The 576,716-nt window shown below is 40.7% G+C and overlaps 2 protein-coding genes across 6 annotated transcripts; both read right to left on the bottom strand.

The window, feature by feature from the left end:
* Positions 1 to 62,694: 62,694 nt before the first annotated feature.
* On the bottom strand, positions 62,695 to 142,774 carry LOC118225061 (parapinopsin-like). The gene is made up of 4 exons (XM_035413076.1): positions 142,405 to 142,774; positions 116,308 to 116,636; positions 85,477 to 85,710; positions 62,695 to 63,334 (listed from the first exon to the last, which is right to left on the bottom strand). The coding sequence occupies exons 1-4, from the start codon at positions 142,772 to 142,774 to the stop codon at positions 63,059 to 63,061; spliced, it is 1,209 nt and encodes a 402-aa protein (XP_035268967.1). The 3' UTR covers positions 62,695 to 63,058.
* Positions 142,775 to 278,818: 136,044 nt separating this feature from the next.
* Positions 278,819 to 548,806, bottom strand: dpp6a (dipeptidyl-peptidase 6a). 5 transcript variants are annotated; one of them, XM_035415608.1, is made up of 27 exons: positions 548,314 to 548,806; positions 548,135 to 548,193; positions 369,779 to 369,893; positions 349,538 to 349,633; positions 337,284 to 337,378; positions 336,182 to 336,256; positions 334,446 to 334,498; positions 332,869 to 332,950; positions 321,432 to 321,552; positions 311,731 to 311,885; positions 310,820 to 310,917; positions 310,188 to 310,311; positions 309,747 to 309,785; positions 308,673 to 308,780; positions 307,697 to 307,788; positions 305,539 to 305,586; positions 305,202 to 305,320; positions 303,830 to 303,877; positions 294,681 to 294,779; positions 294,278 to 294,347; positions 290,139 to 290,333; positions 288,794 to 288,848; positions 283,366 to 283,465; positions 281,894 to 281,952; positions 281,550 to 281,622; positions 281,301 to 281,374; positions 278,819 to 279,432 (listed from the first exon to the last, which is right to left on the bottom strand). In XM_035415608.1, exons 2-27 carry the CDS (start codon positions 548,189 to 548,191, stop codon positions 279,283 to 279,285), a joined length of 2,400 nt encoding a protein of 799 aa, XP_035271499.1. In that variant the 5' UTR covers positions 548,192 to 548,193; positions 548,314 to 548,806; the 3' UTR covers positions 278,819 to 279,282. The 5 variants fall into 5 exon arrangements, with proteins under 5 accessions (XP_035271499.1, XP_035271500.1, XP_035271495.1 ...); XM_035415609.1 differs by lacking the exons at positions 548,135 to 548,193; positions 548,314 to 548,806 and adding an exon at positions 516,790 to 517,225; XM_035415604.1 differs by lacking the exons at positions 548,135 to 548,193; positions 548,314 to 548,806 and adding an exon at positions 465,227 to 466,067.
* Positions 548,807 to 576,716: the final 27,910 nt, after the last annotated feature.

Genomic DNA, 576,716 nt, shown 5'->3' with positions numbered 1-576,716 from the left:
TCCTAATGGCCGTAGACACAACAGCAATCTATCTAACTGTGAAGCATTACTGCGAATATCAGTGTGAACATAACATATGCTTAGCCTCATCAACAACTTTGAATGTTATTGAATGAACTCATATCTACTCATACTGTAATTGGCTGAAAAATGCTCTCTCCCTTGCCACCTTAGCTAATGTGTGGTGAGCGTTCAGGCACAAAAGGGCTGCCGTGCATCGCCCAGGTGAGTGCTACACATTGGTGGTGGGTGAGGTGAGTTCCCACTCATCACTGTAAAGCACTTTGAGCATCTGGAAAGTGCAATATAAATGTAATGATTCATTCACTCATTCATACTCTTTTAAAAAATATAAAAAATAAAGTTGAAAAATACAATATGCAACTCATATGCAATAAAGATGTTTAACACTGAAAGTTTCAAGAACCAGGAAGTGTGGTAGAGTTTCATGAATTTAGCAAAATCAAATATTGATCAAACATTTACATGTCTGAAATATTTATTAAATGTTTCAAATATTTATTTAAATGTTTGAAACGTTTAAGAGAAACAATTAATAAAACATTTATCTTAAAGGATATACATATTTTTTACTTGGACCTATTTTTCAAAACTGCTTCCACCAAGCAGATTGGTAAAGAAGATCATTATCTTAGATCTTTCTTTGTCAAGCTTTGGTCAACCCGAGAACCTGCTTTAGAATGCTCTTGCAATGCAAACTTGACATGAAATGCCTTCTAAATGTTGTTTTCCATCTTGATTGGCATACACAAGTGTATTAAGCCCATGGGCAACTGAAGTCTCTACCACACTTTTTCCATCTGTGAATATTTTTGGATGACTATAGATGCTTTAAAAAGACATCTCTCTGAAAAATCTGGGCATCAATGGGTTAAATATATTACTGAGAGTAGTTGTTGCTCAAACCTTTAATAATGTTTATTTTCAATACTTTTTTGCACTGTAGAACCACTTCCTTATTTACATGGCAGCAGGCTGTATTCATGTGCACAAGGGGTGTGTTGGTAGAGTTGTTCACTACAATAACTTCCTTGGCCTGCAATAGATTGGCAACCTGTCCAGGGTGTATTCCTGCCTCTCTCCCAGTGCACACTGGGATAGGATCCAGCACTCTCCGTGACCCTGCCCAGGATAAGCGGGTATGTATAATGGGTGGAAGTATGGAACTTCCTTGGCAGTGTGTTGCATGCTTCTCTGCTTGCCATAGTTTGACAAAGTATGGTTCCACTAAAAAAGTAGCCAGTCAACTGAAGTTAGCCTGAAGGAAAACTGCATAAATGAATGTCCCCTTCAGGCTATACAGTCACTATTTTGATGGAGGTTATATTTTATGTGAATTAGGCTAGTTTGCATGACTTCATTAGACCGTGTTGTAAAGCAGAGTGGAGTGGTTCTTGGAGTGTTCAAAACTTGACAAAGAAAGATATGACAAAACTATTATCATTACCAGTCACTGTGGTGGAAGTAGTTCAAAATAATAGGTTCAAATGGAAAAAACAAAGCTGTAAACAAACTGAATTCAGTTTTCCAACATTTGTGTTGTTTGAAATCAGGTATAGCTATTGAATATGCTGTCCCAAAATGATATATCCAGCTCCATCCCTATGTCTTAAGAATTTGCATTGCTGCTGGATCTGTTCTGTGTGTACCCCTCTAGGGGGGTTTGGCCGCTGGCCTCCCGGCCTTATCCACGCTGGCTGCGCGGTTGGCGGGAGAGCTTCCAGAACAGAGCCATACTGCCAAACATAACTATTTCCTTTATTGTCAATAAAGATCTTACTTTGATGACAGTGGAACCTGACTAAACTAAATGAAACCATTAGAAGCTTCATTATCTTTCAGAAGACACTAAGCAAACAAAGGCTACAGAACAGGAGACTGTGGTGAAACCTATAAAGACTCTTTGTGGAAGAATCTGAGACTTTCACAGCAGAAGTACATTTGCTTATTCAACAAACGCAGGTAGCAATATGCTGGCTAAGTCATTCAAGCCCACTAGTGAACATATCAGTCAAAGTACAAATCCCTAGAACTGGAGCTAGTCTGGGACACAGATAGACACGTGGGTAGGAATCACAGGAGACTCATACCACTCAAAGATACATTTCTGAAGGAGGCTAGGAGTCATACAAATAATTACTTATCTTATTTCCAGATGAAAAGCCTCAATGACAAAGATGAAATCAATACCTGCAAACCATACACCAGTTGACTCATTCCCACGAGTCAGTGTTTGGTAATGGAACAATCTTCAGTCCAGAGCTGCATACAACTGTTATGATAATCTGACTCCTAAATGGAAAGACACAAACCGTGTGATAACTCAACGGGACCTGTTAATTATTGGAGGACACAGGGGAGGATGTTTTGACTGCATATCAGAAATTTCAAACCCTGCTATCCCACAGATGATGATCTAGATTAACACGATCACCAGTAAAATCATCAGTAAAAAATCTTAATGAGGATACTACTCATATACATCACATACTGCTCACTGATGTCAGAGTAAACACTGTCAATGGGAAACCTGAGCTTTTGATGACAAGCTTAGTACACGTATCCTGATGAAAGACAGACAGCTTCTGTTCCACTGCTCACATACATTCTCTATATTTGTTCTTTTGTCAGGCTTGAGAAGCTGTGCTCACATGAACAGTTTGTACCATAAGGTTTGTACTGTAACAAGCAAAAAAATTATTTGGATAGGAACTCCCCTTTCCTTTAAAAAAAAAAAACTTGCACCTCCAGTGTGGACACCACAAATTTCAAGCAGACCTCAGGAAAAATTTGCCTAATGTGGGCCCTTTTGAGAATAATGTTTATTTTTAATTAATTCAAAACACTTCAGTCATGTCTTCTTAAAGGTAATTATATTTGCCTTGAAGTGGCAGTGTGCAATGATTAAATCTAAGGGTTCTTTTCCCCAAGCAGTTAGGTACAGTCCCAGTTGTCACAGGCTGCAGCCCAATGTGCCAGTGTGCTACCAGATGCCTCATCAGGACTGAAGAACCTTTAATAATTATCCAGAGAGCAGTTCATCAGACATCACTTCAACAGTTCCTCTGGTGTCTGAAGGTCAGCGGATAAGAAGAGGGAATGCAATTACGGTAATATCCCCCTCTTTTATGTTGTCAATTTGCTATAAACACTGCGGTTGAGGAAGGGCCCAGTGGTTATCATAGATTGAACACATATAAACAGCCTTCAATGACAATTCAGCAAAAAACAAGCTGGAGGGCCGATAAAAAGTATCAATTCCCAAATGGTGTCTACCCTGACAACACAGGCAGATTTTGGGGTGTTACATTTCGGAGACGGGGTAACATTATTACCTTTGGGCCGCTTTCACAGCAAGCTGACTGAACTCACTAAACCAGAGTGAAGATCACAGTAGATCTTCCCTGGCTCCTGAGTCCTGTAACCAGGAGGAATATTTTCTGTATGACCTCTACTGACAGTCTGTTGTTAATATATAGATGAGGCAGGGGAACTGAAACATCCTCATCATTAATAACTGGTACTTGATAAGATATTCGCACATCAATTGTTTGAAATGCATGTTTACTGGTAAACAAAAACAGGGTTTATTCTAAAGAAAACTCATAAAGATTCAACAATACTTTTTAATTAGCAAGAGAGCACAGCTCTGCGAGTAGAAACTGTCATCAAATTAAATATGGATGTGCACAGGTGAATATTAAAATGCAGCTTGTATGTACTGTTTCACTTATTTTAAAGGAATCTGTAATAGTAAGTTTAAAAGGTTCCCTGCTGAATCTTATATCCATATGGCCTTGATGGTATTTGTTCTTGCAGAAAAGGGGAGCCACGTAACAGTAAAATGTGGAGAAAAAAAACCAAATAACTTATTTCTTGGAAAAATTATGACAATACACTGAATAAATGACCAATTATTTTTGGAATATGTATATGAGGTAGAACACTAGGACCTGGCAGATCACCGATAGCTTCCTCTTGCACTCTTGCGTCAGGTTACAAAGTTACAAAATTCTGTTTGCTTCATTCATTCTTGCCCCTTTGTCTCTCCTCCATTATTTGGTCACTGGAAAAACAGAAGTACGTTATGCTGAAGCTAAAACTAATTGTACGCTGTGATACTGAGTGAAGCCTACATTAATGTTTTAATCCTTTGCTGACACTCGCATACATTGGCAAAACGTAGATATCATGCAATCTGTTATTTTAGATTCACCCTTGCACCAGAAGTAACTAACCCAACTTTACTGTCTGAAAATAAAGAAGAACAAGCTATTTAATCTACTGCGGTGGTGGGGTGTTTTTTTATCGTATGCTTGTGTTCCAAAGAAACCAAATACAATTACTTTTACTCACAGCATTGCCGGCCCTTGAAGCACCCGGTTTGTGTGTGGACTGTGGCAGCCCTGCATGTAAAGGTTGCTTCGAAGGGAAGGACAGCGTTTGGCCACTGTTTTTCTCCACTAGAATACAAGAATATATTTGTGGTTAATCAATGATTGAATAACATGATTTTATTGCTCTAGTAGCAAGGGTTAATGTGACTGACGATTGAATCACGTGACATTTATTTGGATCCCTTCCATACAGTTCTATTATGTGAAGTTTTTGTAATTAATGACAGAATGATGGGACACTTAAGTGGGTTCATTTTATATGGTTCTATTAATTGTAGTTATTGTCAATAATGGAAAAATAACATGAAATATATCTGGATTCATTTTATATGGCTCTAGCAACGATAGTAAATTGCTGAATGAATAACAAAGTTTATTGATTAAGTGGATTTACTCCGGGTAGTACAATCAAAAACTTAATATCAGACTTTATGAGTGTTTTGTTAGTGCTGTACTGGTATTGTTAACAGGTTGGAGTGAAATTAGATGGATGTGCATTTTCTTTGTTTTGTTTAGTTTTTCTTTTGTTTGAATTATTTGGTTTGATTTGGATTTGGTTTGTTTCTTTCAGGTTCATCTTCATATTAATTTAATTATTATTTTGGTTTATTTCTATTTTGCAAGAGTGGATCTCTCCTACCCAGTCCTTGCCCCCCCCTTCTTTCTTTCCATCGGTCTTTGGAGTAAGACAGCCATTACTCTATGTCCATAGGTCCGCTCACCCCCCTCTCTTTCCGCTATCCCACTCTGAAATGCAGTAGCTCCTTTGATATAGCGACATCGATGTCACCCTAGTGATTGGTATGCCGGGCATGTTAACTTGTGCTTCTTTTTTTGGGTAGTAAGAGTGTCGCCCCTCCCTATAGTCTTGTGTGCTGAGTTTCTCTCTCTCCTCAGTGTCTACACCCTCTCCCATTTTTTTGTTGGTATTGGTCCTTACATCACCCACTTAAAAGTCCATAAGTATATGGTTACAGGCTCTCTCCTATGTCTGGCCTTGCACTTCCTCCTGCATTTTGCTCCTTCCTCCTCCCCCTTTTTTGTGTTTGGTATGTCTATTTTGATTTGTGGTTGTTGGTTTGCTGTTTTTGTGTGTTATTGGTACCATTTATTGTGTTTTATTTATTTATACTGACCAGCCTATTCTGAGTTTGTTTTGTCAAGCTTACATGTGCTCGGCAGTCTAATGTACTGTAACGACCGGAATCCTGAGAAATACTTTCATATTTGCAGTCTAGAGCTGCCAAGGAACTCTGCAGTGTATAAAATTTGCATATTTCCACAACAGTCTAGAATTTGTCTGAGAGCCCTGAAGTGGTGACACCTTCCCTCACCGTGTTGTCCTAGCTATTGCTTACTCGTTTAATATTCATATGTCTTGTCCTATACTCTTGTTATTTGTAAAATAAAAATCATTGTATTATTTCACTATCCCAGCCTGTGTCTTGGTCCATTTAACCCGTTTGCAGGCACAACCAGCTTTGATTTTTGAGAGGGCCTCCCACCCTAATTGGGAGTGGCATAGTCTAAATTAAATTAGCCTAGCAGCACTTACGCCTCCTTCGTGTTACATATCGAAAAACTATCAAAAACAGCCTAAAGAACAAACAAACAAGAAAAAAATAAATGCGTTTTTATTAAATACTGGTTTATGAGAAGAAGCCAGTTTACTCAGAAATGTTACAATTCCTTGCAAAATCCTCTGAAATCAATGCAAGGGGAAATATTGTGGTCTAACACCCTATTTATACACAATATGTTTCACCTGAGGAGGCCCTGTAATGTAATTTTTGCTTGTTATTTAGGTAATTGCTGCAGACTATTCATACGGGATAAAAAATCCCAGTTTTTTCACCCCAGTCACTGTAAATGTAAATGGGATATACAATCATGTTCAGTGCCCTCCAAAAATATATTAATGGTAGAGTGAAATTTTTTATTTTTGCTATGCACTGAAGACATCTGGATCTGGGATCAAAGGATGAATATGAGACAAAGGTACAGACAATCTGCTTTTATTTCATGGTATTTACATGCATATATGTTTTACCATTTTATCTTCTTAGGAAATGGCTTTCAAGGCATTCAGTGCATTTGGTTTCAGTTGATCCTTGTTTAGGGTGGTTTCTGTCTTCAGTCTCCTCTTCAGCAAGTGAAATGCATGCACAATTGGACTTGAATCAGGTGACTGACTGGCCAGTCCAAACCTTTCTACATTTTCCAATTTAGGAATACTTTGGTTGCATAGGCAATGTGTTTGGGGTCAGTTTCTTGCTGCAGGATGAAGAAATGGCCAATGAAGTTGGAGGCATTTCTTTGTACATAGCCAGACAAAATGGTGTTTTTTGAATTTTTTGAAATGTATGTGTTTTTTTAAATCCAGAATTTGTTTCTAAATACTGTAAGTATCCATTATCCTATGCTCACGATACAGTAGGCCTTCACTATTCCCAACACAAGCACACAGACACCTGCACATCCAACTGTTCTCATACAACATTCTTCACCATAAATGCTTATTTTAATTACGTTATCGTTTCCTAGCCTAGAAAATGGAGGACCCTTGTATTATTATTATTTAATTTTTTTGTGAACAATTTTACATTTTATTTTATATATTCATCCCCCATTCCTGGCCCAGGATCTTTAGAATAGTTTTCTTGGTGGCAGGTAGTACTGCTAAAAGAACCTTAATTGAAAACTGCTTCAGATTCAACCGAAGAGTCATCCATCAGCAGTAAAACCTCAGGAGAGAGGTGGGCTGTAATCTTAAAAATATTATTGAGTATATGGGCAACATAATACATTTAAATAAATTCCCAGCACACCAGGGCACACCTGACAAAAGGCTTCATGGCTAGCTTAATCTGGAATCGCCTAAAAGGGGTCTCATAACTCCTGTCAGCCAATTTGAAATTAATAAACTGGTGTGCCATGTTTGTTAAGTAAAACTATGTTCTCATAGTGTCCCAATCTGAAAGGCAAATTTCCATAGATCTTTGTACCCATTTTATTGTGGACAACTTTTCAAGTTGTAAACTGACATTTCGTTGTACACATATGATACTGTACAAGTCCAATATTGAATGGTTGATGGTGTAAGGGTGACAAAAACTAGCAGTCTGCAGACATATGACACAAGCCCAAATGACTGACCGAAGCCTGAGGTACGAAAATAAAGTGGGTTTATCCACTGAATACTCCTCTCGTAGTTCCCTAAAAGAAAGCAAAAATATTTCCTGCCGTGTGAATATTGCAATCCACCCAGGAAGGCTAAAGAAAGAGGTGTGAACCCATTAACTACAGGTTGTTCCACCAGATGTGGGAATGTGAATGCAATGCTGAAGACCACAGACAAAACTTGCTGACGATAGCCTATATCTATAATGTGCTGGAATAATAATACCCAGACATATTCCGCTCTGCGGCAGCAGGGCGCCTTGTAACCCCTCCCACCCGCCCAAAGGGATCAAAGAGCTTCTCCACCCTAGCTCCCCAGTGGTGGAACGAACTCCCCGTCCCTCTCCGAACCTCCCCCTCACTACCCATCTTCCGCCGTGGCCTGAAGACTCATCTCTTCAGACTATACCTAGACTAACCACCACCACGCTGTATATTTCACTCTTTTATATAAAAAAAAGAACCCTTCCTGTCACTTGTTACATGTTGCCCCATCCCAGCACTTCTTGGTAATTTGTATTTGTCCTAATACTGTAGCTTATTCTTCTGCCTAGTTGGCTTTGCAGATGTTAGGTCAGAATAGTGTTCACTGTTCTCGGCTAGAAATAGCTGTACAAAATAAGTATTGTACCTTACTGAACCCGTGTTTAGCAGTTGTCTACGACCATGAAATGCACTTTTTTGTACATCGCTTTGGATAAAAGCGTCTGCCAAATGAATGTAATGTAATGCATATAGAACAAAACTTAAGATTTGCAAATGGAAGGTCCTGTATATGATATGGTTGTACTAATTCTTCTTCCATTGGGCACCATAAAACCATGGTGGCTGGTTGAAGCCACCCTGATCTGAAAGGCTCAAAAGTAATATTATAAATTTGGATATGTGAGACCTCCCACTGTCAGGATTCTGCCTTTGTTTCTGTCTTTCCTTTTTTGGGCTGCCAGATAGCGGCACTTCAGTTTTGTATTTCAGTTTGTTTTCCCTCATTGGTTTTACTTGTATTATTGTTTTCAATTATTCAATCATTGTTTTGTTCGCTTCTCGTTATCCCTTCCCTCTTTGGTGTGATCATGTCTTGAGTTCACCTGTGTCTGATTATTTGCCCTGTCTATTTAAGTTCTCTGTTTCCCTGACTCAGGTGCTGGTTCTTTTTGTATCTACCTGCGTTTCTGCCTGTGTATCTGCCCGTGTGTTACGCCAGATTTCTGTCCTGTCTGTTTTTCGCCTGCCTGTTTCCTGCCTGCCTGTGTTCTGCCCTGCCCGAGTTCTGTTCTGCGTGTTTTTGGATTTTTGTAAGATCTGCTGTTTTGTTTTCTGAAGGAATTTTTGTGTTTTTGAAAATTGCCCTGCGTGGCCTCGTTTTTTGGTTTCCTGTTCTTCATGACCTGTTTTGTAAGTAAAGCCTTGTTTAAATTTACCTATTGCAGTTCTGAGTTTTTTCCACTCTGCATCTGGGTCCTAAAACCCCGTTGCCTGACACCTACAGATTTGGGACATCACAGTAGATTACCTGATTCTGCGCTGCTTACCAGCCCAAACGAATCAAGAGCATAATGAGCTCACCTGATCAACATATTTAATATGCTAATCTGAAAAAAAATATAAAAATCTTCAGCCAATCTCACCATAATAAACCACCCTCTGTACTAAAATTCATGATTCAATGGACAGATAGCTAGTTAGCGAGCTCAGTTTTGGTTTCTGTGTTTCTTCCCAGCAGTGGAGCACTTCAAGCCATAGCTGACAAGGTCTTTTGGAAACGATGATTGAAGAAGGAATAAGCCTCCTCCGGAGTCTTGAAAATGAGCTCTGTTGTTGACTTTCACCAATGCATTGAAAAATTGTCCACCCCCATTGCCCAAAGCTTCTTCCTTTCTTTTAGCGGCAGTGGCAGCAGTGTAATCCATGTAAAAAAACAATCTGCGACCTTGGAAAGATACAGGATCCTGTTGGAGAAAGGCCTGATAGTCATTGAACTGTTAATTAAATTTGACATCATGGTTATTTTTCTGTTGGCAGAGTTCAGTTTTGTACTTGTTGTGGTTGTTGGTTAGCTTACCCACTGTGGAAACAATTACTGCTATTTCCAATTTAAGTGGGCTAAGCAAACTTGCTGTTTCTGTGACAGATTTGATAACAGGCCTCAGTGCCTTGTCAATTGGTAACGGGAGTGTGCCTTGGAAGGTACTGACTAATTGGGATAAGTGTGCTTCCCATTCATCTTCTTCATCATCCTCCTGGTACTTTTTCCTTGGCTTAACATCAGGAGTTTTTGTAAGAAGAGATGGCAGCACCTGTGGCATGGATGGTCGATATGCTTATCATAATAAAGCTACATCAGATTAGGTGCCTAAATCACACTGGTTGTTCAAGAAATTAATAAAATACTGTGGTAGGAGTGGGAGCTTGACTAGCAGGCAACCATCTTCTAGAAGCATTATTATTATTATTATTACTGCTAGTACTACTGCTGCTGTCATTGAGATTTCCACAGAATTAAATAATTTAATTCTCTCTAAATCTGGTCATTGACGCAGTTCCTGTTGACCTATGCCAGCAGAAAGATACCAAGAACCAGCTCATCACCCTAGTGAGTCAGTCCCTTTCCAAATCAACTGAATCCTTTCCGAAACCTATGGAGCGATCCCAAGAAGTAAACCACAGTGCTTACATGCTTGTTGAGGAACCACAAAATGCCAAGTGTCCAAATGAGCATAGAGAGGGGTGGGGGCGGGAGGGAAATAGTTTATTTCAATAACACTTTGCCATTTGTTTCAAGGAAATTGAATTGAAATTAAATTTATTTAACCACTTCATGCCCCCTAGTAGCCAGCATGCTGGTGTGCTGAGATTGCTAAACTCAAACATTCAGTGGAAACAACAAACTCTGTGTTCTAGCTTTATAAGTAGATGATACACAACAACTATGCCAAATGCTGAGTTTCTAAGTGCCACCATTGTCTCATAGGTCGTCCATTTAACAAGCACCCCTTCGCTGCAGTCTCATCTGCATCTACACCCCTCAAGCATGACACACTGGACAATAGCACCTATCTGGAAGTTCATAAAACTATTCTTTCACCACCAACAATTTGAATTCCATCATTTGAATTTCATTAAGCCAACAATAGCTTGAAGGTATGCTAATACAGTGGTGAAAAATGCTGCTCACTTAATAGTGAAATATAGAAGATGTATTCTTGTGTAACTATGCCACTTTACTGTACTATCAATATCTGCAACTAAATATGGAATAAATATACAATCTTACCATTGTTTTTGCACATAACGATGTCCCTTTCAAGATTCAATGGTTATTGTCTTAAAAGGAACATCTGTACTGTCTTGAACAATCCATTTGATAAATAAACAAACAAAGAAAGCGAGGGTAGGCATTTGCATATAACTCTGAAGTTATAAAGTCTTAAATAGAACACTGCCTATATGGCCGAAGATTGGCCAGATTTGGCATCTGTGCAAAGGGATTATTTGCATGTGTCACACGCCAAGCATGACACCCCTGAGAGGAGAGATGCGACAGTACCGGAGAAACACCGTTTCTGTCACATGGAGAGAGCACACACCCACAAACACGAAATAAAATAACTGGACCACTTCTCCCTTCCCCCTCATGGGTTCCGAGCAAAAACAATAAATTAAAACAACAAGCTAAAATAACAAAGACAAAAGAAAATAAACAGAGCAGCAACTTTTCATTTCACCTGCTCTGTAGCTGACCCACCTTCCCGGCCAGGTCCAGCTCCTCCAGCATCCCAGCTGAGGATTACTTTTCTTTTTCTTTAGTGCTCAAACAAAAACAAAACGAAACTCATAACTGCGCTCTCGGTTTTAGCTCCCGGTTTCGGCCCCGAACTGTGGAGAGCAGCACATCTTTAAGCACCTGGGCTGATTAGCCAATGCAGCCCAGGTGCATGTGCTCTCTCCACCAGCCGGCGCAGCCAAGACCAATCCGCCTCTCAGGCAGACCGAATGCCACAGCATGATTACACACAAACCGTACATCATTATGGAACCACCAGAACCTTTTACTGTTTAAGCACAGTTTTGTTTTAATTTTTCATTCATTACTTGTATACTGTGTAATTATTTAAATATAAATGTTTTCAAGAAGCAAAGAGTGTCTGTCCTCCCACTTTTCCCTGATTTTACTGGACATAACAGGAAGCATTAGTGTAGATGTTCACCAACGACTGGCCTTAGAGGTACAAACTGTTAACTCATGGAGTGTGAAGCATTTTCACCTGGCAAAGGGTTACAAGCTTACCTCCCATCTCATCCTCATGGGTGCAGGAAAAATAAAATGGCAATTAAAAATCAGGACCATGATGAAGCTTTCAGACATTGTGGTTTGTGTGAAAGAGAGGAATCAAAGACCTCTTGCAAAATATAAAACCACTGGGAATAAAATCAGCATGCCCAATCACCAGACCTCAAACATCTTTAAAATGAATGTAAAAGATGCTAAGTCTGAGAGACACCCTGACTTTGAGGGGAGAAGTAGAAAATAAGCAGTGCTTTTTATGTCTAGATGCCTTGAAAATTTTCCACAGTAGATGAAAAATTGCTGCTGATTCTCCAATCCTCTGGACATTTTCCCCCTCATTAGGAGTTGAATGGGATGGGTAGCATCCTTGTTTAGCCTTTGTCAGTGAAGCGGATTCCAATGCAGAAGTCCCTTAAAATGAAGAAGTAAATCAATAGTCTGAATTCTAAGCTTTGTCTGGTCAGTGAGGGGTTTTTGTCCTATGGAACCAGAGTGATACATTATTCAAGTGTCACTAATAACAGGTGCAGGTGATTTTTTATTTTTATTTTATTTTATTTATTGATTTATTTATTTATTTTATTTATTTATTTGTGTGATCAATAAATATGACTGGTCAAACTGCAAGCAAATGTAGATTAGCTCATTTTCATTATGAAGGCATCACAAGAATGAATGTGCAGTTTCAGGCATAAGTCTTCCCATGGCAAGCTGCACCTTGTTCTGATTACAAACCTTTCCAATACGAACTCATCCTAAATACAGTATCTTCTTAATTTAGGAGTCTTCCAGGCATTTTTTACAATGTGTCTGAAGAGATAAATACTGGACATCACCGAGATTCCTGCTCTCCTGCTCATTACCTTTCCTGCACCACCATAAATCACATGCTAAAAAAAGAACTGCACACTGGCTATGTCGGTGGCTTGCTTTGTTATATGTCTCAACCCCTGAAGTGAAGGCTTGTCATGTCAGAATTTAATGGTGTAGAACACTACACCATGTTTATCAATGAAAATCTATATAAAAATTAATAATGCTTTTCTGTGAACACACTGGGCTCCAGTTTTCAGATAGTGTTATCACTGACTGGCTTTCACTTCATTACTAAAGAACATTTCATGAGGTATTTTAAAGGAGCAAATCATGCTGTGATTTTATTTTATGCTCCCAGAATGAGAGTGTTAAATCGGTTATAAATGCGGAAAATGAGAATTAATTAGATAACTGGCTGTTGTTCAGGTGGTTTTCATGTAATACTGTTTTACTTCACATGTAAAACATAAAAAATATAAGTAAAACTATAAAATATAGAGCTGCCAATAGGTTATATGATGTTTAGTAAAAATACCCAACACACTAAGCCTCTGCATGTCCTCAGCTATTAGGACTAATTTATTTAATTTATTCAAGTGCCACAAACATCTATCTATCTATCTATCTATCTATCTATCTATCTGTTGGCTAGGCTAATAAAAAAACCTGGCAAATAGGGAAAATGTTATATATCTTTATGTAGTATATTTAAAAAATATTTTAACTTCAGGATGGACTGTAACTGTTTTTTATTTTATTTTATTTTATTTTTTTTAACTTTCTCCACAAACAAATTTAGCAAATTGTGCCATCTTTGGACTTACAATGTGTCAGAAATAATTTCTGGTATATTTTGCGTCATGACCCACATACAGATATAATCTCCATCAGACTGATATTCTCCACACTAGTTTGAGAGAAGACGTCTACCAAAGCATCCTCTGGGCCAATTTAAAATGAGTGACAGGAGGGATTGATTTATGAGGACTACAGTGCAAGGCTGGTAATCTGATGTTTTATTGGGCTTGTGCATGTGATGGCTGCAGAGTTTAGGTTCACTCTTTCTTCCTTTGATAACCTACTTGTGTGCTGGCTGTGTGATTTGTCTATGTGGGTAGATATACGTGTACATTTGTGTGTGTGTGTGTTTGAGAGAGAGAGCGAGAGAATGAGAGTGAGCAATCTTTCTTTACTGTATGTTTCTCTGTTGAATATTACTGCAATAAACAGTTTTTCCTTTGCTTCTATGTTGGTAACAGTTTTATCCGGTGTGGCATTAGAGAAAATAATTAGAAAAAAAATAGCTGCAAGCTACAATTAAGGGGGTCAAGTACCCATAGCCACAAATACACAACTGTGATTGCCATTATGATTAAGTCCTTCATTTATTGTATTGATTTTAGTCAACTTTCTGCATCCTTCAGTATTTGGGTGAATATATTGTTATATCGCAATATAACAAAATGTATACACTACTTTGAAGTGAGCTCTGACACAAACACATTTTTAGTCAATGTTTTATCATTTATGTTAAATTTCAGTAAAGATAATAGTACAAGACAGTAGTGTCAAAAACAACTTGTATTTAATCTAAAAAAATCTCATGGTTGAAATAGGTTTTAAGGCATCAATCATAAAAATGTGGACAAATCACAACATAATTGCCTATTGATAATACTGAAGTTTGCATATAACATTACTCTTACGGTTGTCAAGAATAAGCAAAAGTACTATTTTAATAAATAGGCTTTAGTTGTCTCTGCATTTTGTTATTGGTCACATGGAACTCATGTCATGTGCATTGTGATTTCTTGATCATATCTTTTACTTGTACCAAAGGTCAGACAGTGATCATCTGGGAGGGGCCAAATTTGGTTGTGTAACATCATTCTATTTTTTAAGTAGTTGCAATTAGTCAGCTATTTAACAAACCATTTGCACCTACATGTAATTATTTGTTGAAGAAGAATGGGAATTTATCAAGAGTGAAAAGTCATTGATTGTTATATAGTTTTGATCCAGACATTTTAAGTGTAACATTATACTTTTTTGTTAGAAAAGTATGGGGACAGCAATGTCAGTAATTTTCTAAGTGAATAACAAGATAAGGAGGAGCATGTTTATGAAGTGCTTAACGATTAAACTTTCAATAGAATGCTTAATTTTACCCAAAATTGTAGTAAAAATTCATTTAATAAAGTACCATCGCAAGGTTGAAGTCCAAGGCCAAAAATGAACTAGATACAGTACCTGGTCTATGTTTGCACCATTGCAAACAAATGGTGTTACTTCTAAAGTTCTCCGGACTGATTTCCTCTGCAAATCCTTAAACAGACTGCACATATCTGTGATCTTGACCAGTGGGATAATTCAAATCGCATTAGAGATGTAATGAGGCGTGCTTGTACTTGAAGAGCAAGAGTGAGGGAGACAGCCAGGAAGGTCTTATTTAAAGTGTGTCAGGGAAATAGTAGCTATAAATTCTCAGTGAATAGTTGAGCCGGACAGGGCAGGTCTGTCTGTCTGTCTTGTTCTGTCATTCTCTCTGTCAGACTTAACCATGAAAAAATCATAAACAAATAAAATACATAACAACAAGAACAACGATAAAAACCAAAATAATAATCACCAGCATTTTCATCATCTTCATTGTTATACAATATTTTATGAGTTCTAACACAAGAAACAGTCAATTCTGGAAGATTTCACAATTCAGTCACACTTAAACTGCAGTCGAGACTTTAATGCCCAAAAATATTCTTACTCCGGCAGCTGAGGTGCAAGGACATTTCAGAAAACAATGAATATTCTACAAATCCCTCGTGCGAATGGTAAAACTGACATGCTGGGAAATATCTAGAGAACATTAAGATGATGTTTAGTTGAGCACTTCAAACTTTGAAGTTTCTCTGGCCTCTGGAGTTTACTCTGAATGGCCATTCTGGAATCACAGTTCCCACTTCTGACCACCAGAGGCCACTAGTTCCCCATTCCTAGTGTTCCCCATTTTTGCATGTTTTGTATTCATCAATGATTTGAAATCATTTGCATTATTATTAGATTTTTGGGTTGGTCATCGTTTGCACCTGGTTTTCATTTAGTTCATTCCTATCCGCTGCGTAACTGTGTATTTAGGTTCTTGGTTTCCTGTGTATCCTTGCTTGGTCTTGAAGTTTTGTTTGCATTTGTACCTGTAACCTGTTTCTCGCCTTTGTAACCTGTTTCTTACCTTTCAAAGTTTCTCAGTGCTTTCTTGTGTTTGTCCTGTTTGTTGTTTGCTCATCACATTCCCTAGTAAAGACTTCATTATTTCACTTCCTGTGCCTCTGGGGCTCATCTAGGCACCTGTATCCGTATACTGATCTCTCACAGTAAGACAAAGCCAGCAAGATGGTCCAGCAGAGATGAGCCAGATTCATAGTGCCTTATCCAGTCATGATGTAACCATCAGCCATCATAAATGTCTGCGTCAGTCACTGTTGGACAGCCTCCAGTCGCTTGTCACATCGGTACAGTGCACGCCAGGTCCAGCTGTCAGCAACCAATACTCGTTCTTTCTTCGAGGCTCACCTGACACATCCAGAACACTACAATGGACACCTGTCAGCCCTGTATAGGTTCCCCACAGACCACTCTAAGGCGGCTTTCATTATTTCACTGTTCTCACTTGGGCTATGGCAGCGTCGGAGCAATAGACCCAGTCTGCTCAAACATTCAGACTTTGCAGGTGACATGAGCAAGGTTTTTATCAGCTCAGAAGTAGAACAGAGGCTTTGAGAAAACATGTCGCTCTCCAGTAAGGCTTGCGAAGCGTTGCAGACTTTTCCTTTAAGTTCCACACACTTACAGGCTGGATGTAACAAGGTGGTCTTAGTTGCTACCTTTCATCAAGGACCATTGGAACAATGAACCCTTAGAGGCATAAGCTGAGATTGACGTTTTTCACTATCCTCCGTTGTTTTTTTTTTCAGTTTGTTTTTTTTACAGATTAAACAGGTTAACATAATAAATAACCCCAAATGGAACCCCTCATTTTGTCTTGTCCCTATCATGAAATGTCAAGCTTAGGCTGGGGTATGATATGGATTAGTTGGCAGGAACCATTATATGAGAAACATGATCCTAAGAAATTCTGGAAAGTAACCATTCATTTGGGAATGTAACCACAAATGAGTTGCCAGCCTGCATTGTAAAAGACTCATGCACTCTAACTGATAAATCAGCCATTCTTAACTACTTTAATGAACATTTTGTTTCTTCAGGTTTTTTATTTGAGTCTTTACATCCAGATCCAAAACAGCCTAATGAGCGCAGGGTTCACGCTTCACCACCCCCAATTAATTATATGGTTCAACCATTCAATTTTACTCGTCTTGATGTGATAGAGGTCCACAGAGCCTTAAAGCAACTGGATCCTAACAAATCCGCAGGTCCTGACAAGCTTGATCCTTACTTTCTCAGGTAAGCTCTAGACTTTATAGCATATTTTTAATTTTACCCTTTTCAACAATGAGACTCCAAACATATGGAAATCTGCCTATGTTCTCCCTTTGCTGAAAGGAGTGGATCCCTCAGTTGTTAATAACTACAGGCCGATCTCTAAATTATGTGTTTTAGCTAAAGTCCTTGAAAAGTTTGTTAGTGAACAACTTAAAATTTTTTTAAACACAAATGGTGTTCTATCACAACATCAGTCAGGCTTTAGAAAACAACACAGCACAAGAACCGCTGCTATTAAAGTGGTGAATGACATTATTGAGGCACTGGACTGCAAAAAATATTGTGCATATATTTTTATTAATTTGTCCAAGGCTTTTGACACAGTTGATCATGTCACCTTGGTGGCTACACTATTGGCCTATCTGGGCGTGATGTGTGTTGGTTTTCAAATTACTTATCAGCTAGAACACAATGCCACAGGGCTCCATACTAGGACCACTGCTGTTCTTTATATATGTAAATAATCTTTGTGATAATTTATCAAATGCTGCATTCCATGTTTATGCAAATGATACAGTTATCTATTGCTCATCCCCTTCAGTAGTACATACCATTGCATTCCTGCAGTCTGCCTTTGATGTTGTTCAGTCCCATTTAACTCAACTTAAGTTGGTGTTAAATGCAGACAAATCCAAATTCATGCTATTTTCAAATGACAAAGAGTTAACATCTAATGTCCCTAAGATCTCAACTGCTCAAGCGGTTGAAATTGAAATGGTCACAACATGTAAGTATTTAGGTATTATTATTGATCAGAACTTGTCATTCAAGTCACACATTGAAAACCTTGTTTCCAAGTTTCTTCTTTAGGAATAAATCCTGTTTCTCCCTCCAGGCAAGGAAACACTTGATTTCAGCAACTTTTTTACCTTTATTGGATTACGGCGATCTGCTCTTTATGAATGCACCTGACCAGTGCCTAAAGAACTTGGATAGTGTATACCACTGTGCTTTGCGTTTTATTACTGGCTGTGGCAATCTTGTACACCACTGTACTCTGTATTCTGTTGCTAAGTGGCCATCTCTGTATGTCTGCAGACTTTCGCATTGGTTGGCTTTTATATATAAATCTCTCCTTGGGCTGATTCCTCCTTATCTGGGTACATACATGTGTAAAAACCAAAATCAATATGGCCTGCGCTCTCACGATATTCTACAGATGTTGGTCCCCAGAGACAGAACAGAATTAGGCAAAAAAAAAGCTTCTAAATAAGCTGTCCCATCTTCCTGGAATAAGGTACAGAAGGACCTGAAATTGTCAGAACTGATTACTATGGGGGAATTTAAGTAAATTTTAAAGGATCTTGAAAATAGTACTCTTGGTCAATGTGATTGCTCCTAAATTTTCACTGAAATTGTTTTAGAAAAGTGTGCCTGTTTATGCATCATAACTGGATTTTTGTCCTTGACCTTGTATTGCATTTTAACTGGATATTGTGTTCACTCATTTGAAGTGTGTGACAGTTGTATTTGTCTGTTTGTATTGTTTGTGTTTACTGTTGTATCAATGTCTGCTTTCTTGGCCAGGTCACTCTTGAAACAGAGATTTATATATATATATATATAATAATAATAATATATATATATTTTTTTTTTTTTTTTGATTATTAAAAAATGTGTTCACTTGAGTACATCTCCAAAATCAAGTGTCAGCTCAGGTATTATTTTACAAGAATACGTTGTATGGAGTAACCACATTGTACAGCAATGGGACATACCATTGCTTTACAATGTATAAAAATATCAGCAGCATACAACAGAATACCTGGTGGAAATATACTCTGGGAACTGAAATGGTCAAAAAACTGTTTTCCTTTCTTTTAGTGACACTGCATCCAATTAAACAAACAAAAAACTATGCACAATAATAAATTATAACATAGAAATAAATGAACATTATGCATAACTATATGATAAAAACAAAAATACATTCTTCATAAATGCCTATTACTATAATAACTACTAATTATTACTTTTTGCCATGATTTGAATGATGACCGATGAAAGGAGACAAACAACCTACAAAAGTGACATGACTCGCAATGTAACGCAGTCTGAGAATAACTGCAGGTTCTGTATTGCCTGTAAAACAATGGTTATATTCCAACAGTTACAATAATAAATACAGTAGTACTGTATACATATAGTGTATGTAGTACAGTACATGTATTGTAATATTTGTATTTTATTACATGGTAACAATATGTAACCTAAGAATATAGGTATTTACGTCAGTTTCACCGTTTCAAGTGGGTCTATTGCAAGGAAATAAACACCCGCATTCCTAGAAAGGTCTTAAGGCTAAAGGTATTACAGGCTATCAATTCTTATTGTACAATATTGCAAACAAATGCAAACAAACAAATGAATAAGAAGAGGTAAAATATTTTTAACTGATAAATACTGAGGTGAATCAATAGACTTCTAACTGGTGAAATTGTGGACACCTGGCCAGTAAAACTAATCATCTGGAAGATAATGAAGAATTCAAAGGCAAAGCAAATAATAACGAGCCAAATCTACGTTGTGTTAATTATTAAAGAAATGAAATGCATGTTTGACAATCTAAATAGGAGATTGATTAACCTCCGTCTTTCATTTCATCAGTTACCTCTTTTTATGTAATAGTTTGCAATATAGCACAACAAGCACAATACAACATGGGAATTATGTCCTTCATGGCATGCAAAGCTATTTCCAGCATATGTGTAAATATTTCAAAGTACATAATCCTTCTATACATGAAAAGCACCTAATTTAGAAAAATTAGCGGCTTGTTAAAATTCTGGGATTGCAATTGTGATGAAAACCAGTTTGGACAGGGGGCCCACTGATCTAAATTATATTATTATTTATTCCAGTTCCCTGCCTGAGCATATTCAGCACATTCACCAGGTCTTACAGCAACTACTGGAGCACCAGCTGTACCGCATATGAAAGGCAGCTAAAGGTGAGTACCATGCTCACGAGGTGTCGCTGCTGGGTTTCACTGTATCTCGGGGAAATTTACAAATGGGCCCTCAAAAGGTGTGAGCTGTTCTAAACTGGTCTCAGCCCACTTAGGTCAAAGAGGTACAAATGGTTATTTGATTTTTCCAACTTCAATCACTGCTTTGTTAGAAAATTAAGCTTCCTGTTTGCACCATTAACCTTCACCAGAAGCTCCAAGTCCCAATTCTCCTGATCCCCCAGAGGCAGCTTTCACGGAATGCAAGTAGTGATTCTTCACAGTTCTCATGCTAATCCACCCTGACTTGTCCCTGCTTTTCTTGGTTGAAGTAGATGCCTCCAACATTGGGATAGGAGCTAGCCTCTCGTAATGATCCTCCAAGGACCAGAGACTGCACCTGTGTGCCTTCTTCTCATGTGATATGAGCCCCGCCATGCTGTTTTTTAACCGTTTTAATTGTACTCACTCTTTTCGCCCAAGGTCTAACAACACCAAACCAGACATGCTCTCCTGCAATGTACCCTGGACTTTTTGAGAAGACGTTTTTGGTGACCTACCATTCATCTCAACTTGGCATACTTCTGCCCAAAGCAAAGTCCCAAGGCATCCCCTTGCCCATTCCCTCCCATTCCTGGTCCCAGATATCTATGGATTTTATTACAGGCCTACCTCATTCTGAGGGTTTCACCACCATTACGGTGCTGGTAGACAGATTAAATGAGGCTGCCCACATTTTTCCACTGCCAAAACTTCCATCCACCTAAGAGATGTTTTGCCTACATAGCTTGCACCAAGATATTTTGTCTGAACATGGCCCTCCGTCTGCCTTTTGGTTCCAGAGTACTCTGCTCTCTGTACTTCTGGCTTTCACCCCCTTCTGTCTAATGGCCAGACAGAGTAAATCAGCCAGGACCTGGAGACCATCCTGAGATTATACCCATCAGACAACCCCTCAAGCTGGAGTCAGTTCCTTCCCTGGGCAGAGTTTGCGCACATAACTCTGCAGGTCTTCAACTGGTCTGTCTGTCTTCCTGTTAGTTCAGGTTCCAGCTTCCCCTGTTCCCTGAGCTAGAGATTGAGGTGGCCATGGCTTCTGCCTGGCTGTTCATCTGTCGCTGCCATCAGACCTGGAAAAGGGTTAGAGCAGCGCTTCTCTGGCCATCATCCAGACATCAGCAGCAGGGTAGTCCTCACAGTCACCTCCTTCTTCTATTCCAGCCTCCACTCTCACTCTCCAGGTGGAGTCTTAGAAGTTGGTCCCTCCCTTCATCTGCACAATCAAAATCACACAGCAAGTCAATCCCATGTTCTACTGGCTCCAGTTGCCTCAGTCCATGCCGGTCCACCCGACCTTCAACATGTCTCTGCGAGATGGTGAGGCTGGCCTGCAGCAGGGCAGGTGCTGCAGGTGTAGCTGTAGCTTGGACAACAACTGATGTAACTGATTTCATCAAAACATGATGTAATGGGTAATCTCTCTCCAGCTAAATCCAGTTAATGTGCTAAAAATATCTACATAAAAAATAAAGCACAGGCAGAAATTTCTGGGTTACTTACAGAAAACCACACTTATCTGCTACTTTGTTGCTCCCTTATTTTTAATCACACTATGTTGTGTCAATATGGAATTGTACGGGGACCGTACATAGATTTAGACCAGCTCCTCAAATCGGAGTATAACCTTTGATCTGGAGAGTCAATACACCACTTACTCCTGAATCCTGAATGCCAGCAAAGCCATGGTACATGGCCTTTTATTTGTATCTCTTATGCTCTTATGTGTTTCTTATGTATCCTTATGTGTTTATTTTATACTTTGTGTATTGTTGTGTACTATGTCATGCCATGTGAGCCAAAGGCAATTTTCCTCTCCGTGTGGACAAATAAAGTTGTATTGTATTGTATTGTAAAACAGCAGCTATGCTGTGGTAAGAGGGAGAGATCCTGGACATTCCAAAGATGGCTAACTTATCTAGCCATCACTCTTGTAATCTCTGGAGACATTCGATTGAACTCTGAGCCTCATTATCATCTGTAACTGTCAAAAAAGTCGCATGAGCCCTGCATCAGACAAGGTAACCTCTCGCAGCAATAAACTCTATGTGTGCGTAGAGCAACATCCATCCACTTCTGAAGCATGTGTAACAGCAAGCACACCTCAAATCCCTTTTGCTGTCTCATGCTGTTTAAATCCCATAAACCGGCTGCGCAGAAAGTGTGACTTCGTTTTTTTTTTTTTTTTTTTTTTTTCTCCAAACTGTATGTCATGCAAAAATTCTTTGGGTTTTGCAAAGCAAACACTAAGGGTTACTGGGCGGTCACTTGAACATCAGACGCAGTGCTTCAAAAACAGAAGAAACTGAAAAACTATTGAAAAACTCTTGGACTTTTTCTGTTATCCGAACTTGGTTGAGGTATTTGTTGCCTAAAGCAATATGATAACAGGATATAATGTTTTTAGAGGAGACCGAAAAAATGACTGCAAAGGTAGTGGATTGCTCATGTATGTTGAAGATTGTTTTAGGAGCAAACAAATTAATCTTCCTGCTCAAAACAAATGTAAATGCATTATAGTTAGCATTCATTTATCTTCACAATCTTATCTTCTGTTGTTTACAGTCATGGGAATATATAGGCCACCCACTGCAAGTAATACATTTTAGGATAATCTGATAAGCGCATTGAAAGCAATTGATATAAATAAAGAAGTCATCATAATGGGTGATTTTAACATAAAGTGGGAGGATAAATCTAAAAGAAACAAACTTAAATAAATCGATTTGGTTTATCGCAATTAATGGACCGACCAGACTGACAAATTTGTCCAATCCTCAGATTAATTTATTATTTAGTAATAAGTCAGAAAGAATAAGAAAATCATTACATTTTCTTAATGGACTTTTTGATCATAATACTATTCTAATTTCAAAGTAAACCTCCAAAAAACAGCCAAAATGGCTTTAATATAATACCGATGAAAGATTAGGTCAAGTTCAAGTTTGAAGAAAAACTGAAACAATTGTAATGGAATGAGCTTTTATCAACTGAAGACCCTGAGATAGCATTTGAGCGCTTTATGAGCTCAGTTAATACAGTGAAGGTTGTGCTTAGTAAGAAAATTGGGCATACACATAAAACATATCATTTGCTGTGGTTTTACATGGAACTGTTAAATCTGATGAAAGAAGATAATGTGCTGACCGCGTTTAAGCAACGATTGGAGAATATTTAAAAATGTACAAAAAGTGGTAAATACACTACGAAGAGCAAAAACTTTTTTCATTAATGTCATAAGTGTAGCTAAAGGAAAATCAGAGACTTACGTCTGGAGCTATAAATCCTTAAATAGAACACCCCTATTCAGATTGTGAATATCCCACTATTCATTCCGCTTTTGTTACAAGCGTCGTAATAAAAGTACAAATAATATGCATTTATTGTGTTATTATTGTGAGTTGGAATATTATCGTAAAAATGCTGTTACTCAGAAAGTAAATGAATTAGTGTAAAATGCAGATTGTGAAATGTTCTGCGTTCCAAAGACGCAGCATTCCATAGGCTAGCACTGGTGTCATGGTTTGGGGGCTATTCATCCTGTATTGCCCCCTGTAGCTTTTGAGATTTTGAGGGAAGCAAAAGTTTCGAAGAGGTAACAATGGATTTTATTGTAAGATAATTTTTAGCTAGCAGAATGGTTAAATGTTATGCAGGTTATGGCTGTAGCAATAATAGCAGGTAAACTCTTAGCCCAGTGATACATTGGAAAATCTGTAAATTAATAACATATGCATTGTAGGCCTATACATAGGCTAGCCTACAATGCGAGCCACTGTGCCTCGTTTTTGTGTTTTGTTTTTTTGTCTGATGTGCTGTGTTGTGTTGTGTAGGCCTAAGCAAGCTATAGGCCTAACTAGTTGCAATGTTGTTTTTGGTGTCTGTTAACATTTCCACCAGCCTACAGCCAAGTACTGTCTAGGCTGAGCCCTGTTCATGGTTCTGAAGTCCACCTTGACCAACTCTCCCAACAGCCTAACTCCTACAACCCAACATAGTGTCTACTGTAAATTATCTAGGCCTAATGGTGCAGCGTGTATGGTGCATGGTGCAGAAAGTCTTTTTGTCTTCCTGTCATAACTAGTTCCACCACTTGTGAAGCAATACCCTGAATGTATTGGATAAACAGCCAATAAATGATCACCAATGCAATATAATACAAAAATATAATTTGCTGACCTTTGGCAACCTTGTGTTTTATGCAAATGATTGCTAGTATTTTTTAAGTTATAAAAGTGCTTGTCCTGACACAATTACAGTATTTTGTGTTTTGTGGTAAAGCAAACAAAAAAAGGTCTGCATCAAGAGGTTACTTTTCAGCATTTAACCTTTTTCAGAGTTTAAATCAACCACTTTTGGCCAATCAGCCTTTCCAGTCAAAGCAACAAAAATGCGGATCTCAATTCCCGGCAGCATTAGAGAGTGCACTAGTTTCAGTTGTTTTTATGCGCGACTGAAAAAAATGACTCAAGGCAAATCAGACATGCAACCATTAGTATTTTATCTGCCTGCTTACAGTAATCTTATAAAATGGATTGTTATTATTATTATTATTATTATTATTATTCAAGTACTCAAGTACTCAAGCCTGTGATCACCAGTCCCGTAGTCCCAGCCTCCAGAAATTCCATCTGGTAATTGGTGAAATGAGAGTCCCAAGGAACAGACCTGAGTCCCGTCCTGCCACGGTTTCTGCATTTGACCACCAGAGGCCGCCAGTTTCCCCATACCTAGTGTTTCCAATTTTTGCATTGGTCTTTGTTCCTTCTGATTTGTGTCATTGTTTGATTACTGGGTTGGTCATTGCTTGCACCTGGTTCTTGTTTACTTCATTCCGTCTCCTGTGTATCTGTGTATTTAGGTTCCTGGTTTCCTATTTATCCTTGCTTGGTTTTAATGTTTTGTTTGCACTTGTACCTGTTGCCCTTTTTCTCACCTTTCTCAAGTTTCTGAGTACTTTGCTGTGTTTGCCCTGTTTTTGTTCCGTTGACTCAGTCACATTCCCTAGTGAAGTCTTTTTGTTACTTAACCTCCCTCCGACTTCGCATCTTGTCTCTGTGCCAGGATCCATACACTGAGCCCTGACATCTGGTGCTGCTACCAGGGAAAGGCTACAGTTGTTGGGAGGAGTCATGCCGAAAAGAACCTCTTAATGAATTCAGTCAAAATCTGTTCTTCATAAATAAATGTTTTTCTTTTATTTCATTTTAACCTGCTAAACTGTTTTTTTAATGTTAATTTAATCCTTGTCAATTTTTATAGCCTGTTTGACAACTGTAGTTTACTTCAAGACCAAACGTGACAGTGTTTAAAAAAAAAAAACCTGGACCACCGTATTGACTTCCTCAGCAATATTTGACAGTTAATTTTTAACCGTTTATTATGTCTAATGGATCATTGTTATCTGAATGTCTGATATAAAGTATATATCTTGTCAGAAGGTCAGGTTTCAAGAGAAAATATCCCTCGTTCCAATTTGACACGCAAGCTTCATTTTGAGTGACATTATAAACTACAACAGTATAACTCATCACTTCCTGATGTAATGATGGTGCATTACATTAGATTGAGGTACAGTACATGCATTTGAATAATATTGTTAGGTAGGTATACTGGCCTGGGGCCTGGTTGGAGACTTGTGGGGTCACAGGGCAAGCGGAACTACTAGGGAGCTCAGGTGGACCACAAGTGGACAATAACACTGGAGGAGTAATCCAAGGCCGACGTCCTATTGCGTTGTTCATGTCCTGAAAGAATTGCCATGTGGAAGCCACATTCTTTCCCTCACCAGTGCCAGAGCCAGTCAGAAGGGTTTTCAAGCCCTAAACACGTAGTGTGTGGGATATTAAGAGCTTTTATCCACAAGTCAAGATAAATACAGTAGCTGGCAGAACACTTGCATGCTGCTCAATAGTATATAACTAATATGTCCATAATAAAAATTTTCAGTGTCTTACATTTTCTTTTTAAGTTCTCCCATTTTTTGCCAGGTCAGGTCCTCCATACCCATCTCCTTGGTTAATATCCTAAATACAGTATACCGTGAAAATACCACAAACAGCATATTCATGTATACAAGCTTTTAATATTGCTACATCATCATCATCATGATCGTCACTCTGTAGTCACTGCCAGCCATGCTGGGCAGAATTACGCTTTTTGGTAAAAAGCTCCTCATTCTCTGTCCTTACTTTTATGAGCTTCTTTCTTAGCTCTGTTGTCACTGCAGACAGGTAACTGAAGACAACGAATAAACCATTTAAATAGTGTGCTGTTACACATTGTAATTCCAACAGCTACTGGTGTAATGAATGATATAGACTACAATAAATTGCTATTGCGATAATACTCTGGTAATGTAATTTGTATCAGAGCACCTCAGTGATTTCATGTACAATTCAGAATGGAGTGTGTATTACTGCTGTCCTCTGTAATTTAAGATTTTTTTTTTTTTTTAATGCAGGAGGCATTCCTTGTCAGCTTCCATTTGCAAAGTGAATTATATCACCACACACAGAATATTATGGTTTTACGTCATATAATATTGATTAAAGCAAGTATTGATGGGTTTGATGGCATAACAACTGGTTACTGATGTTACATAGAAGCAAAATGTTTTCTCCCACATCTCATGAATGTTGCTTTCTTATCTCAGTATTATATTTGCTTGCTTATCTTAGAGTTATCTGAATAGTCAATGCATCCTACGCATCATTGATATGAAATTAAAGGTAAGACATTGTAATTTTGGGTTGATTAATGTTGAAAAAGTCTCTCTGCTTTTAAAAACATATCCAGAGATGTAAACAGTAAGATCTCTGTGGTTTGTTCTAAACTCAGAGATGTCGAATCACACTAGAGTATTATTACCAGGCAACAACTGAGTGCTAATATTGGGGGAGGAGGTATTATCCGTGATCATCGCCATATTTAGCAACTCTGTGACCTTTTCAGTTTTTTGTAGTTTCTACAATTTCCTCCGCGTTTAGTGCTTTGCTTGACTTTTCGGCATTTTTGGATGGGAACTGTCAACCTTAATGTAGCCTACAGCATGATTTGTAGCCTGTAGGCTAGGATTATAGCATTTTCACCATATTTCCAAATGTGTTATTCTCACATTCTCTTTTCAGATGGAGTTTAACACACATGAGCATGTGTCACAACAGAATCATGTTTCAGGCACTCTGACAGTGAGGCAAATGACTCCACTCTTTCCCCACTCAGATACATTACTCCAGTGTGCAAGGTGACTTGCTGGTTCCCCCAAAACAGTGGGTGTCTTTCACTTCCTTGCTGCACTTGGAGCTGTAGTTTTGCCTGTCATCGATATGAACAATGACATCTCTGTCAGTCAGGCTCTGTCCCAGCTTCAGGCTGTATACCGATGTTTCATATTATACACATGTATGGAAAACTTATGCATGTGCTACTGTGCAAGGTCGACCAGTTTTTTGTTGGAAATTTTTTATTTTTTCAAGAAAGATCTTCTCCATGGAACCATCTTTTTCTCTTTTTTTGTAATTGGAAAGGTCCCGCTGACCTATTTATTCCATTGAATGATGCCGCTATTTGTGTCTTTGTGTAGGGATCCATGGCTGTAGGAAACTGTCTATTCTTGCACTCACTGCACCATCCATACATGCATGGCATGTGCCAAGACCTGGCTCAAGAATTATTTAAATGTGAAAAATAAGAATCACTATATTTTTTCCAAAATGATTGTATGCTACTTCACTCACTGCATCACTGCACTCACTTATCTTCAATGAAGTGGCAAGATATAGTCACGTACAGTACGACTCAGTATAATTAGTGGTGTCCACACATAGATGGTTATCACAACACTGTCGGGCTTGGAATGGTACTGAGAGAGGCGGCTGATTCACTACATTCATGTTGAGCTGTGATGGTTTTTCCTACAACAACACATCGCAGAGGAGTATATTTTGGCTTTTAGGCCCCGAAACCCTTCACCATTTACCATGCTTATGAGGAGCTTGTCTTTCATACCATTTTAGCAATTAAATCTGTTGTGGTTTCAGCTTGACAGCTGTTTCAATGACGAGGCCTAACTATTTACTAGTGTGCTTGTTTGCTGTGATCCCTTGGCCTCTGATATTTGGTTCATAGGTGGGTTACCATCAAAGATGTGGACATGAGGTATGCAAATTTGGCAACACATATTTTGCACTAAACAATATTTTCACTGAGCTTTTCAAAGTCATTCCACACAGCACTCTTTTGCAAGCTGGCCATCTTTTCAACTGACGTTAAGTTACATTAAAGTAAATGAAATCAAGCCCAGTCTGCCCCCTCTGTTACCCATTTAGAGCAGTAGCTTAGATAACATTGGTGACCTTTTATTTTGAATGGTTCGAGAATTTAAAAAATATTTTAAAATATTGAATGCTTGTGAAAAGGTGGGGTGATTAGGGGTTGATTTGGGACTGCAGGCATGAATGTTTGGAGAGCAACTGTTTACCAATTTGTCATGAGCTGACATACACCTGGGCTTGGAAAAAATATTCCTACTCCTCTGAGGCAATTAGCTTCTTGATGCACTCTCAGTACTCATTTCCGTTTTTACCCTTGCATTTCACTCATGAATCCATTTGTGTATTTAAATTCTTCAAATTGTTCTGCATGTAAAATGTGTAAATTAATTGTGGGGATTACCACCCAAGGAAAATAGGTCAGGCTGTACAAAGAAACAGGGAATTTGTGGCTAATTTTGTTTATGGAAATGATGTCTCAGGATTTGAAGAATTGTACAGTTTAAGATTATTTCAATTTTTCAAGTGTTACAAAGTTACATCAGTGCAGTTGCAGTTCATAACATTGGAGTTCATAATGTTTTAAGCTCATCATTACCTTCATCTTCATCACAATTCACAACAATAATCATCCCTAGTGTAGTAAAAATATAGTGTTATCGGTAAGGTACTTCTGTAATGGCTAAAGCTGGAAACAAATTCCTCCATGGTTTAGTTGCTATTTTTGCACAATGATCTCTGGGAAATGTTGACTGCACACATCAATGCATACTTCAAATTCTGGGTCATGTCAAGTATGCAAGTGTACAAGGATTATAGTGTGCACTTTACATTGGTATACTTGCAGTTTGGAACAGATTTATGAAAGACAATTTGGTGACCGTATTTGCTTTGCGTCCTAACTAGAACACAAGTATGTAAAATGAAACACAGCCCCTTTTATAGTCTAAAGGGGTTTAGGATTGTCCACAAAGGGTTCTGTCTGGAACCTTCTAAACCTTTAGATCATTTTTTAAGCTGTACATATGTTTTGTAAATGTGAAGACCAAAAGAATTGTCATGCACAGAAACATGCAGCATCTTGTGTATGACAATTATTTTAGTCTTCCATCGTCATGAAAATCCATGTTATAATTAATTATGTAGTTGAAATCACAGTCTTATTGAGAAAAAAACAACTTTATGTAGAAGTCAGGAAGCATAAGGTGACTAAGGTTTAAAGGCTGTCAAAAAACTTTGAAAAGAAAAGGTTTATAATGATGAAAAAGTGATGACACCATTGGTGCCACCACCAGGTAGGGATGTGCCAATGGATAGTGTGGTCGATGGTGGAAGAAACGGCAGCATGCCAGCAATCCGGCGCAACCACACAGATTAATAAATGCAACAACAAGAAAAATACCAACAAAATGAAAAGAAACACTAACCAAACCACCAGCCTCACAGCAGGCTGCCTTCAATTTGAAGAAATCTGAAAATTGAAACCACTGCACGTAAGTTAGTAGGATTTAACTGAAAGGAAATAGTATTGGAAACGATAAAGGTACAACGTAGAAACATAAAATAATGGGTACCACAAGGTGTTAGAAATGCAGTATGTATCAGTACCATCAGTACTGATGGGGATGTGTGAAATGAAACAAAACAAAAAATAAACAAAATCAAACGATGGCTGCACATCAGCCCTCACACAGCTTGGCTTGTGCAAACTTGATGAGTGAAAAAGTCGATTCACTCTTTTACACAAAGGCTCAGTGCTTTTCCTTCTATGTGGAATCTTTTCACCCACCAACAATTTCTTGAAGAAATCTTTCTTCCAAAAAGGGTACTTCAAACGAATTGGGTTCTTGACAGAAACTTTTATTTTTCATCTGAAGAAACATTTTCTTTAAAAAATTTTATCCAGATGAAAATGTTTCAAGGCAGAACCTTACTTGCTTCACCTCCAAATCTGCATAACAACAGATTTTTTAATTGTATGACTTGTTAAGGGCTTCTCAACAGTCAAACAGTGTCGGCAATTACATATCTTTGAAGTGTTAGTGAGTGAAATTCCATCATTCCTATTCTGAGAACTACTTATTGTACGCTGTAAACCCTAAAGGTTCAGTTTACTCGGGGAAACATATCACCTTGAATCATTTCAGTTGGGCAACTTAATCTGTTCATTGTTCTTTCATTTTTAAGTTAAACCTTTTGAGCTATAATGCCTTATACCATTAACTACTCAGTTCAGTTAGTAAGACTGGAATTTATGTCTTACTTTAAACAGCAGTTTGGACTGTAAGCCAAAATTCCCCTGTATGAAACGCAGCCCAGCTCCTCATATTAAACTGTACCACAAGCACCCTCTACACAGTGAATGAGAGTGAGAGAAAAAAGAGCACAGCATTTACCATATATAAATTTTGAAGGAGATCAGTCCCTAAAAACCTGGGTGGCATCTCAGTTTGTGTGTAACAGCTTTTGAGGGACATTCAATCAAATCCCAGATCAGGGAGTGCAAACTTTATGGTGGCACACATATTATGTTTAGAAAATATTATTTACACACCTCCCCTTCTCAAACCACCCTGACCTTTGTACCAACCAAATAATTACCTCCCACCCAATGCCCACTGCATCCATTCTTTACACCACACCCTGTGAGTGTGCATATGTGTGGCCAGGCAGTGTGTGGTGTGTGACAGGTGACAGAATGAAACGCTGTTAATCACTCAGACAGGGTTGTATTTCAACCCTGGACTCTCTTCCTTCCTTGTGTTGACCTTGACAGGGTGCCATTGACGAGGCCCATCACACACACACACACACACACACACACGCATACATATTGGGGATGGTGCCAAATACAAGTACCATATTTGGCAACACTTGAATAATGCTTTATCTCTGAATGTTTTCTCCCCCCAAATTTGGCCAATGTTATTCGGATTCGGATTTTTTCTCCCAACCTCTTTGATGTAATTTGCTCAGAAGTCAGCACCAAGTTTCTCATTTGGAAACACACACACCCACAATTTTCCCTTAACACTAGATAGGCCAGAGCGACGCCATGGGGCTTTGGGGACTTTACAATTAAAATTACTCCAACATTGTACAGTTGAGGCCAAAAGTTTACATACACCTAGGCTAAAGACACTCAAACTCAATTTTTCACAACTCCACACATTTCATGTTACCATACTTTTCCTGTGTTATCTACTATATTTCCATAAGAGGTCAATTCTAAATAATAGCTAAGAGACACATGTCTTTCAGCTTTATTTTCTTCTTAAACCCCACTTACGCAGTTTTCACGAAGATTCTGACATTCACCAATGTTTTCTTATTTGGGATTTGTTCTTAGGTAAGAACAGAATCTACGCACACTGAAGAGCACACTTACACACATTTGAGTGCTGTAAGTTTGTGCAAAATAATTGGTTATTGCGTTTTCTTAAATTCTACAGTTGTATAATATTATAGGATTAAAATTACAATAATATTTTAATAATTGATAATATTTTTTAAATATTATTTTCATTATTTTACAAAGCATTAAGGTGCCAGGTTCCGCCTCAGAGGGTGGTTGCCTCAGTGGGAGATCATCTGTAAATAAATGATAAAAATCAAACCATTGTAGTGACCTTTTATTTTGGGGGGTTTCAATTATGCAATATTTGGTCTATACTGCAAAAGCAAATGTTCAAATTTTGAATACAAACTAAGCACTTCACACTAAAGTACAGCTTCACAGCTCTAAAGATTTGAAGCAGCACAGGCCACTCCTCAGAATCACGGCCAAGACAGCCCTTGGAAAGCCTGGTCTTTAGCCTAAGCCAAGATGCCCATCTGGTGTTTCAAAGCAACAGACTCAAGGGTAAGATGTGCCATGAGTTCATTTGTCATATGAAGAAAGCAAAAAACTGAGGGTGTGGGATATACCCAAGTGGTAGTGTGAAAGGTCATGCCGAGAAAGTTCCAATAATCCAGTCAGGGTTTCCTTGTCCTTTCCCTTGTTCATTTGTCCTCCAATCAAAGAATCTGCTGCTGCACTGCCTATAGAAGTGTTTGGCACAACGTGTAGTGGATACCCTTTTTATACATGATTCATGGTATCATATTGTTTTATTGAAAACAAAAGATATACAATTTCAGAAATAGCAACACTACCACCACGACTGGAAACTGGAGTATCCCCCCTGTCCCCCACAGTGACACAGGCTTTCACTGAGTGTACTGGTGTTCATACATGGCCTGTTTTTTCTCAGGATGAATAACTGGACACATTTCATATCAGATTGTCTTGGTGTTAAAAAGATTAAGGCATGCATGTTCTTTCTCTCTCTCTCAAATGAAACACTGGAAAAATGAAGAGAGAGAGAGAGAGAGAAGGAGAGAGGTCATCGAGTTAAAATACCTGGCCGGGTGAGAGAGCAGTCTGAGCTATCATTAGCTGTTTGGAGGGTACACCTTCATATCACGTCTGCCTTTCTCATTGGGGGGTGGGTTTCAATAACTTTTGTAAAATATTTATCCAAATTTCATCTAGATGGATAATTATTTAGCAGTGCAAGAAAGGTGGATATACTTTGTCTCATGACCTTTGCCGTGAGTATTAAAAGATACCATACCAAACATGTAATCTCTGCCCATGGGTTGTCCTATCATTGTTATGCCGATGACACCCAAATCTTTCTCTCCTTCCCCCCCTCTGACACACAGGTCTCCGCTCGCATCTCTGCTTGCCTGAGGGACATCCAGAGCTGGATGGATAACCACCATCTTAAGCTGAACCCAGGTAAGACAGAGATGATCTTCATCCCTGCTCCATCCTCTAACCTTCTTGACTTTTCCATTTCCCTAGGGGACACCGTGGTGTCATCATCACCCACCGCAAAAAACCTTGGAGTGGTGATGGACAACAGACTGTCCCTCTCCCAGAACATCACGGCGGTGAGTCGAACGTGCAGGTTCTTCCTGTACAACATCCGGAGAATCCGCCCCTTCCTCACCACCTACGCAACCCAGCTCCTGGTTCAAGCGATGGTCCTGTCCCGCCTGGACTACTGCAACTCACTGCTGGCTGGTCTGCCAGCATCCGCCATCAGACCCCTGCAGCTCATCCAGAATGCTGCAGCGCGTCTGGTCTACAACCTCCCCAGACATGTCACCCCCCTGCTCACTGACCTCCACTGGCTGCCTGTTATGGCTCGCATCAAATTTAAGACCTTGGTGCTTGCATACGAGGCAGCTAAGGGGTCAGCACCAGGTTACATCCAGAGGATCATCAGACCCTACACACCAGCCAGATCTCTCCGTTCTGCCACCTCTGGACGCTTGGCACCTCCCCCTCTTCGCGTCTGTACTTCCAGCTCCCATCTGCTGTCTGTCCTGGCCCCTCGCTGGTGGAATGACCTCCCCGTGGCGGTCAGAACAGCAGAGAATATGACTACCTTCAAACGCAGACTAAAGACTCATCTCTTCAGGCTGCACCTCTCCCCACCCCTCCCTAGCCTATAGTTAGCTCAATGTACCTAGTTAGGCTAATACGATTACGTTAGTTTTTATTTGGCAGGATTGCTTTTGTCTGATTAGGCAAATGTGATTCCAGTGCTAGTTTGTACTTGGTAGATTTGTTGTTTGCTGAACAAGTTACTCTACAGGGTTGGAGTCCTGATCTATGTGGTCACTTCTGGCACTACGATCTTTACTTCACTCTAGTGTGTTTCTTTTGTACCTCTGCACCTTGAACTAATGCACTTGTTGTACATCGCTCTGGATAAGAGCGTCTGCTAAATGCCTGTAATGTAATGTAATGTAACATGATTACTTTTCAGTTCAGGGTTTGGGAAGATAAAGAATTATTTCCTAGTTGTACAGGCTAGGGAACTCAGAAACTTGATACTGTAAGATTCTAATTGCCTGCCAGTTGGGTATTGAAATGGTATTGGCTAATTATGCTTAATATGATTTGACTTTTTTCCATTCGTTGGCATGAATGGAATGGCCATGAAATACTGATGGTGCCCGTTAGTCGTCGGTGGTGCTCTATAGGAATATGGAAGCGCAGAGCTGGTGCAATCCGAAATTATCACACTGCGGGAGGTTCACACCTTGCACATGGTTAACAATGAATGAAAATGTGTTACTATGCCTCCACTACATGCAAGGAGGTTGTTAAATCCGCCCAGTGTCATATATAGCTTTGATATTAGAATTATGGGTATCTGGCATGAGGGGTCTGGCGATCTCGAAGAGAAGTGGAAGATAGTGTTGGAAAGTTGAAAGTAACAGACACAGGCTCATTTGGAGCTTTTGCAGAAATAAAGCATGTTGTGCCTGCAGAGAGAGGGCTGAGAGAGGAGAAACAACTTATAACTGCCCTAGGGAAGAAGTGAAGGGAGCATTTTAATTTGAATTGGAAGGCAGCCTGAGTATGCGTTCACAGTAGCTTGTACTAAGTAGGTATGAAAGGTAGCCTGCACTGAGTATGTACAAAAGAATGACAAAAATATTTAGGGAGACATTAGGCTGCTAACCCAAAGAGTAATTTTTGTCCCCCCCCTCAAGAACACACAAATACTCTCAGCACTGGAGGAGGTCCTACAGTGAAGATCAGCCCGCGACAGCTCTCATTGGCTGGCTCATTCCTGCATCACTCAATGGTGAGACCTGTGGGACTTTTTAAAGAGCCCTCACCTATCTCAAATCCATTTCCTTCAGGAAAGGTTATCTCTGACTTGTACCAAAGGTGTAAAAAGGGGGTAATCATTAACCCTCAGACCTGAAGGATTGACACACATTCATTTATTGACCTATTTACTTATTCACAACAATGCAGTTTCAATTTGGTCTTGATCCACAGAACACACTCTAATCAGCATTTGCACATCAGAGCTGAGCCAGCAAATATGTCACTCCGCACTGGGGTCGATGCCAAGGGTGTTGTTTTCTTCCAGCAGAGGAAAAGGCTGGCAGGGGTAGGGGAAGGGGGTGGGGGTGTTGCAGATTCGATCAATGTGATATGACTTCTCTGTCCCATGTCAAGAGCACAACTCTCGCCACACCAGTGTCACTCCAATGCAGTGAAGCAGTCCTCTGCCACTTTCTGTAGCCTAAAGCCTGATTTATACTTTGTCGCACACTCTTGCGACAAGTGTTGCATGACAAAAATGACATATTTGCAATGGAAAAAAGTGTCGCACAACACTTTATTTCAGTGTTGCGCACCTTTAGAATTTTGTTAATGTCACAGAACTTTATACATTGTCACGCAGTGCTGATTGGACAGCCAGTGGGAATGCTGAAATTTTTTGTCAGGGATACGTTATTTCACCAAGTGCTGTTATATTTTCCGAAATACGATGTTAAACTATCAAAAAAACAGTCAGGAGTTCGGCATATTGTTACCATAGAAACAATAGAACTCCTCAGAGACCTTTGCAGAAGTTTAAATGCAAAACGTCATGTGACACTTTCATTTTAGTCGCACAACGCTTGTCGCAAGAGTGTGCGACAAAGTACAAATAAAACTTAAGGATTTGAGTTGTGTTGCAATGACAGGACACCAATGGTAACTTAAATACGGAAGGTTTAGATTACAACTGCCCTTTCATTCACATGGGTCAAAACAGTGTCATCACCAGACATACTGTGCAGTCCCAAAATATTTGGACAGTATTTGGTTCTGTACTTCAGAATATTGGATTTGAAACAATGAATTTGAGGATAAAGTGCAGAATGTCAGCTTTAATTAGATAGCATTTACATCCATATCCAGTGATCCATGTAGAATTAATTACAGCCCTTTCAAATATAGACCCCATTTCGGTTTATAATTCCACTCTATCAGACATGATATCAGATACATGACAGAGGGCATGGTTTTTCACAGTCAGAATATATTTCTACTTCACTGAACATCACACTCCTGTCTGCTGCTCTATCTTGCTGTACCATGTCAACCAAAACCCCCAATGCGCACACACACACACACACACACACACACACACACACACACACCTACACATACACACACACACAGTGCTGCCAGGTTGTTTTAAACTTGTCCCCATTACAAACTGATCTCGAGCATGGTATGTTGCCATTGATTTATGGATGTGACATTGTGCTGTCGAAACAAATACATGAAATGCCTCCGAACCAACAAACACATACAGTGCGGCCTTTTCTTCATCACACATTGGATCCTAATTTTGCAGTCTTGCAGGTGCAATTGGAAAGCTCCAGAGGTATCTTGTAGTGGTGGTGAATTGACTTAAGGCATGTTCAGCTTAATTTGCCACTTATTTCGGGACTAGAGACTGTACCATACCAGTGGCAGAGTTGTAAAAGAGGTAGGTTTAAGGGGAATAAGTGACTTGTGGGGATTAGGTTTCATTGTAGCCTAGAACAAGGAGGAGAAAGATCTGGCATGTGTTAGTTATTTTGTTTGTGAATGACAATGTGTATTTCCATTGTGGCTGGACATTTATTATTATTTTTCTTTTTGTTATAATTTGTCATACTAAAACCTGTTCATAGACTGTATTACCTTTAGAGATTAATCATTACAAAAAGATTACAAAATGACAAAAATAACCATTGTCATGATTTAATAAAATTGGATTGATTGGATTGCCAAATATTTTGGATGACATCAGTAAGATACTGTTATTGATGTGAAGTGTCAAATGCTACTGAGACCTTTACAGTTTGACTACAGGTTACAAATACTTTTTTATTCTTTGAACATAAATGCTCAGGTAGGGGACTGACAAGTCAGTGTTTATGCTTGAGAGTTAATGTTTACTATAACAGTATAGCTACATTCAAATCTACCTGAGGTGTCCTAGTCACCAAATAAGACAATAAGAGAACGAGACATCAAGAAATTCTACAATAGATTCAACCTGGCTCCTCCCATGCAAATGAATGTATCGGTGGTAATATCATAGTTGTTCTGCTACATACTCTTGTCTGCCTCATATGATTAATATTCATATTTGTGCATTGGTAAAGATACCAATACAGCACAGACACACACATTTGAGTTCTTGGTAGGTTAAAATAGATAAACGACCAAGATGGCGGCACGTGCACAACGCGAGGCTCAGCGTCTCTCCAGTTTTCGCAAATTAGCGGTTATCTACTTAGTCGTTTTAAGTCTGTTCACTCAGAACAGTTTTGCATACGTATCGTGCACCCGACAAGAACTTTTGGATATAGGATTATTCAACTCGGACAACTTTATCAGCGATCTCCGGCTCTACACTGAGACCGTCAGGACACCGGAGGCTACCAACCCGGCTCCGCCAGCCGGAAGTACTCGCAGGCGGCGTCGAGACCGCAAACAAAAGCGGGGGACAAGAGGAGGGCTAAGAGCCAAGCTAAGGCTATCTCCTCATCGACTATCTCTACCCAGCATTTTCCTCGCCAATGTACGGTCCCTGGCGAACAAGATGGATGAACTGCGACTGCGGATCACCACTCATAAAAGAATTATGGACATGATTTTTACGGAAACTTGGCTTAACAGCGGCGTTCCCGATAGCGCCATTGAGCTACCTGGGCACTACATCCTCAGGGCGGACAGAACAGCTGATGACTCCGGTAAAACCAGAGGTGGGGGATTGTGCATTTATGTCAACAAAGCTTGGTGCACAGACAATGCCATTATCGAGAGTCACTGCTCTGCTAACCTAGAACATCTCATGGTTAAGTGCAGACCCTTTTATCTGCCCAGAGAGTTTACATCTGCTGTTGTGACTGCAGCATACATACCCCCGGACACTAATGCTAAGCTTGCTATGAAAGAACTGCAGGCCGCCATTAGCAAACAACAGACTACACACCCGGAGGCAGCCTTTATCATTGCGGGAGATTTCAACCACTCCAACCTAAAGACTGTACTCCCCAAATTCCATCAGCATGTCTCCTGCCCTACAAGAGGGGACAAGACCTTAGACCATGTTTACACTAACATGGCTGAGGCATACAAAGCTATTCCCCTCCCCCACCTGGGACAGTCTGATCACCTCTCATTGTTCCTACTCCCTAAGTACACACCACTCATCAAACGTGTGAAACCGTAAGTTAGAACAGTTAAAGTATGGCCAGAGGGAGCAGACTCTGTCCTACAGCACCGGTTTCAACACACAGACTGGAGTATGTTTGCCACTCAGGCCACCCTGGATTCCCACACAGACATTGATGCCTATGCCTCCTCTGTTTTGGACTAGATCAACGCTATCATCAACAGTGTTACCACCCACAAACAGATTACAACATTCCCCAATCAGAAGCCGTGGATGAACAGAGAGGTCCGCCTACTGCTGAAGGCACGTGACGCTGCTTTCAGATCAGGTGACGCGCAGGCCTACAGTTCAGCCAGGGCTAACCTGAAAAGGGGCATCAAGAGGGCCAAGCACAGCCACAAGCTAAGGATTGAGGAGCACTTCACCTACAACTCCGACCCCCGACGCATGTGGCAGGGCATCAAGGCCATCACGGTCTACAAACCCAGCTACACCTCCCCCCCAACCAGCGACACCTCCCTCCCTGACGAGCTTAATAACTTCTACGTTCGCTTCGACAGGGACAACCAGGAAGCGGCCATCAAGGCTGTACTCCCTGCAGACCACCAGCCCCTTACACTCGCCCCCACCGACGTGTGTGCAGCACTGAGCAGGATCAATGCACGCAAGGCTGCTGGCCCTGATGGCATCCCCGGACGCGTGCTCAGGGCCTGCGCTGGGCAGCTGACTGAGGTCCTGACTGACATCTTCAACCTGTCACTGGCCCAAGCAGCTGTCCCCACGTGCTTCAAATCCACCTCCATCGTGCCGGTGCCGAAAAACTCCTCTGCAGCGAGCCTAAATGACTTCCGCCCTGTTGCACTCACCTCCACCATCATGAAGTGCTTCGAGAGGCTGGTCCTGGCTCATCTCAAATCCTGCTTTCCACCCACACTGGACCCCTTCCAATTCGCCTACTGTCAAAATAGGAATACGGAGGATGCCATCTCCACAGCGTTACACTCCGCCCTCTCCCACTTGGACAACAACAACACCTATGTAAGAATGCTGTTCATTGACTTTAGTTCAGCATTCAACACCATCATCCCCTCCAAACTGATCACCAAACTTGGTATCAACCCCTCCCTCTGCAACTGGATACTAGACTTCCTAACCAACAGACCTCAGTATGTTAGGTTAGACAACCTCACCTCCTCAACCCTCATCCTGAGCACCGGCGTCCCACAAGGCTGTGTTCTGAGTCCTCTCCTATACTCCCTCTTCACCCATGACTGCACTCCTGTACATGGCTCCAATACCATTATCAAGTTTGCAGACGACACAACGGTGGTTGGTCTCATAAATAACAACGATGAGACAGCCTACAGGGAGGAGGTCCAGCACCTGGCGGCATGGTGCGCCGACAACAACCTGGCCCTCAACACCAAGAAGACTAAGGAGCTCATTGTGGACTTCAGAAAGACCAAAGGAGGCACGCACACCCCTATCTGCATCGACGGGACGGAGGTTGAGCGTGTCACCAGCTTCAAGTTCCTGGGCGTCCACATCTCCGAGGACCTCTCCTGGGCCATCAACACTTCGACCCTGGTCAAGAAGGCTCAGCAGCGACTCTTCTTCCTGAGGAGACTGAGGAAAGCCCATCTGTCTCTTCAGATTCTGATGAACTTCTACCGCTGCACAATTGAAAGCATCCTCACCAACTGCATCACAGTTTGGTACGGCAGCTGTTCTGCCTCGGACCGGAAAGCACTTCAGAGGGTGGTGAAAACTGCCCAACGCATCACCAGCACTGCACTCCCAGCAATTCAGACTGTCCAGCACAAGCGGTGTCTGCGGAAGGCACGCAGCATCGCCAGGGACACCTCTCACCCCAGCCACAGACTGTTTACCCTCCTTCCCTCTGGGAGGCGCTACAGGAGCCTCCGTTCTAGGACCAGCAGGTTCAGGAACAGCTTTTTCCCCTCAGCTGTCACCTTGCTGAACTCTGCACCACGGTGACAGCCCCCCCCCCACCCCGGATACCCCCACCTGGACCCCCCCCAGCCCCCCCCCCCCCCCCACTCAACTTACTCCAATGAATGAACCTTGCACTGCCGCACCTTGCTAATAATATATTTATCATATTTATACCGATCCACTGTCTATATTGTTTATAACGGTCTATACTGTTTATATCACATTGTATTGTATTCATATTTATCAATATTGTATTCATATTTATTCACTTATGTACATATACCTTACTGCACTTTACTGCTTCTTTTGCACTTCTGGTTAGATGCTAACTGCATTTCGTTGTCTCAGTACGTGTACTCTGTGCAATGACAATAAAGTTGAATCTAATCTGATCTAATCTAAAATACAAACAAGTAGGGCAGCTGGATGACTCAGTTGGTTAAGGCACCACATGTCACCACACCATGAATAGATGACCTTCACCGTCTTTGATTGATTCTGGAACATTCAAATGCCAACTGTGGCCAGTAGCGCCATAGGTTGATGCCCAACTGGTGATTGTGTTCCCCAGGGAATGGGAGGGTTCAGTCGTAAAGGGTTCCATGTTCATCGCTATCTAGCGACTCCTGCTGGCCAATCTGGCAACTGTAGATTGCAGTCAATGCTGGACATGAAAGGTCTTCATCCAACTTCACTTTATATGAGCTTAGCTGTAGTCTATGGAAGCACCTGGTGACACCATATGGTTCTGAGGAGAACTGTAGGTGTTTACACACTCCTAAATTGGTGTGTCAAATGATTGCAATTGATTGGACATTCAAAATTTGGCTGGGAATTGGATATACTAGATACAAAAAAAATAAAAAAAATAAAAATTTGGCACCAAATTTACACAGCACAGGATGTTGTTTTGGTGACACACCCCCTATAGGCCACCTATGGGTGAAAACCCATTTATTGCATGAAAATTGCATTGAATTAAACCATGAATATTTCATTGAAAATTGAACCATGCAATTACCAAAGCAGGATGTGGTAAAATATACTATCTGCTAAAGAACAAAATGAGCAATTACACTAATGCTCAGATGTGTTTGTGCTATCAGTGTCAGGCCCCTTGCCACATGTATTATATTTATATTTAGGTGCTTAGCAGACTATATGCCTGTTCAGTGTTGTCATTCTTTTTAACCTCAGTGCCATCTTTCTGCAGATTTGGGTGTATTTTTTGACATATATATTATTTACTTGTAAGTCTTACACATTATCACAGTGTTATGTACTGAAATTAACTGCAGACAGTGTGTAAGAACTGAGAAAGGGTATCAGTACCATACGTTCCTTTCTTATGGTACTGATACCTGATACTGAACATGAATGCTAAATTGGCTCCATGATGGAATTAAATGAGACAAAATTGCCCCACAAAGTATCACACTGCTTGGATTTCAAGCAGGGTTCAATTAGCCTCATAATAATTCTAAAAATTATTTAGAAGTTCGACAATTTTGGTCACCCTAGGTAGCCTTGTAAGTCCCTGTGTGGTCAATGCTTCTTGGTGAAGTGTTAATGAATAGCAGTGAGATAGCTAAGTGGACTGCTGTAGCTATGTTCTGCTGGCTGAGAGCAATTAACCTTACTCTGAGTGTACACAATTAGTATTTGTATGCCGAAATAACACTTCAATAGATTTTTGCAGACCATTCTTTTTTATACATGTGTCAACATTGCCATAAAGAGAGAGGGGAAAATGGCACTTAATGCAAATAGATACTCTCCATCACATGAAACTTTTTAAAGCTAGCAGGGAAATCATCTGTGCAATGAGTTCTGCAAAATAAATCTGCCTGTCCAGGCATTAGCTTCAACAACACAATTGTCTGTCCAAAGTACGGAGGAGTGACGAAGTGTAGCACAGTGGGTAAGGAACTAGACTTGTAACCGAAAGGTCGCAGGTTCGATTCCCGAGTAGGACACTGCCGTTGTACCCTTGAGCAAGGTACTTAACGGAAATTGCTTCAGTATATATCCAGCTGTATAAATGGATACAATGTAAAATGCTATGTAAAAAAAAAAAAAAAAGTTGTGTAAGTCGCTCTGGATAAGAGCATCTGCTAAATGCCTGTAATGTAAGTACTCTTCTGATATGTTCATTTCAGTTTTTTTGTTTATTTTTTTGTATGATTTCTTCTGTAACATTAAATTATCTTACATGCAAATCACTGCACATAACAGCATGAAATAAATCATTGGTTTCTTCAAAATCAGTCACAGGGTAAAAATTTTCTTTTTTAATTTAACAGGTTGACTGAATGAAAAAAAAATATTTAATTGTATGAACTTAAACATTCATTAACATTCATTCATTTTAAAAATACAGGTATAACAAATTTGAGAAAAACTTAGGCTTATGAAATTAAGCATTTTTTTCAGTGCAGTGCTAACCAATTTCTCATTTCAAGAGCCCTGGCTCAACAGCACTGGGAAAATTCTTTTTCAGTCAGGTGGCAAGTTTTTAACATTGCACATGCTATAAAAAATGCACACAGGACCCTAAGACAGCTAATCTTTTTTTACACTTGTTGCTTGGAACGGTCTTGTACTTATCTCTCAGATCTGTCATGGATCCATATAGATTAATACTTGTGGTGCATTTTAATCTTGGTCAGGTAGACACGTAATTGCCTCCCTTTGATTCATTATGAGCACAGTAACACATTTTAGTACATCAATAATCCACTAAGGATGTGTTATAATTAGGGACAGTAGTTTATCTAGGGCATTTTTTTAAACCTGCAATTTGGCTTTCCTTAGAAAAGAGCCTTCTTCTTTTTCTCGGTCATTATCACATTGCCCCTTCCCAGTAATCTTCATCAATTGGTAGTAATTAAGTACAGATAATGATTCGACACACTGTCACCATCTGCTTTTAGTGCATTGAACCACAGATATACACCAGATATTTTTATACTGCAGTGTTGAGCAGTGATGTTTTTTTTCCAAGTAATGTGAGGTAGGCATAAAAAGTGCAGTTGCAGTATATTGCCTAAACTATTCATTGACTAACCATAGCAGTTAAATAGTTTGCAGTGGCGTAGGCCTAAAATTGAAAGGCTAATACCAAAGAACTCACATGAAAAAAGTCACACAAAAATGTGTTATTAAATTTGAACATGGTTAGTTGTTTAACAGTCTTCTCTGTCATTATTTCTGCAGTATCTTCCTGGATCCTTGGTTGGAACAGACGTGTATTGTTATGCTTTCTGTGCAATATTGGGAGTTATTCTTTTGTGCAGGATTCCTGCAGTGGCTAGTTCATATACCAATAATTTTATTGAAAGAACCATGGATTATTTCGAGTGAATGTTGACAGTTTCAATGGCTATTTATTTATTTGACTGCACTGTGTGCTTGTTGAGTCAGTGTTTGGTATACATTGTTCAGTTGTTCAACCTTTTTGTATGTTTAATGTATTCTGATAGCATCTCTACTCTCAAACCATTATTTTAACCTGACCTTTGACATGTTCTGCAAACAACTTGAGCTGGCTCATGCCCCTAAACCCCATAACAACTCTGACAGCTGTGACACAACACAACAATATTTGATGAGATGTCCATTTCCAGGCAGAACAAATAAAATGTACAAAATATGATTTTCTGTGCTGTCTGTTGAGTTGTCTGTGATCACAGGACATGCTGACCTGACCTGCTCCATCAATTGGAATTGGAATGTTGAAAATTATTATAATAATCAGAATGAAATTAGAATGAAAGGAATGTTTGCATGAAATTCATTTTTTCAGCATGAAAACTCACCATAAATCTGTGTGGATTCTTAACGAGCACCTCATCTTCACTGGCAATATATGCATTATTAATCCAGTCTTATTCGGAAAACACAAGTATCCTAGTTGCAATACAGCCCATCCTAAGACTTCATTCCGAAAAGCAAAACCCAGATAAGCCCTTTATTTAAATATGCAAAATCAGTAGATAGATTACATATGCCTCTAATAATCCACAAATGAAAAGTATGTAAACCATATTCAATTTACAATTCTTGTATTCACAAGGTGTATTGGGGAAGTAAGCCACTTAGTTTACTATAATATGCAAGACGGAAACCCTCACTTCTGCACCATTGAGGTGGCAGAAGTCTAAATTTTCTGTGTGAAAGGAACTGAACATTGCCCAATACATGGATGACAGAAAACACAAAAATAGTGATATGTTTAAGGCTGTAACAGACATGAGACATTTTCTTCACAATTTTAGTCACTGTCAGTTTGCACTGTTGTTTCTATATTGTTATTTAAAAGATATGGAGACAAGGTTTATGGATGAGGTCATTCAGTTAACCCCTTAGCGTAAATGCCGTGCTGTTTGATCTTGTCGATCGGGGGTGGCATTTATAGACAGAGCATTTTTCTACAGATTATGTTTAATAGCCAAAGAACCAAACACTTTCTTTCCCCATTTTTCATAAAATGTTTTCGCTTCAATTTTATTCTACACAATTTAGTTTGTAATTTGAGTGTGTTTTATGTGGCCATTTCATTTCACTACATTTCCCAAAATGGGTTGTTTTAGCCCTACATGCTCATTTCTGTACCGTGACTTGCTCTGATGGCTGCTTGAAATAGAAAGTGCTGATATATGTTGGCTAAGTAGATCACATTTTCTCATAAAATGTAGTCAATAAAATAGTAGCCTTGGCTAGCCTACTTTGAGACATGTTAAAAAAGTCTTGTTATTTCATTGAAAATAAACAGCACACTTGACAGTGATGTTCGATAATTATCCATTTATTATCCATAATTCCATACTGAACCCACTCTCCTCCACAGAGACTCCTCGCTCCTTGCATTCGCTACAGCAAGAGGAACGAACTAGTGTTGTGTCATTCACGAACGATTCGGGCAAGTGTACTGTTGTGTCATTCGCGAACGATTTGGGCAAGGGTACTGTTGTGTCGTTCGCGAACGATTTGGGCAAGTGTACTGTTGTGTCGTTCGCGAATGATTCTGGCTAGTGTTCTGTCGTTCGCTAACGATTTGGGCGTAGTACGTTCAATGAACGAATCACTGAACTGATTCGGTCACTGAGTCTGCGAACGATAGTCAGTCAGTGAATGACCAGTTCATGTTTGCGAATGAATCGTTTCACGAAGTGATTCAGTACAGTTTGTTCACCCAAAAGATTTGTTCTTTTGAACGAGTCGTTCGCGAATGACACAACACTAGTGTGTGTCACAGAAGCCTCAGTAAAGCCTGGTTCTATTGCAGCTTGTGTCTCGGTTCGTCATTATAAATACAGTCTCTACTGGCGTAGATTGGATTATATACATAATTTTGGAACAAATAAAGTGCCACAAATTTAATTGTTTAGGCAAAAAATAAAAATGAATTTGCTCTTTTTTAGTTAGCAATGAAATATTTAGAGATTTCATATATACAGCAGGTTAAACTATACGTGTCCTGGATAAAAAAAAACTTCTTGACCACAAGTTCAAGGGTGGATGTGTAGAACTACCATAGATCTATGAAGTAAAAACTAAGCCGCGTACCCAGTATCTCCAAATCTATCCAAAATTTATGCATTGCTGTAAATCATAACATATTCACATATTTCACTACAAATCAACTGTTTTGACTCAAGAAACTCACTGTTGCATCATTTCAAGTGGGCTTTACAAGCTTTCCATCAGTACAGTAGTCTAAAATATCTTGGGGTCCAGAAACATCCAAAATCTCTCCAAAAATGAATAAAATGTTTTTTGTCCATTATAAAGCATATAAATAAGCCCCTTATGAAGATTTAAGATGAAACATTGATATCAGATTAAGGAATAATGCAAAAATATTGTCACACAATGCGGTACAGTACCTAAATGTGTAATAATTAACTTTTGTATGTATTTCTATACTCTGTACCCTCGTATGTTTTCTTGTATGGGGATGGGACAACATAAAAAATCTATTTTCAACCATCCACCACGTTTTGGAAATGTTCCAACTCTCACATCATCACGGTTGCATGCATCACAAAAACTATTAAAGTACCAACAAACGCTTACATTACAGTGTGAAATATCCTCATTATAAAATACCACCATCCTATTTAAAGACACTCAATTTCAAAAATAACGTATATAACCGAAATATTTTGAGCAGTAATATTTACATAGTAATGATGAAATCGTATCTGTGTTCATTAGACAGAGACAGTAAATTAATGATACAGTTCTATCCGTTTCTGTTTTACTCCAGAAAAGCTAGGCGTGCGTGCGTGCGTGCGTGCGTGCGTGAACCCCTAAGCACTGGTGACTTCCCCCCTTTAGACAGGTGAGTGGGGTCTCCCCTCCCGGAGCGAGATTGAGCACAGGGGAGCCAGAGTGGGAATCACTATATGGTGTGCTGAATGTGAGCATGTGTGTTGGGTAACCTGAAGTGGCTTACGAGTGTGTGCTGTGTTGAGGGGTGTGTGCTCTTACCTGTGCTGGGGCTCTGTAGGAGGGAAGGGGGGGCCATAGGCGAGTAGCGGTGTGTGGTAGAAGTAGGGAGGAAGTAGAAAGGGCTGGGGTTAGTGTAAGGTTGTGTGGCGTACTCTATTTTATGAACTGTGTAAAACCTGCAAAATAAAGAAATTTACCTTTTACTTACCGTCCTGGTCTCCTTGTGGTGGGTGGGTTGCTGTTAAAAAGGGAAAAAGAAAAACCTGGTTACTGTTGGGTGGCAGGAGGTAGCGTCTGCGACTCCTGACTATTTTTTCATGCCCATTGAACAACAGATAATTTTGCATAGAACAAATATCTATATATTCAATAAAGTCATACCTCAGCAGCAGCAAAGGGAAAGGAGTTTTTCAACTGTGTGGTCACAATCATGTTTGTTGAAGTATTTAGGTTGTATATTTTTTATCATGTGCGTTACTATCAGTTTTTAGATACTTATTTAACTGCTTATTTAACTGAATGTAAGTATTCTATGGTTTGTTTTGCATACTGCATACTAAATCCATTTAGAAACTAAATTAAGACAGACCTGAAGGTCACTCACTTAAAATTAAATATAGGAAAACAGAGCCTGAGGTTATTAGAGCACCAGTTGAAAGTAAAGCACGTGACACATGTATTTCTTCACTGTTAATGCCAAAGCATATGCTTTTTGTGATTTTATCTGCAGGAAATAAAGGGGAAAAACAGATTCTGCTGGGGGAGGGAGAGGATCATGGTGATGCGGAGGTGTCAAAGTGATTTTGCAGTGCTTTCCTTCAGAGGCCTGCTGTCTGTATGATCTAGAATGTAGTCAATGGAATGATCAAAGGTATGAAATGTGACTAATTCTGTCACATTGTGAAACTAAATGTTTAGGATTTGAACACATGCTTAAACATTTGTCTGTAACACCTTATAAACCTTATTGCTGAATTCACACACTTTTTTTTTGCTTTTTTTTTACTGCCAGGAGAGATATCTACGGAAAATGGAGAGTGCGGAGTGCAGGAAATGCACGTTTTTAAAGTCGTACTTACAGGATTAATGTCATATTTCTAATATTTCTGATCTATTGTATAATTTTGTAATTGATTCCGAATGGAACAAAGGCATACATTTAACAATATTGAATATGTGAAGTTGTGAGCCTGTAGGCGACTTTAAAAGGGAAAAGGTAAATGTGAGATTTCAAGCTGCGTCCGAATGGTCTTTTTTGCTTCGGAAGGTTCCTAACTGAGTGAAATGACCCGGACGTTTCTAAGTGGCAGCCATGATAAGAGCTGGTCGAATTTTCTATTTTTTATTTTCTCAATTTTCCGTAGATATCTCTACAAAACACTGGACCATCCTTTATGAAAGGAAAGGAGACGATGCCGTCCCGCAATTCCTTGTGGCAGCAACATTTAAAGCGACGCACCATTCGGCCGTTCACGAAAACAAACGATCAACATGACAGACAAGGGATGTAGATCATCATGTATGGTACCGTTGCTTATTAAGCATTTGAACTTTCAACAATATGTTAAACTCAAAGGCGAACTATGAACGTTACGCTATTGTTGTAAAATGATCAAAGTGAAGTTAACGTTCTAGCGTAACCTATGCTCAGTTTGCATTAGTTATTTATTCATTTTGAGCATTGTTGTATTGCCAGCCTTTAGGAATATCATTAATTTATTTTACTTCAGTCACAGATGCTGAAACCCTTGCAAGGGTTAAACTGGATCATCTCTTCAGTGCGAAGAGAAATGCAGCCAAATCAGGCTGGGAGTAAGTATATTTGTGGATTAAAATGTTATTATAAATGGGTATGGCGAATTAAGCTAATTCGGACATACAAGCAGGTGGTGAAGAAAATGGGGCTTGAGGTGCAGGTGAGTGCCACACAGGCCTCCAAAAAGTGGGACCACTTAAAAACCAAATACAAGGTAAAGCAAATCATATGTCTGGGCACTGTGGTGGGCTAGTGTTTGTGGATATTATGTTGTACAATTAAAACAGGCTTACATTGGCTACCCCAGCCTTCTATATGGAAATGCAATGTGCCTATTAATTAGTTATCTACACATTTGATTAACTTTTCAACATTTGAGGCAAAAGTAATTGTGAGTAGCCACAGAGTTGAATGGCTAGTAACAGTTCCATTCCATTCCATTATTGGTCACTGTGCATTCTGCCCCAACTGCCCTTTCAGTAACATTCTGTTATCCATGGTGTTAATAGGAGTTGAAGAATCCCCCCACCAGCAAAGGCACAGACAGTGGTGAAGCAACAGCAGCTACTTGGCCGTGGTTTGATGCCATGCATGAGGCACTTGGGGAAAGGCCGTCCGTTCAGCCTCCCACCCTCATTGCCTCATGCTCGGTGCCAAACCATGGCCAGACTGCTGCTGAAGCCTCATCCTCTGGATTCACAAATGTCCCTCCTGTCTGGCACAGATAGTGAGGAGTCCATGCCTTCCACCTGCTCCGAGCCACCCACTAAAAGGCCAAAGAGGGGTGGGGGCATGTTGCCCTTCCTCAAAAAGCAGGCTAAAAAAGGATGAAGCAACCAAAATGAATGATTCCTTGCCCTTTTTGGTTAAAATAAAAAAAAAACTTATATGGAGTCCTGTTGTGTTAATTGAAAGAAGTCAAATGCAAAGCTCTTCAGTTGCTGAATGAATGGGATAGTATTGAGCAAGACATTGCTTCAATCCACAAACAAAAACCTAGCCCATCTGTCAGAGCTGTCCCCGACCACTGCTCTTATTACTGCCTAACTCACTGTACTGCGAAAGCCCCTTCCTCCCACCTCTTACAAGAATACCAATAGCAATAGATGTCAGGAGCCCCTTTTTCAGAACTGTCACCTCAAACACATGAGATTTCTGCTGAACATGCAACATAATGTATGTTCTTTAATGTGATGTGAATTGAAATTCTCAACACCAGGGCGTACCTGGTGAGCAAAGGTAGAAGTACCCGAATGCAAAGTGACTGACCTACTCCTGTGAAATATACAAGCTAAATATAATGACCACACAGGAGTCCAGCAATAATGGAACACACGTAGGCTACAAATGCAGGACATAGTCACCATGTTGTCCTATTTACTAAATACTTCCATTTACATTCAGACACTCTACATTATTTAGAATAGTTTGACCAGTTGGAAGCCCCTTTACCACTGGTTTTACAGACAGTTAATGATTTTAGTGTTTCTTAGGCAGCCCATGGTCTTTGCATCTCTCACAGAAAGATCCACTGTAATAAATGATAAACACTGTGTGAAAGAAAAGGCAAGTTCTTGATTTATTAATGTGCAAACAAATGTAGAAGAACAGTTCTTGAATTATTGACTGAAACCAAAAAGTAACAAAGCCATTCATTCACTGTACAAAATGAAATAGTCATGATCTTGCAGAGGTGAGGGGACACTGGTTGGTGCTGCCAGTGTGTCTTTGTAATGCTGACCTCTATATTCATCCACTTGTACAGGCGGTTGTGGTAGCTCTGGATCCTCTTCCTCAGCCGGCTCCAGGATGTCCCCAGCAGCGATGCAGATGTTATGGAGCACTGCACACACCGCGACATTAGGAGCAAAGGTGTGATCCACTTCCAGGGCTTTGAAGAAGATCCCTCGCCACCGTGCCTTCATCATGCCAAAGGCCCTCTCTATAATGGATCGGGCTCCGGCATGGTGAGTGTTGAAGCGTGCCTCCACTCTTCCCGGTATGGGGTAATGAGGTTCACTGGTGCAGTAAGACATGGGTATCCTCTAGGGCTGTCAAAAAACATTCGAAGTTCGAAAACTATTCAAAAAATCTTTCTTTTTTTAAAGTTTGAACCTAAATTTGAGCATTCGAATATTAGTTTTGGATCCCGCGTATTGTAATTAACATGCAGGCTTTAATTTCATGCAGCGAATCATGTTCATGCATGCATTTCCTGTGCTAACGTTACTTCCTCTGTCAACAAAAAATGTTCTGCCCTGGACCCAGGGCAAGTGGATCGTCTGGTTTTCCTTGCCAATAACCTGCGGTGATACTTTCAGCTCTATTGACACCTAACGTTACTGGTCAGCTAGCCTCGCGAGCCAGTCTCTTTTTTCACTTCGTTCAACAGATCTGGTCAGCTAACAATTTAGGCTAAATAATGTTCCCGTGGCAGGCTAAGTTTCCTTTCTTTTCTGAAGATTTTGATAAAATTGGATGATGAAAGAAGTTAAACAAACTAAACAGAGTAAGTAATTAATGTTGTTTTAGGCTACAGGTAATTAGCTGTTTGAATAGTTTTTGTGTTAATAAATAAACTGGGATTTCCTATAAACAATAATTTCCCGATGATTAATAAATGCCAATGTGTGGCAAATTACATCCACGTGAAAGTGCTTATTCATTTGCGCATTAGGCTATAAAAACTGCAGGGGGCTCATTTATAAAATGAACTTGCGTGCATATGTCAAGTGAAGACCTGACGTAGAGCGACGACCGTTTCCACGGTCAAATCGAGTCATGTTGAAATTTTTGAAATCACTACTTTGACTTGATTTTCTACGCACGCACCACACAGTTGATCTGAAATACGTTTTGTAAATGAGGCCCCAGATGTAGTAACCTAGTATTAAAGTTCACCAATGTCCTCTATTCTACTGCACGCTCGTGGAGAATAACGCGTAGGCCAGTTTAGAGGGAGCGTCACGTGCATATTGCGCCCGACAATAAGCGGCTTATTTTTGTGAATTATAGGCAAATGATATTCGAATATATTCAAACTCTAATTACAAAAGCTAATATTCGAACTCAATTTCATGGCACTTTTGACAGCCTTAGTATCCTCCATCCCCCACAATGAAGTAACCAGCTGGTAGGTAGCAGCCCCTACTATTTCTTAGCACCCTGGTGTTGGTGGACTGAACCAGGGTAACCAACACATATGTCCAGAAATGTGCCAGTGCGGTCCCCAGATTGCCTGAAGCTGGACAGAGTGGAAGAGTTTCCTGTTCAGGTAATCTTGTGCATGTGGACCATGGGGAGCCTTGATGCGGATGTGGCATCCATCAATGGCTCCCACACAGTGACTGAAGGCTGGGCTGTTGGCAAGCTGTTGGAAGCCATGGCCAACTTCAGCACACTGTGCCAGTGTGGGGAAGTGGACCACTTTGTCCAGGAGAGATAGGATTGCGTCACATATCCAATGTACAATGTCAAACACTGTCGTCTTTGGCACATTGAAGACCCGGGAGACAACGGTGTAAGACAATCCATGTGCCAGCCAGTAGACCACAAGGAGGACCTCCATATATTGAACCCAGCCATGGGTCTTCTGCTTCCTGACGAAGGTCAGAGCCTCAATAGATGGCCTAGACAGGTGGTAGTCAATGTGCATGTCTTTCAATAGATCTGTACAAGAGGGACATGGGTGTGGCATATATTTTGCTCCTCTCCTGTCAAAGACAATAAAGTGTAAATAGAATAAAGTGTAAATACATAACTAGTATGCTATTTTTTCCTGTCTAATTTTCATTTTTAAACCTAATGATGCATTATCCTTGTGTAAGGCAAAACATAACAGCTTTCTACATGGGAACACATTAGATATGCAGGAACAATTTAAGTCATGCTTTGGTGGTATGTTCAATTCAAGCATGCTCTGTGATCTATGTTCAAAACCCATATCGGCATCCTCTTACCATTTGTGTACACAATGCCATGAACCTCCGCAGTCGTGCCCTCCTCCTGTGAATGTCTCTTCGGTTTCGCTGTAAGGTGAGCCACACAGCAGCAGCAAGCTCCATATCCCCCATTTTGCTCTATAACTGTGATACTCCCCAGCTGCCCTTTTATAGGCCACTAATTGAAAATAGGCTCATTAGGATATATACTACTCAGCTGGGTAGATGGGTTATTGGCCATTCATCGAGTGCAGTATTGTTGGGCCCTTAATTCAACATGTTTGAAACTTGATGATGTACAGTAGTAGATTTGTAGGCCTAGCATGTTATGCCTATCTTGCATAAATTTAACAATCATACTAATTGGCATCCATGTCGATAAATACAGTATAAGTGGACAAAAGAGTGAGCGTGAGCAACCATTCTCAATGTGACAACCATTTCATTTAACTTTTGTGACTGGTAGCCTATATTCCTTTTTTTATTTCAATTCCAACCTTGGTAATGAAGTAATATTTTTCACCAGGTTGTCCACGTTTACATAGCCTGCATGAAACAACACGGTAAGAAGGCACAGGGCAAAGTATCTAAGATGCACTTTTAGTAGTCCATCTTCGGAACATTGTAGTTTCACCACGGCAGACCCACGTCAATAACATCCGCCGTCGCATAATTTCGTAGCCTAGTGTAAGTGCAGTCGGATTCTCTTAGCACCACGGTTGTCTATTCCCAAGTTTTTTGAAGTCTCCTTCACATCTTTCTTTGACCGCTTGACATTTTCCATCGAGGTCAAGGAAAAGTGGTTAGGAAAAGATATAGGACGTTATTTTTTTGACTATTTGGACGCAGCCTCAGTCTGCTGGAGAAGTAGATTGGTCTCGGCAACGCCGGCTGGTGCAGAGAGCAAACGCACCTGGGTTGTGTTAATTAATCAACCCATAATTAAGAGAGACTGTTTCTTTATTTTGGAGTCTTTGAGTTTTGTTTGCACAAGACAGAAAAAACAGCCGCTGAAAAGCATAAAGGTTTTACTTTATATTGCCTTTATTATTTTAGTTTGTTGCTTTAGTTTATTGTTTTCACACACAACCCATGAGGGGGAAGGGTGAAGTTGTTTATTTAATTGCATGTTGTGCGTGCACTCTCTCTCTCTCCATGCAGCAACCAACAGTGCACACCTGGAACTGGCGCATCTCCCTCCCAGGGGTGTCACACTAGCGTGTGACAGGGAAGTAAAGTGAATCAAACGCTACATTTTAAACTATGAAGTATTAAATCGGCTGATTAGCAAAACCTAGCGGGGCTAGGGTAGGGAGGTCAAACCTGTTTTGACAGTTTATTCTTCATGCATAATGCCATAAATGCTACAGTATAATCAAATAACATAAATCGCTAACTTGCCAGAAAATAACGGTTGTTTGCTATAATACGATTTTAATAATCATTACCTGTGCAACATTTAGGGTGGGATTATCTCAGAATCAGAATCGAGTTTATTGGCCAAACATGCTTTTTACACATGTAAGGAATTGTGTGGACTCCGGTTCACAGTAACTAACACTGTACTTACATTCAGCAATGTCAACAACAACAATGACAAACAACAACAAGAGTAGGTTTTTCCTACAGTAAACAGTAGTGCTATCATGCACAGCAGTAAAGTATGTTGTGCATATGCATTGAATAAATATGAGTGTATGAATAAATTATTGCACAACGAACATTGCTGTGGGTGTGTACGACTTTTTGATTGGCAGGCATTGTACTGAGGACATGCAGTGGCAGGTCACATGGCTGGGTTAATTGTTCATGAGAGTGATGGCGTGTGGGAAGAAGCTGTTCCTTTGTCTGGTGGTTCTTGTGTGCAGTGCCCTGAAGTGCCTTCCGGAGGGGAGGAGTTCAAAGATGTGGTGGCCAGGATGCGAGGGGTCAGCAATGATCTTCCCCAACCGCTTCCTGGATCTGGTGGTATAGAGATCTTGGAGTGAGGGCAGGTTTAGTCCAACAATCCTTTCTGCAGATCTGATGGTGCGCTGCAGCCGGTGTGTGTCCTGTTTTGTGGCAGTGCCAAACGACACTGAGTCTGTCCTCTCCACTGCCATAACAATCACAGCTGAGTAAAACTGCACCAACAGTTCCTGAGGCAGGTTAAACTTCCTCAGCTGGTGTAGGAAGTACATCCTCTGCTGGGCCTTTTTTGTGGAGACAATGTGTCGGCTTTCAGGTGGGCCAACACTAGCCTCTGAAAGGACTTCATGACTACAGAGGTTAATGCAACAGGCCTGTAGTCATTTAGTCCTGTGATGCTGTGCTTTTTGGGGACTGGAACTATTGTGGACTGCTTGAAGCAGGAGGGAACTTCATGTAGCTCCAGTGACTTATTGAAAATCCTGGTGAAGACAGGTACTAGTGGTTCAGTACAGGCCTTCAAGCAGGTGGGTGAGACTCTGTCCGGCCCTGCTGCCTTATTGGTTTTTTGTCTCTGGAAGAGTCTGCAGACGTCCTCTTCACAGATCTTCAGTGCAGGCAGGGTGGCAGGGGGGTGCCACCCTGCCTGCACTGTATGCCTCCTCCTTGGACCGGCGAAGCAGTCTGAGTTTGGTGGTGAACCAGGGTTTGTCATTTGTCGTTGTATCTGGTATGAGTCTTTGTGGGAATGCCCATGTCCTCACAGAAACTGACATAGAATGTTACAGTGTCAGCCAGCTCATCCAGATCAATGGTTGCCTATTCAAATACACTACAGTCAGTGCAATCAAAGCAGGCTTGTGGTGTGTCCTTGGCCTCACTGGTCCATCTCTTCACTGTATTTACTACAGGCTTGACAGATTTTAGTTTCTGTCTGTAGGTGGGGATGAGATGGACCAAACAGTGATCAGAGAGACCCAGGGCTGCTTTCCTTCAACAACATGAACCAATAATTTGTGGTATTTGTACAGTAAAATGAATATACTGTAAGCATTTGCTGGTATGTATTGTTATGGGATACAACATTTAATGAAAGGTGTACTCTAAAAATGCAATACGTGCCAAAATGTCTGAGTTTCAAACATAACTGCCCTGTGGCTTCAAAATTCCATTGCAGTTGGGGACTGGATTCGAGCAGCGCATGTCCCCCTTTTCACCCTAATAAAGAAAACACCCATTTGTAAAACAAAAATCATTTATACCATACTGTAGACACATGATTATGTAAAAATCTTGTTGTTCAAACAAGTTTTCCCGGTGACTTAGCCACCAGAAAACATGTACACTGGCAGCAGGTCATAGCTACAGTAGCTGTGGCTATTTGAGCTACTGGGATTTGGATCCCAGAATGTCTCCTTTTAACCACAGTTACAAAACACCCATTCGTAAAACTAAAATCCTTTATACAACACTGTAGATAAGATCTTGGTGAAGAAATGTATGTAAGGATCTTGTTATTCAAAGAAGTTTTCTGGCAAATTAGCCACCGGAAAACATGTACACTGGCTATACCAGCTCCAGGGGATTCAGATTCCACAAGCTGGCACGTCTCCTTTTTACCATAATTACAAAAGACACCCATTCATAAACATATCATGCTTTATACCACACTATAGATAAGACCGTGGCAAATATATTCATATTTAAAAAATTGTTGTTCAATCAAGGTTTTGCTTTTAGAAAACATCTAACATATAACTAAGATGAATTGGAATTGAACAATCAAGATGATATCAAGACAGGGATTGTCTACAATTTGCTCTATGACTACAGGCTTCTGCCACCCTGTCTCCAGACTATAACTGATTATAAGCCTGAGCATAGAGGTGCGTTTTTAATCTAAATTTAAATATTAAGACTTTTGGAACAGTGTTCCACAGTAATGGGGCTCTGTAGATGAAAGCTCTACCACCTTTTAGGTTTTTAGAAATTTTTGGGACTACCAAGTAGCCTGCATCTTCAGAACAGAGTGGCCTTGTGGGCTTATAAGGTAGGAGCAGGTTGGTTATGTACACTGGTGCACGTCCATGAAGAGCTTTAAAGTTCAGGAGCAAAACCTTGAAATCTATCCTATGCTTAATGGGTAGCCAGTGAAGGGACACTAGCACTGGAGTAAGGCTGCATTCACACCAAATCAGGCAATGCGGCCGCAGGGTTGTGCACAAAAACTTTGCATAAACAGTCAAGTTTGCATAATAATTTCTGACTTCTACAGTAAAAAAGTAACATTACTGAACTGTCAGTGGACTTTTGAAATGATTTAATAGCTCTATCTACTCCGATTGTGTATATATCTTTGTTAAATGACAGGTTAAAGTGAGCCCAAATGGCAATTTTGTTTTATGTTTGTATGAGGAAGTCCCATTGTAATTACATTGCAGACATAACATTCGGCCTCTCTACTATAGGGCTGCATAGGACTAAATATGTGTTTGTCTGTCGTCATTACTGTATCATTGTTGTTATCATTATTTCTTCCTGTGCCATGCTAGCCTGTGTATTTTAGTTGCCCCAGTTCCCCTGTTTGTTGCTCAGTGTTGGAGTCGCATGCCCTGTATTTGCTTTCTGTGTATTTGTGTCTCTTGTGCATTGCAGCCTGCACCTATTGCTCACACCGGTGTCTACTGTGTGTGGAAAATGAGTTGTATAGTTGAATTACTAAAGGAGAAAATGTGGAGTTGGACTTTGAATGAAGGGAAATGTAATTAAAATCCATGAAGTTGGACCCAAGAAACATAAATGCAGGACCTTTATTGGCAATTCAGACAATGTGGAAGTGTTGAATGACATCGCTACCGCATACAATTCCATCAGCACACATTAGAGAAACTATTTTTATTTTGATTCAGGGAATTTATAACTGGTATAACTGTACTTTATTTTACCCCAGGAAAAATAGTATGTATGTAATTAAAAGAAACCTCGCACTATTTAAATGGAAAAGAAAAACACAAGCATCGCTGACAGCAACTCCACTTTTGCTGTTTCAGAAGCTTTTGGCTTCACAGAAAGGTTTAAACATACTTCACTTTCCATCCACTAATCGCAGACCTGCTTACTCCTGGTCAGGGCTGTAAGTGGGGCACTGTGGTCTATCCCAGCATGCATTGGGTGAGAGACAGGAATATATCATGGACAGGTCACAATCCTTTGCAGGGCATACACACCATTCACTCATTCATACCTATGAGTGATTCAGATTCTCCAATTAGCCTTATCTGCATGTGTTTGGAGCTGGAAGGAAACAGGAGTACCAAGAGGAAATCCACATGGACACGAGGAGAACATGAGAACCCTCACAAACGTACTAAAGTGCTATCCACTGCACCACCATGATGTCCTATTGTCCCTTGTGTTCTAAATTCAGAATTATTGTTTAGTTCTTCCAGTGCATGCTTTGTGGGTGGAATCTCTACTGCAAGCAAAATAACTTGATACTGTATATTGTACATTGTAGCTATATTGAAACCCAGTGCTAGATGACCCAGTGCTATGCATTATACAAAGTATGCAAATGCAGATGCTTTGGATGCTTAAAATGTTCTCTTTTAAGCTTTGTCACACGCCAGTGTGACACCCCTGGGAGGGAGATGCGGCAGTGCCGGGGAACACCGTTGTCTGTTGCATGGAGAGAGAGAGCGCACGCACACAAACACAAAATAAAATGAACTCAATCTTTACCCTTCTCCCTTACAGATTCCAGGCAAAAACAATGAACAAAACTAACAAACTAAAATTACGACAAAAGAAAGCAAAACAGAGTGGCAACTTTTCAGTTCCCCGCTCGTAGTTGGCCAGATTTTCACCTGACCAGCTTCTCCCACTTCCCACTCCCACAATCTTTTTAAAAGAAACACAACTAAAATTAAACTCAACTCAAATAAAGAAAACTTGGTGTTAGCTCCCAGTCTTGGCCTCAAACTGTGGAGAGCAGCACATCTTTAAGCACCTGGGCTGATTAGTTAATATATCCCAGGTGTGCATGCTCTCTCCACCAGCTGGCGCAGCCGAGACCAATCTGCTTTCCAGCAGACTGAATGCCACAAGCTTGTGTGCTAAAAAAATGTTCACAGGGTAGTTTTATTTATTGTTTCAAATTCCAATCTCATTTCATTGGTACATTTTTATAGTATTTTGAATTCATCTCCATCCTGAGAAGTGATGGTACACATACCACGTTTTTGACATTCCACAAAAGACCAAAGAATTGATTTTGCAAATGTAAACACTTAAAGCACAAAATCACTTTAATAATGCATTGAAAAAGGGCCACGTTGCAAGCACTCAACTCAGGGCCGGCCCGTGGCACAAACCCTCGAACGCAGCCCACAGATTTGTTTAGGGCCACCAAAATCCTAGGACCGGCCCTGACTGAACTTCTCTTCATTCAAAGTGTTCCTTTTGCATCAGAGAGCACAGTTGCACTCTTTCATCTTTGTACCAGGTACACTGGACCAAATAAAATTACATCTGTAGGCCATTTTGTATTTTTAAAAATCCATCCCTGCTATGGTCTATATACAGTATATACACACACACACAAAACACACACATATATATATACCCTTTCTTTTATTTACTTTCAGGCGAAAACAGCCATTACGAGCAAGTTATTTGTTGTTCAGCATAAGACATTCATGCAGAACACTTCTAACGCAAAAACCTCCACCACTATGTACAATATCATATTTCAGTATTCAGTTTATCCACCCTTTGCCTTTATTACAGCTTCCATTCTGTTCAAGAGACTTGCCATGGGGTTTTCAGAAGAAAACTTGCAGGGATGTTTTTTCATGCTTCTTGTAAACACTTCCAAAGTTCAGCCTTTGAAATTGGTTGCATTTTCTGCATCTCTTGTCCAAGTAATTCCATAAACATTCAGTCGATTTTTCTAAGAACACCAGCAGCTTTATTTTCTAGTAGTATGTTTGGGGTCATTATCTTACTGTAGAATTAATTTGCTCCCAAACAAACGTTGTCCAGAGGGTACTGCATGATACATTAATATTTGTTTGTATTTATCAGCATTCATGATAACTTCATTTAAAACCAAATCACCAACTCTTGATATAGTTAAACAATGCCAAACTTGCACAGATCCTCCACCATGCTCAACTGATGGCTGTTGACATTGTTCCAAGTCTTTCATTGCTTCGGAGGTATACATGCTGCCTCCTCTTACTTCTGAAAACCTCAACTTTAAACTCACCAGTACATAAAACCTTACTTCACATCTCAGATGTCCAGTTTCAGTGGACATCTGAGATGTGTAAATTTTCTACTCTTATGTTTATTTCTCAGTACTGGCTCTTTGACAGCAACACATCCTTTCAGGCATATGGCATTGAGTTGTCTTCTCACAGTGGAAAGATTGACAGTAACATTTATGCATTTCCTCAGATACGAAGCGAGAGTGGAGCTTGATTTTTTCATATCTCTCAAAGATAAAATATTTAAGTACAGTCTTTGCGATGGTGATAGTGATTGTTTGAATGATAAAGTCATTTTAGAAGGTAAAGGGCTGTAACATCATTGACACTTTTGATAATAATTTTGGTTTGGAGGACGCAGCTGTAACTTTGTTTGTTGATTAGAAGGATGTGAGATTTAGTCCTTAAAATGGAAGTTGGGTGCACAAAAGAACAAATATTGCCAAATTTTATATTATTTGTAGTGGTTGATACGTTTCTGTAATTTTCAGTTAAATATGTTTCCTGAATTATTATCTGACACTAAAAAATAATTTGCACTGAATAGTTGATCTAGACCTTTTTACAGAAGTCTGCAGGCTCTTTTAGGTACTTCGAGGCAAAATGTAAACTGGCCACCCTGTTTTTGTGGCTAACTAGTGGTCTGCATCTTGCAGTGTACCCTCTGTAGTTCTGTTCATAAAGTCTTCTGTGGACAGTAGTCACCGACTCAACCATGTTGGTCCTTTATGATTACTGACCTCACCAGTGCTATCTTTCTTCTTAATGATGTTCCAAACAATTGATTTTGGAAAGCCAAGGCCAATGTCTCTGACTGTTTTCTTTCATAATGGCTATCTTGACTTGACAACTGTGGTCCTCATGTTGACAAATGCCACTACCAGACGGTAGGCTTGTCATAAGCGCAGAATCAAGACTAAACTGAAAGCTCTGTAAGCACTACGGAAGCAAACTGAACACACCTGTCAAATCAGAAATACCTATGAAGCCATTTGTCCCAAACATTATGATATACAAGTCTCTGGAACTCTACTGGAGGGATGGAACACCATTCTTCAAAAAAGATATTCCCTCATTTGGTGTTTTGATGATGGTGGTGGAGAGTGCTGTCTAGCACAGTGTTTCTCAACCCTGGTCCTGGGGACCCACTGCCCTGTATGTTTTAGATGTCTCCCTGCTCCAACACACCTGATTCAAATGAATGGGTCATTTTCTGCAAAGCTTGATGATGACCCATTCATTTGAATCAGGTGTGTTGGAGCAGGGAAACATCTAAAACATGCAGGGCAGTGGGTCCCCAGGACCAGGGTTGAGAAACACTGGTCTAGCATGTCGGTCAAAAATCTCCCATAGGTGTACAATTGGGTTGAGATCTGGTGACTGCAAAGACCACAGTATATGATTCACATCAACCATTCATGCTCTGTGGATGGGGGCACTGTCATCCTGGAAGAGACTTACTCCCATCGGGATAGAAATGTTTAATCATGAGATAAAGGTTGTCACTCATAATAACTTTATACTGATTTGCAGTGACCCTTCCCTCAAAGGGGACAAGTGGACCCAAAGCATACCAGGAAAATGCCCCCAACAACATAACAGAGCCACCAGACCCCCTTACTGTACCGTTCTCTTGGTGTACGCCACACATGCACTCGCCTACTTGTCAAGAATATGGTGAAGGATGACTCATCTGTCCATCTCACTTTTTTTTACACATCTCTGTAGACCAGTGCCTATGGTTTTTGCACCACTGAAGTCTCAAATGTGCATTTGTCTTTAAAATGAGGGGTATACACTGCAACCCTACTATAATATCCCTCTGTATGTAGTTGTTGACAGACTATTCTTACTGACAGTCTGATCACGTGCTGCATTGACATTATCTGTCATCTGAGGAGGAGTCGCTCTTATATTTTTCCTTACACATCACACTAATGCACAAGCATTACAGATGTCATTCCCATAGATCTAAATACAGACGTCAATTTAGTCAGTTCCTATTGAAACACTACCCAGTTGAGCAGCCAGTTGTGACTCCTGCCATCTGTGCCCCAATAATGAACCGTCTTTCAAAGTCACTTACTGTTGATCTTTTTCTTTTGCCATTTTGCTCTAAAATTGAGGTCACCTGGCCCTGCACAGCATTTTCATAGATGCCACAGAGCATGATAGGATGTTAATTGCTTAATTGTACCATGCAGTACACCTGTATGGAAGCACCTGCACTTGTTATTTTTCTCCACTTATTTATTCAGGTTTTTCCTTTAATTTGTCACCCCACCCATCTATATATATATATATATATATATATATATATCAAAATTTATAAGCACATAAAAAGTGTTCAAAAGTTTCTCGGCAAGCAGATGATATCTGAGTAGAATCAGAAGTGGGACACACGCTATGTACAGGTAAGCCCTACGACCCAACGTTTTCCTCGGCTGCTGTGCATGCTTACAGCTGAAAGGCCATTTGACTCGTCGCAAACGAGATGAAGCCAGCTTATTTTATCAATTCCGCAAAGAAGTCAATATCACATCCTGTCTAAATCAATAAAAGAGATTTAGACCCAACTATAAAGGCAATGAACATTAAGTACTCACCGTCCACCAATAAATCACCACAGTATGTGATTCAGGTCAATGATTATTCACCGAATGAGGTGATGAGACAGCTCTGGTGATGAGACAACAGTGCACTCTGCAGAAGCCTGATTTTACTTATGCTTACACATCAGCTACCTTCAGCTTTAGATGGCTTTCATGTTACTTCTTTGACATCATCATGTCAACCAAAGTTTGATTGCATTTTCAAATATGAATTTCAAATACATTCATATTCTTTTAATGTTACAAAAAACACAAAACATATTTATAGTTATACATTCTCTTTCAGCTGAACTTTCCACAAGACTTGTCCATCCTGAAGTGGTTTAACAGCATTGCAAATGAGTGAATGAATATCACTGCAATCAGATAATTAAGGAATATATATTTAAGAAGGAAACATTCTTGGCTAATTCTGCTTCCTTTCCCTCTATAATTCACATCAGCTGAAGGTCTGTCTATATGCAAATAGATCCTGTCACAACCCTCAGCATTCTGCTCAGCTTGTGGTGTCAAATGTCTCCCACTGGCTCTAAACACACCTTCCTTCCTCTTCTGCAAATGTTACAAGTCCCATCTTCACTGACTCCACAGATATTTTTTCTTCTGCCGATCTTTTCCAAAAGTTTCTATGACACTCCTCGTCCTCTCCACCCATCTCTCAGCCATTGTAATGGGCCACAAGTGAGACCACAGGCCTGCTTGCTACTGGTAGTGAGTTCCCAGCAGTACCGGCGCCCAAAGAGACTCCATAACGAGGGCCGCTTTCATGCACAAAGGTAGTGCCTTGGCCAACGGACGCCACGGCGATGGTTATGTTGTGGCCATTGGCTCTGCGTACTGTTCGGAGAGACTTTATGACCTTGGATGAGGTCTTGATGCTGGAACCCCTCTCTGGCATCTTGCACTTCAGCAGGGCACAGAAACACCTGTAGAACTGACGCACAGACATGCAAAGAATACAGAGGTAGAGTTGCCTTAGTACAACACTTAAAGGCATAAAGTCAGGGAAGATTTTTCTCACTGCTTTCACACATCACCCCCCTTTGTGAACACTAAATGGTTGCTGTGTTGTGCTCATGCCTAAGCACCATTCCTGCTACAGCTATTACAAACCACTTTAAGTGCAAACAAACCTTGTCCAGAAAACAGAGCAGTGTGTTTTGGGAAAAAAATAGCTCCACTTCTCCAGCTCTTTCACGCTTTTGTGCAAACATTGCTCATTCTAGCCCATCCTTGATTCATCTAATCATCACTTTAAAAAATAAATAGTTTTCATATTTTTACAATGCTTTAAATGATATTTTAATGTTTTATAGTTGTTTCTTTAGGTAAATCACAAGGAATTGTACAGTGATAAACTGTAAATATATATGTGTACATGTAAAATAATGTAAAAAGTCATAAACACCACATCATCATTTCAAAAATTTGTTTAATTTTAAAGACTTTGAAACCAAACGAGGTTAATAACATTGCCTTTTAAGGCCCCCTTTCATTGCATCATGTTAATGACCATACCAGTGATTATTTCTTAAATGTGTTTTTGTACATTTAAAAATATTAAAATTCCATCCCAGTGGACTTGAAATGGTAGTGTAATATTGTGGAAAACTATTTCTAGTTCACAAAGAAAGAGATTACATTTGCCATGAAACTATTTACTGTGACATACAACTTTAATTTCAGGCAAGTATGACTGTGCCTTTGTGAATGCTTTACAAAACCATGTATTACAGCTATGTCAAAGAACCTAAATTTACATATTTATCTCTACATCATAAAAACATTGAATATTAAAGGGATATTTCACTTTGTTATAAATAATTTTGTGGAGCTTACCCCATTGTATTTTTGTAGTGTGAATGCTAGAAACATCAAATCCCGAAACAGAAAATAGAGACATCAGATGTTGTTAGTATTCACACTACGTAAATACAATGGGATACGCTCCACAAAATTATTTGTGTTGTAACAAAGTCAAATATACCTTAAAGAGAGATTACCAAGATCCTTCATAGATCCTTAGGATTGCACTTGAGCCGGGTTAAAAAAATCAAGAACATGAGTTGACTAGTAGGGACAGGTATGTTGTTATAATACTTTTATAATGCTTTTGCCTTTAACAGTACATTGTTAGAAACACAGAATGCACAAATTGCATCACTAAAATAATAAAAATCAGGGTCATCATGTGCATCATATTTGCAACCTCCTAGCAATACTTGGCAACACCCAAGGCAGCCATCCAGCAATAGCCTATAGCAACCATCCAACAACACCATTACAACTACCCAGCAACACCTCAGCAACCATTTACAAACTACTGAGCAGCGCATTAGCAATACCCAAGCAGCCACATAGAAACCCCAGTATGGGCTGTCTGAAGCTTCCTTGGTGATGCTGCTTCCAACTATGAGCAGTTTTACAAATAGCACTAAAAAAGTGCCCTTGGGGCATATTTACGCACCAGAAAAGTAATCTGAGAACAAATACATCCAAATGTGCTGTGAGGCTTGATAGAGATAGTGATTGTTATGTGATTGGTTGTTTTAAAAGCCACCATCTAACCACATTCTATACCTCCTCACCCACCATCCATTTAAAAATAACATGGCTGAACAAAAATATATTTTGTATTACAGTGTAGAATAGCAAAGACAATAAGAAGCTTAATGGTGTGTGGAGTAATATAAGTTGTGAGAAATCAATTTTGAATGGCTAGATTTAACATCAGAACATATGTCCTACCCCACCTGATAGTACTACTGGTATTACAGCTGGATGCACACTGTGTATACAAGCTAGAAAAAACAGACTGAGCTGAGAAAACCCCAAAAGTTTATAATGGGCACCACCCCATCACCATATGTTCCAAAGTAGTTTCACAGCAAATTAGCAGAACGCATTTATCATTAAACACGAAACTAACAAGCATGTTGATGAGTAAAATTATGTAGATGGTTTTCAACATTATCTGTTGTCCCTAAATCTCCAAATCTGAAGCCCTATCCATGACCTCCCTGGGTACCACTCTCTTTCAATGGCACCCTATAATCATAACAGCAAAAAAGCATGTTTGTTATAACAATTCAGAGGAGGCATCACTGTAACATCTGTTAAATTTGCACATATGGGGACGTCATGTTTTTTTTTTTTTTTTTTTTTGGTCACCAAGCATCCATCCAGTTATGGGTAACAACAATAGCCTATCCCTATACACAGCCTGTCATAATGTGTTTTCCTTTCGTGTTAAAATAAGAGTAGCAGTCATTTGACTGCTAGCCACTATTCTAGGTTCGCGAATCCCACGGTGTTAACAGCCAGCCATGGATTTTAGTGCTCACATATGTGAACAATAAGTAGTTCCTGTAGAAAAAAAAAATGCAAATTAGCCTCTGCCAGGAAAATCTCTAGCGAAGGCAGTGCCAAATGAAACTCTAAACCAATATATATATATGGAAATGCATTCAATGTCAACATGATGAAAGGATAAACTTACCAGATAGCTATCTAGCCAACTCATAACACTGACGTTAATATTAATGACTTTATACTTGACAAATTACACATCATGTTTCTGAAACTGATATGCTGCAAGTAGCAGGTGGTACCCCAAATGCAGTCAGGGTAAGCAACGAAGGCTGCCTTCACTATGTCACCTTTACATTACATTACATTACATTACAGGCATTTGGCAGACGCTCTTATCCAGAGTGACAAAAAGTGTATAACCATAACCAAGAACAAGTGTGTCGAAAACCCTAGAGAGAAGTTCAAGCACCAACCCCTGGAAACTGAAATGGTTGAGTCATAACACAAATCTTGGATGAGGGCAACTCAGTCACATGCAACCCAGTCTTTGCAGTTGAAGAACAGCAGTGACTGCTCAATGGACAGAAATAAATGAGGAAATACATTAATATTTTAGCTGAAAAAAAGCGAGACAAAAATATTGGAAATTTTAGCATATGGGAGTGTATTTACAAAAAAAAAGAAACTGAAGAAAGAACACTTTTTCAGAAAAACACTGAATTGTAAGCTAGAGAGTGACTTATTTACTCTCAACCTACTGGCTGTGTGTTCCGTTACATTTGCAGGCTCCTGCAGACTGGAAAAATGTTAATTTTCACCAATTGTGAACATGAAATACCCCTAGAATTGACCCCCTTCATGATTTCCTCCATTATTGCATATTTGTCACACTAAATGGTTTCAGATCTTTTGACAAAATGTAATATTAGACAAAGGGAACCTGAGTAAACAAAAAACACATTTAATAAAATCATTTCAATTATTTAATAAGAAAAATATCACCCATGCGAAAAAGTAATTAAACTTAAATAACTAGTTGCACCAACTTTAGCAGCAATAACTGCAACCAAACAATTCCTATAATTTAATATCAGTCTTTCACTATTTTCACTCTTGTCTTTGCAGAACTGCTTTCATTCACACAAATTGGTAGGCTTTTGAGCATTATCTGCTTGTTTCAGGTCCTGCCATTGCATCTCTATTGGGTTTACTTCAGGACTTTGACTAGGCCACTCCAAAACTTTGATTTCTTTTCAGCCTTTCAAATGTGGACTTGCTTTTGTGTTTTGGATCATTGTCCTGCTGCATAACACTATTACACTTCAACTTCAGCTTCTTGGACATGAGCGGACATTTTCATTAAGAATTTTCTGGAAAAGAGGAGAATTCATGGTCCCTTCAATAATGGAAAGGTAGCAAAGCATCCCCTCACCAGCACACTACCCCCACCATTACTCATCTGTCCACAGAACAGGTTTAGATTCAACAGGGCTGGCAACAATCAAGCCTGGCAGTGTTCAATCAGCTGAATCTAATCATCAATTACATTTTGTTAATTGGCTGATTGACTAACTAAGGGAGCAATTACTTTTTAACATATGGGCGGGGGCATATGCCACGCTCTGCAGTGGCCTTGTTTTTCATTACATAATAATTTTTAAAAATGTGTCTTGTGTTTACTCAATTTCCCTTTCATATTACATTCAGTCTAATGATCTGAAACCATTCAGTGTTTAAGATACGCAATAATACAGGAAAAACAGCAGTTAGTTCTGGTATTTTCTCACATGAGAAACTTGCTCAGCTTTATACTACATGGTATTCATTGTACTGTAGTGAATATTATTTATGATGTGGGCAGGACCTAGGGCCCTTGAAAATGACCCGGCCCTGATTGAGGGTACCACTGAGGCAGCCCATCTCACACACACTTTCATGTACACACATGGACTTTGCAGGGAATGTACATCACCTAATTATAAAATGGCGATAGATGATTAAATGATAGATCAAACGTTATTTATATAGCACATTTCGTACAAGGTTTTGCAATGCAATGTGCTTCACAAAGAAAAAATAAAAATAGAATAAAATAAAACGTGTCCATTTTAACAATCCTCACATGGGCACTAATTATTTAGGTGCAGAAATAATTGCAGTAAGTTATCAGTCGCATAAAATTATCTAAAATATCTGACCATAAATTTGGAATTTCAATTAATAATGAAAATTTCCAATATTAATCATCAAACATAATTAAATCAAAGATTTAATTAAGAGTTCTTCGAAAGAGTGATTAGACTCAAACTTAAGATCAAAACAGACACAGGTTTAACAAAATTATTAATTAAACAAACATACAAAAATACAGAACAAACATGAACTCATCTAACCGGGAAAGCTAAGTAGATGAATGGAAGGTGAGTTTGTATCAGTGTGTGTTCGCATGTGCGTGCACATGTGTTCTTTGTCTGAACAAAGGAGAAGGCATTTGTGTAGTCTGTATAGGGAACTCAAGTGTTGTTGAATACTTCGCTTAGCTCCAAAGGGGTATCTATCCCGGTAGTGCCGAGGGGGGAAGCGGAGCTTCCACTCATAAGCGATATATGCAACTAAGCTGGTTATACGCCCACGTTAGTTTGTTAGATGGAGTTGTAGTTGGAAAGTTAGCTGGAAGAAAAGAGACCACGTGTGTGGTTGCACTATGCAGCTATAGGAAGCAAACCAATCTACATAATTACCCAGCTAACAGAACTCATTCAAATGATCTGTTAAAAGAACAAATGGAAACACACAGAACCACATTAAACTCAGCTGAGACTAAGCTAAATTGCCTGGGATGTCAGTCAGTCTTATGCTGTGTTCTCACCGAATCCAACAAAGAACCCCTGGTTACGCACCGGACCCCCAGCCCCTCCATTTAATGGGTGGCAATATGCAAATTGTGTAAGCAGGTTCAGTCAGACAGATGCCTCTACAGGATCAATATGAACAAGTGATGTAACGTACTACAGAACACTTCCAGCACCTAATTGGATAGACGCTGGGCAGTCCTTGGTTTTGGCTTGGACCAAGTTTGATCCAAGTTTCTTGAACCAGAGTCAGATATGTTGGACCAAAGCACTTGTCAGACACCGCAAAAGACTGATTGCATCATGCACCATGCAACCTGTCCATAGAAAATGAATAGGACACGCCAAGTGCCGGATCCATCCATGTGGGTAGTGGCCTCCAGTCACTGGTCACTGTTGGGTCCACGAGAGAGATTTCAGGGGAAATCAGTCTAAGCTGGAGTCCTTTACTGTGTGTGGGGAAATGTTACATCTGGTCATCTGATGAAGTACCTTTTGTTAGTTGTAAAAGGTTGATTGGTCCTTGGAATAGTTAATTTTGCAGGAGTTTCTTGTGGATAGCCAATGTAGCACTGGCTGTACACAAGATTCCATGTGAGTTAACGTCCTTAGGCACTGTAAGTGAGCGAAACAGGCAGCGCCTAATTACTCTAAACAGCAACGTTATGTGTTTGTTCAAATACATCACAATAGTGATAGTAACATTCTGTGACCCTTGGAATTAAAGAGTTCAACAGAAATGTGAGAACTCTGGAGCTAGACCAGATGTGTGACAATGTCCATGCCTGTTCTAAGAGAGCAGGAAGATCAAGTCACAAGAAGGAAAAAGGCCAAGGAAGCAAAAAGAAGATAATTATACAGTTTTATTACCGTGGTTTTCAGTTTTATGGCCTGTTATGTGGGTCACATGATTGTTTCACTGTAACCAGATGTCACACTGGGGGCAATGCTGTTAAAGTCACTTACGTTTCCTGTGGAATGTATGGAACTGTAGTTCCATTGTCGCAACAGCATGCACACACAGCTACATAATGGACAAACACACACAACTAAGCACACACGTACACACACAGCTACTCAGCAGGCTGATCCAAGCTGGATAACCAGAATGCTTGACTGATCTGTAACAAGTGGCAGTGTATCCTTCAACACTCTTGAGCAAAGAACTGGCAGAAAAAATGAGAGACTGTTTTATTTAGTTATCTTGATAAAAATGTCATCCTGTAGCTAACAGTGCAGAGTATGAGGAAGGGGAGCAGACCTATGATTCCATAGCTATTTTCCTCTTTATTGCACATGGACAGAAACTGTTCATAAAAAATCTCCAGAGACAGAGAGGGACAAAGGGAGAGAACAGAGAGCTAGGCAGAAAACAAGCAAATACATAAACACATTCAAATCCTAAATTTCCTATATCACCATTTGCAAAATATAATGCATATGCATTCTACTAAAGATACCCCACTTAGCCAAGCCATTGCTTTTCCAAGATTATAAATTATACTTTCTATTCAGCTACCCATCATTGTAAGGAGGTAATAATTATGATATGAACTGAAAGACTGTTCTGATGAATGGCTTAGTAACAGTTATTATTCTGATTTTTATTGAATCATGATGATAATGAAATTGACCTTACTACTTTAACAATGACATCATTTAGCAATATGTACAGGGATGGCAGTTTATGCCAATAATATGATTAGAAAAGACAGAAAGGACAGAGTCAAAGAGACAGTGAGAAACAAGGAAAGGCAGAGTAAGAGAAGAGAGAGGCTAGTGGGACAGAGGGTCACCATTAATACAGAAGTTGAATAGATCCCAGGACACCAGTGTGTAAATGGCTGTTGAGTGCACATTTTCAGGAATGTGAGGCAGTGGAGCATTTTGAAATTGTTCACATTTCCTTCCCCACTTTTAATCTGATTGACTAACAAGCCAAGTGTTAATCTCTGCTGCTTCTCAACTGTACATCAATTCACAGGTCAAATTGGGGCTGGGCCAGTGATTTTCCAGTAAAACTAACAAGCGTTTCCTTTTCATATGGATATTAATATTTTTAGAGATTTTGTCATATTATTCAGAAAGGAAATATTCTCTGCTTTTAAATCACAAACATTTTTTTTACCTTTCTTTAAACAGGTAGGTCAACTGGGAAGTCAATTTTCTGTGGCAGAATCAGTGTGGGGAGGGAATACGAGGGATTGTGTAGCCCAGCGGCTTCCATCCTTAGTCCTGGGGACCCCCTGTGTATGCTAGTTCTCGCTGCAACCATAGTTGCAATCCCAGAATTAAAACAAAAAAAAAAACCTGTTAATTTTTCTTAATTAGGTGTTTCTCATGTCTAGAATGATTGTTTACCCTCTTAATTTGCATTGTCAGAAATAGCTACCCATGCCATGAAGAATAAAATTACCATGGTCACATTGTGTTTATTGGGCTACAGTGCTGTGAAAAAGTATTTGCCCTCTTCCTGATTTCCTCTATTACTGCATATTTGTCACACTGAATGGTTTCAGAACATGAATAAACACAAAACACATTTTTAAAATAATGAAGTTATCAAACACCCATATCACCTGGTTGAACCACCTTAAGCAGAAATAACTACAGTACAACTAAACGCTTCCTATAATTTGACATCAGTCTTTCACATTGCTGAGGAGGAATTTTAGGTTTTTGAGCATGAACTGCTCCTTTCGGGTCCTGGCACAGCACTTGTATTGAGCTTAATTCAGGAGTTTGACATGGTCACTCCAAAACTTTAATTTTGTTTCTTTTCAGCCATTCAGATGTGGGCATGCGTTTGTGATTTTGGTCATTGTCTTGTTGCATAACCCAGTTAAACTTCAGCTTCAGTTCATGGACAGATGACCGGACATTTCCTTAAGAGTTTTCTGGTACAGCACAGAATTCATGGTTCCTCCGATAATGGCAAGTTGTACAGGTCCTGAAGCAGCAAAACATGATAACACTACCACCACCATGTTTGAATGTTCCACTTTTGACTCATCTGTTCATGGAATATTATCCCAAAAGGTTTGGGGATCATCCAGGTGTCTTTTAGCAAATGTGAGATGAGCATTGATGTTTCTCTTGGTTAGCAATGGTTTCTGCCTTGAATCCCATTTTAGGCTAGTCTCTTACTTACTGTTAAGTGATGAACTCTAACCTTAGCTGAGGCTAGAGAAACCTGCAGTTCTTTGGATGCTCTTGTGGGATCTTTTGTGACTTCCTGGATGAGATGTCGCTGCACCTTTGGAGAAATTTGGCAGCGTGGTCACTCCTGAGAAGATTAACCACTGTTCCAAGTGTTCTCTACTGTGGTTCAGTGGAGTCCATGCCCTTGTAACCCTTTCCAAACTGATATACAGTATTTCAACAACTTTTTAAACTTCTGGAATTTACTTTGATTGTTGCATAAAGTGCTTATAGATTCAACAGGGCTGGCTACAATCAAGCTTCGCTGAATCAATCAGCTGAATCTAATTAACTTGGGTTAAATGGTTTATTGAGTATATTTGAGTAACTAAGGGCGCAATTGATTTTTCACATGGGTGATATGGGTGTTCGATAACTTTTTTCATGAAATAAATAAATTAATCATTTTAATTTTCTCTTCGTCTAATATTACACTTTGTCTAAAGATTCAGTGTGACAAATATGAAATAATAGAAGAAAACAGGAAGGGGGCAAATACTTTTACACAAATTGTATGTTGCAATAAAATGTGGTAACAAAATGTTTTTAATTATCAAATTAAAAAGTGTGGACGCATAGCCACTAAAACTAACCATTTGGTAGATAATGAAGAATTAAAAGACAAAACAAATGATAATGAGCCAAACATTTAACAAATAAGTTTAATGGAAATACATTATGGAAGAACTTAAACACGTGTTCAACAACCTGATTAGGAGCTTATTGATTTGCCTCGATCTCTATTTATTGTTACCTCTTTTTTGTAATTGTTTGTAATATAGCACATTAAGCACAATGAAAATAGTATTTTTTTTATTTTTTATGGCATATTTCTGGCCTAATGTGGCTCAGGAGTGTAAAAAATCATTCTGAACACAAAAAGGCCCTGTTTAAGAATGGCAAAATTTGAGGCCATTTTCTTGGTTTTAGCATGATTTATGTATTTATATTAGCTATCTAATGAAACTTTTAAGATGTAACAACTAGCTAACTTGCAACATGCTAGCCACTTCGTAGCAAAACACACCTGTAGAGAGACAGCGAGTGAGAGTTTCCCTTAACGTTAGTTAGGCCAGAAACTCTCACTCGCTGTGTGATCATATGTGTGTAAGTAAGTTTCGATAGCACTTGATTGGGAAACTCGTATCAAGCGCTGATCATTCAGTTGCTGAAGGGTGTGCTGGAGTAGACAGCGACATGTTCACACCTAAGTAAAAGCACATGTGTGTTGTCAGGGGAGTTGTGAATTGGCTTAAACTGGCTGTATTTCTTGACTAAGTCGATTTTTTCAAATTTTAAAAACATGGTCAGTTTAAGCCCAAATATTTAGGAAAGTCGTGGAACGAGGAGGATATAGCATTTACAATGTTGGAGTAGTTTTACTTATAAAGTCCCCAAAGTGTGGTAAAAGTGTCTGAGGCTCAGTAACCATAAGTCCTAGAGCAACCAAATTTGGCAGGTGGGTTCCTATGGCCCCCCACTACTCAGGCACTAAAAATCACCTATGTTGGACTTCTTTATTAGTTGGGGTGCGGAAAAGCTGGAGCTCCAAATCTAAGTGTTACGACATCTAGTAAACGTCTTTACGGCAAGCGACATCCATGGCGACGCAAGTAATCCGACACCGTAGGGTCTAGTTTTTATCAGTGAGGGGAGGGTCTGAACGTCGGGGAAGCAATGGAAGACAGTGCCAGCCAGAGTGCATGCTAGGCTATTAAAGGTTTGTTAGTAAAAGCTTTTTGAGAGGATGAATACTTTTCTTTGGCATGGATCCATTTGAAGACAGTATCGGGTGAGTTTGTTTAGTCTTTAAATCTGTCATTATGCTGAGAAATAGCTAAACCATTTTATTGGTAGGTTTTCAGTTTCTGTGCACATGCGCGAAAACACGCAGGTATAATAAAACAATGATGGGAATACATGTATAGTCCGCTTCGTTCCGTTGCTACCATAACATAACAAACTATTTTGTGTCTACAGCTGCAGTTTCTTGCTGCAATTTCTAATATTGAATATAAACAAAAGACGCAATTTATGCTGTAGTCTGCCAATGTTTAAATAAATAATACATTAGAAGACAATATCGGGTGAGTTCGTTTAGTCTTTAAATCCGTCATTATGCTGAGAGAAATCGTATTCTCAATTTAATCTGTAAATTGACTGTAAGCTTAGGGTTGTAACTAGGTAGTTGTTTCGTAGGTGACTTAGTCTTAACTCGTCTTAACCATTGCTTGTATTTTTGCATCGACTGCGTTGTTGCTGTTCTTGTTTGTGTTAGTGTTAATCAGTTTAACCTACAGGGTCCAAGTTGAACTATGCGGTTGTTCTTTGCACTTTGAATGGTACTTCTCTCTAGGGTTTTCGACACACATGTTCCTGATTATGATTATACACTTTGTTGCACATCGCTCTGGATAAGAGCGTCTGCCAAATGCCTGTAATGTAACGTTATGTAATATTTCGTAGCAACAAGATAAACCCGACATTAGCCCTAAAATATGCCAATACAGCAATGACAACGCTGCTCACTGAATAACGAAATAAAAGAGACAATTTTTTTTTTAATTATACCATGTCATTCTACAGTCAATATCTGGGACTAAACATTGAATAAATATACAATCTTACCATTGGTTTTACGCGTAGAGATGTCCCTTTTGCGAATGAGTGGTCATATATTGTCTTGGACAATCCGTTTGTGAAATATACGTGCATCTGTGACGCCTGGGTCGACTATCTTCAATAATAGCTGTGCGTAATACCACACCTGTTGCTTACGGCGTTGTCGCCCTTTTTAGTGCAATTTGGCATGATTGACATTTCATTTATTCCGTAGGTGAGAGTATAAGCTTTCTAACGATGTATAACATATCTGATTTTGCTTTTGGAATAGCATTTTATAGGTCAGCGTAACCGAAAATTTTCTCATCTGCCAATGTCTAAATAAATAAAACAGTAGGCTGCTCTGCGCGTAGGTCGCGACTTGATATCTCGTCTTTCGTTTCGTTTTTTCTCAATGTTGTATTTATTATTTGAAATGTGTATTTATGTGTTATTATTCTATCTGTCTCTGAGGCGCTCTGAAATGTGCATTCTCTGCTAAGCTGAGCAATGGATTGGAATATGTGTCTGACGTACTGTTGCATGGTATACCGAAACTTCAGCACATTTTGGGTACTTAAAAAAAATAAATAAATAAATAAACGGTTCGCTATTAGAATTTTCCGACGTTTGGTAGTTTAGTGTCAAATGTAAAAGCCAGGGAACTGTGTCTCCCGCATTACTGATTGAGAGGATGAAAAGTGTAATTTGTCAGAATCTTCACTAGATGGCAGTAGCAACTAAGGTTGGCAAGTGAGGTGACCTGTGCTTGTGCACTCAGCTCCTTGATACAGCGCAAGCTTTGACTCAGTTCACTTCAGTAGCAACAGCTGTTCTAATTTGTAAATATTTTATTATAGGAAGATGCTGTATTGTTATTGAAATATGCTCTTTTTAGATCTATTTTAAAGTGAAATACCTGTTTAAAGGTAATTTACTTTACAATTGTTAAATTTTTAAAATATATTTCATATTGTTTTCTATGGTTTAGTGTTGTAACACTACAGTCCTATGCTTATTGATATGTTGAACAGGCTTCAACTTAAAGGTTGTTAATAAACCATGTTTTTAATAAACCGTGAATTCGAAAATGAGGTCACCCCTTGTGGACATTACGTTTCTGATCTATTAAGGGAATTTCAGTATCGTTAGGTACAGAGTATTGAATCAGTATCGTTTCAGTATCAATTATCGTGTTACTAAACCTGGTATTGGTATCAAAGTCAAAATTTTGGTATCGTGACAACACTAGTTTGACACCTTTTTTAGTTGCGGCGCAGAAACACTGCAGCTGTGCATACACGCCGGGCCATCTAAGTGTTACGACATGCCATCTAAGTGTTACGACATAGTAAAGGCCTTTACGGGAAGCGGCCAGGACACATCCATGGCGACGCAACTAAGTCATCCGACAGCGTCTCTCAGCACATAATTGGCCATAAGTCATCAATATTGTATACGATCATCATGATATTCAGTAGATATGTTGGGTGAAGGCATATGATCATGAGGACAAAGCCATTTTAAAATCGCTCCATAGGGGGCGCGATGGTGCCAATGCTTGTACCCCTCCCAACGCCGCTTGCGGCTTTAATTTCCATTGAGTTCAACAGGAAAATTAAACAGGAGAAACAGTGCTTGTAGTACCTACTGCATACCTGGCAGCAGCACGGTGGTTTGAGGCTCATTTGATACCTTGGACCCTTGATGACTTAAAGCCATTTAGCCAACAAATGTGTTCCATACTGTATCAACATCATTTACAGCTGAATCTAGTCCCACCCCCCAGTTCCCATAGAGACCCATTCAAATGCAAAGAGTTTTTGTATCGCTTGTACGACAACCTGAAAATAAGATATCCAGACTCTGATGATGTTGATAGGTCACAGACATCAGGAAGTCATGGTATGCAAATGATATGCAACCAAATACAAAACATGGCTCTTTTATTTGACATTATGTTAATTTGTCTACTGTATAAGTGAATTTCCCTGTTTCTAACTTTTCCCCAAACAGTTCACTGCAGCAAAAGTAAATGAGCAAATGGTGGCACAGGAGGTCTCAGGAGTGCATTTGTTTAACAACTTTTCTGACCAATGATTTGTTGTAAAGACCATTAAAAGCTTAATATTTTGCAGTTTTTGGCTTGGCCCATATTTTTTTTGCCCAGGAGTGTATGTCATGAAAATTACATTTTCAACGTAGAAGAATGCCAAGTAAGTCAAGAAATACAGCCAAGTAACTCACACACGAGGTAGCTTTCGTTACACATGCTGAAAATGCTGAAAATGCTGAAAGCTCAACTGTCCCAGAAAGATTTTACAGATGCAAAAGCAATAGTTTAAACGTTGTATTTTTAGTTAGCCAGCAAGCCAGTGTACTGAGTTAGAGATTTGCTGCAGTCGGAGGGGGGATTGAACCCAAATCAGTCCTATAAACAGGTCCAACCAAAAGGCAGAGGCACTACCCACTAGACAATGAGGGAAGTAGACATCTGAGCTGCAAAGTTGTACTGTTTTAAATGTGCGTGCCTGTATATATGTTCATTTTGTGTTTGCATCCAATGTTTTTATTGGTTGATCTACATAAAATGACCAATGGGGAGACATATTCTTTGTGGGCTAGGAGCATTTGTGGCAGGATAAACAAGAAGAAAAAGAAAACGCGAAATCCCCTTAGTTTGGGGCTTCATTGTGTGGATGTGTGAAGTTGTTTATGAATTCTGTCTGTTGAAATGGGGTCAGAATGTACATAAATTAATGTTTTTAAGGGCTGAGAGTCTGTGGCTGATGTGGTTATTTATGTGGGGAACCCTGAAAAGTGCCAAACTGTCAGTGCTGTACAGGTATGGGGCATGCCCCACCAGGCATAACTTGGCTGGATGGCATACCTGCCATCCCAAATTAAAATAAATACTGATAGTAATATAGATACCGTAGATAGACATAGAGAAAGTCAGAATACTTCTTTATCCCCATGGGGAAATTTTTTATACTATCAGACATTTATACCAAGAAACACACAATCATTTACATTAGAAAAAAAAAGGGGGGGGGTGAATAAATAAATACAGATAAAAATGACAAGTATTAAATAAATGTTTAATTTTACAAATCCAGATATACACTATATGGCCAAAAGTGTGTGGACACCCCTTCTAATTTGTGGGTTTGGCTACTTCAGCCACACTCATTGCTAACAGGTGTATACAGTCAAGCATACAGCCATGCAATCTCTATAGACAAACGTTGGCATTATCATCTATCCTTGGTTGCAACACTCACTACCAAATTCCAGAATGTCTCTGGAAGCAACTTCAGCACAAGAACTGTTGATCAGGAGCTTCATAAAATGGGTTTCCATTGCCAAGCAACTGCTCACAAGCCTAAGAACTCCATGCACAGTGTCAGGCATCAGCTGGAGTAGTGTAAAGCACACTGAAATTTGAGCAATAGAAACATGTTCTCTGGATGATGATCACACTCCACTATCTGGCAGGCTGATGGACTAATCTGGGTTTGGTGATTGCCCGAAGAACACTACCTGTCCAAAAGTATAGTGACAACTGTAAGGTTTGGAGGGGGAGGAATAATTATCTGCGACTGTTTACATGCTTATGCTAGGCCCCTAAGTTGCAGGGAATGAAAATCTTAATGCTACAGCATACAATGACATTCTAGAGAATTGTGTGTTTCCAACTTTGTAGGCAACAGTTTGGGAAGCCCCTTTCCTGTTTCAGCATGCCAATGCTGCCATGCACAAAGGGAGGTCCATAAAGAAAAGTTTTATGAGTTTGGTGTGGGAGAACTTGACTGGCCTGCACAGAGACCTGACCTCAACCCCACTGACCACCTTTGGGATGAATTGGGACCCCGACTGCGAGCCAGGCCTTATCACGCATCATCAGTGCCCATCCTCACTAAAGCTCTAGTGGATGTGTGAATGGAAGTGAATCCCCACGGCCATGTTCCTAAATCTAGTATAAAGCCTTCCCAGAAGAGTGGAGACTGTTATAGCAGCAAAGGGGGGACTAATGTCCATGGTTTTGGAATGAGATGTTCAACAATCACATATGGGTGTGATGTTCGGGTATCCACATACTCTTTGTCATGTATTGTATGTTTTGCCCCATTAATGTGTAAGGACTGGGCTTCATTTTGGATCAACAGGTCAGACAATCACATCATGGCTGATCACATAGTGACTGGGTGCAGTACGTCACTTCCTGTCCCATAAATGTGCATTCCCTTCTCTGTTCCTCCCTCTTTGCTGCTCTCATCTTTGCGGATGGCTACTTAACCTAAAGGATGTGCACCAAGGCAGGCCCTCTAAAAGTACAAGTAAGCGAGCTAGACGCACAGATAGATAGACAGATAGACGCACAGTCTCTCAGATTAGCCAATGCCAGCAGTTTATAACTCCAAGTAAACATGTTTTCCTGCAAGTTAGCTAAAGAAACTGCACCCACATGGCATCAGTTTATTTACTAATTTTACACATTGCTATCGTGCTGCAACAATGCAACAAGTAAACGCACATAGCCTACGTACCTTCCTGCGACAACACAGCTTCCTGCTCCAGTAGCAATTTTCCGACAGAATAGAAGAATCAGCAAGGAAAACTACAACAGAGATCCACAGACGCCTGTTCAAGCCAGAGATTTTTTTGGAGCAACAACCTACAGAACAGGACACACAGAACCATCTGCGCTCCAGAGGTAAGTGAAAAACATCCAGGCATTAGCTCAGGAAATGTATGATTGACGTTATGGCTTCATGGGGTGGCATGCCCAATACCTATACAGCACCGAGAGTTTTGAACTTTTCAGGGTTCCCTACAGAAATAACCACAATGATCACAGACTCTTAGCCCTTAAAAGCATTAATTTCTTATCTTCTGACCCCATCTCAACAGACGGAATTCACAAACAGCTTCACACGTCCACAAAATAAAGCCCCAAACTTTTGGGGGGATTTTGCAGTTTTTCCTCCTTCTTCTTTTTCCTGCCTCAAATGCTCCAAGCCCAAAAAGAATATGTCTCCCCATTGGCCATTTTTGGGATATGGAAAACATCAGATACAGACACAAAATGAACATATACATATACAGTATATGTTTAAATGAGTAAAACTTTACTGTGCTGACGTCTACTTCCCTTGGAGCTTACTGTGTAGCGCCTTTGCCGTTGGAACTTTTTGCACGACTGAGAGACCCCAGTTCAAATCCCCCCTCTGACTGCAGCAAATCTCTAACTCATCATACTGGCTTGCTGGCTAACTCAAAATAATAACATTTAAACTATAGCATCTATAAAATCTTTGTGGGAAACTCATTCATATTCCTGAACTCAAAATAAAAATACACCCACACTATACAGTTCCGCTTTCTGTATTTTTTTTTTTTACAGAATTTAACATTAGCTACCTTGCTAACGAGACGACAGACCGACAGTATACCATTAGTACAAATACAGGCACTTCCAAAATTGATCTCTAACATCTGTGTTGTGATTTGCTCCAGCAAGTAACGGTACCGGTTGTATAGGCACTGCTGCAAGATAATGACTTCACGCCAGGTATGTCAAGTCTCTTTAACTCAAAAATGGTTCACATTCACCGCTGCCCTTGTACAATTTAGGAAACATTGGGTAGCATTGCTTTGGAATGTAGCTTGTCTAATTTGTGTAAGGTAAGATAGCCAATATTGTTTCTAGTAGAGTAACTTTGCATCATTTTTATATCAATACTTTTAATGGCAGGCCTAGATTTTGGAAGTTTGAATGAATGACTTAGTGCTTTGTATGTGTGAGTAACTTGGCATTTTTGTACATTGAAAATGTGTTTTTCATAAGATGTTATTTATTGTATTTAATGTTGTGTTTAGAGCAAATCACATTGCCAAAAGGCACAATCTAGCCTCACATAGCTAATGTATATACTCTCGTAATAACATTAGCTAGCAATCCACCTTTCTTTTAACCAGGTACATACATTTTTAGAGAGAACTGCTGGTTAACTAATTCTGAACACTGGCATTTATGGTCTAAAGAAGATATAAGGTTTAAAGAAGGTATGTTAGGTCTATTTATGGTATAAAGAAAACAAAAACACGAATCAGAAACAATGATAAGTATTTGACGTGTACCCACATATTCATTCAAGCCAGATTTTGAATAAGTTTAAATTTTAAATAATGTCACACTCACATTTCCTTGAACATGCTACTGATGGTTAATGATAAATTTAAATTCAAAACCTGACCATTAATTTGCAGTTGCAAAATTAATTAATATAGAATAGATCAAAGCATATAGCTTTGATCTATTCTATATGCACTGAACTTTCATCTTTCAAAATCAGTTATTCATTATGAATGTCTAACATTGAACACACAGCAATACATTGTAACAACAAAAGCAAAAATCTGTCCAATGAACTATATTCACTCCACTGTGCAGTGCATTTTCCCCCTGTAAGTTACAGTAATCATCCCCTGAGAATCAGTTCTGACAGTTAAACTCTATGGCTTTATTCAATTCGATAGTCTCTGAAATGCTACAAATTTCAGACCCTCCAAAATCATGTCAGAATTAATGAGCTGTAAAATCTGGCAGGAAGGCAATTACCTAGCAGAATGTTAGAGCTGAAAAAAGTAAATTAACTCCACAAAAGGTCTCTTGGATTTTCAGACCAATTATAAACAAGGGTGGGGGTGGGGGGATATGGTTTGGATGTCCCGTTCTGCCTGAAAGACCAATGCAATCTCTCAACACCAATTCCTGACACAGGCAGAATTCAGGCACACCTTTTTATATTTTTCACACTCAGGTTTCGGGACATGCGCAACATGCTTACAATGTTGCAAAACTTCTGCGTTGCAATAGTTTTGCATTCAGACCCTGCTCCTTTATCACACTTGTAAGGGTTGTACTGTATGTCTGGTTTAAGCCTGACAAACAAATGTTTTCCAACAGCAGTTGGGAGATGTCTTACAAGAGAGAATCTGCGGCTGTTAGTTAAGGATCAGAAACACCTGGCCGTGATCTCATTTTTGTTGGGGTGGAGTCTGTTGAGACTACATTATGTGTTGTAATATTCTGGGCTCGTTGCTGTAATATTTCTGATACTGTAGCTACGTTAAGCATGGACATCTGGTAGTTGCTGGACAATTTCAAGCTAACTCCAGACTCTCAACATGCTCTCTCTCTCTCTCTCTGAACTTTAAGTATGCATGGAAATGAACAAATGAATCATTAAATGAATAATGTGAATAGTGAAATATAAATTGGGTTATATTTATTAAATAATGCTGCTGAAACTATGGTGATGATAATGAGCCTCCTTATTATCTTAGTGTCTCCTTCTACATGAGACTCATAACTAATCTCTGAAGCCTGAGGCATGATGTAGAAGACCCAAATCGTCTAATCCCATGGGGGTTTGGAATCATGAAGTTTAACATCAGAGCAGCCTGACAGTTCAGAGCACAGGAGAACCAAGAAAAATCCCATTTACTCACCTTCCACTGGGAGGTGGTCTTTTTCATTTGTGCTGTGTCGTCTTCTGTGGTCAGCCTAACACCCCTCCCTGCCCAACCTGTCCTGGCTGACTGACTGACAGCGGTACTTGTATCTGTACAGCATTTTAAGTCTTCAACTCGCCTCAACTCACAGTTTCCATAGTTACGGGCTGGGAGGAATTGAAGACTGAAAATGACATACAGGAAATTACATACTGTCTTCTTTGATGGCCAGATTAAACTGTTCCAAGAAGTCTTCATTTCTCCATCTTCTTTATGCGTAGAATTAAGTAGTTTTAGAACCGCGTGAAATGTAATGAGTGGACTGCTTTTGTCGTGGTTATTTTAAAAAATTGCATATAGAACATCCCAAAATACGACATATTTGTGACAAACACAGTGCCACTGCCTGGAATGAAATGTAAGAAAACTTGTTCACTTATCATAAGAACTAAACAAAAATTTGTTGACTTAACAGGCTTTCACAAAATTAACCGCTCTAATTGAAAAGTATGACTGACATAGACAAATGAAATAGGATGATATATGCACTTTTTTTGAGATTGCAGTACACATACATTACAAATACAGTAGGAGGCAGAGTGTATGTTAATGCTCATCATGGCCACGGATATATATATGCTGTATGGTAGAGTGAAATTTGTTATGTTTGCTATATATGGTTAATAAATAAATAATATATAGCAAACATAACACATTTCACTCTACCATTAGCATACTTTTTGAGGGCACAATTGTAGTACTGTCTTTTTGGCATGTGTGTTTGGTTGTTTTTTAACTCCCCTATCCTCCTTTCAAATGCTATATATTAAAACTAAGGTTTTTTAGAAAAGAACATATGGTCTAAACTAGTGATAGGAAATTTTATTTTGTATATTAATATGTTATGAGGATTACACACTCCTTAACAGGTTCGTATAAGACCATGCTATTTTTTTCTATACATGCTAACTACTACTAGGGCTGGGTGGATTACTTTGAAAAATTAATCAATTAATGGATATATTACAAAACATGAAAGCTATGTGATCCTTTGGATTGCTCCAAAAGAGTTATTAAGTTTTGAACTAGTATATAATAAATTGTCTATTGAGTTTTAAAATGTTTTTCTCATTTTCAGTTTTATCAAAATATGTGTCTAAATGTCTAAGACACTGAACTCACATTTAGAAAACAAGTATTTATTCATTAAAATTTATTCTGATTAGCTCAACTAGACTAAAATAACATCAAACACCCATTTGCTGATTATCCTAATAATAACGATAGCCTTAAGCACAAACTATATTCTGCACCCTGGCACTAACACCAACAATGATTCAATAGAACCTCATGATATTATGAAATTATTGTTACATGGATACTGGTCACAATTCAGTAATGCTATGCAGTCCTTCACAGTGTCTTAAGTCCTTTATATATGCTGAAAAAGTCCTTCATAGATGCACAGTGAGTTTGGAGAGCACCCTCCCACAGTTTGGAGAATACCCCTCTTGAGCAGTGATGGTGCACTGAGACCACAGTTTTGCCTTAGTGCTCTATGCTCATCTCACGAGAGATCTATCGGGCGATTCTCCAGGTTCAAATGCGATGCACCCATTTATCAGTGCCCGTTCAATCGACATGGCCTGTCAGGAGCTTACCAGATAGATGACAGAAGTCAGGCTGGTTGGGGAGGGGGGTGGATCTGGGCATGTGTGAGGCTTGAAGGGCTCGACCGAATCGGCTTGCAGGTATTCATCCTGCCTCTGTGTCCACAGTTAGGGAGATTTACACTGGCTTGCCTTGTTGATGTTTTCTGATGGAATCTCTGATAGCTGGGAGCGGCAGTGTAGTATAATGGGAAAGGAACTGGGCTTGTAACCTAAAGGTCATCGATTCGATTTATGGGTTGGACACTGCCCTTGCACAAGGTACTTAACTATATAAAAAACTGTGTAAATCGCTCTGGATTAGAGCGTCCGCTAAGTGCCTGTAGTATGCAATGTAACAATGATAGCTCTCACTGTTCTTATGCTCAGGAAAATGGGAAAAGCAAGGTGTTTGTACCAGTGCTAGCGTCTGATCCCTACATCTGGGGGTAAAAAGAGATTAGAAAATGTGAAGAAAAGAGATTTTTGTAAAAATGTGTTTGTCTTTTCATGCCAATTATGATTTACGAAGAATCCGAATCTGCCTGAAGTGAAATAAAGAAATGCATCTACATTGCTTGACGTGTTTTGTTTTTTTTTTGGCAGGTTGCAGTGAGTGAATTTTTGCTTTGCTTTATGTTATTTTTTAGATTATTTAAAGTATTCCATGGTCCTGAATTTCACATTTCAAATACCCTTTTTATGACCGGCAGATAATTTCCTTCACTGAGAAAATGGGAAAATTCGTTCACCATTTAACTTGAGCAAGCTTTGAGATTTGAGTTTTAGATGAAGTCTTTCTTGAAGCATGGAAAAGCAGCATTTCAGCAGCATTGCATGAATGAATTCTGCATCAAGCATCATTGCCTCCGAGCATCAGGGCGGAGAAGGATGTGTGTCTCAGCCTGTTCAGATTTAGTAGGACTACCTGATGAACCACAAGAAGGCACAGACACATCCACGCACACACAGAAATCAGGTTTGGGCACACATACTGTACATTCACCGGCACGCAAATGCAGTACACATGGACACTTGCACACACAAACACACACACATACATATGCACGCACGCACACGCACACACACACACACACAAACAAGATTATTTATGAAAATGTGGTGCAGTTGATCTACCTGCAGGCCCAGAGTGCAAAAGAAAGAGGAACTGCTTTATGCTCGTTTGAGATTAGCATTACTCTTTAAAGAACTATCTATAATAAGTTGAATGTTATCATGGAAATCTCAGTGAAGCAAGCAACCTAGCTAGCGGGCTGGTTCACCTTTCATTCATAAATGTAATAAACACACCTACTGTATGAAATGAAACAATCATGGAGTAGGTTCCTACACTGGAGAGGTTTTAATAGTGTCTGGCTTATTGTCTCACAGTGCCCCTTACCGTTTCACCTATGCAAAACATTACAAAGTGACATGTAGAAACTGTGTCATACGTACACATATAAGTTTATACTTTTGGTCTTTGGTATTTATTTTTCTCTTGAGTGTGACATACTGGAGAAGGCAGAGAGATCTTAAGCAAACAAGGACATTTCAAATTTTACATACATTTAAAAAATATCTTATTTATATCATCCTACTCAAAGCATTGAATAATGCAGCATGCAAAGACATGTCATGAAACAGAAGAGACACATAAAAGTGAAAAGTAAAACCAAAAGAACAATAATATACTAACCAAAGGACACAACAAAGCCCTAAAATGACCTAAAGAAAAGGATAAAGATGTCTAGATGTTAAATGTAAATTTAAAAAATGTGTCTTTTAATAATGTCTAAGTGATGCTTTGTGGCGAGAACTAGAGATTTGTGGAATATAGCTGCATGTATTAAAGACATACACTGTTGAGAACTCCTATGAGGAAAGTGGCTAAGAGCGGTACAATCTGAAATAAGCACCTCTGTGGTCCGGGCTCTCACCTGCTTGTTCATGAAGATGTAAATGATGGGGTTGATGGCAGTGCTGGACTTGGCCAGTATAGAGGGGATGATGCTGGCTTCAGGGGTGACCAGGCCCGGCTGGCCGAAAGTGGCCAGGAGTGCCATGATGCCATAGGGCAGCCAGCACAGCAGGAAACAGGTCACCATGGTGATCACCATGACGAGCACGCGCTGCTCCCTCTTGCGGCTGACGGTGGTGTTGATCCTGCTCACCTTGAGGACAGTGAATGGGGTAAGGTTGGGGTAATAAAGTGGTGGAGAAGGGTAATAAGCGGGCAAGAGGGTAGTGGTGGTGTGGAGAGGAGCAAGAGAAAGGTAGGTGAGGGGGTAATTGGTTCCGAGGAAAAAAGGGGGGACAAAAGGTGTGGCATGAGTGAGAATCTCCTTTACTCCCCACAAACTCAAGATTACTTACATGGTCATTTAACACATATGCACTCAGTTATCAGTTATATTTAGAATTTTGTGATGTTTTGTTTTTGAGAACATATGAGAGCCAAAACCTGAACAACCATACATTTGCGTCTTATTCACAGTCAATTTCATGTGAGCATATCCACACTTGATCCATTTTTTATATTAGCTCATTCAGAAGCACAAAATCAATGTGTCACCAGAAATGTCAGCATTCAGTGTCCAGCACATTCATCACGTGTGTATCTAGTGAGAAATAAACCTCTCAAATACTGATTTGTGGTTGTCAAAGAATTTCTGAATGTCTGATTGAATGATTCCGATTTTCTCTAGTTCAATTACTTGCCAGCAGCGAATACATTTTAAATCTTATAGATGCTACGACTTGTGGCTCAAACACAAATACAGAGCAAATTTTATGGCTTCTCAGCACGGTTTTTGATAGGTATGGATCCATGTGTACAATCTGTTTACATAATGTTTTCAATTGTTAAAAAAAAGTACACATTGGGAATTGAAGCTGTTGGGAACTACAAACTGAAATTACTGCTGCCTTGTATTTTAAATAACTTGTTTCATAGCAATAAAACATGCAAATTAACAATTCATCAAACCAGCAGTATTGGGATCTCATTAGAACATTCATTATTGTTCCTTGTGTCAGCTGCCAGAATGATGTATTCTTTTTATGTAACCCACAATGTTGGCTGCTTTGCTCTTGATACTATTCTGTTGGAGTCATTTTCAAATATTATCAGTATAAACAATTAATTCCTTTATACATAAACAAATTTTTATCAGAAATCATGATTCTGCTTGAATTTTGTTCTGTCACCAAGGTATATACTTTAGACATCCTTTCTATTTACATTTACAATGAATTACTTTTACCCAAGTAAACAAAGGAAAATGTTACTCCTTTTATTCTACATCTTTCAGTTTTGCTCTATTACGTCTCTCTCTAGTCCAGCCAAAACCACAATAAGACACATACCAGAAATACAATATAAATGAACACACTTTACTCAGATCTGGCTGTACAAGATGTAATCCCTGCTAGAAAAACCACACACTTTTATATAAAAATATATAATTTAAACCGATCACTTGGGGCTTTTTTGCAGTCCAAGTTGGGACTGTGCATTAAATATGAACTGTGTAAGTTTGACAAAAGTGTAAGTTTTGACTTTTAATGCTTTTTTTCCCCCCACTAAGCCAGCTTAGGCACCCTATGCCCTGGTTAACTGACTGCAGATAAAGCCAAAATACAATCGGCGGAAAGAAAATGGAGGAACTGTCCATCTTCCACTCTCTCGTATCTTCCTTCTCAGCAATGCTTGCCTTTGCCATGTATCTTTCTTTCTGTCTAGAATCCAGTCTGCTACTTATAACCTGTGCAAACTGCTCTCCACATTCTGCTCACTCGCTCCACACTCTGCCCCCCCCCCCCCAGAAGATTGTTAAAGCTTCTTTTTTAAAAGATTAACCCCTTCTCCTCACCTCCTCCCTGTTTCCCTGATTGCTTACCCCCCCACAACCCCCACCCTCACACACATCCTCCTTCTCACCCATCTCTAACGCTGAAATCTTTTGACTCCTAACATCCCACTGCCATACTACTACACTACTCAATGTGAAGAGCAAAAGCTTGTGCTTTGTTTACCACAATGAATCTAACTCTAATTAGGTCATTGTGGATATTGTCACTACTTTGCTATCGTAATTATGTAATTATCTATAGATGACTAATACTAGAACATCTGAAGCACTTATGCCCCACCAAAGTTTGGGGAGGGATGGGAAAACAATATTTCACCACTGTATGTTTTATATAATAAGTTACTATAATAAGTTACTTCCTATCTCTATGAGCTAGCGACAAAGTGCTTGTTTTAATGGATGGAGTTTGTTTTAATAGTCATGCTATCTTGAGAAGTTAACGACAAGCTGGATAGCTAGCTAACTCACTAGACATCTGTTGAATCAATCAGTCAGATTGTTATTTGGTTAGGCTGGCTGAAAAAACTTCACTATAAAAGGTATGGAAAAATACTTGAAAATAAAGAGTCTCTAGGACACCAGAAGTAGTCAGCAATATGCTCAAAATGTATCCCAGGCATGTCGTGCTGACCATTAGCAGCTACTGTGGATGTAGATTATATTTAGAAGTGGAACTCAGTATGCAAGCTAGTTACTTCGCTAGGCAACCTACAGTGGTATTCACAGATGTTATAGCCATTTGTCCTGTCAGGCATTTTAAATCTGTACATTTCAATAGTCTACGCCAAACAGTGATTATTATAGTCATTGTAACATTAAGTTTCACAGCCTCACTAGAAGGCCCTAAAGTCCCCCCATCACTAAAACCAGCCATCTCTCGTTCTCCCTCCATTGGATGCCAGTCATCAAGGGGCAGGGCTAATTATTATATCTTTCAATAGATTTACATGAAAGATTTAGATTTAGCTAAATCTTTAGTTTGCAAACTGAGATTTAAGATATAAAATCAAAATTTAATTTGGAACTTAAGATTTAAGATATAAATAAACATGTATTGTTGGCTAAATATTTACATTTGTAATGAAGGCTAGTAATAAAACAAATGTATACATTTAATCTTAAATTTTGGTTATGGAAAAGATATAAGTTTTTATAAAAACTATTTTGTTTTACAAAATATTTGCTTCTGAAACAGAGGTATAAGACATAGTTAAATATTTATTTAATCACATATTTAATAAATGTTAATAAATAAGACAACATTTAAATTATATATTTGGGGCCATATTTACTAAGCATTACTGTCAGGGCCACACAAATACGCATCGTTGACTTTTCAGTTTAGCGGGAAATTTACTAGTAATGTAAATAAACGCAGCAAGCAATTTAAATGCACCACTGGTATTTAACGTGCCTTACCCATGGCAGGAAAGCAACATTGTTGTATGACTCCATCTCTGGTGAAGTCAGGTTTTGGACAGGTCCCAGGATCCACGGATGCAATGAATAGACACTGTCACCAGTGCCACCTCACCTGTCTCATTAGTAAAAGCTACAGAACACAGTTTTAATTTCAGATTGTTTAATTCTGTACCAAATAGCCAACCAATTCCAGAGTAACCATCTCTTGACTTATCTAACAGGCAGCAGTTCCTAAAGATGGAGTAAAGTGTTTTTAAAAGATTTCCACCGTTTGCAAATGTAGGGGAGAGTCACCATAAATGTAACGCTTGATAAATGTAACATGGTCAATAACTTAATGTACAATGTGGCTACTGTAGCCATTTCAGGTTTGTATATGTGCAATTCAGTCCTCTACCATTTCCCAAAAGAACCGAGCAATGTGATAACCTTTGCGGGAGATATTTCAATTTCAATTAACTCCATACAGGTGCAATGCCTAAATAGCCAACATTGGACTGCATAACTGAACACAGCCTGAATATCCAATAGTTAGATGGAAATAAAATATTTATTGTATCTGCGTTATGTGTTCATGCATTCATATGAGTGGCACATTCATAATGCCACCAAAATAGCATAGCAGCAATAGCATAACAGCAATAGCACAATGGGGCAGCATTTGCAAAGAAACCTGGTCTAGGTTGGTTTAAAAATCAAATGCAATATTGACCACCAAGCTTGAACATCATGGAATGTTTCTATTTTCATGCCCCCTTTTGCAGCACCAAACCCATGTTGACACAATTTGGTTTACTACAGACCTTGAAACCAAACTTGGTGCAGACGACAAATATAAACGACAAATATAAAATTTGCAGGTAACAGAAATATCAATTTCACTTATGCCCAGGTGCGCTTGAGCTTAGGTTTTCAGGAAAATTGGGCCCTGAGCGATGTGACATACACAGACTTACACCACAAATTCTGCTCAAAGAGTTTGTCTTTTCCATTGCATCAGTGTGACCATTCCCTAGCTAGGTAACTAATTCCATTTCACCTTGGTCTACTAGGACAGGTGAAAATTCCAAATTTCATCCATTGGCTGTTTGACTTTTTGAATGACTAAACTAATTTCTGTGGACAAAATCATGCGTCCCCTTTGGGGAATGTTAACAATACATACATGATGTGGCCTTGATAAATAAAATTAAAAATTAAGTTTTCGCACAACATTTGCCATTTATACTTCGGTGAAAGCCTGTGGGGAGGGTTCTGTTGGCTCTATGGTAACAAGATGCCAAACTATTGACCATTTGTTTACATTTGTGTCATTAAATTACTGGGATTATAAAGGAGGAGGAGCTGAATATGCAGGGACTGCAGTTCAGGTTTGAAACAAACAGAGAATTAACATGAAAGTGGTCTATACGTTGCCAAACGCAAACACTGGCTGTTTGCCCATAACATGGGTGAGGATTTCCGGTAATTATGCTAATGCAGTGGATGCACCGAGACTGTCACCAAAGCTCTCCCCTCCTCGTTCGTGCCCAGGTGTCGTGGGATTCACGGCCAGCTGCTCGTTTGGCGGCTTTTCGAACTGCCTGAGTGGCTGAGAGCAGCACCTGGTTTTCTTTTCCTGCTAAGACTGATTAAACATTATAAATATGCATCTCCACCCACCTTAAGTGAAAAAGCCACATTTCACGCCCGACCCTGTAATCTTTAGAGGTGTAAACAATTTTGGGGATGTACTGCCCTGCAAACCCGTCATCCAAGACTACAAACACAAGCCAGTGTGGTTCTTTTCTTTTGGGGGGGCGGGGGGGGGGGGGGGGGGGGGGGGGGGGGGGGGGGGGGGGGGGAGTTGGTTTGGCTCATTAATGATATATCCTCAGTTATCAGGCCTATAAATCACTCCCTCCAAGGGGCCTGGAGGGTGGTGGTGGTTGTTGGGGGCAGGAGGGGAGGATGGTGTATGTCATACTTTTGACTGGTGGTCAGATTTGAACATGACTGTCACTCAGTGGGAATGCGAGCTAGCCAGGCTTTGAGATTAGGGGTGTGGAACGTTGGTTCCATTACTCTGCCTGCGGGGGAATATGGAAGCAGTGGAACAGGCCTTGTTGGCAAACACAGTCACCTGGTGCCAGTAACACAGCTGCAGATACATTATAAATTAGAATCGGGGGTGTTCATTAGTGGGTGGTAAAGGCTGGGAGAGGATTCAGGGGCAAAAGGCCAACAGGTCCAATGTAATAATGTTAGAGAAATGGTATTAAGCCCATCCAAACTCACCATTCTGTCGTCCAGCAGCACTGTGTCAACACTGGTCTTGAAAAACCCAGTCTTATTCAACTCATTCATATTTTATAATGGTAGTCCATGAACAGATATTAAATACTGAATTGTATCAGTGGCATATCCACCTTTAACCAATTTTTACTGAAAGTACACCCTCTTGTTCTACTTCTGGAAGTCAGTTATAATAAGCTATGTCATATTTGAGTTTTTCATTATAATAATGAGCTCATAGCATCAGTAAAAGGTGTTATTGTCCTTGGTTTTACTTTATGGAGTCCATATTCTTTGTGATCGTGCCCCCCCTTTAAATAACTATAGATAATGAGTTGCTCAAAATAAATTTTTGCCACAGCATGATATATAACGTTTATGCAACCTTTTTGACAGAGAGCTTGGGTCAAACACTAACAAGAGCACAACCCTACCAGTGCTCCCTTACAAAAATAATTAGCACATAAAAGAATATTGTTTAAAGCATAGTTCTGTAATGTAAAATTTTGACTGCTCTACCAAAATAATTAATAATAATTTAATAATTTTATTGTCTGCACTCCAGTGAAGTCATAAAGATCAGAAGGCTGTAAACACAGCTGGTAAAACAAAACTGCCACTGTCTTGCAACCTTTTTATCCCACCAACACTCTTGGCCTGCAGGAACGAGGATAAACCGATGAACGGAACATGGTCTGTTTTCATGTAAAAAGCTCCCACAGGCATCACTTGGACCTGGGCTGACCAATGCCTACATTATGGACTGAAAGAAAGCATTATATGCATGTGCACGTAAATAACTGGGAATTATATTATTAATATGGTCGACTGTGAATAATACCAACTGAAACGCAGGAAATACTGTATGTTATACACAGACAGGCACACTGAGCTGTTATGAGAGGTCATAGGTTTATCCCAGGTATGTATGGAGGGGAAAGTAAATACACACTGTATATATAGATAGATATGTATTGCCCGAATAAGTGTTTGGATTATAGGTTGACCACCACCTTGGACCTCCACAGAAAAGCATTTAAGAAAATGACAGATGAAAGCATAAGATCACATCCAGTGTACAAAGTATCTTATTACTGACACCAGATTTTAATGGTTCTCCTGTGTCTACAGGGGAGGGGAAGTATACTTCCTGGAGGAGAGTGGATTTCTTGGTGGTGGGGGCAGGATGTTGCAGACCTGTTCCTGTCCAGCCACCACACCTCGCTCAGAGCTAGGTACAAGTTTCATAAGAGACCTCTGAGTTTTAACACTAGACTCAAAGTCAAATACCTCTGAATACTGAGTTAGGTAACAAGTTTAAGGACCTCTGAGATTTCTATTAGCATATTCTAAATCACAAGACCTCTGTGTTTCTGGCAATAGATTCTAGGTCCTAAGACCCCAGAGTACCAACCAGATAACAAATCTGAAGACCTCTGAGTTTCTAGCAGAATTCAAGTCATTCTCAGGCCTATGCCATCTGTACCTGTAACAGGTTTTAGAAACCAGAGTTCATCATAAGTTAAGAACAAGTTCCCCAACCTCTGAGACTAAGCCAGTGGGGCTGCTGGTGGCAAAAATGGACTCTGAGATGCAGGTATGCTGCCTAGCACCAAAGCATACACACCAGGTAATTTCTGGGTATATCATGTTTCTATAGCACCTTTCCCCACTCTTACTAACAAAATGTCCTAAACATTCCAGTTACAGGATTTGAAAATAAATATCAGATACATGTGTGTTTTCCTTTCCTGCGACAAAGTCTTGATCCTTAAAAGTTTGGTGACCCTGACCTGACACTCCTTACACTTCAGTACATCAAATTTATTTTAAAGTATATTTTAAGTATATTTTGAAGTACTTTACAGACTACATTGGCCTATTTTAATTTATGTACAGCATTTATGAAATACTTTGTACAAATTTGTATTCTAAAGTGATATGGTTTTAGTATTTTAAAACCGTGGTCTAAGTTTACTTATGGAAAACGAACTGAAAGTGCACTTTAAGTACACTATGGTATGCTCTTATAAACATATTTGTAAGGGTTGACAGCTGTGCACAGAATACTGATTTTGTTCAGTTTCCGAGGCCCCGACACAGGCGTTGAGTGAAGTGTTTATACACTGCGTGGTCTCCCAAAGGTTCCTGGGGCAATTGAGGGGTCAAAAAATACCCTCAGGGCACCAATCGTTTTTGTTTTTTTGTAGACAAGGGTACCACTTGATTACCATAGACGTTATATGTGATGCCAGTAACAAGACAATAACAGTTACAATAGTTACAATAACAAGTATTAGATGCTGTGCTGTACTCGAGGAGCACACACAGCTACATTTGGAGCAACAGCCCACGGAACATTCTTGTGGGGAAAACTCAATGAAATGAGTGAAAAACTGGTTACATTTGGTTGAAAAATTGAAGTTTAGGAGCCAACTAGGATGTAGCCAGGCTATATAAGGATAAAAACCTGGGGTTAACCTATTCTGTTTGTCAAAACATCATTAATCTAGATTTCCCCTCTAGACCTCTAGATTCTGGCTTTTGCTCACTGGGGGTGACATTACTGATAGATGGCTTCTAGACGACAGTGCGTAGATTTCATCTGAATATTACAAATAGCAAAATGCCTAATGTTACTATGAAGTGTAGGCTATAAGCTATATTACGTCTACTGGGGAGAATTAACAGTTCAAATAAAATAAATATTTCAAGTGGCATTTTTATATTACCACATGTAATTCATTTAATAAGATTTAATCTGACCACAAGAATAATTTTTTCACCACCCAATTATACTGTGTAGAGCCGACATAGAACAGAGGAGCGCTATAATGCTGTGCACAAAAACAAACATTTGACACAAAACCAAAACGAGGCTGGGGGATGAGAAGCTGATTTACTGATTGCCTGCATTAGAAGAGCAGGTGAAATCCATCAACTTGCAGGTTGCAACCTCCAGGAAATGAGCCCATGCATTGAGAGTTCTAGTAATGTTATGTTGGAAATCCATTGTTCTCCATGTCTAAGAACGGTTAGCTGAGCAAAGCCTTTAAAATGTTGTATATTATATGGGAGAAACCTTAGGAGAAAAATATTTTGTTCATTTCAAACATGGTGGCAGTCTACTGCCTGTGACCCTACTAAAATGGAATCAGAATCAGCCTGCGAAGTCTGTTTAGAGGAATGACAATATCTGAGATACTCCATCTTGTGAAATTATCCACTGTGGGACTCTATATTTGACAAGCACCATTGTGCCGACAGGGAAAATGACATTTCATCCACTGACCTGAGCTGGTTCAATAAAATGGCTATCAGAATCTGACTCAAAAGTCTTGTAACAAGTCTACAATTCAAGGCAAAGGCATAGTTACACATCTGATTATATCTAATGATTCATTGGGAGAATGTACAGTAAATATCAGGTCTGAGCAGGTCCTATGAAATGATTGGATGGAATCAATGTCAAATGTTGAATTCAGAAGTGCTCCCTCATTACAAAGGCAACTTGTTCAATAGGAATCCAGTGTGTCTTTTAATAAGACAAAAAAGAATGGCCATCAGGTCCAAACCCAATTATCTCTCTTTTATCTCTGTGAGTTTTAACATTAAATGCATAAAAAGGAGAAACTTTTTAGTTAACCTTGGGATGAGACACGCATGAGTGAGCATGGCCAGTTTTTAATTTACTCAACATGTATATAGTTTATTGATGTGTAGTTCTATTATGCAGGAAAACATGCACTCCCTGGCATCTTGGGTTTATGGTTCTCCCTCATCCCAACCACGGAGCTTCTCCACCCCCAGTGGTGGAACGAACTCTCCACTCCACTACAAACCACTCAGTCATTGCCCATCTTCTGCCATGGTCTGAAGACGCATCTCTACAGACTGTACCTGGACTAACTATCACTACTGTGCAGGGTACTCCCAATCTGGGATCGCTCTTATCACTTCAATACTTCTCATTTGTTCCTGTAGCACTTTCATGTTACACTTGTATCTCCATCCAGCACTTAAATTGCACTTGTACCATTATATTTATGTTGTAGTCATCATGCCTCCTAGTTTGACTTACCATAACTTTCTAACCTAGCCTACACTTACTGTGTGAACTGGAGTCACTGTGTTCATAGCTATGGATAACTGTTACATAATGTATTGTAGTATTGTAAGTATTGTACCTTATTGCACCTTTGTTTTTTAGTTGATTCTCTGACCTTTGATATGCACTTATTGTACGTCACTTCAGTTAAGAGTCTGGCAAATCAATGTAATGGAATAAATCAGTGAATGGCTTCAGATTACATTGCATGGGGTTATTATGGTATGTATTAAGCATTAGAATTTACCCTGTGTATGTGCTTTCCCTGAATGCACAAACATAGAGGATGAGGTCAAGGGTAATGTTATGGTTTCCCACGAATTATGCAATTCAGAAGAAATGGGTTAGCATTAGTGTTGCTCAGACAGACTTATTCAATTCAGTTTTATGTAATTGCTAATAATAGTGTTTTTTTTTTTTTAAATACACCTTTAAAAATAAGTGGTCTGTTAATGTAGTTCATGATAAATGATATGTCAGTGTTGAATCACTGTGAAAATAATTTAACAACTATTGCAATGCAAATGTGCATTCTCACACTTACACAACTTCTGGTCAAAGCCACACTCACTTTCAATATTCTAACTGAATACACAAACAGACACAGATAATTCTGTTGGTTGAAAAGGAACTGATGCAGATAGTGTCACCTGTGCATATTCGTACACTATCATAGTCTTGAAGACATAGTTATTAAAGCATAATGAGCTATTGGAAATTGTAAACACACGCATACGTTTGCACTCACTCTTTTGCTCTATTCATACACAGTATGACTCCCAGAATTTTCTGTATGGTTTCACTGATGGAGTTTCACCTCACCGTCATCTCAGTGAGTATGTCTTCATATCACATCTCTCACCAAGTTTTAATTATATTCAGCCACCATCACTACTATTCATGTGCCCAGTGTGAATTTCATCGGGCTGCATAAAAAAAAGGCACAACGGCATATTGATTAGGGATGCAAAATAACGAATGAGTCCTCAGTTGCATCCAATTCGGGAACATGATTGTGGAGCGACAGCTCACACTTTTCATTTTACCACGGTTGACTAAACACAGGCATGCACGCACGCACACCCACCCACACACATACACATACATACACACATTTGTTTGAATGGGTCAGAGTGCTGCAGACTCCCTATGAGAATATAGCCTTTTGTTGTAAGCAATATCCTCCAATTAGCAGTCTGCCCAGCCTTACAGAGGGCAAGCAGCCAATAACTAGCATAGACCAACTGAACACTTGGATGTGCGTGTGTGTGCGTGTGCACAAACTGCCAGTTCAGCACCCAGTATCCCACAACGCCCAACCTCCCGCCATGTTGTTATAGAAACAGCACAACATCGCTCTCCGTGTCTTGTTAAGTGACTACATAGCTGGCAAATGCAGTATGAGTTCTGTGCTTGACTGTTGAAGGCTACGGCAAATTTGTGTACTCTCGCACCCCAGTGGCCCCTTGTCTGCATTAATTTGTCTTTTGTTCTTATGTTGCCCTTTTCAAGGTGTCACAGTTCAATATCCACAATCCATTACAATACATGAAATATAAAGTCTTATCCCTGAACATGGGAGAGCACATGGTTTTCCCCAGAATGATCAGGGAGCACAAAAGGGAACATTGTTTTCTGGCAATTAAACCCCCATGTAAGGCAGTTTAAGCCGATAAGTGCTAACAAGTTTACCACTGTGCGCATAATCCTGGCAAGAATCGAGACACCACAGAGGTTATTAGGGAGAAAGAAAAACCAATGAAAAGGTGCTGTCTTCACCATTCTGTAAACGGTGTAAATTCCTTGTGCAGCATGAGTATGTTCAATGTGATAAAATGTACTTTGGTTGGTGTTAACTGGGTAAGTTGCCTTTCAGTTTTACAATCCTTCATTCCAATTTCAATTTACACCCCATTATTAGGTGATCTTCACCAATCTCTCTACTGGAAAGTGAATGTGATTGTGACCTTGTGTGGGTGTGGTTGCTGAAATGACTGCATAATGAAGTTCACCTGAGCTATTTCAGACTTTAAGTGCAAGTACGTGACTAAAAAGCAGGTGATCCACTGTCCTAAAGTCTACCCGTGGTGTGTAGTAGTCCAGAAGGTCTAAATGATTAGTTTCATTTAATTAATCATTGTGTCTGTGTATGTCTTGTGGACATGTGGGGTTTCACCGAGGTGGGGTAAGCTTCGGAACCTGTCACAAAAAGTGTTATTTGACGCACCATTTATGGTGTGTAATATTAGTACGGGGAAGCTTACACAGAGTGAATTCAATGAATACTAATGGAGTGAGCATTTGCTGATCTGAAGTGAAAGCAATATTTATGTCACTAGAACAGTGAGTGAGTAAGATATGAACACAAGTGCTGTGAACGCAAATTTGAATTACAAAAGCAGGCTGCATAGTTGCCATTAAAGGGGAATTACACCGCAAAACAACATTCAGTTAATTTAACAAATAAAAAAGCAACTGATTAATTTTCTCTGTGTGGCTGGCCAAAACTAATCTCTGCACAGAGATATCGGCAGCAAAAGGTAGAAATTTGGTGCAAAGGTGCAAATTCCTCATTTTTGAAGAACTACAATGGGTGGGTAATTTAAATTTGGAGATTCCTCTGACTTAGGTGAAAGGGGCGTTGACCAAACTCATGCCAAAGAGAGATTCAGGGTAGCTATGGTTCCAACTGTAAACACTATTAGCTTGCAAGATAGCAAGCATAGTGGACTTACTTGCTCTTCTGTGCTCTCTGTGACCCTTTTTTGATGAGGATCCACTGTGCTTGGATGAGGTGGGGAACACAGATGGTGTTCATAGTACAGATACAGGAGCACATTAGCAGACTAGACCACAGACTGCAGTGCAATCACCGATCACCAAAAATGTCAGCCAAACCGTAGACACATTAATGCTACAAAAAATGAAATTTGTACTATTGTTAATTATATTAGCTAGCTAGCAAGCTTCACTATGTTTGATTCCACATTAAATAATAAAACAGGCTCAAGTTGGCTAACGGTAGTTTATTGCAAGTTGTGTTTTCCCACTGCTGCTATATGCCATGCTAGGTAACAGCAACATATGACAATATAGCATGCCATTGCTACAGTATGTTTCATTTAGATTTCACTCCACTATTAATTATTAAATTATAACGCAAAATCGTACATGACTGATTGTATGTTACATGCATTTGCATTACGCTAATGTACAGTGCTAATTTCTTTAAGAACATCGTCATTTAAGAACCTGAAACAATTATGAAATTCCCCATAATTCAATTTATCATTGCTCAACAGCTTTTATTCTTTAGTTTGTTTATTGACAAACAATGATTTGCATGTTTCAGATTGCAAATCAATCCCCTAATCACCATGTCATTATTGCACAACCGGTGCTGGGTCCAAATGGTATTAACCGAGTACCTGTTGTACACTGAAAACTGAATAATTATATTCAGTAAAAAGTCACCAAAATTAACTACAGCAGTTAATTCATGGATGGAGGTATCTTTTGACAAATTTATCAAATGAACTGTTTCATATGCTATTCTAATGCCAATAGACAGGCAAATAAATTTGGTAATCACAACATTTACATTAGTTATTGAGTTAGGACGTTATGAATACTGCATTGCAATAACTACAATCACAGAGGTTTCAGAAATAAAATAAATTAAAGCCGCAAGCGGCGTTGGAAGGGGTCCAAGCAGTGGCAGCATCGCGCCCCCTATGGAGCGATTTTAAAAAGGCTCTGTCCTCATGATCATATGCCTTCACCCAACATATCTACTGAATATCATGATGATCGTATGATATATTGATGAGTTATGGCCAATTTTGAGCTAAGAGACGCTGTCGGATGACTTAGTTACGTCGCCATGGATGTGTCCTGGCCGCTTCCCGTCAAGGCCTTGACTATGTCGTAACATTTAGATGGCATGTCGTAACACTTAGATGGCCGAGCGTGTATGTACAGCTGCAGCGCTTCCCTGCCGCAACTAAAAAAAGCGCCACACTAGTGTTGTCACGATACCAAAATTTTGACTTTGATACCGATACCAGGTTTAGTATCACGATACTCGATACTGATAAAATACTCGGTACCTAACGATACTGAAATTACCTTAATAGATCAGGAACGTAATGTCCACAAGGGCTGACCTCATTTTCAAATTCATGGTTTATGAACAACCTGGTTCATTAACAACCTTTAAGTTGAAGCCTCTGCAACATATGAATATGCATAGGCCTATAGTGTTACAACACTGAACAATGGTGAAATATGTTAAATATATTTCTGAAATTTAACAGTTGTAAACTAAATAATCTTTAAAACAGGTCTTTCACCTTTAAATAGATTTAAAAACAGCATATTGTAATAACAATACAGCATCTATCTATAATAAAATATTTCCAAATTGGAACACCTATTGCTACTGAAGTGAACTGAGTCAAAGCTTGCGCTGTATCAGGGAAGAGAATGCACAAGCGCAGGTCACCTCACTTGGCAACCTTAGTTGCTACTGCCATCTAGCGAAGATTCTGACAAACTACACTTTTCATCCTCTGAATCAGTAATGAGGGAGACACATTTCCCTGGCTTTTACATTTGACGCAGAACTACAGAACGTCGGAAAATTCAAATACGAAACCGTTTTTTTTTGTTTTTTTTTTTAAGTACCGAGAAAGTGCTGAAGTTTTGGTATACCGTGCAACACTACCTCAGACACATATTCCAATCCATTGCTCAGCTTAGCAGAGAATGCACATTTCACAGCGCCACAGAGACATAGAATAATAACACATGAATGCACATTTCAAATAATAAATACGACATAAAAAAAAACGGAAGAAAGACTGAACATCAACTCGCGAATTGCGTGCTGCTCGCAAAGAAGCCTACCGTTTAATTTATTTATTTAGACATTGGCAGATGAGATGAGTTTTAGTAACGCTGACCTATAAAACGCTATTCCAAAAGAAAAATCAGACATGTTATACATCGTTAGAAAGCTTATAATCTCACCTACTGAATAAATGAACTGTCAATCAAGCCAAATTGGACTAAGAAGAACGACAACGCCGTACGCAACAGGTGTGGTATTACGCACAGCTATTTTAGAAAAAATCCGACATTTCACAAACGGATTATCCAAGACAATATATGGCCACTCATTCACAAAAGGGACATCTCTACGCGTAAAACCAATGGTAAGATTGTATATTTATTCAATGTGTAGTCCCAGATATTGACTGTAGAATGACATGGTAATTTTTTTTAAAAAGTTAGTCTCGCTTATTTCGTCATTCAGTTAGCAGCGTTTTCACTGCTGTATTGGCATATTTTAGAGATAATGTCGGGTTCATCTTGTTGCTACGGAATATTGCATTACATTACAGGCATTTGGCAGACGCTCTTATCCAGAGCGACGTACAACAAAATGTATAACCATAACCAGGAATTAGTGTGCCGAAAACCCTAGAGAGAAATACCGTTCCAAGTGCAGGAAACATCCGCATAGTTCAACTTGGACCCAGTTGGTTAAACTGATTAACGCTAACACAAACAAGAACAGCAACAACGCAGTCTATGAGAACATTCAAGCAATAGTTAAGACGAGTTAAGACTAAGTCACCTACGGAACAACTACCTAGTTACAACCCTAAGCTTACAGTCAATTTAGAAATTAAATTGAGAATAAAATTTCTCAGCACAATGACGGATTTAAAGACTAAACGAACTCAACCGATGTTGTCTTCAAATGGACCGTATTATTTTAGACATTGGCAGACTACAGCGTAAAATGCGTCTTTTGTTTATATTCAATATTAGTAATTGCAGCGAGAAACTGCAGCTGTAGGTCGTTATGTTATGGTAGCAACGGAACGAAGCGGACCATATATGTATTAGGCTACCGTCATTGTTTCATTATACCAGCGTGTTTTCGCGCGTTTGCACAGAAACTCGGAACCTATCAATGAAATGGTTTAGCTATTTCTCAGCATAATGACAGATTTAAAGACTTAACGAACTCACCCGATACTGTCCTCAAATGGATCCATGCCAAAGAAAAGTAATTATTCATCCTCTCAAAGCTTTACCGGGGCGTATTATTTATTTAGACATTGGCAAAGTACAGCATAAATTGCGTCTTTTGTGAATATTCAATGTTTGAAATTGCAGCGAGAAACTGCAGCTGTAGACACAAGATAGTCTGTTATGTTATGGTAGCAACGGAACGAAGCGGACTATATATGTATTAGGCTACCGTCATTGTTTCATTATACCAGCGTGTTTTCGCGCGTGTGCACAGAAACTCAGAACCTATCAATACAATGGTTTAGCTATTTCTCACCATAATGACAGATTTAAAGACTGAACGAACTCATCCGATATTGTCTTCAAATGGATCCATGCCAAAGAAAAGTAATGATTCATCCTCTCAAAGCTTTACTGTAGCGTATTATTTATTTAAACATTGGCAAAGTACAGCATAAATTGCGTCTTTTGTGAATATTCAATGTTTGAAATTGCAGCGAGAACTGCAGCTGTAGACATAAGATAGTCTGTTATGTTATGGTAGCAACGGAACGAAGCGGACTATATATGTATTACCGTCATTGTTTTATTATACCAGCGTGTTTTCGCGCGTGTGCACAGAAACTCAGAACCTATCAATAAAATGGTTTAACTATTTCTCAGCATAATGACAGATTCAAAGACTAAACGAACTCACCCGATACTGTCTTCAAATGGATCCATGCCAAAGAAAAGTAATTATTCATCCTCTCAGAAAGCTTTTACTGAAAAACTTTTGGTCGCCTATCCTAGCATGCACGCTAGGTGGCAGTGTCAGACCGTGCTTTCACTGATTAAAACTAGCGTCGCCATGGTTGTCGCTTGCCGTAAAGAAGTTTACTCGATGTCGTAATCGTTTGGATTTGGAGCTCCAGCTTTTCCGCACCCCACCTAATGAAAAAGTCCAAATGGTGTGCAAACCATATGGCGGACATAGGTGGTCCCAAAAGCAAAGTTGTAGAGCACATTCAGATGCATCGGTCGATGAAGTTTTGTGTTGATCGCACTTACGGTGTGGCAGTTATGGCCTTTAAAAGTATGACCCTTTGTTATAGCGCCACCATCTGGCCGACACAGGTGATTTTTCGTGCTTGAGTAGTGGGGGGCCATAGGAACCCACCTGCCAAATTTGGTTGCTCTAGGACTTATGGTTGCTGAGCCTCAGACATTTTAGTGGAGAAAGCTGCCACGCCCCAACGATAAAGTTAAAATGGCGGGAAAACAATATGGCGGACACAGGTGGTCCCAATGGCAAAAGTATAGAGCACGTTAAGAGGCATAGATCTATGAATTTTTGTGTTGATCTAACTTATGGTGTGGGAGTTATGGCCTTTTACGCAAAACCCTTTGTTATAGCGCCACCATCTGGCTGACGTACGTGGTTTTTAGTGCCTGAGTAGTGGGGGCCCATAGGAACCCACCTGTCAAATTTGGTCGCTCCAGGACTTATGGTCACTGAGCCTCAGACACTTTTACCGGAGAAAAATAATAATAATAATAATAATAATAATAAGAATAATCCTAACAGATACAATAGGGTTCCACCAGCTTCGCTGCTTGGACCCCTAATTATCCAAATATGCTGATCGCATTTCAGGTTTGATGGAGTATGGTTTCAGCTCCATGCCCAGGCTACTGAGTGTAACTAAATAAGAGAACCTTCTCCCCTTCGCCCTTCTTCTCCTGCCTTAAATATAAATATGCACAGCCCACCTCACTTCTGTCTTTTTCCACTTTACAAATAAAGTCAACCACCCTACATGAGGAGTCCCCTGCTCCCCCTACACACCTAAAATATTTTAAAAGAGACATTTTAAAACCGAAATTTGAGAGCTAGAGGATCACAGGATGACCTGATGTGTGAGGTTCAAAAGGATTTTTTTCTTTTGCTTGGTCCACCAGAGAGAGTTTTGATGAAATAGGTCAGTGCACCAGGGGTACCAACACTAAATTGATGAAACAGAATCAGATGAGCACATCTAGCCCTGTAGAGCCACATTTGAAAAAAAAACTCCCGTTTACAACATAAATTATGCTGGTTTTAGAGACCAGAAAATGCAGTAGGGCATCCCGCCCTTTCTCTCCTGCCCCCTAGTGGTAATGGCGGTGGCCCCCACAGAATGGGGATAAAGCCAAAATCCACAATTTGTTAATAATGGGCCCCATACATGCAGCAAATTCAAAAATAAGTGCTTGCAGCAGACTTGTTTCCCCCGAACAATGCCACCGTTCCTTATCTCAAGTTCTCTTATCTGCACTCAGGACAATAAAGGACAGTTAAACAAAAGGAGCCTCCAGTTTCCCCGATTGCTTATTGATATCCCTCATCATACAACTTATTTTTTAAATATTTTCTACAGTTAGTTGGTATTGTTTATTTTTTACAATAAAAATGTATACTCTACATGCTTTCAGTACAGCACCTCACCAAATATAATTCAGAAAAAGTTTTAAATGTCCATGTGAGGGGCGGGGCGGTTGTGATGCCGGCTGCAGGCGGAGAGATGGGGGAGTGGTTTAGTCGGCCAACAGTCGCAGCTGTGGGCAGTTACGTGATTAGTTCTAACCTTTATATGTGCTGCCTGCAGTGAGACTGGGGAGTTTTTCAGGACAGATGCACATGGTGACAAACAGCAACAGCATCAGCTACAACAACATTATCTACAGCAGTATCTACTGTGCCAGTGTTCTGTTGCGAACAAATAAACCATGTGCATCTTACAGCTCCGTGACTGTGTGGTTCTGTGGGACATATTACAGTCCATTTGTAATTTACTTACATTGCATTCATTTTCGGTATATCCAATACTTGAGTCCTTTTGGTTATTTTGTCCATGTAAATGCTTTTGTAATCCAAAATGCCTCCACTCAGCATTGGAATGTCTAAATTTTGTGTCTGAAATTTTATTTACGTGCATAAAAATGCTTGTTTTCTAGTGCTCATGAAAAATCTTTCAGCTCAATGGTAATAATGCATAATAAAATAACGGCTTTTTCTAGCCGATGTACAAAGAGTAGATTGATTGCTTATAGCTCAGAGGGGGATTTTGGCTATGTCAACACCATCACTGTAATGTTAGCAGTTGTTTGACTAGTTGCAGTCAGTTATTGGATTATAAAATACCATAATCGTCAACCTGAGGTGTCAATTTCACTCCTCCTTTGGGGAAGGGGACTGCCTTGTTACTGTATTTCTTTTGTTATCTCTAGCGGTTTTACTAATTGAGACGGGGTTTTCTGCATCCAAGTGCAAAAAGTCTAAGGTTTAAAATTGTATAGCACTACATCTTGAATCAATGACCAATAAAATTTTATACAATGCTATTTTTAGACACTGGCATCTTATTTTATGGACCTTGGGCTATAAGGGATTAAATATGAATATGCATAAATTGAGCAAAATATATTTGACAAACTTAATCTTTAAATCCAGCCTCTATTCTTATTTCGAAATTTAATAATTGTTGAGGGACCCATGTAGACCATGCATATCAAATGTTGTGCCACTACCACCCTAGGCACTACAGCACCACCTCAAAATGTACATTTTCAAATTATCAGAGATGTACCCTTACATTCAATACACACCAAAGTTCATATGGACAATATTTGAATTAGGTCTGCAAACCATGACAAAGTTCCCCCTAATCGACTACCCTTGGTGCATGACCCCTTACATCGATGCTTGGAGGTATATTTAAAAACTGTTCCTACTTCACACAACGGTGAGTGTATGTGTGTATTTCTATCTATATATTTGTGATATTGAAAGACTGTGAACATGGATATACAGTGGGCTCCAAAATTATTGGCACCCTTGATAAAAATGAAAAAAAAAAAGTCTGCATTGAGTAAACAACACAGATAATAATCTATATGTTATGTTCAAACATATGGCAAAACTGTATACTTTTATTTCAATACATTTACTTCCATTTTTCAATCTTTTATATTAAGCAACCTATTTTTTTTCTGAAAAACATAGGTGCCCTAATCATTGGCACCCCTAACAATTATTGTAAATAAAATCAAACAATTTGAAATTGACAATACAATTTGACTTAATTTAGTTAATCTCAGTCTAAAAGAACTATATTGTGTCATTCCATCACTTCCAATTTCACTAGAAAGTAAAAAAAAATGAGGTAACAAGCATGCAAAATCCCTTTGTCAGTCATCAGCATGGGAAAAGCCGAATAACTGTCTATTCAGAAGAGACCGACGGTAATTTACCATCACGATTCTGGTAATGGGAACAAAAAAATACATAAACGGTTAAACATACCATTTAGCACTGTAAGGGCAATAAATAAAAAGGTATAAAACATATGGAATGGTTGCAAATTTGCCAGGAAGAGGACGCAAGTGCATGTTGTCCCCATGGACGGCGAGGAAGATGGTGAGGGGGGCCATACATAACCCAAGGATCACAGTTTTGCAGAATTGCAGAGATTGGTTGCGTCTTGAGGTCAGTCTAAAAAAGAACCATAAAATGGCACCTCCATTCCAACAAACTCTTTGGAAGGGTAGCACAAAGACAGCCCTTACTGAGCACAATAAACAAAATCAAGAATCTGGAGTTTGCCAAACCTCATTGGAATTATGACTGGAAGAGAGTGTTATTGTCAGATGAGACCAAAATTGATTGTTTGGCCATACACACCATCAACATGTTTGGCGACAAAAGTGGAATGCATACAAGTAGAAGCACCTCATACCTACTGTTAAGTATGGTGGTGGGTCATTGATGTTTTGGAGATGTTTTGCTGTCAGTGGTCCAGGGGCACTATTTAAGATCAATGGTGAAATTAATTCAACAATCTGGTTGTCTCTGCTAGGATGCTGAGACTTGGTTGTAGGCAGATTGTCCCGCAGGACAATGGGCCTCATTCACTAAATATGTGCGTAGAAATGTTCTTACTTTGTGCGCAGAAAACGTTTGCAGCAAAATTACCGCTGGATTCAAGACACTTTTGTTCTTACCCACGTGCTTATGTTGGTGAATCTGGATCATTCCTAATTGATAGGCGTGTGCCCGCAATTTTCTATTTCTCCATATAAGGATGGTCCTGTTAGAGGCTCAGAGCATGACTGAGAGATAGAGAAGTGAAGAGAAAAGGTGAACCATGGCCCCTAATGGTAAAAAAAATAAATTATTTTTTTATTAATGTAGAGATAGAAGTGATTGATTCAAAAGTTGAAGCCAGAAAAGGCATTATTTTTCGTAGCGTTTCCACTGGAGTGACTGGTGCGAGGAAAAATGAGGCTTGGGCTGCAATACCTGAGGCAGTGAATGCCGTGTGCTGAGGGATGCAGTAAAAAACAAATCAGCTCATCTTGAATGTTTTTTCCAGAATATTCAAAACAGCATATGCACACTTTACCGACCATACAAACAAATTACAACTGTGGTAAATGCTGATTCTTACTTCAGAAGAATACAGGTATCCGTGAATAAATAGCCTAAACACAAATGGTTCGGGTAATTCCTCTGTAAATGCCAAATGAAATCTCAGCTGAGTAGAACAGATTTCGGAGTTACTTCAGCGGTTCTTCGTGTTATCATTCAGCCCACTAAGATTTTGGAAGACTCGCCTCTACTTTAGACAGTCAAGAATAATTTCCATTTTTCCGGAATCCTTCACTCGGTTGCGGAAGAGGGGCACTGCTGCATTTTCCACGTATTCTACAGTGTCCCCCACGATGTATCACCCCTTATCAGGCGAGCCGTTTGTATTGCTTGGGGAAAGTCCCACGTCTGATTTGCAGTGGTGTAGGGTATGTCTGTGCAGGGTCCAGAAATCGATGAAGAGCGTGCGGCAAGAGTTCCCAGTCCCATGCGTTCTCTCATTACACTCACGTCTGAATGCAGTGACAGGGGAAATCTCGGCTAGGGTGCTATTCTTTAGCACCAGGAAGGAAAGTGCAGTAATTCAATGGAGTGCAATTTTGGGAATACTTGCATTGTACAATGCTCAATACTGGAATGCCGGTGTAAAGCTAGAGAGTGCTAATCCTTTCTTTTTTTTGGGGGGGGGGGGGGGGGGGGGGGAGATATAAGGAGTACTCTATTGTTGGCTATGAGTGGGAGCAAGACAAATTTTTACTATTAAACATGATGTAATTATTATTATTCTTATACAGTTAATTATTATTATTACAAGCAATACTTATGATAAGATTATTAATTAATTTTCTTATTAAGTACATTATTAGGTATTATTAGTAAATATTATAAATATTGAATATTTACCCATTTCTACTATTTGTCTAAGATGAATTTACAACTTTTAAATAATTTTTGATGACTTGGGGCCTTCATGATTTTTGCTTACGCGTGGTCTGAGGCAGCTCTAAATTTGTTCGCACAATAAGAACAAAATCAAGTAAGAACATAGTGATGAATCACACAATTGTGCCTAAAATGTGCGTACGCAGGGTTTAAGCACAGATTTGTGCATACGCAATGTTAGTGAATGAGGCTCAATGACTCCAAACATACATCAAAATCCAAACAGAAATGGTTAAGTGAAATCAACATCTATGTTCTGCAATGGCCATCTCAGTCTCCAGACTTAAATCCCATCAAAAACCATAAGCACAAACCCAAGGATATCAATGATTCTGAAAAGTTCTGCATGGAGGAATGGTCAAAAATCCCTCCAAATGTCTCTAACCATACCACAAATTATAAGAAAATACTTATGGCTGTCATTTTTGCCAGTGGTGTTTGCACGACGTGTTAAACCAGGGGTGCCAATAACTGTGGAATGTTTTTTTGGGAAAATACATTTTTTATTTTAAAAAATGTAAGACTTTGGTTGATTCCAATGAATCATTAATAAAGCACACTACTTAACATGTGTTGGAAAATAAAGCGTATGTCAATAACTGTATTATATTTTAGTTTACAGAATTTTTTGTGCATATTTATCAAGGGTGCCAATAATTCTGGAGCCCACTGTATATAAATCTCTGTGGTACTGCACATATGTGTGCCTGTGTTGGCATTATGCATCAGTCATCACTCTATCTTACAATGCAGTAATAATATTGGTCCAGTTATGATTGCCTCCTCATAGATAATAACCCCTTATTTTAACAAATGGTGCGGTGCAGAGTTTGGTAATAATATAAGTAGAGGGTGTGGGTATTCATTACTGAGGTGCATTTTCCCCACACGTAAGAAATAATGCTTACGTAACCCCAACTAGAGCTATTTATGCAGTACACCATCTGTATGAATGGCAGAGACCATTGTGTCAACCTGACTGGGCTTTGCCTTGGAGTAAAACCAATATTCAAAGTCACCTTTTGGCTTTATTAAATGACTCCCCCTATGTACTGCAAACAGTGATAAATTCTCATTTATTATCCTTCCAAAATCTATTATTTGCTAAAGTAATTTTTAAGAGCAAACCAATGACAGGAACAGAATCCTCAATTAAAACAATATTCAATGGTACAGTCCAAAGCTATCTTAAAAAGTAACTGATAACTGTTAATTAAATCTCATAAAACAGAAAACTGTCTTTAAAAATGTAAAACAAACAGACCATTCTGAGCGGCTTCTGAGTGGTTCAGTCCTTAACGCTAGATGACAGCAGGCTGGATTCTGTTGCTGTTATGGTTTCAGCCATGACTATGACTGGGAGCCACCAACAAAAGGGCCACAGCTAACTGGGCGGATTAAAGTTGGCCGGGTCTCCATACTGCTACATTATTTTATCTGTCCTTCCTGTCATACGGTATGGATGCAAGGTGGTGACAGTAGTGTCAAGAGTGTTTTAGAGTGTTTTCTTTATTTTGTATTTTTTTCCTGATTTTAATGCACCTGTGAATATCTTAATAAGCCTTTACTAATTTTTCAGCTGCAGTTTTTAGTTCCTAACTATTGAAAGTGACAGTAAAAACTCAAAGCTTAATTTAGAACAAGATATTGCATATAATATCATGAAGTGTTTCATAATTCACTCACACACTCATACCTATGGACAATTTAGTTTCTAATTAGATTACCTTCATGTCTTTGGACTGTGGGAGGAAACCGGAGTACCCGGAGGAAACTCATGCCGACACGAGGAGAACATGCAAATCCAGAAACGCCTAGGCCGGATTCAAACCCAGGACCTTCTTGCTGTGACAGTGCTACCCACTGCACCATCGTGCTGCCCTATTTCATAACAAAACATCATATTGTCAACAACAATGGGAGAAAATGCTGACACTGTGCAAATTGTGCTACAAAATATAATGTCAATAATGAAGAACTTTTCAAAGCAGAAGACCTGTGACCTCACCATTGATCACTCCAATGTCAAACAAATAACACTTCAATTCGGGTTGAATAGTGAATTACATTTAGGTATTGAACAGTTACTCTTATCAAGAGCAATTCACATAATGGTATAATGATCATTTGTCTTTCCTGCACCCTATTTCCATCAGTCCTTAACTTTTAGCACAGGATTCAGTCAGATGAACAAAGGGTTACTGGATTGTATTAAATAAACATTTGACCTCTAATTTCACTTGCTATACATGCAGTTGTTCCTTTTTTCCCCACACAGTTTAGCAAATTAATCTTAAATACTGGATAAGTACTTGCATTTAGGGTCAAAGTTACAGTAAGGAGATATGGTGATTGAATCCAGCAAATGTGTGGATATACTGACACTGCAGATGACAGAACCCTGCACACACAAACAATCAGATCAGATCTACTTCAGATCTACTTCCACAGTCAGGGCATTCAGATAGGGGTGCTCCACATGGATTAAACTGAGACACCCATGAAAAGAGATCCACAAACACAAGCAACACAAGGTGAGAGTTTTTAACGCTGAGCTCTGCAGCTCGCAATATTAACAATTACATTTTTCACCTTCTTAATTGAGTGGCTACAGGGTGACCCCTTTTTCTGAGAGCTTTATAAATTTACATGTACCATGCTGCATCCTAATTATTTCCAAAGATAGATGAATATTATCGAATTTGCATTCCGCTGTTATTGCAATCTAGCACAAGAAAACATTACATTCATTCAGCAAGCAATCATAATTATATTCTGTAAGAATGATTTGTAACGGGTTACTGCTATGCAAGCAAAGCTAATTTCTTCGATAATTTTTTCAGAAGAATCAAATGGAACAAGCGGAGATATGGATGGGGAGAGGAGGTGGGGAGAGGGGGATTCAATGGCATCTTTGATTAAATTTAATGACTACAAATTTTATTTTACACTAATAGAAATCTTTCCTCCTCATCCAATTTCTGCAATAGGTTTCATGGAGGCTGGTAATTTGAAAAAAATAAATTAAAAATTAAGCATTACCAAATGAAAACTGTCATTGCATTGCGGTGATCACACAAAGGGGACCAGCTTAGTTCTCTCAAAAGTGGCATTTGCACACACTGTATCATGGAGACCACACATCACTCATCTCACAACTGTGGCATGGTTTGTTAAGATTTAGGACATATCTTGGAAGCATTGCCCTTAGACTAGTAACTTCCTTGCAAAAAGCCAGTCATAGAATACCTTGTATTGTCTGAAATAATGAAACTTCAAGCACAGCTAAGAATCACAATTGTGTCTCTCTGTGTGTCTGTAACTGTCGCGCTTTATAAGATAAGATATACTTTATTGAACCCCGTGGGGTAATTTGTCCTCTGCATTTTGACCCATTCTAGTTACTTAGGAGCAGTGGGCAGCCACAGTGCAGCGCCCAAGGACCAACTCCAGTTCTGAGGCCAGTGCCTTGATCAAGGAGGAGTGCACCTAACATGCATTGAGTGTAGAGGCGAGTCTTCAAAATCTTAGCGGGCTGAATGATAACACGAAGAACCGCTGAAGTAACTCCGAAATCTGTTCTAATCAGCTGAGATTTAATTTGGCATTTACAGAGGAATTACCCGAAGCATTTGTGTTTAGGCTATTTATTCAAGGAAATCTGTATTCATCTGAAGTAAGAAGCAGCATTTACCACAGTTGTAATTTGTTTGTATGGTCGGTAAAGTAGTGGATATGCTGTTGAAGTGTGCATATGCTCCCTTGAGCAAGGTACTTAACCTCAATTTGTTCAGTGTATGTTCTGCTCTGTATATGTGTCTATATTTGAAAAAAAAAAAACACATAAACACATAAGCTGTCTGAATATGTAGAGTCTGCTAAATGTTGTAAGGTAAATACAATCAGTTTTGGAGAAACTACTCTGAAAATGTAGTTGTACAAACTACCAAATACTTCATACTTTTAAGTTACCCTAAAGAGAAATATAGCTTGCAACACTATCATTACTCAAAAAATGTAGTCCAAACTACTTTCAAAAAAAATATTTTAAAAATGACCATTATGTTTCCCAGACATTACATGCGTGTGAGCAATGCCTCCTTTTTGCACATGGAGAGAACTACTATACAGCTCAGTGGGGAGAAGCAGCAATGTGTGGCACTTGGCAGTTGACCGTTGGAAGATAATAGTAGAGCAGAGTGCTTCTCATCAACCAAGATTAGATGGAAAGAGAAAGAGAGAGAGGACGTGATATTTTGTCAAAGGGGTTTCTGGATAAAAAATATTTTAGGGCCAAAAGTAATTTGTAGTTCCTGTACTTAACTGCACCTCAAAATGAAAAGAAATGATTAACTACTACAATGACCACAAATTTGAATGCAATTGAAAAATCTCATTAAATGGCTAGTTTAACAACATGAACTTAAACTACTTCCCAAAACTGAATATAATAATGTGGGAGAACTGAGACACAAACAGTTTATACAAAAAATGTAGTCTCAGTTCACAGACAGGACACGTGTGATGAGAGAGAGAGCTGTATGAAACCAGGCCTTCAGATATTTATAATAATAAACTTTATTTATGAAGCACTTTCCAAATACAATAACAAAACAACAACCAAAAAGGGATATTATAAACAATAAAACAGACATATAAAAATATAACAGGGTAGTTCAAATCTTAAAATAAGACAGTGATCATACACTGTTACCATGCCTTGCTATTCAGATGAACATGCGTGAGTGGAGGCACTTCTGTTTCTCTTAATTGAAAACGATTTCCACTCTCCGGCATTAATTTCACCTTTCAGGCTAATGTCAATTCTCCCTTTGTCTCTCCCATTGACTCCTGAACCAAGGTTATCTGGATTTACCCCCATCTCAATATATGTTGCCTGTCGGGTTCCTGACACCTTCCAGAATTTTGTTACTATCCACAATTCCTCCCAGGAGGCCAGGACATTTACCACCCATGGCCATGACTGACATTGGGGTCAGTTCATCTTCTTAAGGGTATGTGTAACTGTTTCTATATGCATCAAAGTCTGACATGGAATCCAGGTTTGACCAATGGAATGACCATGTCTGCAACTTCATGCATTCCTAGTGCAGGCAGACTGCCAGTCTTGAATGGTGAATGTAACCCTTCCACTCGAGTGATAAATTCTGCCATGAACGATGAACCACTCTAAATCTCCCTTCATGACTCTTAGTCACAGACAGTACTGGCATGATAAAGGTATGAGGCCTTGAGGCTTTGGGGAGACATGGACACTGAGTTACAAACTGCTCATAGGCTCATCCAGTAGAAATTTTCCCCCAATTCCATCCAAACAACATCAATACTCCATCTTCAAACAGTGGCCATCATGCAGTCTAACCTGGGCAATTGTATTGTATCTTTCTCCTGAAAGCAAAGCAAGAATGGTTGCTCTTTGAGCCATTTGGTGGGCGTTGTGGTAGGGGAAATTTTAACAAACAGAAGCATGTCGTGGTTTGAACACAAGACAATGTTTTGCGCATGCGACTTCAAAGTAAAGAAACTATGTTTCTTCCCATTAACTAGCAATTGCTTGTGCGCAAAGTAACACCTTAATCCTATATATCCGTTTTTGCGTCAGTAGAGAGACCCTGTATATATGAGTAATGTTGTCTGAAAAAAAAACCCAACAGGGATGTGCTGTAATCTTAATTTTCTTGCGCTGTTTCTCTCCCCCAACTACTTATTTTCCATAGATAATGCAGAGAGCCTGCGGCTTGTCACACGCACCTGGGCTGCATTGGCTAATCAGCCCAGGTCTCCAGAGTTCGGGGCCGAGACCAGGAGCTAACACCGAGAGCGTGATTATGATTTTCGTTTCGTTTTATTTTAAGCACGAAAGACAAGAAGAAAGTAATCCTCAGCAGGGATGCTGGAGGAGCTGGACCTGGCCGGGAAGGCGGGGCAGCTACGGGAGGTGCACGGGAAAGTGATCGCACCGTTTTACTTTCTTTTGCCTTCGTTATTTTAGCTTGTTATTTTAGCTAATTGTTTTTTCAATTTTTTTTGAGGGGGAAGCGTGAAGTGGTCCGTTTATTTGATTTTGTGTTTGTGTGTGTGCGCTCTCTCTCTCCATGCGACAGAAATGGTGTTCCCTGGTACTGTCGCATCTCCTTGCCCAGTGTGTGACAGTTGGTGCCGAAACCGGAGGGAGCGGTCTTGGTGTAAGCCGAATTAGCCTTCGGCTGCATTCTCGCGTGGAAGGTGTGTGGCAGTTCGGTCCGCTGGAGAGGTGGATTGGACTCGGCTGTGCTGGCTGGTGGAGAGAGCACACACACCTGGGTTGCGTTAGCTAATCAGCCCAGGTGCTTAAAGGTGTGCTGCTCTCCACAGTTCGAGCCCGAGACCGGAAGCTAACACCGAGAGAGCAATTATGATTTTCGTTTCGTTTTATTTTAAGCACGAAAATCATAATTGCACTCTCGGTGTTAACTCCCGGTCTTGGCCCCGAACTGTAGAGAGCAGCACACCTTTAAGCACCTGGGCTGATTAGCCAATGCAGCCCAGGTGCGTGTGCTCTCTCCACCAGCCGGCACAACTGAAACCAATCCGCCTCTCAGGTGGACTGACTGCCACAGGGAGATACATTGATCTTCTTTCTTCTGCTTAGATTCAGAATGAACAGTAAACATTTTGTCAACTCAGAAAATGTGATGCCAGCTGTCAGTGGCTCTATCTAATTATTTAGGTTCATCCAGCCTGGGGGATAACATTAGGAGCAATATTTGTCTAGGGAGCTAAAGCAGTGTATTCCCTTATGTGAAGGGAGTAGGGGGTAATCCCTAATACAGGAACCCACAAAATCCATCAATAATTTTGTTGTTTTGGCATAGGTCTGACAGCAGTGTCACTGGAATCTCTTATTCGTAGCTATTCCACTAATAATTATGAGACCAAAGTCACAACCGGAGTCCCAGCAATTTGTAAGTACCGACTAAAATGAGTGTCTCCCAAAGGAACAACAGCAATAATAATAATAATAATAATAATAATAATAATAATAATAATAAATATAGCTGCAAGCCGCGTTAGACCGAGTCCAAGCATATACGGCCAATTATATGCCACTTAAGTTGCCAGTCAGTGCTAAAATCACGCAGTGGCCAATGGGAGGTACCTGATACTACTGCACCAAGTTTCAAAGATATAGGTTTCCGATGAAGAAGTTGATCAATGCTGCAAATGTTTCATCTCTAAAAGACAACATTGATTTTTTATGAATTTATTATTTTTTTAAATAGTGTGCTCGAAGGGTGAGCCACAGAGCACTGAGTAAAATTTAACAGGTGGGATATCTTCCAGAAAAAGATTTTTTTTTTCCATTCAGTTTTTCTTTTGGTAGTAAGGGTAAATCTGTAATAACTATTTGCAATTCTGAAGTGGTGCTGTAGTGGTAGCGGCATGAAATTTGATGCACATGACCTACATGGGTCCCTCTTTAATTCGTAAATTCAAAAATTTTTAATTGAAGCTTGATTTAAAAGGTGGTGTGGTTAAACATCTTTTCCACAATGTATGGATATTCATATTTAATTTTCTGTACAAATCTTTGACTGAAGGGGGCATGCAGTAGCGAAGCTGTCTAAGAGATCCATTCAAAATTTAATCCCCAGAAGTATTACAATCAACCTAAATTTGGGGCCATACACATAATTTGGCAGTGGTCAGCCATTTTTGGTTAAATTTAAGTTGTTGTCCTGTGACATCTTTGGACATATAAAGATTTCCTTCACAATTTAACACAGGGGCAAGCTGTTGATCATGCATGCCAAAACTGGTGAGAAAACATTTTTAGGAGAATGTTACGACTCGGTTTAGCTAGGGTCAGACCGTAACGGTGGAAATAGAAACCGAGCAAGATGATAATTGGCTTGTTGCCATTTATTTAGTCCTAGAACTAAAAATAACATTTGACAGTATCTCACTTCCTCATTCTATCACATCACAAAACATGATGTAGGTGATCATTCTGGATGGTGAGGAGGTCAGCAGGGAGGTAGGACAAAAAGAGTAAGCGCTTTGATCTGCTAGGCCTTATGTCATTACAGGCATTTGGCAGACGCTCTTATCCAGAGCGACGTACAACAAAGTGTATAACCATAACCATAATAAGGCAATGTCTTGCCTTAATTTCAATAAAATTATATTTTTGTACCACTGTGAATCATAAAATCGAATAAATAAATACACCATCATAAAATAAATACACTCATTTTTCATAATACCTGGCACTTACCCTTTAAGGCAGTCAGTCTATTTGAACTGTTTTACCAGAAAAATCATTGTTGTTCAGCCAAAATTTCAGGTAGCAACCTATATCTGGGATGTAAGAGTACCCTTAGTGCTTGGCTCCTAGTAATAATTGGACCCCTATTATTGCAAAAACAATAGGGGTCCTTGGTCCCCTGAAATATAGAGCTTATTATGCTAGAAATGAAACACAAGCTTACTCATACTCAATTGCTGAGTGTGAGTGAGTGTTGAAAAACTCCGTTAAACAGTACACCATTTAATAATGCCTTCTGCTTTCCTTTTTTGTGAAATTTTAAATACATTTTTTCCTGCAAGCCTAGATGTTAGGAGTAATGGAACTGTTACCTCTGAGATATCATACTTTCCAAAAAAATTGAAAACACTATAGAATGCATTAATTATGTCACAGGTTCAAGCTTACCTGTTTGATGCCATGCAGAAGCTTTCCATAGCTTAAGATGATGACCAAGAAGGGGAGGATGAGACAGAAGGTGAAGAGGCACAGTATGTAAGAGATGTTGCTGGAAGTTTTGGAGGCCCAGTCCACAGAGCAGGTTGTCCCAGGACCCTCGGGGCCATACCTGCTCCAACCGAAAAGCGGGGGTACCGTCCAGGCTATGGAGTAGCCCCAAGAGAGTGCGATCCCTATGCCCACATTTCTGTAGTTGGTGGCATCTGCCTGGGCAGGGCTAGTCATGGTGCAGTAGCGCTCGTATGACAGTACAGCCAGGGAGATGAGAGACACGATGCCTGTACGGAAAAAATGATGATAGTTAACCACAGGCCTCTTTTGGACGTACCTCACAATTGCTGTCTCTCAAACTTTTCACCTCAAAGCCCCTTAAAGTGACCACCATCAGGCTTAGGACCCCCATACATTCAATTACATTAATTTAGCAATTACATAAACTTATCAGGAACGATTTACAATGTAGGAGAAAGTTCACCTGTTTAATATGAACATTAGTGCCAGACCTGCAAACCAGCAAGGAAATAGGAAACATCAATAAACCAAAATAGGGCCCTATATGACAAATCCACAAGGCATTTTATTTGTTTTTATTACAGATTTTTAGAGTTTTTAATTGGGCCCAGCAATTTAATCAATTGTGCAACTTGGGCAGGTAACCTATCCATCGGCATTCACTCACACACTCATATTTACAAGCAATCTGAAGTCTCTGATTGGCCTGGCCTGCATGTCTTTGGGCTGAGGGGGGGTGGGATGGTGGTGTTTGGCTTCTCCATGGGGGGGGGGGGGGGGGGGGGGGGGGCTGGCCAGGGTTCAAGCCGGGGCCTTCTTACTTAAGATGATGATAATGGTAACCACTGCACCACCATGCTGCCCCCCAGCCACATACTTTGTTTGGTATTTACTTTCTCACAGAACCACTGCGGGTGCCTTAGGTTAAAAAACAAACAATACTAGCAGCTGACAAATATCTTCCATAGCTCAAACAGACTTTGTACACTTGGCCTTAATTACATCCTTAATTATATCTGTGTGTGTTTAAAGATTATTAGGCTAAAGACACAAGCAGTAACTAAATTCATTGCCTGATCCTCCAAATATTTTTCTCAGTACATATATAATTGAGGCCTCACCTCAGTGCTCACATTTCAACAGCCAGTACAGAACGCTTATTTTGGCAGCGTAAGCTTAGCACACAAAAAGTCTGACAAGCTATTTCACAGACTCAAGCTAAAGGTAATTTAGAGAGGGTGGGCAAATACCACAGCTGTGAGAGCCAGCTCCTCACACATCCAGGTATCCTCAGTTATGAACTACACACCTCATGTTTTGAAAGCAGGGAATTCTGTGGATATTAAATTCAGTTCTGGCTGTCCCAGTTGCGGCTTGCTGCAGTCAAGAGTTTGATGGAGACGTGATGAAACAGCCCACTGAGGTTTTTGTTTTGGAAGGGAGAAATTTCACATCTCCTTACAGCACACCAGCATTTCCAGTTTGAACATACATGTTCTTTTTTTTGACTGTCCAAGTCCAAATCTCATGATACATTTTGGATTTGGAATGAGGTTGGAATAACAGCAATGGCACATTGAGAACAAATATATCTCTGTATGTATCATACTGTAACAGCATTTTTCTAAAAGTAACACCAATATTCTCGAGACTGCAAAGTGATTGCAATGTAATGCAAAAAAATAGAACAGAAACCATGAGCCCTCTGCGATCCCACAATGGGAAATTTCAAGCTCCTGAGTGCTGTACTCAGATGAGGATTTGTTGATCAAATTCCTAGTTGCATTTTAGATCAGTGGATCTCAAACTTGGCTTTGGGTGTGTGTATGTGTATGCTGGTTTTTATTCAAACATCACTTGCAATCCCAGAATTTTAACAAGCTTTTTCTTAATTCTCTTAATGTTTTTTTTTTATGTTTTGAGGGATTATTTAGCCTCTTAAGCCACGTTATGTCAGAAATACAGTTGCTATGCAAACCACAAAGTACTACAAAAGTCCCATTTTAAAATATAGTTTGAAATGTTTGTGTTTATTGTGCTAAATTTTAAACCATTACACAGAAAGTGGTAAAAACTAAAAAATAAAAACTTTAAAATTGATCAAGTAAATGGTAAAAAAGTGTGGCCACCTGCTATTTTGTAGATTAAAAATTCAAAGACAAATCAAACGATAATGAATCAAAGCTGCATTGTGTTAATAAGAGTAAGAAAAAAAGTATAAAAGAGCTTCAACACATTAAACAACCTTAATAGAGTAAGAGATTGGCTATATAAAAACCAGCATACACTGTGGGCCCCAGGGCCAAGTTTGAAAACCAATGTTCTAGATGAACAAAAAGTAAAGATGTTTTTTTTCATATCATCAGTGTTTATGAAGCTCAGCCAAAGAAGCATGCACATAACAAGATAATTCAGTGAAATTATCAATTTTTTGATGAAAGCCTGCATGAATGTAGAACGTCAAAATGTTGATTTCTTTTTCCAGTTTCAGAACAGTACTTTGGGGAAACATGGGGGCTTTAATCGTGCACATACTTGATCTTGTGAGCTACAGAATATTCAAAAATCAAATAACAGAAATGTATAGTAATCCAGATTTGATTGACACTTTCAATCTTGCCAAAAACATTAATATATTAATACTTTTCAAAAACATTCCTTAATGTGTTAAAAACAGGCAATCAATAGTTTCATGTCTGTAAAATATTCATCATGTTTATTATTAATAATTTCTCACATGGTACAGATCAATATTTGTTTTTCATTAGCAACTAACTCATAAGGATTAGAGATATCCCAGGGGACAGTTGGACAGAGTCGAGGGTGGGGAGGTGGTTGGCACTTACACCATGGCAGCCCACCACACCTCAATGCTCAATGGCACCAAACCCCTCTGCTGGCCACAAGGTCAATGATCAGTGAATCTCATCAATGGTAGTGATGAGGCTTCAGGAATCAACATTTGGTTAGATTGAGATCAATGCTTTGTGAAACATACACCACTTCACTTCTCCCCCTTCTCCATGGCCTGTTCTTTGAACTGTTTGATCTAGCCAGACTCGATTCAGTAACACAAGGGCAGGGATGTGGCAGACACAACAGCTAAGAGGTATCTCCCTCTGTCTGAATGGCTCCACTGCACATGCTGTCTCTATTATCACATCACTTTTTAAAATAAATTAATAAATGAAGGCATGACTGAAAGCATGTCAACACATGAAATATTTAAAACTTCTTGGGAAAATAACTACCCAAAAGCCTCCTCAGATAGATACATGATTCCTATACCCTTCATAAGAAAAAGGAAACCCAAGAGAGAAGCCTGAATCTGCTGTGAGAATAAGTTATTCTGTCTTCATGAGAAAGATAATTTTGCGTGTCCTGTGTTTTATAGCAGGACTGCTATTTTATTTGCTTCAAATGCCCATATGGAAATCTGAAAGAAGAAAGGTGTAAATGATCGTGCAGACCGGGAACCAATTGCCCCAGACTAAAATAAAGGGAAGCCTACACCAGCATAACCTCAGAGGGTTGATCGCAAGATGCGAATCACTGGTAAGCTTCAAGAACAGAATGGCCAGGCTCGCGTTTGCATTAAATAACTGTAAAGTTCACAAAAAAAATCTTATGGACAGATGAGATGAGTATTAGCCTTTACCAAAGTGGTGGAAAGAAAAATGTGGGGAAAGAAAGTAACTGCTCATGATCCAAAGCACCCCCTCATCTTTGAAAAATGGTGGAGATAGTTTCATGGCTCGGGCATGTACAGTATGGCTGCCACTGAAATTGGTTCACTTGTATCTATTGACTGCTGATGACAAGAGCAGGATGAATTCTGAAGTGCACAGAAACATCTCATCTGCTCAGATCAAACCAAATGCCTTGAAACTCACTGGACAGCAGTTCACCTTGCAGCAGGACACACTGAACCCCAAACACACTGCTAAAGCAAATAAATAATTCTTCAGGGCCAATGTTCTTGGCAGGCTAAAACAATCACCCAATCTGAATCCAACTGAACATGCGTTTCACTTGCTGAAGATGGCTGCAGTACAGACCTGGCAGAGCATCGCCAGGGAAGACACCCAGCATCCAGTGAAATATGAGTTTTCAGGCAGTCATCAAATGCAAAAGATTGTTAACTTGTCCAATTACTTTGGTCCCCTAAAACTATATATAAAAAGCTTCTACACAGATTACCTTGTGGATGTCAATACCCTTATATTAAAGCTCACAGTCAGCACTGCTAGAATACAAGCCAAAAGAACAAAGATTGTGTCACTACCCAAATACGTATGAACTCCTCTGTCTGTTGTTTACAAGTCATTCATGAATTTGTGTTTTATTATAAAGCATACCATGTCATTTTTAATGTAATAAGGTTTGTTCTACATTTTTTCTGTTACAAAGTTTTTGACCTTACAATCATCAGTGCTACTGGCTAATAAAAAAAGTTAATTTACAGCCCTGGTGCAAGGGCACAGCCGTGATAGATTTCACAAGCAGCTGTCATCCCCTGTTGCCGTTTATGACCCTGTGACATTAACATTGACATTAATCAGCGTTTGAGAACTGGATAGATCAGGAAGTGGTATCTGGTTTCTTGTGAATACAATACATTCTGGAATACATGCCATATTCCAAAACACACAGGGTGCTATTTTCTGGAATCAATATTGCACGGTGCAAGGGCGCAGTCAATGGCACGGAGCATGGGTGCACTGAGCGTGGCTAGTGAATGTTTGTATTTTTATGACCAGAGACAAGGAGCATACAGCTGAAATCATGGGGTGTACCTGGAAAATGGGCTGGATTATACCAAATATATATCAGTGGGTGTGGTGTCACTGGATTTAATTAACAGCCAATCTAATGACCTCTTTTGATTCCCTTTAAGAGCCAAGCACATTGCGCAGGGTGTACTGCCAATTTCCATAGTCTACGACTGCAATAGAAAACAAGGATAAGGACACACTAATCAGACATTTATCTTCTTTTGTGGGGGAGTTGGGCTGTCATGTTTTTCAAAAATTGAGTTTTGAAGGAATCCCAAAAATTAGAGAAATTTGTTTGAATTTGTTCAAATTTTCTTCTGTCAGATTTAATAAAACATTAAGAAAACATTGCCTTAACATTTATTATGGGCCAGTTTTAATTTCCCATTAAACCTGTAACTAAATTGATATGCTATAACTAATAAATAATGACAGAAGATTTATTAAACAAAAAGAAACCAGGAAGGACCATACAATTAAAGTGATTCACAGAAGTAAAATGACTCGGTGTTGCTCAAATGAAAGAAAGAAAAATTTCTTTGATTGGATGAGTTGTGGTTTCGTCATGTGTTAAATACACTTATTTCAGTCATTTGTCTCCAGGATCCAAATCAGCATAGTTTTGACATGACTACATAGACAAAATATGTGTATTTAAAACATTATGAAACCACAACACATCCAATCCTGCGTACGTTTTTGGCAACAACAAAAAAACATGACCGGCCTAATTGGATGCTGGTTTAAACATCCATGCACTGTATGCTCTTTTGATTGCTCATTTACATTGTACACAAACTGTTTGTAATCACCTCAAACTTAGTCTGACCTATTGCAGCAATTTCACAGCTTTTGATTGCATTTGTAAAAAATGAAAATTGTTACAATTCTGCCGCTTCTTCCCTATTCAAAATATTTTCTTGACAACAAGTGGTAATGACATTCTGTGGCCCATCCTTAATCTGAAATGAAGTGTACAAGCCAAACTTTCTCTTGCTCAAAACTTTTTCAAGCTGATTATAAAATTTCCACCAGTTAGATACATTAAACTGCTCAGTTATGTTGGCATGAACAAATATATATAGGAATTTGTAATGATTATTACTTCCATAACACAAATGTTAATTATTTCTATATTTTCATTTTATGTTGATATTACATTTATTATATGCTACATTTATTACACCAAAAAGAAAGAATGTTGCAAAATATTGCATTAATCATCAAACTGTTTATAAATGCAGTCTATCCATAATCCATAATTTGTGCCAGTACTGTAGCTATTACTTTAACTACACCCAATTAAAACAAAAAGATTGTTTAAATTGTGTTTATTGTTACTAATTTCATTACAAATGGGTATACGAAAAAGAACAAAATATTATACATCAGGACAACAATGCAGTATAAAAACAGCCATTAAAAATAGAAACAAGTACAGAAATTAAAATGATAAAAATGAAAAAAGACAATGAACAATAAATGTAAAGTATGTATTTCTCCTGCTTTTGGGATTTATATCAAAGTCAAATTATACAGCATATAATCCATGAAAGCTGGCAGGTGGCCAGAGTTAAAATTACACCAGATTGACCAGAAAATTGCAATGAGTTGCACAAAAATTGTAGTCTGCTTCTCGATATTGAATGACACATCCCAGCAGTGACTCTCCTCTCACTTCGGCACACAGTGATTCAAGGAAATTACCAAATGGATCAGGCTTTTCAAAATCCATGATGAAAAAAAGATTTAACCAGTGCGACAGCTCGCAAGATGCAATGTGGCAGCTAGAATATACTAGAACCTATAAGGTTACGTAATGTTTTCTGCAGTTATGAAGGGTCATGACAGCATGCTGCAAGCTAAAGTGATAATGAAACTAAGTTTGCGTTCAGGTGAATATGGTCCTATTACTGGTATTTTGTGTATTGACATGTTCAGCTAAAACTGAATCCTAATCCTACCAGTGCTGAAGCCTGATGCTTTGCAGAGCCAAACAAGAACAAATTATGAGCTAAGGTGCTCCTATATTTGCAGTTCTACTTCACACAAGGTATTATGTGCTGAGGGATGAAGCTCTAGTCTGTTGTTACTCAAATTCAGTTGTTTCCTTCATGGTTTTCTAAACAAGTTTAATCTGGTGGAACAAGCAAAAAAATGTTTTAGTGCATCAGCAGTCTCGTGGACCAGTATTAGAACTTATGATGCTTATGAAATGTTTTCCAGGTAGCCTGATATCCTGTGATGGGTACTGCAAAAGTGGTATCAAAGTAGGGATATCGGTGCATCAGCAATAACGTGGCTTCCTTACCCATGAAGTGGGTTCCATACTGACACCTCACAATGTTGAAGCAACTGTGAAGTACACATGAAGTAGACGGCATACTATATTACTAATTTAAACCAGCCATCAGAGCAGCAGCAGAAATGTAAGCCAGACAATTTCTGCAGGACACTGATAACACTTCAGCTACCAAAGACCAGTTTCCTTGTCTAAAATGTTTGTAATGGCATGAGAGAGGTGGTGTTTTAGAACCATAGCACATATGTCACATAAAGTGATGATTTTTTTCTTTAAGCCTTCGTGTGATAGTAAATTAGGAAAAAAAGGTTTTCTTGTTTAATTCAAGACATAAACCAGGAAGCATCACTGTGATCAATATACAGTATTAATATGCAGTAATATACTGTATTGGTTGGATTTATGAAAATGCCTTCTTTTAAACAAATTTTGTAATAAATCAAGTTTACAACATTCTCTTAGTGCCAGTTTGGTTTCAAATAAGGAGCACTAAAACTGGAAGCACATTTTCTTAAATTATTTAGAGCAACTAGCCTAATTTACAAATGACTACCAATTATTTCTAGCAGAACCATTTGGCCAAACTGCGTATCTTGAAAAAAAAGAAGTAGAAAACCACTGTATTATTTACCATTGTATTATGGGGATAAAGTGTTTGTACTGGCAAAATAGCCCTTAGTGTTTTGCTCTCTGGACATGTATTGGTTCATATCAGGAGACTGACAGTACATAGTAGTTGCCACCACAATGCAGATGTATCACACTGTCAGAAACACATTTAAGAAATTGCTACCCACTGCCACTGCCTGGCTAATCTTTAGAGGTATAACAAGGGAAAATTGGTGGTTAGACTAAGGCATACTTCCAGATGTATACACAAATAAAAAATCAACAATTGTCAGTAGAATTCTGAAGTTAACACCGAAAGAAAAAAAATTTCACCTTGTTCTGTCCAAGCCAAGATTCTACAAATTTAAAACTTTTCATCAAATTGATGCTGAGATCCTGCTGAAAACAGATAATTTTGCAGATGAAAGCAGTAACCTGCACATTGGTTCCCATTCCTACCAATTTTTAATGACGTTCTTTTTTTAGCACCTTTTCAGGTGATGTACTCCAAACTGTAATCAGTTTACTCTCCACAGGGAGCCCTAAAACTCTCCTGCCAGCCTTAAAACAGAAATTGTCAAACCTTTACTGAAAATATAACCGAGCTTAACTTTTTAAGTACTTTTTGGCTGGACCGCAACAGCGGGGCCAGCCCTATAAACGCGAATGTCTGTGACTGAGTCACTGAGTGATGCAGTTACACCATTGGTCGGCCGAGTTATGGCGTTACACCAATACACGGTCCGGCCATATACTAGGTTTTGACCTGGTCTTTTTGATCAATTTCTAACCCCCACTGTCACGATAGCATAATTGAAAAGGTGGTCTTTCTTCAACTCAGTCAATATCTGTCAGCCAACAACCTCCTTGAAAAGTTTCAGTCAGGACTTCAGTCCCATCATAGTTGTGACACTGCCTTGGTTAATGTGGTAAATGATATTCAGCTAAGATCATTTTCGATACAGTGGATCACACAACATTACTATTGCTTAAAAACAGAATAGGAATAGGAGAAAGTCTAAATATCCTTCAATCCTACCTTACAAAAACAAAAATGTTTGCTATTCTTTTGTTACGTTCCATGTAACAAAAAGCAAGTATTACAGTGGACTGCCACTTAGCACAACTCTTGGTCCCTTATTGTTTTCAGAGTATGAGGCTCCCTCTGGGTGATGATTTTGTGTCTCCATGGCTATATGATATTCTGAGTAACTGCTAAGTCATGGGATAGCTAGTTCAACCAATATATATATATATATATATATATATATATATATATATATATATATATATATAAAGCTGGATGACACTAAATTTTACATGGATCCAATCTACAATATAACCTGCTGAACATGTCTGAGGTTAAAACTCTAGAGATAGCTAATCTCAGCCTCAGTATATATAGTTTCACATATTAAAACATCACTAGTTTATTTTTATCAACTCAGAAATATAGCAAAAGTAAGGTCATTCATATTCATGTCTGATGTTGGGACAATTACCCAAGCTTTATACCATCTAGACTATGCTACTGCAATACTTTGTTCTGTCCTCCAAAATTATGGAATTATGGAAAATGCAGCTAAATTGACAATGAGGGAATACATTATTCCAATACTTGTATGGTAGCTTTGATGGTGATGTTTAAATGTAAAAACAGGATGCACCTAAGTATATAACAGACAGTCTTGTACAACCCAGAAATAATACTGGTCAGCTATGCCTGCACTCCTATGCGCCCCTTGTTTTAAAATCAGAGTTCACTTTTGGGAACTTCTGACATTATGTTAGATTTACTGCATGTTTTTGTTAGACCCAGACTGTTTTTGTGTGCAATTAAATATATGTAGATACCAAAAGAAGTTTCTCATGACCTACCAGCTACACATGGTATAGGGACATCAGTGATTGTGGTTTACATAAAGAAAATACACTTCAGGTAACTCCAAAATAGCATACGGTGAAACCTATAAATTGATGACAACATCAGGTATCTCAGGTAAATTAGCTGAAATGAGTAAAGGAGTAAGAGCTCTAGTAAGAGTATTATAGAAATCTAAAGATGAAATATACCAGTATGAGTAATATGAGTAGTTATTCACCTTTTAAAGGGCCATTCCCTCCAGGACAGATAATGATAACAAAATGTAATCATTTTAATTAATCTTAATGGCAGTGTTTATACTACAGAAATAATTATAAAATTGAATGTCCACATCAAATGTTATTACCATAACGTTTTATGTTTCGCCAACAAAAATATATTAATTCATCAAAAGGCCATATCAAAATCAGGGTCCAACAGTTATTTCATACTTGCCCAGTCAGGTAAGTTAGAAAGAAATTGACTTGCCCAAACTAAATACTATACTATACTTGCCAAGGTATGGCGAAATTTACCTGTGACAAGAATCCGCATTAAAACCACAAAGTCTAGTTATTTATCAGGTATCATCAGGCATTGAAACAACAATGTTACAAATCAAAATAACCATTAGATGATCATTCATCTTATATGAAGCATTAGATTTTAGGATATAATCTCCTACAAGCAATGATAAACCTTTTTAGGTAACAGATAGTGACAGATAGCTAGCTAATTGGGCTTATGTGCAGCAATCTCAATGACCTAGACAGAGTGTTCATATGACTTCACTGTCACTACATTCATCTCATAACCTTTATTCCTTCTTAATTGCACCACAACGACAATCACTTCTGTGCTAGCTTACTAATGCCAAATGGACTGCCGGGGATAGGAATATCCCATGTCACATGACTGGAGTACCCAGACAACTGTTTATGAAATTTATGATTCTGTCAGCTTCCTTCACACATTAGTTATCAGTGTACAGGCTTCATTACTAGCTGTAAGTCTCCCCCACTGGCCTAGCTTGGTGCATGTGTGAGTCCTTCAAGAAGATCAAGATGAAGGCCCCATCCTTTCCTCCTGTTTAAGCTGTATACATTGTCCCTGAACAAGTGTTTACGTTACTGAGCCGTATGTCTCCCCTACCTATCTTGTTCAATGTGTGTTGTGTGTTGGGCAGCTCTGGGAGGATTATATAGACATTGACGCACCAGACTTACTGGCTGTTTGCACAGACTCATCCCTGCACCACTCCATGATGCTTTTGGAATCGTCCATTAATAACCGATGTACAACACTCATGCCCATGCATCAGAACCTTATCTGCTGTAATAACTGAATTTTCTACCCTGCACCTTTCAAAATTGTGCATTTAGAAAAACTAAGAAATAAGGAATAACACTGTGCACTGTGGCTTTGCTTAGGTGGCTTTTCCACTCATTATAGTAAGCTTGATACAGCACGTGTGACTGGCCATGAAGAATTTTGTTATACGAGCAATGTAAGAGGTTCTATCTGCATTACCTTTGAAATATTGTGAACTGCATTTATGCACATGCTGTCAAACAAAGCAGCCTCCAGTGTATAAACACCTTCTTTTCATGTCTTGTCTTGGACCCCAAAATGCAAGGATTACATTTACATCTTTGCATATGTGACGGCCCCGGCCGTCTGTTCTTCCTAGGCTGTTTGTCTCTGTTTTCTGTTGTAGGTGCTGGGCCCGCCAATTTGCTTGCCTGGCTTCCTGTTTGCTGTGGAGCTCCGCTTGCCCTTGATTAGTGACCGCCTGCACCTGTGAGGAAGAGCATAAAAGCCAGGCTTCCTCAGTGAGCTGGCTCTCTCTCTCCCTGGACAGACGGACCCCTGGCACCCTCTGGCTTGTTTGTTTTGTTTTTCCTTTGTTCTTGCACCATTCTTATCATTTACTGAATTAAAATGTTGATTTAACTAAGGTTTACCGTGTGGACCTCCCTTAATTGTTGTGGCCTGAATGAGCTTGTTATGAAATAGGGGCTTGTCCAATTTAGCATCCGGGTTTCTGAAATTAAAGCAATTTGTTTGTGGTGAGAAACCCTAGATGTTGGTAGTGTAGATGGTATGTTTGTTGGTGAAAAAAAGAAAAAAGGTTTGGGAGGCCTATGGTAGCTGATTGTAGTTGATTGTTTTGTTTTGGGTTGATGCTGGTTTTCTTTGTTTCCTACAGGTTAAGGAGTGGAGCATGTAGACCTTGGGTTTCTTTGTGCGCCATCAAAGTTCTGTTTCCTGAGGTGAACTGTATGCAATTGCAGGACGGTGGTATGTGTTCATACAGCGTGTGGCTGTGGGAGAGAGTTGTGACTGGATAGTCCTCATTGTGGCTGGAGCATTCATTTGTTATCCCAGTTTAGGCTGTATCAGCAATTCCTCATCAGGAGGGATTGTTGAGGCTGCTTTATTATTACTGTATGTTGTCCACGTGGTTAGCAGCAGTTGTCTCGGGGGCACCATCCGTAGCATTGGCTGGGGCAGTTAGCCTTCCCCAATGCAAGCGGGTTCTAGGTGCGCAAGTATCCACCACCAGTACGCATACGAAGACTAGGGTTGAGCTAGTTAAATTTGGGCTAGGCAGTTTAGGGGGGAGGCTCCTTTCTTAATCAATCCTCTTTATGGTTGTGCACTGAGTTGCATTGTTTTGGTCTCAAGTTGCGCTCTGTTTGGAGTGTGGGCGTGTGGGTGTCAGGCTACTTTTGTTACTGTGAAAAACCTGCTATGTTGCTCTCCTTGTGCTTGCAAACTTTGAGATGCCCTTTAAAATTCAGGTGGATGACAGTGGAGTTGGTGCCAGAGCTGTACTGGTGCAAGAAAGGGAAGGGGGTATTGATCACCCGGTCTGTTTCTTCTCGTGGAAAAGTTGTGGAAGTTTTAAAAAAAGAGGCACTGGCATTGATCTGGTCCTTACAGTTCTTTGAGGGATATGTGGGTTCAGGGTCAACACCAGTCACAATGTTCACTGACCATAACCCCCTGACTTTCCTATCCAGCATGCAGAACAGCAACCAACGACTGATGCACTGGTTATTGTTCCTGCAATCGTACACACTGAACATTTATCATATCAGAGGTCGGGAGAATGTAATGGCAGATGCTTTGTTTCGGGCCTTAGTTTGATGCTTACGAAGACCCTAGTGGGTCTCCGTTTTATGGGGGGCGGGGGGGGGGGGGGGGGGGCGGTGTGACGGCCCTGGCCGTCTGTTCTTCCCAGGCTGTTTGTCTCTGTTTTCTGTTGTAGGTGCTGGGCCCGCCAATTTGCTTGCCTGGCTTCCTGTTTGCTGTGGAGCTCCGCTTGCCCTTGATTAGTGACCGCCTGCACCTGTGAGGAAGAGCATAAAAGCCAGGCTTCCTCAGTGAGCTGGCTCTCTCTCTCCCTGGACAGACGGACCCCTGGCACCCTCTGGCTTGTTTGTTTTGTTTTTCCTTTGTTCTTGCACCATTCTTATCATTTACTGAATTAAAATGTTGATTTAACTAAGGTTTACCGTGTGGACCTCCCTTAATTGTTGTGGCCTGAATGAGCTGGTCATAACACATTTCAGCTGATACTTCTGCCAACTTCCAACAGCCTTCACCGGAGAAACGTTTTAAGCGCACTTCTTATCCCTGTCAGCCGATTCAATCTCAGGCAGCCTCCGACCTTCAGGGACAGCCTTTGCTTCTGGTCAATGAGATCAATGACCCACGCTTCAGGAAATGTGGGTGGTATCCGTGAAGCTCCGCTCCATAAGAATTGTAGGAAGGAACGTTTCAGACTTATCTGCACAGGGGACAGGCATGTCTGCCACATTCAGCTCCGATAAGCTCTCAGAGCAGGTATCTGACATGTTCCCTGTCACTGAGCCTTCTCAGGCCCTTCCCAGTGTCAGAGGATGCTATGTATTTAAGACCATACAATGAACTTTAGTCTTATAACTACTAGTACTACTACGGCAACTACTACTACTGCTCAAGTATTTTTAAATTAGATGACATACTGCCCACTCCGAGGCACACAAACAGAGCTGGACTTACATGAATTGAGTACTGGCCCAGGCCCTGAATCCATCATGAGTAAAGTACCGCTCCCCGGAGAAGCCCTTTTTCTTACTGTTATGGCCCTTAGCAGCATGCCTGCTTCTCCTGCAAACAGCCATTGCCTCACATGCATTTTCCTAAGCGAAGCTGCCCTGTCCACCAGCAAGGAGTCACCCCCCGCCCACCCCAGGGACCTCCTACCTCTGCCTCTCCACTCCATCTGGCAAGGCACCTCCAATCAACGGCACATACTCTCTCATTCTCCCTGGGTGATGTGCAAACAACCATACACTATACTGCCGTGCAAAGGCAAAAGGCCTAATGTTCCAAAACTGTCATTTTTGGAACATTAAAGATCTGCTTTATCGTGTGGACAAATATCTTGAGTCAATTTTGTTGTTTTTTGGAGAAAATAGTGGGTTGTCTTTGCCGTAACTTCCAAAGCCCAAGAGAAGCCAAGGCAGAATCCCGTAACATCAGTTACGGTTCTTTGTCTTTGTTTCGCTGCACTCAGGAACGCTCAAATTGAGTTAAGCCTTAACTTAAGGTACTCTGCCTTTGTCTTGCTGCGCATCAAAGTGGAGTTACGCCTATGTGTCAACGAAGCAGTTCTGAGACACACACAGTAGCTTGAATAAAGTGTAAAGCAAATATAGTGTTGCAGTGGTTGTTTTTACTAACGTTACATCTAGCTTTTAAGAATGGCCCATTGCTCTCGAGGGAAAATGTTGCTAGAGATGGCTTTGAAACGCACCCACCAAAATCAAGGTAAGAAAGATTAGGCTGATAGATAGATAGATAGATAGATAGATAGATAGTCTACTCAAATTACTTGTTAGCTAGCTAGCGCGAGGTAGTGTTAGCTAGCTTAGGCTAACTACTTCACAAACAAAACCAAACTTCTCCCATATGCGATCAGAATGCAAAGAAAGCATTGGAAACAAACAATAACTAGATGGCTTGCCAGCTATAAGTAATCGTAAATCATACGCAATTAATTCTTTTTTCGTGTCATGCAGGCTGGTCAGTGCCAGCCTGTGACAGCCCGACACTGACAGCCAGGGAAACAGCGCGAGTGGTTTAGGGCTCGCATAGACACACGACACACCTCCTAAATAGCTTAATCACACACACACAAGCTCAGCAGTAACAATTTACAAGTTGATAGCCTACCTTTTTTTGTAACCTGATACAAATCCATTGCAAACAACGTCCTTTGAGAAGTTAAATCCACAACATGAGTTTTGAGCATTACTCGCTGGCGTTCAACACGTTAAATCCATAACATGAGTCGTCCTTGAGTATCCTACTCTGGCATTCATCCAATTAAATCCAAAACACGAGTCTTGTATCCTTTACTATTTGTTGCGTTAATAAACACGAATAAACACAAAACGTTATCCTTCCACATGCAAAACTATTTTGTTTGATCGATGTCATCTGTGTCTACATTTGTCATGTCAGAAAAGCAATGAATCTAATCTAAGCCTAATTGTGCCATGATCACTAGATTTTATGTAGATGTTATCATTATTATCATATACTGATTTTATATCAGCTCAACCCGGGAAAGACGGAGCTAATCTTTATTCTTGCTCTATCCTCTCCCCTCCTCGACTTTTCCATTTCCCTAGGGGACACCTTAGTGACATCATCACCCTGTGCCAAGAATCTCGGAGTGGTGATGGACAACAGGCTGTCCCTCTCCAAGAACATCGCAGCAGTAAGCCGGGCATGCAGATTTTTCCTGTATAACATCTGCAGAATCCACCCTTTTCTCACCACCTACTCAACCCAGCTCCTGGTCCAAGCAATGGTTCTATCCCGCCTGGACTACTGCAACTCTCTTCTGGCTGGACTACTGGCATCTGCCACCAGACCCCTGCAACTCATTCAGAATGCTGCGGCTCGTTTGGTCTTCAACCTCCCCAGACACTCCCACGTCACTCCCCTGCTCACTACCCTCCACTGGCTGCCTGTTATAGCTCGCATCAAATTTAAAACATTGGTCCTAGCATACCAGGCAGTCAAGGGATCAGCCCCAGCATACCTCCACCAGATATTCAAACCCTACATGCCAGCCAGATCCCTCCGTTCTGCTACCTCAGGACGCCTAGCACCTCCCCCTCTTCGCACCTGCACTTCCAGAACACGTCTCCTGTCTGTTCTGGCCCCACGATGGTGGAATGACCTCCCTGTGGAGGTCAGAACGGCTGAGACAATGACCCATTTCAAACGACGACTGAAGACTCACCTCTTCAGGCTGCACCTCTCCCCATCCCTCCCTACCCCCCTGTAAATGACTGTAAGCTTAGGGTTGTAACTAGGCAGCTGTTTCGTAGGTGACTTAGGTGCATAAACTGCGCTGTTGCCGTTCTCGTTGTTAGTGTTAATCAGTTTAACCTTCAAGTTGAACTATGCGGTTGTTCCCTGCACTTGGACCGGTACTTCTCTCTAGGGGTTTCGTCATACTTGTTCCTGGTTATGGTTATACACTTTGTTGTACGTCGCTCTGGATAAGAGCGTCTGCCAAATGCCTGTAATTTAATGTAATGTAATATAGTGATCAGCAACCAAATGAGTGATCAAATGGAAGTTAATGCCTTTTGCCTTGGCATGACCCCTTATTATTTTGCAGACAATGCAAAGGCAGAGTACATTAACTTCCAAATAAGGGTCAAAGGTCAAGTTTGAGCTCAAGATTTTTATGTAGATAAATAACTTCAATAAAAAACAAAGAATTGCCACATTTCCAATATTCTTCCCACAGTTCATTTGGCTGGACAACAAAACAAGTTTAAAGTCATTTTTCTCAGTTCTACACTCTGGCGAGTTAAGGTCTTTTGCCTTTTTAGGGCAGTATAGATGTGCCCTTCAGCATCACAAAACTCCATATGTGATCTGACCACCTCTGAGACATAGTCTTGGAAGTATGAGTTATGTAGGTGAAAGGCACCATCCACACTGTAGGACCCACAAACTAACAGATGTTTTTACTCATGGTGCTTCCTCATGCCAAAATAGGATTGATGACTGGCATCCCCTTATGGATTTACAGTATCCATAAGGGGAGGTGCTTGTTGAGTACATGAGCTCAACAAGCACCTCAGAGTGGCTAATGGTAAATGGACTGCATTTATATAGCGCTTTTACAATTGATACTGCTCATTCACCCATTCACACACACACACCAAAGGTGAAAGGCTGCCATGCAAGGTACCAGTCAACTCATTGGGAGCAATTAGGGGTTAGGTGTCTTGCTCAGGGACACTTCGACAAGCCCAGGGCAGGGGATCGAATCGGCAACCCTTCGACTGCCAGACAACCACTCTTACCTCCTGAACTATGTCGCTCACTTCAAAACACCAAGGCATATAAAGATTCTACAGTGTGGCCACTGGCTGACGTGGCTCTATTGGTTGCGCTTCCTTAATTATCTTGATGGCTGGCTCCTGCTAGCGGGAACTTGGGAGTTAACTTTGTGCCACACAAACCACTTGGACTGACAAAGTCATGGGATAATTTTGAATAGAAAAGTTGTAATAACTGTTGCTGGACATGCATGTAATTGAATGAGATGATAAGAAAATCTCCGGATTACGCTGACCTATAAAACGCTATTCCAAAAGCAGAATTAGACGTGTTATACATTGTTAGAAAGCTTATACGCTCACTTACTAAATAAATGAATTGTCAATCAAGCCAGACTGTACTAAAAAGGGCGACAACGCCGTAAACAACACGTGTGGTATTAGGCACAGCTATTTTGGAAGATACCCAGGCATCACAAATGCGTGTATATTTCACAAAGGGATTGTCCAAGACAATGTATGACCACTCAGTCTCAAAAGGGACATCTCTACATGTAAAACCAATGTTAAGGTTGTATATTTATTCAATATTTAGTCCCAGATATTGACTGTAGAATGACATGGTATAATTTTTAAAAACTTTTTCTCATTTATTTCGTTATTCAGTGAGCAGCGTTTTCACTGCTGTATTGGCATATCTTAGGGCTATTGTTGGGTTTATCTTGTTGCTATGACGGAACACGATTTTTTAGTGGTGAAAGAATATTTTTATGAATGCCAAGATAGACAATATTGTCCATTATGTCATGGGTGGGGGGTTTAGTTGTAGATGAGACTGCAGGGAGGGAGGCGTGTTAAATGACCAGAGCGACAATGGTGGCGCTGAAAAACTCCGTATTCGGCATAGTTGTAGTGTATTGTCTACTTATGAAACTAAAACAACGCGTTTCTGTTTTTAACTCGTACTTTGGTTGCAGTAGCACTGAATGTCTGAGTTCAGTAATCTGGGCATGCCAGCGTGCCGACCACTAGGGGCTTTGCGCTAAGAGGTTAACTATACAGTACATGCTGTCACCATAACATATAGCCTACATGTTAGATAGCTACACGAAAGTTTCTAAAGTTCCCATAGATGAACCTTGCACAGACAGCTCCCTCCTGTTCCTTCAGACTTCACAATGTAAAAAACATCCTATTGATCTTAGTGAACAGACATACAACCGCATACAGTACATACAGTATGCAAAAACATGCAAATATACAATGGTAAATAACATGTTCAAAGAGTTTCAAAACTTTAGGTTAATGTCGTAACCCTGGTTCTCTGAAACATTGAGTGGAGAGATCCACCTATGGGGAATGACATCCAGTCATGACTCCTCAAAAGCATCCAATTGCACCAAGTCTGGCCCTGACAGACAGTACCGCATCCAATGCTACAGGAGGCACCGCCCTCCTGTAAGAGCATATAGGATGCGACAGTGCTACTACTCCTCAGTGAACATATTTGCTTCTCATGCACGGCAAGCAGGGCAGTCTTGGTGGACCTCTCCACTCAATGTTTCAGAAAACTGGGGTACAGTAACCTAAAGTTCTCTTTCATCATCTTGTGTTCGAGATCCACCTATGGGGAGATATAGACAACTCCCAGATTGCCCTATGCCCACTGCTGAGACACTGTCAGGCCAGCAAGGGCAGCCTGCCCCCTTGAGGGGAGGGGGTGTCTGGCACATCCCATGTAAGGAAGTACTAAATACATAGCACGTTGGGGAGATGCGTGAGCTTCACACAGAACTCACCTCCAGAACTGCGATGGGCTACCGGAGTCCTGGTAACATCCAGGTGGTAGAACCTAGCAAAGGTATGTGGAGAAGCCCAGCCTGCGGCTGAACAAATGTCCTGCAAGGAGACCCCACTGAATAGGGCCCATGATGCAGCCATGCCCCTTGCAGAATGAGCCCTCAGGCCCGAGGGGGGTGTTATCCCCTTTGAATCATATACCATAGCAATAGCTTCCACAAGCTAATCTGACAGCTGCTTCTTAGAGATGGCTTTTCCTTTGCAGGTCAAGCCCCAGGCGACAAAGAGCTGGTCACTCTTTCTGAAAGCCTTAGTCCTTGTCATATATGTGTGGATAACATGCACAGTACATAGCATATGTAGCCTTTGATCCTCTTGAGAGGAGAAAAGTGGTGGGTGAAAAGCAGCAAGCTCCAACACCTCACATGTGAAAGCCGGGAAGCTTTTAGGCATACAGGCTGAATTGGGCTAAAGAAAAACCCTATCCATATCAGGAGCACAAGGAGCACTGAGAGCGCAGGAAGGTCACTGATTCGCTTAGCTGAAGCTAGAGCAAGCCGCAATGCTGTGTTGAGAAACAGCTATTTTAACTCTATCTCATTTATATGCTCAAATGGCCATAGAGACAGAGCCTCCAACACCAGTGATAAATCCCAAGAAGGAATGTGCTTTTTGGCAACAGACAGAGAACAGCCAGCCCCCTTCATAAACCTGCAAATGAGGGAGTGTTGCCCCACTGCATAGTCTTTGAAACCAACATGACAAGCAGTGATAGCTGTCAGGTAGACTTTAATGGTTTAAAAGGATTTCCCTTTATCCATAAGGTTCTGTAAAAAGCACAGTACATCAATAACAGAGCACTGGTAAGGCACTGAATGACGAGAAGTACATCATCCTTCAAATACCTGCCACTTATTTTCATAAAGTCACCTGGTAGAGGGCACTCTTGCACATTGGATGGTAGCAACCACATGAGAGAGGAGCCCTAATACATTAAGGTTATGCCTCTCACGGGCCAAGCCGAAAGAGCTATGTTGATATATTTCCCCGTTCGCCTGAGCCAGGAAGTCTGTGCATAATGGGAGTGCGCATGGTTGTGTATAAAGGAGATGGATAATCTCTGCCATCTATGCCGATTTTGGCCACCTGGGTGCTATTAGGATCAGTGTCAAACTCTGTTCTCTCACTCTGGCTAGAGTGGGAGAGATGAGAGCGAGGGGGGGAATGCATACAGGAGCACATTGGGCCATGGGTGGGCCAGTGCATCCACGCTGAGGTGCATTCTCGTCCCGTAGCGAGAAAAACACAGGACAGTGGGCGTTTCTGTGCAAGGCAAAGAGATCTACGGCCGCCCAACTAAATCTCTGCCTCTGCAGTGTCTGTCGTCACAACTTTCTTCATGAGAACGAACCCAAGAGGGGTTCGCTGAGTGTAAAAGTCTCTGCTTTCCCAGTGACGCAGAGTTTCGTAGCACTCACATGTCACCAAGAGGTGGTGATGGAGATTGCCCACGGGGCTGAGGTTGAGGGATGAAATCTACCTCATAATGCCCCTCATTCATAACAGCCCCAGTGGTAGAACCTGAGAGGCTGATGCTATCAGCCCTTGCAGCCTAAGGCATGTGCGATACTGTACTCTCGAGCCCGGTTTGAACTGAGAGAGACAGACTCTGAGCGATTAGATGCGATCTGCTGATATCCGAGCTCATATTGAAACAGTTTAGTCCATTCCCAAGAACGTTAAATTCTGGGATGGAGAGAGATTGCTCTTGGGGAGGTTTACTCTGAAACCAAGAGACGACAGATGTGTCAGAACCAGCTGAGTGTCCTGCACAACTCTGACTTCAATCCAATCATCTATATAAGTCATAATTCTGACTCGTGTTAGTCTCAATGGAGCCAGACCTGCCTCTGCACAGACAGAACATCTGTGGGCTTAGGGAAAGGCCGAAGGGTAGAACTGTGTATTTGTAGCAAACACCGCAATGGGCAAAGCAGAGAAATTTTGTGTGAGGGGGGGTTGATGCCTACATGGAAAAAGGTATCTTTCAGGTCGATTGATGGAAACCAATTGTTCTGACATATTGAATGTAAAAGAGTGCTGTATGTTAACATTTTGAAGTTGTATTGCCTCAAATGTTTGTTCAGCACCCTGAGATCCAAGATCAGACGTAGGGAGCCGTCTTTTTGGAACAAGGAAGTAACGAGAATAAAAGCTGTGTTAGGCTTGATCTCTTGGAACTACACGGATTGCCCCTTTTGTGTAAGAGGGAAGAGATTTCCTCCTCTAAAACATGGCCGTACTCTCTTTGGTTTGAGAGTAAATGACTCTGTTGAAACGAGGTGGTTTCACTCTGAACTGGAGTCTGTAGCCTTTGGCTATTGTGCTCAGGACCCATTCTGGGGCTGACACAGCCTGTAAGGCTACGATGTGGCTCCTGAGTGCCCCTGCCGGTGTGGAGGACTGTGGGAAAATTTGGCCAGGTGAGGCTAAATGGAATAGTGGGGCTAGTGGCGAAACCAGGGGAGGCCTTGTGTGTTGTGAAGAGAATCTTTTCACACAGTTTTTTTTTATTTTCTAGCCTTTCAGGGTAGAAGCCTTTATTAGATATAGCCTCGAGTTGTTCTGCACTCTGAATGTGGGTAACACTACCTGTATAGTTAGAACAGTGTCTCCCTCTCTGGGCGTTGAGAGGGGGGGACTGAGGCTGGCGGACATGGGAACTGGTGCCCTGACCACAGCGAACATGGGGGGGGGGGGATCCCTGGGGGAGAGGGGCCATCCCCCTGAACTTGAAGTCTCCTCTTCTTGGTGAGGGGAGATGAACATGTGTCCACGGGGCTGGCCGCCCCAGAGCATGGACTGTCAGGCAGACCACTTCCGTTGGGGTCAACGGGGGTGAGTGATGGTTTCTTCGCTGCAGCCGCTTGAAAGCCTCATCCTCTTTCTTTTTATCATCGCACCGCTGCTGCATGAGAGTCAGCGCAGGGCTGAAAAGAGGCTGGCCTGGCTCAACTGGGGTGCCTGCAACGTGCCTCTTCTCACTGTCAGGCAGACCAGAGAAATTAAGCCACAGGGCCCGCTCACCAGCTACAACCAGGGCTATGGAGCAACCACAGGCCTCGAATTGCGCAGGACCAGATCATTAACAGTGACAATCTCCAGCCACAATATAGGGGAAGGGCTCCTCTTCTCGAGCTGTGTCCTCATCTCCTCAACCCTCTCTGCTTGGGGTTCAGGTGTTGAGCTATGGAGGGTTCGACAGCTGGGGGTTCCCCCATGGCGTGGGCGGCCATGTCTTTGACTTTGAGGCCAGAAAAGCCGTGCTTGCGAGGGTCCTTCCAATGGTGTTTCATGTGCTTAGCACAAGCAGGAAGGACTGGGAAAAGCTGTTTCCGAGGGCTTATGGGAGGGCCTAGGAATTTCCCATCATAAACATCCCACTCCTTATGGGCGGGGTTCTGAAGAGCTGGCCATTTGATGTGGAGACGGGTGGCGGCCCGCTCGCACACCCCCAGAAGCACAGTGTGGGGTTGGGCGCTAGCCGTCCCCTTAACAAGTGCTACCTGTGTGGAAGGAATAGCGTCTTTCTCACCAGAGTCATTACACACAACGGGCTTGTCGTCATGCTCCGACTAGGTGCCTCTTCCTCCAGTATAGGGGTACCGGAGAGGGAGAGGGTAAGGCTCAATAAGTCTGGGTCGGACTGGTCAGCCCAGCTAAGCTCAGGGTAGAAGGACCTTGCGGGGGCCGAGGGAGCGTAGTGCTGTCATCCTCTTTATCCGAGTCCTCCTGACTGAGGTTGTTGCCATGGGTAGCAGCGACTCTCATTCTCCGCTGCCACAGCTTCCTGGGCAGCACCAGGCAGTGGCTGCAACTCTCTGGCATGTCGTCAGCCTCCTGGGCATGTTGAAAACCCAAGAACATAACACAGAGTGGGTGAGTGTCTTTGGTGGCCATGAGAGCACTGCACGCGGCCAGGCAGGCTCGCGAGCATAGCTCTTCAGACAATTTGAGGTAGACAGGCTTAGAAAGAGCCATGTAGCAGGGAGCTAGCAGGCTTGCTAAACAAATAGTTGGCTAGCCATCTTGTTTCACGTTAGCGTGAGCAGGGGGGTGTATCGAATGCAAAGGCGGCCCAATACTGTAAGGAAGTTATCGAGTGGGGGTGGAAAGCTAGCGAGCTTATCAGCACTGACTGAACTCTCAAACCTTTCACGTCTGGCGGAGGCCAATCCGAGGATATGTACTCCTGCGGACCATTAAGTTGACAAGGTTCTGTATTTGAGATGCAAGGTCGAGGTTGAGACCTGAGTTTTGGATGTCGTACTGTATTCGTATGTATGTACTGTATTGCAACGTATCTGTGTGTTTGTAGGAATATCCAGCAATATGCGCGTTTGTAAATTCCCACACTACAAACGATTCGAACTATTGCATCTCAAAATTATAGGCTAGGCTCTCTGCGTCTGGTTGTGTTAGAAGTCAGGTAGACTGTATGTTTTTCGATCATATTGGTAATAAATAGCCCGTGGCGTGGCTAGGATTCTAAAACTGATGTCCTCGCACAATCGATTTTAGCATACTGTAAGTAAATTCGGGAAATAGCAATATAATAACCACTTAGCTAAACAGCCTACTTCAGATTGAGGCATTGTTATTGATGAGTTGCGTGTAGTTGAGCTGGAATATCAATGTTTATTTAGTTTAGCTAATGTTGTTTCGTTGATAGCTTGCATTATTTGTAAATGTGTGCTGTATTACATTCTCTGTGTGTTTGTAGGAATATTCACTAATATGCGCGCTTGTAAATTCCCACACTACGAACGATTCTAACCATTGCTTCTCAAAATTATAGGCTACCTCTCTGCACCTGGTTGTGTTTGTTTGGTTCTTTTGTTTGTATATGATGTAACCATGTCACATTTCCTAAGTTTTGTTTTCATTAGGTAGTGGTTTGCCCCTTTTTTGTAAAGCACGTTTAATTTTCACCTGTTGAAGGAAATGTGCTACAAAAATAAAGTTTGATTTGATGTCACATTTCCTAACAATTTTGTTTTTATCATATTTACAGAGATGCTGATCACGAAACATGGCCTAGTTCACCACTAGCTCATTTTACCTTTAGACCCCAGAGGGTTAATCACTCACACACCTACGCTGTCAAATTAACTTCCTTGAAGCCGTTGAAAGTGAAAGCAGTATTGACAGTTCTGTAGACGACGCAGAAATACGACCATCCATAGGCTTTATTACACCACCTGGGTTACTTAATTTCTATGTTACAAGCAAGTTACAAGCACAAGAGCCAGACAGCAGACATTACTATGAAAATGTTATGAGACGTTGCGTTAATCACTCAATCATACAGCTATATATGCTGCTGGAGTTCGTGTGATAACACAGATGACGTAGGAGCAAAGGTTATTTTTCCGAAATTCACTGCCAGATGGCTTGTCTCTTCATTTTTTCCCTTTAGACGTGTTTAAGATGGCTAGCTAGCTGTCTAACAGGCTGACCGTTTTCGCTGCCCCCATTTCGTATTTTCAAAGATATACAGTAACGCAATTGGTAACTTTCAATGTGTTACATTTCATGATTGGACAAAATTGACCTTGAGTTCACAGCACACGCTAGCCCACATCACTAAACTAGGCTGCTATGTCGGCGCTCATGTGCCGCCCCTCGCCACCTGCCGCCCTGGGTGGTCGCCCAGAGTTGCCCAATGGACAATGGCCCTGCCTATAGGTGATCTCGAACACGAGATGATGAAAAAGAACACCTTAGCAGTTCAGTGAAATTTTTCAGCTGAGCTTTGAAACACCAACTGAGTAGTAGTCACAGTAGTTGACTGGCATCAAAGTTTACTGTACTTCTTCATAACAAATGCACATTGTTTTCCTATTGCTTCACAGAGCAATACATCAGTATCTTAGCCAGCCTGACGTTATTTAAAAACACAGATGAAATGCTTTTTATTCTTCCAGTTATAGCGTACTATATCGGAACACTTCACTTATCTGAATATTGCCACCTAAGGATATATGCAGACACATCAAATATATGAATTTGTATGAATATACATACTGTCATAAGCAGTATAATCATTACTTCTTCATTGATATTTCGATATGATCTTCAGTAGTGATAGACAATTTGCAAATTAAAGCCACACAAATACTTGGATGGAATATGCAGATCCAGCTTAATTACAAATGAACCGAGCTTAAAAGTACAATTACACTTCAAGACTTAATTTTACCTAGCAGAATAGCACGCGTGTATAAAAAAATAAATAAACAAGTATTGCATGTCATAACCATATTTTAGAGCCATGTGAGTGTTTACTGCCAGCCACGACGCTCATTCAGCACTAGAGTTCAAAAATGGTTTTTTGAAACAAAATTTCTGAGACACTGTGTAGTACTACTTTAAACCCCATGTGGTGTTTCAAACGATTATGGAGTCACAGAAATTGTTTCACCTCTCGCGCACTCGGATTTGTAGAAAACTACTGAAAATGTATCGTGGACAAAATAAAAAACGTCCACCGATCATCAGATTAAGTAGATTAATGGTATTATACTTTTTATAGAGCAACTGACAAACTTTAAAACACCAATCATTTCGTAGCCTCCAACATGCTGGTCGAAACTGTTAATCAGAGCTGCCTGGAAATGCTATCCTAATGCAGCTTGGTTCTAAATATTTTAACAATTCGTTTTTATCTGATATGGCTAAATACAATAGAACAGAACAATACCTCAGAATATAATCCAATTCAGTTGTTTAGCGAACAAACGCAAACAACCCAATTTTGCGTAATTATCGTCCCCAAAAAGAAGTTTGAGTCCTTCTCTTTAAATGGGAGCCGGTCCTGTGCGTACACTATTATACCAACAGCAAAAATTACAATCGGGAACAGGTCATTTAATTTTATGAACAATACACAATGTTAAGCCAACATCATACAGTACTGCTATAGACAGTGTCAACATGAAAAGACATGCATGTGAATGCATGTAGCTTGTATAACAACACAGACGCATATAAAATGTTTCCGGTTAGTATTAAACATTTCAATCAATGCGTTTAGTGTCAAAACGATTCCTCAATGAGCGCAGCCAATAAATCACAATTTATGAACCAGGGAGGAGTAAAACCTGATTGTAGGGTTTTCACTTCACAATAGGTATCCGGGTTCTGCGGGGGGCGCAAGTACTCATAAAACTACAGTATACAGGAAACAGCAGCTCTTGTTAGAGTTAAAGGTATGTATTAACTGAGGTACAGCACTTGCCTTTACGAACACTAACTCACCTAAGCAAGCGTTGACAAAACCGTACCACACGCATCCTGCCGGTCCGATGAGCCATCGTCTCTGTGTGCTGGCCGCGAAGCTGAACGGAGTTCCCAGCACGCATACCAGCAGATCACTCACTGAAATGCTCACTAGCAGGCAGTTTATAGGGGAGCGCAGCATCTTGTAGCGACAGAAAAGTATCAGCACTATCAGGTTACTGAAAAAACCAAAAGTACCGATGAAACCCAGACACACAGCGACGACCAGGTGTCCGGTCGGGGTCAGTGTCCTGTCTGAAGTAGTCCCTTCCAAATTACTGATGCTGTCACTCGAGCACCACGGGCTGTTGGCACTTCCACAGCTGATGCTCACGTTGGACACAATCATTGCAGTCCGTTTTAGGCTCTGAGAAAATACGCTACTTTTACCGAGCTAGGGTGCATGGTGTTCGTGTTTTTCTAAAGATGGTATAAACACTACTTCGCTATGGAATTTCTAAGATGCTGCTGCATTCCATCGAGACTGGTGTCATTTACTAACGTGTCACTTTTGGAACTCTCAGAGAAAGTGGCAGACGCAGCAGCAACTGCAGCAAACTAGTTGGGAGTTGTGGTTCTCAGTTTAAGCCGCGGAATTCGAAATAAAGTCCCCCCCCCCCACCCTCCGAGGTTTAAGATACCAGGTGGTTCCTCAGTTTGAGAAATTAATTCATTTGACTGTGCTCCACCGTGTGGCAGTCCGCATCTCCGCAACCGACCCTGAACCCTGTCTCATAGTTTATATTACCTTGCGCTGCAGCTGACGTCTTCGGGCGGAATCTCAGCTAACAACTTCATTGGGGCAAATTAATGGCGTGGAAGTGGTTTGCGGGATAAGAGGATAAGATTGAATCGGTCACATGACGCTGATTTATTCCATACTATTCTTATCATTGCCTGCGTACGGCCACATATGCTAATTTGTAATGTCGTACTATGTGCTAAAATGATGTAAAGATTGCTATATTAATTATGCTCAAAAGAACTGAAGACGAAATTAAAAGTTATCAAGGGTCCTATTATACTAATGCTCTCTCTGGTTACCAATCAGTTATGCCGCCAAGAGTGCAAGTAGGTTACCCACGGACGCAAGAGGCGACTATGTACAAACAAAAATGTAAGCTACGCCTTCTGCGGTCTATAGTGGAATAGTGGTGGTGGAAAGAGAAGTGGAAAGAGATTATGGGTGGCTGAAAATAAATCTGTGCTGCTTTAAGATGTTGTCTGGGTGAAGTAGCCTAGATGTATTTATTTATTAAAAGTTTCTGAATGGACGCTACATGTGTTCACCTTGGAAGAAGCTATTTTTCTCGTTTACAGCACTGAGATGGCTTTAATAAACTTGTACTGGTAAATATGTTTGTTGAGTTAAAGTTCACACCTTACATTAAGGCGTTTCGATTCATGTCCATTGCGTTCATTTAACCTATAATGTACTTAATGTACTTTCCTTTAATTCCAGTTCCACCAATTGCGAGATTTATGTGTTGTCAATGTTCTCTGTAGCGCTTAAAAAGATGCACTTCGAGGTGACTTTCTACTGTCCAGAAATGTAATATATGAGCACTAAAAATGTTTATAATATGAATTTATGAGAGATTTTATGGACAATGTTTTTGTTAATATTGTCTTTTTTGAGTCAATCTTCTCGTGTATACACAGCAAAGCTCTTTAACTGCTATGTATGGGCAGGGAATAGAATATGGGAAATTTTTTTTTAAAGAAGGCCTTATTTACCTAACTATGTTCCTTGACTATACCCATGGGGAAAGGGCCTCACGTTCAAGAAAATCTCTGAAGTAGCATGCCATCCTTTTCTGTTTCAGCACAATAAACCATGTTCAACTAGTGTTAATAGGCAGATAATGCTAGAAGTATAACCATTTTTGATAAGCTTGCATTTAGAAGCAATGAATATATGTGACCTGACACAGCAAAGCTTGTTTGACTAGCTTCAACAGGCAGAGAATGAAATGAACTGCTCATGATCCAAAGTATACCAACTCTGTGAAACATGGTGGAGAAAGTGTTATGGCTTGGGCATGTATGGCTGGCACTAGAACTGGCTCACTTGTCTTGATTGATTGTAACCGCTGGTAGCTGCAGGATGAAATACGAAATGTACAGAAACATTTGCTCAGATCTAACCAAATATCTCCAACCTAAATTGATGGCGCTTTGCCTTACTGCAGGACAATCACCCAAAACATCCTGCTAAAGCAATCAAGGGTTTTTCAGGGTCAAAAAGTGGAATGTTCTTGACTGGCCAAATCAAACACTTAAGATAAATCAAACACCCAAGCTGAATCCAACTGAACATGCGTTTCACTTGCTGAAGACAAGAGACAACATGAATTGAAGATAGCTGCAGTGCACGCTGGCAGAGCATCACTAGGCAAGGCACCCAATGTCCCAAACGTTATGCTGCTTTGATAAGAGGAGCTATGTATTAAAATTTATTTTTTATGTGGTGAAACTAGCTAAATTACACAAAATATATAAAAAATACAATTTAATAAAAGCTAAGAATCTGCAATTTAACCACATATGACTATTTGATTATAAATCTAGAATATACATGTGACAAATTAAAGGAAAAACCTAAATAAATGAGTGGCAAAACATAAGGAATGCAGATGCTTCCATACAGGTGTACTGCATGATAGAATGAAGCAATTAACATCCTATCATGCTCTGAGGCATGTATAAAAATGCTGAGCAGGGCCAGTTGACCTCGATTTGGATCAAGATGGCAAGAGGAAAATATCAAAGTGACTTTGAAAGAGGGTTCATTATTGGGGTGCGGATGGCAGGAGCTTCAGTCACAAAGACTGGTCAACTGGCTAGTGTATCAATTTATCATTTAGATCTATGGGGAAGACATCAGTAAATAGGGTTGGAAAATTTGGTCGAAAGCACACGTTCGATGACCATGATGCTTGAGCATTAGTGCGTTATCTAAGAAAAAACAGAAGAGCAACTCTTCCTCAGGTGACTGAAAATGTCAATGCAGGACGTGATCAGACTGTGTCAGCAAGAACAGTCCTTTGAAAACTACATTGAGAGGGATAGGGTTGCAGTGCATAAACCCCTCATTACAATGACTAAAGCATATTTGAGAGTTCAGTGATGCAAAAGCATAGGCACGGGTCTACAGTGACTTGGAAAATGATGAAACATTTCTATCCTGATGGGAGTGGTCTATTCCAGGATGACAATGCCCACATCCACAGGGAACAATGGGTCACTGAATGGTTGATGAGTATGAAAATGATTTGAATCATATGCTGGCTCTCCGTCACGACTATCAAAACACCAAACAAGGGAATATTTGGAATAATGGTGTTCCATCCCTCCAGTAGAGTTCCAGAGACTTGTAGAATCGATGCCAAGGTGCATTGAAGCTGTTCTGGTGGCTCGTGGTGGCCTAACACCTTACTAAGACACTTTATGTTGGTTTTTCCTTTAATTTGTCACCTGTCTATTTGTATATGTATGTATATTAGGGCTGTCAAAAAATATTTGAAGTTCGAAAACTATTAGAAAATCTTTCATTTTTTGAAGTTCGAACCTAAATTTGAGCATTTGAATATTAGTTTTGGATCCCGCGTATTGTAATTAACATGCAGGCTTTAATTTCATGCGGCGAATCACGTTCATGCACACAAAGTTAATTTCCTGTGCTAACGTTACTTCCTCTGTCAACAAAAAACGTTCTGCCCTGGACCCAGGGCCAAGTTGGTCGTCTGGTTTTCCCTGCCAATAACCTTCGGTGATACTTTCAGCTCTATTGACACCTAACGTTACTGGTCAGCTAGCCTCGCGAGCCAGTCTCTTTTTTCTCTTCGTTCAACAGATCTGGTCAGCTAACAATTTAGGCTAAATAATGTTCCCATGGCAGGCTATATTTCCTGACGTAGAGCGACAACCGTTTCCACGGTCAAATCACGAGTCATGTTGAAATTTTTAAAATCACTACTATGACGTGATTTTCTACGCACGCGCCACACAGTTGATCTAAAATACGTTTTGTAAATTAGGCCCCAGATGTAGTAACCTAGTATTAAAGTTCACCGATGTATTCTACTGCCCGCTCGTGGAAAATAACGCGTAGGCCAGTTTAGAGGGAGCGTCACGTGCATATTGCGCCCGACAATAAGTGGCATATTTTTGTGAATTATAGGCGAATGATATTAGAATATATTCGAACTCTAACTAATTACAAAAGCTAATATTCAAACTTAATTTCATGGCACTTTTGACAGCCTTAATGTATATACACATATATATATATATATATATATACAGTACCAGTCAAAAGTTTGGACACACCTGCTTAAACCAGTTTTTTCATGATTAAAAATTATTTAAACTGTATTATACACTTGTCTATAAATATTTCATATTGAATTATATGATATATGTACTTATATAAGCAGATAATCTTAAGTGGATTGCATTCAAAAGTTTGATTTTTAAATGAAAATGGAAATCTTGTAAGCTCATTGGGAGGGGGGGGGGTGCATTGTTTTGTTCTTAAAATATCTTGGTACATATTGGTGTTCATGATCACATCTATCTTAACAGGTGCTCCAGGACCTGTAGAATGTTTCATATTTAAAAAAATAAAGACCACCCGCCATATTTCAAAATGCATGGGGTATATTCCTACATCATTTTCACCACATGCAGTATCATATATTTCTAATGGAGGCTAGAAGGGTGAAACTGATGTAGGAGATTTCCATTTTCATTTTAAAATTAAACTTTTGAATGCAATTCACTTATGATTATCTGCTTATACAAGTATAGGTATCATATAATGATTAAGTCATTAAGTGTTAACTATTACTAACTATTAAGTGTTTATAGACAAGTTTATACAGTTCATAGCACTTTTAATCATGAAAAACCTGGTTTAAGCAGGTGTGTCCAAACTTTTGACTGGTACTGTATATTAGTCTCTTCTTAAGCTAGTGTAATACGTGCTTGATTGCATTTAAATCAGGTGACTGACTTAACAATTTCTCCCATTTTTGAATTGTTTGGTTTTGTAGGCAGTGTGTTTGGCGTCATTGTCTTTCTGCAGGATGAAGCACCAGTTGATGAGGTTAGAGGGATTTCTTTGTACATAGGCAGATAAAATCTGTCGGCGCACCAAAATCACTGGGTTCGTTATTGAAAATCTTCCCACACTCAGTGGGTTTACATGTAGTTTGAAAAAGTCGATTTATTGTTTTAGTCTGGCTAAAACTGGACTTTTAAAAATCATGTAAACATTATAGTCTGACTGAAATCGTACAAAGTAGATTTTTTCAGAATCAGACTAACATACCTAGATAATGTGGTTGGGGTTCGATTTACTACGGCATGTGTACGCTTCAATGGGCCAAAAATTGACGTAGGCGTTGTGTGCATGTTCCGTAATTTACATAGCAACTACACGCTCACGGTGGCCAAGTGGAATCAATAATGTTTCAGAAAATATATAACTTTAAAAGGTTTAATTAAATCTTCTACTGGGACGTTTACCGTTTATTGAGGGTGTGACAGAAAATTTCGGTGCCGCTGACTATAATTGAATGTTTTTCACATTTACCGTTCGATTGAGCAAGTACTATTCAAAGTACATTTTTATGGGTTAGTGCTGTCCGATTGTGTTAGCTACTTCACATTAACCTTGTACGGCTTTCAATACAGGCTAACGGCACAGTACCACTTAAGCTCTTGGCGCAAAGCCCCTACTGAACTCAAACATTCAGTGCTACTGCAACCAAAGTATGAGTTAAAAACAAAAACGCTTTGTTTTAGTTTTATTAGTAGGCGACACATGACAACTATGCTGAATACGGAGTTTCGCAGCGCCACCATTGTTGCTCTGTTCAACACGCACCCCCTCCCTGCAGTCTCATCTGCAACTACACCCCCCACCCATGACATAATGGACAATATTGTCTATCTGGGCATTCATAAAAATATTCTTTCACCACTCAAAAATTGTATTCCATCATAGCAACAAGATAAACCCGACAATTGCCCTAAGATATACCAATACAGCAGTGAAAACGCTGCTCACTGAATAACGAAATAAACGAGACAAAGTTTTAAAAAATGATACAATGTCATTCTACAGTCAATATCTGGGACTAAATATTGAATAAATACACAACCTTACCGTTGGTTTTACGCGTAGGGATGTCCCTTTTGAGACTGAGTTGCCATATATTGTCTTGGACAATCCGTTTGTGAAATATATGCGTATTTGTGATGCCTGGGTACCTTACAAAATAGCTGTGGATAATACCACACGTGTCGTTTATGGCGTTGATTGACAATTCATTTATTCAGTAGGTGAGAGTATAAGCTTCCTAACGACGTATAACATGTCTAATTTTGTTTTTGGAATAGCGTTTTTTAGAGGTCAGCATAACCAAAAATGTTCTTATCATCGCATTCACTTACGCATTCACTCTGTGGTAGCAGTAAAAGACGCTGCACCTAACGAAACGTTGTCACCGATTTTTCATAATTTCTTGGAAAATACTATTATTATTAAGGACTTCTGGGCATAGCTATGCCATATGTTTGCTGATAGACCTATCTGACATCGTTTACTGGAGCAAAACAGAAGCGGATTGAACTGTATCGTTGATGCACTGTTTCTGTCTCCATCTACTGAGCACAAATAAAATTTCATCATTGCTATGTAAGTATTACTGCTCAAAATATTTCGGTTTTTGAAACTGAGTGTCTTTAAATAGGTTATTGTGTCTTTAAATGTGGATATTTTGAACTATAATGTAAGCCATAGTTAGGAGTGAAATAGTTTTTGTGATGCATGCAACAGTGATGATGTGAGAGTTGGAACATTGCCAAAAGGTGGTGGACGGTTGAAAATTGTTTTCATATCGTCCCATCCCAATACAAGAAAACATACGAGAGTATAGAAATGCATACAGTAGTTAATTATCACACATTTACTAACCAGTTATCTTTACAATGTCTGCAGGATTCTGCTGATGCACCTGTCAGTGTACAAGAGCGGTTGGCAGAGAAAGTGTTGAACATTTACCTGCTGCAGAACCAAGATAGGTCAGTCGATGAACCTACTGATGTAGGGATTGTGATTGAGGGCATGACTGTCCTCAGCAGTCTTGGGGATCTTATTAGAGCCTGCTGCTATCTGTTGGGACTAACCTATGCCTTGGATCTGAGATACCACAAGAATCTCAAATATAGTTTTGAGGTATTCCAAAAAGTACTGCTGGAGCTGGATCCTGGAAACCTTTCAAACAAGGTTCAGAGACTGAAAAATTACCTGCGTACGTAGTTGCCGACTACTGTTCAGCAAGATGCAAATTGATTGAAGGGCCCATTGTTCTTGGTGCATTTCACTCATGTTTGAGAGACCGCGCTTACTAATATGCAGAGTTCAATTCAGCTCACTGTTTTTATACATGGACATTGTTACATATGTCATTTGAAAAGATTAATTAAAATGCTAATGTGTGTACAATTGCTTTATGTTTATCATTTGGTTTCATTAGATATATTGACCTCAAGTGAAGTACTCCTGGAGTAAAGGGTAAATACAGCTTTAAAAAATTAAATAAATGTAACATATTTATTTTAATAATTGATAGCCCAATATGAATTAAATTCAGTTAAAAACATTTAGTAAATGTAGCACATTTGTTTTGTTAAATAATAGTCTCGTTTTCAGTTTCATCTACCTAGCATTTCATTTATATCTACTGATTTTTTTTAGTGGTTTTGACTTAGGGTTACTATTGCATTGACATATAATATTGAGTAGATATAATTTAAATTGTCATGGTACTAAATGTAGTTATTCAGATCTACTTCAATTTATAAAAGGTATATTTAAATGATTTCACAGCTTTAAAATGTACTCAATATTTGTCAGTGTAAAAATGTTTCACCAAAATAATTGAGTTTTTACAGTGTATCACCACTGTAATGAACTAAAAAAGGCGACAAAGACCTTTTCTGTGAGAAATGCATTGTCAAGCTCACACGCATACACTGCTGGTGACATTCTAAAGCTCCGTTTTTCCCTCCCTAGTATCATGGCGAAAAAAAACACATTTCTGGACGGACGAGGAGACCAACTTCATGCTATCGCAACTAAAGGAGTTAAATATCCTAAAATACATGGATGGGAGAAAAACGGAATGCGGAATGGCGGAACTGGCGAGCTATTCAAAAAAGTTGCGTCAAAATTGGAGAAAGCAGGATTTATAAGAAGTCTTCGTCAGACTTTGGTCAATAAATCAATTCTTTCCGAGTCATGTATATTGGGACAATGACAATAATCCAATTAAATCTCATCTTTGGCCAAATCGAGCTATTAATATAGATAGATTTCAACTGTGCATGTATACGCACTGACTGAAGGCATTATTGCACATTTTATTACAAGAAAAACTCACAGTGAAATGTTTTAGATGTTAATTGGTTATTATTTATTCATACGTTCTTATATTTAGGTGTCCTAAAAACGTCACAGCTGCCAACATCCTGAGGGACTTAGAATTCTACTGCCATTTCAGAAGCGAAATTGTACCAATTTGAATAAGATAGTGCTCGCTATATTATTCAAAATAACCCAGGAAGGGATTTTGTATTGCTGAAATGAAATGTTACTTAAATTGATGATTGTCTCGACATCATCCTAATTGTTCAATTCTGATTTCTCAAAGTTATGCTGGGAAAGAGGCCCTATAAAATGTGTTCTGATATGGCTGGACCACTAAACCTCGAGTGAACAACAATATTTTTATACATGTATATTTATGGCAACGTCTTGTCTACAGAGTGGTATAATTATGTAAAGCATTTTAGTTTTACGAATGGGTGTTTTTTGTAATTATGGTGAAAAGGAGACTTGCGCCACTTTCTAGATTCCAAATCCCCAGCAGCTAGAATAGCATGCCACAGCCAGCTAACCTGCTACTAATGTGCATGTTTTCTGGTGGCAAAGTCACCAGGAAAACTAGATTGAACAACAACATTTTTACATGCATCTCTTTGCCAAGATCTCACCTAAAAAGATGTATGAAGCACTTTAGATTTACAAATGGGTGATTTTTGTAATTACAATGAAAAAGAGATGTGTGCCGCCTTCTGGATTGAGAATCCCCAGCAGCTTGAATAGTATTCTACAGCCATCTAACCTGCTGCTATTATACATGTTTTCTGGTGGGTAAGTCACCAGGAAAACTTGATTGAACAACAATCTTTTTACATGAGCGATTAGAGTCCCCAACTGAAATGGAATTTGGAAGTCACAGGGCCGCTAGGCACGTATAGCGTACTGAGAGTACATATTTTATTAAATGTTGCATCCCATAACAATATACCCAAATAAATGTGTACACTACATTAGCGTACTATACAAATACCACTAAATATTGGTTAATGCTCTTGAAGACAACGAGATTACCCCACCCTAAAAGTCGCACAGGCGATGATGTGCTTCCCTCCAACAATAGTGATTACATGTCGAGGAAAGTGATATTAAAGCAAACAACTGTTATATTCTGGCAAGTTAGCTATTTTTGGCTGGACCGCAACAGCGGGGCCAGCCTTACAAACACGAATGTCTGTGATTGAGTCACTGAGTGATGAAGTTACACCATTGGTTGGCTGAGTGATGAAGTTACACCACTGGTCAGCCGGATGAAGTGTGTTAGGTCCAGCCATGTACTAGGCTTTGACCTAGTCTTGTTTTGCTGTTATTTGGTAATACTGTAGCATGTATGATATTATGCATGTAAAATAAACTGTCAAAATAAAAAAAATAAAAAAGTTTTTTAAGTGCTTGTGGATAGTTGAGTATTTTTCACACACTATTATAGGTTGGAACTTATATTGTTTATTTTATACAGTATTTTTGTTCATCTTCATCCAGGGTGTGAATAATTTTGGAGAGCACTATATTCCTACATTGCGTTTTAAAATGGGAGCTTTCTGCTATTTGTGTTCTATTTGTTACATGAGTCGATCTCAGTCCTGAACACACTAGGGCACTCAATAGGAAAGCTATGAGCCACTGTATAGTATTGGGTCCATAAATTTATAGAATGTGCTTACGGACAGGTGACAGATATGATATCAATTGTTTTAAATAAACAAAGAACTGTACTCTGTGGAATATTAAGCCTTAAAACCCACCTCTTTTCCCTAGCCTTCCCTTGATGTCTGTCTTCCCCCTCTGTCCATCACACCCCCTCCTACAGCCACTGCACCACTGGTCCCACTGCATTTTCTGTATTGTATTAAAAAAAAAATTTTTTATTGTACCTTTGTTTGTTTATTGATAATTATGCTTGTACCCTGGTTTCTTTTGTTGATTGTTTCCTTGATTTACCTGTGTTGTAAAGTGTCTTTGAGACTGTGAAAAGCGCTATATAAAATGAATTTATTATTATTATTATTATTATTATTATTATTATTATTATTTCTTTTATTTTAAATTTCCTGCCTGGATCAATTACATTTTGACTGGGTGGGTCAAAGAAGAAATGATTCTGATACATACTGGAAGTTCAAAAAATGTATTCTCTTTCAAATATACCCCTTCAATCCATTGTAAATGGCTACCTGGTATTTATGAAAAAAATTATATATATATATATATATATATATATATATATATTTATATAAAGAAGGAATTTGTAATGAAAGTTCTGCATTTCTACCTCTTGTACTCTGGAAGGTCATGGGTGGGGTCTTGTAGCACATGTTCTTCCAAGGTAACATGAATTTGGGGGATCATCTCAGGAAATAACCACCAGGATGGCAAAACAATCAGCTTGTGGTACAGGTGAACCAGTGAATGAGATGGACTGTTATCAGAGGCTCATCTGACTGTGATCAGAGGCATTTGGTTCTTGTAATCAGAATCTTTTTGTCTGTCAGAGGTTACACTGGTCCTCATTAGGGCAACTACGAATAGTTGTGTGGGTATGCCACATATCATGTTTCACTCTTATTTAGCCACATCTGTGTCTAATATTCTAGACAGCATACATGCCATTGGAAGTCTTCCCCCTAAATTCAAATTCACTGCATTACAGAACCTCTCAATGAATCTATTGAAGTAGCAAGAAAGTATTTATGGTGGAGAATGTACAAGAACATTGAACATAGTTGTGTAATGAGTGAGAAACGGGGCAATGTACCTCTCAATAGGCTGTGTTTTAAGTGTACCACAAGAGGAGTGGTGCAGCTGCTGACTACATTTGGTCTCTCCCGGCACGGTGGCTGAGTGGAAGGTGTGTCGGAGGTGTGTCTGCTCCCACGAAGGTGATTGGCAGTAAGCCACCAATCAGCATGTGAGTCGTGGCAGCGGCACTTTAAAGATGGCAGAAACGCCAGATGAAGGAGTTTTTGTTTTGTTTGTAAAAAAGGTGTGAGTAGTTGGAGGAGGATGCCATTCTACAGATCTGTGTGGTGTTGTACTTGGTGATCAAAGACAAAATTTTAACATTAGGCATCAAAGCACCATACTCCTCCTTTATCTCCTGCCATAAACTGTCCGTCAACAGTGGCAATTTGTTGGGTAAAGGGCTTTAAGATGTGGCAGTGCAAGGCATACTCTGTCCCTCACCTCTGTGGCCAGGTGGTCGATGAATGGCAAGAAAATGTTTCTTTTCCAGTACTCTTGTGGGTTTGCAGCAGGTGTGTTAGACCTTTGGGTTTGTGTTTTGGTGATGTGATGCAATGCTGGAGTGACTTCAACACTTGCTTTCTCTCACATTTCACTGTATGTAGAATTATCTCGTTTGCTCTCAAGCACTGTCACGAGATCCCTAGCCATCTGAGCGGCTATCGGTAATTCACAGTTTGGGTTCTGTAAGCCATTGCTCAGTGGCGTTAGATGGTGAAGCAGCTCCTGAGTAATAGTTAAACAGACGATGAGTTCAAATGACTCCATAGCTCAAGCGAGCGAGACTGCTGTGGATCATGGACATGTAACTGGCTGCTAGCTTCTGTCGTAATGTTAATGCTAGCAGCACTAACGTTAGCAGACTCAATGCTCGCGCTGCTCTCGGCAGAATCTTCACTGCTTAGGAGAGTTCGCTTTCTATTTTCAAAAGCCAATTGTTTTCATTTGCTCATTTCTAGGCTACTTATTTGCTTGCTAACACACGAGATACCAGTAAGCTAAATCCAACATTGCCAACATCACGATCAAGCGTCAGAAATGTTGATCATGCAATGACCTATAGCCAGCCAGTGACGTTAACACCAACCATCGGCCTTCAAATGTATTTGCGTCAAATGGCTTGAGTGTGTTCTTTGGCTTAGGGAAACGTTGGTGAGTGGACGCAGCCAAAAATGTATCTCAAGTACATTATTCAATAAAAAAGAATCCAAAGACAGGATCTGCTGTTGTCACAATTTTATTTTCAAGATAGAATGTTAAAAAAAACAAACAAAATCATTTAAAAAAATGTACGCACGGTGCGTACAGGATTACGGCTGCCGGCGCCACTGACATGTGTAGCCATTTACTAATACGATTTTCCTATAGGGTACATAAAACTTAAACTGGGGGGGGGGGGGAGGAGGAACAACTGAGGGGGAAAAGCCCCCTCTTGCCCCCTCGTGGTGCCGGGTTCGGTTTGTAGTAATCGCTGTTTTGAATACAATTCAATAGTTAGCTAGCTAGCTAGCCGGGATAACAAGCATGCTGTGAGACCATTCTGACCTAAAACCCTGACCTGGCCTAATATTGAATTTTAATATTGGCTAGGTGACAAGTGACAATCATAAAGCTAACTGGCATTCAAACGGTAAAATAATATGCCCAAACGGCCACGGAAGAATATTTCACTTTCAGCTGATAAGTCAATAAAAATCAATAAATATAAGAGTAACCATATATAGTCATTGTTGGTAACCCATTGTATAAGTGGAATAAACCCCTCCGGGCTCGGCTTCGCCTCGGCCGCATCACCACCCCCGTCATACATTATTTTCCAATAACGGGACAGCCCGTTCTGGTTTATTCCTTACATATAATGATATTTACATACCGACTATGGTATGGTTTCACAGTGGTAACAAGTGTTCACGTATTGGCGGGGCTCGCGGGGATAAAAGCAGACCGACCTGGGTCATGCAGCTAAGTTAGCTAGCTGCATGATCCAGACCTTGACCATGGCCAAGACCCACCTGCTCTCTAAAACTACACAAGCATGCCAAAAATATAGAACATGTCTTGTATCCCAAACACAAAATACAATCATGCTCAATATGAAAATACTACAAAATATAGGTACGGGTGAAAAGAAATGTCCTCCTACCTCTTCCAACTCAGAAAACGAAGACCAACAGCAACTTCTCCACCAAAATTAACTCAGGGAAGATTTGGAGGGAAACTAGAAGCAGTCAAGTGTCATTGCGCATGTGCGGTCTGAACCATCTTAATCTTCTTCTTTGAGGTTTTACGGCAGCTGGCATTGCATTACTGCTACCTTTTGGATGTAAGAAGTATCTCAATCCTAATTCACTTAATTTAAATGTTTTGTGATTAAACAACACATTAATATTTTGTACAGATAACGAGAGACACAATTACATGGACTTTATTAGAAAAAAAAATTAAAACTTAACACAGACATATATTTAAACTGAAAATAAAAAATGAAGTGCACAACCCACCTCATTCACTTTTTTTGAGTGTAGGGAGCTTCAAAGCATATGGCCAGCATAGCCTGGAGATAAGACAGAGCAGGAACTGGGGGGGTGGCCATTGGAGGTGTGAATGTGTGTGTCTGTGAGTGTGGGTTTGTGCAGGTGTGTAAGTGTGTGTGTGCGTGTGTGTGTGTGTGTGTGTCAGAGGAGGTGTCCCAGTGTGTGTCCAGATAAAATATGCAGCTTCCTTTTAGGCAGTCAGTTTTGGGCAATCTAATAAGTTTATAACAGTTAGTTGGAAGTGGGCATCTGAGTCCTGCGTCTAGGTGTGGCACTATAAATTTCTTCTTTTTTTTGTGAATATTCTGTTGTATTTTTGTTTTTGCATTTTGGATTAATTTGGGATTTGACAAATAAGCTATGGTTTGGTATCTTCTTTAATTAATTTCTTGTGTGACTGCCCATGTCTGTAACCTTTATAAAAAAGTTTTAAGGTAGTTGAACCTCGTCTTGGATGTGAATATTTGTTGTAACTTAATACATTTCTTAATTTTCATCTGGTTGGGAATGGTACATTTTTGATAAAGGTTAATCCAAAAGTTTGCTCTGCCTATCTGATAATAATTACCAAAGTAAAGCAAATAAAAATATTTTACATGTTAGATAAGTGAGGTGTTTTAACTGTTGACGCACTTGTGTTCGGAGTGCTGGGCGTCAAATGAGGGTGTTAATGGTTAAAAACTGCTGGGTTTGGAAAATTAAACATATGAATGAATCCTCACCTTGCTAACAGTCCATTCCTTTGCCTAAACCAATACTATTAAAATGCTAAAAAAAGGTGCCTTGCATTACTAAATAACATTGCAGCCGACTATGTTCATCCTACAGATGCACTAAAAGGACGATGGCAGGTTTAGCTTAGGTAGTGCAGACATTATTTCATCTAAGAACCAGAGATTTCTGAATCGGGCGGAAAGCACTCTCTGAGTACACTGATTTTACCCGACCTCACTTTCAGGCCAAGTGACCAAAGAGCACAGACAATGTTTCATATTGCCACTCATGACAGTTCTGTGGACTTGTCAGCGCAAGCATACAGTGCTCCTGCTGTGGGAGGGGTGAGGCCGCTGTGGGCTGTAAAAACTTCAGTCAGTCTGTTTAAGTATTCTTCAACAGATTCATGCGGGCCCTGTGTTACACTGCGGACCTTAGCCCAGTCATGTAACGTGCTTTCAGCCAGCCGTAGAGGCTGTCCATTTCTCTGGAAAACTCAGTGTCATTTCCAGGTTCTCAGTCGATTCCCAGACTGGCCCCCGAATCCATTCTTAACACTTGCCCATTTAAATTTTAAATGTCTTTGTAATATGGTAGCTTTGTAGTTCATCAGTGTGGGGGTGGCATGTACTCACCATGGACCGAATGGCGTCACAGTACCTGTCTCCTCACACCGTTTCGGGATTTGGCAGGTCGTCAATCAGGGCTTTCATCTCTGACACTTTAAAAGGACGGTGGACGTAAACGATTGAATCCTGCCCTTCCACACCCGCCTGTGGGTTTGGACACTGGATCAGGGGGTAAGTGTCGAGGAGGACTTGTCCTTCGGGCTCTTTCTCCTCTTCTGACTCTTCCCGTTCCCCTTCGGTCGCCACCGTCACTCCGGTGTCCGCCTGGGTTACTGGTTTGAAAATCCTCTTTTCTTCTTTCTTTTTGACACTCTTCTTCTTTCCCGGTTGGTCAGCGTGGCACTGGCAAGTGGACCGGGGCTCGGTTCCCCCAGAGGCTTCGGCTGGTGGCTCTGTGGGCTGGACGGCACCTGGGGCAGCTTCTGCCCCGGCATTAGGTCCATTTCTCTTCGAAAGTATTTAGCAAAACTCGTCAGTTACCTAAAACCTTAAAGCTTAGGGGACTCCAACTCCTATCTTTGGGGGGCGACATAGCTCAGGAGGTAAGAGCGATTGTCTGGCAGTCGGAGGGTTACTGGTTCAAACCCCGCCCTGGGCGTGTCGAAGTGTCCTTGAGCAAGACACCTAACCCCTAACTGCTCTGGCGAATGAGAGGCATCAATTGCAAAGCGCTTTGGATAAAAGCGATATATAAATGCAGTCCATTTACCATTTAGGTCCGCAACCTAAAATTTAGGGGACTCCAACCCCCTAAGGTCCGCAACCTAAGTTTAGGGGACTTCAACCCCAAGGTCTGCAACCTAAGAACGAATATTATGACCTCACCTTTTTCTTTTGTTCGGATCACGTATTGATCACCTCCACCAGACAGCCCTTAGCCTCGAGTGTTCATTTCTGCTCCAGTCCTTTTACTTACAGGCTGCGGAGAGTCGAACTTCCAAGATTTCCAAAATCCCGGCTGTGCACAGCTTCCCTGTTCCAAGCGTCTGAAACAGGAAGGGTCCTGGCAGGGGTGGGCGCAAGGAATTGCGTGTTATGCATTCAAACGACAAAGCGCTTTTCGTCACATTAATACCACTAATTAAATCAACCGGCAGTAAACTGCATTGGACAAATTAGCTGTTTGTACTCGTCGTTACACAAAACACTGCTCAAAAAATGAATTGCCCGTCATTTCAGTGTCACCCTCCTCTGATGGTGTCACCCGGTGCGGTCAACACCCCCCGCACCCCTCTAGTGACGCCTGCATAGCGGGAGAGCCATTGATCAGTGGTGGAGAACCTGAGTCATTCATTTTGCAAGGGCTTTCTTCTTGATCTACTCACACATCTATTCATCATTATCCCCTCCCCAGTCCTGCAGACTTTAGATTCTACAGGACATGTCTTGGCTTGAAGAAAAATAATATTAGAAATCATTTGTGTTAAATCAACTAAAAATAAACCTTTTCCAAAAGCATGTGCTGCAGGGCAATGGAATTTCAAGGGCACTTTGCACTCAGAAAATAAACAGTCAATCAAATCCCATTTATATACTATATTTATTTATTTACAATTCCGGAATGCCCAATACAATTTGCAGGCTTATATCGTCTCTGCATCATCATCCATAAAGTGCAGAAAATCACACATTCTCCTTCAACTGACCAGAGGAGTAGCACTTGCCCGATGAATTGGGGACGACCCTGTGAACTCAACGCTTCCCTGGAATTACATACAATACTGTGGCATGCGATTACAGGTATGTGTGTGTGTGTGTGTGTGTGTGTGTGTGTGCGTGCGCGCATGATTCTGGTATTGTTTCTGGTGGAAATGTAACCCATACTTGTCTCCTAAAGTATATAGATTGAGTATTTAAGTAAAAATATTGAGACTGAAATGCCAGCTTTACATTCAGACAGTAAGACTAAACCTGGACATTATGCCTGTGACTTTGAGTCTGTTTACCTTACCAAACTCTATACTGCCAATTCAATGGATAATCTGGGCAGAGTTCTATTTCAGCCTGTTATCACTACCTCACATTCTCCAGTGATTACCGATTCCTCATTATTTGGTTGATCAACTCTCAAACAAACAGACATTCACCTGTGATCAATATATTCAGAAAGCTTAATTGCATTTAAGATCCTTTGGAAAGATTTCATTTTAAAATGAACCTATTTGTTTGCCTGTATACTATATCAGCTGGTATAAAAAAATGTTGTGGTCACTGATCCACATCCATGATATACTGTAAGAATTTAGAGCTTATTAATGATTGCCAAGTAAAACACTCATTTTATGGAAAGAAGAGATGCCCTGTTCATCAGTTTGAATCTACTAAAGTAATCCAAGAAGATTTAAACAGAATCCAGAAGTGGGCAGAAACCTGGCAAATTAAATTCAATATAACTAAATGTAAAGTTCTACATGTGGGGAATAAAAACATAGGGGAGGATTACTTTATGGGTGGTACAGAATTAGATTGTGCACATGTAGAAAAATACTTGGGAGTAATAGTTGATCAGAGCCTATCAGGGTCTGGTTAATGTGCTGTAGCAGTAAAAAACAAAAAAAAAAACAAAAAAAAAAAAGCCAACAGGATGCTGGAATACATAGCCAGGAGTATTGAGCATAAATCTAAGGAGATCATACTCACCCTATACAATACCCTTAGAGTATTGTGTGCAGTTCTGGGGACCATACCACAAGAAAGATATAGAGGTGCTGGAAAAGGTCCAAAGACGGGCAACCAGATTGATTCCAGGTATAAAAGATAAGTGTTATGAAGAAAGACTTGAGGTGCTTGGACTTTTCAAGCCTAGGAAAAGGAGACTTAGGGAAGATTTCATCGGGGCTTTTAAATTTATTAAAGGGATTAACAAAGTGAACTACAGGAAATTATTCAAGTTGAGTTCGGTTAGCAGAACGAGAGGGCATAAATGGAAACTGGTAAAGGGTAAATTTCACAGACATTAGGAAATATGTTTTCACACAGAGAGTGGTCAATGTGTGGAATAGTTTGCCTGGACATGTGGTGGAAGCAGAAACACTGGGGGTATTCAAGGCCCGGCTTGATACAGTGTTAGATACTATCTAGCTTTTAGGTAAACTAAGCATTTAGTGGTAGGAATAGACGAGCATTGTTGGGCTGAATGGCATGTTCTCGTCTTATGTTATGTTATGTTATGATGCATCAATTAGTTATCATTTCCATGCAGGACGGAGTGTGGCACAGTGGGTAAGGAACTGCGCTCGTAACCGAAAGGTCGTAGGTTCGAATCCCGGGTAAGGACACTGCCGTTGTACCCTTGAGCAAGGTACTTAACCTGCGTTGCTTCAGTATATATCCAGCTGTATAAATGGATACAATGTAAAGTGCTATGTAAAAAGTTGTGTAAGTCGCTCTGGATAAGAGCGTCTGCTAAATGCCTATAATGTAATGTAATGTAATGTATGCACTTTCATACAATATGGCAAAGCAACATACAAGCTTTATATAGAAAAGTGAATTCTTCTCTCCCTCAGAGTGAATACAAGAGAATTGGTTGCCAGAATCTATAGCTTAGTGAGTTGTCATGTCATGTGGTTGCTGGAGCCATTGGGTTATTATTATTGGGTTATTCAATAATTAGTATTGAATCCCAAAACTGGACTGTACAGAAACAAGGCCATGAAGACTTTTAAAGTTATTTTAAAACAGTTAAAGACAATCTGCGGATAGACGTGCTTATCATGTGGAGTGACATTGTGATATTAAGGTAAAACATCTTCTCTATCTTAGCAATTTCATAAAAGCCAGATTTGCCAAGCTTTTGTATATGAGCAATTACTCAAGCTGTTAATAACATCGTTTTGAAACGTAATGGTTCGCTGATCTATATTTTATAAGCATTTAGACTTGCCTTGCACATGTGCTTATCTTTGATATTGACAGGTGATTTGTTGCATGTCAATAAAGCTTCCGAAGTGTAAATGAGTCTGTGTTTAGGATTTTTTAAATAGGACCATTTAAAACACTTCCTGTATTAAACAAGAAGTAGCCACTCGCTCCATTAAAATACATTATGTTTTGATTTACAACCCCTATTTCGTTTCATTCTTCTGTCTCTTCCTGTAACAGGCTTGTGTGATGGAATGAGAAGCACATTCATAATTTAGATAATAAAGCTCCAAGACACCTCAGAACAGCTTTATACTCAATTCATATTTCACATTTTCAAAGCACAAATGTCCCACAAATGACAAATTACAGTTCATCTTTAATTATGCAAGGTTCAGTGTTTTTACTGTTTCTGTAATAAAATGCAAATTTTACTTTTTACTTTATATTGTACTATGAGACTATATTTACTATTGTAACTACGGAATATAACCATTGTTTTATGGCCAATACAGAAGCTAGTTATTCTCACACTGTGTTTGTTACATTGGGGTTCATGCCATATTTATAGGCCACTTCAATAGTTACAGTAACTCAGTTAATTGAACAATAATAATGCAAATTAACAGTTATTATATTAGTTATTATTAATAAAGTTTTTTTTTTTTTTTTGGTTTTTATCATTTTTATAAACCTATGGGGCTATGGGGCGACATAGCTCAGGAGGTAAGACCGATTGTCTGGCAGTCGGAGGGTTGCCGGTTCAAACCCCGCCCTGGGCGTGTCGAAGTGTCCTTGACCAAGACACCTAACCCCTAACTGCTCTGGCGAATGAGAGGCATCAATTGTAGAGCGCTATATAGATGCAGTCCATATAAATGCAGTCCATTTACCTCAGACCCCAGGGGAGGGTCTCGCCAGCCCTTTTTAACCCTTATTTCATGTTCATTGTTTGTGTATTCTTTGTATCCCCTTCCTACCCTTATCTTTTACATTTATAGTTAGGTTTTCATATTAGGGGAGAAATCTGGGAGGGTTAGTGTCAGGAGACATACAGGCCCAAGTGTGGGGTTTCATTTCACTGCCCCCTTTTGAAAGTGTGTAATATGGGTGCCTAGTGTAGCCCCCTAGTGGTTCCGGGGCTTGCTGTATTGAGTGCCGTGTTTAATCTTATTCTCGAGTGCTGTGCTGTTTTATCACCTGATTTGAAGTGGTTCACATAACGGCAGTTTCTAGCGATTCTGTACTGGGTTGTGTATTGGCACTCTGACTTACCCCTAAATCTCCCCTACCTATTATGAATTTGTTGCATATTTAATAAAGAAGCATTTATTTTTTTCTACTCTTGACTGGTGCGTGTCGTGTGTTCAGCCCCCGAAAGAGCCCTTTCCGGGCTGGTTTGTTACAATAATCTATTTTATGTTTTTGAACTTCTGCATAATTTGGTTCATGCAGGCTAAATAAAATTTCCATTTCCTTTGCATCTACAGTATACCTTTACTGCACCTCTTTTTTCACTTTCTGCATAATATGACATATTGTTTAAGTGGTAAAACATATACTCACATTGTTTTTTCTTGGCTTTTAAAAGTAATCTTGATTCTATAGTAGTATACAGTAATTCATTTAGTTTGGGAAGTGGGCAGTGGCAATGATTGGGAGCTTGGGGTGGATGGGTAGGAGGAGGTTCTACTGAAAAAGAATAGAATGGAATTAAAAAAACGTAAGAATGTGAATGTGTTCATTTTTTGGGACTGTGAACATAGTTCAAAATTCATAATTGTGAACTATGAATGTGAACTAGTTCATTTTAATCTGTGTGAACTGTACTTTGAGCTTGCTCTTGTGAAGTGTGAACCTGTTAGTAGTCTCCATATGAAGTATGAAGTGACAAAATAGCCATATTTCTCAGCTGGTAGAATAAACTGTTTAAGCATGTCTGCCATTACTGGTTGAATAAGATATGGCTTATAACAAAAACAATACAAAATATATGATAACTGCATATTTTTCAATCATATCATGTTAAAACTAAATAATAAATAAAAAAGTGGCAATGCATACTGTACGTTTTGCAGGGGGAAAGACACAATAGGCTTTTCATGCAACTTGTGGTTCTTGCTGCAGTCCATGTAACTTTGCAGTTCTTTTGAACGTACTGGAGCTACCACATTTTTCATTTCTTTTAAGAGCTACTTGGCAGATCTGCCTCATTGATTTGATGCCTTTTAAAGGCAACAGCTTTCCACAGCACAGACTGAATCTATGCCTTGGGACATGCTATCTGCTGTGATATTCCTTTGGATATCTTCCATTTGAATGCCCCTCCTCACTGTGACCATTTCAACTACAGTCTTAACTTTTTTTCTTTTTGTGCCAAACGGTTTGGGCCAAGACTGGTTTCCTTCCTCAGTTCTCATAACTACAGTATAATGATGCATAATAATGGCCTTGATAGTTAAGGCAATTGTGCTAGAGGGTGTATGAAAATGTCTATGTCCAATCCTTGTTCAATACCTCCAATATGTTACAAGTGATCCTATTGGCGATCAGATTAGCCAGGGGTAAAAGATGGAGAAGATGGAGGCTCAAAATTTGGTAGGCAAAATAAAATGTGACAGCTCCAGTGTGGCAAGATGTTGACTTTATACCAAATTATAAAGGAAAGCTCAAAGATTTAAATGAGATCATTTGCTTCTTCATCACCATGGTGATGGCAAAGGAAGGTAGCTCTTCAGATCATCATGTGTACTTGTGAGTTTATCATCATGTTCATTCTGTGCAGCAGCAAAATAAATGTTTTAAATCATGTTTTCGAGTTCTGTAATATTCCATTGTTACCTATGGGGTACTAGATGCCCCACATTGTGAAGGACAGTCCTTCATCATTACCTTTTGCCCTGCATCCCTCAAAAATCCACAGTCTACCACATTTTTAATAAAGCTAAAACATGACGCATTTAAAAAATATGGAATTGTATTTTTACATACAGCAATCATTAATATCCATTTTAATCCACTGGCACTCTCCCTCTTGTCATGATAGAGGGAGTTTCTATGGAAACTATGCTACGCTGCAGGTGCAATATGCAATTTGTAACAGTTGAGCAGTCAATATCCAACAGTATAAATGCAATGTAAAAAGTTGTGTAAGTCGCTCTGGATAAAAATATCTGCTAAATGCCAGTAATGTCAATATAGTAATAGTATAGTTGTTGGCTGAATAGCTGACAACAGAAATGACCGAGCCAGCAACAATGTAGGCTTCATGCTGAAGGGGGTATCCCAGAGTTCTTTGTACAATCTTTGTGAGTGGCCCTTGATGTGAGCTGATGTCAGCGAGCTACAATGCTGAGGGCACTCCAGGGGAACTACTATGGACTAGGGGTTGAATTTGGATTATGGGCAAGGGTAGCCTACGTAGGCAATTTTCAACAGCCCATGCATTGCCTCTAACAGACAGTAGCCTAAGTGCCCCAACATGTTTTTGCAAGGGGATGACGGCAAACTAAGAATTCTTGATAAGCTATTTGCCAGTTTACTTGTGCCAATGCAATCTTTTTAAAGTTAGTGGGCTTTTGCTGTATTTTCTCTTTTTTTCTGGTGTCAGAGCATGTGACAGCCATATGTACAATTCCATATTTTACATTTTGTAAGGTTAGACACTGATAAAAAAGAATTCATTCATTCATTTATATTCATAACCAATTAACAATGGAAATTGGTACAATTGGACTGGGGCCGTCAACAGTCATCTGATGCGTTCTCTTCAAAATACTATCCTCTAATTTGACAAAATACTCAACTTTCAGAGCTGGTAGGTTCTTACATATCCAGTGATTTACTTTCAATAGTGTGGTGCAGTTGTGCATGTTGCACCACTGGCCTTATGTTGAGGAAGTATTTTCAAATGATTCCATTAAATCAAACACTTTGTATTTGAAAATTCAGTATTTTTTATTTTTTTAAAATATATTTTTATGGGCTTTTCAGCTTTATTGGACAGGATAGTGTAGAGAGACAGAAAGAATGGGGAAAGAGTGAGGGAGAGATGTGCGACAAAGGTCGTGCAGTCGGACTTGAACCGCCGACGTCGGGGCTCGTAATGAGCATGTGGACAGTGCTCCACAGGCTGCGCCACCCACAAGACAACCCCAAAAATTCAGTATTTTAAATGTTTTTAAAGACATATTTAAAAGTAATTGCAAATACATGCAGATGCTCCTTAAATGTATTTTCAATACATTTTGTAATTTAAATACTCATTATTTGTAAATACTGTATTTAAAATAATGTCTAAAAAAGTATTTTAAAGTAATTAAAATACTTTAAATATGTATTTGACCCAGGCCTGCTATATAGATATACTTTAGTTAGGGAAATTGATGGCGATAAAAGAAACAAACTTGTAGGTACAGTATACAGTGCCTTCGGGAAGTATTCAGACTCCTTCACTTTTTCCACATTTTGTTATGTCACAACCTTATTATAAAATGAATTAAATTCATTTTTATTCTCATCAATCTACACATAATACCCCATAATGACAAAGCAAAAACAGGTTCATAATTTTAGAATACCCCCTACATTATGGGGTATTGAATGTAGTTTGATGAGAATACAAATGAATTGAATCAATTTTAGAATAAGGCTGTAAAGTAACTAAATGTGGAAAAAGTGAAGTGTACTGAATACTTTCTGAAGGCACTGTATAATTTGCAATAAAATAACATACACCATAATGAAGACTGACAGGCAATGTGAAGAGAGCCAGTTACACGTCTCAGTTTGCCATGGGGGGCTGCAGTGAGACCCTCTATTATAAAACTGTAACTGAGAAAAAAAAGAAAAAAAAACATTAATATCCACTTTTGTCTACAAGCCATTACACACCTTCCTTTGAAAGATTTTAGGAAACAGATTATGTAAATGCAGTTAATTATGAACAGTTACACTACAAACATGTTCATATGGCATCAGAAGTCAAACCGGTTTTGCCGATCTTTCAGAAAACATATTTTGACAGTTTATTCTTCATGCATAATGTCATAAATGCTACAGTATAGTCAAATAACTACAGTTATACTAATTTGCCAGAATATAACTGTTGTTTCCTATAATATGATTTTGAAAATAAGCCACTTCACTCCCCATGTAATCACTATCGTTGGAGGGAAAAGCATCATCACCTGTGCGACTTTAAGGGTGGAGTTTTCTGTTTTCCTTTAACAACATGAACTAATATTTTGTGGTATTCGAACAGTAAAACGAATATATTGTACACATTTACTGGTATGTATTGTTATGGGATGTGTCATTTAATGAAAAGTGTACTCTCAAAACGCAATGCCTGCCAAAATGTCTCAGTTTCAAACGGCGGCCCCGTGGCTTCAAAATTCCATTGCAGTTGGGGACTGGGATCGACCAGGCTCATGTCCCCATTTTCACCCTAATAAGCAAAAACACCCATTCGTGAAACTAAAATCCTTCATACCATACTGTAGACACGGTCTTGGAGAAAAAATATATATAAAAATATTGTTGTTCAAACAAGTTTTCATGGGTAACATAGCCACCAGAAAACATGTACACTGGCAACAAAATACTATTCGAGCTGCTTGGGATTCGGATTCCTGAGGGTTGTGCATGTCTCCTTATCACCGTAAATACAAATAAAACACCTATAAAACTCAAATGCTTTATACCATACTGACACAGTCTTGGAGAAAAAATATATGTAAACATATTGTTGTTCAAACGATTTTCCCGGTGACTTAGCCATCAGAATGAATACACTAGCAGCAGGCTAAGCTGGCTATGGAATACTTTTTTATCTGCTGGGGACTCGGAATCCAGAGACGGTGCATATCTCCCTTTTCATCGTAATTACAGAAAACACCCATTTGTAAAACTCAAACGCTTTATACCACAATGTAGACAAGACGTTCACGAAGACGTACATGTAAGGATCATATTGTTCAAATGAGTTTTCCTGGCGACTTAGCCACCAGAAAACATGTACACTGGCAACAAGTCATAGCTAACTGTGGCTATTCGAACTGTTGGGGATTCGGAATCCATAGACGGCGCATGTCTCCTTTTCACCATAATTACAAAAAACACCCATTCGTAAACCTCAAATACTTTATACCACAATGTACACCCCTGGGCCAAAAAAAGGGGCCAAGCCCAAAATGGCAAAATATTAAGCTTTCAATGGTCTTAACAACAAGTCATTGGTCAGAAAATCAGCAAGAATTAAACAAATGCACTCCTGAGACCTCCTGTGCCACCATTTGCTCATTTAATTTTGTTGCAGTGAACTGTTTGGGGAAAAGCTAGAAACAGGGAAATTCACTTATACAGTAGACAAATTAACATAATGTCAAATAAAAGAGTCATGTTTTGTATTTGGTTGCATATCATTTGTATGCCATGACTTCCTGATGTTTGTGACCTATCAATATCATCAGAGTCTGGATATCTTATTTTCAGGTTGTCCTACAAGCGATACAAAACTCTTTGCATTTGAATGGATCTCTATGGGAACTGGGGGGTGGGACTAGATTCAGCTGTAAATTATGCTGATACAATATGGAACACATTTGTTGGCTAAATGGCTTTAAGTCATCAAGGGTCCAAGGTATCAAATAAGCCTCAAACCACCATGCTGCTGCCAGATATGCAGTAGATACTACAAGCATCGTTTCTCCTGAATATTTTTTCCATTGAGTTCAACAGGAAAATTAATCAGGAGAAACAATGCATGTACCAGGAGTGAAATTTTTTGTCTTGTAGTGCATCGAGTAAAATGAAGACTTTAAAACCGCCGGGAGGATTGGCACTCACGGGGAATGTCAACTGCAACTGGAGGACATTCAAACAACAGTTCCTGTTGTTTATGGCGGCTATCGGGTTGGACTCGAAACCAGGACGCGAGGAAGATAGTGTTGCTGCTAACGGTAACAGGCCTGCAAGCTATTGAAGTTTTCAATACTTTTGAGTTTGAAGAGAGGGACGACAGAGACTAATTTGACAAGGTACAGGAGAAATTTTATGCACACTGCTCACCTCAGAACAAATACTACATATGAATGGTATATGTTCCGGTCACCTATGCAACAGCAAAACAAGACCTTTGATAGTTTTGTGACGGATTTGAAACTGAAAGCACAGACATGCGATTTTGCTGATCTGAAAGATTCTATGGTTCGTGACCAAATAGTGTTTGGAATCTACGACAAAAAGGTCAGGGAAAGACTCATAAGGGATCCAAATGGCAGACAGTACATGGCGCCTTGGATTTATTTTCCTCCCCCTTTTTTATTTGACAACATAGCACAGCATAGCTGACACCACAGAGGACTTGGTCCCTAAAAAAAAAATGACTTCTGTGACATGGAACTGGTTTGGGTTTTCCAAGACCGACAAGGCGCAAAACACCATTATTTGCAAAGTTTGCAAAGAAAATGTTTGCACAGCGGATGGCAACAAAGAGCATGCGGAAAGCCAAATAATCAGAGGATCTCATGTGAGTGCCTCAGACACAGCCACGCAGCTGGATGCTAGCGGTAGCGGTACAAACTTAATACTTTGCAGAATTGCACTTTATTGAAATCTGGTACTTTGGCCCAAATGGTCTCTGTTATTCTTTTTCTTTTAGGTTTTGTTTCCTTGAAGGGCAATATTTTCTTAAATAGGGATTTAGTTAATTAATTTAATTAGTTTGATTGCACTGTTCATTAACTTGCAAAATAGTCTTAAAAACCAACATGAAAAAGAATCGCGATCATATCGTGGATCGTGATCATGCCTGAAAAAAATGATGTTTTTGCCATATCGCCCACCCCTACTGCTATATATATGGACTTCCCACCTTCATTGCCGAGACAGACCTTCGCCCATTCATATCCATCGTCAAGAAAAGTTTGAATGAGATGTCGCCAAGAATTCAACGCCTCATAATGAAACTGCAAAGGCATGACTTTCACCTCATATATACTCCAGGCAAACACATAGTGTTAGCAGATGCTCTTTCACGGGCACCAATAGTGAGTTCAGTGCTCATGTCAACATGGTCACTGCTACCTTGCCGGTGTCAGACACAGAGTCAAAGCAAATAGCTGGAGAGACAGCTAAAGATGAAGAGCTGCAGGCAGTGATACAGAACATGCGTCATGGCTGGTCTAAAGGCTCATGTCCAAAGTATTAACACATCAGGTCGGAGCTGAGTGTCGCCAATGGCATGCTGCTCAGACAGCGTAGAATCATCGTTCCACACAGTCTTCGTCAAGATATACTCAAGAGGATACACGAGGGTCACCTTGTAATAGAAAAGTGCAAGAGACGAGCAAGAGAGACTGTCTACTGGCCTGGGATAAATCAAGACATCGAGAGACTGATAAGCATATGTGAGACATGTCAAAAGTACCAAAGCAGGCAAGCAAAGGAGCCTATGCTGATAGCTGACCTTCCCACAGCACCATGGCAAAAGGTAGGAACAGATTTGTTTCACTTGAATGGAAAGGACTACATGATAGTAATAGATTACTACTCCAACTATCTAGAGATGGCACTACTCTCAAGTTTATCAGCAACCAACGTCATAACTCATGTGAAATCCATTTTTGCAAGACATGGAATACCGAAGATTGTTGTGAGTGACAATGGCCCTTGCTTCAACTGCAAGGAATAGCAACAGTTTGCAGCACATTATGACTTTAAACATGTCACCTCCAGTCGCCTGTATCCACAGGTGAATGGCAAAGCTGAGAAAGGGGTTCACATTCTTAAACAACTCCTGACAAAAGCTACAGACAGCAAGTCTGACCCTTACCTAGCTCTGCTGAGCTACAGAGCTTCCCCCTTGGACTGTGGTCTATCACCTCCTGAGCTATTAATGAGTTGCAAACTACGTACAATGCTACCCTCATGCTCACAAGGAAAACAGAGGGAAAGAGAGACAAGAGTTGAACAACAAACTCAGGTTCCTGAAACAGAAGTTCCACTTTGACAAATCATCAAAACCTCTCAAACCACTGTCACAGGATGATATTGTGAGGATTGAGGACCAAGATGCATGGAACAGGAAGGCCACTGTTCTTCAGGAAATCGGACCAAGGTCTTACACTGTCAGGACTGAGGAAGGACAAATCCTCAGAAGGAATTGCCGTAACCTTCTGAAAACACCAGAGACCTTTCAGGAGCCAGTGAATGAGGATGTGACAGCTGAAGCTTCACATCCACCACCAGAAGGTTCTCACATAAGCTCACATACTGACTCACAGTCTGAAAGTCCAAAGTCACCTGTGTTGAAAAGATCCACTCGGGAGATTAGAAAACCAGAAAGACAGAATCTGTGAGCTACTCAGTGACAGTATATCCCTAATCAGATATTACAGACTAAAAAATAATAATTTTGTTCTGTTAAAAACTTACTTAATGTTAAAATACAAAAGAGAATTTGTTTAGCAGATTGGACTGCTCTTTCGCCTGCCCCATTTGCCTGGGGATAGTGGGGACTGGGGGTCGTGTGAGCAAACCCATACTCCTTACTGAAGCCACTGAACTCAGCTGATGCAAACTGCATGGCGTTGTCGCTGACGAGCTCCAGTGGTATTCCCCATCCGGCGAATATTCTTTTGAGCCGGTTGATGCCCTGATAGCTTGACATGGTGGGTACGAGAGCCATCTCGATGTAACGGGAATAGTAGTCAACTACTATCAGATAACTCTTTCCTTCCAGCTCGCACAGGTCTGCTGCAATTCTCTGCCAGGGTCCTTCTGGCAGGGGAGTGGTGGTGAGGGGTTCCCGTCTCTGTTTTAGTTTGTGCTCAATGCAGAATTTATGTCTCATCACAGTCTTTTTTATTTTGCTGCTGATGTCTGGCCACCAGACAGACATCTTGGCTCTTTCGCGGCACTTGGGCAACCCCTGGTGGCCATCGTAGATTTGTTTCAGGACATTGACTCTCAGCGGTGCAGGGATGACTATTCGGTCCTTGGTACAGAACAAGTCCCTCTGACTCAGAAAGGTGATTTCTGGCAGCGTAGAATGCATATGAGGATGGAAACCCAGCCATCTTACGCGGCCAGCTATTTCAGATGCAGGTGATGACCATCTGGAGGTCGGAGTCATTCCACGTAGCTTCTCTTATATTGTTGAGCTTGTCTGGTGAAATTGGTTTGTTTCTCATCACTGCTTCGATGTACACCTTGACATCTTGATCTGTGTCTGACTCTGCTTCCTGGCTCAAGGGATTACTGGATAGAGTGTCAGCCACGATTAGCTGTTTCTCCGGAACGTGCACGGCTGTCACATTGAATCTCATGAGGTGCATTAACAGTCTCTGGCACCACATCGGTGCTTTGTCCAGATCATACGCATTGATCAGCGGAACTAACGGTTTGTGATCTGTTTGGAGGCAGAGACTGTTCATTCCTTGTGCGTAGTGTGCAAACTGTTCACAGGACCACGCTGCTGCTAAGCACTCCTTCTCTATCTCGGAGTATCATTTCTCTGTCTCAGTTAGAGTGCGTGAGCAGAAAGCGACTGGTCTCAACTCATCATCGTGTTCTTGCAGCAGTGTGGCTCCCAAGCCGTAGCTGCTTGCATCTGCGCTGACAACAGTTCGGCAGTTGGAGTCATAGTAGGCAAGTGCTGGTGCTGATGAGAGCATAGCTTTGGCTTTTTGCAGTGCTTGTTCTTGGAGTTCGCCCCATGACCACTCACTCTCCTTTTTGAGCAGTTCCGTGACTGGGTGTAGTGTGGTTGAGAGACCTGGTAGGAACTTACCCAGGTAGTTGATGAGCCCAAGTGTTTGGCACAGCTCCGCGACATTAGTCGGACTTGGCATCTCCGTGATGGCCCTCACTTTGCTTGTATCAGGTTTTATGCCCATTGCACTGATTATGTGTCCTAAGTAGCGTATCTCAGACTTGCCGAAGTGACACTTTGTTTTGTTAAGTTTCAACCCAGACTGCTTGATAGTCCTCAACCGCCGGTTGTGTTCCTCCTCGCTCGACCCGAAAACCAGGATGTCGTCCATCACGACAACGACTCCATCATGATCTTTGAGCAGGTTGGTCATCAGTCTCTGGAAAATTTCCGGAGCTGAGGAGATTCCAAATGGCAGGCGTCAGAAGCAAAACCTGCCCATCGGTGTGATGAATGTGGTCAGCTTCCGGCTACTGGGGTCAAGAGGAATCTGCCAGAACCCGCTTGACGCGTCCAATGTGGAGAATACTTTGGCACCGGTTAGCTTTGAACTTATGTCCTCCAGCGTAGGCAGCATGTATCTCTCACGCTTAACCGCTTTATTCAGGCATTTGAGGTCAGCACACACTCTGACTTCGTCCTTATTCTTTTTCTCTGCTGGCACCATAGGCACACACCAGTCAGTGGGTTCCGTTACATTCTCTATAATGCCCAAAGCAACATGCGTTTTAGCTCAGCTTCGACCTTAGGGAGGAGGGGAAATGGCACCTGGCGGGGAGTTGCCGCAACATAGGGCTCAGAATCTGGCTTTAGCTCAATCTTGACTGGGCTGCGGTTCAATAGCCCTATATTCCTGAATGTGTCGCTGAACACCTCTGTGTTGACTGAATCAACTCTCATCACGAGGCCCATTCTCTTGGCGACATATCTCCCTAGTAGGTTCTGTGTAAATGGCTCAGTGATAACTATCACCCGGAATGCATTTTTTTGTCTTTTATACTGGCTAGAGGCAAGGAATTTCCCTAAACATTTTACCTCACCACCTGGTGGCACTGTGTCTGGTTCTGATCAGCCGGGGGCTTTCTTGCAGTCTACTGTATGTACACTGAGACATTATGGTGATGTCGGCCCCAGTATCTATCTTGAACTCGACTGGACTGCCACTCTTCATCTGAATCAGGTTGCTCTATAACAGTAGTTTCTGGCTCTATCACAGCTCCCAGGAAAAACGTGTCATCGTTGTCTGTGTCTCCCGGTGCCACTGTCATTACTTCTTTCAACATTTTGGTTTTGCACACAGCCTCAAATGCCCCATTTTACTGCACTTCCTGCATCTTTAGTTGCGTGCTGGGCAGAGTTCCCATTTTCCATGCATTCTGTTGCACCGTGAGCACGTGTTCTGTTTCAACTCGCCATGTTTTTGTTTGCTGAACCCACTTGTGGAAGCATGCACGGTCATGAATTATGTTACGTTTAGGCACAAAGTGTTCGTCACTTTGTCTTAGTCTTTTCTATGACGGCTGGTAGTCGAACTCAAGATTATCTCCATCTCCGTCATACACAAAAGACTCATAAATTGGCTCTGCTTCTCTCCCCATCGCGTAGAGAAGGGAATTTACTTGTACCTCTCCGCTCTCTTTGTCGAGTTTCGAAGCCACTCGAAACCGGCCGAATCGGCGCCTCCACACTGGCCACTCCGCTGGCTGTGAAAAGTCAAACTGCTCCAGTGGTCCAAACTTGGCCATCTTCGTTCAGCGTTCAGTCCGTCAGTTCTGACACCATGATGTTAATCACCACACAGTCGTACTTAGTATTAACACAGTCTATTTCAGTTAACTTTCACTAGCCTTCGCCCTTGTACTGTCACGCATCTGTCTCTCTGTTACATTCCTCCCATTCCCCTGTTGTCTCTTCCTAGTGACATCATCTCCAACTACTGTAGCCTGTTGCATACAAGTACGTACCACTACAGTTACTTTAATTAGGGGTCCAAGCAGTGAAGCTGGTGGAACCCTATTGTATCTGTTAGGATTATTATTAGGGGTCCAAGCAGCGCAGCTGGTGGAACCCTATTGTATCTGTTAGGATTATTATTAGGGGTCCAAGCAGCGAAGCTGGTGGAACCCTATTGTATCTGTTAGGATTATTATTATTATTATTATTATTATTCTTATTTTTCTCCGCTAAAAGTGTCTGAGGCTCAGCAACCATAAGTCCTAGAGCAACCAAATTTGGTAGGTGGGTTCCTATGGCCCCCCACTACTCAGGCACTACAAATCACCTATGTCAGCCAGATGGTAGCGCTATAACAAAGGGTCAAGCGTAAAAGGCCATAGCCCCCACACCATAAGTCAGATCAGCACAAAACTCCATCGACCAATGCATCTGAATGTGCTCTACAACTTTGCTATTGGGACCATCCATGGCGACACAACTAAGTAATCTGACACCATCGGGTCTAGTTTTTTTATCAGTGAGGGGAGGGTCTGAACTTCATAATGGACAATATTATCTAGCTGGGCATTCAGAAAAATATTCTTTCACCACTCAAAAATCGTATTCCATCATAGCAACAAGATAAACCCGACAATAGCCAAAGATATGCCAATACGGCAGTGAAAACGCTGTTCACTGAGTAACGAAATAAACGAGACAACGTTGATACCATGTCATTCTACAGTCAATATCTGGGACTAAATATTGATAAATATATAACTGAGTGTTCATATATTGTCTTGGACAGTCCGTTTGTGAAATATACGCGCATCTGTGCTGCCTGGGTACCTTCCAAAATAGCTGTGCGTAATACCACACAAGTTGTTTACGGCATTGTCGCGCTTTTTAGTACAGCCTGGCTTGATTGACAATTCATTTATTCAGTAGGTGAGAGTATAAGCTTTCTAACGATGTATAACATGTCTAATTTTGCTTTTGGAATAGTGTTTTATAGGTCAGCGTAACTGAAAATGTTCTTATTGTTATCATTACTCTAGTTATTGTTATTATTTTTTTAATGAGTTGACGGTGTGAAGACAGTAGTAGACAGAGCACGCCAGGTTACAGTTGGCAAACCACAATGTACTGTGTCTTGTGATTTCCGGTGAGCGACAACGTCTAAATGTGCACAAAAGTGATATTGCATTAGTACAGTGGATGTATAAGAATGCTACAATGTCAATGATGTTAGTAGAGTGTGTGTATGAGATTGCTAAATGTTAGGAAATACAAGTACATGCTTATATCATGTAGTCGCTAGCTAACTGGCTAGTTGGCCCCACTGTAGCAGCTAGTTAACTGGCTAGTTAGGCCGACTGTAGCAAGCTAGAAGCTAGAAAAGTCCATTTGTAATCAGTAGTATGTGCTTACGTGTGAATGTCCAGTAAATGTGTGTTTAGCTATGGTGAGAATAATGTATTGAGCCTAAGCTGAGAATTGCAAACTTTGTTTTATTGAGAATATGTGACAATAGATAATAAATCCCTGTGAACAGAATGGCTGTGATGATGGCAAGATTGTGTTGTGTTGTGTGGCGCAGCAGCAGTGAACTTTGTGTAGAGGCTCTGTGTAGAGGAAGAGCTGTGTGTGTGGCTGGCCTATTACGGAACGATGTGGACACTGGACACAGCTACCCAATGAGGATTTTCCTTCATCACGAGTACGGATATTGATGGTACTCATACTCATAAAAAGTACATTATCCATACCGGATACTCGTTTCATCCGAGTATTCGGCTCAACCCTGATAAGTCATCAATATTTTGTAAAATCATCATGATATTCAGTAGATATGTTGGGTGAAGGTATATGATCAAAACCATTTTAAAATCGCTCCATTGGGGGCGCAATAGTACCAATGCTTGTACCCCTCCCAACGCCACTGGCGGCTTTAATATTTATTGATTTTTATCGACTAAATCAGCTGAAAGTTAAATATTCTTCCGCGGCCGTTTGGGCATATTATTTTTGTCAAGCAAAACTCTGGTTGGTAGTTCTATTTGGACCGTTGTTATTCAAAAACTCTGGTTGATAGTTCTATTTGGACCGTTGTTATTCAAAAACTCTGGTTGGTAGTTCTATTTGCACCATTGTTAAGCAAAAACCTCTGGTCATTAATTCTATGAAAACAACGATTCCATTAAGAAAAAATAGTTCCTTTTCGTTTTATACTATACAATTAGCACCAATTTTCATAATTTTTTCATTATTTAAAAAAACTGCATGGAACCATAACTGAATCAAATTAATCTCCCTAGCTCTGTCTTGCTTTTTAAAATGTTTCGGTCACGCAGTGACAAAAACCCTCTGTTTTTCCAAGACCCTCTAAAAACATGTTTCGGGTCTCACGGCATTATCCCGGCTAGCTAGCTAGTTAACTAATGAATTATATCCAAAACAGCGGTTACTATAAACGCAATTGTTAACAAAGATACAGAAGAAAATGCGTCCCATAGCCATGAGTTAAACACGGAATGCCTATTCTACTGTCCAAATAAGGGACAATTCATATTTTGCGGGATGGTTGGGAAAACTAAATGAAGCCAGTAACTGATTCAACGTTGCCGTCAATTGCGAAATTGGACATTGAAAAGGGGAAGGGACGTAACAACAATTAAAAATCGAAATAATAATGTTGCTGTTGTAACTGCTTTAGGATACTGGATTTTGTAGCGCATTCATTTTAGAACTGTTAAAAAGCCGAGGTACTGAGAATTAATGCACACCCTTGGACCAATCAGAATCGAGTATTCAGCGAAACCATTGTATAAAATTTGAATAACATTTCATTTCAGCAAGACAAAATCCCTTCTGGGGTTATTTTGAATAAGACAGCATGTGACATTTTTTTTTTTTTGGTGCCACATCGCTTCTGAAATGGCTGTAGAATTCTAAGTCCCTCAGGATGCTGGCAGCTTTAACGTTTTTAGGACATCTAAATATATGAACCTATCAATAACTAATAACCAATTAACATTTTAAACATTTCACAGTGAGTTTTTCTTGTGGTGAAATGAGTAACTAATAATGCCTTCAATGTGATTAGATTTTTTATAATGACCCCATTCATTTTGGTGAAGCATTAAGTGCAGGCACAAATACTCATAAACAGTCAATTTTGCATAAAAATTCCTGATTTCTAAAGTAAAAAAGTAACATTGCTGAACTATCAGTGCACTTTTGAAACAATTTAATTGCTCTATCTACTCCGATTTTGTATATTGCCTTGTTAAATGACCTGTTAAAGTGAGCCCGATGCCAATTTTGTTTTATGTTTCTGCGTGGAACTCCCATTGTGATTATATTGCAGGCAGAACATTCAACCTCCCTATTCATGTATGTTTGTGTGCATGCTGTGTATTGCATTTTTGATTATGTGTTTGTGTAAATCAGGTGCTTGTGTGCTGGTACATCAAAAATGCGTAAGACAGCTCACCTCTCCAGATGAGGAATTAGCCTATGTGTTATTCACTGTTTTGGGAGGGAATTTAATATGTCACCATGTTCATTCCAAAGGTAAACTACCTCCAGGAAGTGAACGTTTCATCCACATTGTTCCATGCTGTAGCACTGACCAGGAGAACAGCCCCAATCCATAACAGTACATGGACCTATGTGGGTATCTTTTAAAGTTAAAATGAGAATTGTAGAAACAGATGTCTCATTATTGATTTGCAGGATTGAAAATATTTTACATAAGAGCCAAGAGACATGGATGTGCTCACACAAGATTTTTCACGCAGTGCTCCAAACATCTTTAGGTTTTAAAACAATGGAAAGAGGCCTCTCTTGACTGTGTCCAGACTGACAGTCAATACTGTTTAGCTCCTCTGTCTGTTCATTCCCACATTACAGCAGAAATACCAGTGTGTGCAATTAAAAAATATGTGTGCAATATCTCACAATGCATTTGTTTTGCATTCCAGTCCAGAAGGTAACAGGGGCTAGTGGTATTGTGTGCAAGCACACATGTACTATAGTTGCATGCAAACACATATACAAATACATAAAACAAGTACACACTATAATTATCCATATAAATACAGTATACTTCTGTATTTGTTGGGACCCATCATTTTGAGTGTGCATACTTATACTTTGTTCCCAGAGATTATTGCACTAAACATAGCAGCCATTATTTACCTTAGTAACCACCAGTGGAAGCATGGAGGAATTTGTTCACAGATGTAAACATGATGAATTTAACTTGTTAGTATGCATATTATGCTCTTTCCCCCAGTGTGGAATGCCCACTTATATACAGCTTTCCTCATGCAGATACAGGCGCACAATTGATCGACGGGTGAGAATAATGAGACATGCTTCCTGGCCTTCTGGCACTTCCTTATGCCTAGCTTGTGCTCCTGCCAATTATGCATCAGCCTGTGTGTGCATGTGGTCAACCAGCCATGGATCAACTGGCACAGTTGGGATTCAATCCCAGTCATTCATTAGAACAGTGCCTGAGCAGGAAAATTAGTAATTGTGTTATTTGTTTCATGATATATTTCCGATATACGGTATGTCACAGTAAATATTCAATTGTACATCAGGTGACAGTGGCAATAACTGCGAAAAATAGCCACACACTAGCTATTCCTGTCAAGAAATCATAGCTAGCTAATGTTAGCTGACAATATTGGTGTCAGGACAAATTCATCAGCGGTAATTAGATCCATTTAACAAGTATGTATTGTCAGACATGTAATTCACCATTTGTGTGTGTGTGTGTGTATCAGAAGGGGTGTCCATGCTCTTTTTCACCAGTTAAAGACCCTGTGCAGCCTCCCTTTTCTTACATTTAAATTGTTCCTTTAGTTACTAAATTACAATATATATGTATTTTTCTACTTATTAGACTTTGAAAAGATAAAAATCTGCTTTGATGTAAAACTTGAATTTCTTAATATAGCAGACTCAAGACTAGCTGGACGTGTCAGTTCTGTCCTAATGATTTATGTATTCATTTTTGATTGACAGCCCGGGCTGCTCACTCCCACTGACCTGGATCAGCGCTCACTCCACGTAACGTCAGTTGTTGGCTAACGTTAGCTAGTTATCATATGACCGTAATAATCTGATAATGAGTACAGCAATAACAGCATTAGAAATATTGAGCCGTATATGTATGAGCCCATCGCTTACAGCCTACAATATAGGACCCTAATGTTATAGGATAATCTACGTTAGCACATAATATTATTGATTGGTTTTTTGCGGCAGTAACATTATAACAGTCTGGAGAATAAAGTAACGTTACACTCTCCTGCTAACGTTGGCTATATTTACACAAGTTAAGTACAGCTGATTGCTACATTAGCAAAATTATCAATAGCCAGACAGCAAGGAAATTGGGGAGATGAGATTAACGGTAACGTTATAGTTTGTAGGCTTGATTCAATGAATAGCAGAACGTCATCTAGCCCGAATGGATGCTTACCGGAACCGGTCCGTTCAACCGGTAACCGTCCGTTTTGGCTAAACATTATTGACAGCTAAGTAAAGTGAGGTTAGGATGGCTAACATTATGGTTTATAATTGACAGTTGGACATTTTGATAATGGTTGATCCAAACAGTTTGCTCCGCCTATCACCGAATTTGACAATTTGATTGATAATTCATATCTTTGATAATAATTGCCAAATTAAATCAAATAAATATATTTTACATGTTGGGTAAGTGAGGTGTTTTAACTGTTGATACACTAGTGTTTGGTATTCAGAGTGCCAGACATCAAACAAGGGTGTTGAAACTGCTGGGTTCAAAAAATTTAAAATATTTCAATTAATCCTCACCCACACTAGTGATGATGTCATCAAGTGTGTTTCAGATGAATGAAAATGAAGTGTATTTGTGCTCTCTCATACTCTTACATAGTAAAATGTTCAGTGTTACAGTTAATTTTACAAGACATTTTGCTGTGTAGGTATGTTCTGGCTAGTCCACTTGAATGTACTTTTGAGTATGGAAGTACATGGAACACACATAGTAATAAAGGCACACAGCCAGTCTGTCCCATCCTGTATAACTTATTTGAAAATTACAACTTTTTGAGTGGCTCCTCAACTGGTTCCTGTTTTCATCACAAACTTCATAAGGAGTCAGTCCTGATTTTTGCTTTTCTGGTATTCTGATGTGGTCTTTGACATTAGCATTGGATAGGAGGTACACTTCAGGATGAGCGGCAGATAGGATGATGATTCACAATGACACCTGCAGCTCACACAAAAGCGGCTGTTGGGGAAAGAGCCGGAGCCGGTGCTGAGGCGGCGTGGCTCGTCAGCAATGGTCTGTTCGAGATGGTTGCAAGCTTGTTCGGAGCATTTACTTGAACGTCAGACCACTCAAGGTTACCCCATACCTGGCCATGAGCAGTGCAGTGTGTATGTTTTCCATGTACAGTAGATGAAAGGGTGCGTTCAAGCAACATGTACTTCATTACATTTTTCATTAACTTTTACATGTAATCCAATTTGCATATGAAAGGAATAAATTCTTTATATAGCAAACAGCTCTTCCTAGTGCAATGGAGCATCCCACAGGCCTAAATTCATCCTGGATATGCCAATGCTGGCTGAGATTGAGGGTTTCGGTCACTAGCAATTCCCTCATGTCATCATAAAGCTGTGCAGGTTTGGACAAATACACAGACACTCACAGATACACTTCACACGCATGCACACACAAACAAAAATACATGTATGCTACATGTACGCATAAACTGTGTGCATACACATATACATGCAAACCCACATGTATGCATGAACACACACATATACACAAACAAATCCATGCTCATACACACATTAACTATATGTGTATACACATGCATGCGCACACACACAAACCCAAGCATGCACATACATGTACAAACACAAATGTATGCATGCACATGAACACATATTCACACAAACCTATACATGCACATGCACACATAAACTATACACATACAAATGCACAAACACACATACCGAGCAGAGAGCCCCAGTGCAATAGCAATAATGCATCACCACCACAGGCAGAGAAACAGAGGCACAGTATGCTGATGAGGTGTGTCACATCCATGGTGTTCCTCAGTCACAGGAAGTGCTTAGTATGCAGGCATCATTATGTAGGAAAGCTACACTAGGTCAGGACCGCACATTGATTTACAAGCTTAACAGACAGGTGCATCTCCTCCAGGCACCACTTCAACCAAGCGCTGGCGCACGCCACCATTTCATTGGCTGATACAGATGGCGATGCTCTTAAAGTCATTTTGCTGAGATTCTTCATGTTATAAAATGCAGTCCTGCTTGGAAATGTAAGGAAGGCCTACATCTATGAATAGACAGAGACCCAAAAGCATGGTTAGAAGAATAAACAATCAGTTTATAAGCTTAAAAAATTCCCTGTGTTATAACGTGGGGTTGCCAAACTGTAGTACCTTAAGGCCCTCAGCAGAAATGGAAAAGTAAATTTAAAAATGTATTATTTATGTTTCTGTATTTCATAAATCACATATTTATGACAAGACATAACATCAACTAAACCTTGTCTTGTTTACACACCTTTTGACTTTGTGATCATTGTATATAATTATTATAAATATCTGTATTGTCCTAAATAGCTAGAAGGTTTCAATAGATACATACACTTTAATGATATCATGATTTAGACACTCATCAACATAACTGTGTGTAAAATTGCGCTGTATACCTATAATGGGTTTTGGATAATTGTATTTTTCATTATTTTTTATTTATTTATTCACACAAAGTAAGTGATACTTACTTTTTAAAGTATTTAAAAACAAACATAGCAGGGATTGTACAGGAGAGGTAAGAAACCCCAAAGGGCTTATAGTAAAAACCTCCCCTCTAGGATTTACAATTTATCCTAATACTATGGATTTTTTTTTCTTAACATAATGAGATTAAAAAAGAAAGAGAAAGAAACAAATGAATAGTAATAATAATAATAATAATAAATGAAACAAATGTAAAAGCACACACACATAACACACAAACACACATACTGAGCACATTAACTATGGCACAGGTATTTTTTCATATTAGGCTTAAATACTGACAGTGATGGACAGGTTTTGATAGAGAGGGGACTGGTATTCCAAAGTGATGGTATTTTATGGCATATTGTCGAAGAGTTGTGTGATAATATGGAAGATAATATGGAAGATGGAACAAAAGGCTGAAGTTGGCAAGGATCCAGATCTCCTTCACTCCCGACCTGGTGGGGCACTAAATTAATCTAATGTATAGGTTGTAAATAAATAATTCACTTTTTGCACCGTGACCTCTGCCTGGTTTTCGTTTTTGTTCGGCCTGCCCGACCCAGGCCGTAACAGGTCTTTCCAAGACAGTTTTTCATCTACTAATACACGTACAAATTTTGCAGAAGTGACTCGGTTGATTTCAATATTATTAACAAACAATTTAGCATCTTCCTTTACGTAACTTTTATTTTTACTTCTGAAAATGATCAAATTTGATTTTTTGACATTTAGGGAAAATTTGTTCATACGGAACCACTTTGCAGTACATGATAGAATATCATTGGCTTCACTGAACAAGGAACCAAAGTTTGCTTGTGATATGACAATATTGGTATCATCAGCAAACAGAATGGGCAATGCAGAATCAGACATCCAAGCAAAGTCATTTATATAGATGAGAAATAGAAGTGGCCCAAGAATAGATCCTTGAGACACTCCACAATATAGTTTGATTCTGTTAGAAATACAATCGTTTATAGATACATGTTGATCTTGATTATTAAGGTAACACTAAGCCAATTGATAACAACATCCTGAAAGCCATAACGGTGAAGTTTGGAAATGAGAATTTTATGATCTACTGTATCAAAAACCTTTGATAAATCCAAGAATATGCCAATTGCGAACATATTGTTGTCCAAAGCTGTGGAAATTTTGTCTATAAATTGTAAAAGAGCCATGTATGTTGAGTGATTTTTTCTAGTGATTTCTTCTTTAGAGAAGCAAGGTAAAATGGAAATTGGCCGGTAATCAGTGAAAAGGCTAGGATCCCCTTCCTTAAAAATGCAACTTTCAGGTCTTTTGGGACAACCCCAGTTTTTATTGAAACTGAGAGGACATGAGTTAGTGGCTCACTAATTGAAGATGCCACTTCTTTTAAAAGCTTGGCCTTGATTTCATCATGACCTGCTGCAGAGTTATTGAGGTTGACAATGATGTCAAGCACTTCTCTGGATGTAGGGGGTTCAAATCTACACAAGGCGGGAAAATAACCAGTAATTTTATTTATTGGACATTCATCTGTATGAGCAATTTTTTTGCAAGAGTGCTACCCACATTGGCAAAGAAGTCATTGAATCCATTTGCTATATCAGAAGGGTTAGTAAATTAAATGTCACCATCAGAAAATTGAGATGGAATTTTCACAGGAGCCTTTTTCTTATTAAGTAATTGATTGATGATGTTCCACGTGGATTTTATGTTACTAGCAGACTCTTTAAACTTGTCTGAATAGTATTTCTTTTTTGCTATACACAGTAGATGTCAAAATTTGTTTTTGTATTTTTGTATGTATCAGAATTGTGGGGAGTTGGACTTCGCAGAAATCTTTTATATACTTTATTTATCTTTATAGAGGATTTCAATAATCCCGAAGAGAACCACGGTTTACTAGCAACTTGGCCTGACTTAATCTTATACTTAACTAAAGGAAAGCATTTATTAAATGTAGAGTTGAATATTTGTGAAAATGATTGGTATGCCCATTCAGCATCCTGATGAATATAGATATTATCCCATGGAACATCCTCAATCATGGATTTGAAACGTTCTATATTCCCTTCACTAAACTTACGATAACTTGCTTCATTTTTAGACATTCTTTGTATACCACCAGTTTCTGAAGTCAATTGAAATACAGGGAAGTGGTCTGAAATGTCTGTATACAGTATCCCTGACTTGGATACATAATCAAAAGAATTTGTTAAAATATTATCAATTAGGGTGGCAGTTTTATTTGTTACTCTAGTTGGTTTGTAAATATATCAGAAGCTAATCCTTTTATTGCTATGGGGTCCTTAGCCAAAGTGGGGTTATTGTTTTTTTGTTTTTTTTTTGGGAACCCCTGTGTTAAAACACAAAAGGCTTAATTTTGTATTTGTATATTGCATTTGTACATATTATGTACAGAAGAAAAGCCATTTACACATTTCAGGATTCATCCATTTCTTCTTAAGTAGAATTTGTTATTTGATGCAAAGGATTTCATGACTAGTCCAGAGCAATCATACACAAATTGTAAAGAGGTCTTGGTCATATCATGCTTACGCAAGCAAACTTTTACCTGTAAATAATTTATCCATTAACAAAATACGTTTGTTGTGAAATCTGTAGGTCAGTAAAGCAAATTCTTTAAATTCCATAATAAACCATATAAGTTTATTTTGGAATGGAATCTGTAGGCCAGTAAAGCAAATTTCTTAGATCTATTTTAGATCTATTCATCAGAAATGGTAAATTTGGCATTTTTGGAGAATATGGTGAATGGCACCATGAGCAGAGAAGGCATCTTTACAGATCATGCAGACCTCTTTGCTGGCTGACAAGCTGTTTCATTACCAAGAATGACCCTTATGAAACTGTCTGTGTGGCCTTTTTGGCAGCTGAAAATTTCCAGAATATTGCAGCTGTCAATCGACCTCACATTTCTGGTTGTTGCATGGCGTCATTTAGCTGATGCCCAAGTGCATTTAATTCCCATACAGTGTAGCACAACAAACCAGGGTAAAAAATAGGCTTTCACAATATAGCTTTACTGTCAAATACTGTAAGAGCATTACATTCTACTCATATACACATTAGACACCATCTCAGAAAGATAGAAGGAATAGAAGGAATTACCACAGCGTGCAGCTCTTCTGTGATGTCCAGTATAATCTTTTGAATAGAATTGTCCTTTCTGCACATTCACTCTAGTAATGTTCTTACTCACATGCTATTGTTTGGGCAGTTGTGTTAATTGGACATCACATGCCTGCTGGCAGAAAACGTTTGGAATTCATCAACAATTGTAAGAACAAAAATAAGCTTGCAAGTCATGAATCCAGAGTAATTCTTTAACAAGAGCCTTTTTTCTCCAGAACAAAATATGCTAGTTTCTACAAACATTTTGAATTTTCACTTGTTAAGTTCTGAGGCCCCTTTTTACAAGTTTTCAAGGACTTTTTCTTGTTTTAAGGGAATGAGAAAACAGAGTGAAAGGAGGTCTTCAGCGGTGTTTTCAGCTGTTAGGGATTGGTTCAGGAGATGGTCCAGCGGCTGCCTCAGATACTCTCTGTTCTCAGATACTCATGGACATCTTTCAGCTAATAGGAGGCGTCGGCTTTCTAATATGAGTGATAGGACGAACCCCACTTACAACTATGTTTGAACCTCAGAGGGCAAATCAGGAGAAGTCTGTCAAGGTTCCACAGTCAATGATATCTTCGTCAATGCTTATATATATATATATATATATATATATATATATATTATTCTGGTTTTATTTTTAGAAATATTGTTGCTGTTAAGGAGAACTCTCAATACAGACATTGACATTATTACTAAGGTATCGGCTTTGTTCTCCTTGATTCTACAGCAGTCTACTGGCTCTTACAGGTAGAAAAAGTTTGCAGAGCAATACAGGAAATGCAATTTCACCATATGCTGCAGGAGATTACATGAGCTATTCAGGTGTAGCTTGGCTGGAGACTTCTGAATAAACAACACAGCTGACCTTTTGTTTACCATGATACAAGGTGGTTTATTTGACCTTATAAATAAATGAAAAACTCATTCATCACAGAGCTGATCAATCATGAGACACTTCCTTTGTGTCTCAGAAAGCACTCACTCACACACAAACACAGACATTTACACTCAGATTCACAAACAAACAAATATACTGACAGCCAGAAGATGGCACTAAGTAGAGTACATACATCCACCTACCGTATGCAGTTAAATACACCAGTTACACAAGTTGGATATTAACCAAAACTGTACATCAGTAACTGCAGAGATTTTTACATCTGTACCTCAAATCGGGCATAAGATCCCTGTTTAAATTCTAGCCACTCTTAAAGGTATACTATGCCGCATTCTTATTCTTGAAAATGTTATAATATAACCATGCACAGTCATATGTATGATATACTTATGTATGTTTGTCTTTGGGTACATTTGCCAAATCTGTGTTCCTCTGCCTGTAATTATTCTTTTAATATGTGTTTGGGTCATTTCTGGGTGTGACACTCTTTTCTGTGTGGGGAGGGGTGGGTCTGTGCTGTGGAAGCTTATATATTTCCATGGGTGTAATCAGGTTTCAGTGGAGCAGTTGGATGGCAATGGTGGAGTTAAGTTGCAAAAGTACAGCAAAGTCAAATGACAAGCCGACAGGCCTCTTTCAAAAACCAGACTCAACCTTGGAATTGATTTTCCAGCAGAAATTCACCATAAGGATGATAAGCAACACAGAGTTGGCATGTTTTCTGTTGGACCTCTAAGTAACATTACATCTTGCTATCTAGCTAGCTGCACTCAAGGGTGTTTCTCAAGTCAAGTCAAAGTTTATTTGTATAGCACATTTACAACAACTACAGTTGACCAAGTTTCTTGCCCTCAACAGAGATGTGGGCAAGGTTGAGAATGGAGGAAGAGACTTCTTTGATTGTAAACACAGGACCAGAATAAGTCAGCAGACCTAGAGTGCCACCATGTGACTGGGCCAAAACCATAACCCCCATCAGCTCTGTTGGTGGCGGTAATAACACACACAAACAATCACAGACAAACACAGACACATATGTGCTGATGCGTAATGAAAGCCTTGTCTAAATATTGAACTGCATTGGTGAATAAAATCAAGGCACAGTGACTTAGTCAACTTTAGTTTCATTCAGCGGTGTGAATGAGTGGAAGAAACAGGCAGTTATTAATGCACTGTCCCCTGGTCCTCCCTCCCCATCTGTTCCTCATGTAGCCTCCTCCTGGCTCCCTTCCACTTCATCCTGGGAATAGAGTGTGGGGGCTATTGATTCATTCCAGGGCTTTCATTTGCTGCGTAGCAAAAAGCTTTTATACAAACCCTCCTGGATTCTCAGCTCGAGAGATCAATTTCACAGGTCCGCTGAACTGTGATCGACCTCCAATCGAGAGGAAAAAATAAAACAAAGCTATATAAAACAGGATAAACACATTATTGGCACTGTTAGAAGAAACATGCAGTTTAATAACAACAACAACAACAATAATAATTATACTTATAATAATAAGGTTAGGATTATTGCAAGTGTTTGTGTTTTAATTGGTTTAAATAATTAAGTGTTTTTGTTAATTATCCACTCAAGCAGGGTGGTAATTATGTCAGAGCCAGTGGGAGCTCTGCTCCCCTGAATGAGATGTAAGCTCCCCCAAAAGAACAAAATATGAAAATTTGGGGGGGGGGGGGGGGGCATTTCCAATGTCATTTTCTTCCATGAACTGTCCATAGTGGTGTAGCACAAAACCGCAGTCAGGGTTTTTCTTTAAACAGGGAAGAAGCTGTAATATTATCCTTTGATTGTGTCCAGAGGCAAAGCGCAACAGCAAAACCACAAATCATAACTTAACCTGACAGTTTTGCATTAAAGTGCTATGTAATGTACGTATGCTATGTAAAAGTTGTGTAAGTCGCTCTGGATAACAGCGTGACCTGTTAAATGTCTGTAATGTAATGTAATGTAATGTAAAGTCGTCAGAATTAGCACAATGATTGATTGAACATGGGTAAGATCATTTCAGGGGACCTGACTGAAGGGACAGGTTTTAGGGCAGTCTCTCTCTGCATTATTTCCTTTTAACTATTTGTACTTATTCATGTTTTATTCAGAATTGTATATATGTTAATGCATTTTTACTGTATCTTCTGGGCTAAATCTTCAAGTTCTGTGTTCCGAATGTACAGACTTGCATACAGACTAACAAAATCATGTAGTGATTAAATGGTTACTTTAAACTTGGCTTTTTGTATCAGCTATCTCTTGAACAACAATTTGCACATTTATTTATTTATGCTTGATGTGTTCATGGGCTCTACGTGCATTTTTCTTTTGTAATTTTTTGGTTCAGTGGATATGTGGCCTATAGTTTTACCTTATATGTATTAGTATTTCCCATTATTTAAAATGTTTTAACCTCCTGTAACACTGGTCCTCTCAGCTTGAATTAACACATTTAGCTTGGCCATATTTGCTCAAAACACATTGACTAAAATAGTGAATGACTAACACTTCCAGCGCCAAAAAAAAAACAATTCATCCCGCAGATTTCTATAGATTTCCCTATAGACCCCCTCTCACATCTTAGTTACTCTTAAAGGGTGCTCTATGTAGGCAAGAAGACGCATCATGCATAGGCAGATAGGCACGGTGAACAGAAACAAATAGATTTTCATGTGCCCCCCGCAGTGAGCTCAAGGGGTCCAGCCAGGTGAGGTACCTGTGATCCAGTGAGAGCCTGCTCAGCACTAATAGGCACAGCAGTGGGAGGGGAAGTAGATGTGTGGAAAGGGAGCGTCTTCCTCCGCAGGATGGCCGTAGTGCGGACGCTGATGCGAAATGCAAATCGCAGTCTCTACCGCCTCCCTCCAACCCCTTCATCATGAACCTCTCTCAACACATTATAAAATAAAATAGAACAAACAGGTTGTGAAAGGAATACACTGTAGAAAAAAAAAAACTAGTTTAAAGCATGCAAAATTTGGCATGTATATTATTGTCAGCTTTGTTTTTACACAACCTGTGTTTTTATTTTCATTTTTATTTGACATTTTTGATGGAAAAATTATTGATCACATGATTTTAAAGAACTGAAATACAATGTGGGGAAATCGGAAAGCTAGCAAAGAATCAAAGCTTGTCTACCGACTGCAGTAGTCTCTGCCCTTTACTTTTTCACATGGTTACTATGGGTATTTGATAACTTTTTCATTAAATAAAGGGAATAATTAAAAAAATGCGTTTTATGTTTACTCAGTTTCGCATTGTCTAGCATTACATTTTGTCTAAAGATCTGCAACTATTCAGTGTGAAAAATATGTACAGTAGTAATAGAAGAAATCAGGAGGGTGGCAAATGCTTTTTTACGACACAACAGAACTGAAAACTTGACTATTTCTCATTTCTTATTCTCATTTCCTGCCATCTTCACTTCGCAATGATTTTTCCTTGCAATGGAAACTTTTCTGAATTATAATAATTTGTAATGTCACATTGCTGTGACCAATGCAATACTCCTTGCAGGTTTGAAAGGTGTAAAATATGAACTCTTAGCACTTTCAAAGCCGAGAATGAGCTGTGGGACTCAGGCTCTCCTGGGACGCAGACCTATGATGCAGCTAGCTGTCCCTTCAAAAAGAACAGTGACAGTCTGTCTGTGTGCATCATGAGAGATTGCCAGCGGAACAGCAAATCTATTTATCAAAATTCCTCTCTAGTATGTAAATTCACAGAAATATGTGGACCTGACCGATGTCCTCTCATTGAAGAACTTGAAATACCCAATCACTTTGCAGCACAGAACTGTAACAGGCATCAAACTGTCCCGTGAAAATTTATTGAATGATCCCCTCTGCCGGTGGTGCTTTTGAACTTGGTGGTTTTGAAGTGGGGGTCTTATGTGGTTTGGCTGTGGTTCCCTCAGTGCCTAAATTCAGCCAAAGAGTGGTGAGATGCTACATAGGCGGTACGAAGCATAACAAGCACTTAAAGGGAATTTCACTTTATAACACTTCTGGGGTCATTTTCACATCTACCCGGGTTTTTGTGTGCACCCCACTCCACGTTAGACTCATTGTAAACACACGTACCTGCTTCTCATGACTGATATTGTCCTTCTAATGAATGTGTTGCCCTTCATTTGTCGATTAGTTATTTCATTTTAAATGTCTAACGTTAGAAACAAAGACCTATTTTTTTAGCGCAAGTCCACATAGTACAGTTTCCGGTATTTTCTTCTTCTTCGATATCGTTTCGCTGCAAAATCGAGAAGAAGCGAAGCAAAACATTCCGTTAACTTAGCGTTGAAATCGAACAAACTAACATCTGCTATCTTTTGTTTGATGCGATCTCGGTGTAATAATGAGGTGCATTGTACCCGGTTTTTATAATGCCCCCGTTAAACTTGCCTTGAAAGAACATTTTCATAGTTTTCCATGCAATGCAACTTTGTGCCAGACATGGCTGGATGTAATCAGACACCCCAACATAACAGCTGAAGAAGTTCGCAAATGAAAACTAAGGGTATGCAAAGACCACTTTGATGCCACCAACTACCAAGGCGACCGTCTGAAGCCTAGAGCTGTACCCACCATTTTCCCATCGTTGGTCGAACCGCACGAGGTAGGTACTAAGCGGGTTAACGCTATTGCATCTGTCTGTGATACATAGGATGTCTACGGTAACAGTTAGACAGCTTGCTGGCTGTTGTTATCGGGTTGCCACCATCCATTTATTTCGTCCTCAGACATTTTCGGTTTCGCTAGTAGTAGTAATACAACCCTATTTCTACGACCAACCTAATGTTATTGTCTGTAGGTATGCCCACATCGGAAGTTGCGCAATGATATGCATCCTTGAGTTCGACACTAAACTGCCTGGGTCTACTTCCTGCATTTATAAAGGAAAGCAACAAAACAGCGTAAAATATTAACATAATGAAATAACTAATTGAAAAATGAAGGGCGACACATTCATTAGAAGGACAATATCAGTATTACATTCCAGCCTGTGGCTGTTGTGTTTTGTCTCTTGTTTATCTTTTTCTCTTACTATTCTGACCAAGGTTCCTGTGACTCATTGATCCACCAATCAGAAGACGACCAGTGTAAATCAGTAATCAAACACTTCACCAGTTGGCCAATCAGAAGCCCTCCTGCCTTTTATAACCGTGTGGCACTTCCTGCTCCACCTCTTTCTGCTTCGCTGTTTGCCTGCTGTAACTTTGTTGTGTACATTGTTATCAGTCAGTCTGTCAACTTTGTACTTATGTGCTTTGGGAATTGGAGCAGGTAAGAGGCCCTATACATTTTGCAACACATATTAAATAGTAAATATCTTGTCTAGACACACTAGGTTAGGAGTGATGCCACCCCTTGCATGTTTTACTTTAGATAGTTAGAGTAGGTAGTCAGGTTTTTATTTGACCTTTGCTTTCTTGCATAGTTAGATAGTCTATTCCCTTCTGAGTTAGTTTTGTTTTGCTCTTACTCAGTTCATTCCTTTGGCATCACTCAAGCCCCCCCCCCCCCCGGTCATGTGTCTCTAGTATCCATCATTACATTGGTCACCTGTCCTGGTAAATAGTAGAAGTGACTTTGGCTTCGTGTTCTTGTATATGTACTGTAAATACTAGTTGCACAATATAATCTCACTTTATTCCACTTCACAGTTGTCTGGTATTGGTTTATTCTCCCATTGGTTCATTTATCCCAGGTTACAACACAATCATCTTTTATGTTAGTTACCCATTCCCCTAGACTTACTGGGGTCATAACAATTAGTCATGAGAAGCAGGGACATGTGTTTACAATGAGTTTATCGTGGAGTTTGATGTTGAATGGGCTTCTATTGGATGGGGGCAGGGGGTTCGCTTACACGGGTATATCTAAATCTTGAAGCAAGCAACCTAAAAACTGTCTGGGGTGCACACAAAAGCCCGGATAGGTATGAAAATTACCGCAGAAGTGTTATAAAGTGAAATTCCCCTTTAATAAAACCAGTGCTCATTTTCTGCTTTTACATAAACAAGGGAATACAACAGAAACAAATTGTGGGAGGAGAGTATTGCCCAGTGTTAAAGCATTTACACCAGCATGCAGCTGGTTGATTGTAGAGAGAAAAGTAGCTGCATCGAGCCGTGTTTCCGAGAACATGCTATTATGTGCACCCTTCTGCTGTCTTCAATGACTACCTTGGGGCACAGTCCATGGTAGGTATGTGTCCTACCTTGATAGTCAGTCCTTACAGGTTGTATGGGAAGGAGGGGACAGTTTCAAAACCTATTCTCTCTATGCCATCTTTTGTTTCGGTCATCTCTTCCTATAACTGACATGCTGAGGACACACAACTCTTTTTAACCCCGACAATGCCCCTGCCTCACCCCAAGCTGGATTTCAAACTATGACCTAAAGCTCACCGTGCTAAAACTATAATAATGTTATTCCCAGAATTAGTTCTCTTCTAAAAAAAACTCATCTGTTAGTGTTCCTGTCTCTGCCATCAGACTTGCAGAATGCTGCTTCTCCTTGTTCTCCTCTACAACAAGCCCTGTCTTAGCCATGTCACTTCCCTCCTCACCCTCCTCCACACTATGTATATGGGCTTGCATTAAACTCAAAACCTTGGTACGTGGTTCTCAGCAGTTAAAGAGACCACTCGGGTATATATTCCAAAGATCAGAAAACATCAGAAAAACCACCTCTTCAGACTGCACCATGGCTTCCTTGGCTCTCTTTAGCTATTCTCTTTCTTTTTAAATTTCCTTAGGGAGTCATGTTATCAGTTTAGCCATGTAAAGACATGTTAGCTCTATAGTGGTATTTTCCTTTACAATGCTGTTTGTTGGTATATTTGGATGACTTTGCATTGACCATAACAGGGCCTTCTTTGCCTTCTTGGTGATACTGTAGTTTTGCATGCTGAGGCCAACACTACTGCTCTCCATGTCTGCAAGTTGCCCTGGATACGAATGACTGCTACCTGGTTGTAGTGTAATGCTATACAATAGCCTATATTGTAACTATCCATGTTTCAGTCAGGACAACTCAGGTATTAAAACATTTACATGAATATGTAAATACATTTTTGGTTTGGCACTAAGTGGATCTGCTTCAGGTATTAGTGCACTACCCTATCTAACAAGGAGTACTATACCCCTATTGAATAGGAGGAATACCAGAGAACCCTTTGTCACACATGGCAACACTCCCCTTTTCTATACAGAATAGATGGACACAAGGAGATACGAGAATCTGGGAATATTCCAGTCTTTATTAAGCAATTGAGAGAGAGAGAGAGAGAGAGAGAATCCACTACAAAACAAACAAAACAGCTTCGCCCTTCACCCTCATGGGATCCAGGTAAAAATAATAAAGCAATACAACACACTAAAATAACAAAGACAAAATACAAAACACTTCCCAGGCTTCTTCGTGCTGGTATGTTCCTCTCTCTCTTTTTGTGCCTTCCTCAATCACAGACCCCTACTGGGAGGAAAGCACACTTTTAATACCTGGATTAATTATTGATGCACACCGGGTGCGTTTGTCTACTTAACCAGTAGGTGTGGTCCTCAGACTGCCTTGAACCTCTCCCACAAACCAAGCCCTGCACACCCTTCAAATAGCAGATCATCCAAAAACTATGTGTGCAGCAGAGCACCTGGCTTTTCCTGAATGATCAGGATGACCATGCCAATATCTCTTCAGCACAGAGACTGAACACAAACTGTGGTCCCGAATCAGACACCGGCCACGCTAACATTGTGTGATAGTAAACTGTGCTGTTTCCCGAACAATCATGAAGACCATACCGATATCCCATTTACTAATACATAGCACCTAATGATACTGGGATCATAAAACGACACTACTTTTCAAGAGTCAGTGCCCAACAACCACCTGAATTTTATTTATTTATTTCAATGCAAGTAATAAATGTTAATGGAACACATGCAAATTAACTGCCTATTTGAGCGTGGATGATGTCCTTAGCATTGAGCTTGATATAGCGTTAAAAAAGACAAATGACTAGCGGGCTATGGCCTACAGTGTGGCTGTTGAAACCTTATGAGCTGCTGAGGTAGCAGCACAAATCCTGACGAAGAGGGGAGGAGATAGCCTACAGCTTGGCAAAGAAGACACGGTTTAACATTGAACCAGGAGCTGGTCATGGCATAGGTCATGAACAGAGGCACACACAGATACAGGTTGGCAGCAAATAGCCAAAGTTAGCAGCACATGCAAGCATATTTATATATGCATGTTTTCAGCTTGATTGAAGGTGAAAACATGGTTGGTATTGCACCTTGTCTAGCGTTCAAAAGTAGGAGATGACTACCGTCATGATTTTTGAATGTGACCATGGGAACTTTAGGAGTTGCCAGGGCAACTGCACCAATCCATAGACAATTGTAGCGGCTATAAGGCAGCCCACCACCTTTGCGGAGTTCAGCCAGGACAGCCAGGGCTGGACAGATGTAACATAAGGCAATTTAGGTGTAAAATCTAATGCAGAGCCTTGTTACCACTAATAGCGTGCATTATAAATTATAGGCTATTAGCCACATCAAAATTGTCAAATTCAGCCCAGCAGGTAATACAGGTTTTTGTATTATCACAGATTACTGCTCTGTTTTTCGTACACTGTTTTTTGTGCAGCAACAAGCAAGATTAATAAAGCACTAAATAAAGCTGCAGGATTTGTACTCCATTGATCTAGGACAAATATAGCCACAAATAATGGGTAATAGCTTGAATTGGCTGTTAAAGAACAACTCCGGAACAGCATGTCCATAAATACTCCAAAAAAATATTGTCCTTCAGCTCAGACACAAAATTATCAGGCATTTGTCGAAATAGTTTATTTCCTTCAAACCAAATGCAGCACCATTTCAATGCAGGGAACGCTAATGGTTTTGAGCAATGGCAAGCTGGAACACATTACCAACTTCCAGAAAAGAAAACTCATGTAACATTGGGTTTGTCTCTAAAATGAATTGGATTATTAATGGAATAGCCACTTCAGGCAAAATGTGATGAGATTAGGCTATATACAGCAGTACTGTACCAAATCTCACGCAAAGATACAAATTAATAGCAATAATGTTGCCTACAAAATGGGCTATAAAATATGCAAATTCAACCAGTATCACATTAGTGTACATATGCAGTGCAAGAGTAAAACAATAACTTGTGAGAGATGTAGACAATTGGGATAGCAAGTATGCCTTCAATGCATATGTTTATCAAAAGTCAATCATGGCCAGCCATATACATGTCATGATGGTAAATGTATTGATTTTCTTAAGAAGTTACACCAGCTGACCACTGTGGCATTTCTACTAACTATATTTCTCCACTTGGCTACTGTAGAAAACGTTCTTATCAGCAAACGCCATGTTTCTACATTCATGTTACCTTGCCCTGTTCTCTTATCTACCCACATACAATTACTACATATGAACTGTCTGTAACACACCATTAAAACATTATATTTAAAAACATGTCTCATTCATAATTATAACTACTAGTACTGAATGTGAGAAAAGTACATGTATACAACAGTTTCCCTGCACAATTTCATGCACTGCTCCAACAACTAATTAAACTGGTAACTAATAAGACCGTCTGTTTTATATACCGTTCAATAAGGAAACTAATCTCGCTCAGGGTCACTTTATTTTCTTTGCACTTTTGTCTGTGATCATGTCAGATTTCACCTACATGCCCATTTTGCTAAAACACATTGTTCAAACTACTCAATTTAATAATTTGTCTCATACTACTGTTATGCAAAGATTACTGGGACATATGCGTATGCTGCTATTCTCCAATGTCAAGTGTTCCTTTCTGTTCTACTACTTCCAATTCTCATGTAAGGTCAGTGATCCAGCTAAGCAAATAGCAAAGAGGAGTCCTACCTACAGCTAAGCGTATAAAAATGCCTTATAAACCTTAGAAACACTGGAAGTGCATCTTGACAAAATAACAGAAAACAGAGCAGGACAGAAGGGTACACAAGTTGCGACCTAGGGAGCTCAAATTCTACGAGCTTGCTGATAATTTTGTCAATGAAGGCTTGTTGGATGGCCATCAAATCAGTGAGTACGTACACTGGGGACATTTCTGTTGATTTTCTGATGGTGCAAGCCTCTTTTATACTTATGCCACTTTGTGAAATTCACACAGGGATAGCCATAATCCACAACCGTTTCTTAAAGGGTTACTTCACGTTTTTACACCCAGATCTACTCCGCTGTTCATCACGAATCGTATTCTCAACTTGGCCCCCTTGAAAAAATTTAGAAAACATTGGGTAGCATTGCTTTGGAATACAACTTCTTTTATTTGGGTTAGGCAAGACAGCCTATATTGTTTGTAGTACAGTAAATTGTCGTCATTTTGATATCAATACTTTTAATGGCAGGCCTAGATTTTGCCAGTTTGAATGAATTATTCGTAGACCATGCTTTGTATGTGTGAGTAACTTGGCATTTTTGTACATTTTATGAGATGCAAATATGTAGTGCAAAAACATGAGAGACAAGGCATTAAAATCTGTGATGCCTAGGTATCGGAATGCGGCTATGGCAACTCCCCTGTTCCCTGGATTGGGAAAGGAGGGTGAGATTGAAGCTCAGGCTATAGATGGGTGGTGGATAGGGCTTAAATATGGGAAGGAAAAAGAGAAATATGCTGTAATATGTGTATTGTGCTGAGCTATGAGGCTGCAATACAGCAGGTCGTGCAGTGTCAGGAGGAGACAGCAGTGCTGACTTTTTTTGGTTTTGGATGTGTCCAATGGTTTTTTTCTGTTTGGGTGCACCCGGACAGCCAGTTGTGGTTTGCTCTCACTATAGGTGAAAAGCAATACACTTTTACAAGACTAAGGCAAGGGTTCCATAACTCACCCACTTTGTTTCATCGAGCACTGGCTGATGTGTTGGCTCGATGACCAGGGCTAGAATCTGAGGTGATTCAATATGTTGATGATTTGCTTATCTCATCTCCTGACAAGGAGATTCACATGCAGGACCTTGGGACAGTCCTGCAGAATTTGGCTGGCAGCGGGGTAAGTGTAATTCAAACAAAGCACAAATTGCACATGAGGAAGTTGCATATTTGGGATATGTGATTCCAGACCTGGGTCAAATACGTATTTGTTTTGGATTCACAAACTTTTTTGTGCTCTGTTGATCTTACCTGGTGTAATTGAGCCTGCCAATATGTTTGCACTTTCTGAGAGTATTTCATTGGTGCCAATTCTGTGATGTAATTGAGTGGATGTCGGACGGTGAGCTGGCATTCACCACTTTGGCAAAAACTGTGTGTGGTCCCAGGACTAAGAGCGCCAAACGCTATGCTCCGGTTCACTTTGTTTACTCATGTTTTGGGGGGGGGGGGCATATGTCTGCAGCGCTCACACAGAAGCATGGCAGCAGCTGGTTGCCTATTTTTACTCCAGACTGGATGCAGTAGCTCAAGCTATGCCATAGTGCTTACAAGCAGTAGACCGGGCTACAAATGCTCTAAGGCAAGTGCTGCCACTGATAGGAACACAAGATGTGGAAATTGTTGTTCCTCATGCTGTCCTTGCTATTTTGTCTGGAAAAAAAATCTTCTGTAGTCCACATGGTTCTGTGGACCCGATGGGGAAACAAGCTTGCTTATGCCATTCGTTCATCTGAAACACGCCATCTCTTTGAATTCAGCCACACTGATGCCAACACCAGATGAGGGTGAGCCTCATCATTGCTTTGTTGAAAGAGACCCAGGTAACATTTCTAAGGTAATGGAAACACAGATAGCAGAGGCATTTGATCTGTACATGCACGGATCTTCTTTTTAAGTTGACGAGAAACAACACATGGGGTGGGCAGTGTGCACACAGGACGGGGCATTGATAAGATATGGGCAGCTAACAGGACAGTCTGCACAAGTGGCAGAGTTTCATTTACAGTGATGAAGGTAACCATTTCACAGGGAAAGTAATGCTGTATCACCCACAGAGCAGCGGAATGTTCAAAAGGGCCAACCGAACACAGAAGATTAAAGTAACCAAGCAATTGTTTTCTACTGCAGGGAAAGATTGAGTGGCACAGCTACCAGCTGTTAAAGGGGTAGTTCTAGTTCCTGTGGGACAAATGCCTGTCCTCAGTGCACAGCGGGTACATCCTCTTCCCTACCCATGCCACAGTCATAGCTGCAGAATCCACAATGTTTAATATGTCATCAGTGACAGCCCTAAACCGGTTGCTATCTCCCAGGAGCAGTGTTCCACAGTAGGGGGACGGGTGCTTTGCACCACTCCCAGAGAATCAGGACAAGCCCTGTCATCATCACTGGGACCTAATGTAAAAGTTGAAGTATTATTAAAATTGAATGGAGCCATAGCAATAGCAGTGTGGGCAAATTTCACAGCTTTACATGCATTTTTGTGCATGTAAACATGTAGACTTTGCATGATGCCTAAAACATCTTACTACATTAACTCTTCTGGAACTTCTGTTTCTATAGGATCTATCTCAGTTGCTCCTGAAGTAACAACCAACACCACCATGCCCAGCCATATCCATTGGGAAATAGATCCTGACAATTCTTTTTATGAAGCTCTCTGTAATAGAGGCTAAAATAATAATTTAAAAAATGATAGAGGAATCTGGGGCGAAAATAGAACATGCTTTCGTAGCAAATAGAAAAGCAGTCAAGGCCACTCTAAGGGCCGATGAAGAGTATGATGACGCTACCGGAAAAGTGATTGCTGTGACCCGACGGCTATGGGGCTCTGTACTATCTGGTAGTGGAATCCCGTGGGGGTATGTGTGGGTAATATTGTGGGGTTTGAATATACTCATTTTTGTCATGCTTATTGTAGTGTATCGAACCCTCCAGAGGGTAATTAGAGAGATTAACTGTTGTTAACCAAATTAGGTAAAGCTTTTAGGACTAGATAGAGACTGCCCTCTGCCTTTTTTGTGTGGGTGGGTGAGGGAAAGAATTTTTCATCACAAATTCAAAATAGGGGACTGAGTTTTCTCCTCTGGAAGTAGTGACACCATATGGTATCAGGCAACACTAAGGGCATAGGTTGTTTATGTACAGAACAGATGTCATTAAGGAAGAAAGAGAAGGGCACTCGCAGATAGGATGAACATGCATACCGAGTCATGGTTCCTGAAGGTATTTAACCCTCTGGGGTCTAAGGGTAAAATGAGGCACACTGGTGATTGTGCGATGCTCTGAAATTTGTGTAAATTTCATCAAATTTCCAAAGTGTTTCATATTTTTGTTTTCAGCACAGACTCAGCTACAATAATATGGCAGCAGTAAGTAGGTCATAATTATGTGTGGATTGTAAACTGCTCTAAAAACACACAAACTGTAAACAGTAGTTTTGAATATGCACAGGAATGTTGTAATAAAGCACACTGAACAATTGTGACTAAGACTTTTGGTCACTGAAATGTGTTCATCAAGGTCTTGGGTATCAAAAGATGACAAAATATTTTAGCAAATCCAATGAGAAATATAAAATACATTGCTAAAAGTTAGTGTTGTGACTACTATTTTTCAACACCAGGTGAGAATGGGAGGGCAAATGGCCTTTATGTAATGAATATGCATTGGGTAGGACGACCTGCCAGCTAAGTAGGCTATTCACACCTGGCCGCATGCCTCCCCACCACTAAGACAAAGACTCAGTGAGCCATTTAGAAGACAGAAACAAAGACATCTTTTGATTTTCAGAACATTTATTGAAGCAAACTATACGCATGGAAGATGAGATGAGACTGGTGCAACGCTTGCATGGCCTCTTAGCTAGTGGTGAACTAGGCCGTGTTTCCTGATCAGCATCTCTGTAAATATGATAAAAACAAAATTGTTAGGAAATGTGACATCAAATCAAACTTTATTTATATAGCACATTACCTTCAACAGGTGAAAATTAAATGTGCTTTACAAAAAAGGGGCAAACCACTAACTAATGAAAACAAAACTTAGGAAATGTGACATGGTTACATCATATACAAACAAAGAACCAAACAAACACAACCAGACGCAGAGAGGTAGCCTATAATTTTGAGAAGCAATGGTTAGAATCGTTCGTAGTGTGGGAATTTACAAGCGTGCATATTAGTGAATATTGCTACAAACACACAGAGAATGCAATATAGCACACATTTACAAATAATGCAAGCTATCAACGAAACAACATTAGCTAATAAATAAACATTGCTATTCCAGCTCAACTACACGCAACTCATCAATAACAATGCCTCAATCTTAAGTAGGCTAGGTCTGTTTAGCTAAGTGGTTATTATATTGCTATTTCCCGAATTTACTTACAGTATGCTAATATCGATTGTGCGTGGACATCAGTTTTAGAATCTTAGCCACGCCACGGGCTATTTATTACCAATATGATCGAAAAACATACAGTCTACCTGATACTTCTAACACAACCAGACGCAGAGAGCCTAGCCTATAATTTTGAGATGCAATAGTTTGAATCGTTCGTAGTGTGGGAATTTACAAACGCGCATATTGCTGGATATTCCTACAAACACACAGATACGTTGCAATACAGTACACATATTTACCAATACGATCCTAAGAAATATACTTACGCATGAAGTTGATCCTCAGCTGGATCAGTTCCCTGTTCAAAATGACACCGCTCTTCAACAGTGTCGGCTTCCGGACAAACCATTTTCCAAAATTAAACGAAATGTTCACCTCAAAAGAAGTGAATTAGGCAACACTTTGACATTCTATCCCGCTTTCGCAGACTTGGCATTTCTCACATGGATCTCGCATCGCCCCTCCTTTAGTCTCCTTCTATGGAGAGTAATTATAATGTTGTTAACATGTGAATGCGATTTGGGCGGACTTCCTGCTGAGCGAAATTCACATAGTAATGAGTAAAGTTTAACGAAGCATACATGATTAATCAAATTTAGAACATTTAAAACAATTCATATTATTTGCCAATGGGCGCATTGGAAAGTCGCGATTCTAAGGTTTCTGTCAATGTTTTTGTTGCTTCTGTATGATAACAGCACGTGAAGTTAATCAGCCAAATAGAAACAAAAGTTAATTTCATCTTGTCGAGCTCCGCCGGTGGAGCGCTTGACCCCAGAGGGTTAAACCAGGCTAGACAAGTGCAGTGTGGGTTGCTGTACAGCAAACTTGTGTTGTGCTTCCGTGACCTTCCCGCTGGCCAGTGTGATTACAATAAACTTTTACTTTCTTCAGTAAAGTGTTTGTTTTCTTGGTGCGTTCCTGCATTGTCCTGACTTTGACTGCACAGAAAGAAGCTGGGTCCTAACACGAGTTAAAAGTTTAGCAAAAATGTTCTGTTGCCGAACAAATGTTCTGTTGCCAAACAAATGTTCTGTTCCCCAACAAATGTTCTGTTGCCGAACAAATGTTAGCATCATCAAACGCCACAAAGCGTGCAGGGAACTAACCAGCAAGTAGCCTGTAGCCTATAGCCTATACCCATTTGAGGAGCGATTGTTAGAGCAATAATTCTTTAAGCAGCAATTGTCAGAGCAATAATTCTTTGAGCAGTGATTTTTTGTGCGATAATTCTTTGAGCAGCGATTGTTAGAGCAATAATCCTTTGATGAGCGCAATTCTTAGCAGTAGCAGTGAAACATGCAAAAGAAGTGCAGGCAAGCAGCAGCGCGAAGAGGTCTGATTGTTGGTTAAAAAAGGCGCTCCATTGGTGATGTGTGCCTGTAAGTGCATGAGAAAGAGAAAAGTGTTGCGTGTATGCAATTGGTTGATTATGGAGATGCGTGAGTATGTGGTGTGGTACCGTACTGGGCGTGACGGTGCAGGCGGGGCGGCACAGAAATACACAGACCGGAGGTTTGGGGAAAAATAGCCCAACAGGGCCTTTTATTTAACCAAAATGACATACACAAACAAAACCGAACTCAACAACTAAAGTCTGAATTAAAACCGAACTCAACAACTAAAGTCTGAATTAAATTAAAGTAAAGTAACCAAAATTAGGGGTAGTGATGACCGGGAGACAGCTGAGGGATCCCTCTTTAAAGCAGGAAGAGGGATGAGATCCTGCGTCTCCACCGGCCTCTGAAAGACAAGGAAAAAGTTTCAAACATGTATTAACAGTCCTTCTGCAGCCCAAAAACCCTCCCCTCAAGGAAGACAAAGGCCTCCTTTTAAGCTCCCAGCCCATTTCCCTGGAGTGGCGGCAGCTGTGTTGCCTCATTGATTGCAGGTGCGTTGAGTGCACAGGAGGGAGTTGGGGAATTTCCAGGTTGCCGCTCTCCAGGGTCCTGTGGCTGGGCTTCATAGCGTGGCGCTGTCCCGGGTCCTGAACAGCTGGCCTGGTGGCGGGTTTGAGCTGATGCCTATAAGGCTGGGAGGGGCACTGCGGGGGCATGCCCCGATCCACGCCACAGTGGTTACTGGGGCCAACCAATTGGTCGGCTGTAGTTAATTAGTTTCCTGACAGAACTTGCTTTACGTATTCCATGTGCCACTAATTTCTGATCCAAGGATCCTGAAATTGATATTGCAGACACAGATCTTTCTGTGAATGTATAGACCTTGTTAGTTCTGTATTTCTGCAGAGGGCTTTAAAAGTACATCTGTCTTGCTCTGCATTGTTCTTTATCTAATCTTCTGAGATTATATTACCTGGACAGGTAAGCCTTTTCTCTCTCTCAGACTTATAGTATACTTACAGATTTACAGCAAAGTGCTTGTACTTTTGGTTATTGCCTGTGATTTGGCATATTTTATCATACCTTGTTTGTGACTTGTTGAATCAAAATCCAGTTTGAATTGGAATCAGTTTGTATTTTCCATTGTATCCCATGATGACTGCACTAGTAAAAGTCAAGGGAATTTCATTAGTGACTATCAAATTCCCCCTTTGCCATCCTTTTTTCTTTCATGTTGCATTTTTTATTAATCCTGTAAATCACCAGGATGAAAAAGTATCCTTGACGGATCCCGGTTTGCACATTGAGTGAATCTAACAGCTAGCCACTGACTTTACTTCATGGAGGCTTCATGGAGTTTCTAAATGATCTTGATTAGCTCTGTTGGGAGAGGGGGAGGGGGTGGAATTAAATATCTGAAAGCTGAGAATTTCTCACTTCTATTTAAGTTTGGTTACGGTCTGGAGTTCTGGCTCTTTGCTATTTTCAGGTTTGTTCAAACATTTGTCTGATGCTCATCAATGTATTTGTGCCATTTAGTGTTTTTGATGAGTAGAGAACATGGAGCATAACAGAGATAGCTTCTCCAGTACCTGTGTAGCAGAAGTGTAGATGGCGTGTAGCCTCGTTAGAAAGAAGTACCCCCCCACCCACCCACCCACCCACCGACATCCTTCTGTCTGCCAGTATGGCTCTACAGTTTTCTGGCTGCAATTTGCTGGCCTAATATCTATTTTGCATTAAAGCACACAAAAACAAATTCAATTACCTTGGTCTGAACATTTCTTCCGCCATGGGTCCCCTCGGCATATTTCCAATGCTTTTTTCCCATAAGGATTTCGTTTTCTACAGAAAATAATATCTGTGGTCAACATAAGCCAAAGAGAGTTTCACATTTTGTTCTACACCCATTAATATTGCAACTGTTCATTTCTGAACTTTTGAAAAGTTGCTAACTAGTTGCTATTTAAAATGTATTAGACTGAGTTTCATGTGCATTAAAAGGGTACCACTCTTTTTAAAATGATTTTTCTGTAATCATTTCAAAGTCACTCAAATAATTCGCTGTCTGGGTAGTGTAGAGGTATAAGCACTCGCCTACCACCGCACCGCACCCGGGTTCAATTCCCGGCAGCGGTACTTCCGGCTTGGTCAGACGTTCCTACGAACACAATTGGCAGTGTTCGCGGGTGGGAGGCCGGTGAGGGTGTGAGTCCTGAGCGTTCCTACTGGTTGGTCGGGTCGCCTGTTCAGCAGGGAGGGGATCTGGAGGAGATAGCGTGAACCTCCTTGCTGTCAGGTGAAACTCCTCGCTGTCAGGTGAAAAGAAGCGGCTGGCGACTCCACATGTATCGGAGGTGGCATGTGGTAGTCTACACCCTCCCCAGACCGACAGAGGATTGCACATCGACCTGTGATACACACGGGGCATTGGTATAACGACTAAATTGGGGTGAAAATTTGAGAAAATGGCAAAAAAAAAAAAAGTATTCTTGAAGTTGATAGCTAACTCTAGATGGCACTACGTACCAACAGTGATAAGAAAACCATGCTTCTGGTGTGGGTCCAAAAAAAAGCTAATTTAATTAAAGAAAGCACCTGGTGGCTGCTTAGTAAAAACAGGCTTTAAATCAGAAATAACTGTTTAGTCTTTAATCTATCTGTTGCAGTCCTAGGCAGCATGTTGTCATAGCCGGTTCCTCCTTATCAGGGTGGCAGAGGGAGAATGAGGAGAAAGGCCAAGCCTCCCTGTCCAGGATGGCAGGGGGAGAATAAGGAGGCCAACCTCTTTGGACTTATAGAAATGCACGAGACAGAGAGAAAGGAAACACACACACACACATGCAAAGACACACTTGGAGGCTGTATTACATGTCAGTCGGCATTGGTTTCCACATACTCCCACATTCCAAAGATATGCAAGCAAAGCTAATTGGATAGACTAAAATGCCTGAGGGTGTGAGTGTGCAAGTGGATGGTATGGGTGCCCTGCAATGGATTGGCGACCTGTCCTGGGTGAACTCCTGCCTTTTGTCCAATGCATGCAGGGATAGGCCCCACTACCCCCAATTAATCCCACCACCCACCCCCATCACCCAGACCAGGAGTAAGCAGATTATTTAATGGATGTAATCTCTTTCTACCATTACTTTCTTCATCCCCCTTTCATTTTCTCAGACTGCAATGCGTGGGATTTGGAGTTTTACAGGCAGGAGAGAAAGAAATGCATTGTCAGAGGTTGTAGTTTCAGTAGGCTGAACAGGAGGTTGGAATAAATGCTAAAATAGTGGAATATTAATGTATAAAGACAATGAGAAATAACAAATAGATATATAAATAATTTAAGATAAAACACTTTAAAATACCATAACGTGATTAAATCTACAGCATATGAAAACTACAATTACAATTAGCTTTGACTCTTGTGGGAACATTGGGCTGCACCAGCTTCTTGCCATCTTTTCGAGATGTGGGTGATCATCACCATTGGACCAGGGTACAGGGACACCTGTGATACCATCAAACTCTCGGCCCTGAAGTCTGGAATACTGTGTCATGGTACTATGTTAAAGGATCTGTTAAGCCAGGCCAGTCACAGAGAAGAAAGCAATCAACACTCATGTCTTAAAAGATCAACTGAAAAGATTTGAGCTGTAGAGCACTACATTTGTATGTAAAGGAAAGATTTGTGACTCTGAAAGCCTGCAGAAGGTTACAATTAGATTGGCTGAAGGAGAAGAGAGAAGAAAGCCATACTCCATGTCATCATAATCTAGAAGCTGCATGCTCAGTGTGAACAGTCAAATACTTTGCTCCTTCCAAACTGACAAGGATTTGAATAATGCATTGCAAAGGAATTTCATTGACACCACTCCTTTGTCCATTCTTTTCCTTCAGATGGAATTCAGGAGGAGATGTAAAGCACTCTTATAACATAGAACAACCCAGGAAAGTTCAGAATATAAATTACTGAAAGGTCTTCTGATCTTGGCTGCAAATGAGATTTATGGACCTTCTTCCCTGCAGTAACATACATGAAGCTCTATCAATTACACATTTGTTTACTCATTCTACAAGCAACACACAATGCACCCTGATGGATTCAAACAGTCAAGCTACTGCAACATTGGAGAGGTTCTAACCATAAGTTCACCACACTGGCCTTTGCATGACACATCTATCCCATTATATGCATCATCTTAACCCTTTTCGAATGGGACTCATATATTTCATGTTTTTCATTTTTCTTTTAAATAAAATCGACTGTCATAAAAACTCTGTTCTGTAATGTAATTGGCCATGACTGGGGAATCCTTTATACTGATGTACAGTGAGTCTTCCCACACTCAAGTTGTTCTATACAATACCATTTCCCACAATCTCACATATGAAGTTAATATGAAAGGTTCCTCTGTGTCACAACCCCTTGATAAAGATTTTATAATGTATGGTCATGGACTGCTTCAGCCCTGTTCCTCCCCGACTCATGCCTTGACGTAGCCTGGAGCTACAGATCCATCACCCAACTCCTCTAAACTGCACTATTCTGAACTATACCATTTGGTCTTCTATCATTCCTGTTAGCTTTCACCTCAGCTGTAACCTGCTTAACCCATATTATTTGCTGTGATTCCATTCTACTGCTTACACCAGTCTGGCCAGTGGAGGATGGGGTCCCCCTTTATAGCTGTGTTCCTCTTGAGATTTCTTCCCACTGGGCAGTTTTTTCTCACCACAGTTTGAGGGTTTTCTCCCCACTGGGAGTTTTTTTTTTGTTTTTATTTTTATTTTTTACCTTATGTACTTGCTATTTGGGGGTTTCAGCCTGGTGTTTGCTCTGTTTGATCTGTTTCTTGCCTTGCAACTTTCTAAAGTGTCTTTGTGACAGTTCTCTGTAAAAAGCACTGTACAAATAAAATTGAATTGAACTGAATAAAAAGTGAATGAAAGCTTCAACCAGTTCATCGTAAAAGGAATAATTTATCCAATTGGGAGCATAATGCTTGCCTTGTGGCGGGTGGTGGGTGTTAATTTTACACTCTGTCTGTTACTATCAAACGAACGTTCGCTAGGTTTTTTATCTTGAACCTTTAATGATTTAATTTAATTCCTTACCTTAATGTGACGCCTACTATTTACATGGCAAAGATATCAAAAGAGCAGTCAGGCATATGTTAGACATTTCAGTATGCTAGCAGTCAGTAGGATGTGTGACATAATTAACATGAACCTCAAGGCGATGTGGCTCCTCACAGTTCCTCAAGCATCTATAGCACTGTTCCCTCACTACCACCTTCCCTGCGATAAGTTTGGAGACTACACAAATGTGCACACAAACACACACCTTTACACAGGAGGTGATTTGATTTGACTAGGAATAAAATCTTTATTGAAACAAATATAGCACAAACATGTCGCAAAATAGAAAATGTTAGCTGGAACAAAACAGAGTTTAAAGTCTGAATACTAGCAGCACAAGCTTGCTATCCCTGCTAACCATTACCAGAACAACATTGCCATTATCCCATTGTCATGATTCCCAATTCACTCCCATTCATTTTTGGAACCTCACAGAAATTACAAACAGGAGGAAATGTAATGCTATGTATGATCAGCAGGGACAGTAGTTGCTGCTAGTATTCACCCCATGAAAATACACAAAAATATGTGTTATACCAAAGTGAAACATCCCTTTAATTGGCTAACTATATGTGGATAGGAAGCTAGGTAGTTTTCATTTTAGCGAGCCCTAACTATAGCTCTTTACCTTCATAACCGAAAAAGAAACTGCTCAAAAAATAATTTATAGCCCTTGTCTAATTTTGGCCTCTTAACGTCCTTTTGACAGGATTCCACTAGGCGGATAACATCCAACATAGTAAACTTAGGCAGAGAAAAAAGGGACTGTGAAAACAAACGTAGCTGTTCAGGCTCCATGACTTCACTGTGAGACAACCTACGTGCATCAGTAGCAGCGGTAGTTAACATGAAGTAAAGTATGCCTACATCTGGTTTTAGTCACCATCTTGTGAAATAGGCCTATGGAGCTTGTCAGACCAGCATCACTTTTGAATCTTTAAAACATCAAGCATAATGATTTCCTCACTGAAATAGCTAAGAACATCATTGATTTTTTTTAAATTTTAGAACAACACAAGTAAAATACTGTGCATGGCAAAGCATCACACTGTTCCATGAACCATGTGATATATGCATGCTCAAAAACAACTTAGGCTGTCATGAAGTCCACGTCTTCATGAATGTTCCATAAATAATTTTGTTTTGGACTCACCAGTACACACATTTATTGAGAACTGTATCTGATAATCAGTAGAATCTTTCACTAAGTGATTTGATTTGCCTAGTCTCCCACTTTTTTCATTTATGGTTCAATTCTGACTTGAGAAAATTGGGACTTACAGTATGTGCATCTGAGATATGCACTTCCACACTTGACATACATTGACATATGCATTTACTTAACTCTAAAATGAAATGTATGCTGTATGCTAAATTGCACAGAAAATATACTGAACAAAAATATAAAAATATACAACACTTATGAATTTTGAAGATTTTATTGAGGTCAAAGGTAATAAACGTAAATCAGTCAACTGAAATAGATTAATTAACCTCTAAGCGCAAAGTCCCTAGTGGTCGGCACGCCGGCGTGCCAAGATTGCTGAACTCAGACATTCAGTGCTACTGCAACCAAAGTATAAGTTAAAAACAGAAACGCTTTGTTTTCGTTTCATTAGAAGACGATACATGACACTATGCCGAATACAGAGTTTCGCAGCGCCACCATTGTCGCTCTGGTCGTTCATTTAACAAGCACCCCCTCCCTGCAGTCTCATCTGCAACTACACCCCCCACCCATGACTTAATGGACAATATTGTTTATCTGGGCATTCATAAAAATATTCTTTCACCACTCAAAAATTGTATACCAATAGAGGAATGTTTGGCCAGATGTGTTTGAGAGGGCATCACAAGTATTGGTAGGAGAGAAATCTGTGAAGAGTGTTGCAAAAGCCTATGGCATAAACCACTGCACCCTGTTTAGGTTTTTCAGACGAAAAAAAGACACCTAAAATGCCAGGCTGCCAGGATATAGGGCACGTAACAGAGTGATCACGGACGAGCAGGAGTGTAGTCTCCGTCAGTACCTACTCAGAGCTTCTGACATATATTATGTATTCATTACTAAATGGGTAGGCATTGTACCCAGTTAGCAATAACCAATGAGTTATTGATCTCACAATTAAGAAGTAATTAATGGCAGTTTATTCAAATAAGCAATACATAGGTAAAATACATATAGCCTACATTAGAATAAATATATACACTATAAATATATAAATAGGCCTATAAATCAACAAATACAATAAATAGATTAAAAGTGTTTAAGAACTATTCATGAACTACACATAAAGCTCATTAGATAATAATTCATATAAAAAGTTAATTAGATAATTCATAATGTACACATAAATAACAATTAAAAATAATTATAAATAGTGTATATATTAGGAAAAACTCTTTACCTCATCCATCCTTAAGGACTGACTCTGGATCAGCACTAAGCCAGAGCTGCATTGTTACGGCAGCTCCATGGTGCTGATCCAGAGTCGGTCCTTAACCCTCCTGTTATCTTCAAATTTACTAACATCTTTTATCCTTGGGGCCAATTTGACCCCAGCAATTTAAACCTCCAGAAAATGATTGTAATTAAAATTGTTACCACGAGTTTGTGTCAGGTACTTTATGTTTCTTTGTTGACTACCTAAATAGCCCCTTAAATAAAAAATAACCACCCCCCCCCCCCCCCACATACATCCAGAATGCCTATCACGCGACTATGAAAAAATATGAAAATCACCATAAAATCTCACTAATTGACCTAAAATTGGAAAGAAAGATCTTTTTGGTGCTTTAATGTTTTTTCTCACTGTCCCCAACATGGTAACCTTCCTTTTCAGCAGTTCCTCACCCAGGGTGTACAATGTGAAAAAATTATCACATGTAATGTTATGACCATTCAGTCCTTCAGCCATGTCTAGTACCACCCTCATGCCCTGATTTTTTTCAGGTGCTTCCCCAGGGGATTTACCAGTGTACACCTGCATATTCCAGGCATAGCTGGACTGTGCATCACATGCTGCCCATATTTTGATACCGTATTTGGCCGGTTTGCTTGGTATATATTGTCTGAAGGGACAGCGCCCACGAAACGCAACCAGACATTCATCCACAGTCACGTGGGGGCCTGGATTGTAAAGAAAGGGTAATTGCTGAACCCACTTGTCCCATACATCCCGTATTGCTGCAAGTTTGTCACGCTCTCGTCGGCCCTGCCTTGTTTCTCTGTCATCAAAGCGTATGACATTCCAAAACATGGAATGTCTTTAGAGACATGGTGGCTGGAAATATTGCCCTTCCAGTGTCAGCATTCTAAAGGCTTGCTGTTGCTTCGCCTTTTGACTTGTAGACTCCTGCCAAAATGAGCAACCCAATGTAGGCTTGCAAGTGAGTCACATCCAAGTCTTTCCAACTGTCCCCATACACGCGCCTCCCCTCTAAGTTTGTCATCTGAAGTATATCCTTTTTGATTGATGATGTCATGAAGAGCTCAAATGCTGATTTTATGTCTTGGACATGGCTGACAGCATATCTGGTGGGGCCTGGAACCATTTTGATGACATTAGCAGCACTAAAGTCCTATTCGCACGGGACTAGTATTACCTGGGGACCTCATGTGATTTAGAAATTACCCCCCCACGTCTGTGTTTCGTGCGGCGCATTTGCATGGGATAAGCAAAGTCTGTATTTTACTCAAATTTACTCATAGACGCCGCATTGACTGCTTCGGCCCGTTGCTGTGATCAGGGTTCATACACTTTTTCACCAATGATTTTCAATGACTTTTCCATGACTTCTCCACAACCTTTAACTGAATTTCCATGACAAAACAAATGACTTTATCTCAGCAGGACGATTTAAAATTATTTATTGTAACACTAAGTAAAATTAGGTCTGCATCTGAAACATATGGTGCCTCTCTAAAACAAATAAACACCAGACAGACACACTTAGATACATTCTTTCATATTTTAATTCGAATAGTTTAACATTTTTGTCAATGTCTCAAACAGGGCTCGAAATTGCGACCATTTTGGTCGCATATGCTCCCGAAATTTAATCTGTGCGACCTCGAAATATAATTGGGAGCATTCGTGCGAGTGCAAATAATTGTTCTGGTGCGACCTTTTTTTTTCTTTTTTTTTTTTTTCCAGTCGAACGTCTCTTTCTCTGTACATTCGCTAGTTAGTACACTCAGTATGTGCCTTGTGAGCTGACGGTGACCCTTCTAACCAATCGTGAGCTTGACATTCTTACCTTTAATGCTGATTTTAAATAGGTTAATATTAGCCTTCAGTCACTCCCTTTTGCAGCACTCCACTGTCACGCGACACAGAGAGCTAATGCGTTTACTTATGTTACCTGAAGACAAAAGTTTATGTTCAATTTATTAGCGTTATCGAAAGCTGAAAAGTTGAAGCGAACGATTACGGCATTTTTTTTGAAACATTAACGTACTGTTTTGTGTAGCGACCCGGTTGAAGCTAATTTCTCCGATGCAGTTTACTGGCGGTTGATTTAATTAGCGGTGTTAATGTGACGAGAAGCGCTTTGTCGTTTGAATGCATAACACGCAATTCCTTGAAGAGTCGACACATTTTAGGCGTGACAGTTTAACTGTTACTTGTAAACCGTACTGTTATATTGTCGTTTTTTATCAATAAAAAATCTATTGCATATATTGTTGGTGCTCCTTACATTTTGGTGGGTGCTCCTAACTTTTTGAAATTGGGAGCACCAGTGCTACCAAGTAAAAAAGTTAATTTCGAGCCCTGATATATTATTGAAGCTGCACTTCCCTGGCATATTGTTGGCACAGTAGGGCCTATGTTTACTAACTGCTACATTAGCAGAAGCGTGCCTGTTGGGCGTGCCTGTAAACAGACTGAGCCAGACCAAATTAACTTCTCACACCACCACAATTTACGTTTTATTACTATACATACTATTTTTATGATTGGATTAATTAGCAATTGCATTTGATTCAACTTTAGCTATATTTCCATTACTTTTCCAAAACTTTTCAAAAAATATTATTTTCGATAACTTTTCCAGGGCCTGGAAATTGCATTTTAAATATCAATGACTTTTCCAGGTTTTTCATGACCGTACGAACCCTGTGTGATACGTCAACGTCGCCGTCATATTGGACCAGGCAAATTATGGACATGGCAGATTCGCACTCAAACCCTACATGCCAGCCAGATCACTCCGTTCTGCTACCTCAGGACGCCTGGCACCTCTCCATCTTCGCACCTGCACTTGGCCCCACGATGGTGGAATGACCTCCCTGTGGAGGTCAGAACAGCTGAGACACTGACCCATTTCAAACGACGACTGAAGACTCACCTCTTCAGGCTGCACCTCTCCCCATCCCTCCCTACCCCCCTGTAAATAACTATAAGCTTAGGGTTGTAACTAGGCAGCTGTTTCGTAGGTGACTTAGGTGCATTAACTGTCTTAACTACTGCTTGTATTTTTTTCCATAGACTGCGTTGTTGCCGTTCTCGTTGTGCTAGTGTTAATCAGTTTAACCTTCAGGCTCCAAGTTGAACTATGCGGTTGTTCCCTGCACTTGGACCGGTACTTCTCTCTAGGGTTTTTGTCATACTTGTTCCTGTTTATGGTTATACACTTTGTTGTACGTCGCTCTGGATAAGAGTGTCTGCCAAATGCCTGTAATGTAATGTAATGTAATGCACGGGATTAAGACCGCAGATGACCTCCGCAATTATTACAAATTACTAGAGGTCCCCAGGTAATACTAATCCCGTGCGAATAGGGCATAAGTCTACCCTGTCGTTCAAGTGGGGAGAGGGACCATAATAACTTTCCATTTTTGGAAGGTAACGTGTCTGCTGGTGGTTGAGAGACAACAGGAGGGTGAACACTAAGGGTTTCATTCTCATCAGAGGAGGATGCCTCATAATCAGGGTCCTCCTCAACATTATCCTCTGTCTCAGACACATTCTCCTCGATGTCACTTTCACTGTCAAAGAGCTGTGACAAAACCTCATTGGCAGAAAACTTTTGCTTAGAGGTCATTATTATTATTATTATGATTATTATTATTATTCTTAGTATTATTATACTATTATTATTATTATTAACCTTTATTTAACTGGGTAAAAAAAATCTCTTTTTCAAGAGTGACCTGGTCAAAATAGGCAGCGGTAAACACAGGAGTTACTAACAATACAACATAAAATAAAAGTACCTGATAAAAAGGAGCAATCAAACCCATAAGATCAATAAAAATAAACAAAACAATCGGGGAGTCAGAGTAAATAAAATCATACAGAAATTTTCAATTGAGAGAGAGCATGAAGAGAGCACACAGAGCACCAAGAGAAATGGTTTATAAGGCTGCTGTGCGAGCTTTTATATGTTTGCTCCTCCCCTATGTTGTGTGAACTATCAATGTCCTTGCGGGAACCATATTTCCCCTCCCCCACGGCGCGGGAAAGTGAACTATCAGTGGTTCTCGCACAACTATAGGTATGGTTATGTTAGGTTAGGGTCCTAAAGCAGAGGGAAGTTTTTTTAAGATTATGAAATTGCATGTTATAGTGACCTCAATATCATCCAAAACAACCAAAACAAATGTGTATAAAATGTTGATATTTCTTATATGTTTTATACAGCTAAACAGCCTGGGGCAAATTGACCCCAAAGAACACTGATGCGTACAAAATGTGTACAGGACATTGAAAACATATCATCATGTTAATTTTATGTTTACCCAGTTGTCCCCATTAAATTAGGAAAAATCATTAAATATGAAGCAAAAAAAAAAAGATGTCAATCATTTATTTAGAGACGTTAAACATTAAATGGGATCAAACTGACCCCAAAGATAATAGGAGGGTTAAAGCTAGGTGAGGAAAAGTGTGCTCCTGTAAATAAAGAATCATTGATAGATTAAAAAGTCATTTAAAAAGTTCATATTTGTTTCATATTTTCTAGGTGTGTCGTTGTGCATACCAGCTGGCCCAGCAATACCACTGCGCACACCCAGAAGCATGGCAAACTTCAAGCAGGCTGTCATGTGTCATGTGCCTTTTACTAAGGAATGTCTTCCGTCTGGCCACTGTACCGTAAAGGCCTGATTGGTGGAGTGTTGTAGACATGGTTGTGCTTCAAGGAAGGTTCTCCCATCTCCATAGAGAAACTCCGGAGCTCTGTCGAAGTGGCCATCGGGTTCTTGGTCACCTCCCTGACTAAGGCCCTTCTCCCCTGATTGCTCACTTTGGCCGGGTGGCCAGCTCTGGGAAGAGTCCTGGTGGTTCCAATCATTTTCCATTTAAGAATCAATTTTAGAATAAGGCTGTATAATGTAACAAAATGCAGAAAAAGTGAAGGGGTCTGAATACTTTCCGAAGGCCCTGTATACATTTTACTGATATCATGCATAGCTCAGCTTTGAAAATATATCTGGACAACACTGTAAAAAGCATTCCATTAATTGGATGTGGTTTTGTGAGGTCTTTGATTTTTTAAATTATGCCTACCCTACTTTGCAAAGCAATTTATCAGAAATGTCACATGTATTAGGAAAAGGGAAGACAAATATAAAAATATGCCAAAAGATGCTCTAAGAGAGAACAAAGCTAAACGGTTCAGTGGCTTAAGTTTATCTTCTATGAATTGATTTAAATCAGATACCCTTTACAAAGATCATGACCAATTATTTTTGCTCAGAAATGCTTTGAATCATTCAGGCTGTGATGATGAGTCTTCCTGATGGACCTAGTCATCCATTTGGCCTTGTGGATGAAACAAGTCTATATCAGTGATGTGGTGGATTGTTGTGCTTGTTTGTGTATGTGCAGTATATGTATTAGCTTACTTGTGTATGTTGTGTACATGTTGCCTGTATGTGTCAAGCAATTTCTCAACAAGTAATTTATGATCAACTGCCATTTTAATTGAAACTCAGTCTCGAATAAAGATCAACAAAAAAGTATTGAATTACATCTATCAGACTTCCACGAGCAGTACCAGCACTAAAATAAGGAGGAGGATGAGGATAACACTGATTAACACTGATTGTCTGGCATGTATGCACCATAGGCAAGTCAGGATTTAGAATAATTATTATTACAATAGAAGGCATACAGCAATGAACATCCAATTTGCAATTGTGTCATTTTTGTATGATTTGTTTCTGTGGTAACTTCATCTGTATCTGTACTGTATAATGATAATGTTACTTGTGGGGAAAAATAGAATAAAAATGCTGCTAGGATTCCATGAAGTGACTCAGTACAGAAGACTCTAAAAATGGTCAATTCTTCAAATCAAGAATGAAACCAGGCCCCTTTATTTAGAAAGATATTAATTAAATGCCTTATTAAAATTAATATAGCAGCATGTCCAAAGTAGAGGTTAAGGCATGCAGGCTACCTATGTGTTTCATCTTAGTCTACTAAGTCTTTTAATTACATTAGAGTTGCCGGCAGGACAAGATAAATAATTAATTTCACTCATTAATCATCACAGGTGACCTCTGGCCAGTCTGTAATTATGTCTGCAAACAACGTATAGGAAATTAAATTTGATTAATACACTTTTTATTTTTTTATTTCTGCCTTATTTTCACCTGCAGTATAACACCGGTTTCAGAAATGCCACAAGCATATTCCCGATGATATCGCTTTGGAAAGTAACCTGACAGGATCCAACAGTGTCGTAGAGTCACAAAATGGGAAGCAGTTATCTTGCAGAGTAAGTGTTCACCTTTGGGCCCTGCCTATTCCTATGCTTTTTGGATGATAATTAGTGAGGAGTTCCTCAATCTTATTGACAATTGAAAAAATATTACTGAAAATAGGCTGATAACTTTGTTAGTTATCAGCCTAAATACATTATATATATATATATATATATATATATATAGTCGTGTGATCACTTCTGATAACAGTTTCCACTTATTTGGGGACATGGACCAAACTATCTCCAGCCATGGAGTCTCTTTTTTGTTTAGGTCCCTGTATAAATTATGCGTCATATTTCATGTATTAGCCTCTCTTTGTTGTTGTCCATATCACTTGAGCATGAATGAAATATGGAATTTCAAATGTCGATCCACCAATAGCGGCAAAAGAACAATCCAGGCAAAAGAACAAACAAAAAAATCTAATTCCATTATAATTTCCAACAAATTGTTTCAAAATTAAATAATAACAGATAGGCTTTATTAAAAAGGAGAAGAGATAAACTAAGCTGTGTTTCCTTACAAGCTAAGTTTATCTATTTAGCTTTGATACAATTTGTTGGAAATTATACTGTATTTTTTTGTTTGTTCTTTTGCTTGGATTGTTTTGATTTAACAACAAGATGGTGCTATAATGTGTAAAGCAAACACAGGTAACACTACAGGTGACACAGATGATGGCCTGATGACTGAATGATGTCATTATTCTATAGGATGCCTTGTGATGTTTGAAAATGTATAAACAGTGGTTTTCAACCCAGTATTCCTGTTTGGCCCCTGATGAAGGCATAAGCTGAAACATTGGCTTTGATTCAGCACCATGCTGTTTAAATAAAGAAGTTGATGAAACAAGCAAGTCTGTGTGCTGTTCTCCTCCTTCAAGCAGTTAAGACTTCCAATGCCACCAGGACCAACATAAATTGGGGGTTGAGGTGCTTCTTCATTTTATAAATTAAATTATGAAAAGTGTAAAGAAACAATTGTAACATAAACCAAACAAACCTTAACTCCAAACAAAGTATGTACTATAAAGTAATGTTATGTAAACTTTTAAACTCATGAACAATACAGAATAATAAAGTATGTACTATAAAGTAATATGTTATGTAAACTTGTAAACTCTCATGAACAATAGAAGATAATAAAGTATGTACTATAAAGTAATATGTTATGTAAACTTTTAAACTCTCATGAACAATAGAGGATTATAATAAGATTAATCGAGTACAATAGAGGCAGCTCTTGCTTTCATCTTACACTATTTAATTCTCCTGATACAAACTGCTTTCACATAGACCATAATACAAGACAACTTCTGCATTCATCCATCTTAAATCAGATTAATTCTATTGTTTTGGTGATGGCATGCAAAAAGTTTGATAAACTTGTCCATGTCAAGTGACTTAGCTCTTCTAGCCTGAATGCTGAGGACACCCAGGTTGCTCAGTCTGCTGTCTGTCATAGTTGTGCGCAAATGGGTCTTAACAAGTTTAAGAGCTGAGAAGCTGCACTCACATGCTGCACTGCTTACTGGCAGGGTTATGGCTATCCTACACAGACTGAAAAGCTGGTGAAAAACATCCTTATGAGGATCAAGGAATACTAAGTTCAATAATACTTGACAACTTCTGCATTCCACTTGTGTGTTTCCTTTGCAAAAGCCTCTTTGTTTGGTGAAGTTCATGACTGAGATCTTCAGAATCACATTCATAAATTTCTCAAAGCAAAAGACTGCTCCCTCTTGAAGGAAAGTTGTGCTTTTTTGGTCCAGAGCTTGTATTCCTCTCATTATTTCACAGTTGTCTTTGGAGAAACACCTATCTAACTCTCCAACTATGGTATCCACAATGGGGTAGAAGACTGTCCTCCTAAAGGTATCCTTGTCACCATCATTACATTTGTGCTGACCTATTGACATACCCACCAAGTCTGGAGCTGACTTTTTGAGACCTCTTTTTCTCTGCATTTTCAGTAGCTATACTGCACTGTGTGGCAGTGTCTACAATATCTTTCCACAGATCATCAACAAATGATTGACTTCTGTACTCTTTAAATGAATCTTTAAGTGCATTAACTAAATCCACTGCCAGAGCTAGGTCAAGTTAAGGAGATTGGAGGGTGTCAGATAGCAGTTTTGCATCCCCAAGGAGCCTTCGGAAAGTTGCAAGAAGATTAACAAAGCATAGGTCTAACTGACTTATTAAACCTTGAGCGTCTACAGATCTTTCTCTACTATTTTCGGTATCACTGTCATGCAGAACACGAAGTACAGTGGGTAATCTGTCCATTAGATTCCTGCAGGCTAAGTATCTACATGCCCATCTCGTATCACTGAGCTTCTGCAACTCCCCTGGCTTTTGGTACGTTTCCTTTTGCACATCCAGCCACTTCTGGTGAACATAGGACCCAGACATATACACGTAAAGCTTCTGCAGTAGCGAAAAGAAGCAATCAGCCTCCGGGACTGCCTTCACAGTATCAACAAGTACTAAGTTAAGGCAATGTGCATTACAGGGTACGTAAACAGCATGTTTTGCCTCAGTCTTTATTCTGGCTGCCACTCCGGAGTGTTTCCCACTCATTACAGATGCTCCATCGTAACCTTGTCCTACACAATTGGATTTGTTCTCAAGTCCATACCTTTCCAAACAGTGGATGATTTTGTCTTTAAGTCCTTCTGCATCTAATCGTGTAGCTTGTTTAAAGTCAAGAAAGCTTTTGTGCAATGCCCCATTATAGTAGGACCTAAGTACCAGTGATAGCTGCTCCTTCTTTTTCAGGTATTTGGTTTCATCTGCAATGACAGAGAACACTTCACTTTCCTTCACTTCCTCAATTATATCATCACAGACCATATTTGCCAAGCATTCTAGGATTTCATTCTGTATTGTACAGCTTGTGTACTTGGCATTTTGCCTTCCCTTCATTTTTTTCTGTACCACTGGGTCATGCTTTGCAATCATTTCCAAAATTGCAAAAAAGTTTCCTTAGTTATCTGCCTCTTCTGTCTCACGGTGACCTCTTTGTGCAATGTTCTGTGTTGCCGACAAAAGAAGTACTTGAGCCACTGTTTTAATGTATTTTCGATTCTCTTGGACTTTCTTGTTGTACGCCTCATTTATGGCATCAAGTATGGAAGCATCTGTAAGTACTGCCTTCTTGTGCTCACCCCATGCAAACATGGCATTGACATGACCCTCTGCCTTTCCAGGTACTTTAAACCCACCATCTTTGTACATTGCTTTTTTCCAATGAGAGAATCCCAATTGTGATGTGAATGTAGATCCTGGGGTATTTGGCAGAGAGAAGTGTAGACATGCAAAACAGTAGGCAGAGTCTTGGCTTTGGGAGTACTCAAGCCATGGATGCTGTTTATACCACTTGCTGTTGAATGACCTCTTCCTGTTGCCTTGCATAGTTCTTGGAAATATCTTTAGATGAGGCTGTGCAGGACTTGCTGCTCTGGACTGTGCAACATCTGAAAATTCTAAATAATCAAGATCAGTCCTTATTTCAGCACGAGACTAACCGTTATTATGTATCAATATATGGCATGTCACATGAGCAAGAAAGTAATGTTCAAGTCTCATTCAAAAGGATTAGTTACACAGTTAATTAGTAGTCAGTATTACAACTTGTTCCATGTAAATACTAGGCCCTCATAATGCTGTGTAAGACTGAAAGATAAAATGTCACAACATATCGTGAGGTCCAGGTGGGGCAGCATGTGCATGTGCAGCACGTGAAGGAAGAGCCTCTCTGTCATCGCTGTCACTGTCGCCATCACCTATTGACATGCCCTGACATGGAGACCCTGTATCCTCCTCTGAATGTGTTTGGTCACTAGGTAAAGTACCTGAAGTCATAAAAAAATAACCATCACATCCATAGGTTGGACATGGACACATTGGTGTCACATATTTTCATTTGTCTTTTTATAATGTTTTGTATTGAAATCTAAAGAATAGATTGTGTATGCCTAAGTGTGGGGTTTGCTCTGTAGTAGCAAATGAATATCATACACTTTGAGCAAAAGTGGACCATCCTTTTTAAATTAAATCAAATATGAGAGTATATGGCAACTTCAGGTAACTGTTCATGGAAGACACATCTGGAAGCAACAGAACTTGACATGCCACGATGAGCAGGTAGAGCTGCAGACACTGCTGGATCACACTTAACTCCACTAACCTCCTCTTCTGGGTGTGGCTGGTCAGGTGTAGGTGAAGTATATGAATACACAAATAAAATCTGTTACCGAGACATCAGTAGGCTGAACTCTTTGCTCTGGTATCCTTTGCTTTGTTGTGTTTTTAATAGGTGAAAACAGGATGGTGATCTATCTCTGCTTAGTAACATTAAATGTGAGAGTACATGGCAAATTCAAGTATGTTCATCGAGGACACACATGGAACTACCAGAATTTAACCTACCATGCTGTGCAGGTGGAGCTGATTGCTCTTCATCACTACTGCAGTGCCTAGGCTGCTGACTTGACTGGGCTTTTTCACTGCTGGTAGCAGCCGTGCCTGGCTCTGACTCTTTTTTTTCTTTCTTTTTTTTTGAAGAAGGTTTGAATATCTCTTCTTTTCATTATGGCTATTCTCTTAATATCCCTGGGGGAAATGTAATGCAATTAATTGATTCAATCAATCAATCAATCAATCAATTCACTATGAAGCAGTAGCTATAGCTAGATAGCTAAAATGTCAAGCAGGATCATTGTCAAATTGGGTTAGAATCAGTATGCAAAATACAAGGGGTCTCAGGGGTCTGGGACCCCTTAATTGACAGCTTGGACCCCCTTAAATATAAAAAAAAAACTTGCTCTGCATATTTAAATGTCCAATAAAAATTGTGAAATCTGAACATGAGCTAATTCATACAATATACAAAATAAAAGTCCTTTATTTATCTCCAAGAAAACAATTTAAAAGTATTTAAACAGTCCTTATATGACAGAACAAACAAATAAATAGACCAATAAAAAAATGCAACCGCACTTGTTCTTGTGTAGCTACTTGGATGGTGGCTGAAGTATGACTCTGTTTTGGAGGTACCACTCCTGGCACCGGGACCCCCCGATTGACACACATGGCATTTCACACATTGGTTAGAATCGCTAACTGTATAGCTCTATTGAACACACACATCTGCAAAAAGCTTTTAGACACCCTCAGTCTTCAATTCAGAAAACACAGCGTTTCATATTTCATGGCAGTATCCAGATAACGATAGCAAAACAAAATGTTAACTGCTGGTTAGTTTGCAGTCAGGCTAGCAAGCTAGTACTGTGTAGTTCGCCTACATTAAGCTGCTGCTAAGTGCTAGATAAAGTTTTCATACATTCAGAGGGAAAGTCTACATAACTAGACATTAAATGACCATACCTCTCAATCAATATATGTCAGCTTTTGTCAATTTGTTGTCACTGTGACCGGAGTCCTGAGTCTGACGCCCAGCACGTGGATGCAGCCAGTGGCGTGCTCAAGTATTTCCGATTTCGAGACCTGTTTTTTTCTGACTCATGGTCAAAAGTCCACTGACCAGAGATCAGCTCTCATGGCCTCAGTCCTACCATTACTGTAGTAGTTGGAAATGACAAACTGGCCCTATATCAGTGGATCAGCTGTCATCATTGATTGACCAGAGTTTGTCCCGCCTTATTGTGTTGATGAACTTGACCAACTACCTATCAGATCTGGGGTGGCCACAGGGGTGGCCAATGAGATTTCATGGGTGGCCTGAAATCGCCATTGGTTGGTAGTTCTCTGAGTTATTTTTTCATATAATGTTTGAAGGCAGCCACCTGTTTTCTGAAGTGATGGCCTAATAAGTATGGGGCAAGGGCTATTTACCCCTTCTGCATCGGCCTCTTTTTTAACACAAGCCTGAAAATGGTTAGAATTCTTGAACTCTTTTGAGAGTCCTGGTCTCTTCTGGAAGGTAACCACTTGGGGGTTTGTTTTCCAAGAGTCAAAATTACTGCAAATATTACTATAAAGTAACAGAATCTCAAACACAGTGGAAGTTATTTCTCACCTATTGTTTATACCGGAGAAACAATGCATGTCCTTTTATGCAAGCCTAACAACTAATGTACAGTTAGAAATGCATTAGCATTATCTGAAATGCTCATGTGTGACTACAATAGTTAGCCACGGACTGGCAGTACACTGGGCAGAAGTTATACTCTCTATGCTGAGTCATCATGGGTCCCATTGGATATATTGAGGGACTGTTTGGCCAGTACTGGTCAAAGAAGCTTATACCTGGGCTTGTTTTGTTCCAGGGAATCTACACAAACCGTAGAAAACAACGTAATTTTGTACACAAAACTTTCGGTGTGTATGCAACAGTGAAACGGACAACAATGGTAATTACTCCAGAGAATTTCTTAGTAAACAATGGACATTCTATAAAGGTTTCTGTAAGTTAGCACCTTTTTGGGACTAAATTTTTAGATTTTTGACATTACAAGAATACTGACTTCATTGTGATTCCTGTTGTCCATGGAGTTCCAAAATGTTCTGCCACCCCACATGTTACAAAATAAGGAACCATTGATGCTAAAACATTGATATGGTAAAATAGTTTATAGAGATAAAACCGTGAGTTTTAACACTTTAAAATGGTATATCTTGTACCCAGGTTGATTGAAAATTTCACCCTCAAAAAAAGTTAATGAATGCCGATAAACCCACTCTGGCCCAAATACGGGAGGTAACACAATAATACACTAGAGAAACACTTGCAAGACATGAAGGGGCTAATCATTCTCAAAGAATATGGGGGAAAACATAGGCCTACCTGGACAAACTACCACCATTCATAATTCAATGTGACAAAATGCCATGGGAGAATTTATGCTAGGAGGAGGAACATTCCTTGAACCATTTGATAAGGACTTAAAATACTTCCTTTTTGTATGCAATTCTGTAATAAAATACAACTATAGTAAGCAATATCAATAACGGATTTGCTATGTATTACAGAATTATTCACAGAAATGATGTCTGGCTGAGGACTGAAGCAAGCAAGGTCCAACGGTAGAAGAAATGTAGCCTACTTGAAAAGCCCAGAACAGAAATGCAAGGGACAAATGTAACCAGTGCAGACCACAACAACATTCTGTCCTGCTTCTATGTGCTGAAGCCACTACATAGTGCAGTGTAGATCATGCTCAAATGTATGCAACAGAACAAAGAACGAATCAGCCAGACCAATGGCCACCACGTCTTTAGAGCATGCTACTGGCAAGGAATCTTGATGCTGCTCTATGTGTCTGTTCGTGCATGTGTGTGTGTGTGTGTGTTTGTGTGTGTACAGTGCTGTGAAAAGTACTTGCCCCCTTCCTGATTTCCTCTATTATTGTGTATTTGTCACACTGAATGGTTTCAGATCTGTAGACAAAATTAAATATTAGACAGAAGGAACCTGAGTAAAGAGAAAACACATTAAAAAAATGATTTCATTTATTTTATGAAAAAAGAAATCTTATATTATATTACTTGTTCACATGGGTGACATTGGTGTTTGATTAAAAAACTCCTTTCATTAAAAAGGTTTTGTGTTTACTCGGGTTCCCTTCGTCTAATATTAGTTTTTGTTTTAAAATGGATCTAATGCGATTCCAATTACTTGGGGTGATTATTGGTTAATTTAAACTACAAAATGTTTATACAAAATCGGAGCAATGGTAAAAATAGGGTAATGGTAATACAAAAAAAAAAAATTCTCATTAAACGATTGGATTCTTTAAACTCCCATGACTGAAAGTGGAAGCAGAACTCTTTATTTAATTCCCTGCTTTCATATATCATACAGGGTCAACTGTACGTACATATATTTAATGAACACATAGAGTCAAGACAGCAGCACAATGCATCAGCATTTGAGTTAGAAGATGCTGTGGTTTGGTTAAAACACAAACCCATTATTAGACACCAAAGTTGTACAGTGCCCTATGTTTTCATTGACACACTACCCAACCCATATAAATTAAAACAGGTTTATTGCACACTCCCTTAAAAAAAAAAAAAACCTTAATACTTGTACGTGAAACTGAATACTTGTACTTAAAACTGAAACATACTGTATATCAATTAAATATTTATCTTTCTTTAATCACTAAATTCAAACTACAGTTTCAGCCATTGTGTGAGGATCACTCATGATCTTTACTATATATTATCTGACATTATCACAAGGTGACATGTAGCCAAACGTCAGTGCCACGTCACGAATCCTCAGTGACACCCATCTTAGAGGGCTTATCTTGTGCCTCAGCAGTTTGACATCAATGTCATCCTCTTTCTCTCACACTAATGCCACTTGCAGCATTCAGAGTATCTTGTGCCAACTAATCCCAGTCATTCTGAACACCAGAACTACATCGCCCTCTGATTTGAAAGAGCGTGGGCAAACAAAGCATGTATGCATCTTCTGTCTTTCAGCCAGTGGCCTTTTTGCTCAGTCTGAGCTGTGCAGTCATTTCCCCCAAGCTGTATTCTTTTTGCACAGGTGGCACAAGCGGAATGCTGGCTCATGATTGGCTTGGAGGAGTTACTTCTGTGCTGTGAGATGGAGACAGCCGGGCCTACCTGGACCATGCCACAGGCGGTTGCAGCCCACTCCACGGGACTCTGCCTGATAATAAAGTTGCATAAACGTAAGTGAATGGTTACACTGTATACAGCATGGGTAAAAATTGCAATATTGCCAGGTGCGATTTGAAGGGTGTTCTCAGACAGGCGTCCAAGGCACGTTTCCCTACAAACAGCAGTTAATATCACATGAAAGCGACACCCAAAATGAGCCAGAACGCAGTGAACCTATCTACTGTACTTTGTATTTGTTTGAACTGTTGATTTATTTCATGACATTCCCCTGGGAAAGCTGACTTTGATGGTGGCTTCACATCTTTAAGATACCCATCTTGGTTTTTAGGTACATCAGGCGGCCGATGAAGGTTAGGCGGAGTGTTCTGTGACCCCTTGTATCACACGCCATTTCAAATGCAAGCGAATGCTTTTTGCTCCCTGGCTTTGAACTCAGGAACCAGCCCTCCCTGTGCTCAGCTCCTTCAGGACGATGCTGATAGTGCTGCCACCTTGATGCCGTAAACGGCTGATGGAACAAATGAAAGGGCTGTTATTTGAGCTGGTGGAAAATGTCACAGAACCCCCATCGACAGAAGCGGCGGTGTCTTTAGAGCCACAACCTGTCTTTAGAGCCTGCTGCTGGAAAGGAATCCTGATGCTGCTACATATGTCCATTTGCATGTGTGTGTGTGTTTGTGTGTGTGCACATGTGCATTACATGTGGGTAAGTGTGCACAGTGTGCATGCGTATGGCTAGCCGTTTTGGAGTGTAATTTGTTTTTCGTCGCTAGATGCCAAAATTTCATAACTAGCTGCCCATTTTCCTACTTAGCTGACCATATGACTTAGCTAGCTACCACTTTTCCCTTGCTAGCTGGCCATAAGACCTAGCTAACTGCTCCAAAAAGCCAGCTAGGTGGGCAGCTAGGTGCCACAAAAACACATCTAGTTGAACTAGCAAGTGATGCTCTTTAAGTGATGCTAGTTTAACTAACTACATTTTATTTTTCTCACTTAGTTAAGAAGCAGCTAGCTGGCTTTTTAGCAGGTAGCTAGGCCTTATGGCCAGCTAGTTGGCACTAACAGCACATAAGTCAGCTAGCTAGGAAAATGGGCAGCTAGTTAGGATTATTTTTTGGCTAGCTACAAAAAAGGATTAAATGCCAAGATGGCTTGCCATACGTGTGTGTGTGCATACAGTACGTATTTGTGTTAATACGTGTGTATACATACAGTATATGTGTGTGTGTACAGTATGTGTGTGCATCTGCGTAAATGGGTATTTATTTGTGTGGGTATGCACCTGTTTTTGTGTGTCTAATTTGGTACCTCACTGACTGTGTGTGTCTGTATGAGTGTACATGAGTGTGTGTGCAAATAAAAGTGTCTGAGAATCTGTGTGATTCAGTCATAAACCCATACCATTTCCTAACTCAAAGTGATATCATGTCCATATATCTCAGTATTCAAGCAAATACAGCACACGGCACCATAGGTGATTGTTGGTAGGCATGATTAGAAAACAGACAGTATGCTGAGTTTGTAGTGTGTGATACCCATCTTGTGTAGAACCCAGTCTGTAGTGGACACTGGTGTACAACCTGTAGCATTCTAGGCACTAGTTTAGATTTCATGTGCCAAGTTACGGGTAACCAAAACACCCCACAAATAATATGTTTGGTGTCATGCCTTGAGTGCGCCCCTCCCCTCTTGTTTTCACCTGTCTGTGTATTTGCCCTTGTTGGCCAGGGTGCTGATTGCTGTCAGGAGTGGCAGTCCTGATTGCACGCAGCTGTTTGCAGTCCTTAAGAGGGCAAGGATGATGGGTGTTCACTCTCTCTCTCTACACCAGCTGGAAGCCTGACTGCCACAGAAGCTGCTGCACTTTTTCCCGTACACATTTTTATGCTTTAGTTAGCACACCCAACACTTCGCGCACCCAACACCTCCATGCACACTGACTGCTGACACTGACATAGTTAGTTTGGTTTTGGTTTGGTTTTGTTCTTTTTCTCAATAAATACTTATTTCCTTCAACCAAAGTCTGGTGTCCATTTCATGTGTCGGTCCTTGAGCAAAGGTCGTCACAGCAAAGCACTGTAATATCATGTTATAAAATGAATACTATCTTCCCATTACAATTCAAATTGGTTACTCAGGCTTCTTTCAGAGGGCACGATGACATACAATTTATGGAACTGAGGAACATAGATAAGAGGAGGTTTCTTCTGTGATAACAATAGTATAGTGCCTTCCAATCCAAGGAGAGCTTTAAAAATAAATAAATAAATTCAGGTATATTTATTACAGTCAAAAAATTTGACTGTGCTGTTGCTTGGAGATATCCACCCTGATTTCAGGAGGAACAGACCAAAGCCAATGTTCTTTTTATTCTCAGAAAACAATGTAGCAAAATCCAGGGCAGTAGTACTCAAATCTGGTCCAGTCTATAGGTGTTGTGGGAACCGCTAATGAATCAGCTTCTTGAGGGTTTAATCCAGAGAAAAAAAATTATCATCCACTTCTTTTATTGAAGTATTGGTCTTATGTATATTCTTATAACATGTTTTTCTAAATTTATAAGTGTGGTATCATGCAGAAGAATGCCATCTTCATTCTTAATTCATTAGAGCTAATCCTTCATTATGTCTAATTTTGCTAGCAAGTAGAAAACTTCCCATCAAGGAAATTTGATTGTCTGAAATCAATGTATTTAGTTCTACCTTAATCTTAATCAAATGTTTTTCTCTCTCTAGTATAAAATCATTCTGCTGTTTCCTGGGTAGATCTGACAGAATGCATTCAAAATCAGAAATTTCTTTATGATTCTCCTCCCAAAATTTGCCAATATTATTTGGAATCAGTTCTTCAGAGGCAATTCGCGATTTTCTCAGAAGTCGGGACCAAGCTTCTCAATTACAACACACACACACACACACACACCTGCAGAGAGACAGCGAGTGAGAGGTTTCCTTAGATAGATAGGCCAGAGTGACGCCATCGAGCTTCGGGGTCTCTAAAATTAAAATTACTCCTACGCTGTAAATACTACAATCTACTCCTTCTATGACTTTCCTAAATATTAAAATATTTTTTATATTTTTAAATACTAAAGGCTTAAAATAACTGCGTTTTAAAAATAAAATAAAAATGACTCAGTAAAGAAATACAGGCAGTTTGTGCCATTTTGTTTGCAAACCCCCCACACCGACCTGACAATAGACAGGTGCTTTTACCCAGGGGGCGAATATATCGCTCTCTGCTCTGGCATGCTATTCAGCAACTTAATGACTGGAGCTTATCGTTATAGAAATGATAGGCTTAGAACTTCGCTGAGATAATGCTACCAACATATTTTCAGGTTTTCACTGAAACTGAGACTTTTAATAAACTGAATGGACAGCTACAAGACAACTGCGTGTAGCCTATCACATTTCTTTGCATGCAGTCCCAGTATACCACCAAAGCTGTGCATTGTCTATGGAACTGATGAGAGGAGAGTGATACTGCATAGGCTATGCAAAAGCGCACCCCAAGGAGAAAGGAGGGAGAAATATTCTTCAGTTATGGCTGAAGAAATTACTTTTTAAAAAATATTGCACTTTGCATTTGTTTAACTACTTTTTCCATTTTGTTTTGTCATTTCTCATTGTTCCTGTAATATATGGAGGACTAAATGTGGCAAAATTAAATAAATAATTAATTAAATACTTAATTTTATTTCAAAATAATTAAATAATTAAATAGCCATGAGGTGGAAATTATCTTATGTTGTATTTCTGAATGGCTTTTTTCATTTCATGACAATTTTCCAAATGGCGTTTTTATTTCTGAACTCCCTTTTTCATTTTATCATGACACTTTTCAAAAATGGTAAGCCCTCCTATCAATCAACATGAGCAGGGCTGGACCTGCCAAATGATTGGGTAATCTTTTGCAATAGATTACTTGGTATTGTTCTGAGTAGCGCTGGTGGAACGGGTGGAATACATAGCGGTTCCTATGTAGGCTCTATGGTGGAATCTATGGGCTGGTAGTTAGTTTGCTAACAATGGTCGTTTCAATGCTATAACGCAATATTCTGATAGGAGGAGCAAGGTAATGCATCTACTGATGATAAGATGCAGATGTTTTCTGTACATGACAAAATCATTTTCTGTGTTTTTTTGGGCAGCAGGATATTCAGTGTTGCACTGCATGCGTGGAAACACCAAAAAAGTAAATAAAAAGTTGAGCAAAGGTTTGTGTGCTGGACCAAAATAACCACGCTTTCAATTCTAGTCGCTAGGTAAAAGTACCTTTCCAGTTTTGTCAGTATGCCAATAGATAGTCATGAAGATCAAGTGCTTACCAGAAACTGTGAGTGGGGTGTGGCTAGCAGCATTAGCTCCACTAACTTGGTAGCAAGCGATGGGTTCTCAATCGGAGGAGTTCTTTACCCGCTAGCGTAAGCTGAATAATGAATAAAAAGTTGAGGAAATGTTTGAGTACTGGATCAAAACAGCAGCACTGTCATGTGCTAAGAAGCTAGTTGAGACTAGCTTTTTAGCTTCGGTTAGTGCAGAGATAGTCCCACTGGCAGGACCTGCGAGTGGGGTGGCTACAGTGGCATTTGCTCTGCTGGCTTGCTAGTTAGGTAGTAAGCAATTAGAGACGCATCAGAGTCGTTCTTAACCCTCTATGCTATGCATGCCAGTTGGTAAAAACAATGTTTGTAATTTTTTTTGTCATAAAATAGACCAAGTAAACATAATTTAAAGAAATTTGCAAGAAATAATTTTTTTGGGGGTACACTTTAGGTTGCGTTGCCTTAAAGCAATACAGTAGGGGAGACCGGGGCATGTTGTCACACATTTAATTTTTTCTGACCTTTCCCAATATCACTACACAATGTACTGTTATTGAAGGATCATTTCCATATCATAAGAAACAGGAGGGTTTTATGCACAATTTGATATGCTTTGTATATTCACATCTAACTTCCTAATGATTTCATTAAGCATTAATTGCACATTAGACATTTGTGACAACGTGCCCCATAATGGGGCATGTTGTCACTTGTGTGGGGCAAGTTGTCACAATATAATTAATTGACACATTATAGGTAACACAAAGTGAAATTTCAAATCCAACAGTTTATTTATTACCAAAACACTGTTAAACTTATTTAAAAATATATACTATATACAGATAAATCTTGTAAATGTCGATAACGAAAAGCAACACTTGAACCTTAATTAAAATAGTAATTCATATGTACTGTATGAATACAGATAATAGTACTAAATATGGCAATAACACATTGGAAAGAATCAACATATTCCATTTCATATCCTAAATATTAAAATTTAAAACAGTAGTATATATTAAATATTAATATATATATTAATATTAAAACAAAGTATAAATTGTAATGAACACTCTGGGGTCTAAGGGTAAAATGAGGCACACTGGTGATTGTGCGATGCTCTGACATTTGTGTAAATTTCATCAACTTTATATACAGTGATTCCAAAGTGTTTCATATCTTTGTTTTCAGCACAAACTCAGCTACAACAATATGGCAGCAGTAAGTAGGTCCTAATGTGTGGATTGTAAACTGCTCTAAAAACACACAAACTGTAAACAGTAGTTTTGAACATGCACAGGAATGTTGTAATAAAACACACTAAACAATTGTGAATAAGACTTTTGGTCACTGAAATGTGTTCTTCAAGGGGTATCAAAAGATGACAAAATATTTTAGCAAATCCAATGAGAAATATAAAATAAATTGCTAAAAGTTAGTGTTGTGACTACTATTCACCAGGTGAGAATGGGAGGGCAAATGGCCTTTCTGTAATGAATATGCATTGGGTAGGAATACCTGCCAGCTAAGTAGGCTATTCACACCTGGCCGCATGCCTCCCCACCACTAAGACAAAGACTCAGTGAGCCATTTAGAAGACAGAAACAAAGACAACTTTTGATTTTAGAACATTTATTGAAGTAAACTGCATGGAAGATGAGATGAGACTGGTGTACTCTTGCAATGTCTGCCTGGCCTCTTAGCTAGTGGTGAACTAGGCCGTGTTTCCTGATCAACATCTCTGCAAATATAATAAAAACAAAATTGTTAGGAAATGTGACATCAACTTTATTTATATAGCACATTTCCTTCAACAGGTGAAAATTAAATGTGCTTTACAAAAAAGGGACAAACCACTAACTAATGAAAACAAAATTTATGAAATGTGACATCATATACAAACAAAGAACCAAACAAACACAACCAGACGCAGAGAGGTAGCCTATAATTTTGAGAAGCAATGGTTAGAATCATTCGTAGTGTGGGAATTTACAGGCGCGCATATTAGTGAATATTCCTACAAACACACAGAGAATGTAATACAGCACACATTTACAAATAATGCAAGCTATCAACGAAAAAACATTAGCTTAACTAAATAAACACTGATATTCCAACTAAACTACACGCAACTCATCAATAACAATGCCTCAATCTGAACTAGGCTAGGTCTGTTTAGCTAAGTGGTTATTTTATTGCTATTTCCCGAACTTACTTCGGTATGCTAATATCGATTGTGCAATGACATCAGTTTTAGAATCCTAGCCACGCCACTACATGCCAGGCATGAGCTATTTATTACGAATATGATCGAAAAACATACAGTCTACCTGATACTTCTAACACAACCAGACGCAGAGAGCCTAGCCTATAATTTTGAGATGCAATAGTTCGAATCGTTCGTAGTGTGGGAATTTACAAACGCGCACATTGCTGGATATTCCTACAAACACACAGATACGTTGCAATACAGTACACATATTTACCAATTTGATCATAAGAAATATACTTACGCATGAAGTTGATCCTCGGCTGGATCAGTTCACTGTTCGAAATGACACCGCTCTTCATCAGTGTCGGCTTCCGGACGGACCGTTTTCCAAAATTAAACGAAATGTTCACCTCAAAAGAAGTGAATTAGGCGACACTCTGACATTCTATCCTGCTTTCGCAGGCATTTCTCACATGGATCTCGCATCGCCCCTCCTTTAGTCTCCTTCTATGGAGAGTAATTATAATGTTGTTAACATGTGAATGCGATTTGGGCGGACTTCCTGCTGAGCGAAATTCACATAGTAATGAGTAAAGTTTAGCGAAGCATACATGATCTAATTAATCAAATTTGGAACATTTAAAACAATTTATATTATTTGCCAATGGGCGCATTGGAAAGTCGCGATTCTAAGGTTTCTGTCAATGTTTTTGTTGCGTCTGTATGATAACAGCACGTTAATCATCCAAATAGAAACGAAAGTTAATTTCATCTTGTCGAGCTCCGCCGGCGGAGCTCTCGACCCCAGAGGGTTAATAGAGATGCTCTAAATGTACCTCAACTGAATGCTCAAACCTTCATTAAAATTGTAATTCATTACATTAGGCATTTGGCAGACGCTCTTATCCAGAGCGACGTACAACAAAGTGTATAACCAGAACCAGGAACAAGTGTGTCGAAAACCCTAGAGAGAAGTTCCAAGTGCAGGGAACAACTGCATAATTTAACTTGGACCCTGTAGGTTAAACTGATTAACATTAGCACAAACAAGAACAGCAACAATGCAGTCTATGCAAAAATACAAGCAGTAATTAAGACACGAGTGCATTAACTAAGTCAACTACGAAACAGCTACCTAGTTACAACCCTAAGCTTACAGTCAATTTAGAGACTACAGGGAGGTAGGGAGGGATGGGGAGAGGTGCAGCCTGAAGAGGTGAGTCTTCAGTTGTCGCTTGAATTGGGTCAGGGTCTCAGCTGTTCTGTTCCAGAGGGAGGTCATTCCACCATCGTGGGGCCAGAACAGACAGGATTGGGAAGCGCAAGTGCTAAGAGGGGGAGGTGCCAGGTGTCCTGAAGTAGCGGAACGGAGGGGTCTGGCTGGCATGTAGGGTTTGAAGATCTTGTGTAGGTATGCTGGGGCTGATCCCTTGACTGCCTGGTATGCTAGGACTAATGTTTTAAATTTGATGCGAGCCATAACAGGCAACCAGTGGAGGGTAGTGAGCAGGGGAGTGATGTGGGAGTGTCTGGGGAGGTTGAAGACCAGACGAGCTGCAGCATTCTGAATGAGTTGCAGGGGTCTGATGGCAGATGCAGGTAGTCCAGCCAGAAGAGTGTTGCAGTAGTTCAGACGGGATAGTACCATTGCTTGGACCAGGAGCTGGGTTGAGTAGGTGGTGAGAAAGGGGCGGATTCTCCGGATGTTGTACAGGAAAAATCTGCACGCCCGGCTTATCACTGCAATGTTCTTGGAGAGGGACATCCTGTTGTCCATCACCACTCCGAGATTCTTGGCACGGGGTGATGATGTCACTAAGGTGTCCCCTAGGGAAATGGAAAAATCAAGGAGGGGAGAGGTTAGAGCAGGAATGAAGATTAGCTCCGTCTTTCCGGGGTTGAGCTTCAGGTGGTGATTGTCCATCCAGGTCTGGATGTCCCTCAGGCAAGCGGAGATGCGGGCAGGAACCTGTGTGTCCGATGGAGAGAAAGAGAGAAAGAGTTGCGTGTCGTTGGCATAACAGTGATAGGATAAGCTGTGGGCAGGGCCAAGGGATCTGGTGTATAAGGAGAAGAGAAGGGGACCGAGGACTGAGCCCTGGGGAACTCCCGTGGCAAGGGGATGGGGTGGCGATACTTTACCAGCCCAGGGAACCTGGAAGGAACGATCGGAGCGGTAGGACTCAATCCAGTCAAAGACTGTGCCGCAGATCCCTGTTGCTGCCAGGGAGGACAGGAGGATGGAGTGCTCCACAGTGTCGAAAGCAGCAGAGAGGTCTAGCAGAATCAGGACAGAGGAGAGGGAGGCTGCTCGTCCGGCATGAAGTGACTCACTGACCGAGAGGAGTGCAGTCTCTGTCAGGTGGCCAGGCCTGAAGCCGGACTGATGGGGGTCAAGCAGGTTATTCGGAGAGAAGAAAGCAGAGAGAGGGTTAGATGCAGCTCGTTCAAGCGTTTTGGATAGAAGTCGAGAGCGCAGGTGGTAGGGCGGTGGGAGAGCAGGAGCTGGGAAACTTCAGAGTCTGTGAGGAGAGAAAATGTGGAGAAACCGGGGGCGGAGGGCACAGAGAATAATACTGCATACAGAGAATAATACTAAATATGGCAATAACTAAATAATTATAATACTAAATAATACTAAATATGGCAATAACTCATTGGAAAGAATCAACATATATTCCATTTCCTATCCTGAATATAAAAATTAAAACATTGCAAAGTAGAAATTGTAATTAATTAGCTGAGGAGAGAGGCACACTGTGGTTGGAGCTAGGGCCAGCTGAGGAGAGAGGCACACTGTAGTTGGAGCTAGGGCCAGCTGAGGAGAGAGGCACACTGTGGTTGGAGCTAGGGCCAGCTGAGGAGAGAGTCAAAGCATCCATGAGCCTGTCAGTCGCATATGATGGTGCGAAGTCGCTGTCCTGGAATATAGCCCTATTAAAGGGGTGGATTCCTGCAACTCTGAATCCAGCCTGGATATTAGTGGGTGTTGCTGTTGCAGGATATGATGGAGCTACTACTCCAGGCAAGTCGTAAATTAAGTTTCTCCTGGATTATTGTTCATCCAGGTGGTGCACGAGTCGTTTACAAACCATTTCGGTGGACCATATACACTCCGACCCAAGGGCTGCAGTTTGTGTGAGCAATGTGGAGGAAAAGACAGCATTATTATGCCATTGGCCTTGGCATAATTAAGGCCTTCGATGCTCAGATGTGATTGTTCAGAAGCAGCAAGCAGCCTCTCTCCTTTGAACAATTTGTGTTCTCCACAAAGTGCTTCAGGAAGTTCACAACATGCTCCCTGGTGGGGCCCTGGCTAGGGAGTGTTTCCTGAAGTTTACTTGTGGGAACACAAAATATGGTGGAATCCTGTGTCCAGCAGCTGAAACAGCACAGGCTAAGGTGACAAGGGTACCCCTCTCTGCAGAAGTTAAAGACTCAATCTGCTTAAATCCTCTCCTGGCAACCACTCTGTCAGGCCTATGCATTGTTGTCACACCAGTCTCATCCATGTTCCAAATCTGCTCAGGCTGAAAGTTGTGCCTCTGTATGACTTCAGTCAGGTTGTCGAAGAACATACCTACATTGGTTGAATTAAAACTAGTGGCTCTAGACAGGCTTGTTGCCTCAGGTTTTCGCAACCCAAGGGATGGGTTCCTCTTGAGAAAGGCACCAAACTAATCCACGCTGGCTTTCTCATTTTTTACCCATGCTGCTGGCATTTTTAGGTTGTGGCTAGCTGGAAACTAAGCTTCCGCACCTCACGTGGAGTCAAGCCGATATATATGTTGGATGACTTTTTAATGTAATCCACGAGCTGCTTTTCCATGTCGGATGTAAAAACAAGCCTTGGCTTAGCATATCCCACAGGCACTTTAGGGACTGTACTTTCACCCTTGATCTCTTCTGCACTCATTTTAAGGCAGTATCTGCTGAATGTGCAGTAATTCAAATTACAATCTGCTGCTGTTGCACAAATACATTTTTTCTCCATCTTCACCTGTCTTACTGCCTGCAGTATGACATCTGGAGCTGCATTTCCCCTGTCTGACTTCCTCTTGTAGCTGCACACCATCTCTGCCTACAACAACATAAAAAAATTCACCTCCATGTACAGTATGTCTATGACAAAATATATATATATATATTAGGGCTGTCAAATTTTTTTTAGCACCAGTAATTTTTTAAACGCACGTTAACGCACGTTCTGTTATTATGAACGTTTGCTCGACCCTTATGCTGCGTTCAAGACAACTCGGAACTAGTAAAAAACAAGGTCCGACTTGTGAAAAAAGCAACTGAACGGTCATAGAACTCGGAATTATAGGTCGGTAATTCGAGCATCATTTCTGAGCTCCGACTTTTCTGACTTCCGGATTGGTGACGTCACATTAAGATAAATGGCGGCATTTGTAGTTCGTGGTAAGAAAGAAAAATGGTGTATTTAGGCTTTTCATGCATTTTCATTTGGATATGTGATTATGTGATATGCGTTAGTATCGTTTATGTTTCCCATTCATTATAGCAATATGTGAAATGTAAAAGTTACGATATCCATCAGCAACTTTTTTCACTAGCCAACTTAGCTAGAAAATGTTATTTTCCCCAGAAATAAATGTTGCAAATGATAATGAAATACCTGACAGTGATACCATATTTACATTTCAGTACTACTGCAGCCTAACTAGTTTTGCGGTTTCACTCTATTTACTCATTTAATATACTCCTTAACAATAACATAAAGCAGCGTTTTCTGTGGGAATCCATGTTTTCCCGAGTAAACAGCGCGAACACAGTTTTTCATTGTCTGGACATATTGTTCAGAAGAAGGGAGCTGCCCTGTCGTCCGACAGTGTAAATAGGCTGATGAGATGATGAGAAAACTTTCTGTTGACCTATAAAACGATATTCCAAAACCAAAATTAGACGTGTTATACATGGTTAGAAAGCTTATACTCGCGCCTACTGAATAAATTAATTCTCAATCAAGCCAGACTGTACTAAAAAGGGCAACAACGCCATCAACAATACGCATGCAGCAGCTTCTGATCCGGCCTTACTCCAGAAAACGATGTCAGCTTGTAACACCACACATGTTGCTTTCGGTGTTGTCATCCTTTATAGTACAATCTGGCCTGATCTGCACTTCATAGATCCAATAGGTGACAGAATAAGCTTTTAAACTATGTATAATATGTCAAATTTTACTGTTGTAATACCGTTTTATATCCCAGTGTATTCCAAAGTTTGGTCTCATTATTGCTGCATTATGCATTCAGTCTGTGGTAGAAGTGAAAGCACGCTTTCTCACCCCAACTCGTAGGTAAAAGACACTGCACCATGGCTGAGGCATATGTTTGCTGATAGACCGAGCTGATATACTGTTTTCTGGGCTAAGTTACTTAGAACTGGGGAGCAACAGCATTCAGTCTGTCTCTGTCTGTATACTGAACACAGATAAGATTTCATCGTCCAAAAGTGTTACTGCTCAAAATATTTCGGTTATATACGTTATTTTTTAAATTGAATGTCTTTAATTAAGTCGACTTTACATTGGCGGCAACCACACTTCACAATTTCTTCAGGAATTGTCTAGTTTACTATTTCTCCAGCTTTTGGGCCATTCCTTGTAAAATTTGGTGCTCCTACTTGAAATGTCCTAATACCAAGAAAATAAGGACCCCTTAATGAAGTCCAAATTATTGCCTCATTCAAATTTTAATTATTTAAATTTTTTGTTTGATTATCTTTGATTGTACTGTAAAATTTTACTGATGCTAATGTTAAACTTGTTTTGCTCACTCAGTAGCCTATGAAGAAAAAAAAATGAAATTATTAAAAAAACGACTGTCTTGTGATATGCCTGAGTATAAACTGAGTCACATCTATATATTCAGGAATTATATTTATATATTCAGAATTACATTTATATATTCGGGAATTGAATTTATATATTCAGAGTTACATCTATATATTCAGGAATTGTATTTATATATTCAGAATTATATTTATATATTCAGGAATTGTATTTATATATTCAGTTATATTTATATATTTGGGATTGTATTTATATATTCAGAGTTATATTAATATATGCAGACTTACATTTATATATTCGGGCTTATATTTATATATTCAGGAATTATATTTATATATTCAGACTTACATTTATATATTCAGCTCATTGACAACTAACCCCATTATCCTGTGACAACTTGCCCCAATCACACTCTGATGCTAACTTCAGCTATCTCGCTAGTATCACTTAGCATGGGTTTAAGGATTATTTATGCATTAAGAGTGGACATACTCCTCTATCTAAAATATAAACCAGTTTTACAATTCCTAAAATCAGTATTTTTTTTACAACATAACAATGGTCAAAATGACAAAATATGCAGTTACCTCAGTATGCTGTGTGTCTGTCAAAAAATTACCAGTGGATGATGGTACACAAAGAGGGGCATACTTTGTTGTATCAGTATTTTTGATCAGTGACCCCTAGTGGTAAATTTAATTGCTGCGAGACAACTTGCCCCTGTGACTTTAAGCCCTGGTCTCCCATACCATAATGGTAAGGAATGAAAAAAGAAAGTTACTGTTTAAAATTGGAATAAAATTTATTACAATACTCATGGAAAATATTAAATCGCCTCACCAGTTTAAAATTCATGTCATTTGAAATGACCATGTCATGACCTCACCTTTGTTCTGTAAAGAGCAATCAGCGAGTCTAGAAGATCCACTCCTCCCATACTTTTATTGTAGATCTGAACAATATTTGGGCATGTAACCTCCACTGCTTCCTTCCTTCTTATCCCACCTTTGCGCAGAAACCACTGGGTTGGCTGAGGCAAAGATTGAGAGGAGTGTGACTGCACAATTGTCATGCCATTTAACTGCCCTGAGCTGGACTCCATCATGCCTGGTTTCTTTATATTCAAAGGCTCCCCTGCCTTTCTTCTTCATTGCTGCATCCTGAGAGAAGCTGCACTCTGCCAGGCGATTCTGCCGCACTGTTCCAACACAGTGGATCTTTCTCTTCTGGAGTGGTTTGGAGATCTACACTGCAGAACCAGTTGTCAAAGAACAGCGTGTGGGAGAGGTTGCCTGGGATTATGCTTGCAAGTCGTAAAATGATGTTGCCACTTGCTCCAATATCTGGCATTCCATCCATTGGAGAGATTGACCCAGTGTATACTTCAAAGTTGTAGGTGATCCCATTGCTGTCTGTCAAGACAAATATTTTGTAACCCCAGCGCTTTGGTTTGTTTGGGTTGTACTGCTTTATGCCACTTTCCCCTTGAATGGCACAACTTGCTCATCAACACAGAGCCTCTCATCCTTTGGGATTGCCTGAAAGCGTTGCAGGAGTGATGTCAGTAGAGGACGCACTTTGTAAACTTTTCATGGCCAGGCTGTCCTGGAGGAATTTGCTGAATGTTGTCTGCGAAATGGAAGTTGCGTTTGATAGCCTCCCAACGATGCATCGCCATAGTATTCGCTACACAGTCAACCCTTGTGGTTGAGTTCCAATACATGCGGGATCCTGGCAGCCCATAAATGGACATATAGAAGCTAATGCCAATAAACTGCTCTATTTCATCACAGGTGACATTTAGTGGGTTTTCTGAATTACATTGGACAGCGTAGAGGTTTGATTGCTCCACCATGTTCTCAATGTAGGTGTTACTTAACAGGCCCCTGATGTATTCAATCGGAGGCTTCACTTCTGTGGCTTGTGGGAGACTGCCTTTCCATTGTGGGACAGGAAGAATGGTCCTGCAGTTTTTCCACTCCAATCCCTTGGCCTTTTTGGTATTTCTTGAAAAGGAACTAAAAAACAAACAAATATCCTAAGCATGCTATGAAAATAAGAATAAAATGCAATACATTAAGCATAGGTGAAAAACGGTTATCAATGCATTTTACACCCTATCTTATACTGGTAATACCTGTCGCTGCACTTTCACCCTCACTGTCCTCATCCTCGTTCTCAGGCTCATTCTCACCCTCACTCTCACTTTCTCCTTGCAGGTTTGCTAGCAGCTTGTTGTCTTCCTCACTACTAAATTGTAATTCATCCTTACTAACATGAACTGGGAGTGCTAATTCTACCTTCTTCTTCTTTGAAGAGCCATAGAATAATGTTGTTTTCATTCTCTAAATGGAAGAAAAATGTGTGTAAAATATAAGCATATGCGCTGCAGAGAGGACTCACAAAGTGCACTGTTATAGTAGACTATACAGTGTAATAGCCTGAACCTTATTACAACTAACATTATCAAATGTATCTAGGTTAATTTGTAGAGATAAAAAGAAAATTATGATGACCGTTATGCTTTTGAACAGTATATAAACCTAAATACACAATACCAAAAATGCCATGGTGGGAATTCATAACGGTATGATGTTACTTAAAGGCAACATTTACATTTTAACAATTTTCCATTACTTAATTATAAAAGAAAAAAAAAAGAAAAAGACGTTTTCAGACTAATTTTGTGGAGAGAGATGATGGAGCTGAACCATGTGATGAAGGCCGCAAAAAAGGGATTCAACATGGCCTCCAGAGAGTCATGTGACAAATTAAAACACTGCTATTGGATTCCTTAGGGCCCTGCCTCTTTTATAAAGTATTGCATCATAATTGGTGATGTATTGTTTGAGTGTAACAGGCCAAAAATGGGTATGCTACCTAGAGGCAACATTGTACCATAGAGGGTTAACTGTCTAATGCCAGCTGAATAATAAATAAAAAGTAGTTAAGTAAACGATGGATCAAAATAACAGCACGCCACTGACATGTGCTAAGTAGCTAGTTAAAACTATCTTTCTAGCTTCTGTCAGCATTCGAAGAGACGGTAATAAAGGAGACAGCCTTTCTGGCTGGGAACTGTGATTGGGGTGGCTAGTGGCAGTAGGTTCTTAATCTAGTTAACATGCTAATGATAATAGTTATGAAAAAACAATTGAGCACACCTTTGAGTGTTTTATCTAAATAAAGGAACTTTCATTTGCTAGTCACTAGTTAAAACTAGCTTCTGTTTGTATTCTGGGAGACAGCCATGAAGACACTTCACATATTAACATATTCTTATGGCGTGTTTTCTATTACACATTAATGTTTTTAGCCTATGGTTTTATGCGGGTTTCAGGAAAAGTTATTAATGTGCGTTTTTTTTAATGAATTGGGCGGGTTTTAACCGGGATTGTGCGGAAAACTGTCAATATAATCTGGCAACACTGATGATTGCATGCCGTAGCTTAGCTCACCTCATATGAACACCAACAGCCTCCTTGCTTGTTTTGCGGCCTGTGAAGGCAGCATGGAGGGAGGTGACTGTGACATACAGGACAATGGTAGCTTGAGTGAAAACGGAAGGAGAAGGTTTATTGGGATACTTTATTGGCCAGTACAGATACCTCACCTCACAAACTCTGATCTGCTCACCTGCAGGGAAGATAAACCATGCTGAAAAGAATCCTTGTCTTGACAGACGTCCTTCCCTTCTAAGCAGGGGGGGCCTAGTTATGACAGTGAAAATGTATTATTACATACACATACTCTTACTTTTTAAAATTTATTTCATAGATGGCCTACCTTAGAAAATGGAGGAGGCAAAATGCTAAGTTGCATGCCATGGTGTCGTCGAGCAGTGACTCAGAGAAGGATCAGCCCTCTTTTACTGCTGGGGCAGACCTGGGTGCAACCAGCAACAGCATTCCGAGAGAAGATTTGGATGATGTAGGGGGTACTACAGACATTGAGAATGACGATGTTGCGTGTGACCAGGATTGCCAGCAGTATGACAGCTGCAGTGTAAGTGATGGTACAGAAACAGGCACCTCCTCAGATGAATCAAGTGATTTAAGGAGCGATTTGGCTAAATGGGCTGTTCAGAATAAAGCAACAACATCTGTTGACGAGCTCCTCTCTGTGTTGAGAAAACATGGACATCAGCTACCTAAAGATGCAAGAACACTGTTAGGAACTCCTCGCCAAGTAGAAGCACAGTAATTATGTGGTGGTCAATATCTGTATGTTGGTCTTGTGTGTGGAATGTTGAAAATATGTTCACAGTATCCATGAGTTCTCCAGAGAAAATGATGTAGTCCTAAATTTCAACATAGATGGTTTGCCATTGTTCAAGTCATCAAATGTCCAGATTTGGCCAATTCTTTGCAGTGTGAAAAGGTTTCAGCCATTTATTTTATCCATATTTTGTGGCAGTGCAAAATCCAATTCTGTGAGTGATTTCATGTCAGACTTTCTTGAAGAGCGTAATAGGCTCCAACAAGATGGAATTGCATTCCAAGATGAAACCTTAAATGTGAAAGTCGGTGCTTTCATTTGTGATACATAAAGGGACACAATGAGTACTATAGTTGCGAGCGATACATATGACAAAAACCTACCTGAATTTAGAAGTATGGATCCATAGCAGACACATGTAGAAGCATACACCTAAGATACATCTAAGTATAGATTTGTTGGCAACTTCATAAGAAAGTGTCTGACTATAGAGCAGTGAATAGCCAAAGCTAAGCCATTAATTCAATTAACTGTTTTAACAACATTTGTCTCCCAAATGTTCTGGATATCAAGTTTCTGTTTTGCAAGTTCTCTAACAGTAGCTTTTAACCAGCTACAAAAGCTTTGTAACTCCTGTCAGCTATACTTTTGCAGACAGTGTCGGAGCCACATGTCGGAGGAAGTAGTGCCTAGCAACCTAAGCAGGGATTTGGTGGACTTCAGTAACAATCATACATTTTCTAAAGGTCAATTGATGATGTAATACTGGATATGTCTGACGCTGCTGGACATAAGCGTGTTGGTAGTAAAAAACCTTTCTAGAGTAGAGTTAAAACATTACTGGTATAGGTTGTTGGCTAATGATGCACTCAGCACTGGCTCATGTGGCTCTAAAATACCTGACCTGCCCCCAACGAGTATAATAGGGGATGTTGTCTCCCCATCACTCTATACTGCTCCCAGGTCATGTGAAGGAGCTTGTCTTCACCAAATACAACTTTGGGAAGTTTGACTAAGTGTCATGGTCCTGTTTTCCTGTCTGTGTTTCCCTTGTTGGGCCGCCAGATGGCGGCACTTCTGTTTTGTGTCCTGCTCCCCCCCTGTTAATTGTATGATTGTTTCATTGTCTCGTTATCCCATCATTGTTCCCACCTGTGTCTTATCCCCTCCTTTTGGTTTGATTGCTTTTTGAGTTCACCTGTGTCTTGTTACCCCTGTCTATTTAAGTTCTCTGTTCCCTTGACTCGGGTGCTGGTTCCTTTTGTTTGTTGCCGGTGAATGTTCAGACCATTTATACCTGCCTGCGTTTTTTTTTACCTGTTTGTGTTTGTTCCCGAGTTGTGTTTGTTCCCTGACTTCCATGTACCTGCCTGCTTGTGTTTGTTCCCTGACTTCCATGTACCTGCCTGCTTGTGTTTGTTCCCTGACTTCCATGTACCTGCCTGCTTGTGTTTGTTCCCTGACTTCCATGTACCTGCCTGCTTGAGTTTTGTTCCTGACTAGTTTTGTTCCTGACTTGTTTTGTTCCTGACTTGTTTTGTTCCTGACTTGTTTAGTTCCTGACTTGTTGATTTGCCCTTGTGTTCTACCTGCCTGCGTTCTGCCCTGACCGTGTTCTGCCCTGCCCGTGTTTGAGTTCCTCTTGTTTTCTGTTTTATTTAGAGATTTTTTGAGTTTGTGTTTTTTCCCTTTGTGGTCTTGTCTGTTCCCTGCTTGTTTGCCTGTCTATAGTAAAGTCTTTGTTCCCCTCCCATTTTGGATTGGTGTTTTCTTTTCCCTCTGCGTTTGGGTCCCCCCCTACCCGCGCCGTGACAAAAGGAACCAGCCAGTGCGGGACCCAGCAGAGGTTTTTTTTTTTTTTTTTATCATGCCACCGGGGTGGTGGAGTGACCCGGAGGACTCGCCACCCAGCGACTGGGAGTCCCTCGCCCTTGAGCTTCCCATCGCCCGGGGCGGGCGGTCACGGAGGCGCCGTGGTCGGGCTGCCTCCCGGTCGGCCAGACCTCCAGCTGCCCAGCCAGCGGTTCCCGGCCCTGCGTCATTTGAAGGGTCTTGACTGGTGATCTTTCCAGGGTCCGGCCCGCGGGGGTCCCGCCGGTCCCGTCCGGCTGCCCAGCCGGGTTCCCTACAGCTGTGGTCTGTGTTCCTGTCCCCTGCCCAGCCCAGACGGCAGGGCCCTCGGCCTGCTCCACCCCAAGTCCAGGAAGGGCCTTCACAGCCTGCTCTGCCCCAAGTCCCGGAGGGGCCTTCACGGCCTGCTCTGCCCCGAGTCCCGGAGGGGCCTTCACGGCCTGCTCTGTCCCGAGTCCCGGAGGGGCCTTCACGGCCTGCTCTGTCCCGAGTCCCAGAGGGGCCTTCACGGCCTGCTCTGTCCCGAGTCCCGGAGGGGCCTTCACGGCCTGCTCTGTCCCGAGTCCCGGAGGGGCCTTCACGGCCTGCTCTGTCCCGAGTCCCGGAGGGGCCTTCACGGCCTGCTCTGTCCCGAGTCCCGGAGCGGCCTTCACGGCCTGCTCTGCCCCGAGTCCCGGAGCGGCCTTCACGGCCTGCCCTGCCTCAAGTCCCAGAGCGGCCTTCATGGCCTGCTCTGCCTCAAGTCCCGGAGCGGCCTTCACGGCCTGCTCTGCCTCAAGTCCCGGAGCGGCCTTCACGGCCTGCTCTGCCTCAAGTCCCGGAGCGGCCTTCACGGCCTGCTCTGCCTCAAGTCCCGGAGGGGCCTTCACGGCCTGCTCTGCCCCAAGTCCCGGAGGGGCCCCCAGAGCCGCCTCGAGCCCCGGAGGGGCCCCCAGAGCCGCCTCGAGCCCCGGAGAGGCCCCCAGATCCGCCTTGAGCCCCGGAGAGGCTCCCAGATCCGCCTCGAGCCCCGGAGAGGCCCCCAGAGCAGTCCTGTGTGTCTACCTTGCCCCAGTCTAGTCCCTGTCCTGTTCCTCTCCAGCCCCGAGTTCCACTCCAGCCCCGAGTTCCTCTCCAGCCCCGAGTTCCTCTCCAGCCCCGAGTTCCTGTCCTGTCCACTCCAGCCCCGAGTTCCTGTCCTGTCCACTCCAGCCCCGAGTTCCTGTCCTGCCCAGTCCAGCCCCGAGTCTTGTTCTTGTCTTGTCCTGTCCAGTCCAGTCCTGTTCCTGCCCCAGTTCTGTGTCCAGTCCCTGTTCCTGTCTGAGTCCTGTCTCTAGCCCCCACCCTCTGTTGACTCCCTCCCCGGGTCGGCCTCCTGGGACGTCAGGAGCCGTCCCTTGGGGGGGGGGGTACTGTCATGGTCCTGTTTTCCTGTCTGTGTTTCCCTTGTTGGGCCGCCAGATGGCGGCACTTCTGTTTTGTGTCCTGCTCCCCCCCTGTTAATTGTATGATTGTTTCATTGTCTCGTTATCCCATCATTGTTCCCACCTGTGTCTTATCCCCTCCTTTTGGTTTGATTGCTTTTTGAGTTCACCTGTGTCTTGTTACCCCTGTCTATTTAAGTTCTCTGTTCCCTTGACTCGGGTGCTGGTTCCTTTTGTTTGTTGCCGATGAATGTTCAGACCATTTATACCTGCCTGCGTTTTTTTTACCTGTTTGTGTTTGTTCCCGAGTTGTGTTTGTTCCCTGACTTCCATGTACCTGCCTGCTTGTGTTTGTTCCCTGACTTCCATGTACCTGCCTGCTTGAGTTTTGTTCCTGACTAGTTTTGTTCCTGACTAGTTTTGTTCCTGACTAGTTTTGTTCCTGACTTGTTTAGTTCCTGACTTGTTTAGTTCCTGACTTGTTGATTTGCCCTTGTGTTCTGCCTGCCTGCGTTCTGCCCTGACCGTGTTCTGCCCTGCCCGTGTTTGAGTTCCTCTTGTTTTCTGTTTTATTTAGAGATTTTTTGAGTTCGTGTTTTTTCCCTTTGTGGCCTTGTCTGTTCCCTGCTTGTTTGCCTGTCTATAGTAAAGTCTTTGTTCCCCTCCCATTTTGGATTGGTGTTTTCTTTTCCCTCTGCGTTTGGGTCCCCCCCTACCCGCGCCGTGGGTAGGGGGGGATTCTTTAGTTTTTTTTATAGCATATGGTAGTACATAATGAAGACGAGGAACTTTTTAAAATTTTATAATTAAAGCATTTTTTTTAGTTTATATTTGACTTCGGAAAGTATTCAGACCCTTTCAATTTGTCCACACTTCACGTTTTTTTTTTACGTTACAGCCTTATTCTAAAAATTGATTACATTCATTTTTATTCTCATCAGTCTACACACAGTACCCCATGATGACAAAGCGAATAGAGGTTTTTAGAAATTTTTGCAAACTTATAAAAAATAAAAAACTGAAATATCACATTTACATAAGTATTCAGACCAGTTGCTATGACATTCAAAATTGAGCTCAGGTGCATCCTGTTTCCATTGATCATATTTGAAATGTTTCTACAGCTTGATTGGAGTCCACCTGTGGTAAATTCAATTGATTGGACATGATTTGAAAAGGCACACACCTGTATATATAAGGTCCCACAGTTGACAGTGCATGTCAGAGCAAAAACCAACCCATGAAGTCGACCGAATCATCACCTGGCCAATACCATCTTTACAGTGAAACATGGTGGTGGCAGCAGCATCATTCTTTATGGATGTTTTTCAGCAGCCGGAACTGCGAGACTAGTCAATATTGAGTGAAAGATGAATGGAGCAAAGTACAGAGAGGTCCTTGATGAAAACCTGCGCCAGAACACGCAGGACCTCAGACTGGGGCGAAGATTCACCTTCCAACAGGACGACCCTAAGCACACAGCCAAGACAACGCAGGAATGGTATAGTCTAGTCAATGAATGTCCTTGAATGGCCCTGCCAGAGCCCGGACTTGAACCCAATCAAACATCTCTGGAGAGACCTGAAAATAGCTGTACAGCAACGTTCCCCACCCAACCTGACAGAGCTTGAGAGGATCAGCAGAGAAGAATGGGAGAAATACCCCAAATACAGGTGTGCCAAAGGTGCCTCAACAAAGTGTCATGGTTTCTCTGATAATGTTTCCGTGCCTGCATCGGCTCGGTTGTTAGGATTCAGATTAGCCACTCGGCTAATTATTATTTTTGGTGTTTGGGGAAGATTAGTTTCTAGCCTGCAGATTAGCCACTCGGTTAATCGTTATTTTTGGTTCCTGTGGGACGATTATTCTAGCCCTAACTTTCCTTGCATTCCTGCAGGATTACCACGGTGATCTGTTTCACCTGTTGGTTGCTCACGTCTTCCGCTGATTACCAGCCACACCTGTGGCTGGGTATTTAAAGAGTTGGTAGGCAGCGGAACGGTGCTTGAGTGTAACGTGTTTTGCTCTAGCCAGTTCCCTGTCTCTTATCGGAGCAAGGTATAGGAAGGAAGTATTTTAGGAACCAACGAATTATAAAGAATTCAGACTTTAGTTTTTTGGGGAAAAAAGGTACTAGGACAATATTTGTCCAGATTCTGGGTTTGGCGGTTTTTAGGTGTTATTGTGTTACCTTCTGGGCACAATCATTCCTAGTTTTAGTTGGCCTCAGAACATCTTCTGTTCGGTTGTGAAAGATATTTTCTTTTTCCCAGCTTCGGTTCAAAGTCGGTTATTGTTCTTTATTTCTTGTTTCCCTGTTCCTTTATTTTTTATACTCTTTCTTCCTCAGTTACCCATTTGGGGGTTTATTATTCATTATTTGGGATATGTCCCTTAGGAGTATAGCACCCTATTTCGTCTCTCACGAGACTTAGTGGTTACCGAAGTGCCCTTCGGTAACTTGTAGATCCCGTTTGGTCGCGTCTGGTCTTCGCACTTCCCCTCCCTCACACAAAGTACTGAGTAAAGGGTCTGAATACTTGTGATATTTCAGTTTTTTATATTTTTAACAAATTTGCAAAAATGTATTCACTTTGTCATTATGGGGTATTGTGTATATATTGAGAATAAAAATGAATTTAATACATTTTGTTATAAGGCTGTAACATAACAAAATGTGGAAAAAGTGAAGGGGTCTGAATACATTTCGAAGGCAGTGTAAGTGTCCCTTGTGGTAGAAATTCTCTAGGTCTCCAAGTTTGGCGAGAAGAGTCAAATAGACTTTCATACAATATTCAGTTCAAACGTTTATTTGGCCAAATAGGACAGTTCACACAGAGGAGAAAAAAAAAAAAGTTTCTACATGAAGGCTCTCTGAAAACTAGAAAACCTTCTCTTTTATAAGCTTCTAAGACTTCATAGGCGTGTCTCGCATCGTTCCCTTCTCCCCCTCCCTTACATCCTTCTGTTCAGCACAACGCATCTTTAAGGGAGGGGTGAGAGGTACATTTGTAATTTTCCGTTTGCTGTTTCTTATTGCTGTGGCTAAACATAATTTTTCTATCACACCCTCCAGTAGGGGTTGTGGTGGGGTTCATGCAGTTCGTACTATGTAGTTCAGAGTAAGGATGAGTAACCACGTTTTGATTTTTTTAAACATTTTGCCTATGTTTGAAACTTTATTTGACAGTGTGTTTACCTCAGTGTTATAAACGCCTTGTATGGCTATATAACATATAGGTCATTGTTTGTTAAATACAGCTTTAAAAAGCAAATTACCTGTTGTCAAACTGGATTATTATTGGTGTCATTTTAAAACCATGACTAATACTGAACATCTGAACAATAGCTGTGCCAGTGATTATAATGGTAAAAATCAGGGATTTTAGGCTTCTGAGTTAAACTCCACACACTTCCGTTTTACACCATGTCCACTTCTGTTTTTGTATCCAAATACAAATACTTTGGTTGGTTGAACAAATACAGATGCAAATTCATCTAGTAGCATCTCCCTCCATCCCTAGCATATCCCATACCAGATTCCTTTCCATCACAAGGTCATTACCCACAATCCATTTGGAGGATGCTGAATGGTAGATAGGGAGACAGTGGACCCTTTAAAGGGGTTTGCTATTCCAAGGCTCCTGGGTCAACAGAGGAATGCAAGACTACACAAGCTGATTTATCAGCGCTGGAAATGATAATCCGATGGGTTTCATTTGTCTCACCTCCAACGTCAAACGTTAATGGAGCTCATTGCTCATGAGCTGTGACTGCGTATGACTTCAGTCCACAGAATTTTGTAGGTCAAATGGCTTTTTTTCTTATTAATAAAGATGAGCTATTTCCCTGACCAACCCATCCTCCTGGATGCCAGTCCCCCATATTTTTCCCAAGTATTCAGATTTCCAACCTGATTTTGATCTTTTAAATTTTCTTCAGGCTCAAGGAAAAGTCAAAACACCTTTTATGCTTCACTGAAAAATTCCTGTGAGGGTGTATCCTGGAGATGGCCATTACAACATCGGTTAATGCAAACAGATTTTCTTTGTTCAGAAAATTTTACACAGCTGTGCTTACCGTGCATATATTTATGAGAATACGGAGTGCACAGCCTGACCCAAAAAATGCTGATAAGACGTGTCCTTTAGTTCTGCTTCTCGGGTAACCTATTTTTTTATGCTCTGCTTCTAGTCTCTCAAGACTGGGGGAAGGGAGATTACATATGTGTGTATGTGTTTGTGTGTACTGTATGTACGTGCATCTGTTGGTGTGTGTGGTGACTGTATGACTGTGAAGGTGCATGTGTGCCTGAGTGTGTGTCTGTGTATGTATGTGCATGGGGTATGTGTTTATTGTACATGGGTATATGCATACATAGGATATGTGATCTGTGGGAGTGTGTTATCAGAGACACTAATTGATTTAATAAAGCTTTGGTGCCCAAACGGGAATAAAAATATTCTTTATTTTAGATTTTGACATTATCTTCTATCATACAGTAAAGCACAGGTCAAATCAGCCTATTTATTTGTTCTTCAGAAATTGAACTCATATGGTGGATTCATTTAGTACATCCTTGAAGGACCAAAGGGAAAAAAATGCAGCACAAGCAAATATGGAGTCAGGCAGCAAAACCTTAAAGTTTCTGCGACCTGATAGAAAATAAACAATGTCACATTTCTTGAAAATATTTATAAATTATTGGTAGCGGCAGATCATATCTTTAAAGTGAGCTTGGAAATGGAATAGAAGTGTGGTTTGTGTGAATATCGGTCTGGGATAGCAAGAGCATCCCTAGCCCCTTGTTCCTCCCACCCCTTCCTGTCAGGCAGATGAAACACTCTCTGAAATTGGCCTGGGATTGAAGGCAGGCAGGTTCATTAAGATCCATCCAATGCTGATAACGGTTTGGGAATGGTCGCATCCATTGGGCATCATATGGATCTAGTGTAGTACTGATGCAGACAGACTTCAGAGAAGACGGTAAATGTTGAGCATGGACTCTTTTTCTCCCTCTCTCTGTTACTTTTTAGTATCAGTTTGCTTTATTGGCAAGGCGGACATACACTCTGACATGGCAAACAACATTCATTTTTATGCAAATTCATACACTGCATATTTTATCTCTCTATCTAATTTATGTTGCGTTGTGGCTGGAAATACATATGTAGATGTTGTCAAAGCCAACAGAAATGCATTTAAATATTAATACAGATGAATAATGGCTCTCAGTTTGTAGCAGGCTGAGATGTATTGTGCTGCAACTGGATCTTCTAATAGGATGACTAGTTTTCAGCCTGTGATTGGCAATTTAATTGTTTTGTAATTCGGTGTAATTCAATTTTTAAAATTTATTTAAAAAAAAAAATATATATATATATATATATGTCTCTTTTTAGGGTCAGTGATAGCAGATTAATCAACTTTAATTTTATCCATTTTATCCCTTTAATCCCTATTTTCCAAATAAATATTTTTTTGTTTGTTGCATAATTTACGTAATGCTGATTTGTGGCTGTTTAGCAGTATTGATCTGATTATGCTGTGGGTTAATTTGGGTATAGAATTAGTAAACTTCAGCACCAGCTGGCTGAGGGGACCTCTTCGGCATTCAGTTCTTGGGATTATGGCACTGTAGCATATCTTTGGTTTTTTATTCAAAAGGCATCCAGAATTTTAGTTCAAAATGGGTATAATTCTGTCCAACATTCTCTTTGCCTCTGTCTCTCACACAGCATGAATTATATCCAATTGCTCCAGACAAATGGAGCTTTAAATCTTTTTTTTCCATTTTGTTTGCATAAGCACTAAAAGCATACAATATACTCAGCTGAAAAAAATTCCTACCACTGTAGGAATCAGCAAGCAGACCACTGAACAATAGGATAACATATTGATTTTCTTACTTGAATACAAAGGGCTTTAGAAAGATGAAACCGAGCAGTCTCGGGATAAAGAGGCAAACACTGTTGTTTTGAATCACTGTTTGAATCACCCTTATTATTTCTCACAGGAGAAAAATTGGTAGCTTTGAGTACCCAGGGGCTCATTTTGCTCATGGCCTTTTCTGTCTCTTTATTGTATTTTCAATCTTTCAGTCTGACCTGTGACCATTCAGCAAGTCTGAACCTTCATGTTGTGGAAGGTAAAGTCTGTCCAAAGAGGAGATTAACAATGTCCCACACATTACATCCAGGGGAAGTGGAAAATCAGGGCCTGAGCCATTAGACATGGTCTGCTGTCAAAAAGCTTTACATAAATGTAAATATAATACCCTCCCATGCTTTCAGTTCATACTAGTCTAACGTCTGTTTAAGTACAGTATATCTGTTGCCCATGCCATTTTACATGGGATCATAGTCTATCAAACAGGCCTCTACCTCTACATTGATTTTTTCAGACAGTTTTGAATCGCATTTTTTTTTCTTTTTGCTGTAGTTATGATAGGGAGCCCTTAGCAACTGCTAGCAAGAGCCGACACGACACAGTCGATACCAAACAGGAAACTGCCCGTTTGCTGGGCTTAATGCTACTATTAAGCCCTGATGGGTCTGGGTCTTGCTGTCTGACATTAATGGGAAATGAAGCAAGCAACGGCCATCAAATCTATCAGATGCCAAACAGCAGTAGCCACTACCATGACACAGAATACAAACAGATATTAAAGTATCATTGATCAGCTACCTTCATTCATCAAGGAATCACGCAATTGGATATTCCAGAACATTACTCTGCCTATTGGTGTCACAGTGACAGCAGTTGTGCCTTACGTGTGGCTCATCTTTTCTTGAAGGGAAAATGACAAATGGACTTGCAGATGCACCATCTCAATGGACAGGTGAAGGAAAATAACCTGCATTTTGTGACTTTGTAACAATTTCAACCTGGGTTGGCTAATTTACTTAACTGCTAAGGTTGGGAACTTTTTCCACAGCAAACATATTGTGGAAATGACCCTTTCCATATAAAGGTATCAAATAACAATTTGATACCGTGTATGGAAAAAGAATAGTAAATAGTAAATAGTAAAAAAGCAGATATACCCTATTTGATGTGTTTCTAGAGGACCCCATGGAACATTGTATCATCATATTTATAATCAAGACTCATAGGCCAAGTGGCACTCGAGGCCCAGATGCTTCTCTTCCAATCTCCTACTGATTGGCCTGTCAGAGACAAAGCCTGATGAGCCTGTCACACTTCCTCACATGCCTGCTCAGGTTCTCTCACATGTGCCATGTGGGTACTATCTGACACAAGCCTTCAACACCAGAGAAATGAGTAAATGGAAATGGTTACTTGAACTGAGATACTGTCGTCGTGGTGTATAGTATAGTGATATAGGTGAACACTTGCTGATATGGGGTTGCATGCTCTCTGATCTGAGCTGCCTTTGACTCATTATACAGGTCATAGGTAATTTCACCCCTGTGCCACACACACACACACACAATAGAAATTACACCACTGGTAGATCAATCAGAATTATATCCATTAAATATGTAAGAAAAAAGTCATTAAAAAATATAAAAACACTATTTTCACAATGATAATGGTAATTCACAATGATTTAAGAGAAAATGACATTTAATCACAGGCAGTCAACTTTCAGAGTGTTCAGTAATAAATCTGAACAGCAGGACATGTGGAGCTACATGTCCCCTTCCATGACATTTGTGTTAACCTGATTTGAAATTAATTTAATGCCAGGGCTGCCTATGTTGAAGTCGACGTCTCTGGCACTAAATCCTGTAGACATGGAAGAAGAGGGAGTGAGCATGAGAGTAAGAAAGTGTGAGATGTAGTTGTGATACACATTAGTTTGTCGGGGACACTGACTGATCATGTTGTTGTCGTTGATTGTTTGTCTGCTTCTGTTGGGATGATGCTGTATCCTTTGGAAGTATTTACAAGTGTATTTTGTACCAGAAAATAATTTAGATTTTGAATTTGAACTGAGATACAAGATTACAGAATTGAACGACCACCCTGAAACAAGGGCATGATAGCAGCACATCCAAACAGTGCATGAGCCAGGAAAACGTCCTATGACCCTGCTTCTAAATGTGGGAACTGCAGCCAAGCAGTAATGAGCACCGTCCTTACCTTGGCTTAGTGGCATTACTTCACTATGCCAACGTTGCAATGCCAGAGAGCGTGTGGCCACCAGCGAGGTCCTTGTGGTATGCAAGAACTAATGATGTCTGAAAAATGGTATGCACAGTGAGACCTGGGGGCATAGAGGCAAACCCATGTCAGGTGTTAGGAACCCCTATCGGAAAAATAACAACCCATTTTATGCCTGGAATTAGCCCAAGAAGAATGAAGGAGGGAGAGGCAGAGCGTGAGAGTGAGAGAGAGTTAAAGAGAGCGAGAGAGAGCACGGTGGGGTCAGGAAGCCAGAGTGGCAATGCAGCGAGGGAGGAGTCCTTTTAAAAAGATTGCAGTCACTGTTAATGACCGTCAAAATGTACTACTGGGTGACAGAACGGAACACAACTCAACACATACAATATCAAAAACTCCCCACTTTGTATCTCACTCTAGCATTAGCGATAGACACACATCAACCGGTTAACAGTTACGTTTATTATTTTCTCGTCTCCTCAGGTGGCCCACCTGTTGCTAGGCAGAATTTGTTGGGGCAGAAACATTTCTGCCCCTCCGCCCAACGTAATTTGCGGGAGGTTTTCCCTGCTTACGCAGATCACGCCCACGTTGTTCTCTTAGCAACGATGGGGCAGAGTGCTCTGCTGCCCCACAGTAGAGAGATAGGACATGGAGCGCAGTCTGCAGCCCCAGCACACACACAAAGGAAATTACTCCAAAACAGCACTATAAGGATTGTGAGTCATGTGTTATATTTATACACACCAATTTCACCACTGAATCACTATTTTGTAGAAGTAGAAAATACATTATGCCACAACCTTCAGATGTTACAATAATCTTGCACCACAGCGCCACCTTTGGTGGCTGCCTCAAATTATTTTAGATAGTGGATTACGCCACTCCCAGGAAGGTGAGAGACCCTTAAATTTGGGAAGTACTTCAGTGACCAGGGTACATACAGGACATGAACACAGAGATAGGCAGTAACAATCTTTATTGTACCATGAATTGGAAACAGCAAACGGGAGGGGGGGGAGCAACCCGGGCTGTCCCGTGATGCCTGCCACTAGCACGGCCCAGCACACCAGAAGAGTTAGGGGGAACGCAGACTATAGCTGGGTTTCCACCGCAGGAACTTTACCCCGGAACTAGGAACCTTTTGAGGAACTAGGGTCTAAATTAAGTTCCGGGGACTTCATTTTACCCCCCAAAAAGTCCCTGCTCGGGGGGTAGTACTTTCCAAAAGTACCGGAACTTTTGGGGTGGGGTGCAAGCGCTGAAAATTTCTGATTGGTCGACTACTCGCAGTGTTTTATTTCAACCGCTATTTTAAAAAATCTGCAGCCGTAAACCGATTTATTTTCATAATAACTTGAAATCAAATTTGTATGTTATGCGGCGCAGTAGCCTACTTTTGGTTATAGCCTGCCAACGTGCTCTTCTGATCTTTTCTTGCTTTAGTATTCATTTTATAAAATGTTAAGCATTCGTGCTGGGACAGCATATTACGTACCAAAACATTCAAGCGGTTTAATTTGTTTGCTGAATATTTTCTTCCGTATTTTCTTTGTTAGCCCGTTGACTCAAAACGTTTGATAGTTATGTGAGGTAGGCTATGCGGTAGTTCTGCGTAATTTACATTGGTGATACAGTAAAAGAAAACTGGAAATCACCTTCCGCACTTTTTGTCAGGGTAAAATAACAGGTTAATTCTAGTAATCCTCCCTTTTGCTTTTTCAGACTGCCATAATTTTACTCTGCCAAAAGACCAGGAAGACTATGGACTAATTTATGGGGCATGGTTCGCATCTGGAGGGCACACTTCGCTGCTCGGCTAGCAGTAACTTTGAAGGAAAGCAAACGATGGCTGTACCACTGCTAATTTCAATTTTTATGCAAGTCCGAGTTTTCGTTCTGTTCTTGTCATTTTGCGATTAGCCTATATGGAATTGACGATGAGAAAGTAATCAATTCAACAGCAAATTGTTTACGACGTGTGCATGTTTTCTGCTGTTGTTGCCAGTTATTTGTGGAATGTGAATGCATTCTGTCGCCTCGGATGTCAAGACATGAAAGTGAATGTTCGCATAAAAACATAATGAATGTGTTTGAGAGGATATATAAAACAGTTACAATGTGACTATTAGCCTGTTATATCCTATTAGTTGCATAACAACGGTCCAAGTCCAACTTGAACTGATGCACGTGTTGTACGTCGCTCTGGATAAGAGTGTCTGCTAAATGCCTGTAATGTAATGTAATGTAACTACCAACGACAGTTTTGCTTGACAACGGTAAAATATGCCCAAACGGCCGCAGAAGAATATTTCAATTTCAGGTGATTAAATCGATAAAAATCAATAAATACAAAAGTAACCATATATAGTCATTGTTGGTAACCCGTTGTATATAAGTGGAATAAACCCATCCCGAGCTGTCCCGGTTATTAGAAATTAATGTAGGCTACTTCGGTGGTAGTATGGGGTTACAGAAGAAATCATAGGACAGATGGACCGACGACAACGTCGCTTTTTCATACGTCAGTGGGCTAATTTGCCTAATCTTCACGGGACTTTAGACCGCGGTGGAAACGCAGACAACAATGGGCTACTTGAAAAGTAGTTCCTGGGACTAAAAGTTCCAGGTACTTTTGGTGGAAACGCGGTGTATGATTCCACACAGCAGCACAGAAGAGTTAGGTAAATGCACACTAATTCCCACACACTAAATAGCTTTAAGCCCCACACAGCAGTCAGAAGAGCTTGGGCAAATACACGCAATAAACCCCGCACCCCTACAGGACACTTTAACCTGCTACCAGTGATTATTTTATATGGACACAGCCTAGCCCTCCCCCAATGGAACGAAAATACTAAAAGTACATCATTACTGTTCCAAGGCAGGGTATTACAAGGATACAAACCACAGTAAAATAATTTTGTTACAATATAAAACCAACGATATCAATTAAAACATGAACAGGTGCACCGTATCTGCACAGGGCGGCCAGGACTGGGAAATGCAATAACATACACGACCAAGGTGGCTAACTGCGAGGCGAACTACTGCAATAATTAATGTTATACATGCCAGATCGCATCATACTTTAAAATTATAGTCAGGCTTTACGTACGGCCAAACAGTCAAACCAGTTTCCCGCAATATACGATACCAAACAAACAGTCTTTTGCCGTTCCCAGCTTGATCACCCTAGAGAGATCCCTCTCGCATGACTGCAAAACTTCCTTCTAAAAGGACACCAAGACGGCTCTCCACTGCCCTTGTAATTGGCCTGATGGATAGCGGCTGGGTATCGGACCCACCCCTCGTCCGGGATATGAAACAGAAGACGATCAATTCATTAATCAAGGGAAAACATCAATCCATCAATCAATCAATCAATGCGGGGGGAAGCAGCCAGCATACAGCCTGGCATGTTAAAGTAACATCATCACCAGCTCCCGATAAGCATGTCTGCCGTATACGTAGCTTGCAGAGTCACTATGACCACACTAAACTATTTATATTTACACAGTCAAACCAGTCCAACACATCCCCGTTACATATGTTGTTGGTGAAATCAGATTTGTAAGCAGTTGTGAAGCTTCTTTAAGAAGACAAGTTAGGTTTACTTAGCTAGGGGGAGCAAGCTTACTGTCTTGCTATCGATCTATCTGTCTATCTAGCTAACTTGCTAGCTAGTTATCTCATGATTATCTGTCTAGCTATCTAGGGTTCTGCTATCTATCTGTCTATATAACTAGCTAGCTAGTAAGCTAGCTAGCTAGCTAGTGACCCATTTTATCTATTTTTTATATGTAAATATCTTAACACTAAACGTATCTTGCACAATTAACTTTTTTGAAATGTTATGACAGTACGGTTCTGGGTCAATCCTGTTAACCGGTGCCTTTTAATGTCCCCAAAAAATCCTACTTCATATTGATGTAGAATGTTTAAAATGTTTATTCTAAAAGGCTTCAATTATAGGTTTAGGTCTTCCTTATCATATAAATAACAAAAAAGGGTCTTAAAGATATTATTTTGTATTTTAACCACTCGGTATTTTGTACACATGTCCCCAGCACAAATGAGCAACTTTTACAAAAAAAATATTAGTCATTAAATAATAAAATACTCAAATTATTTGCTCATTATTGTATAGACCAAGTTCAAATCTTTCTAATCATACATATTTTTCATGGAAAATAAAAAAATAAAATAATCATTTTTGTTATTTACTGTGTGTCCCCGAAATAATTTTCCACCCTGTTAGTTTATAGTTTTGGGCCGTGAACCATCATGTCGTCCAAATACAGATGGCAAAGCATGCAGGACAATGAGGGAAAACTCATCCACTGTTAGAACCTGTTAACATTGGTGTCCCACCCTGTTATACAAGTCATTTTTAAATAATAATTTGACAGCAACATTAAATGTTTGGCATATTTTTGTGTTATTTTGGGAGGTGAGGAGCATTAACAGCATATATATGTTTTTGGTATTATTTACCATTCTGTCGGCAAAAATGGGTCCAAAAAAGTACTGGTTCTTAATAATCAAGACATTCTATTCATCAATAATTGTTTTGTTATTGTTTCAAGAATAAAAAATACTATGATGGCATAAGGGACATAATACTATCCAAGAAAAGCTCATTATTGTTTAACATTTACATTATTAACGTTTTGTGATAACTATGTATATGTCCCTAACAGGGTGGAATACCTTCATGGCCAGTGTATGAACAATCTACCCATAATTATTTTTTGAGTACCTGAGCTCAACCGATATGTATTCCTAATAGTTAAACATGTCACTATTCTGATAGAATGCTAAAAACATTTTTAAAAAAACATGTAATTTTTTTTCTAAAAATTATGAAGCCAAAATGTTACCGGATAACAGGAATGACTCTTCTGTGGTTGCAAGGCCACACTTGTTGTCCAGACGTGGGCTTGTCTAATTACCATGTAAAGTAGTCGGCGGGGATTTTCCTGTAGTTGTGGACTCCACTCTTTCGCTCCACTGCGCTTGCGTTGGTTGCAACGGGCAATGGCTGTGCCCTAGTTTGTGCTTCATGCGCCAGTGAGCACTAACCATAGCAAATCAGTGGGTGACATTATGTTACACAGTAATGTTAGACAGGTCGATCTACGCTATTCTTGCTAATTATGCTAGATAGCAGTGTTGATAACAGATTGTCCAAAGGAGCCGTCTGCCAACAAAGATATTGTTTCATCAGAGAACAAATTTATTCACAAAATGGATCACCATTCAACGTTAATAACGCAGCGATCTTAGAGAAAGCGGGGATGAACCGCCGACAGTAACTGGCAAACCCAAGGAATGACCTCACTTGCTGCACCGTCTTGGGGGCCGGCCAGTCCCGGATCGCAGCAGTTTTGTCCGGGTCCGTAGCCACCCCCCTCGAGCTCACCACATGCCCCAGGTACCGCACCTCCCTCCGAAAGAAGCGACACTTCAAAGTCTGGGGAAAAGACCACAATATCATCCAGATATATTAAAAGGGAATCATGTACCAGGTCCCCCAGACACCTTTGCATCAACCTCTGGAATGTGGCAGGAGCATTGCACAGGCCGAATAGCATCCACTCAAACTGGAAGAGTGGGCGTGGCAAAGGCGGTTTTCTCGCGGTCCCGCGGGTCCACCGCCACCTGCCAATACCCGCTCGTCCGATTCCTCGATCCTGGGGAGCGGGTAGGCATCCTTATGGGTGGTCGCATTCAGGCGACGGTAGTCCATGCAGAACCGCCAGGCACCGTCCTTCTTCCGGACCAGGACCACCGGCGCGGCCCAGGGACTTGAACTCTCCGTGATCACCCCGCTCTCCAGCATCCCCTGCACGGCAGCTCTGGGTACAGACCTCGGGGAAGAAGGCGATACTGCTTCCAACAAGGGGGAGCATTCCCGGTAGGTATCTAGTGGTACACCACCTCGGTCCGGCCAAAGTCCTCCTCATGTGCCGTGAACACCCCCGCTCACCGTTCCAACAGGCCCCAAGCCCGATGTTGCTGCTCTGGGGTGAAGCCCTCCAACTCTGGAGAAGGCAGAGGGCTCACTACCCCTAGGGGCGCATGCGCGGTCCGCACATCCACCTCCACCTCCACTTCCCCAGGTCGGGGGGTCCGCAGCACCAGGTCACGCTCACCCTGCATCTGCGAGGGGGCAATGCGGGACACTGTGGCCAGGGGGCGCCGCCTGGGTAGGGAGAGAGGGTAGGGGTGTACGTTAATACGCGGAGGGGGATCTCCCCCCCCCCACACACAGACCACAGCCCGGCCCACTTGCCACTCACCTCCATCCACCACCCCCTCCAGTAAACAAATCTCCCCATCCACCTTTTTCCCACAGGGTGACCTGCGAGTCCGTATCCAGGGTGCACGGCACTTTCACCCCCCCCCCGCTTCCACCACCACCTCAGGGCAAACCCCCAGCATTGCCGCAAACGGTGGGCAATTACCATCTCCCTGCTGTTGCACCCTGCCCGCATGCCCTACTGCGGATTGGGTCGGGAGTTTAACAGCGCCCGCTGGGGGTGGTCACGCTGCATGTGGCCGGCCCGCCCACACTCCACGCAGACCGGAAGACCCGCAGCGTCCCATTGAAAGCCTGGCCCCCACAGGACCCCGCCCCTGCTGCGCCGCCTCGCCCACCGTCTGGGGGAATGGGGCCCGCGACAGCTGCTGCTGGATCTCTGAAAGGAGAGTCTTCCCCAGGGTCGCACCTCCTCCTTCCACCGCTCCACGTCCACTACCGGCGCTGGAACCTCCGGTGCCCTAGATGGATGAGAGCGAGAAACAAAACACACTGCCCCCTCGTCCCCCCGCTGCTCCAGCTCCAGTTCCCGGGCCTCCCGGCTCACCTCAGAAAAGGTGGAAGCCGGGCGGCGCCACACCTGTCGCTGGAGCTCCTGTTGCATGGGGCCCCTCTGTAGGCCCAGGAGGAACTGATCTCGGATGATGACATCCTCCACCCCCTCATCCCCAGGCTTCCAGGCCCGCCACCTCGCATGAACCTCCTGCAGCCGCAGGAGGTACACCTCCAGGGACTCCTCCGAGCCCTGGTGGCACTGGAAAAAGCGGGAGCGGGCCATGGCCAGGGGGACAGGGCGACCAAAGATCTCCTCCAACAGGGCCCACACCAGGGCCGCCGTGTTCTGCCGCTCAGCCGGCACCAGCAGCACCTCCCTCTGGGCTCGCCCATCCAGAGCCCCCACAATGAAATCAGCCTGTTGGATTTCCGTGAGGCCCTGTGCCCGGAGCATAGCTTGTACCTGAGCCTGCCACTCCCCATACTTGGCTGTGCCTTCATCGCCGGAGAACCTGGGGACCCATGGGGCACACACAAACCAGGGCATAGCGACCCCACCGTAGCCGCCCAGCGGGGGCACAGCAGCAGCTGCCTCCTGTGCGTCCATAGCCGTGTGGTATACCTGGGTGGGTCCTGCCGACTACGCCAAATTTGTCGGGGGTCAGGAGCAGCCCGTGCTGCCTCCCGCCACCTAACAATGTTTTTTTTTCCCTGTACAGGAACCCACCCACCACCAGGTGATCAAGACAAGGCAGGTAAAAAGGAAACTTTTATTTAATTGTTAATTCATAAAAACAGAGCACGCCACAATCTCGCACCAACCCCGCCCTTCCTTCTTCCCCCCGGCTTCCTTTAGCACTCTCCCACTCTGGCCCTCCCCTTCCCTTCCACGGAGCCCCGACGCAGGTAAGAGCGGCACCCCTCACACGCCACACACTTTTAAGCCACTGGGGTTCCCCTCACACCTGCCCACACTCAGCAGAAAAACAGTGTACCCACTCTGGCCCCCCTGCGCCTCAGCCGGAGGGGGGAGACCTCACCCTGCCGTCTCACAGGGGGAGTCACTAACACAGGCTGGGTCTCACGCACACTCACACCTCGCACTCCCACACACACACCACAGACAACATAATAATCAAAATCAAAGATAGGATGTAGTTGGCCCACGCCTCGATGCTGGGCCACTCTACATCCACAAAAAAAAGAAAAAGAAAAAAAACTCAAACCCCAAAGGTCCACTGTCTCCCATTGTCCATGTCATTCTCTGGGCTGCTGGGCGGCGCCCTGGACCACTCTGCTGTCCGCTGCACGTTATTGCCGTCCCACTGTTTGCCACGCAGAGTCCCTGCTGCGCCCTGCAGCTGGAGAGCGAGTCGGCGCCGGATCCGGCCCTGGTCTGCGCTTTTCAGTCTCACAGATTGGGAGACTCGCTGTTCCTCCGCCCTCGTCAGGGCTTGTCTAGAGTCTCCCCTCGCGGCGTTGGTCCTTGCCGGAGTAGCACAGTGTCCTTGCCACAGGACCAGTCCGGCTCTGCACAGCGCCGCTCCTCTCAGATCCCACCACGTTTCCAACTCGGTCCGGGCACAGCTCACTCCTTGTGGCTCCAGTGCAGCATCCGGGACCGCCAGCCAGCCACCGCCAGGACGGGAGACAGCTCAAACAAAAAAGGAAACAGAAATGACAATAACAAAAGAAAAGAAAACCCAACCTCAACAAAAACTAAACTAACTTAAAGCTAAAAAAGAAAAAATCCTCATCTGAGGAACCCAACATTCACCCCCAGCGTCTCTCGCATTCTCCCTCTCACCTGCCTTCTTAACCCTGCAAGCTCGTTAGGGCAAACACGAAACAGCTGCGCCACGCCCCCAACTCCCGCGACCGGCGAATCGGCTTATGCCCCGAACTGCATGTGCACCCAGACTCCAATAATCAATCCCCCAGTGAATCCGGCACAGCTGTCAGGCTACCTCCTGACATAACGTGTATAACACATCAGCTATAAATCCTATAAATTCCTAATTGTAATCACATCGTAATTAGCCTCAGATGACAGTGCCGAGGCACGCACAAACTGCTTGTGGGAACCCTCTCAATCGGACTGGAGCTTTCTGGCCTTCTACATTACATTACATTACAGGCATTTGGCAGACGCTCTTATCCAGAGCGACGTACAACAAAGTGTATAACCATAACCAGGAACAAGTATGACGAAACCCCTAGAGAGAAGTACCGGTCCAAGTACAGGGAACAACCGCATAGTTCAACTTGGACCCTGATGGTTAAACTGATTAACACTAACAACGAGAACGGCAACAATGCAATCTATGGAAAAATAAATAAAAATACAAGTAGTCGTTAAGACAGTTGATGCGCCTAAGTCACCTATGAAACAGCTGCCTAGTTACAACCCTAAGTTTAGTCATTTACAGGGGGGAAGGGAGGGATGGGGAGAGGTGCAGCCTGAAGAGGTGGGTCTTCAGTCGTCGTTTGAAATGGGTCACAGTCTCAGCTGTTCTGACCTCCACAGGGAGGTCATTCCACCATCGTGGGGCCAGAACAGACAGGAGACGTGTTCTGGAAGTGCAGGTGCGAAGAGGGGGAGGTGCTAGGCGTCCTGAGGTAGCAGAACGGAGGGATCTGGCTGGCATGTAGGGTTTGAATATCTTGTGAAGGTATGCTGGGGCTGATCCCTTGACTGCCTGGTATGCTAGGACCAATGTTTTGAATTTGATGCGAGCTATAACAGGCAGCCAGTTGAGGGTAGTGAGCAGGGGAGTTACGTGGGAGTGTCTGGGGAGGTTGAAGACCAGACGAGCCGCAGCATTCTGGATGAGCTGCAGGGGTCTGGTGGCAGATGCCGGTAGTCCAGCCAGAAGAGAGTTGCAGTAGTCCAGGCGGGATAGAACCATTGCTTGGACCAGGAGCTGGGTTGAGTAGGTGGTGAGAAAGGGGCGGATTCTGCGGATGTTGTATAGGAAAAATCTGCATGCCCGGGTTACTGCTGCAATGTTGTTGGAGAGGGACAGCCTGTTGTCCATCATCACTCCGAGATTCTTGGCGCAGGGTGATGATGTCACTACGGTGTCCCCTAAGGAAATGGAAAAGTCGAGGAGGGGAGAGGATAGAGCAGGAATAAAGATTAGCTCCGTCTTTCCCGGGTTGAGCTTCAGGTGGTGATTGTCCATCCAGCTCTGTATGTCCCTCAGGCAAGCGGAGATGCGGGCAGGGACCTGTGTGTCCGATGGGGAGAAGGAGAGAAAGAGTTGCGTGTCGTCGGCATAGGAATGATAGGACAAGCCGTGGGTAGATATTACAGGGCCAAGGGATCTGGTGTACATGGAGAAGAGAAGGGGACCAAGGACTGAGCCCTGGGGAACTCCGGTGGTGAGGGGACGGGGTGGTGATACCTTACCCGCCCAGGCAACCTGGAAGGAGCGGTCAGAGAGGTAGGACTCAATCCAGTCAAGGACTGTGCCGCGGATCCCTGTTGCTGCCAGGGAGGACAGGAGGGTAGAGTGGTCCACAGTGTCAAATGCAGCGGAGAGGTCTAGAAGAATCAGGACAGAGGAGAGGGAGGCTGCTCGTGCTGCATGGAGTGACTCACTGACCGAGAGGAGTGCAGTCTCAGTCGAGACTCAATCTCCAGCTGAGGTTGGAATATTTAATGTATACATCCGTGATATGTATAGCCTATGTATATATTAACCGTAAAACTGTAGTTGCACTGAAAGTTTTGTGCTTTCCCCCACCCCTCCCCTCTCTCACTCTTTAATGGCTGCTTATTTACATTCGGTAATGCTTATATATATATATATATATATATATATATATATAGCTTATATCGTAATTCTTTACATTTAGGTGAAGAAAAAATGGTCAGATCTCAAACTCGCCACCAAAAAGTGTGTTGCAGCCCGTAGGCGCAGCACTCAGCTGACTGGAGGAGGCCAGCTGGATTCCAGCCTTGCATTGACGCAGACTGAGGAGTCCATGCTTATTGAATCTGCTTCCATTTCGGGCAGAACAGGTGGCGAAGGAGACACAGACTGTGTCCGAGCCGGATAATGGTAAAAATGTAATAGCCTGGCTACTAGTATTTAAATAATTACACGGTAGCAGGGTTAATTTATTTCTTCATTTTAATGATGTTTTGATGATGTTATAAACATTCTTTCGTTTCATTCGTTTCATTTTCGTCTTACGGGCGTGTAGCGGTCTTCTAACAGAGCCATTGCCGAGATTTGATGACTGTCAAATAGGTGTAAATAGGTGACTGAATAAGCATCTAACCTAATTGCTTGTAATTATGTCACCAGTAGCGTAGTGTAGCCTAACAAGTAGACTATCTCAAAATGAAAGAGAAATTAATCTCATAGCCTACACCAAAAAACTGTTAACCCCGTTAATTGCAAACAATTTGAAAATACCCATTTATGTTAGGGATATGACACAGTCGATGTAGGCCTTTACAAAATAGAATATTTTGCCATAGGCTACATATTTTTAAATGATGAATATGTGGCTGCATATGCTTAGATGCCAGTCAGAATATATGGTCTAATAACAATTCTCCAACTCAGCCAGATTTACTATGCTGCACCGCAAATCCACGCTGACATGAAAACTTGCGTACACGAGTTGAGACTTGACCTTGACTTGAGTTTCGATCATAGCCTCCGCTCACATCAAATTGATAAACGCTGAGCTTTGCGTGGAAATGGCTGTACGCCCAGTTTTCTGTCGTACGTTCGTTTCGTAAATGAGGTCCAATATGTGTATTTTATTTGTCTTATGACTGTCCATTGGTCGATTTCATGATTTATTGTGTTATTTGGGCACTGTTATAATATTTGTTGTGGACCAATGAGGTACAGTTTGCGTCACTTCCTGATTACTGCAGAGGACTAAGCTACAGTAGGGGCTACAGTCTATGGTCACTGGGGTGGGAGGTGGTGCCTCTTGGCCTAGACATTGCGGCTTCGACTCATCGTCCACGGTCCACCTGTGCGAAGTCAGAAACTGCAGGCACCCCAATTCGTAGTGATTTCATTATGGCGTGTGCTATTTGGGGGCGACATAGCTCAGGAGGTAAGACCGATTGTCTGGCAGTCGGAGGGTTGCCGGTTCAAACCCCGCCCTGGGCGTGTCGAAGTGTCCTTGAGCAAGACACCTAACCCCTAACCCCTAGCTGCTCTGGTGAATGAGAGGCATCAATTGTAAAGCGCTTTGGATGAAAGAGCTATGTAAATGCAGTCCATTTACCATTTATTTACAGCTGCACTAGATGACCATAAAATAATCCCCCTCTGAAGTTTTTTCAGTAGCTAAGTCATTTTTACTATTTCCTTTAGCCTACTCAATCAAATAATTAGTTGGCAGAAAGCGTAATCAGCTAACGCTTATTTGCTATATTTGGTAGTCCAGTAGCCTGTGCTAAAACAGTTTGCAACTTCAGCTACCAAGCCATTTGACTAGCTAGCTAACCCTAACCGGCAAATATTCAATCTGTCAAACGTGTTTGACGGCTTGTCAGTCGTGTACATTTCGTAAATGTCTACCTGGGCCATGCTTCACGGATGTGACAACTATAATCCCGATTTTTGGAGTCTTAAGGTTTAGGCTATTTGCTGGATAACATACAACACACGATGAAATCACACACACAGAATTTAACGAAATTAACCATCATTGTAAGGCATTTAGAAAGGAACATGTTTTTAGCATTTAAGAGACCGGCAAGGGCATTTAAGCCAGCTGGTTCTCAGAATCGGTTCTGGGGGCTCCTTGCGTATATTGGCTTTTCTCCATTGGTTTTGATGATCTACAAGAAAATAATAATAATAATAATTAGAAATTCAATGTACATTATTTTTGTCTTCATGCACCAGGTGGAAAACTTGCTCTACAAAGTGCGTTGTCATATTTACACGCCTGCAGATCGGTTATTAAAATACTTGGTAGATTTGTTAATCACCGCTGACAGTGTTAATTTTTATTTGTTTAAAAGTGACTTGCGAACGATCGGTCAGCTAGCGTCACCCAGCAAGTAACTGTTACTGGCTCATTAACTGACTGTGGCGAAAATCTACGGTGATAACTTGCTCGGTTAACAGCAGGTCTACCAGATAGTTATATGAAAATTTGCCTGGTCAAAAATCACCAGTACACATCTCTGATTGATTGACCATCAGTGTAGTCGATGTTCTTCCCCTGTGGTTCATATTGCTAATGCGTGAGCTAACCACGGATAGCCTACCTAGCTCACTGGCAAGCTATGTTAGCTAAGCATATTCGTTTTGCTGAGAAACATAAATTGAAGATAACTGAACATTCTGTCAGGACCACTGTCATCAAAGTAGAACTTTATTGACAATAAAGGCAATACAGTTATGTTTGGCAGTATGGCTCTGTTGTGGAGCTCTCCCGCCAACCACGCAGCCCGCGTGGATAAGGCCGGGAGGCCAGCAGCCAAACCCCCCTAGAGGGGTACACACAGAACAGATCCAGCATCAAAGCAAGTTCTTAACACATAGGGATGGAGCAATACAAATTCTTAACACATAGGAATGGAGAAATGCAAATTCTTGACGCATGGGGATGGAGCTGGGGTGGTGGAAGGGATTTACGAAGCAACGTGCAGCGCTTGCATGCAGGAGGAGCAGCCGAATGAGAAGAGGGAGGCTGTTTAAGTAGACCGCCCTGTTAGTGAATGTACTGTGATAGGCGAACATCACTCAGCTGAGCCATCAGCTGATTCAGCCGGAGCGCTTGACTCTCGTGGCCTGCCAGAACTACGCGATGCTCCATTTATTTTATTATTAATGTCATACATATAATGTGATTACATGACACAGTACAGTCACGGATTGAAATTAAACTCCGTAAACATTTGATAATGTATTTTAAAACATAACGGCAGACAGTCAGCTAGCCTTGAGTTCGTTCTGCAATTGTTAGTTCAGGTTGATGGGCTTTTCCGCACCGGACTGTCAATCACATTGTAAAAATCACAGAACTACTTAACTCTTTTGGCTCCAAAATGACAACATGGTCGCGCCCGCCATTGAGCTTCAAAACTTGTTTTAGAGACCCACGGAGAGTCAATGGGTCACAGTAGCTTTGTCCATGTTTTTTTACAGTCTCTGGTGTGGGCTCAGTTGGTGGAATGCAGAGTGAACAATGGCTTGACTTTTTTTGACATTTTATTCAGAGGAAAGTGTGTGCTTGTCAGAGGAATGAGCACAAACGCATATATAGGCCTTCCAAATTTTGAGAAGTTTGTGGTAAAATAGTTTTCAAAATTCGGGAGGCGCAGCCTCAATCATTTAATATACTTCAAGGGTACAGTAGACACCTCAACCAGGCACAGAAATGCTTGAGGGTATATCTTTACAGAACACTGTAAATCGGCTCACAAGAACAATACACTCACTATGTTCGCTTGTCCACAAAACCCTGCAGCTATGGAAAGCAACCCCTCTTGAGCAAATACCAATGGATTCACTCTTCAGTTTCCCAATAGGTTTACTATACAGTCACTTAAACAAGTGCCTGTGACACAATTCATGCACATGCTTAAAAGTAATTCAAGATTGAAGAGTTCTGCAAACATCAATGGCCACTCCTCTTATGCAACAGCGGTTTCACCCTCCTGCTCCATGATGCTACCACCAACTGTAACGAAACTCGCATTTGCCAGCTGTTTAAAGAAAAATCTATGTCTTTTCTTTGCAAGACATATAACAGCCCCTATTGGGGGAACATTGGATTTATAATCAGCTCAGCCTGGCAGTAGAGTCTTGTTTTTCATATGGGTGTTCAGCCAGAAATCTAATTGCATTTTGCATTCAAATCCAACAACAGTCATTGATTACTGACAGAGGCAAGCCTTCAGGGTCATGTGTTGTTTTGATTCATATTGCTTTGTTCTTTTTATTTGTTACTTTCATGAAACATATCCTTTGAATGTTTGAGGAGAATAATGGAGGTTGTAACCTCTGGTCATGTGTACGGTTTTGCAGCTTTAAAATAATGAGACGGTTTGGGACTAAGCTGTGGCATGAGAAAGTCATACTTGTTTGTACAGACAATCAGTTTACATTGATCACAAATAGCTATAATGACATCTGCTGGCCTAAGTTTGTAACATCAAGTGAATGCTTTTCCCCTTACATGTGTCATATCAGCATCTATGGTAAATTGGTCAAAATTCTTCAGGGGGAAAATTCAATTAAAACCTGGTTATTTTACATGTTATGTGCAGTCCAATGAGTTGTTCTGACATGTATATCATTTTTGATGCAAATTTGGGGATGTGCTTCCAAGTGTCTGTCCACTTGTCATGAGAAATGGACACCACTGGCCTTGCTTCATGCTTGCAGGCATTGTCTGACACATACAACTGAAATGAGCCAGACTCTAACTTCACAATAGGCTGGCATCCTGCCTGACATGTGGTGTGTGTGATAAACAAAACTGAAGAATTGCTACAAGTGATTTTAGTAGGTATGAAATCTGGGTTTGGGAGTTAAGCCAGTTGACTGTTCTGCCTGTTTGTTTGGACTTTTCAGAGCTTCTGTGAGCCTTCCTTAGGTTTTGCACTTCTTAAACAACCAGTAACTGTTCATTTCTAACTGCTCAGTTTCCTCTTAGTTGTCAGTGCCACGGGTCCTAAATGCCACACCCTGCACCACCCACCAACCCCTCATCCCCAAATGCTTTACTATAATAGTTCCATTCTCTGATAGTGTGGCAGAGAACATTACATGTCTTTTAAAACGAGTCTGTAGAAGACAGAATCTGGAAAGTATGTCATTTTCAGCTATTGTGAAACAGGGTTAGCGTGGAAAAAACAGATATTTTTCTGGCTGTCAAAAGCATGTACAACGCAATTTTTGCTGACTTGATGGTGTGAAAACAAGTAGCAGGACAATGATGGGGGAAATCAGCTGACAGGCGCAAGACAGGCTGACATGTCAAATGCACTCTTTTTTACCTGGGGAAAATGCCACCTTGCAGAACTGACAGATATTTCCTACAAACCATCTGTCAGAAGAGTAACAGCATTCGTGTTTATCCCAAAGTCAACTGATTTACGCTTCCAAAGACTGAAGCATTTAAAACTCATTAAGAATGTCTATGTGTGAAATGGCTCATAGTGGCAGTGAGGTACGCAACAATCTGTTGCCTTTACTGCAGCCAAATTCATGCAATTCATACTTTAAATAGCATTAAAGAAACATTAGAATCATGAAATGTTTACTTGAAATTATATGCACAGGTTGTACTTTCCTGCTCTGTCTTAGTCAGATTATAAAATTCAGTTCACTGAGAAATGCAATCATGATAGTAATGATATAAATACTCATAAAATAAGACAACAAAATTAAATTATAGTTTAAAAAGAGTGGTTTTGAAAATGACTGGTTTGTAACACAAGATGGGCCAAACAGTGGAACTACACAGGACAGGTTACAATATAGCCAGACTTAGGAAGCACTTTCACCACATTACATTGAATGAATGACCACAAGTTCTGCACAAAATGCACATCCAAGAAGACAGACAGCAGAAAACTGTTAAAGCAAAACATTGATGCTTCAGTGTAAAAATGCAACTGATGTGGCAGTAGCCAAGTTGCTGTAGATACTGAGGTACTTTGACACCCATTTGGTATGTTGACATTGTCTTTATAGCCATTTGTATGAAATGGCCTAAAGCCAGCACTGTATCATTGTAATTGAAAGACGTTCTAAGGAAGCTTATCACTACTGACTGGACTAAGTTTCCACAGAGTCCTACACAGTAAGATCGCCAGTGTTAATTCAACTCTTAACAGAGAACATATCAGTCCAATACTGACCACAATGTATTCTGTTGATTAAACTAAAATATGTAACTCTAAATTTTACTGTGTATATTCTCTGCCTACCTTTGATAAGGAAGTCTGAAAACACGTTAAAGTATCTGTAACCTGATGTAACTGAAAACTAACAGCACAGAACTGTTTTCCATCACTGCTGTATTGCTTAGTCAAGGAAACAGCCACTTTCCACTTCAGCAATGTACTGTCACCCAATGGTTTGCACTGGTACTACATTTTCACGAACACCTCCAATCGAAACTTCAACATGTAGTAGTACAGCATTAGAACTTCATTTGATACTGGGTTTGTGGTCATATGAGGCCAAAATGTTCTTTTCTGGCCAAGCACAACAGTAATGGGTTTGTCATTAGGCAAAGGACACTCATGTTGAATTTCATAACTATGATGTATTGGGATGGCAGGCATGCCATCCCGCCAACTTACACCCTGGCGAGGTGGCACGCCCCATACCTATACAGCATTGAGAGACTGACACTTTACACGGTTCCCTACAGAAATAACTGCAATGACCACAGACTCTCAGCCCATAAATACATTAATTTCTGTACCTTCTGACCCAATTTCAATAGGCATAATTCACAAACAGCTTCACACGTTCACACAATAAAGTCCCAAACTTTGGGGATTTTACATTTTTCCCTTCTTTTTCCTGCCTGATTACATCATCACAAATGCTCCAAGCCCAAATATAATGTCTCCCTACTGAACATTTAAGGTATATCAGCCAATAAAAACACTGGATGCGCACAAAATGACATATATAGAAGTGCACTCGTTTAAAAGACAAAACTTTGCTATTCTTACGTCGTCGTCACTAGTAGCTCACCAGGTAACGCATCTGCCTGCAACACTTTTGGATGAGTGACAAGCTAGGTTTGAATCCCCCTTTGGACTCATTAGAACCTTTTACTCATTACACTGCTGTGTTGTAGTCTGTATTGGTATCTGTTTGCTGTTAGTGTTTGTTTTGTGTTTCTGTGGGTTTATTGTTTTTCACATCCTCCATCCCAGTGTTTTCATTCTCCCGGTCACTTGTCTCCCCAGTGCCGTCTCTGTGTCTGTGTTCCCTGAGCTGCTTCACTCCCCTGTATTTGCGTGATTTCACTATTCGGGTGGTTCCGGGTTTTTGTGTTTTCCCTCCTTCTTTCCAGTCTCGTTTTACTTACTTCCTGCTTATATCTAGTTTTACTAATTTCTACTAATCCTTACTAACTTATAGATTGTAAAGTACTAACCTCATTAATATACTAACATGTGAATATTACTAATGGACTAACAAACACTAGTTTTGGGTTTTTGATAGTTTAGATCACTATACTAATACATTAGCCATTCTCCCCTTTTCCATGCTGCGCTGTAGCTCCGCCCCTTTTCTTTCTAGTCTGCCCTAACGTTGAGTTCTGCAATTGCCTGCACCTGTCTCTTGCTCTAACTGCACCTCTCTCTCTCTGCACGTGTTTTACCTGCTAAACCCAGGCCGTCTGTTATCATTGTTGTCTATGTGATTCCAGTCCGCGTTTTGTCGGTCCCCTGTCACTTAATTAGTTATCCTAATGTTCTTCACCTGGATGTTGTTTGTTACTCCGCCCTCACTCACTTAACCCCTCCTTGATTGTTACCTTCCCCAGTTTATAAATGTCAGTCTTTTCCACCAGCTCCCTGTCAGAACGTTCATCATATTCACTGTGCCGATGATTTGTAAGCCTTTGTTTATTGAGATTCCTGAGATGCCCTTTCCATTCGACTTCGAGTTTGCCTGCCCCTTTTGTTTGATTGCTTTCTGGTTTGACCTTCGCTCTGTTTTGACTTCTCTTTTGCCTGTTCCTTTGTACCTTCGCCTATCTGATCTCCTGGTTTTTGATTTTTTGCCTGTTTACCACTATTCTTTTGGAAACTCGATTTTGTACCGCCCTCTCTCTGATTACCTGGCTTTGAATTTGGACTGAATAAAGACAACGTTTTTTGGATTTCCCTGGTCTGCGTTTGGGTCCTTACACAGAACATAACACCGCTGTGCTGGATAATTAAAAATGAAAAATTTGAACTATTGCTTTGCACTTCGCTCAGGTTGGTAAGATTACTGGTCGTATAGAAACCACAATATAATGACTTCTCATTTTCTTAAAAATGACAATGTCAAATGGACCACTTTGCCGTTTCTACTATTCAATACTTTTTAACTAGGCTACTCTCGATACCCTTCAATGCCACATTTCTGAATTAATGTTAGATAGCCCTATATATCCTCTACTGACATGCAGACAATTAGTAGGTGTGTCATGTATAATAGCCCTTTAAAAATGCTTACATTTAAAAAATCTTCATTATCCCCATATTTCCCTAGCAGCATGTAACATTCACATACTTGTGTAAATGTGATATATCAGTTTTTTTATTTTTAATAAATTTGCAAAAAAAAAAAGGCTGTAACGTAACAAAATGTGGAAAAAGTGAAGGAGTCTGAATACTTTCCGAAGGCACTGTATTGTGCAGGATTGAACAACAGGTGATTGTAGCCAGCACAAATGCATGGTTCACCTCCAGGGCCTCGAAGAAAAGACTGCTATGATGAAATGGGTCTTTGAGTGTTTCCAGTTGTAGCGTTCATGGATCTTAGTGGATCCACCTAGTGGATGCAATATCTTCACATACACAGGGCTGTTCTGCAATACTTGTACATTGTGTACAGACCCTGGGTAGCCAACAACGGTGTCCAAGAAACCTGTGCTATCACAGGTTGCCTGAAGTTGGATGGAGCAAAACAGCTTTTGATCTGTGAACAACGGCCTGCAGATATGCACACACATACATACATACATACACACATGCATGCATACATACATATATACAGACACACAGATACATACAGTACATACACACATACATGCATACACAGATTTATAAGTGCACATAGTTTTGTTATTCTTATATTCTTATATATGTTTCTTTTTTATTCAGGGCTGATTCTGAACCAGCACTATGGGGCTTTTGTGGTTTTCTTACACTTGTCATTGAGTATACCAGTATTATAACAAAAATAATCAGCCAGTCACATGCTTCTTTTCGAATAAACAACGATTCGAACAATGTGTTTGATTGGCGCTTTATTTATGTATGGTATTTATATCCTTCATTGACCACATTTGGTGTAAAGTAGCATCAGTGTAGAAAGTTACTTTTGCCGTGTAGAACTGGTATCTTAAGTTGCGACATTTTTCAGGAGGCTTGTCCAACACCGGTGGCGTTATGTTTTGGGCATGTATGCCTACTACTGGAACTGACTGACTGCTGACAGCAGCAGCAGGATGAACTTTGAAGTGTGCATAAATATCTGCTCAAGGCTTCCCCTTGCAGACGGACAATGAGCCCAAACACACTTCAACCAAGGAATTTATTAGGGTCAAAAAGTGGAATGTTTTTGACTGGTTAAGACATTTGTCCAACCAGAATCAAACTGAACATGCGTTTCATGTGCTGAAGACGAGACTGAAGGCAACAATCCCCCACAAAAACAGGACTGAACACAGGGAAGATACCCAGCATCTGGGGGTGTCTATGGGTTGCAGAATTCAGGCAGCCACCACATGCAAAGGATTTGCAACCAAGTACTAAAGATGACAACTTTATTTAAGATTATGTTAATTTGTCAAATTACTTATGGTCCCCTAACTTGGAGGAGGGGGCTAAATATAAAAAAGGCTTTAATTCCTAAACGGACTATCCAAATTAAAGTTGGATTTTAATATCATATTCTTTGTTTCATTTCAAATCCACTGTGCTGGAGTACAGAGCCAAAGCAGCAAAACTTGTGTCACTCTCAAAATATGGGCCACATTGTACACATAGCTACATGTATTTAAAATGGTAAATGGACTGCATTTATATAGCGCTTTTATCCAAAGCGCTTTACAATTGATGCCTCTCATTCACCAGAGCAGTTAGAGGTTAGGGGTTAGGTGTCTTGCTCAAGGACACTTCGACATGCCCAGGGCGGGGTTTGAACCGGCAACCCTCCGACTGCCAGACAATCGGTCTTACCTCCTGAGCTATATCGCCCCATTGAAGATAGCATATCTTAGATAAATATTTCTATACACGGAGGGTAGAGTTTTTGTGACTGACATTCTGTCCATGTCATATTTCTTCCTCAATAAGTGTAGCCTGTGTTATGTCAAATAAATTGCTTTTATAAGGGTCACAATTGATCTATAATTGTGCAATTAGTCTGGTGATTTCAACAATCCAGTGCCTACAGTGACCCCTTGGGGATTTAGATGTAATATTGTAATAATTTTGGGTTGTAAACACCTCACAGCTAGACCAATGAGGGTTTGTAGCTGGAGGGGAAGGTATCGCGTGTTCTCCCTTGGCTGGTGTGATTCAAAACCGGAGATGTTAGTTATTTTTCCTCTGTTCGTAAGAACAGGGCACAATTATAATTAAGAATGCACTGGTTCCGTTGCCACGGGTTAGATATGAAGGCGCTGCTTCATATCCCGCTTAAAACTGGCCCGAAACGGATCAGTAGCATTCAGGTTACTCTCCGTTCGCAAACGGGGCTATGCTGTCATCAGAGATAGGCTATATCCGATCTGTCGCCGGACTGTCAATATCCCAATGGGAGCATCAGAATATTCACAAATGCGCGGAACAACACATCAAATATATCCATGACCACAGCAAGAAAGCGTAACAGTTAATAGGTTTTACCCTCGTGATAATCTGACTCCATATTAATTAATAAGTTATGTTCCAAATTAGAATTTAGGCTTGATTTAGAAAGGAACTCAGTTCGTCTGAAGTTCTACACCGAGGGTCAACGCAGTTTCACCCGGTACGCACCGCGGATGCGCCCGTAACGACAATTTAACTAGCTGTTTGCAGACGACACAGCGGTTGTGAGATTTCCCTCATGGGGAGTATAACCTAATTAGGGTTCAGGGACTCCGAAAGGGCCAATATTGGTCATCCCAGGATCAACTTGGTTCTGCTGACGGTCCCGCCTTAACTGAAAACTTGGTGATCAAACAAGTCCAACGGGCAGTTCCCTAGTCATAATTGGGGGAAACCGACTTAGAGGGCTGTTACAAGAACGAAACATTGACCAAGACCACACAAATCAAGTCATTAACAGTTTTAATGTCAGGTAGGTTATACACTTAAAATAGTCAATTTGTAGTTACAGAATTTAGAAAATAGTCTAACAATCAAAGATAAAGATGAGCATACCTGACAGCAGTCTACACACAGAAAGAGTCTTGTGTGGGAAGTCTGATTGCAGACTCCCCTGACAGCAGTCTACACACAGAAAGAGTCTTGTGTGGGAAGTCTGATTGCAGACTCCCCTGACAGCAGTCTACACACAGAAAGAGTCTTGTGTGGGAAGTCTGATTGCAGACTCCCCTGACAGCAGTCTACACACAGAAAGAGTCTTGTGTGGGAAGTCTGATTGCAGACTCCCAGAGGGCCCTGTTCCTCTCCTATAAGAACCCAGCGGAAGGCAGGTGGATGTCGCCACAAAAGGCTCATAAAACCATAAATTTACTTGGAGGGGGGAAGATTGGAATTTGGTTCAGACAGGATCAGACAGATGGATTTACCAGGAGGAGCGTCCAAAAAATACAGTTGACTTCCAAATTTATTAAAATAGATTTTCTCTAGGTTTGCTGGTTTTAAAACCTAAACCAGAGCATCACTCGCACAGAGACCATAAAAACCATACCAAATATGAATATTTGTTCTCGTGATTGTCATGAAAACTCTGAAAAACATGAAATAACTGTACAATCTTTTACATGAACCAACTGTCAACTCTCAATGTCTTTCCACAGTGTATCAAGATTGCATAGTGTAGTGTATCAATGTATTCGACCCAAATCGGGATTTATTTCCTAACAAAAAGTGTGCGTGAGTAAATTTCTCTCCTTATGAAGGTTGGGAGACAAGTTACCCAGTGACACCAGGTGAGGGCACTGTGACTGTCCCTCAACTGTCCTGAGCAATTTGCCCCATTTCCATCATGTGATTTTATTACTTGCCATCTGAAACCTCCAGGACGTTGGGATAATTTTAGAATTGCTTTCCCATAGAAAAGAGGTGTCACCTGTTAACTGTCGCAAAACCAGATGCCAAGGTCTTACGGGTCGCTCTGTCCCGACAATATCAGACTCTGCACCTGGCGAATTGCTTTACGACAGTCAGAGAGGAAATTCCACTCTATGTCTGTTCCCGTGGGCCTTACAGGGTCATGTGCCCAAGGTAAACTGGTGCCCCTTTACCTGTTATTTATAGCCATTTATAGTGTTTCCAGTGAGCATAAATAAACATAATTCTGTGTTAAGAAGCAGAAAAGAGCACTTTGTTCCCCCCACGCTCACACACACAAACAAAGTGCATATGTTTTTTAATTTAATTTACCCCCCGCTGAGCCTTGAGTTATCTAATTAAGATTTTCTCGAATTGCCTAATTAGAGGGGAAAACAACAACAACAACAATTTATCAAAGTAGAACTAACAAATAAGCAGCCATTCCTATTTTCAACAGCAGGGGGCACTGCATAATAAGAAATGTACTTTTATGTGGCATAAATTGTTTCAGGACATTTGGAATGTAGAGTGTTGTAGCACTGTATGGGTTATTTTTAAAATCCTCAAACTATTTTTGAAAAATTATTATAGCTGAGGATTGACCAGAGGAATTAGGCCTGAATTACCTTTATCCTCATAATTAGGGGCACCAGTTTACCTTGGGCACTTGTCCCAAAATTATTCCAACACTTATTATCATCTAAATACCCTAGGGGTCACAGCAGGCACTAGATTGTTGCTGTCACCAGACTAATTGCTCAATTAGGGATCAATTGTGACCCTTATGAAAACAATTTATTTGACATAATAGGCTACACTTGGTGTGGAAGGAATATAACATGGACAGAATGTCAGTCACAAAAAGCCTACCCTCCTGGTACACAGCACAGTGATGGAATCAATGTGCTCCGGTTTCCTCAAACAGTCCAAAGACATGCAGGTTAGGTTAACTGGAAAGCCTAAACTGGATAGATTGAATTCACAGACACAATATATCAACTGTGGTCTGAAATAGACAATGAGAATAAATCATACCGACCCTAGGTATGAGTATGTGAGTGAATTATGTGTGTGCCGTGTGATGGACTGGTGGTCTGTCCTACCTGCCGCCCAATGTGTACGATGAGCTCCAGTGGTGTCAACTGCTACAACTGGTGTTGTTATTCATAATATGTATTAGAGATTTCACATTGCTTGTTATATCATAAAAAGTGCACTGTTCTAGAACTGTTTCTGATAGCTGAAAAGTGGTGATTCACCCACTGAAACAGAGAGAAATTGTGTGTTAAACCAAATAAATCATGGTTCTCTTATCATTAAAATGATTTAATGTAAGCCATTCTCCTTTTTATGGTCAAAGATAGAACATTGTACATAGTTGAAAGTTCTCACTCCTAAGCTCAACAGAAGCGCCCTTCTGATAATAGTTAGCTACCGCTGACTTTTCTGTGAGGGTTCAAAATTCCAGCACTCTGTGATCTACACCTCTTTGAAATGCTTCAGAGCTCCAGCACTCTATAATCTACACCTCTTCCTGGCAAAGATTCAGAGCTCCTGCACTCTGTGGTCTACACTTCTTCCCTGAGAAGGTTCAGAATTCCAGCTCTCTGTGATCTACAGAAGATGCTTCAGCGCTCCAGCACTCTATAATCTACACCACGTCCTTACAAGCATTCAGAGCTTCTGCACTCTGTGATCTACACTTCTTCCCTGAGAGGTTTCAGAGCTCCAGCACTTTATAATCTACACCTATTCCCGGCAAAGATTCAGAGCTCCTGCACTCTGTGATCTATACTTCTTCCCTGAGAAAGTTCAGAGTTCCAGCTCTCTGTAATCTAGATCTCCCACCATCTCCAACTCATGGTGCTGAACGTTCTGGTACTAAATAGTTGCATCACCTAGGCAGATGTTATTATTTGGTGGTGGTTGAGGTGAGTTTCCCCCTTCACATGAATGTGCAGTGCAATGATTGTGAAACTCTCAGTATAGAAATACAGCCTCTTATCAATTTATGAACTTCTGCACTTCTGTAGATTCTCCATGCACAGGATTTGAGCCCTGGAGTTTGATTATTTTGAAGGCCATAAATCTAGATGGAGAAGTGTGAATACCAGATAAACTCCTAGTTAGTCTCCATACTCCTATGGCATACTTAATATTTGCCCCATATTAGTAGCTCTCTCTCTCTCTCTCTCTCTCTCTCTCTCACACACACACACACACACACACACAAAGCAGAGATTTTAATCTTAAATGGTGGTGATGCATTTCATGCTGTAGTGTCGGTATGGTCAGTAAGGAGATCAAGAAGTGCCTGGAGTAGGTATCTCAGTCATTTTCCACAACTCTACTGACAGTTTCTACCACCAACAAGATTATAACTGACCATGCCCTGTTTCGCTGACTGGTTATTTTTATCCAAATGACCACAAGGCTCATGATGATAAAATAACTTTTATTCTCACGACATTTACCTTCATGCCACATCCTTTTTCTTTTTTTTTTAATCTTCCACACATTTGGTACACAAAGCAGGTGTCACCAATCCCAAGGTCTCCCTGTACGTTGTTGCCATGGCTACCTGCCACCTTACCGTCAGGGACAAAGGATCATCACGCTGTTTAATCACTAATACTGAAATGTGTGACACCCCCTGGCATTTTTAGTGTACACTAGCATACTTTTCACAAAGAACAAAACAAGAAAACAAAAATTGTTATAATAATAAAAAACAAATCATAATTCAATGGTACCTTTCAAAATTCTTTATGTACAAGTAACATTAAAATAGTAAGAGACCAAAATGATACTGTATAACATTGAACCAACAAGCTGACGAGACAGGGATTCCACTCACAATATACTAAATGAAATGCAGTTCAGCAAGGAAACATTCAAGCGGTCAAGAAATGATACGCTTCAACTCAACTACTTAAAAAACAGCTTTAAGTAGCAAATGGTAGCTGACATGCACTTGAAATGCAACAAGAGTACACATTAAAAAAAAATAATAATAATTTAAAAAACAGGACTTGTGCCCCAAGCACTCTCAAATTGCAAAAGTCACAACAGTAAAACCATTTCAACTTGAATTATTAGTCTCTAATAGTAAAGATCTCAACCTATTCTTGGTATTGATTTACAGCTTTCTAATATGCAAATCTTATTATATATGTGGAAAAAATGATAACTACAATTCTACAAAGTGGCCATGTATTTGTGTGAAACTGAGGTAAGATTGGGAAAAAGTCAAGCAAAAGAAAGAATTTCTCTGGTGGCCAATTGAAAAGTAAAGAATATGAGCCACATTTACTTTTTCTTTCAAGGAGAATTCCAAACAGTTTGCTCCAAAAATAAGGCACAGTGACTTAAAGTAGTTATATGCTTTGATTTCATTAGCACTGCAAGAACATTGTACTGTAAGAGAACAAGACAAAAAAACAAATCAGACATGACTGTCATGTTTGTGGTACATCACTTAAGACCAAATAAAAGTTTTTACTTTAGCCCCGTACTTTGCAGCATACAAGCCTTTGGGGGTGAGTAGAACCATTTTTCAACTCAAATCTTATTCACTATAATACACAACTTGAGGCTGCAAGGGATCCAAGAGCAGGACAAACCTGAACACTGAAAAACAGGAACGGGACACCCCTGGGAGTCTTGGACACGGGGTCAACAGACACAAGCGAGAGTCGGTAGTGGAAAAGTCTTTTGGAGGTTTAAAAAAAATCAAACCTGCCAGGATAATAAGAATATTTCCTTTATAATTAGCTTAGAGACTCTGCACAGAGCCCCTGACATTCAACCCCAGTGTTTGTGCTATAAAACCTTCTTTCATTCAGTGGACTCTCTGAAGCCAATGCATTTGTAGGGAGAGGATGCACTGTCTAAAGCAAGGGTGCTTGCGTGTGTGTGTGTGTGTGTGTGCGTGTGTGCCTGTTTTTGTGTTAGTGAGTGCATGTATATCCATGTGTGTGCATGAGTACTTGTGACTCTCTCTCTGTTTGTCTGCACCTGCATGCATGTGTGAATGTGTGTCTCTCTTTCTATTGCGTGTGAGCATGCATATGTATGTGTCTATGTGTGTGTGCATCTGCACATGTGATTGTGTTTACGTCAGTATGTGTGTGTGTGTGCGTGTATAAATGTAATCTGAGTATGTCTTCCCACTGACAGGACCAACAGCTTGGACTGAGGGGAAGACTGCCTTCTCCTGACAGTTAGCCAAATAAACCAGGCGATGCCAGCACAATGTCAGCGATGCTGTCTCAACTAAAGCCAACGGCGTGATGGAGGTGCTCCGGATGTTCGCCCTGCAGCCAATCAGAGCTGAGGAGGGTATGTACGATGAAGAGGGAGGCTGCAGGACCACAGTCGTGGGTACATGCTCAGAGAAAGTGATGTGGTCGAAGGGATGATGGTGGCGGCCAGGGGAAGCTGGCGTGTGCTGGGCGTGGCAGCGGTGATGGCAGGGGGCGTGGCTTATCCCTCCTCTTCCATCTCCTCCTCCACCTTCTCCTCAAACACTTGGTCAGGTAATCTGAAGCACTCCTCAAAAAAGTTCACCAGCGACTGGCTCAGGTGCTGCCGTGTCCCCTCACTGTGAATAAAGTGGCCCTCATCCGGGTAGATCTGACAACAGAACAAACCATTTGTTATTAAGCGTACTGTGGTGGTCATTATACGGTATATTCACATGTCCATCTCTCTCTCTTACTCTGTATGGATACACACACATCAATGCACACACATTTGCACACATGCAGACATTCACATTAATAATACCCTACACACACAAAACTGTTCAAATATCCATAAAGAATAAAGCTTCCTATAAGCAAATTGGTTAAGCAGTAAACAACCCCAGAATGTGAATGTATGCATCCTTCATTGGATAATCAGGCAGCATTGGGGGAGTAGTGAAGTGGAATTCAAGATCAGAAAATGGTGAATCCATATAATAATAATAATAATAATAATAATAATAATAATATTATTATTATCTTTATTTATCAAACATCTTTCATACATGAACATGCAGCTCAAAGTGCTGTACTACATGGTGCTAAAGAAAACATTAACAAAATGCAATGTTAAAAATATATACAATAGAAAAACAAATATAAATAGTAATAAAAATAATAATATATTAAAAATAGAATAAATAAAGCAATAAATAAAATACATAAAATGCAACAAAACTGAACAGGAATATAAAATTGTAAGGACAGGACATCATATAGAAATTTTGATTAAAAGCCAAAGTGAACAGGTATGTTTTAAGCTGCTTTTTAAAATGACCAACTGAGCCAATATTGCAAATGGCAGGGGAAATGAAGATGAATGTGAATATGGCAGTAGAGCTCAGCAGTGGGGATGGAGTCTTGTGATAACAGCTGCTAAAGGGAGCAATGTGATGCTGTGACTAAGGAGCTAAGAGAAAGCATGCATAACCTGAATCACTGTTGTAGCCTTGTGCTAGGGTACATGACACAGACTACAAAAAACAGCTGTACAAATGGATGATACTGATACTGTATGCATCATGTACTCCAAGTGGTGAAGGAATATGGTCTCATGATATACAAATATACAGTATAAATAATGTGGACAAATAAACAATTTTTCATCATTACTCTTGCCCCACCCATCACTGATTTTCCATTGGTCCACTCTCCCTTTACCCCACTGATGCAATACCCTCTGTCCATTCAGGATTGAGGTTATTGACATGTCCTTCTTTACCACTCTATGAGACATAGAAAGTGCAAGCACATCGAAAAACTAGACAGGTGCCGAACAGGAAAAATGGACTGCGTCAAAAGGACTGAGTAAAGAGAATGTCTGACGAAGAGCCATTAGGCTCAAAAAGATTATTTCTGGTGTTTATTTCAAATTACCCAGGAGCATAGCGTGTGGACTCTTCCTTTTTACTTTTCAGCTCTACAACATATCCTGCTACACCAGTAGACTTCACAATGTGATTACATGTGCCTGACCTTTGAACCAAAAACTGAATCCATCCCCTTGACAACAACAATGAATTAGGGCTCCCTAGTGGTACATCTGGATACTGCACTCACAAGCCTTATATTGAAGCCACACTATGCCAATGGTTACCCATGGAGGAGGGGGGGGAGCACAGACAGACAAGTGACCCACACGACTGTTCATTTTCTAATGAAGATTACATCGTAATTAAAGAAAAAGATCTATGTAATTAGGACATCTATCTGGCTATGAACACTGAATTGCAACAACATCCATTTTTAAAAGAAGCTACTCTGCTAATGTGCATTACATCATGGTGAAATAATCACCGTAGATAACATTGGGCTTTGCGCACAGAATAATCCTTTGTGAACTGCAACTGGTACTCTTCGATCAAAGCATGTGAATTTTCTATCCCATTTTTGACCCATTGTTGACATAATACAATCAATTAATGGAACCGATGCAATAAAATGTAATGACAGGTCCGTACATACAGTCCAGCTTACCTGTAGAGTGTAATTTGCCTTTTCATTGATTAGTTGGGTGATGAACTTTGCAGTGTGTTGGAAATGGACCTTCTCTGTTTGGGGAGAGGTTGTTGAGGGAAAGAAAAAATATACGTTGTCACTATGGTCTTGCAGAAAACCATTAAATGATAAGGCAGTGATGAGGTTTTAATCTGTGGCAGTTTAATTACAGACTGAGAGGAAGTGATAAGTTCATTTCTTGAGGCAGGGAAATCTGGAGAGACGTACCATCGGCTGTTGGATGAATGATCAGATATTTTTTATCATTGAAACGTGATGCTCGATTCGTTAAGTTTGCCATCTGTGGGGAGCAAAAAGCAAAGAGGAATCAGCTCACCGATCAGCCAGTCTATCAATCGACCTGCTGATCAGTCAATAAAGCTAACAACCAATTGAATATGATTCACAGAGAAATTTGACTTGGATTGTCATTTTAATGCAACACTTTTTTTTTAATGAAGAGCTTTCACTGATGCTTCAATATGTCAAACCTAAATAAACAGAATTAAGAAATAGACATGATTTTAAATATTACATTAAATAATTGCTGCATAAATGCTTGATTTTCTTACCGCATAAACCCTTGCATCAGGCTTGGGTAATCCCAAATATCTCTCTGAAAATGCAGATGCTGACAGAAATAGAAACAGTAAGTTTGATTAACAAGTTCAGGTGTATCAGGAGGAAATGCAAACAAAAGCAGCACATGCATGTCAGAATTTGGTCAGAATCCGGATATATGATTTGCACATTTTGAAAACCTGATTCTGCTACAATTGTAATATCTACTGCAAGTCACTCATAGAAATGAACAGGCCCAACACAAGTAGGTTAGGTGATACTTTCAAGTAATGAAGAAATAAAACAAAGTTTTACTTGAAACAAACTGAAAGCACGGAATAATGATGGCCAAATGGTAGAGAAAATAAATTGTCTGTCATCTGACTCACTGCTTCGCTGTGAAATATCAGGAATAAAGGCTTGCACATTAGGTTTTCTTTAACTGCACAGTGGGACAGCTGAGAGTCTTCTTTAATATCGCATGATGACTTGCAAACCAACTGTTGACATCACGTAGATACCAAATTTGTCAACTACACATAGGCCCTTTTTTCTTCTTTTTTAATGGCGACTTTTTCCAGGCGCTTAATGTGGATTGTGGCACAGAGGATGCCTCTAACAAGGTTTTGACTGCTGAAAAAACACAGGGCTATATTTTAACAATCTAAGCACACGGTCTAAAGCGCATGGCGCAAGTGCATTTAGGGCATGTCCAAATCCCTAATCTGAGCGCAAAGTAAGTAAGGCGCATGGTTCAAAGGGGTTGTACTTAGTCTCTTAATTAATCATAGGTGTGTTTTGGGCGTAACATGAAATAAACCAATCAGTGTCATCTCCCATTCCCTTTAAAAGCCAGGTGTGCTTGCACCTTGTCGGATTGCTATTATAATGGCGGATTTGCCATGTAGTAGGAAAGAACGCTTCTCTGCAGAGGAAACGGATGTATTTTTCAAAAATACCACACGTTGTGCACCCGCCTATGTAGGCGCATATTTCTATCTTAATAATGTGCCCTTAAAATAACAGTAAAATACTGGGGCATTGACTTAAGACCAGGTTTTTGGTGGTCAATTGCGCAATCACTTTCCGCTGCCTTAAGATAGCAATGCGCCTGACCACACTCATTTTAAGACCAACACGCCCATGGGCGCTCAGATGGGCGCAAGTACATTTGCTATTTAAACTATTTTGCTATTGCTATTTAAACAACGTGGGCGCTGGATGGGAAAATGACAACTGCGTCGGTCTGAAACTAGCAAAGACACTTGCGTTGCGCTTGGTGCCACTTTGCGCCGGGTGTAAGATAGAGCTCACACTGTTACTGTCATAAGAGTTGGAGCTTCAAAAAACTAACAGTACCACTGCACTGCAGCATCTCCTTTATACACGCACACACACACACAGACAGACACAGAGTTACCCAACATCACCATTGTATTCAGAGACTCCTTCTCCTCAAATAAGATGGCATCACACTTCTTACCATATAATTTAAAATCTGTGATGGGAGAAAGGACCGCCCCACACTTCAGTAAGGAATCTTCAGAACTGAGGAGGAGGCTTGTTACATATCCTCCATACACCTACAAATGCACAGGGAAAGACATAAGAATGTTAAATCAAGCTACAGGAGAAGAGGCATGATTTATACTGACTACACTATAAACACAGCATTTGAAATCTAGCTAATAATAGCACTGCATTATAAGGACTGTTGAACTATAGTTGACCATTAAATAGTATTAATTCTAAAGTTTTCAAGTTTTCATTCTAAATGGTTTGTTTATAGAAGATCTGTGGCCCTGTGACAAATCAATTCAAGTTAGACTATCCTTCTCAAATTCATCACTTTACAAGATTTATTATTTTTGAATTTGAATTTGAAAGATTTACGTCAGTAAACACTGTAATATAAGGAAACTGGGTCACAGAAGCATCGACATTTGCCCTTGAATGACCAATTTCCCCCATTAATGTGGTCACAGAAAACAATGAGTGATCCCTTGAAGGACAATTAAATTAAAGCAAATATAGCAAGCAGGTGGGAATTCAATTTATTAATGACAACCAGCTGCCCCCACCCCCAATGTTGCAAAGGTGGTCGTTAATTCAAAGAAGAAATATTTTTTACACTATATTTCAGAAAATATGTGCTTCCCATGAAGCAACAGGGAAGTGGAATCTGCCTGTTTTGTTCAGCCAAATGGAACATATTTTTGCATCACTGTGGACAACATGGGTCCTTAATTTGTGAGTGGGGCCACTGTTAGATTCAGCAGTCCGACCTTCAGAGCTCCTAGCCTTATTATGGAAATCATTTCACCATGACTACAAATTGTAGCCTGGCTTCAGAGCATCTTTCATAGCTCTCATAGTGTGAGCTCAGTTTGCAACCTCCTGCCCTGTGTTATTACAAAGAGACTGCAGAAGAGTATGGGGGGAACAGCGCAGGGGGGTCTTCCAACAATTCAGCTTAGGTACTGCAATTTGTGGGATAAAAGTGATGAAATTACAAACATAATAATGGCTATGATAATGACTCTATGTAAGAGCTGCATGTGAAAAAGCATCTATGTTGGCCTCTAGGGCTACATCTTCCAGTCATAGCCTAAATCAGCTGAACCACTAAGGGAAAATAAGAGAAGAGTAAAAGAGGAGCCAGCAAAATATGTAATCCGCAAGGCAATGGCTGTGGGTGAATAAAGGATAGTAGTAATATCCTTTTTCAGATGAAGTAATGACCATTGTGGCTCACTTTCGAGATGTATAATTTTTCATTTTTTTAAGAAATTTATTTTCTAGCTTTGACCAGAGAAAACATCCTTAGGGGACCGTAGCATCCAAGTCGTACCCCTCTGTAACTCACTAATTTTCTCACTCGCTCATTCCCACACACAATCCTTTACCCATTCCCACATACAAAAACACATTCACTCACAGACTCATTCGCATGAAAACAGTCATTCAGCCTCAACAGTATTGTGTTACTGCTAAACATGACAGCTATTGCATGGGGTCTTGTAGATTTTTATTATTTTTTTAGGCCAGTGTCTCTGACATCTCAAGGAGAGTAGGCTCATTTAGCCCTGTGTTCTGATTTATCTGTGTATTTGAACTCCTAATAAGGTATTTCAAGCTTCTTATATGGTATTTTAGGGACATCAATGTATGCCAATCACAAATTCAGTGAGCGTGCTTTTCATTTACAATGGATTGGTATTTATCAACATATACATACAACGAGTTCCATAAATTCGGCACAATTTTTTTGTTAATTTATGATTATGCATAAATTTCTACATGGTTTTATGAAAATATTGATAAATGAGGCCCAATGTATACTTACAGTAGGGTGCAAAAATTTGGGCACCCCTGGTCAAAAAGGTATTAATTGTAAAAATGGCAAAGTGGAGAGAAGCTAACCTGATCTCTAAATGGTACAAAGCCAAATGTGACACATTTCCCCTTTCTTTTAAAGCAAGATTACTTTTTATTTGTTACAGTTACAAAATAACAAAAAAAGGAAAAAGGCCCTGTGCAAAAGTTTGGGAACCCTGTTAGTTAGTACTTTCTAACTCTTCCTCAGACAACTATAACAGCTTGCAAACGCTTCCTGTAGCCAGCTAAGAGTCCTTCGATTCTTGCTTTTGGAATTTTTCTCCATTCCTCCTGGCAGAACACTTCTAGCTCAGAAATATTCTTCGGCCTCCTTGCATGCATGGCATGTTTAAGATCTCTCCACAGATTTTCAATAATATTTTAAGTCTGGGGACTGTGGTGGCCATTCCAAAACCTTCATCCATTTTTCCTGGAGGTACTGCATTGTTGATTTTGAGGTATGCTTTGGATCATTGTCTTGCTGGAATACCCAACCTCTCTTCAACTTCAATGTCTGGACTGACTTTTGAACATTAGCCTCTAGAATGTTTTGATATTTGTTAGAATCGATTCTTCCTTCCACCCGCACAATATTTCCTGTGCCCACAGCTGCCACACAACCCCAAAGCATAATGGATCCACCTCCATGCTTAACAGTTGGCAAAGTATTCTTCTCTACAAATGCTTAACTCTTTTTTCTCCAAACATACCTTCTTTGGTTGTGGCCAAAAAGTTCCATTTTAGTTTTTTCAGTCCAAAGAACATTGGGCCTCATTCACCAATATCTTCCTAAGTTTTTTCTTAAATTTGTTCTTGAGAAAGGTCCTAAGAAAAGTCTACTTCAGATTCATGACGTGTTCTTAAACCGCAGAATTGTTCGCAACCGCATTCTTATAATGATGAATCCGATTGTCCTCCTAAACTGAAAGCGCATGCCAGTTGTTCCTAATTAGCATAGGTAAACGCCCCGCCAATCCCCATAAAAGGGCATGAGACTGCAGGGCACGCACAGAAATTGAAAAGAAAAGTTGAGAGAGAAGTCAAGAATGCCCAAACGAAAATCTAAAGATGGTGGAGCACTGGACTCCAAACATAAAAAAAACTTCAATAGTTCTGAAGTCGAGGTACTGCTGCAGGAAGTGAACAGAAAACAATATTTAGTAGCGTCAATAGTGGATATAAAATAACACACAAAAAAAAAAAGATGCATGGGATGCTATTACTCGTTCAGTGAACGCTGTATCCGGAGAAGGGCGCACAACTGATTAAGCAAAAAAAAAAATGGTTAGATGTAAAATCTGAGGCAAAAAAAAAAAAAAAAAAAACGCTGGAGTGGGCGCAAGGAATTGCGTGTTATGCATTCAAACGGCAAAGCGCTTCTCGTCACATTAATACTGCTAATTAAATCAACCGGCTGTAAACTGCATCGGAGAAATTAGCTGTTTCAACCCGTCGCTACACAAAACACTGCACAAAAAATGTATTGCCAGTCATTTCGGTGTCACCCCCCTCTTACGGTGTAACCCGGTGCGGTCCGCACCCCCCTAGTGACGCCTCTGAATGAGTGTTCTCTTCTTCAACGTGTCCATGTGTTTAAAAAGTGTTACCTAAGTGCTTAGTTTGTATTCAAAATTTAAACATTGGCTTTTGCAGTATAGACCAAACGTTGCATAATTGAAACCCCCAAAAATAAAAGATCACTACAATGGTTTGATTTTTATCATTTATAGTACTGCGCAAAAGTCTAAGGCACCTGTGAAAAAAATGCTGTACAGCTGCATTTTGAAGATGCTTTCAAAAATAATGAAATGAAAGGTTATAAATATCGAAAAAATAATACAAAGAGTAGTAAATAGTTAAAAACTAAATAAAATCAATGTTTGGTGTGACCACTCTTCGCCTTTAAAACTACATCAATTTTCTTAGGTACACTGTCCGGCAGTTTTATAAGAAAATTGGCTGGTAGGTTGTTCCAAGCATTTTGGAGAACTTGCCACAGTTCCTCTGCAGATTTTGGCTGTTTCACTTGCTTCTGGCTCTCCAGGTGATCCCAGAGACCCTTGATCAAGTTTTTTTTTAAATCTGAAAAGTAGTCTATTACTTAAAATATTACTTTATTTAACAAAATACAAAAATGTATCTGTAAAATTTAATTTTTTGGAAAATACATGTTTGGAAATCTCAAATTTTCTCTTTTCTACTGACACACTAATGCAGAAAACAAAAAATAAACATCTAAGACCAAATATATACTATATATTATATTTAAAAATCTAGGGTGCCTAAGACTTACACAGTACTGTATATACAGATGAACTCCCGCTGAGGACACCACCCTCTGAGGCGGAACCTGGCACCTTAATGCTAATGCACCTTAAAATAATGAAAATAATTATTTAAAAATATTATAAATGATAAAAATATTATTGTAATTTAAATCCTATCATATTATACAACTGTAAAATTGAAGAAAATGCAATTGGCAATTATTTTGCACAAACATGTCAGCACTCAAATGTGCGTAAGTGTGCTCTTGAGTGTGCGTAGATTCTGTTCTTACCTAAGAACAAATCCCAAATAAGAAAACATTGGTGTTTTAAGAAGAAAATTCTTCTTAAGAATGGTTGGTGAATGAGGCCCATTCTTCCAAAAGGCTTCAGGCTTCTCAAGGTTTTCTTTTGAATACCTCAGACGCTTAATTTTGTGTTGAGGTCATAGGAAAGGCTTCTTTCTGGCAACTCTGCCGTGTAGGTCTTTGTTGTTTAAAATACGTTGTATTGTTGTCCAGTGAACAACTAGTCCTGTGTGTGCTACTTCTGTTTGCAGCTCTTTTGCGGTGATGTGGGAGTTACGCTGAGCATTTCTCACCAGGTTTCCATTCCACTCTATTGGAAATTCTTGGTCTTAGTCTTCCAGACCCTGCCTTGACTTCAACTGTTCCATTTATCTCGCATTTTCTGATAATGTTTCTAACAGTAGAAATAGATAGTTTGAAACGTTGAGAGTTTTGTATAGTCTTCTCCTTGTTGGTGGAAGTGAACTATGTTGATTCTGACATTCTTGAACAACTGTTTAGAGTAACCCATGATTGTTAACACAGAACAGCCACCACAGTCAGGTACTTTAGAAGGCATGGAGTTACTTCAGAATAAATAGTTCAGCCCTGGAATTATATTCACCTGACTCATTGAAGCCCTAACGAGTAAATCACCTGGGTCTACGCCTTAATAATTATCTTTTTAAAAAGAAACAAAGAACAATCCAAAAGGTTTCCCAGACTCCCAGACTTTTGCACAGGGTCCTTTTCCTTTTTTATCATTTAAAAACTGTAAAAAATGAACATAAAAATCAATCTTGCTTTAAAATTTGCATGTTTAATGTACCATTTAGAGTTCAGGTTTGCTTTTGATCACATAGAGTTTAATTGTAACAGACATTTAAACCAGGGCTGCCCAAATTTTTGCACCCCCCCACAGATGAAAGTGAAAAGACCTTACATAGAGACATGATGAAGCACCATAAATAGGTGTTACCTTTCCGAAGGCTCCCATACGTGTTTTGTCAATGTAAGGTTCTTTTGCTATGATGCTGGAACACATTAAAACACAGCAGAATATATACAGATTAGAACTACCATATTTGATTAGCCTTCTCTCTCTCCCTCTCCCTCCCTTTTCCTCTCTCTGTCTCTTTCTCTCCCCCTCCCCCCCCCCTCTGAGTGGTCACTTTACAGCATGGATTCAACAAGGTGCTGGAAACATTATTTTGGGTATTTGGTCCATGCTGACTGGATAGCATGACACAGTTCCTGAAGGTTTTTTGGCCACACATTCATGCTGCGAACCTCCCATTCTAACTCATCCCAAAGGTGCTCTATTGATCTGAGACCATTGGAGTAAACTGAAGTCACTGTTGGGTTCATGGAACCAGCTGGAGTTTATTTTTTGTGAAATGGAGCATTATCCTGCCTGAAGTATCCATTTGAAGAAGGGTAGACTGTGGCTAAAAATGAATGCATGCACAGGGCCAGCAACAATGCGTAGATATGCTGTGGCATTCACATTATACTCAGCTGTTATGGAGTGCTACAGTTTGTAGTCCTAAAACCCAGAAGCGCATGCAAATGCATTTTTCCCATAGGGATTTCGTTTTTTGCATACACGGTGTTGACCACCAAAAATAAATTTTCAACCCGTGGGAAACACGACATTCTCTGTAAACTCTAGAGACTGCATTGTGTGAAAATCCCAGGGTAACTGTCTGAGATGCTGGAACCACTAGATCTGGTACCAACAATCATACCATGGTCAAAGTCACTTTTGTCATTTGCTTAGATCACCCATTCTAATGTCTGGTTGAACAACAACTAAGCCTCATCACCATGCCTGCATGATTTATATATTGAGCTGCAGCCACATGATTCACTGTTTGGAGGAGCAGGCTATTTGCATTAACAAGGACCTTATAAAGCGGCCACAGAGTGTTAACACTGATATAATATTGTTTACATATACAATTAAAAAAAAAAATTTGCTCATTTTTTGCTGACATCTGCAATTTATTTTATGTTTTCTATCACATTAAATTTGTGCATACATGATGGTAGCCACCTGGCTAACTAGAGGAGTCTTTTACAAGATAATACAGAGACAACCCAGTTTAAAAACCCAGATCCCCAAAATGCCTCCCTCCTGGGGTAAAGCTGTAAGAAATTATGCACTGCCATGCTGGGATGCCAATATATTCATCTTTATTAAGCTACGAAAGCTTGCTTATCATTTGCAGTGATGATTAATGGCTAATTAAGGGGACTTTAAGTGCCATGCAAATCATTTTTTGGGATTTTTGCACCATTGCATTGTTTGCTTCATGCTGTACCTCAGTGCCTCCAGCTGGTCCTTCTCCTCAAACACACCCAGCTTGCGCTGCACCTTGTGAAGCAGGTTGGTGCCCTGGAACCCACTACCCCTCCCGTCAACGCGGATGATGATGACCCCGAAACTGCTGACCAGAACTGTGGACCAGTCCACCTGGAACCGCTCTGAGACCATCTGTCCCCCTGGAGTCCCGTCCCTAAAATCCCCCAAACCAAAAAAAGGAAAAATAAAACACTTCATCAGTTGCTCATGTAAACTAAGTTTGACCTGGTCTGATCATGGCTTCGTCTTGCCACTTTATAGTTTCACTGAAAGGTTCTGCAGCATGGGTGAAAACCTCCTCCTATAAAGGAATATCAAAGTAACAGCAAAACATTAGCAAAACAGCTAAATTAAATTTTCCACTTATTAAAATCAAATATTATATTCAATCATATTAAATATATTTTGCAACCACTGTTAATGCTATCCACTCCATATTAACAAATGATTCACTAAAGCATTGATACAAATCAAGTGCTCACACAACCATACCCAAGTAGTTGGCAAATGCAGTTAGTGATGGTACAAGAACACAACACAATTGAGCAGAGACTCAATGATAATTTAATGCACTGTATGATCTGGAACAAAATGCCCAACAAAGTATCCAATCACAGCAAGTCATTTGAGTGTGTGGTATTTACACTGCTGAATCACCCACTGAAGGTCAGCTAACTTACAGAATTGATGGGTGTATTTCACTCAGCCTTTTCCAAATAACCTAATTTACAATGTCATTAAACTGCAGTACAAATCTGATTCAGCACCTTGAAGAATTTCACAGACACTGGCTTTCAGGCAGGGTTTAGGGCATCTGTCCAATGTTCTGAATATGACCGTATTACATTTTACTTGAAAAACATGATGTTTCGATCATCAGATCAGCCATCATAAGATATTTTTTGAGCAATACTCTCACCAAGTTCAATCTCCTCTGCTGTGTTAGTTCTATTTGCTTGAGCACAAGTATTTTTAACTAACACATTTTAATTTGGTTCACAAATAATGGTGCATGAATACCAGCCCTTGTGGTACAGTATGTAGCTAGCTACAGTACATTATCTTTTTTTCTTAATTTTACCTCCATTGTAAGTAGAGTTATTATCTCAGTATTTAAGTGAACACACTGATAGGTTAACACTAGGGCTGTCAATCGATTAAAATATTTAATTGCGATGAATCGCATGATTGTTCATAGTTAATCGTGATTAATCGCAAATTAATCACACATTTTTTATCTGTTAAAAATGTACCTTTAAGGGATATTTTTCAAGTGTTTAATACTCTTATCAACATGGGAGTGGACAAATATGCTTGCTTTATTCAAATGTATGTTTATTTATTATTGGAAATCAATTAACAACCCAAAACAATGACAAATATTGTCCAGAAACCCTCCAAGGTACTGCATTTAGCATAACAAAATATGCTCAAATCATAACATGGCAAATTCAACCCCAACAGGCAACAAAAGATGGGCATATTGACCTGCTAAATTTAACATTACTTAGTAATATGAGTACTCACACAATGTAGTGTGTCCAACTTCACGCGTATAAAGGTTCACTAAAACATCCTGTTTTTTTTAAGCATTAACACAGAACGATGGACCTCAATGCATTGCAACAACAGACGCATTGTACAACATTGGTCAGCTAAATTTTCCATTACTCAAAGGTCATTCCCTGGATCCGTCGCACTTCTAAAGCAAATCACACAACGTAATTGTGTCCAACCTCACATGGGGAAAATAAAGGCTCACAAAAACATCCCCTTCTACTATGTGGGATCAAAACAGGTCGATACAAAATAAAACAAACAATAAATAAAGTGAGCAGGAAACAGTGGAAAGGGAGTATAATACAGAACTAGGACTCGAACTAGGATATTGCAGTTAGGCTATACCTCCATTTCTTTGGATACAACAGTTAGGCTATACTTCCATTTCTTTGCACCGATCCAGTGGCTTAAACAGACAAGCCTGTTTTCATTGTCGGACGACAGGGCAGCTCCCTTCTTCTGAACAATATGCCCAGACAATGAAAAACTGCGTTCACGCGATTTTACTCGGGAAAACATGGATTCCCACAGAAAACGCTCCTTTGTTTTATTGTTAAGGAGTATATTAAATTAATAAACAGAGTGAAACCGCAAAACTAGTTAGGCTGCAGTAGTACTGAAATGTAAATATGGTATCACTGTCAGGTGTTTCATTTGCAACATTTATTTCTGAGCAAAATAACGTTTTCTAGCTAAGCTGGGTAGCGAAAAAAGTTGCTGATGGATATCGTAACTTTTAAATTTCACGTATTGCTATAATGAATGGGAAACATAAACGATAGTAACGCATATCACATAATCACACACCCAAATGAAAATGCATGAAAAGCCTAAATACACCATTTTTCTTTCTTACCGACATAGCTCAGGAGGTAAGAGCGGTTGACTAGCAGTCGGAGGGTTGCCAGTTTGATCCCCCGCCCTGGGCATGTCGAAGTGTCCCTGAGCAAGACACCTAACCCCTAATTGCTCTGGTGAATGCGAGGCATCAATTGTAAAGCGCTTTGGATAAAAGTGCTATATAAATGCAGTCCATTTACCATTTGCCGCCATTTATCTTAATGTGACGTCATCAATCCGGAAGTCGGCAAAGTCGGAGCTCAGAAATGATGCTCGAATTTCCGTCCTATAATTCCGAGTTCTACGACCATTCAGTTGCTTTTTTCACAAATCGGACCTTGTTTTTCACTAGTTCCGAGTTGTCTTGAACGCAGCATAAGGGTCGGGCAAACGTTCATAATAACAGAACGTGGGTTAATGTGCGTTAAAATATTAGTGGCGTTAAAACGAATTTGCGTTAACGCCTTATTATCGTGTTAATTTTGACAGCCCTAGTTAACACATAACTAAAGAGCAAGGCCTCTAACTTCAGTGATGGCCCTTGGGTGTACAGTGATGTGCACTGCAATAGGTAAAAGGAAACAAAAAACAAATCTAGAATGTGGTAGGGTTAGCAAACAAATTGGTTTGGTTTGGTCTTTTAAGTGACAAAAATATAATTTATCATTGGTGTAATATGACATTAGCTTGCTATCTCCAGTTGATATTACACATTCTGTTTAACTAAGACAGCTGAATACAGTCGGAAATTCAATTATAACAACAATATTATAGCAGAGCTTCAGTAGTCAGAACATCATTACCGAAGCTCACTGAGCTAATGTTAAAAGCCAGAAAGCTGTCTTTGGCTGTAGAATTACACGTGAGGCTATTGGGGATGGAATAATTTAAATATCTAACTTAATGCAGATAGATGCCTCACAAATATAGCTAGATGGCTACCGTAGAGTTATTTACAAATGTCATCATATTAGTGCTGCATGGAACTGACTACTTCAAATTACAGTTTCAAGGCTCTTAGTCCATCCAGCTTGCTAGCAGTGGTGAAATGGCAGATAAAAACCAGGCTACAGTGTTTCATAAACACTGTCAAAAATCTGCTCACCAGCTGTGAGGGGAAAATGACTACAAGGTTAATTACGAGGGCTGAATTGTTTCCATTGTCTGAAGTGGCTGTTTGGTGCAGTGGGAACAATGTGGCAGTGTTGGTCTGATAAATAAATGTATTAAGCGCCATGAGGCATGTCTGTGATTGTTGCACTTTATGAGGTAAAGCGTGTCCTCGAGGTGAATAGGAGAAAATCTCTCCAGTCAATCTGGTTTGAGGGTCACCACCACTGAGGAATACCACCAACAGCAGATCATAGAAATGACCAACATGCACACTGGGGACCAATAATAAATGTTGCACCTGATAAACTGAGGATTAATTCATATAAATAAATCATTATTATTATCTGTACAGCTCAATTAAAAAAATATTCTTTCAGAGGGAGATAGCAATAGTTTCTGTAGTTCATCCACTTAAAATAAGCACATTGTGCTTGTGTGGGGCTTTCTGGAACATATTGTTATCTGGCCGTGTGAGTACACATTATTACACAATGATGGGGTCAGTTTGTGTGTGAGCATCTAATAAGTATGAGCCTTTGTGTGCGTGTGTGTGTGTGCTCATGCGTGTGATGGCTGTATACTCACACCAGCAGTAGCACCGGGTAAAGGGCTGTGTCCTGGAAGCCAGCAGGCTTGAGGATCTGCATGGTCAGAGCTACAACAACAATCAAGATAATCAGCAGCCCAATCTCAATAAACATTCATTCATTTGATTCACATTGTATTGATATTTGAATTGTGTACAGTGTAAAAACTGTTTTTTTTTTCTCTCTCAGGAAAAGTATAACATTTGGATTATAAGTGTAGATCAAGGTTAAAGGTCAAATGACCTGAAGTCAAGCCAGCATCTTCAGGGCTTGCATTGAGCTTCATGCTCCTAAATTTCAGTGACATTAACAGCACATTTATAGGGGAGTAGAGGACTTTCATTCCGTGGTAAATCAGGAATTCTATCATTTTTGCAGTACAGCTAATCATTGCTACATACTGTAATCTTCTATATTTATGTCCTTGTACTCCACTTTGGGCATCTGCATGGAGTTTATGGTCTTCCTCAGATTCGCATTCATCTCCAGTTCCAGAACCCCTGCAATGAAAGGAAGCAGTGTAAATGGTGTGTTACAGTATGTGGCATGCACCTTGAAATGATTCAGAGCACTCACACAGTACGCAGAGCACAATTCGATACAGCTGAATCAGTTTTCTGTTGATATAAAACTTTACATTAAAAAAATCATAAAACGTTACATAACACTTTTTTATTGTCCTGAAATCACCAACATTGGCTGTCTTAGTACCAGGTCTGGATCTAAAAAGAGGAGATTTCAAAATGAAATCTTAGTGTTTACAATCAAATAAGGGGTTTGAAGAGGGTTAAGACAAGAAAAAGAGTAAAGAAAGAAGAAAAATGCATAAATGCATTGCACTGCATTCAGGGTTTTAGGCAGCTCACTTACATGGGAATATTTCACCAATATTATATCCATAAATAGTGGATTGCATTTATAGTGCTTATCATGATCTCAAAGTTATTAGTAGTGAAGGAGGAGATGCATCCACCTGGATGATGCACGGCAGCCATATTGAGCCAGAGCGCTCACCACACATTAGCTTTGGCGAAGAGGGAAGAAATAATTGAGCCAGTGGAACAATTCGGTTGAAAAAGCCAGTTTGGAAATTTAATTAATCTAGGCCTGGATTCCATCTAAATTTGTCCTTAATGCACACCTGAATGCGATTTGTTCACATTTAATCTTCTCTTACTGCTTTACATTTATAGATTTCTCTAGATACAAGTAACACCTTCATTTGTTTGTACAGGCCATGATAAGGATGAATGCTGATTGAATCCAGGTCTAAGCCATCTCAAACAGAAGTGAGCATGGTTTTCTTTATGAAGAAGCCTGATTGTTTCCTTTGCTGATTGTCATAGTGAGCAAGGGCAGCGAAGAGGGGTATCCCTGGGAGATGCGTTTTTGAACACAGACAATTCTTCCCAATCAGATGAGAGCTGCAGCTCTATAGGAGTGTGTTTTATGATAGCTGTGGTCTAATTCTATTCAGACCAATTTCACATTGGACAGTGGTTGCGCTAGCCCATGGAATGCTGTGTATTTGGAACACAGGACATAGGCATTTTAAACTAATTGACTTGTGTTCTGATAAAAATAAAAAAAACTTTTTGCTACAAATATGCCAACTCGCAATAATAACACAATAAGTGTATTTAGTTTGTAATTTTATCATGACACTTGTAAAACAATAAATATTTTACTGGGTGTGTAAATGCCAAAAAAGTAAAAAAATGAAGGCTCTGCACACCAAAATTACCTCATACAAGCTTGAAGCGTTAAGTTTTAATTGAAGACAAACATTTCAGCGGTAGCTTTCTTCAGCATAAATCACAAACGACACGATATACAAATCATCTGTATTAAGTTGAAGACAATTGATTTAATTGCTTTTAAAGGGGCAGTTTAATCATTTCAGTCCATTGAAGGGGGGGGGGGGGTGTTAAACAAATACACAATATAAGTAGTATATTGTTCAGTAGTGAAACATTTACACTGAAGAGAGCTAATGCTGAAATGTTTGTCTTTGTCTTCTATTAAAACTTTTTCCTTTTTTTCTCCTTTGATTATGACACTTGTAACAGAAGCGGGATAAAACAGCAGGATTGGCTTGATGAAATCAGAGACAAATAATGTTTTGGAATTCTAATCAAAACTACTGTAATTTTTGCCACACAGGCTAATAATACAACAGAAAACCGTAGGAGTGATTTATGTTTTAATTTACTCATGTTGAGAAACCTTGGGAGAGCGTGACATCTTGTTTTCCACTTGTCATTCAAATTAAGCGCTTTTCTTTGAATGTTGCAATGCTACCAATGGCTGCAAATACCATGATCAATAAACAACACAAATGTCAGACACCGAAGGACAATTGGCTCAAAAAGACAGGCATAATTATTTTGTTGTGGTTCAAGTCCGGGTCATCATCCTCTCGTAGTTATGAAAAAGACCTCTGAATATCTGCGTTTATATGATGCAGTGTATTCATTTCCTGTATTCTGGCTGTTTTTTTCTTCTTAAAAAATGCAGAATCCTGCATGACCATGACCACTGATGGATCTTGCAGGTAAACAAATTACATAAATGTTTAAAATGGAAAAGTTTAATTGAGGAGAAAAGATCTCCAACTGTGTGAGAGAATAGGAAATCTAAACAAAGATGCAGTGAAGTATCTTGGATTTTATGAATGTTTTGCTTTTTGTGTCCTAACCTTTCCTACCACAGTAGTGACAGCGCAATGGCACACAATATTTTTTTTTGTTTTACCTTTATTTAACCAGGGTAGTCACATTTAGATTGACTGATTAATTCTAAGTGGATCTCTTCAGAGGGAACCTCTCATGTGACCCTTCTGAACACTCTCCCTGAGTGCTCTCAGAACAACTGAGTGGAACATTAGACCAGATGGCCCCCCTTTTCACCCAAAGCAGACTGAAGATCTTGAACCCTGACTTAAGGCAGGGTTTCTAAACCCTGGTCCTGGAGGGCTCTGGAGTCATCTAGTTTTCCTTGTTAATCAACAGTTAATTTATAAATTAAAGCAGTTTATTATAGTTAAGTCACCTCACTTGGTTTATTGGTATTTAATTAATTGCTGATTTTAAGACGAAAAGAAAAAAAAAACCTTGGTTTAAAGAACTGAGTTTGAAAGAGGGATCTTCCACCGAGTACATACATGACAGCCCAACAAAGTCACTGCATTCATCAAATACAAGTGAATCAGAATGAAAACAGACTCAAGGCATATGGCAAATGTCAAACCCTCTGCGTGCTTGCATGTGGCTGTCAAGCAGCTCCCTATGGATTCCATAATTTATAATCATAACAATTTCATCAGGCTAGCATGCTCACACAGTATGAGCCATGGGAATCTCAACATGCCACCACAGGCATCAGGAGGAGAACTTTCTGCTTGCTTTCAGAGATTTTATTCCAGCGAGCACATGTTCACAGTCACAATGCACAGCACAAGGTAAAATGTGTGTCACATGCACAGTAAATACTGATCCTGCAAATGCAACGGCCACGGCAGCCACAGGCTTTTCTCGGAAACCTGGGTGAAAAGGTTTCTCCTGTAGGGCCAGTGCATAGTCTATGGGTAAGGAACTGGGCTTGTATCCTAGAGGTTGCAGGTTCAATTCCCATGTAGGACCCTGTTGTTGTACGCTTGAGCAAGATACTTAACCTGAACTACTTCAGTAAATATCCAGCTGTATAAATGAATGCTGTGTAAAAATGCAAGAAGGTTTGTGTGTAAGTTTCTCTGGATAAGTGAACAAAATGATTTATAAATGCAATGATTCATCCTGTGAGCTTTGAGTGAGAATATTAAAGAACCTTTATTTTTTCAGTTTTTCATCTGTGATGGTGAAGTTTATGATGACCGTTAAGAGTTGACATGACATCATATTAGTGTGTATTTCTAGTACTGGATAAGGATAATGTACCACAGTGATTCTAGCAGTGCTATAAGCTCTCTTTATCCAGACTGGAAGACCCCATAGTACACTGTGATTTCCAGAAACTATAGACACTAAATTATACATACGCAATGGGACGAATTTGGGACAGGAAATCAGAAGACTGGATATGGACCTTAAGGACCAGTATCAGCCTGAATTATATGATGTTTGGGAAAATCTCCCCTGTCTTTCAATGGATTTTCACATTTCAGCCTCATTTCAGGTAATGTTAGGAGTTTTCCCATCAATGACAGGAATGTGTGAATGTGTAAAAGCCTGGACTTTCATCAAGAGGTCTGTTGATGTCTGGACGTCCTTGAAGACTAGATATGCAATGAATGAATATAGAATGAATATATGATTTGGCAAAAATTAGAATTGAAAAAAATATGAAACCTTTTTTTACATATGACCATTTTGAGCTTATAATGGGGTCTCCTGGATGCCACTGAGCCTGAGTGGAGGTCCCTGGATCAGAAAAGGTAGAAAACCCCCTGTGTGAAAGGCAAATCAACACATCAACACACAATAACAACAACAAAAAAAAAAACGTGAAATCTTCCCACAAATCGAGAAAGGGTGGTCATAGCAGTAGATAGGCCAGAACTAAGCTACTCTAACCTAGAAACATAGTGCACTATCTCTCTCAACGAAGACAAAGGAAAAAAGAGTGAGCCTTCCGACAAACAACTCTCCTACTCTGACCGAAATCCAGAGGTTTGCGGCGGTGGTTTCAACAGTTTCCAATGAAATGGGCCTCAACAAGGGGCCCTAAACGTCCATGAGAGTTCATGAAAAAGGTTAATAAAAATATTTACATTTTTAAAGTTGTCCAAAAGACAGCCATATACTTCCCATTTGTGGCTAAACTGCAGCACATCCAGGTATTTTCCTGAACTCTAACCTTTCCATGACAACTTCCTTGATAACCGTAGGTACCGGTTTCAAACTTTCAGTTGTCTTCTGTTTACATCCTTCAGTAAAGAAAACATTTCAACATTGCAATATTGTGATGTACTACTATAGATGGGCACTCCAATGTTTGGCTAGTCTCTGATACAAACATAGCACTGACAGGCCTCTGAAAACTCTGTGTAACTTGGGAGTGCTGTGGGATTACATAGAATCAAAGAAATTCTCCTTGGGGTTTGATGTCTGTGATCTGGGTAATTAGTGGCCTAGCTTGTGATCTTTCCTAGCTCTCTGAGAATGGGGATTGCTCCCAGAATTGTATAAAAACTACCAAGTGAACAAGGTAAAAGTTACAGTGAGCCATGCAGCCTAATGTTAACTAACTAACTAAATATCTAAATAGCTTTTCCTGCTTTTATTCATCTGGGGCCACATGTATGAAGGGCACTTATGCATAAAAAGGGCAATGTTCTTTGCAGTCGACATACACAGAATTTCAGAGAGACTGAGCAGATGTTTTAGCCTATTTGATGAGTGGTACTGGTGGTACTGATGAAAAATCAGGCATAAGAGAAAAGAACTAGAAATATGATTATTTTGCCGTTCTTACTCTGTGTAACGGCCTAATGTTTGACTCCAATAAAGTACAGTGAAATTACTGTATCTATTTTAATTGTCCACATTTAACACTCACTGCATGATGCCATTATGAAATTACTACAGATCAGCTTCTCCACAATATAGACAGATAATTATGCCAGCTTCCCTGATTACTTTCAGGTGTGATCAAATATTAAAACTTTGGAAACTCTATATATGTGTAATGTCCATGCCAAACTGGGGGCTATTTTTTTCTTGTAATGTGCACACCTCTGAACTGACAGTATTTACTGACACAGTGACTTTCTCCACATATTTTTGTTTGTGTGAATAAGGTCCAGTGTTTACTTCTTAAGCTTTTGGTGGTGTTGAAATTCTACCGTTCTGTAGGCCAATATGGGCAAATGGCTGGTGGGAAAGCAGTGAAAGGAGAAGAGAGGGCCTCATGATAGAATTTTGAAATGGGAACCCATGGGCCACATTTAAAGAGGTGTTCAAACAAAAGAAACTCCCTTTCCACCTGCAACCGATAACACAAAACAAACTGCTAACATGAAACTGAAACCACAGAGAAACATGCTGCAGGACATAGCAGCTGTGAAATATACTGTAGCTTTATATGAATGCTAAGCCCGCAAGGAAGCCAAAAGGAGCAAAGAGTCTTCAGGCTTTTATTCATTTGGGCCATCAGGCAGACACAGGTGTGCATCATTGACAACCACATCAATCAGCTTCACCTGCAGAATCCACACAAAGGCATGCACACAGACTCCACACAACAATGGAATGTAACAGTAGCCTGTTCCTTTTCCAGTGAAGCTAGTTTAACGAGCCACCACTACAAGACATTCCATTCTTTTTCATTATTTCTCTGCATACTTCACCAGCTCATCAATCTTGATAATATTGCCTGCGTTGTAATAAATTAGGCATAAAAAACCTTAGGCACAAAATAATCCAAATTATAAGAACAGCAAAGTTAACATAGTCTTTCACGGCTGTAAAAACTTGGAAGCCAAATAGGCCTATTACCATATTAAAATTTACAACAAAAATGCATTTACTGTAAATTTCACATGCCATCATATTTTGACCAGAATGCTTTTCAGATCTACAGCTACATACTGTATACAGGTTCTACAGTAAGGATTTGTTCGTCATACAATTATATTGGTGCGAAAACTATAGAAATTATTTTCAGTGTAACTAAATAAATAAGCATATAAATGACCTACTGTTGTCAGTATGGTCTTCAGAAAGGGCTTTCATAAAGCTGTTCTTCAGAGCAATGGCACACAGTGCAGCTTTGAATAATGCATGCCAGTCTCTGTATTCCAAACTGGTTCTGCTCACACCTGCTTTTCGCACAATTCCCAGTGGAAAAGCTGCTAGCTACAGCTACAGACAACCTCTGCCCTGACTGGGGATTAAGGTCACAAGATAATCACACAATACCAGCTTACTTATACAGTATTACCCTGAAATACAGGCACTCACACAATGTTGAAGTTGTCGATGGGGGCTGGAAGGTGGGGCAGGGGGGTTGAGGTTGGCTCACCATTCCCATAAAGCTAACTGTAGCCTGCTGGAAAAATCCTTCTAGAGAAGTATGACTGTTTTACTTGGTGTGTAAGCTGCCTTTAGACTGCTGGAGTGTGGCACTCCAACACTGCTGCATTGTATCAGGTCACCTCATGCTTTCACTTACTGCCCTATTGTGAGCACAACAGATAATTGCACCTTGAGCCGCTATGATATAAATCAATCTATGAAAGTGATAAGAAAGAAGCAGGCTAAATATATATATATATATATATATATATATATATATTATAGAAATGAATAATATCAACTAATGTATTTCTTTAATTCAACACTTTAAACAAAAGTTGTGAAAAAACAATTATTTATAACTTTTTAATAGTTAAATCGACATGATTTCCTTCTGCGGGAAATTTTGTCTATGCTGCATTTTGTCTGAGCTGGTTAAACATAACTATTTAGGCTACTGTTTAAAGGGTAACTTTAAATATCCACCTCTCTGTCTTAAAGGGGATATGTTTTCTTTGTATAATGTAATAAGCTAATACACAGATTAAATCTAGGGTTGAAACCACAATACAGATACCATCACAAAACACTTTGTCATGAGAATAGGCTCTTCTCAGAGAAGAGGCTATGCATTTTTTAATTTACGTTAATAGAGAAGAGGCAGTTTTTAACCTTGTGTAAAAATAACTTCCATTTCAGTAATGCAGGAAATAATCCCAACATAAAGTTTAAAATATGCTATTCAATTGAAATTATTGCACGGGCAATCATCAGAACAGTTTGGCAATTTCACAGGCGGGTGTCTAAACTAAAGTGTGATTCCACAAACTTCAGGTGTTAGAATCCTTTGTTAAGAGACAAAATATTCCAGTGACAGCAGCACAGTAGATGTTGGCATTGACAGAAAAAGTGTGAATTAAATTTAGATCTGACACTCTCTTACTTTCTCTGTTCTCCAACATCCTCAGCCATGGGTTCATTTTTCAGATAAGATCCCATGTCTGTGAGTGAGGCTGTACTCACTTGCATTTTTCTGTCCTATAATCTATCAATGAGTTGATGGAAACACTGTATATATTACAGGAAAAACAACATTATCAAAAGGATGCAACCACAAGTAAACGGCTCAGAGAAGAGATGAATCCCAGACAAGGACTCACGCTGAGATGTTAAATGGCAGCTCCCATGAGAGCAAGATGCCCCTAGAACATCACCATAACTACTGATACACATAACTTTAATTAACTTTTCATATGTCAAGCTCATGATATTGCAATCCATATAAAGCTGTACGTGAGACTAGGCTCAGGCAAAGACTGGTCAGGAACTAACATTAGCCGCAATTCTTGCAGAAATTAATGGTTGTAACAATGAGCAAATTTTTCATTCATTGTGAATTGGTGCACGATGGATTATGGATAATTTTGCTACAAAGAAGTGCTCAGCCTGTTCCGGACCAAAGTCAATATGAAACGTCATTAAGGGTTCTACTTAAACCCTGATGACAACAATTATAACTCTTTTATTCACTTTTTTTCTTTATGCATGAAAAACACCTGTCTGCCTTAATTTTTGGTGAATCATGTGACAAATAATATTTATATTTTACAATAGAAGACAACACATGGTATCTCATTTTATCTGAGTTAGCACCTGAGCCGCAGATGTCGTAAAATGCTAAACTAGTGCTACTGAACCAGTGAGCCATTATACACCATATGACAAAAAGTATCTGGACACCCCTGGGGCTGATTTCCATGGTTTGCGCTAGGCCCCTTAGTTCCATTGAAGGCAAATCTTAATGTAATGACATTCAAGACCATTCTGTGCTTCAAACTTTAACACTTTGGAGAAGACAAGTCCCTGTTTCAGCATGACAATACCCCTCACCCCACTGTGAGTTCCACATAAAATTGACTGGCCTGCACAGAGCCCTACCTCAACTCCATCCAACACCTTTGGAATCAAATGGAAATCCAACTGCAAGCCAGGCCTAATCGCCCAATCAATACCAAACCTCACTAATGGTCTTTTGCCTGAATGTAATCAAACCCCTGCAGCAATGCACCAACATCTAGTATAAAACCTTCCTAGAAGAATGGAGGTTGTTATAGCATGATGAGATGGATATCAGGGGTCCACATACTTTTGGCCATGTAATGTATCTGCTCCTGTTGACATATCTCTTATCAAAGTATCTCTGGCTCAGGCAAACCTCGCATTCTGGCAACAAGTTTGGAGGACTCTCTCTCAAAACTGTATGTTCAGTGTAGTCTGATAACAAGTTGAATGCAGGAAATATGCTTACAGTAACAACTGAAATGTCACCTAATTATTATGGCAAAACAATATTATTATTCTCAACTGCCTTCATTAAAAATGATTAGTATAAGAAAATAACTACATAACCATAAACCATTAAAAAGTATATTGTATACTGTAACAGCAAGTCATATTTGCATAATTATACAGTGCATCCATAATAATGTATTTTTTATTCACAAGCCATTGGTTTAATTATGAAACACAATACTCACTCTCTTTCTGCTGGGTGTCGTATACAACCACAAAAGGAACACCAGGGCCTTGGGAGAGGAAAAGAGGGTCAAAATTCTGGAGTCCAAAAGTCTGGAGTCCATCAAAACAAAGAAACTCTGCTAACCTAATCCAGCTAAAATGCCACAATGACATAATGTTCAGTTTCTAGAACACAGGCATATTCTACAGTATACACAATAACCTAGCATTTTCAACAAATATAAGTGAGCAAGTGTGTAAATGAATGAAAGAATTAATGAATGAATAACCAAGTGAATAAATGAGTAGAAGGTTTATATTCAAAATTCAAATGCAATATATGGAGTAAGCACAAATATTATACACTCTTGTGTAGTGTCTTTAGAAAATAAACTCAATTATATGGCAATCATTTCTGGGCACTGCGCAACAAGCAAGACCGATGCAAGCAAGGTTATGCTGCTATTGTCAGTGGACTATTCCTGGTTGATCCAATTAATAAAAACTAAATGGCTTCCTTGCTTTCTGGAAAAGGGCATTTAAACAAATAAGCTGCCATAGTAACTGAAGATCTTTGGGGCTGGCAACAGTCTTGGCCATGCATCACAAGGACAGATAATGCAATTATCGATGCACTTAGTGGAATGGGAACATAGCAACAAAATATGTTGCCTCTGCAAGTAGGCCAAGGCAGTCTCCTGGTCCTTCATAATATCACATTCATGTCAAATAAAATTTCCCCAAGCAGAAGCGTCTAATTAAATACACATGAGCTACATGGCTTAGAACTTGGTGCTCACGATTAGGTTACTACTAGTCCATTTGTAAGAGAGTTCACAGAAGGGTTCAGTGAAGTTGCAGCATACACACAGTTAAAAGGTACCAACGTTCTATTCAGAAATAACTGATTTGTTCAATACAATAAACATCAATAAGACTTAGCTGAACCTTCTTCAGTAAGAAAGCCTACTAAGCAAATGCCAAGATTTTACTGAATGTCTTAGGCAACAACATTCAGAAAGTATCTGCATGAAAGACTTTTCAGTAAAGATGAGGCTAAAACTTAAAAAAAGGTCCAAAGTCTGAAATAAGAGAACAATCCATTTCTATTTTAAATGTATGCCACTTCTTGAATTGGTGGCCCTGAATGAATCATTGCTTAAATAGCCTACCTGAAAATAGTCTTGACCATCAGTTCCTCTCCATTGTTTTTTGATTAAAAAGCAGAACCTTTGGAACACGTGGATAGAGATATTTTGTGGAAGAATAAAGTGGGACACTTTGCCTCCTACAGAGTGGGTCAGTACCTGAGAAAAGCCAGATGTGGGTGCTGTTTTTTTTTTGTTTTGTTTTGTTTTTTTTTGCAAGTGTTTTCCCAGGGGCCATACCCACCTTCACAGATGAGGAGGAAGTACTCCATGTTCTCACTGAAGGAGCCGCCTACATATCCGCATCGATCCGCAAATTCACACGAGAGGCACCGGCGGTTGAAGTGGCCCGCGGTGTCAGCGCTACAACATGCAATGTCGAAAAACATCCCAGACAATTCCATCATCCAACTCATTTCAACCATACAGTATATATATACCTTTAGAAATTCTATTAGGAAATGGTATCTCCGTTATGAAAATAAATGCCACGTCATTACCTTAATAAAAAAACCAAGTTCATTAATGCAAGTTAATGTTACTGCTGAGTGTCTTTTCACATGCAAAACTCTATACCGTACCTGTAAAGTTGTCTTCTTTTGGGATCGTCTTCTGTACTAAGAAAGTAGCTGTAAAATAAAAATGCATTATGTATCACGTATCAATCTATTATGCCTGTTATCCTGCAGTGATCGTGCAGAGATGCCAGTTTACAAGTGTAGTGAATCGACCATGATTGCATAATGCCTATTTGATCATACAACAGGTAGTTCCAGTCAAGTAATTTGATTGGACAAAAGGCTCTCCCTGACTGCTGATACACGGTGCAACAGCACTGGAACTTTTTAACATATGTAACATATCACTCTACTTTGTCTACATTTTACTAGATACATTGTTGTAAAAAACTGTTATTGTGGATATAGGTTGGCTCAACTAATTAAGACAATTAGAGTGGATTTCTACTCAAACAATTATAAGTTTTTCCTTTTCACTAAACAGATTAGCTTGTTACCAAAAAATATTATTTACAGAACATAAACAAAATGTACTTTTTTATTTTGTTGTCAGTCCTCTGTGTTGGAAAAATCAGCTCTCATGCATGATGCGCAAATGCGTAGCAATGTAGACCAGTGATTCCCAACCTTGTTCCGGGAGACCTACCATTCTGGTTTTCATTTCAACCTTAATTTGTCACACATGATTCTACTAATTAAAAGCTCAACATGATCTCTAGCTGTTGAATGAGGTGTGCTTGGTTAGGATTGGAGTGAAAACCTACAGGAAGTTAAAGCTCTAGGAACAGGATTGAGAACCACTGATGTAGGCGCTGCCTTCACATTCTGGTCCATTTGCAAAAGATTCCTTTGATGCTGTCTCAGAAGGTAACTGCCAACATAGGCAACAAGGCAGAGGGCCTTTGAAATGGAAGCCATTTTGTGTACTGAGGAAGTTTGCTGTTGCGTGTTAGAGAATTCACAGTGCTGCAAATTCAGTTTTAGGGGATTGTTCAATTACATTTCAGATAGGCAAACAATGTCTTTAATGACAACATCAACATCAAATTAAGGTTAAGACAAAGCAAGAGGCTACAATAATTAGAATAAAAATGGAATCTGCCTTCCGTAGTTGATGCTTATACTTTGTGTCCCCTTGCATAAAAGACTCATAGTTACTGTTGACTGCCACTTTGTGACTAATGTTCATTCGCAACAAACCCACCAATCATGTGTCTAATTACATTTTTTAGAGCTTTTTGTTAGCTTTTCTTTGAACTTGTTGCCTGTAGCCTACTGATTGATATGAATGATATGTCACAGCACTGATGATGTTGAACATTTTTACTGGCTTTTTCCAGGATGAAATCCAACTGCTAGTCAATGTAGTCATGACACTACGTGTGGTAAACATTCAGAAATTGCTAGCTGTCATTTCAATTCTTTTGCATTTTAGGTATATTGACTGTAGATAGAGTCAATAGTTTTATTTTACACTCTGAAACAAATGTTTATTATGATGACAGGCAAACCGTTGTGGTAAGCCATAGTGTTAACACATCATTTTTGTCAACACTTCACTGTAGTTTTCATTGAAAACATCAAGTCATATTTTTAATCTTTATTTCATGGTATGCTCAGTGCACGTGGGTGTATGGCTGGAAGCACCAGCACAAGAAACCATGTAATAAACACAGCTAACAGAAACTCTTTCATGCAAATATCCCCAATGAAAATACAGCCTGCAAACATGAATCACATAATTTTCTAACAAATTCAAAAGCAAACATTTTTTCAAAAGGCTTCTGATATTATTGCATGCACGCTGACATTTGTAATCCACTCGAGTAAGCTGTACTACAGTATGTGGGAAGACTGCAACTAATTGCACCCAGTGTGTTCACATGCTTCTCTGACACAGCCGCAGGGAAATTACACATTTTTTTAGACCCATTGTGTTTTTACCTACAGGCTGCATGAATGAAACATGACAACAGAGGTTTTCTCATCTTTTCGTAAGTTCCTATGTTTTACAGCTGATGTACTGTAGGCCTTTAGAAGAACCCAAGCCTATTCATGGAATATATATACAGTGAGCTCCATAATGTTTATATTTGCATCACTGGGGTAAAAGGGCAGTGGACCAATGGGGAATGAGCAGGTAGTCATGGGCAGAACAAGAGTAATGATGCAGAATAAATGTGTCCACATTATTTACAGTATGTATTGCTCAGATACTCACATCAGATGATTCTCTTCATTGTAGGCCAATACCTTTGTCACATCCCAGTCTCCTGATGTGATGGACTGGAGACTGTCTGTGCTGGAGTTGGGCTTGAGGAAGACAAACAAAATGAAAATACCATTGTGTCTTTCTGTGTTTACCACAAGCCTCAAGCTCATACTCTATCCCAGCGCAACTGAACTCTAGATCTTGCGAGCCACAGTGTCTGCAGGTATTTGCTCCAACCTTGAACTACACCACCTGGTATCACTAATGAGCTTACTTCCTGGACCAAGGAGATAAAACAATTAGTGAAAGGTGGTTTAGTGCATGGTTGGAGAAACTACTTACAGACCCTGTGGCCTGCAACAGTTGGAGGAGTTTAGCGCTGCTCTAGTCTCATAATTTATGGCTTATATAATAAAAAACACTTTGCTCAAAATTGTTAATCTAGTTAAATGTAAAGTGTGACTAAATTGATTAAATTCAGGCCAAAGAATGTTCTATAGAAGACTTATATTCACTGAACCCCATGCATGTTCCTTATGTACACATCATCATCTGCCAGTGCACGTACTGGGGCCTTCAAGACATGCAGTGTAATATACCACATCTATTAGGCCCCAGGGCCTGAGAGGAAGAATATGGGAAAAGGCCACAAATGTGTCTCTCATCCTTTCAGGCAAGTCAAAATAGAAACTGGGAATAGGGAACAGAAGGTGGGAGAGATTTCTGGATTAACACTCCTGGCACATTTCAGTGGACCTTGCCAAGTCCCCTGACAACAATGTATTAATACATTGGAGGAATCTCAGGAATGCACATACCACCTTTGGAGTGACTAAGAAGTCAGCAGACACCATGAAGCACGAGTTGCCGGTGAGTCACTCATCGACTGGGGTATAGAACAGATACCCATCTGGGGTGTGAAAAACTGAAGGATGAGAAAGAGAGAGAACGAGGGGGGGGGGGGGGGGTGGTGGGTAAAACTCACCTGTGAGGAGGACATGGAGATGTGGTAGAACTTTCCTCTACCGCCCTGTGGGATGGCCCGGGTGAAGAACAGCTTGTGTCCGTCTCTGGAGAACAGCGGAGCTTTGTTCTGTGTGAAGGCACGCAGATCTCAGTGCCCTGCTTCTGCCAGCCACAGCCCCCTTCTGCCCCCACAGCCTCCAGAGCTCTGCCTTAGCCTTCATAGCACTGTATAGCCAGTTAGCAAAGCTGGATCGCTGAAAATGGCTAACAATGGCAAAGATTTTCACACTTAACCTTATCGGATTTTAAACTAATTCCTTAAAATTATAATCAAGGAAAACCATCACTGTGGTTTGATAACTGTTGCAGACATATTCATGTGTTTCTATTGTCAACACTGCTATGAAAGTGCAGAGGCTTTCAAGGCATGGTGAATTGCCTTTAACGTCTGAAGGCAGAGGAGGAGGCTTTAGCATAGCCAGGGGCGTACAGTAGTTATTTATCAGAAACTCAGAAACCATGCCACTCCAGAACTATGAAAAGGCTGCAAAGCACTGGGCTAGAACTATGGCTGCAAACCATGGCTGCAAAGCACTGGGCTCAGCTGGGCACTGGAGTGTCACCAGTCCAAACGCAGACTGTCCAGCCTCCAGCCAGCTCTCCTGCTCGAGTCCACCCTACCTCTTCAGCTAGTAAACTTACCGCATACTTCTACTGAGACTGCTGGCCCATCTTTCCAGTTCTGCCTGAACCAGTGCTGGTCTTACAAACCCAGTCTGAGAAGCTCAGATTATAATGCAAACGCAGTATTCACTATCTATCTCGAGATATGGCCTGTTTTGGCCGAATAATATTCTACCATATCCCTGTGGCCATGTTTTATAGTGTAACATATGTATGTATTATATGTCTGTAGAAGTGTTGTGATTTTTAATGTTAATTTATGTTACTTTATATGGAGGCCCAGATGAGGTGGTACCTATCTCAGCCAGTGCCCCCGCCCCCCCCCCCCCTTCCCCCCCCAACGCCACCCCCCATGGAAAGGACAACTCCATCCCGCAACTCCAAAAAAGCTGCAGTTCCTGAGGCTCACCTGTCTGTGCAGCCAGCCCTCACTTTCATCTTCGTGTTTCTGAAAAAAAGAGATATCATTCTGCCTATCAGTTAAAATGGATGCTGAGGAACTTAGAAAAGGGTAAATGTGTCTGTTTGTTACAAGGTCCAGCACACACATTGAGCATTTGTGGAAGCCTTGCTGTGTTATGAATGGGTGAAAACCTTTATGGACAATGTAGCTTATGTAAGAGTGAAAACCATTCATTCTTATTTGTGTTCATAGCAACTTCTTGTGCTGTGGCAATGAAAGGGTCATAATGACATGCTTCTGCTTATAAAATAGTTAACATCACATTACACGGTGCTTTTGAAAATATGTGCACAACAATGTAGATTGCACTACAAAGTGCTTAGGAAAGGCTACATTGTGCTTATAAAAGGGTTTTGCTTGTAACAAGGAGACTGTTTGGTGACTCACCTTAGTGCAGACCCCAGTGGTGGCTTCACACAGTGTCAGAATGGAGATATTTTGTGGTCTGTTCAGCCAGTTCACAGCCAGCTTGGTGCTTGTTGCCCATTTCACCATGGTTATGTAGTATTCCCTGTTGAAAACAATGTATTGTGTCATTGCAGTGCCACTGCCTTGGCTTCTAACCTCACAATAACTCCTGCTTCTCCTATTATTACTATCCTCTTACTCTTTCTAAAGAGCTGTGCTTATACCTCACTGTCTAAGACCACTACAGCTCTACCACTAGTACGACGGCTACTACCAGTGTAACTGCAGATGATCTGCCACTACTACAACTACCAAGCATTTTTCCACAACTGCTACCACCACTATGACTGTCCCTTACTTTAATGATGAACTAACCAATCAGCATCAGTGCTGATGACAATGGAGATGACTGTAATGTTGAGCAGATCACATGACAGATGTGATTAAACAGTACTACAGCCCAGGGATATGTTCCACACTGGAAGCAGATGAAACCTGAAATGGCTTAAGGAAAAGGAGAGATTCACATGCTCAACTTTCCCCAGGGACCCAGTGCAGCTGTCAGGGAGGATGATGTGCGTGACGCGAAGGTGGGACTGTGAGATACTCACCCTATCCTCTGGTCTTCTGGGCGTTTCATGTCTATAGTGTGCAGGGGCCCGTTCAGGTTCACCACGTACAGGTAGATCATTGGGTTTTCCTCTCCTGCCTGAAAGTGAAGGGGGGAGTAGTTACACAAGTGAGTTAGTTATATGCCTGAATCATACATGTGAGTTACATACCTGAATCTCATACTTGAGTCTCAGGCCTGAATCACATGTCTGAGTAAAATAGTTATTGCCTCTGGTATATTATAAGCCTGCTAGAGAAACTAAAGACACTCTCACATTTAACAGCAATATGTCCTAAGTCATAGGTTTTCAGTCTTAGAGGTGCACACATTTTAAGATTATGCAAAGACTGGGAATCATGCAACTTCACACAAAAGACTCCAACAGGGTTCTTTTGGAGATTTTTTGTCATAGCCCTCCTCTTTCTGCCAGAAACTCACACCCTGGTGCGCTAATGTCAGACAAAGACAGCGCACCTATTGGCAGTTGGCAGTGTAGGATTATAAATTACGTCGTTGACCATCACAAACCTTTTGAGCCAAGACTAAAGACTTATGATAATATTAAACATGTTCGGTTTTGTCATAACGGTCAAGATGAGAAAAAATGTCACAAACTCAGTCTGAGCCATCTTAATACAATCACACTGATCGTGAGTCGTAATGGGGGTATATACTGACTGACGTAAAACTGGCAATAGTTTACAACAACTTCTAAGGCTGCAAAATTGCTATTATTAAAATTGCTGATATTAAAATATCATCTATTGTAGTTACATCATTGAGTAATACAATATGTTTCATATCTGAGTTACACGCCTACATCTCTAACCTGAGGCATACGACTGAATCCCACATCTGAGTTAAATATCACACACCTGATCTGTATGGTTACGTCCATCAGTTACTCACCTTTGGGTAATGGTACTCTCTTCCTGTTGGGTAAATGGAGCCCGTGAACATGGGTATCTCCATTTTGGGGACCAAGGTGTCGTCTATGGTGGCATATGCCAACCTGGCGCCATCTGGAGACCACCAGTGAGCAATGTGTGTCTGAAAGATCTCCTCTGCAAAAACAAGAGGAGTGTCATTTTTCACAAGATTATGACTTTTAATATTGCACATCTGACCGACTGTACAAACATATATCTAGACTGCATAGGACAGAAGTTATTACACTAATGAAACAAATTTAGTAATGGCATTAAGGAACTACCTTATTGGATTTTGTTTTTTAAAGAAAATGAAGATTTGGGAGAAAAATTTTCAGACAGCCCTTCAGACCATTACCTTAAGCCTGCTAAACTGTTTTTTCGCCCACGGGTATAATCAGGCAATCCCTCCACCTCCCCATCTCCACCTCCATTTCTTGTTTTATTCTGTATTTTAAAAGTGGTCTCCCCTGCCCTGATGCTAATGTTCAGGGGGGTCATCTACCTCCTAGCCCAAGATTAAAGACCTTAAATACTTCCAAGACATGTCCAGAACACCTCAATAAAACTCATTTTGTAGCATATTCATTGTGTGAAAATTTTTATTCCACTGAAATAGAATTGTTACCATCATAAAAGTAATTACTCTGGGATTGTTACAGCATGCTGTATAGTTTTATATGGACGTTAGCTGCATTATTCTAAGACTTGTATTATAGTTATAGATTGGCTAAAGTGAACTTACATTTAATACTTTAATGCTTTTGCACATAAAGTTTCTGGACTGTAAATGTTGCTCACTCAGGTGGATGAGCTCATGCTCTTTTACATTGTAAGTAGTTCTGGAGAAATTAATGCAGTGTTATGTCATGTAATCTTTGCAGCTCACAGCAAATGTAACATGAGCGAGGTCAACAGCAGTTGGAAATCATAAGCCTAATAATCACATTTTTATGAGTATCATATCCAGCACAAGCCATTACTGTATATGGGTATCATATGTATCCACCACAGGCCTTTCAGGGCAAAGTGGACTAAGATCAACGGGAGTAATCCAGACAGTGGCCAGGCATCAAGGCCAGGCTCTCGGTCAGCTCAAGCGCGGTGCTGCAGTGAGCTGACCCCAGCCGCAGCAGTGCGGCGCTCAGCGTGACAGAGCTGTTTCTGAGTGTGAGGACGGTGCCAGTGCCATCGTCTGCAGTGCCAGAGGCGGGCCGGAACAGGCCGGATCGGAATAGTATCAGCGCGTATTCCACCATCCCGCTACTTCTTTCCAGCTCTACGTATGCTCTCCTCCCCGGGCTGACAAATACAGTCCCCCTCCAGTCTGATCTCAGTCTCCCCCTGTCCACAATTTCTATATATGTGGACTGGGGGGACACTGCGAACACACACATACACACACATACACACTCTACCTGCTGAGATTCAGCCTGGCTATAAATCACTTTCATCCCAAGGGACCAGGCTGTAGCCTGGATAACAGCTCCAGGGTTTGGAGCTGCCATAATTTATCAGAAATAGCAACCCTGATACTTTCCCAGAGAAAGTCCGAGTGGATATTCACAGAATAAGAATGGTGCATGGCTATATTTGGTATTTAGTGTGTGTGTAGCAGAATTCAAACTGAATTTCACGGAGCCCGGGTTCCTCACATGTAACAAACACATGCTCATTTACACAAATATTGGGGGTGTGTGTGTGCATTTGTGTGTGTACACACGTTTAAATACACACAAATGTGTATAGATATATGCAAACAGATGTAGGTCTAACAGGGAAAAATAATCCTGCTGAAATGAAATCCACTATTGCACTTGTAGCATTGGCTATTATTTTACTTAACAATTGTTTTACAGTTTTTTATTAAGCAATACCATTGTTTATGATACCTAAATATGGGGACTTGTGACTTGCCTGGCCCTGAGCACTATTGACTTGAGACTTATTTGACACTTGCCTATTTTTATTTGGGACCTGAGTTGAACTTTAAGTTAACATTTGAGACTTATTGGTAACTTGGTCACATCTCTGCTGTGAGGTGAACATTGAACAACCACAGAACCAAAGAGTATACGTTTGTGCGTGTATGCATCTAGATATGCATGTGAGTGTTTGTGTGAGTGTGAGCGTGTGCTTGTGTGTGTGTGTGTGTGCGCGTGTGTGGGTGTGTGTGTGTGTGTGTGAGAGAGAGAGAGAGAGAGAGAGAGAGAGAGAGAAAAGAGCACTTGAGTGTGTGTAAACATATGGTATGTGTGTATACGTGTCATAGTGACCATGCATTTTGGATCCAAGTATAAGAGCTTGGGTAGAGCTAATTATACCTATGCATAATTGAAGCAGAGAAAAGTTCATTAGGAGCAGTGTGACTCTCACTTGACCCGCATGACCGAACATGGTGCACATGGAAAAAAGAGCCACTTTCTGCGCCAAGTCGCTCATAATTACAGCCAAAGTACTCAGCGCTCGGGTGCTGTGCATTCACACACTGCAATGAGTGTGGCTCTTCATTTACACTGCTGTTATGGCTCTGAGTGCACGGACAAAAAGGTAAAAAGGCTCCGTAATAACACGATGAGAAACGGGCTGCTGTGATGTGAGATGAAATGGTCACTGTGCTTAGTCAACTCTGCCGCTCTCACATTAAAGCAGTCTTGATGAAAAGATTCACAGCAAAGCACTCTAGGGTCTCCTCAGCACACTGCTTACTGGTGGCAAAATGGCCCGCTATAATACCTAAACATATGCATGGCTGGGTTAAATGACCATACAATACATATCAGTGTGAGTAGGAATCAAGTTATGAGAGCCAATTAGCCCTGCAAAACCAATTCCAGCTATAGCTATTTTAGCACATTGCGTTAGCTAGCTTTTCTGGTCACACAGGCTCACAATTCCTGTATGAATTTATAACAAATAGCATTTGTAACTGCATATCCTGCATGTCAGTCTCCCTGAAATCACTTTTGTTAAGGTGGGATATATATCTGGATATCACCCAAAGCACACACACGAACGTACCTGAGGAGGATATTTAACATTGGTTAAATCAATGCTAAACAATGTTAAACAATGCAAATCTGAACTATGCTCTGACACAAGGGTGAATGATTTAGCATACCAAACACAAAAGATTCAGTCTCTCTTGTATTAAACGTACGTGCAACTGTCCGCTGCCTTAAATAGAGCTTGTTAATAACCACCCTTGAGATCTGCAACAGGAGCTCAAAGACACATGACATTCTGATAACAGCTTGGCATGAAAATGCAGGGGACCAGTGTTGAGTCAGTCTTATCGTCCTTTCGTATATCAGGGACAGACAACAAGATATATAAACAAGATAATTAAAAGCAAGACTGCAAAAACTTCCTCAACTACCGTTTAAATGAAATTGTTTTTCCACTTTGATTAGGCACTTTCAAGATTTCCTTAGGGGATTTTCAATTTTCAGCATCTTAACATCAACATCAATGTTAATTAGGATGACTATTTAAGCCATTTAGAGTTCATTCAATATGCACAGACTGGATTTTCAGATTCTTCCTTTTCAACTCCTGTCATTAACATTAGGAGAATATCGGGAAAGGAGGTTAGTGATCATGACTGCACTTGCTGAGCTGTTTGTGATTTGCAGTCTGTATATGTCACAAGCCATGGAACCAATTGCACCAAAACACAGCTGTATAAAAGACAATTATTTGTGGCTTTCTTTGGATCAGTGGACTTATTCATTGTTTTAATGTACTGTAGTCTGAAACTGTTGTATAGACTCTTTCAATTAAAATTATTTTCCATGTTCAATCCCAACATGAAGATAAGTACACCAGGAATGCTTAAGGCAAACGTATAGCAATGTTAGGTTGTGGCTGGGTCTATTAGCTTACAATCCAAAAGGCTGCAGGTTCAAAAAAGAAGGGAAAAGGCCCTGCTCAAATGTCTGCCTGTAAAAATTGCAAAATGTGAAATATGTAATTTTATGAATAATATTTGCGCAGTATGAGTTCACTGCAGAATATCTCTAGAATAGACTCATGAGCCCTCATTTACCAACATTTACAGAAGGTTTCAGCTGCAGGGCCAGCAGTAATCTCCCTTTCCTCTCTCCCCTCTCCCTCCTCCGGCTACATCCGTAATGAAAGGTCTAAATCTCCCGAATCACAGGCATGCTCGGATCCTGCCGCCCCGGCTAATCGACTCTGGATATTAATTTCATTTTCCTGAGACAAAGTGATGCCTTTCATAATTACGCCTTCAGGCCACCGGCAGCGTGGCTAACCAACCTGTCCCAAAGTCCAGCAGCCTGGCCCGACCCCTGCCAGCCGTGTGTCACTGATTATGAGTTCACAGGGGCCGGAGAGCTTAAAAGAGTCAGAGCAAGGCTTTGCTGTTTTGAGGATTCATGTTTTATCATTCCTGTGTATGGTTTTTTGTCCCTTTCCTTGTTATTTTTCACTTGTTCTCTCACTTTGCCTCTCTTTCTCTCTCAAACTTTTTCAGACTAAAAATTCTTCATTGGCAGAAAATGCATTTGTAAATATGGCCAAAGCAGAAACTCAAACATGAATACTAATTATTCCAAATCATAAGTAAATACCTCTCTCTCTCTCTCTCTCTCTCCCTCCCTCTCCCCCTCTCTCTTTTTCTCTCTGATTTTAATTACTCCGGATGTTTGTCAGAAAGAAGCCCCCATTTCCCTCCAGCGTCTGTCATCACTGCAGATGAATAATGCAAAGCCTCTGAGACATTTCTCAGTTATAAGACTAAATAATGCTGAGGCAGGTGAGTAATGCACACCATTGAGTGTGAGCGAGCAAACAGCCCCCCCTCCCCCCCCATCTACTAAAGATGGGAGCTAAGAACGCACTCAAGAAATGCACACTTGCACAAACGTCTGTGAGCTTCACAATAAAGAACAGAATTACAGTATTTTATTTGTGATTATGTAGCTGGAGAGGCTGACGCAGTCTTTTAAGAAAGACCGGCAGGTAGAAAACTCATCAAGTTGCGCTCTCTGAGCTTCCAGCAGGGGGCAGCAGAGTTCCTCGGTAATGTGGTCGGTCGCTGTTTGTGCATCAGCTGTGCTGCGCTGTGGGTGAACGTCCCCCCCTCATATTTCCTGGCATATAGCTAGAAGTGACTCATATCAATAGTGGCAGATGCCCAGGCTCAGAGGGCAGTGGCCACAAATGCGGGCATGTGGGCACCCACTGCTCACTTCTTCAGGTCAGTCACATCCACACCAAGAAACCCTCCTTTTAACACCTTGACAGACATTGGTTTTTACACAATGTTATCAGGATTAACTTTTCATTCCCTGCAACTCGCAGTTTCCCATACCGCATCCCTCACTCAGTTACTTGTTGAGTGGTTACTGCAGTGACGGTGTTTAAACAGTAGATGATGCACTGGAGATGAAAATGACAAGATGAGTTTCAACAGGAAATAGTGACTTCCTTGTGTCTGTGTCATGGTAATATTCCTGTACCTCGGAAGGATTGTTGTATGTTGCTCTGGATATGAGAGTCTGCCAAATGCCTGTAATGTAATGTAATGAGCCCATATGAATAATCATTCACCTGTCTCTGATACACAGCCCTGTCCCTGAAACACAGTCCTGTCTCTGATACACAGTCTTGTCTCTGATAATCAGTTCTGTCTCTGATACACAGTCCCATCCTGATACACAGTCATGTCTCTGATACACAGTCTTGTCTCTGATACACAGTTCTGTCTCTGATACACAGTCCTGTCTCTGAAACACAGTCCTGTCTGTGAAACACTGTCCTGTCTCTGATACATAGTTCTGTCCCTGATACACAGTCCTGTCTCTGATACTCAGTCCTGTCTGTGAAACACAGTCCTGTCTCTGATACATAGTTCTGTCCCTGATACACTGTCATGTCTCTGATACACAGTCCTGTCTGTGAAACACAGTCCTGTCTCTGATACATAGTTCTGTCTCTGATACACAGTCCTGTCTCTAAAATACAGTTCTGTCTCTGATACACAGTCTTGTCTCTAAAACACAGTCCTGTCTCTGATACACAGTCTTGTCTCTGATACACAGTCCTGTCTCTGAAATACAGTTTTGCCTCTGATACACAGTCCTTTGCATGGATATTATTCATTTTAAGTAACAAAATACTGAACAAAGGAATACATGTTCAAGCTGCTTACAAAATTTCCAACAGTAAAATACATTAGAATGCTCAATTATGTAAGTATGAACTAATACATATAGGAGGGTGTCATGTTATTACTTGTTTAACACAATTGTTAGTTATTATTATGTGATAATTATTATAAATTTTTTTTTTTTTTTTTTATGTTGAAATTACATGCATTACACATTACATTCGTTATGCCAAAAAGAGAAATTGTTTATGATTAATGCAAAATGTAGTATTTACAAATGCAGTGTCATAGAATACAGCTGGGGATGATTCCAGCCTTATTTCCCACAAGGGATACTCATTGTTTGTGTAATGATAGACATGTTCAGGAGTATTTGCAAATTTCAGGTACTTGCAAATTAATATTTCAGTATTGTAAATTAATATTTGCCACATAATATTATGACATATTTATCCTGAGCTGCAATCAGCAACCACAGTTTGTACAATTTATTGTGCTGCACACTTTACAACAAAAAAGGTTGTAAAAAGAATGTGTTAAGTACAAGGGCAGCAACGCTGCTACTAGTCACAAAGCTGCTAGCTGAACTACATTTCCCAGTTGTACAGTGGTGGCATTGCTATAACTGAAATCAAATAGCTTTTAACAAATACATACATTATAAAGCATAAGGGTTAGACAAATTACTTCCCCAGCTTCTGTTTTCTAAAAAAGAAGTTTAGTGAACAATTTACTGCCTACTGCGTACAGGCTATCTACTGCTCTGACTGCATTGTGTAACATTTTGCACGAAGCAGCTTCAACGTTGTAAGTAACTTTTGCGTATACAAGCATTAGCTCCTCAACTGCATCAAATAAATAAATAAATGCAAGTAGGCAGCATCATAACACTGGTAATAGCGTGCTCCACTCGGCTGCACTCAGCTGGAGTAATTTAGATGCAGCAACAATTTTCCTGACTGCCGTTGTGGAATAATTTAGCATAAAAATACACATGTTTTTTATGTTTTCTGTGAGGACGGTTAATATGGAGTACACGTGCTGGCCTGCACCTCTCTGTGGAAGCAGGACTGCGGCACTACCCAGTTTTTCAACCAAAAGAGTGGCCGAGAACAGTGACAGGCATCTGCAGCAGCCAATGCAGGACCCCTTTCACCTGCTCAGCTGAGAAGTGACAGTGGGAAATGTAGGCAGGATTTTCTTGAATAAAAGGGGGAGACTCGCATTGACATGGAGAGATTAGCTGCTACCCACTGCGAGGATTCACAACCTGAACGGAGGCAGGCTCAGCATAAACACTTCCTCTCCACATTTCATTGCTTTCAATAAATCATAAAGCATGTGGACTGCAAAAACTTCTCTGCCTCGTAAGGAGGTGTCATGAAGGTGAAGTTGAGCAATATCTGCTGGGATTAAAGTTTAAACATAACAGATTAATATTGCTCTTGGTCACTGACCTAATCCTTTCACCTCCCCTTAAGCGATAGTGCATGCAATGAGAACAGAGACAACACAGTTCACATATACACACGCACGCACACACACACACACACACACACACACAAACAAACAAATACACACATACTCACAGGTCTGTACACAAACATACGCACACACACACATGCATACACATGCATAGACACACACCGACATGTATATACACACACACACACACAAATAAATATACACACACTCACAGGTTTGTACACAAACATACACACACATACATACCGCACATGCATGCACTGCATGTATATGAGCACCCGGCTGTGTGGCCTGCAGAAACACCACTGCTTATTATACTTCACTTCTTGTAATTAAGCTGATTACAGCTTGGGAGACACTATTATAAAGGCTCCATTCTCATGGCACACACACACACATGGATACACACACATAAACGCACACCCACACCCACACACACATACACGCACACACACACACCCACACACACGAATACACACGCACACATGCACACCCACACACAGATGCACGCACACACATACATGCACACGCACACCCACACACACGGACACACACACACACACGCGCACGCATGCATACCCACACCCACACACACACGCACACACACATGGATACACATACGTACACGCACACCCACACACACGGACACATGCACACACGCACGCACACACACACACACGGCTACACACACTCAGAGAAGGGAGTAAGACAGACCCAAGGCTAAGTGATTTTTTGAGCACTGTTAATAAGAGGACTCACAAATATGAGATCCTGGCTGGCTAAAGAGATGCCATCTACACGAATTAATTTCATCTGCACATCCTGTGGGAGTGTATATGCAGTCACAAATGGCAATTATGCAGCACACTATTGGGAAATTATGAGGCATTCCAACCTTAATGGAATTCTTAGAATAAACAAGATTCCATCTGAAGGCCAGGCAAGGGTGACCAAAACTTGCAAGAGGGGCTATGTGCTGTCCATACAAAAGTCCATGCTACCTGTCGGTTAACAAACATGAAATGAAATGTCATTGACTGTCAAGAGAGGACTGTGCCTCTTACAGTAGCACAGGATTTTATTGGGATAAAGTGAGCATCTGCACATTGTTATGGATGTCAGGCATTTTTATGGCAAACACACTTTCTGTGCACAGAGTGTGGGTTGTCTTGTATTATGTCCCAGGAGTTGCTGATTCCTCACTCTGCTGAACAATGTTAATCTCTCTTTTCAGCACCAGCATGATCGTCATGCACTAGTTTCCCCACAGCAGTTACTGATCTGTCTCGCTTAGCAATTGTGTGCTAAAACATTCACCGTAAGAGATGCAGAGTGTGTGTGCTTGCGTGTGTGTGCATGTTTGTGCATGTTTGTGCATGCATACATGTGTGTGTGTTCCTATATGTGTGGTATGTACCATTCAGACGTTCGGTGAAAACTCAGCTATTTGGTTGAAAAGTGAAAGTTTTCTAGTGGACTAGGTCATAGCCAGGCTATATCCACGTAAGACCTGAGCTATATTGGAGCTAACCTGAGCTTATTTCAAAACGTCTCTCAACGTAGAATTTCACCCATCTAGATGTGTAGATTTGAGCTTGCGCTCACTGGGATGCTTCTGTGTGAGTATGTGTGTGTGTGTGTGTGTGTGTGTGTGTGGGAACCTCTTGTATGTGTATGCCTTAGACAGCAGGTTCAAGAGCAGAAGCTCACAACCAGGGAAAATCAATACACCATTAAACTGAAATGACAAAATCACGATAATCAAAACACATTATTTCTATACCCAGCAACAACTCCTCTCCTGGTGAAGTGGGGACCATTCCTCCTTCAACCTGATGATTCAGGCACTAGGTGCTGGTGGCCTGGGGAGTGGGTGGGGTGTAAGTGTCACAGCAGTGGAACTAAGTACACTGAATTGTGGAAGAACGCTTTCCCTGCCACGTTCCCGTACAGAGGACAGAAGGAACAGGAAGAGATCAGCTCAGCTTTCTTGGGTCCGGGCCCGATACGACAGGAGTACGTGTGGGGGCGGGGCTGGCAGGACGAGCGTCGGGTCTCACCTTCATACAGCCAGTCGCTGAGCCCATTGAATACCACGTCCTCCTTTCCTGAAGAAACCAGGCGTATGGAACGGCTCTCCACGGTGGCCCGGTAGTAGATGTTGTTCTCGAATATGAAGATCTGTGGGGAGACCAGGAAGTGATTGAGAATAACTGTGGTGATAAGGTCAAACCACGTGAGGAGGAAATAGGGCTCTAGAAGCATACTGTGTATGTGTTACATGCTAGCATGTCGGCCAGTGTGGAAAGGCTCAGGTAAAGAACTTTGTTAATCAATGTAACTGTTCTGGAAGAAAATAGCAGAAACAGCGACAGGATAGAAGAAGCTGACAGTTGTGTTTGAGTCAGCAGCATTGCTATGCTGGCTGACTCAATGGCTATATCTGAGAGCATATTAGAGGAAGTTACAGCATCATCACACAAAGCACAGCTGGGAGAGTGAGGCCTCATGAACCCCAAAATGGACGGAGTAATCATGTGCCTCCATTAGCATTATTTGGGCCTTTGGTTCATACAAAACAATGATTGATGCGCCGGTGCACACTAGCTCCACTCATCATGGAGTCTAAGGAGCATCACAGAGTGTCTGATCTAATAAGCTGAGGTACAGGATGAGAAGTTTCTAGAGGCAAAACAGAGGCGGGGTCTTAAAAGCTCAGTTTGTGAGCCATGCTGATGGCAAGAGAAGGGATTAGGAAACAAAAACATTTTATAACCCTTATCGCACAGCCACGCTTTCCCCTTTCCTCAAAAGCCAGTTTCCACCCCCACACATGGAGCTCCACACTTTCCTGCATACTTAAATTATACAAATAAAAAGAGCCTTATTTCCAGTTGTCTAGAGTTAGACGAGGGAAACGTAATCCATTTTAAATCCTCACCAAAGCGAAAGGACCGATTACTGAAACTACTACTGCAAAAAAAAAAAAAAAATGGCAAGTGCACAAGAATATTAGCAAAAGAGGCCAAAAAAGCAGTATGAATTTTTTCTACTTGTCTGCGTCAGTGCTGTAGAACAATAAGTAAAAAACACTACTTCCATTTCTGCATTTTCTTCTGGCCCCAGGACATAATGAACTGAGAACGACTTTTCCAAATACATTTTTTAACTCGGCACAGATTGCATGGAAGTGTTTTAAAAATAAAAAAGTTTCAATGATTATATATCACATAATCATGATTGTGCACTGCTCAAGGAGACATCCTGTCTGTGATTAAGCTCCCTTCACTCTAAATTCTCTGAAAGGCTCAATGATTGGATTGTAAACGCTCTGTAAAAGCCCTATGATTGGTTCACATATGCTCTGTTAAGGTTATTGCTTTGTAAAAGGCTTGATGCTTGCTTTGTAAAGACTTTATAATGGCTGTATGACTGGTGTATAAATGCTCTATACATGTTGTATGTATGTCTGGTTTGTAAACCCTTTGTAAAGGCTCCATGATGAGTTCATAACGGCTCTATGAAGTTTTATAGAAGGGGTTCTCAACTAAGGTGTGAGAATGTGAGAATCTTTATTGTTCAATCATTGATTTTGAATTTAGTTCCAACTTAAGATGACATGAAAGGCATTAAAAGCATGTTTGAATGCTTGGGGAGTACTGATACACAGTAAATCTGATCACTGACCTTTAGTCCTCACCACACAATCAAACCTGGACTCACACAGTATGGCGCTAACAGTCTGCTTTACCAACACACCTAAACATTTAGAAAGGTTACAGAAGTACATTTAAACCCAAAATATGACATGCTGTAGGTTTTTAAATATTTCCTTCCAGGGGAATAATCTGGCATGACAGTGATCAGTACTTCATATTCAGAATCCATCACTGGTGCTGAGCCGTGCTGAGCCAGTCTGTCAGAGCCATGATAATTCCGTGCACGACCAATGAGCCTTCGGCATTCGGAAGAGACGAAAGGCGACATGCAGCACAAATGGTGTCGATGTGACACGCACCGTGACATCACCGTTTCAGAGCACGTGTCTGCGTGGGCGAGGTCCTGAGTGTGTACATGAGCGCACGCGAGCGCGTTGCTCGGCGATGACAGATGACAGCGGCCCCGGTGTCCCGGTCTCGCTGCCAAAGCGTGTCTCCCACCCGCCTCCCCGTTTCTGATGGAGGTGACCTTGGCTGGACTCGCAGGAGCGGAAGCATAGGTCCTCACGTGATGCACATTTGCCATTTGTGTGCTGGTGCGTGGGCTTGCATCTATGTGTGTGTATCTGCAAGTGAGTTCTATGTCTGTGAGTGTATGTAAGTGTGTGCCGGTACGGACATGTGTGTGTTTGTGTGCATGTGTGAGTGTGTGTGTGTGTGTGTGTGCATGTATGTGTATTCATGGACATGTGTTAATAATAATAATAATAATAATAATAATTATTATTATTATTATTTTATTTTTAGGGTACCCAAATTTATGTGCGTGTGTGTGTGTGTTCATGTGGGTCTTTTGTCAGTATGTACATGCGTGAAGGCACTGTATGTCTGCATTACACACAATTATTTCAGCATTACCAGATGCAGGAAGCAATACTGAGCACCATTATTATGTGTGTTTGGAATATTTGATCAAAATTTTCACACTGATCACTAAAAATGACCACAGTGTCTGCAGGATTTTAGCTAGTGTCATCACTTAAGGTCTTAACCCCCCAAGCTACTGACTGTGTGTCATTCACCAACATAACTCCAACATAGAACTTATTAAAAATAAATTCAATCCAGATTTACAATGAATAGCAAATATCTTTTTACAAATATCTTTATTTTCTTGGGAAATGAATGAATTGAACCATCTGAACATATATGTAGGGACAAAGACTTGATTTGGTTCTGTACTTGACAATTTTATATGTATAAGCAAACAGTTCACATGTTGTTAAAGTTTAAAGTACAAATTCTCACCTTTTATTTTAGAGTATTTTATACACTTTGGTTTCACCCTGTGGAAATTGCAGAACTTTGTATACCCAGCAGCCCCCCCCCCCCCCCCCCCCCTCCTCATTTCAGGGGACTATAGCGTTTGGAACATATTAATGTTATGTAAATGAAAGTCATGTACTGTGTTGCATATTCTTTGCAGGCAATGACTGCTTGAAGTCTGTGACCCATAGAAATCACCAGATGTCAAGTACCTTCTCTGGTGATGCTCTGCCAGGCCTGTACTGCAGCCATCTTCAGCTCCTGCTTGTTTCAGGGGCTGAAGTTATGTCTTCAGCATACGAAACACATTTTCAATTGGATTCAGATCCGGTGAATGACTTAGCCAGTCAAGAATTTTCCTAAAATCTGCATTATGGGTGATTTTTGAAACAGTTCAATGAAGTTCACATAGTATGCTGTAAATATCAGACAGCAGAATCCCTATGCATTCTACAGACAGGTAAAGTACACCATTTCAACCGTGCCATGATCCGGCCATTCCAGCGCTTGAAACCTTCCTGTCTGTATAGCAGCCTTTTACATTTAGTGGGATTTGCAGTAGGCCGTGCCATTTCCACAGTGCGAGGGCCTGACCGTACACCCACGCGCAGCATTGCGGCTCTGATTGAGGATTAGAGTGTTGGCCTTTGAGCTCTTCCCTGTATGTCTGGCATGGCCAGGGCATACTCAAGCTCTCTCCTGGGGAAAATGCTCCATCAACGGCTGTCTGCGGAAGACTTCCAGTCGGGGAAATATGCCATCCAGATGACGAAGGCTGCAAAACCTTCTGTGTCCATCATATTGAAGAATGGTGCAATTTGCCCTTGGTTGCTCTTTGGTACATTGTCACAATGCAACGTCCATGCCTCTCCAGCACTTGCTGAAATAGAATCTCTGGGTTCTGTTGATGTCCCTCAATCTTAATGTCATAGTGTTCTTTGCTTTGCCTTTTGCCAGTAGGCGACAGATGGTACCAAGGTAAGCAGCCCACAGATATTGGGAGCTGCAGGCTGTCTGCTAAAATATGTAATACAGGTCTCTTGCCACCATCTGAGGGTAGGTATCACCTGATAATATGTACCCATAGACACCTGAAAACTTTCTGAGGTGCCATTTAACAAAACTACATAAGAACAAAAAATTGTGCCTTTGACTAGGGTTATATATGATTCCAAAAATAAATGTAATTACCTGAACCACACATTTTGAAATCTGAAATTTGAAAAATTACATGAATCTATTTGGAACATAAGATAAATAAACTGTAAGAAATGTATTTTGTGCCTGGGACCACAAATGACCCAATTCAGGCACATTAATATTTATTTAGTCATTGATTGGGTAAAGGGACTCTGACACACACTGTTTACATGGTCTAAACTGGCTGCTGATTGAAAGGAAAACACAAACCCGTAGTCTCTCAGGCTGCTGGTTTAGAGTATCCAGTACTGTGTCAGGCCTGGTCTTAAACACCCCACGAGTTAAATGTCTGATGAAAGTTATGTTTTACAGTCTCTGATGCTTTTATGTCAAATAGTCCCTTGATCTTATTATGATTACAATGGTTCATTAATTAATCATTAATTAAAAGTCATTAATAATTAATAGAATGGCAGTCGGGAGTGAAAGATCAAGAACTACTCAATTCAACAGATTTGCTAATTCAATTGCAGTGGGATGTTCAATACACTACAGTCTAATGATTCACTACATTCAGTTTATTTGTATAGTGTATCAGACTTGATCAATGCTTGAAAATGAGTCCATAGAAGGGTTCTGGGTTCAGAATAACTCCAGATGAATATACAGTTTGCCATGAATCATTAATAGCCTACGGCCAGTGACACCGCTCTTATTTTAATAGTACTTTTCTTGAAGTACAGGAGTCAACTTCATTTTCTGCAAGTTTAAGCCGCTTCTTTCTTACACTCATTAATTGGCTGCCTAGCTACTGCTGCTCACACCCTGAAGAACATGTAAACTGCAACGCACAGGAAGTTTTAAAAGCATTAATCTGCTTATCTAAATAAAGGTTTTTTATTTGTAGAATGTGTCATTTTTTGTTTACTACGATTACCTTAATGTAATTATATTTGACTACCAGAAGCATTTCCAAGCATATTTTCAGTATATCCCTGTTTCCACAAGGAATGACAAGCACTACAAGCCACTGGATAAGTCCTGCAATTGTAGGAATCTACCTGGAAATTTAGCTCAATGTAAACTCAGAGTCTGTTACTTTGGGACAATTGTTACTGTTTTATTATTAAAGCAAAAACCAAAATAATAAAATAACAAATAGAAAGAATAAAATGCATCACCCTGCATATCTGACATTTGCATTTACAGCACTTTCCTTTCTTTGAGCTCTTAATCTCAGCTGTGACTCATGCAAACCATAAAGACTATCATTACTCCTTTGATGAAAACAACAAGTATTTTACTGTGTAAAAAAGACAATATTCTGAATCAGGACCATCTGCATTCATGCTAACACTAACATCAGGCAATTAATCCAGTAGTTCTATTACAGGTAATACAGTGAATGGGAATGCTCGTTAATGTGGTGGACAACAAGAAGAAGAATACTTTCTTCCCTCTCTAACAAAGTCCACCCACAAAAAGAATAAAGCCAATCCAAATGGTGGACAAAGACACTGTGTGTTTCCTTTCTTTTAATTATAACTTCACTACAGATTGTGGAAGATCATTGAGGAAACAGAGACAGAGACAAAGGACCCTATTTCGGAGATACTGGTAGCGAAACTTCCTGAACTTGAGTAAAATTTGGTTACTAATTTGGCCCTGTACAAATTGAATATTTTTCACTTCCACCCAGTTTTGTAGCCTTGCGGCCTGCAATAAATCTATTTACATCAACATGGAGTGGGCAGCGCAATGAGGGAGTCAATAGAAACATTTGCTGCCGTGCATGCTTGGTGTCTAACTATGTGTTTGTGGTTTTAACCAATACAGGCCCCCTTTCAACTGTACTGCTGGCTTATTGTGCTGTTTTGGTGAGTTTAACAAATTATATATTTTTGTTAGATAAATACAGTGGGCTCCAGAATTATTGGCGCCCTTGATAAATATGCACAAAAAATGCTAAAAAAAAATGCTAAACTAAAAAATAATACAGTTATTGACATAAGCTTTATTTTCCAACATGCGTAAACTAGTGTGCTTGATTAATGATTCATTGGAATCAACCAAAGTCTCACATTTTTTAAATAAAAAAAAATATTTCCCCAAAAAACAAGTTCCACAATTATTGGCACCCCTGGTTTAATACTTTATGAAAACACCCCGGGCAAAGATGACAGCCATAAGTCTTTTCCTATAATTTGTGAAAAGGTTAGAGAACACATTTGGAGGGATTTTTGACCATTGTCCCATGTAGAACTTTTCAGAATCATTGATATCTTTGGGTTTGCGCTTATGAACCCTCTCCCCTCTTCAGTTCAGACCACAGGTTTTTGATGGAATTTCAGTCTGGAGACTGAGATGGCCATTGGAAAACATGGATGTTGATTTCACTTAAGCATTTCTGTTTAGATTTTGATGTATGCTTGATGTCATTGTCCTGCTGGACAATCTAACTATGACTAAGTCTTAGCTTCTTAGCAGAGACAACCAAATTTTCTGCCAGAATTTCCTGGTACTTTGTTGATTTCATTGTGCCATTGATCTAAAATAGTGCCCCAGGACCACTGCCAGAAAAACATCTCCAAAATATCAATGACCCACCTCCATATTTGACCGTAGGTATGAGGTGCTTCTCCTGTATGCATTCCTCTTTTGCCGCCAAACATGTCGATGGTGTGTATGGCCAACACTTTCAATTTTGGTCTCATCTGACAATAGCACTCTCTTCCAGTCATAATTCCAATGAGGGTTAGCAAGCTCCAGATTCTTGGTTTTGTTTATTGTGCTCAGTAAGGGCTGTCTTCGTGCCACCCTTCCAAAGAGTTTGTTGGTATGGAGATGCCATTTTATGTTTTTTTTAGACTTGTTGACCGCAAGAAACGAACCAATCTCTGCAATTCTTAAACAGTGATCCTTGGGTTATTAATGGCCTCCCTCACCACCTTCCTCACCGTCTGTGGGGACCCCATGCACTTGCTTCCTCTTCCTGGCAAATTTGCAACCATTCCACATGTTTTACACCTTTTAAGTGGTATATTTAACCGTTTATGTCTTTTTATGTACCCATTACCAAACTTGTGACGGTAAATTACTATCGGTCTCTTCTGAATTGACAGTTATTTGGCTTTTCCCATGCTGATGGATGACAAAGGGATTTTTTATGCTTGTTACCTCATTTTTATTCTCTAGTGAAAGTGGAAGTGATGGAATGATGCAATATAGTTCCTTTAGACTGAGATGAACTAAATTAAGTAAAATTGTATCGCTAATTTCATTTTGTTTGATTTTACTTACAACAATTGTTAGGGGTGCCAATAATTATGGCACCTATGGTTTTTAGAAAAAAATAGATTACTTAATAAAAAAAACATTGAAGCATGAGAGTAAATGTATTGAAATAAAAGTATATAGTTTTCCAATATGTTTGAACATAACATATAGATTATTATCTGTGTCATTTATTATATGCAGCCTTTTTTCTTTATTTTTATTAAGAGTGCCAATAATTCTGGAGCCCACTGTATATATGTGTACAGTAGAACATTTTAGATATAAAATCAGAGAATAAATGTTTAAATTATTTTAAATGCAATTGAAGATTTTGAGCCTACTTTAAAGAATGCCTATTTAAGAATATGAACCATATCTTTGAAATTGTTACTCTCATTACTGCTACCCAATTTGTAAGCTACTCTCATTTTGTAGCCATAGTCTGTAGTGTAAATGAACCAATAATCAAACAAGCTACTGTACAATCGTGATCTCATTTGATCCGCTCATTATTGTGGAGTTGAACAGAATTATACAGTGACATGGAGAAGTGTGCAACATAAAAAATACAAATAAATAGATGCATATAAACATATAAGACAGAATAGAGGCAAAATGTTTCAGAATGAAAAAACCTTAATTCCCAAGAGGACCAACTGTACATAACTACATTTATTCAACAAACATATCTTGACAATCTGACATGTTGTAGAAATGGTATAATATCCAAAAAACTGTCTTGTGTGATAGCTTGTCTGTGCATATGTTTAATGCTATAGCAAAAAATATAGCACATTGCACCTGCGTTGGGGCCTTATTTTATCAGGATAAAAACCCAGTCACATTATGAAACACAGAATTTGCACAGCGCCAGATGTTTGCATTGACACATCCCTACTTAGCTAACCAACTCATGTTGACACAAACAGATTTATTGCAAACCACAAAACTACCAAACTGGGTAGAGTAGGGATATTATATTTTGCATGTGACCAAATGAGCAATTATACTCATACCCAGGTGTGTGTGCCATCCTTGCCACCGAAATACAGCCCAGTGTGCATGTGCACACGTCTGCATAATGTATATGCTTACATGTGTGCATGTCAGGTATAAACGTGTGTGAGTATGGCTGAAAAAAGAACCTTGCGAGCATTTCTTTCCTTGACATGTTTGCCTTTAGTAATCTCTGGAGGGTTTCTGCCAAAATAAGCCGGCTACACAGCTAGACTGACTTGGCTCAGTCCTGCGAACAGCAAGCAGTGGCCGCAAGGTGGGTTACTTCATGACTAATGGAAAGAAATTGTGTCTGGTATCAATTCAGTCAGAAGTCTAATTAATCCAGCAGTTAGATTACCCACAATTAATTACTTCAGCCACTCTGGTGTGATTACTTACAGTCTGTCTTATGTGGCATATCAGCACACCACTGCTGTGATTGTGCTATGCTGTGGAGCTGAGTGCTGGCCTATGCTGCTAACTGTGCTATGCTGTGCTGGAGCTGAGTGCTGGCTTATGCTGCTAACTGTGCTATGCTGTGCTGGAGCTGAGTGCTGGCTTATGCTGCTAACTGTGCTATGCTGTGCTGGAGCTGAGTGCTGGCTTATGCTGCTAACTGTGCTATGCTGTGCTGGAGCTGAGTGCTGGCTTATGCTGCTAACTGTGCTATGCTGTGCTGGAGCTGAGTGCTGGCCTATGCTGCTAACTGTGCTATGCTGTGCTGGAGCTGAGTGCTGGCTTATGCTGCTAACTGTGCTATGCTGTGCTGGAGCTGAGTGCTGGCTTATGCTGCTAACTGTGCAATTCTGTGCTGCAGCTGAGTGCTGGCCTATGCTGCTAACTGTGCTATGCTGTGCTGGAGCTGAGTGCTGGCTTATGCTGCTAACTGTGCTATGCTGTGCTGGAGCTGTGTGCTGGCTTATGCTGCTAACTGTGCTATGCTGCGTTGGAGCTGAGTGCTGGCCTATGTTGCTAACTGTGCAATTCGGTGCTGGAGCTGAGTGCTGGCTTATGCTGCTAACTGTGCTATGCTGCGTTGGAGCTGAGTGCTGGCCTATGTTGCTAACTGTGCTATGCTGTGCTGGAGCTGAGTGCTGGCTTATGCTGCTAACTGTGCTATGCTGTGCTGGAGCTGAGTGCTGGCTTATGCTGCTAACTGTGCTATGCTGTGCTGGAGCTGAGTGCTGGCTTTGCTGCTAACTGTGCAATTCTGTGCTGCAGCTGAGTGCTGACCTATGCTGCTAACTGTGCTATGCTGTGCTGGAGCTGAGTGCTGGCTTATGCTGCTAACTGTGCTATGCTGTGCTGGAGCTGAGTGCTGGCTTATGCTGCTAACTGTGCTATGCTGCGTTGGAGCTGAGTGCTGGCTTATGTTGCTAACTGTGCAATTCGGTGCTGGAGCTGAGTGCTGGCTTATGCTGCTAACTGTGCTATGCTGTGCTGGAGCTGAGTGCTGGCTTATGCTGCTAACTGTGCAATTCGATGCTGGAGCTGAGTGCTGGCCTATGTTGCTAACTGTGCTATGCTGTGCTGGGACTGAGTGCTGGCTTATCCTACATAATTTGATAAAAACTGATAAACTGCTAAACAAAAATGTCCTGCTATGACTGACAACTGAAGACACCCTTAATTATTATTATTTGGGCCAGGGGACATGATGAAGTGTATCACGACAAATTCTTTGTAAAAGTGTCATATACCATTTGATTGTATAAAAATTGCCCCATGCTTTGATGATGCAGTATTGTCAAAGCATCGTTTAAATCCAGTTTAGCTCAGTTACAAGATAACAGAATTTGCTCATCTGAGAAGTAAAAAAACTGTCAGAGACATAGGCCAAACCTTAGGCTTACCAAAATCAGCTATTTGGAAGATCATTAAGAAGAAAGAGATCACTGGCATGGTCAGTAATCTTAAAGGGCCTGGTAAGCCAAGGAAGACATCTACAGTTGATGACCAAAAAAATGTCACCATAAAGAAGAAATAACCCCAAACACCTGTCCATCAGATCAGAGGCATCTTCAGGAGGCAGGTGTGGATGCGTCGGTTACTACTGTCCACAGGAGACTTTAGGAACAGAAACAGGATGGCTAGGATACAGTTTGCTAAAAAGTACCTAACGGAGCCTGCAAGGTTATGAACAAAAGTCTTGTGGACAGATTTGTGGACAAGACTTGTATCAGAGTGATAGCAAGAGCAAAATGTGGAGGCCAAAAGGAATTGCCTGAGATCTGAAGCACCTCCCTAATCAATGAAACATGATGGCCGGGGTGCTATGGTTTGGGCATGTATGGCTGCCACAGATACTGGTTCACTTGTCTTCATTGATCAAGTTCAAGCATACTTCCAATCTCATTCATCCTACAGCAAGACAAAGTGCTGTAATTTCTACAGGGTGAAACCAACGTATATATTGTAGAAATACTATTATACAAAATCTGATAATCTGAACTATAACCACTTGTGAATTGTTTGATTACAGAACCACAATAAGAAAAAAACTCTTTGTCCCAAACATGTAACTCACCGTAGATGGGCATTTTTGTGAGAATGGCAGGGAGATTAGTGCCTGGTTATTAGTAAGTGTCTCAGTAATAGTCTTTATGGTGCAGAATAATGGTATAGTGGGACATGCAGTGTGTCTTAATTTCCAACAAGCATTTCAGTTCAAAAACAGAATTATAACTGATTATGAGAACAGGCCATTCTGCCCATCTGGGCTCATGATTTTGCCAAAGGTCTAGACTGGGGATATCAGTTCTTTAGCCTTTTTCAGTGTTTCAGTACGTAAATAATTCATTGAAATTGCTGATTAGCTAAAGAGTCCCCAGACCTTGTTTCAAAGACCTAAGCTGGCAACTTATTGAAAAGAAACCAGAAAAACCTGAGGTTGAGGCCCTCCAGGAGATTGACACCCCTGGTCTAAAGAGTAACTATCGATGTCACAAGCCTGGTCTTGAGCACTGCAAGGTTCTTAAAAGAGCCATAGGGTCTCTAGTTAGCATACAGCAGTGGTGATACAGAACAAGAGTGATCACGCTTTAGGAGTCTAAAGTGAGACTTGTTTAGGACAGAAATGAGAAATGTTGGCCCTTACCAGCTGCTGGCCCTTTGGTCCCCACCCAGCGTACTGCAGCTGAACGTTCCGCACTTCTGGTGGATTCAGATTCCAGGTCTCCCTACAGACAGCAGTGTGCACACAAGGCCATCTTACACACAGGAGACTTTTTTACACACATAAAGCTGAGCTGAACACAAGGCCATCTTACATACAGGAGACTTTTTTACACACACAAAGCTGAGCTGAACACAAGGCCATCTTACACACAGGATACTTTTTTACACACATAAAGCTGAGCTGAACACAAGGCCATGTTGCACACAGGAGACTTTTTTACACACATAAAGCTGAGCTGAACACAAGGCCATGTTGCACACAGGAGACTTTTTTACACACATAAAGCTGAGCTGAACACAAGGCCATGTTACACACTGGAGACTTTTTTTACACACACAAAGCTGAGCTGAACACAAGGCCATCTTACACACAGGATACATTTTTACATACATAAAGCTGAGCTGAACACAAGGCCATGTTACACACAGGAGACTTTTTTACATACATAAAGCTGAGCTGAACACAAGGCCATCTTACACACAGGAGACTTTTTTACACACATAAAGCTGAGCTGAACACAAGGCCATGTTACACACAGGAGACTTTTTTACACACATAAACCTGAGCTGAACACAAGGCCATGTTACACACAGGAGACTTTTTTTGCACACATAAAGCTGAGCTGAACACAAGGCCATCTTACACACAGGATACTTTTTTACACACATAAAGCTGAGCTGAACACAAGGCCATCTTACATACAGGAGACTTTTTTACACACATAAAGCTGAGCTGAACACAAGGCCATCTTATACAAAGGGATTTTTTACTCTCCCTCCACTGGCACCGTATCCCATCACATCATGGATTTACACTTCAGAGAAGTGATGATGACCGAACATGGAATGATCGTGATTTATTCAGCGATGTTCAGTCTTTTTTACTACACAAGTAGCCTATGATCCATAAGTGAATCCATTTATTCAAATACACACTACAAAAATGTGGCTGTCAGTTGAAATAGATCCAGGAGAGACAAAGGGTATTTGCTTTCAAGTTTGTCACATGAATACTTTGCTGTGCATTCTGCTGAAGGGTAAACCAGAAGTTCCCCACCTGTAATGTTAACCTGCAGTCCTCTGTTCATTGTTCAAATTTAAGTGACCACACAGAACAGGATGAGAGATACCCCACAAAGTGGGGGAAATGTGCTTTCTTCGTGTGGATAAAGTAACGTCATAACCATGTGCTTCCAACCATAATGCTAAACAAATCCACTAGATGGCAGCAGAGCAAGACAGCCCTGGCAGTGCAAAAGCTTGGCTTCATTCATCCACACATAAATCAATAAGCACTTCGCAGGTTTTTACGATAACAACATAATGAGCTGAAATAGTGAGTGAAAGAAATGTAACGATAAAGTCATAAACTGTAAAAACACAAATACTAAAATGTGCCGCTGCGGCTCAGTTTTACTCGTTTAATCGAAGCATAATTTACAAATACCTAGAAACACACAAAAAAAATACAGTCTTCTCAAAATGACAACTACTTACGGAGTCTCCAGGCTACAGATGATGTAAGACGCCGTGAAAGAGTGCTGATAGACCTGTAAGCAGAAGAAACGTGTTCACGTTAATAACTGCCATACAATGAAAACCACCGGGTATATTTACCGCTGGCCTCCCAAATGGACATGAATGAGCAGCTCTTCTGTTTACGGTGATTCAACAAATGACCATTTTGCAGCACTAAGCTAAACTTCTATCATGTCACAATTTCATAAAATAAAAACATTCATTTCTTACTGGACATCTTTTAAATGAGAACAGCAGGGATGTCAGCATAGCTCTGTGCCATTTTAATGTAAAATGTTCCATAACATTTCATAATGTGAGAGCTATATGAAGGGTATATTTTAGTCAAGCTGGCATGATTAGAGTTTGTTTTTCAGTGACAGAAATATTATACTGCTGTCATTCATATGCCTACTCAGGTTACACAATAGACAGAAAGAGGAGGCAGGTTTAAACCGGCATATTTGCAGTCCTGTGGTTGTACCCTCTGCCTCCTTCATCGCCCACACCCACCCCACAGATGACAACAGCTGGTAGGAGTGATATCATCAATCATGGCTGAGCAGCACTTCCAATGCTTTAACACACCTCCACGCCCCAAAGCCATTTTTTTGAACGCTGTTTTACCATTTTATTTATTCAAATGTCAGCTGTGACCAGGATCCTCCTGTCTGCTGTGGGGATTATCCGTGCCAGTCACGGTCCCGTTTAGGGGCTTATCCAGCGACGCATGGGACAAACAGACGGGCGGAGTTGTCGCCCCCCTCCCCCCACCCCCCACCCGTACCCCTCCAGCTATGGCCTTTTCAGAGTCAGAACCTTCCCGGGCATCGCAGCGTCTCAGCGGACACCGGACTCGCTGGCGTACATTTTATTTTTTAACACGCTGCAGAATAACTTGGAAATGTGCTGCGCTTTCTGAACGGAGACAGGTGGGGGTTACAGGTGCAGAACAGAGCGCCCTGTACAGCGGTGAGCTTCAAAAGTGCAACTTCCCACAGAAAAGTCCAGAGCCTGAGGCTGGAGCATGGGCCTCAAAACAGATCAAAACTCCAATTCCCATGAGAACCCCTGCGACTGATGTACAAGCAGGTTCTCGGGGTGGGTTGAGCCATTTTGAATGGAGCTGGGCTCACCGTGCAGGATGTGCCTGGGTCTCTTCTAAAATGTTTGCTCAGGGCAAAGGGACCGTGTACCCAAGAAACAAGGATGGTGACATCATAACCACAATAAGTTCAAATTGTAAGTTAGGATAGCCCACCTTTCTGAGGCAAGTGACAAAACATTTCTGATAAATCTGGCCTCAATCATCTGAGAAATATCTCATGGTTTAGCAGACGCTAACATTTGAGGCATGTTCGAAAATGTCATATTCTGTAACCAATTCGCCCAGCCTGGAGCTACTGAGGTACCGTAAATTTCCCCACACAATGGTACAGTCTAGGGAGGTGACCCCATGATCAGCCCTCTGTAAACATCGCTACTGCCCTGTATCAGCAAGTTGGCCTTGTTTTTGTGTTCCCTGGAAAGTTTTACCATCACCGCAGGCACTCGTGTGTAACAGACCCTCCCCCCTCCCCCCTCACACCCCCCCCACCCCCACCCCTCTCATGATTACTCTCAGCCCCATGTTGTCGCCCACACAGCCACATGAAATATTGCTTGTCACAGCGGCAATTTGAAAGAAAAAAAGTAAATAAATGAAGGGTTCTCACTGGGACAACATTGTAGGCGAGCAGCACATGCTTCATGTCGGGGGACACATCGTACTTGCTGGCTTTGTACATATCCTGGGAGGGAGTGAGGAGAGAGAGAACGAGAGAGAGGGGGAGAGAGAGAGAGAGACAGGGGAGAGAGAGGGAGAGATGACACCTTTAACCATGCATAAGATTTTCATTAATACAGTTCTTAAATGACTGCGTTTGACAGATTGCTTCCTACAAAACGCACACATGAAACCATTAATCTTGCCTCAATACATTGATTTCAGACAAACACAATGTTGTGTGTCGCCGTCTCGGCCGCTTCCAGCCTCATTTTACACACTGGTCCCTGGGCAGCCCGCGCAAAATGCTAACAAGTGTCCACAGAATAACTGCTTACCGCAGCACCCTTTATCCTTCACTGAAAACAGTGAAATAATCAGGTATTACATTCAATCTTTTTTCCTGCATGCTTCTTTTGGTCAACATCAGCAAGACCAACCTTAATGTTATTCCATGAATCGTACCAAATAACGCCAGTTGGATCTCATTGGATGTTGTGGTGTGGGGATGGCTGGTTTAAGCAGCCATACCTGCCCTGGGTCAAGCTAATTAGACCTGGCTAGTTAGATAATTGGTTATGAATTAGATAATTGGCCAGGCTAATTGGGCTCAGGAACAGGGGTGGCTGCACCTGTGCGTAGTGAGGTAATCAGTGCGCACAGGTTAAATCTGCCATCCCCACCCACACAAGGGAGCCTCTCTGTCATGACAGTGTTTTACATCTGCTCATTTGCCTGTACCATCTTGCCAAACCTTGTAAATAAATGTGGACTATTTGAACATCTTCTCCCTGTGTCTCTGTGCTGGAGGGCCCCTTGGAAAGCCACTTCGGTGGCCTGTGGCAGGCGTGTTTGCCACAGATGTAAACTGATGGCATGCCAGAACTCTAATGCATGCGATAATGCTGTGAACAGATTATACATATTCACTTGCTTTCTAAATTGAATTGCAAAACAACTTTTTACTATTGCTTTTTTTATACAACATATTTTTATTTAGCATATTCCCAATTATTTATTCCCATACATGAATCTAAGGTAAAAGAACTTACAAACTTTTTCTGGTCCACCAAAACCCTCTTTTCCTTCGTCTCGACGTTGTGCACGACCACGTCGCCGTCACGCGTGCGGTACAGCAGCTCGCTACCTGCGAGAGGAACACATTAATCAGGGCCTGACAATGTCAAACTGCTACCACACACACTGTCTTCCTTCTGGAAAGATTTCTGGTTGCTGTGGTCGTTTTCTGTGGGCAGCCCATCTTCAGGTCAGTGGCCGATGACACATGTGATGATGACACTGCGTTGCCGGGTGGCCCGAGCTTCCACCAACGACCCGAAAGTGATGCTCTGCCCACGTGTGCGAGCCAGAAGCAAGGAAAATATAGGAACGTGACAGCACTTTTTATATATAGACCCCTCAATTCAGGACACCATAATATTTGAGACAAATGGCTTCACAGGCGGTTCTGATTAGTCAGGTGTGTTCAGTTGCTTCCTTAGGTCAGGTATAAGAGAGCTTTCAGTTTCTAGTTTTGATTATAGCCTTTTAATTGCCTTTGGAGTCTTTTTGGCATTTGCCAGCATGAGGAACAGAGTTGTGCCAATAAAAGTCAAGGAAGCCATTATAAGACTGAGAAATAAGAAAACACCGTCAAAGACCAGCCAAACCTTTGGAACATCATTAAACTGGAACATCAACTGTTTGGAACATCATTAAAAAGAAAGAGAGCACTGGACAGCTCAAAAATCATAAACAGCCGAGTATTGCACAGTCCAGAATCACACTGAGTGTTTGTTATCCACATTTTCTCAGAGAGCTTTCCAAGTGTAATCCCCAGGTCTGCATAAAGTTAGCATCCCCTCCCAAATCAAAAATGCGTGCTACCATTACTTGATATTTATGGTGATGTTGAAAAGCACACATTTTCTCTTGCCCCCAGGATTGACATCCAACAGGGGGCAGCACGTTGTGGTTCACACAGGGGCTCACAGCGACATTCGGCACGCGTCCTGTCACCTGTCCCTCTCGGGAGAGTGGGAAGGAAGGAGACTCAGTAAAACGTTCAGTGTTTAATCAACTCTTGCAGAGTACTTGTGGTCCCCATTGGACTCGTGCGCACTCTGTTAGAGCTGAATTAGCACTGGACGATTTACCGTGCGTTTTTGTGTTTTTCCCTTTCCCTGGTAAAAAGCTTTGCCCTTTAAGATAAAATCCCATGGGCACCGCCTCCCCATCCCCTCTCATGTTTAAACCCCGCTGGTTCCCCCCCGCGGGCATGAGCACTGAGCAAATGCGACAGAGCGGCCATCTGAATATGGATTCCGCATTGGCATGCAGCGCCTGCGTCCCTCCAAATAACAAATAATGTGACTGGAAACGGGAAATAACACAAGTCCAGTCACGGTGGCGGATGCGCCAAGTCTGCACGCGAGAGCAAAACAAAGTTTTGGATGGCCCTTTGATACGGAAGCGAACGGGTTTCAGAATAGTAGAGGGTACACCAGATCAGTACGACAAATTATCTCTTTGCAAAGAAGCAACGGTGCATTGGAAATAAGATATGAGATTACCCCTCTGGTTGTCACCAATATGCTTCTCTGTGCTCTTGCTTTTCGCCAATGCATTGCCATAATGTTAAATCTGATGTCTTTCCTCTTCAATCAGTGATAAGTGGCCTTAGCTTCTATTTGGTTCTTTTAGTTTCAGAATATTAGTCATCTAAACAACACCCACGTAATTGTTTAGATGTTACATCACCCCGTAATACATGCCCCTTTAAATATTTCTGATCAGTTATCATCTCTTGCATGCCACATCCACCCCATATCCCACAACTTGCTCTCCTACCACTGTCAAAATAGGCCAACCATTGTTATTTATTCACATCTATATATACCAGAGCATACATTTTCTTTGAAATGTAGGTTATAAATGTTGAATAAATAAATGAAAACAAGGACCATTGGTTCAGCCAGATTTGGTTGTGTGACCTGAGACCCTTCCTGGAATCCTTATTACATTTCATATATGCCTCTCCCAAGGTCATGATACCCCAAAGCTCTGGGGTATGCCATCTTCTGCCCCCCTACACATTCCCTGGCCCCTCTCTCTGTTCCCCTCTCCCTCCATGGCCAGGGTATGTTGCACTGCATCACTCCCTCCCTCCCTCCCTCCCTCCATCCATCTCCTTTTTGTTTGCCTCAGGATTCCATATCCTACACATGCTTTTTTAGATTCTGCAGGACACTGCATCCAACTCATTCTCCACATGCCCACAGGCAGACCCCCTGTCTTGTCAAACCTCACAACCTCTTTCTTGCTAGACATACTTCCTGTGTACGTGCTACTCCCTCTGTCTGTCTGTCTGTCTGTCTGGCACTCAAATCATTTTGTCTCACTCATGCAGCGACATTCAGAAAACAGTGACAAATTAAGTTTTGAATAGAGACGTTGAAGACGTGCCAAATTCATAATGAAATGGCATGCACAAAGATGATGAAGAAGATAAATGAAGAAGATGACAGTGAAAACTGCAATGACGGTGACGATGGCGATTATGCCATATCAATGATGAAGATGATGAAGATGAATATGATGAAGGTGACGCCAGAGATGTTGATCATGTTGATGTGGATGATGATGATATTGAAGCTGATAATATCAGTTATTATGACAAAAGTGACACCCTTCCCCTCTCCTCTTCTTCACCTAGCTTAACTGGCCCTCTTCCACTGAACACATTACTGTGCTTTGATATCCTCCACCCACCAACACCCACAGCCCCCTGCCAACCCCCCCTCCCCTCCACCAAAATTTTAGCCTCCCTCATCACTAGCCCCCCATGTTCAACACTGTCTCAAATGCCCCTACACCCCCCCCCTCCACCCAGCACACTCCTTCCAACAGCACAGACCCTGTACTTTCCTTCCCCTTGTACAACCATCTGTTCGCTCGGCGATAATCTGTCTCCAACGACGACTCGCACACGCCGCCGCGCAAAAGCCATTCAATTAATCTCTATTTAGCACTGTAATCCATGCGGCGCGCCCGTCGACGGGCCCGCAGTTCGCTCTGCTTCGTCGCCCCGAGCCGCTGGCCCCGCGCCACGCTACAGCTGATCACGGCGAGCCCCGGACTGCCGCTGCTCAGCGCCATTAACTCTGGAGCTGCGCTGGAGCAGAGATCTCATTGTTCCTGGAGCGGGGCGTTGTTCTAGACTGCGCGTCGCTGACCTCACTGGCCCGCCTGCACCCGCAGTGCAGGAGAACTGCGCTGCGCAGTGCAGGATGATTACGGAACTTGGGCTTGTAGGAGAGAAGGTTGCAGGTTCAAATATCCCAAGTGGGGCACAGTGGCTGAACCCTTGATCAGAAGTATTTAACCCGAATTGCTTCAATAAATTTCCAGCTGCATGAATCTATTGTATGTAAAGCCTGTAAGCTGTGTCAGTCATTCTGCATAAGATGTTTAACTGAACTGTACTGTAAAATGACATCTTTACACTAGTGCCTAAGGGTAATAACACACACCCTTGCCTAATAGGGAGTTAAAGACATTTTATTTGTTTAAAAGTTACTTGTTGGTCAAACTAAACATTGAACGCAGTTTAAGGCTAAAACTGGTCCATAAAGAGGATACTACTCTCATAGGAGAGTCTATGAAGGTTTGTGGTGCCTGTAATGGGTGGAGCCAGCATGCACTGTAAATCAGTGACCTTGCTCTTCATAGCCACAATTCAATGATCTTTATGTTCCTAATACACAGCTGGCACCCTAGTGCATAAAGTACCCTAATAACCTGTTTCCAAAGAAGTAGTCTCCTCTACATGGAAGAGTAGAGTACAGAAGGCCTGTCTCCTGTTCAGCCATGACTGGGAAACACATTATTCACAAACACCACCTTGCAGGAGGAACAGAATGTTATTAGGAGGGATGAGACCAAAGGAAAAGTCTGTGAGCAGGGTGAATCTCTGAAACGGACTGACACAAACAGAGGCTTTTCCCCTATAGGGACATTTCCTTTGCTTCTATCACAGTTTGGCTTTTTGACCACCGCAAGTTCTCCCTTTTCGTAACAGTAACCATTGAGGTTTGAGTCCTCCTTTCTTTTCGTGAAATCAGGCCCTCGTGAAGTCTGGATTGAGATGCCTCTCCCTCAGATAAATAAGAAGGCTTCTTAAATGGCACACTGAAGGAATTACAGCTCCCCACTGCTACAAAATCAAAGAGCCCCCCCTACATGGCATCGCCACCCTAAATCTCAGCTGCCCTCTGGCACAGGTGAGCTATAAAAAGGAAATGGGATCATAAAAAATTTCACTGAACTTTTAATTAAACCTCCACACTCGTATGTGTGTGTGCACACCCACCCACGCATGCACACACACACAAAAACACAACACTCACTACACATACACATATTATATACATACACACACATGCACACACAGACAAAACACACACAAAAAAACAATACCCACCCACACACCTACACACATTCAAACTTTTTCACAGAATTGTAACACTGCCCTAGTTCAATAAAAATAAATAAATAAAATTGACTTTCTGGGTGTTATGTATTTTGCTGTGTACTATAACCTGAACTTTAAAGTTGTAAGTGGAGAGATTCAACAGACGTTCCGTTCAGGGTTTCTGAGACCAAACAAGAATCCAGCCACTGAATTCCATCCAGAGAGTTTTGGGGTTTTCATTATCATTTACAGTACAGTTGATGATGATTGAGGGTGTCATTCAACCTCATTAACCACAATGGGGCACCGCTGAATGGCCAGTGCACAATGCAAATGATGCTGAAAACAAAGAGCAATGAGCAAGCAAAAATGGATGTAAATCTCATTTCAACTTTTGGGGGACAACAAACAAGAAATTTTCTGTAGGATTTTTTGGTCACAGTGGTAACAGTACCGCTCAATACAATGGGATAATATTGGCAAGACCATTTTAATGTCTTCTCAAAGTTTGGGGGGGGGGGGGGGGGGGGTTGTGTCCTCCCTGTCTCCCCTAGGATCTACTGTACGTCCATGAGCATAAATATAATATTTGAATTGCTTTCACATTCCACATCACAAGCATTTTGTGCTGTGGTCCTAATTAATGGCACAATTAGGTTCAAAGCACAAGCATGCTCGGTGGACAGACCCCAGGAGGGTTCACTTCAAAGGCTGCTGTCTAGGCAAACGGAGAGTGAGATTTCTGACTGTACATGTACTGTACGTGCTCAAAGAGGAAACTGGAACCTGGGCAGTCAACTGTCGTAGTTTTGTTTGTGTGTGAGTGTGTGGCATGTGTGTGTGTGTCTGTGTGTGTGTGTGTGTGTGTGTGTTTTATGCACATGCTCTTCCATTTACAATCGAAATTTACACATTCTACAAGGTGCTGACATAGTTTAAGTAACGCATGGCATATTTACTGTTTTATTAAAGGGGTTTGCTGACTATTGACTGTCTGGGTCAAAGTCAAACTTGTTACTTGTTATAAAATGGTTTTATTTAAAGGGCTGTATCGCTTTTCAATTTGTGGATGTCTGATGATTTCTGCATATTCTTCAGGAAATAATTAGGTGAGGTGGTTTTCTCCATAACATTTCATGATTGATAGATAAAATATTTTGTGTTTTAATGAGTACAGGTCCACTCTAATTAAACACAAATATCCATGACCTAAAACTGACCCTACAGTTTCATAGGCCAAGCATAATACACCATCCTGTTCTGGCCCTGGCCTGTGGAGATCATGTGACCCATGCAAATTGGAATTAAACAAGTGAGGTTCCTTGTGACAGTGACACGTTAGCTTCAGTGTTTAGTTACAGGCTATCTTGTCAGCACCTAAAATTACCAGGAGTCTTCAAGGTGTTACCTGAGGTTATCATCAGGCATCCCAGAGGACAGCCCATTTAGTGCCAGAAAATTAGCTCATTAAATTGAGACTAGGCGGGCACCTGCCAAGGAATGGCAGAAGCTAGTGGAGACAGCCAAACACTGTAGTCAAACTGACAAAGACGTCAGCTATGGCCAGTTTGCAATGGTGAAGAGGATATCTGGGATTTTGTCAAGGTGGAAGACTATACTTTCTAACCTTCGAACAGAAATATTTTGTCATGCTCCTGAGGAGGGTGGTAAGTGTGCAGGTATGAGATTCCATTTATTCCTGCATTTCAAAATACTGGAATATATTTTACATTTCTTCACAATTTTGGAATGCCCAATCTTGCTCACACTGCAGCAATTCATTAGCAATTCGGAAGAGTACAGATAAGTACATGGTCTTCTTCGAAGTAAGAGATGTCAGCTGTGGCTTCCCATGACACCATAGCTTGCAAGGCGGCCTCGCACAGACATAAATTAGAGGAAGATACTTCATGTACTTCTCTCTGCCAACTGAAACCGTCCCATCCCTGGATGAAACCAGAGCCAAATGTGAGTCATGCTGTGGGGCTGGGTGCTACAGTGTTTTTAATTTTTTGACCATTTTTACACTAAAATGACCAAGAGGGTGTACCAAAATCAATTCTTAAATTTTGCCTCTTCAATTTAATCAGTCTCTTGAGTTTCACGTAGACATACTTTGAATCTCAGTTGGTAGTCCATTTCGTTAATATTAACACATGCTTTAATTTGCCTTGAAATTAAGGGCACAGCATGCAGTGGTTATCTGAACTAAAGGCTTATGGATTGCCTTGAATGAACCTTTTCTTTATTGAGGGAGAGTGTGTCCATTAATGGCAGGCTTGGCCCCTTTCTCTTCCTGCTCCACAGGCTAACTTAGTTGTGTGTGCATATCACACTGTTGCCAGTAGGGCTCGGCTCTTAAGATGGTCCCCGATTATTTATAACTCGTCTCTAATCTTCATGAGGCTCAAATCTACTTATTATTCCAGTTAATTTGCCTCAAGCTCGTGTCTCAAGGCTACATCTTTAATTATGTCCACCACCTCCAGTGTTCCCCTAAGCAGCTGAAGACACAGTGGAGTTTCCCATCCACTCTCTGCATTTAGCCGTTAAAGAACTGTCCTAATCAATGGCTGGAGAGCATGCTAACTGGCTTTCTTCTGCAACATCATGGACTGAACCTTGTACTAATACCTATGTCCTGATATGGGAGAAGGAGGTGCACTCAATCAAACTGGGTTTGTGTCCTTAAATAATACTTATTTAATACTGAAGTATTGAGTAATACTTCTAAAGGGATATTTGATATTGTTTTTCAGTTCTTCACCGGGTTAGCTGTCGCAGAAATTATCAAAAATATAAAACTTGTTTAGACTGTGAATACCAGTGGCCTCATATGGGGAAAGGGGGCTTCAAAGTTCAGCCACTGCATTGGACCTTTGTCCTTAAATATGAGTGATTGAATTTAAGGAGATCCATATTCATATTTGTACAATGTGTATGTCTTATCAATCTTGTTTTAACTGTATTACATAGTTGCTTTCTAGGCCAGGCCTCCCTTGCACTAGAGATTTTCAGTCTCAAAGCACCTCCTAGTTAAATAAATAGATTAAAGGTTTAAAGGTTTAACTGCAGACAATCAAAAAAACTTTTCTTTCTTTTATTTTTTTAAATGAGCCACAGTTTTTTAATCTGGCATTGAAGATTAAGGAGAAAGCGATGGTAGACTGAAAGCCTGTACTTGTGAGTGTGTTATGTTTGGTTTAATGATAGATTGCGTTATCCTCGCAATTTTTAAATTCCATCTTAAACCCAAGTGGCCTTTCATAACACACAGCGCTGTGCTTGTCGCTGCAGATGCAAATGCATTTTGCGACCAGTTGTGGAAAATTTAAGGAAAATTCAATCAGGCTGTTTATTATGACCGTTAATACACAAAAGCTTCCCGTCCCTCGGCTGGTTATGCATTTCTTTACAGCTTTCCTCGAGGCAGGTGTGTGCAGCAGTTTCAGTGATAACATTAAGTCTGGCGGAAACCTCCTTTCTTGCGGCGCTGTTTATGTAGCGAGACTGGCACAAACTCGCTTTGCCGAGTCATAGATGAGCATTTTCACACCGAGCTCCGGGGAGCTGCTAGCGGCCGGGCGCCAGGACAGTCCGTGTGAATATGCTAATGCAGAGCATCTGCGGGAGCTGCCAGACTGCGTTGCCATTTGCCGACACACTTCCTGAATAATTTTCTTCTTTAAACTAGGATTAATGAAATAAGTGATGACAATTGTGAGGCTGGGCTCTGTCTTCACAGTAGCATGGCATGAGAAAGGTATTTCAAAAAGTAGTTCAGCGGGACCAGCAATCTAATTTTAAAAGAAGTTTATCTGTAAATTATGATGCTAGAAATTCGACAGATCTCTGGATTGAAGTCCCTCAGAGAGCTATTATGGAAAATCCACATCTTTCAAAAACAGTGCAGTCTGTAGGCCTACCTGCAAAATATGAGGCAAATTATTGCCAGAGTAATGCTATCCTGTAAATTGATTCAAAGATCTTCACTATTCAAGACCACTGGGGGGAGCTGATCAGCGCGAAGCACCATTAAACCATATTACCATACAGAGCGCATCACTGGCTCTCCTCAAGGTTAAAAGACACTTATTCCGCTGATTTTTTCATCTGTTTGCTTTATGGAATTCACTAAGTCTCTTGTGTATGGGATGCTTGTTTTTAAGTGTGAATATCTGAGTCAACATGGACTCAGGACAAACAAGCAATAACATCAATATGGAGACCGTCACCTGCTGCCATTATATTTCATTAGGTGTGTTTATTGTTCCGTTGTGTGTGATTTAAGAATCTTAATTCGTCACTTTGTTATTGATGCTCTAAAAAGCAGAACATTACTGACTGAATAGCCTGCACTGAGGGCAGCTGTTTTGCTGGCTGACTTGATTTAAACAGGAAAACCATTCAGACATCTACAAACAGTGTATCATAAGAATGGAAAAATGCATCTATACGACTGCCAGGAAGACTTATACATCCTACATATGTACAGCTACAAATGTATTATAACAAGGCAGGCCACGGCAGGCTATACTAGAGCCTGTATGTTCATTTGTACTTAGCTGGACAACAGTTGTTCATTGTCTCATTCCCATTGGATCAGCTTGTACCCCAAGGACAGCTTCCCAGGCAAGCATTTGTCCCCGATATAGACCCTCAGCCCTTAATTTGCATGCATTACAATGAGAATGGCAGAGTTTTCTCAGACTGCCATTGTCCAGGCCATCGGTTAGAGTTTAAGAGACACTATTAATACACAGAGGTGCATTAATTGTCATGTGGAAATATGGGTTCTGGAGAGGAAGGGCAGACAGAGCAGTTCAAAAGAGGGAGTTGTCATGGAAACAGCATCAGTGCCAGCTGGGGGCATGGCTGTAATGTCATTGGCCTAGGTTCTTGCATTGGAAAGAGAGTGTGAATACACAAGGGCTTCCAGGTGCATGCTCAAGTTCCAGGGGAAATGTCCATTGCTCTGGATTCCAATGTGTGATCTGGCTAGTGGTGGATCATGTTCTCATGTAAGCATGTGCACTGGTCAGTGAACTGGTCAGTGGTATGGTTAATAAATGACGTTTATAGTCGCACTTATGGAGAACCAGAGTGGGTGGTTTCAGGCCGTAATCAAGGCTAAATAGTCTAATTCAAATGTTGCATTCCAGAAAACAGATATTATTATATAATATTTATTAAAATATTTGCATAATTATTGCATTGCCATAAAGTATTAAGTATACCTTTAGGTACTTCCTGTCAGATGATTCCACAAAAGGATGCAAGAAGGGCTCAAAGTCAAAGGAAGGTAACGTTCCAAGACTGATTGGTTAAAATTCACCATCAGTAAACCTTCTGGAAACATCACCATTTGGAACATTACCTGAAGTAAACAAAAACATTAAAATGCTCATGCATTTCCACCGTAGCTATGCAACGGTTTTCCACCAAATTAAAGGAATCTGATCAACTGGTTGCAGCGCTTGCTTTCTTTACATCATCATCCATTGCAGCAGAATATTAATCAGCTGTGGAATTGTTTTAAATCAAAACCCAATTGGCCATACACCAGTGCAAAAAGGGGTAATTAAGAAGTAACAGATACATTTTTGAAAAATGGAACACATTAGAATTTCACATCTAATAATGTGCATGAATTACATATTAAAATGCTATTTCAACTATTTGAATTTTTTTTCCTATTCAATGATTATTTGAATTTCAAATGTAAATCTGGCAATCCTAGAGTGGTTTTCCCTCTCCTACTCCAGGGAGTTTTCAGAAGCACTAGTTTCTTATGGGAGTAGAACAGAAGAGATTAAACAGCCAGTTAACAGGGGGTGATAAGCTTCTTAAATTATGCGTGCAGTTCCAGGAATATAACACAGATTTTCCCATTTTTGATCTCCCTTTTGAAATACCATCAGAACTGCCAGTATTACCCTAAAATACTGATGCAGCAACAAGAAAAAGTACAATTAAGATGCATTATACTAAAGCACTGCTAGAGTGGAGAATAGACTGACTGCTCGAATGAACAAACAGCTCATTATCGCTTCATTATTGGAAGTTCTCTCTGAGGGACAAAGCAATCAATGATCCTAGACTAAATTTGATAATAGAGATACCACTTCAATCATGCCATGGAGGACGCTAATTGAAAGTGTTGGGTGCTGCCTGCAGACCACAACATCCGTCTGGCTGACCCAAGCTGACAGGGGAACAACAATCAAAGTGGCTGGAGGACATATCCTTTCGAGTGTCAGTTTTCAGTTTTAAAAGACCATGCAGCAACACCTCACAGCTCCTCAGCAGCAAATTTTGGCAGCCAATACACAGAAAATGAATACATAGGTGCATGGCTGTATGCTTTATTTTATGCACCTGTTAGTAATGGGTGTGGCTGAAGTAGCCAAACCCACTAATTAGAAGGGGTGTGCACATTTGGCCATATAGTGTATTTCAAAGGTCATTGTATATATTACAATGTTACTTTAGTGCTATGTTGCATATCTTTTTCATACAATGACTGATTTAAGTCTGTTACTCATAGACCTCACCAAATGCTTAGTATCTTTTCTGGTGATGCTCTACCAGGCCTGTACTGCAGCCATCTTCAGCTCCTGCTTGTTTCAGAGTCTATTTGCCTTAAGTTTTCTCTTCAAGCATATGAAATGCATGTTCAATTCGATTTGAACCAGGTGAATGATTTGGCCAGATCTAGATTTTTCCAGTTTTTGGCTTTGAAAAGCTCCTTTGTTGCCTTAGCAGTATGTTTGCGATCATTGCCTTGCCGTAGGATGAAGCGCCGTCTAATGACTTTGAAGGCATTTGATTAAAATTGAACAGATGTTTCTGTTCTGCCAGTGACCTCTAAGGCAATCAAAAGCCTAGTATCAAGACAATATACTGAAAGCTGTCTTATACAGTACCTGCACTTAGGAAGAAATTGAGCACACCTAACTAAGCAGAACACACTTGAAGCCATTTGTTCCATTTGTACCAACATTATGGTGCCCAGAAGTGCTGTCATTTCTAAATGCTGAAATCAAAATGTATAAATCTACCCTTTACTAAAATCTGAGGATCATCACTTTAACCACAAGTGCATTGTTTGGTTACAAATCTAAACTTGTGGAGCACAGAGCCAAATCAAGTAAAAACAGAATCCCACGGCTACTCATTGTTCCTGAAAAATGCATTTCTAATGTTCCATGAGGCCATCCATAGCCAGTACAATGAATGTGGAATGATCAGCTGTTTGGTAGTGTGTTAGGCTAAAAGATAACAGGAGAATGATCTCATTGTTCACTGTAATAAAAACAGTCCCACAAAAGCAAATAACAGGTCTGGATCCAGCCTCTCTTTCAAAGGCTTCTCTTTTTTTCCCCACATCAGACACAGAAGCATTAAATTAAACAAGAGGGAAAAAAGAATTATTTTCCACCAGCGCCCGCTCAAGTAGTGCCATTGTGTAGACAGAAGAGGGTGAAGAACCACACGCTCCTCCATTACCAGCAGAGCTCTCCATACAGAAGCACAAAGAGCCCAGCAATGAGCCCAGCTGTCAGCCATTTTAAAGTCTGTCAATCAGCTTTTCTCCATGGGCTTGTCAAAACGAGCCCTTCGTACTTGTCTCCATGGAGATTCTTGTCATGACCTGAGTGGGTGAGCTAAGATGAGAGCACAGTGCCACCTTCCAGGCTCTTTGCACACAAAGTTTCAATCAATGTTACTGGGTTATAATGGGTTTGATTACACTATTCTTTTGCTGCACACTCATATCAATACGTCTCTCAAAATAAGACTAAACCAGAGTCCACTGTAGGCTATACTCACCGCTGATCCACTTGGCATTCGGGTCATGGATTTGGAACTCTTTTGCAAGGGCTTCTGTGGACACCTTGGCCTTGAGGCCAAGCGAGTCATCCTCAACTGGAAAGAAGAGAGAGAATTCACAGCGTCAGTACCTCTACAAAGAAAACAGCTTGTGCAGTTCCAATGCTGTATAACCGAGACTGTTGTCACCTGGCACCACATCAGTGAGCACTTCTAGAATTAACTTTCCATTTGTTATCTGCCTGTCTCTTCCATCTCTTTTTCACATTCTTTGTCTTTGTCTCTGATTCACCATTGTTGCTGTGTCTTGATCTCGAATTTGTGCTGCTCTGCAAAGCTCGGTGTTCTTTGTTTACGCCTCAAGCAGAGAACACCAGTTTCTTTGTACACTTACACTGCTCTGAGTACCAACGGGTCAGCCATCGGTTTTCTTAACTGGCCCACTGCGTGACAGTGTTTTACAGTTTACAGAGCAGAGGGTTTGTAGCAAGGAACTAGCTTTAAGGGTTTGGGCCCAGTTGACCACTCCTTTTGATTGAGAAAATTATACTCTCTTTTCACAAAAAAATAAAATAAAATAAACATAACCACATAACCTTCCCGCAATGATTCAAACACATTGTACTTCTAGAAATGCTTCTAAATTTAAACCAGGTGTTTCTTGAAACATAATTTACTTATTTTATGCAAGATTTTAAACAAATGCTCACACAGTCTGGATCTGGATCTGGCTGAAGCGCAAACAGCAATTGACTCCACAAAAAAAAAAAAAAAAAAAAAATCACTTAATGATTTGGACAACCTTTTGCAAATTACAAAGTGGAGAACTAATCTCAAGAAACACTACCATGATACTGCTGTAAGGTTGGATTAAAAAATCTCCTTTGTTTTTTAGGTTTTCCCATGTTTTCCCCCAAACAGGGCCAAAAGACTACGGGATGCTCTTGCTCACACTAAATTTATATTACCCAGACCCACCAATTTTCTCTGCATATTCCACCAGGGAATTATCAATGCTTTAGCCATCCCTGTTATAATACTCAAATAAAGGGTAAAGTTTTTAATCACCCCCATACAGAAGAAAAGATCAAAGTATGTGGACATATGCCCAGTCAAGCTACAGAACATATGTTGTTTATTTATTGAAAATTCCATGTGGTCTAGACACCTTAAACATATCCAGAGAAATAACAACATATGATGCAACAAGGACCCTAAATATTCTGTTGCCAGTTGTTTTAAAGCTTTCATCAATTATGTGTGCACTTTAAATTTCTTTGAAGCGGTTGATATAAAAGCTGAAAACAAGAGCAGGCAGCACCATCGTGGAACTAAACTGATACAGAAGCGAGACTTATTTTCTAAAGGAATTAATGATGACATACCTCTTATGCCTTTAATTTGATCCAATCTGGTGTTTAACTCCTGTCTCTCATTCCTATCTTCCAAAGATCCTTTTCCAAAGGCTACAGTAGTATGGTTATACACTGCTAACGAGTCACTCCTCCAGTCCTACCACTTCTTTGTGAATAACATAACATTTTGGGTTCGCATTCACTCACACTGAGATTTCTCCTATTCCAATTCTAATTCTTTAACAACTTAAAAACCGAGTGACTAATGCTGTTAGCTCATACAGAACTGTTATTTAGTTTGATATGTACGGATTGAATCGTGTGTATCAATAGAATGATCGGTTCACTATTGCAAAAACTTGTGTGAGGAAGCTAACTGAGGGAATAAATGGACTATCTCTGCACTCATCTGCTGACTAGTTGGCACATGCACTGGAGATGGCTGGAGTGTCAAAATACATTTGTCTGGCCTGTGAAAAATTAAGATTTCTTTCAAAATGTGTTTTTGCAACCTTTGTGGATTTTTGGTGAGTGGAGAATTCCTCATTGGAAATAAGGTTTATTCAAAAATGAACTTCCACTTCGAACAAGAGAATGTTCACTTTCCATTTTTATGTAATTCATAAGCATGAGAAAGAATGCTCAATATCCAATTTATTCCATGCAATTAGATCACCACCCGTTAAAGGGGTAGGGGCTGTTTAAGAGGGCTGCAGAAGCCCTCTCTAATACTATAAATAATCATCCCTACCTTTTTATGCACAGAACCACAAGATGGTCATTCCACATGCTGAACTTTCTATAACTACAAGGCCACTAAACCAGAGAAATGACCTTCTACACATACTAATTACTCCATAACCACAAGACCACTTACCAACAGGGTGACCATCATCTGACTACTCTACCCACAAATGCACACAATTCTAAATAGTGTAATCACAGGTCTAGGTAACAACTTCACATAAAAAAGGGCTTCATTTAATATGTTAATGGATTTATATTGAAAATATATAATTTAGGCATTGCTAAACAGTTAAGTAGTGTAGAACTTGTAATATTTTGCTTTGATAAGGAAAGATAGTTGTGACAGTATATTTTTTTGAAAAAAAAAAAAAAAAAAAAAAACCAACACAATATTTATAGACTTCCCTTTAGTGCTTTTTAGTCATCTAAGAAACCATAACCAAAGAATGTTGAATGCCATGTGTTAAACAATTGGTAAAATTATTCATTTTAGGTGCCAATATGTCATTTTTAAGATTTAAACTGTTTGTTAAACATCATAGCAAAACAGAAAACTACACTGCATGGGTAAATAGTACATTATCTGTGTATCAGGAAAGACTGGATAAAATGAGCCTGGCAGACGGCTGGGAATAAAATGTTATGATATTCAGAAAATACACTATATATAAAATAAATAGAACTGAAATCTGCAAACTGTAATAAAAATAAAGATGTAAATCTCTGACAAGGGGGGTCAAGGTGGGTAAGAAAAAAGAGAAAAACATACTTTTACAATGTTTTGAGATCTGTGCTGTTTAATACAGTTAATACATCTTTATCAAAGGTGTAAATAATTTCTAAGGGCACTGTGCACATAGAACTTCAGTAAAACTGCATTGTATTTCCCCCATTAATTTTGTCTGTCACCTGTGGTCATTTGCTGCACAGCTTCGCCTGATACAAACACTGAAGCGCACATACACCAGCTGAGGCTGAGAAATAACTGACCAAAGTACTGTACTGTAAAAACATTCAGAACCAAAATTTCAACAATAGGAGGCAACACCACCAAGATCGTTGCTCATTTAGAAAGGAAGTTCAGCAAAGTGCACACAGAAAGCATTATGTTGTGTGGTTCAAGTTCTTTGATGACCTCAAGCACAAAAAAATGCATAGGACCTATCCAAACACTGCTGTCAGTATAGTTCGCTAGAAGCATTCCATATGAAACAAGGAAAACAATGGCAGGAAATGTAATTATTATCAACATGCTAGAACTGGTGCTATGAAATCTATTTTAAAGAAACTATGCTAACGTGCAAAAACAAATACTTTTTTTCAAAACTAGAAAGCACATTTTGCTTGTTTTCACACAAATTTCAGTGTCATTTAATCATTTTCCAAAATATTTCTCACTATTCTCATTATTAGGCATAAACTCCATAAAGGAAACCTATTTCTGTGTTCTCACGGTAAGTACAAACATCCAAAATGATCGGTTCACACAAGCCACAATAGGTCCACACAATCTCACTTTCCTTGATGCACTCCGCAATATCCTCACACCACCTGGTCAAAGGGAGCAAGGCGGGTCAGAGCAGACCATGTACATTATAAATTTCTACAAAGAAAGTTTCTACCGGGCTGCTCTGGTCAGCAACTAGTTTGATGAAAACCAGCATTTTTTGTGTTTGTATCTCCCTTCTCAATCGCCTTCCCTTAACCCAATAGATGAGTTTCTTTCGGCATGGCAATGGAAGATATACTGTATGACCACAACCCCCACAACTGTATTCCAAGCAATGGAGGAGGCATGTGGGGATATTCTGGTGGAGTAATGCCAGGGGTGGCTCTGTCATGCCAAAAGATATTTTGCTCGCTGCTTGGCCAGTGAAAACATCTTTTGTGACATAGTTTAAATTCTCTGGCCTGATCAAGTGCATTGACAAGACCCTGAATGTTATTTTAATAATAGTGTCTTTCAGTTATCACACCAGTGTATAATTGCCATTCAGTGTGTCTATTCATGTATTGGCTTATGTGTATGAATTGGCTGCAAAATGTCATTTTGAGGACAATGGGCCTCATTCACCAATATCTTCCTAAGTTTTTTCTTAAATTTGTTCTTGAGAAAGGTCCTAAGAAAAGTCCACGTCAGATTCATGACGTGTTCTTAAACCGCAGAATTGTTCGCACCCCTGTTCTTAAAATGATGAATCCCATTGTCCTCGTAAACTGAAAGCACGTGCCAGTTGTTCCTAATTACCATAGGTAAACGCCCTGCCAATGCCCATAAAAGGGCGTGAGACTGCAGAAATTGAAAAGAAAAGTTGACAGAGAAGTCAAGAATGCCCAAACGAAAGACGGTGGAGCACCGGACTCCAAACGTAAGAAAAAGTTCAGTAGCTCTGAAGTGGAGGTACTGCTGCAGGAAGTGAACAGCAAACAACCTGTCATATTTAGTAGCGTCAGTAGTGGATATAAAATAACACACAAAAAAGATGCATGAGATGCTATTACTTGTTCAGTGAACGCTGTATATGGAGAAGGGTGCACAACTGATTAAGCAAAAAAAAAAAAAAAATGGTTTGATGTCAAACCTGAGGCAAAAAAAAAAAAAATGCTGGTGGGAGTGGGCGCAAGGAATTACGTGTTATGCATTCAAACGACAAATCGCTTCTCGTCACATTAATACCGCTAATTAAATCAACCGGCAGCAAACTGCATCAGAGAAATTAGCTGTTTCAACCCATCACTACACAAAACACTGCACAAAAAATGTATTGCCAGTCATTTCGGTGTCACCCCCTCTGATGGACGGAGTGTGGCACAGTGGGTAAGGAACTGCGCTTGTAACCGAAAGGTCGCAGGTTCGAATCCCGGGTAAGGACACTGCCGTTGTACCCTTGAGCAAGGTACTTAACCTGCATTGCTTCAGTATATATCCAGCTGTATAAATGGATACAATGTAAAGTGCTAAGTAAAAGTTGTGTAAGTCGCTCTGGATAAGAGCGTCTGCTAAATGCCTGTAATGTAATGTAATGTAATGATGGTGTCACCCGGTGCGGTCCGCACCCCCCTAGTGACGCCTCTGAATGAGTGTTCTCTTAACATGGCCATGTGTTTAAAAAGTGTTACCTAAGTGCTTAGTTTGTATTCACAATTTAAACATTTGCTTTTGCAGTATACACAAAACATTGCATAATTGAAACCCCCAAAAATAAAAGGTCACTACAATGGTTAGATTTTTATCATTTATTTACAGACGAACTCCCGCTGAGGCAACTACCCTGGTGGAACCTGGCACTTTAATGCTAATACACCTTAAAATAATTAAAATAATTATTTAAAAAGATTATAAATGATAAAAATATTATTGTAATTAAAATCCTATTATATTATACAACTGTAGAATTGAAGAAAATGCAATTCCCAATTATTTTGCACAAACATCACAGCACTCAAATGTGTGTAAGTGTGCTCTTGAGTGTGCGTAGATTCTGTTCTTACCTAAGAACAAATCCCAAATAAGAAAACATTGGTGAATGTCAGAATCTTCGTGAGAACTGCGTAAGTGGGTTTTAAGAAGAAAATTCTTCTTAAGAACGGTTGGTGAATGAGGCCCATTATTTTGAAAATATATATTTGAATATTTTTCTAAAACACTTGATTGTTTTGTGTTTAAACAATAGAGAAAAAATAAGCAATAAGTTTTTGCCCACGAAGAGTCAACGTGGCCAGGCGGTAATTTAAGCTTAACATTCTGAATGGCAGTTTTTTATGTGAACACAAGGGATTTTATTTGTTAAGAATGTAGCAAAAGGTGCCTAGTGTTTTCGAAAAAGTGTGGTTTAGAATTGCAATCTGAGTGAAAAGCTGGAAATGTACATGCATTTTGTCAGAACCAGTTGGGTTCGGTACATGAGTTTCAGGTTTTTGCCATTGTATCTCATGTACCAGTGTTACAGTAGCAAGTAAAGAATTGAGAAAAAAAAACTATTAGCTTGCAAATAAAAAGCCTTGGTAATAGCCACACATGGGTAGAGGACCCTATGTACTCCCTGGTAAAAGAAATATATAATCAAACTCAGACATACACAATATGACCAAAAGTATCTGGACAGCCCTTGGTCTGGGGTTGTTTTTTATAGTTTAGGCTTGGGCCCTTAGTTCCAGTGAAGGCAAATATGAATGCTACAGTATATAAACGCTTTCTAGACAATTTTGTGCTTCCCCAACAGTTTGAGGAAGGCCCTTTCCTGTTTCAGCATGACAATGCCCATGGGCACACATTGAGGTCCATATAGAAATGGTTTTGTAGAGAACAGTGTGGAAGAACTTGACTGGCCTGCACAGAGCCCTGACCACAGCCCCATCCAACACCTTTGATATCAATTTGAAAGCCAAATGCAAGCCAGGCCTAATTGCTCAATCAGTGTCCATCCTCATTAATGCTCTTCTGGCGGAATGGAAGCAAATCCCTGCAGCAATGGTCCAACATCTAGTATAAAGCCTTCACCGAAGATTGGAAGTTATTATAGCAGCAAAGAGTGGACCAACTCCATATTAATGCTCATAATTTTGGATATGATACTGGATGTCAGGTGTCCACATACTTTTGACTATGTAGTGTATTATCAAACAATAAAATGCTCAATATTATGATACGTATCATGTATTGCCCATCTGAAAAATTGTGAGATTTTTTTTTTTTGCCATACTGTCCACACCACATAAGAGGGAAGATGAGGAGAAGGAAGCAGCTCTGTGGGGAACAGCTTGTGATTCCTTTGTTCTTTTTCATCTCCCTGATGGAGCTGGCCCTGCTCTTTTCCTGGTCTTCAAAAACTGTGGCAAAAAAAAGAACCCCACCGGTTCTTATAATTAGTCAGGGAGCCAGAGCAAGCACAGCCTCTGACAACTCAGCTGTTCCCACTTCGCTAACTGCCACAGTTTCACTCTGGCTGCATTCCTGTCTATACGCACTCGCACCACATGGCTGTAACCCTTGCCCGCTAGACTAATGACCCATTTATATGGAGTTAAATAGCTGCCACAATGTTCCGTAGTCGTAAATTGAGATTTGCATATGTATTCGAAGAAATGTAAATGTAAAATCTGGATTGTATATGTTATTATCTGATTTGCACATATGTCGTAAAAGCTTGGGCAAATTTCTGAAAATACAATTAATTTTTTCAAATGCAGATTTCCATTTTCACCTTCTGTTGTAACTTTGTGTTCATATTCATCTCGCTTTACAAATTTGTCCATTGTTTTTTTACAGACAGACCTTCATTGCACTTGTCAATAATCATAACTGTATGTAACTGCATGAAGCAAAAAAGAAGGTTTCTACAGTAAGGTAGATGTTTTTTTCTCCTTCTGTTAGCTCTTTCAGTTTACAGAATGCTATCTAAGGAGAAAATGAGAGGGTTGGGTTCCAGGGAGGTCATGGATGGGGGCTTCAGATTTGGACATTATGGACACTAGATGGTCTTGCAAAAACATCTACATGTAGTGTCCTTTTGAGAATACCTTAGGCATTCTGAATGGTGTTTAATAGGGGAGACCAGGGATGATTTGCATGGGGCTTGGTTGGCACATGGCTATTTTCTGTTCCTTTGAAGGTTACACACAAAAATGTAACATTGAATTTTTTTTGTTTTATTGAGTTGCACTCATCAATGTTTAAACATCAGTGAAGTCACTCACTTTATAGAGACGGAAGCAATTCAGTTTTGAAATGCATTGCAAATGCTCTTCACACTAAAACATATCATAAAATTGTGTTAGATACAGGTATTGGAAATCTATTACTTCCAGTTAACAGAAATAAGAATCAGAAATACATTTTGATATACATTAAGATTTGAAAATCTTTGATGAGCAACGTTAGCTGGGAAACACATAGAGGTGGGTTCCAATGTGAGTGGGGCTGGTTGGCACCCTCATTTTGGATTTATGTCAACCAACCCAGGTTTAGGCGTGTAGTTAATGATGTGATAACACATGCATTATGCAAATATTAAACATGAGTAAACATAATTCTATATAAATCCACGCTCCCGTGTGTGTGTGAAGGGGGCTCCCCACACAAAATTGTGGTTTTTGTCCCATTGCACAAAAAAAAAAAAAAAAAACACACACATGCATGCAGGCACACACGCTCCATAGGCCTGATCCATACACACACACACACATACACACACACCCCCATAGGTCTGATCCACACACACACACACACACACATTTCTACTGATTAGCTGGTTAAAAATACTGTTTGGTTTCAGTTCTATTTTATATCGTATGTATTATACACTTTATAATTTATATTTTTATTATATTTATCCCACAATTTAATATCTGCGTTTTATGGTTCTCATTTGGATTAAATGTTGAAAAGTGTTGCTTCATTCTATGTAACTATACCATTTTAACATTGTGCCAGCCCACTCCATAACGTGTGCCAACCAACCACGTGTTGGCGCTGGTTGGCACAAGTGCACAGTGTGACTTTAATCAGTAGTCACCTAATATTAGAAAACCTTGACAAAAAGGAAGGTGATTAAAACAAATCAATTACCAACACCAATAACCAATGCCCAGGACTTACATAGCATTCACTTGGGAGACATGCACAACATCAGACAAGATATGGTCTCCCAGGACATTTCACAGGAAGCATACTTCATTCCGTAATCCAATCAATGTTCAGCTGGTGGAAATGCACACATGCCGCAGTTGTTTGTCAAGCCAGCAGACTGGCGTAGATGCGCAGGCCGCCTCAGAGGGAATGAAGCGTATGGGCCTCGGCGTTCTGATTTTATTTCACGGCTCGTCATGTGACCCGCCTGGCAGACGTCTCTGCTTCATCTTCATAAGGAAACAACAGTGATGGGATTTACAAGGGAGTGAAAAACACAGATGGGGAAGTAAGATGATACGTCCTCCATCTCCTTCTTCATATCAAATCATGTGGCTCCTTCAACAAGGCAGACATGGTGCTATAAATTCATTTGTAGGTATTGCACCGTTCAGGTATGCAATAGACAAATCAGTTATGAATTAAGTGCAAATTGACTTCTTTCAAACAGATAGGTCAAAGGAGAGATCAAAGTAATTGGAAGGAAGTTGATTAAAAACTTTAGCTCCTCTGAAATGAAGACTGAAATGAGACATTGCTGTTCGAGTGATCTGAACTGAAGCTGTCTCTTACATCTTGTGTTACAATTATGATTTTCCTCATTTCTTCTGAAGAAGCTATTAAACATAGGGGGAGATGATTATGAACTGCTTTTAAGACAAACTGCTGTGTGGAGAATGTTTACTTGATAAATGTTTGGTATGGCTAATTTCTTAAAGAGAGGTGAATGAACAGTGTAGCCTGCATGTGATATGATTTGAATGTTTTTGAAGGAAATGGATATGGTGCAGTTTAATTTGATGGGTACTGGCCCAAATTATATTGTAGTAATTCATGTCATGGAAAACTATAAGTAATATAAATTTGGTTGTTTTGTTTCAAGATTTTAATGAATTTTGGTTAAAATGCCAATATTTTGGGCAATTTAGGATGAAATCTCTAATATTAGGAGTCCAGCACAATTTGACATTCATTAAGATGTCTAATAATCTTGAAGAAGAGGTCAAGGAAACCGAAACATTGTAAATATTTCCCAATTTTCTTAGTGTTAAATACAAATAAATTGTTTCTTTCACATCCAGACAATTTGTCAATATTAAACCTTTTAGAAAACTAGTGTAGTTCATTATTTACAATTGTGATAATATACTGGAAATACACTGTGAGAAAATAATACAAGTGTGTCATCTGCAGACAAACGTTTTCACAGGCCATCAGAAATCTTGCATAAATCATGAAATATATAAGCAATAAAAGTTTGCACAACCTGAAGAGTCACCACACATGGATGCCAATGAGAAAACCCCAAACTGGGAGCCCAGAGGGCACTGCTAAAACTTGTATTGTGTACAATGAGGACAGGCTAAACTGTGGTAGTCCTGGGAGCCACTGAGGCTGGTCAAACTGGCTGCAGTGAACAAGCTGATTGGTTAGACTGTGGTGTCAATACACCATACATTGGCATTGTGAGGAAATCTGCACCAAGTTATCACTTTATTATCAATACTGAAAGGATTCTGGACAGACTGCTTCTGGACAGACAATAAATACTACACCCTATCCAAAGCAATTAAACATTGAATCAGCTCTAATATTCAAATGCATTAATTCAAAAATAAAAATAAAAATACATGCAATGTGATTACATTGGAAAATGGAAAATGAGTCACCGTCAATACCCTTGCGAGTTAATGACAGACATGTTTCAGTACAAATGTAAAGCTGTTCATTATTTCTCTGATACATTACTGTGTTAATTGAGCCATTGAAGAATCAGTATATCTAGCTCACTCTCTATCTTGAATGGAAATATCTATTTTCCATGTGTGTGTTTGTATGTGCGTGTGTGTCTCTGTACTTGTGTGTGTGTGTGTGTGATCTACACTGCCAAGCAGACCCAGTAGACATATCAGAAGCAGAACCCTGACCTCTACATTGCTTTCATCGATTTGGATAAGGCCTTTGATACCATCAACTGGGACATCCTTTGGCTAGCATCCTCAACCCACCAAGCTTGCTGTGCCCACCAAGTTTCTTAGCACCCTTAAACAATTCCATGAAGGAATGCAAGCCAGAGTGTTGATCGGTGCCCTCCAGTCCAACCCCTTCAACGCGGAGGTTGGGGTGCAGCAGGGGTGTGTCTCCTTGCAGCAGTCACCCAAGTTTCCCACAGCTCCCTCAGCTCCCACACTGATGACATTCAACTGTATTTTAGATTGGATGGTAGCCTGTTTGATATCAGATGGCTCCAAGCCAAAACAAAGACTAAGATCCGACAGATCTTTGAGCTCCAATATGCCGATGACAGTGCTTTCTTCGCCCGCACCCCTGAAACCATGCAGACGCCCTCAATACGGCCATCACAGCTTCCCAGTCTGTTGGCCTACAAGTAAATATCCAAAAACCTGGACCCCATATAGACACCATATTCGGCTCCTTGAGGCCTTCCATATCCGCTGCCTCCAGAGCATCCTGGGGTTGTCATGGGAGGACCATGTCCCCCACTGTGACATCCTCCACACTGCCAACTGCCTCTGCATCAAGACCCAATTTGCTAAGCCCCACCTCCGCTGGCTTGGCCATATAGTCAGGATGCCCGAGCACTATATCCTCTATGGCCAGCTCAGTAGCGCAAAGCCATCTGCCGGCGCGCAAAAGAAGCGCTACAGGGATTACAGCAAAGACCTGCTGAAGCACTGCGGAATGAAACCCGCTGAACTGGATCTGGGAAACTGTTGTCTACGGAGCCGGCCAGCAGATCTACCACATCGCCATGGACAAGAGAAGCGTGCAACACACCAAGCGACCCCAACATGCTGCTGGAAGCGATCCTCCATCCTCTCAGTTCCACTGTGCCATCTGCAGCAGAGTATGCGGCTCCCGGATCGGCCTCCACAGCCACAAGAAATGGCACCAGCACCGGCGGCACTGATCTCCCCCCAGCCAGTGCAGCTGTCATCATCAATTTTGATGAACAACCAAGAGTGTGTGTGTGTGTGTGTGTGTCTGTGTGTTGGCACATTTGTGTGTTTGTGTGTCCATGTGTGTTTTAGATTCTCCAATTTCAGAGAATATTTAAGATGCCTGGTTCAGAGTCTACCAAATACACAATGCTACATCTTCAATTTATGAAATGCTCATTGTAGTGAGGCAATAACCTCCCAACATGCCTGTGAATAAATTACCCAGAACAACAGGCCAGTATTCGGGGGTTAATTAGATGGTATTTATAACAAGTATTAATTTGTGTCTGGATCTTGGTGTTCCAAAAGGCATTTCTCTGGCTCCAAATTGGGCATTCTTAATTGTGGCCTTTGAGAGAAAATATATCACATTACACAATATTATACTGTTATTAAACAGGGGGTGGGGGGGGGGGGGGGGGGTGAAGGATGGGTTGGGGGGAGGGGTTATGTCTTTGCTTTAAGGTACATGAGGTGTCTAGAATGGTGCATTTTTCTCCTGGAGAGTATAATTACCTCTGAAGACACACCAGAACACAAAGCTATCTGGGGGGGTGTCAGGGTCCAGTGTGACCACAATATACTATAAGCGTCATGGTTTCCTTTTAAATTTTCATTTTGAATGTCAACCTATGACATTCAGTTCAAATCATCAACTGAAAATCTGAATGTCTGTAGATGATGGTAGTTGAGGTCTGGCAGTTTGGTATTTATATTTTTGGAGGCAGATCCAGTTTCAAGCGGTGGTACAGAGTGGTACAACTGATGTAATATTAGGTAGAAATTGCAATACTGGGTGGACGTAATTGCTGTCCACAACCATCACCTCCATTGTTAAAACAGTAAATTTCCATTTTGTAGAGGTATCAAATAACTGAGCCGATTTATCTTCCAACGTATTCATGTTTGGCCATGTTAAAAAGAGAGTCTAAAACCATGAATTGTTCGCTAATAATATTATGGTGCTTTGCCCTGCTTTCAACAACATAATATCTTAATTAATAAGTCAGTTTTTTAGATGAGCTAGATGACCTTGTCATAAATGAGCCTGAACTCCCCCTTCCACACTTGGCATCACCCAATAAGGGCAAGCATCCTCAATCCCTGCTGGGTACTAATGATGGCTGAAGGAAAAATAGTTTTTAGTTGGTTTTGGAGCTTAAGAGAATGGTTTTCATCTTTTGTTTTGGAGTTGGTTCCGTTTTATTTTTTAATAAATAATGAATTTATTAAAAATTAATAATGGAAATTGTCCATTAATACATGAGTTTTCTTTTGCTTGTTGCCTAGGGTTAACTTTAAGAGGGGTAACCCATTAACAGTGGACAGGACAGGATTCTACATTTTTATGTAGAAAGAAAGAGCTAAAATGCAGGGAAAAATACACTGTGTTCTATAAATGCGAATATTCCAAGGTCTTTTTTAAGATTAGAACAGGAGATGACCCACATCTGAACCACAACAAAACAATTACAACTGTTTCTTTGAGCCAATCGTCTTTCCATGCCTGGTATTTGTGGCGATCGTAATATTTACACGGCCATTTATCAGAACGTAAAGTGATTTAATGTGCTGTAAAACACAAATTTCTAAATGTCCCGCATTGCAAAGACACAGCATTCCATGGACTAGTGCATTAAGAGGGGATCATCAATAGCAGACAGAGTTGGATTCACAGCTTCCACACCCTAAACCGTGTCAAAATCCTACCTGCTAGTTTCTGTGCACTGCATTATTCCTTAAGTAACTGTTACTGAAAAACCATATCACCTTACCATAAGGGGTTAAAAGGGCTTTCACTGAGAAAGTCCTTCACCCAGGAAAGAAAAATGTTTATGGAGAACCGGTCTCATGTACTGCAATACATATTGTAGACTAGCATCATCGTTTTTTTCAACCTGGATTTTTCCACTTTATGCAAGAGGGTGCCAGAAGACCTTGGCTTTAGGATTATAACCACACCCACCCAGTCAAACAACATTGTGAAGTGCATTAGAGTCGGGTTCCTATTACAGGCACTGAAACAGCTTTAGGCATCAAATGAAAGACAACGGTCAGTCAACCCCTCAAAAGCCATCTACTCCCACCCTTCACCACTGTCATGTGCTTCTCTCTTGCTGATCCACAAATCTCTTATAGATCCACAAATGTCATTAAGATGCTTTGCATCTTCAGCCTCAGATGCTTTTTATTCTTATTTCTTATTACCGTCTAATCCCATTCATTCTGGCTGACATGTTTCTGACCAGGCTGAATAGAAAACAAGCTTTACACTAGGTGTGGTGAATAGGAAATCAGTTGTTGTTGTTGTTGTTCTTCTTCTTCTTCTTCATATTCTTCTTCTTCTCCTTTGTTGTCTTCTTCTTTGTCTTCTTCTTCTTAATATTATTATTATTACTATTATTATGAGTATTACCAGAAAAATTGTATATTTTTCCAAATATGTCAGCTATGGCTGCTTAGTTCTGTCTTTCAGAAGAGGTTTGGGTAACTAATACACTTTGAAAACTTCTTTCCAACTCGGCAAAATGCAGCCTGTTCCTGTTCTGCTACACTGTCACCGAACCATCTCTGTATGGCAATTCTTGGTAGTTTCCAACACTGTATTTCTAAAAAAAAAAAGGGAGCTGTTCATCAGGATTATGCTGTAACACAGGACTCCCAACAGTAGCCTATTTCCAAATTTAATGTCCAGACTGTCTGGCATAATGTGTATTTTACCGCACTCTCCTTATCTAACACTCTAAGCCCGACTTCTTTGGACTGCTGGGTGGCTCATCCTGTTAAGGCACTGTTTTTGGGCGCAACGCACTCTGGTAATGAAAGCCAACTGTGCCCAGCAGCCTTACAGGGCAATGCACAATTTGGACTTGGGCCACCGAGGTTGGCTGGGGCAACAGCATCTAATTGCACACTACCAACCCCTGCTCATCGATCGGGTTCTCACGGTCCGTCTGCTGAACTGTATATGTACTGCCTTCTTCTGACTCATGTCTATGTGAGCCTGACTTGTTAAAGTGGCATGTGGTATCACATGATTCAGAGCATAATTTAATCTCAATGAAGGTCCTCCATTAAAAAGTAATGAATCTCAATTTCCATGAACATTGTTATTAGAAAATAAAGAGACTCTGTCTCTGAATGTGGGTGTGCTTTTTTACAGAGGCTGTCCTCATTAGTGTTGGGCCACTCTTCCAAAAAAGAATCATAAAAGTATGCCTTAAATACACCTTTTCTGAAATAAATGAAAGGTACTGTAATTAAAGTACACCTTCACTTTACTTTCCAGACATCACGTTTAAAAGTACTTAAAAGGATAGGTTCGGTATTGTTTAACCCACTCCTTATTTTTGCATAATCTTGAATAATCGTGAGTAGTGGAGGCCAACATTAGTTTTTAAATCTTTTTGTTGGATCTTCAGACACGGCTCCCATAAGAATATATTGGGGGCTAATTTAGCAGCCTTCAAAAATCATGATAACCGTATCTTTAGAAAAAGGGGAAGCTCACAGTATATTCATATGTGTCTTACCATGTTCTACAAAATCATTACAAGCAGAGCATTATATCAAAAGTTATGAGCTTGGGAAGTTGCATTCTTCCGGCCATTATAATTTCTGGTTACATCCGCCGCCGCGCATTACTTTTTGCATGTAGCTGGACGTGGTTGCGAGGTAGCTTGTTTGTTTATTAATTTGTAGCTGTAGCCAGCAGCCAGATTATTACAGTAGTCACGTACATAGTTAGCTATCGATCAAGCTTGTAAAATGTTTTTACTGAAATATTTAGTTTGTAGCATGGTGGCTTCCTGCTACAACAATGAAGACATATTCGGTTTTGATGGCTATGCCTATGGGTTTGAGCCAGGCACACCCATGAAGCACACCCATGTTGGTAGACAGTCTGGAGTCTGGAATTTTACATTTGGTTGGGAGGTAATGCTTGGACTTAGAAAAAAAAAAAAAAAAAAAAGAAGGTTTCAACTGAAATAGAACATTGCTGTTGCTCAAAACGATTTTGGAATTCCTGAAAAATAAGTCCAGCTATGAATATACTGTGAGCTTCCCGTTTTCAAAACATACCTTCGTCATGGTTTTTGAGAGCTGCAAATTTGCATCCCAATGTATTCCAATGGGAGCCGTGTGTAAGGATGGAACACAAAGGTATAAAACTCTAAGCAATCTGCAATTTTGGTCTCCACTACTCACAATTAATCAAGATTATTCGAAAATAGGGTGTTGGTTAAAAACAAATACAAACCTATTCTTTAAAGTCTACCAATTTATGGTACAATGTTTAGTAATTCATAAATTGTATACTTAAAGTATAGTTTGAGGAAATAAGCATACTTTTAAGTATACTTAAAATGGGCCAATTTAGTTTTATGAAATACTTAAAATAGACTTAAAAATTAACTCGATGTACTTAATTATACTTTAAAAAAGAAACTCTGAAATATTAGTCTTTTGTAAGGGCACATGTCTACTGCGAGAAAACCTTTATTGTTTTATGACATAAATTCTGGAAAGAATATCCACCAATACTGGTAATCTAACTTCAATTATTCTGTCTTAATCTTTCAATTCTAATCTAATTATATATTCCCATCAGCGTAAACAGACATAAGTGGAACAGACAGTGTGGCACTATCAATGCTTCTATTGCCATAGACTGTACCTCATCAGGGTTTTTCCACAGTTAGGTTTCAACAGTGATGGGAGTGAGGCTTCATGTGTGCCATCAATCACTTACTCCATGAGCCACAGCTAAACACCACAATTAATTTCAAGTGGCAAGTAGCTGATAACACATGATAGCTCTGCCCATTTTGAGAGTCATAAGTCCTCAGTTCTAATCACTAGTTTTCAGGAATGCACACACACACAGGGAAAACAAATCACTCTCCTCGTTGTAGGTCCCAACATCCACCATTTTATATGAGCAAAAATCACTTTCCTCTAAGACTAGAGCTTTAAAAGATTCACTGAATATTCAGCCCCAGGGCCACTGTTTTAAGATGAATTTCTCACTTAATCTGAATCACACATGAAGGGAGGAGGAAAAACGTCCCGCTCAGAGAGGTCCGCTGCACGGCCCTGCCTTCTGGAGGGCTGGCAGAACTCGCCGAGTCTTTCAGCATGAGATCCACTCAGCTGCCCTGTGACAAGGCTAATGGTTAATGAGTCGGGTAGCAATTGGATGCAAAAAGGTGAGTAACCAAATCACAGCTTCGTGTTTTAACTGACCCCCGACAGAGTCGGTAAGTTCAGTCCAGCAGTCAGTAGAAGGGTCAGGGATGTTACCTCACTCTCAGCACCCATCATGCCTCAGATCCAAGTGACAGGCAGGGCTGCCAGACTGATTTATAAATCACAAGCCTAATCAGTGTAATCTGTAAGCCATAGATGCCAAATCCATGGTGCTGCATGGCTAAAACAACACCCAGAACATTTTTTGTTCCGGAAAAAGCCCAAAAAAAGACCAAACGGCCATATGGCTTCTTATCAAAAAATGAATGAGTAAGAAAACAGAAATGTGGACAACTCAGCTTTGGAATGACTCCATCTTGTTATGACAACTCAAACAGTGTGTTTTTATTAAGATGACATGTTCCAAGACAGAAAGCCAAAATGGCAGCTGGCTTCCAATCCCTCAAGTCAGTGTGAATTTAGTGACACTTTTGCCAATTTGGCTGAAAAAGCTGACAACCCCTGTGACAAACAAAAACCACCCATACCACAATAAAAACAACACTAACAGGCACTGCAGAAAAAAAATGCTGAGCCAAAAATCCTGCTCCTAACAACATCTCCTGTCCAAGTTATGGCAGGCTGTGCCTTCATAAAGAGCATGGTGATGATTACTGGAAACACCTGAGCTGGTTACCAAGCAACCTCAGATGTACATGCCTAGGTGCAGCTGCTACTGTCTACAATCTTGAAGGTCTCCCAGGGTGCTGCAAAAAAAAAGGAAGCTGAAGAGTTTTGCTCCTCCCTATCCCTCCCAGCACAGTGCACTCCGTTCAACAGCACCAAAAAAATGTATCCACGTGATGTCACTTCCTCTATTTTCTATGCAAGGTCCTATTGTGAGTTGTTGCAGTATACTCAGTGTAGTCCTTCGACTTAGTTTGAGATCTGGGTAACCTGCACAAAGCAACAGGATGCTGCATGCGGAGAGGGTGTGCTTGAGAAACCACCTGGATGAAAGCTATGAATACTAGAGGGGAAATGAGAGGGAAGAGTATGGCGCATCGACGATAATGACCTGACTCACACAGAGGACCCCCTCCTCCTTAACAGCAGGACAGAGAATTGTGCGGATGAGGTTTAGGTCGTAAATCTGACGAGCTTTCCTGAACAGAAAGGGTCACCGACCTGCGTGTGTAAGTAGCATGAAGTCAAAGAGGACAGGGTGAATTAAGGGTGTGTTCACAGGAGCGAAATGGACATGTCAGGGGCAGCTGTGTTTATCTGGCTTGCGTGCTGTGCATCTAATGCTCAGAACCATGTCTTCAGCTACACACATGCTAGCCTGCACACAAACATGCAAGCACAAACACACACAAACATACAAATACTCACACGCACACACAACACGCGCACACACACATACACACACACACACGCACACGCACATACACAAATACACATACACATAACACCACCTCCTCAACACGCATCCCTGCAACACATACACTTTACACCGCCCCACCCCCTCCCTGACACCCATGAAAGCACAGATAAGTACACAAACACATGCACACATTCCCCGCACCCTCCCCACACACAAATTCATCTACGTTCCCCCTCACCCCCACATACACACACAAAGCACACCATCACAGTTGTGTTTTTGATGTATTATTTGTATTATTTGTGTTCTTAGCACACTGATCTCCTTTGAAAAGCCTGGTCCTGGTGGATATGCAGTTCTAATGAGAATTGCCAGTTGGATGTGCAGTGTGTTCGCACATTGACTTTAAATCAAGGGTGAACATAAGGTCCAGTTTAAATCCACAGAGCCAAGTCTTATGACCCTATGGTAAATACTCAGTTTTGTGAACAAGGGAAAGCAAATAATCCCAAAATATAGCAGTTGTAAAGATTCTCCTGCACATTGAGCTGGGAGATTAATTGTCACTGCAGGCAAAATGAACACTCTAGAAATGCACAAACACCAACAAAGAAGGTATAGATAAATAAAAATAAAAACTTTTCATAAATCACTTTTGAAATAAAATGACATGTAGTTCTGAATAAAATAATTCTACAATGGCAGATCTAGCCTGCAGTGTTCACAATAATGCTGGATATTGTTGACAAAGCAATCTTCAAACAAAAGTGCTATTGAATCACTTCAAAGAGACTCAGAAACAGCATCTAAACCAATACAGTGATTGCTCTGGTTGTAATATAATAACGGTGTCTGCCACATCAGATTTTATTTTATTAATGTTTTTCTCATTCATTGACAGCACAGGAAAATGAGGACAAATGTGTGCAAATAAATATTGACAACTGACCATTAAACCCACACAGCATAAAGTTTAAAATGTGAGGACAGATGGAAGAGAAAGAACACGATCATTTTGACAGTAAATCCAAAACGGCAGAAAGAATTTCTGGCCGAACAGAGCGAGCACTTCCAGCGTATTGACAAGACTGCAATTATCTGTAGTTCCAGCTACACAATAATCGATACTGAGGCTTTGCTATCTGTCAAGAAGGTGAGCAATCAGCATAAAGGCCCACAAAGACTGTCTCCACACATGCGCCGATGGGACGCAGTACTCTAGGGTGGGCAGTTTTCTAGAGACGCCCTGAACCCCCCTCACCCCCCAGCACTCATCACTCATACACCCCCCCCCATAATTATCAAGGGTACATTGTTTCCTCCTGTATGATGTACAGCATTGTCTCCACCACTGACTTTACATTACAATATAGGCATTTAGCAGAAACTGTTATCCAGAGCAACATACACAACCTTTTAAATAACATTTACATTGCATCCAGTTATACATCTGTATGTATGCTGAAGAAACGCACCTTGCTCAAAGTTGCAACAGCAGTGTCCTACCCAGGAACTGAACTTGCAACATTTAGGTTACAAGACCAGTTCCCATTATACTACACTGACTTCTGATGGCACATCAATAAAAATATGAGCGCGGCCATCCTGACTGCTGCACCACAGCACAGCCCCTCTTTCCAGCCCCGCCATTCCAGGGAGAATTCTTTAACTTAGTGTGAGGAGGAGCCAGGGGGCGGGAACACGTGAACATAGGTGTGAGGGCCCCACACTTTTGTTTTCGGGGCTCTCTTTGGCAGAATGCAAGGAGGGAGACTCGCGGGAAGGGACGCACACGCACACACACACATGCACCCGCACACACACACACACACAAATTGGCAGAATGTGAGGAGGGAGTCTCGCGGGCGGGGATGCACACGCACACACACACACATGCACCCGCACACACACACACACAAATTGGCAGAGTGCGAGGAGGGAGACTCGCAGGCGGGGACGCCGGGACGTTACCTGGGGTCAGGAGGATGACGGAGGTGACGATCAGAGAGCAGATGACCAGAATGACGAGCAGGGCGATCGCGATTCCTTTCCAGTTCCGCTGCGGAGGGTTGCTGCCCACCAGCTCCTGTACGAGACCATGCAAATCAGGGTTACTCAAGGGTGACTCACACACACACACACACACACACACACACACGCACACACACACACACACACATGTGTGCGCACATGCACACATGCAAAGGCGAACCACTGAGTTTAGAGCACAACTCAAAGTTAGTACGTCTTGTCCTGAATTATGAATTTGGTAAAGAGTTTTCTCTAAATTAAGTTTTGTAAAAAAAAAAAAAAAAAGAAAAGAATAATGCCATATGCAAACCCCTGACTTTTTCACTGGGAGAACTGCAAAATGAATTGCTCTCACTGTTGTGAAATATTTAGCCTGTCTCCTGAAGTGATAAAATTGTATGTAGCAATTCAACCCCTGACCACGCTGGTATTTAATATTAAAACACTGATTACAGCCTGGAAATATCTTACAGTCTTCTCATGTCTGTCCTTTGTATCTTACAGTTCAGTGCGTATGAGCTCCATTCCATTTCCAATAGGCAGTAGACTGAGATGTTTTCTTTTATATTGCATGGTATATTAACAATATCAAATTCATTAACCTGTCTCCAACTGCAGGTCATACTGACATTTTCTCTTAAGTGCAGAAGATTGGATCTGAACATATGTAAGGGAGAAAAAAGTTTAGTTTCACAGCGTTTACTATTTGGAGTGGTCAAACAGGCAAAACCAATTAGTTCCAATATGTTTTGTACCTTGGTTTTGTTTTCTCATCTTTCGAGTGTAGGGCTATTCAAACAACTCCAAAATTAAAATGAAATCTGAAAAATAACACTGAAGAGCTCTTGCTCAGTTCCTTGTTCCAAACAATTACAAAAAACTACTACAACAACAAGCAACTTCTTAATTAGCCGAAAGATGAAGAATGACCAGACCAGAGGATGTACTGAGACAGACCGTGGCTTGTGTCTTAATTAAAGCAAAACAACCTGCAAACGTAATACTCTGGATATACTTGAGGTGAAGCCACTGAGCCTTTTTAAGTGCTAGGCTTTTAGTGACCCTGTCCCTTTCTAATTGAATGGAACTGCAGACATCATTAGCCTTGTGATAACAGCAGAGGAAACTATTTACCGTTCCTCCAATTACAAAGCTCATTAAAGCAAACTAAACTTGTCTTCCACCATTCCGGCTCCAGCCCCCGCAGGTGCCCTGAGCCAGTCAACTGCAGCTGACCCATCAAGTAGGGGGAAAAACACACTTTAAAACACTGAAAACTGCATCTCTCCACAGAAACACCTTCTGGAATCCATTGACAGCACTAAATTAATTTGTTGCAGTTTGTGGCGATTGCACTGGAGGGAGAGAGAACAATGAAGGCAACCAAACAATACAAGTAGGGATATTCAACCTCTTGGGGAAGAGTCAGCACATGAACTATGAGCAATATGAAGACATAAGGTCTATGTCTGGTGCACTGTAGCATATGAGTCTGGAAACTCAGGGTTTCCAGAGTACATTTGAGTCCAATAGGGGGCATATGTACTCTGTATCAGTATCAGCACTGTATATGCAAGCTACATACACATTAATTAGTTGGCTTGCTTCAGCAACCCACTGCCTGTTCTCTTGCATACATATTAATGTTGTTGCTTCAGCAACCCACTGCCTGTTCTCTTGCATACGTATTAGTGTTGTTGCTTCAGCAACCCACTGCCTGTTCTCTTGTATACTTCAAAGATTAATTCAAATTAACATTTTTTTCAGAGCAGGCCTGTATCATAGAGAAAGATCTCCTGTAGAATATGAAAGCATAAGATTACATTGAATGAGTACACTGTGGCAGAGGACACCTACCTATGGAGGACACCTAATCGTATAATATAGTGATAAGTGCAGGTCTGTATCCTTGTCTGTGATACAGACCAGCGCTGACAAAAGTTCATTTGAATGAACCTTAAAAAGTCCAATTGAGAAAACCTAAAAAATGCAGGTGTCACAAATTGAAATCAAATTTGAGGTTTACCCAACCTCATGAACTATTTATTTCCAATGTTTGCTGTGTTAGAAACAATTCTGTTTCAGCTATTAATGAGGACTAATCATTAAACTGGTAATACTTTAGATTACGGTGCTTTTCTAAAATTTTTAAGTGAATGGTTTACGGATTACATTGCATAGAAAACTGCATCATGGAAGGTTATTTGACATGAATTAATGTTAGTTAACATAATTAAGAAGGACACAACCTGAGGTAGGTTTGTGATAGAAATACAATACCATAGCAACAGTGGGATTTCTCATTCTGGAAGCTTAGCTTTCTTCCAAGTATCATATTCACCAGCGTTTATTAATGTTGAACAAGAAATGATGCATTTATAAGGCACTTTAATTATGTTATTAATGCTTTATTAAGCATGGATAATTTTAGCATAATGTAAAGCAGATAATGTGCTGCTCAAATTAACAGCAGAAACCAGCAAAAGCCAGCATGTGCCTGATTTTGTCACTCAGGCCTTCCATATATAAATTACAGAGTAGTCCAGGTTGTTCGAAAATGTTGGGTCTTAAATTACATCAATGAATACATGACTGCTTGTTTGACAAAGCATGAGCTATTGTAAACAGCCCATGGGTGCAATGTATGAGCAGCTGAATACATTATCATACAAGGCATTATTTGGACAGACTGATCAGATGCTGCAAGATCCTCGACTTGCTTTGACGAATGATGTTTGCTGTAATGAATATGCGTAATCTCTCTTTTTTAATATTTTTTTGTAAAATAAATAAACAATGTCCGGCAGTGCTTTATTTGAACTTACAAATATTTATCAAGTCAGCAATTTTGCATAGTTTAAATAAATAAATACTTTAAAAATATATTCAATATAGAGAAGCCCGCAGACTAACATCATTTCAATCAGTCAGAAAAAATCATATATTTTTTAGGCTGGGAGTTTGGGAATTTTTCCAGGCCAGGCCTAGAATGTCTGCAGCACTCCCTCCCCTCTAGTTAAATGAAGAAATCTGCACACTTTTGCAACCGGCATGTTCGCCAGCCACGGGTAAATGTTATTATTCATGGATGCGCGCGGTTGGATGGACCGCACCTTGGCACTACTCTTGGGGGATTTTTGTGGCCAACCAGACAGTGCACAAACAGCTGGAGCAAATCAAGTGGAATGGAAAAGAGAAACGTTTATATAAGCGAAGAATAATGTGGGTTTTTTTTACTGCATACCTGCTGTGACTGCCATTAACTGTCTTAATGTATATCGCTTTATGCTGTGCGATTTGCCAGAGGCCGCTGTGCAGAAAGTGAGATTTCGGCTCAGCGGTGGGTAGGCCTGTTTCCCTTGCACTAAGTAGATATGCCTTTGACATATTTACAGAAATACCCAACTGTGCTGTGGTTCGATAAAGCAAAGCTTTATTTACCAGCAAAACAACCTCAGCCATGCTGCCCTCATCTGCATTGCTGTAGCAGGTGGCGGGACTGTCCGGAAAGTGGCATAGGGATAATGAGCACAGGACTCATCTGCTACAGCAAAAATCAACTGTACATTAATTGAGGATGCATGTAAAAAAACAGTGACAGAAACAATACAGAGATTAAATCAGAGCAGCTATATGAAACAGCACACCATTTAATGTGCATATTAACATAGGCTACAGCATACCTATATGTTCAACAAAATCACACTAATGAAGATTGTGAGTTTATATTCTATCTGATGGTTCCTTTCTGTTAAGGAGAGGACTTTATGCTCTGCACTGTATGCTGCATATTGGTGAAGACCACTTCTTACAGAATTTCTGCACAAAATAGTATCCAGGGTGATTGTTCCAAGAGATAGGACAGTAAAAAACAACATACACTACGATAAACTAAACACCATTTACCATCAACACAAAGACATTATGCTTCAGGCACAAGGAAAGCCGGACCTAAACATTACATGAGCAGTAGCAAATAGTTAATACATCCAACTTTATTTGTGAGATGAATATATTTGTCCCCATAAACCCCATTAAGATACAAAGTTTATCGAACCTCTGAAATATTGATATAAACATAGAGCCTTTTTTATTTTAAACATATTAATTAAACAAAAACCATCCATCCATCCATCCACTATCTATACCTGCTTATCCTGGGCAGGGTCGCGGGGGTTGCTGGAGCCTATCCCAGAATGCATTGGGCGAGAGGCAGGAATACACCCTGGACTGGCCACCAATCTATCGCAGGGCACACACACCATTAATTCCCACACTCATATCAATGGGCAATTTAGATTCTCCAATCAGCCTACCTGCATGTTTTTGCACTGGAAACCGGAGGAAACCCACACGGACATGGGGAGAACATCCAAACTCCACTCAGAAAGGCCCAAGCAACAGTGAGGCAACAGTGCACCAGCGCCCTGTGTTTAACCAGCTCAGAGTAAACATAACTCCAGCACAGCCCACCTGATCCAATTCAGACTCATATACACTCAGAGTTAATGCTGAAAACTATGCCATGCGGAAGACAGTATCGGCCAGTTTGCGGAACCCCTGTGGTGACTGCTCGTGTGAGAACTGAGAAAGGCCAGTTGAACGGAGCACTGTGTTGTCACCTTGACCGATCCAGGGCTGCTGTTCTTTCACATCTCAGCGGGTGCTTTCCATCTGAGCTGATGTAACATGGCAGTAATAAGGTAGAGGCACCGTAGGGGCCCATGATTGCCTGCGGTACTGCGGGGGGCTTGGTACAGAGAGGAATAATAAATGGACTGCCATTCAATTATAGTCATGAATTACAATATGTACAAAGCAAAAAAAAATGCCTTAACATTGGGTCTATTTAATAATAATAATTATTATTATAATTTAAAAAATCTACAAGTACCACTGTTATTACTGCAACCAATGACAATAATGATAATAAACCATAACTATCAGTGTGTAGCACTGTCGCCTCACAGCAAGAAGGTCCTGGGTTCAAATCCCAGCCTGGGCTTGTCTGAGTGGAGTGCATGTTCTCCTCGTGTCCGCATGGATTTCCACCGGGAACTCCTGTTTTCTCCCAAGTCCAAACACATGCAGGTAGGCTAACTGGAGACTCTAAATAGGTATGAGTGTGTGATTGAATGGTATGAATGAATGAATGAATGGTTTGTGTGCCCTGCGATGGATTGGCAGCCTCTCCAAGGTGTGTTCTTGCCTTTCGCCTTGTGCACGCTGGGATAGGCTCCAGCATCCCCTCCAACCCTGACAAGGATAAGCGTGTATACTGTAGATAATGGATGGCTGGATGGATAACTATCATGACCACTGCTATTACTACAACCAATGACAATAATAGCAATGCATTTTATTCATACAACATTTTCCAACAAATACACATGAGCCAATAGCAAAATGAAAACAAAATATTTAAGACTACACAGCACATAATGTCTAGTAAATTTAGCAGCATATTAAGCTAACAGGTAAATCATTATTTACTATTATTTAAGAATGACTAAGGTTGTGAATTAGTAAACACAGTGAGCTAAATGAGTAACAGACTTGAATAAATGAGTAACTGGCTTGTAAGGAGAAATTATGTTCAGTTATTGTTCAGATTGTGCAGTTTCCAATTACTAATCAGGTTCAAGCAATGCTATCTACTCTTTCAAACTTCAGTTACTGTATTTCCTGGCTAAAGTACTACAAGTGGAGATATATTTACTAGCTATTTACAACAAATTTACTGCATGTTTACTGAATGATAAAATAATTTGTCAAGTTTAATTATCCAGTAATGACAAATATATTACATGCACTCAACCCAGAAAAAGGAGAAATTGTAAGTCCAAAAGAACACACCAATTGAGTTTGCCACTGCAGGTTCATAAACCTAGACCTGTGTGTTCTATTGCTTGCCACGACCTTTCATTGGTCCTGACAGATTCACTGAAACAAGCTGAGAAGAACACTGCACAGACCATCTGAATGCAAAGACTAGCCTCTGTGGAGACGCTGGACTCGTGCGCACAGACAGGAAAGCTGATTTCAAGGCTGAAGGTGTGCAAAATTGCAGTCCTGCACTCGAGCAAACGTCTGGGCGAGAATTTCACATCTGGCGGCGTGAGGCTTTCTCAGGGGGACATGACGCAGTCGCGACTGGGGACCCTCCTCTGCTCCCAAAACCACAGCTCCCAGTTTATACCGGCACTATTACAAGCCAGAAAATTCTGCTCACAAAAAATATATACATGTGAACATCTTGGGGTTGGCAATTGCTCGTTAATTCCCCACGGGGGAGAGGCAGACATCAAAACAGTTTTGTCGAAACAACCACCTGTGTGTCCCTTGGAGCACGCGTTTTATTCCATTTACTTTGGGGGGGAAATAAGGACACACTGTCCTTTATTGCACCCATGTTTTAAACATATGGCAGCCCTGCTCCCTACCTTTAAAAAATCCACTTTGCTTTTGATACCTTTTTTCTGGCTTCATTTATTCTTTTGCACCACTTCATAAGAATCCTCTTTTAAACAGCATGCTCTTCAGATCAAAAAGCATTTCCTGTAGGTACATTGAGTTTAATCTAAGCACCACATGAATCACCCAGAGTGATTCATATGGTGCTTACATTAGAGCTGGTGTAACAACTAATTCTTGCAATGATATTGCGATAGTGTTACACCAACTCCACAGTCACCGTTGTTGTTGAGACATATTTTAAGCAGTCAATTTATCAATTTTCATCTTTCTTTATCTGTGGTTGAATCCTTCCTCAGTAGTTTTATGTACATTTATGATAATATTACATTTAAAAGATGGTAACAAGAAAACTGCACAGGCAAACTGTGTGTAAATCCACATGACCATTTACCTCACGCATGACAGTCACACATCAAAATGATGTCATTTGCATAAAGCAAGTAAGTGCTGTGCAGGCCTGATTCCACTGCTGCCTGAAAGCTCTTTAAAGTAGTCTGAGACACAGGGAGGAGGTTTATGAAGGAGGTGGGTGGCATACATCTTCCCTGTATGCCAGTGCTCTGATGCACAGGAAGAATGCGCAGAAAAACTTTGAAAATCCGATCCGACTGCGAGTAGCACACCTTACATCAGTTTATAAATGAGAGAGAGTATGTGTGTGTGTGTGTGTGTGTGTGTATGAGTGGCTGTGTGTCCGTGTGTGTGTGTGTGTGTGTGCATGTGTGTGTGTATGAGTGGCTGTGTGTCCGTGTGTGTGTGTGTGTGTGTGCATGTGTGTGTGTATGAGTGGCTGTGTGTCCGTGTGTGTGTGTTTGTGTGTGTGTGTGTATGAGTGGCTGTGTGTCCGTGTGTGTGTGTGTGTGTGTGAGTGGCTGTGTAGGTATGAGTAGCAGTGGACACAAGGAATACACAATAAGGTATACAAAGACACAAGGCCAGGAAGTGGGCATGCTCTGTAGCAGTGTCCCACAGAAAGTCACCCTTTTACAGGTGTGAGAAGAAACTGTCAGGTGTAAGACCCTGTAACATGTTCATGAGCAATGATCTCAGGACTGTCACTCTTCAACAGGTGTGCAAGGAGTCATATCTGATGGCACCACCATATAACAGTGCCTCTTCACACACGACTACATTTACAAACTGCTTCGGTTGGACTCAGTGAATGAACCTTGCCTGGGGGAAATGGCTGGCTTTCTTATGCACATGGGAACAGGCTTTAGTAACCCTCAACAGCCCCTTCCTGCTTTTTTGCAATGAGTGTGAGCCTGACACACAGTGGTGTGTGTGACATATCGGCAGATATGAAGCATCTTTTTGCTTGAAATGCAGCATAACAGATCAGCACAATGGCACTTTGTTCCCTTTACCATTTTACAGCCTGTCTCCAACTGCAAAAACCCAGGACTTCATGATTGACATCTTTCCACGTTGGCGTTATGGGGCGGGGGGGAAGGGGTGGGTTGGGGGGGGGGGGGTTGTGCTGAGAACAAAGCCAATTACCTCTCGCCAGGACTTCGGCGAGCTTAACCGCGAGCGCAGATAACCCCGCGATCGCAGTCTGTGATCTACGGTTACGATAATCATTACCTCAATTAGCACGGCTCCTGCGATGGGCTAATTAGCCTGTGATTACAGGAGGCAGGGGTGATGGGAGATCAGAGAGAGGGGGCCGGGCCAGGCTCTGAGCTCCGCCAGAGAGAAAGGATGAAAAGGGGAAAGAAAATCTATAGAAGCACGGAAGTTGGCGGGGGAAGAAGTGAGGAGACGGTGACTGCATCTGGGATCTGAATGGAGCTCGTGGGCATCACAATTTATTCCAGCTGAACTGCTTGTATTTCATTGGACAAAGAACAGTGTGCACTAACAGTATGACAGATAGGACAAGGCTTTCTGGTATGAAGGACAAATGCCTTTGTGCATGCGTGTATGTGTGTGTGTGTGCCTGCATGCATGTGTGCGTGCATGCTTGTGAATGAGCGTGTGTGTCTCTGTGTCTACACATGTGTACGTTTATCTTCTCTGCTCTCATTTATGACCGAACGGCTGCATGTAGGTCTGTGTGTTTGTGCATGAATGTATCTGCGTAATTTTGTCATTTCCATGTATAATGTATGTACCTTGTGTATATGTATGTACTTAACAATGCTATCCAGCTATACTGAATGCACACTCATGCTATAGGACCAACAGCAAGAACTACACTCTTCAGGCTGGACTACCGGCATCTGCCACCAGACCCCTGCAACTCATTCAGAATGCTGCGGCTCGTCTGGTCTTCAACCTCCCCAGACACTCCCACGTCACTCCCCTGCTCACTACCCTCCACTGGCTGCCTGTTATAGCTCACATCAAATTTAAAACATTGGTCCTAGCATACCAGGCAGTCAAGGGATCAGCCCCAGCATACCTCCACAAGATATTCAAACCCTACATGCCAGCCAGATCCCTCCGTTCTGCTACCTCAGGACGCCTAGCACCTCCCCCTCTTCGCACCTGCACTTCCAGAACACGTCTCCTGTCTGTTCTGGCCCCACGATGGTGGAATGACCTCCCTGTGGAGGTCAGAACAGCTGAGACACTGACCCATTTCAAACGACGACTGAAGACTCACCTCTTCAGGCTGCACCTCTCCCCATCCCTCCCTACCCCCCTGTAAATGACTGTAAGCTTAGGGTTGTAACTAGGCAGCTGTTTCGTAGGTGACTTAGGTACATTAACTCTTAACTACTACTTGTATTTTTTCCATAGACTGTGTTGTTGCCGTTCTCGTTGTTAGTGTTAATCAGTTTAACCTTCAGGGTCCAAGTTGAACTATGCGGTTGTTCCCTGCACTTGGACCGGTACTTCTCTCTAGGGGTTTCGTCATACTTGTTCCTGGTTATGGTTATACACTTTGTTGTACGTCGCTCTGGATAAGAGCGTCTGCCAAATGCCTGTAATGTAATAATGTAATACACTGACTGCCTACCTCCGGAGGCCCTGCCCCAAGCTTGTGATACATCATTGCAGGAAGTAACCACACCCCCTCTTACCCACCCATTCGCCCCACTTCTTGCCACCTGTGGCCCCATATGCCCCCCATCCACCCCCTGTTGTCCAGGTTTGCTACTCTCCTGTGACCTCAAATGGGTGTGCCTATGGAGCCCAGTACACTGCGCTGCAGCACTATAGCTGGGACAGCTTCACCAACGTCTTGTGTTTCTCCACAAAATATCCATGGAAAGGAAAGCCTTGTATCTTCCCAAAGCATGAATTCTAATCTTCTGCTTAAAAAAATGAGTTGAGGGTCGGGGGGGGGGGGGTGGGCGGCTAAAGTTCTGCCGCTGTGAAAAGACTTGGAGCAGCGGGTTGAGGGGTCAGACAAGGACACCCTTTGATTGAAATCCAGCCTATTGCGCAAGGCTCAGAGTTCTGCCGGTCCGTGAGCAGACGGAAGGAGAAACAGATTAGGCTGAGGAGAGCGGAGGCGAGCGGCCGCGCGCTGGCCCGCTAATGGAGCACTGCATCACGGACAGTAATTGTGGTAAATAGTTCCTTCAGCGCGGGAGCTGTAATTAAGTCCCCGGCAGACTGTGCAGCTGTCGGCCTCAGCTGCTGCATCGGCGCACCGCTCCGCCGCGCGGGGCTTTAGCGCTGCGTGAGGCCGCGCACGCGCCGGAGACGGAGCGAAAGAGATCTGAGATGCCTAAAGGGCTGCTGGGAAAATAAAACAGAGCAGGAACTGATAAGGATTATTACCTCACTGGTGTTTATTAGCTGCGACCGCAGGTCTATAGCTCTGTCTGTCGGTCGGTTGGTCAGTTGGTCCACAAAAGTGTCTCACCCCGTAGCGGCCACAGTTTTCGCCCCAGGAGGCTGAAATTTGGCATGAAGGTTGGTCATGACCGAAGGTAGAGATGAGTAACTTTCAGACCGATTGACCAAGACGGGGTGTTGTGATGGGCGGGGCCTATCACAAAAAGGCATATAACTCCCGAATGGATTCACAGATTTGCACAAGATTTTGAAGAAAGGTTGGTCATCAGCCAAAGAAGAGGTCACGTGTTTGTGTGAGGGTGTGTGCGTGGATGCATGCACACATGGATGCATGCATGTGTGCAGTCGCAGCTATTGTGGGTTCGCGCTTGTTACAGTATAATCCAGGAAGGATGCATGATGTCATGAGTAGCAATTATTATTATTATTATTATTAGTAGTAGTAGCAGTAGTAGCAAGAGTAGTAGCAGTAGTAAGAGGAGGAATAGGAGTAGTAATAGTGGCAGTAGAGAAATAATTTTTGGAAAAATCATACTTAGTGCAATTTCTACCATTAAGGAAGGTAGGTGCCTTGTTCTGCAGTCCATGTTCATGGCTTTCAGACTCACAGGAGCTGAAGGGATCTGATCTACAGGCTCCCTGTACACAAGTGCATCGCAGAGCTGGGTGAAGATCTAATCTAATAACACAAAAATGATATCCTTCTCCACACTTCTGCCCGGATCACATTTATTTTAATTACTGGATGAATGGATGGAATGCAAAGCTTCATTTTCTACACTTGACATAATTTCACTACAAACGGAACAATACGACTGAAGGGAAAGTGTTTTTTTTTTCAAAGAAACGCGAAGCAGAAACTCCTTTTCTCAAACTTGGTGGAGGAGTACTTAATGTCTTAAGGCAGGAATAACACAAGCCTAAATGTTAACACCTAAGCTTGTACTGTAGGAAACAGCTACATTTGTATGTGACCAGACAGAACAAGTTGAACGGTATAGATGTGTGCGAATGAGCATGTATGTGGATACAGTATATGTGTTTGTGCATGTGTAGATTAACACACGTGTTACCGTGCCCATGTGCAGCTGTATCTGTGCATGTTAGTGGGCGCTGCATGCGAGTGTGAGTATGAGAGCAGATAATTTCTCATCCATTCAACAGAAGCCTTTCAAGCACAACATCTAGTCTGATTTTCAGATGTAGTTCAGCAATAGCTAACAGATACAGAGACAGCCATTGATCCCCCATGTGAAAACAGTACCTGGGAGCTGAGGCATGCACAGCTCTGGAACTAGGAGTGCCAATGCTCTTACAAGCCATATATCTTCAGCAATTCCCTTCACATTACAGGAAGGTCTGACAGCAAATGCGTCACAGCGTTTGTTGACTTTACAAATACAAGGTAAATAGCACAGTGATGATGAAGTGTTAAATTCACTGATTGTGTTTGGAAATATAGGTAGGATATTTTTGGTTTCTGATCTTTTCCTTCTCTTTTATTTTATTCTATTTTTTTCAGTGCTTATCAAACATTACTGAAAACCCTGGGACCACACATATGTCGTAAATGTAGAGCCATCCTGTTTAATTTGGTTTCATCCATTACTAGCATGAAAATGAACACCAGCTGAGTTTTTGGAGCACTGGTGGGTGTGTGGGGGGACTGGTAACATCAATGATCTTGGCTGGTTTCCTACAACCAAATAAAGCAGATATTCAACTCTCTCTCTCTTGTGTATGTGTGTGTGTGTGCGTGTGTGTGCGTGTGTGTGTGTGTGTGTGTGTGCACGTGCATGTGTGCGCTTGCCTTGTAATGGAATATTGGTGGGCATGGTACCGCCTTCCTCCCTTTGCTGACTGGGTTCATCTGGGACCCATCCAAGAATTCCACTGAATTATAAATTAATGGCCCTACACTGCTCTACCACATTTAGGACATCAAACCTTGAGCCATGGAGGGAGAGCATTCTATTTTCTGGTCCATTTGACATTTTAAAATAGTTCACTGAGTTATGAGGTGGCCACAAGGCTTTCCTGGCCAGTTAGACACCAGCATCTGTCTGACATGCTTAACCCCTCAATACTGCCAGCTTGGCTCTCTGCTATGACAGGATGAACTTCAGATTGACCATACCATATAAGCACAGCTGTGCTGATCCTAACATCTGTTCCTGATAATAACTTGCACTAAAAGCAACACGCGGCTTCCAGACACAGCTGCATGTCCAGCATCCGTCTTTGGGAGGAGACTTAAAACTGAAATCCTGAAAAGAGTAGGGGGGTTAGACATTCTCCTACGTGTCGGATTGGCCACAAAATCCTTCATATTCCCAACTGACTTTCATGGTCATGAGAGAAAATATTGGAGTTCTCAGGTGACCTACATGATTTAAAAAAAGTTTAAATTATTAAAAGAAAAGTCACACCACTAAATTACACTGAAGTTCCGCATTTAGCAGACAATCTTATCCAGATTTACACAGGCTACAATATGTCACAGTATGCCATTGTCATGAAATTATAACAGAAACTAATGTGCACTGAAGACCTTTTCAAATGCATCCACTTTACAAAAGTCTAATTACAGAGTAATGTAAGGCAAGAAATTGAAGTGAAATTACTTTTTATGCATTTAATAAGTGAGCAGGATCACTCTATGTGATGAATGGGAATGGGGACTCACATCTGGTAAATTAATGTGCTTTAAAATAGTATGTGAAAGAGAGAAAAAATATAGCTTCTCCACTATCCTGAACCAGCAGTATGCACTACTGTTAGATATTAGTATCATCATTTATTTTATTTAGTGGATGATATTAACTGAGCATGACTTGGGGAGGATCAGACACAAGTGCAAAGCACATTTGCAAAACACAAAAGGAAATTCAAAGAACACATTTACAGACAATAGACCAATGAAGAGCATTAGCATTCTCAAGTACAGAAATAAATAAGAGGCCAGTTGAAGAAATACCAGAGACATGTTGGATAATCTAAACTCCCAATTATTTGAATGATAGGAGGGTGAAATTTAGGGGAAAATGTGTTTTGAGTGGGTTTTTCCAACATGTTTAGAAATGCCATGAATACCGTTTGGAGTAGACTTTTTTTCAGCAATCTTCAGCAGTACATTTTCAGATCCCCCTCAACAGGGTGGGGACCGCCAAGTGATATCTGAAGATTTTTAAGGATCTCAAGGAAAGATGTTTGCCAAATTTTTAATACACGATAGAGAATCAGTGTTAAAGATCAATATTTTTTTAGAATTGAAAGCTAAAACATTGCTCAGTTCTTGTGTTATTTATTTTTATAATGTATGTTTTGTTCATCCTTATCAGGAGTGTGAATCATTTTGGAGGGCACTGTATCTGAATCGTACGGCAGGAGTTTTCTAAATGCTAACCATAGAGGATATTTTCACGAGCAGGGAGCTCCCCAGGGCTCCCCAGCCATATAACTCCATCTGGCTACATAATCACCCCACTGTTTAGCTGGATTAATAAACTCCTCCCTCTCCACCTGGTCAGATGCCCTGATTCAAAACACCTGCCGTGCACAACCCATGGTGGCTGAGGGTGAGTCACTCCCTCTGAGATCCAAGAATAGGGTTACATGTATAAAATTCATTATTGATATTTACTGAAGCTATTCATAGTAACTGCTTTACTCAATAGTACAGCCTTACTCACAAATTCAAACCTATTACATTCAGTTGACAATTTTGCTTCAGTTATTAACACTATCCAACACTGCTCTACAAATGAGCAAACCTATACCTATAAGACACACTGTGTATCTTTAAGCAGTTCTGCTACAGTATAGAAAGATACTAGGGGTGAGCAAGGGATGAGGAATAAATAAATGTATCTAACCTTAATGTCAAACAAACTCCAGATGGTTCCTGCCATTGTTATTCATGAAGGGCAACCTTTTCATACTGCTGAAACTTTGAGCTGGTTGCTGCTGTCACCTTATAGGCTATTTCATACCACACGGTTGTCACGTCGCCACCAAGAAATAAATTGTGAGGTTGCACTATAAAATATAGATTTTCTTCAGAACACAGGTGACAGGAAAAATGAACCATTTCAGCCAAAGGCCTTTGAATGTCATTTTAATGTAACAACCACAAAAACTAATAAACAAAAAGTCCTTATAGGTTAAAGTACTGCCAGTCAAAATACTGACATAAATCAGTTAGTCAATGATACAGAGTGTCTGTGTGACCCAAATCAGGAAACCATCTCAAGTGAAAAACTTTCAGCAAGAATCCATAATGCTTCCTAAGTTTTTTTGTTTACTCACTATTAAGTAGCTATATTCAATAGTTAATGAAATCAACAGCATGAAACATAAAACTTTTCTGAAGACAAACTATTGTGATCTAATATTAAGTTTAATGTCTAGCAATAGTTTCCTCATTGATGGATTTTGCAAAAGATAAAAACCAATTCTATGGCGATGTGACAGGAAGTATAGCATTGAAGTAATGAATCAAAGATTAAGGAAGGCTCCACACACCAAAAGATGTCTCAAATAGGCTTGAAACCTTAAACTTTAACAGAAGACAAAAACAACAAACGTTTCGGCATTAGCTTTCTTCAGTGTACAATGTAGTGTAGTGTACTGACACTGAAGAAAGCTAATGCTGAAACGTTGTTTTCGTCTTCTATTAAAATTTAATGCTTCAAAAATGTAATGATTAAGTAATTAATCTTTGATTCATTACTTTTCTGGTATTTATGCACCCAGTTTATGTCTGAGTGCAGTAATTGCTTTCTTTTAGCACTGAAGGAATAACACATTTCCAGAACATATTTTAGTGGTTAAGATACGTATGTCATTGTCTCAACCAATGAAAAGTTCATCAAAAGTTGTGATTTATATAATGCCAGTTTTGATTGTTTTTTCTTTTTTTTAAATTCCACCCCAATTAGGAATGTCAAAGTTTTTTTAAATTCTTTTAATAGCTAAACGTTATCAATAAAGTAAAATTTCAACTATACCACTTGGCCATGCCGTAGTCCTGTATGTTATAATAACATAATTTTAAGATGTTGCTACACATAAAATGTCTGCTAAAGACGACTGCTCCTGCCACCACATGTAATTAATTAGGCATAGAGATACTTGTGCATCCCAGACATCACAGAGGTCTTCCATTGCTGCCTGTAATGTGGTGGCATGCCATTGGTCAGCACTCAAGCCTGAAACTGTGAACAGACTGGTGTTCATTGTACATACCATTTGAAGAGTGTGTGAACATGCAGACTGGTTGATAACTTTGAGCAAAGGAAATTAGCTATAAATTGATTGCACTTAAAGAGTGTAGAGGAAAAATGTGAACTGAAAAATAGGTTTCAGAAGGAAACAGTAAAATGTTTTATTTTGTAAGAAGATGTACAATTTTATACTAATCACTCCATAGCTGTGAAAATGGCACTGTTATACTGTAGATTTGTTCCACTCTGAATCACAAAGTGTTGGCCTACTTTAAAGCAAAGTGAAACAGTCCAGGATTAACTCCCCGAAAACGATTTAGCGAAATTCAACCCTGCCAAAATGTAGTTTCAATCTACTCTTTTAGAAGGCAATGTGCTTTTCTTTCACACGGCATAATGCGGTGCTAAGTAATCCATTGCCTTAGTAGTATAGGCTCAATTTAAGGTCATTTCTTCTGAGTGAATTAAGCATGTTCTACAGCATTCAAAGGTACTTTGCTTTTTTTGTAATACAGCCAAAAAAACCTCTGTGAAGTGACGGTGTCTTAACTTTAACTTGTGCTGTTACAGTTCACAGGTTTAGAGTTAACGTGTGTGTACAGTATGTGTGTGTGTGTGTGTGTGTGTGTGTGTGAACATGGCTGTGATAATATGTATCTTTTTCTCTACAATATTCACTTCACAGTGGTAAATAGCATTTCTGCTATGCTGTGTTTGCAGTGCATGGCATTTACAGTAACATGTGGGAATGAGCAGAAGCCTCTCAAAAGACTATATCTTTTCACTGCCAACACCAGCTTTAAACCTCACTGAAATAACATAGATTTAATGCATAGAGCCTCCTCTGGCGTAGATAAAACAACAAAAGAGTGAAATTGTTAGTCAGTTGCTAGACTGACTTGGCTGCTTAGAAACAGGTTATCTGCCTTTTCCAGCCTTCTCTTGTCACTGTATGCTTTTACAGATTTGGTAGTTACATACAGTACGTATGTTCAGCCTGCTCATTGGTGTATAGTGAGCCAGACACTTAAAATCACAGACTTAGCAATATAAGTTAAATATTGTCTGTATGTTCAGTCTGTGCACGTGTGCTTAGGCACTTAGGAATATTGTATCTCAAAAGTGTTGCGTTCTACTGTAACTCAATCAAACAAATAAAGAAATAGAAAACGGAAGGAGATTAGACTGAATTGCACCCTGCTAGATGACAGTGTGGGCAGAACAGCAGATTAGACTTAAGTCTTTTAGCTGGCCATGGCCACAGAGGAAGAAACTGATCATTATTTGATGGCCCACAAGGCAAAGCAAACCTAATGGAGATTTTCTGTCAACCAAATCTGATTTTCCATCCGCCAGCTGCAGTGGACAGGTCACTCAGAGACCATCGCAGCCAGCTGAACTGGGGCACCGGAATGACCGGGGAAAAGCAAGGCCAAGACATTCAGCTGGATCCTCATGGCCAGAAGAGTGCACAGTTAAAAAAAAAACGTCTGGGTAATTTCACGCATCCATGCACCTGCACACCCAGGCGGACACGCGCACATAACTGCAGAACTAGAAAGAGAAATAAAAAGAAGACAAAACGACGTGGGACCATGTTGTAAGCTCGTCTTCAAGTGATCTCCAGTTTTTTGGGGACTTAGAGGTGACGGCTCATTTCTCAGGGTAGGTGGAGCGGAGTAGGGGGAGCACAGAGAACCTTGGATCTTTGTGCGATTATACAGCTCATTTAGAGAGAGAGGGGGAGAGAAAGAAAGAGAGAGAGAGAGAGAGAGAAAGACAGAGAGAGAGAGAGAGAGAGAGAGAGAGAGAGAGAGAGAGAGAGAGAGAGAGAGAGAGAGAGAGAGAGAGAGAGAGAGAGAGAGAGAGAGAGAGAGAGAGAGAGAGAGAGAGAGCCATAGTGGAGGAGAACAACATAAGAGAGAGTGACGCATCAGATGATCAGTTGGGACCAGTGAGATCTAGGTCTGGATGTGCTCAACACGGCATACACTTGGCTGTGCACAGGATGGAAAAACAGCGTACAGGATTCAGTCAGTGAGACAGGGGCAAGCCCTTACGGACTGGGCATGCTCAGTCTCACTTCCGACCTTTCAGAGTGAATGACTCGCATTATTTACTCTGACTCAGGGCCCTCAGCTCACTAGCCCTGTTTGCTCTGCATTATCTATCTGCCGGTGCACGGAGGCTTTTATTCAGGGCTGCTGGTACACATCTCAGAGATCCCCAATGCATTGTTTATAGAGCAGCACAGGTCAGGTGTCTCGCTTGGACATGGGCCAGCCGTGTTTCTGGCCTTCTGGCCACAAGTCCGGTTCTCTAACAACAGAACGCCTCTTCACTCCTCTTCTCCTCTCCCCAAACTCCACCAGCAGGCCTCTGTGCTCATGTGGAAGCATTGCGCAGTTTGAGGCGGTTGATGTGGGAGATGATTGTGCAGAATTCTACTGGAAAACTAGAGAGGGAAATATGTTTGCATTAATGCATTAATAAGTTCTCGCGGCCTGTGGGAAGAGAGGATGTGCTTGTGTGTTTAATAGTGAAGCTCAATCAATAAATGAAAACCAGAGCAATTTCCTTGGCACTTTATCTTGTCCTCTTCCAAAAAAAAAAAAAAAAAAAACAGTGCTGGGAGTGGAGCCTTGCATTTAAACGATAAAAGAAGAACCTCTCTTTTTTCTCTCCCAGCTCAGAGACTCAGATGACAGGAGCCTCTCCTTCACTTTGTAGTTGCTTTTCTTCCCAGGCACGCCAGCCGCACTGTCACTCCAAGCTCTTTAAATGAAGTATGAAATGGATCTTTCCGGATCTCCCGGTGCCCAGTTTCCAGGGGAACCGCGGAGTTGAAGAACGGGGGCGGGGGAGCGATCTCATGCTCAACCAACTGAGGGAAAACCCAGCCACCAGTTTCCATTAGAGAGTGTTTGGAAACACAAAAGACTAAGACAAGCACCAACTCTCTACCAAGCCTGTTTCACTGAAATCAGATGCCCACTGCAATGGGCCCAAAGCAGCCAGTACGACACATGGATACTGCAGCAGGGAAGATAAAGTAGGACTGTAATTTCCTGTCACAGAGGCTAGACGGAATTGTGTATAGTGCAGAGACTACTTGGGAAACAAGGTAGATTTCTACTAGCTAATCGGTTCCTTGTCTGTTGTCATGTAATGTGGAAGCCATTCTCTGTAGGTATTTAGCATTGCTTGATATCCAGGACCCTAATCCATTATTACAGGGAGGTACACCAGTGAGAGCACCAGCGCAAAACTGAGAGTTAATATCTGCTATAAAAAAATCACCAGAGTGTGCAGAGAAGAAAACCCACTGGAATGAAGATGAAGAAAATATCGCTGAAAGCAGCAAAATTTTCTGTTCGATCCATTTCAGCCCTGCCTGCAGTCTGTAGTGCTTTAATGATCCTCAGCTGCCAAGGAAAGTCTTACAGCGCACCTCATTTTTTTCTGACATAGGAAACTACTTTTCTCTTTGACAGTCATCAATAAGTAATGAGCATGAAAGAACAAAATTATGAATGCATGCCAGTGGATGGCTGGGTTTAAAAGTGACAGTACCATTGCGGGGAGCCTAATGACATGGCTCAAGCCTCTAGTGGCTAGGCTATAGGGCCCAGCCTGTAGCTGTGGTAAACACCTTTACCAGCTCTGACACTTTGCAGCCCCATTGAAAAGGCTTATGAACATATGTACAGCATTCATAAGAAACCACACATCAACGCCAGGCCTCTCTTAATGCCCGCCCCTATCAGACAGGGATCTGGTGGTGCTATAGGTGGTTTTCCTGAGCTCCTCCAAATCTTTGTTACATCTTAGTTTGGGTTTCATTTAAAGAGCAGTGTTTCCCATACGTTGACTATTTTTTTTCAGTGTTTCCCCTATTACAGGCATTGGTAGGTGGGCCGCCCACTAATCGTGAGCAACTACCCACTAATCGCCAACCCAATTCACAGTTGAAGAGTTTACCGTAATGCAGCTGCAGTCCCCCCACCAACATTCCCCTCAAGAATGTCAGCTTAAAAGCATAAATGCAAAGCAAACAGCACCCACGCAGGTAGCATTCCAAAAAGGCTTTGCAGAGCTGGCCTGAAAGCGGAAGAAATCAGACAACATCTTGTAGCCAACATTCTAAGCAGGAAGTGCTGTAGTCCAAGCTCTTCGTGGAATATGACAGCTTACATTTGTAGCCATCCAACAGAACCATTGAAAAAGTAGAACGAAAAACACCCCTTTGTTTCTATTTAGCCCAATATTGATTTGATGCTGTTACAATACAAAGGATTTAACCTGAAAAAAATATGAAAAAGTCAGGATGGTTTTCTGTGCTATTCATTGTTTTCCTGAGAAAATATTTTGGGGGTGCTGCTTGGGGTTTCTGATGGATGTACTGTCACTACATTTGATCTTTTTGGATATGGAGGGAGAACTTCTGCCTGGTCTGTACTCATTCATATGGAAGATCATTGCAACAAATAATGACACTCAACAATTCAACTATTAATAACAGGCTAATTTAAAATAGATTGCATAAGGTTAATGTTACTGCATATTTACAACATGGCACTGACAAGCATTACCTCAAACTGGACTGACAGAGTATTGGTAAATTATACAAACGCTAGTAGGATATCATACTCTCATGTTTGGACACTCACCACTTTTTTTTATTTACAGTTTCTCCTTATATTTTCAGTCCTGCAGCCAAGTTGGTTTCAGTTCAGAGTTTTGAAGGTAAAAGATGATATTTTTGTCTGCCCTGCCTCACTTTCGCTGCTCATTTCCATGGACAGTAATCAGTAGTCTGCTAAGTCTAGTGACAAACAAAGATATCTGATATGCCAATATATCTGATATGACCAACTGGCAAATGTAACATTTTACACATCATGGACTAGTTAGTTAGCTACACTGTAAATTATTTCTGTAGTTTTCACAGCAATATTACTGTATAGTGAAAAATTCCTGACTGTAGAATTTATATACGGTATGGATTTTGTGTAACTGTAATAACCATTTCCAGACCTAGTGAAAATTCCAAAATTCTACCAGCTGGTAGCAGTAACATAAAAAAGACTGTCGTGTGATTATACTACATCACACATTTAAATCCATTCGACTTTTCATTTTTCATACCATACTGCATATGACCTTGTCATACACAAAATGCAATACAAATGGAAATATGTACGTGACCTCATAATAGATGGGTGGCAGTTTAGTATAATGGGTAAGGAACTGGTCTTGTAGCCTAAAGATCACAGTTTTGATTCCTGGGTAGGGCACTGCTGTTGTACCATTGAGCAACGTACTTAACCTGCATTGCTTCAGTATATATTCCAGCTGTATAAATGGATGCAATGTGAATTCGATGTAAAAGTTGTGTAAGTCACTCTGGATAAATGAGCATCTGCTAAATGCCTGTAATGTAATGTAATGACAAAGATAAAACGATAATTCAATAGATCATCATACTTTTCATTTTTGAAGGCCAAACAACTTCTCATAGCACAAGGCTGATAAAGGAAAATACACTGTAGTTCTGCCATTTGCAATTTCACTTCCGTGTTGTCAGGTATCTACCCAGACAAAATGTAAAAAATAATGCAAACTCTCATTTTCATTTTCAAAAGACCTGTCAGTCAAAGGACAGGGGTATTACAGGGTCAGTTCAAACCCCACCAAGAATCAACCTTACAGACCACAGATGGGTGGATTGTTTTTTTTTTAGGTCTAACTAAATAGGGGTGGCATAGGGGTGTTTCCTAAGAGGAAGAAGGTCCCAGGTTCAAATTCCATGTGGCATTTCTGTGTTGAGTTTTCATGGAGATGAGTTTCCCTGTGTTTTCTCTGGGTACTCTGGTTTCCTCTCACAGCCAATAAGCTTAGACATGCAGGATAAACTTATTGGAGACTCTAAATTGCCTGTAGGTGTGAGTGAATGGTGTGTGATGGATTGGTGACCCTGCCTCTTGCTCAAAACATGCTTGGATAGGCTCCAGCTGTGGTTCTTAGGTAAACAACAGATATACTGTAATTAGGCCCATGTAAAAAAATATAATTTGAAATAATCATGTAACTGCCAGGAAGTTACTGTAAAAGGAATGCTGTTAAATTTACAGTAACTTGCTGGCAGCAATTTGCTTGTAAGTTCCTGTCAGCAAGGTGAGGATTAATTGAAATTATGTTTAACTTTCCGAACCCAGCAGTTTTAACAGTTAACACTTTCGTTGACGTCCGGCACTCTGAATACCGAACACAAGTGCATCAACCGTTAAAACACGTAAACTTACCCAACATGTAAAATATATTTATTTGATTTAATTTGGTAATTATGGCCAAAGATATTAATTATTAAGTCAAATCGCCAAATGTATTGATAGGCGGAGCAAACTGTTTGGATCAACCTTTATCAAAATGTACAACTCAACCAAGTGAAAATTAAGAAATGTATTAAATTACAACAAATATTCACGTCTGATCTAAAGATGAGGTTAAACTACCTTAAAACAATTAACAAAGGTTACAGACATGGACAGTCACACAAGAAATGAATGCAAGAAAATAACAAACCACAGCTTTTGTCCCAAAGTAATCCAAAAGGCAAAAAACCAAAAGACAGCACAAGAGATAAGACAGAGCAGGTCCTGCTCTGTCTTATCTCCAGGCTATACTGGCTGAGCACTTTGAAGCTTCCTAAGGCCGAGAACAGCCAAATGGTGAATTACATGTCTGACATTCCTTTATTACATTTTGCAGTCTTTAATGTAATTGTTATTACAGTAAACATACTGTGAAATATAATACAGCAACTTACAAGCTAATTGCTACCAGCTAGTTGCTGTATATTTTACTGTATTCATATTACAGTGAGTATAGTTGACAATTAAATTGACAATTATAGATCAATATGAAAGACAGCTTGGCTGTATGTGCTGTAGCCATAAATTCCAAAATTGCTTTTTCACAGTCAGTCCACCCTTCATATGTTTATTCAGCAAGCTACTGGTACAGTTCATATTGAACGCAGTTGTGTCAAACGTGTATTTACCAGAAATTCCCTGTATTTGATTTTTTTTTTTGTTGACTGAATAAATTATTCATCTGTAGTTTTGACAGACACAAAAATAAACTGCTTGTGTGTGGCATGTAGCCTACTTGCAGAAGCAGAGTTTTTCTCCAAACCGACAACAGTAAAATTCCTGGAGGTGGGCCATTGATTAAATAGATGGTATGTTGAGAAACTGTTCATTGAATTGCAGAGAATTACAAAATGAATGAGAGTAAATAGGTGTGTATGTATCAAATTAATTAAAGTAAAATAACAGAAAGACAATATAACAATTTTTTATAATGGTTTCACATGAAGTAGCTACTATCACAATGCAAATTTTGTTTTATACCTTTCAGTCTATTTTTGCAAACATATGTGCAAAAAGTGGGATTTGTCTGTTCAGACAACTTTAAATGTAGCAAATTAATTTCCATCAAACTAAGGGAAAATAAGTCTCCCCGGAGTACATTTGAGTAATGGGCCACAGAAAACGTCACTCGTGAACAAACCAAGACTCTAAAAGTCTACCATAAGTGCGCAAATGAAGTGAAAACATGGAATAAAAATGGGGATGTGGATAATTTTCACCCTGTCTGTCAGTTTATCAGACTGAAATAGTACTTAGGTGGAATCCCCAGTTTATTTAAAGTAGAAAGTAAAGGTTTGCTGTTCAATGTATGATTCTAGCTTCTGCTTTCTTCAATTATACATTTCTCAAACAATGTATATTAAATATATGTGGCATGCCTTGTTCATAACTGAGTGTCATGGTTCTGTGTTTTCCTGTCTGCGTTTCCCTTGTTGGGCCGGCAGATGGCGGCACTTCTGTTTTGTGTCCTGCTCCCCCCTGTTAATTGTATTATTGTTGTCTCGTTATTCTATCATTGTTCCCACCTGTGTCTTGTTATCCCCTCCTTTTCTGGGTTGATTGTTTTTTGAGTTCACCTGTGTCTTGTTACCCCCTGTCTATTTAAGTTCTTTGTTCCCTTGACTCGGGTGCTGGTTCCTTGTGTTTGTTTCCGACTTGTGTTTCAGACCGTATGTACCTGTCTGTGTTTTTGACCTGTTTGGGTTTGTTTGACTTACATGTACTCTGCCTGCCTGTGTTCTGCCCTGCCTGTGTTTTTGAGTTTCTGTTGTTTTCTGTTTTATTAGATATTTTTTGAGTTTGTGTTTTTGCCCATCGTGGCCTTGTCTGTTCCCTGCTTGTTTGCCTGTCGTAAGTAAAGTCTTTGTTAATTTTCCCTTTTTGAGTTTGTGTTTTTTTTCCCTCTGCGTTTGGGTCCCCCCTACCCGTTACGTGACACTGAGTTCTTTAAAAAAAAATAATAATAATAATTTCTCTTGTTGATTGAATTTCCATTGCTTGTTCAGGATGTAATATGTACTGTATATTTAAAGCTGCTGTCCAGTACCAAGGACTTGCTAGGCTGCAAATACCATAAAGAGCACAGACAAAAACAGCTTTAAATAATATAATTTTCATGTGAAACATTACATTATGGAAAATGCTACTGTTCTTAGCAGTTTAATATGATTTAAAGGAAAATGCAGCTTTTTTCTATTAGTCTGTTTGAACCAGATGTAGGGGAGACTAGCATTGCAGAACAACATTATTTACATTATTTCAGATTCCTTCACGGAGCATAGCCTGCAGCAGAGGTGGCCTTAAGGCAGTGGTAGGGAAAATGTTGCTATTTAAGAATTAATAAAAAGATGAAAATATACAGTATGTGCATTTGCAATTGCACACTGATAGACTGGCTTACGTTGCCAGACATTAATCATTGGCTAGACAGCATGCAGAAATCATGATTTGGCTGCTATTCCTCTGTATGATTGGGCAGCAGAGTAGTATAATGGGTAAGGAGCTGGTCTTGTAACCTACAGTAACAGTTTAGGTTTGATCCCAGACACTGCTGTTGTACCCATGAGCAAGGTACTTAACCTGCATTTTTTTCAGTATATATCAAGCTGTAAACATGGATGCAATGTAAATGCTATTAAAATTTTTTTTAAAAAGTTGTTGGATAAGAGTGTCTGCTAAATGCCTGTAATGTAATGCAATGTAACCTTGGTTTCTGTGGCCTTGGAGTGACTAATTTGCTGGTGTCAGTAACTACACTTCCAAAGCATGAGCATGTCACATATCCGGAAGGCATAAAACGGATAGTGTTTAACAGAAGCAGAACCAAACAAATTTCCTCTACCTATTTTTTTTCCATTTACAATTGAAAGCTTCGGGCAAGAATTTGTTGAAATTCACTAGAATCACTCTAAGACTGATCTGACACAAAGCCTACACAGAGTGAGAGAGCGGGAGATATGGTAAAGGGCAGGGAAGCCTGCTGAAGCTCTTAATCTGGTTTTACAAGCCAATCTGAGTACAGTTTCAAGGACCGGCATGTGATCACTCCTGCCTAGCTCACATTTTATTAATGACTTATTTACCTGCCTGCTGCTCTCCACACACCAAAAATAAAGTCATTTGGTCTCATTCAGAACATCTGTTTTCTTCTCAGTTGCAGCACTCATGGCATTAAGCCTTATTTTGTTACAGGCATGGATTTGCGATTGCTACAATGTAGTTCAAATGACATTAAACTTGCCTGAATTTGCAGTGTGTGTTCATTTACAAGACTTACGGAAGGTTTGAGAAAGAAAAAAATGATTCCATACTTTTAGGTACTATGCATTCGGCTAACACGTGCAAGGCCTTTGATGGGATTGCTGGCGTTATACATTCTGTTAATTTCAGTGACTGTCAAATTTGCAATTTGTGTGTACAAGTGAAAGTATTTTAATAACTGGATACTTTTTTAAGAATAAAGCATTCATTTGCAAAATAGAGAAGCAAAAACCAGTAGAAAAAATAATATTTTTGTATTGTATTTTAATTGAGTTATTTTATTCTGTTCAGAATCAGGATCAACGTGTTGCATATTACAGTGCCATGAAAAACTATGTGCCCCTTCCTGATTTCCACTAGTATTGCATATTTGTCATGCTGAATGATTTCATATCTTTAGAGGAAATGTAATGAATACCAAGAGAATCTGAGTAAACACAATACATATATTTTACCATTATTATTTGCTTAATGTAGAAGTTATCAAATACCCATATCACCCATGTGAAAAAGTGATCGACCCCTAAAGCCTAATAACTGGTTGCACCACATTTAGCAGCCATAGCTGCAACCAAACACTTCCTATAATTTGATATCAGTCTTTCACATCACCGCCCACTGTTATTTGCAAAACTGCTATAATTCAGACAAATCGGTTATTGGGCATGACCTGTTCATTTCAAGTCCTGCCACAGCATCTCTGTAGGATTCAACTAAGTCAGGACTTTCACTTGGCCACTCCAAAACTTTAATTTTGTTTCTTTTCAGCCACTCAGATTTTGGAGATAATGGTTCGCATTGTAGTTTGGTGGTGTCCCAGAGCTCTAGAAATGGCTTTGCAGACTAATATATTTCTACTTTTTTCTCATCCCTGCTGAAATCCCCGATCTTGGCATATTGTACTTGTAGAACTTTGTGGTTACAACTTCACTCTGATGGTAAGGTGGCAGTGTAGTATAATGTAGTATAGTGTAGTATAATGGCTAAGGTCTTGGTCTTGTAACCTGAATGTCGCAGGTTTGATTCCCCGACAGGACACTGCGGCTGTACCCTTGAGCAAGGTACAAGGATACAATGTACTGTAAATCACTCTGTATAAGAGCATCTGCTAAATGCCTGTAATGTAATGTTCATTATGAGTGAGGTTTAGATTCAACAGAGCTGGCTGAAACCAAGCCTGGCTGTGTTAAATCAGCTGAATCTAATTATTAGTTAAATTTGGTTAATTGGCTGATTGAGTAATTACAGGGGCAATTACTTTTTCACATAGGTGATATGGGTGTTTGATAACTTTTCTCATTAAATCAATGAAATAATAATTTTAAAACCATGTTTTGTGTTTACTCGGGTTCCCTTTGTCTAATATTACATTTCGTCTAAAGATTTGAAATCATTCAGTGCGACAAATATGCAATAATAGAAGGAATCAGGAAGGGGACAAATCATTTTTCACTCTATATGTGTGTGGGGGGATGTCAGGAGAGGTGTATTTGGGGGCTGCATGTTCTCTTGTGTGACTCTTTTATATGAATGTGTGTAGTACACACATGCTTAATGTTAAACCAGCTCAAAAATCAGTCTAATAGGGACCAAATGTTCTCTATTGGAGTTAAAATGTTATCTATGAAAGCTGACTGAGGATTGAAGAAATAAACTGAAGATTGTTGTATAAAGAACTGAATTTGCAGGTTTAAATGTTGAAGGTTTAGTTTCCAGGTGGCACACAGCTGTGGTTCCCTCGGGCAAAATACTTATCTTAAATTGCTTCAGTAACTATTCAGTAACTGTTGTTTAAATGGATGTCTTTTTTTGTTGTTGTTTTTTTTTGGTTTTTTTTAAATAGCGCAAAAGTGCAATGATTCAGTAAATTACTGACCATAGCGAAGGCAAGCCAATGAAAATTCAGCCAGTTCATGGCAAACTGGAACCGCTGACCTGAGGCCAGTGGAATCGTGGTCTACGTCACATGGTTTACATGTCACAACTAGCTGTATGTTGTCACGGGTCTGGTGCCCCAAGTGACCTGCATCAAAGACAGGCTCAGCTCTACCACCAGTCTTCACTTCCACTGACCTAAGCTAACAATGAGAGTGCCAACCACTTTCCGAGGATAAATTATTCAACCCACACCAACAGACACATTGTAAATAAGACATGAGACTGCTTCATTACTGGAAATTTTATGAATAGTATTAAAAAATTATAGGGATGCCATGCTTATTATTGAGTGGACAGTGCTCGTGTCAGGAACATTAAACATAATTCTTGTGTTTTTATGAATACACGTGCGAGTGCAAGATATTTTCCATGGAATAATTTTGTCTGTAAATTACGGTCAGTGGGGTCGTATTGATTTGATCTTTGCATTTGCGTTATTTTCTCAATTGCGTCACCTAATTTCACTTTTTTTCATGACACTAAAAACATTTGAGTATGGAGCTCATCATAACTGAGACTATTCCAAATATTTAAATACGTACTTTTAAAAAATTTATGATCCAAAAGATCCTGTATATGGCATAAAATAAATAAATAAATAAATAAATAAATAAATAAATTTGCCAAGACAGCTGGGAAAGATTGAATATCAGGACCTGTTCTGTTACTGTGTGGTACTAAAATTCATTGTTTATTTTGGGGGTGAAGGTGGAGGAGGGGTGCTCGGTATAAATGTCTTTGCTGAGATGTAATGGCTTTTTCAAATGAGAGAGGCCACACAGAGAGGCCTGTTTTGGCAAAATCAATGATGCCTTGGGGATGCCAACCGTGATATTGCAGCACGAATGCATCATGTCTAATTCAGAAAACAGGCTGTGATAAACTGATGGATGTAGCAATAGCAGGCAATATAGCCTGCGTATCTGGATAATAGGCATTATTTATTTGCTATCGAAACATTTTGTGGTTCTCAGATTGCAAATTACTCAACTCATCTGGGTGAAATGACAGGCAATCACCACTGCCTGTTGCTTGTTCCACTATCTTCTGTTGGTGATAAAGATTATGCTTTCTGAATTCTAATGCAATGAATGCCTATAGAAGGGCATTCTCTCACACTGTGTACAGATTATATACCTTCTAAACTGTGTGTGTGTAGGTGTGTGTGTGTGTGTGTGCATGTGTGTGTGTTCAGGTGTGTGGGTGGGGAGCTTGTTTGTAAGCTTGTTCTCTGACAGGTGCACACTGTTACTGATAGTGAAGCTTCAGCGTAGGGCAGATACAGTGTAGGAAGCACATGTAGGACTGGCAGTAAATAAGCTAAGTGTGTTGCCCAGGGGTCATTAGCTTAAATCCCAGGTTGAACACTATCATTACAGGCTTGAGAAGAGTATGATCAGCATAATTTCATCAACATGGTACCAGTGTGAATTAGACCACAGCTTATTGCATCATTATGGATGTGAGTGTCTACTTCAGCAAATACATAATGTAATGCAAACGTTCATTTGTGTGCATTTTATGGTTTTCAGTTATCAGAATCCTCAAAATGAATAAATTCAACCCTTGTTACAATCTGACGATATGTAACTGCATTGATTAGACAGAGTCCCACCACCCCAGGCAGCACTGTACTTCTGCTTCTTATCTTTTCCGTGGTGACGGATTAGAAACTTTGGCACAAATGGAAGTTGCCCATGAGCACTCATATGAAGTCAATTATGCATTTTTCATCCTAGTGTTTAAGATTAGGATTTGGATAAGATCAGTTGGCTGTGCGTCAGTGCCTAAGGGCAACTTTCATGCAACTGGAACATTTGGAGAGACCTTCTCCTGAAAATTAAAACTGCTGATCAGAACAGACAACCTTACAAATTCAATTGGGCATCCCAAAATTGTGAGGAAAAAATGGTTTACAAAAAGGCCATTCTCCGGGATTGTATATTATACTCTTCCCTGCTGACCCTCATATAAATGTGAAGTATAGACCCAACCAAAGTGAGATATATCCCTCCCATCAGAAACAAAGGGCATAAAAATGCAGTTATCATACCAGATTTCTAGGATGATTCAGGTCACCACTCTGGAAAAATGCAAACTGATTACCTTTGCTCTCTACTGAATGGGAATAAGCAGCTAAAAATCTAGGAGTCCTAACTGCTAGCAGGTGTGGGAGGTATTGAGCCTCTCCCCTCTTGAAAAAGAGAGTCATTTACAGAGCTTAACAAATACTCTCTGTGGATTTGATAACTAGATTTCTGAGCCCACCAAGGAGGGGAAATGTCCTTAAATTTCAACCTCTGATACGTCTTCTCAGAGGCGGTGCCAAATATAGCTCCCCGTCCGATATCCACTATGGTAATTTGCCCATAAATTGGAAGAATATTGATTTTTTCGGGCCATCGTCATGGCTGAGGTGACCTTTGTTGAAAATGATTGCTCTATTAGAAGGTTCACACAGGACCCTGGCGGCCATCTTAAACCCAATTACCTTCCTCTAAAGGCAACAGCGCCTGTTATGCCGGGAGCCGATTTTTAACAAGCGGAGGTGCAATATACTTCACTCTCACAAATGGGACATTTCTTCTGTTGATTAGGATGGATGAGCTATTGCACAACACAGACCACCTAAGAAAACCTGTGGTTACAGTGTCCTTCACCAGACACAAGTTCATAGCAAGAACATTGGGTAAAATTCGACAGAACCACTGAATCTTCTCTGCTCAGCATCCTAATGGTACCTTTGGGCAGAGGTGTTTACTTATTCATAGTAACCTTATTAAACCAGGTGGGTCAACTAAAAACTCAAACTAAGGTATTTTCCACTGCCGTGATGACCATGGGAATCAAATTAGGTTGGGAAAGCAAGAGATCCAACCGGATTTAGATGATGATACTATATTTGGCACTATATTTGTGGATCGCATGCATGCACTGAGAATAAGGGGTTAAGTGAAAACACAGACATCCACAGACTATCTCTCCTCTCTCTACAAGCTGCCAGAATGCATGTTCAGTCCTTGCCAGTGTGATGAACACACCCACGGTCTCTTTTCAGAAGCAGCACGGTGCATGACGCACCCTCCTTCTTTCCAAAAATAAAACCGTCTATAAATGTTCTGCGCAAATACAACCAGGCCTTTTCTTGCACCATGCTACCTAGCGGGTGTTACCATTCATTTCAGTTGGCGTCATCATTCAACACCTCGGTACAAACGTGCTTCCAATGGGTGGCCCATTACATATCATTACGATCACTGGTCAAATGTACATATCCAGAGCGACAAACAGTAGTGGACAGTATCAGTGTTACTTTCAGGAAAACGATTGCAGTAACACCAACAATGTACCGGTGAAAAACCACTAGATCCAAGGAAATCCAAAGAAAGAAAGAGAAAAAAGGTGATCGGGTGAGCCATGTTGTAGTCTGAAGAGCTGAGTCTTCAGACTGCATCAGAAGATGGGCAGGGTTTATGCTATCATGAACTGCTGTGGGAAGCCCATTCCTCCCCTGGGGTGTGAGGGGTAGAGCAGTCAGGAGAAGAGGCTGAGGACAGAACATGTCTGGCAGGTGTACAGGGTCTGATGATGTTTATAATGGAGATAAAGATAAAATGGAACTTTCCATTTACCTGCCCAATAAGCTGGCACCATGGTTTTAATTATATGGAAGCTGATATAGGTAGCAAGCAGAGATGAAGAGATGAAAATGGCTGAGCCTGGGGAGGTTGTAGGTCAGACGAGCAACAGAATTCTGTATAAGCTGCAGAGGTCGGCTAAGTGAGGCCAGTTGAATGTATTTGTGGCGGTTGACTCTGTGTACATGTTGGTGGTGTGGGGGGTATGGGGGGGGGGGGGGGGGGGTTGTGTGTACTGTTTATTAAATTGCATTGTAGCTATTAAGAGGTTATTATATTTTTATGCGCAGACAGAGTTCACATTTTGTTTTTGGGAGCTTTAGTTATTTATTTATATTTTGTGTTAGGGCAATTTTATTTATTTATTTATTTTTACTTTGTCCGTGTCTCCAAATGAAAATGAAATCTGTATGCCGCATGAAGCTGTAGTGGTGACAGAGAGAATGAACAGAATGTGAAAGGAAACCAAAATAAAATATTTTTGGCAGTAATGGTCTCAGTTACAGACAAATATGCTATCAGAATGATTTGGAGGATAATATATTCACATACAAATTCTAAACATAAGTTAAGGGCTTTAAATTCATTGATGCCTGATATCCAAAATGCCCCCATTCATAATCACAATGATTTGATCAATTTCAATTAAAGTAAGAAGGCCTAACTGTTAACTGTAACTGTTACTATGACAGTCATGGCAACCAATCTGTGGTGCAGTTTGTCCCTCCTCTAGCCTTATTTTTTTGAAGAAGAACTTTTCTATATTCATCTTTGTCAAAAGTTAAAAGTTAACGTTTTCATTAGCTATCTAAGCTAACGTAAGCTAGGTGAACACTGATGATTGCTTTAGCTAACATTGATACAAATAATATTGATACCTTTTCAGTCTTGGTTAGGGCAGAGGACATGTTTTTTTTAAGAAATGATGCATAACATTGGCTAAATTTGACCAATTCTGAAAAACGTTTTTTTAAATGTATTTATTTATTTATTTTAATTTTTTTTTTTTTTTTGGGGGCGGGGGGGGGGGGTCTAAATTCATTGTATGGGAAACACTGAATGCAGATGACAGGTGAGCAGTGGCTGAGTAGACCCCTCTTTACACATAAATCAAAGAAGAATAAAAAGCTTGACAAAGAATCAATTTCTTGTTGTAAATATCCATCCATCCATCCATCCATTATCTATACCCTCTTATTCCTGGCCAGGGTCAAGGGAGGTGCTGCAGCCTATCCCATATATTGCGCGAGAGGCAGGAATACACCCTGGACAGTTTGCCAGTCCATCGCAGGGCACACACATCATTCACTCACACACTCACACCCAGGGGCAATTCAGACTCCCCAATTAACCTAAACTGCATGTCTTTGAACTGTGGGAGGAAACCGAAGTACCTAGAGGAAACCCATGCAGACACGAGGAAAACTTTGTCGTAAACATATTTATGTCTTCTGTTTTATATTGGGAGGACAGGTGGCATGCCCCACACCTATACAGTACAGAGAGTTTGTCACTTTTCAGGGTTTCCTACAGAAATAACCACAATGACCACAGACTCTCAGCCCTTAATAACATGAACTTATGAACCTTCTGACCTCATGTAAACAGACATAATTCACAAAAAAACTTCATACACCCACACACTAAAGCCCCAAACTTTTTCCTTCTCATTCTTTTTTCTGCCGATTACATCATCCCCAATGCTCCAGTACCACTATCAATAATTCTCCCAATTGGAAATTTAGCTACATCTGCCAATGACAACATCTCATCTTGAAACTAGTCAATTACAGTTAATACCAGGCAAATAATATCAGTACTTTTAATGGCAGCCCTCAATTCTGCAAGTTTTTATGACTTATATACAGTGCCTTGTATGCATGAGTAATAAGTAATTTTTGTATGTCAAAAACGTGTTTTTGCTGAGATAAAATAAAATTGCAAATCAGACCGAGTCACAGCTGAGTCACCTGTGCCTTTCCACCAGGTACACTGCAGCTGGAAAGCATGCGCTCCTCTCATTCACCCCTGAGCGAGTCAGTCATTTGTCTTTTCCATTCAGTTACAAATAAATATAACTGTTCCATTTCATGAAACTAAAAGCTACCATTTTGAGTAAAAAATCAAAGAATGTTGATTGAATCCAAGAGATGACTTCACCCAGTGCATTACACACAGCTTGTGCAAGCTGTCTGCTTGGGGGTGGGAGAAAGTCCAAGCAGTGTCCGGTGTTACTCTCCCTTTGGCTTCACGTTCTCTGTACATGTCGTGTTTGTGAATGTTTGTTGTAAATATGAGTGCCGTATTTACGGTTCATTTCAACTGCCAGAAACACTTTAAAATTCATGTGACAAAATCCCGCTCCTGATCAAAATGCAAAGCAAAAGTGGGAGAACGCAGTCGCATTATGCAGGGTACCATGAGACGATGGCAAAGATAAACGCTGAAGGTGGGACAGAACAAACGTGTCCAGTGACCCTAGCGAGGCTCATTTTGTATTAGTCTTCATTACATTCTGCGCGGTCTATGGATTTATGGGTTTTAAATAAATGTGTCCTTCGGAGCATGAGCTCAGCGGTGCACAGGCTCAGCGCTGGCGCTTTCAGGCTTCCTAGGGGGCCCAATCTGAAAGCCTCCCGCAGAATATGCACGCCACTCTCACTCCGCCTCCATTCAGCTGTCAAGCACGAGCCGGCCTGCCAGCGGGGTGAACTGGCGGTCTTTTATCTCCAGACGATGGCGGCTCGGGGGTATCGCCACGTGGCTTTTCTATCGGAGCCCTTCCGGTCTAGACGCATTGTTTGCCGCGACGGTCCCCTTACCGTGAGACGTGTCGGATTTCGTTGCATTACCGCACAAGGCACGAGATCGTGTTCTGGCTAGACCCGTGCCTGTTGTATTGCAGGAATGCAGAAACCATAAGCACGGACAGAGTGTGCTTAACTCAGAAAAGACCTGCTGGTATTTTAGAATCGGTTTCCTGCCTTCATGTTTAAAAACAGAGAGCTCACCTTCAAACATGAGGAAGTATAACAAGTGTCATAGAGAAATAACTTACAAAATGATCCATTTTTTATGACAATACTTTTTTCTTGTGCAATAAGCAGCTTTGTTTAACTTTAATTATTGTATTGTATACCTATCAAGAATGCTTCTGTTTTCTTTCTAGAAGGCTCCTTGCCTTAGCACAATCCTTCCAATTAATCGTTTTGTTTCTTGGTTTTGTTTTGTTTTTTGCAAAACATCTGCAACGGTTCTGAGGACTGTATGAATTAGTCTCTTTGATGGTTGATTGTTGTTGTTTTTCAAAGTCCCACTGACTAGAGGTGAATGCACTGATGATACTTGACTTTCTTCTACAAATGTATGACAGATAACTTCAAACTCAAACAACTTGGATGAAGGTTCCTTCTTAGAACTTGAAGTTATCTGTCAGTTCAGCATATTTGTAGAAAAAAGTCAAGTATCAGTGCATTCACCTCTAGTCAGTGGGACTTTGAAAAACAACAACAAGCCACCATCAAAGAGACTAATTCATGCAGTCCTCATAACCGTTGCAGATGTTTTGCAAAAAACAAATCAAAACCAAGAAACAAAACATAAGTCAGTACTTATGATTGGCATTCTGATGCCCTAATTGCTGGTGCATTACAGTACCCTTCAGTCACAGTAAAGATCCAGCATCGAAAGCCAAAACAGCATCTCATTTTTTTGTGAAACCCGATGTCGCATCACGTTATTTGCCAAGTGGACAGACTTACCCAGGGTGACCGAGATAGCAGTTCCACAAACCGTCTCCTATTTTACAGCCAAATCTCTCATGTAGCTACTTGTGTCAACTGTGCCACTCAAAGGTACAATGGCCTCATGACAATGGCTCTCAATGGCCCTGCTCCTCAAGCACCTCCACAATGCTGCGTGTGCCTCCTCCAGACCTTATTCATGCCTGCAGTCAAAAAAGGAGCTCTCGCAGGCCACAGTTTGCTCGGTTACAGTAACCTTTCTATTCCCACTGTTGCTCAAGTGAAACGGTTTTGATCTATACAAACAAAAAGCATCGCCTGGAAATGATTTTTAGAGGCCAATTACCACCAAATGTGTTAAAATGGTCCTCACTCAATAGTGCAAATGCATTTCCCACCCTACCCCCATCGACCAGTGTACCTCTTTCACAGCATTTCATAGGATTTTCAGCCCGTAAAATCCAGCTGTCTACAGATAGAATTATATGAACTAGGTCTCAGCACAGTAACCATGCACAAATCAGCAGTCTTCTCTTTCCTATGGTTTACAGCTGCCTAATTCAAAATCACCAAAAAAAAAAAAAATAACTTAATAAGACATTCATTTTTTGTCCATTTGTCAATGAGTGGGCCAACACAGTTGTCGACCCAAAATGTAGATTAACAAAACAAAAATGCTCTACATTGAAGAGGTCACTTGGTGTTTCAGTTAAGGATGAATCAAACTTCCTTTGCTAGGGGTTGCCTCAGTGAGGATGTTTACTAATTCTTGCTTACTTTCTGAGGCATAGCTGAATTTCAACATATAAATGATCCAGATCTACCATCAGAATGCTGAAAAACCCATGGAATAAAATCTTAAAGTACAATAAAATGTATTTATTTGAGGTTTAAGTGCGCTACCATGCATGTACTTAGTTATATTTCAGGTCACTCTTCATAAAAGCATCTCCTAAATATAATGTCATCAAAGCTGTCCTTGAAAATTTTGAATTCTCCAAATATTCTCTGCTAGTGAAGTACAATAAAGCTGTAATTGAATTAGAGTTGAAACAAAGATGAAAATTGGATTCAAACCCCCCATATTACCATAGCACCATAACCAGCCAGGCCTAATGGTGGTCACATACATGTAGCTTCAAGTAGTTGTTAGTTAGCAAGCTATCATAAACACTGCCCACCAAACCCATAGCATACTCAGTTCAATATTGAACTATACCTTTTTTTGTTTAATTTTGTGTAGGAAGCAATAAAGCGCAAAGAGACTGACAGATTTAATCAGCGTAACCATGTTTTACAGGCTGACGAGCAAAAAAAAAATTCTTCAGCAGGCTTCAACCAATACAAGAGTCTGCACTTGTTCTCCTGATGCAGGGTGCCCTGAGTCTAATCCTATTTCTCAATAGTTTACAGAATCCTGTGTCTCCACTCACTGAAGAAAAGAGTAATCTTATTCCACTTTAAAATCCCTTCAGAACTATACATTTCTTCACAGAAAAAAAACAAGCGAAGATGACTCCATTCCATCACAGTCTATTTAAAGAATCCAGTGGTAAAAAGTCAAGGTTTTACTTGAGAACATGGCATGGCAAAAAAAAGAATCTGGGATGTGCCCATATCCCTCTACTTCCCCCACCCCGCCTGACTTACCCGTGATGCATTTTCACTCTAGTGAATTAATAACAAGCACTCCTATCACTGAACTGTGTGTATATTTGGCCATTTAACAGCAGCGTGAGGGGGGGAAAAAATCCCATTTCCCAGTCATTATCTCTTCCCTTGCGTTTGATATCTGCCTGAGGAGGACTGACACAAGATTACTAGCTCCGGAGTACATTAACCTGAAAAAGGAGGCAATAACTACCGCGTTCCTCACCAGGCAGGGCTTTCACCTTGTGAAGCGAGAGGACGACTGGGACGCGCACAGAACTCACCTTGGCGCATTAGCGGCCCTCTGGAAGTGACTCGTTTCTCTCTCGCCCTCCCTAAAAGCCTTTGTGCATCCACACTTTAAAGGAATGTGGACAGCTGCAATATCAACAGCGTTTTAGCTGTAATGGAAATGCTAAAAATAACAACTGCAGCATCAAGAAAACAATAGATTTTCTGCCGCAAAACCTGCAATCAGGATGATTGTTGAGCTGCAGTGTATTACTGGAACGATGAGGTGTAGCCTATCTAGTATAATAAAAAATAAAACAATGCATTTGCAGTAAAAAATTATTTAAACTGAGATTAATACAATTGGGAGCCATTCTCAGAATCTGATATTCTAAAGTGACAGATTATCATCACTTATGACTGAAATCAATGTTTGGTCACTGATCTCAGAATCAAATCTGCATTCAAAAAGCCAATTACTGTCCCTTCTTTATATATTATAAGGCAACACGTAACTGAGATCGCTTTTAAGATCTTGTGCCGTTTTACTTGGCAATTACCTAAAGATGAAGGGATGGAACACAAAGAACCCTTATTCCTGGAGAACACACTAAAGGGTTATCACACGTCTCCATGGAAACAGGTGCGGGAGTTTGGATTGGACCCAGGCAATGTCAGCATGAAAGTCAATTTTCTGGAATGACTCCTCACGCAAGGGCTGCCACAGTCTTAAAATGTAAAAAAGGCAAAGGATAACATGTTATTTCCCACAGGGAAAAACACAGGGTTTGCCAAGACTCACTCTGATCAAGCCCTTCAAGGAGAGCACTTGGAGTGAGTGGAAGGGAGCCAGTCCGGCCAGCCCTTGGTCACATGGAGGAAAGCCATTGTGTCATCACAGAGTCCCCTACAACTGTGTGATGAGGGAAAGGCTAAAAGCATGTCAGTAAAGGATAAACCATGGCTTCCCAAACTAGTGGGAATTTCGGACTGTAAAAATAAAAATAATAATAATAATAATAATAATAATAATAATAATAATTAAAAATACAATTTTCTGTTAGATTATTTTAGACTTTAAAATTTATACGAATTTAAATACATTTTATCTGCATTACATGTCCTTCATATATCTGTATTTATTATTAAGTAATTATACAGCAGTACATGTCATAAACAAATCAGCCATATTTCATTTAATTACTATTTAGAAATGCATCTATTTACAAGTGCATTGCACAGAATAAAGCAGTCAAAATTAACCATTTTATTGGGGGGGGGGGGGGGTGATTTCAGGAAATAAAATATCCAGGAACCCCTGTGCTAAAGGGATGCTAAAGACAGGAAAGCCATTCTGCGACTTGACCTATTCCTGCCCAGTGCATGATGGGATTGGAGATGGATCTACTACCCACATTTCCAAGCAACTGCTGGCTTGCAAGGTCCTACATTTATGAGAAAACATCATGCATGAATAAAAGCAGCACAGGATATATACAATCATATAATTTATGAATGCTTGTAAAAATTTTAGTGTAAACGCTAGATAGACAAACACTATTTATTCTCTGATGGGGATAAAAATCCAGGTTTATGAACAGTAGAGATGATCAGCAGCCACCCACATTTAAAATAATGACGCACATAAATGTTAAAGTAGAGTTTAGCAACAGAGTAGTGTACTCAATTCTCTGCATCCAGAAAAAATGGCTGCAGCACTGGGTCCCTTCATTCCAAATGACACACAGGAACGTTTTGCATTTTTATATATCATATTCCTACAGGATTTCTGCTCCTTTTGGTGGCTGCCCAACTCTTTTCTGAAGCCCCCATCCCCCGCAGTGCACACATTTCTCCCCTATCTGAATGTTTGTGTGAGGAACAAAAAATTGAAATGCATGAAAGGTAATAAAAAAGATATATCTTACTGAACACACAGACAGACGCACACATGCACCTACACAAACAGATATGCATATGTCTCTCTGTTTGTGCGTGTGTGTGTGCTGTGTACACATTTAAATTTAATTTAAATTAAATAGCTTCTTCAAAGCCATCCATTCCATTGTGTTCAGTTTAATCCCTGTGTTTTGTTGGCTATCCTTGGCTAGGTTGAAGGCCACATTTTAACCCACATGGGTTTAACGCCTCCAGGAGACTCCCTGTGGAACACAGGCATCCACACAGTTCAGAGCACCTCTCTGTGCCTGGACTGCGATGTTAATTGTGAGCAGTACGCTCTGACATTGCATGCAGAGAAAGCGGAAATGGTGAGCGGGGAGCAGGCTGTTTTCAGAGGAAAATCTGGGTAATGATAAAATGCACCCTAATAATTTAAGTAAACAACGAAGAGGAAGACAAAAATTATTTAAGCAAAGAAAAAAAAACACTTTCTTACATTACAAAAGTAGTCAAGCTTCTCAGAATAGTCTTTTAAATTTCAGTGTGTGAACAGCTACGATGTCAAGGATGACGACGCTATATTTAGTAATGCGTTGACAGAAAAATAAAAACGCAGACAAACACAGAGCCAGCTGCAGGCAGGTTCCACGCAGTCCTTTAGGGCCACAACCATCCGTCAGGTTTGAAATGTTTATTTATTTTCAGACATTTTAATTGTGCAGTATTCACAGCGTGTGAATAGCTTTTTCAGTGCTATTGTTCTTACACCGGCTCCCCAGTCTGTGATTGCTGCCGCCAACACCCCCCCCTCCCCCACACACACACACCCTCCACCCCCAAGGTATGGAACACCATTTAGCCATGTTTTCCCTGCTGGCCAAAGGGCCACATCCACATATAATGTAATAACTCACAATGTAATAACTTAATTTTTACTAACCAAATGGACATTAGTACGCAGTCCAACTACGTTACAGAATGTAGCTCCACTGGTATGGCTGGTATTCTGGAAACCGGTATGTCTGGTTAATTCAGATCATACTCAGGTACCCCAGTGGTACCCAAACTGCCCCTCCCCATAAGATGGCATTCTGTCCCCGGGTCATTATCTCCACCAGGCGAGAGCCTGGTTTGCATGTGGTTGCATGTGTGCGTGTGTGTCCACAGCTAATCTCTCATACTACTGGGGCGATCAGCCTAATACTTGTTGTGCATGCTGACAGCAGGCCAAGGACCTTGAATATTTTGCAAATCGGTCAACGACAAGTATTTTATTTGAATTAATTTCCATCATTGTCCATTGAAATACATTGAGTTCTAACTCCTCACTCCTCCTGACCGGCTGGTAGGGGCCGCAAGTTATCAACAACTGCTTCCGTTTGGAATGAAAGACCAGCGATGTAAAATGTCAATTTCAACGTTAAAATGCCAACAAAATAATCCGCCAACTAACGGGGTACGTTAATGTTTGAATCTGTGGCAATTATTTTGTTAGCATTTTCATGTTGAAATTGATATTTTACATCGCTGGTCTTTTGAAAAAAAAAGATTTGAAAAAAAGTGCCACACTATAACGTTAATGGTAGCTCTGTCTAACGTATCGTGGCTGATATGAATGAAATTAGCTGACATGTCACCACCTTTAGCGTTACTTCACTGAATCCGCATTTTTGGGATTTTCAGTGGCACATGGTAAAAACTTGTAATATTGTATTTGTCTGGTTGCATTGATTGTGTAGCCTCTATTGTTGCATCAGCAAAGCTAACACGCCTGGCAGAGATCTGCACTCTACTGGGCGCACTCTTCTAGTTACCACTGTGATGCCAACTGGGCACACAGGCAGAAGCACGACTCGGCTCCTCCAGAGACCCGCTGGGTCGCGTCACCGCAGGCTTCTGTTTGGAAAGCTGACAGAGGTCCACACAGCCCCCATGGAGGGGAACAACAGCTCCTGTCCTGCACAGACAGACAGACGGTTGCAGTGCCGGGGGGGTGGGGGGGTGTGTGCACAGAAGCGCAGCCACAGGGTGTGTGATTAGACACGCGCACAGCACGAGCCGCGGAGGCGTGAGCCGAGAGAATGCCGAGGAGTCTTGCGGGACTATTTTTACACGCACGCATTTGACTAATGAGTCATTGCGTAACTACTTTTTTCTTCAGTAAGCTGCCTGCCAGCATCCCTGTAGAGAAATGTTTCAGAAAGAAAGAGAGCGCTAAAACGATCGGTCCGGCCTCCCCTCTGGGGCCAAAAGGGGCGGCTCAGCCAACCCATTCCAGGTTTGCCAATGCATGCACGCGGTCCAAGAGAGCGCAATTGCGAGCGCAGTTCACAATGAACTACAATCCCCAGAGCTGCCAACCGCCGAAATGGGAAAGAAAAAAGCCAGAGATAAACCTGCTTCACACCCGACATTAGACGCTGACCTTCCCCTAACTGAGTGGTAACCAACCCTGTTCCTGGAGATCTACCATCCTGTAGGTTTTCATGTCAACCCTAATTAGGCACACCAGATTCTACTAATTAGCAGCAGAACAAAATCTCTAGCTGTTGAATGAGGTGTACTTTGTTAGGTTAGAGTGAAAACATACAGGATCTCCAGGAACAGGGTTGGTTAGCACTGCCTTAATTGAACCGATCCCCAGCAGCTTCACCCCATGGATGAATGTAAACTCCAGGATGTCTCCTATCTCTGGCTAACTTCCCGACCCATCTCGTCCCATCCCGCCCCGCCCCCGGACCTCGTAACTGATGGTGAGCTCTTCCAGATGCAACTACTGGCGGAATGCCAAATTGCTCTTTTGTTTGTATACCTCTGCGGGGGGCGGGTGGGGTTGGGGAGAGAGAGAGGTGCGCCTTACGTTAAATATTCATAACCGTGCACTGCTCTGCCTCGCTGCCGTGGGACACGCGGAGAGAACGCGTTTGTCTCCGAGCTCTCGTGAGGGGCCCTGCAAAACAGAAACGCAGCATGAGGTCTTACACCTTTGATGGACTCCAATCCGCCGTCTCTCTCGTATGCCCAAGAGAGCCGAGTCTCGCTTTGGCTGCCAATAACAAGCGCTGAAAAGAGACGAGAATGACAAAATGATCCGAGAGACGGCAAATTGCGATTTCTGATGGAATCTCAAACTTTCCGCTTTCTCCCGCCACTCGCAAAAATAACGCTCATTCCTATTCTGAGAAACGGGGAGCTCCTCTTTACCCTCGAATCCCCGCTCGGGCCTTAGCCCTTATCAGGAGAACAAGGAAGCGAGCTTGCTGAGCTGGTAAAAATCATACTGCAGCTAAATAAGCCTGAGGCCGCAGCAACGTCCTGGAATACAAAACACCGGCTGCCAAACTGCAGGCGGCGCCGGCTGCTGCAAGCCGGAGGCACAGTGGCCGGGTAGGGTGAAAGTGCACCCGCCACATGGCACTCTTCCATTATGACATCACAATGTGCCTGGCACATGCCACTCTTCCATTATGACATCACGTTATGGCTGGCACATGCCACTCTTCCATTATGACATCACTTTTTGCCTGGCCACATGCCACACTTCCATTATGACATCACATTATGGCTGGCACAGGCCACACTTCTATTATGACATCACACATTGTCCGGCACATGCCACTCTTCCCTTATGACATCACACCATGCTCTGTGCACCCAGCGGCAACAAAGTGCTTGCACAGACCTGCTGCCTACCTGACAGCACAGTGCCACCTGTTTTCCTTCCATTCTTTTAAGAAAATCAGGCCGACTCACATCAGGTGCCCCCACCCCCTCACCAGAGTTTCATCTGCAGTTCAGTTATTTTTGTAATAACGCAGTTGAATGAACCTAATGATTGAGAACTGAATGAAGTACAGAAAATTCTGTGCTGATAAAATACCCCAGCGGCAGAAGAGGGACCAATTAGAGAGTTTCAGGAATGACAAGCCGTTCACTTGCTTTCATTCATAGTTTTATTTCATTTATTTGTTTGACTTCAAAGGTCTCTCATCTGAATGGCACACATTTAGGGAGATCACTTCTAACAGACAAAAAGTACACTTTGAGCAAGCTCCCCTAACAGGGTAAGGAAGTCGATAGGGCACTAAATGGGAATGCCTTTCAAATGAATCTGCAGGACAGTGCATGATCAACCACAGGGTTGCCCAGGGAGGGAGAGTTCCATTCAGCAGGACTGTCTTTTTCTCATTGTGTAGCAGTGACTCCTCCAGTAAATGGGAAGCTGGCAGTCGACCTGAACCAACTTTGCAGTGGCCGCAAAACTCAGCTAGGTGCCTAACAAAAGGAGGCTTTGAAGGTGTTTTGTTCACACGCTCCTGAATTTACAGAGGACTTTGCAATAAGTAAGACTAAGAATTTTGTACAGCAAAAACGGTCGTAAAAAAGGTAAAGCAGTGTTAAAGAAAAAATAGACTTACTAACCGGCCATTTTTGGTAGGATTTAGATTGTAATCCAGTGTATGTTTCTATGGGTATAATTTGCATAACATGTTGGTGTGACACCTTTCAAGATTAAGCATGAAAATGTATCAGCAAAAATAATTCAAGCACTTCACTGTACATCTGTCAGCAACGTTGTACTGAATTTGAGAAGTTTAAATGCTTTTCAAAGAGAGCAGTAACCCTGAGTAGCGCACCATTTAAAATCAGGCTGCCACAGGGCATTTCACACTGTAAATCAGTGAAAAAAAAAGGTTTTACCCAATGCAGGAAAAAACTGAAAAAATATTCTCTGACCCCTTCAAAGGCAATCAAGATTAATCCCTGTGAAATAGGGGGATAAGTAGAAGAACAGGACGAATAGCACAAATACAAAAAAAAACAGGAAAAGGCCAGCACTTTCTAAAGAAACCAGGTAATTTTATTAGAAATGGTCAAGGCATTTTCAAGAATGATGCTTATGCATGATTAAGTACTGTTTAGTTGGAGGGGACATAGTCATTTTGTACAACAGGTCCTTCCATGTTTTAAAACAGTATGAACTGACTTTTAAGCACTTAGGCCTGGAGAAATCTCCACTCAAGGAAAGCTTTAAGACCCATGTTTCCAATGTCAATTTTTGTAAATGTTTTTTAGTAATACTTTACTTTGTGAAGAAGAAATATATATCGTGAATGAAAATGCCAGGTAATAAATTGCCATTGTTTCTACCACAAAGCAAATACATTTTGAATATTTTCCCCATAATCTTAAAAAATGTTTCTGTTTTTTGTGAGAAGAGCAATGCATTTTTGCAAAAATACAGACTCTTTCATATGCATACACACAAACACACATGCAGTCTCACAAATACATGCACACGCACAACTCATCTGACATCTCACAGTCCCATACAACATATTGTCATATAATCAATCTCTCTCTCTCTCTCTCTCTCTCTCACACACACACACACACGCACACAATCCTGTCCTTGTAATGTAATCAGTGATTATGAGTTGATTTTTTCCACAGCTGCTTGGATTGGTGCTGTGCGGCCATGCCTCTGTCCATTTCCTGCCTACACATTTAACAATAAACAATGCCCATATCCTTCAGTAATTGGCTAGTTCAGAAGGCCACGGAAACTCTCGATATAATGGCCTCCATACTGTCGCCATGTTGAAGCTATGGTGCCTGGAGAGGGAGACTGAGCTGGTATAGGGGATGACAAAAGGATTCAAAGGGGAGACTTTTTGCCCTTCCACGGGAGCCAGATCTTCACACATGAAAATGCCTCCAAATAGTGGAAATTAAGAAATAAGGAATAATGTACAATCCACAAGATATTTTTAATTCAGTTGATGAAAAATGCACCGGCAGGAGGTTGGTGATCTATTTGTAATGTCTAAAATTTGAGTTGAATAGCTTTCGTCAGACCTGACTACCAGAAAAGCAGGCTTCAGCTCCCACTTTGCTTACACCAGAATATACTTCAAAAGATTCTTAAAGGGAACGCCCACCGCTTTCTCCAGCTGCCCACTGGAAGAAGGGAAGGGAAGAAAATGTATGCATATGAACTACGTGGATGTCTACATACGAGTTAATGTGAAAAGCAACACTGAAATATTCATTTCCAATTCTCCCATTAACCTTTCACATTGTTTTCCACTATTTGACACACGTGCATCTTCGAGTTTGATCAGACATGCGGAAGTAGGACATGTCCTTATTTTCTTAACAGTGAAAACATGGATGGATAAATTGAATTATTCCGGGAGCTGCATTATTCCACTGTAAATATCAAGTATCAAATATTCAATATGCATGTGTGGAAGTGTGGCGCTAATAAAATACAGATAATACACAAAACATGCATACAGGTAGGCGAGGATGGGAGACTGTAGCAGGTAAAATGGAACGACGGGAGTCTTCACTTGCTAGAAAACAATCGAACATCGGTGATTACCCAAAACTAAGACTTGATCACGCTAACAGTTGAGCTATATGGAACAGAGCTGACTAGTTCAACGTGGACTAGATAATTGCACTAAACAGTAAACATGACGACATATTTGAAAAAATATTTTTTTAAATAAAACGTGCAGGTGAAAATGTATTGGTAAGTCTTCATATTCTTACATTCTAATTAGACAAGACAGCCCGTTTGTTAGATCGCAATGGAGTTCGGTTAGCTTGAGGCGCTGTGTATTCATGAATTTGTCAGTCTAGGAAAAGTACAGATTACAGTGATTAGCAAATAACTATTTTCAGTATAATGCGGCTCAGGACAAACTTTTCAAGAAAAGCGCAATTTATTAAGAAAATATGTACATTGCCTTTGTTCAGGAAAAAATAATAAACTGAAAAGAGTCAACAGGACAGGAGAACACAATTTTCCGCATTGCTTCTGCAAACGGTGCTTGCAACTAATAGAATCCACACTTACGCACGTAGGTCCCAATGACCTTTGGAAACATGTCTCCGTGTCAACGTACGACAAATAGGCTACCGTTACGCGATAATTATGTGGGGGAAAATGCATCCTCCTTTTTCGTGATCGCTGACCATCTACTTTTTGGAAGGAGTAGCCTACAGCGTTTAGAAGGTATGCTATAGCAGAACAGCGAAGGCATGCAGTCGTTCCTGAGGGATATCTGGCTTTTTTTAACAACCGTATTGCCTACCATTTATTTCAGATCTGAGCGCCGTTAAGTATTAAACACCGCAGCTCATCTGTTAAATCATAAGAGAAAGAGTTGTGGCAACTTAACAATACAGATGTGTAACGTAACGCGTGCTCCTGGCTTCTGTGTCAAAAGACGCGGTTACCTTGAATTATGGGGCGATTGACAATAGTGATGCTGTAGTAGTCAGTTTGAAATTCAAGTTTTAAAGGTCTTGAACATACTGCTTCCTTCAATGAGAATAAACGAAATCAAACGCCACAAATGTATTATCTATTAAAATAAAAACATGGAGTACTTCATTAAGTAAAATCAAAAAAGACAATTCAACATAGATATTACACGTTTTCTGGATGTTTTTTCGTAAACCTGGCAGTATGAAGTACGTAAACTCATGAAATGCATGTAACATCAAACAAAGCATTTAAGTTAGAAATAATAATAGTAAGCGCAGCACTACCTGTTCTTGCTGTTGAGCCGTTTTTGTTGGTGCATTTTGCTCCTTTGCTGTAGTCATGGTCACCTACAGCTCACAGACCACCGTTTCTCACCACAAAAAATCAGGTGCTTTACCAAACAGACTGGAGCCAGTCTAGTAATAGACCTTCAATTTCAGTCGGAAACGGCACTGAAATAAGCGCGAGAGAGAAATAAAGGGGGAGGACGTAAAAGCCTAATAAAAAATACGAGTCTTAACAGTGAACACGTAGATGAAGGGATTGATGCTCTGCCTCTGAATTGGAGAGGAAACGAGCGCGACCGTGATAGAGAGAGAGAGAGAGAGAGAGAGAGAGAGAGAGACGCTGTAATCGTCACCACTACTGTGATAACTGCCTGGCAACCATTACTGGGAAACTGCTATGGGAGACGGCCACCCGCACCCACCATCTTTTAAAGACCCCCCCCCCCCCCACACACACACACACACACACACACACACACACATACAAGAAATCAAAACTGCAAAATTCAACAGGAATTCCTCGCTGTTGCTTTTTTGGCAGCGGGGCCAAGAGTTCATTAGGAATCATCAGGTTGTCTTGCCTTGCCAGCCTCAAGAAAAGAAGAAAAAACCTCAATGTTGCAATCATGAGGAGAACCGGGCAGTCCGTTGTCAATTGCAATGTTTTTTTTTTTTGCTTTTTTTCAGGGTTCTACTTTGATTGCTGCATGGTGGAAATCACTGAGAAGCTTTCAGCCTGTGCCTCAAGATGACAGGTTTATTGACATTTCTTATCGGAAGGTGGGTAAGAGTTTAAAGGTAGCCAAATGCAATATGTAGAATTTCATATTTAAAGCTATTATGCAATAGTACATGCTCTCTGAAGGTTATATACCATTTATTGCTTGTTTACAATGTGTCTGGGAAGCTGTAGATGGGGGTAGTTAAACTATGAAAATGTTAAAGGCATACTATGCATGATTTTTTCCTAGAAAATATAATAATAAAATAACCAGGCTAAGGCATATCAATAATGCACTGGCAATTTCTGTATGTCCACACTTTCACAGAATTTGTAAACCTTTACCTGTATTTGTTATTCTAAAATGTGTTCGGGACATTTCTGGGTGTGGCACTCTTTTCTGTGTGGGTAGGGGTGGGAGTGGCCACAGAGCCTGTGGTTTGAGATCAAATTTGTGGTTTTCTGATAGCTAGCTAGCTTCTGAAATGACCAAGATATAGCGAAGCAAAAAGACAAAGCCGAAAGGGCTCGTTCAATGAAGAGTTAACCTAGGAATTGCTTTTCATCGGTGGTGTCAGCTGAAGTTCACCAATGGGATGAAAAGCGATGTGGAGTTGCCTGTTTTCTGTTGGACCTGGAAGTAACATTACCTCTGGCTATCCAGCTAGGTTTTGTGACTGGAATGTCCAGTTTTCAAATTGTTTGTCAGTGACTCGGTTGGGAACTTGGGGGTAAGTGGGCAGGGTTGAGGACGGAGGAGGAGACTTCTTTGGTTGTAAACAGGACCACAGCAAGGCTAAAACATGCTGCATAGTATGCCTTTAATACAATATTTGCATTTACCACATCATGCAACATTACAGTTACTAAAATGTTTGTACTAGCTCAGATGGAATTAAGACTTTCCAGAAAGAATGCATTAGTCTGGGGCCGTCTGGGTAGTGTAGAGGTATAAGCACTCGCCTACGACCGCAGAGACTCGGGTTCAATCCCCGGCAACGGTATTTCTGGCTTGATCAGACGTTCCTATGAGCACAATTGGCAGTGTTCGCGGGTGGGAAGCCGGTGAGGGTATGAGTCCTGATCATTGCATTAGCGACTCCTACTGGTTGGTCGGGGCGCCTGTTCAGCAGGGAGGGGATCTGGGGGAGATAGCACGCGTTACGCTCTCCCAGGGAAAGTCCTCGCTGTCAGGTGAAAAGAAGCGTCTGGCGACTCCACATGTATCAGAGGAGACATGTGGTAGTCTACATCCTCCCCAGACCAACAGAGGATAGCGCATCGACCGGGACCGTGATTCACATGGGAAACTGGTATAACAACTACAATTGGGGAGAAACTGGGAAATGGCAAAAAAAAAGGAATGCATTGGTCTTGCATACCTATAGAGCGTATGCATTGACGTCACTTTCCCACCGGAATTCGCCCCCTCAGTCGGGACTGAGTGGCAAAACATGCTGCGACATGGCTGTCTTTACCCAAAAATCCAACATACCTGACACAAAATGACAACCACAAATCCACGTTTCGGTGCCTGGATTCGAGTCGTTTCTGCGAATTGCAGCGATCCATTTGCTTCTCTTTTCATTAGATTTCGGCAGTCTGTAAAAAGATAGCTCCAATTTCTTGTTCAATCTATTTGTACAGTCAATTGCACAACAGCTCTTTCCCATTTTAGATGGTGTTTTTTGTGTTCTCGCGGCATTCAAGCTGAACGCTAACGCTGCCACTCAGTAGTCTTTCTGCCACTCAGTGGGTGTAACCATAGTGACTTCCACTTACTGTGACGTCATGTGCATACCCTCTATAGAGACAACCTGCAGAGTGGCCAGAAACACCTTTACTGTATGTCTTAATCCAATGGTCTGGTTTAAATAGGACACATTTCCATAAAGAAACTTCAAACACCGGTGCTAATCATTGCATACATTGGAAATCTTTCTATTTACACTCAGAAATGTACATGATTACATTACATTACATTTAGTAGACACTTTTATTCAAAGTGACGTACAATAAGTGCATATTATAGGAAAGGGAAAAAACTACAAAACATACTCTGAAATACTCATTATGTAACAGGTATTCATAGGCATGAACACACTAAATCCAGTTCACATAGTAAGCATAGGCTAGGTCCCAGTAGGCTAGTTCATTGAGTAATGTAAAATCAAACTAGGGGGCATGACAAAAAGGTACAACATCAAGATAACTGTACAAGTGCAGTATACGTGCTGGATGGAGGTACATGTATTATGAAAGTGGTACAAGATGTACATGTGTAACACGAAAGTGCTACAGAAACAAAGTGGAAGGATTCAAGTGATCCTAGATTGGAAGTGCCCAGCAGAGTGGTGACAGTTAGTCCAGATATAGTCTGAAGAGATGCGTCTTCAGGCCACAGCGGAAGGTGGGCAATGACTGACTGGTTGTAGAGGGACAGGGAGTTCATTCCACTACTGGGGAGCTAGGGTGGGGAAGCTCAGTGGTAGGGACAAGTGAGAACCATTCACCCGGATGGCAGGGGGTGCAAGTCACCCTGCTGCCACACAGCAGAGTGGTCAAACTTGTCTAAGATTGAATCATGTCCTGTAAGTGGCGGGGGCTGTCCTGTTGGCTGCAGTGTAGGCGAGGGTCAAGACTTTGAACCTGATCCTGGCAGCAACCAGTAGGATTGATTAAAAATCAATGCTAGAAAATAGCAGTAGACAAATAAACTATAATTCTTATTATTAATGATAATGAAGAGTGGTTAGTGACCTGTTTTGACTGGTGGTTGTACTACAGCATCGAGATGAATACTGGCATTGAATGACTGCAGGATAAACCAAGAGATTTGAAGCTGCTGCAATCAAGGTAAATCTTACAGAACCTCTGCTTTCTAACACGTTTGACAAATTCACGGCCAGTTCTGTGTAGTTTGAATAACTGACCATTTTAGAGTGGATTACCAGCCTTCTATTACATCTTACAATAACCCATTCCCCTGAGTTGCTGAAGATGCAGTATCCCAGATGGCTTTGCAAGATAAACATGGAGTCTGACTGCCAAATAAATTATCGGGGGTGAGAGGGATGGAGGGGAGGGGGAGTGGGTAGCTCATACAAGTTTAGCTCCATTAGAGGGGTTTTAGTGCACCAAGAAGTTGTGGGGAGTGTTGTCTACTGCCACTGACACACTTAAAAGACTTAAAACTTAAAAGAGGAAAACACGTCAAGTTCAAGAGGTTTCAATTTCATGTACCCGCCATAAAGAATCAGAAGCAAGAAGGGAAAATGCGAAAAATGAAATCGGAAAATGAGAAAGGGATTAAAGGGTCCACTTCCAAGATGTCTTGTGAATATCTTGGAATTCACAAGACATCTTCACAAGACATCAGGGAAGTATAGAATACTGTAAAATGAGCTACAAAAGTGTTAGAAAGAAGAAAGGGCAGATATTCAGTATGGCCAACAGAAGGTGCACATCAATTCAACAAAGACAGAGTGTATCTGTGCAAAGAGCTCATTGTGATTGTAGAAAGAAAATATTCACAAGCCAACACCTGTGCACACAAAACACAATGTGCATACAAATGAAGAAAAAATGCAAGTTTCTATGTCTTTAACAGACTTCATCAGGCAACACACCATAAAGTGACTCTACAGAGTCTTGAATTTCCTATAAAAATATAATATATTCTTTGAGTGTTAAATTAACATTGTGCACTTCCTTCCTTGCCTCTCATGTTCAACTGGCTTCAAATCTCAGCACTTAATGTCACATTTATTTTCTCCTGTGGCTCGTAAAATCTGAGGTAATTTGTTTCCGCAATACGCTCAATCAAGCCATTCTATGGAACTTTTTTTTTCTTTTCATATCAGAGCAGCTTTTTAGAAAGTAGTTACTTCTAAAATTATGTCTTCTAAATGTTAATTAATACCTAATCTATTATTCTTCCTTCCTGGGGGTCTTACACTTATTTTAATAATGCACAGTGTCCTCCAGTAATTAAGGTCAAGCCACATTTGTATAGTAAATTATTCCAGGAGCCTGATGTGGTCTGCGGTGTCTTGGTCATGTGACTTTAACACAAAGCACGAGGGAGCCGACCAATGTCCTTCAAATACCAGCCTAATTTTAGAAACACTGCCTGCCTTACTATGAGTTCTGAGAAATCTGACTTCTTCCCAAGTGCAAGGCTTTTGAATTCTCTTGTCACTGTGCATCAGCGCCACCTCTGCATGCTTGTAAATATAAATGGACTTGAACAATTGATTGTGTGTGGTAGAGAGAGAGAGAGAGAGAGAGAGAGAGAGAGAATATGTGCAGAGGTTTGGAGGTGAGGGAAGGGAGGTAAAAACAATGTTAAGTAATCCAAAATTGTAGAATGGCACCGCAAAACTCTCCCATCCATCAAAATCGCAAAGCTCATGCATATATTTATAAGCAGAGTTCATGAACCTAGTGCTGGAGACTTCAGCACATTCTCATCCTGCACATGGCCAACCCACAGTGAAAATAATTAGCTAGAAATAAATGAAGAAAAACTGGGAAAAGCTCAGCACCAAGGGACACGTATGGCATTCATCTCAGACCCAAGCCATGTTGCATATGGAAAACTGCAGTCTGGTAGTGAACTGTCCATACGAAATGTGAAAATTAGCATCTGTTTTCCATTTCACGTGCTATTATTGGTTCTGCCTCTCCAACCATGGCAGACTTGCATTTTTGATCCTTGACAGCTGTGGAAATTTTGGGAAATCTTGTTCACTCAATAGGGTGGCAATCTGATGTAATGATCGTTGATCGTCAAACTCACCTGCAAGTTTAACTAGCCTCGGTCTTTGAGGTCACTGTTGGCAGAGGTGAAGCTAATGCCCTTTAGCCTTGAGCGAGGTACTTTTGCCCTGCATTGCTTCAGTAAGTGTCCACCTGGATAAGTGGATAACACTATGGTGAAGAGAGGAGAGGAGCTTATTTGCTGGGGATGATGACAGAACTGTGGTCTGCTGCTGTGAAGCTCACTGAAATTCCTACATGGCTCAAATGCCAGGTGACTTAGCAGAGCTGGAATGTTCCATTTAGTTCTTCCATGCACCTTCAGCCAATCTGGCAAAGGGATTTTCACTTGTTTTTTTGTGCAATTCTCAGATTCGATGTGAGCTTGCACTCTATACCATGTCTACTGATATTCCTCTGAGTGAGCCAAAGGTGCTAAGGAACGTACCAAACCTCATACAGGTACAGTCAGTACTACAAGGCTTAGGGCATCTGCTTCAAACAAACATGTGGCATCAAGTCATAAAATATTCATCCCTGAGGTGCACAAAAAAGACCCCTCAGTAGCTTAGGAGTGGTTTCTTCCTCTCCATACAGTAAAAAAAACAGTTTTCACCTTGATGTAAATTAGTCAGGTGAGGATTTGTAATTCCTTTATTTTATAGAGGGGAATCTTATTAACAGTGTCGGGGAGTAGTGAACTACATGTAATTAAACTAGTAGTTTAACTACATTTTGCAGTAGCTTGCAAGTAGTTCAACTACATTCATATTTGCATAGTGATTCAAGTAGTTAAATTACTTTTTTTGTGTAGTTAACTACTGAAACTACAAACAATTTTGGACCATAAAAGGAAAGGAATGATTTTCTTTTTTTATTTTACTATTGCTTCTCTACTGTAATTGAACCCCCTTTGACCAGCCCCGCCCCCTTTTTCTTTCATCCTGACCGCTGTGAAGGCATGCCCAGGCAATGCATTCGTCAGGCAGCCACCACCACACACCTGACCTTTGTGTACTGCATGTGCAAAAGTGCGGGCGTTGCTCAGTGCTCACACAGCGACAGCGTCATCATGGATAAACCTCCCAAATCTCAGCCTGAGGAAGAATCACCATGGCCATACTTAAGTAAATACATGACGCTGACTAGCTCCACCGACAAAACCTACGTTTTTACTTGTGAGCTATGCAAGCCGAGAGTAAATACATTCTCTACTGCAAAGACGTCAAACACAAATGTAACACATATAAAGGTGAGTTTATTAACATTGACTTTGCTAGCCAATTTAGCAAAGTTCAGATAAGTTAGCCACATTGTAATGTTACAAGTGATTTAGCCTAATTCAGTGAACGTTAATGTTAGTCTAATTAAATAAAGTCTGTAGCGTTAATTCATCTGACAACGATTATGTTCTATCAAAAACAAACATGTCGCTAACCAGCTAATGTCAGGTTTGCTGACATAAATCAAACATATGATGTTAGCTGACCTAGGCTGCGTCCGAATAGTCAAAAAAAATTACGTCCTATGTCTTTTCCTAACCACTTTTACTTGACCTCGATGGAAAACGTCATGAGGTCAAGGAAAGATGTGAAGGAGAATTCATAAGGACTTAGGAAAAGACAACCGCGGTGCTAAGAGAATCCGACTGCAGTTACACTACAGTAGGCTACGTAATTATGCGACGGCGGATGTTATTGACGTGGGTCTGCCCTGGTGAAACTACAATGTTCCGAAGATGGACTAAAAGCGCATCTTAGATACTTCGCCCCGTGCCTTCTTACCGTGTTGTTTCATGCAGGCTATATAAACGTGGACAACCCAGTGAAAAATATTACTTCATTACCAAGGTTGGAATTGAAATAAAAAAGTAATATAGGCTACCAGTCACAAAAGTGAAACGAAATGGTTGTCACATTGAGAATGGTTGCTCACGCTCACCCTCCTGTCTACTCATATTTATCGACATGAATCCCAATTAGTATGATTGTATGAAAATAATTGTTAAATTGAATGCAAGATAGGCATAACATGTTAGGCCTACAAATCTACTACTGTACATCATTCTTAAGTTTCAAACATGTTGAATTAAAAACGTCATCTGGCTAAAAACGTCTCATATCTTTTTTTCTTGAAAGACAGACTTCTGTGTTATGGTTAATATCCTGATTATGATCTGATTATAAGCCTATGCATATAATAGCTTAACAAACCACCACACAACTCAGTCATGTTGATCGTTTGTTTCCGTGAACGGCCAATTGGTGCATCACTTTAAATGTTGCTCCCCAAGGAAATGTGGGACGGCATTATCTCCTTTCCTTTCATAAAGGAGGGTCCAGTGTGCCCTATGCTAAAGGAGATAAGAAAGGAAGCATTGAAGCACCTTTCCTTTTAGAGCATTTAGAGAATTCGACCAGCTCTTATCATGGCTGCCACTTAGATACTTCCGGGTCATTTCACTCAGTTAGGAACCTTCCTAAGCAAAAAAGACTATTCGGACGCAGCCCTAGTCATACTATTCTCATAATGTGTTTTTCCACCCATACAATATGGCGCAATGTATGGGACCGGTCTTTCATGATAATCACCTACTATTTGATTACAATCACCTGTGTTTGCTGACCAAGGTGTCTGCAATCAGTCCAATACTATGAATAGCTTAGCCAAAATCATTCAAATGAAGGTCTGGCTAGGCTGAGGTTGGCTTACTGTTCTTTTGCCACCTAAGGTTAATATTGTAACAGCATACAATTTTATTCAAAGTTGATCTAGTGATATAGAGGGTAATTCTATGGACCATTATAAATGCCATGCTATTCTATATTAGAAGTTACCTGGCTAAATGAGTAATCCTGCTTGGTGTAATACCCCCACCTGGACTCTAGTTTCTGGAAGGCAGGCGTCTGACTGATGGACATTGTATACAAAACCAAAGCTGACATTTCTTGCACTTTCCCATGAATAGTGGGGTATTTTATTTTTTTGGTTTATGTATGACCTGTGAACAAGTGGGCACTTTTTGAAATAAATTCAATTGAGTGGCATTTTTTGCTGGAATTTTTGTATTATATTTTGTTATAATTTTGTATCACATGTACATTGTCAATTTGATCATTTTTTTTACTAAGAAGTTCGTAAGAAGAAGTTTTCTGAGTAGCTTTAGTTAACCAAACTAGATTTCTCCCTAGGGTAGCTTTTCTGTCGTTCAACCTCTTCCAGTGTGAAGTAGTTGGTAGCTTGCAAAGCTATGCTTTCAAAGTGGCTTCCCCAACACTGCTTATTAATGAAATGTGGAATTGGGGAAATTTAAGCAATTCCAGTGTAGTAGTAAGCAAATATAAATTGTTAACCATGCCATATGGATGATAACATTTCATTATGTATTGTGTAGATCTTCAATACATGCAAACAAACCATCGGAACATATTTTGTGAAGTCACACTTATGAGTTCATCCTGACATTGTTACAACTCCTTGTTCGGACCTAGGTTCTCTCTTTACATGCATGTATATGCAGACGGCAGTTATTTAAGTATGCAGAATGGTTTAATACAATATGGTAGAATACAAATATATTCAAATGGCTTTATTACCACAGTTGTAGTCTTTCTTCACGCCACCATAGTCTTAAATGTGGCGATACTTTAATACATGAGCTACAAGCTCTTGTGCCCCATTCAGTAATCCAAGTCCTGATAATGAGTTAGAATCATTGCATTGCGTGGATATCAATGGCACCGAGAACACTTTCTTTGTCCGCCAATTATGAAACATCAGCGACTGCCTCAAGCCAGTCATAGCTGGGAATAATAAGAGTCAATTTTATGCAGTCTCCAGATGTCACAGTACAGAGCCCAGTGAGGAAGTTCACGTGACTGGGGCCTAACCTTACTACGCGCTAGAAATGATGATTATGTGAATGACAATGCAAGTTTGAATGGTTTGCCTATTGTTATTGCTGTGTCATGTCTTGTCTTGTTTTACATGTACTCACACATACTCATGTGCACATACACACAAATACAATTGTGGATTCCATTTCAATAAATTCCCACAGGTCAGCAATACCGATCCATGGGTTGTGTGCCAGGCCAATAGAAAAGCCCGTAGGCTGTAAATAAATCACATTGGGTGTTGATTGGATGGATGTGGATCAGATCCCCGCCCCCGCGTTGAAGAATGGGGCAGCCATCAAAGCGGTATCACATAATGAATGGTGCCGCAGGTTTGGAGCATCAGCGACAGTGTACGCCACACCAATCTCCAATCTCTTCTGTTGACAAATAGGGAGAGAATGACAGATGCCCTTGATGGCAGTCCTGTTAAACCATGCATCCTTTGGAGGCAACGGATTCAATGACTGACAGAAGCCGATTCAACAAATGGAGGATGCTTTCAAAATGATCAATTCTTTCTATCTAATTATTTCCACACTTGGCCAAGGCCAGTGCCAACCCGGGCTAACTTGAAAGGTGCCAGATTAATTATAGCGTTTACAGCAAATCAATATATGCACATGCATATTAGCCTTCGCGAGACAACATTTTTCATAAAATGGCATCGGTAATAATCAAGTAATGACTCGGCATTTCATTAAGACCCACAGCCCTCAGTCACAAGGACTCTCTCCAGCCAATTGATTTCATGTTCTCGCTTAAAAGAAAACAGCAGCTATGTTTACTGCAACTTTAGCAACCTCAGAGGCAAACTAATGGCTCCCTACGCCCAGCAGCCAATTATTTCAAACCTAAGGTGGACGAGTCTTTTGAAAAGCAATATCATCTACTTGAAGAGAAAGCTGCGGGTGATGGACAGCTGCTGGACAAACTCTGCCGCGAAACCCTCTTTGAATCAGCAGGGGTCACACTAATCAGGACTTTGCGCTAAAACAGCACGCTAGCTCCTCCTCTGGCTCTCGACTAAACCCGTTTAATTGAGATGCAAAGACCAGCGGTTTCAAATCCCCTTAAAATCTGTGGACGTGGAGGGCTGAGCATTCCGCCGTGACTGCCTTCATTTGGATTGCCGACACCATGGTGCCTCACTGGGCATGTTCCTTCTGCATAACAATATGAGGCTCAGAGATAAGATCAACTCAATTCACTGAAGGCAAGCAAACTACCTCTTTGGCAATAAAGATTTGCTTACTTTAAGAATTATAATATCCCTGCCACCCTCTTAACATGCGCTATTCATGTTCATGTGCTACATAACGTGCCAAACAAAGAGTATGCAAGTGTGTGTGTGTGTGTGTGTGTAGGTGGTCAGGAACAGGAGGCTTCTTCTCACTGTTACTGAGACAAAGTGGTAGTGTGGCGGTGAATGACATGTCCTGAGAGAAAATGAACTTCGAAATGGTTTTCCAAATTACATTTCACTCTCTGCTTTCAGACTGTGTCCGGGTGTCATCTGTTCCTTAAGCTGATTGTTCAACGTTACGTCAGCGGCGCTGTTGCAATTACCACGGCGGTTCGCTGGCCTGCACCTGTGAATATCCCCCGAGTGGCTTCCATTTTTGGCTTTATTGTTCATTTCGGACCAACAGAAACGCTTGTGAGGTGAGCATCCAATCCTTCCAGCTGCGCTTGAGAGATTGCGACCGCACCGCCGGGTGCGCACAGTCAGAGCCCAGGCAGCACTAATCACCTCGGATGCTGGTTGATTTGGGGTTGCACTGTAAGGCTTTTATTTGGTCAAAAAGGGAATCAGCCTGAAGTGTGCCCGGCATTATTGCCTTCCACGAGGAAGGCAACTTCGTGACTCATCAAAGACATAGCCCTGGCTATGCCAGATCTGTGAAAGACCCTCAAAGCAGAAAATCACAGCCACCAGTCCCACAGCCAGTCCCATAGTCAGCCCCACAGCCAGTCTCATAGCCAGTCCCATAGCCAGTCCCACAACCAGTACCATAGCCAGCACCATAGCCAGTCCCATAGCCAGTACCATAGCCAGTCCCATAGCCAGTCCCACAGCCAGCACCACAGCCAGCCCCATAGCCAGTCCCATAGCCAGTCTCGTAGCCAGCCCCATAACCAGTCTCATAGCCAGTCCCATAGCCAGTCTCATAGTCAACCCCATAACCAGTCTCATAGCCAGTCCCATAGCCAGTCCCATAGCCAGTCTCATAGTCAACCCCATAACCAGTCTCATAACCAGTCTCATAGCCAGCCCCATAGCCAGTCTCATAACCAGTCTCATAGCCAGCCCCATAGCCAGTCCCATAGCCAGTACCATAGCCAGTCCCATAGCCAGTACCACAGCCAGCCCCATAGCCAGCCCCATAGCCAGTCCCACAGCCAGCCCCACAGCCAGCCCCACAACCAGCCCCATAGCCAGTACCACAGCCAGCACCACAGCCAGCCCCATAGCCAGTCCCATTGCCAGTCTCATAGTCAGTCTCATAATCAGTCCCATAGCCACTCCAATAGCCAGCCCCATAGCCAGCCCCATAGCCAGTCCCACAGCCAGCCCCACAGCCAGCCCCACAACCAGCCCCATAGCCAGTACCACAGCCAGCACCACAGCCAGCCCCATAGCCAGTCCCATTGCCAGTCTCATAGTCAGTCTCATAATCAGTCCCATAGCCACTCCAATAGCCAGTCCCATAATCAGTCCCATAGCCAGTCCCACACCCAGTCTCATAGCCAGTCCCATAGCCATTTCCATAGCCAGTCTCATAGCCGGCCAGTGTAAAATCAGCTGCATGGGAGGCAATATTGTCCACAGCTGAAATGGAAACACATTCAAAGTGATGGATGGCCATTAGCTCGACCATAACTGACAGGTTTTCAAGAACATTTTACCATGTTAAGGATACAGAATGTCTTATAAATCATTCTTAATCGGTTGGTTACATTTACCTAAAGATCACAACAGATGGAAAGATTTTTCAATACTAACTGTTCACAGCCTTATAGAACACATTTTGTTTTTACAGTTTTTTAAAAATTGTATTTCAGTTTTTGACTTTCTTTTAAAGCATTGTTGTCATGACAACTTAATGCAGTCCCACCATACCTCACCCTGCGAACAGTGTACGTTGTCACACTCATCAAATTGTGCACTAAATTCAATTGTAATTGAATGTATTTTGCACCAATGTCATCGGCTCCATTGACACCTCAATATCAGTGTTACCAGAAGTAACTATTAGCACAATCCCTCTGGGGTTAAGAGTTCACCTTTAATGACCCTCTGTGAAGAGACTTCCCCAGCTATGTCATTTAACTAACATTTCAGCTCCACCCATGCCAGTAGGCTGCTAGAAAGTGCCTGAAACATAAAACAGATCAGTGTCATTCAGAACAGCTAAAAACACTTCCCTAATGCATGTGGGAACTGTTATGTCACAAAGCATTTGAGCACCACCAAAAGGTGTTGGAAGATGGACAGCTCCAAAACCAGCGTATTTCACCACCACCATATGTAGCTGGGAAATGGACAGCTCACTAAATAACTGCATTTCAGCACCACTCTATGTAGCTGGGAAATGGACAGCTCACTAAATAACTGCATTTCAGCACCACCCTATGTAGCTGGGAAATGGACAGCTCACTATATAACTGTATTTCAGCACCACCCAATGTACCTGGGAAATGGACAGCTCACTAAATAACTGCATTTCAGCACCACCCTATGTAGCTTGGAAATGGACAGCTTTGAAAAAACAAAGTGCTTTTCTGGCCCATTCCGCAAATCTGTCCAACAGCGGTTTGCAGCTACATGCATGGAAAAATACAACTATTCACAAAAATGGTGAATAGGCCTCAGTAGCATACTTATGCGAATGACACACTACTGCCAGTTTTTCACTCGTTTCCTATGTTCTCTGTACATACGCATTCTCTTATTAAATCTCCCCTGAATTCTGCTTTCATTTGCCAAATTAGGGCCAATCATTGATACAGGGTATATGTTAAGTGGATTTCTCCTGACCTAGAATCATTAGAGGCACAGTGCCTTGTCTGAGTGAGATAAATGCGGCGGCAGACAGGACAGCGGGAGTGAAAATGTCCTCCTGATGTGCCCGATTCAAACTAAAACAATAAGAATGGGATTTTTTTTAAAAGAAAAAAGCGAACACAAAAACAAATGATGGCAGAATGCCAATGCCGATGACTGACAGCAGATTCACTGTCACCCTGCGGGTGTCACGCATCTCCTTGCTGCAGTGGGTCTCAAAACCGTTATTCAAATTTAATTGAGCAGGAGGAAAAAGGCCTGCATTGTTTAGAGCAGGAGCAAATGGCAGGGGATCCTTTGGAATTCCTAAGCAAGCTCCTCACGTCAGCGCTGCGCCCCCTTTAGGCCTGACAGATAAACAGCTAAACAAATAATAATAATAATAATAATAATAATATCTATGTAATTTAAGGTCACAGACTGACAGGTTCGTCAGTGGAACTCTACAAAAGCCCGTTGGCTTATCTAAAAAATGCTTTCCATATCTGCAACACTGCTATTGCTATCAGAGTGCAAAAATGCAGCTTAGATGTAATCTATAGCATAATCAAAATGCCAACGTGTGCCATTACCAGAACTCGGCTGCAGACGCTGTGATAATGCTTGATTGTTATTACTTTTACTTTTTTTCTTATCACCCGATTTGTTATATGATATTTACAAGCAAGTTGCTTCCATTCGAAAAAGTGCAGGAAAACACTAACACTTAGTAATGTGATATGCTAGTCGCCATTTCTTTTTCCCGCCGGTCTGGAAACAGGACATTTACAGTGCAGTTGTTGCAGGTGGACTACAAGCGCCTAACAGGTCAGGAAAGATGCCACGAGACAATGACAATCATGCCGTCTCAAACTCTCCCTCCTTGTCCGGTGTTTATCCACTGCCCTGCTACGGCGAGCGCGAGCTGCTTCCTAGTCTGGCGTGGATATTCTGGCTTGCGCATTGTCCTTTCTCTTTTTCTAAAGAAGCGTACAGAGGCATTGTACAGGCTAAAAAGACACATTTTTCATGATTCCTTTTATAATTACAGGAAATTGAAAGTTGTTTTAAACGGAAAATTGGAGGACAGAGAAAAGGAGAGATTCTTGCCAAAGGAAAAGCTTCAATAAAAACGTTAATTTCGTGGATCCGTTTCATTAGGCTATACTTCTACACCTACGGTTCACATAAAATATAATAGTTAAAAAGTATTGACGTGACAAAGATTTTAATGATATAATATTAACAAAAGAAACGCTGGGGAAACACTTATGTACTGAAAAAAATGTTGGGCTTACAAGGCACGACGCGTGGAGCCGTGGAGTTTTTTTTTCCATTCGCCTCTTGCGTTGTAAAGCCCAGTAAATCTAGATCTTTTTTTTAAGTGTTTTCCCAACTTTTCTTTTATTGCTTTGGTCTTCTTTTTGGGAACGCTTGGCTTTATTCCACTTCCTTATACTTCAATGATATAACATTACAATTCATTTAAAACGGTCATGGTAGCGTCTTCATGCTTGAGTGTCGTTCTTTTTTTACTTTCTTTTTCCAGCCATTAGTTTGCATGCCCTTTCTCCTCTCTGAAACTCCTAGATATTATTTTCAGATTAATGGAATATAAGTATAAAATATGCATATTGGTTTTGCGCAGGTATATATTTAATTTTGATTAAAACTTGCTCTCTGTGAGAAGAAACCAGTCATAAACGCCTTTCATAAATGTTAAATACGGTAATTATATAAACATGGTAACCACAAATAAGGTTCGGCAATTAACAAGTGTCTAAATATAAGTCAATCACATGACCATAATTTCTGTGCAATTTTACCACTGAATGGAAAATATCCAACAACCTGTTAATAAGAAAATACACATCTTATGAAACGATCAAGTCAACGGCAGCTGTAGGCGAGATTACTGGCAGACTTAAAAATGTGTACAGAATAATGATCCTAACGCACGCGGTTAATTAACATGTACACCTCAGCCTGCTTCGGCTTTCGTGGAGATGCGCTCCAGCGAGCTTGTTAAACAAAAGACAGAGACAGCGGTAAAATATGTAAATCTGGTTGGGGACGTTCCGTCTGCACGGAGACCCAGCACCGTTTCAGGCGGAATGAAAACGTAAAGTTTCAGGTTAAATTTAATTTCTCGTGGCAACATTACAATAAAGTAAGATATTCAAACAATCCCATTCGCTTAATGGCATAAACTTAAAGGGTTTTGCTCTGGGTGGGTTGCTTTGCGTTGAGGTCCGGGAGTTTCTCCTTTAAGCGAAGACAAAAGAATCGTGTTTGATGTTTATTGCCCCTGTATTTATAGCCTCCAAACGCAGTCGTCTTTATCCATGAGTTTATGATAGTGCTGAGACTGCACGCCTCAGTTCCTCCAGCGAGATAAATCGGTCCCCCTGAACGGGGGGTACAATTTTTCAACAGGGATTTTGCTCAGACACATCTGGCCTCCCCTTCACATCGTATTTGCATTTTATCGCTCAGAAACATTTGTTTATAATTTGTCTTGCTCGGGAGGTAAAACGTCTCCAGGTTCTGCCTCCCGTTGAAGGTGAGATTACTACTAAAGCGGAAACAGATTCTGTCTGAATTCAGCACTGGACATCTCAGGCCTGTGCAAAGGCCACTGCTGCCATGGTGTCATAAATCTATAGTATTACCTCACAGGAAAAGCCAGGCCAATCTACGGACATAACTGTGGGGGACTTCTGCTCTCTGCTGTTTAAGATGTTGTTTTTATTTATTAAAGCACTTGGACTATCAAACGGCGGTTTATTTACCACTGATACTGTGACCTGGTACCCAGCATCTGTGAAGACCCACTGTACGTGCGTAGCTACAGGCAATTAACTTACTGAACCGCGCTCACATAATTTAGACACACTGGCATTTATTGGGAACAGAGATAATTTCATTCTTTGCCCGATGTCCCAGTTCATTCTCATCTCTGCTGCCCCTAGTGGTGGACTGAGCTCCCTGCAGCCAGGACATGGTCATCTTCAGGGATCCTCCAATAACTTTTTTTCCGCTGACTGCAGTAAAGGAGACTTGAGCACCCCTGTGCCTTTTCGCTTTAGTCCAACCACTAATTGACCATGAATGTCTGACTTTTTGTCACTGCTTAAACTGTTCTATATTCAAAAATGCTGCTGTGCTGCTTCCGATCTCTACAAAATGCATCAAGAACAAATAAACATCATCCATTCAGCTCCACAGAGTCTATTATAGCTCAGTGGGTCACTGTAGTTCTTCAGTCTGTAATCACAAACTCAGCAGTGAGTCATTTTTGTTTTGTATTTTGTAAGATTTAGCCAAAAGTGCGTTTTTGTCCATCCCTTCTTTAAGAGTATGCCATGTTTTAGCGTCCTCTAGTGAACGGTGGGAGAAGCCACACCTGAATGTTTCTAAAGCGCAACATTGACTCAAGTACGGTATTGATTATGCAGTTTCACAGGGAAGTCAAACAAGGAGAGAAATGGCAATAAACCCAGAACAAAAACAACTTCCTATCAAATTTTTTGATAAGTAGCAAATTGCCCTGCAAGTATTATTTCTCACCGCCTCAGGGCACAATTCAAGTATCAGAAATGAGATTACTGACAGAGGATGGTACTGGAGGGCAGGAGATAAAATAACCCATTCATTCTCCCGTCTCCAGAGACGTAGGCGGATAAGGACCCCGGATGATTTCTGTAGGCTCGACCAAGTCTGATTAAAAAAGAGCGATAATAAATGGGACTGAATGCGTAATCCTGGCTCTGATTTCTCTTTGGGGGGAGTGGGCGGGGCAGGCGGCAGACCTCGGGCACGTGGTGGAGCACGCGAAGCTTCCCGCAGCGCACGCCCAAAGTGCTTTCTGTGAAAAATGATGGGCTTACCAATAATGGCTGTGCCATAAATAATACATCAGGTCCTGATGACCACTTCAGACAAAAAGAAAAAACTCGGCGGAGAGCACTTAACTCCTCATCACCGCAACACAACCAAGGCATTGAGTTTCCTCCATAATTGCGCCCCGATCCATATATCGACGCTAGGGCGTAGATGAGGGCCCGCCATAACCTTGGGCAGATACCAGGAGCAATCTGCCGTCAGGTAAATTCCTGCTGACAGTAATTGCCGAACAGCTGTCCAATTTCTCCACGAAAGTTTACTCTCCCCTTATTTTCCGTATGGGATGGGGGGGTGGGGGGGTTCTGGTCTGGACGCTTGCAGTGCCTGCGGTGGTTTGGGGATATCCTTCTGCCAAGCATCCTGCCAGATGCTTTGGTGCTCATGGGGGCGCCCCTGACCTTCCCCGATCTCCTTCAGAAGGGCAGCTTGGGATCCCACTCAATAACGGAACACCTGCCGTTCTGCTGTCGTCCAAACAAATTTGCAAAGGAAAAGCGTCCCATAACAAACATTTGTTCAGGCTATAGCTGCTGTGCTTGACAAGAGTGAAGGTTAAACCTATTACATGCTGAGAATTTGTAGTGGCAGCACCCCCCCTCCCATTCCTTTCCTTCCCTGGTGAGACGTGTCCTCTTATTGAATCAGTGTTAATGAATGGCAGTGTGGGCTCATAGGCTCCTGTGTTGAACACTAGTGACCTGCACATGTTGGTGCTGCAGCCAGGGAGCCGTACAGTCCATGCAAAGGGCAGCTGAGTTCTTCAGGGAAAAGTGGAGTGCTAATGGGAAACGGAAATCTGCGGTGATGATGAAATCACTCTGATAAAAATACAGCTTTGTTTCCCGGATGAGGATACCAAGTGGGGTGCTGAGGCACACGCGAGCATGCTCACACACACACACAGACACACACACACACGCATGCATGCTTACACATACATGCAGACGTGCATACACATGCACACACGCGCACACAAACACACAGACATGCACACATACATGCGCGCACGCATACACACACACACGCACACACACAACAGGCATACACATTCTTAAACACATACCCACACAACATGCATGCACATTAATATACACGTACAAACTCAGAACACAGGCACACACACGCAAATCTTTAGTGCTAATGCCATTTCTTGATTAAAAGAGTACATTACTATTAGTTAAGTCAATTGGGTGGCATCTGGTGAGCTCTGTTTGTCCCCAGCAGAGAGGGAACAGGTTTTAAGAAGAACAACTACCTGAAGCCTTCTCATGAAACGAACAGCACAAAACAAAAAAGGAATGCATTCTCACGTGACGCAAAAACAACAGAGCTGTTTAGGCGCGGTTTGCCACAGGCACCTAAAAACGCAAATGGGAGGTCCAAGCAAAGAATCAAAATAAGAAATACATAGAAAATAGAATGAGGCTATCGATCCACATTGGGTAAACTGACTCTCCATCAGCGTCATTGCAAACAAGATAAACACCTACAAACAGCAACAGTCACAACATAAAAACATGCAGAGTGGAAACAAATCCATGGCACAGATGCGCCAGCTCCAGGTTCTGATACTAAACACTTCCATACAGCTAAACACCCACGCCCATTCAGAAATCCCTCCTCCAGACATACAGTAACACTCTGCAGCATCACGGTGACATTGAACAAGCACTGAAACCTGCAGCTAAAACCTCACCGCTGTGCTGTGGAGGGGATGGACACTGCAGCTACACACGTCGCTGTTCCACGACCGCGACCGAGACCAGTTTACCGCCAAACAGGAAGGCTTTATTCTTTTTTTTTTAAAAGGGGGTATCTGTCGTGACATCAATCTTCATCACGTTATGCCTCTCGTACCTGTCAGTCATACAAAAAAATATGATCGTTAAGATCAATAGGAGACAGATTGAAGGCCCCAGGTTCTCCGCTTTTGACAGAAAAGTGAGCGCACTTTGTATGGCGCCGCATGGCCTTTCACGGGAGCCCATCGTCTCTGACCTGCGAGCGCCGGCGAAACCAGCAGAGACGCGCGCGTCACGGTATATTAACCGCCTTTCCTCCAGTTCGGCTCCGACCCATTCATCAGGAGAAACAAATACAAGCACTTTCCCCTAACAAAGCGCTCCGGGATAATTAGCCATCTGCGGCTTTTTAATCAAGAAAATTATCATTATTTAAATGCGGAAACTTTTAGTTTGTTGGAGGGGGGGGGGGTGGAAATTAAACTCCCTGAGCGAGAGGTATATTCGGATACTCCATGCGGTGATTAATAATCATCAGCCTAAATGGAGTTAATTTCCCCCCTCTGTTTTTTCTTCTCCATTCATGTTCCTGCCCAGATGCTAGAGCGAAAATGGCGGTTATCAGACGAGCCGCACGTGGGGTTGCGGGGGTCGACGGCGGCGGGCGACACGTGTGAACTTGGAGCTGCAGGGGCACGGGGACAGCTGCGCACGCTGCTCAGAGCGGGAACGCGAACATGGCCGCCGCTGCGCAATGAGTCAAGCAGCATTAGACATTCCCTTTTCACAAAAACATTGCCTACAAACTCATCATTCCCTGACAGGATTTACATATCCCAGCTGTCTGGGCTACAGTATTTAGTAAACATGCGTTGTAGAATATTGTATTTGCAGGGCCATGTAAATGCAAGGTGCACCTTTGGCTAAATACCCAGTTCTCCATATAGGACACTAAGCAAACTAAGTTCCTCAGAGTTCAGTATTCCTGAGCTTATCATGAGTTGTTTAGACTGACAGGTTCACTAAAAAGGGATTTGATTGTGAAACTGCCTCATTTCTTGCCACTAAAATCCAGCATCTGTGGGAACCTGCACACGTGAGCGGAATACTGCATGACTCACTGCTCCACCGCGCAGCGAGCTGCACACCCAGAGTGAACTGGAGTCCACGTTTTATCTAGAAACCCCCTCAGCCCCACGCCACAGCCGCCCATCAAAACCCCATGTCCACCGGGAGGAGGTGCCGTGCAGGTGGAAGGCTGGATTATTCAGAAGGGTCAGCAGGCCATGTGACGCAGATAACAGTGTAGCAGTCGCGTGTGCGTGCTGAGCATCTGTGCGTCGATAAGGCCGGGGCCAGGCGCGCCCTGCGCAGGCTCGCTCTGTCAAGGACGCGGTGCACTGACCGCTCTGTGTGCAGGTGGCCAGGCTGCGCTCGAACACTCAACTCCGGCCAAGTGTTCCCAAAACGGCTCGGCTGACAGGCCCACCAAACGTAAGGCTTGGCACGCCGTTGAGAGCCGTTGATCTGACCCGGTAAGATCAGCCGGGCAAACACAATCGCAAAGGACACTGATGTCCAGACCGAGGGTGTTCAATTCACAGGCTGAGATGGACAACTGCGAAAACAGGTTTGAAAAAATAACATCAGTACAGGGCGCTTCACAATCTTAATTCTACCTAATTCAAATCTACCTCCCTGAAAATTTCCAGAAAATGAAATTTGGCTTGTAGTAAATGGTTATGTTTGCCCAGGCAGGCATAGGTATTCAAAGATGCAAGGCATTAATGTTAGCAGACAGGTGACAGATCACTGCATGACAGTGAGCACTAAGTGAAAGCCTTGTAGTTCACGCTATTTTGTAAAAATATAGAGTTGTGCTGATAATATGTTTACTGTACTGTGTTTGTGTGTGTACTCCACTCTGTTGTATAAAAACCATGAAAACCATGCTGAGAGAGTTCTCTGTCTATTCACTGCATTACCTACAATCCAGATTGCTCCTTATACACTCCCATGTCCCTATAAATTCCTATACATAAGGCTCGCATACACTAATGGTACTAACTACAGTTACAAAGAAACATGGCTTTGTCTTATCTACCATTAATTCATTAATATTTGATTATAACCCGAGAGCATTCTTGGCTTTCACAATTACATTTAGAATGCACACGGAGCATGGATTATCCACCTTTAAAGATGTCAGAACAAAGACATACAGTATACCAAGCCTTGTTAGTAACTAGCAACTAACTAACCACATTTAGGTACAAATAATAACAAGACTGCCATGATATGGGTTTTCTGTGAGAAAAAAGGTTTCGTTCATTTTTTCATATAGGAAATCTATATAGGAAGTCCATGATAATTTGTAATTTCACAAACTAATCTTTCTGGGAAAGACAGTGGGAATGTGAAGGGGAACCTCATGAGGTGTTAGTCTTTTCAGACAGAATATGGCAACATATGGTCCTGCTGTCTTTTTTCTTTCTCAAATGTCACCATCAGTAGAAATCCAGGTGTCCCCAGCAAAGGTAGTGCTTATTTGAGTGAAGTCTGCTCTGGTGCATATGAGTTCAAATAAAACTGAACCTGACTGTTTTCCTCAAGCTGTTGGCATCCAAGTTTGTTAATATTAGTCACAGTGAGGTTACTTCATTATGCTTATTGTTCTTACTAACTGGGTAGTATTGATGAGTGACTGATATCAATTTACTGATTGTAAATTATAAATAGTAATCAGTTAGTGGAGCTGTAACAACAATGGACAAGGGTCCCAGTGCTGAACTCTGAGGAACACTTGCTGAAGCAGCATACAGGTTCAAAACCAACTTGTGAATGATGTTCTTTGGATACTGATAAGATTAAATGGCAGTCTTCAAAAGGGCATCATTAATCCTGGTGGGCTTGCAATGTTGCACATTTTCAACACTATATGGGCAAAATCAGAAGCCGAGGACTAAACCCTTTTTACTGAAGAGCACAGATGCTGAAAAATACAAATACAACAAGAGAGAGAAGCATAAACATTGAACTTGAACAAAAACATATGTCTACATCATTCCTGGTGAAAGATCGATGTGTTTAAATGAGTCTTATATGGACAATATGTTCTTGATTAAATCTGAGTTAAAAGTACTTAAAATACTGAACTCTTTTCTAAGTGTACGTTCAAGTTCAGCTTCCTTTTCAGCTTCTGCTTCTCCACCTGCGTGAGGCTAAGTTCCTTTCTGAAGGACACAATGCCTGCGACCCAAATGAGTATCAAATCAACCAACACCCCAAACTGGAGGTAAAGTCGTTAGAGGGGCAAGTACTTTGAGAGATACTGCAAAGAAAAAAGAGAGGCGCTGAACACCACTTGCTGCATGAAGAAACAAAATGAAAAAAGAAAAAAGACCCCAGTAGATAAATCCTTATCATCGTAATGAAGTGAGATATATAAAAAACAGCCGCTGAAGTAAAGAATAGGATGGGCTGCAATGCACCAAATAGGCACAGTGAATCAAGCATTTGTGTTCCGAGTAGAAAGATCCAGGTTAAGTGGAAGAATAATATCATTGAAAACCACAGTGTTCACGGTCAAGTGGACATGTTTGCAAAAGGACCAATGGTAATGAAAAAGGATTGGATCAACTCACAGCAGTCACCTTTGGTCAATAACGAGCAAATGTCAAGTAGGGTAATTATTTTTCACTACTGCGATGAGCGTGTTTGAGAACAATCAATCTAAGGTGCATCGACAGTGGTAAACTGAGATTCTATACAGCTATTCAATTGGACTCCAATGCAATCCAGTTTTCTATCAAATCGGTGCCAACCTTGTGCAGTTATAATTCTGCTTTCACCACAGGAATGTGTGGTTAATATCCAAAATAATGTACTCCACCTGGTCAGAAACAGAAAGAGAGGAATCTTTTCTGGGCGTAGCAACTTCCTTGTGTACTGACATTGCAGAGGAACCATTTGATGGATGGGAATGCCATACAGACAGCAAATGAGCAGCAGCAGAGAAAAACAATGTTAAACAGAGTGGGGGGGGGTCTTGTGGTGGTCAGGAGAGCATGTGTACTGTATGATGTAATGTATGTATCCCAGGGCACACTTTAACAGCTTTGATGGATAGCAGACTGATAAACGAAGGTTGGAGCCTGCCTGGAAGCCAGCTGTACAGTTTCCGTGGAGATAAATACCACACCTAGAGGAATTTCACAGGATTGTGGGAAAACAGGGAGCAGGTGGTCACCCTCCATCCTTGCTTTACACCTCCACACTGTTCGGTGAGGCCACGCCCTCAGAGCGATAGGGGAGTCACATGATGTCGCCTAGGGAACTGATCCAGCAATGACACACGCATGTTAGACTGAAGATTTAATAGATTCATTTATTCAATGGTGTGATCATAATCACACAGTACTGAACCTTTGGAAACTTGTTTGGAGCATTGATTGGTGATTGAGGATCGATCCCATGGTTCCATAAAGGGTGGAGCTATAATGTGCTGTTTAATTTTTAACCTGCTAAAAGCATAGTTTAATGTTCCAGTAAGTTATCAATTATAAAACATAAACAATGAAAAAAATAAAAATAAACGAACCAACCCAAGCTTAAATTAGAACTGAAAACTCTTGTCCACCTTTTGCCTGAATCTGAAAAGCAGTCAAGAGGACAGATATGAGTCATGCACTTAATTCCAGGCCTGACATCTCCTAGAGAGAGCAGCATGACACACCAAAGAGCTAGCATAACAAAACACTCAGGTGGGCCTGGGCACAAATACAAAAACCCAATATAGTCCACAGGTGTCAGAATAAACAACCCATGTAAGTGGGAGAAGTAACAAAATGGAAAAATTCAGAACGGGAACGTGCTGTATCACAGAATGAAGCACAAAAACAAGGTGCAGAGTGTCGGTTTGTATTGATCCGATCAATCCAAGGCAACCTCTTAAAGGGTTGCTGCGTTCAGGGCCACTTTATTTGTCGTGCACTAAATTTGAAAACAGTGTAACTTTGCTTGGATGACACTCTACAGCTCATAGTGACTGTCTTTCAAAGCACAGTTAGCCCAGGGATAAACTCCACTCCAGAAGGGAACATGGACAGCTCTGAGCTTTTAGTCTCTGGGGGAGAAAGTAAGTTTTTTTTAAAGATAAGTCTGGATTTTTTTTTCTGTAATGTAGGCCTCTGGGTTCTGGAAGGCAGCAAGTTCATGGGTTTACAGTGTACGCATGGGGAACCCCCTTGTTTGTTCCGCTTACATTATCAGTGTTGGGGGTGGGGGAAATGGGGGTCTGACATCTTTGAAAGCATGTGATGGAACATATGACATGTCATGGGAAGGAGAAAACAGAAATATTGCACAGTAGTCTAGGAACAACAAATGTAACCAGAAGGTTTCAGGTCTGAATTCCACGCAGGGACCTGCAGTAAAATGTATCCAACCAGAAATGCTAATTAATAAATCGTACTGCTGCAAATTGAATTTTAAACATTACAGAAACATACTGAATGCTCTTTAAGTGGCTCTGAATATGGGTATCTGGTGGCAAACAAATAAAATGGAGGACAAACCTGAGTGGCCCTTTAACCAAGAGACTATCCTAGCACAAAAGGAGGGAAAATGCAGCTTGCGACGCTGTTATGGGAATATGCACTTTTTTACACACGGCCATCATGGCTACATTATTGCACAAAGTATAAATCAAGCTTAAGAGAGGACAGCTTTCTCCACAGATAAATCGGCTCAAAGTGCATTTAACATGCATTCATTTAAAGAGAACCAAGGGCTCCTCTGTGGAAAAAAAAATGTTTTCCAGTATTTCACTTTAGTAGTATCATCTAACATTTTATATGTATATGTGGTGGGAAATAGGGATGAACTTTAAGTCAATGGGTATTTGAGAATAAACCCTGAGGGAAGGCATTTACTTGGACTTAGAACAGCAAACACAAGGCAAATCAATGGTCCCTCACAGGGCGGATTTATAAATGCTCACTACGTCCAAGCAAACACTTTTGCACAGATTTACTTCCCCACCGAACCACCCGGGGTGACTTTTAAGCAATCGATACCGTTGTCCGATTGCTGAATTTGGCCGGCCGGTTTAAGAGAGTGGCTCTTAATCTTTTGATGCGCCGGGATAACGCAAAGTCCCAGTTCTCTCTCCGACGAGTAAAAATTCAGCATTCCCTCCATCTTTACGGCCGTGTGATTGACACATCCCAGAGCCGAGGCCACAAAGCAGAGGAGATAACCTTGGGATCTGGGGGGTGGCAGAGAGTTTGGCGAAGGCGCATTTTAATGAAACAGAAAATGAACAGAGAAAAGTTACCCAGGCCGCTTATCAGCGCGACGCCAGTCACATGATATCCACCCACTTGAAAATTTGGGATCAGCCGTCAGACGCAGACCCGTGCGTCAGTATTCTCTGCCCACATCCAACCCCGGCCACCCTGGGACTATGGGGGGTGCTCAATAAGCCGCAGGGATCTTTCTCTTCTTGTTAAAATACAGTTAAAAGCTGGAAAGGTGCCTTGTTCAAACCATGAGCCCTGAAAACTCACTCATCCATGGTAACTTTTTCAAAACAAGACGAAACCTCCCCTGCTGCAGCTGGTGCCATTGAGGTTAAACACCTGAATGGTTGAAATTGTTGAAATTTGTCCTTAGCAGCTTCAGAGGGGATTGCCAGATGGCCTCACAAGCTCATTTCCAGATAATATAATGGGTGGGAGTAATAACACATTTCAAGGCTAATGCTCCAAGCAGAAAAAACTTATATTCAAAGCTGTGTTTGAAATAGACAGCAATTATGTGTGGGCTAAATAAAACAGCAAACTTAACAGCTACCAGAGAAAATGTATTTCAAACAAAATAATGTTAAGCCAAATACTATGAAAACTCTTGTTTTAAGCAGAAAAAACTTACAAGGTTGTCACATGGGTGAGCATATTTTAATTGCACAAAATGTCTCCTAAGACAATTTCTGAAACAATGTGATTTATTGTAGGACAATATTCATGCTAATGGTAAAATACATATGAATGAAAAAAAAAATGATAAAGCAAATAATTTCCCAGCAATAATAATAATAATACTTTCCATGATTGCAATGTTACAATATACATATATACCTCTACTATATTTTTCCTCAAAAGGTGCTCCATTGGTATAAAACCACTTAATACATTTCCTGATTTTTCATTTCTATGTGAACATTTCGCTCTCACTGTCCAGGCACATCCCCATCCAAACATTATCATGACTCAAAATCCACAAAAGCCCACATCTCACCCATACCCATACAATAACGGAGCTACGCAGAGAATCCCCACCGTCTCTCCGTCGCCCGCCCATCCCCGTGCTGCCAGAACTCACCTTCCAGATCTTTTTGGCGGTTTCCACCCGGGACAGCTTACGGATGGCGAGCCCCTGCGAGGGGTGTTCGAAATACATCTGCGTGAGGAGACAGTGGACCCCAGAGCGGTCCGGCCGAGCCAGCTGTAAGTCCTCTAATGGAGGAGGCGAGCACACCCACACCCTGGGCTTTTACTGCTGCTGCTCACAACCGCCCAACAACTCAGCAAACTCATACGTCCGGCCCCTTCAGTGAAAACATGGAGAGACAATGTCCTGTTTCCTCAGGTGGAGAACGCTGCTCCTCCAAAAACAACAGAAAGCCCCCCCCCCCCCCCCCCCCTTTCACACAGTAATTGCGTAATCCCAGCCCTGCTATCACATGAGTTAGTGCAGTAATGAGGTTAAGATTTCTGATGGCTTCGGCGATGGGATGGCCAAGGATCAACATAGCGTTAAAATGTAATGCAATATGTCTACCCTGGTGAGCCAGCAATCAGTACTAAATGCTTTATCAAGCCATCAAGTACGTAATGCGGTGGAGGTCAATATTATGAAGGGCTGGGAAGATCTCTTACAGACACACAGACACAGACACAGACACACACACACACACACCATACAGTAGAATCTCATCTGTGAATGTCTGTATTAGACTCTATTACAGTCATACATCAATTTAATACAAATGAGATGGATTCTAAGAATTCACTGATTCAGGGATAAATCTATTGAAGGGCCATAAAGGTATTTAATCAGGATTTTCTTTTTTTGGGGGGGGGGGGGGGGGGGGTTGGTTAAGTGATGGAAAGAGAAATTACATACATGTAGTAAAATTGCCCTCTTGGGAATGTTCCTTGGTTACTAATCACCGACTCCTGTGCATCGCATGAGCAAGCAGAATTAACAGAGAGGCCACAGACCATCCTCTGGCAATTATCCTTTCATTGCAAGTGCTGAGAAAGGTTACCATGGAAACAGAGCACCACAGTAGCAATTGCATTTCTTGCAAAAAGTTTTCGCTTTGATTCATTTCATTTGATTCAATTTCATCATATCCATTTAATCTTTTTCCGTATTTACGCACGTCGTTTCTCGAACGCGGTTACCATAGTGATGTTGTATGCTTTCGGGTTTTGGAAGATCTCTGTGTTTCATAGGAAGGAAGACTATACAGGCATCATTGCCACTGAGCCCCTAGTAAGAGATACATAAATGCACTTCAATAAAATTTTGACATAAGATTTTCAAATGCAGAAAAAATCTGATAAAATAAAAAACTTTATTTGTGGGAGTACAAACATTGTTACATTTATGTCATATGTATTATGCACATCTTATGTGTCAAGATCTATTTTGTGTGTATATTTGTGCATTATGCTTGCTAGTGTCTTTTATTAAGCCGCAGGTTGAACTTCTTCCTGAAACATTACTTAAATTATTTATCTGCATAGCAGATGCCCATATCCTGTGTGACTTACACAGGCAGTTCATATAGTTGGATATTTTACTGAAGCAATTCAGGCTGAGGTTCAGGTTCCTTTGTGAGAAGTAATACAGCAGTGTCCCATCTGGGATTTCAGCCTGCAAACATTCAGTTACAATCCATGTCTTTCGCTATCTATAGGAAATATAAAACAGTGTCGTGTGGTAGATAGTAATGGGATTCCCTTTGTGATATTCAGCAGTACAGTATAGTAGTTAGAGGCAGAGTTTCTCTTAGAACTGACTGGTGTGTGATGTAATAGATAGACATGGATTTCCTCTCGGCATTTGCAGCAGTGTGGTATAGTATAAAGAGATGGACTTCCTTTTAGAACCAACAGAGGCGTGTTATACTAGGTAGAGATGGACTTCCTCTTAGAACCAACAGAGGTGTGTAATACTAGGTAGAAGTGGACTTCCTATTAGAGCCAAGAGAGGTGTGGCAAAGTAGCAAGAGACAGACTTCCTTTTAGAACCCACAGAGGTGTGGCATAGACATGGACTCATGGACTTTTAAAACACACTGCAGTGTGGTATAGTAGGAAGAGATGGAATTTTAAAACACATCGCAGTGTGGTATAGTAGGAAGAGATGTACTTCCTCTTAGAATCTACAGCAATGTAATATAGAAGTGAAGATGGACTCACTCTTAGACCCAACAGTATCTTATAGTGGTTAGTAATGAGCTTCCTTTTCAAATAGCCAGCCAAATGTTTTTGTGTTATTTCTGAGGCATTTAACCATTGCCTGTTTCAGTGAAGCTTCAGCTGTCCAAATGAATGACATAAAACGCAAATCATTTTAGGATCAACAAGGCAACCAAATAATGGCCTGTCTTTAACTCAACAAAATGATTGTTGTTCCACTTATGTTTGTCTAAAATTAAACCTTGAAACAATTTAGTGTCAAACTGAGTAACACGACCACCACTTCAGGACTAGGCCTCCTTTAAGCACAGTCACAGTTTCAGCTCAGCCACAGTGACTCATTATGCTTCACTCGGTTGCCTCTCCGTCTCCCCGGCTTTCAATGCCCGGACAGACAGGATTAATGGTCACGGCTAAATGACACACACTGCAGCCCTCAGCCCGCTTTACACAGGCGGATCGTGAGGCGTTCGCTAATGGCTCAGATGCAGAAAAGTACCACCGCAAGGATAACAGAGGCAGTGGAGGTTGGGAGGTACGCACACATTAACCCCCAACACGGGATCCCGGAGAGCGGGCACATCCGCGAGAACCCATCAAAAACGTCATTACTGCCACAACTGTGTTTCTCTTCTTCCTTTAAGATCGCCGAGAGACAATCAGACTTCTTTCTGCTGCACTTTACAAGATTTACGGGTTTTAAGATTTCAAGTTTACTATCCTTCAAGGAAGGACGTAAGTCCCAACGAGACAGTGTGAACCATACAAAAATCCTAAGTGTGCACTGTGCCTGCTGGCAATAAAAGAGCAGTACATCAAGATAAAGAAGCAGTCCGGTCTTATTCTACCCCAGCCACTGCCACTATCCACAAAGCGGAATCTCACTTACAATACTGGCCAGTGTGTTTATCCAGTGCAAGCCAACTGCAAACTTGTACTCAAGTGCAGAACATGTATTTTCTGTATTTTTAAATAATGCTGCGGCCATTGCGTTCATACTGTTGGTTTCTGTTGTTAAATTATGCCACTGTGATTTACATGCTTCCTGTTTTTTTTACCTAGAAATGTCAGATTTATAATTGGTTGTTTGCGACAAGAAACACGTAAGAAAAAAGTGTGTTAAGTAATACTTTTCCCCGAAATCCTCTGACCTCACCTCATCCCAAAAATAAAAACCAGTACAAACCAATAAAATCCAATCCAATCCAATCCAATGACCCAACACGAAGCAAAAGAAAAATAAACAAGCCAAACCACACCAGACCAATCCAATTCTAAGCTTCCATGAGGCACAGTTGTATTAATAGAGTTGGGCCAGGCTAACAACGGACCTTCTGCTTGATTGGCTGATGAGGTCACATGGTTTATGGAAGTTGAAATGCTGGAGCTCTTAACACATATTTTTTTTTTTAGCATAGTGCCGTGACCTCCTTCAATTTCAGTTCCACTGGTTGTCATTGGTTGGGCCATTTAAATTCCAGATGACCATTCTCTGAACGGTAAGTACGAGATGTGTTCATTTTCCAGATAATTACAGCAAAGGCACTTCCAGGGTCCAAATCCAGGGAGAGCAGCTCATGAAAGTCTGATTGGGTAGTTATGTACTGTAGCTTTGCATTTACATGTTTATTAATGCTATTAGTGCATCAATGCAACAATATGTTATTAATGCTAAAGTATATTACAATACATAACAGAATATATTTACAATATTTATTATATGTGAATAATATAATCAAATGATAAATTGTGGGTAATGAATTATGAGTGTGTAATGATGAGTTAATATGCAAATCTCAGATCCCTCTGAAAAGGAAATGCAATCATGTTTGTGATGTAAAAAGTAGTTTTATCTCAACTCCCATCTGGAATACACCCACCCTCCCTATAAAATAGTATACTAACAATGCAACACAATTCCGAATGTGACATAATATTGCAGCCGAAATATGTACATACAGTGAGTTCAATAATGTTTGGGACAAAGATTTTTTTATTTGGCTCTGTACTCCCCAATTTTAGATTTGCAATCAAACAATTCAAATGTAGTTAATGTCCACATTCTCAGCATTTATTGAAGGGCACTTCACCGAGTAGTAATTACAGTAATTTCAGGCACCATAATATTTGGGACCAATGATTTCGCAGGTGTTTCTAATTAGTCAGGTGTGTTCAATTTCTTACCTGAGTGCAGGCACTGTACTTCAGTAGAGATTTCAGTATTGAGTCTTGATTTTAGGCTTTTGATTTGCAGTCTGTTACTGGCATTTGTCAACATAAGGACTGGAGTTATGGTAAATAATAAAAAGGAATGAGAAAAAGACAGTCAGAGGAAGACCCAACCTTAGGCTTACCAAAATCAACTGTTTGGAACATCATTAGAAAGACAGCAAGCACAGGTGAGCTCTGTAATCGCACAGGGCCTGGTAGGCTAAGGAAGACCTCTACAGTTGATGAATGCAGAATTCTCACAATAATGAAGAAAACCCCCCAAATACCTGCCCCACAGATCAAAAACACGCTTTAGGATGGCCAGGTTACAGTTTGCTAAGAAGTACATAAAAGAGCCTGCAGAGTTCTGGAAAAAGGTCCTGTGGACAGATCAGACCAAGATCCACCTGGTGATGTCTGTGGGACACAGATTTCATACATGAAAAGGATATTTGCCAAAGTACTAAACATGACTACTCTCATTAACATAGCAGTAATATGTCCAAACATTATAGTATCCTGACATTGGGGGACTATGTATAAAAAGTGCTTTAATTTCTCCATGGTGAAACCAAAGTGTATACAAATATCCATAAATAAAAGCACAGAATGTGCAATTAAGCCACATGTGAATGGTTACATATCTAAGGGAGTACATAGCCAAATCAAGACAATTATACTATGGTCTAAAACATTATCGAGCTCCATGTATTTGTGTTTTGCATGTGCATGGTCTCAGTTCTGCATGAGTGTTAAAAGAATTCCATTTAAACTCATTTAAGCAGTCATCACTGAAACTCTCTATATTATCAGAGACAGATGGGAGAGAGATAGACTTTGTTAACTCCAAAATGGTGGAGCTAGCATGCGGGTTGTAGTTTGGAACACTAATTTTTAAATCAGGTTCAACCCTGATATTTTTATTTTCCTCGATATTTAGTGTCTAGTTTCATGACTGCAGCATATAGTTAAAAGAGGGCAGCAAACACATGCTCCCCTATGGAGCTCTGTTGCCAGATGCTCCTGGTTTTTACTCTGCAGCCAATTAGACAGGCTGCACGATCAATGCATCAGACCGTGCTGCCAGATACATCCGAGACTCTATGAGCAACTGTGTTTCACCAGCCAGCATGAAGCAACCTGCACACCTCCTAAACAGACTTTATATAGTAACATTTACAGTGTTAATTGGGCTAATATGTACTCTGTTACCAGTTTAATAAAATTAAATGACACAAAATGACACAAAAATCAAATTTCCCTCTTCTACCTCACTGAGCAACTACCCAGTAAAATGTGCAGTGTTAACTTACATTTTACTGAGCTGTTATGCAGAGCTGTAGGAGAGGGAAGTTTGATTTTTGTGTCATTTCAACTGCAGAAAGTCACTTTCATAAATCACAATAGAAATCCATCTTGAGTGACAGCTGGACTGACTTAGTAACAGTAAATAAGGGGTAAAAACAGTCGATTGCACACTGACTGGTGAAGCTGCCAAGCATTGATTTGAACCAATCACAGTGTTTTGTTTTTAGAGAGTAAAGAGCGATCTGACCTAGCTAGTCAGCGACTGAGAGCACATGGTCACTCCTCCTGTGGAGGCTCGCTCTAGCATCACAATACAGTATGTCCACATTAGTGTCCTCTTAATAATTTAAATCAGGAGTCAGTTGAAGGTGTTAAATCCAATGTAGCACATTTGTCTTCCCTCCCCAATAGATTTAAAATCAGCCCTCCCAGAAAACAGCAGCAATGGATTTGCTCCATCTAAGATCCATATATTACAGCATATTTATTTTACATATCTCTCCCACCAAGCCCCAAGAAAACAATCTGCTCCTCTGACATTAAAAAGCATGATACCCCCCCCCCCCCCCTCCTTCAGTTCATATCTGCACTCAAATCTTTACAGAAAATGCATTTACTTCAAGCGTGGCCACTGACTGAAATGGTTTTGTGATGGCTGAGGAAAAAAAGGCAAAGAAATGAAAGTCACGGGTAGTGATGGACATGTTGGGGAATAACTTGTTTCAAGGTGTTTCAAAGGCAGAAATGAAGCATTTTATTTTGGGGCACATTGCAAACTCCCCACTGTAAACTCACAGGTAGGGGAAAAAAAACAAGGTGTAGTGTAATCACTGTTGTTATTGAGGCCAGTAGCAACAAAATGAAGTGGGGAAAAATCAATCCCCAATGCGAGCAGTGTGGAACCCTGACCTATGACCCCGGCAGTTTTAAATGACTAGCAATTTCATTGCCTTTCACTACGCATCACCTCACAACATGCACACACACACACACACACATACATAGGCTCAATCACACACTCACACATACACAAGTGCAAGCTGATATTTTCAGAAAAGTGAACTGTATATACATACTAATAGTCCAACCGACATTTGCAGAATGTGAACACAAGCTTGACTCTAAAGCCTATTCGATGTGCTATAATACTGCATAATGCCAGCCCTTCCCACATGCTCACATGCACACACACACACACACACACACACAGTAAAAATGTTTCTGATAAAAGGACCAGAATACATTGGATGCTCAATTACTAGCCCAAGAATGGCCCTCAGTAGATAGTATGCTGTACATGAGGTCACTGTGTAAACTACTGGACTTTTTCTGCAGTAAAATAAAAAGCCAACGTCCCATTGACCCTCAGCCTGGTCTCACAGCTGAGAAAGAAGAAGTGAAGAAAGTAAGTAATGTGATGCAGTACACAGAGCCAACCAAGGAGAAAAAAAAAACAGGGGAACCAAAAAAAACACACACACACACGCACACACGCTCTCTCTAAAATATATTTTTACAATGTGAAGAAAAATATATGCTAAAGATAAACAAAATATCTAAATGAAATTCACAGGCTATTAAAAAAACAAACATGAACACATTTTGTCTTGGGGTAATACATTTATTTTTGGCTTCACAACAAAGGGCCATTTTATTATGCAGCTAAAAAAGTTCCCTAGGTTTGTTATTTTTTTAAAAAAAGAAAAGAAATCTTCCAAATTTCAAAAGGAGAGATCCGTGATTACGCTTGTTTGTATACAATTGTCGAGTTGTATTTAGCAGACAAAGAACATGTGAGAAGAGTTCTCAAGAGAGATAATTATGATTTATGAGGGGAAAAGAAAGGTAAAGTGGGTTATAAATCTTCCCAATTCAAAAGGAAAATGAATAACAAAGGAAATAAATACAGCATATTTTGACGAATGAAATGCTCTGAATGCTCTGCAACCACGGTTGTTAATTAAACCTTTCTATGTAACGACTGCTTTGGCATACATCTCAAACACATAAAAAGATTTTAAAATGTGGAACTGAAGGGAATCGCCGAACAGTATCAAGACTTAGCAGGATCTTAAGAACAATTACTTTACGACATAATTTAGTTGCGCACAGGATGATAAATAATGTAAAACACTAGGAATTGTTTGATTCAAACGGTCATTGAGCAAGTCTAATGCTTTCTGTACAAGGTCACATGGAATGTTGTTTGTCAGCAAACGTTATTCTGCATTTGAAAGAACTTTCTATGGTAGCAGTGCAATAATGCTAAATGTGTGTCATAACGCAGGCGCTCACAGGCACAGCAAAATTGTATCCTGTCTGTAGGAACCAGGAAAGAGTAGAGGGTGCAGTAGAGACCGGGGTTCCTGCACGGACCTTAAGTGGGTGGAGCGAGAAATGTGAAAATACATACAGTCATTCCACCAGCAATGTGTGTTGTCTGTGGCCTCTCTTCATAAACATTGATAAAAAATGAAAGCAACCTACAGGAATCTGTTCAATCGGTTCTCGCAGCCTCTCAGCAGCGTGCCGGGGAGGTTCTGCGGTTGGTTATCTGGGTTTCTCTCATCCAATGGAAGTGCTCTGTGCTTCCGTACAGGTGAGCCACACACCGGACCTGTCATATGCAGCGAGGCCTGTGGGAACACAGCTTTACTCTGCAGCCAGGGAGAGCCGCCTGGAGCTGAAGGGTTTGGGCCCTGCAATCTGACAGCTGTACTCCACATGGGCCTTTGAAGGGATGCAATTCATCTTCTGTGTCTATTCTGGTGCTGCAGAACGGCAGCCAGAGAGCAGAAAATAATCAGATTATTTTAGCAAAGATTGGATCAAAATGCAAAGATATGTGTATTTTAATCAGAATTAGGATGTTGTAGTGATTGATAAAGTTCCCATTGCAATAAACTATTTGTTTAATAGGAACCCAGCTTATTAGGACCAATGTGACTCTCACATTAGCCAAACAACAACAGGAGAGTAAGAAGAGAATTTCTGCGATGGTTCCTTGTATGGTTATTATTATAAAAAGAGACCTTTGGATGGGTCGTCTAGACTGCGGTACCTATAGTACAGTTCACATGTACAGTAATACCAGACAAAGTTGCACCATCGTAAAATTACATGCCAGTAGTACAGTATGCTGTTGCACTATACTATAGTTGTCTTATGAGACAAAAAATATTATTTTAAGATACTGCACTGAACCATCTGATAGGGCTGGGTTGTACTAAAGAAAAATAGCCACTGGTGGAGTCCCAAAAGGATTCCTTGAGGATCTGCTTAAATACGATCTAAAAGGGATTATTGCCACGACATGATAATACATTATCTTTGATATTATTGGAAATTACAATTGTTGCTTTTCAGACCAGGCCTTGTTTTGGCAGGAACGTTACTTCGTCAGTTGTACTATAAATTAGTTTCAAGGACAAATCCCTTTGTATGAAAACCATTGTTGAAACATCTCTCACAGGGAACATTTTCTAGGTAATTTCTTGAGCGCACGGCTGACTTTATTTCCTGAACCACTTAAGTAGAAATCACTGGCTTTAGCCTGATACAGAGCCTACTACTGCATATCTTGGCCCAGAGACAGCAAGCTCTCAGTTTTATTGTCTCCCATTTACCATATTTGCTTAGCCTTCATCCCGGCTGACTGAAAAAGCTTACGTTTCCTCACATTTATATGGCCGGATACCCAGAAGCAATTTGGATAAAGTATATGACACAAAAGTGGAAGAAAAATACTGACCTTGGGACTCCGGTACCATTTCCCTTGCCCCACACAGCAACCGATTATCATATTTTACCCTTTGTATAAAAGCGTTGGACAGACCTACTTTATATTATCCCCTGAGAATGCATCAGATGATACAAATCAGCATAGCTATGTCTCCTAGAGAATATTCCAGAAACCCTGCAGGTTCTTTTTTACTGTGTGTGCATTTTGAGAAAAGAGAAACACAATATAATTCCTACTGCACGGGTCTTCTGCGGCTGCAGCCATCCACACTGCGGATATGATTTATGAAATAAAGGTGAGAACATTTGTCAGTTCACGGGGGAACCATACCCCGGCAAGAGGAAGCCTCTACAGATGGACACAATTTTTTTTTGTTTTTGTCTCTACTTAAATGAAATCTTGCGAGAGAACTCTGCCCTCTATTGACAAATCTGAGCAAGGCACTATAGTGTAATACACTATACACTTTTTTCTTTTGTTATTTTCTAGGTTCAAAACATTAAAATGCATGAGATTATAAGAACACTCCGCTACCTGGTCCCGCTGTCAGATCTGATGCTCTAAATTGCTGGTACAATTTCCGAGACGGATAAGGGTGTGCACGTTTTTTTTTTTTCTTTTTTAATAATATTGAAATTGAAATGAATGGAAATGCAGAGAAACGCAGCTCTGGGTCCCTGCGTGAGCGTGTCCGTCAAACCGCGCTGCAGCGCGTCGTTGTCACGCCTGAATGGATCGCCTCCGTCTCAGCAGAACAACCAATCTAATTCTGCTCGACAAACACATCTCACCTCGCCGCTCGCCGAAGCCGGCCGCGGTCTTCATCGGCGACGGCGCTGCGTCGGAACGTAACCCCCAGACCCCCGCTGGGCGCGCAGCGCAGTGTGTAGAGCGGCTGTTCTCAGTGACACGGGTCATGAGAACATCAGAATGTCTGACGATGAGAAGCGAGCGTTCAGCACAGCTGAGATCATTTCTGCTGCTCTCCAGACAGCACCAGTGCAATTCCCTGTCCTGCTTCAAAGGGTGTCTGACTTCAATCACATGACCTGATCGGCTGTTCCATGCACCCCCCTCCCTCTCTATGTGGAGAAAACACAGCATGCAGCCCTGTAATTTAGTCACTAAGCAAAGCAGATCACTGTTCATTGTTCTCTTTGCCAATCATGTACTACAGTGCACATCCTAGTGAGGAGATCACTTGTGCTTTACAAAGAACCCACAGGCAGGCACTCCATTCCAACACAGCACATTTTTTTACCATGTAGATTGATATTCGGTGACCATTCGCTATGTGATACTGAACATTAAGACAAGACACATTAACTCAATGCTTTAGTAAATGCTTTAACTGTTGCTCCTGCTATAATTATACAGCTAATGTGATAATATTACTTTTATACAATTATAATGAGTACATATGAATTTTGTAAGTGTTTTACTAATGGTAATAATAAATGGGACCTTGACATAAAATGGGAGCTGTGCTTCTTGGAGTAAGTAACCACTGTTGCAGTCCACCCGGCAGAGATCCTCTGAACACTGTTACTTGTTCTGTTCTATTCTTGCTGTGGGACTCCTGCAGGCTCTTCTCAGCTCTCATATCCTTCAAACTAGGATAGGGAAGAGGCCTGAGTCAGCCAGCCAATAGGAGGTCTGGGCCAGTACGCCGTCGCCTCGCTTTCTGGCCGGACACTTGGGTAACCCTCACCGCTTCCTCCTGTAGCCTGGCTGTCTCATTTCCACAGTCTAAACTTCCACCCCCTCAACCAATCATGTAGCGCCACATCACAATGTACAGCTCTGCATTTTCCCAAGGCCTCGGATGAGCAGGGAGATGCAACAGGAACAGTACAGCCTCTAGTGGCTATGGGAGGACACTGCACGACAGGGAGCTGCTCCTCTGAGCTTCCACAAAGCTGTGTTAACGCTGCTCATCTTGGGACACAAGCGAAGGCAGAAATATAACCTGAGCACGTCAGGGCATCAATGCAGATCAGCCAACAGGCACACACAGTGCATTCTGGAGCATTTCATATCAGGATAATTGCATTGCTATCAACACATCCAAATGTGGGCTACAAAATGAATATAGCTAGCATGAGACTGGTACAGATGCAAAACAGATTCCGTCCCACCTGAGGACAGCTACGATCCAAAAATATACCTCAAAACCATTTTTATCTCTAAAAAACCAGAGGGTAACACCATTTGCAAGTGGAAATAAAAATTATCTATTTCTTTTTTAAAAGATAATGAAAAAGCAACACCTTCGATGCAAGATTCGAAGAAATGCATTCATCATCGACTTAAACTTTGAAATATCCAGAGAGGCAGACGAAAGGGTAAATATGGACGGTTATATTTAGCACTTTAAAGAGACTGGTCTGGAACGTTGTGTCCCCGCATGCAGAGTTCCATCTGGTGCACGGTCCTGAGGGAAGAAACTCCGTCTCAAGTAGGTTACTGCTTCCAAAGCACAGAAAACGCGGTAAAAATGAGTAGGCCTAATGTTCACTCAGCTAACTTCCTTTAATTGCACCACACTTCAGAGATGGGGAATAAAATCATGAAAAAAACTGTAGTCTCGCTTTCAAAGACCGTACAAATGTAGCGCCCATGTGTAGCGACTAAATAAGTGCCTCGAGCTTATCGCTTTTCCTCTCAAATTCCACTATCGCCAATCTGTGTCCAATGCACAGAGTGCATGTTTTTCTTTTGTAAATGGTATGAGAAGATTATATGGTGAATTAATTAATTAAAGAATGAATGGTGTACATAATATGATATACATATGTGTAGCTACGGTGTGGGCATATTACTAGGCACAAAAGAAACACATTCCATAAGAGTCATGTTATAAATGCTATCTTGGTGAAAGCATGTACATCAGTGTGTGTGTGTGTGCACGTGTGTATGTGAATTTAACTCAAGAAATTAGTTCAATCTGAGTATTAATCTGGCAGTGCCTATTTTTTATGCCAATCTCTGCCTCAAAGAAGCAGAACTAGGAGGAGGAAGAAGACCTTGTCTTAGCCTTTCCACCTCTGCAACCATAGCAACAAAGAAGAGAGTCTCTGCTGAAGCAGTGCAGGCCATCCATTACCGCTGCTAAAGATGGCACAGACAGCACATGGTAACCATGCCTGGATGACCAGAGCGGGGCGACCTCATCAAACATCATTATCTGCAGCAGCAGCACACAATCACTCAACCACAACAGCCTGCCATTTACTGCGGGACCTCTGCACATTTTAATACTGCATTTTCCCCCATTCCAATCAAGGCCTTTCAGCTGACAAATCAATCTCAGTTGCATAATAACAATACTACTACTACTAATAATAATAATAATAATTATTATTATTATTATTATTATTATTATTAATAATAAGTATTTTTTAAAAATAATCATAATTATCATTATCAGCACAACAATAATAATTATTGTAATACCAAGAAGATAAAATAAAATAAAATAAGTTGCTGCCAATGGATACATTTCAAGATTTAGTCCAATTGTGTTGAGACAGACATAATACACTACATGGCTAAAAGTATGTGTACACCCAAACATGGCACCCATATGTGATTGTTGAACATCTCATTCCAAAACCATGGGCATTAATGTGGGGTTGTTCCCTCCTTGGCTGCTATAACAACATCCACTTTTCTGGGAAGACCTTTGGATATATGTATCTGTGGGCATTCACTTCCATTCAGCCACAAGAGCATTAGTGAGGTAGGGCACTGATGTTGGGTGTTTAGGCCTGGCTCACAGTCAGCATTCCAATTCATCCCAAAGGAGTTTGATGGGGTTGAACTCAGGGCTCTGCGCAGGCCAGTCAAGTTCTTCCACACCAAACTCAGCAAACCATTTCATTATGGACCTGGCTTTGTGCACGGGGCATTGTCATGCTGAAACAGAGATGGCCCTTCCCCAATTTGGAAGCAGCAATTCTCTAGAATGTCAATGTATGTTGTAGCATTAAGATTTCCCTTCAGTGGGGCCTAGCCCAAACCATGAAAAACAGCCCCAGATCATTAATCCTCCTCCACCAGACATTACTGTTGCCACTTTTAGGGACAGGTAGCATTCTCCTGGCATTTGCCAAACCCAGATTCATCAATCAGTCTACTTGGTGATTCATCACTCCAGAGAACATGTTTCCACTGCTCCAGAATCCAATGGCGGTGTGCTTTACACCACATCAGCCGAAGCTTGGCATTGCACATAGTGAATTGCACATAGTGATCTTAGGCTTGTGTGCGGCTGCTCGGCAATGGAAACCCATTTCATCAAGCTCTTGATGAACATTTCTTGCACTGACATTGCTTCCAGACTCAGTAGAGAGTGTTGTAACCAAGGACAGATGATTTTTATGTGCTACGCGCTTCAGCACTTGGCAATCCTCTTCTGTGAGCTTGTATGGCCTACTGCTTTGTGGCTGAGCTGTTGTTGTTGACCGCGAAAGCTCTAACAGGGCATAAACTTGACAAACTGACTTGTTGGAATGGTGGCATCCTATGACACTGCCACGTTGAAAGTCACTGAGCTCTTCAGTATGACCCATTCTACTCTCATTGCTTGTCTATGGAGATTGCATGGCTGTGTGCTTGATTTTATGCACCTGTTAACAATGGGTGTGGCTGAAGGAGCCAAACCCAGTAATTGGAAGGGGTGTCCACATACTTTTGGCCATGTAGTGTATATACAACTGATACAATCAGGTAGTGGACATGAGTTTATAAATACGCAGTCCTACCATCGGTTACATTGGATGTGATGGGCAATGTATGAACTCTTCAAGGTCTCTGAAGAAGACGTGAGATTAAGAAGAACCTCAGAAGCCCACTGTGGTTTATCCCTCCAGTGAGAGTGCTGCTTTGCTCCACACAGCAAAATGTTCAGCATTACATTACCGCTTTCAATGTTCATGTGGCCATTACTGGACTCATATAAACTCTGTTAACACTGGGTATTTTGCTGTGCATATGCATATACAATAAACAGCAGATCGCTGATTGAAGCCGGTGTCCTATCGGTTTCTTAACTTCTCATTCACTGAAGCTCCTAGAATGAAGACTTCAGCTCTAATTGCTAGGAATGAAAATGTGTCAGTGTCAGGGATACTCAAATTTGGCCCTCAGGACCAGCAATACTGGGATCAATCGATCAATTATCTATCAGGTATCATAGAAAGCCAGCAGTACTTCTGAGCCAGACTTGAGTAGCCCTAGTCGGTGTAAAATATCTAGAGGTCCTGAACATGGAATAAAGATGAGGGAGATGTTCGCGTGTGTCAGAGGTTGGCTATTTGTCCAGTGCTACTGCAGTTTTAAGTACAGTAGCTGCATACAGTACAACAGATCTGAGCAAGACTGTGCAGTAAGTCTAAAGATATCACCTGTGCAGTGAGTCTAAAGATATCACCTGTGCAGTAAGTGTAAAGATATTACCTGTGCAGTAAGTATAAAGACATCACCTGTGCAGTAAGTCTAAAGATATCACTTTGCAGTAGGTTTGACGACACTGTTTGGTACTCGGGAGAGACTCCACCTGTAAATGCACCATCCGTCCAAACTCAAGCCTGTGTTCACCTCAGCCTGCCCTCTTCCCCGGTCCTCAGTGACAGTCCTGATTGCCAGCCTGGTCCATTCATTTCCTCTATGGCCTCTGAACTCTGCGGGGTGTCATTTGGATGGGTCCTGCCTGAGCCTTATCTCAAAATGACAGATGCTCCATTGGTCCTGGACTTGGACCAGCGCTCTTCCCTGAGCACAATGGCTTCATCATTCCAAACAAATTAACACGGATTGGGTGGGGGGGGCAGGGAAATGAAGGGTGTAAAAAAGCATCTTTTTGGCTGCAGCTGTTGTTGTTGTTGTTGTTGTTGTTCTCATTGCCACCCCTTTCCTGATACACTCAGTGCTCCCGCAGTGGTGACGATGCAGCAGAGGGTAGAGGTGGTGGCGGGGCAGTGCTTTGGCTCCTGGAATAACCCCTTGGATACTCCGTGGAACTGGACCGGAACTAATCCGACGCTTCATTTAAGACTGCTGCGCAAACAGTTCTCCAGACAGCGCAGGTTTTTATATAAATCTGCATCCAGGGTGGACAGATGGGGCCTGGCGTATCAGTACCTCTCTAAAGCTGTCTTTCATCCTGGTTAATGAAAAATTTCACACTCTGCCTCTCCCGCCGGACCGAGTTATAGCCCGCTTTGAACGGCACGGACACACTTTTTTATTTTAATGCAGGGTGTTTCAAACACGTGTCAAAGGCTACATTATGAAGCAAGACGAGGAGACTAATGTTTTAAGGCAGTTTCACTGTGGAAATGGGAGTTTTAATCATTTTCATTTTAATGAAGATGTTCTGGTTATTTGACCAGTGAAGGGACAAGCTGTTCATCCCTCAAAATAACTTTTTTTCTAGGGAAAATGGATGCCACCATGTGGTTACTGATTGCTGTAAAGCAGGGTGAAATTGAGAGGTCGAGATTTGAGTTCCGCTAAGCCGCAAGGCCCAACATAAAATGAACTTATGTTACTGCAGGACATTTTTCAGTACACACTGCACACGAGCATAATCCTGAAGTATTTGGCACTTGTGGAACACTAAAATAATGCTATTTTGTGTAATAAAAATTCACTGACCCTGGTCTGAGCCTAACCACTATATATGTTATTATTATTATTATTATTATTATTATTATTATAAAAACTAATAATAATAATAATAATAATAATAATAATAATAAATTAATACTACTACTATAGATCATAATAATAATAAATAAATACTACTACTATATCTACCACTACTGATACTACTACTACTACTACTAATAATAATAATAATAATAATAATAATAATAATAATATTTCTAAGAATCATGATGATATACATATTGTGTCTTTTACCGACCACTTATATGACCACTTGTATGAAGCAATTCAGCACATATTTTGCTCAAATGAACAGTGGCAATGCCATTTAGGAACTGAACCTTCTGGTCAGCAGCCCATGATCCACAACATGTCACATTGGCTTTTCCACAACTCTAAAAAACTCTCCTGCACCACTGTCAAAATTGAAAAAGTCCACCAAAAAAAAAATCAATTATTTCTTTCTGTGTTACGCTTTAATGCTGAGTGCTTTTATGCGTTAAAGCAGACGGTGTTCCAACCTCAAACGTGACAACTGGCAATGATGCCAATGATGCCCAAGTGTGGCAGCTTAATTATCTCAGACTTCAACCAGTTTTCAACCAGCCTACTCTGGCTCATCCATCAATTATCCACATAATGGCACACGCGCTACATAAAGTACAATGTAAATCCCAACGCTAGAGCAATGGCTTTAATCTTGTTTATTCACCCCGCTCATCAAAGCCTGTTAGCACCCTGCAACAGAAACTACCAAGTCTCAATGACCTGACACTGCATTAATGTCAAAATGAAGGCCAGCCAGTGGGTAACTGCGTCAAGTAAACAGCAAAACTGCTGAGAGAAAAAAATAAAATCACACAAACACGCACAAAACATATGAAAAGACCCGGGCAGCTAATTTTGATTTACAAAGACGAACGGAGCCCCAGCACACAGCACTGAATATGCATAAGCAGATCGGGAGATAAAAAGATAGAGACGAGCTCAAAGGAACAGACTGACAAGCAGCCGAGGCTCTTTCTCTACCCCTGCACTTAAAGCACGAAAGCCGTGCGTTTGCGCCGTCTGCGGCCGTCGGCTTACGGCGCGAATGCCCTCGGCCGCCTTGCATAACGATTCTCCTCACGTTTGACACCCCAACACATCCCAACCGTCTCTTTCCCTTTCAGCCCTCAGAAAAGACTCACAGCATGCCTGTTTATCGGCGACATTCAAAGGAAGCGCTGTTTGGGAGAATGTCCCACTCTGTGCCAGAGGGCACAAATCATCCATGCTGTCAGGACTTCTGCTCAGTCAAACCTAACATTAATCTGGATGATAATGATACTGCCATTACCACTACTGCTACTACTACTAACACAACTGCTACTACTACTACTATGAATAATAATAATAATAATAATAATAATAATAATAATAATAATTGTGTGTGAGTTTTGTCAAGAGAGCTAAAATGACCCTCATATGTAATTGTTGTCGGCCTGTAAAAGCTTTTTTTGACACAAGATGGCTGACCCCATCTATTTCAGGGTGAATACAACTTGCAAAAGTGACTTGGCTGCCTTTAACTGCATTCCCCACCCAAAAATCACACACACGTGCACGCATGCACGCACACACATGTGCACACACACCCACACAGACCCGGCAGGTCAATCTCACAAGCAGGAGGAGCATACAACACCCTTAATGAAGACACAGCACTTGGACAATGCAAGCAGGTGAGAATCCATTTCACATAGGCTGTCAACAAAAAGAAATGGATGCCCCTGTTTTTGGCGCATACTGTACTTTCCTTGTGCTATGGTAAATTATGCTGTGTATTTGCAGCAAGTAGGCCTCCCTCATTCCATAAAGTGGAGCAACTGTACCTGATCTCACAACTCCTACTTTACCAAGCAAAAATTTACTTGCAGACTGAGTGAACCTGTGGTAAAAAGGTATTCACAAACAAACACAAAGCCATTGAAAAAGGTTAGCTATAGATGCAAATTTCACATGACTTCATGACACCTATTTTCTTTTCACATGTGGAAATTTAAATTAAATTAAAACTGTGATTTTTCACATGTGAAAATGCAAATTGTAATTTTTTTTTTTAAATTTTGCATCCAGAAAATCCTGAATTCTTTATGGCATGGATTCAAGTGCTGTAAACACTAATTAGCACATTCATGCGGCAAACCCCCCATTCCAACTCATCCCAAAGGTACTCAATTGGATTGAGACCTGAGGACTGTGCCGGCCATTCGAGTAAACTGAAGAACACTGCCATGTTCATGAAAACAGCTTGAGATGATGTGTGCCTTGTAACCTGGTGTATCACCTTGCTGGAAGTATCCATTTGAAACAGGGTAGACTGTGGCCAACAATGCTTAGGTAGGCTATGGTATTGAAATGATGCTGAACTGGTAAAGTATTAAGGGGCCTGATGTGGGCCAAGAAAGCATTTGCTACACCATTACAGCACTACCACCACCAGCCTGCAACATTGACACAAGGCAGGATGGGGCCATGCATTCATGCTTTCTAGACCAAATTCTGACCCTACCTACAGAAATCAAAATTTCTCAAACAGGTGATATTTTTCCATCTGGCTTGCCCATTCTAAGCAACTAAACCTCTTTACCATGTCTGTATGCTTTATGTATTGTGTTGCAGCCACATAATTCGCTGTTTGGAGGAGCAGGCTCTTTGTGTTAATGAGCTGGTGTACCTAATAAAGTGGCCATTTAGTTTATATTGATAAACAGGCATCAAAACAAATGTAATTCATTTTAAACGCCTTGCTTTTGGTAACTTCTCCCACACTTATGCCCTTATCAGCCAGTGGCTTAAACAGTTGTTGTTCTAGTTGGAAAATTTTCACAATGATATCAATCTCCTCTCTGATCTGTAAAAGGCCACAATTCAATACTGGACTGAAGCCAGTCGTTGGGGTGAGTTCCTCAAGTTCTCGACACATTAAACGTCAATAGGCTTACTTTTAAGTGTGAGATCAACCGAGATGTTGAATGTCTAACAGAAAAAAAGCCTGGCCTTTCAAACAACAGCCCTGTCTGCTAACACAACACATCTATGTGCAATAATGTTACAATCCACTGACCCGGGATCAGTCCCGGGAACACTAACAGGCTTCTCTTCACTAGAACATTTCAGTATTCATCTTTACTTGTCCTTTTGCATTAAATATCACCTTATTCCAGGCAGTAAGCCTTCCATGACTAATTAATGCTACTTTAACACAGTGCAAAAATCCAAAAATGTCATTATAACAGGTCCATTATGTGTTTATGAATAGGAGGACATAGACAGGAAAACTATGATAAAAAAGAGGTACAACTCATCAAAGTGAATTCTCCAAGTTGCATTTGGGAATAATAAACTAACACTTACATTCAACAATTAATAAAAAATTTAGGACAAATGTTGACAAAATCAAGGCCATTGAGACAGAAAGAGAAATAGACTAACAGATGAATAGAGAAAAAAGCAAGCAGAAAAACAGGTATACAGACATCAACTTAAATGCAATACCTACAAGGGTAATTATTGTTCAAAATGTGTATCTAACTAGACCTTTAAATTACCTTTTGAGATGTAGAAAAACAAATCAATAAGCACTTGAGAAATCAACCCCAGGGTAAGTGTTGAGCAGGTAAGCTTAAAGATTGCACCATAAGTAAACGCTGCATGCACACGGGCGCGCACAAACACACACACGCACGCACGCACGCGCACACACACACACAGCAAATTCTTCAATGCTACACACAGAATTTATTCCCTGCCTTGTATTGTTTCAGAGCCAACGTGGGTGCCTGTTGTGGAGCCAATCACAGAGAAAGCACCTTATGAAATAAATTGTGGAGTTCTTAGCCACACATGCACTGTGAAAGAGCAGGCAATTAACAGGAGAAAAAACTGACTCCGGCTTTTCAAATAAGCTTTTTTGATTGTAGTTTTTACATTTGATGTGATAACCTCTTGGTGTTAGCTGAAAATAACCCCTGAGCTGGATGACATCATACACAAGTTAGCCAACCTCTAAGTACTGGTCTGTTCTTTCTAAGCCATTCTCATTCTGGAGATATTATCCCACAGACATAATTCTAAATTGTATGTATACATCAAAGCCAAGATAATGAAGCCAGGGGGAAAACTCCATGTGTGACCTGACAGTAGATGATAAGGTCAAAACTACTGTACTACATAGTGAAACTGCAACTGCACTTTTAGACAAAGTACAGGAAACAGAAAAGACCTGCAAGATGCTTGTCTACTCAAAAACCTATTTAGAATTCCTTCATTTAAAGGTGAACTGCTATATAATTATAATAAATAAAGGAGAAATTAACCATTTAGAACCTTCACTGCAAATGACAAAACTACACGTCATATTGTTCTAGAATAAAACACATTAGTTCTTGGTGACAGTTCATGCAGTAAAAGGCAGCTCTCTGTGCCTTTGAAGTAAGGATATAATTTGCAATGATCTTCATTAACCTTTATCATGGACATTGTTAGCATACGTTAATAATTCAGTAGAACACACTGGTGCTGATAGCATTAACTCTCACCAGAGAAAAACACTGAAAAAGACATCTACATTCTGGCTAATCAACACATAACAAAAGGGAAAGAGCAATTTTTAGGCATTGCCATCTGGGATTTACAGAGGTATCAACAATGAATAATGGTAATATTTTAGACTGAAATCGTCACTGATAGTGTACATCATACTCCAACAAAGTGCATGTGACTCATAGACATTGTTTGAATTGAAGTAACACTGAAAATTCCACTGTGTTTTAATGAGCAATAACAGCAATACGACTGAATAAACGTTTTAACTGCATAACCTAATTTAACTGCATAAAAGTAATTAGCTGCTGTTGACATTGATGAACTATGCATATACAAGTTACAAACCATGTCATTTACACAATTGTCGATGTAGTCAAAGATTAATACCTAAAGAGTTTTAGGACCTGACCCATTGCAAAATTATGCCTCGTACTAGATGGTAAATGGAAATTAGATGACTCGTTAACATTTTTAAATTAGATTTTAGATTTGACCGTTTCAACCAATTTGAAAAAAATATATATAGACAGTTTCCAATATATATATATATATATATATATATATATATATATATATATATATATATATATATAATTAAAATGTTTAGTATTCGGGGAGATTGTAGCGAGAACCGCTTCTGCTCAGGTCTGCCCCTTTTCCTTTCAACACGCCGTAGCGCTGTGTTCTATTGCAGCCGCATTCATTTATCACGGCCATGACTTGCTTCCACTTATTTGTTCGCTCAGCAGTTTTCAGCCCTTGCAGGCACTACATTTTTATAGCTATCCAATCCACGATTTCTTAATTCAGCTCAAATTGTTTGGATAGCGAGTAAAATTGGAATGTCGTCGTGGGGCGCAAGCTTGGAACTTCGGCGGGAGTTCGTCGAACGGTCAGCACCCATAATTTTTAGGACCTTGGACAGCGCCACGCGCTTTGCCCAACGTTTAACACATAAATTGGAAAACCTGACGTTTTCTCTGGTGGTAATTAACTGCCGCGTAAATGAATTACAACTTGACAATGTTCCTACTTGTATTAATTCAGCTTTCTTCTACAAAACACACAAGGCAAATACAAGGAAAACTGTAATGATTCAACCCGGTAATTCAATATATTTATTACAGCCCGCAACGGGAGGATGTAGGTATTCCTTTCACAAACGATGGCGACCCCTACTGATAAAATTTCTTACAGCACACCAGATATGTCGCAATGGTGTATAAGCAATTCTGTGAGCATTTAACGGCTTGAAGGAAATAATTTAATTCTCTACTACATGTTTTCTTATCCATTATGCATACATATGATTTACACATCATTAAAATATAGTCAATTGGTTAAGACACGAAATTGATAAGTCCGGTTCCATGCACAGGAACAAGTTGATTCTTATCCATGTAAACTACACTTGCCGGTGAACGAGTCTGTTCAAAACAACCGTATTTTACAGCAATCAGACGAAAACGTAAATATAAATTATTTTGCAGTACAAAACAACTAATTAGAAACAGCCAAGCCTCATTGCGCGCGTTGTATGTATTTGTTGATACTTAAAAAGTACTATTTACTGTGCAAAACAATACACATTTCTGCAAAGCAAATATATGAATACAAACGGACATTTGCGGAAGAACTTGGACATTTAAAAGCAAGTAAGCATAATCAAACTTAATATTAACCTAAAGACTAGCTGGAAGGTAACTAGCATCCCAAGTCCTTAAACTTTAGTGTCAAGACAGAGTGCTAGGCTGACGCATGAAATTACTCGATAACAGTGCAGTACTGTCAGCAAATCCCATCAGAACATGACGAATCTAATAATACTTGCTGCGGGGCTGAGTCTGGCATACCATCTGTTTTAATTTATTGTCTGTTTCTTTGAATAGCCTTACAAACAAACAGATAAAAATATCGATCCAGTGAGATTGAACTCTGGAACCTATCGACACAGTGGTAACCGATAGTAAAGCAGCACGTACAGTGAAGCCATGGCCATTCATAAATATGTTTTTGGATAGTTACTGGCCCAACTATGTGGGGTTTTAATTCAGGAAGAGATTTGGCGCTTTAAGAAATGAAATATGCAGTGTGGGAAAGTATAACCTGAAAAAAACTGTCCCAAACATGCCCAGCAAAATCGCGCTGATAATGAAATCATCTGTTGTTCCAAAACATTTAACTTTTGACCAACGCTAACGCATTCACTGTAGGCTATCACTGGCAAGTCAGGAGAGAGGCAGAAGAGACATTCTATGAGCTAGTTCAAATGCAAGACCTTTTGAGATTTTAATACATTTCCGCAACCTTTTTTGCCCACAACGCCAGTCTTGTGAATTCGTAGCCCCAATTAATACAAAGTGCGTGTATTCAGTCTACGGCTGGTTAATATCACAACTGGTTTAAACAAGCTGAACGGCGCAGGACATTATGGACGCGAAACAAAAGAGGGGCATAACAAGATTTATCTTACGTCCTCATCTCCGCAGTCACTCCTGTGTTGATAACGGGAACTGGGACGGCTTTCTTGCAAGGGGCGTGGGGTCTTCCCTGCATTGTCCTCTTCTGCGCCCTGTCCACCGAGTAGACGACTGGCCTCGGGTAGAATGGGGAAGGACCTGTTCGTATTAATCTTTCCAGTAAATCTCTGATAAAGCGAAGCCATAAGTGAAGCCGAAACACTACTGAATGTCACAACAGAAGACTACGGGTTCTATTCGCATAGAGCGACTGCAATGTCCTGCTTTATGTTTTCTTGTGAGTTGATAGCCAACGGTTTCTTCTGCGCTCGCTCCTTGCAGGGACGCCACCAAAAGCGATCTGCTAAGGATGTTCAAATAACAGCTTTACTGACATGAAATAGTTAAACATTCACGGACGCTGAAATGATTCCGAACGTTTCTGGTCCGAATATTGGCGGTTGCACTGTTGCGATAGGTCCAAAATGTGTCAGTGTTAGTTTAAGTCTGCTCTACATTCAGAGCACGTTGTTTCTCCTCGTAAATCCGTTGGGGGGTATACAGATCCTTCCGTCCAAGCAAGGCAACAGCGATTTAGTTTCTCACCTACATAACTTGAAGGGAGAGGGACTTCTGAATGCCAATTTTAATATATAAACAGCTATCAAAGTTACCAGTAGGAGGTAAAAATTACGAAGAAGGCTCTGAGGGTGCTACTGCATTTGAAGTGACCACATTGAAAACTGTTCAAAGACTAATCTCTACAACACATCGGTCTCGTAATGCACAAATGAACAGAGCGTTAGTGGTGTGCCTCTTGCCGCAAGCCGTGCAAAGCGAGAAAAAAAACAACAACGAATCTGTCAGGAAGACACAAAAATTTTAACAGATTGTCCTGTTACACGGAATTTATATTCCTAGTTTATAATCTTATCTTCTTTTTCCCCCAAGCTCGGTAGCCGCGGCCAAAAAATGCTTGAGCGTCCCCTTGTGGTGAACGTACATACAGCGCTCATAAGAAAATGAAAAGCGTCATTTTTCCAAGACACCACCTGCTGTTTAATCACATTCGCAGATGAATAATGTAAATAAGCGTACGTTATTTGAGTAACAGAATAATTCGTTTTGATTGAAAAACATAAAGAGCAAGATATACAAGAACAGTTCGATGCCTGGCAATGAGATGATGGGTAAAGGATAGCCGTCATTCAGTAAATAATGAAGCTGTAATGGTCACTGTTCCACATTAAAACATCTAATATAACCCTATCAGATGTCAGACATTTTCATATTTATTGCTGGCATATATATTCATTTTACATTTAACTCCTTAACACCAATCATTAAATATGTACCTTCCACAATTATTGTAATATGGATTAAAATCATATATTTTATGACATTTAGTGTTATAATAAAGTTTCCAAACTATGGATCGTGAATATAACCTAAAAAACTACAATGCCTTATAGATATGAAAAGAAACTAGGCAAACAAAGACTACAGAAGTGAAACATGGGTATTGCAGAAGTTGGAATAATGTAAAGGGAAAGCAAAGAAATTCTGAAATGTGGATCATTTCAGAATTTCTTTGCTTTCCCTTTACACTATTCCAAGATACAATCCAGTTCTCTGAATAAACCAACCTTCACAGCAGAATTTTCACAGTTTAAAACCTTTGTTCAGAAACCCCAGTATTATATCATCAACGTCAAACAAAATTATTCAGTTGAATAATTGTTATGACAATTCAATTTTTTAGGTTCGTAATATATTGGTCACATTCATTCATCCGTTTATGAAGAGAAAGTACTGCAAAAAAAAGGCTTTGCATTATTGTATTGTGTATTTACAGATATGAATGGCAAAACAAATGCATTGCTGTACATTGCACTTTCAGTCCATTGTTTCTAGTCGATCAGGCCACATGTATCCTCAACATCCCATTGGATTTTGCTCCTAGCAATGCAACAAGGCAAACACCTGATGCAGTGCCGTACACATCCTTGTCAGTTGTTGCAATCAAATGGACTGCATTTATATAGCGCTTTTATCCAAAGTGCTTTACAATTGATGCCTCTCATTCACCAGAGCAGTTAGGAGTTAGGTGTCTTGCTCAGGGACACTTTGACACGCCCAGGGCGGGCGTCACAGACAATCCTTGTCTGTGACTGCCCCACAACCAGTCTCCATGGCATCAAGGAGGGACATCTGGTCATGAGGACCATGGTCATATAGCTGATACCTCCACAGAGAAAAGCATTCCTCAATAGGCCTGAGAAACAGAGAGCGCTAGGACAGAGATGACATCATCGCACGCAGGTGGGTTACAAAGCAGTCAGCGACCTGACAGGAGTGATATAATGGTCGAATTGTCCCATTAGATTGCAGAGTGCAGCAAATCAGGCATCACTGGCCCCGTCTCTTCTGGTGCCACAGTGCTCTTGTACAGCACTTTGAGGAATCTAATTAGATGGTGTGTGATCTATGACCCAAATGTGGGAATGTGCATAAGAACACCCTCACTGGTGACTGCAGTGTATGCTGTTATGTCGCTCCCCCTTTGGCCTGGTACATTTACAGAGGCCTGTTGACTAGTGCTGTCCCTTCCACATCGCAATTCAAGTTAAAGCAGCAGGTGGGATTTATGCTGGGGCACTTTGAGGTCGTGACATAATTCTTGTTTAGGGCCACTGAAACCCAGGGGCCAGCGCCGCTCCTACTCTGCCACAGCGCGTCCGGTCCCCTACTCTCCTCTGTGCCCTTTTTCCCCTCCTGACCTCTTACCTGCCCCATTCTGTGAAGGCACCAACTCATTTCCCCCTGGGGATAAATAAAGTTTATTAAATTTAATTAAATTAAAACTTTCCATGTATAAAGATTGTGTAAAGAGGTTTTGCATACTGTACATGCAGAAGACATTCATAATTATGGGAATATGTTCTATAAGCTGAGCCTAAATGCTTTTGTGTTGTTTGACATGGCTTTTAACATTTATTCATTATTTATTTATTGCATCTTTAGTATTTATTTGCTGTTTGACTTAAAAAAAAAAAAACAAGCTGAACATTTTCATTTAGCGTGAAAGCAATGAGAAAAATGAGTGTTATTGTTTAGAAAATTATTATTGTGCTCCTGCAGCATGGCCATGATAAAGTGGGCCGCAGTTTCATTCAGTGACTTAGAGACCGAGAAACCCGGAACTGGACAGGTATGCAGGGTCCTTGTGAAAGCCTGAATAGGCAAATGCCTGAAGTCGTCTGAGCATGTTGGCGTGTACGAAATAAGTGTGCTCTCAATTGTAATTTGTAAATCTTTATTACTGTATTTTTACATATGAAAAACTTAATGAGTAAATGCAGGTTCGGTAGGGTGGACAATGGTAACAACAAATGAGATGCGCTGAGATTGTCATGTGATCTGTGCATATATAACTGTGCATGTGTGAATAAAGTTTCTCTTTCTACGATAACTCCAGTAAGAGCAGAACGAATGTCCATCGTGTGAGTTTTATTCCCGCGTATGCTTACAACATTTTCAGTCTAGCACTGGGTATTCACGTTATAAACGCTGAGTAATTCAACTCTGACATCAGAACCTCTCCACGTCTCACTATTCAGGCAAAGGAGCGGCCCTGAAACCCTGGGCGAGAGGCATGCGGATCAGCGGTCCGAGGCTCGGTGAAAAGCCAGAGGGTCATCTCACAGCGGAAAACGTGGCGACCGCTCGTTTGGCCTGTCTCCATCGACGGTGTTCGAACGCTGTCGTGGGAGCGCGGGCCGCTCTGCCTCTGAGCGCGCCAGAACAGTTACATATGCCAACCAATTAGCCAATCTCTTAGCGGCTATTGTTGCGCTTCAAACAGAATTAATTTACTCCCTTTGTCATTAATGAGTATTTTGCCCAAAGTCATATCTAATCGCTTGCTATTGTGCATCGTTTGAGGAGAGCTCATTAGCTTTGATTCATCGCGGGGGTGTCATTCCGCTTTTCAACCCACTCGGAATTGCCGTCGCAAATCTAGCGAGACCACCTCTGAGCAGTTTTGCCATTTCGTTTTAATAGTTTATTAATGTGCTTATTTACCACAATGCGGGGATAGCATCTGCTGTCTGGGGAATGGCCTTTATTATGGCGATCCCTGAAGATGCCCGTTTAGGCTTTAGATGCCATAGCTGTGCCGCACCTTTCCGTCACAGAAACATGAAGACCCTGGAGCTCTCTGGCGGCGTCTCTCATTCAGATGTGCAATGCAAAGAACATGATCATATGACACTGCACTCCACCGTCTTCTACTCTGACTGAAACTCTTCTCTCTTCTCTCCAAATCTCACACTGGTTTAGGCTGCAGACTGGCGCACAATGGCTCCCGCTCGCTCGACAGCGGAAGGCACCACTCATTCTCTCTCCTGAAAGCATTCCGTCCGCTCATCAATTCTGCACCTTCTTTTGACTGTGAAGTGCAGTATGGGTGTAATGAATAGGGACATTGTACAACAATGAAAAATGATCCTTAACTAAAACTACTTGACTACAGTTCACCTGTTAACTGTGCTACATTCTGTACCAAGGTTAAATTAAATTTGTACCCGTGTAATAAAGTCAGACACAAAATGCTTTTGTGTTAAGGATACACATTGTTGGCAGAATATTTTTCACACTTTTGTGTCCCTGCAGACATATCATTCAAGCGAAGCACATTCCACTCTTTTGCCCATTTCTGTACGTCCCAGTGTTTTTTGCGCTGCACATGGTCCTGTTGATACGGATCCGAAAATGCGCCTGACGGTACACACGCCATTGCCTGGAAACCAGAGAAAGCGATACCAGTTGCTGAGGACACCAGGACTGTTGAGGAGCAGCGTTATTACAAAAGATGCAAGACTACATACTGAGTATGTGCATCTTCTTACGTTGGTCTACAGTTCTGAGTTGAGTCTACTGCTTACAGTCCACACTGTCTGTAATCTGCCCAGCTTGACAACACCATCTTCGCAAACACACTTTTCTGTAACATGCTTAAGTCACTAACAGTAGCCTTTGTGTTACATTTCAACTTATGGAAAGTTATTTCAGATAAGAGTGCAGATTGTAAGGACAGTCACCGATTACCCCAGTTTGTAACTCAGAACATCTGTAAGGAACTGGAGGACAGGTTTTTAGAAAAGAGGTTCAGTGCAGGTTCATCTACCTGCGCGGAACCTGTATATACAGTACAGTATGCTTAAAACATCTTTAGGACAAATAGATCTAACTTCCCTGCTTTCCTGTATAATAAACGCCTACTCACCTATTATACAGTATATCACCTTGTGATTAACTGGGTCTTCTTTCGGGTTGTGGTTACTGTTGACGTTGCATCGTGTTACACTCGATAGTGTACGCCTGGTTATTGTAAGCAGGTGGGTTTCGGGTCGTAACACTCCTATAAATCACGTGTAATTTTCAGACACGCATGGCCTCAATGAACCATTTTGCCAGGACAACCTTGACCATCAAAGTGCTATCTACATACGAGCCAATGAAAATGCACCACATCAGTCGCAGTCTCACTATGCAGGACCAGGACTTCATTTCCTCTCTCTCTCCCTCTCTTTGGTGAGCTCGTTCCAGTCCTGCACCTGCTGCTGCATGCGGGAGGCCTTCCGCAGCGCTGCGGCTTCCCTCTGAGCCGCAGAGCGATTTGGCGGATTTTCAGCCTCCGGCAGAGAGACTCGGCCAGCGCGCTTCAGCTGCGAGAGCTGCTATCATTCAGGCGGTGCAGATGTCACCCCATTCTAAACTTCATATCAGGGCCCCACGCAGCGCGCCTGTTTTTATTCTCCTCTGGCGACACACCACTAATCGGGTCTTCAGCCTTTGACCAGAGCTGCTGTCTGGCAACGGACTTTACAACTATTTGGCAACTCTGTGACACGGGAGAAAAGCCCTTGGCAAGAAGAAACGAGGCGAGTGAAAAGTTAACGGCACGGGCATTTCATCAAATGCGGTTTTTCAAAATGGGTGCTTCCAAATAAAAAAGTAAAGCAGATGCGTACTGAGATGATTAATGTGACTAACTGGTCCCAGGAAGTGTGACGGAGAATCATTCCTCCTGTTAGACACTCACATGTGAGACATGAATGCTAATCTACAACCACCCAGGTATTCTTGATAGACCCTGTGCCCCAGCCAAGACTACTTAAAGGAACAACATCCCTTATAAATACAAAATGATAATTTGTTTCAAAAAATAATGTACGGTATAATGCATCTGCACTCATACAGACCTTCAATGATAAATTACACAGATCAAGGACAGCAAATTCTTCACTCAAGACCCGAACACCTGCAGTTTAAACACGATTTTCAGTCAAGTGACTCTAGCGGCCGTCCAATGGCAGTAAACACCCTCCCCCTCCATGATGGAGTCCAGCTGCTCCTGCTCCAGATGAACCATTAACAAGCCAAGGACAAGTCTGTGTTCTGTGCATTCAGTATGCCCGGCTCAAGCACATTGTATTTGACCATTTCATAGAGGCTGGAAACACACTCACACACATGCATGCACACAGGCACGCCTGCACACACACACTGTTAAAAAGATTATGTGAAAATTACAGTAACTTACTGGCACTATAATTGCAAACTGTACTGTAAATCCTACATAACAACCAAAGATCGAACCTGAGTGAGAGGTGGGCGCACAATCCACCGCTCTAAAAACACGTGTCTTAATACCAATGAGGAAATGATATGGCAAGGCATGAAGTGGGGTGCCTCGGGTGAGAGGCGGCTGTGCTAACCACTGTGCTCAAGATGAATTCACTGCGAGTAGAGCAGTTAGGCAGCCCCACTAATGGATACCTAGATCTACAATTAACTGCTGAATTTTTACTGCCATTGCTGTAAATTACTGTACATCAAAACTTCCAAGTAACAAATGCAAAATAACATGAAGTTACGTTTATTGTTCTACAGCATTGCAAAAGGAGACATTTCTTTCATTGGCAATGGACCATTTAATTTCACACAAAACTCTTACATTAAATAAATGTTTAAAGTTTAAATAAATTGGGTGTAGACTATTCATCCATAAAAAACAAAACTAAACAGCAATAAGGCTTTTATATATGGTATTGCCAATCATAGTCCAAATATTCTCTGGTAAAGCATATCACATGGGGATTTAGGGGAGCTGCTTTTTTCTGGACTATCTGCTCCAATGGCTGATATGGACCTTTGAGGAACACTTCTTCTGCCATGTCAGTTTTTTAAAAACGTAGTTTCTCGTCATTAGTCAGTTTTTTGCAGTCAAAGCATTCATGATAAATGGTTTTACAGTACAACCAATAGTACTGAAGCCCATACCATGTATACAAAGTGGTTGCTGCTGAATCCCATACCATGTATACAAAGTGGTTGCCCATATTGCACTGCCATTCACAGTAATAAGCAGCAAGATGGCTGACCCTAACTATTTCAGGGTGAGTACAACTCGCACAAGTGACTGGGCTGCCTTTCACTGCCTTCTCCGCCCAAAAATCACACACACGCATGCACGCACACACAAACACACACACACACACACACACACACACATGCACACACACATCAGACACGCACTTGCCATGTCTCTGCTCATCTTTGAAAGTTGCCGTGTGAACTTCTCACTTTCTGTGGGGACCTCTACAGAGGTAATTGCTATAAATGCCCACAGTAAATTTAATTAATCCTAAGCTAACCATTTAAAACAAGTAGAGAGAGATATCTCTGAAGCATTTAAATGATGAAAACCCAGCATGCAGAGAACTGCACTGAGCATCAGCTGCTAGAATGTGCTTATCTGGTAAAGAGGGTGCCATCTGCCAGCTACACATCTAGACTTTAGCAAACAGAGGAGGCACTGACTTCAGCAGCCAATCAGACAAGACCCTGACTTTAACAGCCCATTCAAACGAGGCAATTCAAGTGAAATAATATCAGTGTACTGATTTGGCCTTGATCTGGGGGTTTAGGCCAAGGTTGTCTGTGAAGGGTATTGTGACAATTTCTGTGAAATGCGCTATATAAATACAATTTTATTGATTCATTGATTTAGAAACTCTTTCTAGGAGGGGTTGTAGGCTTGACTCCATTATTGCAGTATCAGAAAGTTGGCTCTCTGAAGACGTGAAATCTCTATATAAGTTTCTAAACTATACTCCTCAGATGGTGCGGGAGTGAGAGTGGAGGAGTTTGAGTTAATGCGCATGGAGAGTTTGAGTTTTGGTGACTAATTCACAAGCATGAAATGTTTTTGCCAGTTTTTGTTGACATGCTTCAGTACTCATCAACTGGTTGTAGAAATGTGATTGTGAGGTGTGTATACCACCAACATATTACTGAAGTTCAAAGTAAATTCAGCAATACAAATATCCATCGTTTAAAGATCTGATTCTCAAAGGGTCTTGAGATGTGGTGTTCATTGAGTCTGATTTGCTGCTTAAGATTCTATTTTTTAATATAATGAATGTTTAATTAAATTTTTTTCTATCTTAACAGCATGTAACAAACATTTTCAGGATAGAAACAAATCATAGTTCAGTCATGGATCATTAAATCTCAGGTCAATCCTCATTGTTGAAAGAGTACACACAAGTGTATACATGTTTTCCTATCTCTCTCTCATTATACCTCTTCTTACTGTTTCATTTTTTTAAAGGTTAATTTTTTGTACACTTTTTATGGAAATTTTAAATAATCAAATTGGTACATAGATCATGTTGTGAATTTCTATGAATGGGGAGATCTCATTAAAAGGGCCACTGAGTATCTTTTCCCTCACATGTACAATCACTTCAAATTTGTAAGCTACTTAAATGTAATTTTATTCATTATATTTACAGTCAATGATAAAATGTAACGATTCTGTATGCTGGGAGTATACATTACAGGGTTACAAATATTAGTTTATTTTGGGTAAACCATTCACCAAAATTAACACACAATAAAATAATGGAAATGGCAGCAACTATGTCTGATGGCTAGTACTGTGTCAGCAACCAATTAGCATGCTTGCATTTAAAAAAATTAAAGGAAATCAGAGCAACTGTTGCCTCCAATTACTTTCACTTTGGTTTGAGGAAATACATTTAGGAACTCATTACCAACCTTACTGAAATGGAAGGCTCTGATTGGAAATTCTTCTCCAATTAACTTTTACACCTGTTGTGATTCTTAAGAGCTAGCTCTTATTAAACTATAAAGAATGAATCTGAGTATTCTTGTAATGTGGCTGTAGAATTACATCTAAACAAAAACACATTCATATTAGTCCCCCCCCCCTCCCAGTTACCAGCAAAGCAGAGAATGCCGTAGTTACCTTATTCACATACTGTGGTATTTATCAGCTAGTGGATTTATAGGCTTCATTAGAAATGCACAGAGCAACTATTCATTGTATTTTCTGCAACTTTATTGATTAAAGAAAGCCATGCATCCCCTCTTCATTGAGTGGTAGGCTGGAAGACTAATGCCCTTGATGGGCATTTTTAACTACTTTGTACTGGGGAAATGCATTTTGGGCAGAGACAGAGTGTTACAATGATTGTATAAGACCTCTTAAAAATGTCCTTGGTTGGCTTTTTACAATTGTTCCCAATGCATTTTTAATCATCTGGATGGTAGAGGGACCCTCCCCGATTGATTTTGATTTGACAGCTCAGAATGCATTCATTCTAAGGGTGTGACCCATACCTCATCTGACCCTTTTATAAGCAGTGTCTGTCTTTCTGTTCTTCCAGAAACTACCGTACACGGATTCAGAAAGCATACTCAGCATCTGTACATATGTTCATTGGGTAGTGCTGAAGACATGGCACTGGTATAACAGAGTATAAAAACAATTATTTACTACAGCAGTCTCGCATGTATTTTCTGGCACCATTGTTTCATACATCATCTTTAACCATACTGTACAGTGATTTTTTTTTATTTGTTGAAAACATATGCCATTGATCTGAAATATGCAGTAATATTTTACTTGCATTAGTGAAGTTTACTTGTTAGTCATGCGTTTATATTAAGACAATTGTTGCTCAGCCTTAATATGATTCCACACAAATGAATCAACACTGGCATCTAGTGGATGTCACAATGGTGTAACGATTCACTTGCATTTCACAGCATTTTCATTTACGGACGATTGTTTCTGAACACGGCAGCCTTGCCCTTGCTGTTCGGTAATCCCTGCTGAATAAGAGAGAAATAAGCACGAGTCAAGCTTATATGTTTCTGCCCTACCTGAATTTAAACACGTCAATCTTATATAGTCGCTCTGTATGCCCGGCCCAATTTGCTCCCCCCATTCATAACGCAGGGTGAAATCCATTCCCCTGCACCCCTGCACTGTCCTCATTCGGGTGCGGGCAGGCAATCGCACCTCACCGCTCTGTGTTTCACGGATGTGTCCTCTTTCTCCACTTTCAGTCTGAAGTGGCAAAAGTCAAACCGCATTTCCCAGAGAGCCCTGGTGGCCTGCGACCTTGGTCTATGAGCTCCCAGAATGTAGAAGCTTTCTCTGCTGGTGAAAGCGAGGTGCTGCTCACTGACGGCTGGCTCTCGACAGCCTGCATGCAAGCACTCTCAAGCACCAGGAGCACACTAGCCCGAATTTAACCTCTGTTCCCTGCCCTGTTCAGAACTGTGTGCATGTGCAAATAGTCATTTCTGGCAAAGTCTAATGGGTCAAAATGTTAATCACCGCATGGTTAAGCAAACTATGACTATGTTTGGAGCGTTTGTGTTTTCATTATATCATTTCTAATATGATAATTTGACACGTTCCAGACTGCATATGTTGACTACATTTCAATTTCCACAAAGAACAGCAAAACTAATCCATAGATATAAGCACCAATAGAAGAAGCATGGACTGCATCCCAAGCTACAGGTGAAATTGGTTTGTTGGTAGTATAGAACCTTCCAGAACATTTCACAACCCGTTCAAAAAATGGCAATTAATTGTGGTTTGTGGTTGAACGTGTGTCTGTGAGCCAGTTTTTGTGTGTGCGTGTCTGGCTGTCTCTCTGTGTCTGTATCTGTGTCTGTGCATTAGCGTGTATATGCAATCTGTGCAGTCAGTATGTCAGACACAATAAATCAATATGTATTGTGTCAGACGTTGCATTGACTTCAATTTAAATCAATCAATTAAAGTCAATGCAATGTTGAACTATTTTTTTCCCCCCTAATGTGCATCATGCACGGACTGTCCCTGGGCCAGGGTGCATATGAATGTGTTCCAGAATGGCATATGATAACGTTTCTGAGCGAAACGCTGGGCCACTCATATACTCATTAATCCTGTGAATGACGCATGAAGAACACCACCTCGATATTCACCAGGAAGCTTTCACACACAGTGAATGGATAACATAAAATCTAAATTACACTCATTGTTCAGAGACATTTCGCATTTGGTCTAACAGTTAAATTATTTAAAATTTCAGTAACACCTGTGAGCAAGTGTTAAATGCATTTATCAAATGTCTCCGTGAATAATCCGCTTGTTTGATGTCACGCGTGACGTTTTGTCGTTTCCAGGTCCAAATGCTCCTTCAGATCCCGAACCTGTGAACCTTTTCACGATCACTTCCTTCTTTAGTGAGGCACCATTGAGGGTTAAAAATCTTCTACATTCTTTCAACTCCAATAAAATCAATGCACTACAAAGTCCAGCATTCTAAAGCAGTTAAAACTTTGTTGTACGCCGCTCTGGATAAGAGCGTCTGCCAAATTCCTGTAATTTAATGTAAAACAGCAACATTATTCTTTCGATTTTGAATTGTTGTTACGTCCCCTCCCCTTTTCAATGTTCAATTTTGCAATAGATGGCAACATTGAATCACGGTTCTAGTTAGGGCCTACTTCATTTAGGGATGCCAACCATCCCACAAAATACGGAATCGTCCCTTATTTGGACAGTAGAATAGGCGTTCCGTATTTAACTCATGGGTACGGGACGCATTTTCATCCGTATCTTTGTGAATGATTCCGTTTGTAGTAACCGCTGTTTTGAATACAATTCAATAGTTAGCTAGCTAGCTAGCCAGCATAACAAGCATGCTGTGAGATCATTCTGACCTAAAACCCAGGATTTCAATATTGGCTAGGTGACAAGTGACGGCGAACCTATCATAAAGCTAACTCGCATTCAAACCCGGGTTCAGAGTGTCCTGGAAAAACGCAATGTCTACACTGCTAGACCGCAACATTTTAAAAAAGCAAGACAGAGCTAGGGAGATTAATTTGATTGAGTTATGGTTTCATGTAGTTTTCTTAAATAATGTAATGGCAAAAATTACCAAAATTGGTGCTAATTGTATGGTATAAAACAAGAAGGAACTATTTTTTTCTCGATAGAATCTTTGGTTTCATAGAATTAATGACCAGAGGTTTTTGCTTAACAACGGTGCAAATAGTAGAACTACCATTATTTTCCAATATCGGGACAGCCTGTCGTGGTTTATTCCATATAATACAGTGGTAAGAATATATGGTAGCAGGTGTACAGTAATGATGAACTGTAATGTAGACAGGTTGTGCACTAATGTATATGCATAATGAGAACTGATAAGGACAGGTAAGAACAGGATGTAAACAGCTACCTAACGTTGGCACCCACTGGTGCCAAACTTTGTTTTTCTTCATTTGTTTAAGAACTGTAACCTAATTATCAACTGCAGCCATTTCCTCTTCTCTTTCTCGTCGCAAGGAAAGCGGTAGAATGACAATTGAATAGTTTTTTTAGACTCAGATCTATTCAAACAACAAGGGACACAGCACTGCGGCATGTTGAAAAGACGAGAGCCTCAGCCAACGCAGTAGAGGTTTGGACCCGGAAACAGTATTATCGGAAGGTCGATATGTCACGGCTTAACAAGCGGATAGTTAATGAATGCCCTCCTCCATTTACATTTTTGAAGCCTTTATAGCACCTTCATGAGTATGATACAAGTACCACAATGGAAAAGAACGGTTTCTGTTGCCACTGTTGTTTATTGTCTGCTGAACTCAAACAGTGGCTGCTGAACCATTCTTCAACAGTTGTTGTGTCTACCAATTTCACCCCATTTCCCCTTCCTGATAGGCTGGTATATTTTCTCCACACCATGAAAGAGTCAGTCTGAGTAAATAAACCATCTGGCCAGAAATGAACAGCATGTTCAGACGAACTTAATGACCTTTAAAACTCCGGTCACAGTCTACTGAAGACCAGGATCATGTCTGCAGGGCCTGGGCTCCTGCTGCAGATGCCGTCCCCACAGAGAGACAGCACAGCCGTCTCACACCTGACCAGTTTCTTCGCCACCTTAACAGAGAGGAATTCTGGGAAACATTACGCCCCAGGAGAAAAAGAAATGAAAAAAGGAACTTCAGCGGGGCTCTCCAACCCTCTCCCACCCACGGGGTCTGCAGGTTTTTGTTTTCACCCCACAACAATTAAAATGGCCAAACAGTTTGGACTCAAGAGGACAGTTGATGTGAGTTAACTGTAACCGACTGCTTTAATTGACCAATTAAGTTCTGAGTAACAACACATCTGGCGCATACTGCGGCCCTCCAAGACCACAGCTGAGGAGCCGTGGACTATTGTAAGGTATCTACACTGCTGCAGTCACTATGCAGCTTTGTAAAAGCATAAAAAGAAAGCAACAAAAGTAAAGCCAAAATAAATAATTATTTATAAAAAAATTTTTTTTAAGTATACCTACTATGCAATGTATGCTACATGAATTATACTACATGCACCAAATTTTTGAGATAATTTTGAGTTCTCATTTCATTTCTGGAAGCTGCACCCCAAATAACCTGGTTTAGACTAAGCATTCATCAGAGCCTCAGTTAATTGAGTATCATATCTTATTGAACCTGTGTTTTGTAGTTGTCCATGACCGTGAAATGCACTTTTGTATGTCGCTTTGGATAAAAGTGTCTGCCAAATAAATGTAATGTAATGTAATTGAATTGTGAAAACACATATTTACAAGCCACACAGAACCTACAGCTAATATCTATCCAGTTTGTTCTGACCAGAAATCTGACGTTTTTTCTGCCAGAAGGACAGTAAACAAGCAACTGACAGAAAAATGTCCAACCTTGTCTACCATCAGCAGCTTCTGTTATTAAAGACAAACTGGAGAGGGTCGAGAGTACAACTCACGCCACTGCAGACAGTAAACATCAATTTATCTGCGAGCGGCTGCATTTTGCAGGGCACTCCATCTCGCGCACAAAGCAGCTAGGCTGGAGTCGAGCTCCCGGCGCCCAGAGATCGATGCTGTCATTACTCAGGAGATCCCTGCTCGCCGCACCCTTAGCTCTGAATTATTTCCCGCAATCCTTTGCACCCACCACGCATCACCATTGAGGCACTTCAACAGTGCCAAAGGAAGACAAAGGTCTCCGGAGTGTAAGTTCGGAGTTGCATTGGTCAGACGGGGCCGTTGGTGCGTGATCAGAGCTGAACGTGGTGAATTGTGGGAAATGCGGTATTGATGCCTGTTGACGTGACTGATGAGGTCCTGGCAGCGTGGCAAGGGAGGAGGCACTGAAGGCTGACAGAATGTGTCTAAAATCTAGAGAGACAAATTAACTGGCCTCTGTCATATGCACTGATCATATTTCTCCCCATATTCTGCCTAAGAGGAAGCAGCTTCTCCCAGCAGCATGGTCACACACAGTGTGCTCCCCAAAGAAGCTTTGAAACTAAAAAAAAAAATTATTATTTTTTCCAGCAAGAAAATCACCTAAAATCCTAAATTTCCTGTCACGGACATGTGGCATGTCAAAATGTGTCCCAGTCCTATTTCAACTAGCCAAGATAAGGTTCCTGGAAGATGAGGGGCAGAGGGAGATAGAGAAAAGTCAGACAAAAAGTATGTGTGTGTGTGGGTAGGTGTAACAGAGAGACAGAAAGTTTTGTGTGTATGAGACAGTCTGAGAGAAAGAGAGCGAGGGAGAGAAAGAGAGAGGAAAGAGAGAGCGAGAGAGAGAGAGAGCAGAAATGTGAGGACAGAAATGTGTTCAGCTGGAATGGATAATGTGCGAAACTATGACAGCTTTCTGTCCGCTCGGTCCTGAGGCAATATTTAGGTCCTGACAGTTTGGATCACAATTCTTCCTGATTGGGAAGCTATTAATGTGAACCTGACTCACAACCCAAACAACTTTTTGACATTTTCAAATTCATACTCTGGTGATTATTGTGAAATTATTCTCATTCATTCATGAATTAATATTATCATCAATTTGTGTTCCAGACAGCTTTACCCAGGGAAATTAATGCAGCATGCATTTGATCTATATATGTACCTGGGTGTTTACACAATCAGTTCAGTTTAAGTACCTTGCTTGAGGGTAAATCAATCCACTCTGGACTAGACCACTTTGTCATATACCTGCTCCCACGCTGTAATGACCCAATTCAATTTAGCATGCTAGTGGGTCCTCACTGCAATTAAACCATGTTTTTACTAGTCCAGACCAGGGTAAGATTACTACCTTTGAGTTGGGGCATCTGGTTCAGTCCTGTTGGCTGAGGGTCAGTGTGCTGGCAGGGAGAGGGAGGCCCAGAATGACCCGGAATGCCTGCTTATCACTGACTCAAGGCCCTATCACTATCTGTACTGCGCACACATCCTCAGACTGCAGAGAGGTCTCTGTGGCTGAATATCACTGCTGGGGCTTGGAGAGGGGAGGGGGCAGCATTACAAGATGGTTAAGGAATTGGGACTCAAACCCTGCAGGCGTTGACATTATTTCCAGGTGAGGCTCTATTGCTGGGATACACAATTGGGCAAGCCTGGTTTGTCTTGTGACTGTTGACGATGGGTAGAAGTGCGGCAGCAGCGTCAATTTGTCTCCGACAAGGAGCGTCTGGCAAGGACATAAATAATAACTTGAATTGTTCTGGTTTAAAGAATATCTCTTCTCTCAGTGTTTCATGGACACAAAAGCGGAGGAAGTCACAGCAGCTGAAGACACAGACTCCCAGAAGAAAGAGCTCTTCTTTCCCTCTAAGTCTTTCAGAGTCATCCAGAGAGCAGCGACGGAGCCAATATCTTTATTAATAATTCTCTACTTCAGTTCATAGGAGTGCACGGTTGTCTGTGAGCATTGTGCCTATCAAATCCCTTATCAAACTGTTCTCTTCTTCAAGGTGACTCAACTTTCTCATTTTTTCAAAGAATTCTATAAAATTTTACATGAAGGCACCCTAAGGGATTTTAAGTCAGATAATATGCAGCTTCTCTTGGGCTGTATCTTTTACTGAACAGCAGGACCCCCACACGGCCCCTCAACAAAGGAATGTGAATGTGTTGGAGATGTTTATGTGGGCATGTACGTACCACTGACAATACACATTGTCATGTGTTACACAGGTAACAATACACATGCTCATATATATGTACGGATGTAGTTGATATTGCCATTATCTGGATGGATCCTAGTGTCATTTTATAGAGTCGTCGGGATATTTAGATGGAGAAAACCTTTGTTAGGCTGCTCCCTGGGATATCAGGTTCGATACTTAGATCTGGATATGTTACAGGTTAGGTTTCTTCTGCATGGTATATGAATTGCAAGATTCCCAGATGAGCAATATGTTTACCTCCTAGGAAAGCAGGTCTCAGTGTCAGAGGAATGCCTGGCAGCAGCAGATATGCTTGCCTCCGGGGAGCAGGGTCTTGCCACCCCATTACACACACCCCGGCGTGCGTACTGTATCTGTGAACCCGTAGGCACTCGTAAACATTCAGGTTACAGGCTGCAAAAATTATTGTCAGAAACTTGTTCTCCTCCCTGTGAAAAACTCAAACCCCTGTAGGCTTTAAAAAGCTTCTACTCATTTCAAAGACTAGGTTGCATTTTGATGGACAGATCTGTACATAGCCGTGTCTGGTGCGGCATGTTTGTGAAACGCTCATCTCTTCCCACTCTGGGAACAAAGAAATAAAATCTGCACTGACGTTCAGCGGAACTATTTTTCCGGGTTGCTTTGGGTAAATATGGAGTTCGGTTATCCCTCGTGTTTGGTTCGGGTCAAATTGTCCCATTACAAACTTTTAGTAAAAGAGAATTGACACTTCTGTGAGATGTATTTCACAACCAGTGAAAAACTAGTGAACATGTGGTTCTCGTTTTATGTTTATATTTGTTGTTCATCATCTGTATTTGCTTTATGTCTTTTGCCCAAATGGTTTCTTTGAATATAAACATGGGTTAAGATTAAAATATTTGAGAGTGTCAGTTCAAAACAATAAACATCAATAATCTTACATATGAGAACCTTGTTTCATTCAAATGTTTAACAAACAATCATAATTTATGCGCCCCATGCCTTCTGTATAGTAGAAATGTTTATATAAATGACATCTTTATCACAAATGAATGATACTTTGATTGTTTAATATAAACTAGCAGAGGCAAAAAAACAACCATTTACCATATATATTGTTGACATTGTTTGGAAATGTGATAAAGGTAATATACACTGAGTATAACACATATATGTATTGCCTGAAAATTTCAATAATGTCCTGGGTATATCAGACCCAGGCTAATCGTTTCAGAGGAGCTAAAAAGTAAAGAGAACAAAAGGGGTAAATGCATGACCAAGGCATGGCTTAGCTAATCAAAATGATTTAGAAACACAGAGAGAGAGAGAGAGAGAGAGAAGCAGCTGATAATGTCTAATGGGCTGGGGATGAGAGGGAGTGAAAGAAATCTGGCACTGCTTAAAAGTTAACATGCTAATTATGTGACCGCTTAACAAATTAAATCAATTAGCTTTTCACTGCCTCCATATCCTTCTGAAGGACAGTAGTCCTGAAGGAGTCTGTGCTGGGAGGGTTTCCGAGAGCAGGTTTCAGAAAGTTTGCCTATTTTTTATATCCCCTCATTGAATGGTCATAAAATGGTGAATAATGTGTTCGGTTGTTGTTCTTTTATCATTACTTTATAGGAAATAGGAAATTAAGCTAAAAGATGTGAACATAATGTCTTTGCTTGTGAGGGCAGTATATTGACACAGTCACTACACTGCAGATGGCTTTCTAACCTGCCATACTGCCTATCAGGGAATAAAATCAACAAACCAATAAAAAAATAACATTCTTAAAAATAACATTTTTGAGTCTGAGACTCAACAACTTCCTGTGAGCAGAAAAAAGGCAACAACATACCCAACTCCCTGCAAAACACTCACCCAGTTTCAGTCCAGAGAGCAGTGTGATTTCATGTAAACAATACAGGACTGAAAGTGCTGACAAAGCATCTCTGAGCCACTTTAATGGAGTGTCAAAGACACGGCAAAAATAAGGTTCTCAGAGGATGATTTAAAAGAGCCGATGGAAGCAGAGCTTCAGCTCGCACCTCACAAAGGGATATATCAGGAAGAGTCAGGAGACAATAGTGAGTGCAGGAGAGAAGTTATGCCGCGCAACCTCCATAAATTCACCCACCCACCCCCGACCCCTCCTGCCCACCCCCGACCCCTCCCGCCCACCCCCAACCCCTCCCACCCACCCCCGGCCCCTCCCACCCACCCCCAACCCCGCCCACCCACGCCCGACCCCTCCCGCCCTCATTAACATAAGTCTCTTACACAAGTTTGCATTATTTTACATAAGCACTCCAACAGGGCTCAAAATTCCTATGTATTCCATTTATTTAAGACCTTTCTTGTTGTATTTTTCTGAGAGAATGGCACACGCAACTCCGTACGGTAGAGCTACGTCAGAACACTTCTTTAACCGTTAGCTCCAGCACCCTGACACAGTACCATGGATTTTTAACTGCATGGCCAGGACAGCTGTAAATATCTCAAATCAAACAGTTACAACAAGTTCAGGGCGTGTGGATAGTAAAACATTTTTAAGTTGTTTTTTTGCCACAAGCTTTAGCGCACAAGATTGATCAGAGCGGGACGATGACAGCATGTGAAATAGTGTTCTTACCGTTCTGGAGGAGGTGGTGGTGTCAATCTTCTGCTGGGTGACAATCAGGACCGACATGGTTTAACGCGCGTGTCCCTCGTCCCTGAATTTCAGCCCCAAAATTCTGGAAGTTGGGAGTCCGCCGTGGGGACCGTTTCTCGGTGTCCAAGCCCCCCGCCGTCGCGCTCAAGCAGCGCAACCCCAGGGAATCAATCAGGGAGCCACAAGTGCCCCTGCCTCCCAGACACCGTAGCCTGTCCAACCAAGGGTGGCTTCAAACTGTTTCCACCTCTCTCCCTTTCTCCCTCTCTATGAAACCTCCTCCCAATGGCTAAACTGGAGCTACAAGCTCTCCTCCCCCCCCCGCACACGCACGCACACGTACAAGATTCCAAACGGTGTCTGTCAGAAAGGAAGGCTCGCCAAGTGTTCTCTCTGTTCCACCCCAACTTTGGAGCAGCGGGGCGGGCGAGCGGTTTCGGATCGCTCGCTTTCGAGCGCCCGCGTGAGCGCGCAGCGCGTTCGTCCAACGGCGCGTTCGTCCAACGGCGCGCGCCCGCGTGTGTTGTGTTCCGCCTGCCCCGACAATGGATCAATTCAATCAGTTTTACTGTTGGGTTGTGATAAAGCACGTGCGATATTTATGCTGTATGTCTAGCGCGTCGTAAATTATATCCGCTCCTAAGATGACAGGTCCCTGGCGCAATCTGTGATGCTCTTTTATTTATGCCGCGTTCGTGCCCACGTATTGGATGGAGTGCCCAAACTGAATAACCAATTTACGCTCCAAACCAGAGCCCCTGCCCAAGTACTAAACAGCAGCAAGAGACGAGGAGCAGAGGGACCCGCAGTACACAGAAGTAATTGGTTTGGAAAAGATTGGGGCTCTTCCTGAAGCACATTTTATCAGTCTCCTATTACCACAACTTTGAGCAGCACAAAAATAAATCATTTCACACAGTATAGCAGATTAATGTGGAAAAAGCCAATTATGTATTACATAGGAACTGCTGCAAATTCAACGTGTTTCTGTGAAAGTAAGGATGCAATGAATATACTGTGTATATGTGCTATTGTTAACACGTATACAGTACGCACATTAAAAGGTGCTGTTTGGTGAGGTTGAAACAAGCTGCACTAATTAATACTTACATTGCCACTCGAGCAGGTGTATGCACCTAATTAATGACAGCTGTACAGATGTACTGTTCTTTGTGTTTTAGTGATACCGCGTATTAGAACATGCCCCAGCTGACTACGAGATCACATGCCGATACCCTGTACAACAAAATCTTCTCTTGGCCTATTTCACATGAGTATTTTTTAAAATTTCTCATGAGTACAGTACCACCTCATCCCACACAGTTGAGCGTCTGGTGGGACTGCCCAGCCAGAGCCTCAGCCATTCAGATTTCCGGTCCCCTCCCAAATTGTTGTACCATCACACATTCCCATAACACCCAAAATTACTGTACTATACCACCATAAGTACCTTGTTCCAAATTCTTGTACTATCACTAGTTACTGCACTGAATTCCAGTACCACCATAAGTTCCTGTGTCATTCAAAATTTCCTGTCCAAGATTATTGTAAAATCACTAATTCATGTACTGAATTCCAGTATTATCGTGAGTTTCTGTACTGAATTTTAGGACAATCTTGCAGTAAGTTTCTGTATTGAATTCCAGTACCATCATAAGTTCCTGTGTCATTCAAAATTCCAGTACTATCACAAACTACTGTGGCATCCTAAACTCATAACAGCCAGTATAAAGCACACAATACTTCACCAAAGCATCTTGTTTCTTACACTTTAACCACCGTCCATTCACACATTTGTGTATATGCAGAAGCCATTTGCAAAAGTATATTGCTCTAGGGCATAACACCTGAGTCACACCTACCATACCCACCCTGCCATCATCCAATGCTTTAACACCAAAGATGTACTTATTACGTCTTTGTGGTTCTGCACTGACAAACGGATCTCTGCCCCCGGTTCAGTGCCTTATGCTCTACACTATCGTCTAGATTCATTGAACACTTTCCTTGAATTTTTCTTGAACTTTTAGTCACAGTTAAATGCATGTATTTGTTTTCCCCTCAGGCAAAATTTGGCAAGTTCACTGATCTAACTCAACTCAACCAAGTTGTCTTTAAGAAAAAGTTGCTCTTGTGTTTAATCGTAAGTCAAAGTTGACAGATGGAATTGGTTTCCCAATCACTCAATGACACTGCACACCTTCAAAATCATTAATTATAAAGCTAGAACACATACAGCATGCTCTGGTTGTTTCTTACTGGGCTGTGGTCTGTTCTACTTGTTACCTAATTGCATTTAATCCACTTTTTTCATCCAGTTTTTTCACATCTGAAAGTTGCCAAAGTGCTTAAGTGCCACTTGAAATTCTATTGGTTAGTTCTAGTGGCTCTTGCAGTTGTGTGTGGGCCATTATTTCAGCTTTTCTCAGGTTGACATGAAAAGAGCATCTTTAAATACTTTTTATCAATACAGAAATTTGAACTTCATTCAATTTTCTCCAAAAGTGGCTGGAACTCTATTGACTGGTAGCCTGCAGAGTTCTGTATACCAAAGAGTACCAGCTTTACGAAGAAACTGTAGTGCTAGCAGTAGTGTGTCTTCTTCAGGCCGGTGGTGATGGATCACAGTCTACAGGGAATGTTAACTGGCGTTCACTGTGGAAAAATACCAAAGGGCCTTAAATAAGCCTGTAATACATCAAACAATTCACAAAACCAAACTGAGTGTAAATGAACAACTAATAATAGCTCGGCCTGAGTGGGAAAACTCTGCCAAACAGTTATTTTCCCATTAAGTCCCAGGGCTAAGGTAGCAAATTGAAATCATGGAATTTTCCTTGGAGATTGTAACAGTTTGCTGTTAACTGAGTGAGCGGATGGTGTACATTGTGGGCCGGGTTAAAGTTGTAGTTTATTTACTGAGATTCATGTTATTCTGGTCTACCTGAGAATTTGACAGCCAATCACAAACAAATGTCTTTAGCCCTCTTTTTCTTTCACTGTCAAGGCAATACCTGATTGAATTTCCTATTCTGGTTATATTTTATATTGGCTATACTGGTAACAGGGACGCTAGCAACGGTCCTGACAAAAGCGGTGTCACAGCAACAGGAGATACTGATGGACAACTATGTTTTGTCCTCCAAAAAAGAACTGAATATTCAAAATCTTAAGCAGACTGTACATAACACAATAATACTATGTACATCAGTCCTGCACACAAAGTGTTTACACATAAACACAAATATTAATTGCAAAGGACACAATACAATGAAAACTTCAAACATTTGCAACATTACAAATGACAGTTTGGGGTACAGAGCAGCAATACCTACGACCACCTGTAAGTCTGTCTGTGCTTGAGCAGGTTAAGTTTTCCTTATACAATGAAGACATCATATACATATATATGCCACAAACCTGTTAAATATATGCATGTTATTTCACAGCTGATAGGTGATAATTACTCTCTGATTACTTTCTGGGGCGCCCCCGCAATTGTGCCACCTTGCATTTTCTGCTCAACAGATTTATTACAGACCAGTCAAAAGGGAAGTGTAGCTGCTCCTAACCACACAGCACAGATCTGGAATACAGTTCCAACAAACTACAAACAAGGGCTCTCCAATTAGAGATATTTAAGCTATCAAATATATTCTTAATTATATTCTTACAAGACTGCACACACAAATTGATAATGCATACTAACATGTTAAAAATGGCATCAAAAGTGTTAGTGATTGCCATCTCAGATGCAATTGTCTTCTGGTGCAAGAGTACTTATAGCACACTTTTACTTTGGCCATGTTCTGCTCATGGCAGCAAAAAAGTGCTAATTTCAGAAGTTTACAGGCATTTAGCGAACACTCTTATCCAGAGCAACTTACATTGTATCCAATTATACAGCTGGATATATACTGGAGCAATGCCGGTTAAGTATCTTGCTCAAGGGTACAACGGCAGTGTCCTACCGGGGAATCTAACCTGCGACATTTAGGTTACAAGACCAACTCCTTAGCCATTATACTACACTGCTGCCTCCATCCACATGTGGATCTCCATCCACATTGGTTCACTTGAATACATTAATTTAGACAACCATGTCAGGGAGAGGCACTTGTTGGAGTGTGCACTATGAAGAAGTACGCACATGCAGAATGTTGCATTTTCATTAGTTGCACAAGGTTTTTTTCACATAATACATACTTTAATATTTAATGTTTTGTTTTCCACCTTAGACAAGAGATTCAGGGAGAATAATAGAGGACTAATGGAAAACTACTAATGAATTTGATATGGTTTAGCCTTTTTCAATTAGCTGGGGGTTCATTCTCTTTAATTAGCCTGGCCTCCAAAATTTAATTTGCGTCAGAGTCATAGTTAATATACTCACTTTTACCATGTGACTCAGTGCTTTTCAAACACAGGATGTTTTTTAACACCAGTTTTTCTTAGTCCAGATGGCCACATCCCTCATGATGCAGCCAATGCTGTAACAGAATTGCTTGTTCTTACATTTGCTTTTGATTGTTATTAATTGGACAATCAGAATACTGCTCTATGCCTGAGAAAAGCCATCTTCTGAAAAATGCTTTCTAAAACTAAGTGAGAAGGCTGAATGTTTGATATATCTCCAGTATATAAGGTATTTTTGCTCGGATGATAACTTACTCTTCTCCTGCACCTCCATTAGTGAGGAACCAATTTTACAGAAGCATTAGGTAACTAAAACAGACTTCAAGAAGGCCATCATATAACAGATAAATGGACGTTTCAGTTTGGATACACTTTGCCATAATGTAAACATTCATCTACCTCCATGCCCATGGAAACATATATATATATATATATATATATATCTGCAATGTAATATACAAGGGGTAGAAGGAGATGCCAATATTTGTATTTTTATCTGTATCTATTTGTATCTAAAAACAACAATGTATTTTTTAAGGCTGTATTTAACAAACAATGGCCTATGTTATATAGCCATAAGAGGCTTTAATAACATTGAAGTAAACAAACAGTCAAATCAAGTTTCAAACACAGGCAAAATGTTTTTAGAAATCAAAACATAGTTACTCATACTTACTCTGAACTGCACAATATAAACTGCATGAACCCCACCACCACCCCAACCTGAGGGACACTCAATTATGATTAAAAAATAGTTCTTCATCTTCATTATGAACTACTGTATGAAATGAACCCCTAATGAAAAAAACAAAACAAAATAAGGCTAAAATGTTTTGTTTATTTTGTTTGTCAATACATTTTCTTCCCTCTTTGTTGAAGCCCAACTTTACCTGTATGTTTGATTTGCATACGCTTGGGTAAATTAAAGAAAAAATCAAAAAGCTTCCCCGGGTGGAATACATCTTCAGCTATTATGCTTTTACACAAACCATTTTGTATTTTGTGAAGACAAGCTCTGCACATGAGCTGGGAGCAGCCATAGCGATGGGGAGACAGAATATCCCCTATTATACTGAAAAGTTTCTTGGAGGAAAGTTTTCTTGGGGGGCAGGCCAGATATTTTACAGCCAATATGAGCCAGGGCTGGGTGTGTCATTAGCCAATCCAGAACTACAATTTCTGCACCAGCAGTGACCTAATTTCATAAAGATTACAAAACCATATATTGCAAAACTATTTTCTTGAAATAAAGGACACAAATGAATCAATTTCAACGTTTGTATTTCTAAATTATAGTGGTTTTGTTATATAAACTAAGGGAAAATGTATCAAGGCATATTACAGGAACTCTGAGAAAAGCGCTAAAATGTGCATGATAAAACACAAAATGGAAAAGTAGTTAAAAAAATACAAAAAAAGTTCAATGTTTTTCAAAAAATTATTTAGCACATTTATCCCTCCCTTCTCCTTGAAGTGTGCTTTTACATAGCCTATGCACCGTCGTTCTCGTTATATCAATTCCACAGAGAATGCGCATTAAATGACGGTCTGAGCCTGAGATGACATAGACGACAACACTGTACCCAAGAGCTGAACGGTAGGTGTATCGTCCCAAACGGTCCCCTCTGATCCGACCGTTTAACAGATATAGGCCTGGAGATCTGCAGAGATGCACTAGCATCTTCCCATTCATATGAACTCTATTGTCAGGGCTGTTCCTCATTGATGTGGGTGAAAGGCTCTGGGATGCTTGCCCAAATATACAATATGCTAATTTCCTCCCTCATCTATGCAGTCGGGTTCTGATCCTGTCTGGGCATTAAAGTCTCCACACAGAAGCATTTTAGCATGGGCTTGAAAATGGTGTGTAGGGAACTTGAAAAATTCTTCATCATAATATGGTGACTCTGATGGAGGAGTGTATAATGCATAGAGATGTAGGTCTACTTCACAAACGGTTGTATTTTTCTTCCATTTTATAGCCAAATGTATTTGCTTTGATGAACAATTGTGGTATGTTCAGAGATAATCTCTGAACAAGATTACATTCCTCCCGATTCGCTGCCAAGGTGCACTGCACTCACTGAAGGCAGTACTATTTCACTACAGTTTGAGGGCACAATGGGTAACTACATCATATCAACACCATGTTTCTAAAAGGATCAAAATATTAAACGCTAATATTCTCTAAGAAATCAGGGTCAGTGGTTTTAAGACCAAATGTGGGGGAGTATAGACATTGGATATTCCAAAAACGTACAGTGAAAGATTTCATGTAAGAAAAAGGAATAGATTGTTGTCAGTTGTCTTGAAATGTAATAATAATTTCCATTGTATAGCGGATCAGTAGATGAGCTGCCCTGTCCGTTTGCTGTATAATCTGGACTTGCACTTCAACAACTCAAAAGTAGTTCCCGAGAAGTAGTGATGGCCCTTGCTTATACAATCAGTATGTTTACACATATTAAAATGGAACTTGTTTTTAAGGATGATTTTTTTAACCATGTTGAACATGTGATAGGCCTAAATTTGCAGGCTTACTAGCCAATTAGCATTGAGTATTTCTCCAAGCCGCAGCAGAAATACACATAGCACTTCCGTGGATATGACTCTTCTTCTTCCACATAATTAAAAGAGAAAGCCAGTATCAAGGTGATTTCCTGGCACACGCTTTGCTTCATTAGGATGAAGTAAATGGCTCAGGTAAAGAGGCTTTATGGCCGTCATAAAGGCTGAAATAGTACACAGAATAAAGTTCTTTAATGCTCCCATAAAGATCTTACTTTAAACTGGAGACCGCAGTGATGTAGAAGGGGCAGTACACAACCAGCATCCAAGGCAACACCATCAAACTCATTCATTTCATCTTTGCAAAGGTTACCTTTTTTCCATAGAAGTATTTTTTTATTAGGCTTGTTATAATAGCTTCAGCTTCATTGGAATACAATTTACAGTATGTATGAGGCTGTTTTCTCACTCCAAGGGAAGACTGAAGCTTCTTGGATTTTAAAAATAAATGTGTCATCAATGCTCAACACAGCGTCATGGTGAATTACTTTTACCTATAATGAATGAAAAGGGAACAAATGCAACTAATTAAATAATAAAAAGCACAATGTTGACACAATGTAAGTCAGTAAGCTAAGCCACCACAATTGCTATGCCTGTTCTGGGTGATGCACAGCACACCATTGAAACCACAGATCCCAGCATGCCTCAGTTCAGGTGGAATGAGAAAGATTTATTTAGTGCATTAAACCAGAAGACCAAACTGAGACAGCCAAACTGGGAGCACGCATGGGACATCAGAGAGTCCTTACAGGCCACTGTTGGAGTGGGTGGATTGTTAATCACCACAGGGAGTCAAGACCCTTGGTTTAAAAGTCACCTGAAAATATATATTTTTTCTTGCAATTGAAGTGTTCAGCAAGCCACAATATATGCATACTTACTTTAAAACATTTTTTTTCTTACGCCGCACTGTGAAAAAAAAACAAGGTTCACTGTGATCATTAAAGAGACCATGAAATGTCAGTTACAGCAACACTAGCTTACACAATATGATGTATATGCGAGCAAAGCAAGTCTTTAGGTGGGATTTTTTGAAGGGCGGGGAGTCAATTTGGCTGATGTCAAATGTGGATGCACATTCAGAACTAAGATGGATTTGGATAGCAGTCTAATTTTCACTGTGGAGGACACTTCCCCCCTCCATCACCCTCACTCTAGGAGCAAGAGTGTCATTTTGAGGATGGGGCAGAAGAAAACAGGGATGACTCTGACTGTTTCGTCCCTGTGGTCCGACCCTACTTGTTCAAGCCACAGCTGCTGACAAGGAAAAGGGCCCAGCTCGGCACTGAAATATGTATCCCCTGGAGCCCCTCACTGCTGAACAATGGCAAAGCAAACAAATCTGTATATTATGTTTATAATGTCAATCTCATTGTGAGGCTAAGATCCAACCAGCATCAGAAATGCAAGCAGGTTTGCTGGTTAGAAATAAAAGATTTAGCACCGTAATATCATTACCATATGACATGCATGCCATGGCTCATGCTAGGCCAGTGCATAAAGCATTAAAGAGAGAAAATGCTGGGTGATTTCACATAAAGATTATTCTGCAGCTGGTGCTTACAGGTCTTTCTGTGGTTTCTGCCATACAATGCCCAACTGCCCTAGGCTAAAAGTCAGCAACTTGCTTTAGGTGATGAGTGTTGTCCAGTGATGTAAATGAATGGGGTGGCCGTACCCTTCAGTGATGGATGTGCTGCGAATCCCGTCTTGTGCTTCAAGAAAGTGACGTAGTTGTCCTCGATAAAATGATTCGCACACAACTGTAAACCAATACTCCATACCTCAAACTGGATAAATTCCACCCATCAAAATCAAACCAAGGGGTTTTGGGGAAAGGGAAGAAGGTTTTAAGGGGAGAACAACCAAACACACAAAGCGAACCATTTTTGCTAGACTAGACTAATACAGTCTGAACAAGAGTCAGGTAGACAGTAGGTGTCATTATTGTTTCCAGTTTGATGTGCTTCCACAGGTACTTGATGATGTAATAACATTTAAATCATTTACTACTGAATACATTTTATTACTTGGAATATACATATTTTTAGGCATGTTTGTGTGACTATGGAGAACTGATTAATTTATGAAAAAGCGACCTGTGATTTCAGCTTGGCTTTAAAGATTTCATGGCACGTATTGAAAAGATTAGGGAAGTCCCTGGTGTCAAGGTAGAATTTTCAGCCTGGCCTCCCAGCCATTACGCAGTTTAACTAGCCCCCTCTCCATATAAACTAATGTGTGGTGAGCTGACATCACAGGTAAGCTACACATTGCTAGCGGTTCAATTAAGTTCCCCACCCTTACCTGTGCAGTACTCTGAGATAATAAGATGAAAAGCGCTATATAAATGCAGTCCATTATTATTAGTAAACATTCGTACACTATGTCTAGCCCTTAAATACTCTAAAGCAGTGGTTCCCAACACTCTTTCCTGGAGATCTACTGTCCTAGAGGTTTTCACTCCAACCCTAACAAAGCACACTTCATTCAACAGCTGGAGATCTTGTTGCGCTGCTAATCAGTAGAATCAGGTTTGCCTGATTACCCTACTGGACGGTAGATCTCAAGGAACATGGTTGGGAACCACTGCTCCAAAGTGCCACATTTCCAGTCATAATTCTGTGATGTTTGAATTATTTAAGCTTGCAATTTGATTAGTCGACCAGGGGGTGCTAAACAAATCTGATTTTCTGGTGTAATGGTAGCCAATGGCACATTCGTCCCATTGCACCCTTGCTGGGATTTTTAAATTTCAAACACATCCTAGGAGTTACTTAACCAGGCTAGGCCTGCTACTCTGATTTGGCAAGTCAAGGGCACGGGGAGGTCCAGCTGCTGGGCTACCACTGGTCACTGGGCTGGGCTCTGAGCCACAGTTCAGTTCTAGCAGACTTTACGCCACACTGGAAAGCAGCAGCACGCCATGACTTCACTGAGCCAAGGCACTTTATCTCAATTACTCTGCTTAACACCCAGCAGTACAGATGTGCTGCAGACCGTGCAAGGTGGGAAACTGAAACCAGCCGCTCGGACTGAGCGTGCTTGTCCGGCAAATGAGCAAAGACCCCCCCCCGCTGTATCTCAAGTTTGGTTTGTTTTCCCAAAAAGTGAAACCAAATAGGAAACCCAACACAATACCATTCATTAATCGCGGATGTACCCCCGCCAGGACACACGATGGTAGCAAATTAAAATGGGGCCTGGGTAAGTAATTAATGCTAATTCTCATTTGTCTGAGCTGGAGTGATGTTCACTGCTGGAAATGAAGAGAACTCAATTCGGTCTGCACTATTAAGTTCAGGTAATTGTAAGTTCTATGGAATATATAGATGACTTGTGGTCTTTTTTGTCTTGTTTTCCCTGGTGGTCGTCAAAACAAACAAGATTTTAAAAAAGCTACTTGCTCATTTTCCCGACATATTCATTATTTATGGTCGCCTGTAGGGTCCCTTCAGACACTGCCGCCATTGTTAGGGCTCTGTTCATGCTCATATGACAAGCTTTCTTTAAAGCACCCCCTTGGTGAAGCTGAACTACAGATTGAATAATAGGATAGTTACTAACACTGGGAGCCTGCAAGATAAACACTCTGTGACTACCGCAGTAGGGACCTTAAATCACTGCAGTTTTCCATGCAGCCACAATCCACAATCATTGGAACACTGAAATGTTTTAGTTAGCAGTCTAATAAGGTCCAACTGTAATTTTTAAAGCTTAATTATTATTATTATTATTATTATTATTATTATTATTATTAAAAGCCATTATAATTTGTTTTATGGTATCATTAAATTCAGCTAATTTAATTAGCATCATTTTTACAATTATGAAAAAAATTAACAAAAGAAAAAGCATGGTGCCCAAGGCTAATTATAGCCCTAAGCACAATGCTAATAAAATTTAGCTTTACTACATACATGAGCATTTGATAAAAGTCCAGACATATCGTCCAATCGCAATTGGATCCTCGGGATACAGTGTGGTTGCAGACTTTAGCACTGAAGGACACAGACAGCCTTGACTACAACACAGTGTAACAGAATGGTAAGACATGAGCTGAACTTCATTGCTTAGGTGTACCAGAGGTTTGCTCCCGAAAGATGACCCCCACCATGTCCACTGTCTCCACCCACACCACCACCCCAACCTACAAGTCTCTTCCTCTCAGAAATACTGGGTATATCTCCAGACAGAGGGGAGGGGGGTGGGGGTGAACACCCATCTCAAACAAATTATATTTGCTGCTAAAGGGGGATTCAACTCCCCAGCCACACTGGGAAAGAACACAAACGTATTGCAGAGAGGTATAGCTCCACCGCCTGGGATTTAAGGCCTCTTTCATCTCATCCTTAATAAGCCCTGAGCCTTGCTCTGTGATTCACACTAGCTCCTTGTTTCCAAGTAAAGTCACCATTTCAAAAGTTTAAAAAATAGCCTTTCTTTGTGCTTTTGTAAGTATTCTTTTTGGTATGCGACTGCATATTTGAAACTATATCACGCAAGTGCTTCATGTAAGTCTTGTCCAGTCCAATTATGTGCCATTTAAAAAAAAATATGTAAACATTCATATCACGTGCCTAGCAGCGCCTGAGCAGAATGTTTTAATCAGGTCAGTCCTCACTGAAAGGACTTAAATGAGAGGGGAAAAGGAGAAAGCAGTCCAAGGATTACTAGTCTATCTACAGGAACAAATAAAGAGGTAATTTGCCTTATCATGCCTTTGTGTTCATTTGACGGTAGTCCACATGCATATACTGATTTTCTTTTATTCCTGGCTCTAATAATGTTAATGATGTTCCATTCAGGTTATGGTGTTGGATCACTTCCTGGGGGGAAGTGAACCCCCCCCCCCCCCCCCCCCAGTAATAACATTCAGTCTATGCATTGCTTTTAAGTTGCATTTTACAGCATCTCCGACTACCTGCTCCAACACAAGCACGTCCTTGAGGACCCATGAGACTGTTATAAGTTACTTTAACAAGCTCAGCAAACACCCGTAACCAAGGCAACACTTACACAGCAGGATAGACTGACTGAACCAGTACTGATCCACTTTTTGTGCCAAAACACGCACACACGCACATTCATTACTTCTAGGCATGTGTAACAATGTATAACTATACACAGGAACTCTGGGGCCTCTGGCTCCCCAACCACGGGCCTGACTCTCTGCTGAGTCACGTCCATCATTAACTTTTTTGATTAACCAAGGAATAAGGACATGCCCGTCCCCTTCCTCTTGTGACCCTGCAATAAACTTTCTGTGTGACCAATTAAGCATCAGCTTGGGGCAAGAAACACCCCTTTTTGGAGGAATGGGGAGCCCGATTTAATAAGTTTAAATATCAACGCAGTGATCAATGATCTATCCGTCCACGTTTCATTGACTGCTCCAATACCACAAGACAATCAAATGTTTTTGTGGCAAAAATAATAAACCAATCACATTATAGAGATCACACATGGCGTTCCGTCGTGTCAGTGAGTTTTGAGCATAAAACTCATCCAAATACCTAAACACTTTGCACTGAGGTAAGGCATTGCCTAATCGACCAGATGTGCATCTCCTTAAGAACAGTGCTGGACGTCGCACCTCGCTGGAGACCTGCCTGAGTTGGTCTGCCACCGTCCGTGAAATAAACCGTGAAATAAAATAGGTTTATTTCCTATGAACAGCTGTTTGACGAACACGTATCTACATACTTTTCCTCCATAACACCCTTGCGGCCGGGACCCAAGAGGAAGATTTGTGCACATCCGTCGTCTTGACTGGAACCCATCGCGACCCCGACTTCACAGAATAAGTTTCCCCAAGTCTCTGCGCACCTGGCACGGACCCCTGGGACCAGCTGACAAGCTCAACGAGCATCGCCTAACCGAATTAAGGACTGGCCTCCCTTATTATCACCATTAGGTATTGAAACACATTTTATTTAACACTGACATCAAATTATAGTATAGCGTAAAATTTTAAATACCTGATTTGGTTATTTTACTGCTGTTTGTTGTTGCGTTTTGTTTGTTGTGTGCATGTTGGTCGGGAATAGCAGATTCCCTGACCTTGTAGTTTACGTTAAAACTTTATTTAATGATTTAACAAATTAACCACTTAACATAAAATAGCGTGCGACTAACCATAACACAAATTAACCTTCATTAAATTTTAGTACTGCTAACCTCTATGTTTAGGCATCGCATAACTATCATTTTCTCTGGTTAGAAGTGTATCATTTTATTCATCATTCATGCATATTATTGTTTTCAATTAACCTGTTTACAAATTCATTATCATAACCAATAAATGTATATCCTTTATTTCCAAACCGTTGTCGCGTCTGTGTTATTTTAATAAGTTGGGCTCTACTGACATACTGAATTTTGATTGGTTGTTGAATTGCATTCATCTGAATAAACCTCACTACACATGCTGTTTTCATTTTTTCAGTGCACTCTCTACTCTTCTCTCTTAAAAAGGTCGATTTGCTAAATTTCAGATCTTGACCCTTCTTCACTCCTTGATATTGTCAGCAGTTGTTTTATTTTAATACAGTCAGCATTCAGTAGTTAGCTTCATTGCGTCCTCGACTCCAAATCCTTGTCTATATGTGTATTCCATATCAGTTTGCACCAACATGCACATATACAAAATATGTAAAGATGTCTTCTCACATGTACTATTATTATTATACCCTTACCTGTGCAGACATATGCTCAGTTAATCAGGTGCTTTAGGTATAACCCATGTGAAAAAACAGCATTAATGGCAGCAGCAAAATGAAGCGGCAATAACAACTGATGAGTGGCATGACAGACATTATTAACATAATGCCCAACAGATTAGCTGTTATCCAAAAATATAAGCATCGCAAGGGGCTGCCATTCATTTCCCTGTGTCTGAAAATGAAAATGCCAGTGATTGATTTATCTAATATACATTTCAGTTCCGCAAGAGCCGTAACAAAGCAAGGAGGGGAAATTAGTTTTTGCTGGTGGCAAAAAACATTCAGCCTAAGCATGAGTTGCATGAAATGTTGATGTGCTGTCACTGGGAATGTCTGAGGGTCACAATGCCAAGTAGACTTTCAGCATACAGGTATATGCACATATGCACATGCTGGACTTCGGTGTACATGCGCATGGCACATGACAGTAACGAAATTCAGTTTAGAAAATCTAATGAGCACCTCGTTAAATGGGCTCTGAAAAATAAATGGCACCATCAAAACGAATTTGAGAGCCAGCACAAATTCGTAATACATGACACATTTCTAGTAAGGTTTCCATGCTGTTCAAAGTGCAGGGGAACACAGTTCAATGTGATTAACGCTAAAGTGGGTAATTCAACCTACGGTCCATTTAGCTAAGTGTAACAAACACGTCCGGTATATTGTCTTCTCATATTCTCCCAGTCTGCACGCACAACGGCAGCAAAATTCTGTGACATTTACAGGTCAAACATTCATGTTGTTTGTGATTAGCGGCAGATGTTTATAAAAGCTGGCATATTTTTCTAAATGAACGAGACTGAAGCTATGCGTCATGCCCGTTATTTCAATTCAAATTCCAAAGTAAATTCCAATTTGGTTAAAATTCAGAAATGTGGTCCCTGAACCTGGTGTGAAGTTCCCCCTCCCACACCATGACTGCACTGGAGGTAGACTGTGAACAGAAAAGAGGAGGTGGCTAACAAGATGTGCTCTGGAGGAGAGCTCATCTGCTTATTAGTGAACTGGCAGAGGATACTGATCAGAAGAACATTTCAATTGGACATTTCAAACTGGGAAGAAATTGTGGAAATCTAAAGAATTCGGTGTTAAAAATAGGCAAAAAAAAAAAATTAATTTCACCCGCTAAATGCTGAATTGAGTCAAAAATGTTTTTTAGTCATTTTTTGAGATAACTGTATTCAAAGCCATCACCAGCACAAACACCTTTCACTTGGAGCACTAGCACATTTCAGTCTGTACCCTACAGCACATATACAGCTGTCATCCACACAGCTGTAACTCAATAGACCTGTGTTACAGTATACAGTCGTCAACACTAACACCTTTCACTCAACCATAGCTGCAAAAGGAACAATATCCTTGGCAGGCCCTTCCGCAGTGCTGCAGTGCAGATGCTGTGGGCATACACAATTTGACAGCCCTCCCAATAGATCATGTCTATGCCCTGAAGTGGGGAGGTTCAGTGACAGACATTTCCCGCCGCTTTGGCACGCCTCCCAGGTGAGCACAGACAGTGGCTGATGCAGCCAGCATCCATGACGCTGTTTAGTCAAATTGGGCTCGGCTGAGAGGAGAGGAGGAGATGCAGGGCTATACCAGAGGAGAGTCGCTCAGAGACGTTAACCCCTTCACTGCTGGAATGCATGCACAAAAACAATTCCGCCTGGAACAGCACTGAAACAATTATCTCTGCATTTGACTTCTGTAGTACCACACAACCTAGACAGCAAAGCTCCATAGTAACTCCTCATCAGTCCACACACCCACTTCCTGCTACGAAATAAGACAATTACACACATTCAAAGAAAGATGCGAACAGACAGAATGGACAGAATCAATAAGACAAGAGCAAAATATTGCTGCCATCCATTATCAGAGGGCACACAAATACCATTCACTATGGGCAATTTAGAGTCTCCAATTAGCCAATTCATTTTGGACTGTGGGAAACCCACGCGGATATGGGGAGAACATGCAAACTCCACAGAGAAAAGCCCAGGCCAGGATTCAAACCCAGGACCTTCTTGCTCTGAGGTAACAGTGCTACCCACTGCACCACCAAAAAAACAAAGAAAAACAAAATAAAAAATAAACAACAAGCAAAATAGCAATTAAAAAATAAACTTGCTATACTACCAGCAATTACTGCAGTTCGCTCAAAGCGTGTACTTGCATTATATACACAAATCATAAATCCTAGCGTGACCCTGTGTCCAGTGTGTGGACGCAGCCCTGTGGTAGGTCTGCTTTATAATCTAGATTGTGTCAGTGCTGACTGTGGCGGGCAGGCCCAAAGGCAGCACATAATTGGCTTGTCTGCACTTGCTTGTGCCCTCTCAACTTGATAGAGGAGGTTGCAGCCATTACGCTGCCCAAGAAATAGAACTGGGAGAAGAAATATTAATAAAATATGGTTTATATGAATACGTATATAATTAGATGTAAATCAAAGTAATTGTCTGTGAGGTATGAGCACAGGAATCAAAACAATAAAACAAGAATAAAGTGATAAACAACGTGTCGCACATTTCTTTCATGTTAACATGCTCAAACTGTGACATAAGTAAAAAGAAAAGCACTAAAGTAAAGCCAGAAAATGGTACATTTAATGACTGTAACTCAAAAATAGAACAATAGGACTGGACCTTGACAGTATTACATTTAGTGACATTTAAGACATATTCAACGCGTTACCAGAGAAAGTGTCTGATGGCTACAGCATTACTTACATTACCCAACTGAGAAAAATACCATCATGTCACTCATTTGAAAAAACGGAGATGCCCTGAAATAGCCTTTGTGAAATTAATGAGCCGTCTCAGCCTTGCCTTAAGTGGTGATGTGTCAATTTTGCTCTGCGCTAAGATCCCTGCTTCCACTCCTATGCAAAAGCCTGTCGCCAGATGCCGAACAGCGAGAGAATACACTGTGACTGCTTCAGATGCAGTATGCAACAGCTGACACATACTGTCATACGTAATGTCATGGACCTGAGTGCCCAGTGGCAGCAGGATACTTAGAGTTCTGTATTCAAACAACATTAACTCCCAGATGAATACAGCACTTTCCATGGTCCAGACCCAGCTTGCAGAGTTTATTTTGGTGATCTTCTGAAGAACTGATCCTCAGCCAATTAAAGGACAAATGTGGACTGATTCCAGACCAGTGTGAGTGGCTAACGCCCCAAGATCAAGGTTCTTAACCCCTGCTGTAAATAGTACTGACCGTCAGTAATTGCCCCATTTAACAAATATCACCTTGGCCCCAGATCAGATCAACAAAGAGATTTATATATAAAGCCTGGACTATAAATCTGAATTAATAACAAAGGCCGAGGCTGTTGATTGAACAGGTGATTCTTTCTTTTTAAGTGATACTTTATCTCCGAGAGGCTATTCCAGACACCTTTACCATAATCAATAAGAACTGACTCAGTATGTTAGTAACAAATCTTTTTCCCCCTACCCGTTCTTCGGACCACCTTTTTTACACAATCAACCACTCCCGCTAGAGAGGCTATTTCCCATCTACACTTAAATCTGTTACAAAACAACCTGTCCTGTAAAAGGACACCCTGGACTCTTCAATTCTTAGTAATTGCAGACCAATCTCCAACCTTAACCTTCCTTTAGAGAAGCTGTTTTTTCGGCTGACTGATTTCCTGAACACTAATCTCTGAGAAGATCCAGTCTGGATTTATTGCTGTGTGCAGCACAAAACCAGACCTAGCTAAAGTCACAGATTATCTTAGACTCAGTCTAGATGCAAAGAAGTTCTCTGTTTTGGTTATTCTAGACCTCAGTTAGGTTTTTGATACTGACAGCCACAAAATCCATCATGAAATATTTCATTACATGGGTTGGGCTCTCTAGTACTGTAAGTAACCGGTTAAGGAGCTATGTTAACAAGCACGAAACCGTCCAGACCCACGGCGCACCTGTACTAACTATATTGCTAGCTAGCTATGGCATGTCCTCACCTCTGTAATGTTATTTGTTGTCCTCTGTGTGTCAATACATCTGTATCGTAGCTGTGTGTCCTTAGCTCCTACACATGCGTGCAGGATAGCATCCGTACACGTTAACTAGGTTAACTAAAGTAGGTGGTCCGTACACGCTAACTAGGTTAACTAAAGTAGGCGAAACGTGAACATGTTAGGGTTAGCTAAAGTAACGTTAGGCGATAAAGCTGTGCTGAAAAATGTTGTGCTGTACCACCTGCACATGCGTCCTACTAAACGTCCTACTAAACGAAGCAACACCTGTGCATGCATCCCAAAAAACATCCCTCAAAGGTCATCCATGAGTGAGTGAGTGAGTGACCACAATTTGTCATGCATAGCCCACGACAGCAGTCCTGCCTGCATGCCATGGGAAAAACTGGGAATTTTTTGGTTCTGTGGGTGACCATTTCACCGTGAACGGGGATGTAACAAGCAGGGCGCCACAAGGCTCAATTCTTGTGACTGTTCTGTACATGGTCCAGACCTGGGTCAAATGCGTATTTGTTTTGGATTCAAATACTTTTATACACTTTACTGATCTTGTCTGTTGTATTGGACCCAATAAAATACTCTCAAAAAGTGCCTTCTGGTCATATCGGCAGGCTCAGTTCCAACAGGCAAGATCAATAGAGCACAGAAAAGTATTTGAATCCAAAACAAATACATATTTGACCCAGGTCCAACATGGTGCCATATGGAAGTGTAACCCACAAGCATGGTATCAGTTTCCTTAGCTATGTGGATAATACCCAGCTGTACATTACTGTCATGTCAGATGACGTCAGCTCCATTGATACCCTGATCAATTATGTCTCTGAAATTAGTGGATGGCACACAACTTTCTCTAATTTCAAAAGACAAGACTGAATTAGCAAGTGAAAAGGTCCCAAGCAAGAAAGTAATCACAGAATCATTATCTAAAAGCACCAAACCTCGGGCAGAGAACCAAGGAGTCATCTTTGATAATGACTTGAACTCTGATGCTCATATCAGAAATGTGCCCAAGACCATCTTTTATCATTAAAAGAATATTCCCAGTGTCAGGACCTTTTTCTTCTGAGTTGACACTGTTAATTAAATGCACGCATTCATCTCAAGAGGGTTGGACCACTGGAACGTCCTGTTCTCTGGTCTAAGCAAAGAGACTGGGTACAGCTTATAGAGAACGCTGCTGCCAGGGTTTTTAACTGGAATTGAAAGAAAATAAAGTCCCAGTCTAGGCTACCTGTAATTTTTCAAATAGACTTCAGGATTAACTTATTCGTTTCTAATTCTTTACATGGCCTTTCCTGTAAGTACATTTCTGGTGTGTCTTTAAGGTACGTTTGACACAGATCACACCAGTCCTCAAGGTCCAGTTTTTTAGTCCTCCCCAAAAGCAGAACCAAAGCAAACACAGAGGTAGCTCTGTTACAATGGCCCTTGGCTCTGTAACAGCCAACCCAGGGAACTTAGGACAGCACAAGTTGCTAAAAATATGATTTGTTCCTGCCTTGCTTTCACATAACATTTTTTGTCTTGGTTCAAGTCGCGGAGGATAGTGTCTACAGGTTTTTGTGGGTTCTTTTCAATCAGCCACCAATTAAGACCTTGAAAACAAGGTGTGTGGGTGTGCAGATTCCTCACACAGAATCAATGACTTGAATGAATCACTGCCACTGAAACACACTGAAAACCAGCAGACAATGCAGCCCTCCAGGATTGGATTATGACACCTGTGTTCAAGACCTTAGATTTTTGTTATTCTTATCATATTGTTGTATTCTCACTTTTGTCATGTACTGTATGTTTTGAATGTAGTTTTACAGATACTAATCTTATTACCTCTTTAATTATCATTTTATTCTGTGTGAAGTCCATTGCGTTGCAACTTCTGTTCAGAATGTGCTATACAATTAAAGTTCGATTTGATTTGAAGCCATTGCTGGAACTATTCCCTACCACTCATTAGTGAAATATTGCAAATAATCAGTGCTATGGTAATTACTTTTCTTGACTACATGACTGGAAAACGTATGGGCTGGAATGTCAGAGCTACCTCAAAAGATATGGACAAAGAAAAAACTGCCAGGACAGGTGCAGCATTACCTTCATTATGTGCTTACACAGGCTTTCATATACCTCCTATGGAAACAAGCCCGGTTTCCAGGACACAAATCAACCTAGATTTGAATGACCTTTTTGGGGGGCCCATGCTAACCATCCCTCATGAAATACATTTCCTGTGCACTTCGGCAGTTAATTAATAGGCACAGGGCTACACGCAGGGGGCACCTGTGAGGCAGGCATCTGTCACGGCCGTAGGATGCACAGCAAGGGGGTGCTGGCGCTCCAGTGCTTCATTAAGCCAGCCTGAAAGCGCCATCCTCTCTCTCTCTCTCTCAACCCCGCTGTCGTTCCCTCTCTCTGTCTCCACCATGTCTTTTTCCCTCTCTCTGTAGAGTTTTATGGGGGATTTGGGCCAGGTCTGTTCTCTCCACTCACATAGCAAGCCAGCCTCAAAGACTCCTTTTACTACCGTATGCTCTACACATGAAGTCTACAGATATATCTGAATGTGCACAAGTGAGTGTGTGTGTGTGTGTGTGTGTGTGTGTGTGTGTGTACTGTGTAAGTGAGTGCATCGGAGTGTTTGTGTGCTGTGTAAGTGTGTGCATCTGAGAGTGTGTGTGTGTGGGTGTGAGCGAATGCGCGTGGGAGGGGATAGGCATAGAAAATCAAAAACAAAAATGCCACGAACTTCATCTTTTCCTTATTCTCATTCACAACTGCACGACAGAACTCATGTTTGTTTGTGTAGCTTGAGAGCAACAGAGATGTGTTTCAAATGTCTAATCGCCAGTTTAATCTGCCTCAGACTGAAAAAAATATACATTAAATGCAATGAAAAATAGGTTCTCGTCTCAGTATGCAACTTCTCTACTGGATCACAAAACCAGCCTTTTTTCATTCTCTTAATGAACAGAAAGTAATGACATGACTTTGAAAGTGCCTCTTCATCTACCAGTCAGAGGGAGCAAGAGAGGGGCATTAGCTACTAAGTGCATCTAAGTTGCAGGCAAACTGGCTGTCATTAAACCTCCCTTTTCGAATGTAGCTGCACAGAAAATCTTTTTTCAGGGCTCTTCACGCTTTACAAATGACCTCACCTGCTCAAGCCTTACCGGCTCTCTGCGCTACACCCAACTGCGGCCGCCTTTCTTCTGAAAAATTAGACGTGAAAGGCATTCAATCCCCTTTCTGTCTGAAGGTGGACCGGCCGAGACCGTAAGACCGATGTCACACTGATCGCCGTGACAACTCTGATTCCTTTTTGCCAGCTGTTTTCGTTCTCAAGAATATCGATTTTCTCCCTCCCGAAAAAACAGCCCCAATAAACGATCACTCGCTGATCCCACCGCATGGCTTAACAGGATTCTCAGAAATTTATACAGCGTTTAATGTGATGTTTTATTACATTCCTGCTGGAATACCTAAGTGGAACTCGATGAACATTTTTATACTTAAAATAGAGTGCTAGTAGCTCAGAATGCAGAAACTGTACAGCGAGACAATGAGAGCTGAAAATTCGCTAAGAGTCAGTGGGCTCTATTTTGACACAAATGCACATGCTTTTGTGTCAAAGCCTTCTGCTGGTGCAAAAATCAGCGTTTTTGAGAGACTGGTATATTGGAGTGGCGCAGATCCACATTTGCACCACTGTTGGCAGTTTCATTCCTTTGTCAGTACTTTAATGTGGAAAGGGGTCGGCTGCTTGGCTGGAGAAGACTGGCTCAAATGCATGGTACATGGGTATTTTAAATGGACTTAACAGGTCAGAAAATTCCACAAAATTCCAAACTGGGAACTCCATTTTAAGGAAGTTATCTAGGCAGCCAGATAATACTGAGGCATATGTTGGCACAGAGCAAACACAGGAATGTACACAGGGAAATATCCAGTGTTAATTCAACTCTTATAGAGTGCATATGAGTCCAATGAGGATACTTTACTGTGCAAGAATCATTTTTTGGTATATTGAGGACACTAACGTACATGTTCAATGTTTCATGAAATATGTCAATAACATTATTATTAGTAAAAATGTACACAATATAGCCTAATTCAACATTCATTTAATAATTTTGTATCCTACTAAGGACACAATGTACAATCAAACATGACCATAGCCAGTGATTGTCAGAGTAGAATGGAATGGAAATAGAATGGAAATATACTTGATACAACTTCTCGTTTGAAGGGAATACGGAAAGCGTCCTGATTAGCCAGTGCACTGTCACACCATTGTCACACCTTCAGCTCAGTGCAGTCTGAAACCGTGCCCTGCAGGAGCCACGTGCCCTTGTGAGGCCACATGCACTAAACTGATTCAGACACACCTCATTCTGAAGTTCTGAACAGAGCTGGCCTTTGCCATAGCATTTACGAACAGCATTTGCATCCTCAAAGTAAAATAAAACAAAATAAAATGTTCTCTCCCAGTAGATGCGATTCCATAAAAGGCCACCTTGGTGTAGAAAGCCCTGCATTTGCACAGACTGCAGGAGGAGAGTTGCTTGGTAAAAGTATAAATTGATTTCCCGAAAAGGGTCATCAACAATGCCTTGCTTTAGGGAGACAAAAATGTAGAATTCCATTAAAAAGAGTGATTCATCTCCCCTCCCCCCCCCCTCCCCCCCCCACAGTTCCTTTCTGCTGTTGCGCTGAAATGTTCAATAGAAATAATTTCAGATCTGGTAGAAGAACTGTTGGTAGCAGTACTGTTTCTGTTCATATTAGAGATACTTAGGCCTACCAAAAGAGAGTCTGGCAACTTTACAAATCAACAAAAATGGCATATCTGCGGACATAGTATTAGTGAATAAAACTGAACAACACAAACCTCACCCAAAATAATCTACCCAGATATTTACTCATCTATCTTCCTTGGAGGATTACATTCTGACCATGCTTTTTCAAACAGCTTGCTTCACACAACAGAGAAGCATCCATGCTGTGTCACGGTCACAGTCCATAACACCATCTCCACTGACAAAACAACACTGTAGCTGCCAATCGACAAAAACAGATATTACACCAGCGCTGCTCCAACAATTAAGACAACACCTTGCAACAACACTACTCCACCAATCAAAACACCACCTCCACTTACAAGAACACTGCTCCACCAATCAAATCACTACCTCATCTGACACCAGCACTGCTCCACCAACCAACACACTATCAATAATAAGAAAGATTACAGATGTAGGTGCAGGTACAACAGGTCAAGAAGAATCCCTGGGTTTGAAGGTCTGAATGGCAAACCAAAGTGTGGTCACAATGCCCCTGGTTGTGACTACTTTACTGTATAGTTTTAAAAATTTCTTTACACTAAACTACACTCCACTATCCCCATTCACACAAGGATGATCATATCAGCAAACTACAATGATCTCTGTTTAAACATATGACAGTGCTTCACCTGCTCTCTCTCATTCCTCTCTGCCTCTCTCTGTCTCTCTCACTATCTGCATCTTATTGTCTGGCCTGGCTCTCCAAAGTATGCCAGACATGTCACTGGATGCCCAATTCTATTCAAACAAGGCGATTACAGACAATAAATATCTTGGGTTTTATCATTCTGCACACACACACCCGGCCATGAAATATAATTACACTCAACGGCAGGAGTGAGTACTGGGAACTGGCTCATGGCATCCCAGTTCTAATGAGCTTGGATCAGGGAAATCAGCAATAATGTTCAACACAAAGATGTTCCACCTCACCTCCTGAAAAAGCATGGGCTTTCTGTACACCCATTTGACTCTATTAGTTAATTGCAGGTGGTGCAATATTCAAAATGTAATAAAAAATATATGCTCTATGGTTTTTAGAATGTGCATGCAACCCACCCACACATACACTCACACACACACATATATGAAGACACAGAGTAAAGAGAAATATGATTAGGAACATGTAGCCTAAATGCTTCTTTTTGCATTTCTCTCACTCTCCCATTCTCTCATACTCAAATAAAAATGTTTTATTGTCAAAGATTTGTAACCACTGGATTTTTTTTCTTGGTTAAATACCATAGAAATAAGCAATAAAGTAGAATGTTACTGAATTACAAATCATGTTTTTATTGTTATGAAATCTGCAGCATTAAATATGATTCATACTATTGTTATGTTATTATGATCTTAATTGTTAATAATTTATCTTCCTTGAAATCTGTTCCCTTTCCTACATTCCCACCTCTCTTTCCTTCTCCCTCCCTCTCCCTCTGTGACTTCCTCTCCCTCTTCCTCCCTCGTTAGCATCTCTAAAACAGACTGCCAAATTATCCGCTAATTGCATACAGAATCATTTGTTATGTGAACTCTGGTCTACCAGCGACTTCCAGTGACTGCTTGTAAATAATTTCCTGAACCAAGTGGTGGCCAGTGAAATACAGTAAAGTATGCAACCTAAATATAAAAACAGAATTACACCCAGGGTACATCACCATATTGCTCTCACCCTTTCTCTGAAATGTTTTTCTATTTAAATAATTGAGTCAGCTTAAGTATATATCAATAACTCCCACAATTCCAGTGTACAAAATTCTCCAATCCTTCTACTGACTGTATGAGTCTTTGCATGCAGGACGTGGTGAATGATGAGCTTTAAGCATTGACCCTTCAAAAAATATGTCTACTCTGAAGTCCCAATAAATTTCAGGGGGCAAACACACACGCTGGCTTAAGACAGGGAAGCAAAGCTCACCATGAAATATTCATCTATTGTAAACTCATTATTTTGCGAGGAACCCAGCCTGGTCTTGGCTGGCTGAGTTATGATTGATTGCTTAGGCCTGGGAGAACGTGCAACAAACCAAACCAGGAACATGGGAGAGAGAATGTATGCTTGATTTTTTATCATAGCCACACCTTGCTATTGTTAGAGCTAAAGTAATAAAACAAAGCCATTTTCATAAAGGAGACACGGTAGCTATTTGCTGACATATGCACCGACATATGCACCTCAACCATCAACCTGGAAGTAAACCATGAACTGGACATATGGGCCTAAAGTGTTTGTTGTAGTTGTTATTGATTGCTCCATCATGATCATTTCACAAAGAATACTTGAGTGCGAAAAAAGTACATTGAAAACAAATGATTGTTATTACAGTTAGGTTACACTGCAGAGAAAGTTATTTTATAAATGTCTTATTTAGCATCTGTGATTAAAAGAAGGTAAAAAAGAAGAAAAAAACTGCTGAATTAATTCCAGAAGCACAGTGTTAAAGAGGAATAAACCCTCTTGAAGATACGCATCAACCAACGTGACATAACATCAAAGTGTTGACTTTAATTATGTAAATGGGTGGATTAGACTTAATTACTCTAGTGCTGATAGAGCATCCCTGACCCTCACACACAGCTGTCAAGCCTCAGTTCCTCTCAGTCATGGTGAACACAAACAGCAATCTGATAACATTAGACCAAAGAGTTAATGGTGTGTCTCAATTCCTGAAACATGCCTATCACCTTGGTCACAATTTAACCTTCGGCTAAAGCTGGCAGTATACTCAGTAAGAAGAAAGAACTTCAGGATTGAGAACCACCGACGAAAATGTCCACGAACACTGTTGTCGGTATACTCAGTGAGAACACCGCACCGCGCCGCTGGGGCGTGAATAATTACAAGGCAGCTATTAACCGGGGCTGAAATCTCAACCAGACCTCCGTCTCGCCATGGATGTATAAAGAGAAGGGCTATGCGAGATCACAACACAAAACAAAAAGTTTAAAGAGTTTAAAGTGGCTTTAGTTTATCTAGCTATGCAAAAGAAGAAAAAAAGGCGAAGAAGACAGTACGTTCGTCCTCTAAATCAGAGTAGGACGGAGAATGGAGAGTTTTGTCTGTACATTCGGCAAATGCGAGTTTAGACAAGGGGGTCCACTTTCTCTTATTTCCGAATGTGTGCTAGGCATTTTGATGACTTGTTGAAACGAGTAGCACCATTCATCAAACATGCGGGAACTCACAGAATTCCCATCTCTACAGAAGAGAGATTGGCGTTGACTCTCCGTACATTAGCATGTGAATTCAGCCCTCTGAACTCTCAACGGTGACGTACCCAACTATGTGATATTTGGACCAATAGCTGAGAGGGGGAGGTCGGAGAACAAGAAAGAACTTTTCGAAAAGTTCTCCCTGGAGGCCGTCGCACACTGCACCATAAGAACACACAACACCACGTCTTTTTGTTCGTCAGTTGTTCTGATTGCTTCGTTTTGCTCAAAAAGTTCTACTTCGTACGAAGTATACTGCCTACTTAAACAAGTCACTGGCACAGATTATCACAAGAGCCAACTGGCCCAAGCCAGGGACCAAACAGGAGAGGCCAAAAATTATAGGTGGAAAAAATACAGATACAATACATTGGGTTTACATAGAAATGTACCACATTTGAAAATGACCATTAGAAAATACATCAGCAAAATTGTGTGAATCAAATATTGTGACTGTCACACCCATCTCTGAGAACGCCATGCCAATTCCATTAACCATTTTGAGACACAGTAGTTGTGGTGTGGCCAATTTCAGAGATTCTTTGCGGTAGCTAACATTAAAAACACAGAGCCAGTTAGCTGCAATGCTTTCAAGAGTCAAAAGAAAAAATAAAGGAGAAGGATTATGAGTGCAAGTGGGGCATTTTGTGAGAAGCTGAAGGAATGGAAAATAACCTAATCAAACATTAACAGCTTATGACCCATGAAAAAAATCATGTGTTCACAAACCACATAAACATCCTACAGTACATGTAAAAAGTACATGTGAACTAAAAAAAATGCCACTTATAAGATGAGCGTGGGAAAAGGTAACCTTCACTAAAAAAAAATCATAATTCCCATTTTAAAAAGGCAGTCATAAGTGAAAATGTGGAAATTCCTTTTGGCCCCCACAATTTGCTCTTGCCATCAGTCCGATACAAGCAAATCCTCTTCTTATTTGTCCACAAGACCCAGAACTCTGCAGGCTCTTTTAGGCATTTCTTAGCAAACTGTCATCTGGCCATCCTGTTTTTGTGACTAACCAGTGGATTGCATCTTGCAGTGTAGCCTCTGTATTTCTGTTCATGGAGTCTTCTGTGGACAGTAATCGCTGACAGATCCACACTTGCCTCCTGTAGGGTGTTTCTGATCTGGTGGACAACTTTTTGGAGGTTTTCCTTCATTACAGTGAGAATTCTTCAGTCATCAACTGTAGAGGTCTTCATTGGCATACTGTATCAGGCTCTTTGTGATCTCTGAGGTCACTAGTGCTATCTTTCTTCTGAATAATGTTTCAAACCATTGATTTTGGTTAGTCTAAGATTTTGCCTATGTCTGTTTTTTCTTATTTTTCATCCTCACGTCCTCAAAATGGCTGCCATGACTTCCATTGGCACAACTCTGGCCTTGTTGACAAATGCCAATAACAGACTCCAAAGGTAAGAAAAAGGCTAGAATCAGAATATTGAATCAAGATACTGAAAGCTCTTATACCTGCACTAAGAAAGCAATTGAACACACCTGATTAATCAGAAACACCTGTGACATCATTTGTCCCAAACATTATGACGCGGGACTATTTATAAAAAGTTCTGTCATTTTTACACTGCGAAACCAAAATGTATAACAATTCTCTTAAATAAAAGCTGAGAATGTGCACTTTAACCGCATGTGAATTGTTTGATTACAAATGTAGAGTACAGAACCAAATCAAAAAAAATATGTCTTTGTCCCAAACATTATGGTGCTCACTGTATGTCTACATACAACAGAAAAAACCTGCTTGAATTTCTTACCAAAAATGAAGGAGCCCTACACAGACAGAATATAGCCTACCACCCCACTCGGCCACCCCCCCAGTCATCCATAACCGTTTAGAAGGGCAATATGGTTCATCGTTTCTAAGACGCATAATAAAATTCACGACGTCCGGGCACTTTGAGAAATGACATCTCATGTAAAGGTCACTATAAATCAGGTCGCTTTTCCGGAATGGTCCAATTGCCACAGGCCAAAGCGCAATCCGATAAACAAGCACAAAAACTCATTGTGAATACAAACCGACAGTGAGTGTGATGTGCTCCTCCATCAACGCTAAAGCGACAGCCCAAGGGACAGGAGGGATGGGAATCAAGGCACTGAATGCCGGCCCAAGTTTTATTCCCCAATGACGCCTTGGGTTCTGCCATTAAAAGCAAAACTGTAAACGCGCGACTGAAATCCGCTTTAAACTTGTCACCGTGAACAAAGGGAATATCGGAATGCCTTAATCTTCTGAGAGTGGCTTATGGGTGGAATCCAGAAAGCCAACAGAGGTTTTTATCTGGTGAGGGAACAAAAACATCCTCTTAATTTTTACTTAATCACATTGAAATTTTAATGTAAACCTTCCATTTGGAGTTATGCCTGAGATTAATGCCACTGACCTTCCTAATCGCTTCTGAAACAAATGGAAGAATTATGTAGATATTAGGGCTTTGTGCCAGCATGTTCATCATGATAGGAATATTACAATATAAGGTCAATCATGTGAGGCATATCACAATACAGGAGCAGGGGTTAGATGGATATCATGACATGAATGTAAAATTGTGATGTGTATCACATAAAGGTAAAGGTATGACCTGTCACAGTGGAAAGACAGGGATCCAAAATGATTCTGCTTTGTTGTACATAAAAAAATGAATGAATCCACATGCAGGCATTTCTCACTAACATTGCATAAAATGACTTCTGTTACAAAAGTTGGTTATGTACTTTGTCCACAACCCTGATGTGGCTTCATATAACCCAATAAGCCATGTAGCAGATTCAGCTGCTTAATTTGCTCAATTAAGTGTTAATAATGAACTGGCTCTCCAGTACTGGCTCCCCAGTACAAGGTTATGGATCCCTGAGCTACAATATGATGACATATAGGGATATTAGGAGTGTTAACGTATACATAAAAATGAAAAAACTAATATTGTAATAAAAATCCAGTGGACATGAAACCAATTGATGGCAACATGAACCCATCTGAGCTGACTGCTCTTTCTGGAACACCTACTGGTGGCTATGCCTTATGTTTGGATGCAAAACCACAATTAACAGCATTAACTCCTGTGGATTAATGCTAGACATAGCCAACTTGGAAACACGTTCAAAATATGAAATGTGGTCAACATTCAGTTAAGGAAATGGTCAAAACTCTTACCTTCTTTTCAGATAGTGATGGCATCCTTCATAAGTCTCATATAATGTGTTAATGCAACACTATTTCTCATTAAGCAACCACAACTGCCATTGAATTGTATGGCTGAAATCTGGAAGCGCTAAAGTAAGTGTTCACTTATCAAGCACAACTCCTGATAAGAGAGACAATTAGCTCTCCATGTGAAAGACCTTGTTCTTTTTTCTCACTGGACGCTTACCCAAACTTCATGTGGTTGAGATCAGGGCCCTGCCTGTCATGAACTCAGGCACACAATGTTTATTTTTCATACACTTAAAAACCACAGTTTCAAAGAAGCTAATAAGCTATATATAGATTGGCGGCCTGTCCAGAGTGTATTCCTGCCTCTCGCCCAATGCACGCTGGGATAGGCTCCAGCACCCCCGCGACCCTGCACAGGATAAGCAGGTATAGATAATGGATGGATGGATGGATGGATAATAATCTATTAAAATATAAATCTTTGATTGGCTAAATGTCACAATGAGCTGCACACACACACACATACACACACACACACACACACAAACTTAAAAGAAATTTTCCATAACCTGCAACTCAACAATGGAGTAGCACTGCTGTGCACAATAGATCCATCATTTTCAAATGGGGTTTAAGAAAGACCCCACTGTGTGTCAAAAATATGTGTCTCCTCCAATGGAAAAGGAAACAATTTCTCAGTTAATTTCCGACTCACTCAGACTGATGGAAGTTAAATTCCTGACACATTAAAAAATCACAACCACTGGTTCAAATGTTAGAGATCCATTTCAGAATTCAGACCTTCTGTGTGCAAAAGCTATTCAAATTAATCATGCATCAAAATGAATTACAGCCCTTTAAAAAAAAGTCATTATGAAATGAATTAATTACAAAAAGAAGTCAATATAAAAATCCTGCTGTTTGGTACCATATAATATATATAATCTGTAATACCATGTGTTACATCTATACAGGTGGTGACTGTTGATTGAAATAAATGTTTCGCAAGTCATTTTTAAAGCTCTAAAATTCGAATGAATATTTTTTCCAAAAAAAAAAAAGATCTAAATATGCCATTGTAAGTAAAATGAAACAAAGACAGCAGTTGCTTATTTTATGAAGTAGAGCCACAATTAATCTGCATATTATATTCACGTCATACTTAATAATGCAGACTGTTGACATGCACTGACAAAAACATTGATAGCAATATTACCAAAATGATCAAGACATTGTTCTATACTGGGCTGCTACTTTCAAAGTAACAAAGTGCCACATACATTTTCATTGAAAATTTCCTGCAGTCTCCTAGAACAAAGATGCTCAAAGCAGAATGATATATCCCAGTGCTAGATCAACCACACAAGGGTGCATGTTCTCTGGAGATCCAATATTAACATCTGATTGCCATATGCGAGTTCTAGGGTAGAGGATTTTTTTCTATTTATTTACATACCACCATTTATTTTCTTGCTGAATACTTACTCCACTTAAATTCCATAACTGATGCATTCATAATGTCAGGTTTACCGTACAGTGTCATGATTTGGAGTAGCCTTTTCAAGGGTCGAGTCTTGGCAAACTCAAGACTTGAACACACAGTCTTTTAGCAAAATTTTTCAGTTTTGCAAAATGCCTAAGCTAAGTTATTTATGCACTGTATGGTCCATATAAGCTCATTAGGTAGCATACAACCACAGCAGAAATATAAGCATTTGTATTTTAAATATGAAGGTACAGCGAGGTCTCACTTACCTATCCTATATGGAGGGAGGAGGCCACTGGTTAATCTCAGAAGGCAGTTAATAGAGGGCTCTACCAGTATATAGATTATTATATTAAAAACAGGTATTGAATAAGTAAGAGTGATGATTTCTGAAACACCAGCAACCACCCAAGCCATATATCCTCACCATGAAGAATTCAAGCCTGGTCTATGTCATTATGACCAGGAGCAGAGGTGGAAAATCCAGGTTCTAAAGGTAAAATGTATGCCTAGTATTTTGTTCCAACCACCTGTATTTGCTAATTAGAACAATTCTTCAGCCAGCAGGTAGAATTACAGTATTTTGTGAAATGAGCAGGCTCAGTTCATGGGTGTAAGAAACGTATGGCAGGATGTTTACTTTCTGACCCCTGGACTTTCCACCTCTGACTAGGAGTCCACACTGGTGGAACACAATTGGCCTTAGCTTGCTGGGTTGGGGTTGGCTTATGTCTGCCATTGTTCCTGAGGTTACCACCACATGAGCATTCATTAGATACTCATTAGGCACCCACAGGTTTGTAGTTGTCATCAGCAAGAGATGTGCACATCTTAAAATCATGCAGGCTAATAATCGGAAAACCAGCCACTGGTTCATGGGTCATTTCAATGGGTAAAACACTGAGGGCAGAGTATAGTGCAACTAGCAATCCCAAGAAAGGGGGAAAACAATTTAGCAAGAACACGAGACCCACACATTAGCCCCTGTGCTGTCAGAAATACCCATGGGATTACAGATCCATGACATTACATGGTAATGAAAATGTTGGTGTGAAAGAAAACTTCATACAGATCTGACTGTCTGTTGTGTGCTGGATTCAGACTGCCGTATATCTCATGGTTGTCCACTGCTGCAGGATATTTCTCAATATAACACTAACAGCATCCACTGCCTTGACTTTTAGAATGACACATCAAAAAATGCTGTCTTGATCTCTGTACCAAAGGGACTTTTTTTAGGATGAGTCACTTATCCGCGTCTTTTACGTTAAAAACCCTCTAGGATAGCATAATCGAGCGAAGTCTAGACATTATTAAAGAAGGCCTTATATTTGTGCCACAGAAGTGCATTGTTGCATCTGTGAAGCGCTTTTGGAAACAGTTGCTAATAGTTCACAAAAACATCGGGTAGACAAAATACTGTACTACTAATCTACGCGTATCATCCACCAAGCCTTGATCTAAATTCCATATCGCAGGTAACTGTAATATCCCAACATTAGCATTCGCAGCTTAAGGCGTGGTAAAATTTTAATGACTTCGCTCCCAGCACAAGAGGAGAGGGTGCACAAAAGGTCACGTTTGCCCGCCAAGCATAAGTCAACATAAAAGAAGTAAAAGGTCAAACAATTTAACTCAGTATTTTAATCAAGCAATTTTTCTCATAAGTTAAATTAATGAAACAACTTGCAAAGTTTAATTTTCCAAAGCTGTCATGGCTTTGGGTAATTACTACGCAGCGCAATTCCCATTTAATTTATCGTATATTTGAAAGGACACAACTTCGACTTTTTAAAGAATACAAATGTTGTTGTTTTATACCACCTTTTATGCCGTTACCATCACGTCTTCGCTAATCTGCCGGAGATGGTTCGTCCGTAGGAACAACTAACCATCTGAAACGTATGAAAATGCATTCTAACCATTTCTGCAGCTAACCAAAACGTGTGTAAAATAAAGCGTGTCTTTGGTGACAAACGAAAGCCCTTTTCTTCCACCAGTTTCATAGGCGTCCAAATATGTAAACACAAAATACAGTTTAATCTTTACTTCAGCCGGGGGTATCATTCTAGCCCGAACATCGTATGAATTAAATCGTTTAAGGTGAAAATCACAACAAAGACCACCACTTCACACTTACCATCATATTCCCCTGCATTTTTGCCGTCTCAATTAAATCCTTTTCCCTCATTTTCACAAAACTGTAAAATCCTTTAACAACAAATCCTGTTCACTTTCGGTCCGTGTAAGCGCTTCCAGCTTCCTCCTGTCTCCGTCTCCTCTCAGTTTTCCGCCTGTTCCTAAATCTGGCTAGATAGTTCAGCGAACAGGTTTGCCCTGCATGGACATATGATCTCTACGGTGCTTTGTATGGTCGCTATCCTGTTGATTGATAGTAGCACACGCTGGGCATCTCTTGTAGGTTACCCGTGCGGGGACTGAAAATGATTCAGACATGGAGGAAACTTGATTTTTTAAATGCAAATATTGATATTACGAGGTGTAAAATCGTGAGGGATCTCCACGTTTTTGTATCTCATCCAGTGTTCCGATGTTATTTTAACAGGATTTAACTTGTCAACTGGAAAAAGAGATTTCGTATACATGTCAATGTTAGGCTGTCTGATTAGACAGGGGGGGCCACGACAAACATCTGTTCATGAAAACGTAATGCTCCCATTTCTATTATGGAACATACGTCAGTCTGTTAGCTATGAGTCCTGAAACCACAGCTAACACTCCAACAATGAGTGCAGATGATGCTCTTTAATGTAGACGGAAATTTTGTGCACCAGTGTGCAGTCGAATTATTAAATCGTCTCCAATCTCGTTTTAATTACAATTACTACCATGTCTAGGCAACAGGCAGAGTCGATTAAGCGCAATGAATATACCTACAACAGAATGTATGCAAGCCCTGTCCTTTTAGTGGTCACGTAGCCGGCTGTAGCCTATGACAGCGTTACAAAGGCAATTTGCATTTTCGAAGAAGTTTAATGATATGTGATGGCCACACGTGCCTCGAATAAATCTAAGAATTCGGAATACTGAAAAACTAATTGTCATATTTTGACAGAATAGCATAAATTGTCTCGCCAAATGAGGCGCTACATTCGTCCTAATTGAATTGCCCCATGGTAGTCTCAGTTTCGTCAGGGACAAGAGTAGGCTACAACCTCGTCAGAGGTGGAAGGATGGCTTTAATTCAAATCTTACCCTCTCCCAACCCATTGATCGATATTTGAAATGTAGAATTAAACAACATATAGCTGGCCTGTTACAATAAACTATAGTTTAAGATGACCTTTTTTTGTAGGATATTTTTGAGACACTGGAGAGACAAGATACGAGACACAATAGAACCCATGCCAACCCATGAATAGAAAGCTAAACCTTGGTCATAGGTTTTCATAAATAGATTAATTAATTTCCATTAATGCATACAGTGGAGCAACATATGACAACCCTTGCAATGAAAGGACTTTCATAACTGGAATTATATAACTGGAAACAAATAACAAGAATGTATGGTGTATGTATTATAATTAGCATATTTCATGGTTTATTTGATGATTTTCTTGGTTATTGTACTTATATGCCAAGTAACTTTATATATATATATATATATATATATATATATATACATTCACCGGCCATTTTATTAGGTACACCTTGCTAGTACCGGATTGGACCCCCATTTGCCTTCAGAACTGCCTTAATTCTTCGTGGCATAGATTCAACAAGGTGCTGGAAACATTCCTCAGAGATTTTGGTCCATATTGACATGACAGCATCACGCAGTTGCTGCAGATTTGTTGGCTGCACATCTATGATGCGAATCTCCCGTTCCACCCCATCCCAAAGGTGCTCTATTGGATTGAAATATGGTGGCTGTGGAGGCCATGACTGTGGAGGCTATTTGAGTGCAGTGAACTCATTGTCATGTTCAAGAAACCAGTTTGAGATGATTTGAGCTTTGTGACATGGCGTGTTATCCTGTGGAAGTAGCCATTAGAAGATGGGTACACTGTGGTCATAAAGGGATGGACATGGTCAGCAACGTTACTCAGGTAGGTTGTGGCATTTAAACAATGCTCAATTGGTGCTAAGGGGCCCAAAGTATGCCAAGAAAATATCCCCCACACCATTACATCACCAGCACCAGCCTGAACCCTTGATACAAGGCAGGATGGATCCATGCTTTTATGTTGTTTATGTCAAATTCTGACCCTACTATCTTAATGTTGCAGTAGAAATCGAGACTCATCAGACCAGGCAACGTTTTTCAAATCTTCTGTTGTCCAATTTTGGTGAGCCCGTGCCGATTGTAGCCTCAGTTTCCTGTTCTTAGCTGACAGGAGTAGCACCTGGTGTGGTCTTCTGCTGCTGTAGCCCATCTGCTTCAAGGTTTGACGTGTTGTGCATTCAGAGATGCTCTTCTGTATACCTCGGTTGTATTGAGTGGTTATTTGAGTTACTGTTGCTTTTCTATCAGCTCGAACCAGTCTGGCCATTCTCCTCTGACCTCTGCCATCAACAAGGCATTTTCACCCAGAGAACTGCCGCTCACTGGATATTTTCTCTTTTTCGGACCATTCTCTGTAAACCCTAGAGATGGTCATGCGTGAAAATCCCAGTAGATCAGCAGTTTCTGAAATACTCAAACCAGCCACCCTGTACACTACTAGTACTACTACTACTACTACTTATTAAATTATTGGTTTTTATTACATAAAAAAATTGAAATGGATTACATTATTGGGAGTTATTACACTATTGGTAGTTTATTGCATTATTAGTTGCTACATGGCTATAAAAAGCTAAGATATTGTTAGAGGGTGAATTATTTCCACATGATTTTAAAAACTCGACGGGTCAGAGCTGTTTTGGCGGCACACGGGTGACCTACACAATATTAGGCAGGTGGTTTTAATGTTGTGGCTGATCGGTGTATATATATATGTATATATATATATATATATATACTGTGGCGCCCTGATCCCTTATCGGTGCTCCACGAAGAAACACCAGCAACACCACGGTGGCCGGCCCTATCGGCGCCGTCCAACCACCAGGACAAGTAGTAAGAGGTCATTACCTCCCCAACTACCTATTGGGGGATTTCGGGACCAGGGAAAGCACTGTGCAGACCAGGTGAGATTCCACAGGTTCAGCACCATGGACAGAGCTACAGCAGAGTGCAAGGCTGTGGAATTTTCCTCTCTGCTGCAGCACACCTGAGGCAGCTCACCTGGCTTCTCTCCTCACCTGCTCCTGGGGCGGTAAGCGGCAGTGGGCCAAACATATCTCCTCCAATTGGATTCTTGAATAATTGATGTATTGAAGTATTGAAGTCTTGAAGTACTGAAGAATTGAAATATTGACGTATTGGAGTACTGCCTTGCCTGTGTGTCTGGATTCTTGCACCACAGACAGAGGACTGGAGGACAATAGCCTTAAGACACGAGGGGAAGATGGAGATATATATATATATATATTTGGTGGTGGGGCTAATCACTACAGAGAAAGCATTTTTTAATCCATTGGTGGGGTACCAGTACGTATTTAAATTATTGACACAATGGAGTTTTGCAGGGGGGTGTTTGTTGCAATTTCATTAGGGAAAACATTTGTACAACCATACAGGGTAAAATGTCCGGTGTTAACTCTAACAGAGTACATATGGTCCCACTCTGGGACCATTTAATAACCTTAAGTATTTAATTTTTTTTGACAAAACACTTTTTAGTGAAATATTTTCTAAAATATTATACATTTTATTGTTATTGAATGTCACATTTTAGTGTAGTTTTCATCCACCCATTCATTATCTTTACCAGCTTATTCCTGGTTAGGGTCGCAGGAGGTGATGGAACCTACCTCAGAGTACATTGGGTGAGAGGCAGGAATACACCCTTTCACTAATCTATCGCAGGACACACACACCATTCTCTCACCATTCACTCACACACTCATACCTATGGGCAATTTAGAGTCTCCAATTAGCCTACCTGCATGTCTTTGGGCCGTGGGAGGAAACCGGACTACCTGGAGGAAACCCTCACGGACACAAGGAGAATAGAATATATGGTTCTTGAGATTAAGACCAGAGACTCATGTGCCCTACAGGGGCCACAAATTAATTGCCAGGTCTTGGGAGAATATGGAACAAAGCCCAATTACACAGTGACTGTTTACATGAGCTGCACATCTGCTCTGTCTCCTCAGAGACGTTACGAATTTCCATTTTTTCCCCCTTGTCTGAATGCAGTTCTGAGGGAGCAGAAGGTAGCTTCCTTCTCTCCCACAGAAGAGGCTACAGTACATACTGCTGAAGTTTTTGCAAAAAAATCTAGAAAGTTACAAGTTACATAACTGTGCTTGGATTAGCTCTGCCCCTTCCAACAATGAGTCAAAATATTCCCTTAGAAAATAAAACAAAAATGATACAAATATCCAATGTGAGGTGGTGTGATAACCTGTTGGTAAGTTATTCTATACAAAATAAAGGCAGATTGATTGACTGGAATGTGACCAGATCTCTGCACCAGAACCAGGAAAGAAGAGGAGTAAATGTGGTTAATCTTATAGTGATGAAAGATCCACGTTTATGCCAGTCTGCAATAAGTTGTGCCTAGCTCATCCCACCCATAACTCAAGGATGTACCAGGTACTGTGCGCTTTACTGACATCCATATTTTGACATGACTGGGGGGATAAGAGTAGCATTAAAGTTGGCCAGCTTTCATCAGTACCAGCACCCATACTTTAATATTTATCACTATAAATATTGATTGTATTTTGGAAATGTCTGTAAATCACATATAAAGCAGGAGTCTCAAACTCCCAACTTGGTCTCATTCCCAGCTTGGCTTGTCATATATTGCAGCAGAAGCCCTCAAATCCTTTGGTGTCACTTCATGACACACAAGGTATCCCTGTAGACTTCAACAGAAACTCTCAGCGTCTTTATGTTGAAACCAAATGTAAATGTGTTATGTCTACGTCAAGGGTGAATGGGAACACTTTAGCCAGATCTTGGCATAACTGGGATTACAATCTAATATAAACATAATAATTTCATAAAATGAAACATTGTTTATTTGCATTTAATGATTCACAAACTAAAAGGATATAACTTTCCCCCATCCTGTTTACCCTTGGTCTCACCATAAAGATGCTGAGAGTTTCTATTTAAGTCTATGGGATACCTAGGGTTTTCCAGAAGTCATGCCATAGGACTTGTTCTGCATTGTATAGTGATGCCGAGGGCTTCTGCCCAAGCGTCAACATACGACGAAATGAGACCACATTGAAACTCCAGTCTTGGAGGGCCGCAGTCTCTGCTGGTTTTTGTGATTTCCTTTTTAATCAGCAGCCAATTTAGGCCCTGGAAATAAGATGTGCAGACTTTTTACCCAATCAATGACTGAAATTAAACATTCAAGTGCAGGAACACATCAGGAACCAGCAAACACAGTGGCCCTCCAGGATTGGAGTATAACGTCCCTGGTCTGGTGCATTCAGGTCTTTGTTAACACAGCATGCCCAGAAAAAAAATATATGCACGATGATCTCAGAGAACCAAGTGTTGCTACTGATAGGGTTCTTGAAGGGTTACAAAACCAAACAATATAAATCCATTATTCCACAATGAACATGATCATTTACAAATGAAAAACACTGAGGACAGCTGCCATTCTACACCAGATTGGTGTTTCCTACAAATTCACCCCAATATGAGACCATGTGATGTGCAACAAACTTGCGAAGAACCCTGAAGCTATAGTTCTTTGTCAACTTTTAGAGTTTAAATTTTAGAGTTTGTGACTGCACCATAAGGAAAAGACTGAATATGCATGGGCTTCATGGAAGGGTAACCAGGACAAAATCCTTTCCTTTCCAAAAAGAACATTGCAGCAAGTCTAATGTTTGCTAAATTGCACCTGAATGAACAACAACATTTCTGGAACACTGTCTTCTGGACAGATTAGACCAAAGCTGTTGTAGTCTGTATTTCCCGGTCACTTGTCTCCCCAGTACTGTCTCTGTGTCTGTGTTCTCTGAGCTGCTTCACTCCCCTGTACTTGTGTGATTTCACTATTCGGGTGGTTCCGGGTTTTCGTGGTTTCCCCCCTTCTTTCCAGTCTCGCTTTACTTTCTTCCTGCTGATTTCTAGTTTTACTAATTTCTACTAATCCCTACTAACTTATAGATTGTAAAGTACTAACCTCGCTAATATACTAACATGTGAATATTACTAATGGACTAACACACACTAGTTTTGGGTTTTTGATAGTTTAGATCACTATACTAATACATTAACCAGTCTCCCCTTTTCCATGCTGCGCTGTAGCTCCGCCCCTTTTCTTTCTAGCCTGCTCTAACGCTGAGTTCTGCAATTGCCTGCACCTGTCTCTTGCTGTAACTGCACCTCTCTCTCTCTGCACGTGTTTTACCTGCTAAACCCAGGCCGTCTGTTATCATTGTTGTCTATGTGATTCCAGTCCGCGTTTTGTCAGTCCCCTGTCATTTAATTAGTTATCCTAATGTTCTTCACCTGGATGTTGTTTGTTACTCCGCCCTCACTCACGTAACCCCTCCTTGATTGTTATCTTCCCCAGTGTATAAATGTCAGTCTTTTCCACCATGTCCCTGTCAGAACGTTGATCATATTCATTGTGCCGATTATTTGTAAGCCTTTGTTTATTGAGATTCTTGCGACACCCCTTTGCCCGACTTCGAGTTTGCCTGCCCCTTTTGGTTTTGTTTGATCTGGTTCGACCTTCGCTTTTCTTTGACTTCTCTTTTGCCTGCCCCTTTGTACCTTCGCTCTTTCTGATCTCCTGGTTTTTGACTTTTTGCCTGTCTTTTTACTTTTCTTTTGGAAACTCGATTCTGTACCGCACTCTCTCTGATCACCTGGCTACGAACTTCGCACTGATTAAAGACGACGTTTTCTTGGATTTCCCTGGTCTGCGTGTGGGTCCTTACACAGAACATCACAGTACGTTCTGACAAGGATGGACCCAGCGGACCCTGCCCAGGTACAATTTGTACTTGGGCAGCAGGGAGCCATGTTGGGACGCCACCAGTCCCACTTGGAGTCGGTCTCTCACCAGCTGCAGACCCTAACCTCCTGCGTGGCGGAGCTGATATCTGCACTCCGGGCTTCCTCGCCTGGCTTCGCTCCCCAGCAACCTGCGGCTCCCGCTACGCCTGACATCCCACCTGTACGTGCTCGTGAGCCCGACCTTCCTCCTCCGGAGAAGTACGACGGAGAACCTGGTGGCTGCCGCCCATTCCTTACCCAGTGCCGGCTGATCTTCCAGCTACAGCCAGCTACCTTCCCCACTGAGCAGGCCCGAGTTGCCTACATCATCACGCAGCTCACCGGGCGAGCTAGGAAGTGGGGAACGGCTGCCTGGGAGGAGGGGCTTCCCTGCGTGCAGACCTCCACGCTGCTCGCAGAAGAGATGAAACGGGTCTTCGACCGCTCCAAGCACGGCCATGATGCGGCGCAAGAACTCCTGCGCATGCGCCAAGGGGGAATGACGGTGTCGGATTTCGCCATCGACTTTCGTACTCTGGCTACCGCCAGTGGCTGGGAGGAGAAGTCTCAGTACGACACCTTCCTCAATGGCCTGTCTGAGAGCGTGAAGGACGAGCTGCTGACCCGGGACCTGCCCGAGGACCTAAACGATCTCATTGCCCTGGCTATCCGCGTGGATTCACGCATCCGAGAGCGCCAACGGGCTCGCAGTCAAGGGGTCTACAACCGAGCAGTCACTGAGAGGTCCAGAACCACTGCTGCACCTTCTACCAATCTCAAACCTCCTCCAGTCATGATGTCGGACCCGGAGCCGATGCAAGTCAACCGTGCTCGCCTGACCAAGGAGGAGAGGGATAGAAGAATGCACACCAGGTCATGCCTCTACTGTGGGAAACCAGGCCACTATGTCGCAGCCTGCCCGCTAAAAAGACAACGCCCGCTAGTGTGTCGAGAAGCACTAGTGGGTATGGTTCCAACCGAATCCTCCTCCAAACACCGGACTTGCCTGCCTGTCAACATTGAGTGGGATGGACGAACCAAGGGGACCACCGCCCTCATCGACTCCGGGGCCGAGGAGAACTTCCTGGACGCTGGGGCCGCCGAGAGATGGGGGATCCCCTTGGAGAAGATGTCATGCCCCCTAGTGGCCAACTCGCTCAATGGTCAAAGGTTGGCGAATATTACTCACACCAGCGTTCCTCTCAAGGTTCGGCTCTCCGGCAACCATCAAGAGGAGCTTCGGCTCCACATCATTGAATCTCCCCACTCACCCATCATTCTCGGGCATCCCTGGCTTGAGAAGCACAACCCCACCTTGGAGTGGAACTCGCACAAGATTTTGGGCTGGAGCCCATTCTGTTTAGCATCTTGTCTGCGAGAGGCCCATTCTTCTGTTCCTGAGTCACCTCCTCCCGAGAAGCCGACGGACCTGTCGGCGGTTCCTCCCGAGTACCTGGACCTTGAAGAGGTCTTCAGCAAGTCCCGAGCCACCTCTCTGCCTCCTCACCGCCCTTACGACTGCACCATTGACCTGAAGCCCGGCACCACTCCCACCAGAGGTCGATTGTTCTCTCTGTCTCGGCCGGAGACGGAAGCTATGAATAAATACCTCCAGGAGTCCTTGACTGCCGGCATCATCCGTCCTTCATCCTCACCAGCAGGGGCCGGATTCTTCTTTGTGGGGAAGAAGGATGGCTCACTCCGGCCTTGCGTCGACTACCGAGCCCTCAATGACATTACGATCAAGAACCGTTACCCACTCCCCCTCATGGCTTCCGCCTTTGAACTCCTGCAAGGAGCCACCATATTCACCAAGCTGGACCTGCGCAACGCCTATCACCTGGTGCGCATTCGAGAGGGCGATGAATGGAAGACAGCCTTCAACACTCCTACCGGACACTGGGAGTATTTGGTGATGCCCTTCGGGCTCACAAACGCACCAGCTATTTTCCAGACACTGGTGAATGATGTTCTGAGGGACTGGATAAATAAGTTTGTTTTTGTATACCTGGATGACATCCTGATCTTTTCCAAAACTAAGGAGGAACATATCATCCAGGTCCGCAAGGTGCTCCAGAGACTGTTGGAGAACCGCTTATTTGTCAAGGCGGAGAAATGTGAGTTTAGTTGCAACACCACTTCCTTCCTGGGATACATCATCTCCGCCGGCAGCATTCAGATGGACCCCCAGAAGATCCGGGCGGTTGTGGAATGGCCTCAGCCAGACTGTCGTCGGGAACTGCAACGTTTCCTGGGCTTCGCCAACTTTTACCGCCGTTTCATCCGTAATTACAGTTCTCTGGCAGCCCCACTCACCGCCCTCACATCCATTAAGACCCGATTCCAGTGGAACGCCCAGGCTGAAACAGCCTTCCGAGCCCTCAAAAACCACTTCACCTCTGCACCCATCCTTGTTCATCCTGACTCTGCGGCTCAGTTCATCGTAGAGGTTGATGCCTCCAACATTGGGGTGGGAGCCGTTCTCTCTCAGCGTTCCTCCAGGGATAATAAGATCCATCCCTGTGCCTACTTCTCTCACCGCCTGACACCCACAGAACAGAACTATGACATTGGGAACCGTGAGCTGTTGGCGGTGAGGATGGCTTTGGGAGAATGGCGCCATTGGCTTGAGGGCTCTCAAACACCTTTCCTGGTGTGGACTGATCATAAGAACCTGGAGTACCTTCACACAGCCAAACGCCTCAACTCTCGCCAGGCCCGATGGGCACTATTCTTCTCCAGATTTGACTTTACCCTTGCTTACCGCCCCGGGTCAAAGAATACCAAGCCTGACGCCCTCTCCCGCCGGTTTGAACCACCCACCAAAGATCCTTCACCTGACACCATCCTCCCGCGGAGCTGTTTCATCAATGCCATTCACTTGGACATCGAGGAGATGGTTCGTAAGGCCCAGGAGGATGAGGCTGGTCCAAGTAATTGCCCAGCGGATCGTCTCTACGTTCCTGCCCAAGTCCGCTCTCAAGTTCTCCTTTGGGGCCACGCTTCGCAACTCTCATGCCACCCGGGGGCCACCAGAACCAGGACATTTATTCAGAGACGTTTTTGGTGGCCCTCCATGAAACAAGAGATCTTGGACTTTGTGGCTGCCTGCTTGGTCTGTGCCCAGAACAAACCCTCTCACCACCCACCCTCAGGTCTGTTACAGCCCCTCCCCATCCCACACCGCCCCTGGTCTCACATAGCATTAGATTTCATCACAGGCTTACCCCCATCCAACACTTTCACCACTATCCTCACCATAGTTGATAGGTTCTCTAAAGCTGTTCACTTCGTTCCCCTCACCAAGCTTCCCTCTGCCAAAGAAACTGCCAACTTACTCATTCATCACGTTATTAGATTACACGGCATCCCCACTAATATAGTTTCCGATAGAGGCCCCCAGTTCACTGCATGTTTCTGGAAAGCTTTCTGCTCACTGTTGGGTTCCTCCATTAGCCTATCCTCAGGATTTCACCCCCAGACCAATGGCCAGACCGAGCGGGCCAATCAAGTGATCGAAACTGTCCTTAGATGCCTCTGCTCCAAGAACCCCACCTCATGGTCTTATCAACTACCCTGGGCAGAGTATGCCATTAACTCACACACCTCCGCTTCCAAACTTTCTCCGTTCGAGTGCTGCCTAGGGTACCAGCCGCCTCTATTCCCTAGTCAGGAGGAGGAGGTGGGGGTCCCCTCAGCTGAAGCCTTCATCCGGCGCTGCAGGAGAACATGGAAGACTGCTCGCCTCAACTTGCTTCGCGCCAGCGCCAGGATGAAGGTGACGGCCGATCGCCGCCGCTCTAAAGCCCCCTCCTACAGAGTTGGACAGCGTGTTTGGCTCACCACCAGAGACATTCCCCTACGTGTTGAGTCCCAGAAGTTAGCTCCTCGTTTTATTGGCCCCTTCCCTATTGTTAAAATCCTCAGCCCCACTGCTGTTATATTAAAGTTACCCTCCACCATGCGCAGAATTCACCCCACTTTTCATGTTTCCCGCTTAAAACCCGTTGTTACCCATCCCCTCTGCCCTGCCCCTGAGCCCCCCCCTCCCCCCCGACTCATTGATGGTGGTGATGCCTACACCGTGAACAAACTGTTGGATGTTCGTCGTCGGGGTTGCGGCCTTCAGTACCTGGTGGACTGGGAAGGCTACGGCCCCGAGGAAAGAAGCTGGATCCCCTCTCGCTTCATTTTGGATAAGCAGATGGTTAAGGACTTTCATGTCAAACACCCTGTACCACCGGTGAAAACGCCAAGAGGCGTTTCCTAGGGGGGGGGGTACTGTTGTAGTCTGTATTTCCCGGTCACTTGTCTCCCCAGTACTGTCTCTGTGTCTGTGTTCTCTGAGCTGCTTCACTCCCCTGTACTTGTGTGATTTCACTATTCGGGTGGTTCCGGGTTTTCGTGGTTTCCCCCCTTCTTTCCAGTCTCGCTTTACTTTCTTCCTGCTGATTTCTAGTTTTACTAATTTCTACTAATCCCTACTAACTTATAGATTGTAAAGTACTAACCTCGCTAATATACTAACATGTGAATATTACTAATGGACTAACACACACTAGTTTTGGGTTTTTGATAGTTTAGATCACTATACTAATACATTAACCAGTCTCCCCTTTTCCATGCTGCGCTGTAGCTCCGCCCCTTTTCTTTCTAGCCTGCTCTAACGCTGAGTTCTGCAATTGCCTGCACCTGTCTCTTGCTGTAACTGCACCTCTCTCTCTCTGCACGTGTTTTACCTGCTAAACCCAGGCCGTCTGTTATCATTGTTGTCTATGTGATTCCAGTCCGCGTTTTGTCAGTCCCCTGTCATTTAATTAGTTATCCTAATGTTCTTCACCTGGATGTTGTTTGTTACTCCGCCCTCACTCACGTAACCCCTCCTTGATTGTTATCTTCCCCAGTGTATAAATGTCAGTCTTTTCCACCATGTCCCTGTCAGAACGTTGATCATATTCATTGTGCCGATTATTTGTAAGCCTTTGTTTATTGAGATTCTTGCGACACCCCTTTGCCCGACTTCGAGTTTGCCTGCCCCTTTTGGTTTTGTTTGATCTGGTTCGACCTTCGCTTTTCTTTGACTTCTCTTTTGCCTGCCCCTTTGTACCTTCGCTCTTTCTGATCTCCTGGTTTTTGACTTTTTGCCTGTCTTTTTACTTTTCTTTTGGAAACTCGATTCTGTACCGCACTCTCTCTGATCACCTGGCTACGAACTTCGCACTGATTAAAGACGACGTTTTCTTGGATTTCCCTGGTCTGCGTGTGGGTCCTTACACAGAACATCACACAAAGCAGAGTTGTTTGGCCCAACACCATGTTTGATGAAAACCAAACACTGAATATCACCATAGGAACCTCATGCCAAATATGGTGCTGGAGGGATGATGAATTGAGGGTGTTTTGCTGCTACATGACCTGGACGCTTCACAATCATTGAGTTCACCGTGAATTCCGCTGTACGCCAGCATATTCCAGAGTACAATGTGAGACCATGTGTTCAGCAGCTAAAGCTTGGATAAAAATGGATTATACAACAGGACAATGATCCTAAGCACACCAGTAAAACTATGACTGAATGGCTGAAAATGAAAAAAATCTGGGTTTTGAAATGACTAACTCAAAGTCTGGATCACAACCCCACTGGGTTGTTGTGGTGGGACTTGAAATAATGCCCTCATACATCAATGAACTGAAGCAGTTTTGAAAGGAAGGGCCAGAATTCCTTTGATGTGATGTAAGACACCGATGAACTAATACAGAAAACTATTACTGAAGGTTATTGCTGCTAAATAAATTCTACAAGCTAATAAATCATGAGGTGCACTTAATTTTTCATCGAAGGGTTCTGCACATTGGGTTACTATTAGTTGAATAAATAATGGCAAATTAGAATCTGCTATGTATTATTTGCCACATGAGGTCAGATTTATCTATTGTTAGGATGTGAGGCCTAGATTCAGATTAGTTACTGTATGTCCTCATATGTAAGAACTGAACTGAAAAAGGGTGTCCTTTTTCATATCACTGCGAGTGCTCATACTCTACTTGTAAGTGAGTTTCTTTGCCATTGTCTTAGGCACTCCAGTATATGCGAGATATGCTAATCGAGTTCTGTGACAGGAGGGTGAGGGTTTCTGGGATGTGAGACAGCTGCCCCTGCCGTCCTGGAGGGCCATGCTGTTGCTTGGCAGAATGGAAATCAGGGCAGAGAGGGGAAAGGCTCCAGAGAAAGCCAATAAAGCTTCTCTTCTTTCCTTCATCTACCTGCAGACACGACACTCAAGAGGGCCACCATTTTACGGCTTTGCTCCAAGAAATAGAGAGGGAGGAGAGGGCCGAGCGACGGACGAAGCATATGGGGAAACCTGTTTTGGGATAGTAATTACACCCCTGTTGTCCATGGAGAACCACTGGTGCTTCTACTGACTGCAGGTGATTTTAAAAACAAATTTTTAAAAAAAGTTGTGGCATGTCTGGTCTGCCTCCAGAAGCTGGCTGATTATTAATGAATGAAATGTTGTTCAGCTCTGTAGTTTTATGGGCACCTGAACTGTATTCATACACAGAATTACAGTGTCAGTTACATTCTAACTTGTTATAGTGCTTTAGTCTACATGATCATGTCAGAACAATTGGAAATATTTACGTACTGCTTACAAACCATGTCATACGTTGCCATTGAAAGTAATATATGATGCTTGTTGTCATCATAAGTCAAGAAGCATGTTTATGTGCCTATTTTAGGTATTATGATGCAGTCTAATGACATTAAATATGCTTCAAAACACTTTATATCAATTTACCAATTCAGGTTAAGTGATACAAGTTAATGAATTTTAATTCAATAAGTTACTTTTGGGCATAAAGTAATTAAATATGGGTTGTAACATAGTCATGGTGGTCACAATAAACCTCCCAGACTCGCATGATATTTGATCGCATGTGATACTTGAGCTTGAAATAAGAGGCAAAAAAGTTAGGCTACCATTAAAGTCTCATTTGCAATGAGTGTCCTTAAAACACCTTTGACTGTGCTAACCTGTTTTATTTTAGTGTGACTGTGCAACTGTGTCCACTCAGACTTCAGTAAACATCACCTGCCTGCAGCTAACCCCCATTTCCATGTGACTGCATCCTATTCAGTGGCATTTACCTTTGCGGTACCTTTAAATGCTACCTGGTTCCTCACCCCCATTCCAAGCCAGCAGGCCCTCTTTTTAGACATGTACATAGGCATTTTGTCAATGTAAAGAGCACTAGTGGATTTAAAGCTAGTTAGTGTTTAAATTCCAGTCATGTTTACATATGAAGAGGTGCGTTCCTATCGGCTACATTTAATAGATTTTGTGTGTGTTCTCCCCAAGCGCTGTCACAGAAGTCTCTCTCTCCCCCAGCGAATCCTCTGTAGCACTGTCTACTTTTCAAAGTGAAAGGAAATGGTTGCCGAGTATCTTGCCCCAGGCAAGCGTTGTCACGGTAGCAGCCTCAGTGTTTGGTTCAGAGCCATTGAAGGAAGAACATTGATACTGATGTGTTACTGAATTTCAGTGCATCCATAAGCACATCAGCATATTAGATCCAAGATGTTTTCCTTTTTAAGGGGTTTAAGGAGTCCCCCAGTGATCAAATTCATGAGTGCTTTATTGTGAATAGTTCAGCATACTTTCTCGTAATATCGCAATTGGCCTATGTTTTTCAGGGCATGCAAAGAGCTTTGTTTATCAAACATGCAGAGCTAACCAGACATCCCTTTTACTCCCCATGGTCCATCAGAGAAACTGATTTTCTCAATCATGCTGTTTAGCATATTACCTGCACTGATTTTAAGTCTTTCTTATATCCACCATACCCATTTGCATAATTCAGAATAGATCACACTGCAAACACCTGCATTTTAACATTACATAATAAACTGTTGATCTACATCAACATGTTTCAGACACGAGTTAGATTGGCAGTGGAAACAAGATCGATTGTCACAAAAGAGACAGGATTGAAGGTATTACAGGTGAAAAACCTTTTAGAAAATGGTGTAAATGGACCTCTTCCACTTGCCATGTATTTAGTAAAGAAACCCTTTACTGCAACAAACTGTTCAACCCAATTTTAATTTAGGGTCTCTCTGTGAGGGCATGTTCACTTTACCAGTGAATAGTATTCTGGGAGTGTAGATTAACAAGTGAACAAGGTACACAAACATTTCAAGGCAAAACCCAAAATCAAGTCTGCTTAGGCTTAATGAAATATGCGAGAAATTGATTCTGGAATGTATCCTCAAGATTATTAATAGGAGCAATACCCCATGAGAATATAAACGGACATGGAAAAAATGAAAGGTGTTAAAAAATAAATGAAAAACCAAAAAAAAATGAGCAACCTTTATGAGTTTATTGATTTTTTAAGAGGCATGTGCACTAAAGAGCACTTGAAAAGCACTCAGCAACCATAAAATGCGATCATACGACACAGTAACTCTGCTTATACCTACAGTGAAGTTCACAAAACACAATTTGACCTTTGTTCAACTTCCAACAGCATTCATCCAATACGACCATGACCCTTTCTAGTTGGTGCACTGGCCTTGTAAAGCCAAATCAAAATGTCTTCAACTAAATCAATAACTTCACCATCAATTGTGTTCACCATTAAAGTTTCCTGTTCCTCTTGGGTCCTCTTTTTCCTGCAAAAAGACCCTAGCTGCAGTTTTATACAGCTCCATGTTCTTGTAAGTCCATTACACAGCACATGAGGCTACTGCAGTCAGGAACACAAAACCACTGTTTTTTATTTTTAGCTTGGGGCCTTCATGTGGCAGTAAACCAGTCTCCACATGGACAGCGATCTTAAATGTGCCATGGCAACCCACCCTGGTTACAAGTGGACTTTAGCATTCATGTTATTGTAGCAGACGCCAAGCCAAATTATGATATAAATAGCCAAAGTGCTAAACTCTTTGTGGTCTTAACGGTCCGCTGGTTTTTAACCTGTTTCAGGGAGAGAACTTAACTTTCATGCGCATGACTTAAGTGTCCCATTTGTTCAACAGGACTCAAAAAAAGAGAGATCAATTCCGTAACAAACAAGGGAAAAATATGATCATTTATATGATTATCTACAGCATTACATTACATTTATTTGTCAGACGCAACACAGTTCCTACACAACAGCACGTTTCACAAGTTTCATTAGTCAGTAACTGTGGTCTCAATTGTAGACGGGAGATTGGGAACATTGCCTGCTGGTGTCTCGGTTCCTTGAAATAGTCTGTAACACTATGATAGGCTAAGTTTGGTCCAGTGGGAGGTTTATGTGCTTGCTCTACTTCAGTTTACGAATTACTGTGGTGCAATAGCACCCATTCGAGATCCACACATTTCCCTTATCAACCTGAAACTCCATAGTTTGTGAGTCAATGTGCGCTATGGCATGCATTATCTGCATGTTAATACATTTATAGCAGCAGCCTCTTCAGCCACACAAGAGCATTTGTAGCTTATCTGACTGAGAGATGAATAGTGTCACTTCCTGATAACTGATAGGAGTAAATGCATTTTTCAGTAAACATCTGTCTCAGGTCAGATCTAACCCTGAATGCAGTTCTAATCTTCCACCAGGTTTTCGGTTGATGGTGAAGTGATAATCGTGTGTAGACATGTTTTAGGGCCCGAGTGTTCTGGTTTCATTGTCCCAGCATTCCCAATAGAGGTTTCTGGTTTGCTTCATAATTCAGTTTGTTCTGATTTGCGGGACATTGTAAGCACAGCCAATCTGAGCTTTCTGTTTGTGGAAGCTGATCCCCCTCTCCCCAGGCTTCCCAGACACAGTGGCTATTTTCAAAACGTGCCACCCCCGCCACTTTGACCCACACTCCAGCGTGACACAGGAGCCCTTTCCAAACCTACGCTTCATATCTGCTAACCCCACTGACATCTGAGCCCCACCAGAACATCAGCTGAGAGGGTGGAGGCGTATGCCTGATTGCTCCTACTGTAACCATAGAAACTTTGTAATCTTGTACATGAGAGTGCTTCCTGCTACCTGCTAGGCTCGCTGACTCTGGCCAACGAGCAGGTGGAAACGTAAAGGTTTATTACTCCAGATAAGCTGCTGTATGACTGCAGTAAATGTCAGTAAATTCACATTAAAAAAAGAAGTAAAAAAGTTGTCATAAAAAATGGAGAGAAAAAATAAGAGAGAATGCTACATGGGTGTGGAGGTGAATGTCAACCGCATGCTAATGTCTACTGGTGAGGCAGAATACCGCAGAAATGTCACTTACAAATGGTGAGGCCATTAGTGCATATTCTCAGCATTACTTGCTTTCCAGCAGTATGCCATGTACCTGATTTTTGTATTTTTTGAAACAGCTCTCTTCTTAATGCATGGATTCACATAAATAGAAACAAAAGCATTACAGGATACAAAGTAGGATATTGTATGTAATGGGCATAGTCAGTGAAGATTCAGTATCCCCTGCCTTAAGGTTAAAAATGATTATTGTGATTATTATTATCACAGGCAGCCATTTGTAAGACTAAATAGGCATCCTATCATTTGCCAGAGAGAGAGAGAGACATGCAACACGTTGCATTCCCAAAGCGGTTTCTGCGGCAACAGATGTGCCATCCATCAGATTTGTTTGTAATGTAATGGAGATTTTTTTTCATACCGGAAATTAAAGTCCCAGCACGCACTGTGCTAATGCATAGGCTGTGCAAATAGTTCAAATTACAGACAGCTGTTTATAAAAAAATTATGAAAAACTTAATTTCAGCAATACTGGTTTTCCTTGTCGATGTAAACTATGATGAATTTGAAAGCTTCAAAAGAACAAAGAAATGAAAAATGGATTAGTAAAAAAAAAAATATATATATATATATATATCAAATTGTATTCAATGTGCATATGCACACATATAAGAAAGCAGGTGCACTATGGCACACACAGACAACACACTCACAGACACACACACAAAAAATATAAAGAGATTAGCATATCACCAATGGAGTAGCACTGCAGTGCACAACAGACCCATCATTTTCAAATGGGCTTAAGAAAGACCCCTCCAATTACAACTTGCACTGGAAAGAAAAGAGAGAAGCAGGGACACAAACAGATGTGTCTCCTCCAATGAAAACACAAACACATACACAAAAAGAGGACAGCTAAAGCAGACCCTAAGACTGGATATGTAACAGGTCCCATGGCAATCGGTGAGAATGCCATCAATCAAATCATGGCTAACTGTCAATTACAAAGAAGGTATATTATAGTGATTGTGCAAATGCAATATTTTTTATGAAGAACTATTTCTTTTGATCCCACCACTTCAGGTTAAAGATTAGCATTTTAAAAGTTGGACACTAATCAATCATAAATGATTGTTGAATTAAGATCTAGATGGTAAAATGACACAGTCACCCTTGGAATGAGGAGACCCAGCTGTACATATGAGTGAGAACAACCCGAAGGTCTCAGTTATTCCTATAAGAAGTGTAGGTCCACAGTCCTACATTTCCCCTCCCCTGTTTGGATCTTTAATGGCATCATGGAAAGCAAACACTTAACAGTTTTATTATTGTATCGATGTTAATGGTGTAAGCTGCTGCCAGTGGTGATGGTAGATTCCTATTGTGTTTTGACTACAGTCCAGCTAACCATCCATCAATAAAATATGTCCAGTGATTTATAACCACAGGTGCATTCTCTCTCTGTTTACAGAACAAGTGCTATTGCTGTATTTTCATTATTTATAAGAACCTAGTCAACTCTAGAAATAGGTCTTTTGCCACAGTACTTTTGCATTGTTATCAATTCAATTGCTTCGCAAGCAAATATTCAAAATATATTTCATAAATAAATGTAACAAATTAATAAACAATGATAGAAGAAAACAGCCAAAATATGAATAAATTATGCATCCTCAGCAATTCTATTACTTCATGACCTTCAAATATAGACATGGATACTCTAGAAACTGTTTGTGTTTTTGTGATCCTGCCCAAAATTCTTTTCATTTGTGAATGAAGATTGTTTTTTGGTATGTTCGGGAATGCATACGTGTGTGTGTGTGTGTGGGTGTGTGAGGGAGTGAGGGAGAGAGAAAGTGATATAAAGAGATAGAGAGTGGGAGTCTGCACGCAAGACTGATATACATGTCTTGATTAAAATAATCAAGCTTACTGTTGGTATATTTTCTTAATTTCTGTGAATGTCAATGTAAAGATTGGTTTGTAGGAAGACACGTTTGTTAGTGTTTGAGCATATTTATGTGTGTGTGTAAGAGTGGGTGCCCGAATACACACATGCATGTGTGATTTACACGACCCTTTGATTAAAGCAATCCTGCTTGCCATCAATAAAAATGTGCAAAAGAAATTCGTGATCATAAAGTGGCACGGGCTGGTCATTCATGTACAAGCACAACCATACGATTTCTGCAGTAAATCACGGCTTGTATTAGCCAGAGGCACAGAACAAGTGTTAAGGTCTGCCGTGAGTCATACCCCGGCGACTCTGTAGCCAATAAAAAACCCCGCTCCATATATGAAGATGGGACTGTCTGTCACACAGACGTGCCACACCTCAGTGGAGTCCTATCAGCCCACCAAAGTCAAAACCACGGCAGAGTTTTGTTTCTTTATAAATGACTCTGGTCAGGTTATGAACTGAACTCCACAGCACAGGAAAAACCTTGAGAAGATAAGACAGGGCAGCAGTGGGAAATGAGTTTTACAGGAGACAGTCCATCCATCTCTTGCTGCCTCCGCTCCCACCTTTCCTAATCTGATGAGTGTACATAGTGGGAGAGGCCGTGTCAGCACTGCTTTATGGAGCTGCAGGGTCATGGCTGTGGGGTATGGCATGTGGGGGTTGTTCCTCTGTGATGAGGGCTCAGGGCTCCATGATGTGTGCTTATAGCTGTGCTGTGCTTATGGCAGTGGGATGTGCCACATCACAATTCTACAACACCACTCACCTGCCTGCTGTGAGAGAGACAGGGAGGCCAGAGCAAAGTGTACATTTGTTACTTGGGGCAATGTATGCTTCCATCATACTGCACTGATCTGTGATTGGTCATCCATACTCTCTTTTCCTCAGTCCCAGTGTTTTTTTTCAGCATGCCGTCAGAAGGTATATGATTGCGCTCCCCACCTGCATTGCTTAACCCGGAAAACATCACTTGGGATGTTGCTGGAAGCCTGTGTTCTGTCAAAGAATTAGAGGCAAGATGCACACAGATTTGTTTTTAATCAACTGTGTATTTACAGTTGATACAGTAAATTACTTTCTTTAAAATGTATTAACTGTAATTTACTTTCTAGCTGTGTATCTACTGTAATTTATAATTTACTGTATTTACTGTGTATTCGCTGTAACTTACTGTCTTTACTATTTATTTTCTGTAATTTACTATTTACTTATTTTTATTGTATATTTGCTGAAATATACAGTATTTACAGTATTTTACTTGTATTCACTGCAATGTACTTTCTTTATCAAATATTTACTGTAATGTACAGTTCTTTCTGTGCATTTGCAGAAATGTGCTTTCTTTACAGTAGATTTCCTTAATTTACCGGCCTTACTCTGTATTTACTGTAATTTATAGTCTTGACTTTATATTTACTGTAATGCACAGCCTTTTCTCTGCATTTACAGAAGTTTTCTGTCTTTATTGTAATATTCTGACTACAGTGTATGTATCATATTTTCTGTCTTAACTAACTATATTTACTTTCTTCATTGTGTATTTACTTTGAGTATCACAGCAATTTACTATTTATTTATTTATTTATGGGGGGGGGGGGGAGGTCTTGGGCATTTATTTGATACTTTTCATTTTGTCTTACAGATACTGTCTATGGCTTTTTATGTGTTGTGTATGAACAAAACAAATGCCTGCTGGATATGTTACAGTTGTTTTGTGTATTCATGTTGGGTTTTTGTTCTTGAGCATGGAACAGGTTATCTCCAGAATGGTGTGTTTGTGTTTACGCTAAGCAATACTAAACAAAGTATTTCTAGTTCACTGGTAACAGTTTTGAGGACATACAATATTGTTTAATTAAATGTAAAAAAAAAAATGTTTAAAAAACTAAATTATTATCACAGTGAATTAACAGTGTATAAACAGTATTTTTACATACCCCACCAGGTATTGCATAAACACACCATGACATGATTTACTTTATTATTGATAATTCATGTTTCTTAATTATTATATATCAATTACATATTTTTTTGCTTTAAAGTCTGAATTAAGTCATTAGTAATGCATAATTACCAATTTTTAAAAATTATTTGAATGTCTGCTCTGCATTCATACAGTACTTTGGCATTATTCATCTGTAATTCATTAAAACTCTTTTGATCATCATTTATAGGCTTTGCCAGCTAAATGAGATGATCACTTTGCCAGCATACATTACAGCCGATCAGCAACCACAAAAACATTCTGACATGCCTCAGCCTATAACCACTTTCAAAGTAAGCAATTTTCCTTATTGGACAGGATTCAGTCAATGTTAATCTTTGTTCTATGTGTGCAGTTCAGTACAGAGGGTCAGTAAGAATGCAAGACATAATTAAGTGGAATATTACATTCAACTCATCATCATACTTTTATATGCCCCTATGCTTTTTAAAAATGCTGTTATTTTCATTACAGTTCATGTTTATGTGGGATGGATGGAAATTATCTCAAGGATAATACAGTATTGATCCAGGCATCAGGACAAGCAGAGAGATCTATGTGAAGCTCTTTAAAAGGGCTTAGTTGCTGGTCTTCTTCCAGCAGAGGGCAAACTTACTCTAACCTAAAGCCTGCACTTGTTTTCAGCATCCACAGCTGGCCCTTCCCATAGCAACACCTGTATGTCCTTGTCTGCTTTGCACCATTATATTGCATTATATTACCCGTGCTCGCTTATATATTATTCAAATACTGTATTGACCTCGTGCTATATTGATGTAAATGAGAACTTAAGCCCCATTGTAGTAATGTATTGGGTCACATGCACAAGGTGGCAAGATATGAATATGCGCAGTTATGGTTAGTAAGAATATCTAGCTTGCATGTGAATGAGGTTTTAATGTATGTGTGAACAGATGGCTGTAATCTCATTCAGCAGGTTGAGCTTAAGTACGGTCAAAGCATTAAAGCTGAGTGTTGACTCTCAAATATTTCACTTCACATTCAAATTCCACACCATATAAAGGATGGGTGTGGATTGAATCAATGTTTCTGATTAAATGCGGGTATTTTCTCTTTTCTTCACAAATACAGGTTTGCAAACTCCATATTCATCAAAGCTAGGTTGCTCAGTTATATTTGTTAAGAAAAACTATTTGATCTTCATTTAAATCATAGAAGAAAGGATAAATGTTCATTGATTTCCAGCCAATGCATAATCTTTAAGTTTATACCAATACTAATAGTAAAACTACAACTAATCTACTACTACCATTAATAATAATAATAATAATAATAATAATAATAATAATAATAATTCATCATCATCATTACCATAAAGGAAGTCATAGTGATAATTACTCTCCTCATGGTAAGCCCGGCAGGCATCATCATTTTCATAATCATAATTACTGCCATGATAGTAATCACAGAGAGAACGGCCCAGCTCACCTCATTGTGTTCTCATGAGTCCATCATCCTTCCACTGCCTCTACTTCTCACTGCTGCTCGATTAATCTCTTCTATTGTGTGGTTCCTTTGGCTTAGCATCAGACAATGTCATGACCTCAACATTTTGTAGAACCTTGCACTGACTTCAAGGAGTTGAGAGAACTCTATGACTCACACAATTAGCCTCCATTTGGTGTCAATCATCCCTGAATGCAACAGAAGTCCCAGTGGATTTTTTTAAAACAAAGAACTGGGAAAAGAGTGATGAAAAATAGGCAGCAAAATAACAGCCTAACAGGCTGAGAAACACGGCTGGTTTCTGCCAGCACTTGCAAACAAGCTGTGCTCCAACATCAGTCTTCTCTGAATCGGCTGAGGATCTGAGCCTGACTCACACGCGATGGAGATAAATGAGATGACGAACCTCTTGCAATCTTTAGCATCCAATAAATGTTCCCTTTTGGAAGACAAAAGCGGTTCCCTCTTTTCAAGAATTTCTAAAAATTAGCGAGTAAAATTATTGTCAGCAATGGCTGAACTGAAGCTTAAGGTCGACTAACAGCAAATGAAACCAGGACAGCACAGAAAACAAGACTGCGGCTTCACAAGTGGCTTACAAATTGCTCGCCAGGACCGTAGGCTAGGCCCAGTAGTTGGATTTTCAGGCAACATTTTCAAGAGTAACCAAACTTACTAAAGTTTGGTTGCTCCCACATTCCAATAAGGTTTTCTAACCAATTACGTGACTGACAGTAAAGTCACAAAAGTATTGCATCCCAAGCCCCATTGTTAAAACTGCATGAAAAGAATCAGCTACTTTAAAGATGACCTGAATTAGACATGCAGTATTACTAGTTCAGAGAGTGGTCTCCAAGTGCTCCCTGAATCTGGCCTCTGGAAACAAATCAGGCTATGGCTTTGGCGGTATTTAGCACAGTTTTTATTAGAGGATAGAGGCTGCTTATCAGACGAAATGCTGTTTGTTACAGTAGCCTATGTTAAATGGAAAAAGAATGTGGTGCATGGCACTTAATGGCATGCTGATGCTATACATGCATTTCATCAGCATGAGGGACAAAAGTCCTGGAGGTTGAGGCTTAGTCAATCATGTTTCCCAGCTAATAGGGTACATTCATACATGACCACATAGCCCCACCCCTCCATCCCCACATTTCCCTTTATGCCTCCCCACCCCTCACTGTTTATACTGTACATCCATCACGTTTAAATGCCGAGAGCAAGTGACCTCACATAGACTGCTCCTGATTAGCCTTTAATTCAGTTCACATGAATTGCATGCAATTAGGCCTAACATTGCTGTGAATAATATTCTGGCCAAAGCAAGCCAGTCTATGGCCAGCCCTACACCAGAAAGAGGCTGTTTAAGTCATTATATGACGACAATGACAAGTTGGTTTGTTGGCAGCAGTAGGCTGTTTTTTTAAAAGAAACAGCTTTTGCCTTGGATTGCAGCACCTCAAAACTCTGCCACATTTCACTGCAGCTGGGCTGAATGGGTCAGTTCTCATCCATACACTTATTCTCCTTTGGCCCCAGATCTGCATAAACAGAGAGAATAAAAGGCCCCGCAAATATCGCAAATAGTAAGGGGTAATCTCTCAGTTTCTTAAGATTATGATGACTATGATAGTGATGATGATGATTCTTTCTTCTTCTTCTTCTTCTTCTTCTTAATAATAATAATAATAATAATAATAATAATAATAACAAAACAACAACAACAATAATAATCATAATTCTGTACAGTTCTGTGATTATTTTAGTTTCTAGTTTATGTGTGGTTCCACACAGATATTCTCTGAGTTTTTACATCATCATGTGTTGTAAAACCTGAGGCTGATAATTGCATGCTTAAGATGGACATGTTTAAGATGGACTGAGGAGATTAAGCTGGACACCTCAACAACAGCAGTCTTCTCTGAGCCCTTAGAATCAATACTAATTTACATAAATACTCATTTACATACAGTGTGGTTTGAGGTTTAAGTGATAACTATACACTAGAAAAGCTGGGTGAAGTAATGAGGTTGCAATCAATACTTGGCACATGCTGAAACCTTTTTTTTCCTGTAGTTCTGGCAAACGGAGCTTTGTGTAATTGCAAAGAAACCTTGAATTTTAATAGCTGGCGGTCAGCCCTTTCTGTTTTTTCTTTTTTTTTGGGGTGGGAAGATGGGAGTTGTTCATGTCAGCAGCTTCATGTCCAACTGAATTTGTGTACAACCTACTGTCACACATTCTAAAATCAGTAAAAATAATGGGCTCATTTTTGAATGATAATGAGTTGAGGGGGTTTTGTCTATTTGAACTGAATGATGAAAATCCAATATCCATATTAGTATGCAGATTGAGGTTTAATTACTTAATCAATATATGGACTAATAGCACATTTCAGGGCATGTTGTTCCTGGGCAATTACTGCAAACCAATGACGATGCTGTAACTATTAAAGGAAGGTGCTAAAAATGAAGGTGGATATCTGTGCGGACTCCACGGAGAGGGAATGATTTGCTCCACAAGTCACAGTTTTCACATTGTGGGGCTCACTCAGCACATTCAAACATGAAGACAAAAATCTGCACTGACATTATTTTAAGAATGAAACACAAAGACTTAAGATGTATGAGACACACACACACGCATGCATATACACATACACAGGCAGACGCTTGCACACACACACACACACGTATACACACACACCATATGTGTGTGTGTGTGTATATATATATATATATATATATATAGGGAGCTCGATAATGTCTGGGACAAATATATATTTTTCCATGATTTGTACTCCACAATTTAAGATTTGTAATCAAACAATTCATTTGTATTTAAAGTGCATATTCTCAGCTTTTACTACAGGGTATTTTAAAACACATTAGTGTCAATGTCAAAATTACAGCATTTTTTATATGTAGTCACTCCATTTCAAGGCACCATAATGTTTGGGACATATTAATGTTATGTAAATGAAAGTAATGTTTAGCACTGTTGCATTTCCTTCACAAGCAATGATTGCTTGAAGTTTGATCTATAGACATCACTAAATGCTCAATATTTTCTCTGGTGATGCTCTGCCAGGACTGCACTGTAGCTATTTTCAGCTTCTAGTTCCCTAGCTACATAGTTTCAGGGGCTAGTTGCCTTAAGTTTTCTCTCCAGCATATGAAACGCATGTGCATTTGTGCCGGGTGCATGACTTAGCCAGTCATGAATTTTCAAGTTTTTGACTTTGAAAAACTCTTTTGTTGCTTTAGCAGTATGTTTGGGATCATTCATTTGCTGTAAGATGAAGTGCTGTCTAATGAGTTTGGAGGCAGTTGCTTGAACTTGAGCAGATAAGATGCTTTTCTTTACAATTCAGAATTAATTCTGCTGCTGCTATCAACAGTTACATTATCAATTAAAGCAAGTGAGCCAGTACCTGTGGCATACATGCCCAATCAGTAGCATCCCCACCACAATGTTTCACAGATGAGGGGGGGGTGTTTTGAATCTTGGGCAGTTCCTTTTGGCCTAGGCACTTTGCCATCACTCTGATACAAGTTAATCTTGGTCTCATCTGTCCACAAGACCTTTTTCAAAACCTCTGCAGGCTCTTTTAGATACTGCTTAGAAAACTATAACCTGGCCATTCAGTTTTTTTTTGTGGCAAACTAGTGGTTTGCATCTCACAGTATAGTTCTGTTTGCAAAGTCATCTGCAGACAGTAGTCACTGACATCCACATCTGCCTCCTGAAGAGTGTTTTTGATCTGTCAGACAGGTATTTCTTCATTATGGGGAGAATTCTTCCCCCCGTAACTGTAGAGATCTTCCATATTCTGCCACACCCTTTGCAATTGCTGAGCTCACCAGCGCTCCCTTTCTTCTTAATGATGTTCCAAATGGTTAATTCTGGTAAGACTAAGGTTTGTCCTACGTCTCTGGCTGTTTTTTATTTATTATTCAGCTTCATAATGGTTTCCTTGACTTATACTGGCACAACTCTGGTCCTTATGCTGACAAATTCCAAAAACAGATTTCAAAGGCAAAAAAACCCTAGAATCAAGGCAAGATCCTGAAGGCTCTTTTCTACTTCCACTAAGGAAACAATAGAGGGGTAATTAAATTGAATGAAATTGTATCTACCTTAAGTTTTTTCAAAACCACAGGTAGCCTAATACCATTGGCCTGCTGTGTAAACTAGAAGTGCTAGACTTAGATTTGCTTGTCCAAGTAAACATATTGTGGCAAGGTTATTCCCCACAAGAAATTGTAACAAAGCTTTCCTTTAAAGGAAAAACAAGAATAAATGAGTGGAGTATATATATACAGTATATATATATATATATATATATGTGTGTGTGTGTGTTAAAGGAAAAACCTGAATGAATAAATGAGTGGAGTAACATAATGAATGCAGATGCTTCCATACAGGTGTACTGCATGATGCAATTGCAATTATATGTATATATATATATATACACATGTGCGTGTGTGTGATTGAGTGTGATTGTGTGTGCACAGTAATGTTTGAGATGTGACAGGGAATGTGATTCAGTCCCTGTCCCTGTTTAAATGCAGCCCATCACTTTCATCCCTTTCCTATTGCAAACCATGTGGCATTACATTACATTACAGCCATTTAGCAGACGCTCTTATCCAGAGCGACTTACACAACATTATACATAGCATTTACATTGCATCAATTTATACAGCTGGGTATATACTGAAGCAATGTAGGTTAAGTACCTTGCTCAAGGGTACAACGACAGAATTGAACCTGCGACCTTTAGGTTGCAAGACCAGTTCCTTACCCATTATACTACACTGCTGCCTCAGAGACAGCTCTGTGAATGTATTAAACTTCTCATATTATAATCACAACATTTAAGAGCAACAGAACAGACAATCACTTGATAGCCTGCAAATTGATTTGATAAGAAAAGTTTAAATTTTGTAAAATGCAATAAATTAATTAAATAAATAAATAAATAAATAAATAAATTTGAGTCAGTGGAGAGGTATTTAAATAATTCTGGAAGAACAATACACAAGACATATTGGCTCCCAAACAATGTGATAGGACCCACTGGTGGATAGGGAAAGTTGTTCAGGATTTTTGAAATAAAGAAGGAAAACTGACTGCATATTAATATTCAAATATATTTATATCAGTCAAATTAAACAGAATTTGAATGCACTATGCTAACTAAAGTGTACATGTAATTGTTCTGTAATCTGTTAAAACACATTTGATTTTAGAATATATTTTAATAAGCAGTGGGTCATACAATATCTGTTTGCTTATTAAGTGGGTTGTGGATTCACAAAGTCAGGGATAAATTGGATTTAATCATGTCTACTATCTGAGATGCTCTAATAGACATGAACTATTATTGCTGTTTAGAGACCTCTACTGGTAGTGACAGTCACTGCATACAGGAAATCAGCTACATTCAACATGAAGACGCAGGATGGTTGTTGTGTGATTATTACAGTGCAGCTGGACATGAGAACATTTTATTCAAAGGTTTGAGATATATTCACCATCAACAGCAATCTTCTGCTGAACTAAGGTCAAATAAACCAATGGATTTACTTAAATTTCAGTTAATGCTGGTACTTTAAGGTGAAAATTGTCATTCCTACCTTACTGGATTAATAAAAGAGAAGTGCAGTCAATGGCACGTGACCATTCCATTCGAATGAAAGGTCATAAAGGCCATAACAGTGCTATGTCAAGGTCATAACTATTATAACCAATTGCGCAGAGGTCAGTTATGTCACCACAGATTTGTAAGAATTCATGTCCCCTCCAAGACGGTTGCACAGAACTATTACAGGATGGTAGCAGTGAAAGAGAATGTGATTCAACAACACTACTATTTCCTGGTGTATTTGGCACACAGTACAATCTGTGCACAATACTCTTAAATTCTAGATTCTTTATACACTGATTTTTTATACACTCCATTTTGACATTACTGCTTCACCATATTGCATTGGGGCAGTGAATGCTTTCTTCCCTAAATACATTCTCAAACAACAGATATGACTGTGTGCTTTTTAACTGCTTCTCTTGATCACAGTTTCTAAGGGGAATGTCATGGTTATAGGTGATTCCTTTTTTGGTAAGGGAGGTACAGCACTTTGGTTTATAGCTCAACACCTTTGCATAGACAGTGATATTAATGGAGGCATGGGGTGTTCCCCAGAAAGTGTACGAACACCATAGCCTGTGTGAGTTACATACCTTTTGACTAAAGTAAACAAGCTGTTGTGAGAAAGACAAAAGATAAAGACTGTCCAGTGATCTACCACTAATGCAAATTCCTAGAGAAACAGGACAGGAAATTGACCTATTTACTCAATAAACACACATAAAACCGTCCTTAAACCGTGGCTGGAACCACGGGCCAAATTGCACTACAGGCTTAATGGTACTAGGGTGTTATTGTGTTCTTTTCCCCTCCAGGTGTACTCCCGCTGTATGCGTAATAAAGCTGAGCAACACCATCTGCAGATGTGAGCATGGCCTGGGAGCTTCCCCCACTCACGAGGGTATCATTTTAACGGGTTCATTATGCGCGAATGCAATGTTGTTACAGCTCCTTCTCCCTTGAGTGATTTGAGCGGCGAATAAACACAAGCTCAGTGATTTAGGTCAGATTTCAAAGCTGGTGTGATATAAATAATGAATAAATAAATAACGACATGGCGTTCCAGGAGCGACACCGAAACACTCTACGCGTTTATTTCTTCCTTTGATTATGCGTGAATCTGCTTCAAATCGCCTCTTCATCGAGCTCTCAAGAGATCTCACACGTTTCGGGGTAGAAGTTGAGTTCTGTATAGTCCACATATTTTCTGTCTAATATCTCACGTTACACTCGTGTCTCATAGCTACGCACCGGACACAATCTAAACGTTAATCTAACTGCGGGCCATCAGTTTTACAGACAATTTTCTAGCGTGAAATAAACATTTCTTTATTTGTCTACTTTTCAGATATCCAGATGCGCTGGTCCGGGATGTCTTGTAGGCTATTTTGTACCGTTTTATATAACAACAGGATACTTTTCCCCTAATGTGATTAAAACCTCCTATATTGCAGCTACAATCCTTATTTTATACCAAACATTTCCCATTATTCCTGAATGGCTCAGCCCTACCATATGGCGACCTGTCATTGAGAATTACTAAATGTGATTGAAGGATGCATGGCATTTTTGTTTACTGACATACAGCTCCAATATAACCTACAAATAGTGCTCTGCTAATTATTTATGGCCATGCTCTAATCTGATGTAATTTACCCTAAATGTGGTTGACAAAATTCTCGCTGAGTTGTGGGAAAAAAAGAAGATCATATCAAGAGGCAGCAGCACTGTGTGTGTGTGTGTGTGTGTGTGTGTGTGTGTGTGTGCTTGCGTGTGTGCGGGCGCGCACGTGTGTGAATACAGCCAGTCTTGGCTTATGAGGCAGTCCCCATATGCACACTTTATCACACTTGCAGGCTAGGTCACTTGGCGTGCATGTTCATATGTTTAGTGTGAGTGCGCAAGTGCTTTTTTTCAAATAATAAAAAGTGGAGTGCACTTGCCATGCATTTCATCCAGGAGGCTCTGGAGCGGCTTTGGTCAAGTACACAGACTCAAAAAGCACCAACAGAAGTGAAACTACAATAAATTATTTGAACTAGAGACCACAGAACAAACATGTGTCCCAATTGTTTTAAAAGTCTCCTCTCACTAAGGCACTTAATACACACGTGCACACTAAAGATTTTACGTTGCACATCATAATACGTCACCAAATTGTATAATTACACAAACGCACTTAGCACACTGTGGAGATATGGGACAGCCCATATGACACCTGAGGACACCAAGGTAAAGTCTCTGTTTTCTCTTACATTTCACGGTCCACGATCGTCATATTAGTGCTTCCTGGAAGACCTGCCTAACGATGTTTGCCATTGGGTATGCAACGACGTATCATTTACTAAACGTTCCAGAATAGGACCACAGAATAGCGTTATTAGTGATTCTAGAAAATAGTCTATGACACTTAAAAAATAAAAATAAAAAATAAAAAAACATTAATTCTAAGCGCAGTGGCATGCCTATCTATTTTGCACTTGCCAACTCAAATCGTATCGTTCAATACTAGTCACACGCATGATAACATTAGGCACGTTTTTTCGTGAATTGCTGACGTTCCCATTATCCAAATGCATGCAGAAATGTCACAATACATGTGTTTTCTGCTTCTTTGTCGTCGAATAACGTTATCTGTGATTAAACAAAACATCAAGCCTGTAGACGTACAGTCGGCTCTGCCTTGAATTCCGTTCTGGTCTCAAGCGATTTTGGAGCGATTCCAAGGCTACTGCACGATACGTCGGAGGGGTTCCCTACCAACAAAGATTTTTTTTTTAAACCAAAGTACGAAGAATTACATTCATAAAACGCCATTACAACCAGACTCTACAGTATATAAATACACAGTTCCAGGACTGCGATTTATGAACACAGTATTTTCTTTTCGTGCATAACCTCTGCTTATGTGAGTTGATTGATGGCATCTGTGGTTGCGGCACTTCTGATCAAACACAAATAATTAGCATAACCTATTTGACAACGCAATATAACCAACATAAAAAAATCTCACTTTAAGGCATCCACAAAGTTCAAACGCAAAGAAATCAGGGAAATCCTTGTGAATCTCTGATAATGACAATGTGACAAAAATGCAGGATACAAAGTTTCTTACCTTTCCCCCTTTGGAACATCTACGGTAGTTGTTTGTTGCTCCGGCAGTTTGGTTCATGGCTGAAACACGATAGAAATGCGGTGGTTCGTCTCGCACAAGTTTGACAAAAAGAGTCAAATGCTACGGCTTTTAGAAACCGAAGAACTTAATGAAAACCACCAAGCGCATTTCATACTTACCCTACTATTTTCGGGCTTTATGTTTCCTTCCAATCAGATTTTCTGGTTTCCAGTTTGTATTGAACTCTGTGATTATTTAGAACTATTAGTTAATTAATGATGAACAGTTAAAGTATGAACTTATCGTTCAATTGGTCCTCAGAGTATATTTTGCATGTGTTGCAAAAGAGCAGCGCTAGAAAAGAACCAGCAATTGTGTGCGTATATTTTCCTGTTTGAATAGCCCAGTAACATACATCCGAGTACAGTGAAATAAAAACAACACACCTGTACTGAAATGGCGGCAGAATATCCAGAAAAATTACAGACTACGGCGAATAATTCGTGTGTCAATAATAACTATCCAGTTTGCAAAGTAACTTTAGTAACAGGATAGAAAAAATCCTGTCCCAAGTGCGTAACAATGCACAGCTGTTCCTAAGCGAAACTGTAACGTACCCTCCCGAGATGAACACGTTCTTTTAGGACAATGATACTGTAAAAGAGATTTCACACTTGAAGTACATTTGAACTAGCGAATCTGACAACAGCTGCAATAATTATCCCACACTGGCTTGCAATTTGTGCGCAAATGCAGCGCAGTAGGCGTCTCGCGCAATTCTCAATATCCTGTCGAAAGGTGGCACGCGAACCCTAAGCCATAACGCAGAATGGTTTTTCACGTGGAGGTTATTGGAGAAAAACAGATATTATTATAAAGACCTTAAGCCCCGTTTAATGAAACTGTAATGGCACTGTAGATTTCGCACAAGGATATATAATGATAATAATAGAGTTGGGTAAAAAAAAGAGTAATGTACAGTGACATAAAAAATACATTTAAAAAATCAACAAAAAATGCTGATTCGAAAATGTATATGCAGATTTCGCATGAAGGTGGCTCAGGAAATGACAAGAGAATAGCATTAGTAATGAATTAACTGTAACTATTATTCATTTATTGGTGCTTGGGGGAGGGGAGGGGGCATGAATTCGGTTAGATTGCATTGAGTGTAACGGATGTAATAAGGACAGGGCAGGGCGTCATGTTTGTGGATAGTGCCAATAAACGAACCCAATCAAAGCCGACGTGCTCGGAGTCCCATTAGCCACATTTCACGCTTGTTGGTGACTCATTATTCCAATGGGTGAGCATATTAACACGATTGCCACACAGCACATTTACAGCTAATTTCTTTTAAAATAAGCTTTCAAGGTTATGCCATGAATTTCACTGGCAGTAGAGAACATATTGTACAGTATGTAAACCTCTAGAACAAATATTGCAATAATCAATAAATAAATAAATAAACTCACCACGGGGTTATACTGTAAATGTGGGTTTTGTGTTAAGTCTTTGACTCCATACTCTTATCCCTGTGATGAAATAGATGTTCTCTAATCTTGTACCCATGAGGTTTGTAGTACGGAACCAGTAGAGCTTAAAATAAAGCAGAACATGGCTGTGGAGGTACTCAGCAGAAGCTCAGGGGTCACACGAGTAAGGAGATTTTCGTGTTTGGGGAGGAAAGTCAAGGTAAGTCACATGTCTGTCCAAAAACATAACTGCTCTTATATGCACCATAATGTTTTTAATGGTGTCCTTTACCCCAACGTTAATAATTCATGCATAATAGGCAAGCAGTGCTTATGAGGCCAGTAGAAAAGGTGACATCTTCTTGTAGTGAGAGCGCTTTTGCAGTTTTTTACTTGCAAGACTGTTCACCAGTTATTTCACTTTCTCTTCACAGCTGATTCTCATCTGCCTTACCTTACCTGTCAGCTAACAGACTGCTGTAGTGTTCTTTACAAAATGCATATGGACTAGGCCACTAGTGGGCCACTGTATGTTTGCTAACTGGATTACCACTTGAGGTCATATCAAAATGTTATTGATACTAATGTAAAATAGACGGAATCACTAGCGTTATTTTTAAAAAATGCTTCTTCCCTTTTCCCACAATTTGGAATGACCACTTGTATTTGGCACCTGCGTTCATTGCTGCAACGGTTAAGAGGGCACAGACAAGCACGGGCTGCCCTCTGAAACTCTTCATGACGAGCCATTGCTTCTTGCCACTCTGCAGTCCAGAACAGAAAGAAAGGCTGTGCATATAATCTTCAGTCATTTTTGTCTGGCACACATTGGCAAAGCATCCACTCATCTTAGATCCTAATCCTGTTATTAGCGCTACACAAGAATTCACATTGATTCCCATGCTTATGGTATGTTCAAAAATAAATGTGAAATCAGGCTTGGCATTGAACAAATTAATTATGAAGTGGGGCAACATAATCGAATTCTTAATCACAGCTTTCTATCCCCTACATTTATTGCGAAGATAGTAGACTGTAAACTAGAGTATAAAAGACATCTATAACTAAAACTAATACTAAAAAAGTAGATAAAAAAGTAATTACACTGAATATCACTTATTAAATATATATAAATTATCCTTAGCAAAGGCCACTGGTGGTGTTCCTGTGTGGTAATGTAGCTGGTCATGTCAAAATAAAAGTTTTCCAGGAATTAGAGATCAGAGTTTGAATTATTGTGAGAAGATTTATACATTCTTCAATTATTACACTGTAAAACAATGTGGTTCTCCCAAATACAATTTTTTAAATAACTGATTACAACAGCACCTTTGTTTCCTCAACTTTCAAGGTTCTGTGGCTTACAAATTTTAAACCTTGGTGACAAGCCGTTTATGTTGGCACAGCAACCATAAATAAGTTGTTCCAAGATCATGTAACTTTTACACCAGGCTAACTTAAAAAAAGGTGTTTGTGGGGTAAAAAAAAAGAACCCACAGGATCTCGATGATTATTGTCGCATATATATGGATACAACCTTTTTTTAAATTATTATTATTTTTTAACACTGAACATAAGTTTTACTTATGTTCAGTGTTTAAGTTCAATGTCCTTATTGTTTTCATTTTGCCTTTTCAATGCAACTGGAACAAACTTGTGGTAAATAATTCAGTGAGCAAAAATGGGATCATTGCTCATAGTAGTCTGAAGACAATTATATAAATCCCAGCACAGCTGAAGCATCGTGAGACCAAAGGAACAATTACAGGCATTTGCACACTGACTGCACAGAGGATGCATGCCTGTACCGGAGGGAAACCGGTGCCATCCTTCATTTGATTTGTTTGTTGAAAATTTGTATCTTATCACATGCTTGGATTTCTTGAAGGACCATTTGCTTATGTGTTAAATATCACTGACCATTTTTCATCAACATAAGGGCTTTCAGAAATGGATCATCCCATTATACGGTTAGTAAGCAAGATCAGCACTCAAAATGAGAAGCTAAACTTCGCCCTGAAAAACCAATTAATATATTTAATGAAATGATACTAAAAAACATTTTTCACATTGGGATGAATATTGTTTTCCAAAATGGCACTGATGAGTCTTAAAAAAAAAAAAAAATCTGTGTGAGGTTCTGTTGGATGGATGTGACAGATATGGAAAACTTTGGGCAAATTAGCATACCGCCCAAAGCATGTGAATGAAAGACTTCCTGTTGAAAATGTCCTGGACAGGTACAGAGTCTGCAGGGTTTTGTTTTCAACTTGAAATCAGTAACTGGTTCCAACCTGTTGAACCAGGGGAACCAGTAAGAAACAAATATTTTCGTTTTGACCATGGAGCTTCTTCACCCTAGCTTCTCAGTGGTGGAACAAAGTCCCCATTCCTCCATGAACCATTTGGTCACTGGCCATTTTCCGCTGAGGTCTGAAGACACATTTATTCAGACTGTACCGTGACTAACTCTAACTCTACTGCTTGGCACAGTTACTCCCAATTTTGAATCACTGTCTACTATCACTTGTATTCTTTTATCTTGATCTTCTAGTGCTTTCATGTTACGCTTGTATCTTCATCTTGCGCTTTTGTGTTGCACTTGTACTATTATCTTAATGTTGTGGCCCATATCTCTTGTAATCATGCCTTCTAGTTTGACTTGTCATAACTTTACTGACTTAGCCTGTGCTTTCTGCGTGAACTCGACTTGATGTGCATGGAAAACTGATGAGAATTGTACCTTATCAGACCTGTGTTCTGTAGTTATTCCAGTGAACTTCAGTATGCATTTATTGTGCGTTGCTTTGGATTAAGGTGTATGCCAAATAAAATGTACTGTAATATTGTTTCACTAAATATATCTACCCAACAAAGGTGATGCCATGAAAAATGTGAGCTCTGCAAAGATTAAATAAAATTTAAATCCTAGATGGAAGTTTCTGAAAGCGTATGATTAGTGATTGGTCTCTGAGGATCTTAGCATGTTAACACACACACAAAACCTGAACAGTATTTTAATGGTAGGCTTAAATATATCGATCCATCCATTATCTATACCCGCTTAACCTGAGCAGGGTCACGGGGGTTGTTGGAGCCTATCCCAGTGTGCATTGGGTGAGAGGCAGGAATACACCCTGGACAGACCGCCAATCTATTGTAGGGCACACACACCATTCACTCACACACTCATACCTATGGGCAATTTTAAGTCTCCAATTGGCCTATCTGCATGTCTTTGGACTGTGGGAGGAAACCAGAGTACCTGGAGGAAACCCATGCGGAACGGAGAGAACATGCAAATTCCACACAGAAGGGCCCCAAGCCCAGGTTTGAACCCACAACCTTCTTGCTGTGAGGCAACAGTGCTACCCACTGCACCACCGTTCCGCCCCTTAAATGAAGAATTATTATTATTATTATTATTATTATTATTATTATTATTATTATTATTATTATTATTATTATTATTATTATATTGGGGTATATGTAAAAAAACCAAAAAAAAAAAAAAAAACCCATCTATGTACTGCCTCTAACAGAGATTTCAGAAGTCTATATTCCGGCTGGTAAGTTTGATCATTGATTTTTAATCATGTTAAGATGAGACAAATTCTAGCTTTAACTTTGCATACTTTCTAAGTTAACTGCAGGAGGAGTCATTTCTGTCAATGCATGAAGCATTCAACCGGATGTGAGCTTAGACTCAAAATCAGCACCTTGGACAGCAGCTAGTTGCTACATTGTATGTTGACACTAGTATATTCGCATAATAATTATATCTGTGGTTGAGGGTTGGGAAGTAAAAGAGACATACTTCCAATGTGAATAATGCTCTTCCAAAAACCTGTAACCTAATAAAGTATTTGTTGAATGCATTTTGGGGATAATCTCTTATGTGAAGTTACAGTATGTGTCCCTGTGCTGTTTAGTTTATTTATTTTTTTACCTTTATTTAACCAGGTAAAATCAGTTGAGAACCAATTCTCATTTACAATGACCTGGCCAAGAGGCGTCAGCAACAGTAAATATGTAAAATAAACACAGTCAACACAATAATGTTTGTCCTGCAATTTTTCCCTATTTTTCCCTATTCCCAATTCTTTCATCAAATGCTTGAGTGTAGAGTGCACCAAGGACAGCTCTAAAAAAATATAACTCAATGATATAATTGTATCCAATGTACCTTATGTACATTATGGTTTCCAATCCATTATTATGAGGACCCTTGGTGTGGTGGGAGCTTGGGGCATCCTAAAGGTGTAGTCTGGGTTCATCCATACTTGCTCCACATGGTTATGTTCAAGCTCCAATAAGATGTGGATGATGAAAATCAAATATGAGGGAAAATTATGGGTAGCCTAAAATACTACAGCTAGCATGATGAATCACAAGCAGTCCATAACTGATGCTTACCTTGAGGTTTTGATATTTGATGGGATGAGTAAATTGTGAATCTGCATAACCTGTATTCTGTGACTAATATCACAGACAAACTGAGGACAATGTGTTCAAGGAAGGCCCTCAGATTTCCTTGACATTGCAGATGTTTTTATTTTTTTTATTTTTTAAATGAAGCCTGATTCTTACAATTAGGCTAGCACACTTGGTACCATGGGATCATGGGCTTTTTTTACCCCAGCAGCAGGATCCTTCAAATCAAATTAAATAAGCTAAACAAGGGCAAATGTTAATCAGTAGTTGCCTGGTGTATCCAATATTACTCAGAACTAGAAAGTAGAATGCCAACAGTAGTTTAAATGCTACTGGACTAAAGGTGAAGGTTTGTGCAATTTATTTTATGGCTCTATATATAAGAAATGATTTTCATGTTTTCAGTTTAATTTCTTCACATAATCGCAACTTTGCCAGCTACTGAAATTAATGTCAAAATTGAAATTTGAATAATATAAAAACGTGAATTGCCTTGTTTTTACAGTATATGAAGTGGTAAATTAAAATTGAGGATGTTGTACAGTGATTATGACACATCTCTTTACTCTTCTTTTTTTGTACTGTTGCGTGTGTCCAGGTTGTCTTATGATTACCTCTTTCTGATGGACCTCTTTGTGTTTGATCTTTGTCTGTACTCACTGCAGAGCCTAGTTTGACCTGAGATACACACATGCAAAGTCAGTTTAAGTCCAAAATTGTGCACTTTGACTGTTTAAGTACATTTACATTTGGATAATAATATTATGTCAGGGTAATACACTGTTGTTAACTATACTTTAATTTCACTACAATAGCATTAGACCCAGCTAGCAAACAAACCAAATAAAACAATAAAATATGTTGACATGTACTTGAAGTATACTATTGCTTACATCAGTATACTTGAAGCATAATTAAGTGTGCTGAGGCACTCTGCTTCTCACATGGGAAAATAATTAAACTGAGTAGTTATAGATGGTGAATGGCATTTACCACTGTAGTTACATGCATATAGTATATACAAATTCATTCATAAGTAGAAACACACTAGATAATATAGAACAACCTTTATCTAGCCAGCATAATATAATATTAGTTTGATTATGCATTTTCTGTGGTTAACTGACTTCCCATGATAATGTAACACTGGTTCTGAAAACTGCTTGGAAATAAATTTTATTGATGTGCATCTGACAGAGCCAAGGTCCCAGGATGAGCACAGAGATCTATATTAACTAGAGACTATATGCTTTGACTCCCTATAGGAGGGATTACCAGAGAAAGTGTTTCATGGTCACATTTCAGATTTCTAACAATGTACAGGGACACTCAAATACTCTCTCTAGTCCTTCAAGTGGCTGGACCCAGTAAACTTTTCCTCCACTTTCCTTCTGTTGAGTTTCATTATGAACTGGCCAGCTTTTAATGGGTACAAATATAATAATAATGATAATAATAATAATAATAATAATAATAATTTTTGTTATCCCTTACTAAAGTTCATTCCACAATCAAAAAATAATGTCCATAATAATGTTCTAATTGGGTTAGTTAGCCTGCTTCTTCCCTTATACGTCCAGCATCATCCATCAGAGTTGTGAAGTCCTTTGTAATTCCACACTGTTGCCTGTCATGGCTGAACGCTTCCTGCCAAGAAAAATTGGCAAGAGAAATTTCTCATTGCTCATTTCAATCTGACTTTGTCAGTGATAGATGGACTGTTTTTGTTTGATGTGTGTAGACATGCAAAGAATAGTCTGACTTGGATCAAACTAAACATTTGTAAGTCATTCCAAATCTGCAGACTATCAACTCATTCATTTTTCATGCACGCCAACTTTATTTAGAACATTGCAATGTAAGGTATCATTGAGCTGGCAGTAACAACATGGACAGGACTGCACCCTATACAACCCAGGATTTGTACACTGCGTGATGTACTCATTTAGGTGACTTTTGATAAAACCGCTTGATTTTTCCCACAATGCTCTTGCTCTGTACCTTGTGATGAAGTGATAAAAAAGTGTTTACGGTTTACAATATCCATGCTCTTATCATTTGTATCAAAATAACAAATAACAGAACTGGTTGCAGCTCTCACACATTTGGAAGTTGTCCTGCTGAGGCCAAGTCGATTAAGGATTAGTGATTATACAACATGGGTTCCCAAACCTATGTTATGTGACCCTGTATTGATTTTATAAAAGGTTTGTGATGTTCTAAGGAGATTTTCAGAGCTTGGGATGCGGGGGGCGGGGGACTTCAAACATTGCTTGAAGTGGCCTCATGTTGGCATGACAAAGCACTTATGTATACACAGATGACATACATTCCTCGTTATTAAACTGGGAAGCAGATTACAATAAATATTTATATCACTGTAATTGTCAGGTAAATGTCTCCATAGACTGATTGAATACCCAATCTTAATTTCAGCAATTTATATATTTTTTTGTGTTCTTCAAATCATACAACTGCAATTATCAACATTGAGCAAAATGACTATTAGTAGGCCTAGGCTTCACAACAATGGACAGTGGATATCATCCGGGCTCGTACGGTAGGTTGTCACTTGGACACAAGCTGTAACAATAAGCCACGTTCACAATAATCACAACATCGAGTACAAAATTATAATTTGCTATAGCTTAACAGAAGGAACTTAACAGCAAGTGATCAAGCAAGCTTGTAGGAAAAGGCATATGTGCAGAGTTCTCAGTATCATCAGAATCAGCAGATAGCAGACTGCCAGAAAGAAGATGCAAATTATCTATATACAGTCCAGCATCTTTTTAATTATGCTGCTCTTGGACGGTCCTCTGCATTTTGCAATTAGTGGCATCCTTCTGTCCGGCTGCCAGGCGATAGTCAGCAACGTCCTCATCTCCGTCTCCATCTTCTCCTGAAGACGGTTGCCAGGCAATGACATGCATCTCCTCTCCCTCGCATCATCTGAGCAGGACTGTGATGTCATCATCCCCACCTGTAGGGGAGACAAAAACAAAACCCAGCACTACCCAAAGCAAAATGAAACAATACAGGTGAGACAAAAACAGAGGCACATAACAGTATGTATTTTGTTGCTGCCATATGTGTATTTCACATTTGTTTTTTCCTTACAGAATTACACAGAAATTCACTTTGGCAAGGACCATGCAATGTGTGGTTGATGAGCTTGGTAGTGTGGAAGATTTACTGTAGTACTTTGCACTTCAGCATTCATTTGTCTCTGAACAGACATTCCGCAATGTGTCTAAACCAGTGGTAACCAACACTGTTCCTGGGGATCTACTGTCCTGTAGGTTTTCATTCCAACTCTAACAAAGCACACTTCATTCAACAACTAGAGAATTCAACATCTCTTGTTGAGCTGCTAATTAGTAGAATCGGGTGTGCCAAATTAGGGTTGAAATGAAATCCTACTGAATGGTAGATCTCCAGGGATAGGGTTGGTTACCACTGGTCTAAACCAATAATCCACTATATATTCTGTATCAGGTGAGGGCTAAGTCAGCTAACCATTCAATCAATGAGGGCTGCAAGAGTAGAACACTCTTCACAGATAAACAAATCCAAGATTAAAGCTACCGTCAAAGCAAGTACTGTGTTTATACAGCCTAGGCTATAGTAAAAGGAAACACACCATTAAAAAGCCACATAAAAGGGCAAATAAAATGTTATAATACTTCAGACATTAGCAGCTTGCCTTTATTAACATTAACAAGAATGATTGCAGAATAATAATAGGCTACCTGAGGCCCATATTCACCGTCATAATAATCGTCATTGGCATAATATATAGTTTAACATTTCTGACAATGTTGCTAGGCATATGAAACATTTTGTATAGGTCTACTATGAGTTAATTAATTATATCAATCTTTTATTCATAATTCATCGCAGAAATAACAAGAAATAGTAGTCAAGACTCTCCATCAAAGCCATAATATCATTTTGAATTTCCTGATACACACATGTTGCTTATCATCATTGGCGCTCACACACACCGTTTTCATATCCATAACCCCGTGGATAGAATGATGCTGAGAAAATGATGGTGAGTAGTTTAGACTGGACAAAAAATATTTATTTTATTCAGGGAAATGGAAAAAATAGAAAATTCAACTTGTCAAGATCTGAACCTGAGTGTGAGTGACAGTTCAAGTGATGCTTAACAATTTAAAAGAAAACTGTTTTAGTGCATTTTTTTGACTTGGAATAACAGGTCTTTTATGTACTGAAGGATATCTGAGATTTATACATAAGTTTCTGATGAATTGCAGGCTTTACAATGTGACTGGGGCATTCAAGGTTCACGGTTCACAGTTCACGCAAGGAAATACCTCTCAAGTAACTCCAAAACTCTTTGACACTTTAATGACATTATGCTTCATATGAACATCTTCATTGTATCGTGGTTCATTTGCAATAAACATAAATATTGGTTTTATATTGTGCCAGAAGTTTTTGCAGGTTACATGCATCATAAGAAATAGTTCTACCAAAATAGTGATTAAATGTTATTTTTGAAGAGCAGTTGGGTAATATACACATGTACAGCATCTGGAGGCATAACACCACCACACAAGCTGCTTTGGTGTTAATTAATTCAGATTTTTTTCTTGCTTTTGCCATCATTGTAAAGCAGGTACGTCACCAGAAATATCCCTTTAAGTATCTACAATATCCTTTATTACACACACACACACGCACACACACTCAAACACACATACCTGACCCAATCTAAAACATATACTAAAACTTGAATGATTTATTTTCTAAATCCACAGAACTTTGACAGATGACAAAGTTGACATTTGTTTTGGAATAGGACCTCATTGGGTCCCTGTAACCGCTCGTCACAATGGAAAGCACAAAAGGTATAGCAAGTTTCAGAGCCTCCCAGCTTAGCCCAAGTTACCCTTTGCCATGCCCCCTGGCCCCATCAGCATGTAAGGCAGGCATCCACAGCGCTGTGTATTTCTGTGGAAAGGACGTCATGCTGATTTACCTGCCCAGAGATGCTTATCAGGGCCATATGCCTCTTTCCACAATGCTGTGAAGACCATCGTTGTGGGATGCAGTGAGCAATCAAATGCTACCACCCATCAGCAGCAGTGCCGGAAGAGAAAGGGGCAAAAGCTCCGGACCCGGCTGTCTGTCCCCACCTTCCCCACACTATTAACCCTGCTCACGTAGGGAAATTTGACAGAAGCACGAGGACGGGGCCTCTGTAACAGATGGCATTTCTGTTCAGGACGGCTGCACCTCAAAGCTTGCTCAACAATTAAAGAACAGCTGCTGGGAGAATTCATACCTGCTCTTGTCTGCATTTCTAGCACTTTCTAGCACTTAGCCTCAAATGCGTCCAATTAATCTTGAGCCCGTTTCCTCGGATGTTGACATGTTTAATCCCACAACGCACCTGAGACAGTATGATAAAGTGTAGCCCCAGGTAAAGGTAAAATCTTATGAGAGTTTTCCCAACAAAATTATATATATATATATATATATATATATATATATATATATACACTCACCGGCCACTTCATTAGGTACTTGCTAGTACCGGGTGTGGTCCTCTGCTGCTGTAGCCCATCTGCATCAAGGTTCGAATGCATTGGGTTGCTGCCACGTGATTGGCTAATTAGATATTTGCGTTAACGAGCAGTTGAACAGGTGTACCTAATGAAGTGGCCGGTGAGTGTATATACATACATACAGTGCCTTCGGCCCCTACACTTTTTCCACATTTTGTTACGTTACAGCCTTATTCTAAAATTGATTACATTCATTTCTATTCTCATCAATCTAAACACAAATCAATCTAATGACATATCGAAAACAGGTTTTTAGAATTTTTTTTGCAAATTTATTAAAAACAAAAAAATATCACATTCACATTTAAGTATTTAGACCCTTTGCTATGACACTCAAAATTGAGCTCAGGTGCATCCTGTTTCCATTGATCAGACTTGAGATGGAGTCCACCTGTGGTAAATTCAATTGATTGGACATGATTTTGAAAGGCACACACCTGTCTATATAAGGTCCCACAGCTGACATGTCATGTCTGAAAAAAACAAAACCACGAAGTCGAAGGAATTGTCCGTAGACCTCCAAGACAGGATTGTTTCAAGGTACAGATCTGGAGAAGGGTACAAAAAAATTTCTGCAACATTGAAGGTTCTGAGGAACACAGTGGCCTCCATCATTCTAAATGAGAAAAGTTTGGAACCGCCAGGATTCTTCCAAGAGCTGCCCGCCCGGCTAGTCATCCTTTACCATATTGTCAACAAGTGGGCAAGTGTGTGTGTGGCGTACACCAAGAAAATGGTACAGGCCTGAATGCTTGACCCCTTGAGTGAGGGGGTCTGGTAGCTTGGTTATGCTGTGGGGGGCATTTTCTTGGCATGGTTTGGGTCCACTTGTCCCCTTAGAGCAGGGGTGGGGAACCTCCGGCCCCGGCCATTAACGGACCCCCGGTCAATATTACATGGCCCGCTGGATGATTACTAGATTTGATATAGCTAATATATTTTTTCCTGTTTTGATAAAAAAGAAAAAAAAGACAGCATAACAAAACAAAATTACAGCAATATAATAACAATTTTCAAAACAAAATGAGACTTTGGCACCATCCTATTAAAATCTAGCAATGTCACTTGTGCAATCCATCAAATAGTCATATCAAGTGTACGGTTTAATTGGGAAAATGGTAAAATGGAAGCGAAGAAAAATTGATACTTAAGGTCACGTTTTTAAAGAGAAATGGACAGAGGATTACTTTTTAGTGGAAGTGAAAGGCAAGTCAGTTTGCTTAATTTGTGGAGAAGCTCCTGTCATTATCAAAAAGAGCAATCATGAGAGACATTACACCTGCAGACTTGCAAGTTATGCAACTCTTGCAGTGCGAGTGGAGAAAATCAAGGCGTTGTGGAATAATCTTGCTGCTCAACAAGCGCCTTCCTGTGGCCTGAAAAGGAGCTGGACAGTGTCACATAGGAAAGTTATGTGGTGAGTGGCCTGAGGTTGTATTCTTAAGGCAAATTTGTAAAGGAGTGCATGATTGCTACTATGCAAATACTTGCTCCAGAAAACTCAAATTGTTTCAGAACCTTAGCTTGTCTCACCGAACTGTGTCTGATCATATCAGTGACATGGCTTGTGATATTGAGAAGTCTTTTATTAAACTGCAGAACAACTGCCAGACACAGCAACGGATATGCTAGATTTCTACAAGCAAAACGTAAACGCTGACAAATTTACAAGTTTGGGGAAACACGTGCTTAAGATGGCATCACTGTTCGAAACCACATACCACTGTGAACAGTTCTTCTCCACTTGCAAAGACATACATCAACTTGGAGAGCCAGCTCCATGTGCCAACAACATCAGTGCCACCAGACATTCCACAACTGGTTGAGGCAAAGTGCAGTCAGTCATCACATTGAAATTAAGGTACAGTCAATCTTAGATCTAGTTTACATGTGAACATTCAGTCAATAAGGCAAAAATATGTCTGTAATTAACATGAGAGTTCATATCAGTCTATGGCCCTCAGTCGTATATGAAAATATTAATCTGGCCCCAGACAGGAAAAAGGTTCCCCACCCCTGCCTTAGAGGGAAGGGTTACTGCAAATCAATACAAAGTTATTCTGAGTGATCACCTTTATCCTATGATGAAACATCTTGATGGGAGTGATCTTGTCTAGGATGACAATGCCCCCATCCACAGGGCACGAGGGTTCACTGAATGATTTGATGACTATGAAAATAATGTGAATCATATGCTATGGTCTTTTGCTGTCACCAGATCTCAACCCAATTGACATCACCAATGAGCAAGTTAGAGTCCCCAATTAGCCTACCTGCATGTCCTTGGACTGTGGGAGGAAACCCACGCGGACACGGGGGGGAGCATGCAAACTCTACACAGAAAGGCCTCAAGCTGAGATTCAAACCCACGACCTTCTAGCTGTGAGGTGACAGTGCTACCCACTGCACCACCGTGCCGCCCTACCACCATCATCTAAATACCAAATGAGGGAATATCTTTTGAATGGTGTTCCACACCTCCAGTAGAGTTGTTCTGGCAGCTTGTGGTAGCCAAACACCTTACTAATACACTTTATGTGGGCTTAGATATATTAGGGGCTAGTTTCTGCTCCGTAACACGCAATCAGTGATCGGCAGGTTTCTTTTTATTTTGGTGGATCTGTATTCCGGTTGTGGCATGATGGTGCAGTGGTGCGCCTCACATAAAGAAGGTCCTGGATTCGAACCTGGCCTGGGCCTTTCTGTTTGTTTGCATGTTCTCCCCGTGTCTGCATGGGTTTCCTCCAGGTACTCTGGTTTCCTCCCACAGTCCAAAGACATGCAGGAAGACTGATTGGAGACTCTGATTGCCCATATGTATGAGTGAGTGAATGGTGTGCCCTGCGATAGACTGGCGGCCTGTCCGGGGTGTTTCCCTGCCTCTTGCCCAATTCAGGCTGGGATAGGCTCCAGCACCCCCCGTGACCCTGCCCAGGATAAGTGGGTATAGATAATGGATAGATGGGATCTGTACCATTGGAATGCTGCTGCTATGTCCTTCCCGAAATGTCAGCCATGTGGATACAATATAAAGTGTGACGCGGACATGAAACGTTTTTCAATCTGGGTCTTATTTTTGTAATATTTTTCATCAACCCTATTTGTTTTGATAGTATTTTATGTAACTGCTTCTTTGTCATTGTTTTTTTTTTTTTTTTTCTCTATGCTAGTAGCTTCTCCAGGGCATCTATGGGACATATCAAGATAGGCTACAGGTTTAATGTTCAAAGCAAGTCCAGTTTATCTGAACTGACATTGGGAAGTGAAAATGAATGTGAATGTTGAAATTTATTTGTTGAGCTAACTAGCTAAATATAAGAAGTTGTAACTAGCAAACTGCAGACTGAAGTCAGGATGAATTACTCTTTTACAGCATGATACTCAAGTGTTGGAAGCATGGGCAGCCATGATTTTTTTGTCAGCTCTTCTCAAATAGAAATTTTATAGTACAAATCTAAGATGATGTGGTTTCACTTAAAAAGGATAAACCATTCTGACATCAGTCTTCAGTTTGCTAGTCACAAGTTCACATATTTAACTAGTTGAGCTATTTGGCTTGCTAATTAGCGCACTTATTGAATACAGTACAAGTTACATCCCACAATGAAGTACCGCAAATAACATCTTGAGGACATCCTTAGCCAGCAGTAGCCAACTAATGTTAGTGTTTGTAAAGCTGTGTTTAATTACCTATCGTTGCCTTTAGCACTTTAACACTAGCCCCCTCTATAGTAATGTTTTAAAATGAGTGTTCGTGCATGGCCTACGATAAGCAATCTAACTAGTTAAATATAAGTAGTTGTGTTGCAAGTCTTTACGGGCAGCTATGTTGACTATAAGTCACATCAACCCTTCTCCAAAACAAATGGGATATAGTACAAATATAAGACGATTCTTTTCACATTGGTCCAAGGTTTGATTTGTTGATCAAAGAGACAGCCATTAGACTAGAGCTATAGCAATCTTCTCAATTGAGAGGTTGTTTAGTCACTCCATGCAACACAATTCTGAAATGTATTCATGGTGTGATTGGTCGGAGTAATGTGGGTGTTAGCGAAAGGATGTCTTTAAATCTGATTGGTTGGACTAGACACAGTGGGGGGAAAAAACCTATTTGTGGATTCTTTGCAAATCGTGGCCGTTCAGATTGTCTCAAAAATCCACAAATAAATGCAAGTGACAGGCGATGCCCAAATATGAATCAGCTATATTTATTCTTAGAATCAGTTATATTTATGTGTGAATCAGCTGCATTTATTTGGGGATCAGCTGCATTTATTTGGGGATTAGCTGCATTTATCTGTGGATCAGTTACATTTATTTATTTATTTATTTATTTATTTATTTATTTATTTATTTATTTATTTATTTATTTACTTATTTATTTATTTATTTATTTATTAGACAATACTACTCCATACAAGTATAACATCAATTTTTCCTGGCAGTAATATGCCAATGGTAGCCTATGGTGGCTCTTTGTGTGTACGGTATGGATATGGCAGAGTGGTAGCAATATGATGCTGAAACATACTATTGCTAATAATACAGAGTGAAGCTTGCAGCTAGTTAGCAATATAATTAGCAATAGTACACATTTCAGTCTTTTTCTTTTCTTTTTTTTTTTTGTTTGCTAGTGTCGATGTGTCTAGTCTTGGATTTGTCTGACATTTTTTCAGTGATCAACTGCTGCCAGCTATTTGCCCATACTAGCATCTAAGCATCTGGCTACATGTAGCCCTAGCTTATGGCATTCGCTAGCGTTAGCTTCTTCTATCTGATGTTGCTCAAAGTAGTGGTTAAGTGCATGGTAGCCTAGCGCTGGACTACACTGTGCTTCATGTTTTAGATTTGTCAACATACCTGCAGCTGGAGGGGCAGTCATGCTGTTAAGAGTTTGATCTCCTGAATTTACTTCAGCAATGGCACTGGCTTGGGTGATTGAGTATTCCATCTTGAAGAAAACAATAAAATGAGTAAACCAAGTTGCTAAACATACAATGCTACTATGTCACCCTGAATAATGGTAGTCATGAAAAAATGCAGAAACACAAAAGAATGTCTGTCGCTGGCAAAATTCTAATGGTGTTCGGGCTGGTAATGAAGAAACTCATGCATGCAGTATGATTTATCTATGGACATCTCTTATTTTGAGTCTTGAAGTCAGAGGATTGGATTACTTCAAACTGACAGTCTGTCAGTTTTCACCATTCAAGCTCAGTAATATTAGTGGAAGGTAGAAACAACATGATTGCTTTGGAAGGTCAGTTATGACATCTTTTGAAGAGTACTGCTTATAATTTTCTCACTCAGTCTCTAGGCATATAGGAGTTGAAAAGGCCAAATATTGAATTTGTGAAAGAGCAAAAATAAATTTGCCTCATACTTTTGTATTTATATGAAGATGATGACAATAATGCCTTAATGCATTTATATAGCATTTTTCTCACACTCAAAGTGCTTCACAGTTGATGAGGGGAAACTATCCTTGACCACCAGTAATCTGTAGCACACAACAGTTGGGGTGAAAAGGTAGAGGGAATGATTTTTCACCAATTAACCTGGGGGATGATTAGGTGGCAGGTTGAGAGAGCCAGGTTGGAAAATTTAGCCAGGACACCAGGGAACCCCCTGTGCCTATACAGTATCTACTCCATATCATGAAGTCATTTGGGTTAACTGCATTGTAAACATATGGTGCACAGGTAGAACTTGATGTTCAGGAATAACTATGATTCTCTGTTCCTCAAAATGCCAAATTATGTACTATGCTTCATGTTTTGTTACTCTACCTATACAGTCTAATTCCCAGCCCCTCACCTTGCTTTGGTCAGCTGTTAACCTGACAACACAAAGGGCATAAGACCAGGTTCCTTTCATCAGTATTTCAGATTGTCAGATGTTATTCACATACTGTGGGTACTTTGTCTCCGCAAACCCCCCCATTAGAAGGCTATATAAAACTTGGCTTTGAAGAAAATTAAACTGTAAAGGTCAGTTTTGAAACAAAACTGTCACTTCATGAAGTTGTAAAGCTGCCATGCGAGAGACACCGGAGTGGCAGAACAGACCAGACACGACAAACACTAGATTTTAGCCATAAGGTGAGAAGTTCCAGAAAATCGAAGGGACATGCTCATTCAGTGTCTGGCTTGAGGGCCACACGGCTGGTGGGGAAGGGAAGCAGTGAAGATTGGGCCCAGGCTTCAGGCATGCTATGGGTGGGCTTCTTCTTTAACTCCAGTCTTTAACCCAGACAGGGTTTGGTCTTGGGGTCCAGGACAGGGGTCACCACAAACTCCCCGAGTGGAGGGAGAGAGCCTTTTTGTAGTTGCTCTGATGCAGGCACAACTTCCGCCAGCTGGCCTGAATGACTGGTGATGGCCAAGTAAAGCAAAACAACCAGGATAAAATAACAATGCATAACTTGTATAGAGTTTTAAAAATATACTTTATAAGACTGAACTGACTGCTCAAATGCTTTCAGAAAGACTATGTTACAGTACCTCAGAGCCTGTTCTGATAACAGCTTTTACCATTGGATTTTAGCTTTTGGAACAGCCATAAATGTTCTGTTTTTGGACATGCAAGGAAGATCTATAGGTATTTTTAGCCGCTAACCTCATACATATTTGTAAAAATATACATAAACATTTGTGCATTTCACAATTATGAGCAGGTGGTTGCATGCTTTGATAATAAGAGCTTTTAAAGTATAACCAGTAGGAAGCTGACATGTCGCCTGGTGGTCCCGTGCTATTTCAAAATGGAGCAACACCGTGCTGCCTGATTGTGGCCCTATTTTCCTCAAGCATCCTTAGACTTAATTTCATGTGCAATTATGCAAATCTGATGCTGAATCCATATACCCAAACATTCAAAATTTAATGAAAACTGTGAAAACTGAAAAAAAAGCATACATCAGAAATCATCACTCTCAGGTTTTTCTTCTTTTCAATTAATTTCCATATAATAATGGAGGGCTTTCCGTATGGTAATAAAGGCCTGACAGTGATTCATTTCATTTCAGACAGTGTGACATCTGGGCTGCTATTTCCAAGCCTCTTAGCTGCCAGCAAGACATAAACATTTTAAATTGATTGAATTACGACAGGGCACATTATACATACATAATGGGCAAAGTGAGGTGATCCTTCCAATATTTATGGCTATTGTACCTCCTGAAAACAAGCTGTCTTTACTATGGTGCTTCATCTCAGGTAGAATGTATGCCGTACAAGCTGAAGCTCTCATAGAGATCTGTTTATGCCAGTTTTCAGTTTTCCTCATTGCTCCACATTAAAAGTTAAGGGTACCTTTCACCGGAATGTGGAGGATCAGTAATAGTATACAGCATAAATGAGTACACCCCCTCTGAACATATTTCTATTTCTAAATGATCCCCATTACAATTCATGGAATGATGACAAAAATTCAAATTTATTAAACATATACTTAATAAGAACATAGAAAAATATGTAATCAGTAACTGTAAAATGGCAGTCGGTCTGTCGGAGAGGTGGATTGGTCTCGGCTGCGCCAGCTTGTGGGGAGAGCACCTGGCTGTGTTAGCTAATCAGCCCAGGTGCTTAAAGATGTGCTGCTCTCCACAGTTCGGGGCCGGGACCGGGACCTAAAACCGAGAGTGAGTTTCTTTATTTTTGAGTTTCGTTTAATTTCAGTTTTGTTTCTTTTAATAAGACGGGGAAAAGGTAACCGCCACTGAAAAGTCGGAGGAGCTGGTCTGCTGGAAAGCAGTCCAGCTACAGAGCGGGGAACTGAAATAGTTGTTGCTCTGTTTTACTTTCTTTTGTCTTTGTTAGTTTAGTTTGTTGTTTTAGTTTATTATTTTATTGTTTCACCTTGTTCTACATTTAGAATGCAGCAGTGGCCTTGGAAGACTGTTTTGGGTCATTGTCATTTTGAAAAAGTGCTCGACGACCCAGGGTGTGGAGAGAGGGTAGCATCTCCTCTTTCAAGATTTTGAGGTACATCTGCAAATTCATGATGCCATCCATGAAGTACAATTCCCCCACACCTTCAGCACTCATACATCCCCATATAAGAACTTTACCACCGCCATACTTCACTGTGGGGACCATGCACTCCTCACTGTACTCCTCCCACTTGTGACGCCATACATTTTGGATGCCATCAGATCCAAAAAGATTGACTTTGGTCTTATCAGACCAGAGTATGGATTCCCAAAATCTTTACCTTTGTTAATATTAGCCTTGGCAAATGCTCAACGAACTTTATTGAGCTTTGGCTTTAGCAGTGGCTTCCTGCGTGAATGACAACCATGCATTCCATTTGCGTCTTACTGTGTGAGATTAACAGTCACTCCAGTTTGACTTTCCTCAGCTTTTGCCAGCTCTGAGGCACTTGCTTTGCGATTCACCTGCACTTTTCACAGCAAAAATTGCTCATCACGAGGTGAAAGCCTACAGTGATGGCCTGAACGTTTCAGGGAGCTTGTCACAAGTCAATCCTTTTTAAATTTCTGTATCACTTTTGCTACTGTGTTGTGACTTAATACCAGTGATTTCCTAATCCTCTTGTACCCTTTTCCTCTTTTGTGCAATGAAATAATTTTCTTTCTCAAGTTTCCAGACAATTCTCTCCCGTGTGGAGCCATTGTTGTCAGCATTAAGTATGAGAGTGATTCAATGGGTTAAGTACCACTCTTCATTTTCAACCAGTTACACTTGTTTGAGTGTGATGGTTCAACAGAATCATCTGCTGATCAATTGCCCTAAACTAGCATCAGAAACATTTTATTTTGTAACTTTCAGGAGGGTGTACTCATTTTTGCAACATGGCCTTTTATCATTTTGATAAGAAAATCATATTTTCCTGTTCAGTATTGACATGTTTCATTGGTAACTGATATACCAGAGTTGCTGGAACATTACATCATATAGGAACCCCAAATATGGCTTATTTGTAAAGAGAGATGGATTTGTTATGTTTCAGAGGGGGTGTACTCATTTATTCTGTGTATTGTGCATACCACATGGAATAATTTATTTTCTGTTGAAAAAGAGTTTAGGAATAGTAGCTTAAGTTCTCTTGACGTGTGAATGTATTATAAATAATGTATTTTTTCTGCTGTACAAGAGCATTCTGTCGAGTGTTTGTCCTGCTCTGCTTGGTAAAAGCTGAGCGTCTGCTTGATGGAACTAGAACATGTCTGGCTTTTGCCAAAAAAGGTCAGGGCTTTCAGTCCAACAGAAATGTGTTCAGTTCACTCTGACACTGTACTTTGGCCTTAATCTTAAGAAATGAATCAAAACAAGAATGTTTTTATATCACATCAAGATCCAAAAAGTGAAATACTAACAGGTGAATGCAATTTAGGAAAACCAAATGTATGCATGAAACCTTTAAGAAGAACGCTTTATTTGTCACATGCATATACATGTACATACAGTGAAATTTGTCCTCTGCATTTAACCCATCCTAATTACTTAGGAGCAGTGGGCAGCCCCAGTGCAGCGCCCGGGGACCAACTCCAGTTCCGAGGCCAGTGCCTTGATCAAGGACAACAGCAAGAGTACACATTTGTGTCTGTCTGGTGTTCCCCCAAAACATTGTATGATAAAAAGGGCTCAATTCTATTCAGGAATTGCCCTCATGGCTGAGAATGTGTCAGGATTGGATGGTTGAGTGCTGTCATCTGCCTGGCTGGTAATTGGTCCCAAACAGACTGATTCAGGCTTGCAGAACGGCACAAACATGTTAACCTCAGTGCATAGCAAGAGGGGCAATGGGCTTCAAGGCTCAATGGTTCCTCCTCTCCCACATTTTCTCCAAAGTATGTGACACAGACATCAGTCCAGGGAAGGTGATGGACACATGAATGAATGAATAATTGCATTTATATAGCACTTTTCAGAACGCTCAAAGTGCTTTACAGTGATGAGAGGGAACTCACCTCATCCACCACCCACCTGGGTGATGCACGGCAGCCACTTCGCACCAGAACGCTCACCACACATTAGTTAAGGTGGAGAACATTTTTTTTAGCCAATTAAATCAGGGGATGATTAGGTGGCAAGTTCAAGAGAGCCAGGTTGGGAATTTATCCAGGACACCGGGGAACCCCCAAATCTTCGCAACAAGCATCATGGGGTCTTTAATGACCACAGTGAGTCGGGACCTCAATGAACGTCTCGTCCGAAAGACATCTCCTACTGGACAGTGTCTCCATCCTGGGACTGGGGAAATTTGACCAGAGAGAAGATTGCCCCCTGCTGGCCCACCAACACCACTCCCAGCATCAACTTAGTTTTCCCAGGCAGTCTCCCATCCAAGTACTAAGCAAGTCCACAATTGCTTAGCCTCAGCCATTTGACAGGAGCAGGGTGCATGGTGGTATGGCTGCTGGTTCCAGCCACTGGACTATTCCCTATGTCCTTTCAACCTCATTGATACAGTATCCAAGGATCACCTTTATATTTCCTTTACTGCAGCTAGATCAGATAAAGAACCGGCTCCACCGGTTGGGTCTAGTTCCCCTCAAGGTTTCTTCCTATACACCACCAAGGGAGAGTTTGTTGCTATTGCCCTTAGCTTGCTTTGGTGGGGGTTTAAATCATGGCATGCTGTGAAGCATATTGTATTTGTTTAGCACTGTCACACACAGGATGACACCCCATGGGAGGGAGAGAATTGCTGGACAATGGAAAATGGGCTATTCTGGTTTTCACCAGCATTTTAGATGCTGACAGAGAGAACAAATTCATAAACAAAAATATTTTCATTTCCCCCTCATGGGTTTATAGCACAACTAAACAAAAACAACAAAGGCAAAACAAACCAAACACAGCAAAAACTTTTCAGCATCCGCTTCTCAGCTGTCTGGCTTTTCAGCTTTTCAGCTGTCTAGCTCCTCCACTTCACAGAGTTTCCACCTGGTTCTGGCAGTTTGTTCTGTCTCTCTCACAGACTCACTCTATCAGCATGTGGATTCCTGGTCTCAGCCTCCACATCATGAAATGAAGCACAGATTTAAGCCCTGGGCTGATTTATGAATGCAACCCATGTGTTTGTGCCCACTCGACGAGCAGGTGTGGCTCCAGACTGCCACAATCACATTAGTAATATATCTCAATTTCTTGACAACTTATCGTAATTACATGCTGTTTGTCTGTAAATATGTGATAAGGCAAGTGCAGCAAATACTACCATCTTTTACCAAATACTACCAAGAGTACAGAGAAATCACAGCCAGGTATGAAAGAGCTTCTGGGGGCTAAGACACTGGAATTCATAGATCTGTTCCACAGGCTTGTGCACCAATCTGACCATATCATTGGCAGGTGTGGATGACAGCCGTGCAGGGTGGTGCATGATTGAAGAAAACTATTGTTCATCTTCACAAACTCTCAGTCTCAATCACAACATCTGAAGCTTGGCACAGGGCTAACCTGCTAATCGCCAGCACAACAGGAACACAGAGTAATGCCTTTAAACACTATTCTGTCAATACTTAATGTAAATTGTTCTGTCGTTCATATATTACATCCACATTGACATTTTGCTGTGTGGTGCGGCAAACTGAAAATTTTGAACAAGGAATGCAAAGCAGTGCGGACGTAGACGGCAATGCTGTGCTGTAGCTCATCCGCACGCAGTCCACACCCCAGTCCACACCCTATCCACACCCAGCCCACACCCTTTTGCTTCTGGTTAAGACCTCCACATGCACTGCCATAATGTTGGGTGCACTTCTCAGATGAATGTCTGGCCAGAAGAGGATTGACTCCCCCTCTTGAGTCTGGTTTCTCCCAAGGTTTCTTCCTATCTCTTCCAACTAGGGAGTTTTTTTCTTGCAACTCTCACCATAGGCTTGTGGTGGGTTAAGATTAAGGCTCACTCTAAAGACTGTAACAACTTGCAAACAAGTTGAGCATTAAAAATCTATTTATACAGACAAAATAAATCAACATCAAAGAGATTCCAATATGAACAATACAATACTTAGTCTAGTAATGTTAAAAGCATCCTATCAGTTGTTTTCACATTGAAAATATTGGTGTGCGCTTGAACAAATTGGGCTTCACCCGCTAAAAGACTGCCAATAAATGTGTTTCATAAATATACATTATTTTTCATCCTCAGCACAATGGTGACCATTTAAAAACAGTCATCGATGTAGCACAACATTCTGGGCCCCCTTAAAGTTGTAGACCAGACCCTCAGTTTTCATATTCCCCCCACTGCAACACCCCTGCAGATCTGTTGACTCAAATACCAAATGGATACATTCAGTCCAAAAAATATGAAGCTCCAGCATGCTCTCAATATGACATACAGCCCTGTGGATGTGAACATTGCGTATCCTGGACAAATGGCCATCAATGTCTCCTCTCCAGCAGAAACATTGTCATTGTCTTTTTACATTCACCATGCTTTCAGATAAAATACAGCTTAAAAAACCTACCCTAAAAGAGACATGGCAGGGCAGCAGAGGTGGCTTTTGTACAAGTGGTCTTAATACCTAATGAATATGATTTCCAACAAAACAGATCAATCAGCCAATAATTCCAAAAGCCATCAGCATAATATCAAAAGAGCCCTTTTATTCATAAGCTCAATCATGCATTCAGTGCCTGTCAAATATCTAAAATCATTTCTATATACAGTAGTACTATGCAGGCAACTGTGTCATTATGATACAATGAACAGAATTTAGTATTATGTTTTTATATTTTTCACTGTAATATTCTATTGAATTCTTTTAATGAAAGTTTTTTCCCCAATATGAATGTATTTCTGTCTTACCCTCACAAGAGTTATTGCATTTTTAAAGAGTTTTGTAACTGACAAAAGCGTAAAACAGCAATACAACTTGGATCTGTATGCCACATAATTTCGTTATTCAGACTTTTGGTTATGACAAGTCACTGAGCAGCTGCTAGGCGCAGACCATTGATCAGTTTACAAATTTTAAACTTTCCATCCTGACATCAGAGCCACAGCTTTGTATAGCTGTGCCTTCTGAAACCAGAAAGTGTGGGTAACAGTGTAAAAGAATAAGATAAAAAAGACAGAAACAAGTGAGAGCATGTGCGATCCTAACCACTGGCTAGACGCACAAGATAGCAATGCTGTGCTTGAGGAACCACATGATCCTGTATTTAGATTTATGTTCTTATGCCTGTATGCTTAACACTTTGTTTGCACCAAAATTCATGCAAATAACTTTTTTAGTTTAACTCCCTCTCTGCCTCCTCTGAGTGACTCAGCGCCTGGGTCATTTATTCTCTGTTTCTGTCAACAGTACTGCTGCTCACTGGATGTTTTTGTTTATTGCACCATTCTCTGTAAACTCTACAGACTAAGATGACTTCTCACTATTTCTTATTTCTCAGCCTCATAATGGCTTCCTTGACTTTCATTGGCAAAACTCTGGTCTTCATGTTGATAAATGCCAATAACAAACTCCAAAGGCAAAGAAAAGGCTAGAATCAAAACTAGATACTTGCTTATATCTGCACAAAGGCAGCAATTGAACATACCTGACTAATCATAAACACCTGTGACCCTATTTGTCCCAAAAATTATGATGCCCCAAAATGGGGGGACTAGTTATAAAACGTGCTATAACTTCTACATAGTGAAACCAAAATGTACAAAAATTAAATAAAAGATGAGAATGTGCACTTGAATTATTTTTTTATTGCTTGACTGCAAGTATAAAATTGTGGGGAACAGAGCCAAATCATGAAAAACATGTCTTTGTCCCAAACACTATGGCGCTGACTGTATATATTCTTCGCTTATAGAGTACATACAGTGCCATGCAAAAGTATTTGTCCCCTTCCTGATTTTCTCTATTATTGCATATTTGTCACACTGAATGGTTTCAGATCTTTAGACAAAATGTAATATTAGGCGAAGGGAAACTGAGTAAACACAAAACAAATTTCCTCCATTATTATTTAATTTATTCCATAAAAAACTGTTGTCAAACACTTATATCACTCATCTGAGAAAGCAGGGGTGAGTCCGAAACGGTTTTCGTATTTGGATCAATTCTGAAAATATTACTAGAGATTGATGATTCATTTTTTAAGTAGAAACAACCTACATCCCTTGGCTATGATTACACACTACAAATACATTTCTGGGACATACCATTCTCTAGCAATCTGACCGAAAGTACCAAGAGTGAAATGTCACATTTACCCCCCCGAGGTTGGGGTAACAACTAACGTGGCGCGGGGTGCAACTAACAGCCTTAATAGCTTTAAAGCTTTCAAACACAAAGTAAGAAACTTCAGTACATTTCCATGTTGTAGGACACAAACAGTCATTAATACATTTTTTGATCCCATTTATATGTTTTTCTTGGCCTATGTCGGTGAAAATCTGTCACACCGACATAGGTACATTATTATTATATCATTATTATATTATATCATTATCTGTACATTATTCTCCAGTACTCATCCAATGTCTGTTCGATCCAAACAGCTATATCAGTCGATGTTACATATCACCACGTCACCTAAAGTTACAGTTGAGTTAAATAAATGTACGAAGATCCAGTCTGAGTATACAGCAGGTTAAATTATACATGTCCTGGATCAAAAACTACTTGACCTCCTTGAAGTTCATGAAATTTAAGGGTGGATATGTAGAACTACTAAAGATCTATGAAATCTATGAAAATGTAAGCAGTGTACCCAGTGTCTCCAAATCTAGCCAAAATGTCTCAATTATGCATTGTTGTAAATTACAACATAATCATGTATTTCACTACAAATCAACGGTTTTGACTCAAGAAACTCACTGTTGCATCATTTTCAAGTGGGAATTACAAGCTTTCTGTCAGTACAGTGGTCTAAAATATCTAGGGATCCTGAAACATATCCAAAATTTCTCCAAAAATAAACAAAATGCTTTTTGTCCATTATAAAGAATATAAATGTAAACGGACTGCATATATATATAGCGCTTTACAATTGATGCCTCTCATTCACCCATTCACACATACACTCACACACCAACGGTGAAAGGCTGCCATGCAAGGTACCAATCAGCTCGTTGGGAGCAATTAGGGATTAGGTGTCTTGCTCAGGGAAACTTCGACATGCCCAGGGCGGGGGATCGAACCGGCAACCCTCCGACTGTCAGACAACCGCTCTGACCTCCTGAGCTATGTACCCCTTAAGAAGGGTTAAGATGAAAAATTGATATCAGATTTTTAAAAATGCAATAACATTATCACACAATATGTACAGTTCCATATTTATTTTGTACTCTACAATATGTAATGTACGGAAGAGGATTAGGGTCACATGTGAAATTTTTTTTTGTAGTTAAGGTTTCAGAGGATGGTTGAATGTTGTTTTAAAGTCAGAATTCTGACTTTAAAGTCAGAATTCTGAGAATAAAGTCAGAATTCTGAGTTCTGACTTTAAAGTCAGAATTCTGACTTTAAAACAACATTCAACCATCCTCTGAAACCTTAACTACATTAAAACAATATTCAACCATCCTCTGAAACCTTTTGCCGATGCTCTGGCTTCGCATCAAATCCGGAGCATGGAACATTAACACCACTAACCTACCATTGCACACTTACGCTACAGTGTAAAACATCCTCATTATAAATGGCACTAACCTATTTAAAGACACTCAATTAAAAAAAGTATGTATTTTACCGAAATATTCTGAGCAGTATTTAATATTTACATATTGGCGAATCTTAGGGCTATTGTTGGGTTTATCTTGCAGCTACAACGGAATACAAATTTTTACTGGTGAAAGAATATTTTTTGAATGCTCAGGGGGACACTAATGTCCAGTGTCTCATGCGTGGGGGCCGGGGGGGGGGGGGATGGGGGGTGGGGTGGTGGGTGTAGTTGCAGGGAGGGGGTGCTTGTGCGACAATGGTGGCGCTTAGAAACTTAATCTTCTGCATAATTGTCCCAAATTGTCTACTAATAGACTAATAGGCTATTTTTCCAAATGTTCTGATGGTGATCTATTCTAGCTTATTGCTGACTAAACTAATCTGAATTACTGCCACTTGATTGGTGCCAGCATCAATATAATATGATGATATCTTTCATTGGGATGAAGCCTATCATGGGTATTGTAAAGATGCCATCTGCTGATGATTACTGGGCAGAGGCTACACGCTATCACAGAATTGCTGATATGATATCTATAAAAAGGATCAAGTGTCTCTCAAGATGAGGGAGCTTCTCATTTAAAAAAAAAAAAACCTGTCTTCAGAGCCAGACCATCACCATCTTTTCAAATGACCCTCAGAGTGAGAACCATTTTTCCATGAACAAAGGATGGTACTGTACTAGGGGGTCAAGGCTGGTACTTAGCAGGCAAAGTCTGAAATGGAAGTTCAAGATCTTGGTTTATGTGAGAATGTATGGTTTTTATCAGACATCATGGATATGATGTATAGCACAACTGCCAGATAGAGTTCAGGCTTGTAGCCAATGTTCTAATCTACCTCTACCTCTACCGCAAGACTGTCAAAAACCGTGTTTCAAAGTAGGCGTTGCCTACTTTGACAGCTATTTCATTAGCTCATAACACACCTGCATTAGTCAATGGGCCTGTGCAGTTTGTGCCGTATATGTAAGAATAGGCTTAAGGGATGCACCACACCTGACTAAGAAGAGGAAGCTCTGAGTTCAGTTTTGATAATGAAGCAAAAGCAGATGTTGTCAAATGGGCTGCCAGCAAAACTGTTACTCTGGCCAGCTCCTACAAGTGCAGTGAAGAAAGTCAGCTGCTTTTCCAGAGAGGTAGAAAGATGTTTTGAGGTTCCCTGCCAGAATATTATGATGCACTCTAACATAAAGATGGGAGAAGCTGAGCATGGTGACATGATTCTGACCTTGTACTGCACCCCTGAAAAAGCCCATTGATGATACATGGGTTTGATTTGGCAGATGGTGGATATTGCTGTCAATAATAGATGGCTACAAAGCTGTCCATCACACAAATCACATGAAATTGAAAGCATTCAGGTTGAATTTTGCTGATGCCCTCATTCGTAGTGCTAAACCTAAAAGTGGAAGGCCATCCAAG

The sequence above is a fragment of the Anguilla anguilla genome, chromosome 4, assembly GCF_013347855.1.
Source record: "Anguilla anguilla isolate fAngAng1 chromosome 4, fAngAng1.pri, whole genome shotgun sequence".
Taxonomy (NCBI): domain Eukaryota; kingdom Metazoa; phylum Chordata; class Actinopteri; order Anguilliformes; family Anguillidae; genus Anguilla; species Anguilla anguilla.
This window is presented reverse-complemented; position numbering and strand designations above follow the sequence as displayed.

What these genes read in the sequence shown, in the direction of transcription:
- LOC118225061 (XM_035413076.1), bottom strand. Translation starts at nt 142,774, where the DNA reads ATGATTGTGTCCAACGTGAGCATCAGCTGTGGAAGTGCCAACAGCCCG. An exon ending in TTTTGTCAACGCTTGCTTAG is followed by an intron (nt 116,637 to 142,404) that starts GTGAGTTAGTGT and finishes TTTTCCGTACAG; the next exon opens with GCATCGTGTCTCTCATCTCC. An exon ending in ACATCTTCATGAACAAGCAG is followed by an intron (nt 63,335 to 85,476) that starts GTGAGAGCCCGG and finishes TCTGTGCGTCAG; the next exon opens with TTCTACAGGTGTTTCTGTGC.
- dpp6a (XM_035415604.1), bottom strand. Translation starts at nt 465,418, where the DNA reads ATGGCTTCGCTTTATCAGAGATTTACTGGAAAGATTAATACGAACAGG. An exon ending in TGGTGGACCAGAAAAAGTTT is followed by an intron (nt 336,257 to 337,283) that starts GTAAGTTCTTTT and finishes ACTCCCTCCCAG; the next exon opens with GATATGTACAAAGCCAGCAA. An exon ending in TCTCCATGTCCTCCTCACAG is followed by an intron (nt 307,789 to 308,672) that starts GTGAGTTTTACC and finishes GTCTTCCTCAAG; the next exon opens with CCCAACTCCAGCACAGACAG.